We start from the raw sequence: 452036 nt of genomic DNA, 5'->3' as shown, positions 1-452036 counted from the left end.
CATCTCCTAACATACCCTTCTCCAAGACTTTAAATGTCCAGGAGCCTCCCTTTCTTCCTTTTAACAACAGACTTGGAACAAAAGAAATTAACAGGAGAGGGCCATTTGGCCCCTTGTGCCTGGATTGCTCTTCACGGTTGGCCTTCATCATTGCCACTTTTCTGCACTAACCCCATATCTAAAGAATATATCCATCTATGTCTTGAATACAGTGACTGGGCTTCCTGTCTTGGATCGAGAATTCCAAAGAATTCAGTTTTCAGCGGGAGTCTTTGATTGGACAGTGGTGGAGACACAGTAGAAGAGTTCCTGCACAGGTCCGGAGCAGAGCTTGAAAAAGCAGCCAGTTTTCAGTTGGAGTCTCTGATTGGACAGCTGCACAGCCATAGCAGAAACATTCTTGTGTAGGTCCAGAGTGGAGCTTGAAAAACCCAGTCTCCATAAAAGAGAGGTATCGTCTAGCAGAGCTGATATCATGGGAGTGGTCTGGGTCGGAGTGGTCAGGCTTTGGCTCAAGAGGCTTCGGGAGGAACCGGCAGAGGCAAGGTAAGTAGGCAAATGTATTTCTTACTTCTTTTTCTTATTTAACTCTTGAAAGAATAGAGGGTATGTCTGCAGGGCCAGTGTTCTGTTCTGGGTGTCAGGTGTGGATTTTCAGGAGACTCCTAGCCTCCCCAGTGGCCACATCTATGCCAGGTGCATCGACATGCAGCTCCTCAGAGATCGTGTTAGGGAACTGGAACTGCAACTCGATGACCTTCGGCTTGTTAGAGAAAGTGAGGAGTTGATAGACAGGAGCTACAGGGAGGTAGTCAGCCCAAGGCTACAGGAGACAGATAAATGGGTAACTGTCAAAAGAGGGAAGGGAAAACATTGGATAATGGAGAGAACCCCTGTGGCTGTCCCTTCAACAATAAGTACTCCATTTTGAGTATTGTTGGGGGGAGGAAACGACCTATGTGGGGGAAGCAACAGTGTCTGTGCCTCTGGCACAGAGTCTGGCCCTGTGGCTCAGAAGGGTAGGGAAAGGAAGAGGATGGCAGCAGTGATAGGGGACTCTATAGTTAGGGGGACAGACAGGCGATTCTGTGGATGTGGGAAAGAAACACAGATGGTAGTTGGCCTCCCAGGTGCCAGGGTCTGCAATGTTTCTGAACACATCCATAATATCCTGAAAAGGGAGGGTGAGCAGCCAGAAATTGTGGTACATATTGGTACCAATAACATGGGTAGAAAAAGGGAGAGGGTCCTGAAAATAGAATACAGGAATTTAGGAAGGAAATTGAGAAATAGAACCTCAAGGGTAATGGTTTCAGAATTACTGCCTGTGCCACACGACAGCGAGCATAGGAATAGGATGAGGTGGCAGATAGATGTGTGGCTGAAGAATTGGAGCAGGGGGCAGGGATTCAGATTTCTGGATCATTGGGACCTTTTCTGGGGCAGGTGGGACTTGTACAAAAGGGATGGGTTGCATGTGAATCCAAGGGGCACCAATATTCTTGCGGGCAGGTTTACTAGAGCTGTTGGGAATGGTTTAAAATAATATGACAGAGGGGTGGGAACCAGTATGACAGAGCTGAGGGTGAGCCTGCAGGTTTACAAGTAGATGATGGGTGTAGTATGAATGTAAGGAAGGACAAGCCTGTGATTGGGTATAAATACAGACAGTGCAAAGAGTTAAATTGTACCACAGAGGCACAATTCAAAAGGCTGAAGGTGCTGTATTTAAATGCACATAGTATTTGGAATAAGGTGGATAAACTTGAGGTGCAATTAGAGGTTGGTTGGTATGATGTGGGCATCACTGAGTCATGGCTGAAAGAAGGCCATAGTTGGGAGCCTAATATCAAAGGATGTACTTTGTATCGAAAGGACAGGCAGGAAGGCATAGGCGGTGGTGTGGCTTTGTAGGTAAGAGATGGAATTACATCTTTAGAAAGAGGTGGCATAGGGTCAGAGAATGTTGAATCTTTGTGGGTGGAGTTAAGAAACTGCAAGGGTAAAAAGAAACATTATGGGAATCATATATAGGCCTCCAAATAGTAGCCAAGATTGAAAAGGGAGCTGGAAAGGGTATGTAATAAGAATAATGACACAATTGTAATGGGGGACTTCAATATGCAAGGGGATTGGGAAAATCAGGTTGGTGTCGGATTGAAGAAAGAGAATTTGTTGAGTACCTACAAGGTGGTTTTTAGAGCAACTTGTGCTTAAGCCTACTCAGGGAAAGGCTGTGTTTGTGTAATAATCAGAGCTTAAAGGTAAAGGAACCCTTAGGAGGCAGTGATAATAATATGATTGAATTCATACTGCAGTTTGAGAGGGAGAAGCATAAGTCACATGCATCAGTATCACAATGGAATAAAAGGGAATTACAGAGGCACGAGAGAGGAGCTTACCCAGGTGGGTTGGAGGGGGTAACTGGCGGGGATAACGGTAGAACAGAGGTGGCTGAAGTTTCTAGGAACAGTTCACAAGGCACAGGGTAGATATGTCCCACAGAGGAAGAAGTTCTCAAATGGCAGGGCTAGGCAAACGTGGCTGACAAAGGGAGTTAGGGACTGCATCATACCCAAGGACAAGGCTTATAAGGTAGTGAAAGTGATTGGGAAGTTGGATGATTGGGAAGCTTTTAAAATCCAACAAAAGGCAGTTAAAAAGTGATAAGAAGGGAAAAGGTGAAATATGAGGGCAAACCAGCCAATAATATAAAGCAGGATAGCAAAGGTTTTTTCAGTTCAATAAGGAGTAAAGGGGAGGTGAGAGTCGATATTGGACCACTGGAAAATGATGCTGGTGAGGTAGTAATCGGGACAAAGAAATGGCAGATGAACTTAATGGTACTTTGCATCTGGTTTCACTGTGGAAAACATTAGCATGTGCCAGAGGTCCATGAGGTCCTATAACAAAGAAAGAAGTGCTCGGCAAACTGAAAGGTCATAAGGTGTATAATTCACCTGGACCAGATAGACTACATCCCAGAGTCCTGAAAACAGTTGCTGAAGAGATAGCAGATGCATTGGTTATGATCTTTCAAGAATCCAAGTGTCTGGCATGGTCCAGAGGACTGGAAGATTGTGAATATCACTCCACTTTTTAAGAAGGGAGGAAGACAAAAGAGAGGGAAATTATAGGCCAGTTAGCCTCACCTCAGTGGTTGGGAAAGTGTTGGGAGTCCATTATTAAGAATGAGGTTTCGAGGTACTTGGAGACTAATAATAAAGTAAGTCAAAGTCAGCATGGTTTCTGTAAAGGGAAATCTTGGCTGACAAATCTATTGGAGTAATTCAAGGAAGTAACATGTGGGATGGACAAAGGAGAGGCAATGGATGTTATTCAGTTCAGTTCAGTTTCAGTTTATTGTCATTTAGAAACCACAAATGCAATGCAGTTAAAAAATGAGACAACTTTCCTCCAGAATGATATCACAAAAGCACATGACAAAATAGACTACACCAGAAAATCCACATAACGTTTGACAATCCCCAATCCGGAGTCCGGAGAGGCTGCTGCGTATTAGTATTGCGCTACCATCCTAGCGCGTTCCCCGGAAAGGAGCTCCAATTCCACCAGACAAAACAAGACTACCCAGACATACCAAGTCAGGAGACCAACTCTAGCACCCAACAAACCAAAAACTAAAGCTACAAGACCTACACAAAACCACATAGTTACATATAGTTATAGTTAACATATAGTTACAACAGTACAGACAATACTATAATTGATAAAAAAAAAACAGACCATGGGCACAGTAAAAATAGTCCAAAGATGTTAAAAGACTGTAAGTTCAAAAGAAACCACCACACAGTTTCCAAGTCCTCAGGGTCCCGATAGACTCGTCATCCCACGCAGGTGGCAGAAGGGAATACCCCCGCTATGGACTTCCACGGCATCGCTAGTGAATCTGTGGAATACTCTCCCACAGACAGCTGTGGAGGCCAAAACTGTGGGTATATTTAAAGCAAAAATTGATAGTTTCCTGATTGGTCAGGGCATCAAAGGATATGGTAGGTAGGCAGGTGTATGGGGTTGAGTGGGATCCGGGATCAGCCATTATGGAACGGCGGAGCAGGTTCAATGTGTTGAACGGCCTAATTCTGCTCCTATGTCTTAATGTCATCCAACACCTTGCTATGACCTTTACACCCAGTCAGGGGAAGCAGAAAGAAAATATGAGTAGGCCAACAATATGATCAAGGCTAATCTGGCCTGAACTCCTCTTCTGTGTCAGTTTCCCACAGCTGTAATTTTCCCAATCATTCAAATATTTATCTGTCTCCACCTTAAATGTATCTACTGATTTGGCCTCCACCATCCCGGAGGGTGAAAATTCCAGTGACTCGCTACCCTCAAAGAAACATCTAATTCCCTTGGATTTAAATCAGCACCCCTTACCTTGGAATGAGAACATCTCATTCTTCCAAACTCCAGAGTACAGAGTGCTTAATCTCTTATCACATTACAGGGCTGCCATCCTAGGAATCAATTCACACTCTCACGATCAGAAGTGCATATTTCTTCAGGTAGAATGATCAGACCTGTTCACACCATTCTGGGTGCAGTTTCACTAGAGCCCTATATCACCTTGACATCTTCTCATTGTAACCTGTAATAAGGAAAGACAAGAGGCTTATTATTCTGGATAAATCAGATATCGTGAATTAAGGGGCCTTTTTCATATATATCTAGTTCCATAATTTTTTTATTACCTTTTCTGATTTACTTGTTTACAGGAAATGGGGATCAACAGTTAGTGCTGGTATTTATTGCATGCCCTAAGTGCCTAATAAGAGAGAGCAGGAATGGAGTCATATATCAAATGAGCTGGAGCAGCAGACTGCCTTCCCTGTAGGTCATTAGTGAACCTGTGAAACTAGAAGACCATAGACACTTGCATTTCTATTGCACTGTACATGTCACCTCAAAATATGTTACAGCCAAGGAAACACTTCTTAAAGTGAGAGAAACATAAAACAATTTGTGCACAGCAAGCACTAAAAACAAATCAACATGATAATTATCAGAGTATCTGTTTATCCCAGTGCTGATTGAGGAATAAGTTCCAATCAGGACGTTGGGGACACCTCCTTCAGAATTGTACCATAGGGTCCTTTCTGTCCATCTGGGAGGGCAAACAGAGTCTCGGTAACTGTTCCACAATGCAGAGGATCGCATTGGAGCACCATGCTGGAGTTTTGACCTCTGCTCTCTAGGGTGGGATTTGAACCCACAACCTTCTCATTTTGAGGCAAGAAAGCAACACATATGGGCTGTAGCCCTTCATTTTAGACCATGCATTTCAAAGATCAACACGTGTCCAACATCTAATATTGGGTGCTAAATTATATTTTAGAGCGCCCACAACTGCTGCTTTTGGTCCCCACCACAAACGCTATCCCTTACCAATGATTCCACTGTCTCTCCCTGCCACCTTCTGAGCTCAAAGGAGATTGGTTGGGACATCCACATCTGGTTTGGTTCCCCCAGCTAAAATTCTAATACATCAAGGTCACCCAATTACCTTCTCTCTTCAGGCGTATTCTGTTGCAAGATCTTGACCCAAAATGTTTACGTTTCCTTTCCCTCCTTAGATGCTGCTTGAGCCATTAACTTCCTCCAGATGTCTGTTTTTCTTTGCTCCAAATTCCAGTCTCCTGTGTCTCACTTAATTACTGGTCTGTAACAAAGCCCAAATCCATCCTGCCTTAGCCATGTTGGCTCCTGATGCTTTCCATATGACATAGGAGCAGAATTACACCATTCAGCCCATTGAGTCTGCTCCGCCGTTCCATCATGGCTGATTTATTATCCCTCTCAACCTATTTTCCTGCCTTCTCTGTAACCATTGATATCCTTACTAATCAAAAACCTATCAAACTCCTTTTTAAATATACCCACTGATTTGACCTCCACAGCCATCTGTGGCAATGAATTCCACACATTCTCCACCCTCTGGCTAAAAAATTACTCTTCATCTCTGTTCTAAAATGGATGTCCTTCAATTCTGAGGCTGTGGTTCTAGACTTCCCCACTATTGGAAACATCCTTTCCACATCCACTCAATCTAGGACTTTCAATATTCAATAGGTTTCAACAAGATCCTCCCCCCATTATTCTAAATTCCAGTGAGTACAGGCCCAGAAGCCATCAAATGCTCCTCATATGTTAAACTTTTCATTCCCGTAAACATTCTCGTGAACTTCCTCTGGACCCTCTCCAAAGCCAGCGCATCTTTTGTTAGACAAGGGGCCCAAAACTGCCTCACAATACTCCAAGTTCATTCTGACCAATGCCATATAAAGCCTCAGAATTACATCCTTGCTTTTATATTCCAGTCCTCTTCAAATGAATGCTAACATTACATTTGCGTTCCTCACCACAGAGTTAACCTGCACGTTAACCTTTAAGGAATCGTGCACGTGGACTCTCAAATCCCTTTGCACCTGTGATTTTTGAATTTTCTTGCTGCTGTGAAAACAGTCTACACCTTTATTCCTTCTACCAAAGTGCATGACTGTACACTATACTGCATCTGCCACTTCTTTGCCCATTCACCTAATCTATCCAGGTCCCTCTACAGACTCACAGATTCCTCAACACTACCTGTCCCTCCACCTATCTTTGTATTGTCCACAAATTTGGCCACAAAGCCATCAGTTCCAACATCCAAATCATTGACATAGAACATGAAAAAAGCAGTCCCAACACTGACCCCTGCGGAACACCACTGGCCACTGGTGTCTTTCCTGTATTAGCATGGGCTCTTATCTCGTTAAGCAGACTCATGTGCGGCACCTTGTCAAAGGCCTTCTGAAAATCCAAGTCAACAACATCCACTGACTCTTCTTTGTCTATCCTGTCTGTTATTTCCCCAAAGATTTCCAACAGATTTGTCAGGCAAGATTTCCCCCATAGAAAATCTGCTGACTTTGGCCTATTTTATCATGTGCTTCCAAGTACCCTGAAACCTCATCCTTAATAATAGACTCCAATATCTTTCCAACCACTGACGTCAGGCTAACTGGCCTATATACTGTAATTTCCTTTATTCTGCTTTCCTCCCTTCTTGAAGAGTGGAGTGATGTTTGCAATTTCCAGTCCTCCAGAACCTTGCCAAAGTCTGTTGATTCTTGAAAGATCATTACTAATGGCTTCACAATCTCTTCAGCCACCTCCTTCAGGACCCTGGGCCTGGGTGTGATGCTATTACAGCTTAGGGCATTCCAGAATTCAGAGTTCCATTCCAGCATTCTCCCCATGGGATGTGTGGGTTTTCTCCAGATTCTCTGGTTTCCTCCCACAGTCCAAAGACGTACCGGGTAGGTTAATAGGTCACTGTAAATCGTCTTGTGATTAGGTTTGGGTTAAATGGGTTTGTTGGTGGCTGCAAGGGCCTATTCTGTGCTGTATCACTAAATAAAATAAATAGTGCCTCCACAATCTCTTCAGCCACCTCTTTCAGAACTCTGGGGTGTAGTCCATCTGGTCCAGGTGACTTATCTACCTTCAAACTTTTCAGCTTCCAAAGCACCTTCTCCCTAGTAATAGCAATTGCACTCACTTCTGCCCCCTGATAATCTTCAACTTCTGGCACATTGCTAGTGCCTTCCACAGTGAAGACTGATGCAAAGTACTTATTCCATTGATCTGCCAATTCTTTGTCCCCCATTACTACCTCTCCAGCAACATTTTCCAGCAGTCCATTATCCACTCACTTTTACTCTTTACATATCCAAAAAAGGCTTTTGGTATTCTCTTTTGATATTTTACCTTCATATTTCATCTTTTCTCTCCTTATGGATTTTTTAGTTGCCTTCTGGTGGTTTTTAAAGTTTCCCAATCCTTTAACTTCCCCCTAATTTTTGCTATATAATATGCCCTCTCTTTTGCTTTTATGCTGTCTTTGACCTCCCTTTAGAATGCTTCTTTATCGTTGAGATGTATCTAGCCTGCACCTTCCAAATTGCTCCCAGAAATTCCAGCTATTGCTATTCTGCCATCATCCCTGCTTGTGTCCCCTTCCACACAACTTTGGCCAGCTCCTCTCATGCCTCTGTAATTGCCTTTATTCCACTGTAATATTAATACAACTAATTTTAGTTTCCCCATCTCAAATTTCAGGGTGAATATTATGATCACTGTCTTTTAGGGGTTCCTTTACCTTAAGCTCCCTAATCAAATTTGGTTTATTACACAACACCCAGTCCAGAATAGCTTGTTCCCTAGTTGCTTCAACAATGAGCTGCTCCAAAAAGCCATCTTGTAGGCATTCTAGAAGTTTCCCCTATTGGGATCCAGCACCAATCTGATTTCCCCAATCTACCTGCATATTGAAATCCCTCATGACTATCATAACATTGCACTTTTTACATGCCTTTTCTATCTCCCGTTGTATTTTGTATCCACATCCTGGCTACTGTTTGAAGACTTATATATAAGTCCCATCAGGATCTTTTTACCCTTGAGGTCTTTTAACTCTACCCACAAGGATTTACACCTTCTGATCCTATGTCACCTCTTTCCAGGGATTTGATTTAATTTTTTACCAACAGAGCCACTCCATCCCCTCTGCCTACCTGCCTGTCCTTTCAGTACAATGTGTACCTTGGATGTTAAGCTCCCAATATGACCTCCTTTCAGCCACGACTCAGTGATGCCCACAACATGATACCTGCCAATCTCTAACTACACTGCAAGATCATCTACTTTATTCCGTGTACTGCACACATTCAAACGTAACACCTTCAGTCCTGTTTTCATCAACCTTTTCAATTTTTCTCTCATGTTACACTTCAACCCATCCCACTGATTGCAATTTTACCCTATCATCTGCCTATCCTTCCTCACAGTCTCACTAAACACTACATTGACTTGCATACCAACAGCACCATCCTCAGCTCTATCACTCCAGTTCCCAACCCCCTGCCAAATTAGTTTAAACCCTCCCCAGCAGCTCCAACAAACATATCCTCAAGGGTATTGATCCCCCGAGTTCAGGTGCAACTTGTCCTTTTTGTGTAGGTCATACCTTTTGCAATCCAAAGGTTCTTTTAAAATCAAGAATGAGTCATAAAACTGATTGCTAATCAGTGTTATTAAGTGTTACAAATTCCAGTTATAACATTTAACCAATAAAAAGGCAGATTCAAGTGGAGTGACACCTGCCACGGAAAGCTAAGGAACATCTAGAAAAACTGTCCTGTAATTGTGGGAAAATTCAATGAAACATTACATATATATAGGTGATTATATGAAAATGCAAGCAAGCATAAGAATGTTAAACTACAAGAAAAATAATGATTCAACAACCAGATATGGTAATATAGTGGTTAAGTTGGTGGATGAACAGTCTGAGCTCTAGATCATAGATCTTGTGATACAAGTTCGAATCCCACCAACGACAGCTGGTGAATTTAAATTCAATCACAACGCTTTACAGCACCAGCTGTAAGATGAGGGTTCCATTCCTGCCGCTGTCTGTAAGGAGCTTGTAGGTTCTCCCCGTGACCGCATGGGTTTCCTCTGGGTGCTCCAGTTTCCTCCCACAGTCTGAAGATGTATGATTACGGTTAGTGAGTTGTGGGCATGCTATGTTGGTGACACTTGTGGATTGTGGGAAATGCTCTAATGCATTTCATCATATGTTTCAATGTACATGTGAAAAATAAAGTACTGTACATCGTTATCTTTAATTAAGTGTGGAATTAAAGTTGTTCTCAGCAAGTTGCTGGCTGTTTGGGTTGCTGTAAAACCCTAGCGCTCTTCGGGGGTGGGGGAGGGAAATCTGCCATGATTACTGAAATGTGCTTCCAGACACCAATGTGGTCAGCTCAGATGACGTGGTGTATTTGGATTTTCAGAAAAGCGTCATTTGGACATTATTGAACATTTAGTGGGACAGTATTGGGGTGATATACTGTTGAGGATTGATTAATAATAGAAAGCAGAGAGTAGGGATCAATAGATCATCTTAGCTTGAGAGCCTGTGACCAGTAGGATGGTGCAGGTAGTGGAGCTACAGTGAGGAGTTTAGGAGGATATGGACAGGTTGAGTGAGTAGGCAAGGACATGGCAGATGGAGTATAATGTGGAAACATGTTGTGTATTTAATATGAGTAATCTTGTATATACGTTGGTTGATTAAACATTCTTGATTTTTTAAACTCACATTTCCGACTCCCCATCTTCTTTTGAATTAATTTAATATTTTAAAGGTATAAAACATAACAGTGATGATGAGGTATTTTTTTAATGACACAACCACCAACCTGTTGAAGCACAGCGAGGAATGGCGAGTTAAAAAAAACAGCGCAGCACATGCAGAGATGGTCAAGTTAGAAACAGCACAGCGCAGCATGTATTCTTCAGAAGGGAAGACATGAACAAATTTTTTTTTTAAGTCAAGAAACGGAAGAATTCATGGGTTCATAAAGAGTGAGTACTGGGTAATAATAATCATTAAAAAAGAGCAAAAATGATTGGCTACATTGGAAAGATTGTCAAATTTGATTCCTCAAGAGATAACTGGCTCATGAATATTGAACTAATTGAACAGTATTTTCAAGCAATGAGAAACAAATACCAATTTTGCTAGGTGCATTGGGTTTAAAGGCATACAGTTTATTTAGAAGTTTGACTGCTCCAACCAATCCAACAGAAATGAATTTTGCTAATATTGTCAAAGTAATGCAGGAACATTTAGAACCGAAGTCATTGTTGATTGCAGAATGCTTTGGGTTTCAGAAGTGGAATCAAAAGGAAGGGGAGTCCATTTCAGCAAAGGAGGCTGAATTGAAGAGACTGTCTGAGCATTGTCAGTTCAGTGATGGGCTTACTGATGCACTGAGAGATTGGTTCATTTGTGGAGTCTTACAAGAAAGCATTCAAAAAGAGCTCCTAACTGAAGCACAGCTCACATTTTAGAGAGCAGTTGAAATTGTTGTATCAATGGAAATATAATTGAGTTGCAGTCAGGAATGACAGTGAGCGTGAACAAAATTGCAATATAAATTGTGTTACAATTGTAACAGGGGCTCACGTACACCAGACCAATGTAGGTTTAAAGTCAAAACTTGCAGAAAATGCAACAAAGTAGGACAAATGCAAAGAGCATGCTGGGCAGACAAAAATAAGTAGAGTGCATAGAGAAGAGAAAAAGAAAATAAAAATCAAATTGCAGTTTCTAAAAGAGCCCTAATCTGCGTGCCATTGTTGAAAAGTCTGAGAATGAGAAAAGTGACACTGCACTGGATACCTTGAGATTTGCAGTGTGAAAACTAACAATATACAACATAAGTGAACAGTTGTGGTCCTTTTTAGGATTTGTCAACTACTATAACAGGTTCTTGCCAAATTTGAGGTGGTTCTTTCACCGATTGAAGCTTCAAGGAAGGACGAAATGATCGAGGTGAGAGTGGAAGGAGAGCGAGTGTTTAGCGTTGTCTACTGGTTGCTGTGTGACTGACTCTCTCTCCCTCTCACTCGCCGCTCGGGGAGAAAGGTCCCTGCATTTAAATGATCTCTCTTTCTCCCTCTCACAAAGTTTAATCGGCGCGGTTTGTGGATCGGACTCCGTAGTTCATGTTATGATGTGTTTCTGGTTTCCTGTCGCTCCTTTGTTTCGTTGTTATTTTGGACGATTTTGATTGGAGCAGCCTGCGGGTAATGAAATAACGAATGACAAAAGCTAGATTGAACTGAACTGAATATGCTGGACTCTTCTGATGTTGTGTTTCATATTCTGCGTTTTTTGCTATTTTTTTATTTGCTGTTTGGGCGATTTGCTTTTTTTTGCACATGGGATGGGGTTGATATTTCTCTTCGAACAGGTTCCATGGTTTTCTTTGTTTCGTGGCTGTCTGTGGGTAGACAGATCTCAGGGTTGTATAATGCATACGTACTTTGGTAATAAATGTACTGTACTTTCAATCTTTGAAGAGGACGACTAATCATGGAAATGCTGATGGAGTGCCTCGATTACCCTTGGAAAAGGAAATACCTGAAAAACTTACAAAAAAAGACACTCCTCTTGACGTATTCTCCCTAATGCAAATCAAAAGTTTCCCTATTACGGTTGTGATGATCCAATGGGAAACCATAAAAAACCTAACTGGTTCAGGTTCACATGGCCACCCAGAATGGGTGGAATGTGCAACAGAAACTCCAGTTCCCCCATTTTTACCAGTGCCAAGATGCACATTCCCTTGACAGAGGTTGAGAATCTTTGTACCATAAGCTGAGAGGAACTATAGTACACACTGGTCATCTAGGTGTGGTCAAAATGGAAGTGTTGGCTCAAATCTTTGGTAGCCTGGGATAGATCAGCAGATCAAGCAGCTTGCCATGGACTGCTCAGGATGTCAACATATGTCTAGAAGATGCCAAAGCAGCTCTCCATCTCTGGGAATGGCCTGCATTACCCTGGCAGAGGATTCACGTGGATTTGGTCAGACCATTAAAATGGGCACAAATTTCTTGATAGCAGTGGATGCAGCTACAAAATGGCCAGAAGTGTTCCCAATAGCCTCCACTACAGACTCGTACTCTGCTGATGTGTTGAGAAGCCTCTTTTTACGGAATATATGGGTCGGCACAACATCGAGGGCTGAAGGGCCTGTACTGTGCTGTAGTATTCTAGAGTTCTAGTGTTTTCAAGGACTGGTCTTCCAGAGCACTTAGTCACTGACAATATGGACCACAGTTTGCTGCAGAACATTTTCAGTTATTCTTGAAAATGAATGGAATAAGACATATTACATCTGCACCACACCACCCAGCTACAAATGTCTTGGTGCAAAGGTTTATCTAGAGTGTGAAGAACACACTGCATGCAATGTCAGCAGAACACACCACACTAACACTGAATCAGTAGCTCGATGATTTCCTCCTTGCATATCGTAATGCAGCACAGTACACGACCAACGACTCACCAGCTACGCTGTTCCTGGTCATCACTTACACTCACGCTGGGATCTCCTCAAAACCAGTCTGAGAAGGAGTGTGCTGGACAAACAGCTGAGGCAAATTGAGGGCTCCTCAAACAAGGAGGTTTGATGTTTCACTCCTGGACAAGCAGTCCTGGTGAGAGACTACAGAGGTGATCAAAAGTGGGTACTTGGAAAGATTAAGGACAGAACTGGTCCACTCTCCGACACAACGGAGATGGTGTCTGATGTCATCTGGAGACAACACATCAATCAGTTGAGGAGAGCAGAGTTGATCGTTGGAGAAGAAAGCTGTCCAGAGCTGTCAGAACCACTTCCTGCAGTTCCAGAGTCAACTAACTCCTACAACCGGCACGGAGGCGGCCCCAGAACCTGAGATTGTTTCTGATGCACCATCAATAACTCCAGGAGACTGGGAGTGAACAATAGGCTTTTATTAACAGCGAAAAGGGAGCACGACATGTCGGAGACTGAGGGAGGAGCAGTGCCCCAATCGCCTTTATACAGGGGTCTGTGGGAGGAGCCACAGGAGCAGTCAGCAGAGGGGCATGTTCAGACAGGTATACATAGTTTACCATAGTTTCACAGTCACAAGTCTCATCTGGCAAGCAGAGTGATACCCCTACCCCCATTCAGGAAAGATGTTATCCTTCAAGAGTACAAAATCCTCCACAGTGATTAAATCTTTAGGCCTGAATGGGACAATTTAAAATTTACTGTGCAGTGGACGTCTGTATATAGTAGTTGTATTATATAATATACTGTGTATATAGTTGAGGTGCATTCTCCATTGAGTTGGAGTTTATAGCTAAGCAGGGAGGAGTGTTGTGTATTTAATATTTGGCGGTGTGAGCTTTGTGGTGATTTGCCCCAGCAGTAGTGAATTGAGACCGAGGCTACGAGCCTGTTTCAGGCTGAGGGTCTATGGACTCATTTTGGTTCAGAATGCTGTTGCTTGCTTTTATTGTTTGCATGATTTGTTTTTTTTCTGCACTGGATATTGGTCTCTTTTTTAAAATTGGGTTCTTTTGGGTTTCTTGTTTAGTGGCTGCCTGCAAGGAGATGAATCTCAAGGTTGTATAATTTATACATACTTTGATACTAAATGAACTTTGACTAAGCATTCTTGTTCATTTAAATAATTCATTATGGCTTATGTGTATAAATACATGAATTGCATAAGTCATCACACTATCATGTAATACGTCCGCACCTTGCTTAAGGTAAACACAAAATTAGACTCATATTTCGGACGCCTGTGTCTTCCTTTGAATTAATTTAATGTTTTGAAGGTATAAAACATTGCACATGTGAAGTCAGCCAGTTTGGAATTTTTTAATGTTGGGACATTGATGTTCTGAGATACCTGGATGCCCATGTACAAGAATCCTTTCAAATTAACATACAGGTACAACAAGTGAATAAGGCAGCAGGAAAGGCAATTAAAGGCAAAAAGATCAACCATGAACTTATGGGATGACTGAAAGAGTCACTCCTGCTTCTATTTATTATGTTCCCAAATAAATAGCAAGTCAGACAATATCTGCAGAGAAAAAAAGTTAGTTTCAATCAATGAACTTTCATAACCTGCTAAGTATTTTCAGCTCCTCATTATATTCCAAATGGTCGACCTCCATGGTATTTGTATTTCAACTGCTGTTCTCTAGATTTCTTTCTTGGATTAAGTTTACTCCTTGACTCTTTGCTTATTCCTTGGTATCTGAAGCCTTAAACAACTATTTCCCTCAGTTCAATCTTCCGTAATCTGGCTCTCTCCAATTACGATGTTCCAAGTTTTTCTTCTAAAGAAAGTATTTCATGATTTGATGTATTTTTCAAAAGAAACATTATCCTTTATTTCAGAAGTACTTGGCCACCATGGACATTAAAATATTTTCTCTCTCGTTATTAGCTATTAAATCTGTTTGTCATGGAGCAGGTTAACAGACAAATCTCATTTGGTAGAGCCACATTGCCAAAGGCAACATGGTACACATGAACAAGATGCCTTTTTATTGGCTACTTGAAACAAAACTGGATCTTAAAACCTTTTAGCTTTAACAGAACATTTTTACAAGTCATCGCCTGTACACCTTCAACTTTTCAGAAGGTTTAAACAAAGCAGTTCCATTCTGCATTCCCATCTACTCATCGGTGGGGGTGGATGGGTCCTGAAACGTTTCGAGAATGTCACTTTTCATCACAGCAGCAAGCAGCACAAAATCATTTGTAGTTACTTCCAGAAACCTTTTCGGAGGCTGTCCCCGAGCATTGCCGAGTTAATTATTATTATGCACCCACTCCAGCACTGCAGAAAAGGGCCTGTGACCCATGTCAGTACTTCAGGGGGAGGGGGGTGGAACTCCTCAGTGTTCACAGGTGCTCCACTGTGAGCGTTTTGGTATACAGAAGGACCCTGGGTTTGCTAGGCAGAACAAAGCCCACAAAATGTTTGTAAATTGCTGGTTTAAAAAGTGAACAACTCTCTCACAGGTCTGCTGGCACTTCCCCACCTGCAAGCTGACCTGCTCACTGGTTCACTGACTGTCAAAGTGCACTTGCTGGTTTTTAAGTATTTCTGAAGAATCCCTTACAGACTCTTGGCATTCTTGCAGTCTGTAAATGTGGGCTTTGTGCCGAGGCCCATAAAGTCTGATGGCATTGCAGTGATGATCGGAATCTGCCTGCAATTCTGAGGATGTTGCTTCCATGAATTGCTCCGAAAGGCCTAGAACTTTAACAATTTATTTCCTCTTTAAAATGTTCCTGCTCTTGGCCCTTAGCTCCGCTGGTGAAGTATCACTGTTTACAACTGCTGCCCAATGGGAAATGGGAGGAGACAGCTGCTTCCACACTCAACTTGCAGCTGCCAATACCTCTGCTTCTCTGAGGACGCTGCTGTTCAGTACATGGAAGTGGCTGTAGGCCATTTGGCCCCTCATGCCTGCTCTGCCATTGGCTGATCCACTACCTCGACACCACTTTGCATTCTCCCCATATCCCTGGATTCCTTTAAATATCCCCAAATCTATCAACATATTCTGAATGCAATCAAAGAATCACTGTGGCTTCTGGGATAGGAAGATTCAAAAATCCAACACCCTTTGCGTGAAGAAATTACTCAGAGGATGCGTTATCATTCAGCAGGTTAGGTTTGCAGCTTCCTCTCTGCTGTGACTGTAGGGACGAATTACGGGCTCTTCCTTCCCTCCTGCTTCCTTTCAGAGCTTCCAGTTTATGTGCAGTGAAGACTCCAGTTGCCACAACCCCAGTGTTCCCGGCCCTCTTGTATGCTGGTGATCTTTTTGGGATATTGGGGGGAGAAACACAGAGTGCCCGTGTACAAAGCGCCAAGAAAGAAAAACTGCATTTCTGCAGCACCTTTCCCAGCCTCAAATTTTCTCAATCTGCTTTCCAACCAGTAAAGGATTATTTTTAAAGGAATGTGTTAATGAATTTGCACAAAACCAACTCCCACAAAACAACAGCCAATTTGTTTTTAGTGGACCCAGTTTCCAACTGAGGTTCAGATTAGCTAGATTGAAGCAGATTTGTTAAGAGCCCTTGAAGGTACCACTGCAGGCTACTCTTTCTGGCCCAAAACCACACCAATTCAGTGCAAACTAATACTGTCCCCCACAAAAACATTTCACCCCCTTACTTACCAAGAATCTATCTCCCTCTGCCTTAAATATTCAAACTCTATTTCCACTGCCCAAAGGGAGGGTAGGGAAAGAGGGAGGAGAGGGGGAGGGGAGGGGGGGGAGAGGAAGAGAGGGAGGAGAGGAAGAGAGAGGGGAGAGAGGGAGAGAGAGGAGAGGGGGAGAGGGAGAGAGAGGAGAGGGAGAGGAAGAGAGGGAGAGGAAGAGAGGGAGGAGAGAGAGTTGGGTGGGGGTGAGGGGGGGAAGAGAAGGAGAATCCAGAAACTCAACCCAGGGGAAAAAAATCTCATGTTTTAAATGGGCAACCCCTTATTCTGTGAACTCTTAGCTCTACAACAAGGGGAAATGTCTATTTCACATAGAGTCATATGGCATGAAAACAGGCCTTTGTGCCCAACTGGTCCAAGATTCCAATCTCAGCTAGTACCATTTGCCCTTATTTGGCCAAGATGCCTCTCAAATTTTCCTATCCGTGTACCTTTTAAATGTTGTTAATGTACCTGCCTCAACCACTTCCTCTGGTAGCTAATTCTGTATACTGACCACTCTGGGTGAAAAAGGGGCCCCTCAGATTCCTATTAAACCTCTCCTCTCTCATATTAAACCTGTGTCCTCTTGTACTTGATGCCCCAACCCTGGGAAAAAAAAGACTGTACACATTGACCCTGTTGCCCTCAAAATCTTATGCACCTCTGAGATCACCCCTCATTCTCCTACCTTCAATGAAAAATTCCTAATCTGCTCAGCCTCTCTACATAACTCAGTCTTTGAGTCCCAGCAACATCCTCGTAAATCTTCCCTGCTCTATTTCCAGCTTAATGGCATCTCTCCTATAACAGGGTGATCAAAACAGAATGCAGTATTCCAAATGCAACAGACCGTCCCAATTTCAATACTCAGTGCCCTGGTTGATGAAAGCCAGCATGCCAAAAGCCTTCTTCACCATCCTGTCTACCTGAGCATCACTTTCAGGGAACTCATTGGTGCCTCTGTTCTACAACACTCTCCAAGGCCCTACTGTTAACTGTAAATGTCCTACCTGACTTGTCTTCCCAAAATTCACACTTATCCAAACTAAACTCCACTTGCCATTCCTCAGCCCATTTACCCAGCTGATCAAGATCCCTCTGTAAGTCCTGGTAACCATCTTCAGTGCTAACAACATCACCTATTTTAGTGTCACTTGCAAGCTTAATAACCTTTCCTTGTACACTCCCATCCAAATAGAACCTACCTGGTCAAGACCGCATTAGGATCTTGTTTCAATCAAGCCCCTCTTGCTCTTTTAACCTCAAGTTCCAGGGTATATCCGTTTCTAAAGCTCTTTAACATGGTGAAGCATCCCAGTTACCATCCAGGACTGAAAATCAAATATATAACAAAGTCACAAGGAAATTAGTTAAAGGGGAGAGAAGCAGCAAAAGTTATGGAAAGAATTCCAAAGTTTGGGAGCAAGAAAGCATTTCAAGTCAAGTCACTTTTATTGTCATTTTGACCATAACTGCAATGTACAGTACACAGTAAAAATGAGACAACATTTTTCAGGACCATGGTGTTACATGACACAGTACAAAAACTAGATTGAACTACGTAAAAAACAACACAGAGAGAAAAAAAAACAACTACACTAGACTACAGACCTACACTGGACTGCATAAAGTGCACAAAACAGTGCAGGCATTACAATAAATAATAAACAAGACAACAGGGTAGTAAGTTGGTGTCAGTCCAGTCTCTGGGTATTGAGGAGTCTGATGGCTTGGGGGAAGAAACTGTTACATAGTCTGGTCGTGAGAGCCCGAATGCTTCGGAGCCTTTTCCCAGATGGCAGGAGGGAGAAGAGTTTGTATGAGGGGTGCGTGGGGTCCTTCATAATGCTGTTTGCTTTGCGGATGCAGCGTGTAGTGTAAATGTCCGTGATGGCAGGAAGAGAGACCCCGATGATCTTCTCAGCTGACCTCACTATCCGCTGCAGGGTCTTGCGATCCGAGATGGTGCAATTTCCGAACCAGGCAGTGATGCAGCTGCTCAGGATGCTCTCAATACAACCCCTGTAGTATGGGATGAGGATGGGGGGTGGGATTTGTATATGATCGGGGGCAGTCCAAATTGGGGATCTCGGATGGCTGTGAGGCAGGAGGAGGCACAGGGGCAAAGAGGGGCAAGATTGCAGAGGGACATGAAGAGGGTGAGAATTTCAGGGCATAGTTTAACTGGGAGCTGGCATGGGCCAGTGAGCACAGGATGGTGTGCAAGTGTTAGGGCATGGATGAGCTCAGTGGAAATGGAAGCTGGACCCAAGTGGGCAGGAATCATCATCCACAGATAACCAAGGCATGGTGAAGATTTTGGCAGCTGATAAGCTGAAGTAGGGGATGGAGTCAAGCGATGTTAGAAAGGTAGGAATAGGCAGTCTCAGAGAGACACATTGGACCGTAAGACATCGAAGCAGAACTAGTCTGCTCTACTATTTGATCATGGCTGATTTATTTTCCCTTCCAACCCTGTTCTCCTGACTTCTTCCCATAACCTTTGATGCCCTTACATCCGAGGGGTGAACAGCCTGAAATTAAACAGTGTGCTGGAAATATTTGGCAGCACCTGTGGAGAGAGAAACTGAGTTAGTGTTTCAAACTGATGGCTTTTCCAACATCAGTCTCATTTTGTTTTCCTGAATGGCTAGGCTCGGTGGTGAGGAACAGAACTTGCAGTGGGGATCATGAACACTGATTCTGGTCTTCACAGTGTCACACTGGAGGAAAATTTGACTTCTTCATTCCGAGACCTTTAGACAGTCTCACCGTGTGGAGGCAGTGGCATGGAGCTTGAGACAACAGCCTTCATATGGAAACTAACATCACATTTTTGGGTGATATTGCCAAGGACATCATGGACACAGAAAACGAGTGATGGTGAGGGGGTATTGTCCTGATAAACCCTGGGTGACACTGGGGCTGACAGAACAGTTATGGGAGCAAGTGACAGTGCTGTCAACCAGTCTAACACAGTGAAGGGATTGGAGGGTGCAGTGGGTGACCAGGCTGTGGACAGCTCGAGAGGCACAAGGGTGGGGAGAGGAGGGAACAAGGGTAGGTTACATTAAAGAGATTTTGAATCAAGGTCAGTCATAAGCCAGGTAGGAGGGAAAACACTGATAGGAGACTGAGAAACAGGATTGTTCATCAGTAAGCAACACTGAGTTGAACAGCACAGAAACAGACCCTTCAGCCCACTGAGTTTGTGCTGACCATCAACCACCCATCCACATTAATCCCATATTGTTCTCACCACCTTCCCAACATCGTCCCCTGGATTCTACCCCTCACCCACACACGAGGGGCAATTTACGGTGGCCCATTAACCCAACAACCTATGAGGTTGAGGGAGGAAATAGGAGCACCCAGGGGAAACTCACACAGTTAGAAGAAGGACGTGCAAACGCTACGCAGACAGCACCCAAGGTCAGGATCGAACATGTTTCTCTGGGGCTTGAGGGAGGAGGCTGATGTCAAAGGAAAGCTTTTGGAAGGGGATACAGAGCACAAGGAGACTGTAGCTGCAGGATGGGACTAGGGCCATATCAGGGGTGGGGGTGGGGTTTTGTTACGGATGGACAAGGTGGAGGCAGTTATGGCAAAGACAAAGAACCAGATTAGGTCAGTCTGTAGAATGGCAGTGAGCTGGAAATGGGCTAGTAATCATATCTCAAGACGACAATGGCGTGGGTGGGAATATCAGCAGAGAAGGCAAAGCAGTAAGTGGAGCAGCAGGCAGTCCTTCATAGTTGTACAGGACCTGGCACATCACCAGGCTGAGTCCTTACGACATAGGAGCAGAAATGGGCCATTTGGCCCATTGAGTCTGCTCTGCCATTTCATCATGACTGATCCATTTCCCTCTCAACCCCAATCTCCTGCCTTCTCCCCATATCCCTTCCTGTCCTGACCAATTGAGAATCTATCAACCTCTACCTTAAATATACATACAGACTTGGCCTCCACAGCTGCTTGTAGCAAAGAATTCCACAGGTTCACCACTCGCTGGCTCAAGAAATTCCTCCTCATCTCTGTTCTAAAAGGATGCTCCTCTGTTATGAGGTTGTGTCCTGTGGTCTTAGATTCTCCCACCGTAGGAAACATCCTCTCAACATACACTCTAAAAAGGCCTTTTCACCATTTGATAGGTTTCAATAAGGTCAGCCCTCATTTTTCTGAGTTCTAGTGAATACAGGCCCAGAGCCATCAAACACTCTTCATATGACAAGCCATTCAATCCTGGAATCATTCTCGTGAACCTCCTTTGAACCCTCTCCAGTTTCAGCACATCCTTTCTGAGATAAGGGGCCCAAAGCTGCCCACAATACTCCAAGTGAGGCCTCACAGTACTTCATAAAGTCTCAACATTACATCCTTGCTTTTATATTCTAGTCCTCTCGAAATGAATGCTAACATTGCATTTGCCTTCCGCACCACGGACTCAACCTGCAAATTAACCTTTAGGGAATCCTGCACAAGGACTCCCAAGTCCTTTTGTGCCTCAGTTTTTTTGTATTTTCTCTCCATTTAGAAAATAGTCAACTTTTTATTTCTTCTACCAAAGTGCATGACCATACACTTCCTGACACTGTATTCCATCTGCCACTTCTTTGCCCATTCTCCTGATCTAAGTTCTTCTGTAGCCTCTCTATTTCCTCAAAACTACCTGCCCCTCCACCTGTCTTCATATTGTCTGCAAACTTTGCAACAAAGCCATCAATCCCATCATCCAAATCATTGACATATAATGTAAAAAGAATCGGTCCCAACACAGACCTCTGTGGAACATCACTAGTCACCAGCAGCCAGTCAGAAAAGGCTCCCCTTGTTCACACTTTTTGCTTCCTGCCAATCAGCCACTGCTTTATCCATGCGAGAATCTTTCCTTTCATCCCATGGGCTCATAGCTTGTTAAGCAACCTCGTGTGTGGCACCTTGTCAATGGCCTTCTGTAAATTCAAGCACACAACATCAACTGATTCTCCTTTGTCTGTCCTGCCTGCTATTTCTTCAAAGAATTCCAACAGAGTTGTCAGGCAAGATTTTCCCTAGAAGAAACCATGCTGACTATGGCCTATTTTATCATGTGCCTCCAAGTACCCTGAGACCTAATCCTTAATCTTTGACTCTAACATCTTCCCAACCATGGAGTCAGACTAACTGGCCTATAATTTCCTTTCTTCTGCCTCTCTCCGTTCTTGAAGAGTGGAGTGACATTTGCAGTTCCAGAACCATTCCGGAATCTAGTGATTTCTGAAAGATCATTACTAATGCCTCCACGATCTCTTCAGCCACCTTTTTCAGAACCCTGGGGTGTACACCATCTGTTCCAGCTGACCTTATCTACCTTCAGACCTTGTAGTTTCCCAAGAACCTTCTCTCTAGTAATGGTAACTTCACACACTTCCTGACCCCTGACACCTGGAACTTGCACCATACTGCTAGTGTCTTCCACGGTGAAGACCGATGCAAAATATTTATTCAGTTCATCCACCATTTCCTTGTCCCCCATTACTATCTCACCAGCATCACTTTCCAATGGGCTGATATCTACTCTTGCCTCTCTTATAGAACTTTATGTATCTGAAGTAACTTTTGGTACCCTCTTTAATATTATTGGCTAGCTTAGTTTCATATTCCATCTTTATTTTCTTAATGACATTTTTAGTTGCCTTCTGTTGGTTTTTAAAAGCTTCCCAATCTTCCAATTTCCCACTAATTTTTTGCTGTATTATATTCCCTCTCTTTGGCTTTTATGTTGGCTTTGACTTCTCTTGTTAACCACGGTTGTGTAATCTTGCCTTTAAAATACTTCTTCCTCTGAATGTATATATCCTGTGCTTCCTGAATTGCTTCCAGAAATTCCAGCCATTGCTGCTCTGCCGTCATCCCTGCCAGTGTTCTTTTCCAATCAATTCTGGCCATCTCCTCTCTCATGCCTCTGTAATTCTCTTTACTCCACTGTAATACTGACACCTCTGACTTTAGCTTCTCCTTCTCAGATTTCAGGATGAATTCAACCATATTCTGATCACTTCCCTGAAGGGTTCTTTTACCTGAAGCTCTCCAATCAATTTCAGTTCATTGCACAACACCCATTCCAGAATAGTTGATCCCCTAGTGGGCTCAATCACGAGCTGCTCTAAAAAGCAATCTTGTAGGCACTCCAGAAATTCCCCCTCTTGGAATGAAAGGCATACCTTAACTCAAGTGGCTGAAGAAATTAGATCTATATTCTTTAGAGTTTAGAAGAATGAAGAGTGATCTCAATGAAACAAAACGATACTGAAAAAGCAAGGTAAAAGTTTCCATTAGTGGGAGAGTCTCAAGTGAGGGGACACATTTATGGTGGGCTGGTCACTTAAAATGGACCTATGTAGAATTTTTTTCCTCTGAGGGTGTGGAATCTTTGAAATTCTCCACAAGAAGGTTGTGGAATCTAAATCTTCAAAAGTATTTAAAGTTGAGTTAGATAAATATTTGAAAGTTTAGGGAATTGGGGTGGTGGGGAGAGGAGGCGTGGGGCTGATCAGCCAGGAACTGTAGAAAGAGAACCAGTAGGTCAGCAACCCTTCATCAAAATGCCGTTTCTCTCTCCACACTTGCTGACTGGCTTGCTGAGTGTTGCCAGCATTTTCTGATTTTGTTTCTGATTTGCATCTGCAGAGTTAAACAAAAAAAATTCAGTCACGTTCAAGAAATTGTAGGCTCAAGGGGCAAGTGGCCTATTCCTGCTTCTATTTTCACTTCCATAGCCCTAAGCCCTTTTCAGCAAAATAAATACTTCCAGTGTATAGTCACTGTTGCACAGTAGAAAACATGCAAGCAATTTGCACAGAGCAAGATCCCACAGACAACAGCACCCGTTGGTATCAGTGGGAAGGAATCCAGATTCAAGGCAGGCATGGGAGACAATATCATTCGCGTTAGTAACCAGGGGGAACCGAGTCTAGACAGGGAGACTGACAGTGAGGGTCTCCCTGAGACATGAAAAGTGGTGGCAAGCAAGAGCCAAGAGATAAAACAGACTGTCTTATGAAAGCTGATAACTGCCTGCAGAAGCCTCACCGCGAACTCTCAATGTTCAGTGATAACCTGTCGTCTCCTAGGCAACACTCTGGAAGAAGGTCAGCCCGTCACCCTGTCAGCTTTGGCTCAGAAAGAGGTTTCTGTGGATAAAAAAAATAACAAAACCTTATTTAAACATGTAAAATAACATTTAATCCAAGCCATCCCTCACATTGTTTTATGTCAGACAGACAAGGCAACAATGCTCACTTTAAAGAGAAAATCAGTAACAATCCTTAATCTTCATTAAGCAAAAACATTACAGCCAGCAAACAGGAGCTTTGACAGCACATCAAACTCTCCCTGTGAAAAAGTGTGGACCCTGATGAAGTGGTGCAGTATGGGGTTTATTAAGAAGTGTATACAATTTCATGCAAGCTCTCCACACCAATATTCAAAAGCATCAGTCACAACTCATGTACGATTGAGTTGAAGTCCCACTGGGCAGTGATTCACAAATTCTTAACACAGAGACCATTAAAGTGGGCACACAGCCAAAAGAAAAGTTTGACTGCGACATTCATTACCGTTGGTTGACACAGGCTAAATCTCTGAGTCGCTAGTAACCAGATTAACATTTGCGAGACAATGGGAAAGTGGATTGACCCTGTCCTTTTAAGGACTGGGTCACAGAAAGTCTGTAGCTGGCATAATACATGGAGCTGAAGTTTGCAATTGAGAGGGAAAGAAAGATGGGGGAGGAGGGAAGAGAAAGGAGGGAAGGAAGAGAGAGGAGGAGGGGGGAGAATGGGGGAAAGGAAGAGAGAGGAGGAAAAAGAGAGAGGGTGGGGGAAGTGGGGGGAGGGAAGAGAGAGGGTTGGATAGAGGTGGGTGAGAAGAGGGGGAGGGAAGGGAGGGTGGGAGGAGTGGGGGAGGGAAGAGCGGGGTGTGATGAGGGAGGGGTGGGGAGAGAGGAGGTGGAGGGTGGAGAGAGGGATGGGGGAAAGAAAGGGGGGAGAGAGAGAGGGAAGGGGAAGAGGGAGGGGGAAAAGGGAGGGAGGGAAGAGAGTGTGTTGGAAGGGAGGGGAGGGGGGAGAGCAGGGAGAGAGAGGAGGGGGAGAGAGAGGGGGAGGGAAGTGGGTGGGAAAAGGGGCAGGGAAGGAGAGGGGAGGAAAGGGGGGAGGACAGGAGAGTGGGGAGGGAAGGGAGAGTGGGAGGAAAGAGGGGGTAAGAGAGACCATGGGGGGAGAGGGGGAGAGACAGGAGAGAAAAGGGGGGAAGGTGGAGGGGGAGGGAAGTTTGGGTGGGGTGACAGGGGTTGGGAAGAGAGGGAGGGAAGAGGGCAGGGGAGGGGGAGAGAGGGGGAAGGAAAAGGTGGGGAAGAGAGGGGAGGGAAGAGAGTGCAGGGGAGGGGAGGGGTGAGAGGAGTTGGGAAGGCGGAGTTAAGAGCAAGGAGGTACGAGAGAGTGGGAGGGAAGAGGGGTGGGAAGAGAGATGGATTGGAGAGGTGGAATGGGAGAAGAGAGACGGAGGGGGGAGAGAGACAAAGAGAGGAGTGTGAAGGGGGGAGGGAAGAGAGAGAATCAGAATCAGGTTTATTATCACCGGCATGTGACGTGAAATTTGTTAACTTAGCAGCAGCAGTTCAATGCAATATATAATCCAGCAGAGAGAAAAAAATAAATAAATAAAACATACCGACAAATAAACAAGTAAATCAATTACATATATTGAATAGATTATTTTAAAAAGTGCAAAAACAGAAATACTGTATATTTAAAAGGTGAGGTAGTGTCCAGTGATTCAATGTCCATTTAACAATCAGATGGCAGAGGGGAAGAAGCTGTTCCTAAATTGCTGAGTGTGTGCCTTCAGGCTTCTGTACCTCCTACCTGATGGTAACAGTGAGAAAAGGGCATGTCCTGGGTGCTGGAGGTCCTTAATAATGGACGCTGCCTTTCTGAGACACCACTCCCTGAAAATGTCCTGGGTACTTTGTAGGCTAGTACCCAAGATGGAGCTGACTAGATTTACAACCTTCTGCAGCTTCTTTCGGTCCTGTGCAGTAGCCCCTCCATACCAGACAGTGATGTAGCCTGTCAGAATGCTCTCCACAGTACATCTATAGAAGTTTTTGAGTGTATTTGTTGACATACCAAATCTCTTCAGACTCCTAATGAAGTATAGCCACTGTCTTTCCTTCTTTATGACTACTTCAATATGTTGGGACCAGGTTAGATCCTCAGAGATCTTGACACCCAGGAACTTGAAGCTACTCACTCTCTCCACTTCTGATCCCTCTATGAGGATTGGTATGTGTTCCTTCCTTTTACCCTTCCTGAAGACCACAATCAGCTCTTTCGTCTTACTGACGTTGAGTGCAAGGTTGTTGCTGCGACACCACTCCACTAGTTGGCATATCTCACTCCTGTACACCCTCTCGTCTCCATCTGAGATTCTACCAACAATGGTTGTATAGTCAGCAAATTTACAGATGGTATTTGAGCTGTGTCTAGCCACACAGTCATGTGTATATAGAGAGGGTAGAGCAGTGGGCTAAGCACACACCCCTGAGGTGCGCCAGTGTTGATTGTCAGCAAGGAGGATATGTTATCACCAATCCGCACAGACTGTGGTCTTCCGGTTAGGAAGTCAAGGATCCATTTGCAGAGGGAGGTACAGAGGCTCAGATTCTGCAACTTCTCAATAAGGATTGTGGGAATGATGGGTATTAAATGCTGAGCTACAGTCGATGAACAGCATCCTGACGTAGGTGTTTGTGTTGTCCAGGTGGTCTAAGGCCACGTGAAGAGCCATTGAGATTGTGAACTTGTGTTTGCATTCCTTTTATCTCCCTTGGTTCAGTCCCTTCCCACTACATTTGTGACATTTCATGTGCTCTCAATCTCCTCAACAACTTTCAATTCCTTAGCACCGATCTCCTCATTTTCATCATGGATGTCCAGTCCCTGCTCTTTTCTATCCCCCATCGTGTAGGCCTTAAAGCTGTCCGCTTCTTTCTTGACAAAAGAACCAACTAGTTCCCCTCCACCACCACCCTCCTCTGTCTGGCAGAACTGGTCCTCATCCTCACCCTCAACAATTTCTTCTTTGGATTCTCCCACTTTCTCCAGACTCAGGGTATAGCCATGGGCACCCACATGGGCTCGAGCTATACCTGCCTGCCTCTTCGTTGTCTGTGTTCAGGGAAGTGTTCAGTCCACATTCCAAGCCTTCCCTGGTAATGCTTCTCAACTCTTTCTGCACTAGGTTGACAGCTGCATTGGAGCTGCTTCATGCACCCATGCTGAACTCGTCAATTTTATCAATTTTGCCTCCAACTACCATCCTGCCTTTAAATCCACTTGGTCCATTTCTGACACCTCTTCCTACCTCTCTGTCTCCATCTCTAGAGGAAAACTGTCTACTGACATCTTTTATAAATCTACCAACTCCCAACCAGGGCTATCTTGACTATACCTCTTCCCATTCTTTCTCCTATAAAAGTGCCATTCCCTTTTCTCAGTTCCTTCGTCTCTGCTGGCTCTGTTCCCAGGATTAAACTTTCCTTTCCAGGACATCAGAGCTGTCGTCCTTCTTCAAAGAATGGAGTTTCCCTTCTTCCTTGATACTGCCCTCGGCCAAATCTCCTCCATTTCCCGGACTTCCATGCTCACTCCATCTTCCTTAATAGGGATAGAGTTCCTCTTGTCCTCACCTGCCACTCCATGAGCCTCCACATCCAACACATCATTCTCTGCAACCTTTGCCTTCTTCAATGGGACCATACAAACAAACACACCTTTACCTGTCTCCCCCACCACCACCAACACTCTCTGCAGGGATCGCTCCCCCCCATGATTCCTTTGTCTATTTATCCCTCCCCCCAATCTCCCTCCTGGCACGTATCCATGCAAGCAGTCAAAGTGCTACATTCAGGGCTCCAAACAGTCCTTCCAAGTGAGGCAACACTTCACCTGCAAATCTCTTGGGTTTGTCTACTGGTGCTCCCAAAGCGGCTTCCTCTACTTTGATGAGACCCTACGTAAATCGGTTAACCTCTTCGTTGAGCATCTCCACTCCATCCGCCAAAAGTGGAATTTCCCAGTGGGCAATGATTTTAATTCCTATTCCCATTCCTGTTCTGATAGGTTGGTCCATGGCCTCCTCTTCTGCCACGATGAGGCCACTCCCAGATTGGAGGAGGAACACCTCATATTCCATCTAGGTAGCCTCTAACCTGATGGTATGAACACCAATTTCTCTTTCTGGTATTTTTGTCCCCCTCACCCTTCCCTTTTCTTCTATTTTCCACTCTTGTCTCGTAACCTCTCCTTCCCTTTCTCAAATGGTCCACTTTCCTCTCCTAGCAGAATCCCTCTTCTCCAGCCCTTTGCTTTTTCCACCTATCACCTCCCAGCCTCTTTCTTGATTCCCCCCTCCACCACCCACCTGGCTTCACCTTTCACCTTCTAGCTTAACCTCCTCTGCCCCCAGATTTTTATTCTGGTATCCCCTCCCCCCCCCCCCCCCCCCACCCCTGTTGCCAGTCCTGATGAAGGGTCTTGGCCTGAAACAATGACTGTCCATTAATTTCCATTGATCTGCTGAGTTCCTCCAGCATTTTTTGTGTGTTGTTCTGGATTTCTAGCATCTGCAGAAACTCCTGTGTTTATAAGAAAAATATTGTTCCAAAAGACTGGGTTGAATCCAAAGTAATTCCAATGCTTCAAATCAGTCTTTCCGCACTAGTTTCCAGCCCTGCCAAATCTGCAGCAGCTCATCTCACTGCATTGTGTGAAAACAGGAAATGGCAGCAAGAAACTCCAGAGCCCTTTGCAGCATTTGGTCCTCACAGCAGGGACACTGGTGAAGCTGCCTGTCAGCCAAACTCCTCAGCCTTTCCAAACCTCTGCTGTGGCCCTCAGCCACACCTCTGTTTCCTGCTGTGATGGTTCTGTCTGCAGTCACTGCCTACAATGAACCCTGAAACAGAAGGCTCTCTCAGATCAAGAATTAGAATCAGATTTATTCTTACTGCCATATGCCATGAAATGTGTGGCTGCAATATAGTGCAAGGCATCAACAATTTACTACAAGTCACAATATATCAAAAAGAGAGCAAAACCGTGAGGTGGTTTCCGTTCAGAAATCTAAGGGCAGCGGGGAAGAAATTGGTCCTAAAACATTGAGAGTGTGTCTTCCAACTCCTGTAATGGTAGTAAAGAGAGGAGGGGATGTCTTGGATGGTGAGGGTCTTTGATCATGAACGGTGCCTTCTTGAGTCACCGTCTTTTGAAGATGTCCTTGATGGTGGGAGGTTGGTGCCCATGATGGAGCCGGCTTGAGATCACAATCGTCTGTTGCTTTTTCGATCCTGTGTGTTGGAGTCCCCATACCAGGCAGTGAGGCCATGAATAATCAAGCAGCTATCAACCTCTGCTTTAAATATATTCAATGATTTGACCTCTTCAGCTGAATTCCACAGATTCACCACCCTCTGGCTAAAGAAACTTCTCATCTCTGTTCTAAATAGATGTCCTTCTATTCTGAGGGTGAACCTCTAGCCCTAGACTCTCCCACTGTAGGAAACGTCCTCCCCACATCCATTCTATCTAGGCCTTCAACATTTGGTAGGTTTCAGTGAGATCAAATGCTCCTTGAACGTTAAACCTTTCATTTGCAGGATCACTCACCTCCACCTGCCACCTGTCAGGGACACAGCACAGAAACAAGCCCTTCAGCCCAATGGTCTTTAAAATGGTGGGATGGTGGTGGGGGAAGGACAGCCTCATGGTCATAACGTGCAAACTCTACCCAAACTAATTTGACAGGAACCGGAGTGATAGAGCAGAAGTTGGGACAGATGCAGCATGTAGTAAGAATATGAGGAAGGCTAGGCAGATGATAGGGCAAAGCTGCAGCCAGAGGGATGGCTTGAAGTATGCCTTTAAATAACAGAGGGGTTGGTTCAACAGTTTGGAAAAGTAAAAGGGAAGGAGAATGCAGGAGAGGTTATGAAAGTCTCCAGGATAAATAAAAAAGTGACCAAAAGCTTAGAAAGGGGCAACATGGGGGCACAATTGAAAAGGGCAATGAATACGGGACTAAAGGTGCTATATTTGAATGCACACAGTACACAGAACATGATAGATGATCTTGCAGCGCAGTTAGAGATCAGCAGGTTTGACTGTGGGCATCACTGAGCCGTGGCTGAAAGATCACTGTTGGGAGCTGAACATCCAAGGATACACATTGTATCAAAAGGACAGGCAGGTAAGCAGAGGGGGTGGGGTGGTTCAGTTGGTAAAAAAATGAATTCAAATCCTTAAAGAAGTGACATAGGATCAGAAAATGTAGAAATCCTTGTGGTAGAGTGAAGAAACTGCAAGGGTAAAAAGATGCTTCGAGAGTTAAACTGGCATCTGAGAGTATTAGGCACACCTGCTCATTAATGCAAATATCTAATGAGCCAATCATTTGGGAGAAGCTCAATGCATAAAAGCACACCAACATGGTTGTGTGTTTTGCACCTTGGCCCTGGAGTAACAGAGTTTCATTTGGCTGTATTCATATATAGTTGTACAACAATTAAACTTGAACAGGTTCAGAATGGGGTAGAAATCTGATCTGAGTGACTTTGACTGGGGAATGACTGTTGGTGCCAGACGACGTGGTTTGCATATTTCAGATTGCTGATCTCCTGAGATTTTCACACACAACAGTCTCTGGAGTTTACAGAGAATTGTGCAAAAAAAACAGTGATCAGCATTCTGTAGGTGAAAATGCCTTGTTAATGAGAGACAAGAGAAAATCTGCAGATGCTGGAAATCCAAGCAACACACACAAAATGCTGGAGGAACTCAGCAGGCCAGGCAGCATCTATGGAAAAATAGTACAAGACGAAGTCCTGATGAAGGGTCTCTGCCTGAAATGTCGACTGTACTTTTTTCCATAGATGCTGTCTGGTCTGCTGAGTTCCTCCAGCATTTTGTGTGTTGCTTGTTAATGAGAGAGCTCAGAGGAGATTGGCCAGACTGGTTCGAGCTGACAAGAAGGCAACGGTAACTCAAATAACCACTCCTTACAACTGTGGTGTGCAGAAGAGCATCTGGACCTCATTGTATATAGTTTATGATTATTTGCACTATTGTTTTGTTTGCTTTTAATTCTGTACAGAGAGAGCTCAGGGAAACCGGCATCAAATTCCCTGTATGTGTCCTCATATTTGGCGATAATAAAGGATTCTGATTCCGAAAACATGTCAAACCTTGAAGTGGAAGGGCTACGGCAGCAGAAAACCACAAACTACACTCAGTGGACGTACAGTGGCGCTGGAAGGTTCGTGAACCCTGTAGAATTTTATCCACTTCTGTATAAATATGACCTAAAATGTGATCAGATCTTCATGCAAGTCCTAAAACTAGATAAAGAGAACCCAATAAAATAACACAAAAAATTGTATACTTGTTCATTTATTGAGAAAAATGATCCAATATTACATGTATTTGTTGGAAAAAGTCTGTGAACCTTTGTTTTCAGTGACTGGTTCAACCCCCTTGTACAGCAATAACTTCAACCAAATGTTTCCAGTAACTGTTGATCAGTCCTGCACATCGGCTTGGAGGAATTTTAGACCATTCCTCTTCACAAAACTGCTTCAACTCTGGGATGTTGGTGGGCTTCCTTGATTCAGGTCCTGCCACAACTTTCCTATAGGATTAAGGTCAGGAATTTAACTCAGCCATTTCAAACACAAATGTTCTTCTTTTTAAACCATTCTGTTGTTGATTTACTCTGGTCTTTTGGATCATTGTCTTGTTGCATTATCCAACTTCTATTAAGCTTCAGGTGACAGACTGCTAACCTAACATTCTCCTGTAAAATGTCTTGATAGAATTCTGAATTCATTGTTCCCTCAATGATTGCAAGCTGTCCAGGCCCTGAGGCAGCAAAACAGCCCCAAACCATGATGCTCCTTCCACCATGCTCACAGTTGGGATGAGGTTTTGGTGTTGGTGTGCAGTGCCATTTTTCCTCCAAACATAGCAGTGTGCACTTCTGCCAAAAATTTCAACTTTTGTCTCACCTGTCCACAGAACATTGTCCCAGAAGTGCTGTGGAACATCCAGGTGGTCTTTTGCAAACTTGAGGATGTTTATTTTTTTTGGAGAGCAGTGGTTTCCTCTGTGGTGTCCTTCCATGAGCACCATTCTTGTTCAATGTTTTTCTTATAGTGGACACATGAACAGAGACTTTAGCAAGTTCTAGAGATCTCTGCAGGTCTTCTACTGTTACCCTTGGGTTCTTTTTCACCTCCTTCAGCATTGCACATTGTGCTCTTGGTGTGATCTTTACAGAATGCCCACTCCTAGGGAGAGTAGCAACAGTACTGAGTTTCCTCCATTTGTAGACAATTTCTCTTACTGGGGACTGATAGAACACTCAGGTCTTTAGAAAAGCTTTGGTAGCCTTTTCCAGGTTCGTGTATCTCTACAATTCTTCTTCTAAGGTCCTCTGAAAGTTGTTTTGATCTAGGCATGGTGCACATAAACAGATCCTTCTTGAGAAGAGCAGGCTCTGTCAGTAACCTGACTTTGTGTGTCTTTTTTTTAAATATAGGATAGAGCACCTTTACAACCCACACCTCCAATCCTGTCTCATTGATTAGTCAGTTGGACCAGATGGACTACACTCTAGGGTTCTGAAAGAGGTAGCTGAAGAGATACTGGAGGCATTAGTAGTGATCTTTCAAGAATCACTAGATTCTGGAATGGTTCTGGAAGACTGGAAAATTGCATATGTCCTTCCACTCTTTAAGGAGGGAGGGAGGCAAAAGACAGGAAACTATAGGCCAGTTAGCCTGACTTCAGTGGAAGATGTTGGAGTCCATTGTGAAGGATGAAATTTCAGGTATTTGGAGGCACATGATAAAATATGCTGAAGTCAGTATGGTTTCTTGGTCTTGCCTGACAAACCTGTTAGCATTCTTTGAGAAAGTAACAGGCAGGATAGACAAAGGAGAGTCAGTTGATGTTGTTAATTGGCTTTCCAGAAGACCTTTGACAAGGTGACACATATGAGGCTGCTAAACAAGGTAAGAGCCCATGGTAATACAGGAAAGATACTAGCATGGAGAGAAAATTGGCTGACTGGCAGGAGGTAAAGAGTGGGAATAAAGGGAGCCTTTTCTGGTTGGTTGTCCATGACTAGTAGTGGTTCACAGGGGTTGGTGTTGGAATTGCTACTTTGCACATTATGTCTTACTGATTTTGATTACAAAATTGATAGTGCTGTGGCAAAGTTTGTGGATGATATGAAGATGGGTGGAGGGGCATGTAATGTTTAGGAAACAGTGAGACTACAGAAGGATTTAGACAGATCAGGTGAATGGGCAAAGAAGTGGCAGATGAAATACAATGTAGGAAAGTCTGTGCACTTTTGTAGGAAGAATAAAGGCTTAGACTGTTTTCTAAACTGGAATCAAATTCAGAAATCAGAGGAGCAAAGGGACTTAGGAGCTCTCGTGCAGGATTCTCTAAAGGTTAAGTTGCAGGTTGAGTCGGTGGTAAGGAAGTCCAATAAAATGTTAGCATTCATTTCAAGAGGATGGTTGTAAGCAAGGATGTAATGCTGAGGGTTTATAAGGCATTGGTCAGGCTACTTGGTGTATTGTGAGCTCCTTATCTAAGAAAGGTGTGCAGGCAATGGAAGGGTCCAGTGGAGGTTCATCAAAATGATCCTAGGAATGTAAGGGTTAACATATGAGAATCGTTTGATGGCCCTGGGCTTGTACTCGCTGGACTTTAGGAGGGGGAGGGGGAGATCTCATTGAAACCTATTCAATATTGAAAAGCCTTGACAGAGTGAATGTGGAGAGGATGTTTATCATAGTGGGAGAATCGAGGAGCAGAGGGCACAGCCTCAGAATACAAAAATATCCTTTTAAAACAGAGATCAGGAGGAATTTCTGAAGCTAGAGTAGTGAATCTGTGGAGTTCATTGCCATTGATGGCCGAGGTCGATTCATTGGGTATATGTAAAGCAGTGGTTGATAGGTTCTTGATTAGTAAGGGCATCAAAGGTTACAGGGAGAAGACAGGAGAATAGGGGGATGAGAACGATGATAATTAAATCAGCCATGATGGAATGGTGGAACAGACTTGATGGGCCAAATGGCCTAATTCTGCTCTGAAGTCATATGGTCAGACAACATTCAAGGTCAGGATTGAACCCGGATCACAACAACTAAGGCAGTAGCTCCATCCACTGTGCTGTCCCTCTGCACACAAGTTCTCCTCTCCACAGTTTTGTATAACCCCCCCCCGCATATAGACATCTGTCTCTCACACGCTATCACTCACATAGTCCTGGAAGAATGTCAATTGCTGGACTAAGAGGCAACCAACTCTGAAAGGTGATCACAATGCCATTAGTTCCAAAGTAAATATGGAAAAAGATAGGTCTGGTCTGCGGGTTGAGATTATAAATTGGCAAAAGGCCAATTTTGATGGTATCAGAAAGGATCTGGCAAGTGTGGATTGGGACAGGTTGCTTTCTGACAAAGGTGTACTTGGTATGTGGGAAGCCTTCAAAAGTGAAATTTTCTGAGTAGAGAATTTGTATGTACCTGTCAGAATAAAAAGCAAGGATAACAGGTATAGGTAATCTTGCTTTTCGAGAGATATTAAGACCCTGGTTAATAAAAAGGAGGAGGTGCATGGCAGGTCCAGACAGGAACAAATGAGCTTTTTCAGAGAACACAAGAAGGAAATGAGGAGGGCAAAAAGGAATGGATGAGATTGCTCTAGCAGACAAGGTGAAGGAGAATCTTAAGGGATTCTATGGGTATATTAAGAGCAAAAGGATAAGCAAGGGACAAAATTGATCCTCTGGAAGATCAGAATGGTAATCTATGCATGGAGCTGAAAGATGGGGGAGATCTTAAATGGATGTTTTACATCTGTATTTACTCGGGAGATGGGCACAGAGTCTATAGAAGTGAGGCAAAACAGCATTGACTTCATGGATCCTACACAGATTATGGAGGGGGAGGTGTTTGCTGTCTTGAGGCAAATTAGAGTGGATAAATCCCCAGGGCCTGACAAGATGTTCCCTCGGACCCTGTGGGAGACGAGTGCAGAAATTGCCAGGACCCTAGCAGAGATATTTAAATTATCCTTAGCAAAAGATGAGGTACTGGAGGATTGGAGGATAGCTAATGTTTTTCCACTGTTTAAGAAAGGCTCTACAAATAAACCAGGAAATTATAGGCCAATGTGCCCCAGCATTGGGGAAGTTATTGGAAGGTTTCCTAAGGGACTGGATATACAAGTATTTCAATAGACATGGACTGATTAAGGATAGTCAGCATGGCTTCATGCATGGTAGTCTATCTAAGCAATCTTATAGAATTTTTCGAGGAAGTTACCAGGAAAGCTGATGAAGACAATTCAGTGCATATTGTCTACATGGACTTTAGCAAGGCACTTGACAAAGTCCCGCATGGAAGGTTGGTCAAGAAGGTTCTGTCGCTTGAAATTCAGAATGAGGTAGCAAATCGGATTAGACATTGGCTTTGTGGAAGAAGCCAGAGAGTGGTAGCCGAGGATTGCTACTCGGACTGGAGGCCTGTGACTAGGGATCGGTGCTGGGTCCGTTGTTGTTTGTCATCTATATCAGTGATCTGGATGACAATGTGGTTAACTGGATCAGCAAATATGTAGATAACACCAAGATTGGGGGTGTAGTGGACAGCGGGGAAGACATATCACAGCTTATAGCGGGATCTGGACCAGCTGGAAAAATGGCAGGTGGAATTTAATGCAGACAAGTGTGAACTGTTGCACTTTGGTAGGACCAGCCAGGGTAGGTCTTACACAGTGAACGGTAGGGCACTGAGGAGTGTGGTAGAACAAAGGGATCTAGGAATACAAGTCCATAATTCATTGAAAATGGAGTCACAGGTAGACAGGGTTATAAAGAAAGTTTCTGGCATATTGGCCTTCATAAATCAAAGTATTGAGTACAGGAGATGGGATGTTACGTTGAAGTTGTAGGAGACATTGGTGAGGCCTAATTTGGAGTATTGTGTGCAGTTTTGGTAGGTACAAGAAAATTTACAAGGATGTTGCCAGTTCTGAAGGACCTGACTTATAAGGAAAGATTGAATAGGTTAGGACTTTATTCCTTGGAATGTAGAAGATTGAGGGGATATTTGATAGAGGTATACAAAATTATGAGGGGTATAGATAGGGTAAATGCAAGCAGGATTTTTCCACTGAGGTTGGGTGGGACAACAACTAGAGGTCATAGGTCAAGGGTGAAAGGTGAGAAGTATAGGGGGAACATGAGGAAAAACTTATTCACTCAGAGGGTCGTGATGGTGTGGAATGAGCTGCTAATGCAAGTAGTGCATGCAAGCTCGATTTCAATGTTTAAGAGAAGTTTGGATAGGTACATGGATAGTAGGCCTACGTGCAGGTCGATGGGAGTACAGCTTAAATGGCTTGGCACAGACTAGATAGGCCAAATGGCCTGTTTCTGAGCTGTACTTCTCTAGGACTCTAACTCCTCAATCTACAACAAAATTCACCCTGCGAAGAGGTTTGAAAGCAGGACCACAGGATTGAAAGCGGCACTGAGCTGAAGAATGGGAAGAGAACAAAATGCATGGAGCAGTATTTTTTAATGAAGTGGAAAAACAACCACAGTGCACTAGTGGCAAAAAAATAGAAAGCACTCCAATGCTCGGTACATCAGGCAGCACCCACAAGGAGAGAGAGTCAAGGACCCTCCGTCAGAACTGGAAAGAAAGAAAAAAAAGTCTTTAAAACTGCAGAGAGGGAGGGAGGGAGGGGTGGGGAGAATAGAGGGTTGTCTGGCTACACATTTTAATCCAACTTCACATTCCATGTCTGTCCACTGCCACGATGAGGTCACAATCAGGTTGGAGGAGGAACGCCGCCTATTCTGTCTGGGTAGTCTCCAACCTGAAGTGATGAACATCAATCCATCTGACTTCTGCTAATTTCTTCCCCTCCCCCGCCTTCTTGTTTTGGCTTCTGTCCACTTCCTTTCCAGTCCTGATGAAGAGTTTCAGCCTGAAACATCAACTGTTTACTCCTTTCCATAGACGCTGCCAAGTTCCTCCAGCATTTTGCATGTATTGAGGGATATCTGTGCTAGGCTGTAGACCCAAGTTGCCCAAGTAACAATTCCTTTAAAACAGCTCACACAATATTAAATCCAGAGGGCTTGAACCGACCCTGAGCTGCTGTTCCTGGAGCATACATTGACCATCGTCAGAGCAATGTAAAAGTTTGAAGTCAGAAGAATGAGATGGAGAATGAAAGTAAAAATTAGCTCAATGCCACTTTTGCAGACTGAATGCAGGTGTTCTCTAAAGCAGTGTAACCTGTGGCTTCTCCAATGTAGAAGAGATCACATTAGAACACAGAACCGTACAGCACAGCACAGACCCTTTAGCCCAGTGCCGTGCCGAGCTTTAACTTACTTTCAGATCAACATAACCCAACGCTCCCACAAAGCCCTCCATTTTTCTTTCATCTATGTGCCTATCTTAAGAGTCTCTTTAATGTCCCTAATGTATCTGCTTCTACCACTGTCTCTGGCAGCACTCTCTACCCTGTAAAAATAACCTACCCCTGATATTCCCCCATACTGTACTTTTCTCTAATTATTATGCCCTCCCGCATTAGCCATTTCCACTTTGGGCAAAAGTCACTGGCTGTCCACTCTTTTCATCTTATACACCTCAATCAAGTCACCTTGCATCCTCCTCTCCAAAGAGAAAAGCCCAAGCTCACCTAACCTATCCTCATGCGCTCTAATCCAGGCAGCATCCTGGTAAATCTCCTGGCACCCTCGCTAAAGCTTCCAAATCCTCCTTTAATGAGGCAACCAGAACTGAACACAATATTCCAAGTGTGGCCTAACTGGATTTTTATGGAGCTGCAAACTTTACCTTGTGGCTCTTTAATTCAGTCCCCAACTAATAAAGGCCAACACTCCACATGCCTTTTTAACCATTGTTTACACTGTGAATACTAGGCTGGAAGAGGTGCAAGTGAATCATTGCTTCACCTGAAAGAACTGTTCAGGTCCCTAGTCAGTGGGAAAGGAAGAGGTGCTACATTTTGGCTGTTATGCTTTATGATATCACATCTTGGGAGTTCAAATGAGGTCCACTGAATATTCCTTGCTGGCAGTCATTTCTCATTCATAAAGTATTGTCAAGGCTCAATAGGCTAGGTATGGAACAGAACAAATCAACAATTTCATTTCACACTGCTTCTAACAATACAAAAGAGATTTTGTAGATGGTGAAATCTTGAGCAACACACAAAATGCAGGAGGAACTCAGCAGGTCAGGCAGCATCTATGGAGAAAAATAAACAATGATGTTTTGGGCTGAGACCCTTCATCAGGGCAGAGGAATACGATGGAGAAAGCAGGGTAGTTATCAGCTCAGCAGCCAGAGGTCAGAACCAGCAATCTGATTGTGGCAGAATTCAATGACCATCAGACAATAGTGAATCAGTTAATTTTTCAAGATAAAAGTGATGAAAACACTCAAAAGGATCTTCAACCAAAAATATTGCTTTTTTTTTCTCTTCACAGATGCTGTCTGACATGTTGACTATTCACAACACTTTGTTTTTCAAATTTCCAGCATCTGCAGCTTTTAAAATACTTGGACTTTAATGAGAATCTGGTAGATCTATGATCACTGCTATTACGACTAACCTTTTGTTTACACCAGGTTACCACACGCCACAACAGGATCGAAATTTGTGCTGGGATTTTGAGTTAAATAGTCCCTCCACTGGTTGGAGTTGACTATGTCAAGTCAGTGCAGTACAATATGGAGACTAAGCTGTCGTCCATGCAGCAGGCTCCACCTCTGCACGGTTATTGAATCTAAAGCAATCGCAGACCAATATAATTTGGCACCAGCAGCATTGCAGGAGTTGCCAGTCTATGTTGAACACAATGTAGGAACCCAGCTCCAGATTTTACTCCCAAAGCCTTTCCCATGAGTGGGTATAGCTGCAAGGTAACAGAGGCTTGAGATCAGAGTTTTCCTTCTTCTAAATGAGCTGCCAACCACGGCTGATGACCCCCATCTACCTGAAGCGACTCGTTTTGAGGTGCCAGTAAACTGCCTTTGCCCCTTCTTCCGTCAGTAGAAACAGTTCCACTAGGCTTAGTAGCTCAGCCACAGGAGCTGGACTTGGGTGTCAGGCTAATTAAGATGCACACCACTGGGAGCGATGGGTGGTGGGAGCTCATCTCCACTTCACCCCCCCCCCCCCCCAGTTTCATTCTCCTCTGTTACATCCCATCCACACAGCACTGAACACCTCAGATTCAGATGTATTCATGTTTATGTCGAAACATACAGTGAAATAAGTTGTTTGCTTTAACAATGATTTAACAATCAATGAGGAGCTGGGGCTGGGGGCAGCCCACAAGTGTCGCCACACATTCTAGTATCAACATAGCATGGCCACAATGCTCAGAACAACACAAGCAACAAGTCCCTGCTCAGTGACCTCCCCACCCCCCACAGGACAACTCCAGCTCACGCCCACAAAAAAACCTTGGGAGCATTCAGTAACACTGGAATGGACTGGTTGAAACATTCCCATTTAATTCTTGTAAAACACTACCCTGGGTGGCACCGGATGTTCAGCCATTGAGAGTATACACAAGAGGTCACGAGATCTTGCACACTGGGAACCAAAGGGGTTGGCAGGAATGTGGAACTCAGACTCAAGATCAGTACTGATCTTACTGAATGACTCCCTCTTCCTGATTCTATTTTTGTTCTTATACTCAAAATAAATCTCCCCAGCTTTTCATGTCTTCTTTTATTCCATTTTCTCTCACATACTCATCCAGTTTCCTGTTGCAAGCTTCTAAGTTATTTACTCAACTTTCTGAGGTCAAGTACCACATACTAACCACTGAATGAAGAATATTCTCATGTTCCCCAATGAATTTATCATCTTCTATTTATGGTCATGGTTTTGGATTCACGCCACATCTGCCAAACCCATTCATAACTTTCAAGGCCTCCTTCAGCTCACCTTTATAAAGGAAAATTATGCCTGACCCACTCAATCTTCTAATCACAAGACATACAACACTCCCCAAAAAGCTGAGTCATCACAGACTGAACACTGTTATTTTACATCGTAACATCATTACCTTGCCAGCTTACAATGATCCAGTGGAAATACTTTTTCAGAATACTGTGGTAATTTGAATTTTTCACTGCCTTCATCTTTGTGGTTGATGAGATGGTAATAGAGAACAGACCATTCCAAAGGGAAAATGCAGAACGGATCACTGCTGTTTTTTAAAAAAAGAATTGCTGAAAGCAACCAGGGGATTAAAATAAAGGCCCAAATGGAAGGCAAAGGGAATTTCATCAGTTAAAGAAAACCACTCATTGAAATACACCAAATTTCCTACTTGTAAATGAAAAGAGTTAAAATAAACACACACCAAGACAGTCACGAGGCTCACTCTTCCTCCCGATTCAAAGTGCAGTTAAATAACATTATTATAAAGAAAAACACAAATCAGACATTTGCACTAATGATGAGAAATCATTACACATTGGAGTTCAGCAACACTATCTGGATAGAGTGGATAGTGGGGGGCTCTTCCCTGTCGGATGGGTCACGAGTATAGGTCGCAGATATAAAAAGGAAAAAAAGGAATTTTAAGTGTGAAACAAGTGTGTGATACACACACATACACACGTGACTGGAATCTGGAAAGCCCTCCCTGTAGGTGTAGTGGAGACGGGCTCCACTGTGGGCTTCAGGAAGAATGACATGGAGGAGATTAACTTGCACGGCTGTGGGGAAAAGAGCAGCAGGTGGAACCAGAGTAGCCGTGGAAGAGAATGGGTGTAGACAGTGGGCCAAGTCCCTCCTCCTACACCGCAACCATTCTACAGCATAGTTCTAGTGTCCGGCAGTGGTTCATTTATACAGGCATAAAAGAGTACAGGAGCCATTTGACCCACCTCCTCCATGCCGGCCAAAATTGAACATGTTAATTTCACTTGTGAGCTCAGACCACAGCCCTGCTGGTTACAGCACTTCTAAGTGCTCATCTAGCACTTTGAAAATGTAGGCTTTGCTGGGAGGGGGTGGGGAGGTTGAGGCTCTTTGGGAGTAGGCTCTGTAAGGTCTAGGGACAAAGTGTTCCAGGAGGTCTGGGACTCGTGTGCCAAGGTACAGTGGATTTAGACATGGCAACCATCTAAGTTCTGATCTACCCATACTAACCTTGGACCTTAACATTCACATATTTACAAATACTGATTGCAATGTTTTAACAGTTAACCCGATCTTCTTCCTCAGGCACAAGTTAGTCCAATAACAAGTTCCCTTGCTTGCATACCATCATGTGAGCAGGACATGGGTGGGGCTTAATGCTCAATCCTGATTGGCTGGATCTGAATTTACTATTTCTGATTAGTTTGACGTGGCTTTATTCTGATTGGTCGATTTTGTAGGCCGAGCCCTCTTTAAGTATGCGTGGTCCTAACTGGAACAATCTCAGCCATGTTTAAATCCACTGTACCATGGAACACGAGTCCCAGACCTCCTGGAACACTTTGTCCCTAGACCTTACAGAGCCTACTCCCAAAGAGCCTGAACGTCCACACCCCATCCCAGCAAAGCCCTACCTACATTTACAAAGTAGTAGATGAGCCATGCAGTGTGTGGCCAAGTGGTTAAGGCGTTGGACTAGCGATCTGAAGGTCGTGAGTTCGAGCCCCAGCCAAGGCAGCGTGTTGTGTCCTCGAGCAAAGTACTTAACCGCACCTTGCTCCAGTCTATCCATGGCTGAAAATGGGTACAGGTAAAATGCTGGGGGTTAACCTCGCGATAGACTGGCATCCTTCAGGGGGGGAGTCTCGTACTCTCAGTCGCCATGGAAACCGGCATAAGCACCGGCCTGATGAGCCTGTAAGGCTCGGGACAGACTTTAAAGGATGAGCAAGTTATTCTTAGAACCTACATTTAGGTTTCCCTAATCTTCCATTAGGGGAAGATTCCACATGCTTTCTCTTGTGATTCTCTTTCTTGCCAAGGATGTTGGCCTCGTTAAATCTTGGTCTACATGAGCGTGATGGGTAGAGTTCAGCGATCTCATTGCTCTGGTCCCAAGTGTTTTTTTTAAAAGGCACTCTTGTTTTGCTATCCTGGTCTTCAATGGCCTTCCATTCTCACCAATATATACTTTTTGTCATGGAGATAGAGTTATAGCGTACACAACTCCCTGACACAGGTCCTCTAGGTCCCTTTAGGTCTTCTAGGTCCCACTTTGCTTAGTCTTTTGATCACATTGTTTATTCACCACCACCACCACCCCGCCCCCAGTTCTCACCTGTTCAAATTCCTTTCCCTACCCCAAACTATTTAAAATTGCACCTCCCAAACTATAATATGCTAATGGCTGGTGTATTTACAAATGATCCCTGAAAAGATTGTGTTGTTAGTTTAACACTGCCCTCTGGTGGTCTCTCACTTACTGTCCAACCAGGCCAGAAGGGAGGGAGGGATGAAGAGAGGCAGGCAGTAAAGTCCCTTGTGGCACTGAATACTAACACTACATCACATACTAACCACGAGCATCTGTATTCAGAGATGGAACAAACCCCAACATTAGAAATCATATTACAATTAATGCTAAAGATATTGTAAAGGTTTTAGAACTCGCACACACACATTTCTATCCACATTGCAGTCTGACATTAAATATGGGATAGTTGCTAGACATTTCTTTCTGGTGTGTCCTAGAGCCTCTGAGTAACTTCAAGAACCAAGTGGATAGATGGTCCTCTTGGCCTACTTATTAGGAGTTTACTCTAGCTGTACTGTGGCAAGTCACTTAGCTTGAGTTAACACTGGCAGCCATGTCTATGATGGGAGAAATCAACAAAACATTTCAGGTCGATGACTGTTCATCAGAAAGCATAAACTTAACTCTCCTTCTGCAGATTTGTCTGTCTGTTTCCAGTGTTTTTGGTTTTATTTTGGATATCCAGCATCCACCGTATTTTGCTTCTTGTAAGTATACCTGTAAATTTAAGTCACTGGGGGATTGCTTACATCAGATCAGGTAAACTGAAATCCTGCATTAATGCCCCTACATCCTTGCATCCAACTTAGTCCTCAGCCTTTGGTTTACTTATAAAGATCCAGCCCAGCCCAATCTCCTCCAAGAGGATCACAACCTCGTTGTAGGTTTTGGAGGCTTGCGTGCCTCCATGACCCGGAGAGCTATGCTGGCTGGAGTCAGGCCTTTATGCTTTGGCTCTTGGTAGGGTCACCCATGCCAAATAGGTCAAAGGGTAGAAGCCAGACTAGTGGTTCACTAGTCCTCCAGGTATGGGAGTTCAGCTCAGGGCCAACAACCGGTAGAACAAAAATTGTTACAGAAACACCAGTGAAGATTACTTCTACACCTGAGTGCGATGGTATTCCTGAATCTCTGCCTGGGACTTGCATGACTGACAGTAGCAGAAACCAAGAGGAAGTTACTGAGATGAAAGAAGTCCTGAACACCATGAGAGACGGAGGACCTTCATTACTGTCCTAAGCCAGCAGCAGCATGATGGGCAAGCCCGTCCGCCAGCCTGATCTGACCCAAGCCAGAGGAAGTTTTTTTTACCCCCACACCCAAAGCAAACAAATCCCCGGCATTCACTTCATGTGAATAGCACTTAACAGGCTCCAAGGTAAGGTACGCTTTAACTTAACCTTTTCTTTCAGAACTCAAACACATTCATCTTCAGAATTACTAAACATGCAAACCATTTTTTCCTACTTCATCACTGCAAATTAACTTAAAAACTGGAGCCTTTATCTGTAAATGCAAGCAATATTAAGTAAATACAAAGAAATATTAGCATTTTAGTTAAGAATTTTTAAATTTCACATACAGAATCATCTGGATTTTGGTCTGAAACATTAACTCCTTTCACAGATACTGCCTGGCCTGCTGAGTTTTTCCAAAATTTTCCATTTTTATTTTAAGTTTTACATTATCATTTGCTTTTCCCCTCTCCCCAATGAAAGGAAGTTAAACCAATCTCGAAAAGGATGTTTAATAAAGAATAAACATAGACACAAGTGCCCAAATACAATTTATAGGGGAGGCCAGGAAAGAAAACAATTTTTAAAACAAAAGTAAACAGTCCATGTAATATACTTTGCAAAGGAAAGTTTAATTCCTCAGTAGTTATATAAATACTTGTGATGAGATGATGGCAAGTTCAAAATCCTGGACTGCTGCTGGTGGCTCCAGGACTGCAAGATTTTATGAACAATTTCTAATCGGTTCTTGTCAAACACAAATTTGCATTTTGAAGAAGAGAACTACTATTAGCATGTTTGATAACAATTTCAACAGAAATTTGGCTGTTCATAATGTTTAGAATTTGTGACTCCATGTACATGTCTAAAAATATCAGGGTCTGGTTATGTGGTTAAATGAAATGGGAATGATCTGTAGAACAAACTTGGACTGTCACTCTGATCCATCCAAAAAAAATGCACCACTGATGTCAGTCATGAATAATTCAATTGTGTGTTTGTGCTTATCTGCCCCTCTGCCTGGCCCACGTCTGTCTGTAGTCACTGGGGTGGAAGGAACACATACCCAAGCTCAATGAATACTACAATGAAATTTAAAAATTATCAAAATCAGACAGTAACATAAAGTCTGAAATAAAACAGAAAATGCATGCATATGGCATGATAATGTGCCCTCCAAAAGCAATGAATTTTAATTGTCATGCATGCCCCTACTGCTGGAGTAATAAATTACACCAGTACCAGATGGCAAGAAAGAGTAGGCTTGCTATGTTCAAGCCTGCACCTCCATTAAGATCACGGTTAATTTTGTAACTCAGCACTATTTTCTGACACAATCCTCATAACCTTCAATTTTATTTGAATGAACATAACAACTGAACCTCCCCAGCTCTCCGGGTAAGAAGTTCCAGACTCCCCACCTTCTGAATGAAGAAATGTTTCCTCACCTTCATGTTAAATGCTTTAACCCTTTATCTTTAAACTGTGTCCCTGGCCCAAGACTCCTCAGCCAGGGGAAACATCCTCCCTTATTTAGCCCTTCAAGTTTTTTTAAAAATGAGGTTTTGATGAGATTGCTTCTCATTGTTCTGCACTCTTGAGAATGCCAGTCTAGCCAATCTCCCCTCGTGGCAGAACCACCATTCCTGGATCTAGTTAGCTAACCTACACTGACCTCCCACTCTGGCAAACACATCATTTCTTAGGTAACGAGACTAAAACATATACAATTCTCAAAGCGTGACCTCACCAAGGCCCCACACAATTGCCACAAGCCTTTCTTAGTTGTGTAATTAAATCCTTACACCATTTGCTCTTACATGTTGACCTTCAATGAATCGCAAAAAAAAGCATATCAACACTATCCAAATCTTTTTTAAAAACTAATTGTTTTTGTTTTGTGAAGTGGATGACCACGAAACTGTGCCCCCCCCCCCACACACATAATCCATGCTCTCACCCACTCAATTTACCTACATCTCCTTGAAGCCACATCTTTCCTCATAATCAGAACCGTTTCGTTTAGTATCACCAGCAAGCTTTGAAATACATCTTTTGATACAACACTGTGGTATGAGCACAAAATTTAATTGTGCAATTAACATTAAACTGTTGATTTGCCATAATCTTCTGTCATTTCAGCATACTGTACACTCTACAATTCCTTCCCAAAACTGTTCCATCACTCTTCCTTCTTTCAAATTTACCTCCAACATAACTTGATTCTGCTTCTGAGCCTGGTGCCAGTTGCTGACCAATTTCATTGCAAAGCAGCATCTTGATGTTTCATTATTTTGAAAACATGATATAGCAAGTCAACTTGCAATGTTATAGAGGAAAGGGAACAGAAGTGCAAGGATGAATTTTTTTTTTTTTTTTAAAAAGGCTCAAACCTAGTTCACAAACAGAAAGGAATTTTGTGCAGTTGTGTGAACAGAGGCGCAGTCTCTCACCTCTGGCCAATCTCTAATATGATCCTCTATGTCAATAATACTACAAGGCATTATGCCAAGGGTGTTTGTATTTTCATTGAAACCAATAAATACCAGAATCTGTAACTGTCAGATCTCTAAGAGACCTAAACCATAAACTTGATGGACTTATCTACTTATAGTACTAGAGCAACTTAATACTGAAGGGCCAATTATCAGAGGCCACTGATTTTTAAACTATTAGCAGAAGTAATGAGGGAGAACATTTTGTTTTGAAAAAATCTGCAATGGGTGGAATTTGGAACTGTCTGACAGTGCAGATACAAGTCAAATAGATATATATATCTTCTGACCAGTCCTGACTAAGGGTCTCGGCCCGAAACGTCGACAGCGCTTCTCCCTATATAGATGCTGCCCGGCTTGCTGTGTTCCACCAGCATTTTGTGTGTATTGTTGTTTGAATTTCCAGCATCTGCAGATTTCCTTGTGTTAGATATATATATCTTCTAATTTTATGGGAAATTTGAGAATCAATCCTTTATATCTGGTGTGCAATGAGGAGAAAGGAGTTATCATGGTCTTGCCATCAACAACCACACTCTGTAAATTAATTAAAACTTAATGTGCCATACAAAATGCACAGGGATTAAGGAGTAGGGGGCAGCCAGGTAGTGTCAGTCTTTTTTTAAATAATCGAGTATTTTTGCACAAAGTGAGTGGTAAAGAAAAGTTCAAGTAGAAGTATGACTGGAATTCATATTTAATTCAATTTTTATATTGGGACTTGTTAACCTTATTTGGAGTGATGCTGTGATAGAACAGTGGGAATGTTCAGTCAGCGCACAACGCTGATGGCAGGAGAGATCCTGAAAAACAAATTATTCCAATAACTACTAATTTTCGGTTAACCTCAGCAATTAAGTCCATGAAGCTATTATACAGAGTGCACAGTGCTATTGCAAAAGGTGCATCAGTTCTGCATGTGGATTCAAAGACTGTGAGCAGGGGCCTCTCTAGTTCTGTTTCATATGGCTAGAGACTACAGTAACTTGAGGTATGAGGTCTTTAGTGAAAATCTCCAACTTCAAATTTTTATTTGAACTCTTTGTTGGGAACTTCTCTGAAGGGAAATATTTGCAAACATAGCATTTGCCCAACAACACAAATTGTACATGTGCATATAATCACTATAAAGATCAGCTTCACAGGCTAGCAGAAATGAACCAGAAACCATCAAGTCCAACCCAGAACTTGTGGATCAATTTCAATAGAATTCAATTACTAAGCATTTAGAAGTTTGGTTTGATTCAGCCTGAAAGTAAACAGTCGACATTTCCGGCTGACCCTTCACACCAGTTTCGATGAAGGGTCTCGGCCTGAAACATCGACAGTTTACTCTTTTCCATAGATGTTGCCCGACCTGCTGAGTTGCTCCAGCATTTTGTGTGTGTTGCTCTAGATTTCCAGCATCTGCAGATTTTCTCGCGTTTCTGTTCAAATCAAGTTGTGTTTAACAGAGTTTTTAGTTTGAAGTAACTAGCTTGATAAGGATCCATTTGGTGCTGTGCAGTAGTCCCAACTGTAGCAAAGGATATACTTGGTTAACTCTCACATTCTCTTCAGAAACTTTTGATACTAGGTTTATTTCCACTACACAAGTAGAGAAGGATAGTGAAAGCTTCAATAAACAAGAGCAGAGAAAATTCTGAGTGAAGAGCTCAGTGAAAAATGCCCTAAAATTTAAAATCACTAGCAAAAGACAAGGTTAAAAGAAATTCCTATATAGAAAATAAGTTGCAACAGACTAATTATGTCCAGCAGCAATATCTCAACTCCACATTGAAGCACCTCCAAAATCCCTTTGGATTCCGCACAAGAAATTCTTCATAAAAGTATCTCAAATTGAGTATTTTTTCCCTCTTTTAATTCAAATGACTTAAAAAAAACACCTGCCATGTTGCATTAACAGTGCCAGATTACTCCTAGCAGCTGCTCCAGAGTGAGTACCAGGGCAAGAGATGAACAAGGAAGCACTGTTGCTTGTGAAGGTCGTGCACACTGAGTGGTGGTAGTAGTAGTGTGGTGTAATCTCACAGGAACCATTATCAACATCGGGGGGGGGGGGGGGGGAATATTGGGGCATGCAAACATGATGGGAGTCATCTACTATAACCAGAACCATATTACACCAAGAGTGTTTTAATGACAGGAAGGCATTGCAGCCAGTGGTAGGGGACATGAAGCAAGACAAACCAAGTACAGAAGTAATATTCACTTATTTATTTAATCCCCACAGTGACCCAAAACAAATCATGGTATTACACTGAGCTCCTATCTCACACAAACACAGAGAAGTCATTGATGGCAAGGGCAAACACAACAAGAGTTCTTATTCCAGTTTGGTATATATGCTGCACGCTATTTTTGTTTTCTTAAATTAAAAAGGTTGGGGCAGCATTTGCAACCGGGAATAGAATATCAGCCAATCGTTAAAGACACTAAAATCAGACAGAACCACACAATTTATTATATAATACAAATCTGCATCAATCCAGCCTGTGCTCACAAGTACACTTCCAATCCTGCAAATCAGGTCTGTAAAATGTAAATTCCCTCTTCCTCAAAAATATGAAATAGAGAAAGAGGCAGCCATTTCACAGTACAGAAACAATGTACATGGTCTCCAAACTGGTCTGTTGCAATAGTTATTTGGCCCATCATTCACAGAGGGTCACAATTAAATGCAGTGCTAATTTTCTTAAATGTTCCAGTTTCCCGGAAATTGCCGAATCCTTCTGAATTACATGGGATAATTAATAATAGCTTTGAAATGCATGTTTTCAGTTTATCCTGAGCTGTTTCGAGTCTACAGAAAACTCTACTGGAGAAAAGACCATAAACACATGCAGCATTTATTTAGAACCACAATAAGTAAACTGGGAAATTGGCAATATTTCATAAAACTGGATACAAAAAAAAAGGTGGAAACTGACTTCTAATAAGCTATACAGTTTTAAAATGTTTTAACCCAAGAAACTCCACGCCCCCCCGGCTGTATTCCACCCACCCCAAGTTCTGACCCAACAGCATTTGATGTCTATTATGCTGTCTCAATAAGCAGTAATAGCCAACAAGTTGGATGACTACACAAACACCCAAGGGAAACTATTGCAAAGAGGGTTGGCGTTAAGAGTTAAACAGCTACCTTTCAGTATCCAATACCAATTACCCTCTGCCATATGCTCTCACTTGGATAGAAAATATAAAACCATACAAATAGCACAAAGTTTTTTTTTGTTTTTTTTTTATTTTGTTTTGGAAGTAGTCTGCAGTCATAAATGCGAGTCCTGTGGTCCTCCCTCAATGTAAGAATATAGGAGCTGGTGAAAAGGGTCCCACAAGCTGTACCCTAACAGCACTGGGGGATGGATCTCGCCATCAGGTACAGACAGTATGTCAAAGGAAGGTCAGGTCAGTTCTGGGGCTATGGTTACCGGAGGTCAGTCTCCAGTCTCATTTTCCTCATTGGTGCTGCCAGTGGTGGCAGAGAGTCCACACTGGGAAGCCTGGAGATGAGAGACATACAAGTGTATTAAATTATTGCTTCACCAACACATGCGTTTCCCACCACAGCCTTGGGAGAAGGGGAACTCAAACCTTGAGGCCCATTAATTATGCTACTGACCATAGAGGAAACAAAAGACTCTAAGCATGGCAAAAACTACTACTGGAGACATTTTAACCCTCACAGAAATATTTTTTAATTTTGGTTTTGAGGTGGTCTGCAGTCCTGTGATGTTATTTATTATATCTATTCAAAAATATTGTTCATTTGAATGCAGTTGTCTTATTAATTGGTTTGAAAGTTTGGTTTCAGGCACAGAAAAGCTTTTTTTTTTTAGATAAGATGACCACTTTCTACACTGTATTTATGCATTTTTTTTAAGAAAGATCAGCTGACCTGAGTAATCCAATAGAACCACTAGTCACGTGGAGTATTTCAAATCATGACTTTTAATCTATTAAGAATCACGTTAGACTGCAACATAATTTTTGTTTTACTGTATGGGGATAGTTGTTAAAAATTTTTATTCCATTGTGCTTATAGAAATATATTGAATCATGTAGCCTGATTGAACACAGCAAGCTCCATTTATCTGAAATGTATGTGCAGTCAATACTACTTCTACTCTGGCAATTAAACTGCCATTTAGTATTTTTCCTTCCCCAAAAATTGGCAAAATTACAACATTCTACAAGGGGAGATTAATGAGAACTTACAACTTTGAGAATATCAAGAACACAATCCACTTATAGGTACTGAAGTGAAAGCAGATGCATTATCAATGAGCTCTAAAAACATGCTACTTACCACCTTCTTCTTCTTCCTCCTCTTCTGATTCCTTCGGCTAACAGAACTTTGAAGTAAGGCCTAAATTGGTATTTAAAAAGACTAATTTTAATGCGAGTAACAGAGGTAGAAAAAAAAGACTTGCTTCTTTGTACATCAAGAATTATTTTAAGTATAGTACTAAAATATTATTGCGACAAGTTGTGTTTGGATATTTTCCGTGACCACATGCAAGTGATTGGTAGAGGAGTCAAAATGGAATTGATGGACATTGGACAGAATAGGGGAAAGATGAAGTTACCTTTATGCAACAGGATGTGGCTAGTGCGGCATTTATTGATCACCCCAAATCACCCCTTGGATAATTTGCTAGGCTTTTTCATTTGGATGCATTTAGCAAGGTGGTTGATTTCCAAAGCTTCAGAGTGATATAAAGGTCAGAACAGATACAGGTTTCTTTCTTGAAGAACATCACTGAACTAATGTGCTTTCATGGATATTAGTCCACTAACAATCATAACAAGTTCCTATCTCACAACTGTCTTTTCAAAAACAAAAACTAAGCCTATTTCTGGTAGAACTGGAGTTTTGGGTATCTATTACTGATAGTCATGAAGCTATTGGGCTCCTGTTAACCACTGTTGATTTTGTGAATTGGTATTGGTTTATTATTGTCACACGTACCAAAAAATCTAGGTTGCCCAAGACTTTTGCACAGTACAGTAATATTTGGCATAATTTCCAGTCTTCTTAAAACTGGATATGTTAAGATAAATTGCTGGGAATACCCAGGTCAAACAATATATATGGGAAAAGAGAATAAGCCACTTCTGTATCAAGGTGTCAGCTATAGTGGATTCCAGTTAATTGATCCATTGATTAATCAGGGCAGCCGCTTATTTGGGACAACTCTCTTAAAGAACAAACACAAATTAAAAAAAACAGCTGGGATTACATTTGTTTATTTGGGACACTGTGCTGCTTAATTGGGACAGGAGATTGGAGGCAAACAGTTTCTAACTAGTGTCAGTCATGTGCCCACCAGCTAGCCTCACCTGATTTAGCCCACCTGTCGATGTGATGTACCAGAGTGTGATTGCTGTCGCATGCTAACAGCTACTTGGAGCCACAGGTGAGAGCTGGGGTGGGGACCAAAGCTAAGTGAGCAGTCTGAGAATGGACATGACAAGCCCCTTCACCAGAGATACTATCCTTCCCTGGACACCCCGTACACAGCAGCGTATACCGGATGAATTCCTCTGTTGATATTTATTAGGAGCTAATACAGTTTTATAGTACTGAAGTAGCATTGGTAGTGTTCTAATTTGTCTGCATTTAATTTAAATACATAATTTGTTTCTCAGTTAAAAACAGTAGTTTGTCTTTTTTTTAAAAAAAACCTTTATAACTATTTCCATAAAACTTCAGCTAATTAGGGCAGCCAATTGGGCCAAAATATACTGGTCCCGATGTGTCCCAAATAACCCGAATTCACTGTATTCCAATTAGGCTTGTACCTATCACACAGATTGAAAACTTAGACACAGGTCCATCAATGATAAACCAAGTGTGATATATTTGTTTAAAAAACACAATACTCATTTCAGGAGGTAATAAGTCACTTCAGTTGATATTCAAAAAAAGTAGCAAATCAAGACAGTAATGCAAGCTCATGAAAACCCAAAGCATTTCCTAATGGAACTGGAGAACAAAAACATTATAAACAGAAAGGGTTTAAAAAAACTTTCAAAACTGATATATCACTTTGTAAAGTTTTATATTATTTTGAAATCTGCCTTTGATTTAAGGAAAATTAGAGGCTTGGTTGTATCACTTGCCTTTAGGTCAGGATCCTTAATGTCCAATTCAGATTTGTAAAGTTCAGTTTCAAATGTTCCACTGGTAATTCTCATTGGACCATTTGGCATGAGCAGAACTGTGAACTTAAACTGAGCCACAAACTCTCCTGAGGAAGCACAAAGAACAGACATCAAGTAAAGCACAACTTCAAATTTAGATATAAAGAAATGACAACACCATTTCAGGCATCAGAGCATCCAAAATCAATGCACACACTAAATGTACCCAGTATATTTTAACCAAATTACAACACTATCAAAGCTGTTGAGATCAAATTGAGTTTCAAATGTACCACTTGAGAATGAAATTCAGTCAAGGCACAGGATATTGTCCAACCTAGATCTGTGGGTTGTCACGACAGCCCAAACCCCTGCTAGAAAGTGTTTAGGAGCCAGGTTTCACAATGGTGTAATCAGCAGTGAACAACACAATTACTAGTGGGTTAAGATCAGCATGTAAATAACCATCTATACGTGACACTTGCAACTGCCCAGCAGCCACAGAATCTTATCCAACACACAGTTAACAAGGTGTAAAATGGCCTCTTATCGCAACAGGCCATACCATAACACCACTTAATAAATAGGGAAGCAAACTTCCACAATTAAATCATTCAATGTTTTACTGGCGCTCTCCAGCTTACAAAAGTCCAAATTGCATACAGCACATACGCAAGGATAAATGTCTGGGGAATAGGTGGGATGGATTTGCAAGTTGCTGCAGGCATCTTCTGCTGTGGGATCTTGATTCGCAACCTCATTTCTGACTTGCGAACTGTTCACGTGACAGTAACAGGAACAGAACCCTATCATAACCTGGGGATGACCTATCGTTCTCAGAGGATCTTACCTTCCTTCTCATATAGTACACTGAATGGCTGTAGAAGTTCATGCTTTGCGCACTCCATAACTCCCATCTTGGCTTTTTTCTCGTCCTCAAATGCCCTTTGAAAAGAAGTTTTAGCTTTACCAGCATCCTGAAGAATCTGCAATTGCAAACCTTAGCAGCTACATCCTTAATATCAGGCCTACCTCAGAGTGAAGGGCATAGCATCAAACCTCCTTTCAACCTCACTAAAAAAGGCACGAGAAGTCTTCATTTTCAAACCATATTGTTGTGTTGGGTCCCTCTTATACACAGTTGTTCTCTGACCAGCATCCTTTGCCTAAAGACATACCAGAGTTAAGGAGTTTGTGTTTATACATGCGCACGTTCATAAGCATGTTAATAGTTCAAATCCACTGAACTTCATTCCACCTCCCAGCTATTTTAAATCTGCCTCTTCCTTCCCATTGTTGGAAAACAAACAAAAAGAAAACACAAATTTTTGATGCATCCTACAATTTCTCTTCTCTTTAAATAAAGGCCACCTGGGAAGTTCTAGTCACAGAACTTATATAAATTGCTGGTTAAATTGTTCAAAGCTGTTATGGCAAATAAACACCTCTTGCAATAAAAAAAACATTTGGGGAAAATAAGACTGCTGCAATAAGTTTCTAGCTCACTAGATTATTTGCAAAGTAGCATATACAAGAAAATATGGTATATGCCAAGATCCTTAAAAATATGTCTGCTATAAATTAATCTAAAAGCAAGAATATCAATCAAATATTAGTGGTATAAGGTAGATATGAAATATGAATAAAATTGTTTGAGCAATCTTAATCTAGTAACAGTATCAAAAAGCATTACCTCAGGGAAACAATGAGGCTTTTATGGAGTTAACTATTCAGCTAATCTCATACCAGCTCTGAATTTTTTTATAGAAAGACAGAAAATTTAAATTTAAGCACTGTAGAGTATTGCAAAACTGGATTCAAGCTGCCCACACTCCTTTTATAAATGCCAGAATATCCATTACATTAACAGAAATACTTCAGATTTATGTCTGCATATTTCCTAAGATAAAGCTTACAAAACATATAACTAGATTTCAGTTTATTATGTCCAAATGTATGAATAGACCTCAGATTATACTCCATGGTGGACTTATGTACATATCATTGCTCTTCATACAATTAAATTGGGAGCGAAAACTTACCAGTACATATCAACATTTTTGCACTCTCACGCAAGTTTTGCAAGGCCATTTTCCCAGCCATAGATTGAGAATACTTTCATAATTCCAATGAAAGTAACCTAATGTTTATCTATATTTATGCATCCACAATGCTGACGCAACTGCCAAAATAAATCTAAGAATATTAAGCAATTTTATAAAATTGCTTAACATTCACAGACTGCCTTTTTGACATTAAGAATGAAGTGGTGGCTTAGCCCAGTTCAGGCATAAAGAGCTTTGCAGAGCATACTTAAGATTGTTACACTTCTACGAAAATAAGTTCAAACAGTTTTTTGTTGTGCAAAAATAAGCTTGAAGTCACTTAATTTACATTATACACAAGGGCAGTGTACATTTATAGGCTGATTAAGATCAGCCATTGAAGATTTGACTTCACATGATGAAAAGTACAGTCATTCATTTTATATTCGCTGTATTTTATTGTACTTTCTTGGACAGGCAATTTCAGCAATTTAAAGGTTTATGCACACAATACTACTGTTTGATGTACAGTAATGTTTGTTACCAATTCGATTCTCAGGTTACCAATGCAACCTGAACTCCACCCCTGCCGCCCCATCTCTCCCCACCTCCTCGAATAAGAGGAATAGATAGAGTGGACAGCCAGCGCCTCTTCCCCATGGCACCTACTCAGTACAAGAGGACGTGGCTTTAAGGTAAGGGGTGGGAAGTTCAAGGGGGCTATTAGAAGAAGGTTTTTCACTCAGAGAGTGGTTGGTACGTGGAATGCATTGCCTGAGTTAGTGGTGGAGGCAGATACACTAGTGAAGTTTAAGAGACTACTAGACAGGTAGATGGAGGAATTTAAGGTGGAGGGTTATATGGGAGGCAGGGTTTAAGGGTCGGCACAACATTGTGGGCCAAAGGGCCTGTACTGTGCTGTACTGTTCTATGTTCTACGTTCACCCCAGCTCCACCCTAAAGCTTTTGGATACCAGACAGCTAAGGGTATACTCATTTGAACAAACATTTCATTCTAACCCAAATGGAAACAAACTCATGGCCTGTTATTTACCAACTCCTCACCTTGCCTTCTCCAGTGCTGATTAATACGTCAACAGCGTAAACTTCATGTACTTCAAATGCTGTCTTTTCATGATCTTTCCTTTACAAGAAAACAAACAGACCATCAGCGATGGAAGAACTTGAAAATCTAGAATTGATTGGAATCAATGCACATCACTGCTAAATTGGGGGGGGGGGTGTGGGGGAGTGAACCTTTCAGGCTAATATTTTAAATGGAGTAAAGAACAAAAGATACACAGTATTCTTTGGTTTTGTACCTAAAGGGCAGGAGACATGATCTTGAATTTGTACATGACCATTCTAGCTTTTGGTTTTGGACACCAAACTAACAGAAATGAAATAAATACAATAGAAAAGTTAAAGTGTAACTTTAAAAGAATGTTGTCAGGATTAAAATACAGTTCTAGAATATATACAGTGTAATCCCATAGTCTGACATAGCATAGACTCAGATGGTTACATGACCTGTTTCTATGCATCGCATTCAATCTTGGGAATAATTTCAAGCCAATCCATTACCTAGAAAAACTCACTCTGCAAATACATCACACACTCAGTGTCACACTGTTAAAATGAGTTTGTATTTAATTCTTATAACATTCACCTGCTACTACTACATTCAGTAAGTTCTGGTCAAACAGCCTGAAATTATTTATAAGGTAAAGTAAAGCAAGATTCAACACACCCCTGAGCAGTATTGAATCTTGCCAAGTCATGGAAGGATACAGGCGTAATGTGTTAAGTGGGAATACCACAGACAAGTATCACAGTTGGTGTGGAGCATTTCTGTGCCAAATGATTCTATGATTGCACGTTTTTATTGTTTCAATTTTCATCCATATGCTTGCTGGCAAATCCCAAGCATTCTTCTTGTCTGCCAGTGCACAACACCAATTAAAACATTAGCCCTGCTATCCACAAGCCACCTTCCACAACCAAGTGCTATTGACAAAGCAGACACCATTTAAGACAATGTCATCTCGAAGATCAACTTCTCAAGCATTTTCTTACAGGTACATTACTTCATTTGTAATAAAAAGCAAAGTTTTCTAAAACTTACTTTTGCTGATCTGTGGGGTTCTGTATGATTGTTTTCTCCCCATCAATAATGTGTTGTTTGAGCTGGTGTGACAGCATGCCTGAACAGAAATAAGTGTAACTTAAATTTGGCTTGAAACCACCTGCCCCCGCCCCCATCCCAGATCTTAAAATGACCATCTATCCTAAACTTGTGTAACATCTCTGCGTGATCCAGGAGGTTCAATGACAGCAATTTACTCTTTGAATACCAGAATTATAATTAGGTTAGCCACAGAATAAAAATTGCAACAATTGGGAAATAAAGATACATGAACAATTAATCTACTTGGACGGCATTTGGCAGTGATGGAATGTTGGCCACAGTACTAGACTCTGAATGGTGCCGCGGGACCTTCAGCATCCACTAACGTTGGAATGGCGGTTTAGGGCTAACATTCCAATTCAAAAATCATAATTCACATTCTAAATGCCATGGAGGTTAGCTTAGTTGGCAGCACTCTTGACAGAATTAAAGTTTATGAATTCATACATGTACTGTATTACTCAATGTCTTAAACTAAATATTAAACTGAAGCCCAGCTTCAAGCATTCCATTTTCAGTAGTGGATCTATGAAGATTGGGAAATTCCTGGATTCAAACACAACTAATTTTCACTGGGGCATCAAATGGGCTCCACAACAAAACTGAATGAGGAATTGTAACACTAAATTACTTGATCCTAACTGCAGCCCAGTGAACTTTGATGGAAACCTCATTATAATACCAGTTGTAACATACCATAGGTTCATACCTGATGAACAACTTGGGCAAGGTACAAGAGTGAACCCAGCATCACAAACAACAGCTCACTATTCAATATTATTCCACTGTTTTAAGTTTCATGGTTTAGGACACATCTTTCAAACATTCTCAGCTAATTAGTTTTAATACTTACAGATCACAGAAAAGGAAGTTACAAATGCACCAGTCTTAAACAAAAAGAGAGTAGCAGCAGTCCATTCAAAAAGATCATAGCTGGTCTTCCAACTCAACACTGTTCCTCCCCCCCCCCCCCCCCCCCCCCCCATTCCCACATCCCTCAATTCCTCTAATACTCAAACACATCCACCTTAGTTTGTGTGTAACTGATGCCTGGAGAATTAAAAAAGTTTCACTACAGCGAAGAAACCCTTCCTCATTCTGGTCCCCAATGGCCTACCACATATTTTAAGACTGTGCCCTCCAAGTTAGGGGAACCATTCTCATCCTTTTGCCTAAAATAGTAGAATATTTCCTACTGTCCAATCAGTAAGAATTAATCCAGAATTTGGAAAGTTCTGGAAGGTGATAACAAAAGTAGCCACTATTTCCAATAGCCACTACTTAAAGCTCTGGAATGTAGACCAGAGGACTGGAAATTGGCAGTTTTTTTTTAAAACCAATTCTAAGTTTCTGTTGCTGCCTTCTTTACATTGCACTCTTTATTCCCTAGTTTTCCTGGGAAGGTACGCTGTTTCTTACCTAAATAAAGTATTTGTTCAATTTCCCTATCCTTACCTATCATAAAATCTTCCTGTCTGATATGTAAGGAACCCATATTTTCCTTTTGTGGTCTTTTCCTCTTTTGGTTTTAAGAACATACACGGAAGCTCATTGAGCACATTTTTGTGTTTCTTGCCAGTTTAGCCTCATTTTAAAATGCACCCAATCCACAGGCTTATTGCCTTTTCTGGCAACTGAAAATGTATTAAATCTCAGGAAAAGGCTACCTTTAACTTTGCCTGTAATGTGTAATAATACCTTATTAAAAAACACTTTACTGCCTTAAAGGAATGTCACAGTCTAATTTAATATCTTTCCCCAATCTACTATTGCCAACCTGCTCTCATACTTTCACAGCATCCTTTGGTTAGATTGAAAACCTTGGTTTCAGACTGAACAATACCAATTTCCATCTTAATGTAAAATTCTATTATTATTATTATAGTCATTTTCCTCAATGTTGTCCCACTTTTCAAGAAAGGAGGAGAGAGAAAACAGAATTATAGACCTTATATTACCTTATACAGGGAATTAATAGCTCGACGTCAGTGGTGGGAAAGATGCTGGAGTCAATTATAAAAGAGGAAATTACGACACATTTGGATAGCAGTAGAAGGATCAGTCCGAGTCAGCATGGATTTATGAAGGGAAAATCACGCTCAACTAATCTTCTGGAGTTTTTTAAGGATGTAACTATGAAAATGGACAAGGAAGAGCCAGTGGATGTAGTGTACCTGGACTTCCAGAAAGCTTTTGATAAAGTCCCACATAGGAGATTAGTGGGCAAAATTAGGGCACATGGTATTGGAGGCAGAGTACTGACATGGATTGAAAATTGGCTGGCTGACAGGAAACAAAGAGTAGTGATTAACGGGTCCCTTTCGGAATGGCAGGCTGTGACCAGTGGGGTACCACAAGGTTCGGTGCTGGGACCGCAGCTGTTTACAATAATCATTAATGATTTAGATGAAGGGATTAAAAGTAACATTAGCAAATTTGTTGATGACACAAAGCTGGGTGGCAGTGTGAAATGTCAGGAGGATGTTATGAGAATGCAGGGTGACTTGGGCAGGTTGGGTGAGAGGGCAAATGTATGGCAGATGCAGTTTAATGTGGATAAATGTGAGGTTATCCACTTTGGTGGCAAGAACAGGAAGGCAGATTACTATCTAAATGGAGTCAAGTTAGGAAAAGGGAAGTACAACGAGATCTAGGTGTTCTTGTACATCAGTCAATGAAAGTAAGCATGCAGGTACAGCAGGCAGTGAAGAAAGCTAATGGCATGCTGGCTTTTATAACAAGAGGAATTGAGTATAGGAGTAAAGAGGTCCTTCTGCAGCTGTACAGGGCCCTGGTGAGACCCCACCTGGAGTACTGTGTGCAGTTTTGGTCTCCAAATTTGAGGAAGGACATTCTTGCTATTGAGGGAGTGCAGCGTAGGTTCACAAGGTTAATGCCCAGAATGGCGGGACTGTCACATGTTGAAAGATTGGAGCGACTGGGCTTGTATACACTGGAATTTAGAAGGATGAGAGGGGATCTGATTGAAACATATAAGATTATTAAGGGATTGGACACACTGGAGGCAGGAAGCATGTTCCCGCTGATGGGCGAGTCCAGAACTAGAGGCCACAGTTTAAGAATAAGGGGTAGGCCATTTAGAACAGAGATGCGGAAAAACTTTTTCACCCAGAGAGTGGTGGATATGTGGAATGCTCTGCCCCAGAAGGCAGTGGAGGCCAAGTCTCTGGATGCATTCAAGAGAGAGTTAGATAGAGCTCTTATAGATAGCGGGGTCAAGGGATACGGGGAGAGGGCAGGAACGGGGTACTGATTGTGTATAATCAGCCATGATCACAGTGAATGGTAGTGCTGGCTAGAAGGGCCGAATGGCCTACTCCTGAACCTACTGTCTATTGTCTATTGGACCCCCACCCCAAACAAGATTATTAATTATCACTGCACAGGACTAAGTTAACAAAACATTTTGACAAAGGGTCCTCAACCTGAAACATTCTCAGTCTACAAGGAGATGAAAGCTTTCCCCTATAATTATATTATCCATTAAATGCACTTTTATCATAACAAAAATTCAGAGGCCTAAAACACACGTGCATCAATATTTTCTGTTCCCTGCCATTTCTCAGCTCAAACCAAACCAACTCGATTCTGTAGAACTATTTGCTAGGCCCAGATTCTTTCCAATTACTGTACTGATGTTGGCCTTTTGGGGAAAAAACAGAAGCTACCTCTTCTTTTCACCAGTCTCTCCCAAATGTCATATTTTATTCCCACCTTCTTTAACCACAGTTAACATTTAACAGTGGGCAAACTGAAGTTACTGCTTCATAATTTAAGAGGACCTGTCTGCATTATGTTGATATCTATTAACCACAGGGAATGTATTACTGTCTAGTGAAGGGGACCAAAAATATGGCTGCCAGCATCTTAATGTTTCAGACTAAGTACTTGCAATCTGCTGCAAAGCAGATCCACTGTGTGTAGTATTTGAGCCAAGCAGCAAAGGGTGTCACCTTCTCCAATACTTAGAAAGTATGCAAGTTTACCCAATCTTCTAACTACAGTTCCATCTCAAACATAACCAAGTAAACCCTGCTCCCACTTGCAAAGTGTGGATGTTCCTCGTAGTCACTGGATATGGCATTCCTCACACCAAAAACTTTTTCCAGTTTATAAAGCACTTCAGGAAAGTGAGACTTTGTTTTTAGGATTGAAAATCGTACATTATTTTCCCCTCTGATCAGAATTGAACATCTCACCTTCTATTGGAGTGCAATTAAAGGACTGAGCAATCTTGTTCCAGGCTTCTGTCACTTGAGTGTTCTAAGGTTAAAAGGAAATCAAGAAAATTCCACTTAAGTAACAATATTCCTATAAAAAGTCAATAAATAAGAACAATTCTGGCTTCCAACAATAATTAATTGTGCTCCAAATAAAACCTCTCAAAGGCAAGTTAGAAATTATAGAGTAAGTTGACTAAAATATAAATATGGATAGAACAATGCTTGGTGAAATCTAATACATACTGCAGATAGGAAAGAAAATAGGTAACACATGTGCACCATGATTGACTTTGAGATGGTCATGGGTGAAAAGTTGAAAAAGTGTTACAAGTCTTAGTTCCATATTTGAAGAAGTTGAAACACAAACAGAAATAAATTATGATTCAACTGTATATTGCTTTGATCCAGCCTTGTCAGATTGCGTTCAGTTACAGGCACTGTATTTTGAAGAGGTTGCATTTTTCTTAGAGTGCGTGCAGTTCAAGTTCACCAGAACATGGGGATTTAAAGGGTTAAGTTACAAAAAAAGGCTACACAAATTCAACCTGTATTCCTTGATCAAAGTGCTCAAAATGTTTTTGGTTTGATTGGATATGGAGAAGGTATATCCTCTTGGGGATGGTGGGGAAGCAATAAATCAAGAACAAGAGAGTAACTTTAACATCAGAGCTAGTTGCTATTAGTTAATAATTATTTAATAGAAATCTGTGAGAGGGTGGGGCGGGTAGAGGCAGAGTTTAGTGAACACTGCAACATAAATTTCAATAGTCTATGTTAAAAATAACAATAAAATGATCCTATATTAACTGCCAAGTCACTTATTAGAGCAAAATGTTTTGTTTTAATCTCCTTTTTCAGTAATCTTACCTGATTGCCAGGCTTCACTAGCCGCAGAGCCGCTTCTGCACAGTAGTGTGCAGCCTTAATGACATCAGCTTTACGACCAGATACAGGCCTATCCTGGAAAACAAAGTATTTTGATAAAGGAAAAGAGAGACCAAATGATAGACATAATCTGAATGCAATACTTTCCAAGAATTATTTATTTTAAACTTGCCAAAACTCTTATCTAAATAAAAATTGGACAATGGATTAGTAGGAGCATCAAAGAAGGAGAAGGCAGGAGAATGGAGTTGAGGGGGAAAATATAAAATCTAAAAAATAATAAAAATAAATACATCAGCCACGATCAAGTGGCGGAGCAGACTCAATGGGCTGAATGGCCTAATTCTGCTCCTATAACATGTAATTTCAGCTCAGACATTCCAGCCAGTTAAGAAGAAACTAGTCTGATAACTTTAAGGAACCAGGCTCTAATGTCAGACCCTGCGTAGCTGCAACAGGCTTTTAGATAAATCCAAACTAAAGTATATTTAATCCCAATTTATGTTTTTATTTTTTTTTTAAAAAAAGAAGTGCTGGGAGCTATCACTGCACATTGCTTTTAGCCAATTCGATACAATTCCATCAACCCCTTAACTAAGATGCAGGATAAGAAAAATCAGAAGTCAGCATCATGCTCCAGTGACGCACTCACTACTTTGACAGTAGTTCAGGCAAATAAACATTTGATGTCTTCAGGAAGTGACCAAAGGTATCCTTGCTAAAATTTGCAGATGACGGGCAAGAAGATAAGTTGTGAAAAGGACACAATGAAACCAAAGGATATATATGCGTGTATATTGAAGACAAGGATGTGTGCTTAACCCCCTGTTCTAATTGCTTACACCTATGACTGTGGCTTTTAAAAAAAAGAGCTTCTTCCTTGCCACTCTTCCATAAGTACCCTTTTTATGCAAGGCCTTAGAGATTGTGGAGCCATGAGCTTCATCTCCAGTTGCAGCCACTGACTGCTGCAGCTCACTCAGTGACTGTTGACATCACAGTAGCCTCTCTTACAAGTGCCATTCTTCTCTGGCAATTAAGTTTAGGGGGAGCCTGACGTAGGCAGTGTGGCTGCAGTTTCATATTTTGCCCACTTTTTCCATGAGGAACTGCACTGAACTCTGAGGTATGTTCAGTGCCTTTAAGACGGTCTTGTACCCTTCCCCAGATTTGTGCTTCTCTATTATCATTTCCCTGATTTGTCTTGAATGCTCTTTTGTTTTCATTTTGGTTTGGTCTGTTGAAAATCTACCACACTGTTGGACCTTACAGAGAGAGGGGATATTTATTCTTATAAATTCATTGAAAACAACAGAGCATCTTCCAATTTTCTACATCAGTAAATTTGGTGAGTCAGTAAAGTAATTCATACATTGCACCTGAGGAAAGTTACCATAGTATTTACAAATGGGATGAATACTTTCTCAGCTTCACAATTTTGGTTTGGAATTTTTCTTTTAATTTGACATGATGCACAATGTTTTGGAGATTAGTTCAAAAATCCTACTTCAATACATCTTAAATTTAAAAAAATGAGACAGTAAAATGTAAAAAATATTTGAAACAGAAAAAGATCCTGAGGAGTCTTGACAGATAAACGTGGAAAGGACAATTCTTCTTATGGGAGAATCTGGAGCCACTATATTAAAAAAAGGGGGTCTCCCGTTTGAGTAAGATTATGTAGCTCTCTGTGATGCTCCAATGTGACAGTTTTGTCATTCTCGTGTTCCCTCAACCTTGAACACCCAATGATCAAATGCTGACTGTTCAATTTACCAAGAGAGTTCTCCTCCGTGATCCTAACCGCAGTTTACATACCACCATTGGCCAACTGTGATCAGGCACTTGAGATACTGCAAGATGCTGTCTCCAAACAAGAAACCATCCACCCCAAAGCATTTCATATCATAGTTAGGTATTTAAATCAGGCTTGTTTGAAGAAATCCTGGCCCAATTACCATCAGCACATAACCTGTGGCACCAAAGGTCCAAACACACTCGACCACTGATATATGAAGATAAGAAATGCCTATCATTCCACGCCCAGACTGCATTTCAGCAAATCTGATCACTTGGCGGTCCTTTTCCCACTTGCGTACAGCCAGAGGCTAAAGAACAAGACTCCAAAGATTTGAAAAAAGAGGTGGTTGCTGGAAGCAGAGGAGTGGCTACAGGATTTCTTCAAATTGGTGGACTGGGCTGCGTCCAAGGACTTATCTGAGGATCTGAATGAATGCCCCATAGTTGTCACAGACTTTATAAACAGGGTCGCAGATGAGTGTGTCCCCACAAAATCATTCAGTCTTCCCCAACCAAAATGAACCATGAGCTCTGCAATCTGCAGAGGGCCAAATCAAAAGCCTGTAAGTCTGACGACCAAGAGAGTTACACGAGGTCTAGGGACGATCTTTATAAAGCTATCTCATGGGCGAAGTGGTAATTCTGAATTTAACTTGAATCTATGAAGGATGCTCAACAACCGTGACAGGGCTTGAATCTCTAACAAAGTGAAATCAAGGGGGAACCTTCAAACTCTCGTAGCCCCTGATAACCCTGTGTTTTCAGTCCAAGGCCAATGCAAGAGCACCCTTCAGCAGGGTGAACCCACAGAAAGCATCTGGCCCAGATGGGGTATCTGACCGAATACTAAAGACCTGTGCTGATCAACTGGCTGGAGCATTCACTGAGATCTTTAACCTCTCGCTTCAGCAGTCTGAGGTTCCAACCTCACCTATACCAGTGTCTTAGAAAAACATGGTAACATACTCAATGACTATCGTCCAGTAGCACTTACATCCACAGTGAAGAAGTGTTTTGAGAGGTTGGTGATGAAACGCATCAACTCATGCCCGAGAAGGGCCTTGGATTCACTCCAATTTGCCTACTGGCACAAGAAGTCAACAGCAGATGCCATTTCATTGGCTCTTCACTCAACTCTGGAACATCTTGACATCATAGATGCCTACATCAGAATGCTTTTATCGACTACAGCTCGGCATTCAATACTACCATCCCCTCAAAACTAATCAATAAGATTCAAGAACTTGACCACAATAACTCTGAGCAATTGGATTCTTGATTTCCTCACTTGTAGATCCTAGTCAATTCAGATTGGCAACATCTCCTCCATGATCTCCATCAGCACAGGTACACTGCAAGGCTGTGTGCTTATCCCCTGCTCACTTTACACTTATGACTTTGTGGCTAAACACAGCTCCATAGGCAAGTTCAAGTTTGCTGAAGACACCACTGTCGTAGACCAAATTAAAAGTGACAAGGAATTAGCATATAGGAGGGAGATTGAAAAATCTGGTTGAGTGGTGCCACAACAACCTCTTACTCAATGTCACCAAGACCAAGTAGCTAATTACTGACTTCAGGAGGAGAAAACCAGAGGTCCATGAGCCAGTCCTCATCGGAAGATCAGAGGTGGAAAGGCTCAGTAACTTTAAATTCCTCAGTGTTACCAATTATGAGGAAAGCACGACAGCACCTCTACTTCCTTAGATGTCTGCAAAGATTCAGCAAGACATCTATAACTTTGACAAACTTCTATAGATGTGTGGTGGAGAGTATATTGACTGGTTGCACCACAGCCTGGTACGCAAACACCAATACCCTTGAATGAAAAATCCTACAAAAAGTAATGGATATAGCCCAGTCCATCACTGGTAAAGCCCTCTCCACCGTTGAATATTTTATTTATTTATATGCAAGGGTAGCTAATAAGGACTGGGAGGTTACTGTGGTTACAGGGGAATGTGGAGTTGAGGTTAGTCAAACAAACCATAATGAATTAAATGGCAAAGCAGACTTGAGGGGCTAAGTGACTAAATTCTGCTCCTAACTCATAGTTACTTATCCGTTGCTTGTCCCAGTTCCAAGAGTGCCCATCACATGGCAACAAACCCATCTCGCCGAAGATATTGGTCACAACATTATACTAAGAATTTTATATTTTAATAACTGACAATGAATTCAAATGCAAACTCAATATAATCAACTTTAATGTACACAGCTGCTGTGAATTTCAGTTTAAGAACCAGCTGGATTAGTGAAGGGGAAAGTAAATGTAGGAGTGAACGTTCAATATTGCTTCAGAATATTATGTAGCTATGCAGCTACTCTGTAGGGCATCTCATTATAAAGGGTAAATACTGATAATCAGACTATCCAAAGTGGGGAATTCCAAAAGAATCAGCACAGAGATTCATAGCATCTGTCTTTAAGAGATCAGGGCCAGTTTACTTCTGAAATCACTGCAGAGTTTTAGTATCAGCATCTTCTGCCAAAAGATGGCCAGAATTAAATTTGTACCCATAATCATTGTGTTGAGCAACTGAACTTAGCCAGTCTGCTACGGAGAAGCTACAAGGAAAACAAGGGGCTCCAATCCCTTGTGTAGACATACCAGTGTAACAGTCACCCTTTCACTGAACAGTTTTAAGCCACAAATGCGAAAGGCCTGGCAATAGATCATTTGCTTTCTCTGTTCCAACCAAGATACAGATTTTTATTTTTAAATTACAGGAGTTAAGTGGATCAACTTGCAAATAAATAAATAAATTGGGGTTTTAAAAAAAATTTTGAATTGAAAATTAATTACACCCGTGCTGCCAAATTTCAGTCTTATTAATCTAAGAAGCAGCCTCATTAACTAGAAGGCCAAAATCATTCCTTTCCAAACAGTTACAACATACTAGTAATAACCCAATGCTTGAGCTCCCAAAATGAACATACCTTACTGACACCAACAATAAAACTGTGGGCCACATTAGCAATAAATCCATCCACATGGACACCCAAATCACTGTTGGGGGAAAACAAAATAAAATATTGCATAAATTACAGCTGCAACTCCCACAGACAATATCACGCTTTTGTGTAGCATTTTCTCAGAATTTTGAAAGCACCCCATCCTGCCATTAGGACAAATACGCAAGAATGAACAGTAGCTTGCTCCAATGCTTCAAACAGTATAAGTGTAAAATCCAAGATTAACCTAGGGTCATTCTTGTAAGTCCCCGGGACCTGATGGTCTGCATCCCAGGGTACTTAAAGAGGTGGCTCTAGAAATCGTGGATGCATTGGTAATCATTTTCCAATGTTCTATAGATTCAGGAACAGTTCCTGCTGATTGGAGGGTGGCTAATGTTGTCCCACTTTTCATGAAAGGAGGGAGAGAGAAAACAGGGAATTATAGCTTGAAGTCAGTGGTGGGAAAGATGCTGGAGTCAATTATAAAAGAGGAAATTACGACACATTTGGATAGCAGTAGAAGGATCAGTCCGAGTCAGCATGGATTTATGAAGGGAAAATCACGCTCAACTAATCTTCTGGAGTTTTTTAAGGATGTAACTATGAAAATGGACAAGGAAGAGCCAGTGGATGTAGTGTACCTGGACTTCCAGAAAGCTTTTGATAAAGTCCCACATAGGAGATTAGTGGGCAAAATTAGGGCACATGGTATTGGAGGCAGAGTACTGACATGGATTGAAAATTGGCTGGCTGACAGGAAACAAAGAGTAGTGATTAACGGGTCCCTTTCAGAATGGCAGGCTGTGACCAGTGGGGTACCGCAAGGTTCGGTGCTGGGACCGCAGCTGTTTACAATATACATTAATGATTTAGATGAAGGGATTAAAAGTAACATTAGCAAATTTGCTGATGACACAAAGCTGGGTGGCAGTGTGAAATGTCAGGAGGATGTTATGAGAATGCAGGGTGACTTGGACAGGTTGGGTGAGTGGGCAAATGTATGGCAGATACAGTTTAATGTGGATAAATGTGAGGTTATCCACTTTGGTGGCAAGAACAGGAAGGCAGATTACGATCTAAATGGAGTCAAGTTAGGAAAAGGGGAAGTACAACGAGATCTAGGTGTTCTTGTACATCAGTCAATGAAAGCAAGCATGCAGGTACAGCAGGCAGTGAAGAAAGCATGCTGGCTTTTATAACAAGAGGAATTGAGTATAGGAGTAAAGAGGTCCTTCTGCAGCTGTACAGGGCCCTGGTGAGACCCCACCTGGAGTATTGTGTGCAGTTTTGGCCTCCAAATTTGAGGAAGGACATTCTTGCTATTGAGGGAGTGCAGCGTAGGTTCACAAGGTTAATTCCTGGAATGGCGGAACTGTCACATGTTGAAAGATTGGAGCAACTGGGCTGGTATACACTGGAATTTAGAAGGATGAGAGGGGATCTGATTGAAACATATAAGATTATTAAGGGATTGGACACACTGGAGGCAGGAAGCATGTTCCCGCTGATGGGTGAGTCCAGAACTACAGGCCACAGTTTAAGAATAAGGGGTAGGCCATTTAGAACAGAGATGCGGAAAAACAGAGTGGTGGATATGTGGACTACTCTGCCCCAGAAGGCAGTGGAGGCCAAGTCTCTGGATGCATTCAAGAGAGAGTTAGATAGAGCTCTTATAGATAGCGGGGTCAAGGGATATGGGGAGAGGGCAGGAACGGGGTACTGATTGTGTATAATCAGCCATGATCACAGTGAATGGCGGTGCTGGCTAGAAGGGCCGAATGGCCTACCCCTGCACCTACTGTCTATTGTCTATTCTTGTCAGTCAAGGCTTGGATAAGGTCACTACAACTTCTTCCATACCTCCGGATTTTGAGGAGGAAGGGAGAGAACAAAAGTGAAGTGGATCATTGTTTCCACTTGGATTAGTGACAAATAACAACTCCTGGAAGATGGGCGTATGAATTTCAACTAAGAAAAGGACAATAGTTCCTGTTGTTCTTTGAACAGCATTTGAAATCCTTTACACCCACCCTAACATTCATACTTGATTTAAAAATCACATAAAAAGATGGCACCTCTGGATTATCTCCCACTCCTTCAGTTCTATGCTGAAATGCCATAGTAAATAAATCATATGCTAAAGTTCTGGAGTAAAGTTTGAACCCAAAATGTTTGATACAGGATGCATGATAAGTTGACATTAAAAGGATAGTATGTACGATTTCAATTGAGAAAGTTCTGAACAATGCACAGCTAGATTTCTGTACAGAAATTTTATTGGAAGTTTTTGATGCTTTCTAAAAATCACATTTAACAGGCCAACATCTAACACAAAAATGTGACTTTAGAGGAAAAAATAGACAAGCATTATTGGCCATCTTTAATTACTCTTGAACGGAGTAATTTGCTAGGCCAGAGGCTGTTTAAAACTAAAACAACCACGTGTCTGGGTTCACTGTGCAAGAATAAAGTTTTCTGCTCTGACATTTGTCTGAGGGGGAAAAAAAAGTATTTTATTCCCTGCTGAGGACACTACAAACTTTACAGTTTTCTGTCAATTGACAAAACTATTTTTTTTGAGAGACCCTACATATCAAATCTAAGATAGCATTCCAGTCTAAAAATATACTTACATTTTAACAAGGTCTTCCTCTTTCAGGACGTAGTCAGGGTCACTCTTAAGAGGAGAGTAGTGGCAGACACAGTTGTTCACTGATATACACGTGGGAAAGGCAATTCCTTTAAAGGAACACAAGCCATTTACTTACAAAAAGACTACTATTGTTAATGTTCAGTCAACTTCATACAGGAAGCATAAATAAAACTAAATAGAAAGCACTAGGCTTCTGAATTTGTTCTAGAACAGGGCTATTGATTCATTGTGGCAACACAGGATCCCTCTGCCTCACCAAACAGATTACAAACTGGATACAAAATTGGCCCTTTTGGCCAACCCTGATGCCAATTTATGCTAATCTCATTTGTTCACATTAGGACCATATCCTCTACGCTTTTCCTCTCTGAGTACCTGTCCAAAAGCCTTTTTAAATGTCATAATTGTATGACATTCATACATGAGGCCCTCAGCCTCATCCATTCCAATGGCTACAAAGTTAGATGGGAGTGTCTGGCTGGAAGTCTGCAACAAGTGTTGAATTGCAGGGATCAGTGTTGAGACCTTTGTTATTGTTTACCAGTGACCTGAAAGGGAGTACAAGTGGTATGATACTAATCTGAAGAAGTCATAAATGTTTGAGTCGTAGATAGCAGAAGTCTGTTAAGGGTTAGAGTTATGAGCAGCGATTACATAATCTTGGTTTATTTACATTGGAATGAATGAGGCTGAGGGGTGACCTGAGAAAGCCCAGAATTCTTTACCTCGGGCAGGGGAACCTAAAGCTAGAAGGTGTGAGTTTAAGGTGAGGGGGAGAAGTTTTTCCCACACAGAGGGTGGTGGCTATGAGGAATGAACTGCTAGAGGAGGAAGTGGAGGAAAATACAATTACAACATTTAAAAAAGGTTTTGGACAGGTGCTCAGAGGAAAAGCGTAGAGGATATGGTCCTAATGTGAACAAATGAGATTAGCATAAATTGGCATCAGGGTTGGCCAAAAGGGCCCGTTTCTGTGTTGTACTTTTCAGATTCTCTATCCAAGGTCAGCAACAGGATACAATACAATCACGACAACTATAGCCAGGACCAGAAGTTTCCCTTAACACATAAGCTGGCATTGTTATCACTTTCACTCTCATAACTACATCTATTTATAGTAAGGTTAAAGAGTACAGGCATTTACACAACTAACACTATGAAGATTAGTTTTTGGAGCAAATTTAACCACCACAGCTTAGCATTGTTATAAAACAAATGAGGAGGCTCCACCACTCTGATGGCTGAGTATTACAAATACTTTGATCATTCATATTATTGTCAAAACAACTTGTATTATGCATGACAGTCCAGCAAGCCTCACAATTCAAGGAGCAAGGACTAAGCTATGGGGAGATGACAGGTCTGAATTAGTCTCACGAGTGTGCAATTTACACAATTGTAACAACAGCTTAACTTCATTTGTTGCAATTTTCTAAATCTTCTACTTCAATATTTATAAAAGATTTGCTTTAGAGCAGAAGTTCCTGAAGCTATTAACACAAAACCACAACAACCTCAAAGTGATCCTTTCTCTCAAGCAATGTGCACTTTAAAAGTAAACTCAGGATCAAGTGTCTCTTACCCTTTTTCATTTCTTTCTCCTTTTTGAAGATTTTCCCCGTTTCCTCCATGATCATTTCATCTCCTTTCTCACACAGGCTTACAACAGATACACCCACCCTTGCTGCATCCACCACCATCTTCAAAACACCTGCAAAGGGACACAATGCATTAACAGCAGCAACATTTGAGCATGATTCATTAATGCCAAGTCTACTAATTCAGTAGAATCTATAGAAATAACACCTGGGGATCTGGATCTGGCCTCTCAAATAATATTATCCAATTCTACCAAGAAACCAGGCATGGAAAGCAGAAACCAATAAAACAAGTTGGTAAGAATCTTACCTTTGCAGTAACTTCATGACTAATAGCAGCACTGCTACAGCCACAGAATGTAAACGTTTTTAAAAAAAAAAAAATATTGGTCAATTCTTGTCTGAAACACTGACAGACAGAAGGACTGGTGAGTAGCTATTGTTGTTCCATTATTCAAGAAGGGAAAGACGGACAATCTTGGAAACTATAGGCCATTGAGTCTCATGTCAGTGGTAGGGAAGTTACTGGAGAGGATTCCTAAGGATAGGATTCATGAAACCACAGCCTAATTAGCCACAGTCAGCATGACTTTGTGTGGGGCAAGTTGTGTCTTACTAACTTGAGTTTTTTGATGAGATGACAAGTATGATTGATGAAGGTAGAGCTGTGGATGTTGTCTACATGGATTTTAATAAGGTGTTTGACAAGGTTCCTCATGGGAGGCTCATGCAGAAGATTTAGATACATGGGATCCATAGTTAATTGCCCATTTAGATTCAGAAAGGGCTTGCCCATAGAGATGGGGTATTGGTCGATGGAACTTATTCTGGCTGGAGATCTATGACTAGTGGTGTTCTGGGATCAGTATTGTAACCTTGGCTGTTCATGATACGTGCAAGAAATCTGGATGAAAACGTAGATGGGTGGGTTAGTAAGTTTGCAGATGATACAAAGACTGGTGGTATCCCGGATAGCATAAATTACTGGTGAAGGATACAGTGGGATATGGATCAGTTGCAGATATGGGTGGGGAAATGGTAGATAGAGATTAACACAACCAAGTGTGAAGTGTTGTGCTTTGGGAGATCAAATGTAAAAAGACAGTACACTGTTAATGGAAAAACGTTTAACAATGTTGATGTGCAGAAGGATCCATAGCTCTCTGAAAGTGATTACACAGACCGACAAGCTGATAAAAGGTGGCATATGGCTTGTTTGCCTTTGTTAATCAATGAATTGAACTCAAGACTTGGGAAGTTATGCTGCAGATTTACAAAACTGTCAGTTTTATTTTAGAGCGAGTACTGCATGCAGTTCTGGTCACCTTATGGGAAGCATGTTGAGGCTTTGGAGGGGTACAAAAGCGGTTTACCAGGACGCTGCCTGGTTTAGAGGGCATGTGCTATAAGGAGAGATCTGATAGAATTGGAAGATGAGAGGTAGAGATAGAGAAGACAGCAGTATCTTTTATTCCCCCCTCACGGTTGAAATGTCTAATACCACAGACCATGCAGTTAAAGTGAGAGGGGCTAAGTTCAAGGGAGATGTGCCGGGTACTTTTTCTTTTATACATAGAGTGGTGGGTGCCTGGAATGTACTGCCTTAGGTGGTGCTGGAGGCAAATCTGAAAGGGGCAATCAACAGACTCTTAGATAGGCATGTGAGTGCAGGAAACTAAAGGATGTGGACAACGTACAGGCAGAAGGGATTAGTTTTGTTCAGCATTTGATTATTAATTTAGTTTGGCACAACATTGTGGACCAAAGGGCCTGTTCCCCTGCTATACTAGTTTATGTTAAATGTTTAAAGAGGTCTTACAATGTAGATATGCTGAGAGGTAAAATAAAGATTGCACTCCCTCTCTAAAATAAATCACAACCCAGCCATCAAGAATTTGCAAACATTGGAACTTTCGTTCTATTGATGAGAAAGTGCTTAGGTAGCAGCCGCACTGCCTCAAAAAAGGCCTGTTCACTGCCATTTCAGGAATGACTCAAAAGGGAGAAAGTTTTACATACATCTTAAAATCTAAAAGAATAAAGTGTGGTTCCTATAATAGCTGAGATGCAGCCACAAAGAGCTTGGCAACTAGGAGCAAATGACAATGGAATTGGAGAAAGGGCAAGCTATGCAGATTGTAAAAGTCAAAAATAAGCTGCACAATTTAAAGTCAAACTATACTTCCCAGTTCATTCAACTCTCAATTTAAAAAACAGGCTGGATTAGTTCAATCAATAAAAAGCACCAGTGAGCAGGCTGTTTTTCTCAAAAGCATCTTTGGAGGTCTTCCTCCACTTACAAAATAAATCAAGGGAATAACAAACAGTCAGATTAGATTTACCCTACTTTTATTATTTAAGGCATAACAGGTTACTTTTCCTTATTCCTGTGTATTTTGGCCATACTACACTGGTACAGCTTAACTAGGAATATGACTAGCTGTGGAACACAAACATTCAGCACTTCACTAAACCCACAGAAATTTGCTATGTCCAGTGCAATCTAGTGAATTAAATTGGCTGAAGACTGACATTTAGAAGTAGGCTGAACAGATCATGAATTTGGCAATTCTGTCTGAATAATGTTGCAAACACTTTAGCCTAATCTTTCCAAGCTTGGAATCTGCCATCATTAAAAATGGGGATGCTTATGAAGCCAACTCCTCTAGCTAATGGCTTTGAGAGCACATTACTATTCAATGCTTTTGACTGCTGCACCTGGCAATGATATGGGGGGGCCAATCCATTAGAGTCTTTAGTTAATAGCAAGACATTTCAGAAATGTAATTCTACAACAGCAAATTATTCCAAGCATAATAGCAGCAACTGTTCCTTGGTTATAGAACACCATGCAGGCCAGCATCTTAACAATGCAAGTGCAATAGTAGACTTGCAGTCTGCTAGCAGAGTTAAAGTTTAAATGCTGGTTTTGTGCCAGTTGCTGCGCTGCTTCGACCAAACAAAGCCAAACCAAAGCAAGATGATCCCCATGACACAGTTTCACACCAAAGTCAAAGTCAGACAGCAGAATCGCTGCCTCATTAGCTGTAGTAAATACTGATAGGATGGAAAGAGAAAGGCACGACTGGTTTAAAAAAAATTACAGCCTCAAGATAACTGTTTTACTTTTGTTGTCCGTAAGTATCTAGCAATCATGAGGACAATGGATCCAGACTGCCCAGTATCCCACTTTCTTGATCTCGACAGCTGACCTAAAGCTCACTCAAAGGAATGAAATCAAATTTAAATCCAGCACCATCCTGCTCAGTTCTCAAACCACTCTATAACTGGATTTCTTACACAGGAGGAGGAACTGACCAGTCACCCACTTTCTGATTGGTAACTTGCAACCAGAGTGAAGAAGGAGACATCTTTCAAAAACGTTGAGACTTTCCACTTCCACCATCCCTTCCAATTACTACATAAGTGTGACTAGGATGTGCCAGACATACTTCTAGTTCATGATTATGCCAGTACAGTAATCAATAATCACTTACACCACAAGTAAGGGTTACAGCAGGTGCAACTTCAAATAGACAAGGGCATCAAGGCAACTCCTCAAAACCTAACCCCGAACCAAAATTAACAATTTGGTAAAATAGGGACAGACCCAAGACTATAGCAAAAGGCAAATCACATAAACTTTGTTTCAGTCATGCTTGAGATTGCATGTTAATTTACTAATGATCATGCAAATAACGATCTTCTCAATAGTATCACTAGGCACTCAATACTGGGGATGCTGGCCTGGGAGAGGATAATGATACTGGTTTTCTTATTTCAGTGAATCAAGAATTTTGCCAGGACTGTACTAGTGTATCTTTCTGGTACAGCAAGGTGACTACGAGGTAGTTCAGGTCTCAGATGCATACAAGAGGAGAGCTCATTGCCATCCAGCAGGGAATTAGTTTGACAAATGCGAGGACTTGACCTTCAACTGTAAAAAGACATGTTAGTACATTGAAAGGAGTGCTGAAGTTCTTTTGGATTTATCACTTTTCTTGAAAGTGGTCACAATTACAGTATCTGAGGTCCTCTGTTAAATTTCCTTCTCTGCTGAGAATGGCAAGATTGCAGATTCATCACCAGCTAGAGTTTTCTACCAAGGGCTCTAAGCTGCAAAACGTGTACCCCCACATACAGGTTAAGAGCAAGACCATGGAAAACGTGGACCACTTCCCAACTCTCAGGAGCCACCTTTTGTTAAAGGCACAAATAGATGCGGGTGCTGAAGTCACTGGAATGGAAAACCACAATCTTCTGATTCAAAGATTCCATTCTACTCTCTGCTCATTACTAAAGAACATGTACAATTGAAATATCATACGATCACCTAACCACGTGCACTTAGTACTGAATTGGAACACGTGTTATGTGATTAAACTCCAATGTTCATTCCTAAATATCACTCTATAGCAACTCCAACCCATTAAAGTTGTACTTTTACAACTTTAAGTAGTGAGCAATGAAGAAGGGTTAGTTAGCAATCTTGTAGTGCGAGGCCCCTTGGGTAAGAGTGACCATAATACGGTGGAATTCTTCATTAAGATGGAGGGTGACATAGTTAATTCAGAAACAAAGGTTCTGAACTTAAAGAAGGGTAACTTTGAAGGTATGAGACGTGAATTAGCTAAGATAGACTGGCAAATGATACTTAAAGGGTTGACGGTGGATATGCAATGGCAAGCATTTAAAGATCGCATGGATGAACTACAACAATTGTTCATCCCAGTTTGGCAAAAGAATAAACCAGGGAAGGTAGTGCAAGGGAAATTAGGGATAGTATCAAGTCCAAAGAAGAAACATACAAATTAGCAAAAAAAAGCGGCACACCTGAGGACTGGGAGAAATTCAGAGACCAGCAGAGGACGACAAAGGGCTTAATTAGGAAAGGGAAAAAAGATTATGAGAGAAAGCTGGCAGGGAACATAAAAACGGACTGTAAAAGCTTTTATAGATACGAGAAAAGAAAAAGATTGGTCAAGACAAATGTAGGTCCTTTACAGTCAGAAACAGGTGAATTGATCATAGGGAACAAAGACATGGCAGACCAATTGAATAACTACTTTGGTTCTGTCTTCACTAAGGAGGACATAAATAATCTCCCGGAAATAGTAAGGGACCGAGGGTCTAGTGAGATGGAGGAATTGAGGGAAATACATGTTAGTAGGGAAGTGGTGTTTGGTAAATTGAAGGGATTAAAGGCAGATAAATCCCCAGGGCCAGATGGTCTGCATCCCAGAGTGCTTAAGGAAGTAGCCCAAAAAATAGTGGATGCATTAGTGATAATTTTTCAAAACTCCTTAGATTCTGGATTAGTTCCTGAGGATTGGAGGATGGCTAATGTAACCCCACTTTTTAAAAAAGGAGGGAGAGAGAAACCGGGGAATTATAGACCGGTTAGTCTGACATCGGTGGTGGGGAAAATGCTAGAGTCAGTTATCAAAGATGTGATAACAGCACATTTGGAAAGAGGTGAAATCATCGGACAACGTCAGCATGGACTTGTGAAAGGAAAATCATGTCTGACGAATCTTATAGAATTTTTTGAAGATGTAACTAGTAGAGTGGATAGGGGAGAGCCAGTGGATGTGGTATATTTAGATTTTCAAAAGGTTTTTGACAAGGTCCCACACAGGAGATTAGTGTGCAAACTTAAAGCACATGGTATTGGGGGTATGGTATTGATGTGAATAGAGAATTGGTTGGCAGACAGGAAGCAAAGAGTGGGAGTAAATGGGACCTTTTCAGATTGGCAGGCAGTGACTAGTGGGGTACTGCAAAGCTCAGTGCTGGGACCCCAGTTGTTTACAATATATATTAATGATTTAGACGAGGGAATTAAATGCAGCATCTCCAAGTTTGCGGATGACACGAAGCTGGGTGGCGGTGTTAGCTGTGAGGAGGATGCTAAGAGGATGCAGGGTGACTTGGATAGGTTAGGTGAGTGGGCAAATTCATGGCAGATGCAATTTAATGTGGATAAATGTGAGGTTATTTTGCCAATTTTCCTGATGCACGGTAGATTCCAAATTTTGGTAGCCTTTCACTATCTGGCCCAAGTGGTGGCAGAAAAGAGACTGCAGATGCTGGAAATCTGTTTCAATATACAGAAAATTTGGGAGGAACTTTAGATCAGGCAGTGACGTTTTGGGCTAAGACACTTCATCAGGGCTGCTTAAGTACTGATGAAATATCTCAACCCGAAACATTGATTGTTCATTCCCCCCCCCCACCCCCCCCCCCCCCCACAAGGGTGCTGCCTGACCTGCTGAGTTCCTCCAGCATTTTGTGTGTGCTGGCCCAAGGTGAGATAGGACACTAACCACTAGTCAGGAGAGCTGGGGAGATGCTGGAGAGAATGTATGCTTAAGCAAGACCAAACCTGTCCTAAATTCCACTTGGTCATGAAGATGTGACAAAAAGGAAGTTTCCTGCTTTCTTCTATAAACAAATGAAAAACAGTTAACCAAAGCCAAAGTCTTGATCAGTAACATCGACTGTACTTCCCCCCCCCCACCCCACCCCCACACCCATAGATGCTGCCTGGCCTGCTGAGTTCCTCCAGCATTTTGTGTGTGTTGCTCAGATTTCCATCATCTGCAGATATTCTCCTGCCTTAATCAGTATGTTTCAATTACAGAATGTACTGGAAAGGAAAAGATTTCAGTTTACATATCATCTTTCACAATATCAAGACAGCCTGAACTACTTTTTAGCCAATGAAATTCTGTTCTTGTTGTAATTAGAAAACAAGCAGTCAACTTGGCCACAGTGAGCACTGACCAAACAATCCATTTTTCCTGACAATGCTGCAAGATAGGACACCAAGAACAACTCTCAACTCTTCTTCAAAATAGAGCCACAAGACCTTTTTAAAATTAAACATACATCCCCAGAGAGCAAATTGCAATCAATCTAATGCTTCATTTAAAGAACAGCATGTCCCATACAAATAGCTGCAATGGGATCATTCTACTGTAGCTTTAAACTAATGATTTTTCCCTGAAAACTGCTGGTGGAATAAATTTCCAGGCACCCTACCTAACTCAGCAGCCAGATTGAGATACAACATCTGACAATGACTAACTTACCAATTTGATGAGCCCCTGCCTGTAACATCCATGCATAGATGCTTTCAGATTCAGATTCAGAATCTTGATGCTTTCTGCTTGCAAACAGGAGACTCCTTTCTTCTGATTTAGACACAGACAACTATAATCTTGTTTCACCACTTCTGGCAAGATTAGCACAATGGAGACTGAGTGCCAAACCTAGGCATTCTCTGTGAAGTAACTCTTTCATGGGAATCCAGCTCAAACCAATATTGTGAACCTGCTAACGGCTTAAGTTTCCCATTCAGATAATATGGCCAAATTAACTATGAACATCAGAAAGAACATCAAGGAAATTGGGCTCTCAGTTTGCAACAACTTCAAAAATTCAATGCAAATGACTTGTGCTTTGGAAATAAGAATAAAACATGGTCTCCAAAGAATAAAATGCAAAAAGCACATTACACCAAAAACCTAGATGTTCCAATAGTTTTATCTGATCCTACCATCCTGTCTAGTAAAATTAATAGACTTACCGAACTGCAAACCTCAAAAACATAGCCTAGGAAAAAAAATGAAAAGCTTTTCTGACAGCACAACTTGAGTGTGGTTAGTGATTTTTCTGTTCCGTTTTGTGCAGAAAGCATTACTTTTGCAAGCAGGGTGTTTATTGGCAGCAAGGCAATAAGGCTAATAATTAAATAATGAATTTTGACCAGTCAATTTTGCAATAATTAATTATAGACAATAAGGAAAGTTTGCACTTTTATGACTCTACAATAAACTTCCATCTCCACATGCTAAGTAGGAACCTTGTCAAAAGCTCAATGTACAATGTTAACTCGCAAACCTCTGCACAAGTTCTGAAACTACACTGTATAGTTTAAAATTTTTAAAAAAACACACAGCAGACATCTGCAGAAAGAGAAACAGGTCAAATATGCTGCCTGTACAGCTGAGCTTTCCCCAGATATTCTGTTTTTATTTCAGATTTTTATGTGTAATTTAAACCTAGTTGGGACAATTTCACGGATAAGTGTCAAATCTTACTAGCAACATACATCTTGTTTAAAAATAGATTATTTTTCCTTATAAAACAAGTCGCATTCATCTACCCTCAACACAGAATAAACTATGTGCCATTAAGGTTAATTGGGAGCCTATGCTGAGTTCATGATCTGAGACGGCCACAATTAGCCTCGCCACAAAGGCTTAGGATTAATCACCTCCTACTGCCGACGACTTGGTAAATCCCAGATCGGATCGCATACGATAACCATATGTTCTAATAGCCATTACCATACCCAATCAAGTCTCCACAAGGGAAAGTGGAGCTATGGCCCAAAAAGGAATCAAATATCTGCAGCAGTAAATACAACTGAAACATATTTAGGGGGAAGAATTCCTATCTGTCCACAAACGCTACAATGTTGTCTAAGAAGCACGAAATGTAGAAGTGCAGTGAGAAATTACTGCAGTTAACACTTGCGGGAAGAGAATAAGCGCGCTGAATGCTGACAGCCGCCAGACTCAGGCTCTTCGGCCCATCGCCTCGTGGCGAGACATCTCGAGAAACGGACACTTCTGAGGAATCTTTCTCAGCCACTGTGCCCTAACAGGGAAGAACGAGGTTAGGACCGAGCACAAGGTGGCTCAGAGAGGCAGGGAAGGAGAGAGGTAGCCCCATTGCCAAGGCCCGTTCGCTCCCCACGTGCCCCACATGGTAGCACAGCGGTTATCTCAAATACCACATCGAAGGCAGCACCTGTTGCTTCAGGTCCCGTCTGCTCACCCAAGAGCCGCCTTATTCCCCAGCTCAACCCCCGGACTCACGATTCGCGATGTCACCGCCCATCTTGTACTTGGTGACCACCAGGTCCTCAGCGATCGTCTGCTCCTGGCTCTCATCGTCCGACATCTTTCCCTCCTGTTACCCACATTCCCCCGCGGGCGCCGCGTCCTCCCCGTCACCAGCCAGCTTGTGTGCCGCGGGTTTTGTGGAGATTGTAGTTCGACTGCAGCATTCACAATGTTAGTGACAGACAATGTAAACTACAACCCCCAGAAGGTACTGGGATATATCACGCATGCGGACTGGAGCGTTCTGCCACACCGACCATTCACTGATTTTTTTTGGTGTGTTGTTTTGTGGGAGTGAAGTGCTACGTTCCTTCCCGCCCGCCCAACACCATGTGGCGGAGTGGAATAAGTAACAAACCGTTAGAGGGACTTAGACATTAAACGGGTTTGCGTATCAGTTGGCCACGCTTATTACTAAATCCTCAAATTGACAGTTAACACAGAGAGTAGCGCTACACCAGAAAAGTGGGTCGTTTTAAAATATTCAGATATAAATTGGAAACTACAAGTTATGAATTAAGAAAAATCCTGCGTTTTGACAGTGTCATTCAGAAGTACTCAAAGTGCTCTCCAGTCGATTAGGTACCTTTGAAGTGCAGATTTTTGTCGTTATGTGCGAACATACACAATTGTACCCACCAAGATCTCATAAACAGCAGTGTGGTGACCTAAATAATGTGTTGAGAGGATGTTTCCATTAATAGGCAAGTCTAGGAATCCATGAATACAGCCTCAGAATAAAGGGACATCTGTTGAAAACTGAGACAAGGAAGAATTTCTTCAGCTAGGATGGTATGAAATTTGTTGCCATAGAGGGCTGTGGAGGCCAAATCATTGGGTATATTTAGAAACAGAAAATAGGTGCAGGAGTAGGCCATTGGGCCCTTCGAGCCTGCACTGCCATTCAGTATGATCATGGCTGATCATCCAACTCAGAACCCTGTACCTGCTTTCTCTCCATACCCCCTGATCCCTTTAGCCACAAAGGCCATATCTAACTTAAAGCAGAGAATAATCGATAAAAGGGTTAAGAAGGAGGATGAGAGGAGACATGATAGAGGTATACAAGATATTAAGAGGAATAGACAGAGTGGACAGCCAGCGCCTTTTCCTCAGGGCACCACTGCTCAATACAAAAGGACATGGCTTTAAGGTAAGGGGAGGGAAGTTCAAGGGGGATATTAGAGAAAGGTTTTTTACTCAGAGAGTGGTTGGTGCGTGGAATGCACTGCCTGAGTTTGTGGTGGAGGTAGATACACTAGTGAAATTTAAGAGACTACTAGACAGGTATATGGAAGAAGTTAAGGTGGAGGGTTATATGGGAGGCAGGGTTTAAGGGTCGGCACAACATTGTGGGCCAAAGGGCCTGTACTGTGCTGTATTGTTCTATGATACAGGGAGAATAGGATTATAAAAGAATCAGCTGTGGAGAAGACTCGATGGGCTGAATGGCCTAATTCTGGTCTTATAATTTATGGTCAAATAAATATAGTTCTGAATAGCAATTTCTAATCTGAAAGATATTGAATAGGTTACACCTCAACATGACCAGAGCCTTGCAGGACTTCATCTAATGCTGGAGAGAATCTAAAATTGGCTTGACAGAAGGATGAAACAAAAAAAAAGCAAAAATAAGAAATGTGTTAAACAAAATAGGCAATAAATACATGGGCAAGTATGAAATAGGTTAAGAGTTAAGGAAAATGTTAAAAGGTCAAATTTAAAAGTAGTATATTTTCTTGCAAATTGCATTTGGCAACTAGGTGACTGAATTAACATTACAAATAGTTGTAAATAGTGATCTAATTACTATTACAGAAGCATGGCTCCAGGATGGCCAAACTTGGAATTTAAATATTACAGGGTATTTGACACTTAAGGACCAGTATGAAGGAAAAGGAGCAATGAGACCTGTTAATAAGGGATGGCATCATGATGTTGGCTCAGCAGATGGTAACATAGAATCAGTTTAGATAGAGCCAAAACAAAGCGGGGAGCAGGAAACATTGGTGGGAGTTGTTTATAGGCCTCTAAACAGTAGTCGTGATGAAGTGAGCTCCATAAATGAGGAAATTAGAGATGTATATTTCAGCAATATATGAACCATGGTTAAAAAAAGCTAATCTTTAGGGAATGAATTCCAGAAATATAAAGCAGAATGGATTTCTGGATCAATCTGTTGAGGAACCAACTTGGAAACAGATTATTTTACATGTAACACTGTACAGAAAGGGTTAATTGTACAGAGGCCCCCCCCCCACTCCAAAGAAAGTGACAGAATTTTACGTGAAGTTGGGAAAGTGATTCGGATTGACAGCAGAATCTTCAATCTAACCTGAAGGTTGGCTATGGTAGATTAGGAAACTACATGAACGATGGGTTGCATTTAAGTCAATAAAACAGCATTTGCAGCAAATACACAGACTTTAAGGCACATCAGCAAAAATTAATTATAGAGTCATAGAGCACTACAGCTGTGGTTTAATACACAGCAAAGATTCCAGAATTGGTTCAGAAGTCAGTGCCATTTGTTTCAGAATAGATTGGCATTAGAGGATTGGTGTAGAATTGTTTTTTATAGTATTTTTCTTGTAGTTGAACTTTACTGTGCTTGTTTATAATTTTTTATAAAAATCACCTATAAATGTGTAATTGTTCTAGTAATTGTAGTATAACTGTATTTTCTGGAAGCTTCTCGGTTTTTCTGTAGCAGGAGTCACACCAGTTGAATCTGGCTATTTCATAGGTTACATCTTATCAATGTAATCTGCCTCATCCCTAGTCAGAATATTAAACAACTACAATTTTTTAAAAACACAAAATGCTGGCAGAACTCAGCAGGCCAGACAGCATCTATGGGAGGAGGTAGTGACGACGTTTCAGGCCGAAACCACGTCGTCACTACCTCCTCCCATAGATGCTGTCTGGCCTGCTGAGTTCTGCCAGCATTTTGTGTTTTTATTTATTTCCAGCATCAGCAGATTCACTCGTGTTGCCTTTGACTACAATTTTTTTCCCCTCCTTTCTCTGTTCTTAATAAAATGGTCATGACCACCAAATTTCATGCCCCATTCTCGACTCCCAAAGTGCCTCTGGATCAATAGGCGCAGCACAGTAACATAGTGGTTAGTACAACACTTTACGGTACAGGCAACCCAGGTTCAGTTCCCACTGCTGCCGAGAAGGAGTTTGAATGCTCGCCTCCTGACCACGAGGGTTTGCTCTGGTTTCCTCCCACAGTACAAAGACATACTGGTTAATTGGTCCTTGTAAATTGTCCCATGATTAGGCTAGGATTAAATTGGGGGTTTGCTGGGTGGCACTTTACCTTCATTAAAAAAAAAATCACCAGATCCAACATCAGCTGGAAGCATTCTGACTCACAAACCAAGAGATCATCGGCCCAGGATCAGCTATCATAGAACTCTTCAGTTCAGTACTGGTTGTGGCAATTTGTACTCAACAGTCCTCAGTTTTCTGCCTCAGTATTGCATTCAGTGGCCACTTTATTAGGTATACCAAATAGGTATGTTCATGGTCTTCTACTACTATTAACCCATCCACTTCAAGACTCGACCTGTTGTTCATTCAGAGATGATCTTCTGCACACCACTGATGTAACAGGTGGTTATTTGAGTTCCTGTCACTTTCCTGTCAGCTTGAACTACTCTGGCCATTCTCTGGTCTCACTTATTAACAAGGGTTTTCTCCCACAGAACCATCACTCACTGAATGTTTTAGTTTCCACACCATTCTCTGTGAACTCCAGAGACTGTTGTGTTTGAAAATCCCAGGAGATCAGCAGTTTCTGAGATACTCAAACCACCAACAATCATTCCACAGTCAAAGTCACTTGCATCATATTTATTTTCCCATTCTGATGTTCAGTCAAAACAACTGAACCCATTGACTATATTTGCATGCTTTTATGCATTGAGTTGCTGCCACATGATTGGCTGATTAGATATTTGCATTCATGAGCAGGTGCACAGGTACCCAATAGTGACCATTGAGTGTATAATGAGCTGTGGAGTCCTCTATCATGATTATTGCCAAGGCTCACAAATGAAGAATGAGCAAAAGAGCACAGCAGTGCAACACTATTACAGCACCAGCAACCCGAGTTCAGTCACTGTCACTTTCCTCCAGGTGCTGCACTTTCTACCCACATCCCAAAGATGTGGGCGTCAGTAGGTTAATTGGTCACATGGGTGTAAATAGGCAGGGCAGCTAATTGGGTCAGAAGGCCCCCATTACTGTGCTGTATCTCTAAATTTAAAAAAAAAATCAATTAAATTAACAGCACATTACCCATTGGCACCAATTTACTGAAGAGAATTAAATAAAGTTAAAAGGACATTTTTTGGCCTCTTTCCCAAAGGTTAAGTGCTAGCCAAAGCAGCAGATTTCCTGTGCACATTGCCTCATAAGCAAGCTACTCTCCCATTACTGTGCAACCATTATTTTACCACAATATAGAATAAGCCATTCTGAATATTATACACCAGAACATCAGAAGCAATTGTACAAACTGTACATTGTTTCTACATCTCTTGAACTGAGTGGACAGATTTGCCTATTCTGCCTGATGAGTGTAACACCTCTATTTCCAGTGACTATATTAAAATCATACTATTTGCATATATTTTTTTATCAAACATCAGATACAAATATCACAGTTGTGCTACTGTTGGGTAGAAAATAAACAGGTGGCTTTAATATATAGCTATTATTTTTAAATCTCTAATTACAAACCTGACATATTAAGACATGATGACATTGCAATTCAGTTTAATACTATATATTATTTTTTTTTTTTAAAAAAACACCAAGTCACAAGTACTGCTATGCAGTGAGAATTCATTAAATATCTTTTTGAAGAACATGCTATCTTCCTGACAATTCACAGCAGAAACTGGATTATTTAGGCAAATTTTGTACACTGGACACAGTAATTATCAGGAAGTTTCTTTTTGATGAGCTTTATTTATACATCACATGTATGTCAAAACAGTGAAATGTGTCAAATCAACGAGGATTGTGCTGGGTGCAGTCCACAAGTGTTGCCAGCTACGCTTCCAGTACCAACATAGCCTGCCCACTTACTAACCCGTGTGTCTTTGGGACGTGGAAGGAAACCGGAGCACCCAAAGGAAACCCACATGGTCATGGGGATAAAGCACAAACTTCTTGTGGGCAGTACTGGGAATTGAACTCCAATCAGTGATTGCTGATGCTAGAAAGCTCTAACCACTACGCTACCATGCAACCCCCTTAAATTAAAACTTCTATGCAGCAAATTTACCTTCCCTGATCCTTATAGCTGAATTATCCTGAATTCACAGGAGCTGCTAATCATGAGATTACAAAGACAATAATGTAAGCAACAGCTTATTACTGCCAATTAGAAAGTGGCAATGGCTGAAATCTTCCTGGCAGCAAATCTCTGCTAGCCTATTGATCATAGGGAAGAGACTAGGGGAAAAAAAATGAAAAGTTCCTGTTCATTCTTACAAAAATAAATTTTGGGTTTTGGACACATCAACAGTCTCTTGACATCCCACACCCACACATACATCCACAGCCTTTTGTGGAACTTTTCTGGATCTTCAATACCTCTTTGTGATTCATTCCTGAATTAGCTTGTTCTTAATTACCTCACCAGATGAAGTGATCTCTGGGCATCTATCCTATCAAATCTCTTTACCAATTAGAACACCTTGATTCAATCACCTCTCAGCACAAGCAATTGAGCCAAAATATGCAAGCACTTCTCAAATTTAATACCATCATCCCTGCAAAAACTAGTCTATAAGCTTCAAGTCCTTGGCCTCAATAACTCCTTGTGCAATTGGATTCTTGACTTAGACCACAAGTCATAGGAGCAGAATTAGGCCATTTGGCCCATCGAGTTTGCTGCACCATTCAGCCATGGCTGATTCTCTACCCCCCAAATCAGCCCCAATCCCCAGCCTTCTCCCCATAACCTTTGATGCCATGGCCAATCAAGAACCTACCAGTCTCTGCCTTAAATACACCCAATGACCTGACCTCCACAGCTAGCTGCCTGTGGTAACAAATTCACCATCCTCTGGCTAAAGAAATTTCTCCACATCTGTTTTAAATGGATATCCCTCTAATCTGAGGCTGTGCCCTCTTGTCCTAGACTCTCCCACCATGGGAAACATCCTTTCCACATTTACTGTCTGGGCCTTTCAACATTTGAAAGGTTTCAACAAGATCACCCCTCATCCTCCGAAATTCCAGCGAATACAGACCAAGAGCGATCAAACATTCCTCATATGATAACCCTTTCATTCCCAGAATCATCCCCGTGAACCTCCTCTAAACCATCTCCAATGCTAGCACATCTTTTCTTCAATGAAACCAAAACTATTCACAATACTCAAGGTGAGGCCTCACCAGAGCATCAGCATCACATCCCTGCTCTTGTATTCTAGACCTCTTGAAATGAATGCTAACATTATATTTGCCTTCCTCACCACCAACTCAACCTGCAAGTTAACCTTCAGGGTTTTCTGCACAAGGACTTCCAAGTCCCTTTGCATCTCAGATTTTCTCCCCATTTTGAAAATAGTCTGCACATTTATTTCTACTGCCGAAGTGCATGACCATGCATTTTCCAACATTGTATTTCATTTGCCACTCTTGCGCATTCGCCTAATGTCTAAGTCCTCCTGCAGCCTACCCGTTTCTTCAACATTACCTGCCCCTCCACCAATCTTCGTATCATCTGCAAACTTGGCAACAAAGCCATCTATATCATTGATATACAGCATAAAAAGTTGTCCCATCACCAACCCCTGCAGAATACTAGACACTGGCAGCCAACCAGAGAAGGATCCTTTTATTCCCTCTCGCTGCCTCCTACCAATCAGCCAATGTTCTAACCATGCCAGTAACACCATAGGCTCTTAACTTGGTAAGCAGCCTCATGTGTGGCACCTTGTCAAAGGCCTTCTGAAAGTCCAAAAATACAACATCCACTGCATCCCCATTATCTATCCTACTTGGAATCTCCTCTAAGAATTCCAACAGGTTTGTCAGGCAAGATTTTCCCTCAAGGGGACCATGCTGACTTTGTCTTATCATGTCCTGTGTCACCAAGAACTCCATAACCTCATCCTTAACAATTGACTCCAACATCTTCCCAACCACTGAGGTCAGGCTAACTGGTCTATAGTTTCATTTCTGCTGCCTCCCTCCTTTTGTAAAGAGTGGTGTAACATTTGCAATTTTCCAGTCCTCTGGCACCAAGCCAGAGTGCAATGATTTTTGAAAGATCATTACTAATGCCACCACAATCTCCACCTCTACCTTTTTCAGAACCCTGGGTTGCAGTTCATCTGGTCCAGGAGGCCTATGTACCCTTAGGTCTTTCAGCTTTTTGAGTACTTTCTCCCTTGTAATAGTAACTGCACTCACTTCTCTTCCCTCACACCCTTCAACACCTGGCACACTGCCAGTGTCTTCCACAGTGAAGACTGATGCAAAATACTCATTTAGTTCATCTGCCATCTTCTTGGTCCATATTATTTCTCCATCCTCCTTTTCTAGTAGTCCTATATCCACTCTCATCTCTTTTTAAAAATACTTGAAAAAGCTTTTACTATCCACTGATAGTTTTCTAGCATGCTTTTATATTTCTTTTCCCTCCTAATGATTCTTCTAGTTGGTCTGTAGGTTTTTAAAAACTCCCCAATCCCATATCTTCCCACTAATTCTTGCTTTGTTGTATGCCCTCGTGTTTTTACAATAGCTTTGACTTCCCTTGTCAATCACAGTTGTACTATTTTGCCATTTGAGTATTTCTTCATTTTTGGAATTGTGGCCAGAAATGGTTATTCTTATAACAGAACACATCTATCCTGCACCTTCTTCATTTTTCTCAGAAACTCACGCCATTACTGCTCTGCTCTCATCCCTGCTAGCATCTCCTAATTTACTTTGGCCAATTCCTCTCATACCACTGTAATTTCCCTGACTCCACTGAAATACTGCTATATCAGACTTCACTTTCTCCCTATCAGATTATAAGTTGAACTCAATCATCTTGTCATCACTGGTTCCTGAGGGTTCTTTTACCTTAAGCTCCCTAATCACCTCCAGTTCATTACATAACACCCAATCCAGTATAGCTGATCCCCGAGCAGGCTCAATGACAAACTGCTCTAAAAAGCCATCTCAAAGGCATTCAACAAACTAACACTTGAGATCATTACCAACCTAATTTTCCCAATCAACCTGCATGTTGAAATATTCCATGACCATCATAACATTACCCTTTTGACTCACCTTTTCTATTTCCTACCATAATCTGTGGTCCACATCCCAGCTACTATTGGGAGGCCTGTGTATAACTACCATCAAAGTCCTTTTACCCTTACAGTTTCTTAACTCAACCCACAAAGATTCAACATCTTCCAATCCTATGTCACATCTTTCTACTGATTTGATGCCATTCTTTACCAGTAGAGCCACACCACCCCCTCTGCCTACCTTCCTATCCCTCCAATATAACACATAACTTTGGACATTCAGCTCCCAACTACAACCATCCTTCAGCCACAATTCAGTGATGGCCACAACATCATACCTGGCAATCAGCAAAATTCCTCCCTTGCAGACTCCGGTCAGTAGAGATTGGCAACAACATTTCCTTGTCAGGGCACTGAAGTAGGGACCCAATCACAGACCAAGTACTGAGCACCCAGTGATATTAATTGAGTAACAAGTCCCCAGGAGCAAACAAAGTCAGCATCAGGCAGAGATCAAACCATCCAGAGAAATCAAAAAACCAGAATTGGGAGATAGGCAGAGTCAATATTCAGACAGACAAAGAACAGATATGAATGCTGGAAAGGCTCAGGAAAACTCACTGGCACAATCTGACAACAAACAGGTGAAAACACATGACTGAAATACACTGAGCAATAAACAGAGAGGCAGATGATAGGTGGAGCACAATGAGACACAGGTGGCAGCAAAACAGGTAATAATGAGAAACAGGTGAGAGACGGAGTACTCAGTGATACAGGGGCCGCAGTAGAGCAGGAGCAGGGACAGGAGCACATGGCAATGCAAAACCACAGACTGACACTAGGGAGAAACACACAAAAAGACAGAGTTCAACTGGAGGTACTGACACTCCTCCACAATCCCCATCAGCACAGATGCATCACAAGGCCGTGTGCTTAGCCCCCTGCTCTACTCACTTTATACTTGGCTAAGTGCAGCTCCAATGCCGTATTCAAGTTTGCTGACGACACTATTGTCACAGCATGAATCAAAGGTGGTGATGATTCAGCATAGAGGGGGGAGGATGAAAAACTGGCTGAGTAGTGCTACAACAACAACCTCTCTCTCAGTGTCAGCAAGACCAAGGGGCTGATTATTGACCTCAGGAGGAAACTGGGGATCCAGAAGCCAGTCCTCATCGGAGGATCAGAGGTGGAGAGGGTCAGCAAATCTAAATTCCTCAGTGTTATCATTTCAGACTTCTATAGGTGTGTTGAGGAGAGTATATTGACTGGCTGCATAACTGCATGGTATGGATGCACCAATGCCCTTGAACAGAAAAACCTACAAAAAGTAGTGGATACGGCCCAGTCCATCATGGGTAATGTCCTCCCCACCATTGAACACATCTACACGAAGCATTGTCACAGGAAAGCAGTATCCATCATCAAGGACCGCCACCATCTAGCCTACATTCTCTTCTCACTGCTGCCATCAGGAAGAAGGTACAGGAGCCTCAGGACTCACACCACCAGGTTCAGGAACAGTTATTACCCCTCAATCATCAGGCTCTTGAACCAGAGGGGATAACTACACTGAACTGATTCAACAACCTATGGATTCACTTTCAAGGACTCTACAACTCATGTTCTCAAATGATTTATTGCTTATTATATTATGAGTATTTCTTTCCATATGGCCACAATTTGTCATCTTTTGCACATTAGTTGTTTGCACGTCTTTGTGTAGTTTTTCATTGAGTCTATTATGCTTTTTTTTGGTGTCGAGTGAATGCCCACAAGAAAATAAATTTCAGGTGACATATGTACTTTGATAATGATACTTTATACTTTGAACTTTGCACTTTCAGTTTCAGCAGCCATTTTATCATGGGTGTGGGCAAGGATCAGTGGAGAGAACCAGAGGTAAAAAGTACAGAATGAGGCAATTTATACAAACAAGAAAGTAGTAAAACATTTATAGTTAGGCAGATCAGAATGTTTTGCTTCAATATTTGGGTTAAGAGGAGGAATGATCTAAATCAATGCATTTTCTTCAATGCAAACCTAGTTGCACTGCTTCAGCGAGATAATTTTCTGTGTCATACCCAAGAATACCGCAACATTGTTACAACTGGGGAGGGGAATCAAGGTTACAAAATGCTAGCTATCGACTTTTGAAAAGGTCAAAGCCAGTTATAAACTTGATTTTTTTGGCATGGTAACAAAACTGCCTTTAATTTATCTTGTTGAACATAATGGAGTGTGCTTGAAACCCTTAGTCTACAGCACCAGAATTACTTTAGTGTATTTTGAATTCCAAGATTTAACAATTGAGCTTTGTCCCAAATCTTGCGCTGTACCAAGGCTATGGTGTCCATACACTTAAGGATGGGAATATGGGGCAAGTGCCCATAGGGAGGAAGAAAGTGGAAAACTCTGAAGTTTCCCCATTGCAGTTAACGCTCAAAGGAATGGCAACAACATCAAAAACCTACTGAAATTCCTCAATGATAAGAATTCCCGGAAATCTCCATTATTGGCCAAAAGCAGTATTTTCCAGGTTATTCTGTTTCAATAACACTAATTTTGATCACAGAGTGACCAAACAACAACTAAGGTTAAAGAAAATATATCCAAGAGCTAAATGATTTTGCATATATTGTGAAAATAGGTGTTTCAGCTGGCACTGAAACATGCGAACTTACCACTATTCAGGACATTTACAAAGACAGGTATGTAAAAAGGGCACAAAGGATCGTTGGAGACCCAAGTCACCCCAACCACAAACTGTCCCAGCCGCTACCATCTGGAAAACAGAACTGTAGCATAAAAGCCAGGACCAACAGGCTCCGGGACAGCTTCTTCCACCAGGCCATCAGACTGGTTAGTTCATGCTGACGCTACTGTATTTTTATGCTATATTGACTAGCCTGTTGTACATAATATTTATTATAAATTACTATAATTGCACATTTGAACGTAGACAACGTTAAGGTTTCTACTCATGTATTTGAAGGATGTAAATAATGAAGTCAATTCAAATCAAACATTAAATGAACTACGAACTATACTCCATTGTTGAACTTCGTCAGGTATCCTGTATCTTTTTTTTAAACAAATCAACAGAAGTACCATCAAAAGTGAACTCAACCTTGCTTCCAGTGATCCAGGAAATGCAATCAGATTTGCCTATCTGCCTGCTACCAACTGTCTTATTCCCCAGTATAGGTTAGCCCTGATGCAGTCTCTGCCACACTCTGGGGCAAATGCTATTGTTTTAATTAGTAAAAACTCTAGAGTAGGAACATCTGCTGCTCAGGAAGACAATGGTGGTTCCCCCAAAAAGGACCCATCTTGGAAATTCTTAACATAGGCCTTGATTTCAGAAAACATTGAGACTTCAGTGGCTCACAGAGGACTAATAAAGCCAAGCAAGCTACACCAGACTTATATTGTGCAAAATAGTTTCAATTAGCCAAGGACAAGCATCAGATCTTTGCAAGACAGTCTCACAGTTTCAACAAAACCCTGTCTTCCTAACTTTGCTCTTCCAATGTGCTCAAAGACATACTGCCAATGGGGGGGGGGGGGGGGGGTCGACCAGTCATTATTTAGTCAGATTCAGCATTAAGTTGCATCCAAGCTGCTAACTTGCTTTCAATTAGGTCCAATTGACAAGGTTCATCCACAATTACTGCTTCTGTCCTAAAAACTAGAAATAAAATCTGCAAGTGCATTATAAAAACAGAAATGCTGGAAATACTCAGCAGGTCAAGCTGCATCTGTAAAGAGTGAAAGGACATTTCAAGTTGATGACCTGACAGTCATGCTAACAAATTCACTTCTGAGTATTTTTTTTAAACCCTCGCCATTTATATATCCTTTCCAACCATGCATCCTCGATCAAAGTAATCCAACACACCCCAATACATTTTGTGAGGTTATAAGGTTGATGGTGATTTTTCACAGAGTTGTCACGTGGTAAAAATCCTGGCTGTTGTACCTGTAGATGGATTTAATCCACTCTGAGATTTGGGGAAACACTCTTCAGTGACAGGGCTGCGGTGATTGAAAAGGACTCTGGTGTTGACATTCTCTATGGCAGACAGCAAGGAGTCCTCTCTGCAGTTACTACCATCAGATTCCTATACCCTTTTGAAGACAGTTAATTATCGTGTCTCCAAAGTTCCCTGGCATGCCCTCTTCCTTTCAGATGTGACAATAGACAATAGACAATAGGTGCAGGAGTAGGCCATTTGGCCCTTCTAACCAGCACTGCCATTCACTGTGATCATGGCTGATCATACACAATCAGTACCCCGTTCCTGCCCTCTCCCCATATCCCTTGACCCCGCTATCTATAAGAGCTCTATCTAACTCTCTCTTGAATGCATCCAGAGACTTGGCCTCCACTGCCTTCTGGGGCAGAGCATTCCACATATCCACCACTCTCTGGGTGAAAAAGTTTTTCCGCATCTCTGTTCTAAATGGCCTACCCCTTATTCTTAAACTGTGGCCTCTAGTTCTGGACTCACCCATCAGTGGGAACATGCTTCCTGCCTCCAGTGTGTCCAATCCCTTAATAATCTTATATGTTTCAATCAGATCCCCTCTGATCCTTCTAAATTCCAGTGTATACAAGCCCAGTCGCTCCAATCTTTCAACTTATGACAGTTCCGCCATTCCAGGAATTAACCTTGTGAACCTACGCTGCACTCCCTCAATAGCAAGAATGTCCTTCCTCAAATTTGGAGACCAAAACTGCACACAATACTCCAGGTGGGGTCTCACCAGGGCCCTGTACAGCTGCAGAAGGACCTCTTTACTCCTATACTCAATTCCTCTTGTTATGAAGGCCAGTATGCCATTAGCTTTCTTCACTGCCTGCTGTACCTGCATGCTTGCTTTCATTGACTGATGTACAAGAACACCTAGATCTCGTTGTACTTCCCCTTTTTCTAACTTGACTCCATTTAGATAGTAATCTGCCTTCCTGTTCTTGCCACCAAAGTGGATAACCTCACATTTATCCACATTAAACTGTATCTGCCATACATTTGCCCACTCACCCAACCTGTCCAAGTCACCCTGCATTCTCATAACATCCTCCTGACATTTCACACTGCCACCCAGCTTTGTGTCATCAGCAAATTTGCTAATGTTACTTTTAATCCCTTCATCTAAATCATTAATGTATATTGTAAACAGCTGCGGTCCCAGCACCGAACCTTGCGGTACCCCACTGGTCACAGCCTGCCATTCCGAAAGGGACCCGTTAATTGCTACTCTTTGTTTCCTGTCAGCCAGCCAATTTTCAATCCATGTCAGTACTCTGCCCCCAATACCATGTGCCCTAATTTTGCCCACTAATCTCCTATGTGGTACTTTATCAAAAGCTTTCTGGAAGTCCAGGTACACTACATCCACTGGCTCTCCCTTGTCCATTTTCATAGCTGTGGGAGATGAGACTGTGAATTTGTGCCTTTGCTAAGCTGTGGCACTTTATCTGCTGACAAGATCTTCTTATTTTACAGTTGACATATTTTAATCTTCTTGCCTGGTGGTGGCGAGACTAGAGTGAACAGTTTGCTTTGGGTTGGATCCAAGAACACTTCCATCACAGGTAGAAATACAGTTGCCTTCTTAAAAGTGTTCCTTCTGTGGCAGCAATTGCCTCTCAGCTTTGGATAGGCTCTCCTCTTTTCGTGGGCCTTTGGGTGTTGGGGCATAGATGATTGTGAAAGCTCTGAAGAATATTACATTGTGGTTATCACTGAGGTTTGCATCTCCTGTACTCTTGTTTATCTCCAGCCTTCAGTTGCTGGTTGAGCTTTTCTTTAAGCTTCAGGTATAGTGGAGCCATTAAAATGTAATGCACAAATGTTCCTGACATTCAGAGAGTGAGCTATAAGCACAATGTAGTTTGCTTCCTGACCATCATCCATAAACTTCTTCAATCATGTCTGCTACTTTTAAGTCTGAAGCATGTAGCTGAGCCCTGAAAATGTCACCAGAAACACCTGTCCAGTCACTAAAACATCCTTTGGCCATCAGTCTTTGCCTTCTGCCCCTGTGCCAGTTTGGATTCAACTTCTAGGGGTCCCTTACACTGTTTACTGATTCTTGTCCTTAGAAATGTAATCAAGTTAGTTATACGTGGCCTTCCGCCAATAAACCCACACTTGATTAATGTGCCTTTCTAAAGCATGATCTCACACTGTTTCTGATCTCAGCTCTGTCAAGGTCAGGGGAAAAAAAACTAGCTTTCAATCCTTTTGGTTATACAGTAGCCTCTATTAGCAGTGCAAATGGATGTTTGAATGAAATAATATCATTCCCTCAAAACTAATCAATAAGCTCTAAGACCTTGGCCTCAATACCTCCATGTGTAACTAAATCCTCTACTTCCAGTCAGTTTGGATTGGTAAAAGCATCTCCACGATCTCCATCAGCACCGCGCACCACAAGGCTGTGCGATGAGCCCCCTGCTCTACTCACACCATGCTCATGACTATTAGACTAGCTCCACATGCCATATTGAAGTCATTGGCTGAATCAAAGGTGGTGATTTGACCAGCACAAAGGAGGGAGAAATCTGGCCGGATGGTAGCACAGCAACAACCTCTCACCAAAACCAAACCAAAGAGCTGATTGTTGACTACAGGAGGAGGAAACCGGAAGGCCCTGTCCGTATTAGAGGTGGAGACCGTCAGCAACTTTAAATTCCTTAGTATTATCGTTTCAGAGCATCTGTTCCGGGTCCACCACACAAGCACAATTACAAAGAAAGCACAGCAACGCCTCTCTTAGAAGTCTGCAAAGATTCAGTGTGTCATCCAAAACTTCGACAAACCTCTATAGATGTGTGTGGAGAGTATACCAACTGGCTGCATCACAGCCTGGGATGGAAACACCAATCCCTTGAACAGAAAAGCCTACTAAACGACTGGATATGGCCCAGTCCACCACAGGTAAAGCCCTCCCCACCACTGAGCACATCTACACAGAGTTTTGTCACAGGAAAGCAGCATCCATCATCAGGAACCCCTCCCCATCCAGGTCGTGCTCTCTTCTCACTGCTGCTATCAGGAAGAAGGTCCGGGAGCTTCAGGTCCCACACCACCAGGTTCAGGTACAGTTATTACCCCTCAACCATCAGTCTCCTGAACAAAGGGGATAACTACACTTTCTCCATCACTGAACTGTTTCCACAACCTATGGACTCACTTTCAAAGACTCTTTATTTCATATTTGTAATGTTTATTATTTATTTTCAAATACTTATTTTTGTATTGCAGTTTGTTGTCTTTTGCATGCTGGTTGAAAGCCCAAGTTGGTGCAGGTTTTATTGATTCTGTTCTGGTTATTATTCTATTATGGATTTATTGAGTATGCCCACAAGAAAGTGAATCTCAGGGTTGTATATGGTGACATATATGTACTTTAATAATAAATTTACTTTTTCAACTGCAAAGGCATAATGTGGTTCAGGGGAAACTTGCAAAATGGAACAAAGGGCTTAATCAGTGCAGTGATTATGTTTCCACCTTTCAAAACACTCCTACACTGCAGAGTCAAGAGAAGATGAGCAAAAGTAAATTCTTTATGTGGCTTTCTGTTTAAGAGCTGCCAATCTCAAGGTGAATGCATTTTTGTACAAATATTTATTTTAATTTTACACAATGTACAGCTTCCAACAAAATCCCCAAGATTCCATAAAAACAGCATTAATTACACAATAGCAGTTAAGAAACTATACATTAAGCAATATCTAATAGCATCTCCCCTATTTTACACAACAATCATTTCTGTTTTTAATACTCAGCAAGTCTTCGGTCATAAGCTCATATTTCATAAAACAGAATCACATTAATTCTGATAAATCTTTAAAAAATAAAAAATTAGAAGTTTAACTTTACCACTGTTTTCTTCATTCCAGTCAACATAAAATATTAAGCACTGCAGTGTCAGAAAAATGAAAGTATGTCAGTCCTGTAGGTATTAGAATTTGAGTACTATGAGACAATTGATTGGTTTGAAGTAATCATGGGGTTAATTCTACATGAAACACCCCTCTGAAACTTGTTACAGTACTCAAGCAGCAACAAAGTCAATGCATTCTTTTCAAAAAGAAGTTAGTTTCCCTTCTCTAATTTTCTTCTGCTCTGAAGGCCCAGCCTGTCTTGGGGTACAGACCCAGTTGCCCTTTATTAATATTTCTTTATGTGAGAGTATGAAATATCAGTGCACTGATTGGTGATGATCAGAGAGATGCTGGGCTGAGGACAGGCTCCAAGGTCTTTAGCAGCAAGGGCAAGGTGGGAAGGTAGCAATCATTATCAAAGAAAAGGCACCAACCTGGAGGAAGCTGGATACTTTAAGACTCTCCAGCTGCAGCTAGGTAAGGTCGGCCTTAAAGTGAAAGAATGCTTAACCTTCCATTTAAGACCTGCTTTGGTGAGTCAGTCTTGCACAGTATAATTTGGGGTTTTAGCACTCTTTGATGCAGTATGGTGTACAAGCATGTTGCATTGTGCAAAGAATTTCTAGGCCACATGACTTGACTTGCATATACGCCCCCCCCCCCCCCATTACTCCATATATCTGTCCTCACACATGAAAAGTAGAGATATGAATGGGTTGCTGAGGGATTCAAGTTCCTGTTAACCTGTCCCTTGATCCCTTAACCAACAGTAAGCACTTTTGGGAAAGGATGGGAGAAGAAATGGTTAACAATGGGGTTTCTTTGCTGGATGAAGGCACATTTTGTAAAAACGCTAAGTCATGCAGACCACAAGAGCTAAATCTGAGTTAGCTGGTCTCAGCAAGGACACCAGTAGTCTGAACTAGCAAGTGAAGAAGGACACAGTGCTTATCAGTACTTATCTCTATCGGAGGACAACCCCTTCCTGACACCTGTCTTTCCCGACATCCAACTGCGCTGGCACAAGACAAGAACAGCATAAACTGTAGAATTCCATAATTAATTACCCCTTTTACACGTAAACATTAGTGTATATACCAGAGGAAACCATATCCCAAAGCATGAACAAAAAGGGATAAATGTAAATACATATAAAATTATATCAAACCAACAGATATAAACTAAATTTGATCACTGAATTTTTCAGGGAATCTATATCAAGTAACACCAAAAGGAATCTGACATTATTTGGCTCATAAATTCATCATTGCTGCTTCATTTGAGAAAAGCAAGAAAACAAAATACAGTATAGAACTCAATTTGTGAAATACCCACAATAGGTCCTCAGATCAATACCGTGTGATCTTTTGCACCCATCAGAGTTAATTAGTCAAAGCACTGATCACACATTATTATGTTCAAGTATCCCGGCTCGACATTTATATACAGATAAAAACAAAGAAGTCCTCTCACAACATTTCATTGCGTTATCATTGCAAAAGGATGTTTTGTTTGCTGACGGGATGGGGAAATAGAGGTAGCGAAGCCACTGTGCATGGTGGCTTATATATAGTTACACGGTGCTCAAATAAAAGCACATCCGATTTTTCCAAAGTGAACTTCAAAAAGAACAAAAGAATTACAAAATCTATTGACATTTTTAGAGATCAAGGTAAGCAACTGAAGATGTGGATTTGAATTTCTGCCTACTCTTGATGTACCATAGAATGGTGTCTGAATAACCCGTGCATTTACTTTGTGGTCAGTTAGGCTAATGTTTGGTTCATCATTACTAAAAGCACCATAACTCTTAGCAAATCTTGCAAAAGAACCTTTTCTTCTGGATTCTATGGTCCCAGATCTTGCTTCACTTCTAGCATTCTTCACCTTCAGAATATTTTATTCTAATGTTTGTTTGAAACTTTCCTGCAAAAACACTCCTCCTTCCAGCATTTTTATGACAAATGAAAAGGCCAAGTCTATTTTAGTCAGAAACTATCCTGACTGGTGGTTGAGCAAACTACTGGAGCCTGTTGAGAAAATCCTTCTTTCTATCCCAACCCTGTTCATAGTTTTTGGCATGGATTATGTCCCTCTCTGTCCCCGAACAACCTCCCGATATTTCTCTCTCCCCACCCGACATATGGTAGTGCCTCAGCCAAGTTTTTCTAACTCTCCTCTGTGAATGGTGATAATCAAAGGTGACAAAATTATATTTCAGATGGGAATACTTTAAAACATCAGAAGACAATTACAGAAATAAGAATATTGATGCCCAAGTTCTAGACATTAACCTCTTACCATAATCTTTTAGCTGCCTTAAAAAATAACTTGTTATCATTCCCTACTCAGGCCAGTCCATTTTCAAGTGTTTTGTACAAGAGCAAAGTCTTGTGAAGGAGACATAAAATTATACTTCATTCTGCACACTTTCACTGCCGGTCCTTTTTCCTTGTTCATTAACACAGTGACCAGTGGCAATTCTTCAGCTATAGAGCAAAACACTGTTGGGATCAATATTCCAAAGATGTAGTCCATAAAGACAACAGTTTTTGCACTCCAAGTTTGCTGTTTTGCCTAGTCTGCCTCATTCCCCAAATATCTTGCATGTCCATACTAAAACTACACGTGCTGCAGGGTGCAGTGTCATTAATGACTATTATCGAGGTCAGGGATTGTTTCCAATTGAGATACCTAGATTCTTCTTGCATTCTGCTTTGAAGGAACAACACAAAACAGGTTCTGTTGAATAGGTAAGGCATTAAAACTTCCCCTCCCTCTTTTGTATTGTGCATTAATGGCAGGAGATGAGAGTGCTTCATTCACGTGTGTTTCTACAATATGTATTTATCACAACTGGCACAAATTGGATGATGCACACAAAGACATCAATCTCTCCAGTTCGACTGTCAGTCTTCTGATTTTGAAATCTAGTCACCCATCCTCACCACACCCCAACCCTTCCAAAGTTCAGAAATCAACTCTTTGCTTGTTGTTGAGTTGCCAGTTATCTAGACTGAACCGTGAAGTTGATGCTCTATGTCCTTTTTATTTCTGACTTTGCTGGCAGACTGTTGTGCCAGTAGTCTGGGTTATCAAAAGCATGAATGTCACCCTCAGTAACAAACACACTACTGTCATCCAGGTATTCTGGGTTTTGCACAACGTTCACACAGCCATTGAGGTAGGCTCGTTTGTTCATGTACTCGTATTCCTGGTGATCACTTGGTTTTGAGTCCGATTCTTTCCGATTCTCAGGTAGCTGTGTAGAGTTCACTTCACTGGCTTTAGTGTTTAAGGGACCTACGTCATTAGCAGGTTTCAGGTTTTCTGCAAGCAAAGCATAAACACTTGTAAATAACTAGAAAATAACAAGATGTTGTGAGATTTTTGCTTTCTTTGCTTCTTAGCTTTAAGTCCTACTTGTATTGAGTCTAATTCTTGACTCAGGCAGTCCTAATAGAGAGGCAGTACAACCAAGCATCATTGCGTATTGCACCATCATTTATATCTTGCTGTCTCTCTCTCTCTCTCTCACACACATATTTTATCTGGTCATTACCAGGTCTGGGACAACACAAGTAACTCACAACAGATGAGACTGAATGGCCTGAATGGCCTAATTCAGCTGCTATATCTTATGGTCTTATAAAACTGGGACTTGCCTTGTCTGGGGCCCTATTAGATCGGATATGATTGCACTTACCACTTCCACCATTAGATGGGGCTACAATGCTCCAGAATGACTTCATGCAGCATATTTAGTGACAAAAGAGTGTGTGAAATATAATTGAACAATGGATCAAGTTTATGCCTGTATAATACTTCTTCCTATTCTGGAGGTACATTGCAGCCAATAAATTCCTTCAACCCAAAGTGACTATTATTATCTAGGCAAATATAACAGCCAATTTGCATGGCATGATCCCACAATTAGAAAATTAGGTAGTTAACCTGTTCCTGGTACTGTTGGTCAGGATATTGTTAAGTTTTAAGTCTTGCTCTTCTAATAATGCTATGGGATCTTTAGCACCCCTAAGAATAAGCAGACATAGCCTTTGTTTAATTTCTGAGCCTAGAGACGTTTTTCCAAAGAGCACTCAGTCACTACTGAAGTACTGGAAGAGATTGTTAGCATAGATTATATACTGGGGTTGAATTCAAACATAGAAATACACAAATCATACTGAATTTATTTGGGTAAGTTAGTTAGATTTATGAGAAGTTTAATATTTTCAAGAACCTGTACAACTGTAATTCATTTCTACTTTTGTAATCAGAATCTGAGCAGAGAGTTCAAAGTGAATTTGTTCCTTACCAGTTGTAGTGTTTTTTTGTTCTGGCATTACATATCCGTTAATATCCACCTCTGCTTCATCAGATGGGGAGATCATCATGTTCGTGCCATTGGAGAAACGTGCACTGCTGTCTCGAGAGCGGTGGCCACGGAGCTGCAGCGTTCCGTTCAAAGAAATCTCTTCGTACAGATCCAGCGAGGATGCTGTCCCTCGACCCTCTGATGACTCAGAGATAGTCCGAGTCGTGGATTCATTCCGCGTCCTCAGTGAGCGCTTTGATCCCAGGTCTCCATTCTTCATTCCAGTCTTAAAGATGAAAAGGACACTTTGTTATAAGACACAGTACATAGTAAAGCACATGTTCCTCCTACAGGAATTTATCAAAAGTAAGTACTCCATGAGCACACAGTCATGTTTTTCATGTTTATTGGGTTTTTTTGTATCTCCCTCAGGTCCTCAATTCTAGTGGAGGACACTGGCTGAGGAGATCTGTTCAGACTATCATTGGCCTCGTGTTATTAAAACAAAAATGTAGTATATAACCCTGTATTCCCTTTCTCGCCAAAGTAATATTCTCTTATACTCTTCTTTCTCTCTTTTCTTTCTTCTATACAGTTCTTCCTGAACCATCAGATAATCGGTTCAAGCACTTCCACTTCCACTATTGTAGCAATTGGTTACAATTGGCACTGAAGTTCCACTTTCAAGATCCCTTTCTGTGTCCCCATTGCGGAATTAACTCATGCAGAGTATTTGGAGTATCTGGGTAGAGTCCCTAATTCCAACTCAATGAATTATCTGACTGAAGCAGAAGGAAAAGTGGACAGCTAACTGATCATGACTGTCTTTATGGGCCAGAAAAGCATTGTATACCCAATAAAATGAGCTTGCTCACAAGAAGTGAGTACCATGTTCAGTCAATTCAACATCCTAATTTTGGATTAGTGGCTTGATTTTGTGCTAGATCACAGTATAGGTCAATTGAGGACTGGAGGCAGCTAATGTTGTGCCTTCGTTAAAGAAAGGCTGCAAAGATAAGGCAGGGAACTACAGGCCAGTGAGTTAAATATATAAGAAAGTTACTGGAAGGAAGTCTGCGGAACAGGATTTACCAGCATATGGAAGGGCAAGGACTGATTTGGGATAGTCAGCGTAGCTTTATGTGTGTGAAATCATGTCTCACAGATTTGTTTTTTTGAAGAGGTGACCAAGAGTACTAACAGGGCCAAGGCAGTAGATGTGGTCCACATGGAGTACAGACCCCTACCAAGATTCTATCCTGAAGGGTCTCAGCAGCAAGTAAAAAATAAAAAAAGGAACGATAGAGTTTCATTGTAATGATTCATATGCTCAAAGCAGTGCACCAGGAATTTGGATATTGTAGACAGACTGCATGATCAGTTAGCCCTACCATCTGAGCTTCTGACAAGGTTCCAGATGGTAGGCTGGTCTGGAAAGTTTGATCACATGGAATCCAGGCTGACTGCCAATTTGGATACAGAATTGGCTTGGTGACAGGAGGCAGAGGGTGAAAGTGGAGAGTTGTTTTTCAGATTGGAAACCTGTGACGAGTGGTGTGCCACAGGAATTGGTGCTGTTATTTGTCATCTATATTAATAATTTAGATGACAATGTTTTTAAACATGTTTAGTAAGTTTGCAGACACCAAAATTGATGGGGTAGTGGATAATGAAAAGGGTTATATAAGTTTACAACAGGATCTAAGACCTATTTGGGAACTGGGCAAAGGATTGGCAAATAGAATTTAACTCAGACAAGTGTAAGGTGTTGCATTTTGGTCACTTAAGCTAGGGCAGGACTTACACAGTAAATCATCAGGCCCTTGAAAGTGTTGTAGAAGTGAGTGAGCAATAAGTACAGATACACAATTCCCTGAAAGTTGAGTCATAGGTAGACAGGATGATGAAGAAGACGTTCAACATGCTTGCCTTTATTAGTCAGGGCATTGAGATGTCACGTTGGAGCTGTACAACACATTGGTGGGACTGCACTTGCACTGTATGCAGTTCTGTTGATTGGATCTAGGGAGGATGTCATTAAGCTGGAAAGGGTACAGAAACGTTTCACGTGTTCTGTAAGGAGAAACTGGGTAGGCTGGGACTTCTTCCCCTGGAGCCTAGGAGGCTAAGGAGTGACCTCATCAAGTCAAGTTAAGAGTCAAGATTGTTTGTCAGTTTTCAGTATATTAGTGTAAAGGAGAACAAAATGATTGTTACTCCAAATCTGATGCAGTATTAAAAAAAATCAGATGATCCTTCTTTTTTTAAAAATGTATTTGCTTTACTGCCTGATTTAAATGAATGTATGCTGATAATGGGCGGGGATTTTAACTGTTGCTTAAATCTTTTGATTGACAAGAGTTCAACCAACCAACGACTTACAAATCACTCCGCATCACTTATTAACTCCTTTTTGATCGATTTTGGATTGATCAAATTATGGTGAATGGTCACAGTTTTTTCCCCTCAGGGTAGGTGAGTAAAAAACTAGGGGGCATAGGTAAATAAGAGGGAATAAGATTTGAAAGGGATATGAGGAGCAACATTCTCACACAGGTTGGTGAGGGTATGGAACAAGCTCCCAGAGGAAGCTGTAGAGATGGATACAATTAGTCCCAACGAGACAGCGTGTGATATTGGACCTGATATTAGGGAAGGATTCAGGGCAGGTGACAGAAGTGTGTGTAGGGGAACACTTTGCATCTAGTGAACCACAATGCCATTAGTTGCCAAGTAAATATACTAAAAGGTAGATCTGGTCTGTGAATTGAAATTGCAAATTGGAGAAAGGCCAATTTTGATGGTACCAGAAAGGATTTGGCAAGTGTGGATTGGGACAGGCTGTTTTCTGGCAACGGTGTACTTGATAGGTGGGAGGCCTTCAAAAGTGAAATTTTGAAAGTTCAATGCTTGTATGTGCCTGTCAGAATAAAAGTAGGGAACCTTCGTTTCCAAGAGATATTGAGACCCTGGTTAAGAGAAATAAAAGAGGTGCTTATGGAGGATAAGAAATGCAAGAGGACACTTAAAAAAGAAATCAGGAAAGCTAAAAGGATGCATGAAGTTGCTCTAGCAGACAAGGTGAAGGAGAATCCCAAGCTATTCTATGGATCTGTTAAGGGCCAAGGGATTGTAAGGGACAAAGTTGGTCCTCTGGAAGATCAGAATGGTAATCCATGGGTGAAGCCAAAATAGCTGGGGAGGTCTTAAGTAATTTTTTTGCATCTGTATTTACTCGGGAGATGGGCACAGACTCTATAGAAGTGAGGCAAAACAGCATCAACTTCATGCCCCCTGTACAGATTACAGAGGAGGGGGTGTTCACTATCCTGAGACTAATCAGGGTGGATAGATCCCCAGGGCGTGACAAAGTGTTCCCTCCGACCCCATGGGTGGCAAGTGCAGAAATTGCAGGGCCCTAGCAGCGATATTTAAATCATCCTTAGCAACAGGGGAAGTACCAGAGGATTGGAGGAAAGCCAATGTTGTTCTGCAGTTTAATAAAGGCTCTAAACAGAAACCAGGAAATTATAGGCCAGTGAGTCTGATATCAGTTGTGGGAAACTTATTGGAAGGTATTCTAAGAGACCGGATATGTAAGACCATAAGATAGAGGAGCAGAATTAGGCCATTTGGCACATTGACTCTGCTCTGCTATTTCATCATGGCTGATCCAATTTTCCTCTCAGCCCCAGTCTCCTGCCTTCTCCCCATCTCCCTCCATGCCCTGAACAATCAAAAATCTATCAACTTTTGCCTTAAATATAAAGACTTGGCTCCACAGCTGCTTGTGGCAAAGAATTCCACAGATTCACTACTCTCTGGCTAAAGAAATTTCTCATCATCTCTGTTCTAAAAGGACTTCCCTCTATTCTGAGGCCATGTCCTCTGGTCTTAGACTCCCCCACCATAGGAAACATCCTCTCCACATCCACTCTATCAAGGCATTTCACCATTCAATATGTTTCAATGAGGTCACTCCTCATTCTTCTAACTTCCAATGAGCAGAGGCCCAGAGCCGTCAAACACTCTTCATATGACAAGCCATTCAATCCTGGAATCATTTTCGTGAACCTCCTTTGAACCCTCTCCAGTTTCAGCACATCCTTTCTAAGATAAGGGGCCCAAAATTGCTCACAATACTCCAAGTGAGGCCTCACCAGTGCTTTATAAAGTCTCAACATTACATCTTTACTTTTATATTCTAGTCCTCTTGAAATGAATGCTAACCTCGTATTTGCCTTCATCAACCTGCAAATTAACCTTTCGGGAATCCTGCATACAGACTCCCAGGTGCCTTTGCACCTCAGTTTTTTGAATTTTCTCTCCATTTGGAAAATATTCAATCCTTTCATTTCTTCTACCAACATGCATGACCATAGACTTCCTGACATTGTATTCCATCTGCCATTTCTTTGCCCATTCTCCTCATCTGATTAAATCCTTCTGTAGCCTCTCTAATTCCTCAAAACTACCTGCTCCTCTACCTATCTTAATATCGTCTGTAAGCTTTGCAATAAAGCCATCAATTCCATCATTCAAATCATTGACATATAATGTAAAAAGAATCAGTCCCTACGCAGATACCTGTGGGACACCACTATTCATCGGCAGCCAGTCAGAAAAGGCTCCCTTTACTCCCACCCTTTGCCTCCTGCCAGTCAGCCACTGCTTTATCTATGCTAGAATCTTTCCTGTAATACCATGGACTCATAGTTTGTTAAGCAGCTTCATGTGTAAAATATAAGTATTTGGATAGACATGGACTGATTAAGGATAGTCAGCATGACTTCATGTGTGGTAGGTCATTTCTAACCAATCTTAAAGAGTTTTACGAGGAAGTTACCAGGAAAGTTGATGAAGGCAAGGCAGTGGATGTTGTCTACATGGACTTTAGCAGGACATTTGATAAGGTCCCGCATGTGAGGTTGGTCAAGAATGTTCAGTCGCTTAGCATTCAAGAAGAGGTAGTAAATTGGATTCAATATTGACTTTGTGGGAGAAGGCAGTGAATGATAGTAGAGGGTTGCCTCTCTGACAGGAGGCCTCTGACTAGTGAAGTGCTGCAGGGATCAGTGCTGGGTCCTTTGTTGTTTGTCATCTATATCAATGACATGGATGATAATGTGGTTAACTGGATCAGCAAATTTGCGGATGACACCAAGATTGAGGGTGTAGTGGACAGTAAGGAAGGCTATCATGGCTTGCAGAGGGAACTACACCAGCTGGAGAAATGGGCTGAAAAATGGAGATTGGAATTTAATGCAGACAAGTGTGAACTGTTGCACTTCAGTAGAACCAACCAGGGTAGGTCTTACACAGTGAACGACAGGACATGGAGGTAGAACAAACATATTTGAGAATACAGGTACATAGTTCGTTGAAAGTGGTGTTGAAAGCTTTTGGCACATTGGCCTTCATAAATCAAAGTATTGAGTATAAGAGATAGGATGTCATGTTGAAGCTGTATAAGACCTAATTTGTGAGATCCAATTTGGAGTATTGTGTGCAGTTTTGGTCACCTACCTACACAAAAGATGTAAACAAGGTTGAAAGAGTACAGGGAAAATTTACAAGGATGTTGCCGGGTCTGGAGGACCTGATTTATAAGGAAAGATTGAATAGGTTAGGACTGTCTTTTTTTTAGGAAGTAGAAGATTGAGAGGAGATTTGATAAAGGAATACAAAATTATGAGGGGTATAGGTAGGGTAAATACAAGCAAGCTTTTTTTAATTGAGGGTGGGTGGGACTACAACCAAAGGTCATGGGTTAATGGTGAAAAGTGAAAAATTTAAGGGGAACATGAGAGGAAAATTCTTCATGCAGAGGGTCCTGGGAGTGTGGGATGAGCTGCCAGCACAAGTTGTGCAGGCAGAGCTCAATTTCAACATTTAAGAGAAGTTTGGATAGGCACATAGGTGGTAAGTATATGGAGGGCCATTGGGAATAGGCAGTTTAAACGCATGAACTAGATGGGCCGAACAGCCTGCTTCTGTGCTTTACTTTTCTATGACTCTATAATTACACTGTATAGAAGACATTTAGACAGGTATATAGATAGGAAAGGTTAAGAGGGATATAGGTCAAATGTGAAAATGGGACTAACTCAAGGAGACAACTTTGCCAGCATGGATGAGTTGGGCCAAAGGGCCTATTTCTATACACAGAAAAAGGAATTTAGTCAACAAAACTAGAATATTACTTGTTGCATAACTTTTATATTAGTTAACAATTACATTAGCTACAATAAATATTCAAAAAATCAGGGCCCCTTGAGAAGATCCATTATTCAACTCTCAATTCAGACATAAAGTTCCAAAAGGTGTAGGGACCCTTTCTTGAATATTTTCAGAATTCCCAGCCAAACTAAAGGTTCATCCCTTCTTCCTTTCCTCTGCACATAACTCCCTGACTTTCAGCATTCTCCGGTAAAATTCTACGAACTCTGACATGTAAGCATACAACAGTTTATGTGTTAGGAAAATACACCTTCTCTATACCAACGCAGCTCTGTGGGGATAAAGGTTCTGTTTAACCCTTTTTGCTAATGCAATGATGGCTTGGAGATGGGAATGGGGAGGGGCAGGGAGGCAACCAAAGCATGATTGTACTATGGGTGCAAATCTTTCAGATGTGAATTGTACATTTTTTATGTACTGCACAAACCTCCTTTGTACTATGCTTTCTTGATTTTAAAAACCAATAAAAATATTGCTGAGAAAAAAAAAATCAGGGCCAAGATCTTCAAAATCTGTCCTTTAAAATACCAAGGCCGAGAATATTCTAATTATTTTTATTCGTATTCTTGCACTCTCAAAAAATACATATACTTTTGCTGCTTTTGTCAGAACCTCCAAATAGATCTTAACTTGTACTTACCTGCCGAGAGCCATCTGAACCAATCCCGTTCATTGGCATATATCCTGTAGGTAAACTGTTGCTCTGCAAAAGAAACAAAAATTATATTTGGAAGGGTACTTAATAAGAATTGTCCAGTCAGTCCAGAGCCCATTTGAGATAGTCGTAGACAAATGCTTAGTATCTTTAAATCTATCTGTTATTTAGTGTAGGAAAAATTGTAAAATAAGTTATTTTGGATTTCTGTGTAAGGGGTTTGTACATAACTAACCCAAGGTGTGTTTAATGGACCAGGATCACAGACAGCTGAGCTTTAGAATAGCAAACAAAACATTTGCATGTAGTCTCTTCCCCTGCCTCTCCATTCCTCATTTGAAGTCCTTATTTAAATGACCAGTTATTCACGTTGTTTGCATGCAACTTGACCAAAGAGCAAGGGGCACAAACAGCTGAACCTAATGTCACTTCATATTCACACACAGGGGTGGTCAGATATTACCAAGGGCTGAATCCTGGCCGATTTCTTTTTCTCCCCTATCTAGGAGTGCTGAACCTTATGTCTGTGGTGGGAAAGCTGTTGGAAAAGATTCTTAGAGATAGGATCTATGGGCATTTAGAGAATCATGGTCTGATCAGGGACAGTCAGCATGGCTTTGTGAAGGGCAGATCGTGCCTAACAAGCCTGATAGAGTTCTTTGAGGAGGGGACCAGGCATATAGATCAGGGTAGTGCAGTGGATGTGATCTACATGGATTTTAGTAAAGCACTTGACAAGGTTCCACACGGTAGGCTTATTCAGAAAGTCAGAAGGCATGTAATCCAGGGAAGTTTGGCCAGATGGATTCAGAATTGGCTTGCCTGCAGAAGGCAGATGGTCGTGGTGCAGGGAGTACATTCATATTGGAGGGTTGTGACTAGTGGTGTCCCACAAGGATCTGTTCTGGGACCTCTACTTTTTGTGACTTTTATTAACGACCTGGATCTGGGGGTAGAAGGGTGGGTTGGCAAGTTTGCAGACGACACAAAGGTTGGTGGTGTTGTAGATAGTGTAGAGGATTGTCGAAGATTGCAGAGAGACATTGGTAGGATGCAGAAGTGGGCTGAGAAGTGGCAGATGGAGTTCAACCCAGAGAAGTGTGAGGTGGTACACTTTGGAAGGACAAACTCCAAGGCAGAGTACAAAGTAAATGGCAGGATACTTGGTAGTGTGGAGGAGCAGAGGGATCTGGGGGTACATGTCCACAGATCCCTGAAAGTTGCCTCACAGGTAGATAGGGTAGTTAAGAAAGCTTATGAGGTGTTAGCTTTCATAAGTCGAGGGATAGAGTTTAAGAGACGTGATGTAATGATGCAGCTCTATAAAACTCTAGTTAGGCCACACTTGGAGTACTGTGTCCAGTTCTGGTCACCTCACTATAGGAAGGATGTGGAAGCATTAGGAAGGATGTGGAAGCTTTAGAAAGGGTACAGAGGAGATTTACCAGGATGCTGCCTGGTTTAGAGAGTATGGATTATGATCAGAGATTAAGGGAGCTAGGGCTTTACTCTTTGGAGAGAAGGAGGATGAGAGGAGACATGATAGAGGTGTACAAGATATTAAGAGGAATAGACAGAGTGGACAGCCAGCGCCTCTTCCCCAGGGCACCACTGCTCAGTACAAGAGGACATGGCTTTAAGGTAAGGGGCGGGAAGTTCAAGGGGGATATTAGAGGAAGGTTTTTCACTCAGAGAGTGGTTGGTGCGTGGAATGCACTGCCTGAGTCAGTGGTAGAGGCAGATACACTAGTGAAGTTTAAGAGACTACTAGACAGGTATATGGAGGAATTTAAGGTGAAGGGTTATATGGGAGGCAGGGTTTGAGGGTCAGCACAACATTTTGGGCTGAAGGGCCTGTAATGCGCTGTACTATTCCGGATGTTCTATTACTCTGATCCCAGTTAAGGTCATCCTCTAACTGGAATGTCAAGTTTAGGGTCCTTCTGATCTCTAACAAGTTGATCACTTACCCCACCAAACCATAAGGGATTCTGCTGCTTCTCGAAATATGCTCAGAGAAATCCACTTACAATTCTGCACTCTAGGTAGCTGGTCAATTCAAGGGAAATTAAGAATAGGCAATAAAAGCTTGGTCTTATCAATGATGTCCCCACATCATATGAATTTTTAAAAAAAATCAAAGCTGATATTTTGGAACTTCCTAATGCAATCAATATTTAGGAGAGATGGAAGGGAACTAACTACCCTTCCCCCAAATAATCGGTTCTTGGCACATTTATTTTTGCTATTTCATACCCTGGTCGATTCAGTCCTCAGTCGTACTCCACCAGATGGTGGGTTATCCAGTGTGGTTCCTATCACATCCTCTTCCAGCTCATTATAATCCACGAGGTCCTCGTCGTATTCATGCAGGGCCCTTTGGTCACTGACATATGTATTACTGGCCCTCTCATCACGCTGAAGAAAGATGCAGAAAGGTTATGGATACAGCTGGCATGTTGTTGAGATATAATTAAGTAGGTAGTGATGCAGTTAAATTATCAAAATATAGCACATTTAATAAAATATTCCATCTTAGTTGCTAAAATCAAAATATTGAAGAAACAAATAATCTATAATACTTCTAGGTTTAATTAATGCCATTTTTATAAAAGGCTGGAAATGGCTCATCCATTAAGTTGCATCTGATCACTATTTGAGCACTGTTCTATCTGTAGGACATTCTAAAAATCTCTTGAACCTTGACTATGTGTACAACTGAAAGCAATATTTTTACAATTTAACATAGGTAAATCTAAGGAGTCAGTGACACATCAAGGTAAACCAGTGCTGTAACTTGGGGTAGGACATCCGATAGAGAATGGTGAGAGTGTAGACCTTGCTACCATAGAGTGTGATTGAGGCAAATGGCATACTGTGCAAAAATCTTGGGCACATATACAGGTAAATCGCTCTGGAGCCTAAACATTTTGTAGTGTACTGTAGTAAGATATTGCACTGTACTGCTGCTGCAAAAAAACAACAAATTTCATGACACACAGAAGTGATGATAAATCTGATTCTGATCTGGGTCTCTATTATGGATTGAGAGTGGGAAGGGGACGGAGAGGGGAATCATGGTTGGGAAAAGGGGAAGGGAGAGGGGAGGGAGTGGGAAGCACCAGAGAGACATTCTGTGATGATCAATAAATCAATTGTTTGGAATCAAATGACCTTGACTGGTGTCTCGGGGCTGGGCGTATCTGCACCCGTACCACTCCCCGTCCCTGGCACTCCTTCTCTGCCACCTGTCCCACACCCCTCACACAGCACTCCACCCTCGCCATTCCCAATGTCCTTTGCTCCCGCCAGATTTACAAACTCACTTTCCGCTCCACATTGACAAATACAGTGCTGTGCAAAAGTCTTAGGCGCCCAAGCTGTATGTATGTACTTAAGACTTTTGCTCACTACTGTAGATAGACTAATAGTGAAATGAGATTAGAAGACATTGCTGACAGTTGTTAGAGGAGGAAAGGTTCCAATGGAATAGAAAAAGTCTCATTGGATCAAAGGGCTTGTCCGCATGTTCTGTACTCAATGTAATTCAATTAACTAATTCTATTTTTGAGCTCCTCAAATTTAACATTTTTATATCAGTTGACAGACTGTTCGCAAACAATTTCAGCGTCTTTAAGAGGCACTGCAAGAACATACCTCAAGAACCAAATATCTATCTGGATCCCGGGCCATTCGAGAAAATTCTGCACCAAGTTCTTTGAATGTAGGACGACTGTCTTCGTCAATCATCCAGCCTATTTTAGAAAAATGAAGACAGTGACATTTTGTTGCACTGCAATTATATATTAGTGAAAAGGGCAGAAGAAAGGGAATGGGACATGGGAAACAGATTTCCACTTGTGATTAATTCAGGAAGTCAGCAGTCTTTATCAACATTTTGTCAAAAGTCTGAAGGTTTGTACAAGCATCTAAAGGGAGAGGGAAAAGACACATGGCCATGGAGTTTTACTCAAGACCTTTTGAAATCCACCTGTCTTCTGTTAAGGACATTCACGTGAAGATGGATGAGCCGTGATGTATCCAAATTATAAAATCATATAACCATATAACAATTACAGAACGGAAACAGGCCATCTCAACCCTTCTAGTCCGTGCTGACACTTACACTCACCTAGTCCCACTGGCCCGCACTCAGCCCATAACCCTCCATTCCTTTCCTGTCCATATACCTATCTAATTTTACTTTAAATGACAATACCGAACCTGCCTCTACCACTTCTACTGGAAGCTCATTCCACACAGCTACCACTCTCTGAGTAAAGAAATTCCCCCTCGTGTTACCCTTAAACTTTTGCTCCCTAACTCTCAAATCATGTCCTGCCAAATCCTGCCAACATTCAATGCTTTGGACAATGTAACCTTTTTAAAGACCTTTATGCATGTTGAATACATGTTATTGCAGTAATTTTTTTGCCTTCTGTTCAAAGTACATTTATTATCAAAGTATGTATACTGTACACGGCCTTGAGATTTGTCTTCCTACAGGCAGCCACTAAACAAAGAAGCTCATTAAAAAACCCACACAACAAAGACTGTCAAACATGAAAAAAAGAACAAATTGTGCAAACAATAAAAAAAGCAAATAAATAACACACAGAACATGAACTGCAGAGTCCCTGAATGTGAGTCTGCAGCCACGGAGGTGAGTGAAGATGGATACTACAGTTGACAGGGATTGCAACAAATCTTACTGAAGCACGTCATAATCTGGTCCATATGCTTTCACGTTTGGATTTTGTCACTGATGTTTGAATGTGAGTGTCAATGCTGATGAGTGAAATAATCATTTATTTAACGTTCACTGATAATAAGTCAAGTACATCAATCATTTCAATCTTTTAGCCGATAGCACTCTGGAATTCCCTCCCTAAACGTCTATTTCTCTTTCTTCTTGACAAATGCCCTTTCAAAACAATCTGTTTGACCATGCTTTCAGTCATGTGCTTGTTTGTCCCTTTTGTGATTCAATGTGAGACTCTCTTTGATAATTAGTTAGCTTTATTCTAACTAATTACAGACTTTATAGAAGCCAAGAACTGATGCTGTTAAAGAGGCTGTACATTGCAAGTTGCAATATATTCTGTGCACCTTAAAGTGACATTTCACAATCTACAATACATTTGTGACTCTGTATACACCAATATTGTTCCAATATGATATTCTGTACCCTAGTTCTATTTTAAGAATGTGTCTATTGATACTATTCCTACGGTACTGATTAAGCAGATTGCTTGTAATTGGCATTAGCTAGTTTTCTACACTGGATCTTGTTTACACAGGAGCCTTAGGTCCCACAAACCAGGTTCAGGAACAGTTATTCCCCTTCAACCATCACGCTCCTGAACCAGGTTGGATAACTTCACCCACCTCAATGCCGAACAAAATCTATAACCTACAGATTCACTTTCAAGGCCTCCACAACTCATGTTCTTAGTATGATTTATTATTATTGTTGTATTTGCACAGGTTGTCTCCTTTCGCACACTGTTTTTTCATTGATTCTATTGTATTTCTTTGTTTTACTGTGAATGCCGCAAGAAAATGAATCTCAGGGTTGTATAAAATGATGCATACACACTTCGATGATAAATTTACTTTGAACTTTCTTTTCTGTCTGTTCCAATGTCTTTTATTTCACTGCATCTTGGAATCGGGATATGGGAGATGAGGGTAACAGGAAATGTCTTCCATCAAGCCGCCACTTATTTAATTTTCTGGGGAGTGATAGTGTACATTAAATGTGTTCACATGAATTTGAATGATTGCTGAGTATTTCCACATCATATCCCATGTTAACCCTGGTGAGACTGGGGATCACTTTCCTGACATCCTGTCCAGACAACAGCAGGATATAAAAATTTAAACTAAATGCAGCCGGTTGGCAATTTCCTTAGATAAACAAAACCAGAAATGATGAATACAGCTACTGTACTTTCCATAAAGTGATCTGCCTCTGGGTTTTCCTTTACCCTGAAACAATTTTTATTGTGAAACAATGTCAGAGCAGTGTTTGTAACAATCAGGAATTAATGGTTACAGAACTGCCTAAATACCACTCTGCTCTTCAGAGGGTGCTGATTTCATCCAGTTGTCTGACCCACTGAATTGACAGAAAATCTTGGAATCTGTGCTGTGAAAGTTAGGGACAGAGAAAAAAGAGGAGTTCATTCACTACTTTCATGCTGCTTTTCCGCTCAATAAGATCAAAGTTGTCATGTAACCTTGCTTCATTTCTCATTAGGGCGGCATGGTAGCATAGTGGCTAGCACGAAGTTTTACAGTACAGGAGACTGGAGTTCAATTCCCGCTGCTGTCTGTAAGGAGTTTGTACGTTCTCCCCGTGACCGCGTGGGTTTCCTCCGGCTGCTCCGGTTTCCTCCCACAGTCCAAAGACATACTGATTGATAAGTTAATTGATCACTGTAAATTGTCCCATGATTGGGCAAGGGTTAAATCAGGGGTTGCTGGGAGGCATGGCTCGAAGGACTAGAAGGCTTATTCTGTGCTGGATCGCAATAAATAAATAAATAACATCTTTGTTAGCTAACAAAATAAAATCTATCAGTCTTGGATTTAAGATTAACATCTGAACTAATATCAATTTTTATTTATGGAAGAGAGGTCTAAACCAACATTATTCTGCATGTACAGTAGAAGTGGTTCTTAGTCATCCTCAGAAGGTCAATCTGTAACCACTAGCCCACGTCCACCCACCTCTAGTTCCAGCCTCTCAAACCATGCATTCTCTTTAATGTCTGGGAAACGTCAATCAAGCAATCCCTTAATCCTTCTAAAATCCATCAAGTAAAATGCTTATTTGTAGTCATATACTTACATTTCACCATCACCATGTAAACATCAATGGTACAGATATGAGGCTGTGGTAAGCGTTCACCTTTCTCCAACAGACCAGGGATCTCACGAACAGCAATGTCCTCATATGGTTTACTGCCAAATGTCATCAGCTCCCATATGGTGACACCTGCGAAGACCACACAATATTTCAAATCAGTTAATTCCTATAGCCACAGACAAAGGAGTTTAAAGTCACTTCCATGGCAATGTGCACAAAGCTGAACATATAAGCTTAAAATTGCTGTTGGCACAACTGAAGGTTCAATTGAGAATTACTTGGGCTTCTGAGCATTTCAAAGGAAGTGTCTTCACTCAGAAGACTCCTGAGTGGTATATGAAAAGATTTGCTTTGGTGCAGGCAGAATGAATCAGCCGTTTATGCAAAGAAGCAATAAACTTCATAACAGGCTGTGAACTACTTTTAGAAGCCATTCATTTGTGCTGGGTGGCTGAAATTCAGTATTCATTCTAAGTAATTGAGGGCTACAGATGAAGAATAACTAATTTTACTGATTGAGCGCAAAGAAGCCCAATTAGAAAGACTCAAGGAGGAAAACCCTGAATGGGATTCCTGGCCATTCCTCTCTCCTTTTACCCTTCCATCTTGGCGCTGTAGACATGGGAAACGGTGTCAATACAGGCCGCAGTCCTGGGCCCAGAAGAGGTGAAAACAGACCAACAAGAAGATGGCAGAGTTCCAGGGATGTGATCTCATGTGCACAAGTACAAGAAAGCACATCTGCGAACAACATTCCTCATTGATTGCTGGAAGGTGCTAAACAGTTGGACATGATGAGCTGGGGGGAGAAAATTAAACCACAATAAAAGCAGGACAAAATAGGTTTTATCTGAAAAGAAACGCTTAGGAGATATGCAATATTTACAGTTGGGATTGCATAAGAAACGTACACAGGATAGCATCGCAAAGACTTTTCACATATCCTCATCACGTCAGTGTACCTAAATTACTCTCCCGTGTATTATTGATACGTCGTACACCACCGATACGAAAGGATGAGAGCAACGGGAGGCGGTCCCTGACAGCTTATGTCATCGCCTGTGTCCAAGGTTGGGGGTTATCGTAGGAATGGCAGTCAACACACAAAGATGTGTGCCTTGCATTATAATGTTAATGTCCTACAACACTGCACTGAGTGACAGTCACAGAGATACCAAACTATAGCAGCATCATAACAGTGTATTGCACTGAATGTCATGGTTGAAAGTGAATACTGAGCAAGCCAATCCTTACAGACCTCAGAAGAGGTACCATGTAAGGTCTCAGTCCAGTGCCACATCCAATCCATAAACATCTCCAAACACGGGATCGTAAGCAGGTTGGATGAATCAACCACAACAACAGCCATCCTGAGAGAATCAGGCACAAGGTTCTCAGTTCACAAGATCTCTGGCTTCCCAACAGCGTGTTCCTGCAACAATGCAATTAGCTTGCACATTTACTTCAAGAACTTGTAGTTTCTGGTATATCTGAAACCTGTGTATTGTGAAATTACATTCACACTGACCAAAAGAAGAGGCTTGCATTTCTATTGCGCTTTTCATCACCCCAAGATATCCCAAAGCATTTAGCAGACAACTAAGTCATTTTGTGTTGCTATAACTGTAATGTTATTTAATGCAATTTGCGCATGGCAAACACCTACAAATTGCAATACAACAATGATCTAGACTGCTGTTTTTTCCCCAGAAGCTGAGGGCCAGTGCTAGCCAGCAACTCCCCTGGCCCCTTGAAAATAGAGCCAAGGGATCTCTTGTATCCATTTGAGAAGCAGGTGGATGTTTGGTTTGACAGCTCAAGTGTGAGTGTAGCACTCTCACAGTATTGCACCTTTGTGTCAACCTATGGGTGCCACGGTAGCGTAGCAGTTAGCATGATGCTATCACAGCTTGGGGCATCCTGGAGTTCAGAGTTCAATTCCGGCGCCATTCTGTAAGGAGTCTCTGTACGTCCTCCCTGTGACACGCCTGGGGTTTCTCCGGGTCCTCCGGTTACTTTCCACAGTCCCAGGTAGATGGTAAATTGTCCCATGATAAGGTTAGGGTTAAATCGGGTTTGTCGGGGGTTGCTGGGGTGGTGTGGCTGCCAGAAGGGCTTACTCAATGCTGTATCACCCAATAAATAAAATAAACTTTGGTTTTGCAACTACATAAAACATGAAATAAATTAACAGTGACATTGGAGCTTATATTTATTTATAATCACTTGGAATACTTGCAAAAGCTAGGAAAGGATGGGAATAGGTTTCCTATGAGGAAATTGCTGGTTTTGCTTTAGTCCAGCTGCAGTACAGATCACAGCCTTAAGAAATGGCACACTCCGGAATCAATTTTAAATGCACGCCTGAAGCACTGGTTCTACTCACTGCATTATGAGTTAGTATCAAATACACTGTAACTTGCACTTGCTGCCCCACTATGGCTTAGCCAGCCCACTCTTCAGCTGTTTGGCAAGCTTTCTTTACAGTATGGAGATGCAAACAAATGTGTTGCAGTTGACACTTGTCCATCAATTGCCAGGGTGGAGTGGGTTTTACTGTGATTTTATTAATTATTCTGATTGTAACACAAGAATATTTGTGCCCGCAGTCAGCTTTAGTATATAGTTGTTGCAGAACTGTTTTAAGATACATCCTCGGATGCATGGAAGTGCAGGATGGGGTTGGTGCCAGTGGGCCAACACTTGGCAAATGCAGTTTGATGTCTTTAATTGCAGAGGAATAATGGAAAAGATAACACTGTGCCATTTGCTTCAGGAAAGGAATTTGGAAATCCTTACAATAAAATCCTCAAGATTTCACACCAGTTTCTCACTGGGATAACGAAAATAATGAGATGTTTGATAGTGTAATCGAGGGAATGGTGTGCAGGTCACAAGAAGTTACCTGGTAATATACAGATTGCTCCCAAGAGCCACCCCTTTCCTTTTTCCCATTCAAATGATTGTGTGAAAATAAAGGAATAGCCTTAACATCTCTAAGAGTAGGCATTGTGATGATTAGGGACGCGCTGAATGCTCTATGGCGCCGTGGAGATTTTCTACTGTATTTCCAAAGAGCACAATATTGTGCACAAGAATACAAACAACAATACATACTCTGTTGAATAACTTCCAATCACAGCTTTTGAGCAGCAAATAACAAATAGGCACCAACATTTCTAAATTTCTATTCAGTAATAGTCTGATATCATGAATGCTTGGTTTAAGCCAACAGCAATTTCCAGCCTATATCTTCATCTTCTCTCACATATTTTATCCTAGATATACTTGTGGTAATTTGTGTACACATCAGTAATGTCAGACCCCTCCCCCCATGAAGTGCAAAGATGTATTCCAGTTACTTGGGGCTTCATTTGTTCTTATTGCTATGGGAGAACTTCACTCTATGTCTTTCTCAAATACAGATGCTCAGGAACTAACCATTGGAAGATCTCAATGATAGTCACAAAGGTGGAATGATTCCCAAGGTAGACAGAAATGGGTGCATGAACCATCTACAGCTGGTATCCAGTAACATTTCCAAGATCTACAGATTGCTAAACTGCCTCAAACTGGATGTCAATAGGCTTTTAATTTCAATTTGTATAAACGTCTTAGACAAGTTGGTAGAGAGATTCAATCACAATGATCTTAATGAAAAAAATATCTCTGGTCTTCTAGGTGTTATAGTAACTTCTTTGCTCACCATCTCCAAGTTGCATCCATCCATCTTAAGTGAGATTCCACAGTATACTGTACGTGGTGCAGCTTGATCACTATCTTGCACAATGGCTGAATACCTTATGACCCATTCTCTATCATAATGATTTACAAATCCCTTGCCTGATCCATCTGTGTCAATATTTTCCCATTTTTCTTGTAATGCCTTTGATTATTTTGTATTGCTAAAGTTTACTCTAAGTTATGCTTTTCTTGTGATCGCAAGACCCTGTTGGACATTGATGTGGAATGCTGCAAGTCTGGTTACCTGGTTTATCAGCGAGAACTTGGCCTCAAGCTGAGGTATCACCTGTTTGCAGCCGTCCAGGAGGGGGACACTGGAGTCGGTGCTGGGGGGCATCAGAGCTGCCCTCAGTGTTCACTCGGCAGAGGACAAGCTATGTTGTGTTCGGCAGCAAACTGTTGCAGCGTTCATGGACTCAGAGACTTGGACTGTGTTCTTTTTTTGTGTGACTGTCTTGTTTGTGCTCTGCACATTGTGCGGATGGCGGGGGAGCTGCATGGCATCGGTCATAGTAAGGATTAGGCCTTGGGCCATGGGCCATGGTGTTGCCTGTTTCAGGCCATCCAGGGAAGTTGGTGAGGCCCTCAGTGTTTGCTTGGCAAAAGACAAGTTATATTGTGTTCAACTGCAATATTCATGGACTCAGGGACTTGGACTATTTCTTTCTGTGTGACTATTTTACTGCTGCCTTATATGTGCCTTGTGCTGTGTGTCACTGTTAGTACTGCGTTTTGCACCTTGGCCCCAGAGGAACAGTTTTGTTCATTTGTTTTCATGGGTATTCATGTATGGTTGAATAACAATTAAACTTGAACTTGTTAAAGAACATCAGGCAAATGTTGCCTGCCAAAACAATGTTCCCTGGGGGTTTGTGCCTATTACTTCCATCTAATTAACTACCCTGCTATTTTGCTATCATCTCCTGATTGAACTAAAGTGACCAACATGCTGTCTCAGATCATCTATGAAAAAGACAAAAGATTATCTTAACATGGAGCCCTTTCATCCAACCCTTACACACTTTGTGCTTGCCTTTACATAGATCCTTTAGTTCAAATCGACCAACTAGAGTTTGATGGCAAGTCTTTTTTCTTAGGACACTTTGATAAAGGTTCTACTGAAGTTGAAGCAAGCTGCATTCTGCCATAGTATCTCTGCTCCCTCAGGAAACTCGATTAAATTATTTGGGACTTTTACTAAAGTCTGTACTCCCTTTTCATCATCTCCACCAGATTCTTGCCTCACTGCAGAAATTAGGTTATTTTTGCATCAGTTTTGTTTAAGAATTCAAAAATGCAGCACTGCACCTTTTAGAATAAAACAAAATGCTTCTGTAAGTATATGACTCACCGTAACTCCACACATCACTTTGGTGGGTGTATCTTCTAAAGTGGATGCTCTCTAGTGCCATCCATTTAATGGGCATCTACAGCAGGCAACAGACAGACAGACACTCAACAACAAAGCAACAACAGGGTGGGGCAATTTTTATAACAATGAACACTGATGTTTGTCTTTATGGCTCTAGGCATCGGCAGCACGCAGCAGCTCAGCCATTTTCTAATTCACAGTTCACAGTGGTTTTCGGTTCAGTAAAATGACCAGGCAGAAAATCCAGGGAGCCTTGAATCACATGAAGTTTCTATGAATGGGAACTTTAAAAAAAATTACACACAAGACTAATTTACAAGCCCAGTAGGAGGCACGTGGCCTTGTGTTTTTTGTAATATGGTGATGAGGCACATAAGTATGTTTCATTTAAAAAAATCTGTAAAGAATATATACCAAACTTCTGATCCTTGCAAGCATTGAATCCCTCAAATAATACGGAAACATTTCAGATCTTGGATCAGTTTATCAGAGGTTGTTGCATCTGTTTTCGTTGGTTATCATGTGATCTAGCTTGCTCAGTTAATTCATCTCCTGATGCACCACTGGAACAGTCCATGCCCAAAGAGAGGAGTGACACAATTCTGCTGATTTAGAAAGAGATGCAGATTTGGTTCAGCGATGCGCTGACCTTGTATTTTGCGCCTCTGAGGTTCAGCTCAAATCGATGCAATTGCTTTCCCTGTCCTTTTAATTACTAATTTCACGGCAGAACATGTGTCCCTACTTATGCCTGCTTGAGTCAGGAGCCAGTTTCAGCAATGTAAAATTTGTTCTTGTGCAAGCCAGCCTTCACTATGTTTAATAGGAGTGCAAATTTAAATTTGCAAAGTTCATTTTGCGCAGAAATGTTGGCATGCCTACATTGTATGAAATATTCTTTCCCAATTTACAATTTGTAAATTTGAGGTTCCCAGATTATTGAAACAGACTCATGAAGAGATACTGCTCTTTTCACATGGCTGCTACATACATAACAGAGAAAAGCAGAGCAAAACACTGGATGCATAAGTAATGAGCAAAGGAAAAATAAGGCAGTTCCAGATAAAATATGAGCCTTGCAATTATACAATACACTATCTCTTCACTCAGAACTGTCTAAGCAGTTACTTCTGCTCTATAGCTAAATGTAGCTGCCAATTTGCGCACTGCAAAATGCTACAGATGCTGACGAGATAAATGGCCCATTGGTTGGTACGTTGAGCACTGGGGGAGTTCCTGCTCTGTGTTTAATTAATATATGAGATCTTTAATGTCCAATTGTTGGTGAACAATCTGCTCTTCACTCATGACTAATATTTGCGCAAAACCAGTTGTACAAGATGGCTCATACAGTTATGGAGAAGTGCTGTAGGTGCTTGAACAAAAACAAATAGTCTTTGCTGAAAGAATAACAATTGTGCTGTTGAGGCAGAGGATTAGCCATGATCTTATTGAAAATCAGAGCAGGCTCAATGGGCTGACAAGCTTCCTCCTGCTCCTTTCCTTTTGTACTTGTGAAGCTTGCCCTGAAGAAAAATATTCCCATCCAGTGAATATGATTATTTTATTTTTAAAGTAATTTCCCTTCTGAAAAACCACTTGCTTTTGAAATGGGCACTATTTGGGAGCAGGAACCTTTTCGAATATCACTAATAAATTAAGTTAGGTTTCCCTGATGTATTGAAACCAGCATTTGTGGAAGAATGAATTTAATATTTTCTCCGTAGTAGATTACTTAACCAAGATGAAAAACGACGAACCTTAACTTCATCGAAGAAATACTTCTTTTCATCCAATGCCAAAAGGTTGGTGATACCAAAGTCTGTAATTTGAACATGGCTAGAGGATTTCACCAGTACGTTTCTGGCAGCCAGGTTCCGATGAATCATCTTCTTCTCCTCCAGGTATCTCATACCCTGTGGTAATAATATTAATGTGTTTAACTAGATCATACTGTATGTAACTGTAATCACTCACCCAATAGTCCATTGAGAGAAATGTTCTCCACCAAGGGTTTATCAGCAACTTATCTTCACCAAGGCTATGCATAATTCTTGACTTTTGCCTAACAAAGAGTCAAAATATGAGGTCTCACTTACCTTGGCAATCTGAACAGACCAGTTGAGAAGCATTTGAGACTGGATAGTTTCCTTGTTTTTGTGGAGGTACTCAAGGAGAGAGCCAAGTGGCAGGAGCTGTGTGACTATCTGGAGTGGTGCTCCAGGACAGATTCCAAGAAGCCGCAGTACATGATGGTGATCCAGACTGCCCACCATCAACATATCCTACAAGTAAAATATACCATTAATTACCAAGTACAGCATAAACCAATAGTAGGCCTCTTCTGTGGCAAATTATAGAGATATAACTGGTGAGCTATTTTCCCCAGTAGTTGTTCACCTCCACAGATCTCCACTCAAAAGGCAAGGAATAAGAGCCAAATTCAGTCAACCATTAACTTTCACAGATTATCCTCGCCCTCTCAAAACAGAGAGAGCCAAACCCCTTCTTGCCCATTGGCCCCACTCACTTATCTCCCACAAAGTGAACCTTCCCCTAATGACACACTGTACCAGCTCACCCCCAACCACATCTAGCTGGAACTCTACGCAGTCTCACACTGCCTCAACATCAACTTTGCTGTAAATCAACTAATTTCTCTGTGCCGTCACTAGTGCCAGGAAAAATGCACAGAGAAGGCTGAGGCAATTGTAACATCAAAAGAAGATCAAGAAAACCCCATATGAATGAATATTGAGAAGGGGCAGCTAGAGAAGGGGCAGTGTTGGATCTTCTGTTAGGGAATGAAATAGGTCCGGTGATGGAGTTATGTGTTGGGGAGCACTTCGGGTCCAGTGGTCACAATGCCATTAGTTTCAATATAATTATGGAGAAAGATAGGACTGGACCCAGGGTTGAGATTTTTGATTGGAGAAAAGCTAACTTTGAGGAAATGCGAAAGGATTTAGAAGGAGTGGATTGGGACAATTTGTTTTATGGGAAGGATGTAATAGAGGTCATTTAAAGGTGAAATTTTGAGGGTACAGAATCTTTATGTTCCTGTTAGGTTGAAAGGAAAGGTTGAAAGTTTGAGAGAGCCATGGTTTTCAAGGGATATTGGAAACTTGGTTCGGAAAAAGAGAGAGATCTACAATAAATATAGGCAGCATGGAGTAAATGAGGTGCTCAAGGAATATAAAGAATGTAAGAAGAATCTTAAGAAAGAAATTAGAAAAGCTAAAGGAAGATACGAGGTTGCTTTGGCAAGTAGGGTGAAAATAAATCCAAAGGGTTTCTACAGTTATATTAATAGCAAAAGGATAGTGAGGGATAAAATTGGTCCCTTAGAGAATCAGAGTGGACAGCTATGTGTGGAGCCAAAAGAGATGGCGGAGATTTTGAACAATTTCTTTTCTTCGGTATTCACGAAGGAGAAGGATATTGAATTGTGTAAGGTAAGGGAAACAAGTAGGGAAGTTATGGAAACTATGACGATTAAAGAGGAGGAAGTACTGGCGCTTTTAAGGAATATAAAAGTGGATAAATCTCCATGTCCTGACAGGATATTCCCTAGGACCTTGAGGGAGGTTAGTGTAGAAATAGCAGGGGCTCTGACAGAAATATCTCAAATGTCATTAGAAACGGGGATGGTGCCGGAGGATTGGCGTATTGCTCATGTGGTTCCATTGTTTAAAAAGGGTTCTAAAAGTAAACCTAGCAATTATAGGCCTGTCAGTTTGACATCAGTGGTGGGTAAATTACTGGAAAGTATTCTTAGAGATGGTATATATAATTATCTGGATAGACAGGGTCTGATTAGGAACAGTCAACATGGATTTGTGCATGGAAGGTCATGTTTGACAAATCTTATTGAATTTTTTGAGGAGGATACTAGGAAAGTTGACGAGGGTAAAGCAGTGGATGTTGTCTATATGGACTTCAGTAAGGCCTTTGACAAGGTTCCGTAAGGAAGGTTAGTTAGGAAGGTTCAATCGTTAGGTATTAATATTGAAGTAGTAAAATGGATTCAACAGTGGCTGGATGGGAGATGCCAGAGAGTAGTGGTGGATAACTGTTTGTCAGGTTAGAGGCCGGTGACTAGTGGTGTGCCTCAGGGATCTGTACTGGGTCCAATGTTGTTTATCATATACATTAATGATCTGGATGATGGGGTGGTAAATTGAATTAGTAAGTATGCAGATGATACTAAGGTAGGTGGCGTTGTGGATAATGAAGTAGGTTTTCAAAGCTTGCAGAGAGATTTAGGCCAGTTAGAAGAGTGGGCTGAAAGATGGCAGATGGAGTTTAATGCTGATAAGTGTGAGGTGCTACATTTTGGTGGGAATAATCCAAATAGGACATACATGGTAAATGGTAGGGCATTGAAGAATGCAGTAGAACAGAGTGATCTAGGAATAATGGTGCATAGTTCCCTGAAGGTGGAATCTCATGTGGATAGGGTGGTGAAGAAAGCTTTTGGTATGTTGGCCTTTATAAATCAGAGCATTGAGTATAGGAGTTGGGATGTAATGTTAAAATTGTACAAGGCATTGGTAAGGCCAAATTTGGAGTATTGTGTACAGTTCTGGTCACCGAATTATAGGAAAGATGTCAACAAAATAGAGAGAGTACAGAGAAGATTTACTAGAATGTTACCTGGGTTTCAGCACCTAAGTTACAGGGAAAGATTGAACAAGTTAGGTCTTTATTCTTTGGAGCGTAGAAGATTGAGGGGGGACTTGATAGAGGTATTTAAAATTATGAGGGGGATAGAGAGAGTTGACGTGGATAGGCTTTTTCCATTGAGAGTAGGGGAGATTCAAACAAGAGGATATGAGTTGAGAGTTAGGGGGCAAAAGTTTAAGGGTAACACGAGGAGGAATTTCTTTACTCAGAGAGTGGTAGCTGTGTGGAACGAGCTTCCAGTAGAAGTGGTAGAGGCAGGTTTGGTATTGTCATTTAAAGTAAAATTAGATAGGTATATGGACAGGAAAGGAATGGAGCGTTATGGGCTGAGTGCGGGTCAGTGGGTCTAGGTGAGAGTAAGTGTTCGGCACGGACTAGAAGGGCTGAGATGGCCTGTTTCCGTGCTGTAATTGTTATATGATTATATGGTTATTCATTGGTCAGGAGAAGTACATTAATAGATGTGGAACCAGAGGAGAGTTATTTGGAATTGTATATGAGTTTCCACATAGAGCAATTGGAATTTTATACATTGGACTATAATAGCTTAATGGTGAAATTACCAGATTAGCATTCAGAGTTCCAAAACTACCAGTTTAGAGATACAAGATAAAACTCCACCATGGCAGTTGGGGATTTTAAATTCAAATAATTAAATAAATATGTTTTTTTTGGCGGGGTGGGGAAGCTGGTCTAAATCTATCTGGTTCACCAAAGTCTCTCAGGGAAATAAAATCTGCTATTCTTACCTAGCCTGGGCCTCTCTGTGACTCCAAATGAAAATTAAGCTGATGCTCCATCTGCCAATTTGTTGATACAAAAGGTCCTTCTTCAAAGAAGAGGTGGAGAGTTTATCTTGGCCAACATGATTGACTCTTAACTCTCCCTCCCAGTTCAGGGACAATAAATAATGGACAATAAATAAACATGACAACCATATCTATTCCTTTGGATGATTAAAAAAAAGGCTGACCTACCTCGTTCACAGTCCTTGAGGTCTCAGAGCAATGTCCTTCCTGCAAGACCTTGATGGCCACTGGAATCTTCACAGACTCACCCTCAGGAATCCAGAAACCCTGGAAGCAGAAATCTCATCAGATAGTCAGGAATAAAGGTAACTCGGATGGACCCACATCAACACCGGATCTGGCTCAGCTCAGCACTAACTGGTATCTTAGCTTTATGTCAATCTTCATCTCACCAAAGCCCTTTCTAGTGTATTATAAATTCTTCCCAATAAGTAGCAACATATATAAATTAGTAAATGAATACCTGGTTTTATTCTACCGCCACTATCTGCTGACAGCATTTTGTTCTATGGTGCCTTACTTGAAGTTATTCAAACTAGGACCACTTTTTGTGAAGAGATCACACTGCATTAGTGTGTGCCAGCTGAGGTTCAGTGGGTAGCACCCACTCCTCTAACTCAGTAGGTAACGGCTTTAAGACCCACTCCAGTATCTTGAGTGCAATAAAGCATTTTGGCATTCCAGTGCGATACCAAGGGAGTTCTGCACCCTCTCTCAGAGAAAACATTAAACTGAGGGTCTCCCAAGTGGATACAAAAGATACTATATAGTACTTTTGTTTGTCGAACTTTTCCTCAATATCTTGGCCAATATTTATTCCTTAACTAATATCATTAAAACTGATGATCTGGTCATTTTCACACCACAGTTTGTAAGAGCATACTGTGCACAAAATGGCTGCCACATTTTCTACTTTACAGCGGTGACTCCACTTTAAAAAATGCCTATGTACTTCAGGACCTTCTGAAAGGTGCCACAAGTCTTTTTTTTTACAAATTCCAGTTCAGCGCAACAGTGCACCACAATCAATCTCAGCATCAGTTCCAGTTTGATCATGTGACTGAGTCTGTTAAACAATAAGATACTGGTGGAGTGTGCCATCCCTGAAGAATTATTTTCCCCATCAATGGTGAGTTTTATGCTTTGACTCCATGTTGTAAGTTTGCTTTTGTTACAGCTGGCACAGTAGCATAGCAGCTATGTTAACACATCGCTTTACGGTGCCAGGGTTTGATTCCCACCATTGTCTGTATGAATTTATACGTTCTTCCCGCGACTGTGTCGGTTTCTTCCGGGTGCTCTGGTTTCCCCCCATGTGGATATGGGTTAGTGAGTTGTGGGCATGCTATGCTGGTGCTGGAAGTGTGTTGATACTTGTGGGCTGCCAGCACAATCCTCGCTGATTTGATTTGACGCAAACAACCCATTTCACTGTGCATTTTGCTGACATTTCACAAATAAAACTAATCTAGATCTAAATCTCATCCTTTGGATCCAGCAAAGATTTTCATCCTTAAACAGCTTTTTGATTTTTGTTTCTGAATGCAAAACTGTCCATCACTGAAAATTATGACTTTAAACTTCAGCCACAATGGTAGTTAAAATTCATCAGTCTTAAGTATCATAGGAATACCTCAGCAGAATTCAAAGACTCAAGAACAGCAACATTGTAAATTTACCTTATCCTGTGGCAGTGACTCACACCTACTCACCTTGTACACTGTTCCAAATACTCCAGACCCCAAGACCTTTATTTTGCGTAGTTCCGTCTCTTTCAGAATCCGTGTGTTCACCTGATTGGGTGAGTCGGCAGTGGGATCGAGGGGATCCAACAGCTAATGAGAAAAAAAGCAAAATCACAAATACAATGTATTATCCTAATGGTACTGGTGCTAAGTGTGATCAATCTAATTTGATTACACATAGAAAAACAGAGGACTTTTCAAAAAGTGTCCAAAATTGATAACGCTTCTTTGGACGTCTTCCTAACTGCTAAAGCAATCTCAACCCTCTGAACACTTCCCATCCTGGACAACTTCTCACCTCTGTCTCCAGGTATCGCCGCATTGCCCTCTTTTTCCGAATGATCTGCCTTCTCCAGTAAACTACAGCCAGCAGCACCACAATTGTCACAGCCACCAGTCCTCCAACAATTCCTGCCACAATGTGGGGGATTTGTCTGCATTCAAAACAATACAAATCAAAGCAGGTTGTGTCCCACACACTGCTGCATGTAGGTCATTCTTTTCCTTCCCAAAATAAGAAAGTCTACATTATAGTTAGAACAAGGATAGCTACATTAGAGCTTTAAAGGTCACATCAGTTGCACTGCAAAACAAATTTGCAAATTAGAATTTGAAAAATGGACTAAGGCTGCACAGTTCAGTGGCACACTGTATTGCATTCTAATGTCTGCAGCCAAAGAGTTATAGAGCACTATAGCACTGAAACAGGCCCTTTGGCCCATCTAGTCTGTGCTATAGTGGGCAATTTACTGTGCGTGTCAGCTAGCTATCACTAATGAAGAGGAGTGAGTGTGAGAAGGAGAGAATGCTTGTGAAGAGAGAGAGAGCAGGGAGGGGAGGGAGTGTGAAGAAGGACAGGGCACAGATAGAGAGGGAGAGGGAGTGCAGAGAGAGACTGTGCACTGGGAGAGGGAGCACGCGTGTGAGCATGCAAGCACACATATCTGTCCGCCATGGTGCGATCAACAACTCCCTCTCTACAACGTTATTCTACATTACGACAATCCCTGCCGCACACAGGAATGTGTGAGGTGGAGAACTTTAATTCAGTTGATTAAATGTGTCCTTTAAAGCTCTAGGGAAAAGCAGAATGAAACCGAAGAAAAAAAACACAGGGATCCTAATACACAGCAAACAAGACATAGATGATCTAATAAATTGGAATTTCCTTACTGAAGGGGACAGAAAGCTTTGCTGAAGAAATGCTGCTTGATCCAGAAACATCAGTTTCTTACCCCTTGTTGGGTGAGAATATTTGAATTGTCACAGCCAAGTAGTTTGGAGCTGTTCAGTGAGACTGCTCCATTTCAGGTACAACCGTTACTGGATCGGATACATTACAACCAGCTCCCTCTTTCTGTGCCTAAATAATACTTAGCCCAGTGGTGGTATCAGCCATAGACAAATTTCTGCCCTATTGAGTCTTCTTATTGGAAAAGGAGCCAGCATTCGGTCCATCTCTCTGCAAAATCTACCATTAGTCCCTGCTCTCTTCCCATTGATTTATAACATTTAAGTAGGTATTCCAGTGCCCTTTATTTTCTGACTTTACTGTTACATTCTTCCATTTAATTTTTGGGTCTCTCTTCAGGTTGCATTTATCATCATAGTTTAGAGAACTAGGAATTATTTTCTCCACCTATCACCTGCCAGCTTGTACTCTTCCCCACTCCCCACCTTCTTATCCTGGCTTTTGTCTCATTCCTTTCCCATCTCGGCCCAAAACGTTGACAGTTTATTCCCCTCCAGAGACACTGCCTGATCTGCCAAGTTCCTCCAGCATTTTATGTGTGTTGATCATAGAACTAGGAATTATTTTTAGTATTAAATCCTGACTATGAAAAAATGTAATAATTCCACTAGTTGGCTCTCATTTTCATATTTAAAATATGGTACCAATTATGACACAACCATTACCACAAACTATATTTCTGTAGCACCTTTCAAACGTTAAAACCAAGATACTGTATTGATGTGTCATCAAGCAAAAATTTATTAACATATTAAGATAGAGGCAGAGGTGAAAGTATGCTGGTACAAGCCGGTACTGTATTCTGTTGACAAAGTGCCAGTAAGTTCTGTTTACAATATGACCAAGTCAATGAAATATTTATTTTCATCTCTAGATATGAAAGGAGGGAAAAGAGGTAAAGGGGCATACGTGTTAAGGGAGAAAATTATTGAGCCTAGAAGTAGGGCAGCTGAAGAAATGGCTGCCAATACCAGACAGATTAAAATTGGAGATCAGTATTAGCCAGATCTTGAGGGGTAAAGGTTGTGGGGGATGAAGGGATAATTGAAATAAAGAGGGGTGAGGCCAAAGAGAGATCAAAAAAAAGAATGAAGGAAGCCAGATGATTTTTAATGTTGGAAGATGGTGGCCTCAATGATGGTAAAGCTGCGTGCCTCTGTGCCAAATATAGCGCTAAGATTTAGGGTGTAGCGAGATCATGAAGAATTAAAATACTGCCTCATCTTTGTACAAAATATTCAGTCATGAACAATGCTTCACAAGTTTCTCTCACATGCCCTGTAACTATCATCTGAGGAACATCTTGTCATAGGTTTTGCAAGGCTCCGAGAAGTGGTGATTTTTCCACTGGCAGTGAAAAGATTTGAACCAGTCAGGCTGTAACAGGAGAAGTGAACAGTCATGATGTCTTCAGCAAAGCTATCTGTTTCATTCAATATTCAAAACGTTCAAGATTTCATACATGTGGTTAAGGATAGACATGGTATTTGGCACTGTATATTGCACCATGAATGCTGCTTTTAACTCCACACAATGGAGAAAGGAGAGAAGTCAAGCTTCCCCACAACTCTATTACATTCCACCAGATGAGTCAGAAGGCTGGGCTATTATCAAAGCCGTTCTGCAAAGGTGGTGTAACAGAGGAGGATCGGCTATATGGCCTCATTCATGCCTTCCTCTGGGAAGGTGACATTGGCTATTTCTTTAGCAGAAGGGCACCACAGTGTGAGGGAAATATATACACATGCCATCAGTTGGGACCAGAGCACTTTGCAGCACCTTCACTGGTCGGCTTTAAGTTTCCAAGTTGATATCTGGTGCAATATAGCAATGTTTCCATCCTTAACCATTAATTCATATCCAACGCTGCACTCCTTAAGTCACAGTCACGCTGTTAGTGAAGCCATAAGTACCTCACCTGTAAAGAACACTCTGTTGTAATTGAAACTATGACTAGTGTGAATTTAGATTGTCAAAAATGCAGTAAAATCCATTTTTCCCCCTCCAAGTTCTCCCCTCAGGATGGAGATCACCAAGAGCAACTCAGATCCAAGATCGAGTGGGGAGGTTGGTGAGGGATACCTTGGTGCTCAATGCCATCTATGACAGTGCACTCTACAACTGAGCATCAGGGCAGCCCTCATTGCATCCAAAATCTTGACCAAAATGTATTCAACAAAAGCAGAGGATTTCTTGAACAGGTGAGGTCTGACAGGATGTGGAAACAACAGCCAAAGCAGGATGAAAATGCTGATGAGAATGAATGTTATTATGCAGCAAGCAAAACAGTGCCCAATGAAAGCATTGATACAGACACACAGGGAGCATCACAACTCTGGGAAATGGGGCTGATGGTAACAGATGATGTAACTGAGTGCTTGTTAATTTCAAAACAGAGTATTAAAAATAGATGGGTATTTCTGATCAACAGGGATGGTACATAATGAGTGTTGTGACATGGAGTACAACATAAGGCTCTTACTAAGATCTTGTTCAGTTCTTCACATCCTGCAGGCTACCAGAATTGCAGGCTGTGTCCTGCACAGTATCAGAATATGGGGAGTGGCTGTAGAAGAGACTTTTCTTTTTCCACCCGGCTATAAGAACTGAAACTGAATAGCTAACCTGTGATTCAGGACCCTCCCCACTATCGAGAGCACCTTCAGAAGATAGTGCCTCAAAGAAGTGGCATCCGTCAGTAAGGACCCTTAACATCTAGGATAAGCTCTCTGCTCATTACTACCTTAAGGAAGGAGGTGAAGGTGTGTGAAGACCTACACCCTATGTTTTAGGAACAGCTTCTTCCCCTCCACCATCAGATTTCTGAACTGCCCCTGAACACTACCTCACTATTCCTTTTGTTTTGCCTTGTGTACTTTGCAATTTATATTAACTTTTTGTCTTTGCACTGTACTGCTGCTGCAAAACAAATTTCACTTCATATAGGGCAGTGATAATAAATGTCATTCTGATTCTGATAGTGGTCAGGTACGCAAGTCCCAACTGATTTCCAGCAATCCACTCTCATTTTTCCCAATAGCTTGATCTCAAGCAACAGATGTAGGATCCCAATTTTTATGTCAATTTAGAGCAGCTAACTGAATGCACAATCAGGGACTAAAACTCCAGTTAGTGTTGAATTCAGGTAAAGTAGTAAACCAGACAGTATAAGGCAATTCCTCTCCATTGTACACAGTCCTGGCAACTGAATTCAGAATGGAAGTGACTACCAGGCATGAAAGCTTATTGACTTGAAAGGCCAACTGTTACTCTCTCCATAGATGATGCCTGATTTGCTGACTAGTTCTAGCAGTCTCTGGTTTTATTTAATTCCACTAACTGCAGCTGAGCTGAATATTGGCTGGCATCTACAATGGGAAACCAAGGCCTCTAACCCTGTGTTGCAGTCTCACCCAAGACGACTTTCTTGTAGCTCTGCCCTTTCAACCACACAAACCACCAGGCAGGGGATGCTCACACAGTTACTATTCAAAACAAAGGCAAAACTCTCTTGCTGGTTCTATATCCCTTCCTGGAGCAGATCTCATATTGCACTTGTATGTCACATGTCACAGCTGTAGTTCAAAGGGGCAGGTGGAGAGGATGTTACCTATTGTGTAATGCTTTGATGGGGGCCATCCAAGGATAGCGAGAGCAATCCAGCCCAGTAGGACCCTTACACCTGTATTTCAATCAGATAAAGAGAAAGGTGAAAATCATAAGGAGGCACACATGCACACGATTAACGGTACCTATGGGCAACTTCACCACAATCCACAGCATCAGGACCTCGGCACCTGGTTTCACAGCAATACAAAAATAACAAGTAAAACCACAAAGCAGTGACAGTCTGGTTAGAAACACCAATTAAAATCCTGGGCGGATCTATTCGGAGAACTACACTTAACAAGTCTCTCCACATGCATTACCCATCTGTTGCTCATCAGAAAAAACTCAAACTCTAGAATCTTCATCCAACTGGGAGGTGGGTGACCAGATTGCCATTGTCTGCTCGAGAGAGAACCATACAACAGAGAAACAGGCTCCTTGGCTCACCTTATCCAGGCCAATGATGGTGCCTGTCTATGCCAATGCCACTTGGCTGCAATAGACTCTTACCCCTTTACTCCTTTCCTATTCATGGGGCTGTCCAATGCCTTTTAAACATTGTAATGGTATCTGCCTGCACCACTGCCTCTGGCAGCATGTTCCATATACCCACCACCACCTGTGTGGAAAACTTAGCGCTGAGATCTCCTTTAACTTTCTCCCCTGTGCTCTCTAGCCCTAGACTCTTCTACCCTGGAAAAAAAGATGATTCCACCCCAACCCAACCTATCCAGTCTCTCCTTAAAACAACAACTATCCATTACAGGCAACAGCCTGGTGAATCTCTTCTGCACTCCCTCTGTTGTGACCACATCCTTTCTGTAGTGTGGCAACCAGAACAGTACACAGTACTCCAAATGTGGTCTAATCAATGTTAAATACAGCTGCAACTTAACAGAGCTTTGTTCACTCTCTGTTCCTGGGCTGGATAAGATCAGAACCCTTTTCCTTACTATACTGTGGCAAAACCCAAGGCAGCATTACTAATACATGCAGACTTTTGGTCTGCTGTGTCGTTAGCTTCAGGGGTTTGGTTCCTGCCAACATTGAGTCTTTACACCCAACCCCCATAATGAATCCAGGTGGTTATTACTCATGCTGGAGGCTTAACGCTCTAGTACTGCCCAATTCTTGAAATTAGGTCTGATTCCATCAACTCAATGTCCAATGTAGACATTTCTGACAGGGGACCATTGTGTAATACATAATCTGAGTTGGGCACAAGTCCTGGACAATGTCTAACCTTTTGGTGGAGGGTGGAATGGAGGTGAGTGAGCTTATTCAACAAAGAGGTTATGCTTCCTCTCTAAACTCATCGTACGGGTTGTGATCATCCATAAAACTTAACCCCCTTGCCACACTACCATGCTCCTCTGTAACACTGAATTGTAAAAAAATGTTTATACCCCTGTCACACTGGTACTCACCCCACAGAACCTTCCCCTATTCAACACTGTTCTCCAACAGAAGAGTGCAAAGATATAAAAGCACACCACCTTTGAAGACTTAACCAGTCTGTGAATCCTTCCAGTACAGTGTTCTGCTAGGGAAAAGTGCAAAGAAACAAAAACAACAGCAATATTTGACAAATTTCAAAGGTTATTATTTGCACCCACCCCTGCGTGCAGTTCTCATGGCAGGGTTTGCATTCTTTGTTCTTGTCTGGATATTTGAAGATGAGACCTCTCTCTCCCTGGATTCCTTCAGGACACTTCTGCACACAGTTGGGTCCATCTTTATAATGAGCACACTGAAAGCAGTGAGCAGGTCCCTAAGAGAATGGAGAAATGGATGAAGTTGTATTTTGTTGGACAAATAACATCCTTTCACTCTTCTGCCCTCACTCCTCTGTAGTCAGACTTTTATTTTTCCAAAAACCTCTAAACTTTCTCATTCTCTTGGCTTTCCTTTCTCCCACAATCTAGGTTTCATACTAATTAATTACCTCATTAACCTTCCCAATCTTTTCAATCCAGGTAGCAGAGCAATTTTGTTCAGTTCTGCCGCTGTCTTTAAGGAATTTGTATATTCCTTTTGTGACCGCACGTGTTTCCTCCAGGTGCTCTGGTTTCTGCGCACCACATTCCCAAGATATACAGGTTTGTAAGTTGTGGGCATGCTGTGTTTGCGCTGGACACTTGAGGGCTGCCCCCAGCACATCCTTGGACTGTGTTGGTTGTTGATGCAAACAACACAATTCACTGTATGTTTCAATGCTACGATGTACATGTGACAAATAAGACCACTTCCTCTTTGGCTAATATATCAAGGCTAACAGTTCAGATATCTACAGCTGTGTACTTGATAACGACTAGCTAGTGATGGGTACCAGAGGTTGCCCTTGTCCACGTACCAAACTTAAGCCACACTCTGTCAGGACAGTGTTAACTACTTGTGTCCTTCCTGGAAGGTAACAATCAAAGAATAAAGGGAAGAAGCCAATCATTGCATTATATAAATCTTTGCATTTATATAATTCTTTAATATAGTAAAAATATTCTGGGGACTTCACAAGAACATTATCAAGGGATCTGGAGTTTGTGCAGGAATGTGGTATTGAGATTGAAAATCAGCCATGATATTACTGAATGACAGAGTGGGCACATCAGGCTATTGCAGATGGTCAAAACCTTGGTCAAGGAGGTGAGTCTTAAGGAAGATCTTAAAAGAGGGAAAGAGAAATGGAGAGGTTCAGCAGGGCAAAGCAATTGGAAGAAAGGCTGTTTGTGATAGACTTCTTAAATTTAACAGGCTAATGTGCTGGAACACATCAGGGTTAAGATATAGGCAGTGTTGGAGCCTTTGACAAACATTAGGATAGATCATGTCCCCAAGGTCAGATAGGATATACCCCAGGTTACTACGGGAAGCAAGGGGAAGAGATTGCTGGGGCATTGCCAATGGTCTTAGCATCCTCACTGGCTACAGGAGTAGCACCAGAGATTGGAGAATGGAAAATGTTGTTCCATTGTTTGAGAAAAGTTATAGGGATAATTCTGGTAATTATAGACCAGTGAGCCCTATGTCAATGGTGAGCAAACTATTGGAGAGCATTCTTAGGAACAGGATTTACAAGTATCTAGAGAAACTTAGTCCGATTAGGGACAGTCAGCATGGCTTTGTGAGGGGCAGATCCTGCTGTGTATGACTGTTGATACTACATTTTGCACCTTGGTCCCAAAGGAACGCTGTTCCATTTGGCTGTATTCATGGGTAGTCATACATAATTGAATGACAATCAAACTTGAACTTGAAATCATCAAGTCTGGAGAGGCGACATAGCCAGGAGAGAGAACATGGAGAAAGAGTGAAATAATAAGAAAATTTGTTTTGTTTTCAGTTACCTGGGATTGTATGTTAAGTGTTTCTGTGGAATAAGGTATTTGGTATTTGGGTGGTGAACTGGTGCAGTATGGACCCCTCCACAAACCATCTGCCCAACCAGGAAAGTGGTGCCAAGTGCCAAGTAAGCTGTAAAATTCTACGATTTTCATTTGAATTGATAGAAATAAAATCGCAGCAGCCATCCTGTGTTGGAAGCTTGCTACGACTGATACAATTAGCTTCCTACTGTCAATGTCTAAACACTACAAATTGCAAAGCCCAAAACAACTAGCCTTATAGGAAGGGCAGGGTGCAAGACATCATTCAAAGAGACAGTAGCACTTTTGATAGACCATTTCAAAATGCAGTCACTGTCCGTCTTTATCTTTGCAGCTTCTTGAGATTTTCCTCTAAGTTTGGTTGTGCCAAGCAGTTGGTACCTATCCTAGTCACTGGCACCTGCAGGAGTGGGTGCCACTTGATGGGAATTCTGCAGCCAGCTGTTGTACAGGAATTTGCAGATGTCTCCAGACAAGAAACGGTATCAATCTCCACCACACTTTCACAATCCAGAAGCAACTGAACATGGAATATGAAAACCAAAGCAAAAATTCGGTTCAGTTCTACTCCAGGTTTCCCCTTACCGTTCCATTGCAGGTGGGTCCTCCCTTGATCTTCTTGCACTCTGGGTGACATGGCATACACGTGGAGCCCTCGGCGTACTCTCGTTGCGCTCTGTGGAGAGAACAGTAGTGTATATACTGATTCCGTAACACCATTGACACCGGATTTACACCTTTGATCTTCACATCCAGCCATGAACTTATTGTTGATAAGCAAGAGGGTCAAATGTTACCAAAGGTAGGTGGGAACACAGTATGAGGTTATAATCAAATCAGCCATGAGGTGATTATTGAATGACAGATGAGGCTCAAGAGGTGGAGTGGCTGACTCCTGCTCTTAATTCATATGTAACTACACAGTTGCAGTATCAGAACGGGTGAGTACAGATCTGAATACTGGCCCACACTCCAGCAGCCTTGCACTCCTCTGCACAAGCCAGAGTCCCTGTCTCAAACAACTTAGCCAACAGCCTTCTCCAACTGTTGCAAGCTAAGTCACAGATGCCTGGGGATGCCTGCGTCTTTTTGACTCAGTAGAATTTTCAGCACACGAAGAAGCTGTTGCTCTGTGCCAGCATTTCTCCTCCCACACGATTTCATCTTTTCCCCCCTATCACCATCTCCTATTCTTTCCTCCCTTGTGTGCTTCCTCCTAAACCTATCTCTGCTGTTCATGCCATCTCCTCCCTGGTGTCACCTTTCAGGTGAGACCGTGGCCCCATGTCCTGTTTCCAGTCATTCAGCTGAATGTTACAAACCCATTTGAGTCTATCTGGAGCCCAATGGCCTCAGGTCCCGACACACCCTTTCACCTTTATCCCGCTGAACAATGGCTTCATTTATTCTTCAGTTCACTGCTGTTTGTGGATGTAAAGTTCCTTACATTACAACAGCAAGTAATTCCTGGAATGTGAAGCCTTCTGGGACATTTCAGAAGGACGTTATCATTAAAATTAAACTTGAAATGAGATGCTTTGCAGGTTGGGTTGGAGGAGTAGCAGACCTACTTCAGAGGTTGAGAGCAAATTGACAGGAAACGCTGACAAATGAGCAGGTGAAAATACTGATGAAACGTCTTTGACCTGAAACATTAACTGTTTCCTTTTACTGCAAATGCTGAGTATTTCTAGCACTTTCTAATTTTACTTCAGATTTCCAGCATTAGCCAATTTTGAGCTAACTCACAGCTTCCAGAGGAATGTTTCACACCACTTACCAAATTAGATAGGACTGTGGTATTCTTGAGGTAAAGACTACAATTTAGTAGATGAAGGGAAATGAGAAATGAACAGGCATCAAGAGTAACAGTAATGTATTTCAGGAAGTGACTACCAATCATACAGTGAGTGTTACAGTCACTTACCCCTCCTGGAAATGGCAGCTGCTCACACAGGTTCCACCACGTCTATAGAAGGCACAGGATAAACACTGGCTTGGGCCTGGACCCCAGCAACCATCACTAGAACACAAGGGATCACACACCTTCTTTTCTGCCTCTGTGGGGAAAAAAATAACATCAGCACAAGCATGCAACAAATTTAATCCAGGATTAAACCTAGCTCAATTCTATGAAGCACCTTTAGCAAAGGGCACAGATATTGTTTTCTAAATTTAAGAATATCCTCAAGGCAATCAGAAGGCCAAAGGTGAAATGAGTTTCTATCTGAGATATCTGGAAGAGTCACAACAAACTTCCAAAGGTCATCTGTGGGATCAGCAAAGAATCACACCTTCCAGAGGAATTTTTCACACCTCTTACTAAATTAGAGGGACTTCACCACCAACTTCCCTCTCTCAGTTCCTTTCTGAAACTACCACAGCATCCAACTTGTGCCTCATCTGGAAATACAGAGTGCCACAGGATTTGGGTTTAAGACCAGAATCAGGCCATTGGCCCATTAAGTCTACTCCACCATTCAGTTATGTCTGATGTTGTTTACAACCCCATTATCTCACCTTTAACCTCTTTATCCCTTAACCCTTTTACCCATGAAGAACCAAAGAGGACCCCAGTAGCTGATTCATCTTCAGGAAATAGTGTGATATTGCTACACCCAATTTCCTCCCCAGCTCTCTCAGACTCAATCAGTTTGCCATAGTTTCCAGTATTAGCTTAATCTATTTGTATCTTTTCACAATTTAATGCTTCCATCTTTGTTTATAATGCTGCCTATCTTTGTGCCATCAGGAGACTTCAAAGTTCAAAGTAAATTTATTATCAAAGTACATATATGTCACTATATACAAACCTAAGATCTGTTTTCTTGTGGGCATTCACAGTATGTACAAAGAAACACAATATAATCAATGAAAAAATGCACACAAGACAAACAAACAACCAATATACAGAAAACAACAAACTATTCAAATACAAAAAGTAAAAAGTACAACAAAATAATGATAATAAAAAATAAATAAGCAATAAATATGGAGAACATAAGATGAAGAGTCTTTGAAAGTGAGTCCATAGTTTGTGGGAACAGTTCAGTGTAGGGTTGGGTGAATGAAGTTATCCCCTCTAGTTCAAGATCCTCACGGTTGGGGAGTAATAACTACTCCTCTATCTCCTTCCTGATGGCAACAGCAAGAAGAGAGCATGACCTGGGTGGTGGGGGTCCCTGATGATGGATGCTGTTTTACTTAGGTACATAACTTCCTCTCCCATGCAAATCATTTATAAATATGGTGAATAGTTATGTTAACAAAGCAGATCCTTATGGGCTATCATTGGTCACATCGTGCTAATGTGAGTAATAGCTAGTCGCTGTCTCCTGCCCTCGGCTAATCTCCCAGCCTGCTCAATAATGGGCCTTCCATTCCATGAGCTTCAACTTTTAGTTGATTTCATCAAATGGAAAATCCATATAAGTATCATCCATCAACATTCCCATCCACTGATTTAGTAACCTCCACACAAAATTCAATCACATTTGTGAAATGATCTATCCTTTATAAATCTATGCTGTCCTCCTTTGATCAACTAAAAATTTTCAGGAGGTTTAGTCACTATCTTCACATGTAAACACTAGGAACTTCCCAACCACTGGAAGGTTAACTGATCTCAGATTCCTGATTTGCTTTTCTCATTTTTTCTGTAAAGAAGAATAATACATACAAAATTTTTATCTAATAGGAGCAGTTTCCAAATAAAGAAAACTTTGAATGGTCATGCAATGTTGTCACCAAGGTCCTTTGAACCATGGGTTGGGAATCATTTGATCCTGGGAGTTTATCATTTTTTATCATTGTTATTGTGCTCAAATCCTATCCTCTGCTACCTAAACAACGTTAATGGTGGTTGTCTTTCCAACTCTGGAATTCTCTCCCAAAACCTCTGCAACCTCTCCCACCCTTTCCATCTCTCTGTAAAACCTACCCCTTTGACCAAGTTTTTGATAGTGTTAAGAATGATGAACAACTCTGATGGGCAGAAGGGTACAGAATCGCCAATTCCCCCCCCCTTTGGAGAATCGCAAATCGCTACTATTCCGATGCTGTTATCAAGGAAGTGAGAGAGACACAGGAAAGCTGCCAGGGCAGTTGTTATTGATAACAGCTCATGAAAATTAATGAGAGAGACAATTCAGAGATACACAAAGTGGAATGTCTCCTACCAACAAAAGAGAGCGGAACCATTGATTACTGCTAGTGTCTTTTGGAGAAGGTTTGTGTACTTGGTACTGTTCTATTCATTGAAACCCCTCAGGGGGCAACCAGAGTGGGCTAGTTTGATGGGTTACATCATCTCAACCTGATTGACACCTGAGTGGGGATAAAAGTAAGGTCTGGGGAACACCCCTCAGACGCACCAGGAGGAACGCTAGTGAGCATCAGAACCCCCACGAGACAGGGTGGGAGACCGGAAACCGAACGGAGGGTCGGTAAATTTTAACTCACAGGGTTTTTGTAGCGAGACCGGTGGGGGCTTGTGTGTGTGTCCACCCTTGCCTGGGTGACGAGTCCACCACGGAAGAACGGTCTAGCTAAAGGTCGGAGGGGTCATACGTGAATGGCCACAGCAACAACGCATTGACGGATCAAAAATCGTAAAGGAAAGTTGGCAAGTCAATAGCTGTTACTGTTCTCTTTCTCTCTCTCTCCAACAATTGAAACACCGCGACCAACAACTACCGCAGCCGGCATGAACTGAACTGAACTTTATATTTCCATCTGACAATTCATTATCCCCTAGACAACGATAGAGCTTATTTCTTATTGATTATTATTATACCCGCACTTTTAGGTTTAGTATTGATGACGTATATTATCTGTATATTTGCATTGATATTATTTTTGTGTATTTTTACTAATAAATACTGTTGAAAATAGTATCACCAGACTCCAACGGACACTTCTATCTTTGCTGGTAACACACCCAGTTACGGGGTTCGTAACAATAGCCTGACCACATACATGGCTGGGTGTCAAAATTCATCAAATTATTGCTCCTCTGACAAGGTATAGAGAAAGGTGGTAGAGTAAATGCAAGTTGTTGAGCTGTGGAGAGAATGCTGTTCCCCACCACCACCATCCTGCATTACCCACTTACCACACCCCGTGATCACTCCCACTATCCCAAGCTCACTCACGGCAGATTCTTCCTTGCTTGTTTTCCTTGATGATTGGGGACTGAGGGGGAGCCCTCAGGCGATACAGCACTGTCCAATTCAGCGTGTTGTAGTAGCAGAGCTGCTTATTGTAGGCCACATACACATTCCCAGCGCCAATTTCCTTCAGTGATTGAAACCCAAGAGACGTCACATTCTGCAGCTTCATGATCATCAAGGACAAGCCGCGGCTAGAAAAGACACCAGGGAGTCGAGTGAGAGGTCAGGAGCTCTGTTCTGGTCGCTCCCCACTTAATTTTGCCCAACGCTTCCCCCGGTACTCACAATAAAACACTGACCAGCAACTGACTGTGGAGGGAATCCCACATTCCAGTACACTGATGCATTGGAGCTTTTGCCAGGTCCTCATGGGCCCATTCCCACAGTGCATCAGGGCAGAAAATGTAACAAGACTCTCTTCTCACCTCCCTGCCTCGTCACCCCAAGCTGCAGTGGTTGAGGTTCAATTCCAGTTGCTGTCCTGTAAGGAGATCTCCCTATGACCACTTGAGCTTCCTCCCACATTTCAAAGATGCCCGAGTTGGTATTAGTTGGCTGTGGGTACCGGAATCATGGCAACACTTGTGGGCACTAAGACATCCTTGGACTGTGTTGGTCATTGCCACAAACAATGCGTTTCACTGTATGTTTCAATGTACATGTGATAAATAGAGCTCATTTGTTTCATGATCTCTTCTAATGGCCCTGGATTGGAGGGTTACTACAATCCACATGAACCAGTACTTTGCCCAACAATCTGCTCTTCACTTTCTGAAAGTGAGCACGGGGAAGAAGGACGGCAATGAGGAGGAAGAAGGGGGTGGACTGAGTGAAGGGACAAACGTCCAGAGCCCATCTGATTCTAACCCGATTTCCACAAACGATGAGCTGTCGCGCAATTTGTAAATGACACGCCACCCACAACCAACAATCGGCACAGCACTGCACTTTTCAATGTCTCAATGTCACCAAGACCAAGGAGATGGTGGTGGACTTTAGGAGATCTAGGCCTCATATGGAGCCAGTGATCATTAATGGAGAATGTGTGGAGCAGGTTAAGACCTACAAGTATCTGGGAGTACAGTTGGACGAGAAGCTAGACTGGACTGCCAACACAGATGCCTTGTGCAGGAAGGCACAGAGTCGACTGTACTTCCTTAGAAGGTTGGCGTCATTCAATGTCTGCAGTGAGATGCTGATGATGTTCTATAGGTCAGTTGTTGAGAGCGCCCTCTTCTTTGTGGTGGCGTGTTGGGGAGGAAGCATTAAGAAGAAGGACGCCTCACGTCTTAATAAGCTGATAAGGAAGGCGGGCTCTGTCGTGGGCAAAGTACTGGAGAGTTTAACATCGGTAGCTGAGCGAAGGGCGCTGAGTAGGCTACGGTCAATTATGGAAAACCCTGAACATCCTCTACATAGCACCATCCAGAGACAGAGAAGCAGTTTCAGCGACAGGTTACTGTCGATGCAATGCTCCTCAGACAGGATGAAGAGGTCAATACTCCCCAATGCCATTAGGCTTTACAATTCAACTGCCAGGACTTAAGAACTTTTTTTAAAGCTATTATTAATGCTTTTTGAGTTAGTGTTTTAGATGCATATCATATTATTACTGAGTTAAGTATTGTATGTAATGAGTTTTTTGCTATAACAAGTGTATGGGACATTGGAAAAATGTTGAATTTCCCCATGGGGATGAATAAAGTATCTATCTATCTATCTATCTATCTATCTTTTCATGCACAGCTTCTTAGAGTGCTTACTTGTAAAGTGTCCTTCCTCCAATAGTAGTTAGATTGGAAAAGACACTGAAATTCTCCAGGCTTTCTGGCCAGGACTGGATATTCAAGTAACCTGAAAATGGGAAGAACACATTAAGTGATTTGAAATACCAGTGAGCTGATCATACTCTCAAACACCAGTCCAGATTCAATATGTTTCTGCCTTAAATCGTTCCAAATAGCCTATAGTGCAAGACTCTTTCTTTAAGCCTTCTTTTAATGCTTGCTTGAGAATACAGTCTTCTGTCAGTATCCGGTAAAGACATAGACAGGAAAGGCCTGTGGGTGAATGTTACTTTTGCCCCCACTCTGCCCCTTTATCTGCTTTGGAGGCCTAATGCACTCACTCAGCAACCCTTTGGGCCTGTGGCTGGAATGAGCCTCACTGTGTTAGCACTAATGTTCAGCCAGTCAGGCCTGTGTACTGACAGAAGCTGGAACACTATCAGAACAGTACATCTGGAGCAGGTTACAAGGGCGGCACTTAAACACCGCAGACCCTTGCTTAATCTAAGGAAAAGCAACATACAATCATATCATGAACTCCATGTCCATTAGGCCAGTACCAGAGTGGGCTGGGGCTTGAGGTAAATCAGAAATGGATAGCAGTTTTTTACAGCCCCAGGCAGATCCCCTCGACAGTAATCCAGAACAGCTTTGAACCTGAAGAGTCACCTTAGATTAAGATTGAGCTACTAGGTCCCACACCAGAACTTTAACCATCTTTTTAAGGTGCCTACCTGTTATCTCCTGAACAGTCTGAAATACCTTCAGCTTTTCTGGATCCAGACGTGCAGTTTTGTGGTACGGGTCCCTAAAACCAGGTAAAAAGGCAGGGGAAAATTCAATTGGAAAATTAAAGATTTGTCCAGCCCTTAAAAATCTAATTCATCAGCAAAAGTACTTGGGAAAAAGTCTCAAAACACTGGGATAATTCCATATTGAAGCAACTCCCTGCTGTCAAATCTCAAATATATAAAAACACTTCTGAACGCTGTATTCAAACAAATTGAAAGCTTGGAGGAAGAGGGTAGTTTTCAACTGATTTTAATTGATGCTTCAATGAGAGTTGAAAATGGTTTATTGTCATGAGGTGCGACTCCAACGAGCTACTCAAATAACTTGGTTGATAAGAGACAAACCAAAGATCTTGGGTTTGACGTCAGTCAGATCAGTGGTTGGATGGTTACAACTGACCTGATTGTTTTAGGACACAATCAGAGTATTACATCCAATCCTGGTCACATCTTTCAGGAAGGATGTGAGGTTCTTAGAAAGGGCATGGAAGAGGTTCACTGCAATGGTTCCGAGGGACACCAGTTCAAAGTAAAATAAGGACATGAGGAAAATCTTCTTGTTTATGCTAAGTCTGGTTATGGTTTGGAAACAGAGTCAATCACAGCTTTCAAAGGGGAATCAGAAAGACACTGAAGGAAGGATAATTCATAAGGCTACTGGGAATGGGACTGATTGCAAGACTTTATAAGGAGTTGATGTGGACTCCTTGCTGAACAATTCTGTGATTGTAACTTAAAGACAACAGGGAGGGTACATTGCTGGGAGATGTGATTTGGTGAGAGAAACACTCTCTTATTTACCATTCAGCTCTCCTTCACAACATCCACCAAGCAAGCTGAAAAAGTTACCATGGTCCCAGCTCCTTCAAAATGACAAACTTGAACCAAGATTTGCACAGGATGGGACTGACTCCAGCTTCTCTTGCAATCTTTTTTTTACACCCCTATCACTGTGCATTCCCCAAGCCGCAGCATGTACTTCCTTCACAAACAAGAGAAAATTTGCAGATGCTGGAAATCCAGGCAACACACACAAAGTGCTGGAGGAACGTAGCAAGCCAGGCAGCATTTAGGAAAAGAGTACAGTCGACATTTCGGGCTGAGACACTTTAGCAGGACTGGAGAGTACTTTGACTCCTGACCTTTTTTTCTCCAGACCTGATGAAGGATCTTGGCCCGAAACGTTGACTGTACTCTTTTCCATAGATGCTGCCTGACCTGCTGAGTTACTCCAGCATTTGGTGTGTGTTACATGTACTTCCTTACATAACTGAGACTGATGATGCACACAAGCAAGGCCGCATGCCTCTCCATCACCAGGGTTACACAGTGTTCTCAGTATTACACCGCCTGTCATTTCCATCCAGGGGAATGTCAGTGCTTCTTACCCCTCGATCCCCGTGATGAGGAAATCAAGGTTGCCGGTGATCTTGGTGCAGTTGATGAACTTGTCGATGTTTTTTGAATCCACAGTCTGATATCGATTGCCAGCCCCAGTACCTTCGCAAGCTGTGCAAACAAGGAAGCAGAAGGGACATTTGAGGAAATGTACTGGGTGGAGATCCTCCAAGAACCGATGCCCTCTGGAGTCTGGCAGTCAGTTCACTAAGTGGCAATACTTAGTATTTGTGGACAGCAGCACAAGGCTTGTGTTGCTCTTAACCAGAGGACATCAGCGTGTCCAAAATTCCCTGAAGACTTGTTCCACTTCAGAGACTTGTGCACACAACAAACGCTGTCACACGTGCAGTGCTGTTTTATTGGAGGTCTTAGCTTCTGAATAAGATAGATAAGATCTCTCCAATGTTTCTCCCAATGTTTATCCCTCAATCAAATCTCTGAAACAGATTATCTGAGGCTGATCCAATTGCTGCTTCTGGGAGATTGCTGCCCACAGAATGGGTGTCTTGCAATTATAACCAGACTTAGGAGGTACTCTTATCAGATTTGAAGAATCTGGGTCATTTCAAGGCCATAAAAAGTGCTATTGAAATGCAAGTTCTCTTGCCCTTCAAATCTTTAACTCCCAAGTTAATTATCCCAACCAAAGTAGTAATCACTTGTTAAAAATATCCACAAAGTGTCTGTCCGGGCTTTTATTACGTATCCACCTGTAAGAATGCATCAAACAAAGAGACAGCAAAGGGTAAAATGACAAAAAAATAAATAAAGGGAATGAAGTCTGCCCATCAATTAAAGTACCATTGATGGTTGTTTACATGTGTGCAGAAAATGGATGCTGGATGGTCCAACTTGTAGTGCCCTCTATAACCTGAAGGTGGTGCTGCAGCAATAATGTCGGGAAACTCCAAGCGTTTTGCAAAATGATATTCAAAGGGGCCCTCTCACTTAGCTCACCTCCAGCTTTCAGTGTTAATTATAGTGGACGCTTCTGTCAGAGTGTATCATTCAGATATACTAGGAAATCCTGAGCAATGGTTTAAACAACTGGGTCCTGAAACATAGAAACATAGAAAACCTACAACACAACACAGGCCCTTTGGCCCTCAAAGTTGTGCCGAACATGACCCTACCTTAAAAGTTACTTAGGCTTATCCATAGCCCTCTATTTCTCTAAGCTCCGTGTACCTATCCAGGAGTCTCTTAGAAGACCCTATCGTATCCACCTCCACCACTGTTGCCAGCAGCCCATTCCATTCACTCACCACTCTCTGCGTAAAAAACTTACCCGACATCTCCTCTGAATGTAGCCAATGGCACAGAGCGGTTACAATATAGCGTCTCAGCTCTTGAACTCAATCCCACGGTTGATGAAGGCCAATACACCGTATGCCTTCTTAACCACAGAGTCAACCTGCGTAGCAGCTTTGAGTGTCCTATGGACTCAGAGCCCAAGATCCCTCTGATCCTCCACACTGCCAAGAGTCTTACCATTAATACTATATTCTGCCATCATATTTGACCTACCAAAATGAACCACTTCACACTTATCTGGGTTGAACTCCATCTGCCACTTCTCAGTCCAGTTTTGCATCCTATCAATGTCCCGCTGTAACCTCTGACAGCCCTCCACACTATCCACTACACCTCCAACCTTTGTGTCATCAGCAAATTTACTAATCCACCCCTCCACTTCCTCATCCAGGTCATTTATAAAAATCACGAAGAGTAAGGGTCCCAGAAGAGATCCCTGAGGCACTCCACTGGTGACCGACCTCCATGCAGAATATGACCTGTCTACAACCACTCTTTGCCTTCTGTGGGCAAGCCAGTTCTGGATCCACAAAGCATGGTCCCCTTGGATCCCATGCCTCCTTACTTTCTCAATAAGCCTTGCATGGGGTACCTTATCAAATGCCTTGCTGAAATCCATATACATCTACTGCTCTACCATCATCAATGTGTTTAGTCACATCCTCAAAAAATTCAATCAGGCTCGTAAGGTTCATGCCCTGACTAATCAAGACTCTATTAACCTCTGCCTTAAATATACCCAATGACTTGGCCTCCACAACTCTCTGTCTGTGGCAACGAATTCCACAGATTCACGTCTCTCTGGCTAAAGAAATTCCTACTCATCTCCATTCTAAAAGGACGCTCCTCTATTCTGAGGCTGTGTCCCTTGGTCTTGAGACTCCCCCACCATAGGAAACATCCTCTCCACATCCACTGTACCGAGACCCTTCAACGTTTGATAGGTTTCAATGAGGTCTCCCCTCATTCTTATGAATTCCAGTGAGTAGAGGCTCAGAACTACCAAAAGCTCCTCACATGACAAACCTTTCAATCCCGGATTCACTTTCATTAATAGGTTTGTGTCACATATCAGAAGGCAAAACAGTTTGCATTTTATGAGTGCTTTGATATGGCTAAAATGAGGCTCCAGACTCTTAAAATGCACAGAACACTGAGGCATGATACAGCCCAATGATGTCAAAATACCATGAACAGTAACAGGATTCAGCCAAGTTGTTGAAGCAGATATATAAATTAACAAAATTGCTAAAGCTAGACTGGAAACTGAAAAACATTACAATTAAACATTTTGATCATGGTAAAGTAAGCCAGTAGTTTTGGGTCTGGTTTGGTAATTTTTAACAATGTTTTTAAATATTACAATGCAATATTATCATTAATTCAGCACAGTCTCTCTGCAATTGCCCCATATATAATTCAGGTTTTGAACAATGATTTAAGCCCGTTAAAACTTTGAGGATTGTGCCTTGTGTCTAACTGCTTTCTGGAATGCAACTGATATTTATATAACGTTCCAGAAAAATGGTCTTTGGATAAACCTTGTTAGAGTTCCCAGAGTTTTATATGCATTTGTCTGCACACTTTGCAAATAATATTGGTAAAATATCCATTCACAGGATGTAGGTGTTACTGGCGGTGCCAGTATTTATTGTTCCTTCCTAATTTCTCTGAACAGAGAAGGCAGTTAAGAGTCAAGATGGTTGGGTCGAAAGACAGACATAGACCAGACTAGGTAAAAACTTGGCAGATTTCCTCCTATTTAGAACATTAACAAATGGATTTTGTAGGATGCAAAGAATCCACAGTGAACATAGCATTCTTGAATAATCATTGCCCCATTTTTTCAAATGTAAACACCAAAATTAGGTTAAACAGCAAACACTAATCTCTTACCCTGTTTCTAAGCATCAAGTCCACTCCTGAGGTTATAATACTCATGGCCTCCCTCATCTCCAGCACAAACAGTCTGTGCCTGATTCTATAATACAGCTCTGTCTTTCTCCATCAATCCTTGGATTAGCAGTGTCTCCCTGCCAATCCTAGAATGGCATCCATCCTGATTACTCTTTCCCATAATTGTGAAGAATGGTGAGTCAATCAATTTTCTTCCTTTGACTCTACATCATATTCCTAGCTTTGTAGTATTGTACAGATGCCAACTTTGAAGTTTTTTCTCTTTTACACTGGACTATCCCTCTACTTCTATACATACTGCCTGACACACTGAATTCTTCCAGCAACTTGATTTTTGCTCCAGATTACAGCATCTGCAACCCCTTGTGTCTCCTATATTGTAGTCTATTTGCTTTATATGTAATGTTAACTTTGATTGTACTTTATTACATTAAAATAACGTATCTGCCGGATGTGCTTTATAATTCTTGCTGCCAATGAGATGAGGTTCATATTAACATTTAAAATCTTGCTTGGTGGTTGCAAGTTCAGCGCCAGCCCAACATTTGGGCTCAAGACCTAGGCCCAAACAACTTCAGTGTTGCACAGCGCAATTCAGCACCAACTTTATAGTGATCCTGCACTATTATACAAATATCAGAGAGTCCTTTTAATCAACATGAAAGAATCAGCCTCAGATGAGTAATTGAACTGTATCTATTCCCTGACATCACCTCCTCTCTCAGAATGTCCCGTGTGGTAGCAACATCCCATGGCCAAGCACTAGCATGGCATCTGTTTAAATAGATGTCATTCAATGGAAGGACTGCTACTCAGCATTCACCATAACTGCAAAGTTTCTCAAACTGCCAGCAATTTTTGTTGTGGCAAAGGAAGAAGACCAGCAGTTCTGACCAGAAACTTTAACTCGTCTGCTACAATGACTCAACCCCTCAACCCACCTCTGCCATTTGATAAAATCATACTTGATCCTTCTGTAACCTCAACTTTTCACTGGGAGCTTTTCATTCCACGTTTGTTAGGAAAAAATCTATCTGTCTCTGTGTCAACAATATTCAGACTGCATCCAATGACCTTTGAGGAAATGAGTTCCAAAGAACACAACCTTATGAGAAAGCATTGTGTCTTACCTGTCTGAAATGAGGGACCCCGGACCCCTTATTATTACAGTGACCCCTGGTTCCAGATTTGCCCATACTTGGAGTACTGTGTTCAGTTCTGTTAGCCTCAATTTAAAAGGAAGGATGTGGAAGCTTTAGAGAGGGTGCAGAGGAGATTTACTAGGATGCTGCCTGGATTAGAGAGCATGTCTTATGAAGAAATGTTGAGCAAGCTAGGGCCTTTCTCTTTGGAGCAAAGGAGGATAAGAGGTGACCTGATAGAGATGTACAAGATGATAAGTGGCATAAACTGAGTGGACATCCCAGAGACTTTTTCCCAGGATTGACATGGCTAATCTGAGGAGGCATAAGTTTAAGGTGTTTGAAAGAACATATAGAGTAGGCTTCAGAGGTAAGATTTTTATACAGAAAGTGGTAGGTACATGGAGTGGGGGTAGATGGAGAAGCATTGGGGACATTTAAGAGACTCTTAGATAGGCACAATGGATGAAAGTAAAATGGAGGGCTATTTTACTCCTCCATTAAGGGAGGAAAGGAAGGAAAGGGTTCGATTTATTGTGGAGTAGGTTAAAAGGTTGGCACACTATTGTGGGCTGAAGGGCCTGTACTGTGCTGTACACAGAACTATGTTCTATGCTCCTCTCCACATCCACCCCACCATGACAGCCCATAATCTCTTATATTTCAATCTAGTCCCTTCTTACACTTCTAAACTCCAATGAGTACAAACCTGACTTCTCTAACCTTTCCTCACAAGACAATCTGCTCATTCTTGGCTGCATGCTGACCTTAAGAACCATTTTCTGTATTGACTTGAAAAAGATACAAATAGTACCCCATGTGGTGATACTCTTCTTACAAAATAATTTGACATGGCTTCTGGCAAAACCCTTAAACTCTTGCGAAAGAAGAATCAGGACCTAGCTGGCCCCAACTGAAGACTGGACCCCTCAATGCAGTTAGTGAGCAGCAGCCTAAAAGGACTCTACTTATTTTTTTCATTGGAAATGCAAATGCAACATTTAACTGAGTGGTGTACTGGGCCAGTTCAGAGTCATCCGATATCTGGTGAGCCTGAGTCACATACAGACCTGTCTTGGTAAGGGTGGCAAATCTTCTCACCATATTTACAACAATCTAGTAATTTTGTGATCATCAAATAATTCTGGATTAATAACCAAATTTTGTGTCTGGATGCATAACAGCTTTCAAAGTTCAAGGTAAATTTATTATCAAAGTACACATGTCACTACATGCTACTCTGAGATTCATTCATATGGCAACAGCTCTGCACATGGCTGCAAGAATTTGCAGAAATGCGGACACAGCTCTGCACATTTCAGGGACCAGCCTCCCCTCTGTAAACTCAGTCTATACTACTCACTGTCTCAGTAAAGCAACCAGCAAAATCAAAGATCTCAAAAACCCTGGACGTTCTCTAGTCTCCCCTCCCCCACCAGGCACAAGATACAATAGCCTGAAAACATGTACCACCAGGCTCACGGGCAGTGTCTATCCCTCTGTCTTAGACTCTTGAACTGACCTCTGATACGATAAGATGGACTCTTGGCCTCACAATCTACCTCGTTATGATCTTGCACTTTATTGTTTACCTGCACTGCACTCTTTCAGTAGTTTTTACACTTTATTCTGCATTGTTATTGTTTTACCTCATTCTACCTCAATGCACTGTGTAATGATTTGATTTGTATAAACAGATTGCAGGACAAGACTTTCACCGTACCTTGGTACATGGAACAACAATAAAGCAACACCAATACCCAATTCCACACACGGCATTGTGAGATTTGAACTCAAGTCTCTATTGCTAATCTAGTAATTTAGCTGTTCCCACCACTGTATCTGACAAGGCACAGAACCGTGAACATAATGCATGGCTATGGACTTACAAACTAGGAAACACTAGGAAGTGAAGGTTCCTGCAAATACAAGGTCAGCTTTGCTAAACTGCTGCCAGCTTGATCTTCCCTGAGGAAAATGATGCACAATGGCCCAAGTAAAGGAAAAAGGCAAAAGGAAGCGTTGCATCTTTCACAATCACATAAAGCACCTCACAGCTATCCTTTGAAGTGTAATGTGGGAAACACAGCAGCCAAATTGTGCATAGCAAAATTCTACAAACAGAACATGTACACAAACAACTGGCCTGTTTTAGTGAGTCTCCTTCAGGGTAAATATTGGGTCCAGGCTACCAGAGAGAAATCTCTTGTTCTGGAATCCTTATGAATACCCTGAGGTGGGCAAATATGATTTCATTAGTCAGCTCAAAGACAGCACTTTCAATAATGCAGCATTCCCTCAGTATTCACACTGACTGTCAGTCCAGATATCTGTGCCCAGGAAACAGCTTCCTGACTCTGAACCATAACGGCAGTCCTCCGAGCCACATGAACATTCATGCCAACTGCCTCGTAAAAACTGGTGGATTTTCAAATAACTGGGTATATAATCTCAAATGAAACACCTATTTCTCTTTTGCTCTGATACTTTTAAGTAGGTACTGATTTTTCATGTTAGCTCTGGCACCAAGAGTTTAGAAGTGTGACTGTCCAGTGTCAAACCTGTGCACCCACACCAAAAGCCAGTCTCAATCTGCTGGCTGAAAGCCTTCAGTCATAGAGTACTACAGCACAGAAAGAGGCCCTTCAGTCCATCTAGTCCATGCCAAACTGTTATTCTGTTCAGTCCCACTGACCTGTACCCAAACCATAGGCCTCCATACCCCTCCCATGCATGTAATTATCCAAACTTCTCTTAAATGTTGCAATCAAACCTGCATCCACCACTTACGCTGGCAGCTTGTTCTACACGCACCACCCTGTGAGTGAAGTTCCCCTTCAGACTCCCCTTAAATATTTCACCTTTCACCACTGACCTATGACCCTTAGTTCGAGTTTCACCCAACCTCAGTGGAAAAAGCCTGCTTGCATTTACTCTATCTATACCCCTCATAATTTTGTACACCTCAATCAAATCTCCCCTCGTTCTTCTATGTTCCAAGGAATAAAGTCCTAACCTATTCAACCTTTCCCTATAACTCATGTCCTAAAGTCCCAGCAACATCCTGGTAAATTTCCTTTATACTCTTTCAATCTTATTGATAGGTAGGTAGGTGACCAGAACTGCACACAATACTCTAAATTAGGCCTCACCAATGCCTTATATAACTTCAACATAACATCCTATCTCCTGTACTCAATACCTTGATTTATGAAGCCCAATGTGCCAAAAGCTTTCTTTACAACCCTATCTACCTGTGACGTCACTTTCAAGGAATTATCCCTCTGTTCTACCACATTCCTCAGTGTTCTACCGTTCACTGTGTAAGACCTACCCTGGTCTGTCTTCCCAAGGTGCAACATCTCTTACTTTAAATTCCATTAACTTCCATCTATTGTTTTTCAGCCCATTTTCCAGCTGGTCCAGATCCCGCTGCAAGCTTTGATAGCCTTTCTCACTATCCACTATGCCCCTAATCTTGGTGTTAACTGCAAATTTGCTGATCCATTGCAATAGAGAAACAGAGGTAGTGATGTTTGGAGAATCCTGACCTGAGGAACAGAAAATATGACCACAGGTCCAATGAAAACCATGCTCCCAAACCAATCTTGCCACCAAGGGAAAGGTGAATCACAGACAACATGCCATTGGCTTGGGCTTCTTGTGCACAAATGCAATGTGCTTGACAAGATTACACACAAGCAGTTCCAGATACAGGGTAGCACAGTGGTGCTCAAAACATCACTGGACACAGTGAAATGGCTCTTGGTGCTCACAACGTGGATTAAGATAGTTACATTCACAAGAAACTAACAAACACTGGCATAATTCCAGGAACAGGAATTCTGCTCCTCCAATCAGCCACCAGCTGTTTTTTTTCCCCCTTTTTGCTTGTCTCCCGCCTTACAATTAACATTACAATGGAAATCGTATCTGTTGCCCAGGCAACCTGCTGAGGAAAAGGAGGAGTCTAAGCTCTTGTGCGCTCACCTTTAGGGCACAGGCCATGACAGGGCTCACACATCTTTACCCCGTTTTTCTCGACCTCCGTCTTGCCACTGGGGCAGATACGGACACACGAGCTCTGGTCCACGATGAAGTTTGCTGCAAGATTAAACAAAAACAGAGAATGGCCCTGAGAACAGTCCCAAAATAAAGGATTTGTCGTTCAGGATAAGGACAGTTTTTTTCACCCAGAGAGTGGAGAATCTATGGAATTCTCTGCATCAAAAGGCCATGGAGGCCTAGTTATTGAGGTAATTTAACAGATTTCTACATATTTAAGAAATCAAGGAACCAGGTAAAGGAGAGAATGGCTAATGAATGGTAGAACAGTCTGAGAGGCCAAATGACCTACTCCTACCCCAATTTCTTATCTTTTTCATGCTCTGCCTCATGGGCTCAGTGATTTGCAGGAACTGGCTCCTAAACTGTGTGACACTGAATCGGCTGTGACAGAAACCAAACACCACTGAGATATTAAACTGGCAGTTAGCTTTATGTCCCCTGCAGACGTGGAAATATGACATTTTTCACTAGCATAATGGTGTTCACCGGTTTATACAACCTGCAGAGAGATGTGGGGGAATTATTTTTTTAAACTTACTATGTTGCTGTGACCCTTGACCCTTTGCCAAAAAGGACAGTCACAGCAAATTCAACAGGAGCTCTCAGAAGAAGAGCAAAGGAGTGGGAGTATTCTCTGTAAATAGCCTGGTCCAGGCATTATGAGCTAAATGGCTCCTCCTATACAACAGTTTCTATGTAACTTCTCTGCCACTCTCTATGGGTATTGATTGCAAGCATTAGAAGGAACAAAACTCACTAGGTCAGATCAGAAAGTTGCAGTTTCCATGCCCTTCTGTTGAGTTAGCCAATTGCCTGGACACCACTTGGGTGGAAGAGAGAGGGGCAGGTGTAACACTTGGTTATGTCAGGGGTAAAAGAAAAATAAGGGACACCATGTTCTCTCTGTGAGGAAGCCATCATTAGCTTACGTTGTCCAACAGTTGGATATGCACATCTCAGATCGTTGTGCAACACCACCTGATGACGGTGCAGTTCCCAGGGATCAGAGAGTGGGAGACATTTCATGGCAACTTCAATGTACTTACCAGGGCAGCTCTTCACGCAGAAAGATCCGTACATGTACTTGGTGTCAGGGTTGCGCTCCAGCTGATAGGACTGCTTGTTGTAAATTAATGGTTGTGGACAGACTGGAACACAAGCATTGCTGTCATTGAAGCGTTTGCATGCCTATGGGAACAGAACCATCATTGGGAACAATCAGAATAGCATTAAAAAATTGCCCACTTGCACTCTGATGCTTGGGTACACTGCGGGCTCTCACTGCTCTTGGACATGTTACTCCCTGCAATGGTTCTTCACCATCAGCCACCCCGACTCACTTCATAAAGCTCCATTATCCTTCCTCTTCCTCAGCCACCAGCACATGCTCAGTCTTAGCTATATTCATTCTTCCATGAGTCACAAAATCATAAAATGGTTTCAACACAGAAGGAAGCCATTCAATCTATTGAGACAATACTGACTTTGTGGAAGAACAATAAAGCTAGCCTCTGTTCTCTCTCTTAATTCTTTTCTTTTTGATAAATATGTAGCTTACTTTGGATTGATAAACTACTACCCTGGCAATGCATTCTAAACAATAACCATTTACTAGTTTTCCCTCATGTCACTTTCCTAACCACCTTCATTCTATGACATCTTGTTCTTCACTCCTTCCATCAATGGGAACTGCTTCTCTTTGTCCTGTTCAGATCTACTCACACATTCCTGGTTCCAAGGAGAACAACCCCAGCCTCTTCAGTGTATCCAGATCACCAAAGTCCTTCATCCCCAGAATGATTCCAACAAATCTCTTCCACACTTTCTCCAAAGCCTTCACATCTTTCCACTCACAGTTGCTCACACTACGTCTCTTTGGACCCCCACCAAGCCAGCTACTTCCATGCCAACAGTCCTCATTAGATCTTTGATCACTGTCATACTGTCTCTTGGTGCTTACTTCACTCTTTGGGACTCACTCTGTCAATCCCTGCTTCAGAAAGATTTTCTATCGGCAGTGAGCATCAGAATCAGTTACCCAAAATTATCTGGTATTCAGATAAACAGGAAAAATAAAGCAGGTTCATGTTTCAAATTGACCTGATACATTAACTCAATTTCTCTCTCCCCACAGATATTGCTGAACTGTTTCTCCAACATTTTCCAATTTCCAGCGTAGGCTTTTCTTTTGTATCAGAATTCACACGGTTAAAGTGAAGATTTCAGATTCTAAAGTGAGCTTAGTGCTTCATGACGAGCAATGTGCTCTGGAATTGTAGTCACTTTTGCAAAGCCAGAAGTTCAATGGTTCAATTTAATAGCAGAGAATGTATAGAACCTGAAATTCTTACTCTCCACAGACATCCAAGAAACAGAAGAAAAACCCCAAAGAATGAAGGACAGAAAACATGAGAACCGCAAAGCCCCCCCCACACACAAAAGCAGCAGCAAAAGCATCAACCCACCCCCCTCCCCTCACTTGCTTCAGCTAAAGCATCAAACCCCCACCACCCACCATGCAAGCAATAACAAAGTCCCCAGAGACCATGATCTAGAGTCTATCAAAGGCTACTGTCCATCCCAACACTTCGACATCTCACTCTCTCTCTCTCTCTCACAGAAGGACTTACGAAGCAGTTGGTATCCTTGGGGCCGGAGCAGCCCCCAGCACACTCGCTGTGGCAGCACTCGCTTGGGTTGTGCTGTCCGAAGCATCGGCCATTACACTGAGGAGCGCACACTGATTTAGTCACTGGTGGGGGGAGAAAAGGAGAGCAAAGTCAGAATCATCGCGGCTTTTGTACTCCTTCATCGTTTTCCCGACAGCATTGATTCCTGCTCAGGTCCCCAGGGGGCAGATGTACTTCGGTTCGCACAAGTGAACATCTTTCAAATGCGTGGACAGGAATTGGTAATTCAGCTCCTCAGTCCTGCTCTGCTAGTCATTGCAATCACAGCTGACCTACCTTCCTAGCTGATTCTTATGCTCAAAAACATACAAATAACCTGAATGTTCTCAACAACCAAGCCCTCAGGGGCAGAGAAGCAAAGGGTGAAGAAAATTCTCACTTACATCTGAAATGGGCAGCTCCTCATCTTAATACACTGTCTCCCCCCCCAACTGTAAACTCGACACCTTGAGGAAACAGCCTCTCAGCGCCCTACTGTCAAAATTATTATGAATATTTCACAGTAGTAACAAAGGATCACAGGCTCAAAACGTCAAGTGTTTCTCATTAGCACACACTGGATGTTTTTTGCACCAACCTTTGTAAACTCTAGAGACTGTTGTGTGAGAAAATCCCGGGAGATCAGCAATCTGAAATATGCAAACCACCCCGTCTGGCACCAACAGTCATTCCATGCTCAAAGTCACTCAGATCACATTTCTTCCCCAATTCTGATGTCTGCTCTGAATGACAACTGAACCTCTTGACCATGTCTGCATGCTTTTATGGATTAAGTGGCTGCAAAATAAGTGGCTGATTAGATACTTGCATTAATGAGCAGATATACCTAATAAAGTGGCTGCCGAGTGTATGTCAGTGATAATAAACCTGATTCTGATTCAGTGAGCTGGCCTGTGAGGGTCAACCATTGCAGTGTGAACCAAATAACCTATAGGAGGAGCCAAATATGCATCTTTTGGAAGGGCAATAAATTCCAGATTAATGTTAGATCCAATCCAGTTTAAAAATTAGCTCTTTTTATTTTCTCACTTCTTAAGCACACCCTTGGGATCAAGATTTAGGTTTAGGTCAGATATCAGTGTTCCGCCTTTTTTGAAATAAGTTTTTTTTCTGTAAGTTATATAAGATTCTGAGGTTGAAACAGAATAACTTTTAATATATAGGACTCAGGGAGGGACTGACTGAGTGTCCATTTCCTCAGATTAAAGGATCTTGAACTTGAGACACAGCTTCTCTATAGGGATCTAACCACTCAGGATTGAGACGAGGAGAAAGTTCTTCACTCAGAGGATGATGAATCCTTGGAATTCTTGACCTAAGACTACAAAATAGTTCCTTAGTACAATAAGCTGGACTCTTAACCTCACAGTCTACCTCGTTATGATCTTGCACACTGAAAGTGCCTGCAGTGCACTATCTCTGTAGCTGTTACACTTTATTCTGCATTCTGTTAGTGCTTTACTGTGTTCTACCTCGATGCACTGTATGAACAGTATACAAGATGAGCTTCTCATTGTATCTTGGTACATGGGACAATAATAAACCAATTCCAGACTCAGTTACTGAGCATTCATGGCCAAGATTCAGAGACTTTTGAACTCCATGAAATTCAAAGGGATATTGGAAAAATGGGTTTAAGTTAGGGGATCCGCTGCAATCATACTGGCGTAGTGGTTAGCACGATGCTATTACAGCTCGGGGCACTGGAGTTCGGAGTTCAATCCCAACATTGTCTGTAAGCAACTTTGTACATTCCTTCCCATGTGCGGGTGGGTTTCCTCTGGGTGCTCCGGTTTCCTCCGGTTTCCTCCGGACGTACCGGTTGCTAGGTTAATTAGTCATTGTAAATTGTCCCATGATTAGGCTAGGATTAAATTGGTGGGTTGCTGGGCTGTGCAGCTCAGTGAGCCGGAAGGGCCCCTTCTGCACTGTATCTCTAAATAAATAGTACTGAACAGTGAAGCAGGCTCAAGGGTGTGAATGGTCTACTCCCGAACCTATCACTTAATCTTTGGTGAGCGAGACTGCTTAAAGCAATGCTAGCCAGGACACCAAGCAAACTTTTTTCTTCTCCAGCAGTTTTATTTTACCCCAACCAACAATTCAATCAGGTTTTCAGTGAAACAACTAATCCAGAAAGTACATCCCTGACCTGGTGACACTTCACCAGTCTGGTAAATCACACATTAATTCAGAATGTGGTTTCAAATCTTGGAATAAAGCAATCACAACCTGCCAATTCAGTTCAAGTTGACACTAATTTATAGACAATCTATAACTACTAGGAGTTTTGTGTGTCTGAAAGGATTTGGCATGTTTACGAATACAACTCCCATTCATATTGAGAAATTGTGTGTAAATCACTTTAATATTGAATGGTTTCATCCCAGACACACTGCTGTGTCACCTAGACAAATGGTGATAGCTGCCATTTCACCCACCAACACCAACTGCTTCTTAGGAAATACTGTGCGTTGGCTTGTCTGACTGAAACAACATTTTGCTAACAGACTCCAAGAGGACCACAACCTTAGTTGCAGAGAGGAGGAAGGGTAGAGGGAACAGAGGGAATATCTGTGATAGGGTGCAAACCAAGTTGCCAACAATTGCTTGAAAAATGGCAATTGGACAAAAGAATATTAAGGTAAGTAGTCCAGGTACATAACTGGAAAAAGTGTGTGGGAAGCTGAGATTTTATCTGAAACTTTAAAGTTCAATATTAAGGCCAGGTACATAACTGGAAAAAGTGTGTGGGAAGCTGAGATTTTATCTGAAACTTTTAAGTTCAATATTAAGGTAATAGCCAGCGAGCACCATGCAGCTTGTTACCATAGAGAAACCGCGCAGGCAAAGAGAGCGGGAATCACCCGATGGGAGATGTTGAGGGAGGCTGTAGGATCCAGGTGCTTGCAGACCTCGCTGCTGAGGACACCTTACTACTAAGCAGAAGGGCCCCTATATGCTGACCCTCCACACCAGGCACCGGATGATTCATTGCTGCAGGAGCTCCAGCTGAGAGCAAGGATGCACACCAGCTCCCCTGCACAGCAGAACAGAGCTCACACACGTCTTTTTTTTTAAAAGTATAGATGAATCACAGTGCACTCCTCTGCATATTTTCGCTATCTCACATCCAATCCATTAACAATGCACTTTGCAGTAACAATTACTTACAGATCTGACAGTCTAACTCACTCGGGCCCCAGCAATGTCCTTTACAAGATGGATGACACTGGGAACCTGAAAAGCAGGAAATAATCATCATTATAAATCAAAAACACGTAGCCCAAAGAGTCAATGACATTATAATGATAAACTGGAAATTGAGCGATTAAGTAACAGATGAACAAACTAAACCAGTCATGCACATTTAATTTTGGACCTGGCTTTCTTCTGAAAGCAATGTTTCTGTAAAGGAGGAGGCCATTCCATCCGCCACGTCTGTGCTGGAGCTGCTGCCACACCTGGCTTTGTTATTAGCTATGAGATTTGCCAGGACCAGATTGAAAGGGAGGGATCTGAACTAGCAGTTAAGCTTGATTCAATGCCCTTGAGAGGGATGGAGATGAAGAGAAGCAGAAAACACATAAGGAGATTGTCAAAAAGTCCCCAGCACAGACTTTAGTGAGTTGAACATCAGGTTTGAACAAAATCCTCGATCTGCAAGTCTCAAGTCATGAAAGTGATGGAATACTTTCCACATGCCTGGATATCTTCAATTCTCAAGGAATTCCACACCTTCCAGGACATAACCTGCCTGAATGGAACCTCAACCTCCACCTTAAACAGTCATCCCTGCACCACCAGTGGACAGTGGCCGCAGGGCATACCATCTACAGAAACTGCACTGCAGTCGCTTACCATAGCTGCTGCTACAACATGCCCAAACCCATGATAAGGGCGACAGGTGCGTGGAAAAGCACCACTTGCAGGTTTGGGGTTATGCATCTTTTCAGTTACCATAGGGCAGAAGCCTGAAGTCCCAAACACCAAGTTTAAGACCAGCTATTTCCCTCCATTCAGTCTTTGAACCAACTGGTAAAACCCTAATCATTACAGTTTAGCAACACTATGACCACTTTGCACTAATTATGTTTTCTTGTAATAACTTTGCATTTATGTTTAATATATGTTTTATTTGTGAATGGTGCTTATCTGATGCTGAATGCCTGTGATACTCCTGCAAGCACCTGGCAAGATGACAATAAATTTGACTAAATAAATAAATTCCTCTTCAAGTCACACAACATCTTTACTTGGAAATATGTCACTGGTCCTTCATCACTGCTGAGTCTAAACTCAGGAACTCCCTCCCCCTCCCTCCCTCACCATGAGTACCTCAAGGGGGGTTACTGATTGGCAATAAATGCTAACCTTAAGTGAAGCACAGATATGAATAAAAACCAAGACCAATTTATCGTGCAAGTTTTTTAAAAGCGCAGATTCCAAAGTTGCTACCCCTAGTTGTTTGGGTGTAGTACTCACAGCCTTTGATGACATCCTTTGTCTCATTGAAGTCCATTCTCTCCTTTGGGTTGTGTAGGATGTCAGCCCAATCAATTGACTCCGTGTGGCACAGAAATTTGTTGGATTCCAGATATACACCTCCCACCAGAATCTCTGCAGAGCACAAAAAAAACGAATGGAATAGCATAAGTAAAGAAGTGAAATAACGATTGTTGGAAGTCCAAGAAGATGCAAGAGAGAATTTTATTTTTTGGCTAATGCAGGGAATAAGTATTGCTTGGAGTATGAGCACAAGAGTTGCCAAATTCTAGTAAAACCTCAGCTCAAAGTATTGCAATTGGATCACAGTTTATATAGACTACAGATGTTCTTTATGATAGATTATTCTTGAAATATCTAAAATACCATTCTATTTCAGTTATCAGTCTTCCAAATCAACAAACTTTCTCACAATATTCCTCTATCTGATGGTGAATGTGTTCTTCCTTCAGTGTTCATTACCTGGCTAGAAGAAAATAAATATCTGCCCTAGAGACCTTTGTGGTTAAAAGAATCATGCACCACGGCCAATATCCACATCTTATCAAGCCTCTCAAAGTGTGACTGCACATGATACTGTTGGGTATTTCAATAGGCACACATGGAGACTTCACTAATGTCACTCTAGGTTACAAAAATGTGTTACAGACAGTCCTATGGACAAGCAAAGCCACAGACTCAGTTATTTGCTTGACCTCAAGTTCGGGTTTCAGGAATGCTGAGCAACAGAAAGGAAAAGATAACTAGCCAGGGCTCATAGTCCTGATTAAGATAAGGTTCCCCATGCAAGGCTCCTTCATGAAGTAAGGAGGCATGGGATCCAAGAAGACCTTGCTTTGTGGATCCAGTATTGGCTTGTCCACAGAAGGCAAAGGGTGGCTGTAGATGGTTCATATTCTGCATGGAGATCGGTGACCAGTGGTGTTCCACAAGGATTTGTTCTGGGACCCCCTCCTCTTTGTGATTTTTATAAATGACCTGGATGAAGAAGTAGACAGATGGATTAGTAAGTTTGTTGATAACACAGAGGTTGGAGGTGTTGTGGATCATCTGAAAGACTGTCAGAGATTACAGCGGGACAGTGATAGGATGCAAAACTGGGCTGAGAAGTGGCAGATGGAGTTCAAACCATATAAGTGTGAAGTGGTTCATTTCAGTTGGTCAAATTTGAAGATAGAAGGGCAAAACTCTTGGTAGTGTGGAGGACCTGAGAGATCTTGTAGTCCGTGTCCATTGGACATTCAAAGCTGCTGCGCAGGTTGACAGTTTTGTTAAGAAGGCATATGGTGTGTTGGCATTCATCAACCGTGGGATTGAGTTCAAGAGCCGTGAGGTAATGTTACAGCTAAATAAGACCTTAGTTAGACCCTACTTGGAGTAATGTGTTCAGTTCTGGTCACCTCATTACAGGAAGGATGTGGAAACTGGAGAGAGTGCAGAGGGGATTTACTAGATGTTGTCTGGATTGGAGAGCATGCCTTATGAGAATAGGTTGAGTGAACTTGACCATTTCTCCTTGGAGCGATGGAGGATGAGAGGTGTATAAAATGATGAGAGGCATTGATCATGTGGATAGCCAGAGGCTGTTTCCCAGGGCTGAAATGGCTAACACGAGGGGGCATAGTTTAAGGTGCTTGGAATTAGGTGCTGAGGGGATGTCAGGGGGTAAGTTTTTCCACACAGAGAGTGGTGGGTGTACGGAATGCACTGCTAGCAATGGTGGTGAAAGTGGATACAGTAGGGTCTTTTAAGGGACTCTTAGATAGGTATAGGGAGTGTAGAGAAATAAGAGCTCTCTGCTGTAGGGTAATACTAGGCAGTCTCTAGAGTAGGTTACGTGGTCGGCACAACATTGTGGGCCGAAGGGCCTGTAATGTGCTTAATATTTCTATGTTCTAAGATTTAAGTGCTACCTGTGGCTGAGTGGGCTACACTCTTAGCAGAATTTAGAAGTTGTGGATTGAAATCCTTCTGCACAGACTCAAACACAGAAATTCAGGCCAGAGGGAATACTTAAGAGATGTCAAACCCAATGGATGTGGAAAATACTATGGCCACTATTTTGGAGAGAAGCAACATAATTCTCCCTAGTGCCCTGAAGCCAATATTTATCCTGTGCCATTTAAATGCAAGCTCTGGTTGGAGTATGTGTGTATGTGCGGAAAAGTGTTGAGACCAAGATTTGATCAAGTGTGACCTTACCGAATAATAGAGCAGACGAGGAGCCAATTGACCTACTTCTGCTCCCACTTCTCCACAACGAGTGGACAGTGGGCTGGGGACAAGTGTGTGGATGGTCCCAGCCAGCCTGATTTTCAAGCAACTGTGCAATGTCCTAGAACTGTGCATCATAAGCAAAAAGTAGCTCAAGCCTAAAGTGAAGAAAATGGGAGGGTGCAGGGATCTCAATCTTTGTAAACACACAAACACTACTACTTGATAGCTAAACATTACCTTTTCACCATTTATATGATAATCCTTTGTTTCCGTCTTTTAAATGGGGATCTTTCTACTGATAACACAATATGCTGTTAAGTGGATGGTTCTCAGGAGTTGATTAAGGATACGTCCACACTAGACCAAATAATTTTGAAAACGCCAGTTTCGCGTAAAAACGATAGGCGTCCACACTATGCGTTTTTAAAACTATCTCTGTCCTCATTAAGACGGATGTTTTGGCGAATCTCCTCCTACTGGGCATGCGCAGGACACATCTACCGAAAACAAGCAACATGTTTGGTGTCGAATCTCGCTGTGAAAGTGTGCGTTTGTGCAGTTACAGACTAGAAAAACTTAAACGACAGACAGCTGTTGGCTCTCGCGCAGGAGGACTTAAAAGTTAAAAAAAACACTGGAGCGTATGGAGGCAACTGACAGGGAGTTCATGGACAGTATGACCCGGCTGACGGCAAACATTGAAAAACTGACTAACTCTGTTGCATTAATAAAGCACCTTGTTAAATATGTAAAACATGTCTGCATCAGTGTTATCTTGTATTTCCATACAATGTTACATTAGGCTGTTACACCTCTATTGTCAGAGAAGTACTTGCATAAATAGGTAAACCACCTTCATACGAGCAAGGACAGAAAACAGGGCAAAGTGAGTATACTTATTTATTCAGTAAGTTATGGGTCAAAGTATTTGGTGAGTACATTTCTAACTCTTCTGGCTTCAGTCTCGTTGCCGTCTGTTCTGAAATTGTTAGGTTGCGTTCAAGAAAACAATGAAATGGCGTGCTGCCATCACCATCTGTTCTGGCACGTCATGACAGCGTTTTCAGATTTCTCCGGTTACCCCGTCCACACTGCTCCGGCCAAGCAGCATTTTCAAAATTACACACCCTGGAGAGCGTTTCTGAAAATCTCCAGTTTCGGGGGACAAAAACACCGTTTTAGTGTGGACGGAGGGTAAAAACGAAGAGAAAATTCTTCGGTTACGGATTTATCCAGTGTAGTGTGGACGTAGCCTAAATCTTGGGGGGGGGGAGGGGCAGCTGAGGTAGAAGTCTAAGAATAAAAGGCTTTTTGCAGTGAGTTGGTCACGGAGTTTAATTTAAAACCGTCTTTATGCAAGACAGGAGGCCACCCTATGAGAATGACCATGCAGAAGTGATATTTGTAACTGCAGACAGCAACATCTTGGCCTAATGACCTTAGTTTAGATTTAGTTTTCCCACTGCTGGCAACCATGCTTTCAGCTTCCTAGGCCCCAAACTCTGGAATTCCCTCCCTAATCCACACTTCCAATCCTTAGATTCTCCTCAATACCTGCATCACTGATTGAGCTTTTGCTTGCCTGTTCCAATATCTCCTTATGTGACTCAGTATCAAATGTTTTATTTGATTTGTTAATAGTCTCGTGAACTCTTGTGTGATGTGCTTCCTAAACTCTGTCCCAATCCCTACAGACACCTTGCTAGATGTTTGCCATTCTGTATGACTGAAAGTTGTTGTTATCCTTGACTGGAACCCCCAGCTCACCTGCCCAGACTAACAGTTGAAAGTAACACCAATAATAGAGCAGCACGGTAGCATAGCGGTTAGCGTAACACTTTACAGTGCTAGCGATCAAGGTTCACTGCCCGCAAGAAGTTTGTGCTTTATCCTCGTGACCATGTGGGTTTCCTCTGGGTGCTCCGGTTTCCTTCCACGTCCCAAAGACACACGGGTTAGTAAGTGGGCATGCTATGTTGGCACTGGAAGCATAGCTGGCGACACCTGTGGACTGCACCCAGCACAATCCTCGTTGATTTGATTTGACGCAAATGACGCATTTCACTGTATGTTTTGACGTACATGTGACAAATAAATAAAGCTCATCAAAAAGAAAAACATCCTGATAATTACTGTGTCCAGTGTACAAAATTTGCGACAGTCATGGGCTGCACCAGCACATCCTCAGACTGTGTTGGTTGTTGACACAAACAATGCATTTCACTGCAAGTTTTGATATATGTGTGACAAATAAAGCTAATCTAATCTTATCACTCTGCCGGATGCTATACAATATTGTTCACACAGACCCACATCATCTTCTCACACTGCCCTGTGACTTTAACCAGGAGGATGGGATAATGATAAGGGTCTGCTCCATCACTGACATATGTAAAGAGAACCTTACTGGCAGACTTCGGATGTGGATTGTACCCTAGCTGTAGCCCACAATATCTGTCAGTGGATAACAAATTTATAACAGGAAGGAAGCAGCATGCAAAGCTGGGCTCCTACTTATTCGATCCAATGTCTATAAGCACAGGCTCTCCCCAGGGCCGTCTTCTTTCACCCCCTCCTGTTCTCACTTTATAACAGATGACTGTACCTCCACAGGCAAACCATTAAAATCCTGAAGTTCACGGATGATATGATTGTAGTTTGTCTCATCTCTAATAATGACACGAGCTGCTATCAAAGAAAGGTAGACTGTCCTGCAGCATGGTGTGTTCATCACAGCTTGGAGCTTAATGCTATCAAGACAGTGGAAACGAGGATTGACCTCTGCTGACAACCCCCTACCTGCCTCCCCCACCCCCCCTTGGAAGTTAATGGTCAGGCTGTGTCTGGGGTTGAGTCTTTCAAACTCCTGGGGTCTACCATTACCTATAAATACATTGAAGTGGGGCAGGCACATTACACTCATCACGAGGAAAGCCCAGCGGAGATTGCTCTTCCTACACCAGCTTAGGAAACTTAACGTCTCAGGGTGTATCCTGATGAATTTTTATTCCGCCATCGTTGACAGTGTTGTGACCACCTCTATCACTCTCCGTCCGCCGCCTCCTCACTCTCCAAGTCCAGATTGCAGTGAGCCACTCATTAGAGAAAATTACTGATATTAGGAGACCTGTTCATTGCCAGGACAAAGAAAAGAGCTGAAAAGTTTACTGCTGACTCCACCCACCCTAACAGTCACCTATTCACCAAATTGCCATCGGGGAGACGCTGCAAGTTGATCACCACCAGGGCTACACATCCTCTCTGAAGTTTCTTTCTTGTAGCTGTCCAGCTTCTCAACAAAATTCACTCAGGTGTAATACTCTAACTGTCCCTGCACAACATCAGTTAAATGCTCTTTCCTGCTCTCCTTGTTCTGTTGATAATTATTGAGTCTGTTCGTGTGGTCACGTTTATTTAAGATGTTTGCACATGTGACCGTTCTGCTACTTGTTGACTGCTCGTGACTATTTGCACTATTGTCCTGTAAACTGTTGGTTGCTATTGTGTTGTCTGTTATGGTGCTGTCCTGTGTTTTATGCTTGGCACCAAAATGCAATCAATTCTGGCATGCTTCACATACTGGCCATAAAGTGATTCGGATTCTGATTCTAGTTGTTATGGGTATGTGACCTGGTTGGAGAAGTGTGAGGTGGGGGGGAATGGAATGGTGGGAATGAGTTGGAGTGAGAGCAGGAGAGTGGAGTTAGTGTGAGAGTGGGATAAGGAGAATTTTTGGGGAGAGGAATGGAGGTTGAGTGGGATGATGGCAGTGTGAAGGGTCTCAGAATAGGGGAGGGGAGCTGATGTATAGGTGAGTAGGATGGGGGCAGTTTGTTTTGGCTGAGGCTGTGGCAGAGCAAACAACAACCTTTGGACTGGCTGCTTCCACAGAGCCTGTTGCCTAGTTTGAGGTGAAATTTGGCTCCAGTTCTGCTCCTTGGCTGAAAATCTGGTTTGACAGAAACTGTAATTCTCTCACTGACTCATTGCAAAAGTCACAACAAATAAATCTTTTAATTAGACCTGTCATCCAAACCCACATCTTTAACAGAGAGCTGGAGGGAAGCACAAAGGCACTTACTCGATGCAAAAATAGCCCCTTTTCCCCCAGGTTGATTATGGGAAGGTGGAGGGTCTTCACTAAAACTTGAGCTAGCTTCAGTATCTGAGCACTAGCAGCTAATCTAATGGTCACTGTGTGGTATAAGGTAACGTCAAGCTCAGAGATGTTGGTTGCTTTTGTAGAAATGCTTGCCAACATTCCCTGTCCATACTGCCAAGATGTGGCCTCCTAAGCTCCTCTGTGCTCACAAAAGGTATACCCTTCAACCAGGCAGAGCAAAGGAAACCATAACGTCACAGCGTCTGTAAAGTGCTCCAAAGGTATCTTAAGTCTTTGCCAAGGCAACGATGTAGACTATGGTTCCAGAGCACTCACTACTCCCCGGGAGTCCCTCTCCAATTCCTCTTGCCCACCTGTCCAAAGATCTTACCTGTCAGATGTTTAAAGCCAAGCTGCTTCAGCCCTTGAACTCCATCTTTCCGGTAGTTGAGGATCACAGAGAGTGCGTACTTGTCATCGTAGAGTGCTGTACCACGGATAATTCGCAGATTTTCCAGAGGAAGATACTCAAACTGATTCAGTGCCACGAGCAGGTAGCCAGTAACCTCCCGGATTGACTGTGGGGCAAAGAAGCCAATGTTAGATCTGCAAAGGGATGTACTATACAATGGACGGGTTCAATCCAGAGTAAAGCTCCCTCTGCACTGTCCCATTAAGCATAAGGACAGCAACGGTATGAAAAAGATTAAGTTCAATGTACACTCAAAATACTTTACTACCCTCTCAGAAGACAGTCCATACTACATTAAACTTTTGACTTCCTGTGTTCCGCTGTCATCCAATTTAATGTCATTACCCATATTCTGTAATCTCCTCCAGCCCCTCCTACCTCAGAGACCTCACTGCTCCTTGAAATTTGCCCTCTTGTTCATTTTAGACAGCAACTCCCACTGCCACCCCTTCTCCCCCACTCCACTAACAGTTGTGCCTTCAGCTACTTGGGCCTAAGCTCTGAAATCCCCTTGCTAAATCTCTATGTCCCTCATCGCCCCTTTAGAATGCTCTTTAAAACCCACCTCTAACACCAAATATTGCTATTCATTGATTTTATTGTAGTTCTTTGTTCTGTTGTGAATGCCTGCAAGAAAATGAATCTCAGGGTTGCATATTGTGACTACTTATTTATTTGTCTGTTTATTTTGAGACACAGTGTGGACTAGGCCCTTCTGGCCCTTCAAGCCGCACCCCCCAACAACCCGCACCCAGACAACCCCGATTTAACCCTAACCCTAATCACGGCACAATTTACAATGAACAATTAACCTACTAACCGGTACGTCTTTGGATTGTGGGAGGAAACCAGAGCACCTGGAGAAAACCCACGAGGTCACGGGGAGAACGTACAAACTCCTTACAGGCAGCAATGGGAATTGAACCCAGGTCTCCTGTACTGTAAAGCTTTGTGCTAACCTCTATGCTACCGTGCCACCCCCAATACGTAGTATGATCATAAATTTACTTCGAACTTTAATAAATCATCTCCAATTTCTTTCATGCAGCTTTTATCAATTTTTGATTGATAATCACTCCTGGAATGCACCTTGGGGTATTTACTATGTTGGATGTACTGTTTAAGTTCACTGCTGTTGTATTTGGGAGAACTGTCTCAATTTTCTCTTATGCTTTGCTGGCTAAGACAGACTTGGCATTAAAGTATGAGAATGCTGTAAACAGAACAAGAATTTTTCTTTTTCTATTCTACACCCACAAGAAACTGGGTAGAAAGTCCCAGTGGCAGCCAAGTTAGCAGAGAGAGCAGGTTTTTGAAATGTCAGTGCAACGTTCTTTGGAAGCCAGCTCCCAGAGGCTGAGAAACAATTTGTAAACTTCACTATGCCACTGAGCTTCAACCAGTCGAACATGTGTTGCAATAGAAGTGCTATTTCTAATATAACAAATCAACTACACAGACATACAGAATGGAAACTGCCCTTTGGCCTAACAGGTCCATGCTGGCCAAGGTTCCCATCTAAGGCTAGTCCCAATTGACCCATCTCTCTCTAAACTGTTCGTATCCGTGTACCTGTCCAAGTGTCCTTTAAATTTTAATTCTGGTCTTTTATTTAGCTACCTTGGCAGCAAGAAAGATCAGTGTAAATATTAAACTGAGAGGGCCACAATGCAACAGCCCCTGGAGGAATAATGGAGGCAAGCAACAGTTTGACCAGGAACAACTCCTTTAACCTCCTATTCCTGAGGGATTAACGGCTTTGAACAGTTTGTATCAGTGCCTCATGCTGAGGCACCAAGGACAGAGAAGGGAGACATATTTAAACATATCTGGTTGTCCAGTTGGAGACCACATCCAGTTGCCCTGGTGGTGGAGGAGCTGCTGGTTGGTGAACAGATTATCAACAAGCAGCTTTTGTGCCCATTGTAAGAGATTTCATTATTCTCACAGCATTTATTGCCCTTCAGAAGGTGACGATTAGCCATTGCAGTCAGGTTTATTATCACGGACGTATCTCATGAAATTTGTTGTTTTGAGGCAGCAGGACCATGCAATACATTAAAAATTCTTATAAGTTACAATAAAATATATTATATGCACACACAGTGCAACAGAGAGCAAAATAGTGAGGTAGTAATCAGGGGTTCATGGATTGTTATGAAATTTGTTATTAAAATGTTGAGTGTGTGTCCTGTACCTCCTCCTGATGGTAGTAAAGAGAAGAGGGCATGTCCCAGATGGTAAGGCTGTTTAATGATAGACACCACCTTCTGGAGGCACCGCTGCTTAAAGATGTGCTGAATACTGGGGAGGCCAGTGCCCATGATGGAGCTGGCTGAGACTACAACCCTCTGCAGCTTTTTCTGATCATGTGCGTTGGAGCCTCCAGATCAGACAGTGATGCAACCAGTCAGAATACTCTCCATGGTACACCTGTCGAAACTTGCTGGAGTCTTTGATGATGTACCAAATCTTCTCTAACTAATGAAGTAGAGCCACTGGTGTGCCTTCCTTGTGAAGAAGCTCCCAGAGTGCTGTCGTAAAGGAGGTTCCAAGATTTAGACGTAGTGACGATGAAGGAATGGTTTACACTTCCAAGTTAGGTTGAAGTGCAACTTGGAGAGGAGCATATGCAAGAGGCGGTCTTCTCGTGCACCTGCTGCCTTTATCCTTCTCAGTGGTGAAGCTTGTGGATTTGGGATGTGCTACCAGATGCAGATGTCAGTGGGAAGGCCAGCATTTATTTGCCCTACTTGCCCTTGATGAGATGTTAGTGAGCTGCTATCACAAACACTAAAGTCCTGATACAGATCCCAAGTGGAGAAGTGATGTGCCTCTATGATGTGGTATATGGTTTGGGATGCATGGCCACTATTGCACTGTGCATCTTCCATTTGTGGAGCAAGTGGCCACATCCTCCAGGGCTACACAGACTGTTGAGTCCTTTACACTGTCTTTGAGGGAGGTTGAAATCAGGGACTTCTGCTGAGAAGATGGTGACAAGGTATTTGTTCCCTGTATTGGATGCATCTCTAACTCATCATTCCATCTGGACAGTGGGCTTGTGAAAGTAAAACTATCCAAAAAAATGTGCGCTAATAGATGTAGTCAACTGCCAAACAATGTCCTCTCCTGGAATTATTTGTTCGAAGACAGCATTTGGAAAGTCAAGGGGAAAAAAATCTATATAATCTGGCCTTCAGTGTTTGAAAGTAGAGGGGCAGTTTCCACATATGTTTGCTACAGAAGCCAGTAGTAGTTACTTCCACCACATACGCTTTTAAATGTCCCCGGTCCCACGTTTCATCAGACAGGCCCAGACAGGCAGTGCTTACCTGTAGTTTGAGATAAAGATTGCACATTTCTCAGCACTCCTTATCATGATGAATGTGCTGACATACCTGCATTTCAAATAGGAAACAACTTTTTTTCCCACAGTATGTTTGGCTGCAAACACTATTCAGGAAAGTTTTCTTTTAACTTCAATTAGAAGAGAATGTTTTACAAAAGGACCTCATATGCCTTAATGTCTCCCTGTCCATTTATGCAACTTGTTATTGTTTTATCAGGACAATCCAACATGCTCTGCAGCCAATGAACTATTTTCTGAACAACAATCATTGTTATTGTGCAAATACTGTAGTCCATTTAGTTTTGTGAAATGTCCAAAGGCACTTTGCAAATTGTCAAACAAAATTTGATACCCAGCTATGTAAAAATCTATTAGGACAGGTGACTAAAAGCTTAGCCAAAAATGTAGAATTTAAGGACATCTTAAAGGAAGAGAGAGGGGAAAAGGGGGCTCAAAATCAGGTTTAATATCACTGGGAAATGTAAAATTTGTTGTTTGCTTTAGCAGTACAGTGCAATATATAATAATAAAAACCATAAATTACAATAAGAAATATATGTAAAAATTAAACTAAAGAGCAAAAATAAAGAGAAAAAAATACTGAGGTAGTATACATGGGCTCACTGTCCATTCAGAAATCTGATGGCAGAGGGGAAAAAGCTGTTCCTGAAACGTTGAGTGTATGTTTTCAGGCTCCTATACCTCCTCCTTGATGGTAGCTATGAGAACAGGGATGTCCTGGGTTGCAGCCCTTTTGAGGCATCACCTTTTGACAGTGTCATCAATGCTGGGGAGGCTAGTACCCCTGATGGAATTGGTTGAGTTTACAACTTGCTGTAGCTTTTGCTGATCCTGTGCAGTGGCCCCTCCATACCACATGATGATGCAGCCAAATTTGCGAGCGTCTTTGGTGACATACCAAATCTCCTCAAAATCCGAATGAAATATACAAACGTAGTTGCTGTTGTACCTTCTTTGTAATTGGATCAATATGTTGGGCTCAGGATAGATCTTCAGAGATGTTGACACCCAGGAATTTGAAACTGCTAACCATTTCCACTGCTGATCCCCCAGTGAGGACTGGCATGTGTTTTCTCAACTTCCCCTTCCTGAAGTCCACAGTCAACTCCTTGGTCTTACTGACGTTGGATGCAAGGTTGTTGTTGCAACACCACTCAACCAGCTGATCTGTCTAACTCCTGTATGCCACCTCATCACTCTCTGAAATTCTGCCAACAATAGTTGTATCATCAGCAAATTTATAGCTGTGCCTAGCACACAGTCGTGGGTGTAGAGAGAGAACAGTGGTTAAGCACACATTCTTGAGGTGCACCGGTGTTGATTGTCAGTGAGGAGGAGATGTTATTTCTGATCCCCCACTGACTGTGATCTCCCAGTGAGGAAGTTAAGGATCCAGTTGCAGAGGGAGGTACAGAAGCTCAGATTTTGGAGCTTGTTGACTAGTACTGAGGGTATGATGGTGTTGAATGATGAACTGTAATCAATAAAAAGCAGCTTGATGAAGGTATTGCTGTTATCTAGGTGGTCCAAGGCTGAATGGAGAGCCAGTGAGATTGCAGCAGGTCCAGGCCCTTAATTTTGGCCATGACAAAACCTCTCAAAGCACTTAATCACAGTAGATGTGAATGCAACTGGGTGATAGTTGTTGAGGTAGCTCACCCTGCTCTTCTTGGGGACTGGCAAGATTGTCGCCCTTTTGAAGTGGGTGGGAAATTCTGACTACAGCAGTGAGAGATTGAAGATGTCCTTGGATGCTCCCGCCAGTTGGTTTTCAAAGCCCTATCAGGTACACCATCAGGGACTGACACCTTGATGGTAAACCTGATGGATTAAGGAGGGAACACCAGAGCTCAAGGGCTGCGGTTGAACAACTAAGCTTGAGAACGAGCAAGAGATGGAGAACCACAGAGATCTCTGTGTGTGTGGGCGGGGGGGGGGGGGGAGTAGGGGGAAATGCTCACTCAAGTCCCATTCCAGAAAGAGTAGAAAATCTAAACCAACTCTCCAGGGCAGCACCAAAGGAGTTTTAGCTGAAACGTTGAACTGAGACAAGTCTGCTTTCTCATGTGAGCATAAAAGATTCCATGGTGTCTTCTATTTCAAGAAGAGTGGATAATCTCTCTCCGGTGTGTGCCCTAATTAATTACCTAATGTTACTATGAAGGAACAGCACTGCAGTATAAAATTGCCAGTTCTTCACCAACTGTGAAGTGATTGGGACATCCTGAGGTTGTGAAAAAGGAATGGAAATGCTGGTCTCTTTCTGGAAAACATAATGCTTTTTTAAAATGCCGAACAGATCAGAAGTGCCAAGTTCACAGTCAGGGATGAGTGGATAAGCTGTTTTCTTTTCGGGGGGTGGAAGTGGGATGAGTGGTGGCTGCGATGGTCAGAGGTTATAGACTGCACCTGGATTGCACTTAATTTATTTTTCACTTTTATTATTTACAGATAAAACAGATTCTTCTGGCCCTATGAGTCTATGTCGCCCAATTATACCTATGTGATTAATGAACCTGCTAACCAGTACATTTTTGGAATGTAGGAGGAAACTGGGGAACGTGGAGGAAACCCACATGTATTGGATAGAACGTAAAAACTCCTTACAGACAGCGGCGGAATTGAACCCAGGTCACTGGCAGTGTTGTGCTAACCACTACCATGCCACCCCGCCACAACTATTGTTGGCAGAGTTTCAGGTGGTGATGAGGACGTATAGGAGTGAGATAGATCTGTTGGTTGAGTGGTGTCGCAACAACAACCTTGCACCCAATGTCAGCCAGACCAAGAAGCTGATTGTGGACTTCAGGAAGGTAAGATGAGGGAATGCACACCACTCCTCATCGAGGGATCAGCAGTGGAATGGGTGAGCAGTTTTAAGTTGCCGGGTGTCAACATCTCTGAACATCTGTCCTGGGTCCAGCATATTGATACAATTACAAAGAAGGCATGAAGGTGGCTATATTTCATTAGGAGTTTGAGGAGATTTGGTATGTCACCAAAGGCACTCACAAATTTCTACAGATGCACTGTGGAGAGCATCACCGTTTGGTATGGAGGGACCACTGCATAGGATCAGAAAGAACTGCAGAAAGTTGTAAACTCATCCAGATCCATCAGGGGCCACGAGCATCAAGGACATCTTCAAATGGCGATATCACCCAGGACATGCCCTCTTCTCATTGCTACCATCAGAGCCTGAAGACCCACACCTAACAGTTCAGAAACCATTTCTTCCCCTCTGCCATCAGATTTCTGAATGAACATTGAACCCATGAGCACTATCTCACTATATATTTTTTGCTCCTTTTGCAATACTTATTTAATTTAATTTTATATTTAAATGTTTATTTTGTAATTTAGTTTTTTATTATGTACTACTGCCTCAAAGCAACAAATTTCATGACATATGCGAATGATATTAAACCTGATCCTGATTCTCCAAACACGTCCCTCAGTGAGAATTATACCCCTAGACCAGCTTCCTGCAATTAAATTGAGGGGCAACTCTTCTGACAGTAGCTCTCAAAGGAAAATATAGGTGCATGCAACCAGCATCCATTCAATTTTCAAGGGGACTACAAAGACACTTGGTCACCAAGCTCAGAGCTGCAAAGACTGAGAGTCATCCGCAGGCACTGATTCTGGATTAGCAACATTGGCAGTTTTAGAGCGGCCAATGCTGGACAGGTGGCCTCCTTGTTGTATATGTGTGCATGGGAATATGTCAGTGTACATGAATATACACATCTGTACATTGATATGCATATGTGATAAGACCTAGCAGCAGAATTAGGCCATTCAGTCCATTGAGTCTGCTCCACCATTCAATTATGTGTGATTTATTTTCACCCCATTCTCTTGTCTTCTTCCCATTGTAAGAGAGTGTTTGCTTCACACCTGCTGTCCTTGAAGAGCCTTCAGCCCAGTTGCTCTTCTGCTCAGTTTTAAAATAGGGGAGTGTTTACCTGGACAAATTGGGAAAATTTATAATAAAGCAAAACCTGCAGCCCTCCCTCCACCAACCCTACTGAGTTTCCCCACTCCAATCCCCGCCACTCAGTTTCCCAGTCACTCACATGGATGATTATGAGGGTAGGAGGCCACTTCGCCCCTCAAGCTCATATGCTAACTGTATCCTTCAGTTTCGTAAACACCATAACCTCCCCCACCACCATCCCCAAATAAAGGACTTTATTCACACAAGCAGGAAGTCAAGCCCTGTGCTTCTCATGTCTCCTCCCGGGCCCATTTCTCCCTTATGGATAACAGTTAGGGAGACTGGGGTGGGGAGTGGGGAAGGGGAGGCCCAGTTCAACAGAACCAATTGCTGCCCTCAGGGCAGAATGGAGAAAATAAAGTGTTCCAAAGCGACTCCCACCTAGGTTTCATGTCTTGGCAGTGCTGACATTACTCCTGCTGCCTGAATAAACTCTGGAATGGGTCACATGACCAGCTGGAAGCAGGCCTGTCCCGTGATGGGAAACACTCTACTCGCTCATGTCGAACTAATAAAGAGCGTCTGTGCCCTGCGTGTTTATTTGCCAAAATGGTTTCGTTTCTGTCAGAAGGTATAAGAACCACAAAATCCTCAGAAAGAGCCTATTTATAATCGGCAGCTCAGAGAAAGAAAAATATCCATTGGGGCTTGGAGAGGAGTCAACGCAGACTGTTGCCAAGGAGTAGAGCTCCAGTTACATCCGGGAAAATGACGAGAGGGTGGCAAAGTGAAGCTTTTTCAGTCAGTGTGACCTCGTGCTGCATGCAGCCTGTCGTGTGGCCATCCGGGCTATCCTGTTCACTCCTGAGGTGTGGGCTTCACAACGGCCAATTAAAGGCAGCTATCAGCTCTTAAAGGGATCATTCACTCGAGTAGCTGGCAACAATTTGTCAGGGAGTGCAGAGAGGACATGCAGAAGTGGCATTCGATTGACCTCAGCGGGAGGTAGGCAGAGTTAAATTACAAATGAGCCAGACTGTGCTCTGCGTGAAAAGCCATCAGGTTCCTGTGGGAGGACATGGTAGTCCTGTGGGATGGTTCCCCGAGCACAATAGCCACAGTCATTTGACAATTTGCCTCATTGCCAAAGCTTTCAATACGTATCAAGACCTTGCTTTGGCTGGTGGGCAGAAAGATCCTCACTGTCACATCTTTCATGTGTGATTGACACTGCACACTGCTCTCCTGTTGACCGCACTAGAAAAGAGACCATACCCAAGTCCTTAAAAAAATGTCTTTGCCAGGAAGGTCTGGGATGAGATATAGAAATATTTGCCAATGGTATGACACCAGACTCTGTGCTGTATGGGATGTCACTGTGTCAAATATCAACTGCTGCTGGCAAGCCATAAACATAGTGAAAGACAAAACTCACTGCTAATCCAAAGCAAATGTGTTGTCCTCAACCAAGTGTTACAAACACTAAAAGCAGCGTGGTAGATCAGGGTTCAGTTCCCGCCACTGTCTGTAAGGAGTTTGCAAATTCTCTCCGTGATCGCATGGGTTTCCTTCCACATTCCAAAGACATACGGGTTAGAATTAGTGAGTTGTGGGCATGCTATGTCGGCACCGGATGCACGGCAACCGTTGCGGGCTACCCCCCCAGCACGCCCTTGGAGTGCATTGGTTGTTGATGTAAACGACGCATTTCACTGTATGCCTCGGCAAATAAAACGAATCTTGATCTTAAAACTGGCATTGCTCTGAAGTTACCCAGCACCATGGTTTACACTGGTGTCAGCTACTACAGTGGCTCCATGGGGATGAGTCACAGTTTCGGACCTCAGTTGCTCACTACTTAGTGAAAATCTGTGTTAAAGCTCCATGAAATATTGGTTTGGTAAATAACTGACAATGTGCTTATGTTAAGTTGCTTTGAATGTGCTGTATTATGAAATCAGGTGTGCTGACATCATGTCCACAAATACAGAAAATCAAATTTGACGAAACGGACTGACAGGACATGGCCTGGAAGTTAGTGTGGAACTGTGTCCCTGTGCTGTTTGTCCAACACACTTGGGACCTCAGCAATACCACAAGGTGCCCTCAAGGCTCCAGAAGGAACAAGGTTCTTCACCACCTCCTCCTGTTGGAAATTCCCGTCTGTGGATAGTGCGGAGAGAGATGCATTGGTATCTGCTCTGGTCCACCCTCAATAGATGAATAACACAGAACTCTGTGGGCCGATCCCACTGAGACACATCAACTGATGTTGGGAGATCAACAGCAGTGAAAGAGACTCCTGAGGTCTGCTCAAAACCTCTGGTCTACTAACTGAATCAACTGTCCATGCCTCCAAGCCCAGAAGTACCCATATGATGTAAATCCTTCAAAAACATAAGATATAGAAGCAAGAACAAGCTATTCAACCTCACATCCTGCTCTGTCATTCAATAAGATCACATCTGATCTTTGACTCAACACTACCTTATTACATTAACTCCAGATTCCTCAATTCTACTCTACCATTCAAAAATTGATCAGATTTCCATAATATCTAAAAAATTATCAATCTCTGTCTTCAATCAGCTCTGTGACTCAGACTCCATGGTCAGGTTGGGTAGAAAATTACAAAAGTTCACTCCCCTCTGCACGAAGAAGTTGCTTCTCCTCAGGACTGACTATGTGACCCCAGATACTCAAATCCACCTGCATTAAAGACAAAGATACTATTTGCCTTCCTGAATGCTTGTTGTAACTGTGGCAAAAGTACCTCAATAACTCTCCCACTGAACTTCCTTTGCATATAATAAACACAATTTCTGTCTTTGTTGATTTCTCTGCACACATGTACAGAAGTATTTAGCTTAGTAATGAAAAGTGCAGTTTTTACGAGCCCTAGTCAGCAGGAGTGGGAGGGAGGTACACTTCCCTGGGATGAGAAAACTTTACAGGCAACCTCGCTGTTGTCAGGTTGCTATAGAGATTAATGGCAGTGGTTAAAAATCTCAGAAGGTGGTTGTCATTTTCAATAAGACCTGTCTATATAGCCTCTTGCCTAATTTCTTTCTCCTGACACTATTCTGTCATATTCACCCTCACATCCTGCTCCATCACTGCCACTGGCTCCCTCACCTCACCCCTTGTCTCACAGACCATTGTGGCCACCCACGAAGACAAGGCAACTTGTTTCAGGCCTTCCAAAAGAAAAGACATTTCAGCATGGTCTGAAATGAGCTGCAGAAGTGGGAATTTACATCAAAACTGCCTCCAAGCACAAATCTCCATGTGATCAGTGGATCACCCCTTTGAATAGTCCTGCTGCAGTGCCTTTCCTATCCACCAGCGTTGCGGGGTAAATGCAGCAATGGGCAGACCTCTTTCACATAAGGATCCCATGTACGGCCATCAGTTAAACATTTAAAGAGTATGGGCCATCCATGGGTTAAGAATGTCCAATTTATGGAAACCTGTACATATGAATGAGCTCCCATAATATTATATTCAAAAGTTGGACTACGTCAACATATTGATTCCTATGAACAACAGTAGTTTCCAGTTTCTCTCCATTTTTAGCAATTATTCTTCCTTGTCAGTCTTTTGATGCCATTTATTATAATACTGTTAGGCTATGGTTAAAACATCAAGTGATTGTTGTGTGGTTTTCAACTTATGGACAAAATTGACTGATGGATGTCTGTGAGAAAGGAACCCAGTCATTACTCAGGGACAGCCTGTACGGCAAATTAATTCTTGTCCATATCTGGACAGCTTTGGACCAGCCTGATGCAATCAAGTGGGAAGGACATTTTCAGTGTGGAAAAAGTTTGTGCGTACTATATTTTAGCCATCTACTGTAGGCGCTAACTTTATGCTTGCAGAATGGATGGATTTTCAATAGTTTCCAGGGTTTGAAGGGTCTTGGTGAGCACTTTCACACAAACCTCCCTCAATTTGGGCACCACAGTAGCGTAGTGGTTAGCACGGTGCCATGAGAGCTCGGGGCATCAGAGTTCAGAGTTCAATTCCAACATCATCTGTAAGGAGTCTGTATGTCTGCCCTGTGGAGTGCGTGGATTTTCTCCGGGTCCTCCAGTTTCCTCCCACAACCTACAGACATACCGGCTAGTAGGTTAATTGGTCATTGTGAATTATCCTGTGATTAGCGTAGGTAAATTATCCTGTGATTAGTGTAGGATTAAATCGGGGGCAGCTCGAAGGGCCGGAAGTGCCTATTCCACGTTGTACAGTGTCTCTAAATATAAATAAATTAATCTGTCCATCCCTGAGGGAAAGTGACTGAGTGGCGTGTGCAATCCTCACTGGCAAACATCCAGCTCTTGAGGCTATTAGTTGGAGATTTCTGCCTCTGAGACAAAAGAGACTGCAGATGCTGGAATCTGGATCAACAAACAATGTGCTGGAGGAACTCAGTGGGAGGAGAAAGAGTTTCGACCCAAAATGTCAACAGCTTTTTTCCTCCCACAGACCATACTTGACCTGACGATTTCGTTGATTTTTTTTGTAAATCTTGACTACTAACCTTCTGTAGTCATTTATCTATACCCAAGTTGTGATGAGGTGACAGAAAACCATTCCTTTGTTGGGACACTAAGCATCCATATCTGTATTTCCACACAACAAAGAAAGAGGCCATTTTTTCTGTTCAAATCTATGCTGCGTTACAGACCAATCCCTTTTCTCCAGTAATTTTCCTGTAACCTGTTCTCCCACATTCCCATCAGCTCATCGATATTTTACCACTCACCTACACACTGGGGCAAGTTACAAGAGGTACTTCACCTAACAACCAGCATGGCTTTGGTAGCTGGGAGGAAGCTGGAGCTGTGGCTCCTGCAGCTGCACCACTCAAAACATGAAGTTTTAGGATGTTAGGTAGGGAATAGGGCACATTGGATAGCAGCCCTGTGTTTTTCTTTCTCTGCATCCATCGACACCAGGATTAATTGTGTGGCAGCACAGTAGTTTAGCAAACGGCTATTGTAAAGCTTTAAAACACCAGCGATCAAGGTTCAATTCCCACCATTGTCTGCTTTCCCCATGACCGTGTCGTTTCCTCTGGGAGCTTCAGTTTCCTCCCACATTCCAAAGATGTACGGCTAAGTCGTGGGCATCCTATGTTGGCACCAGAAGCATCGCAACGCTTATGGGCTGTCCCCACACATCCTCGAACTGTGTTGGTTATTCACATAAATGACACATTTCACTGCATGTTTTGATGTACATATGACAAATAAAGCTAATCTATATAATCTTTAATCTATAGTACAGCGAAAGTGCCCAACCACTCTTCTGGTTTCTGAGACACTGACAGCCAAATTAGAGCCCAGCTTTGCCTACCATGCCCACACCAACTCAGCCTTCTTTCTCCAAGATTCATTGAGACTAATGTCAAGATCACAAGGACCTTGCCAGCACCATTTCCTTTTGACATGAGTTGGTGCCACCTTCCAAGCTGAATCTCCCCCTCCCTTCCAAAACAGGATCCACTGATCAAAGAGCCCTTGGCCCAAGAGGGAACTTGTAAAAACAAAGAATCCCACTGCACTTGACAGAACTCTAACACCAATAGCAAGAGTTATATTCTAGGAAACACAGAAGGTCTTGTGTTGGCAGAAGTGCTTGAAATAGGAAGTCAAAATGAGAAACAAATTCATCAACTATAAACACCATCACAGAGATTATTCTGGCAATGAACATTTGTGAAAATTACCACAAATTCAGCAAGGTAAAAGAACACGAGAAATAAGAGCAGGAGGAAGCCATTCAGCCCCTTGAGCCTGCACCAGCATTAAATACAATTATGGCTGGTCGTAAGTCTTAAGCCCATTTTCTCACCTCATCTCTATATCCCTCATTTCTCTGAGGATCCAAAAATTCACTCAAACACAGCCATGAATAACTCAATAACTGAAGACCCACAGCTCAAGGGGAGAGAATTCTGAAAGTGCAAATCCTAGGTGAAAAAAATAATTACTATTGGCAGCAGTGCGGTGCAGCGGGTAGTGCTGCTATCACACAGCCCCAGTGATCTGGGTGCCATCATGAATAACTATGGTGTTTGTATGATTTCCACATGACCATATGTTTCCTGCAGGTGCTCAGATTCCTTCCCACTTCCCAAAATCATGTAGCTTGATAGGTTAATTGACAGCTTTCAGTGAGTGACAGAACTTGAGGAGAGTTGATGGGGAACGTGGGGAATTGATAGGATCAGTGAACATGGATACTTAAAAATCAACATGAACAAAGACCTATTTCTGTGCTGTATGTATGCGTGGAGATATCTAAAGTTATGAAAAACAACTTATTTCATGTATGTGGCACCTTAAACAGATCAAAATATTTCAGGGAGATTCACAAGAGCATTGTTAATGATATTTTGACACCAGAGGAGGTTAGGACAGATAATCAAGACCTTTGACACTGAAATAGATTTTATGGACCATTTTAAAGAAAGACAGGGAAAGGGGTTAAGCAGAGAATTCCAGAGTTTAGGGCTCTGGTGTCTGAAGATATGCCCCACCACAGCTGGGCGGATGAGCAAAAGGTCAGAACTAGGAAACTGATGAGAACCTCGGAAGGTTGCAATGCTTGGAAAAGGTTCTGGATGTAGGGAAGGGCGAGATCATGAAGCAACTTGAAGCAAAGATTAAGAGCCTAAACAGGAGGCACTGACAACCAGGGAGCCACCGTATGATGATCTGTAAATGTGAAGGTGATATAGGATAGGGACAGCTGGATCTTTTGAAGAATACAAGCCAACATGAAGTGCCAAGTAAGCTGCCTTTTACCCTTAGTCCTTACCTTGAGGAAGGTGAGGTTTCGATTGGCATCAATGTTGGTGATCTCCAAGTTGCCCATCACTATTTCACAGTCAGTATACATCTTCTGCAGCTGCTGGTATTGTTGCTCCTGGCCAGAGAGCGAACTCAGCTTGTTTTCCGTGCCTGCACACACTGGACAAAACAAACACATATATTCAGCAAAGAGGAGCCTCACCTCATCAGATAATAGACCATCTCATGCTGTTCATTTTCTAAATAGAGGCCAGCATTGCTTATTGTTCCTCTTCCCTCACCCATCTTATCCTGCCTAAAGACACTGGATGCTCTCGGAGCTGGCTGTACAATGCTGCTCACTGAGAACAGTACAAGTTCAACACCAATAAAACATCCCAAAAGCCTCTTCGGAAAAATCAGTTGTATGTATTTACATGAATTGCACTCCACACTGCAATAAAGATCTGCCATAAAAACATAATATTTCATACATTCTGCTTTAAGAATACACTAATTGCTTTCAAAAATGCACCCAATCAATGAAGAAACCAATCAAATGAGAGATAATTAATATATTCAAATTATATTCGTTGGGGGTGAGGATTCTATGGATCAGTCAAGGGATTGAAGGTGACAAAAGGAAGTGACAGTGTAGTTAGACAAAATGATCCTTCAAGTCGGCAAATCCATGGAAAATGTTGAAAATGGGATGGTGATTAAAGAGTGTCCCACAAGAATACAAATTAAGACCAGGAGCAAGAGCAGGCCACTTGGCTCTTTAAGCCTGCAACGTTTTAAAACTATTCTCTCTTATTCCACTGTCCTTCAAGGAAGAGGATTCCAAAGTTTCATGACACACTGGTTGAATGCCCAAGTTGGTGTGGTCTTTCATTTAACTTATTATTCTATTATGGATTTATTGAGCATGCCCACAAGAAAATAAATCTCAGGGTTGTATATGGTGACATGCATGTACTTTGAAAATAAATTCAGTCAACTTTGAAATATTCAATCAATTGAATTAAAATTCCCTCTCCATCCTGGTGAGATTCAGACTCACAAACCATTGGCTATTGTCTGGATACTTAAACCACTATGCTATCACACCTTAATGGAATTAATGAGCCATGGACGAGATTGTGTGTATGGCTCCATTACCTCAGACTCTGACTTTGGACTGCACTGGTGCATCGGTCTAGATGTTTGTGCTCTATATCTCGTGTGGCTGTGAAGGAAATTGGCCAACTTATGCACATGTCCCAATAGGGGATACTAAAGAATAGAGGCAGAACATAGCAGGCCCAGCTCTCCTCCTCCTCCTGACACCAAACCATTTGAGCCTATTGTCTGTCCTCCACGGCTGTGCCACCAGCAGCATTGGGGTGGGCGCAGGGATGGTTTCTTAAACAAATGGCTGTCCCTTGTGGACTCTGCCCACATCCTTTAGACTGACAGCCAGCTTTCCAAAAGCATCTAATCTGCTTTGAAAGTATTTATCACTTGTGTGGAGGAAGAGTAGGAAACTTCTCAATTTGTTAAGGAGTAACTGAACCACAACACAAATCTACCTGGAAAATCAGCAACTAGAATGGACCTGCCTCTTGGCACGAAGCATCTTAACTCTCATAACAAAACAATCAAACTATGTGTTGTGCTATATGTATGTAAAAGAGAAAATACTGGCAGCCACTGGGCCTTGTTTTTTTTTACAAATTCCCTGAAAAGTATTAGAGGTAATTAAGTATCCTCGTGACTCCCAGACCAGACAGGATACAGCCAGGAATCTTTTTTGATTAACAATTTTCAGAAGAATTAAAATTTGGAGCTGAATCTGGCTACTGGAAATGAAAAGAAAGTACCCTGATTATTCACAACTGTTCGAAGCGACATTGGCAGGCTGAGGAGCTGCTCTGTGAGAGGGGAACTGTATCAACTAAGTTGATTTTATGGGGGAGGAATGTAGAGGAGAAGTCAAAAAGGGTCAGGGCAGAATGGAGAAAAGAAAAAGTTGCCACTGACAGAGAGGTTGAGAATCAGAGGACAAAGCAATTGGTTGGCATAAAGTCTTGTGTATTATTTCCTGGAAGGGCAGTGGAAGCAGATTCCCTTTCAAAATGGAACTGGATAGATAATTAAAGGATGTTACGAGAGAAAGGGTTGGAAGACGAGATTGACTTGCAGTGATCCAGTGCAAACACAGTATCAAAACGGCTTCCTCTTGTGCTCTATTTTTTGGGAAAGGAAGTGGTGACATGTGCTCAGTGGCGTCAAAGATCTTGGCATTTGGACCATGAGCCCATGAGACATAAAACAAAGCCGATCTCCGTTAACACCTGGACTTTGATCAGTGATTGTTAGGAGTTCAAAGTTCAGACAACAGACAGCGAGGGAAGGAAAAGGGAACACACAGGGCTATGGCACATTCATGCTTTGATACAACACCTAAATCCAAAGCACTGCTAACAGCACTGACTTCAACTAGTGAGAATCAGGCTTTTGAGGAAGATTGGATAAAAATTCAGTGCAATTGCTTTCTTTATTCAGCCACAGGATGTGGGTGAGGCTGGCAAGTCCAGCATTTATTGCCCATCCTTAATTGCCTATAGAACTTTGGAAGCTGAGTCATTAAGTTCTTTCAAGGCCGAGACCAATAGATTTATGACCTACAAAGTAGTTAAAGGTTATGGGGAATAAGAAGAGAAGTGGAACTGAGACCTGGATCAAATCATTGATGATTATATTATGTGGTAGAGCAGGATTAAGGTGTTGAACGGTCTAGCTTTCTTTCACTAAAGGGTATACAAAATTCTGAGGGGGATGGATAGAGTAAATAGTAATTTTTTCTCCATGAAAGTAACGTCTAAAGCCAGGGGTTCTCAACCTGGTTAATGGTAGGGGTTCATGGCATAAAAAAGGTTGGGTACCCCTGGTCTAAGGGATAGATTTTGCAGAGGCAGGAGATGAGAGGGGAATCTTTTTGACACACATAGGGTGGTTGGTATCTGGAACGCAAAGTCTCAAGGGGTGGTGGAGACAGAGGCTCTGACACCTAAGAAGTATTGAGCCAAGCACTTGAACCACCAAGGCACAGAAAGCACTGAACCTAATGCAGGTATATGGAATGAATGTTCATTGGTACAATGGGTAGCAAGGACTTGACAGTCTGAAGGATCTGTGCCGCATGACTCTTTCACTCAAGACATTAGTGAACTAATTACAGTTTTAATCAGAACTTGGTATTTTCATGGTCACCTTTACTGATACCAGCTTTTTAATTCTGGAGTTCAATGGCTCAGCTGGTATGGCGAGTTCTGAACTCATCAATCTGTATTATTCACCCAAGACTCTGGACACCTGGTCCAGGCTACTACACCACTTTCCCACTATTTCAAAGAGGTTCTTGCTGGCTGTTTCACTACTAAGAGAAGCAATACAGTTGAGATAATTGGAGAGAAAAACGAAGCACAGCCAGTGAGAATTCTATCTTCCTGCAATGCATTAGGAACCACATTTCAGAAAAGGACCTTCAGAAGTAGTTCAGAATGTCTCATATTTGTGGAGGGCATTCTTCATCCCTCTCTCAGCCCAAACACTCAATAGGGTCTGTGGAAGTACTTTCCCTGGGAATATCAACCTAATGAGTACGCTGAGGTCTGCACCTTCATTTCCTGCTCAGTGGTAAGAGTATGGCACTGACAGTGGGTGAGTCAGACTGCTCCATCTACACAATCACTGCATGTCAACGTCTGGCAGGACTAGAAGTATCTGCTAATAAAAGGTGACGGCTCATTTCTGTTCCATGATAAATAGTAAAAGTCACCAGCCTTCAGTACATAAAAGATCCTCATGCATTGAGCTAAAGCCTCTGCAAACCAGACCATAAACAAAAGTTCAAAGTAAGTTTAATGTCAAAGTACATATATGTCACCATATACAGCCCTGAGATTCATTTTCTTACAGGCATACTCAGCAAATCCAATAACTATAATGGAATCAATGAAAGACTGGAACAACAGGGTGGACAACCAGTGTTCAAAAGCAACAAACTATGCAAATAGAAAATGAAAGAAAAAAAATTATAAATAAATAAATATCAAGAACATGAGATGAAGAGTCCTTGAAAGTGAGTCCATAGGTTGTGGGAGCAATTCAGTGATGGGGCAAGTGAAATTGAGTGAAGTTATCCCATCTGGTTGCGTGGTAATAATTGTTCCTGAACCTGATGGTGTGAGACCTGAGGTTCTTGTACCTTCTTCCTGATGGCAGCAGCGAGAAGAGAGTATGACCTGGGTGGTGGGATTCTCTGATGATGGATGCTGCTTTCCTGTGACAATACTCTGTGGAGATGCACGTTCAATGGTGGGAAGGCTTTACCCATGATGGACTGAGCTGTATCCACTACTTTTTACAGCATTTTCAGTTCAAGGGTAATGGTGTTTCCATACCAGGCTGTGGTAGCCAGTCAGCATACTCTCCATGACATATCTATAGAGGTTTGTCAAAGTTTTAGAATTCGTGCTGAATCTTCACAAACTCCTAAGGAAGTAGAGGTGCTGCAGTGCTTTCTTCATAATTGCACTTGCGTGCAGGACCCAGGACAGGTCCTCTGAAATGATAACACTGAGGAATTTAAAGTTGCTGACCGTCTCCACCTCTGATTCCCCCAATGAGGACTGGCTCATGGATCTCCAGTTTCCTCCTCCTGAAGTCAATAATCAGCTCCTTGTTCTTGTGTAAGAGATTGTTGTTGTGCACCACTCAGCCGGATTTCCAATCTGCTTCTGACATGCTGATCCATCACCACCTTTGACTCAGCTTATGACATTAAATATTGCACTGGAGTTGTGCTTAGTCATACAGTCATTAGTGTAAGTCGAGTCAAGTAGGGGCTAAACACTGGTGCACCTGTGCCGATGAGGAGATGTTGTTGCCAATCTGAACTGACTGGGGTCTGCAAGTGAGGAAATAAAGGATCCAATTGCACAAGGAGGTATTGAGGCCAAGGTCTTGAAGCTTATTGATAAGTTTTGAGGGGATGATAGTATTGACTGCTGAACAGTAGTCAATGAAGAACATCCTGATGTATGTATCTTCGCTGTCCAGATATTCCAGGGTTGAGTGAAGAGCCAAGGAGATGGACTCTGCTGTGGATCTGTTGTGCCAGTCCACAGCAGATGCCATCAGTTGGAAACATGTATTTCCAACATTCTTCCCTTACTCTGATAAAAATAATGACTCTGTCATATTACATTTCTCCAGGACAAGCTAAAAATCTGGGGGGAAATTTCTTCCAATCTTTTTACACTGAGATTATCTCCGCCTTTCCCAACCTGCATACTGCGCATCCCCTGCTGTTAAAATGGTGCGTGACTTGCAGGAAACCTGCAGGTCGTTATGTTTCTATGCATCTAAGGCCATTCCTCATCTAGATTAATAGAGGGCATGAGTTTGGCTGGTGCTCTCAAAGTAGCCTCCACAAGAAACTACAGTGGACTTTATAGATGGCACACATTGCAACCGTGATGTGCCAGTGGTGAAGGAAACCAGTGTTTAGGGTTTTAGTTGGAGTACCAATCAAATTTCATGAACATTGATTTTCCTAACTTCTGGTAATTCTACTCCTTCCTTTTCTGTTCTTCTATTACCCATTCTGGTTCCCTTCTCACCTCTTCTCCTCACCTGCCCATTACCTCCCTCTGCTTCCCCTCCTCCTTCCCTTTCTCCATGGTCCACAGTCCTCTCCTGTGAGGTTCCTTCTTCTTCGGCCCTTTACTCCTCCAACCTATCAACTCCCAGCTTCTCACTTCATTCCCTCCTCTCCCACCTACCTTCCCCCTCACCTGGTCTCACCTATCACTTGCCTGCTTCCCCTTCCCCTCCCCCTACCTTTTTATTTTGGCTTCTTCACCCTTCCTTTCCAGTCCTGATGAAGGGTCCCAGCCCGAAATGTCAACTGTTTATTCCTTCCATAGATGCTGCCTGACCTGCTGAATTCCTCCACCATTTAAATCTTGTTGGAGCTGCTCTCATCTAGGCAACTGGAGAGTATTCCATCACACACCTTACTTGTGCCTTTTAGATGGTGGAAAGGTGCTGGGGTGTCAGAAGGAAATTCACTTGCTGTAGGATGTCCTGCCTCTTGAAGCCACAGTATTCAAGTGGTCTGTCAATTGTTTCAGGCCAGCGTGAACCCAGGATAATGACGGAAAGGGACTTGGCAATGATAAAAAGAATGAATTTCTATGGGAGATGGTTAGGATCTTTCCTGTTGGAGATGGTCCAAAACTTCTTAAGTCCCCCCTTAGGTCACCTGCACAGAAGCTAATTGTTGCAGCTCCAACCCTACCCTCACCCAATGCCAGCCAGAGGGAGATTCACTCACCACAGATCAGCAATAAAATGGGTACAATACTCCCAAGAAGTTCATCCTGATGTCTTTAACCGCCAAAGCTCTCGAAAAATTAGTTCTTCCTTGATGGATTTGTATCTTCCCTTCCTGCTTTACTTCAACAAAAGACGACTGAACTTTTTCACTAATACTATTTGTTTTAAAGTCAAGACCCTTGCAATTGTCTGGGTAACTAGGATTACAGGAAACAACAGTGGCAAGTTGAAGTTCTGCCTGCAAACCACGTCTGCCCAGTGCCTGTAATCTCACGTTCTTGATCAGCACAGCATTACGTGGTGCCAGTAAACTTGGAAATGCACACTATAAAGGAGGTGTACAGTATCACCATCCAAGTTTTGGTAGCACACAGATTACAGTGGCTTCCTTTCTCCAAATTTTTACTGAGCACAGCCTCCAGGAATGATGGACATGGCCCCTGTGGTCTTCCAAAGTGGATAAGTCCTGTACTTGGCAGCTCGGGGTGGGGAAAGGAATCAAATGTTTACAAGGTCTGGTTCAGAAAGTCTTGAATATTTCCTTTGTTTCCATGGTGTTTGCAGGTCCTTCTGTCTGCTTTTCCAACTTATTTACAGTAATATCTGATGTCATTGGCACCAACTCTTAGACTGGAGAAATGGCTCTCATGACTGCAGAAGCCGGCTGTGCCAACACAAACCCTTTTTCTCCCCCTCCTTGCTCTGCAGCAAACAGCCAGGCCATACTGTACAGAGTGACAACAGCTCTGTTCATTTGAGACTACCAAGAGTCAACACTCGGACTTGGGGCCTGCACATGTAAACAGCCTGCTGAGGTCTTGCATTTCTATAGCACCTTTCACAGCAAGAACACTCAGTAATGTTTTAAAGAAATGAGCTCTTCTGAGCTGGAGTCACTGTCACAATGCTGACAGCCAATTTGCACACAGCAAGATTCCACAAACTGCAGTCTGATACTGACTAGGCAATAGGTTTTGAGCGGCAAAGGTTAATGGATAAATGTGCCTGACAGACCAGGCAAATCCCTCTGCTCTTCCTTGAAGAAGTGCTTTAAGAACATTCACGTCCAACTGCGGGATGGATATGGTTCCATGGTTCCATAGGGCAGAGTCCCTCAGCAGAATATTTGAATGCTTAGATTTCTGTGGAGGGATTTAAACTTACTACCTTCTGGGTCAAAGGCCACAGAGCCATGATAGCGGGAAGCAACCAGAAAATTATTCTTTTGGGTGGACTAATGTTGAACACTGCTTGTGGTGATGAATATACTTGATGTGAAGAAATGTTACATTGACCGGCAGGTCAACAGTTGGAGAGAAAGAGCTAATGTCATTGCAAAACCTCAATGGATTTCAGACACACAAACTTAACTGTGGGAGTCACTGGAATAACAAACAAACTTCTCACCTCTGTCATTGGAGGTGAATCCATGAAAACATTTCAGATCCTACAGAGTGTGATGCTGGGAGCTGTTGCCCTGACTGGAAAGTCCAATGATGAGGAGCAATCATTTCGAACTGAGCAGGCAGACAGGTTCTCTCAGCGGGTTGTGAACCTTCATTTCCCCACAGTTGCTCTCTGCTCAAATACATTCAAGACTGAGATCAATAGATTCGTGGGCGCTTAAATCAAGGGATAAGGAGTTTGGCTCGCAGGTTGGACAAGGAAAATGTCCAGTTGTGATCTTTTTGAATGAGAAAGCAAGTTTGAGGGACCAAAGGGCCTCTTCATGCTCCTCTTTAAGGTTGAAGGGCTCGGAGGCTGGCATCGGCATTAACATTGCTGAGATCACCCAGCACCTAACAGATCAGTGACCCTCAAACTTCCCTGGTTCAAGTGACTCAGCAGTAATCATTTCAGTGCCTCCCTCTGAGGGAGTTTCCAAGCAAGTTTCCAGGTCCTGGTGTAAGGATGAACCAATTAAAAGAGAAGGTACAAGCTAAAGGATTCACACCACAACTGTCACTTCCTTCAGTGGCCATCTGACTCTCTCATGCCAAACCTCAGTCTGTTGTGTTTTAAAACAAGACTTCTCACTATGTTCTTGCCTCTGGTGGCTGGGCGACAAGCTAGCTTAAACCGATGAAGTGAAAACCCGACATGGCATTCTGAAGCTATATTATAATAGCAAGAGCCAAAGCCAAAACTGACCCCAGATCAGCAGTATCTCAGGTTGGTGTGTACAAATAGATTCAACCCTTCTGTGGTTCAAGCCAATGATGAAATCACTTGTACTATCCTGCTGTAAAATGCTTGATATTGACATTGGAAGGCAACATCTGGGAAAAGTGGACCAACCCCCAATTTTTGCAAATAGTCTCCCCCTTGCCCAAAAATGTAAAGTTTCCATTGTCAATTTATTTTCAAAAAAGCAACCTTGTTTTTTTAATTGTTTTCATTTCCACAAGCAAATGCCGTTTGAAAAGGTTTTCATAAAGGTGTAACTGTAAGTAGCATTGGAATGCGTGTTGATGTAATCCTAACAACAAGATAGATTGTTTTTCCAAGCACACTATCATGAGTTGTTTATCCAGTTTCAAACCACACTGATTAGCAAGTCAATAAATAGTTTATCAACGGCTAATGGTCCAAATAAACTGCCGCAGAGAAAAAGTGCAGCAACTGTTCAGGTCAGAGTTCCAGGCGGTGAAGAGCAAGTTTGCTCTTCCTTCCCTTCACAGTCAAGTTTCACTGCCTGTGCGGTGTCTCAAAGCTCCAACTACACATGTTTGATCCTGACATCCCGTGCTGACTGTGTTACTGTATGGATGTCCTCCGGGTGATCCAGCTTCCTCCCATGCCCCAATGATGTGCACATTGTTCGGTTGATTGGTTGCTTGCTGTTGGTGTAGGCGAGTGGTAGAATCAGGAGCAGATTGATGGGAATGTGGGGGGAATTTTTACAGGTGGTTCTTGATGGCACGAGTTTGGTGGGGAGAACAGCCCCTTTCCACACTTGTCTCTATCCCTTCCCTCTCCATTGCCACCCCCTCTTGAAGAAGAACATGGCATTTCAGATGCCCGCAGCTTTAATTGTGTTGTCATCACATGTGGCTACAGACAGGATGCCAGAAAATCTCACCCCTCAACATCTTGCCACAAACAGTATCCCTTGTTCGAAGTGCAGTACATACAAAACCTTATTATGGAAAGTCATTTCTACTGGTGCAATAAGAAAGGGTCAGTGGAAGGCTGGGAATGCTTGGTGAGATGCAGTGATCCCACCTAGAGTCCCAGATCCAATCCCACAACAGCAGCAGTATTTGCTGGAGAGGGCAGGAGAAGAAAATAGGAAAAGGGACATCATAAGCTTAGAACAGTGGAAGGTGCTTAACTGAGTGCTATTCATCTGCGCTGTTACTGGCCAGATTTGCCATTCTGTCTGTGCCCACTATTCATTCTGTTCTCACATTGAACACACTCAGTCAGCCCTTCTCCTTTGTAACTGTTCTTTCCCAACAAATGTGTTTTGTTAAGAAAGTGATGAGGCTAACAAGTAAGATGATTATGGGTTGTTGTGCATTCCACGGAGAGAAAAACAACATTTGGGAAAGATGAATATTAAACCATGCAGAGGATAGCTTATCATTGTGAAATCGTTGCAACATTCACATTTAGCAGGTGACATCCCACACCCAGCGCAGCAGCATCAGTGGAGAATCGCTGAAGCTTTCAATGAAGAATTTTTTCTACTAAAGGAACACGAGAGAATGGAAACCAACAAACTGCAGATGCTGGAAATCTGAAATGAAAACAGAAAATGGTGGAAACGCTCACTGGATAAGGCAGCATTTGGAAAGAGTAACAAAATTAATATTTTAGGTCTAGGACCCTTCGTCAGAATGCTGACAAAGAGTCTTTGACTTGAAACAGTAATCCTATTTCTCTTTTCCCAGCAGCTGCCTAATCCACTGAGTATTTTCAGCAATTTCTGCTTTTATACTCTAGAATGGAATGCTTATCTTATCCAGCCGTAAAGTGGACACTAGGAACAGAAAGCCTAATCAGCACTTCTATCGTGCATTCCACAACCTCATCCTTGTGACATTGATTGAGGGATAAATATAGGCGCGAGGGCACTGGTGTAGGGAAACCCTTGCTCTATCTTAAAATAATGGTAAGGGATCTTGAACAAGCAACTGAGAGCAAGTGGGGCTCAGGTCAAGATCCCAGCCAAAAGACAACATCTCTAACATAAAGCACTTTCTCAGTATCAACACCGGGGATTAGCTCAAATTCTATGCTTTAGTCTATGGAGTGGGAGACAAGTCTACAATCAGGGTTAAATTCAAATCTTTCAAAGCAACTAACATTGATCATCCTGAGCCATGAACATTTCTATTGTATATCCACTGTTTACAAAGCCCTCCACACTTGGGAAAACTCTTTCACTATCTCTTATCATTGGATAGATTTCATCTCCATCAAAATTACAAGACTCCTTTAATCCAGAAACAAAATTATTTGTTGTGTATTGCTGAAGAATTTTGTTCTGTATCCAGTGGGGTTCTAAAATGACCCATTCACCTGACATTTAAATATTTCTGTAAAGAAGCCACTGAATTATCTTGTTAGTGGTTGAACCACCCCAGCTTCTGAAGTTCTTTCACTGAAGGCAAGTTCAGCCTATAACAGTCCTGGTGAAATTGTTTCGCTCTGTAAATTCTTCATTGCGGCACTCCTTCCTCACTGTAATCCATCATTCTCCTTCCCAGCTGCTGCACCGCCCCTGGCTGACAGGCAAAATCATCCCACACTGTATACAACCTAAAGTGTAGCACCTCAATTACACCACTGGCTTGGCAAAAATCCTTCAAATTCACTCAAGGGATAAGCAAATCAACATCAATGTCTTTTCCCAGGACAATGACCCCAGCATTGAGGCCCTAGGTGCATTCAATCAACTATACTGGGCAGGCCATATTATTTGCATGCCGAACTTCCAAAACAGACACACTATCCTGAGCTCTTTTGTGGCAGGGAGGGGATTTTCATCTGGACAGAGGGGAAATAAATCAAGGATATCCTCAAAGAAATGCAACATCCCCACTGACGCCTGTGAATCTCTCATTATTTTGGTCCATGGGATAAACATAAGCAGGGCCTGATCAACCCTGTCTGGATCGCCTCGGAGAGGATGTCTAATGATTAAACACCCAATGACCCCAAGTTGCATTACTGATTATGTGTCCTAGTGCACACCCAGTTCATTAAGCCAGATGGTGTCAAACTACGAAAATGAAAGGCATGGGCCAGATTAAAGTAGCTCAACTACAATACCCTATCCACCATAGCACTTCATACCTCACCACACAAAACTCCACAACTTTATCTCTCCCAGACCCACATATACATCTGCAAGTCCTACCCTCAAACCTAATCCTAAGGGGGCACATATCCCCACTAACCCTAGGCACACCCCGATTAACCCAGGCCACAAATCCGTCGATCAGGAGGCCAGAGAAGTCCTGTATAAGTGGTGAAAAGAATGGACCACCTCACTATCTACCCCATCAGCCGCTTCCTGCCCAATCTTTGGAACAATCTACTATTCCCACATTGACCTCATCAACTATCTTAGAAGCCACAAAGTCAAAACTCAAGCATGCACAATCCTCAGAGCAAAGCTCCCAACAATGGCCTGTTTGTATACTATACAATGCTAACACCAGCACCATCACGTTCCAGATGACAAAAACACTCTGGTTTACAGGAACATGAAAAATTATTGTTGACCCACATAAAGAGGTTTTGGGCAAGTAATCAAAAGCTCAGTCAATGATGTTGGTTTTAAGGAGCATCTTAAAAGAGGAGAGAAAAATGCTGAGGTGCAGAAATTTAGAGAAAGAGTTCCAGAGCTCACTGCCTTAGCCATGAGTAGGGGAGGTTAACATTTAGGGATTATTAAGAGGCCAGAATTGGAGGGCTGTCAGGCTGGTACAAGTTTACAGACATAGGGAGGGTTGAGCCCAGGGAGGGATTTGAAAAGAATGAAAAGTTTTAAAACAAAACACTGCATACCTGGGAGCCAGAGTGTGCATAAGGGGTCATGGGTGAGGAGGAACGTTGGATATGTGCAAGAATCAACACAGATTTGTCAAGGCAGTTTGGCCAGGATGTGTAAATGCATCACAACACCACAAACCTCCTCTACACAAGGACCAGCCCCAGGTTCAGCAGTCTTCTTGCCCTCACCCTGGTCAAACAACCAGATAAGAGCCCTGTACTTCCTCAGTGACAAAATGGCAGATAACAAGGTGCGTGGCAGTTGGCTTTGGACCAGTTCATGAAAGGATAGATTAAAAATCATTACAACATAAAGTGTGGTTAATGACTAATAATTCTGCTTTTTAATGTTAAGTTTTCAGTGAATTCTGCATTGCACTGAAGAAAAATTACTACAGTTTGTAATGTGGAGATTGGCCTTTTGACCACCATGTCCTTGCTGAGCAACAAACACACATTTATACTGATCAAAGATTAATCCATTTTTATTCTCCCCACATTCCCATCGACTCTTCCATATTCTACCACCCACCTACACAACAGGGACAATTTAAAGTGACCAATTAACCTACCAGCCTATTTGACTTTGGGATGTAGGAGGAAACCAGGGCACCTGGTGGAAACCCACAGTCACAAGGAAAATATCCAAATTCCACATATATAATAAAAACAAAATCCATCTCCAACATCTCAACAAACTCTTTCAGTCTCTGTACCTTCATATAGTTTCTCAACCCCCAGGATATCTGCTCTCCTCCAACCTTATCCTAAGACGTCTTGACCTTATCCACATCTAATCATTCCACCACTGGTGGTTGTGCCTTCACCTGGCTAGGCCCGAGCTCTGGAATTCTCTTGCTAAGCCTCTTCACTAGTCTTTTCCTTAAAGCATTCTGCACTGACAGAACATTTGCCCACTTGCCCCAGTATTCCATGGGACTTGATTTTTTTTTGCTACAGGGGATTCAGATGTGGTTGACGTACCCAAGCATAGCACTACCTGGGCAAGGCACTCCCATACTATATTAGTACTAATGGTGCCAGTCTGCAATCTGTGGCAGGTGATACAGGTATGCCACAATGAAAAGCATGGCACTATCAAACAGTTTCCAGCTCCTGCCACCGGATAGCACTGCCAGAACAGAACCCCCAATCAAGTAGAAAATGTTTCCACTGCTTTGTGCTCAAACAGAGCAAGTTGACTTCACATCTGTTTCGGTAAGGGAAAGGTCTCTTATCCAAGCTGCAGCACAATACAGTTGGCCTATTCTGCCCTCTGGAGCAGAGTAGGACCCACTTATACACCTCAACCAAAGTACACATTCCTGCACTCCACAGGCAAACAAACCACAGTGAAAGACGGCAGACCACTGGCACAGGCTGGATATGTGAGCTCGCTCCCCAGGCACCCGGAAAAATGGAAAAAGGCCCGCAGGGATAGTGGATTCTCTTTGCACCAGTGGGGAAGTGCACCTCCTTGCATGCTGATGCCACGATGGCCCGATTTGGCCTCACTAGCACCAGTCCACTTTTCCAGCACCCACAAAGACATGGCTTAACAATGGAATCCTTGGTAATACTGTGTGTGCCGTGAGGAGGTGGGGCACAGAGAAGCAAATCATAGAGTCAGAAAGTTATAGCACAGAGTCTACGCTGAATATCAAGCATCAATTCTTATACTAACTCTACCTGAAGTCATTTCTCTTCCTACACTCCCGTTAACTTTCCATGACCCTTCAATTCTACCACTCACCCAGACACGGGTAACCTACCAACTCGCACATCTCTGGGGTGTGGGACAAAACTGGAGCTCACAGAGGAAACTCACACGCTCACAGAACCCACGTGGTTGCATAGCAGGTGCCCATCACCCAATCCAACTGTGTAATTCATTGTTATTCCTCTCCAGTTTCCATCCTGCCCACTTTGCAACATTTTCCCCCTTCATCAGAGGGTTCCAAGGGTTAAACTCCACAGTCTATTGCAGCTGGATGGGGCCTATATTAATCCAAGTCCTTTGACTCTTTAGCTCTGCCTTTTCAACAGTACTCAGCCTTCGAAAGGTCAGATTCCACAGGCCCCTCAAACTGCCATCATTAATAGTAGTATAACCAGCGTCTTTATTCAGAAACAATGGTCTTCACACAGGGAGAAGCCAGAGGTAGCCCTTTGTGAATTGGCACATCAGACAGACCCAGCTTTGTCAGGCTGTGAGGGCAAATACTTTATCAGCCTCCAATTTATCTACTCTCCTTCTAAGCAGAGGAGCCGTAATCTCTGAACACTTGGCAAACTTGGACAGAGTCACCCGCGGGCATTTTCTGGAGTCAACAATTAAACAATTCACAGTGTAGTGTGCGAGCTACTTTAACACAATTGTCCTGGCACACAGCAGCTGTTAATGCTACTTACTCTGTGCTTTCCCCTTCTGCACATCCGTGCAAACTGAGTGGAATTTTTTAATTTTCCTGTTACACCAATATTCCCAATGCAAATTAGGTCCAGAGAATCATCAACAAGAATGACATACACTTTTATTTTATAGTGCCCTAGGAGTGAGAGGAACACCTGAAAACTCACAAACTCAAGAGATTCTGCAGATGTTGGAAATCCAGAGCAACACACACAAAATACTGGAGGAACTCAGCAGGGCTGGCAGCATGTACGGAAGTGAATAAACAGTCCACATTTTGGGCCAAGACTCTTCTTCATCAGATTACTCTGTTTTTTAAAGCATCTCTTTGGTTTCCCTGCTGAAAACCCTTAATGGATGTACAATTTAAGGCCTTTGTTTAAGGTTAATCCAGAGTTCAGAAATCCAAACAAAGTTTATAATATGTTTTTTATGTGTGGGAAAGGGGGGGGTTGGCATAAAGGAAACATTAAACACTCATATAGAGGGGTTTATTTACTTATTTATTTATTGAGATAGAGCATGGAAATAAAATAGTCCCTCCCGACCCTTTGAGCCACACCTCCCAACAATCCAACTGCTAAATCTTTGGACGGTGGGAGGAAACTGGAGCACCCGGAGGAAACCACGTGGTCATGGGTAGAACATATAAACTCTTTACAGGCAGTGGCAGAGATTGAACCCAGGTTGCTGGTACAGTAAAGCGTTGTGCTAACCACGCTGCCCCTTGTAGAATCTAAATGCACCATTTGTTGGTGAGTTCCAGAATCTTTAACCAATGGTGGATGATTCCACTCTGGACAGATACTGTTTTGGATTTATTCACCTCAAGTTTGGGCTGAAAAGACTTGAAAGGTTGCATAGGGTAAAGGTGTCCAGTACCGATATTGCGCAAGGCAGCCAGTTTCAAACTGTCCTTCCAATGTGGAACTGTTAGCAGCCTGAAAGAAGGGGTGATGATATACATACAAGACTCTATATATGATTTTGGATGGGGAATTTGGGACCATTGTTCTTTCTGTGAAGCCACTACCTTGTTCTTCTAAGCAGTAGAGGCCACAGTTTCACTGGCAATGAGAAAGAGGCCTCAGCGAGTTACTGCTCTAGGCAATACACCCTGCAGCTGCAGGGAGGAATAAAGGTGGTGAAACTAGCTGAAAAAGTACTGAGATTTAACATTACCGTTTCTTTGCATTTCTTTACAGAATGCATCAGTAGCAATGGCAGCATTTGAAATGATTGGCTTTGCCTGGCCATTTCTAAGTTCAGGAGTCATGTACAGTTGAGACTGGGTTAAAACAACATATTTCCTTCCCAGGTGGATTTTTTTTCAATAATCCATTGAATTCACGGCTACCATTACTGATGTTTAATAATGCTTCTCGGGTTCCCAGCCGGGTACAGGCTATTTATTCATCATATACACTGGGAAAGCACTAGATCCTTTTTCATTACTGATGTTTTATAATTTCAGATTTATTCATTCTTATTTCCTTATGAAATACTGAGACTATATACCTTTCAGGTCTATGCCAGCTCTCAGAGCAATCATATCATTCTTCTTCCCCCACTTAAGTTCCTCCAACCTTTCTTCTCTCCAAACTTGTACCACTCAACAACAAACTAAGGAAATTTAGAGTGGCCAGTTAAGCTCCTACCCTGCATGTTCTTGGTACATGAGAGGAAACCAGAGCACCTGGAGGAAGCCCATAAAAGTCACAGTGAGAACTTACAAACTTCACACAGACAGCACCACAGGCCAGAATCACTAGCTGGATATGCAGTTTCTGGAATTTATGATCTCAAATTGCTGTTGTTGAATTTGAACTCACATTCAAGCTTTACAATCATATTCCAGTAACTTAACCACCACCATCACCACAGTGTAATACCAGACATAAAGCTAGACATTAAACTAAAGATCTCAACAAAATTTTGTCTTTTTTTTTATTTGCATTCAAAACCTAACAAAATGGTCTTATCCAGTTCGCTTGGAGAACCCGTGATGAAATTGACTCCCTTTTTTGTGCTGTTTATGACAGAGAACTCATTGGAAGAATTTATGAGGTCCAACAATGTGGACCATTGAGATAAACGACCTCATTAGCATCTCACTTCTTACACCCAGTCCGCTAAAACATTCCAATGTTTAAATTGGGACCACTGATCATTAACAAATGATAAATAGTGTAGGCCAAAGAACAAAAAGGTGCAAGACCACAACTTCCTGTGCCCAAAGGCTGCACTGTGGAGCAGAAAGAAACTGGTATGGAAGCAAAAATAGCTGAAGCCACGAGAAAAAAACAAGACAGCATCAGAGATATAGTGGAAATCTGTGAATCAGTACACACTGAAACAATGAGTCTCGCTATTTAACCATCATCAGAGTCTAGTTGGAGGGGAAATGACATTGGTGCTCTGAAATGATTTGAATCTCCAATGTCAGCACCAATTCAGCTTGATAGAACAAGCCAGGCATGAGAATAAAATTCAGCCCATTAGCACTTACTTCAAGGAGGTCCCCTACTATCACATCATGCAATCAGTTATTTTACTTTGTTTCCGCCACTACTAAAGTGCTAAACCTTTTGGAGAGATGTGGGTACAACTTGCACCATAGTCAGAAATTGTGACACCTCAAACTTTATAAGCAATTGTGGATAGGATCTTATCCAAGCAGTTTGCGTGGATTCAACAGGTAAAAAGACTTCGATGTGATTTGATTTGCTTTATTTGTCACATATACATCGAAATGTACAGTGAGATGTATCATTTGTGCCAATGATCTACTCAGTCCAAATATGTACTGTGGGCAGCACACAAGTGTCACCATGCTTCCAACGCCAACATAACCTGTCCGCAACTCACTACCCCTAACCCATACATTTTTGAATGTGGGAGGAAACCAGAGCATCTGGAGGAAACCCATGTGGTCATAGGGAAAATGTACAAACTCCTTACGGATAGCGGCAGTAAATGAAGCCCAGCTGCTGGTGATGTAAAATGTCACGCTAGGGCTTTCAGGATTTCTCCTGTTGCTACTTGTAGTGGAAATAAAAGGACTCTTCATGATAAAAGTAGTATCAATTATCATCATCTCTCCAAGAGGAAGTTTATTTGTTCTATGTACATGTTGTCATGAAATATTATTTTGTGTACATTTACTTATTCTATTGCGGAAATTGCTTTGAGTTTTGCATGCTCTGAGAATGCAACTTTCTCCACACCTGCAACCCTTCAAGATTTCTGGTCTTCTCCAATTCAGGCCTCTTGCTCAACCCTCAACTTTAATCCCTCTACCATTGGTAGCCATACCTTCAACTGTCTAGACCCTAAACTCTGGAATTATTTTCCTAAACCACTCCCTTTCTATCTCTCCTCCTTTTAATATGCTCTTTAGAACCTGCCTCCATAACCAACAGACGAGAAAGTTTGCAGATGCTGGAAATCCGAGCCACACACACAAAATGCTGGAGGAACTCAGCATGCCAGGCAGCATCTAATCCTCCAGCATTCTGTGTGTGTGTGTGTGTGTGTGTGTGTGTGTGTGTGTGTGTGTGTGTGTGTGTTCCATAATTAACACTTTGGTTACCAGCTCTATTATCTCTTCATGTGGCTCAGTGCCAGTTTTGTTTAGAAAAGATTGTGGACATAATAAGAAATAAAACACAGTGGATCACAACTCAAATCCTAGAGCAAGGCTTGAACTTGAAACATGCTGACTCTGAAGAGAAGGTACTAATATTTAGCAACATATCAAGGTTGACTTTTATGATCCTGTAACTTTACATTCTTTAGCAAAGTAAACTACAAACTAAAGGCCTTTCACTCCACTAAGTCAACACCATCCACAGGCCTTGTTAATTGTACCTTCCTCCTTGACTTAACCCCATTACATCAGAATCAGAATTATGTATATTATCACTGATGTATATTATGAAATGTGTTGTTCTGTGGCAGCAGTACAGTGCAACACATACAAATATTATAAGTTACAATATGAAATATAAAAAAATAAATACATAGTGCAAAAAGAGAGCAAAATAGCGAGGTAGGTTCATGGGCTCATTGACATGATTTGAAGGGAACCAAATATAATGCTTTCCTCTTCACAGGGTTGCAGATGGTTGGATCTCTACGACCTACAACTACCCTCTTGCTTACATCTACACCGGTGTCCAGTGAAAGTGCTCTTACCTCTAAGTGAGCAGATTGTGGGTTCAACCCCCAATCCTCAGATTCAAGCACAGGAATTTCAGTTGATGCTTCAGTGCAATACTGAGGAATTGTTACCACACTTTAAGAGCAAAGCTGAGACAGTGCTGCACTATTAGAAAGACATGTTAAACCAAAGTGTTCTTTGATAGACCTAAAGGATCATTAGGTACAATATGACAAACGGCAGGGGAACTGCCTGTGATGCTGGCCCATGATTAAATCTCGATTAACAATACTGAACCTGATAATTTGAACATTATCACATTTCTGTTTGCGGGAGATTTTTGTGCTCACACTGACTATATTACAGCAGTGACTGGATTTCTTTAGGGCACATTAAGAAGTAAAAAGTGCTACAGAAATGAAAGTCTAATTTTTGTTGCCGTGTACAACCCTTCTAATAAATGATACTCCTGTTAGCCCAACTGCACGGAAATATTTATGCTCCTTAGAGCTTTGATTGGTCTCATTCTACACATCTGGACTATTAATTCCACCCTAGATCTGTGGTTTCATTTCAGGATTTGAATTGCTCAATTTAACTCACACTTAAGACATAGTGTGTTGCAGAGTGTGGGGACAAAATCCTTTGATCCCTATTGAGATGCTGATTGAGATAGCCCAGAGAAGTGGCCTGTGATGTCTTGAGTTGAAGACTGTAAACTCACAGCACAAAGCAGAGCATGATTTATTAGATTACATAGGATATGTAGCACAGGCCATTTAGCCCAACTGATCCATGCCAGTGTTTACACTCCACTTGAACCTCCACCATCTTTTCTTATCTAAACCTCTCAACTTGCCTCTTTTTCCTCTTCTCCTCCGTATGGAGACACAAGAAACTGCAGATACTGGAATCTGCAGCAACAAGCAATTTGCTGGAGAAACTCAGCGGTTGAGCAGCATCTGTGGGGGGAAGGAATATCCACGTTTTGGGTCCAGATGCAAGGTTTTGACCTAAAATATCAACATTTCCTCCCCCCCGGACCATCTCCCAAAGGTACTGCTTGACCCACTGTACTTCTCCAGCAGATTGTTTGCTGCTCCTCCATAAGGCTGTCCAGTCTCCCTATAAATTCATCCATGACTCAAACACTCCCATGTGTGAATGAGTTCCACCTTCACACTACTCTTCAGATAAAGTGAATTTCCTATTGGGTTTCCTGCTGCCTCAATGTACAGGAGACATACAAATATCATTCAAAGGGAATACAACATTGGAGGCTGAGAGTTTACATCCACACCACAGACGTGCTCAGGAGGATTTCCCTCCTCATAAGAACAGTGTTAGAAAAAGCTTTCAATTCACTGAGATATAACATTTGTGCTACACCTTATGTGGGAGTGTTCCCAAAGCTCAAAGGAGACATAAGATCATAATATAGAGGAGCAGAATTAAGCCATTCAGCCCATCCAGTTTGCTCTGCCATTAAGTCATGGCTGATTTATTTTCGTTCTCAACTCCATTCTCCTACCTTCTCCCTGTAACCTTTAACGCTCTCACTAATCAACCTCTGCTTTAAAGATACCCAATGACTTGGCCTCCGCAGCTGTCCGTGGCAATGAATTCCACAGATTCGTTAACCTCTGGCTGAAGGGATTCCTTCTCATCTCTGTTCTAAATGGATGTCCTTCTATTCTGAGGCTGTGCCCTTTGGTTCTAGACTCACCCACTATTGAAAACATCCTCTCCACATCCACTCTATCTGGGCCATTCAATATTCAATGGGTTTCAATTAGATACCCCTCATTCTTCTAAACTCCAGTGAGTACAGGCCCAGAGCCATCAAATGCTCCTCATTTGTTAACCCTTTCATTCCTAGGATTATTCTTATGAATCTCATCTGGACCTTCTCCAATGCCAGCACATCCTTTCTTAGATGAGGGGTGTAAACTCTCACAATACTCCAAATGTGATCTGACCGATGACTTATAAAGTTTCAGCATTACTTCCTTGTTTTTATATTCTTGTCTTCTTGAAATTAACATGGCCTCAATCTGCAAGTTAACCTTTGGAGAATCCTGCACTATGACTTTGCATCCCTTTGCATCCCCGTTTTTTGAATTTTCTCCATTTAGAAAATAGTCCACACTTTTATTCCTTCTACCAAAGTGCATGACCATACATTTCCCCACACTATATTCCATCTGCTACTTCTTTGCCCATTCTCCTAATCTGGTCAAGTCCTTCTGCACCTCCTTGCTTCCTCAACACAACCTTCCCCTCAGCCTATTGCTGTATCATCCCCAACCTTGACCCACTTACTTTGTGCAAGTTGTCCGACGCAGACTGGGAGACCGTTTCGCTGAACCGACGCAGACTGGGAGACCGTTTCGCTGAACCAACACAGACTGGGAGACCGTTTCGCTGAACACCTACGCTCGGTCCGCAAGAGAAAGCAGGATCTCCCAGTGGCCACACATTTTAATTCCATGTCCCATTCCCATTCTGATATGTCTATCCATGGCCTCCTCTACTGTCAAAATGAATCCAAACTCAGATTGGAGGAACAACACCTTATATACCGGCTGGGTAGCCTCCAACCTGATGGCATGAACATTGACTTCTCTAACTTCCTTTAATGCCCCTCCTCCCCTTCTTACCCCATCCCTGAGATATTTAGTCGTTTGCCTGTTCTCCATCTCCCTCTGGTGCTTCCCCCCCCCCCTTTTTTCTCCCGAGGCCTCCCGTCCCATGACCCTTTCCCTTCTCCAGCTCTGTATCACTTTCGCCAATCACCTTTCCAGCTCTTAGCTTCATCCCACCCCCTCCGGTCTTCTCCTATCATTTCGTATTTCCCCCTCCCCTCACTACTTTCAAATCTCTTACTACCTTTCCTTTCGGTTAGTCCTGACAAAGGGTCTCGGCCCGAAACATCGACAGTGCTTCTCCTTATAGATGCTGCCTGGCCTGCTGTGTTCCACCAGCATTTTGTGTGCATACTTTGTGCAAGTGTCTTTTCTTCAATGTCCAAGTGACCTTCTTTGTATACTGACATGGCCATCCTCAGGAAAGAGGATGGGAGGGACAGAATTCGCCTCTTTGACTACGGAGCTCGGAGCCACAAAGCATTGGTAATAATGGAAGGTGTGATGTGAAACTAAGCAAGACCAGAGACACGTTGATGTTGAAACAGACTGCTGGTGTTATGCTAATTGAGGTGAAGTCGTGACCCTATGCTGGCCTTTATTCTCTCTGACTGATCACAGTGGGAGATCTTCCCCAGGCCAAGCACAGAATTCTCAATTGTCTTTTTGTCCTTTAGAAAAGATAGCCAGTGCAATCTGTGTAAAAGGCAATTGGTCATACTGTGTGACTCAGTAAGCCTTGTCATGTAGACTATTTAAATCTGCTGTTCCTGTACACACTCCTAGGGACAAAGAACGCCTCTGAGATATGAAAACGAAAGACCTGCTCATCTGTAGCACCTACCATCATTTCATTATGTCCTTTGTATCCTACAAACCATGGCAGCCATTCTGTGCACAGCAAGCTCCCATAAGGTGATAACGACTTTAATCATTCGTTCATTATGTGCCATGTTGTGTGACATGGGTGATCATGGTCTTTCCATGACCATGATCGTTCTTGGCAAATTTTTCGACAAAAATGACTTCTTCTGGGCAGTGTGTACTCTTCAGAGTTTGTCTGCCGAGCATCAGTGGTGGTATAACCATGACTTGTGATCTGCACCAGCTGCTCATACAACCATCTCCCATGACTTCATGTGACCCTGATCGGGGGCGGGCTAAGCAGGTGCCAACAAAGCTTATTCACAATTTACTAAGCCTAACCTGCATGTCTTTTTGATAGGTGGAAGGAAATCAGAGGAAACTCACGTTGTCATGGATTAGAACGTAAAACTCCTTATAGAAGCAGCGGGAAGTGAACCCCGATTGCTGACCGTGCCACACTTTGTTTTGATAAAAAGTATGTGATCATTGTAAACCTTTTTATAATTTTCTCCTAATTCAAGTGTATTTACAGCACAAAAGCATGTCATTTGGTCCCTTTCTGCTCTAACCCTGTGCTTCAACCCCACGCTAGCCTCTGACGCCCCCCCCCCACCACCACTTCCCTTTCTTCTTTCCCCCTTTAAGTAATGATTTAATCTACCAATTACCCCAGTGGAAGGAATCCCACATTCGAACTTCTCGCTGCAGGACACTGTTCCACTATTATCAGCCCCTCTGGTGTCTCAATTAAGTGAGATTTGGACAGTGAGGGACAAGAGGCTCCTTTGACTCCGGAGGGCATCGCAACCGCGAGTCCACGACTGGTTCAGACGCGCGTACACGCACAAGAATTTCCCTGTGGTGAATAATGGTCATATTGTTCTGCAGCTGAGTGAAGCTGGGTTTTTGCCCTTCAGTCGACTCCCGGGAGGAGGAAGGAAGCTTATTCAGCACAGACTTGGGTAGAAACCTGGAGGAGGCAGACCACGCTCGACCAATCACCCTCCTCCCACCCCCTCCCAAAACACGACACCACTCAGCGATTATCTGGTACACTCGTTCAGCTCGAGTACACACGATCTGCACAGTGTAGATTATTAACACGGATGCGACATGCAGCTTGTAAAACGGCTATACACCATTTCTTCATATGTCAGGGACAGAAATTCTAACTTCAGGATCATAGGGTGAGTCATGTTAAGTACAAAACAGCATTGTGATTCTACGGCAACAGACATGCCACAAGAATGATCTGCTTTCAGTCACTCGGGTGTCATGAAGCCTTCCCAGACAATAAGCTCAGTGTAACGGTCAGGGCGAGATATCCACACCAGATTGTATTGTTGGGCTCTTGGCTAATACCTATCACAGATGCCTGGGATCTTAGTGGGAAAGGAGTCTGGGGCAGAGCGTCCGCCCAGACAGACTGATACAGCTAGGATATGCATAAGTGACAGAAGATTGGAGCATAAACTTCCTTGTACCCTACCCAGTTTGCCCTCACTTCAAAAGTAATTGCTGACGCTTGTTTCATGTTGGACCACTTCCCAAGGTGTTACGTAATCAAAGCAAAAAAAAACTGCGAATGCTGGAAATACAAACTCAAAATAATGAATCTGGAAATTCTCAGCATGGGTGGGGGGGGGGGGTGAGGAAAATGGTCTAGACTCAGACAGAGGGAAACATCCTCCCTGTGTGCATTTTGTTAGAATTAGAACCATAGAACCATAGAACATTACATCACAGAAACAGGCCTTTTGGCCCTTCTTGTCTGTGCCGAACCATCTTTCTGCCTAGTCCCACTGACCTGCACCTGGACCAGATCCCTCCAAACCCCTCTCATCCATATACCTGTCCAAGTTTTTCTTAAATGTTAAAAGAGAGCCCGCATTTACCACTTCATCTGGCAGCTCATTCCACATTCCCACCAATCTCTGTGTGAAGAAGCACCCCCCCCATGTTCCCTTTAAACTTTGCCCCCCTTCACCCTTAACCTATGTCCTCTGGTTTTTTTCTCCCCTAGCCTCAGTGGAAAAAGCCTGCTTGCATTCACTCTATCTATACCCATCATAATTTTATATACCTCTATCAAATCTCCCCTCATTCTTCTACACTCCAGGGAATAAAGTTCTAACCTAATCAACCTTTCTCTGAAACTCAGTTTCTCAAGTCCCGGCAACATCCTTGTAAACCTTCTCTGTACTCTTTCAACCTTATTAATATCCTCCCTGTAATTCGGTGACCAAAACTGCACTCAATACTCCAAATTCGACCTCACCAATGCCTTATACAACCTCACCATAACATTCCAACTCTTATACTCAATACTTTGATTTATAAAGGCCAATGTACCAAAAGCTCTCTTTACTACCCTATCTACCTGGCATGCCACTTTTAGGGAATTTTGTATCTGTATTCCCAGATCCCTCTGTTCTACTGCATTCCTCAGTGCCCTACCATTTACCTTGTATGTTCTACCTTGGTTTTTCCTTCCAAAGTGCAATACCTCACACTTGTCTGTATTAAACTCCATCTGCCATTTTTCTGCCCATTCCTCCAACTGGTCCAAATCCCTCTGCAAGCTTTGAAAACCTTCCTCACTGTCCACTTCACCTCCAATCTTTGTATCATCAGCAAATTTGCTGATCCAATTTACTACATTATCATCCAGATCATTGATATAGATGACAAATAACAATGAACCCAGCACTGATCCCTGTGGCACACCACTAGTCACAGGCCTCCACTCAGAGAAGCAATCCTCCACTACCACTCTCTGGCTTCTCCCATTGAGCCAATGTCTAATCCAATTTACTACCTCTCCATGTATACCTAGCGACTGAATCTTCCTAACTGACCTCCCATGCGGGACCTTGTCAAAGGCCTTACTGAAGTCCATGTAGACAACATCCACTGCCTTACCTTCATCCACTTTCCTTGTAACCTCCTCGAAAAACTCTAATAGATTTATTAAAGATGACCTACCATGCACAAAGCCATGTTGACTCTCCCTAATAAGTCCCTGTCTATCTAAATACTTGTAGATCCTACCTCTTAGTACTCCTTCCAATAATTTACCCACTACTGACGTCAAACTTACCAGCCTACAATTTCCTGGATTACTTTTAGAGCCTTTTTTAAACAACGGAACAACATGAGCTATCCTCCAATCCTCCGGCACCTCACCCGTAGATACCGACATTTTAAATATTTCTGCCAGGGCCCCTGCAATTTCAACACTAGTCTCCTTCAAGGTCTGCGGGAATACCCTGTCAAGTCCTGGGGATTTATCTACTCTGATTTGCCTCAAGATAGCAAGCACCTCCTCCTCTTCAATCTGTATAGGTTCCATGACCTCACTACTTGTTTGCCTTATTTCCATTGACTCCATGCCAGTTTCCTTAGTAAATAAATACAGACACAAAAAAAATTTAAGGCCTCCCCCATTTCTTTTGGTTCCATACATATCCAACCACTCTGATCTTCAAGAGGACCAATTTTATCCCTTACTAACTTTTTGCTATTAATATACCTGTAGAAGTTCTTTGGATTATCCTTCACCTTGCCTGCCAAAGCTACCTCATGTCTTATTTAAGCTCCCCTGATTTCTTTCTTAAGTATTTTTTTGCACTTTTTATACTCCACAAGTACCTTATTTGCTCCCTGTTTCCTATACATGTCGTATATCTCTTTCTTCTTCTTTACCACAGTTCCAATATCCTTCGAGAACCAAGGTTCCTTATTGTTATTTACTTTGCCTTTAATCCTGACAGCAACATACCGTAATTTTCCGTAAGTTTCAATGAGATCTTCTTCAATCTCTTCTTCCAAACAATGGGAATACAGTCCCAGTCAACTCAATCTCTTATACAGCAAACTCACCATCCCTGAAAATAGCCTGGTGAATTCTTGCTGCTCTCTCTCTGTAGCAAGTAAATCCATTCTTAAGTAAAGGAACCACAGAGATAGAGATTCACTTCCTCTGTCACATGTACATTGAAAAATATAGTGAAATGTGTTGTTTGCATCAACAACCAACACAGTCCGAGGATCATGGATTTCAGAAAGGGCAATGAGGGAACACAAATTAGCCCTCATTGAAGGATCAGAAGTGGAGAGAGTGAGCAATTTCAAGTTTCTGGGTGCCAATATCTCTGAGGTTCTAACCTGGACCCATCATATCAATGCAGCTATAAAGAAGGCACAACAGCAGCTATATTTCATTAAGAGTTTCAGAAGATTTGGTATGTCACCTAAAACATTCACAAATTTCTACAGATGTACCGTGGAGAGCATTCTAACTGTCTGGTATGCGGGGGGTGGGCCAGTAACTGTATTGGCACCCAGAAACTTGAAATTGCTCACTCTCTCCACTTCTGATCCTTCAATGAGGGCTAATTTGTGTTCCCTCATTGCCCTTTCTGAAATCCATGATCCTCGGACTGTGTTGGTTGTTGATGCAAACAACGCATTTCACTATATTTTTCAATGTATGCTACTGCATGGGATCAAAATAAGCTGCAGAGAGTTGTACACTTAGTCAGCTCCATCATGGGCACTAGCCTCCGTAGTATCCAGAACATCTTCAAGGAATCACGCCTCAGAAAGTTGGTTTCTATCATTGAAGACCCCATCACCCAGGATACAGTATGCCCTATTCTCCTTGAGAAGAGGTACATCACGGAGCAGGTTCAGAAGCCTGAAGGCACACACTCAGCAATTCAGGAACCACTTTTTCCCCTCTGCCATCCGATTTCTGAATGGGCATTGAACCCTTGAACACTACCTCACTACTATTTTGTTTCTATTTTTGCACTACTTATTTGACTATTTAATATATATACTTACTGTAATTCATTTTGTTCTCTATTATTGTGTATTGCAATGTTCTGCTGCCCCGACGCAACAAATTTCACACCATATGCCAGTGATATTAAAGCTGATTCTGATGTGCTGGGGGCAGCCACAAGTGTTGCAATGCTTCTAATGCCAGCATAGCATGCTCACAACTTACTACCCCTAACCTGTACACCTTTGGAATGTGGCAGGAAGCTGCCACATCTGGAGGAAACCCATGCAGTCACAGGGAGATCGTACACACTTCTCACAAACAGTGATGAATTGAACCCGGGTTGGGAGCGCTGTAAAGCATTATAATACCGTACTGCCCTTGTAACAGAGACAGATCTGGAATCACATATAAACCAATCTGGAAAATGACTGGTTTCTGCACCGACTGGGTATTTCCAACAATTTAGTAGTCTGTGGCTATCACCAAATAATTCTGGATTATTGAACAAGTTTAAATACCATGGTGGGATTCAAACTCAGATCTCAGATTATCACAACAATACCCAGGACACCAGAAAGAAAACCTTGCCCTCAAAGTAGCACCGCCCCAGATGATCTCTTACATCCACCTGAGAGAGTAGATGAGGCCTTTGCTTGATTCCCCCATCTCAGGTAGAAGCATCACTCCCTGGACAATCAGTCCTAAATTGATCATTTAAGCCTCTGGAGTCAAACTTGAATCCACAATCCCTGAAACTGTAGCCTTACAGAATTCAGTAGAAAAAAAAACTCTGTTCAAGTCCAGGTTCTCTCCCATCTATTGGTTATTCTGGAATAGTCCCTTGTCTAGTATGGGAAACTGGAAATCCAGGGGTTAAAAGTTGGAAAATGTATTGTCGCACTGGAAAATAATTTTTGCAGGTTTCTGGGACAGGGAATACTCGTCATTAATATTAATTGGTATGAGTTTGTTTTTCTGGCCATCGGATTACTTAGATGAAGTCAACATTAATGCAACACCAAAATCCATCTCCTGTGACATTTTCAACCGTTGGTCTAAATCAGGGGTTCCCAGCTTTCTTTAAACCATGGACCAATACCATTAAGTAAGGCATCTGTGGACCCCAGGTTGGGAACCCCTAAATAATGACAGCCATTGTTCACTCACAGGAGAAAAAAACTGATTTTGTTTTAAATAATGCTCAAGGTGAATGTTATTTAAAAATCAATCAGTCTCAGGTAAACTGCTCCACACCACTCTACGCACTCTCATCTCCGTTTGCAGCCTGATCACATTCATCACAGGCCCTTCCTTCCATTTTCACACCAAAAACACTTTCTGCATGCCTATTTTCTGCCAAGTGCAAGCATTCACAAGCTGTTCCAGCATCCTTATAACGAGCTCCCTAGCAAGCTCCTAGTCTAGTCTTGAAATGGTATAAGGGTGCAGAAGAAGCCCATCCCAACTCTTGAGACACCCAGTCACCATCACTCTCAATCCCCTAGCCTCATGAGCACTCCACATCATGTCTGGTGTTGTATATTATATTTCAAAGGTTGCTGGTCTCTACTGCATTAAAGACGTGACTGAGACTCTCCAGCAGAACATACTTCATCAAATTATCCTTTAGACCACAGGAGCAGGCCATTTGCTCCTCAAAGGAAAATTCTCTGACCTTATGCCAAATCATTATTCTGTCCCTTATTTTTGAAATACATTGGTGCCACTCCCGGAGATGAGTAAGGAGACCCATCATCTCTCCCAAACCTTCCTGTCAGTGTGTGTAGTTCTGGTCACCTTTCTACAGGAAGGATATCAATAAGCTTGAAAGAGTGCAGAGAAAATTTACAAGGATGTTGCCAGAAGTTAGGGACCTGAGATTTGGGGAAAGGTTGAAAAGGCTAGGACTTTATTCCCTGAAGCATAGAAGAATGAGCCTCAACTCTTAACTCTAATAGAGGTGTACAAAATTACGATATAGATAGGATAAAGGCAAGCAGACTTTTTGCCCCCATTGAGGTTGGGTGAGACTAGAGCAAGAGTCATAGGTTTAGCATGAAAGGTGAGATATTTAAGGGGAACCTGAGGGCAACTTCTTCACTCAGAGGGTGGTGTGAGTGTGGAACGAGCTGCCAGAGGAATGTTTAAAAGAGGTTTGGATAGGTACGTGGATTAGAAGGGAATGGAGGACTATAGTCCAGGTGCAGGTCAATGGGATGAGGCAGAAAAACAGGTCAGCATGAACTAGATAAACTGAAGGACCCATTTCTGTGCTGTAGTACACTGTGACTCTATATACAGGAGCACAGTCTCTGCATTCAAGAGTCATGGGGCCAACTATGCTGATGTGATGATCATTCTGCAGTCACCGTAAGGATGCTGGTGGCATTGGCATTGCACCTTTAAGTCAAGTCAAGTCAAGTTTATTGTCATTTAACTATATACATGTATATAACATATATAACCATATAACATTATGCAGAAGTTATAGAAGCACTTCCCTCCCCTCTACAACGGGAAAGGTACTCACCCGAATTTTAAATGACTGGCATTCACCTCTGGCAGATCTCCTGTCTGAGTCTCAGCGTGGCTTCCGTCCAGCCAGAGGAACATCTGACATGATTTGTATAGCATGTCAATTGCAGGAGAAAGCCCAGGAACAAAACCTCCCACTTCATATGGCCTTCATAGACCTTACAAAAACATTTGACTCTGTAAATCACCCTGCTACTGTCCAAAATCAAGTGTCCGGAGAAATACCTCAAGATCATGCAGCTCTTACACAATAATATGAGTGCAACAGTCATCAGCAACTATGGCTCTGAAACAGCACCTTTTAAGGTTGAGACCGGGGTCAAACAGGGGTGCATCATTGCCCCAACTCTGTTTGCCATTTTCATTGAAATCCATTCTTCACCTCACAGACCAACACCTCCAGATTCTCTATAGGACAGATGGGGGGGGGGGGGGCTCTTTAACAGGTTCAAGGTAAAGAGCAAGCTGTCAACTACTTCCATCATGGAGCTCCAAAATATGCAGATGATAATTCCACTGTAGCTCACTCTGAGGAGGATCTGCAGTGCGCAATGGATGCTTCTGCCAGAGCATACAAGCTCCTGGGACTTGATCTAAACATCAAGGAAACCCAAGTCCTGCTCCAGATCAAGCTTCTAAACCTCCAACCATCCAAGCTGACAATGTCCCTCTGGAGAACTCTGATCATTTTCCACATCTTGGCAGCCTTCTTTCTTCAAGAGCCAACATTGACCTTGAAACAAATCGCAGAATAGGCTGTGCAAGTGGAGCTTTTCCCGGGCTGAGAAAGAGGGTTTTTGAGACCAACACTAATCTTCTGGTTTACAAAGCTATAGTCCTCCCTCCATTTGCTATATGGAACATACAGCAGGCACATAACATCCCTAGAAACTTACCATCAAAGATGCCTCCGAAAGATTCTGAGAGTTAGCTGGAAGAGCAGGCATACTAACTCCAGCATCCTGGAGGAAGCTAACATTAACTCCATAGCAACAACTGTGACTCAACACCAATTGCAATGGGTCAGCCACATCATCCATATGCCTGACTCCCGCCTCTCTAAACAACTCCTATTCAGCCAACTCAAGGATGCAAAGCACACTCCTGGAGGGCAGAAAAGGCTGCTCAAGGACAAAGTGAAGACCCTCCTGAGTAAGTGCCCTATCAGCCTGAAGATGGGAGAAACTAGCACAGGATAGGGAAAGCTGGAGAAGGACTGTCTATGAGGGGACTGCACTGCTCGAAGAATACCTCCAGCGTGCCTCTGAGACTGAGCAGCTTCAACGTAAGGAGAGACTGGGAAAGGCCCAACCAGCTACATCCACCACCATCTCAATGACCTACACTTGCCAACACTGCAACAGGTCTGGCTAGACTTGAAAAGGGCAGATCACCCATGATCCCCATGCAATCTGACAGAGCTTGAGGAGATTTATAAGAAGAATGGGGGAAAATCTGCAGTGTCCAGATATGCAAAGCTATCCACACAGACTCAAGGCTGTAATTGCTGCCAAAGCTGCATCTACTAAATACTGACTTGAAGGGGGTGAGTAATTATGCAATCAATTATTTTGTATTTAATGATTGTAATAAATTTAGACCAATTTGTAGAAATTTGTTTTCACTTTGACATGAAAGAGTCTTTTCTGTTGATCAGTGCCAAAAAAGCCAAATTAAACTCACTGTGATTCAATGTTGTAAAACAATAAAACATGAAAACTTCCAAGGGGGGAATACTTTTTATAGGCACTGTATTTATCATATATAACCATATAACGTATAGAGAAATGAGAAAATGTTTCTCTGAACCAGGCTGTAAAGCACAGTAGTACACATGATATGTTTATGAAGGTAAGGAGAACATCTACAGCTGAATCACACATAATTAACAAACTAAAGTGCATTAATATTAAATATTGTAAGGTATGGAACACTGACACTTTGAATATGATGTGGCAGGGAGTTCAGAAGCCTAATGGCGAGGGGAGAAAAAACTGTTTCTCATCCTGACCGTTCTTGGTTTTGTGCATTGTAGTCTCCTGGCTGATGGTAGAGAGTCAGAGGATGCTGGATGGATGGGTGGGATCCTTAATAACGCTAAGAGCCCGGCATACACAGTGCTCCTGATAAATGTCCCTGGTGGATGGTAGGAAGACCCCTCTGATCCTCTCAGCTGTTCTCACAGTCCTTTATAGGGACTTCAGGTCCGATGCTCGACTGCTCCCATATCAGATGGAGATGCAACTTGTCAGGATGCTCTCAGTGGTGCTCCTGTTAAATGCAGTTAAGATGGGGGTGGGGGACTTTGCTTTGCTTGTCTCAATCTTCTTAGGAAGTGGAGGTACTTCTGTGCCTTCTTTTTCAGGGAGGTGGTATTGAGGGACCAGGTGAGGTCATCCGTGCTGTGAACTCCCAGGAACTTGGTGCACTTAACTCCCTCTGTGGAGGAGCCCTGTATTCGCAGAGAGAGATGGTTCGTCTGTACCTTCCTGAATCCTATTGTCTTCTCCATGTTCAGGCTCAGGCTGTTCTTCTCACACCACTCCACCACTTCCTCTCTATACTCCGTCTCGTCATCATTCTTGGTAAGGCCAACCACTGTTGTGTCATCTGCAGACTTGATGACAGGGTTTGAGCTGGATCCGGCGACACAGTCGTGTGTCAGTTGTGCATCGGCAGCGTGGGCTAGGCACACAGTCGTGTGTCAGCAGTGTGGGCTAGGCACACAGTCGTGTGTCAGCAGCGTGAACAGCGGTGGGCTAGGCACACAGTCGTGTGTCAGCAGTGTGGGCTAGGCACACAGTCGTGTGTCAGCAGTGTGAACAGCGGTGGGCTAGGCACACAGTTGTGCATCAGCAGCGTGAACAGCGGTGGGCTAGGCACACAGTCGTGTGTCAGCAGTGTGAACAGCGGTGGGCTAGGCACACAGTCGTGTGTCAGCAGTGTGAACAGCGGTGGGCTAGGCACACAGTCGTGTGTCAGCAGTGTGAACAGCGGTGGGCTAGGCACACAGTTGTGCATCAGCAGCGTGAACAGCGGTGGGCTAGGCACACAGTCGTGTATCAGCAGCGTGAACAGCGGTGGGCTAGGCACACAGTCGTGTGTCAGCAGTGTGAACAGCGGTGGGCTAGGCCTAGGGAGCACCAGTGCTCAGCATAATGGGACGAGAGATTCTGCTGCCCACTTGGACTGACTGTGGCCTTATCATTAAGAAGTCCAGTATCCAGTTGCAGAGGGAGGTGTTGAGACCCAGTGAGGACGGTTTCCCCACCAGTTTCTGGGGTATGATGGTGTTAAACGCTAAACTGAAGTCTTTAAACCGCAGTCTGGCAGATGAGAGCCCATCTTCCAGGTGGGACAGGGCTGAGTGAAGGCCAGAGGCTATTGCATCATCGGCAGATTGGTGAGTGAACAGGAAAGGGTTCAACGTAGCTGGGAGAAAGGCTTTAAAGTGCTCCTTAACCAGCCGTCAAAGCATTTCATAACGGTTGATGTTAATATCACTGGACGAAAGTCATTTAGGCGGGTTACTGTCACTGCCTTTGGCACTGAAATGATGGTTGCCACATTGAAAACCGAGGGGACGATAGATTGTTCCAGAGAGATGTTCAATATATCTGTCGCATCACCATCAGCTGGGCTGCACAGTCTTTCAGAACCAGACCTGGTACATCATCGGGCACCACGGCTTTGACTCTGGCCAAGGTCTTCCTCACCTCAGCTTCAGATGGACGGAGTGTCTGCTCCCCTGGTGGGGGGGGGGGGGTGCCTTCCTTGCCAGCACTTGTTCTGCCCATCAAACTGGGTGTAGAAGACATTCGGCCTCTCAGGGAGTGAAATGCCCTGCTCACTGACCCCAAGGGTTGGCTGATGAAGGAAGCAGAACGAAGAGCTTGAAGCCTTCAGAAATGCTTCAGGGTTTAAAGGGTGGTCACCCCTCCCCACCTCCACCCCCACCGGTGATACAGGAGTTTAAGATTACCCCATGGCTCACAAAGCACAGCTGTACTGTCAACCATGGATAAGACTGCCAGCTCCACATCCTATCTGGTGGAATTACAGTCACTATTCCTGATATGAGTTTTTTTTCAAGTCCAGGCTTTTTTTTAAGCAACTAAACTTAAGCTTCCCAGCTGCCACAGTAGGATTTGAACTTGCGTCACTCAATCATCTGACCTGGCATTTGGAATTACTGGTCCAGTAACGTAACGTTAGTGCTACACATCTAGTGTTTTGTGCAGGAGACAGTCAGTTCCTCCTTCCCACCTCATCACTGATCACCTTCTAGTCTGTATTTGGCCTGCATGGTATTAACAGGGCTAATCGTCATGGAAGCAGCTACCCAGATTTTTTGCCATTTAATACTGATATCCTATTGGGTGGTATGGTTTCGATGGCATTTGTTGGAAAGAAATTAATATAATTCATGCCACCAATTCCACATTATTAAACAACGACAACTGATGGAAATTTACAAAAAAAAAATGGGCATGGGCGCAGACAAAATGCCACCTATTGCTCCGTCATCCCAAGCCAAGCCTGAAGCCACCTTTATTCCATACTTCCCAGATGCCTTCACAGGATCACAGACAGCCCATGTGCCTGTGTTGTTTTCAAACTCGAAGACAACAAAGTCTCTAGTCTCCATTATTTGTGACAGAATTGGAGCCAATTTAATCCACAGATTTTTTAAATGCTTATCATGAAATGAATAGTCAGAATCAGCAGAATGGGAAGAGTTCTTAATATGAGAAACAAACAGAATGGTGTGGCAGGGTGTTTGCACTGTAACCAGACACTTTCCTGGTCTGCACCCAGCGCCATGTCCTTCCATTCTCTACTACACAGCTAACACGACAGGTGGATGCTTGCAATCTAAATAAACACATCAAATATTTATTTCAAGGCAAGTTGCCAGAAACAAAAAAGCTCTCCTAAAGTTTACAGCTTAAATATTAAGAGTAATAAAACGGAGTATCAGAATCAGGTTTATTATCCTTGACTTATATGTAATGAAATAAGTTGTTTTGCAGCAAAGACACAAAAGTTACTATAAACTGCAAAACCAATAGTGCAAAAATGAATAATAAAGTAAATATTGTACAATAGCTCAGTGCAATTTAGAAACAGAGGATTTTTCCTCAACTAATTCTTGCAGGTTCCACTGGCAAGATAACAACTTTTACTACCCAGCATCTTCAATAAAACATTGCAAGGCACTCAGGAGAGTTAACAGACAAAAAATTGACAAAAAGCCACAGAAGAAGGCATTAGGCCAAATAACCAGAAGCTCAGTCAGTGACATAAGTTTAAAGGAGTGTCCCAGAAAAGGAGGGAGAGAGGCAAGAGGTATCTAGGGAGAGATGTCTGGAGTTTGAGGCTCAAGCTCAAGCCGATGGTTGAACGATTAAAGTCAGGCAAGGTGTAAAGGCCAGGTTTAGAGAAGAGCAATTAAACTATCATAAAATACAGTTATATCATTCCAAGTTCCCTGGTTATTGGCCTAATAATGAGGCTGCAAAAGCAAAGTCCTCTCCTGTTGACGGATTTTGATAAATGGCTCTGAAGTGTTTACTGCTTCTCCTTCCACAGATGCTACCTGACCTGCTGACTGTTTCCAGCATTTTCCATTTTAATTTCAGATTTCCAGCATCAGTAATTTTTTTTAATTCACATCTGTCATTCTACCCCTCTCTCCACCTTTTGAGACTCACTCCCTTTAAAGCCAGCTTGTCTTCCCCACCTCTAGTCATGCTCTGGAGTTAAGTACAGGCCCAAACCTTCTTTATATATCAAACCCTTTCATCAGGAGAGGAGTCCTTCCGGGAGTATACAGGTGATCACTGATCAGGGTTTGATTCCCATCGCCGTTTGTAAGGAGTTTGTACGTTTTCCCCATGTCTGCATGGGCTTCCTTTGGGTACTCCAGTTTCCAAAGACCTACAGGTTAGAGTTAGTGAATTGTGGGTGTCGGAAGCGTAGCGACACTTGCGGGCTGCCCCCAGCACAATCCTTGCTGATTTGATTTGATGCAAATGATGCATTTCACTGCATGTATCGATGTTTCAATATACATGTGACAAATGAAGATAATCTTTAAACATCTTTTATCTCTTTAAAAGACGCTTGCAGAAGCTTATTGTAGACACAAAACTCCAGGCTTGGATTTCAGCCTGTACTATTAGCTGATGAGAGGTGGGGCTGTGGGATATGGGAGAGGATATAAGGATCAGTGTAAAATTGAGGTACAGGATTAGACATGATCTTGAATGTAGAATAGGACTGAGTGCCTGAATGGCCTACTCGTGTCTGAAAGTGTGCATACGTCAGGCAGGCAAGAACAGACCAAGCTGGGTGCATGCCACCCCACAGAGACCCACTGCCCAGCCTCACTCTTTAACAATGCATTCTTTGGGTGAATTTTTAGATGGCCAACAAACCCAGAATTGTACTTAACAGCAGGAAAGAGAATTGCAGATAGGGAATAATTTAAAAAAAGTCCTGGGGGAGGACTGGGATCTGAAAGCACACTCTGTGCCTGCCAGCATAAAGGAACTTGTCCCTTTAACAGAAAGCTTGGCTGTGCATTCCATTCCACACAGAAATAGAAGCACTCAGATAGTTGCACCCTGTCACTGATGGAAAGCGGACACAGCTCCCCATTTGTGCAGAATGACGGCATCGTTCTTTTATAACCATCAGTGTCAATCAGCAAGTTATAAGCAGTGCACATTCCAATGGAGACACTTGTGTGGAGGAATGACAGGTCAGGCAGTGGGATTAGAGAGCACCAAATTAGATCAACAGGAATTATTCAGGCAGAGACCAACCAAGGTCCATAGTTGGGAATATATTGAATAAGCAATCCTCAATAACCCTGTAAAATTTTAGGTATTATAAGATATACAGAATATAAAAGCAACCAATCACATCAACATCGAGAAACAGAAATAAATTAGGGATAAATATTCTCAGGAATGCATGATAAAGAGAGTCAAATTAAGATTTTTCTAAAGATTAGCTTTACTTATCACATGCACATCAAAAGATATAGTGAAATGTCTATGTCAACGACCAACATAGTCCAAGGATGTGCTGAGGGCAGCCTGCAAGCTTCCGGCCCCAACATAGCATGCACACAGCTAACTAACCCTAAATTGTATGTCTTTGGACAGTGGGAGGAACCTGGAGCACCCAGAGGAAACACACACAGTCATGAGGACAACATACAAACTCCTTACAGGCAGTGGTGGGAATTGAATCCCGATCACTAGCACTGTAAAGTGTTACACTAGCCACTACAGTACTGTGCTGCCCCTCATTCCTGTCCCTTTCAGAACATCCCAAAGTGCTTCATAGTGAGGGGTTACCACTGGCTGGGACATTGGGAGAAGACTTCAAATGGCACCATAACATCTCTGACACACACAGAGGTCAGTGGACAGGGCCATATTTTAACATCTCATCTTTGGAGGCAAAAATAAAAGCCCCCTCTCTAATTGTTTGAAGTGTTACCCTAGAGTTTTAGGCTGTAATGGGGGCCCAAACCTGTAACCTGTTCATAAATTTGAAATCTGAGATTGGTTGATTTGTTGTTAACTAAAGAGGCATTAGTTATGCATTAGATTATAGACCAGCTATGATCGCATAGGTTCATGGGACAAGCTTGAAGGGGCAAATGGCCTCCTCCTGTTTCTACTCTCCAATTCTGGCATCTGTAAATATCATAAAACTGAAGCTCATCAAATGCAAAGGATAGTTATCTCTGAACTGCTTTCGAGCTCAGTGTGTTATCAGCAATTGGGACAGACAAAGTCCTCCACCAAAAACTTAAAGTACTAAACATGCTGTTCAAAGCATGTTTACCTCAGAACCAAGTTACCATAGCAGCCACAGATCAAAGAGCCATAAATGTTAAAAGTTATGGTTCTTTGAAGGTCATTCATTCCTCAAAATGTTTGTGAGCATCCAGCAAGTTCCATTTAAATATAAAACTTAGAAGCACTCTGCCCCACCCTTGAAGGTGCAGGACAGTTTAGTAGGCTCAACTGCCCTCTCTATGTCCATGGGCTTCACAGCTCTGGAGCATCAAGCCTGCCTTCACCTATTGGGTGTTTCTTTTCCAGCATGGAGCAGAAACCCCGGCTGATATGACCACAGTTTAGCACAGAAGGGCTGAAGTCAACTGGGTCCCCTAAATGTCAGCTTTACAAGTCATCTGGTATCACCTAGTCATTGTGGCTACTGTTACATTTCTGGATAGATTGCATTTCTATAGCATCTTTTACTTCCTTTTCAAACATCCCAAAGCCTTTTCTTCCCAGTGAAGCCTTGTAATTACAAGTCACCTTTGTAATGGAAGAAACATGACACATAGCCAGATCTCTCAACCAGCAATGTTATGACAAACATTTGGAAGGAAATAAAGCAGAAAATACTGAAAGCCCTCAGCAAGTTAGGCAGCACCTGTTGAAAGAGAAAGAGTTAACTTTCAGTCCAGTTGAATTCTTCCAGCAGTTTATTAGTTGCTCTAGATCCCAGAACAATCCCCTGATGAAGCACCTCTCTTTCCACAGTTGCTGCCTGACCTGTTGAACGTTTCCAACATTGTTTTTTTTGTGTGTTTCAGATTCCCAGTATCTGATTACGTAAGAAATGAAACTTCTGCCTCTATAGTTACTATTAAAGCAAACATTTCTGTCAATAGCCTGACAATCATAACCCTGCCCATCATGAGAACACACTTGTGAAGTTCAAGAGCCTGCTGGCTTTCTAAACTAATGCCATTTACAGGATGTCAAAGCCAGCCCTGCAGAGTCTCAGCAGCACTTCAGAAGCTGAGCTGAGCTCCCAAAACTGAGAGTGGGCAAACTGGGGTTCATTAAAGAGATGCTGGAAAATTTTGTAAAACAGCACCTTGTGAAAGAGCAACGCCCAGTCAGATTGGTCTCCAATTGATTCACACAGACACACCCTGGGTGCAAATACTTCAATCCAGTTTTGCAGGTACTTTAACTCTTTGAGGTCTGGTCTACAAATGGCATGATGAGCACATCATCAGGTTGCTACACGCCAACTGCACTGAAAGACATTGCTCATCAGGTTGTTTATAAAGACTGCCTGTTTGGCACAAAGTAAACAGATGGAGGTGTGTCACCCTGACACACTGGGAAGACCCAGCTTCAACTTCTGTTCTGTACCAGGATGTTTTAACTCAGGGCAGGAACTGTACCTTTGCAATTAGCATTGTGGACCCTAGACTAAAAGAGGTTAATTTACATTGCTTTTACATTCCTTTCAGGACGTTCTAAAGCACCAAGTTAAAAAAAAGTAACTTGCATGTTGTCCTGAAACAAATTATACATCACCAATTTATGCACAGCAAGTGTGAGAATGGCCATATCATCCATTTGCAGTGAAGTTTTTAAAATGAGTGATATTGAGCCCCAGGATTCCCAAGAAAATTATTTTTCAGCGAGAGGAGGGGGGAGGAAATTCCAATAAACACTGCTTCCATGTCACACGCAGGATGTTTATCCCGCAATTTTTTTGCCCCCGCAGGAGCTACCAGACACAACATTAAATTGCTTTCAACAGGCGTCTGTGTAAAGGGGAAAGAATCTCACCAATCTCTGGTTTAATTTAAGGTATGTTAATGTTGGAACTGCATTCTCAACTCCAGTGCTCACAATCCAAGTTAAATAGCACGATTTCACGTTACTTTATCTATACCTTAAGCTTCCCAAAACTTTTGCTGGGTAAACGTGTCAGTGTTTTGTTATCTACAAACACGAAGCTATTAACCAACGACGCAAAAATGCATGGGCACAAACAAGTCTGTTTTATTTTATAATCTTTTACCCCATCCCTTCACTGTCTCGGAGCCTAGAACGGGCAGATAAACTAATAGCTCACTGGAGAAGCCAGCCAGACATGTAATTGAAAGGCCACCGTCACCTCGGCAACAGTTGTCGTGTTTCCTTAGGTGACATTAGACAACATGTTTACAACAGTCACTGTGCTGAACACCGGGAGGCTTTGTATTTGGATAAAGATCAAAGCGTAGTCACACGTTTGCAATCGTCCCTTCAAACTGCGCAGCCGGGGCCACGCGGCTGAATCAATAGGACCACACATTCGCGCAGAGGGCTTTTTTGCGCCCCTTCCAAAGAAATCCCGAAGAGTTTTTTAGCCAATGAAATACTGTAAAAGCGAGTTAAAGTTGCAGTGCAGGACGTAAGCTAGCCAATTCCTGCACATCATGTTTCTACAAACTGTAATGCACGAATGACCAGATCCGACTTTAATGGTTCAGGATTAAATATTGGCCAGAGTACCGGGAGGGTTTCCCCCTTGAGATAGTGTGAGGGCTCAAGAGAACGGACGTGACCTCGGTTTAACATAAGACAGCAACTCCGGCAGCGCAGTGCTCGCCCTGTGAGCCCTCTAAGGAGGTGCCGAGCTCAAGGAACTCACTCGTATCGTGATGAACAGTTGGCACAGGGTAGTGGGTTTGGGAGATCCAAACGGGATCAGCACTCGTCGCCCGGGAGCGGGCTGCGCTGTCAACAATCTGCTTCCAGGTGGTGCAGACTGAAGCTTGGGGAGTTGAATTTGATGCCTTTATTTGTTGAATACCCTGCTACTCACTGTCGGCACTGACTGGACACTCGATGCAGAGTCGGGGAGGGAGAGTAGAGTCTCACCCGGTGTGACTCAGCACTTTGTAAGGGGAAGAGAAACAGAAATAAAAGTTTCGGAAAAGCAAGTCAGACGAGCTTTACCGAGATTGTTTCATTCACATTGGAATAATTACATGTTTTGCAGCAAGAACAACATTCCTAATTACAGCCAAAACAAATCAGAGCTGTGGCATTTAAGGAATAAATAGAAAATTGAGAAACAATCGCAGGTGTTTTTTTTAATCCATGCAGGTTTGCGTTAGTTTAGTTGGCATCAAAACATTTTTTTTAATAATTTAATTCAGTTCGAAAGAAGTGTCAAAGCACCAGTGGCAAACGCAAAATGATGCTCCTGATTTCATTGACCGATTGTATCACCATACAAACCAGTTTAGGAATTAAAAGTGCAAACCAGATCACTCAGCCTATCGTTGGCCATGCTAGACAAATCCCATTTCAGTGCACTGAATCAACTTCCAACAGATAAGGGGCCCCTGACCCAAGCAATTTGTCAATTACATCCTCCAATATAATCTCACTGAGATGTCAATAACGAGTGACAGCACCATCCTCAGTAACATAGAACAGTACGGCACCATACTGGCCCTTTGGCCCACAATGTTGTGTCAACCTTTTAACCCGTACCAAGGGTAATGACCAGCCCTGGAACTGTGATGTGTGCCATTTCAAGAAGCCCTGAATGAAGCACCTCCTGAACCCTAACTTCTGCTCTCAAGGAAGGGCAGGAGCAGCAAAGCAAGTTCCCCTGATTCGGATGGAATCTGACTTGGAAGAGGGTGAAGTTATGGGACCACTGATCCAAAGCTACAATTGAATCCCACCTCAGTAACTGTGGAGTTTAAATTCAGTTAATGAAATCTACCTGCAATTCCAAAGAAGCTGATAACAGTAACAGTGACCATCAACCAGTGTGGTACATGACTGCAAGAGCGGATTAAATTTGCGTGGGGGAGTTGATGGAAATGTGGGGAAAATAGAATGGGATTTGTGAGTGTAAGTGGTTGACAGATTGCTGGCAGAGACCTGATGGGCTGAAAGGCCTGTTTCTGTGCCGCATGACTCAGACTTGCACTGCGTCATTCTCATGGTTACAGGGATCACTCACAAAAGGTCACAGTCCTGTTCCATCCCTTTCTAAACCTGATGAGGCATTTGAAAAACAAACTGATTTTCCTGTTCAAAAGGACAAAAGGCAATCAACATAATGGGATTAAAACTAAAGTCTTAAATCAGTCCTGTACAATTGTTTTGTTCTCATTTAACTGAAAAATATTTTCTCACAATCTTAACTCTGGGCTCTGGATCCTGGCCCAGTCCAAATAGCAGAGTGAGATCATGCTGCAGTTACCACAGATAAAATTCAGTCCAATGGAATCAATGTCACCTACAGACACTCACAGCCACTGATAAACTAGAGCAGCCTTCTTGCACCCAACAGGCACAATCCCAGGACAAATATGAGCTGGATCCAGTGGCCAGAAAGAAAGTGACAAGAATAGCATCAGTTCTTGGAGATGCTGTATAAATCAGTAATTAGAAATCATATCTGAGGAAGTAGTGAAGGTTTTCAACAGGAAGTAAATTGCCTTCCTAATGGCTCAGATGGTGAAATGCATTACCTAAAAGAGCATGGGGCTGCAAACAGAGGCTGGCACCCTCCCCGCAGTTGGCAGCATCATCAGCTGATTTGCAGGTAGGACAGTGGTTCACTACAGGGAACAGAACAGGTAACTTGTCTTTGAACATTTGGAGGAATGAGAAGGAAGATCAAAACCAACCTAGGATACCTGCTGTCTAAAGCTTTGTAGCAACCCCAGCAGAATATGAAAATAAGATGATGAGATTGAGCTGTGATTTTTCTAAAAACCCCTCCACCAGTCACATCACCTACTCCCTACCTGGATTGTGTATGAAGACTGGTCCATTGGAATTGGGTAGGTGGGAGGAGGAAGGTAGCTATAGTATATTTAGAAGATCCCAAATTTTCTCTTTTTTTCCTTGTGAAGGTTGGTCCACAAACATATAAGAATCAGGAAGAGGAAAGCCTTTCGGTGCCTCACACTTGCTCTGCCAGGGCAGAGGTGCCTCAGACCGAGGGCATAGGTTTGTGGTGAGGAGTACAGGGCTTAGAGGGGATCTGAGGAAGATTTTTTTCCCACCCAGAAGGTAGTCATTATCTAGAAACCAGGGCCTGAGGGAGTGGTGGAGGCAGAGACTCTCACAAAGTTTAAGGTGCATTTGGACAAACACTTGAATCATCACAGCATAGAAGGCTACAAATCAAATGCTGGTAAAAGTGCTTAGTAACAATTAGAGTAGATGTGGTGAATTGGAGAATATGTTTCCGTCCTTCCACGGCTCTAAGATTATAGCTGATTCTGAGCCTCAAGCCCTCTTTCCTTCTTGTTCCCCGTGTCCAAAATCTATTAATTGCATTCTTGGACATGACAAATGATTGAGGCTCCGCAGCCTTTGGAAAGAGAATTCCAAACATTCACACCCACCACCTTCACTTTAAGGAAATTCTCCTCAACTCAGTCCCAAATGATTGTCCTCGAGACAAAGTTCACTTTTCATTGAAATGAATGAAGACCAATCTCTCCCCAGCTTTAAGGTCAGAATCTTGTATTGAAAGAGAAAAGAAAAATCAGCTACTAGTTCCCAATTCTGAATGTTATTCAATGTGTGTACAAGGAGCCAAATCACCAGCCAGCTACTCAAGATCAGGAGTGGAAGCCCCTAGAAGTATAACCAATTTCCTAAACAGTAACACACAGAGAAAGTGCCAGAAGTGTATGGGGGCCACGATTTGACGTCTTGGGTTACAGGTGGCTCTAGTAAACCTAAACAAGCAGCAATGCATGGAAGATCCTGTGGCTAGGGAAATTAGTAACGTAGGCTGGTGTTGCAAGAAGTGCTCTCTGACTGTGGTATCATCATCCACCAGTTCTCAGGGTGGAATGTGAATAACATGGTTGTACACCTATATGAATTACTCCATTTTCCCTCTGCATGCAATGAGTTCACTGTGCCAATGGGTGTGGATTTCATTCTAAGAAAACTTGGCTTATAAATTAGTTTCTCATGCCCCAATCAAGTTATCTACAGCTGAAAGGGCAGATAGCCTTGGCCCAGTTTGGGGCTCTACGTGGCTGTGTCTTTGTTTGCTGTACACCTGTTCCTCACTCTTGTTTACCTTCTCTGTAATGATGTAGATAAATAGATTAGTGTAATGAATCAGCTCACATCCATTCGGGTGCAGATTCCCAAACTGAGAGCCCTCTTTACATTGAGTTACATCTTGATTTACAAAAATCCCTCTTATTTGACTTTCAGCATTGGGAATTTTAAAATACAGGCTGTAAAAGCTCCTCTTTCAAGGAATGTCCCCATAAGTACAGAAAAAAAATTGTTAAAACTGCAAAATTCAGGGTGCTGTATCCAAATGCATGTAGCATTTACAATATGGTAGATGAATTAATGGCAAGAATCAAAGTAAATATCTTTGCCATTACAGAACTCTGGCTGCATTGTGACCAAAGTTGGCAGCTAAATGTTCAACAATGTTTGAGATTTAAAAAGGCAAAAAGGAAAGGGTGGGGTAGTGCCAGTAATAAGGAAGGAGATAGTACGGTGAGAGACTATCTTTGCTTGGCAAACATGATGCAGAATTAGAATCGAATTGGGTGGATCTAAAAGAACTAAAGGTATATGGAGGAATTTAAGGTGGAGGGTTATAGGGGGGGGCAGGGTTTAAGGGTCAGCACAACATTGTGGGCCGAATGGCCTGTACTGTGCTGTATTGTTCTTTGTTCTTTTTGAAAGCATTGGCGGGAGGTTTTTTCTGGGTCACCAAATAGTTATTGTACTATTGGGTGTGGCAATAAATCACAAAATTAGAGGTGCATGCAAGTAACAGAAATAATACAATAATCATGGAGGATTTTCTTCAATGTATAAATTGGACAAATCAAATTAGTGGTAATAAAATGGAGGACGAATTCATGGAATGTACAAGATGGTTTACTTAATCAGTATGTTGAGGAACCAATCAGAGGAAAACACATTTTACAACATGTATTGTGCAATACGGTAGAGTTAATTGAGGGAAGCGTGAGCACATCATGATAGAATTTTACACTGTTTGAAAACGATGTCCTTTAATCCAAAATGACCTTCACCAAGGGGAAGAGACAGGAAAATGTGTTGAAAGGTATGATGGTGTACAAACAGTGGTAGCATTTAAATATATTGTACATAATTTACATAAATTAAGTATTTCACAGCACAAAGAGTAGAAAAGTGTTCCATCTGTGGCTGGAAGCTTATACAATTGTCTGGAATAGCATTTTTAGAACTCAGCAAGGGATGAGCAGGAAAGAAAGGCAAGATAGCAGATTGGCAAGGAACATTAAAATAGACCGTAGGAGCTAAGTATGTAGAAAGGAAAGTCAAGCTATGGCAAATGGATGTTCCTTACAGACAAAGACAGGAGTGTTTATCATGAGGAACAAGGAAATGGCAGAGAAATTAAGCAACTGCTTTGTGCCTGTCATCACAGACGACACAATAAAACTGTCTGAACCAAGAGTCTGATGAAAAATGAGGGACTGAAGGAAATAATTATGAGCCAACAAAAGTATGAGAAAAGTAGGTGTGCTGGAAAGCTGATGAATTCCAAGGACCCTAGGATCTGCACCCCATAGTTTTGAGTGAGACAGCTTTAGGTAATGAACACCCTGATTCTCATCTTTCAAAATTTGATAAGATTCTGGAATTGTTGCTGTGGATCAGAGGGGAGCAAATATGACCCCCATTACTCAAGGAAAGAGAGAGAGAGAGAAAAAAATGGGAAAGTAATGAACCATTGGTCTGACATCAGTGGTAAGGAAAGTCCTAGAATCTACAAAGAATAATGTAATAACACAACAACATAAAATAATAGGATTGAACAGAATTAACATGAACCTATGTATTGAGTATTGGTGAACAGACAGAAGGTAAAGTGTAGGAAAAATCAGATTGCTCCAGGTTGACAGGCTGTGTAGCACCACAGGAATTAGAGCTTAGAACCCAGCTATATACAATCTACATCACATATGACTTGGGGGAATTAAATGTTATATTTCCAAGCTGGGTCACTGAACAAGGTGGAATTATGAGTATGGAACAGGGTGGAAAGAGGCTCCAAAAGGATATGGACAAGTTGAGTAGAATATACTCAAGGTGGAATATAGGGTGGGAAAATGTGACGTCATTCACTTTGCTGCACAGTAAAGTTCATGTTCAATGGGATGTGTACAAAAGGCACTGGAGGCCAACGTGCAGGTACAGCAAGGGAAATGTCCTTTATTTCAGCAGGATTTGAGTACAGGAGTACTTGGTGAGACTGCACCTTGCATTTTGGTCTTACCTGAAAAAGAATGTACCTGTCTTAGAATGAATGCAGCAAAGATTCATCAGACTGATCCCAGAGGTGGTGGGCTTGCTGTATGAGGAAAGATTTATAAACATGATTTTGGAAGAATGAAAAGGAGATCTCATGGGAACATACAAAATTCTGACTGGGCTCAACAGGGTGGATGCAGGGAGGATACTTCCCCAGGCTGAGGAAGGAGGAGAGTCTTAGAATGAAGGGTAGGCAGTTTAGGACTGAGATGAGGTGAAATTTCTTCACTCAGAGGGTGGAATTCTCTATTCCAGAGGGCAGTGGAGACTCAGTCACTGATAGCATTCAAACCCAGAGATTGATGGATTTCTGCTTATTAATGGAATCTCAGGACATAGGAATGATGCTGGAAGGTGAAGCTGAGGTGGAAGACCAGTCATGATCTTGAGAAATTGCAGAGCAGACTCAAGTGGGTGAATGGCCTGCTCCCGTTTCTCACAGAACTGATCACTTTTGGTATGATGTTTGCAAGAACAAAACAGACACTTACCAATTTTAAACTGAGAATGATCAGCATTTTTCCCAAGGTGCGGCTTCTCTGCACTGCCAGAAGGCAAGGTCATTGGTAGGAGCTGTTATTGCAAGATAACCCAGCAAAGTCAAATTGTATCCTCAGCTGATCTTGACACATGGACCTCCAAGAAACAGGCAGAGACCAAGCTGATGTCTTTTCAGCTAATATTAACTGCTGAACTTCCATGGCTGACTTCATCCTCTCTTAACCCTTCCTTCACAATGCAAAGCAGCACTTGCTTTAACCTTGCTTCTCTGTATGACATTACTGTGAGTTCTGATGTAGGGTCCCTGACCTGAAACATTATCTGTTTCCCTGCCCCACAGATACTGCCTGACCAGCCGAGTGTTTCCAGTACTTTGTTTTTATTTCAGATTTCCAGCATCTCATCTGCAGATTTTAAAAAAAAAATTTCATTTACCATGGGCATTATGCCTTTGTGGGAGTTGAGTCATATGCTCCATGCTTACCCATACAAGGCAAAGCAACACTACCTTCTTGTGATTCAAACTGGCCTTTCCAATTACTTATTCTTCAATTGCTTTACAAATGTGAACAGATTCAATCAAATCCAAATGACACAGCAAATCCTTGCAGTTTATTGAAAATAAGGATGTCACGTTGCCCCAATTTAGTCACCTCAAATAAAGTTCTCATAGCGCGCTGCTAAACTGCCATTTGGCATCAGATTCTGAAAAGGAAATTTGACTGTATCTGTTTATTTAGTCGTCCACAAGCTGAAAGAGAAAGCTCAACACAGTTTCTGTTCTGCGGGAACAGTAAACTTTTGACATTGTGGGTGTGAAGAATTAATTATTTAAGCAAGTTGACAAATTACAACTGATGAAGAAACAGCTTTGAACCAGACCGAGGTATCTTAACAACCTTTTGACTCAAACTGCTTTTAAAAATACTGTCACACAGTGTGAAAACAAATCCTTTGGCCCATCTAGACTATCCCAACTATCAAGCATCCATTTTACACCAATCCCACTTTTTAAAAAATCATTTTCACTTCCCATCTACTACCCCCAGATTCTACCACCCTTTACACACAAGGGGCAATTTACAGAGGCCACTTAACCACTCAACACCACGTCTTTGGGATGTGGAAGGAAACTGAAGCATCCAAGAGAACTCCACACTACATGAATGGGCACCAGTTAAAGAGATACAGTGACATAGTCGCAAAGTTATTACACTAGCATTGAAGGTGAGGGCATTCCTCCCAGAAAAACGAGTTCAAATCCCACTGCGGAAGATGGGGAATTTAAATTCAGCTAATTGAATAAATCCAGAATAAAAAGCTTTATCAGTGATGGAGGATGTGAAACTATTGGATAATAGCATGTGAAATATCTCAGAATCAGGTTTATCATCACTGACATATATCGTGAAATTGTGTTGTTTTGTGGTGGCAGTGCAAGGACATAACAATTATTATAAATTACCAAATATACAGTGCAAAAGAGGAATAGTGAGGTAGTGTTCATGGAATATTCAGAAATCTGATGGCAGAAGGGAAGAAGCTGGTCCTAAAACATTGAGTGTGAGTTTTCAGGCTTCTGTACTTCCAGACCACAGGAATGGAGTTACTTCTGAATTGCTCCTGAAATGGCTGAGCAAAGCAAACAGTGCAAGGGTATTTAAAGATGAACAGTAAATGCTCGCCCTGCCAGAGGTGAGGGAACTCGCTTCCAGGGGAGGTGGTAGAATAAGATACAATCATTATATTTAAGGGGTATTTAGATAGACAATACATAGAAGGATACAACCCTAATCGGGGTCAGCATAGATGTAGTGAACTGAATGGCCTGTTTCTGTGCTGCTTGACTCCATGTGACACCCACAACTCATGAAAGAAATTTTTAAGCAGTAACCCTCTTCCTGGAGATCTGTTTTTTTGGAAAGAAGATGCTGAAACCAAACCCTTGCACCTCTCTTCTATTTTCTCTCATTCCTCAGAAAAGGGTGGGAGAACAGTGTATCTACTGAAAGTCAGAACCAAAGCAACCATTCTCTATGTCTGAGATTTGACAATTTAATCAAAGAGTAGAAGAGAGCCTCTTCTAACCCAGTGTCCAGGATTCCCTGCAGAAGATGCCAAGTGGTGACCAAGTGCCCCATTTCTCTACAGAAGTTGCAAGGTGGTGATGAGAGTAGAGCACATCTTCTTCTCAATTGTCTTGAAGACCAGCAGTTATGGGGACACAAGCCTGGTCTTCATCCAAACTGTATGGTCAGGTCCACACTGGTGACCTGTACACTGAACCATCTTTTAAATGTGGGTATCTCAACAAACCCGGGAAATAGCCTTTAGCTTTGAGAATGCAGTTGTTGAGGTGTTGAGAAAGAGCCTGAAACTGAGATCGCTTTTTAAATTAGCAGTATTTTTATCACTCTGTAAAATTTACCAAAGAAACAAGAAAGCAAAACAGTCTCAATAACTGTCCAAATCTGTGTTCAAGATGACAATGCACGACGGTTAGAACATTACAGCACAGTATACAGTCTCTTTGACCCATGATGTTGTGCTGACCTTTTAACCTACTTTAATGCTTCTTTCCCTCCATTTTTCTTTCCTCCATGTGCCTATCTAAGGATTTCTTAAATGTCCCTAATGTATCTGCCGCTACCACCACAGCAGTAGTGTGTTTTGTGCACCAACCACCCTGTGTAAAATACTCCACTCTGACATTGCCCCCTCCCACTATACTTCCATCCAATCACCTTAAAATTCCGCAGAAACCTCTGAGAAACCTGATTAAGGACAAAATAAAGCTTCAAAATTAAACACATCCATAAAAGAGCTTTATTTTGTAGCATTTCACCTTGGAACATAGGCCAATGTTCAATGTCTGATAAACACTTGCTGAACTAAAGCAGTCTTGACCGTAGACAAACTTGAAAGTATTTTTCCCATTCTTTTCATAAAATTTTGCACATTTCACAAAATTTCTTCAACATAACTTGACACATTTTGCTTCCCAATCAAAAACCAGCATTCTTCTGCCTCCAGTTTTTTGCAACACTGTGGTTTCAGACAGTAACTCTCATTGTCTGTGGTGCGTATAAAGCTGTGGAATTTCTTTTCCCGCCAGTCACATCTCACACATTCAGCCTGCAAAGAGATGCTGACTTTAAAATAAATTATGATTAAACAGCAGCTAAAGGCAGGAACAGAATATGCTAGAAAACTTCAGCAGGTCAGGCAGCATCTGAGGGGAGAGGTGTAGATCTAACTTTTCTTTTCCATGAGTTTTTGACCCAAAGATAAACAGTTATTTTTCCTTAGCCGGACCTGAAACGTTTTTCCACTGGTTTCCGGCTTTGTTTCAGATTTCAAGCATCTATGGTTTTTTTTGGATTTAAAAAATATTCTAGGTAAGAAATTAGTTGAAAAACAAATTTAAAAACTGTATTTATATAGCCTTTTTCACTAAGAAATGTGCCCCAATGTGACAAACATTGATGACTTTGAATTGGGATATTTCAGTGCTCTGATGGATTCCAGATTTGTGCACTTCTGAGATTAGAGTTGCAAATCATTTCGCCCAGACACAATGACTACAGATATACAGTCGGCCCTCCTTATCCGCGAGTTCTGCATCCGCAAATTCAACCAACCGTGAATCGAGAAAACCCGGAAGTGCTCTTCCAGCACTTGTTGTTCGAGCATGTACAGACATTTTTTTTCTTGTCATTATTCCCTAAACAATGCAGAAAAACAACTATTTTACATAGCATTTACATTGTATTAGGTATTATAAGTAATCTAGAGATGATTTAAAGTATACGGGTGGGTTATCGTGGATCAGGATCGAAAAAATTGTAAGTTCTCTTACTAAGTAAGTCAGAACAGGTACATCCGGTATTATTTAGCATCAGTTAGTCAAACGTTTGTCTTAGTATATAGTATATAATTTACCTTTCTGTGCATATAAAACACTTAAGAACGTATGTTTCAGCGCCGGGCTCGGGAACAAAAGTTCCGGTGTTCGATCCAGTGACAGACCGCTATCAAGAGTGCTCTCCATTCGCACCTTGTTGATGTGGAGGATCAAAACTCAAAACCCCAAAACTGAATAATTAAACCACTGTGTTGCTTAGTAATAATTGTAGCTTTCATTGGGGCAGGGCCTTTCACACTTTATCCTTTAAAATTGTTCTGATCATTGACCGACATAGCCTCATGCTTTTACAATGATCGATGGTATTTCGCCTCTTTCCGATTGCTTTATTATTTCCACTTTATTTTCAATCGTGATCGTGATTATTTTCGTGAACAGAAACACTGCGGATTCAGAGCTCTACCACCCGGGTCCTAATGTCTACCGCACTGAAACAGGTTAAATAAGGTCTGGGGTTCCACTGGGTCCTAAGGTCCATCGCATTGAAACTGGTTGAATAAGGTACTTGAGATCCGTGTTTTTTGGTATCCGCAAGGGGTCCCGGAAAGAATCCCTCGCGGATAAGGAGAGCTGACTGTATATACAGATAACACAACCCCATTTTTGTGATCTGGAGGAGAGAGTGTGACATTGTAGTTCTTACTTAGTGCATCCCAACTTGGCAGTGTGAATTGAGTCAGAATCAGGTTTATTATCACTGACATATGTCATGAAATTAGTTGTTTTACAGCAGCACTAGAGGGTGGCACAGTAGCGTAACAGTTAGCGCTCACATTAAAGCATCAGCAAGCATAGCAAAATTCAATTCCAGCTGCTGTAGGTAAAGAATTTGTATGTTCTCCCTGTGACTACGTGGCTTTCCTTTGGGTGCTCTACTTTCCTTCCATATTCTAAAGAAATACAGGTATGGTTAGAGTTAGTAAATTCTGGGCATGCTATGTTGATGCTGGAAGCATGGTGACACTTGTGTGCTGCCCTCAGCACAATCCTCGCTAATTTGATCCAAACCAATGCATTTCATTGTATGTTTCAATTTTGATGTATATGTGACAAATAAAGTTAATCTTTACATAAAATACTGTAAGTTACAATAAGAATATAAAAAATAAATATGTAGTACAAAAAGAGCAAAATAGTGAAGTAGTGTTCATGGGCCGTTCAAAAATCTGATGGCAGAAGAGAAGAAGCTGTTCCTAAAACTTTAAGTGTGTGTCTTCACCCTCCTGTACCTCCTCCTCCCTGATGATAGTAATGAGAAAAGGGCATGTCCTGGTTGGTGGGGGTCACCTTTTTGAGGCATCACCTTTTGAAGTTGCCCTCAAGGAAGTATAACAGTCCAGAAGTAATTAGGTGGGTTTCATGCAGACTGAAAAGGGGAAAAGAGCTGGTTCAGAACACAGAATAATGGAGGGAAGCCTGGAAAATAAAAGCCAGAAGTGCCCGTGGGAGACCAAAGTCAAACAAATACAGATCTTGCTGCAGAGGTAGCTTGGGTAAGGCTACACTGGAGGAATGAGTGGAACTATGTCAAACAGAATGGAAATTCTCAAGCCTGGAGATGATAGAAGGTCAGATGAAGGTTTCGATAATAGATCACCTGAGGTGAGGGGTAAAGCAAAAGTTTTAATGGTTTAATGGTTTCAATCTTAATGACATTGATGCACTTATTCCTGGCAATGAGGATGGAAGGGACATGGAAACAGGATCAGTTTGCAATACAGAAAATAAGCCATGTGGACTGAAAGAAAATATATATTTCCAGGTAGGAAAATTCCAAGTGGAAACTTTTACTTTTAAAGGACGATGATTCAGAGACAGAACATGCACCGTAACGGAGACAACATAAATGCAGCAGAAAGGCACATGTTTGAAGATAAATGGTTAAAACCACAAATTTCTGAAATCAGTAACAAAAATTCAAAATCAGCCTGATTGATCCTCTGTACAAGGGACTCTTTGGCAACAATATGTAAATCAGTTCAAGTCTCCTGCGCTCAATACAGATTAAAAATAATGGAAATCATTGACATTCCTGGGGGTGGGGCAAAGAGGATGAAAGAGTTAAAAACATAAGAAATAAGTAATTGACCTTTAAACGGGACTATTCTATGGTTTTAATGCTGAAAGATTTGCATCTATATAGCACTTTATCGCATGAAGTTAATTACTTGAAAGTGCCAAACACAGGAGCCAATTTGCAAACACCAATCTCCCCCAAACAATGAAAAGAATGTCGAAACAATCTGCAGCTGCTTTGACAACTTGTAAATTAAACTCTGGAACTCGGTAACTCCAGCTCCTGTTGTATAGGATTCCAGAGGAGCGGAAAGCAATTGCACTGAAATTCACTTGTCGATGTAGTTCTCAAAATACCCAAAAAAGCTGCTCACAGTCTATCCATTCAGGACAATTCCACAAATCTGACTTCCCTTTCCTCAGTGTGACTACAGCCTCAAGATCAGGATTGAGATCTGGATCATTGGGAAGCAAGAGGTAATTACTGATGGCCTTAACTTGACCATACCAATGTGACTTTGGGACACCCTGAACTACAGAAGCGTGGAATGTGAAAGTACCCACGGTTCTGGGCAAACTAGCAAACAAGGAACAAGAAGAATTTAGACCGAATTAATCTCCTTCACCATCCCCAAGATCTTTGCTCTCCAATTCCAGTCTCTCGACCTTTACCGAGTTTCACCATTCCACCCCTGGTGGCCGCGCCTTCAGCTGCCTGGATCTCAAGCTCTGGAATTTCCTCCCTAACCATCTACCCCTCTCCTCCATCCTTCAAAACGGTTTCAGATCCAGCTTTAGGTATCTGCCCTGATATCTGCTCATGTGGCCCCGTGACAAGTTTTAAATTCAGAATTCTAGGAACCATTGGGGTTTTTTTTTAAGTTGTTGGGCTACTGGGCTCCATCACATCCTTCAATCGCTTAAAAATTACTGTAGCATCTGACAGTGACAATTAAATATTTGCTGCAAGTCTGTAGTTTTCCAGAATCTGGCTGTGATTTCCGATATTTAAATCACGCCCTAAGTTTACTCTTCAAACAAGTGATCGAAAGGCGGCAAGAAAAAAGTCTTAAATCTAAAGGTTTCGCGTTAGTAGGGACATGTGACCTGGTCTCGGTGCTTGCTCACGCATGTACTTTCCGCTCGAACTTGCTGACCTGATTTTTTAATAATACAATTTAACACGTTCCTCGCCGAGCAAAATAAGGTTCCCGAAACCTGAACCACTCCCATTAAGCAACCCCAGTTTATCGTCAGTCTTACGCAAAAAAATGCTTAAACAAAGTTTTATAGCGCTCTAGTTTCTGTATTGAAAGGGAGGTTGTCATCGGAGTTTTCCCCCAAAAGGACAAACTTCTATCATCATTACCACGAGAATAATTACTAAATTAGTTTGAGCTAAAGTTTTACTGTACCGTTTACAAATGGTAGACCACTTATGTGACTTAAATGGCAGAAAACGTGGGTTGAACCCACCTTACCTGACTGAGCGGTAACACCATTTCGAAACCACAGCCACAATATGCCCAACACCTGCAGAATGTCCATCTTCTATTTTCCAGATTTCGTTCGTATCGTTGAGTCACTTTTAGGAAATACTTTCCATGACTTGTACTTTTTAAAAAATTCAATAAGTACCAATAGAGTGTTAGATCGTTTGAAAACTTTGAGAAATGCTTTAGTCAATCTTTCTCATTCCCACTCGAGTTGTTGCTCCGCTCTCGTCAGTTTCACGCTGATATGACACATGGGGTTGGCTCCACCTTCTGAAGCCAAATCACATCACCAGGAAGGTGAGAAACTTCACTGCAAAGACGCAAGCACCACTTTTCATAAATCCAGGGAATTGTACTTAAAACTGTTTTTATTTAAAGAGCGAGCTCGGCGACATTATAAAACAAACACGTAAGCGTGTGTAAAATCCTCTTTTCCAAAAGTTGAGCCGTACAGTTTATTAAGACACTTCACGGCCAATTTCCACGTCCAAAGCTGAGAGATGTATATAGGGAGCAAAAGAAATTAAAAATATAAATTAGCACGTTCTACTATTTAAGGTGAAATACGTAGCAATCATTAATAATATGCTTTAAAATGTATTAACCTTTCTCCAAATTTAAAATAAAAGACAATTTTTGTGTGGGACACTGTTAAAAAGTTTAAGTTAACACAGTAACTTAAAATCTTCCTGATCTTCTTGCTAATGTTTCCTGTTCTCCATTCTCTCTAAAAGGTGCTGTTTCAAACTGAAATACTTAATCTTGCAAACTTTGATACTGGCTCTCATTCAACTGAACCTGTCCTCGCAAGCGTCTATACGCAAGAATTTACCAGGAGGGGGCAGTAGGGATGGAGAATATTAATTTTGTTTATTCTCTCCGTAACCGGCGTGTACGATGGCTGGAGGGGATGGGGTTTGTATATCCTCGATCTCTACTCCATTAAGGACAGTTAGCCAAGGACTAAAGATGAGATTTCCCTATTTTGTATGGTTTAAGCAAGATTCGCATTTCTGTAGTACCTTTTATAATCGCGGATGCCCTAAAGTGTTTTACCGTGAACGAAATACTTTTGAAATGTAGTCAGCGTTTTCAAAGGTCACGCACGACATGTTCACCGACTTGTTTATCAAGACATTGCCATACTTTACGTTTGGAAAGGAAATATCAGAGTTAATTAATATGTAAGAAAACTGTAGCAATGACACAGTGGTTATGTTTTCGCAGTTTAAGAAATCGAATATAATAAGCTTAAATCACGTGGTGATGGTTTGAGATTTTAAACTCAATTTAGAAATATGGAACCACTCTTCCCTCCCCCCACCTTTTAAATCTACTTCTCATCTTTTGTTCTCCAGATTGCCGAAGGGTTTCGGCCCGTAACGTCGACTGTACTTTTTTCCCATAGATGCTGCCCGGCCTGCTGAGTTCCTCCAGTATTTTGTGTGTGTTGTTTTGATAAAAATTCTTGTCTACTTTCCTGTTTGTTACCTGCAACTCTTTATTGCGAATATCTGTCCATCCCAGCTTCATGTTTTCTGCAATGTCTAATGGTTTTATGCATTTAGATGTATGCATTTAGGAAATAACAAATATTTCCAATTCCTTCTTATGGCAGTCTTAAATGGGCAACTGCTTATCCTGATCTATTCTCCTTGTTCCAGATGCCTTACAGCAGGGGTTCCAAACCTTTTTAATGCCATGTACCCCTACCATTAACCAAGGGGTCCATGGACCCCAGGTTGGGAATCCTTGCCTTATGGTATCCACTCTGCCACACCCCTGTAGAATATTGTAGGTTTTGGTAATCTCATTTTAAATTCAAGGCCATTGACCCAATCTAATGGATCTTTCTTCAAAGAACAACATTTTCATTTTCATCCCAGGAATCAATCCAGAGAATGCTCTGCACTGCCTTCAAGGCAAGTTTATTCTTATATAGTGGCAATAAAAAAAAACTCCTTCCAGGTATGCTAGTTATAGCAAACCTCTCTCAAAAGGGGTCAACATTTCATTTCATGTCTTTGTAATTACTGAAAATGCTGGAAACTCAGCATTTCTAGAGAGAGAAACAGAATTATTGTTTCAGACCTAGGACCCTTCATCAAAACTGGGAAAGAGAGAAAATCTAACTTTTCAATGGCAGAGAAGGTTGGGAGGAATGGACAGTACAAAGGGATAGGCTAAGATGAGGGTTGCTATGGGGATAGATTGCATTGGTCATTCAATGAGTTGGTTATCAGGGCAATTTGAGTGTGATAATACAAGTAACAAGGTTGTTGGACATACTAGAAAGTCAGGCAGTACTAACAGAGAGTAAAACTGAGCAAAAAGCACTTAATCCAAGCAGAAATGGCTCGTGCTGACACAGAGAAAGCAAGTTACCTTAAATGATAGAATTAGAGTTCAGAAAGCCTTGACAGAAAATGATGCCGGGCATTGCTGTAAGAGTGCAGGAGGCCACAGAAAGGTCAGAAAAGTGTCCTTTCATGATCATACAAATGAAAATCCTTCCTTCATAAATTAGTCAATTTCTTGATTTTGATAAAAGTTTCTTTAAAAAGTTTATCGTAGTACTTTTCTAACACAGTAAAGAGGAAAGGCATTCTCTTGGATTAACAGGATAGGGGTTCCTGCCTATGATCTCATTCATACACCATCTCCCGGACCTCGATCATCATAGAGAGGTGGTCAGGGGGTCTTGACCCTTAACAGTTGCTGCCTGCCTTGCTGAGCGTTTCTGCCTTTATTTTTTGAAGGCAGGGATCTCTGTTGCTCCACCTAGTGGCTACTTCTAGACCAACAGTTCAGGAGATTCAGAGAACTAAAAAATGTTGAGACCATAAAACAGAGAAGCAGAATGAGGCCATTCGGCCCGTTGAGTCTGCTGCACCATTTGATTATGAGCTATCTATTTTTCCTCTTAAACTCATTTCCCTGCCTTTTCTCTATAACCTTTGACTCCTTACTAATTAAGAACCTATCAGTCTCCATTTTAAAAATACCCAAACACTTGGCCTCCACAGTCATCTGTGGCAAAGATTTCCACAGATTCACCATCCTCTGGCTAATGAAGTTCATCCTCATCTCTGTTCTAAAGGGATGTCCTTCCATTGAGGCTGTACCCTCTGGTCCTAGACTCTCCCACTATTGGAAGCATCCTCTGCACATCCACTTTATCTAGGCCGCTCAATATTCAGTAGGTTTCAATAAGAAACCCCTCATTTTTCTAAACTCAAGTGAGTGCAGGCCCTGGGCCATCACATGTTAACCCTTTCATCGCCAGGATAATTCTCCTAAACTGGAGTTGCAGCTGGATGTCCTTCGACTCATGAGGGAAACTGAAGAGGTGATAGATTGGAGCAACAGAGAGGTGGTCACTCCTAAGTTGTGGGAGGCAGGTACCTGGGTGAATGTCAGGAGTGGGGAAGGAAATGGGCAGCCAGTGCAGAGTATCCCTGTGGCTGTTCCCGTCAATCAGTATACCACTTTGGATACTGTTGGGGGTGGGGGTGTAGGGGAACCTACCAAGAGGGAAGCTGCAGCGATAGGGTCTCAGAAGGGAATGGGGGAGAAGAGGGCTGATTCCATAGCTGGCAGAGTGGACAGGATAGAGACACCTTGATGGTATGATGCCTCCCAGGTGCCAGGATCAGGGATGTCTCAGATCGGGTGCATGACATTCTCAAGGGAGAGGGTGAGTACCTATAAGTCTTCGCACCAATGACATTGGAAGGAAAGATGAGGAGGTCCAAAAGAGAGGTTTTAGGGAGCTAGGTAGAAAGCTCATAAGCAGGACATCCAATCTCTAGAGTCTAGATTGCTGCCTGGTCACGCACCAGGAAGGGTAAGAATAGGATGATTTCGTAGATGAATGGGTGGCTGAGGAACTGGTGCAGGGGCAGGGTTTCAGATTTATGCATCATTGGGATCTTTTCTGGGGCAGGTACGACTTGTATAAAAGGGACAGGTTACACCTGAACCCGAGGGGGACCAATATCCTTGTGGGCAGGTTTGCTAGAACTGTGGGGGGGGGGGAGGGTTTAAACTGATTTGGCGGAGGGGAGGGGGTATGTAGTGAGACTGTCAGGAAGGACAGGCAGATGATAGGGCAAAATTGCAGTCAGTGGGATGAGTTGCAGTGTAAAAGGGCACCAAAGTCAAAAAGAGTAACAAATAGAGGACTGAGGAGTTAAATTTGAATGCATGCAGTATACGAAATAAGGTAGATGATCTTGTAGTACACAGAGAATGGCAGGTATGACATTCTGGGCATCACTGAGTTGTGGCTAAAGGAAGATCAACATCCAAGGATACACATTGTATTGAAAGGACAGGCAAGTAGGCAGAGGGGGTGAGGTGGCTCTGTTGGTAAAAAAAAAAGAAATTAAATCCTTAGAAGGAGGTGACACAGGATCAGAAGATGTAGAATCCTTGTGGGTAAAGTTAAGAAACTGCAACAGTAAAAAGAACCTGATGGGAGTTATATACAGGCCTCCACAAACAGTAGCCAGGATGTGGCCTACAAATTACAATGGGAATAGAAAAGACATGACAAAAGGGCAGTGTTACAATAGTCATGAGGAATTTCAATATGCAGGTAGATTGGGAGAATTAGGTTGGTGTTGGATCCTAAGAGAGGAAATTTGTAGAATGCTGACAAGATGGTTATTGGAGCAGCTTGTGGTTGAACCCACTAAGAGAAAGACTATTTTGGATTGGGTGTTGGGTAATGAACTGAATTTGATTAGGGAGCTTAAGGTAAAGGAATTCTTAGGAGTCAGTGATCATAACATGATTAGTAGTGATCCTTCAAGAATCACTGGAATCTGGCATAGTTCCAGAGTTCCACTCTTCAAGAAGAGACAGAAGAAAGGGAATTAAAAGGCAGCTAGCCTGACCTTGATGGCTGGGAAGCTGATGGAGTCGACTATTAAGGATGAAACTTTGGGGTACTCAGAGACACATGATAAACTAAGCTGAAGGCAGCATGGTTTCCTTAAGGAAAAATCTTGCCTGACAAATCTGTTGCCATTCTTTGAGGAAATAAAAATCAGGATAGACAAAGGAGAATTGATGGATGCTGTGCACTTGGATTTTCAGAAGGCATTTGACAAGGTGCCACACATAGGCTGCTTAACAAATTTTGAGCCCATAGTAGTACAGGAAAGATACTAGCATGAATGGAGCAGTGGCTGATTGGCAGGAGGCAAAGAGTGGGAATAAATGGATCCTTTTCTGATTGGCTGCCATTGACTTGTGGTGTTCCACAGGGATCTGTGTTGGGACCGATTCTTTTTACGTTATATGTTAATGAATATAATGATGGAATTGATGGCTTTATGGCCAGGTTTATGGATGGTACAAAGGTAGGTGGAGAGGCAAGTATTGTTGAGGGAGGAGGGACACTACAGAAGGATTTAGATTAGGAGAATGGGCAAAGAAGTGGCAGATGGAATACAGAGTCAGGAAGTGTATGGTCATGCACTTTGGCAGAAGGAATAAAACATAGACTATTTTTTTAAACAGGGAGAAAATTCAAAAATCCAAGATGCAAAGTGACTTGGGAGTCCTCGTGCAGGATTCCCTAACGGTTAACTTGCAGGTTGTGTCTGTGGTGAGGAAGGCAAATGCAATGTTAATATTTATTTTGAGAGGATGTAATACTGTGCTTTATAAGGCACCGGTGAGGCCTCAGTTGGAGTTTTGTGAAAAGCTTTGGAATGCCTTATCTAAGAAAGGATGTGCCAACATTGGAGAGGGATCAGAGGAGTTTACGAAAATGATTCTGGGAATGAAAAGGTTTTCATATGAGGAGCATTTGATGGCTCTGAGCCTGTACTTACTGGAATTTATAAGAATGAGGGGGGTTATCTCATCAAAACATAATGAATGTTCAAAGGCCAAGATAGAGTGGATGTGGAAAGAATGTTTCCTGTAGTGGGGGAGTCTAGGACCAGAGGGCAGAGCATCAGAATAGAGGGATGTCCATTTAAAGTCATAGAGAAATACAACACAAAAAGAGGCACTTTGGCCCATCTAGTCCATGCTGAACTATTTAAAACTGCCTACTCCCGGACCATAGCCCTCCATACCCCTACCACCCATGTACCTATCCAAACTTCTCAAACATTGAAATCGAACTCACAATACACCACTTGTACTGGCTGCTCATTCTACACTCTCACAACCTTCTGAGAGAAGTTTCCCCTTTAACTTTTCAACTTTCACCCTTAACCCATGACCTCTAGCTGCAGTCCCACCCAACCTCAGTGGAAAAAGCCTGCTTGCATTTACCCTATCTATACCCCTCAATTTCGTACATCAAATCTCCCCTCAATCTTCTACGTTCCTAGGAATAAAGTCCTCACCTATTCAATCTTTCCTTATAACTCATCCTCCAGTCCTAGCAACATCCTTGTAAATTTTCTCTGTACTCTTTCAAACTTTTTAACATCTTTTCTGCAGGTAGGTGACCAAAACTGCACACAATACTCCAAATTAGGCCTCACCAATGTCTTATACAACTTCAATATAACATCCCATCTCCTGTACTCAGTACCTTGATTTATGAAGGCCAATGTGCCAAAAGCTCTCTTTATGATCCTGTCTATCTGTGCCACCACTTCCAATGAGTTATGGACCTGTATTCCAAGATCCTTTTATTCTACCACACTCCTCAGTGCCCTACCATTCACTGTGTAAGACCTACCCTAGTTAGTCCTTCCAAACTGCAACACCTCACACTTGTCTGCATTAAGTTCCATCTTCCATTTTCCCAGCTGGCCCAGATTCTGCAAGCTTTTGGTAATCTTCCTTGCTGTCCCCAACCTTGGTGTCATCTGCAAATTTGTTGATCCAGTTAACTCATTATCATCCAGAGTGTTGATATAGATGACAAACAATGGACCCAGCACCACTAGTCACAGGCCTCCAGTTAGAGAGACAACCATCTACTATCACTCTCTAGCTTCTACCACAAAGCAAATGTCTAATCCAATTTACTACCTCATCTTGAGTGCTGAGCGACTGAACCTTCTCGACCAACCTCCCATGCGGGTCCTTGTCAAATGTTTAGCTAAAATCCATTTAGACAACATCCACTTTCCTAGTAATTAAAACTTGGAAGTTTGGTTAGACACAACATACTGTGCCTGAAGCTATGCTGACCATCCCTAATCACTCCATGTCTATCCAAATACTTACATATCCAGTCCCTTAAATATAGGGACCTATCTACTACTGATGTCAGGCTCACCAGCCTATAATTTCCTGGTTTATATTCAGATCCTTTTTAAAACAATGGAACTTCAATCCTTCCATACCTCACCTGTCGCTAGGATGATTTAAATATCTCTGCTTGGGCCCCTGCAATTTCTGCACTTGCCTCCCACAGGGACAAGGGAACACCTTGTCAGGCCCTGGGGATTTATCCACCCTAATTTACCTCAAGACAGTAAACACCTCCTCTGTAATCTGTATACTGGCTCGACACGTGGATTACCATTATGATCTTCCTACACCAATGATCCCCAACCACCGGGCCGCGAGGAAACGATATGATTTGTTGATATGAGTCAGCTGCACCTTTCCTCATTTCCTGCCTGTTGAACTTGAGCGCACGCGCGGTTATCAGCCGCCTAAACGCAGCGACGCTCGCGCCAGGGTTGGCCTCGTGCGGCCGGCGGGAAGCGCCGTTGGTACCGGCCCGGAGCGCGGACAGATGGGCGCCGCCTCTGAACCTGTTTACCACACCGAATGTCCGTGGGGAACTCGGTGCTAAAATGTTCACAGACGACCGGATCAGGGGTTTTGGTAAGTAGCAGCTCGCTGCGATCGAATGAAAGTCATTCCTCGGCCCAAACCTTTGTCGGCCTACAGGGGAGGCGGACATGTGCCCTGCCGCACTCCTCGGTCGGTTGGTCGCTCTCTCCGGACTGTGACTGCCGTAGTCCTGGTACGGGGACCTTTGACCTTGACCTCTCACCCCACCCACAACCAGCCGCACCTGGCCAAGGCATCTGGCGACGGGCGGGCGGGAAGCTGGAGTTCGGGTGCGAAGTCTGTCTAATGAGGCAATGAAGCACTCAAAACTGTTTCGGTACCCCGAGTCCAAGCACCCAGCACTTAAAGACAAACCCATTGAGTGTTTTGAGCGGGAAAAAACGTGAGCAAGTGGGACAGAAGCAAGTGCTGATAGCCACGAAAACTAAATTGCGGAATAGACTGGACATAAGGAACCTCCTTCGAGTATCGCTGTATTCTGGTCGTGTTTCACCCCCCCCCCCCCCCCCCCGGTCGGCCGGTCTGCAAGAATATTGTCAATATTAAACCGGTCTACGGTGCAAAAAAATTTTGGTGACCTCTGTTCCAGAGGACCAATTTTGTCCCTTGCAACCCTTTTGCTGTTAACATACCTGTAGAATCCCTTGGGATTCTCCTTCACCTTGTCTGCTAGGGCAACCTCATGCCTTTCATTAGCCTTCCTGATTTCTTTCTTAAGTGTTATCCTGCATTTCTCATACTCCATAAGCACCTGATTGGTTCCTACCTGTCTATACCTGCTATGGACCTTTTTCTTCTGAAGCAGGACTTCAATACTTCTTGAAGACCAGGATTCCTTGCGCTTGTTATCTTTACCTTTTATTCTGACAAGCACATGTAAGCTTTGTACTCTCAAAATGTTACTTTTGAAGGACGAAAACAGCCTGACCCAATCCACTTGCCAGATCCTTTCTGATACCATCAAAATTAGCCTTACTCCAATTTAGAATATCAACCCAAGAACTAGATATATCCTTTTCCATAATTAACTTGAAACTAATGGCATTATGTTCACTCGGTGCAAAGTGTTCCCCTACACAAACTAATGTCACCTACCCTGTTTCATTCCCTAATAGGAGATAAAGTACAAGACTCTCTCGTTGGAGTTTCCAAGTACTGATTAAGGAAACTGTCCTTTTATAGTGAGAGTCCTAGTCAATATGTGGAAAATTAAAATTTGGAGAAGAACAGAGTGCTGTGGGAGCCATTTTGATGTTTTTCTTCTCATCAGGGTTAAGAGAGGCAGGGCTGCGCAGGCGTGTGACGTCGGGCAGTGAAGCGCGGAAGATTTAAAAGGAACAGGCAGCGGAGTGAGCCGGGAGTAGAGTGAAGGCTTAAGGGCTTTGGCTCAACCAGTTTAGGCGCAAATGGGCGAGGCAAGGTAGGTTTAGTTTTCAGTTTTTCCTGTTATTTGAGGAAAGAGGGAATTATGAGTGAGGGCAGCTTGTTGTTCTCTGTGTTGGATGTGGGAGGTCCTGGAGTCTCCTAGCCTCCCGGATGTCCACATCTGTGCCAGGTGTGCCGTGCTGTAGCTCCTAAGGGACCGTGTTAGGGAACTGGTCAGGGAGAGTGAGGGGTTGATAGAGAGGAGTTACAGGCAGGTGGTCACACCAGGGCCACGGGAGGCAGACAGGTGGGTCACGGTTAGGAGGGGGAAGGGGAAGAGTCAGGTACTAGGGAGTACCCCAGTGGCTGTACCCCTTAACAATAAATACTCCTGTTTGAGTACTGTTGGGGGGGGGGGGAACAGCCTACCTGGGGGAAGCAACAGTGGCCATGCCTCCTGCACAGAGTCCAGCCCTGTAGCTCAGAAGGGTAGGGAAAGGAAGAGGAAGGCAGTAGTAATAGGGGACTCAATAGTTAGGGGGTCAGATAGGCGATTCTGTGGATGCGATCAGGAGACCCGGATGGTATTTTGCCTCCCTGGTGCCAGGGTCTGGGATGTTTCTGATCGCGTCCACGATATCCTGAAGTGGGAGGGTGAGGAGCCAGAGGTCGTGGTACATATAGGTACCATTGACATGGGTAGGAGAAAGGGAAGAGGTCCTGAAAGGAGAATATAGGGAGTTGAGAAGAAGGACCTCGGGATTATCTCGGGATTACTGCCTGTGCCACGTGACAGTGAGAATAGGAATGGAATGAGGTGGGGGATAAATGCGTGGCTGAGGGATTGGAGTAGGGGGCAGGGATTCAAGTTTCTGGTTCATTGGGACCTCTTTTGGGGCAGGTGTGACCTGTACAAAAAGGATGGGTTGCACTTGAATCCTAGGGGGACCAATATCCTGGTGGGGAGATTTGCAAAGGCTACTGGGGAGACTTTAAACTAGAATGGTTGGGGGGGTGGGAATCAAATTGAAGAGACTAGGAGAGAGGAGGTTAGTTCACAAATAGATAAAGCTAGTAGACAGAGTGTGAGGGAGGATAGGCAGGTGACAGAGAAGGGGAATGCTCAGACCGAAGATGTAGGGGAGAAGGAAGATAAAGATAATAAAGTTGTTTGCACCGTTAGGGATAAACAGAGTAAGAGGTGGAGAGTTTCTTAAATGCATTTATGTTAATACTAGGAGCATTTTAAGAAAGGTGGATGAGCTTAGAACATGGATTGGTACCTGGAAATATGATGTTGTAGCTACTAGTGAAACATGGTGGCAGGAGGGGTGTGATTGGCAACTAATTATTCCTGGATTTCGTTGCTTCAGGTGTGATAGAATCGGAGGGACAAGAGGGGGAGGTGTTGCATTGCTTGTCAGAGAAAATATTGCAGCGGTGCTCTGGCAGGATAGATTAGAGGGCTCATCTAGGGAGGCTATTTGGATGGAATTGAGGAATGGGAGAGGTGTAGTAACTTAAAGGGGTGTATTATAGACCACCTAATGGGGAGTGAGAATTGGAGGAGCAAATTTGTAGGGAGATAGCAGATATTTGTAGTAAACACAGGGTTGTGATTGTGGGAGATTTTAATTTTCCCCACAGACTGGGAAGCCCATACTGTAAAAGGGATGGATGGTTTGGAGTTTGTGAAATGTGTGCAGGATAGTTTTTTGCAACAATACATAGAGGTACCAACTAGAGAAGGGGCAGTGTTGGATCTTCTGTTAGGGAATGAGATAGGTCAGGTGATGGAGGTATGTGTTGGGGAGCATTTCAGGTCCAGTGATCACAATGCCATTAGTTTCAATATAATTATGGAGAAGGATAGGACTGGACCCAGGGCTGAGATTTTTGATTGGAGAAAGGCTAACTTTGAGGAGATGTGAAAGGATTTAGAAGGAGTGGATTGGGACAATTTGTTTTATGGGAAGGATGTAATAGAGGTCATTTAAAGGTGAAATTTTGAGGGTACAGAATCTTTATGTTCCTGTTAGGTTGAAAGGAAAGGTTGAAAGTTTGAGAGAGCCATGGTTTTCAAGGGATATTGGAAACTTGGTTCAGAAAAAGAGAGAGATCTACAATAAATATAGGCAGCATGGAGTAAAGGTGCTCGAGGAATATAAAGAATGCAAGAAGAATCTTAAGAAAGAAATTAGAAAAGATAAAGGAAGATATGAGGTTGCTTTGGCAAGTAAGGTGAAAATAAATCCAAAGGGTTTCTATAGTTATATTAATAGCAAAAGGATAGTGAGGGATAAAATTGGTCCCTTAGAGAATCAGAGTGGATAGCTATGTGTGGAGCCAAAAGAGATGGGGGAGATTTTGAACAATTTATTTTCTTTGGGTACATTTAAGACAAATATTGATAGGTTCTTGATTATTCAGGGTGTGAAAGGCTACAGGGAGAAGGTAGAAATGGGGTTTGAGAAGGAAATGGATCAGCCACAATGATATGGTGGAGCAGACTTGATAGGCCAAATGACTAAATTTTGCTCCTACATCTTATGGTCTAAATCTCCTCTTGGCATACTCCAATGACAACATGCCCTTTCTTAGATATAGGACCCAAATTCGCTCACAATATTCAAAATGTGGTCTGACCAATGCCTCTACACCCCCAATTTCTGAATTTGCCCCCCATTTAGAAAAGCCTTTATTCCTGTTATCAAAATGTATGACAATGTACTTTCTACATTGTATTCCATCTGCCACTACTTTGCCCATTCAAGATTAATGCCATTGCCACTATACAAGTGTAAAGGTGAAAACAATTTACCCCAGATCTAATGCAGCACAAAAACACAAATATAAATACAAAAGATATCTTGTATACATTGATTGTATGTCTATAAAGTGACACTAGGCATAAGGTGATTGACAGGAAATGATAAAGTAGTGGTGGTGGTGTCTCCTGGGGAGTCCCATGACCTGTCCAAGCCCTTCTGCGGACTCCATTTCCTAAACACTACCTCCCCTCCACCAATCTTTGTGGCATTCAAAAACTTGACCACAAGGCCATCAATTCTATCATCCAGATTGCCAATATAAAACCTGAAAAGTAGCGGACTCAGCACCACACTGGAATTTCTGGCATGCTGCTGGTGTCTGTCACAGCAAAGACTTACACAAAATACCAGTTTGCCCACTATTTTTGTCCCCTTTACTGCTTCTCACAGTAACTTTCTCCTAGTCTAATATCCACTCTTGCCCCTCATGTTATTAGCTAACTTAGTATTTTCATAGCAGGCTAGGCAGCATCTATAGGGAGAAGCAATGTCGACGTTTCGGGCCGAGACCCTTCGTCAGGACTAACCGAAAGGAAAGATAGTAAGATTTGAAAGGAGAGGGGGGAGGGGAAATGCAAAATGATAGGAGTAGACAGGGATGGGGTAAGAAGGGGAGGAGGGGCATTAACGGAAGTTAGAGAAGTCAATGTTCATGCCATCAGGTTGGAGGCTACCCAGCTGGTATATACCCCATCCCTGACATATTTAGTTGTTTGCCTGTTCTCCAGCTCTGTATCACTTTCGCCAATCACCTTTCCAGCTCTTAGCTTCATCCCACCCCCTCCGGTCTACTTCTATCATTTCGCATTTCCCCCTCCCCCCTCTCCTTTCAAATCTTACTATCTTTCCTTTCGGTTAGTCCTGACGAAGGGTCTCGGCCCGAAACATTGACATCGCTTCTCCCTATAGATGCTGCCTAGCCTGCTGTGTTCTACCAGCATCTGCAGATTTCCTCGTGTTTGCTCTTAGTATTTTCATATTTCATCTTTTTCTCATTAGTGTTTTAAGTTGCCTTCTGATAGTTTTTAGCTTCCCAGTAATATACGCAATATTGTATGCCCTCTGTAAGATGCCTGTGCACATCTCACCAGATGTATCAAAATGAATCCTTACCTTATCAGAAATAAACTTCATCTGCCATTGGTTTGCCCATTTTATGAACTCATTGAGACTGTCCAATAGCCTGATACTGTTCTCACCATCAACACTTTTTGTGTTACAATGAATTTACTGATATCTCCTATATTCACATGTAGATCATTAATGTATGAGTTCCAGCTGATTCTTGTGGTTCACCACTAGTGATGGACTTATCATAAACCCCTTCTCCATCATTCTGCCTGTTACCAAATACGTCAGCCAGTTTCTATTGATTCCATCCTTGTTTGTTAATCTCCCTTGTGGGAGATCATCAAAAGATTTACTTAAGACCCCAAAAACTGTACCACTGTCATCTACACATCTTATTACCTCTGAATAATTCAATCATTAGTCAGACAAGATCTACCTCTAACAAATCCATGCAAACCATCTTTGATTAATCCCAGCTTGTCCAAGTTCGGATCTATCGTCCTTCAGAATTTACACGCGCAGGCTCGTTCTTCCCATTTATCGCAACTATTTGAAAATCTCATTCAGAACCTCCGCAATCTCTATGTAACATCTGGTACACTCACTATTAAACTGTTGCTGTAAATTGCATGGAGAAATGGTAGAATCTGGAGTGTGAGATGAGAATGCATAAAATGAATTAGTGTAGAATTGGTGCAAATAGACAGTTTCCTGTCCCTGTGCTCTACCTGTGTCTCTGCAGCTATAGATTTAAACAGCTGACAAACATTCCACCCAATATTTAGTTTAAAAACATCACAAAGCAGAAGTGCGAGTATTTTGCACGTAGATAACAAGGGGAAAAATATCACTAATCATTTGAATATTCTCACAAAGCATTGGAAACCTATTGAAACAGAGGTAAAGTAAATGAACTGCTGAAATACACATACATAGCCTGGTTTAGAACCCTCTTGAGAAACTAAACGTAATTTCCTTAGCAGCATTTTGTTAGCTCCAAAAGACACAATTCATTTGATAGCTCTGAAGTTGGAAAGGAAATGCAAATATAAGCAGCAAATCCATTCCTCACTGCATTGTCCAAACACCTTCTGTAGATCCAAACTACCAGAAAAAGGTCCAAATAAACATGCAAACACTTCTCAGTGGTCCATCATTTTTATTAATTCAATCCAAATGACATGATTAGCTAATGTTTACATTGGCTTGGGAGGAGGTCCACGTGGGATGTTGGCCTGGAAAGGACAAAAAAAGAGGAAAACATTAGGTTACATACAGAAAGTAGTTAGCTGTACAAAGAATTAAATTGGAATATTTATTTGTGCCCAAATCTGCCATTAATTTCTGAGCTCATTTTCACACACCACATGCAGGAAATTTGTTACAGAGGCATTAATTTGTGACCATAGCAGTTCTTCTCCCACTGAGTGTAGCAGTTAAATATATTGGGTTGAAGCAACTTTAAATGTCCACCAAGATCTCTTTAGAGCTCTATGTTGTAATTGGCGTCAATGACTAATCTAAGCAGCAATGTCTGATCTCAGTAGAACTCTCAGATTTCAATACTTACTCCTGGCCGGAAACGTGGAGGAGGGGTTCGGTCCTTCCTGGCTTCCCGGGAACGATTTCTCACCACCTTGCTGTGGATGGCACAGCTGACACAGTAATGTAATTTCACATATAGCTTGGGTAGCACATATGCTGGAAACAAAGAAAGGACCATCAAAACATTCCACAGCAGAATCCAAATAGCAATAGAAAACATTTCAGATAAAACATTGGGATGAGTATGCAGGCCTCCACAGAAACTCACCATCAAAAACACTGGCCTCTGAAATATCTCGGACTGCAGCAGCTTCCACAATGTTTCGAATGACAAACTTCTTGATAGCCTTGTCTTTGGGGACACAACGGGCACAGTTTGTGCACCTGATGGGCTGCACATGGCCACGGCCCTTTTTGGCACGTCCGTTATTCCTTCGCTTCTTAGTCTGGAAAAAAAAGAGCAAGGCTACAATTAAAACACCGTAAAAATGTATTCACAAAACACATGAATTTAACAATCTAATGGACTTCATATTTACTCTTACTTAACCCTTATTAAAATGAAGCTACCCAGATACAATTACAATCAATGGATGCTTTACAACTACTGCTGCTAACCTTTGCATTACCAACTTTACCAGGACTCAATAGCAAATTCAAACTTGGCAGCAGTTGCAGCACATCACCTCAATGCTCGAGACCTGGTTCAGGTTAGCAAACCCCTACACAGTATAGGGATTAAACTATTGATGCTTTCTCCCTACATTTACGTTGCCTAACCTACTGATGACTTTTAGTTTTCTTAAAAAAAAAGTGTGACTGAAAGCAAGCTTTGAAAACAGCTACATGAGCCAGTTTATCAATGGAGCAGGGCCCCAAATCCATACATCTTCATCGCCAATCCCCAAATTTTGATCTTATTCAACCCTAGGATTAAAAATTAATATAGGAGTTTGTGGAACAGGGTTCCACACATTCATAAGCTTTCTTAATTTAGAATTGTTTCCAGGTCTCAGCCCAAAAGACAATTAAATATTTCGAGTGACATTATATTGAAACACAAAACAAAAGCTTCGGTCTTCTCCCCGCTGATACTTACCAACCATCCACCCCGCCCAGCAAAGCCTTTCTGAAGGCATTTGTTTCCCAGTGTATTATCATAGTCCTCCTAAACTTCAGCAGCTAGTTTTAGAGCTAGTAGCCCTAACCTAGGTCGGCCCTGTACCGGCACCGCATCCCGCAGACACTGGATTACTGAGCCAGTTTGTAGGCTTCGGCTTAGAACTTCGATTGTTCGTGTCACCGAAGGCTGCGGGGAAATATGGAGCATACACGAGGACAATCGTTAAAGGAACCCGACAGGTCGGCGGTACGACCGCCATAAAAGTACTCACCATCTTAGCACGAGTCACAAAGAGGAACGGAAGCAAGCGCACAGGCCTTTTATACTTCCGCGCTCAGGCCCCGGAACTCAGGGAAACAATGCCAGATCATATAGCCAACACCAATATCACAGTACATGTTGTCCCACCGTGCTGGTACAGTGCTGCATAGAACCGGAGATCTCATACATAGTAGATTTGCTTCGGAAACCGCCAGGAACTATTTGTCTCTGCGGAGGGTTATGCCGTGTAGGGGCCGTGAAGCATCAATTACCCAGGAGGAAGCGCGCATATTGGTGAGAGCTGTCCTGTGACGTAACCTGTCAATCAGTGGAATCACCAGTCGCCCCCACCCCTTGAAGGTTTCCTGAAGGCATCTAGGGTAGTTTTCAAAATCTAGCGCTTTGATATTATAAAACGTTCTAATACGGCCACCAATTGTGTTATCAAATGCTATTAACATGAAGGTCTGTTAGGGGACTATAAACTTACGTAAAAGATTCCTAAACTGAGAACCATATCTGCCCAGAGGATAGCAATTAACATGCAGGATAATTAAAAGGCCAGAAATGGAAAACAGCAAAGCATATCAGCATATACGGTGTATAAATAGGCCCTTGGATCCAGCTGAGCAAGATGTCCATCCAAGTAGACCAGCTTTTCCTAATTATTTACTTGTCCAAATTTAAGGGAATAGAAACATGAGAAAATCTGCATATTTGTTTTGCTTGGAAGAGAATGGAGGCAGGGAGAAACAAGGTCATTGTGTGTCTGCAATGCTGAGAATTTCTATAATGAACACTTTAGTACTTAAATTGGAGCTAATTTGAGTGTTGAGGGTGATGGGACTGAAGGTAAGTTATTACACTAGCAGCAGAGAGTTGGAGGAGCTTAGGTTTGTGCTGTTGATAAGTTGATGACCCTCCATCAGAACTGGAAAAGTGAGTAACTAACTTGGTTTTCAATGGCAGAAGGGAAAAGGAGGGGATGGATATATCAAAGAGAATCTCTCTGATGAAGCAATGATTGCAATGGATTTTGCTGTTTTCAGAACTGCCTGGGTGATAGTTGAACGAGGACAATGAGAATAAACAAGGGGACATGCAAAAGCTGTGAAACACAGGTCGGAGCTTTTGCTAAAATTTAAAACCAATGGATGAATTCTGGTAATGCCCAGCAGATCAAACCGTGCCAGTGCAAAGAGGAAAATTGAATTACTATTGCAGAACCGGCTGGTTCTAACAGAAAAAGCAAGTTATCTGAAATGGGTGAATTCAATATTGTGTCTAAAGTGCAGCATGTTGCAGCCAAAAGATGAGATGCTGTTCTTCAAGTTTACATTGGGACTTGTTGGAAAAATACAGAAGGCTACAGATACATAGATGGAGGTGGACTGTAACATTATAGTTGCAGGTAACTGGAAGCTCATGGTTGCCTCTGTGGACTGAATGGAGATCACCAAATCTGCATTCAGATTTTCCAATATATAACAGGTGCACTGTGAGTCCTGAATGCAATACACCCAATTGGAAGAAATGCAAGTGAATCACTGCTTCATCTGGAAGATTGGTTCACTGGATTGTAGGATGGGAAGAAAAGAAAGGACAGGTATTTCATTGCCATAAGGGAAAGTGGATAATAAGAAAGTTGCTGGAGATGAAAGAATGGACCAAGATATTGTATAGGGAAATATCCATTCAGAATACTGAGAGGGGAGGGAAAGAGATCTGTCTGGTGGTAAAGTCTTGAAGTTGACAGAAATTATGCAGGTTGATTTGTTGAATGTAAAGGCTGTTGGGGTAGAAGGCAAGGACTGGGCATTCTTTGTTCCGACTGGGAGTAGAGGAACTGAGAGCAGAGATGCAGGAAATAGCTGAGATAAAGATTCTGTGGACTGTGATGGGAAGCCATAGTTAGAAAATGTAAGATATTTTAGAGACTCAGAGGGCAGAAAAACTTTGATTTTAGTATTTCCATTGTTTAATAGGAAGAAATTTCTACAGTGGTTAGCAAATCTAGAGACCATGGGCAGGTTGAGAGCATATGATGTGAAATTCAGTGTTACAAATTTAGATACAGAGCTTGATTTCATTTTGAAGAGTTTATTGTTTCTGAAATGTGATAAGGTGTTGTACCAGGAGGTATTCTTTAATTTATGTCTGGGCTGTCAGCTGATCGATATAATTTGCTCTTACACAAGAAGAATGACTTGCAGCTTCACAGCAACTTCAGGGATGGGGGAAAGTGCATGGAATGTGTGTGCCTACTGTCAGTGTGGGAGCAGTTAGTTTTCTTAATTAAAGCGGTTATTTTTGATCTAATTTGTTAACAGTTCACTCTTAAGAAACCATTTCACCAAGGCATTTTTTCCCCTCTTCCTCTGGTGCAATAGATATTTTGTATTCACTGTAAAGAATACTTTCTGAGGAATGTAAATTCATAGAACAATCTCAAGTAAGGCTACAAATGCCTTGCCCCAGCAGAATGCACTATTTCCAGGCAGCTTGGGCTCAAATAAATTTTCCTTCTCAAAACGTCATGACCCTCAACCTGGCCAGCTGGCATCCTGATCGGAGGCCTGATCCATAACCAAACTTGTACAGAAACCAATCTCAAAGTTCCCAGAAACCAAGTTCAATTCCACATCATACAGATATTTTCATAAAGACATAGGAGCAGAATTAGGTCATTTGGCCCATCGAGTCTGCTCTGCTATTCAATCATGGCTTACCCTTTTTTGGTCCCCCGCCTCAGCTCCACTCCCTGGCCTTCTGCCCATAAACTTTGATGCTTGATGGCCCATCAAGAACCTATCAACCTCTGCCCTAAATACACCCAATGACCTTTCCTCCACAGGAGCCTGTGGTATCTCTGTTGTCTTGAGACTTGGGCAGTCCCATCTCCTGGACTGGATCTGTGCAAGGCCTACATTCTTTTTCTCCATGTTCCACTGGTAATATTCATTGGCTCGAAGGTGGTGAGTATGTTCTGCACAGTATTAACGACAACAAATGGGTTAAGGAGGTTGAATGCATCACTGTCAGAATCTCAGGGAAATATTTGTGACTTTGGTTACAGCTATTTAAGCAGGAGGAAAAAGACATCTCAAAAATGTAAAGAAAAATATGGTAGTTTTCAGAGACAGAGCTGAGAGCTACTTTAAAAAAAATAAAGTTAGGAGAATGGAAGTTCTACATTTCTACAGCACTTTTCATCATTTTTAGGATATTTATTTATTGAGATACAGCGTGAAATAGGCCTTTCTGGCCCTATGAACTGCGCCACCCAGCAATCTACTGATTTAATCCTAGTCTAATCACAGGACACTTTACAATCACTGATTTACCTACTAACTGGTATGTCTTTGGACCGTGGGAGAAAACCAGAGCACCCGGAGAGATCTACAAATTCACGGGGAGTAAGTACAAACTCCTCCGGACAGTGGCGGGAATTGAACCTGGGTTGCTGGTACTGTAAAGCGTTGTGCTAACCACTATGATACCATGCCATCCAACCACTTTACAGTATGAGGTATATCGGGAGTGTTTTGCAGACTAGAAACGTGATGACTAATTTGGCCCCAGCAATTCTCAAATACACTAATGTGATGATTACCAGAGAAGTGATTTAATATGCATGGTCTGAAAACATAAAACAGCCTTTGACATTAGATAATTATCTGCAAATTTAGAAATAGTGGAAGCAGCACAGGCCAGATCACAGTTCACAATGTAAGCATATTTGTATTCACCTCAATAACTTGTTACTGACCCTAAACACTTAGTCTTATCAAAACCCTTCATGATTTTTGATACTTATAGTGTAACTTCTAATCTCTAATCTAAGGAGAAATACTTCAGGTTCTCCAGTCTCTTTTGCATAACAGACATTCCTGGTACTCTCCTTGTAAATTCCATCTGTACCTTCTCTTTCTTGCCATCCTTCATGAAGTGAAGTGTCCCAAATTGGTCATAGAGCCTGGATTATCTACAAAGGGCATCTCAAGGCACTGGAAATACCACCAGGTTCTCTGCAAAGTCCTCCAAATTCAGTGGCAGGATTACTAACCCAATGTCATCTATCAGGCCAACATTCCTAGATTTGAGGCCCTAATTACACTCTGATGTCTCCTTTGGACAGCTCACATTGTCTGCCTGACACTATTCCAAGATCCACAAAGGAAGAGATCACTGGATGAACAGAGGAAAAGATTCAAAGATGCGCTCCTGGGAACCTCTGGACAGCAGTGAGAACCTCGAGTCCAGAAGCAGAGAAAGGGAGGAAGGCAGCAATATAGTGAGATACCAGGGTGCACTTTGCTGCAAAACTCACTCTCTCATTGGAAATTGGTGCAGGTGAATGTATCTCTAGATCATGGCAGCACGAAGGCACGTATAAACACCAAGTAAATGGCAGAAGAATGAACCAAGTTACAAACTATCCACCCAGGCCATCAGGAAAGTCCCTGCCACACATGTAGAAGAGTCTACGATTCCCACATTGCCTTATCAGACACCCAGAACTGGGGTCCTCAATTCTGCAGGAGACAACATTGTGGATATGTATCAAACAGAAATCTACTTGCCATTTTATGTAGAACAATTCATGTACTTTATGAAATAAGGCCCTCTAGAGGCAACACTAAAAATAACCAAGTTGGACAAACCAGTTCATTAGTGGCATCTTCCAGTGGCACTTCACAGTGTAAACATTCTGACATTCAGTGATAAAGCAGCCTTCAAAAATGCGGCTGTGAAAGCATACTGTTGGGGGTAAGGTCACATGTTTCTATAAATACAGTAAGCTAGTCCTGCAAGTTCACACCTGGGAATTTCCATATTTTGTACAGAGGAGACCAGCTCCCAATGCAGTGTTGCTGTTCTTCCAAAACAAGAATGAAATAAAGCCAAAGGGCAGATAAGTGCCAAACCCTTTGAGCAGCTCTTTTAGAAGCACATTACAATTTGCTGTGTTTTCCCTAGTTCTGGTGAAAAGTCATCGATCTGAAAATAACTCTTGTTTCTCTCTCCCCACAGGTACAAACTGACCTACTGAAAAGCTTAAGCATTTTCTGTTCTATTTCACTATTCTGTAACCTCACTGTATTTTTCAGTTCAGTTAATCATTTGGAAGCAAAGGTTGCCTATGGAGAGGAACTTCAGTATTCCACACCCATCTATATCTAGATTATAGCTAAACATTTTCAGTATTGCGACAAACTTAACATAAAAAATGTGCATGCGGGTCAAAAGTCAGAAATTGCTGAAAGAGCCAGTCTGCCTAATTACTCCTGCTAATTGGCTTGTGTATCCCAGTGAAGTCAGCAGCAAGCAACCCCACAGAGCCGATCAAACCACTTCATGTTTTTCAAACAGAGATCTAAAACAAGTAACAATCACAAGTATACCAAAACAGTTTCAAGCTATTTCCAGAATAATTATTCTTCAGGTTGGTGTATACGGTTAACATTTAAAGCATCTCTGAGAGACAATGGCAAGAAATGAAAATCACAGTGCTCACCCAAAAAAATGTGTGAAGTGTTCAAACCACCTGCAGTGGAGCTTTCTACAGTAGTGGCAATGATAGCATTCAGGCTTAGACTGATAATTGTCAAATTACATCTGTGCGACAAAAATGCAAGTCTATGTCTGTCTCTAACCACCTATTCTTGACATTTAATAGCTTTACCATAATCAAATTTCCCCATGGGTAACATCCTAGTGGTTACCATTAATCAACAATGTACCTCAGCTATTCAGCAGTGTGTCTGTCTGCAGTGCGTACAATCTATAAAATACACTGCAGGAACTCACGATGAACAGAAGAAATGGACACAGGACATCATGCCTGCTCTGATCATAGCTGATCTTGTGCCTCACTGCCACATATCCCCATATTTCTTTAATACCTAAAAGTATCCAAGCCTTCCTCAACATTACCTGCAAAACCTAAGACTTGTGCCACGTGGTTGGCACATGAGAATACCACAACTGCATATTCCCTTGGAAGTTGAACACCATTTTGACTTTTTTTTCTTTCCCCTCCGTTGTTACTGAGTTTAAATCATGGAACTCCCTACTCAACACCATTGTGGCAATGTCTTCACCAGAAGGGCAGCTGCACTTCTCAGTGAGTCACCTCTAAGATTGTGCAATGGATGCTGGCCTTCCCAGTGCTCACATACCCCACGAACACAAAATAAAATTGCACAGATTTTATAAACCAACATGGAAGGTGGAGAAAAACAAAGACTTCATAATGTAACAGTTTTTTTGAGGGAAGATGATGTTTTAATCAAGTATTGTAGAATATTAATTAATTGATCTAACTGCAAGCCCTGTTGCCTTTCAATAGCAATTGTCACCGAGTTTTGTAGCACAGAAACAGAACTTTTGGTCCACCACGTCCAGGCCAACATTTTTCTCCATCGACGCCAATCTCATTTGCCCACACCAGTTTCATATTCTGCTATGCCTTGTTTATTTAAGTCTAAATGTCTCTCTGATTGCATCTGATTTCACTGCTTCCTCTGGCAGTGAGTTCCAGGTTTCAACCTATTTGGTGTGTAAAAAAAACACACTTACCTATCAATTCCCTGAAAAACTCCATCCTTGCACCTATGCCCTCTTGTTTTTGATACCCATAGCATGGGAAAAGATATCTACCCTAACTTAATTTTATATACCTCAATCAAGTCACACCTTGGCTTCCTTCACTCTAGGGGAAACAAACCCAGCCTATTCAATGTCTCTCCATAACTCAAGGCTTCCAATCAAGACAACATTCTCGTAAACCTGTCTGCTCTCCACTCTCTTCAGCACAACCACGTTCTTCCTGTAGTGTGAACTGCCCACATACTCCATGTGTCATGTAACCATTGTTTTGTAATGTTGCAGCATAATGTCCCAATTTTTGTATTCCATGCCCTGACCTAGGAAGGCAAGCATGCCATATGTCTTCTTCACCCCTTTTAGGGAGCTCTGGATTTGAACCTAAGGTCTCCCTGTTCATCAATATTTCTTTGTACCTGACTAATTAGTATTTACTTTCTTCCTCTATTTGATTTTACAAAATGCATCACTTTCCACTTATTGGGATTACATTCTATCTTCCAATGTTCCACCCAGCTTTCTATCTGATCTATAGCCTTAGTTAAATGTCCTTGCTGTCCACATCACTACTAGCTTCTGTGTAGTCTGCAAATGTACTAATAATTCCTCTTAAATTCACAATGAAGTCAATAATATATATCACAAAAGTCCTAAGCACTGAACCTTGAGATACACCACTGGTTACAGACTTCCTATAATCAAAACATCCTACGCACCACCTTGTCTCCTATCATCAAGTCTATTTTGGATCCAATTAACCAGTTCATCTTGGATCCCATATGCTTTAAACTTCTGGGACAGCCTATCATGCAGAATATTGTCAAATGCCTTTCTAAAGTCCATATAGATAATATCTACCACCCTGCTTTCAGCAATCTTTTTACCTACTCAAAAAATTCATTCAAATTAGTGAGGCAGGATTACCCCTTCACAAAGCCCTGCTCTCTATCCCTGATTAAACATTGCATTAGTGGTAATTTCCCTACCACTGATGCAATACTCACCAGCCTGTTTTTACTTGGCTTATTCCTGCTACCCTTCTTAAATAAAGAACCAATATTAGTGGCTAAAGATGCAGAATTTCTGTTGGCCCCAGCTATTTCCTCCCTTGCTTCCCAAAGCATTCTATGATAGATCTCAGTTCAAGTTATTAAGGATTAGATAGAACTATATTACTTCAAATCCTATGATAAATTGCTCCATTAAAATGACGGGTGAAGCTTCATGTTCAGGATGAGTAGTAGCTCAGGTTTCAAAGTTCTACCTCAGCAACAGCATAAAATCAGGTGCTTAGAGAAAGTAAGGAGGCACTGCAAGTACTTTGTGGAGCTTTTAAAATACCATAAGCTTGCTAAATAAAGTTAAATTAAGCAACACCATCTAATTAATGTTCAAATTCTCTTCTGCTACTGTTCCACTAACGCCAACCACTCGGATACTGTCCCAAGTTATTATTTATGAGCTTCGACAGCATTAATGGAGCATTTAACCACAGGGGCATTGAAGGCAGATATAACCCAGTTCTCATTTGCACTCTATACATGAACTTGAAGAATGGGAACCCATGTGGTTTACTCTTCCTTGGTTAAGGAGGGTACTCCTGTCACCCAGTTTGATCAACGTAGATGGATGGTCCATGTGGGACTTTAGTTCCTCAAGAGAACAAACAGAAGCTCTTGGAATTGACAGATTAAACTAGGAGTTTGTTGTAAGATAATTCTGTTGCTATTAAACAGAGCAAGTGCCAAATTCCAACTACAACAGATTTTAAAAAATGTTATGAGTTGAAACAGATTTAAATAATCTCTATGTATATTTTCAGAAGACCATTACAGGAAGAAAATTAAACCCATTTCTGAACTTAAATGATTCATAAAGCGTATTTATTTTTTCACCATATTCAACATTATCATTTTTGAGCTTTAATATAGATTGAAACTAAAAATTTAGTTAAATGAATTACAAATATTTTAACCAAGATGAGAGAATTTTGTCGTTTTACAAACTTTCTGTCTTAGTAGCACCATTGTTCAACTGGTCACTAAACAGTATGGCAGATATGCTTCCAGCTTGGGTCCCCAGTCTGTGTGATGTTAGCCAGTTGGAACTTGGGCAGCAGTCAGTTCAACAACACAGACCAAAAGAGCAAGATCAATTTGAGCTGTTTCTGATGGCACTCCAGTAATCCATACTGGAAAGTGTAAGTTTGCAAAAACTGGATAATAACCAGTTGGGACAGAGCTATGATGCTATTCAGGTACATTCAATGAATGATGGGTTAGGCAAAGTATCAGAGGGCATCAGGTGCCTGAACCCATAGCTCATGACTACCATCTTCAGGAGATAAAACAAATACTATTATCCAATCTCATTATTGTCATTCTCCCCCTCTCAAAAAAAACCCTGCAAAAGTCCAACATTTAAAATACATTTTCCAAAAGGGGTTTCTGTATAGTGATCAGCAGCAGGTAGTGGTCATTTGCCCATCTTCTTCAACGGAATCAACTGGATTTCCCTGATTGTTACCCTGAGATCAGATCAATTCAGGAGGCAGAACTGAGCCTGGCACCTGCCTGATCTGCTTTGCACCAAAGAGCATTTGGTGGAAAATTTACCCATCATTCCAGGAAAGATCTTAACCCACAATTATACTGTTCTTTGATGATCTTGAACATAATGTTAGTCAATGTACTATTTTTTAGTGCTCAATGTACTGCAGCCTCTGAAAACATTATTTGCCACGTAGCAGCCTGACAATTCTGCAAAAACACAGTTAAATGACACTAATCTCTGCAATAATAACCACTGTGGTAACTATTGGTGCTTTTCTTATTGGTGAGAAAAGTACATATTACGTATTAGGACTTTGTGGAAATGTCAAACTTAGATAACTATTGAGATAAGTTGAAATCAGCTACCACATCAATGAGTGACTTTGAACATTATGGTCTGATGTACCCAGAGACAGTAAAGATTCAGAGTGTACACATTCAACTACAATAACAGACAGGCATCAGATGTTAATCAATCACCTTTCTGCAGATGTTCATGCCACAGCATTTCTGTGTAAATTAGTTTGAAATTTGGCTCTTTGGGGTTTCAATTAACCCTTTCAAACCCCAATAAGATCAATCCCTGATCCACCACATCTTCCAAAATTCAACAAATACATCATAACATCCTATTTGCTGGGAGATATATTCTAGTATTTGAGAATTACAGCTTGGTGTTTTCATTACCTCTTTGATGATGAAGAATGCAAGTCTTGAATAGTCATGACCCAAAGCTTGTTCCTTCCACAATCCTCTCCACCACGGACTTGATCCAACCTATTTAATCTCTTGAGGATTGAATCTGGGATACTCCTTATCTGCATTGTTTTAGTACCACAACATACCCAACCAAGTAACAATACTTTTAATTTGATGTATATTTAAAAAGTTAAAGTAAAATTTAAATTACCAATCCCTTTATGTATTTTGGAGGATAGAGATGCAATACTGTATGTTCTTAGAATTCATGTCTTTAAAAAGTATAAAAGGTGCAGTGTAAAAAGTATGAAGTGACCACACTTCCCTAACTCACAAGTATATCATTAGCCATAAAGCACATGAAAGATTCTATGTAATACTAAACTAATACTTGGTCAACATGTACTTGGAAAGATTTAAGGATAGGTTTGTTTTAAAATAAAACTGTCCAAATCAGACACATTGGTTCAATTACTTTTCAGATCCTTCTACTTTGCTTTATTGGTGCTTCATTCACACCAAGTTAGTAGTTTTGTGCTCTAGACTGTGGCCTTACAGCAATTGATGAGAGTTTCATTTGTTACTCTTCCTGCCAGAAAGAGGTGATACTTCAAATACTTCTGTCAGAGCTGGATGCAAAATGTTCTCAAGAGAGTCTCTTTCTATTGCACTACAGCCCAAGACTGCTAATGTCAGTTTGTTGATGGAGCTGGTGATGGCTTCCCAGTTTATTCTATTCCCGTTGCAAGTTTAAGTTGACATACAATAGGAGCTGATAGGAAAATTGAAGTTTATCCATAGGCCAGCCTGTAATCCAATAGGATTCAAATAGTGAATTTTGTGCTAATCAAGGTGAAGTACAGCAGTGGTGAAAATGGAAATTATCTACTTTTGAACCTGTCAAATAGCCCAACAAGGTGTGAATGTTAGAATAAAGTTGGTTTACTTTTCCCTAATATTCTTCTTCATACAACCTGTTTGTTTGCCATTTTTACAACTGCCAACTTTATGAAGTGAAATGGTCAGTTTATGAGGTACTTTGTGCTGTGGACTCACCAGAAACTGGAATTTCATTTTTATTTGTAGGAGTGTTTGCAGCCAGCAGGGAAGACACTTAACTTGAAACTCAGCTCTGCACATCAGCACAAGTCTGCTAATCCACAGTGGCACCTGAAAACTCCTTTCTCTTCAAAGAGAGAAGCTGGCTATTTGTCTCATTATTCCATATTTTCACAAGTATAAATTTTAAATGTTTAGAATGTCAACTTAAGTAAATGCAGAAATGCATACTGTCAGGCAATGATGTGACTTTATTAAGCTTTCTCAGTCATTTTGCATTAGGTGTAGTTATGCTGAAGTCAGATTCATTTGAATCTGATTTTGTCTGCAGTGCAAATGTAGCACTTCATTTCAGTGTTCCCAACGTGAAAACATAAGATTTAGTGGCTTAACACCTAGGTCAGAAAACTTTTAAGTTAAACACCTCCCCCAGAATATTAAGTCCATTATTTTGGATAAATTGAGTGTTGCATTAAGGAAGTGCTGCATAATCAGAGAAGGCATCTTTCAGATGGGTTGTTAAACTGCTCTCTCAGGTGAACATAAATGGTTCCCTAGATTATTTGGAGAGCAGAGAAATTCTCCTCAGTGTCCTGGCTAACATTTTTCTACTGACACCATCAAAACTAAATTCGTTAGCCATCTCATTTGCACTTGTGGTATCTTGTGCGCAAATGGTTAACAGCGTTTGCCTACAAGAGTGAATACACTCAAAGCAATTCCGTGTGTGCGAAGCAGATTGGACATTTTTAAGATACATAGTTAAGCGCTATACAGAAGCGAGATATCCCTCAACCAGAATAAGTAATTTGGTCTTTTATTTCATTGCTCTGGGAGTACTTGTGCGCAATTGGCAGCCGCATTTGTCTATTTACCAATAGTGATTTATACTACAAAAGGTGTTAAATCCTGGGATGTGAAAAGCACCAGGTATGAAAGATCTTTATTAAATTATTAAAGAACATTGACACAGACCTCCTTGCACTTATCGTACAGATGTGGATATCTATTTGGCCACATTTATACATAATAACATGATCACAAACACAAGTCATAGGTAATCGTGTAATTTTGAAAATAATCAACTTGCCAACGGGTTCCTGAGTTTCTCAAGTTTATTTTAGTAGACCTTCAGCCATGACAGTACAAAACTTACAGTAGTTTTTCTCCAGTACACAAATATATATAATTATAATATAATACATGTACAAAGGCTCTGGAGCAGTTTTTAAAAGCAACATAATGCAATTCATATTGATCACAGGAGAAAAAAAAAGTCAAGACAATAATGGTCTGTTATTGTACTTACACACAAACGTATACGAATAAGTCCATCAAGAAAACTACTGTAAAGAAGGACAGTGGAGTATTGCACTTGGAATTCCGTACATTGTATAAAAACACAAGATTCACGCATTTTAAACACGCTATGGGTCAGCTTTTTTGAGGCAGCACATCTTTATTAAGATTACATTTTACTGTCCTCAGACCAATTAACAGTTTTAAACTAAACAAAATTTACACCTACAGGTTAAAAAAACTGCTTGCAAAAAATCAAATCAGCAAGGTACGATTGCAATTATTTATAATTGATAGTCGATCCAGAAGTCAGTTTATTATTAATGTCATATTCACATTTTCATGAGGTATATAAGAATATGTGCATGTTATTTTTTAATTAAAAAAACTGAAATTGAGGGTCTCGGGCTTACCTCCATCCTTATCAGAAGTGGGCTTTTTCTTAGAATTTCGTTAAATAGCCAAAAAAAAACATGCAGTATACTCCACTTTAGCATGTTTATATACTTTAAGTGTATATTTTTCTCTCCAAACAATGAAAGCTTTTACTTTAGGTTAGTGAAGTATATCATTAAGCAGTCCACACAAACACACAGTGAAATTAAAAGCAGAAAATAGTGGCAATATGCTGGTCAGTCAGCATCCATTCATCGACCTGCATTTGTACCATTTACAATTCTTTCTTTAGGTTGCCAGCATTTCCACTTTTTATTTTTATCTATGCAGATGGTGCACAGCTAAACTAAAATGTCTTACAATCGTCCCACTGCAAATGAAAATGTTATCAAAAGTTTAAATAAATAATTTCAACCACTTAAAGAAATATACTTAAAGGCAAGCCTCAAAACAGGGGCATTATATTCTAGAACTGACCAGTTCCTGGACACAAAAGTAAGATGTAAAATGGATTTGCATTGTATATTTACTGGAATATAAATTATAAAGTCCTTCACAGTGTCCCTCAATTGCTGGCTCTTCAATCCAGGAACACAACCTTAGGATAATCATATATTACATCTTGAGCTGACCTCACGATGAGATTAAAAAGCACACTTTGTCAATATTGAGCATGTTTAGAATATTGGCACAAACACAGAAAAAATGTTTGTGCCAATATCTTTAATAGTAATTCATCAGCTAAAATGGTGATAGACTACCAATATATCACACTCGTGTCATTCAGCTCAAAATGCTTTTTAACACTTGACTGAAATTCAAATGGCAACAATGCTGTCCACCAACACGATGATGAGATTTCATTTGAAGGAATCATCTCGCATCACTGAAATCAGGTGACCAAATATTCATTCAGCTTTTCCATGCTCTCTACTTAGGACCACAAAACTCCAAAATGGAGCACAGACAGAGCCTGCTGAGTTTACAGCTATCCTAAACCTGGAGGAAGACTGGCAATGGTGCAAAATGCAAAACATAATTTTCTTAATTTTCAACAATAGGAACTGGTAGACAAAAGGGTAACTTGGACAATTAGTTTTGAAAAAAAAATTGCTCAGAATAGCAAAGAGTTTTTTTGATCCTTGAACACAGGAAGCAAGCATTCTCATCATGTGGACCAGGAAAAGTTGGAGTGATCTCTCTGTAATACTGCTTAGGCATTTCTACAGCTTTTCCGCCAAGGTATGCCTTGGCTTGCACCTGCAGAAGGCCAAAGATTGCTAGTTAAATGATAAAGAAAATCAGGAAAGGGTGCTTCCAGCCTTTGGGCTTAATTCCCAATTGTAACACTTCGTGGGCACCTTAGAATGCCGAGAAAAAGCTGATGCTGGGAAGTGCCACTAATCATAGGTTCTGAGGCAGGCCAAAGATCTGAAGTTAGTAGTTACTATTTTTTTTTCTACCATGTTAGGCTAATAAATGTTCATCAGGAATAAGCTAGAAGCTGTCACAGGTTTGAGAAGGTTATAGCTGCTTGATCTTCCTGTACATCCCAGGCTCTTAAATTGTCCTGAGGCATTCCCAGGCCACTTACATGATCTGGGAAAGGAAGTATATGCAAGTGCAAGGTTCAATAATTGTTGTGCACATTACAAGTATTCAGCATCTGGATACTGCACAGAGGGGAAGAAAAAAATCCAAAAAATTATTAGTACATTTACATTTAAATCTTTAGAAACTGGAAGATACCAGGATAAAGTGGACAAATATAATTATTTGTGAAAAATTCTAACAGTTCAAAGATCATAATGCAATTTTTTGTGCTAAACAGTTCAAATGAATCCTGGAAAGGTCAGTTTTTGGACTGTAGCATACTGTTCTTCAATGCAAGATAAGAATACCTCAGGAGAGTAAAGCTTTCATTAAGGAGAACTACAGTGGAGTAATGTTTAAAACTTGTACAAAATCTGAGATTCATCTTTTATTGAAAGGCTGCTTCTCATATCTGACAGCACGTGCTTGATGCTGACAGCAGAACATGCTTGCAATAGCCACAGATAATTCAAGAAGATCCAGTAAGTTCTAATGAGAAGTGGCACAAGGATTATACTCCAAATGATAATGCACTACTTTCATTTAGATAGCAACTTTAAAAGGACAGCTGTGAATGGAGGTTAACATTTTCACGTAAAGTGGGTAAATCACTTGCAATTGTGCATATATTTGAGACACTGTTGGTCACAGATTATTTCAAAGCATGCATTATGAACAAATCGTTTAAGTTGTTTTGGTACTATTTTTCCACAATCTCAAAATGTCAGATCTCAGTAGGTGTGGAAATTTACTTTTGTGTTTATGTACCGAATGCTGAAACTGAGCTCTCCCAGATGAGGTATAAAACAGCTAGGTTTGGAGTTGAGCTGCCATTATGACCCACTTTGCCATAATGCAAGAGCATCCCTTATTGCACCAGTGCAAGTGTTTTCATTTTCCATATCATACATACTATATACTTGGAAATTTGCGCAGAGTTAATGAAAGTTTTATGCTACAGATTTGGGTTCACTAACGTCTGGGTTAATAAGAACCAAATGTATCTCAAATTATAGCCTGCTGAATAGAGAAGCAAGTATCCCCATAGTTTTGTCTGGATTTCAAACCAGTCCTTACAAGTGAAAATGCATTGGGTGCACCTATGGCATTAGCTTAACCTGAAATGTGTTAAAATTATTTTTAGGTCATCACAAGTGTGGAGTGTTTCTTTTTTTTTAAAAAAAAGGTAGTCTATAAAGCAGATCAAGTGCAGTCACAGTAAATCAGGCTATTTTGATATCAACCAGGTCAAAGTAGCCCATTTGATTAACATTCATTCACTCCTATCATGGCTTCTTTGCCAATACCTTCCAAACTCACAACTTGACCTACCCAAAAGGACAATGGCAGCAGGTGCATGGGAATAACACCATCCATCAACACTCAGCCAAGCTGCACACCATCCTAACTTGGAAATATTTAGCCATATCTTAATCATCACTGCCTTCATTTTCTAGACCCTTCTGCTGAATATCACTGTGAGTGTACCTACACCAGGACTCCAGCAGTTCAAGATGAAAGCTCATCATCTTTTCAAGCCCAATTGAAGAAGGGCGTTAAATGCTAGCCTGGTAGGAACATTCACTTTCTGTCATAGGCTTGATGATTTCAACTGCCTCGTTATATAACACAGACTTTATGAATAACATGCACCTTCCTTTTACATATTGTTTCTTTAAACTGACTAACACTATTGCCAGAGCAGTCACATTAAGCTAGAAATAGCTATTTTCCAATACAGCTTTCTAGGCAGAGGGAAGACCAGATTGTTTATTGGGAAATAAACAAATGCTGCATTACCATCTTTTAAGTTTCAATTCACAAGGTTATAAAAACCTCAAAGATACATCTCTTTTATCCACCATTCAGCCATTCTTTAATTTTCCCTTCCCTAGGTATTATTTTCCCACTTGTGAAGTACTTTGGAACTTTAAAAAAATTATTATAAGTGCTATATTAACACAAGTAGATTTTGTTAAGAGTCACAAATACAAAAGATCATGTAAAATTAAGAGCAGCTATAAAACATGGCTAAAATTCAATTTATCCTCAAAAATAAAACAAGTATTTGAAAATGATTTATAAATGTTACAGGAAATTTTGAATAAAAACATTTTTGGTGTTTTAAGTGAAAGATGACAAATTCAGAGAATAATCAACTGACTGTAGAAGTGATCGATAATCTACTCAGAAGTAATTCAGCGAAACAACCACTAATCACTGCACCAGCTTTAAATATTGACAAAGTGCTTTGGAAAGCTGATCGAAAATGATTCAAGTTGTTAGCTCTCAAGTGCGTGACTTGCAAAAGCTTGATTACTTGAGAAATCAAACACTTTCTTGTATAAAACTACATCTTTTATACAAAGACCAGTGTTCCAAGGAAACACAGGTAGAACCACAGTTTATTTCTGTTTTATAATATTCTATGTATGACCTACAATCAAAAGAGGGCAAAATTAAAGTTGGTGACAATTTATAATTCTTTACTGTAACGAACACACACACACACACACACACGTACCAGTGGACATTACTTGTGTTTTCTGTTCAATCAACCTAGGGCAAAAGTCACAGTAATAGCATCCCTACTTTGCCTTATCAGGTAAATATAGATACACATACAGTCAAGTAGGTTGACAAACAAGGAGCTAAACAAAAGGAATACAATTTCATTCAAAATACTACAGATGAAAACATTTGGGGTACTCCAAAAAAAAGTGGATGCCATCTTTTGTTCTGCACAGGACGAGCCTCAAGGCTTGATGATATACTATTGACTGGACCCAATATTAATATAATTCAACATAAGATCAAGCTTTTTAACTTCTGGATTAAACAGAGAGGATAGAATGCACAATTCCTTCGAATGCAAAAGTCACTTTATCCAAACTGTTTGCCCTCTACCTATAAATTATTAGCCTTCATTTAAGGAGAGACCAGAAAAAAAATCAAGTGAGTCTCTATATTATAGAATTATTTAAACAGAATGTAGTAGTCATCAGGTGACAGCAATAAGATGGGTTGCCTAGTTTTTCAGCACTAATTTATAACAAACTTGCAGTTTTCTGCCAGGTATTTTTTTTAAATACTAGATCATGGCAAAAGAAAACTACCAACATCATTTTCAGTTCAGCTCACATTTCAAGTTTTTTTTTGTCTATCAGGGACTACAGCAACATCTACAAATAACCTTCAACAATTCCTACCTTCTATGTTTTTGATATGCTCTTCAAACACTATTTTTTCCCAATTTCATGACATTTCTTAAGAGGTTCCTACACCCATTCCAAAGTACATACCCAGAATTTTAAACAAAGTCAAATGGTGGAAATGATCTAGATACAAACTAGACCTTCAGACTCGTTTGCACTTGTGCATGCATTGTGACTGATGATTTGATCCAATTCACACACAGGTTCAAAAAGCAAAAACTGCAGATGCTGGAAATCTGAACTAACAAAGAATGCTAGAAACACTTAGCAAGTCTGGCACCAACTGTGGAGGGAGAAATAGTTAACATTTCAGGTTGATGACCTTTAGGGTAAAATAGCTCTGATGAAAGTCATCAACATAAAATGTCAACCCCATTTCTCTCTTCACTGGTGCTCTCCAACCCAGTGTACACGTATTTCCAGTATTTTTTGTTTTTACTCAAGTATTCAATATGTAGAAGGGATTCAACAATTTGACACACACACAGGACTTCTTTCTGCAGTTTTCATGTATCAGTCACAAATATTTGCCCTAAACATTCAATTGGGCTGTTCCTCAAGTTTATATACAAGTTTGATACAGCAAGGCGCTGAATAATGTACACCACGTACCAATTTTTGGATCAAACACTGATACAAGAAACTGATGAAGGGAAAAGCTCTCAATTTCAAAAGATTTTTTTTGCTGCTATTGGAAAATGTTGTTCTCTAGAGTATCGACTATTTTACAAAATGACCAGCAAACTATGGTAGTTGTTGAATAGAGCATTCCAGCTGCAACAGCAACAATCACAAGGCAGTTATAACTGGTTGTTGATCTGTAGCTTTATTTACATATTTTATAATTTAAAAACAATTCTTTCCTCTTTTTCTCCCCACACCAAGATTTTTTTTGCCCTATTCCACCCTTAAAATTCATCTTTGTTGCCTCCTTACCCCAAACTCCCAGCGTGTTTTGTTTGTGCCAGAAGAGGATCAGAACCTACAGATGGGTTTACACATTGATGTGGAAGTATTACTTACAGTATAGATTAATAGTATAAGCACCACATCAGAACAGTATCAACCTAAATTCCTTGTTCCCCTTGAGGCTGCACACAGAAAGAGAGTGGGGTTGAGAAGAGTTAATAGCAAATATATCTTAAAAATGCACACCTAGCAATCTAAAATGATCAATTACACCATGAAATCAATGGCATGGGGTGCTCTGACAGCAATTTTAAAACCCCAAAACTACTACTAGAGTAAGGGACTACAATACCTGAGGAAGTTCAAACTATATTTTTGGTGCCTTGCTCAGCATCTTAGACAATGCTCTTTGGAAAGGTTAGGGATGAATAATAGCTAGGGATGAATTTCTACAATGTATACTGAACACCTGTCCATTACCCTCCAGCAGTCAGACACCAAAACATCTCAAAAGCCACCTCAATTCCAAATTACCATTGGATCTGACAACATCTGCATCTCATACCTCACAACTTGCAAAAAATCAGCATCAGACTTCAAAAACAAATTGCTAAAACATGACATAAACATAGCTTTAACACAGAAGATGGAACCAAAGGCAATAACTTTGCTGAGTTTACACAGCAGTGATTAACAATGCAAGCTTCATTTTGCCATCTGAGCTCTTATTCTCTTATAATTCATTCCCCAGTACCCTTTACTCTACAGCACATTAGAGGTCATAATATGTCAAACAGCCTTTTCCATGGTTGAAAAGGGTGTTGGAAGGTGATATCTGCAGTGCTATTAAAAAAAAAACAGTCAAGAGTGAGAACTAAGATCACAAGAGAATATCAGCACACATTTTTTAAAAACTGCAATAGCCAGGTGACTGGAATGTCACTCTGTCTCTACCTGATACTTTTGAGTCTTTTCAACAACCAGAAATAGATCTGTTGATCTACACCTAGTCCCTGGTAGTTTGAAGTTTTAATATTTTTCACTCTAGAGATAACTACCCAAATTATAAATACCTTAAATTGAAGCTACAAGGATAAAGCAGTTGACTGCTAAGTGGGAAGAACCAAACTCACTTCTTAGTCTTGATTTGACATCGACAGGCTGAACAGACAATGTACATACATTGCAAGCTTTCACTATTTCTAATGCACAAATTCAGATGGGATGGCCACGAAGCTGGACACTTTAACAGTGGGAATAGGCATAGAAAAAAAACTAAAAATAATTTCAAATCAATGTATTTCTGAACATCTCTTGAAGCCATAAAAATCCCCAAAGATGCCTCTCAATATGCACTCTGTACCTTTTCACAACTTGAGAGCACATTGGTTATTTTATTTATTTGCTAATTTTCATGTGTAGTGATACAGAAGTTCTCAATATCAAAATAAGACTCACAGGCATACAGAAAAGCTAAATATGGAAGCTGGTTGTGAAAATCAAAAAGCCACATTTACCAAAAAGTATCAAGATTTTGAACATAAATAATTAAAATATGGAAGGACAGAGATTAAAGTCTGCTTGTGCAAAATTCAGTAGCACATCTTAGCTCATTCAAGATTTTAACATTGCAGATCAAATTGCTTCATCAAACCAACAGCCCAAATAATGCCCAAATCTTGTGTTAATGAGTTAGTACTTTTGCTAAATTTCAAGAGACTACTATTGGGGGGGGGGGGGGGGGCGGGGGTGGAGAAGAAAAAAATCCTTTTTTTTTGCATATTACTGATCATTTCTTCTACTTTTCACAAAGTCACAATGGCTTTACATTCATGCTGTTGTAAATTAACTGAAAAAAGCCCTTGCAGGCACATGGGCATACAGTATATTCCTCTCTATTGTGTGCAGATTGACATACAAGTCACTCATGAACCAAGTCTTATGTACTCATCAAGTAAGCTCAATGTCCAGAGTTTCTTCAATGATCAAAGTATTCCCAAGATCATAAAGCCAAGTTAGCCTTTTTGTCCCACTTTTATGAGGGTAGGAATATAGTGGCAATTTGAACGGCAAGATTCATTGGTGTGTATTCAGATGTACAAGACACTGGAGTTTGATTTAGAAAGTGGAACAAAACCTGCTGTAAACTCACAGCAGTTACTAAAAAGTCAAAAAAGATGAATTTATGCAGAAAAAATTATCTTTGTTGAAGCTAAGATTTATCACAGCTTTGATGCAATGGGTTTGGGAAACACTTTATTCATAATGGGCTGCACAACTCTGAACACTTTCAACACTAAAAAAAAACAAAATTAGATACCCCTGCAGGTAAAAGCTGCAAGGCACTGTTTCACAATCAGAAATCTATTTTTTTTCATAAAAACATATTCAACCGAGTCCCTTTAATTAAAGAAGAATAGGATTGCATCTGCTCATCTCTGGTGTGGATAGTCATATGAGTGTGACTAGGTAGGGCCATATGCTCCAACCAGATCCAAGGATTATGATCCATAGTCCCACATGGGTTTGAAAAATACACAAAGATTACAAATACAAAACATTATGATGCTCTAGAATTAAAGGCACAAAGGCAATTTGTTTCAAGTTATGATTTTGAAAGTGCTTCGATTAAAAATAGATAAACTGTGAGTTAAACTGGAAAACAAGTTTCTTTTATGTCATAGATTGCAGTTACTGCGAGCCACATAACTGGATTACTAATATTGGGTTAAAAAAAAACCCTGATTAATAGGGAAAAATGCTAAGTGCACTCTAGTCCAAATGTACATGACCTGATTCAGACACTTACTGGACTGCTGGTTTGGTGCACGCTTTCCTCCTTTAGATCTGCTCAACACCACAAACAAAATGGCCCACTACAACCACGGATACATTGCCTTGACAATGCAGCCAGATTCCAAGCATTCAAATATGTTGATTCAATGAGGGCAAAAAGTACCCCCCCCCACCCTTTGTAAATGCTTGCTTGATCATTATTGCCTTTTGCAGTAGGTTTGCAGGTTTAGCGCAACTCTTAATTTGCAAGAATACAATAGTACCATTACGCGACAAGAAAAGCACAAAAAGGTGCAAAGAAGCACGTGGAAGAGACAAACTTATAGTCTCAAACACAAACATCTCCTGCATTGAACCATCATCCATTACCACTGCCTCAGATTTCCTGCTGTCTTAACTTCCACAAGCAGCAACTTTCTTATATTTCATTTTATTAAAATGTTGGTTTAAAAAATAATGACCACATTTAAAGTTTGCTCCCTTTGCATCTAACTCAACTGATACAAAACAACGAATTCATTTCCTCATTCAAAGACTTAAGCTCCCCCTTGCCAATTTGCAGCCTGTCCCATTCTTTCAGAGACCAGAAACCCAGACTGTATTTGAACTTCGGGGTATAAATTTCAACTAATGCAGCAGGGCTTCTCAAAGTAGATTGTGAGTAAATGTACTTTGCACAGATTAAACACTTCAATCTTTAAAGTGTGATTGAAATAGCTGGAACAAGCAAAAGAAAATTAATTGTGACCGTGGATCTATAGAAAAAATAGGAAGCCAACAAGCTGCCCTAAGAGAGTGCAAGATATTTGTGTATTGGAAACAAATGTGCAAAGACAATTTAAATAAACAAATTGAGAAAATAATCCTAGAAGTGTTAGTTCAAAGAAATTAATTAAATAACTGAAAACCTGAAAACACTAGGATTGGACACAAAAAAATCTACAATTCATTAAGTCCCCTTCAAAAGGTGTAATCTAGAATTTGCCCTGGTGTCTTGAAAACTGATGATGTCACAGAGTTTCCTTCTTTACAAAAATCTATCAACTCCATAAAATCACTTTGAATAAATTCTTAAGATATCCCAAAATGACTGTGTGCATTCAACCAACATCCTTTACAAGCAGAATGCAAAGTCTCCTCCCAGTTCTCAGCAGTCCTTTCCTCTCCTCAGCAAAGGAAATTTTTCTTGCCTCTCACTGGAGTGGATCAGCTCAAAATATTCAACTCGCACAAGAAATCATACCCAAATCAGTAGACTAAGAACTTGTTACCATTCACCATTAATGTGACCAATATGCTCCAGCCTGGGACTTGAACTTCTAACCACAGGAGTGTGAAGCTTTTACATTACAGAAGTTTAAAATTATAAATATGAATGCAGACACTATTTAAACATCAACATTTGGAAAACTCCTTTTAATAGATACGAACACATTAATTGCTTAAAATATATTAACCCTCTACCTGTAAACCTTATTTGGTCCAAAGTAAAATATTTATTATATGATTAAAGTTTTAAAAACTGCACATTCCTAGATAAACACCCAGACTTCATCACAGCTTCTTGTACAAATGCTGCTCCAGTGTTGGTGAGCATGAACACTGATGGCTACCTCTTCCCACAGAGCAAGCAGCACTGCAGTGTTTCAACCAAAAACTAAATAAACTCAACATGCATGTGGTAGTTAATGGATTGGAATACTGAATTTGGAGGTTTGAACTTCAGAAAGTATACACTTTAACTGTACTGTCAGGCTAAAAGTCAATATTTTATGCAAATGGGGCACTGGTGCTTTCAAGCACGGAAAGTACTGAACAACAGAAACTATTGTGCCCAGAAAGACTGAGCATTTCAATTCGTGTACACTTTCTAAGTGGTTGGCGACACTGTGACATCATCAAACAGCTTGGTGAGGGGTAGGGGAATAAGGAAGTATTACTAAGCTATCACCATTAGCCACCAATTCAAAGCCTCTCATCAGCCAAGGTTGCGTCATGGTAGTTATTAGATCCAACAGCTAGAACGAGGTAGTTTGGATTGCTTATGACACTAATTTCATAAATTGTCTGATTTCACCACAATAGTTCTTCAAATTCCACTTTCGCGCCCCATGGCTTAGTTACCCTGAATATCGTCAAGGTAGTCTGTGGCTCAGCATACAGGCTGGTCATTTGACATAGAATTAGATGGTGCATTGGTTCAACCTAGGATTTGCCAAACTGACCACATTTTCAGTTGGCAAGTACATGTGAACCACTGATAGGATATAAACTTGTAACCACAGTGACAAAGGAGGCACGTTCACTACTACATTATTGGGCATCTTCAAACTGAAGCAGATAAAATTTGTTATTTTACAAGGGTTATTCTTGCCAACAAATTACCACTGAGCCCGTATGCACCCCTCCCTCCCCAAGACGCTATTACAGAATCTGGCCGGACATCCTAATTGTGTAACTGATCGCCAAGCCATGTTGGTCTGGGATTAATCCACAGTTTTTGAACTGGTTTTAAGAAAACAATTAGTCATCATCTCTTTCATCATTAAAAAAATGTCAAATTGCCAAGATGGAGAGATAGTTCAACTCTTAACCTCATCAATGTTTTAAAAATTGGGCATTTATAAAATATCAAACTTCAAAGACAAATTCCACAGAGGCATAAATAAACATAGGTAGTTCCCTTTGATGCATATTATTTGGATAAATTACTACTACTTATCTATGTTAAGAATTCATACGACACTAAAAAGGGTCAGTAGTTTCCACTGGATGATTCTCTTCTAAAGTTACACAAGGTCTTTAGGATTAATGAACAGTTGAATACTTAATTATCTATAAGGTTAAAATAGAGTTGAAGCCCATTAACTGGGGAGCTTTGAAAGGAATAGAGAAGCCTCAGTTTGAATTCATCCCTATTACATAAAACCCACCTACACTGCCTTTATATACATCACAAATAAATCAGTGCTTGAAAAAAAGTACCAAAATCTGAATTATTAACTGTAGAATTGGGCCCCTAGAAATATGGATATTTTCCTCCCCTGAAATTCAATTAAAGAGAATTTAAACAAACATATTTTTGTTAAAGATGCAACAAAAAATTCCAGATGGAGAGCACTTAGTCTTATTTGGAGCCGAATTTAACCCTCGCTTATTCTGTAGATTAATCCCTGAAAACAATTATCTTGTCCAACCCTAGTAAGAACACCTCCTCCTTTATTTGAAGTCAGTGAAAGGGGAGTAGAAAAGTGTAGTCCATGTGGCCCTCTCTAACTCACTTTATGTTCTCCTCGGACAATGTGTGAGGAGAATTCGTACCGATCTTGGCTGTGGTGGCCGCAGATGTTGCACTCAAAAGGGTCTCTGAATCCATGGCAACCCATGTGTATGGTAAACATTACATGGTCAAGAAAGAGAACCCGGCAGTGGTTACAATTATAAGCCTTAACTTGTTCTCCATCTTCATTTAAGACTCTTAGGACCTCTTTGGCTGAGCTTTGAGCTGCTTTGGCAGATGATGGAGGCTCCTGTGCCTTTGGGTCCTCTTTGGAATAGGCCGGGCTTTGCCTTGTGACATAGTTACTAGTGAAAGCATGGGCATTCCTGTCTTCATGGCTGCTTTCTGTATCAGTGGAATCATGACACCCATTGCTTGGAGATACTCCGAGCTCTACCAGTTGATTTTTTGCTTTAGAATTCAGATTTTCTGGCACATCTTCATGACCTTCTGCTGCCTCTCGACTTCCCTGTGCCTCAGCTCGGCTGTGGATGGGATGTACATGGGAGTAGACAGCACTAATCACGGGCGTGATCTCCGGTAAACAACTGGTCATTGGCAGCCTTGGAGGCCTCATTGCTTCTGTTCCTAGATAGGACAGTGCACTGCCCAAATTCTGGTCCATGGGGTGAGGAGCCATCATCTCTACATCCTTCTCAAAACTGGAGTTCATCTCAAAGTGAACATCAGATAGGTTGAGGCGTATGTGTTTATCACCTGAAAAGAAAGGATTAAGGTTTAAAATCAGAAAACACAGAAAATAATCAGCCAGGAAGTCAAAAGATAAAATTAGTTTACAATCAACATGCTCCCAGCCAATAATTCTGTCAGATCCATGTGCCTTAAATAACATTTCACAATCTGGCCAGTACTGTGGTGCAGCAAGTCACTGTTGTCTTGGCTCCAGCAACTCAGGTTCAATTCTGACCAAGAGCACTGTCTGTATGGCATTTGCACATTGTTGCCACAACTGTGTGGGTTTTCTCCCATATCCCAAAGACCTCCTTAGCCACTGTAAGTGAACCCTTAGTGTAGGTAAGTAGGGAGTTGATAGGCAAATGAAAGAAAATAAATTGTAGGGTACAGGGGATTGGGACAGATGGAATTACCCTGCTAGAAGCGAACATGGACCAAATGGGCTGAAGTAACTCAGGTTTCACAGATGGTAACAAATGAAACCAAAAATGCTAGAAATACTCAGATTAGGCAGCAGCAATAGAGAGATGAAAGGTCATTGAGCTGAAGCATTAACTTTGCTTTTCTCCCTCCACAGGTGCTGACTGACTGCTGAGTAGCAGTTCATGGTTTTATTTCTGACTTGAAAGCAAGCCTATGTAGTTTTTTGCTTTTCAACAACTGAAACTGCCCATTTACGAAGTCAGCAATGTAACAGTTAAAAATCAATCAAATAATTTTCCAATATTCATTCAGATGGGCCAAATGACCAAATTCTGCTCTTATATCTTATGGTCTTAAGACCAGTTGGTCTTGCCATTAAATTGATTCTGCTGAAGTTCAGGATCAAGAATTACCAAATTTTTCTTGGGTTTTGTTTCACCAACATAATGAAGATACCTACAAAAGCAAAGTACTTCAAAATCATCTTATAAAGTGAATTAGTCCATATAGTAATCAGAGAAATATGGATAAGCCAGACTCAGATCAGACAGTTGTCAGGAATTCAACTTTGAAATAGCTCTAGAATCAAAAAAATAAGTAAAACCTATAAATACAATCTAAAGGGAACCAGGAAGATTTCACATTTCTATTTGTCCGCGACAGAAAACTTTAGAAACAAACAGAATTCTTCCTTATTAGCAGAGTCATGGAAGATCCTACTCTAAATACAGACAGAACATATTTTGGACAGTGCATGATTAAAATACCCTTTCGGTTGGATGGAGGACATTAAAAAAGCTTTCATAATTTTGTTGAAAATCCAAACCAAGAGTGCATGCATCCAACTGACCACAGTCGATTAAGCAGAATGCACTGAATGGCATTAATTTTAATATCAAAGTACAATAAACTGCAGGATCTAGGTTGCTTTCTGCAGGGTTGACTTCCTCTGAATTTAGATGCAAGTACAGAAAGACGTTTTGTTGCTGATGAGCAAGCATTCTTAAGGTTCAAGACACCTGAAAATACTTGTGCAAACCCTAACCATCCACTGTCCTTCTGTGGCATTAAAAAAAAAATATAAGCTCTTACCAACAAATTTCTGTGGAGTGGATCTTTTCCTTTTTGCAATGCTGTTTGCAAGCCTATCTATAAAAGAAGGCCTGTCAGGGGCTGGCTGAAGGATATGGTCAGGCATCACATCGATGTCACGGTTCTCCTCCCCTGCTGATGAGAGAAAGCACCCTAAAATCTGGTGATCAACTGATGCACATTGTATAGCCAGCATTGGGAATAACAGTGGAACTTGCCTTGAACCAGCTTTAGCGAGCATTTTATACTGCACAACTGTTTAAATTCCTGTTAAGGATTTCCACTTTGGCAACAAGAATAATGAGAGCTCCATTATATTTTATAAGGCATTTTGCGCATTTGCGCCATAATTAAGGAGGCCAAAGAACTGTCATCAATTCCATAGTTCTGCCAGCTCCTAACTGTAATTGTCCAATGGTGTCATACAAGCAGAATTCATTTTAGCTTATTCTAGAACAGTGCAATATGCAACATGAACCCACATTGAGAGCACTGACAACATTCACTCCAAATGGCAGTTACAGGTCATTCATTTATCCAATTCAGCAGCGCCAGGCCTTAACTAGGTCCTTTGTGAAATGAGTTTGGACCACTTCAGCCTACCTTCAAGTAAGCTATGGGCCCACAGCACAAAATTGTCCTAATTCAGCACATAAAGGCCATCATGAGTGCTGATATAGAAAGTGAAAATATTCTCACAAGTCACCTTAAGTGTCTAGGAACAAAAGAGACTTGCTTGGATGTGTTTGAGGCCAATTCTGGGTGAAAAATGGAAAGTTCTTCACTCCCCAGCTTGAACATCCTTTACCTTGATGAGAACTAAATTCATTTGAATCTTCTCAAGAACAAAAATTATGGTTTGAACAAATGAGGGCAAACTTTTGTTTGCACTAAATGTTTAAAAACAAATCTTATACTCTCCAGTACAGACATTAAATTGATAAAGGTTCTGACAATAAAGGAAGACCATTAAAAGATTAGAACAGCCAATCCTTGTTGGTAGCATCTTAAGTAGTTCTTTACCCAGTGACTTCTCCAAGGTCTTTACAGTTTCTTAAAAAGGCTACAAATAAGATAAGTACTGCAAATTTGTATTGATCATTATAATTTTGAATTTACTGCACAGTTTACTTCTGTAACTCTATCCAGGTTGGCTTACAATTGTTAGGACACACTAAACGGAAACAAATCCTAGACTGGTTTGGACAAAGAGCAGGAGTTATCACAACTTTGGAGAGAAGAGGGAAGGAAGAAGGGAGAAGAAAGATGAAGCTAGGGTTCCTGTTCCTAACTTCAAATCCTGCTGTATGCTGTACTTCACACAAGGAACTGGCAACTACCAATGCATGGGATGATGGTGGATGATGGGCAGCACCCATGGAAGAAGCCAACCAAAGAAACTGGCAGAAGTGGTGGGGGGAGGGGGTTGTTTGGGTAGTAACAAGTTGTGTTTTTTTTACTTCTGTTAGATTCATAGAGTTAATCAGTTATAGAGCACACAAACAGGTCTTTTGGCCCAACACGTCAACACTGATGCAAATACCTACGTTTGACCTATATTCCTCTGAACCTTTCCTCTTCATGTACCTGTGCAAATGTATTTTAAACATTTTAATCCTCTACCATATCCTTTGACAACTCATTTCATATATCCACCACCCTGTGTGGAAAAACTTGCCCCTCCAATGTTTTTTAAATCATTCCACTCTCACCTTCAGTATTCATTTGTTAACTTAGTACTGCTCAGTGCACAAAGAAAACCAGTAAAACATTAAAAAAAGTAATGTGAAATTTGATCCGAAGGCTTCAAGGTGGTTATAACATAAGACAACTTCAAGCCAAACAATGGACCCACTCAAATCGGATATTTTCTGTACAATTTAATATTCAGATGTGCTCTCCAGTTGGATGCAAATGTTGGGTTGGCCTCAATTTTGTTTCGATTATCTCTCCAATCTCCCCTGAAGTCACAGTCTCATGCTTGACATATCAGGCATCCTTTGCAAATTCTAGAGAACTTGTTCTCTCAAAGTAATTTTTTTTAAAGTATGTTGACAAGGGCAACCCTCTGGTACCTCAACCAAGTGTCTACTCTTCAAAGATAAGCCAAGACTAAATGATAATTGGGTTCATGATAGAATTTGCCATAATTTCAGTTGAACACTGAATAGCAGTCAGAAGCAAGAACAATGATTTCCTGTCTAATTTTTAAACACTAGAATTTTAGCAGTTAACTGCTTAAACAGAACTGCACAGCAAGAAGCTTCAAGGTTTTAAACAATGGCATCAGATGCATATATTGCATTATATTTCAGCATCAGCTGGAGCCACACAGTTATTCACTTTGGTTTTATGAATGTCTAAAGCTGCAAAGAAAATTAAAACAATGTGGTATAGGGGTCAGAACTGTGGTTAATTGTCAGTTGCAAAAAGTACCAATCAGTTGGCAGGGACATGTGCCTATGCACATAAACACAATCTGGAATGAAGTACAGTAAACTACGTACCTTTAAAAAGCCACAGTTTTAGAGTGGGCAAACAGTAAACAAATATTAATTAATTCCGTGAAAATCAGTGAATTAACAGTGATCTACTCAATTTCCAAGTGGTACATAGAAACCAATTTGAGAATACAATAACTTCAAATCTTAATTTTTTACATGAAACTATAAATTATCAGTATTCTGACAGTCATTCAGTGAATACCAAGTTTTCAGAAAAAAAATCAGTTTGAACCACTCCAGTTGACAGCCCCAGTAATTTTAGTGAAATTCTACTACTCACTAATATTCTATCGAGAAGGTTCCTGATATTCAAGATATAAAAATATTCAAAATATTAATAGCATTATTGAGTCACTTTATAAACTGTTAACACTCAGATATTATATCCAGAGCATACATTTATTGGAAACAGTAATTAATTTTGATGTCACATAAATTTATTAACTCTCACTATGCTGGAATCTGAACATAGGGCCTCACTATTACTTGTTAAGTTCATTACCACACCTCCAGATAATACTACAATTATTTCTCAATTTGCAGATGGTGTCATTCTACCTGCACTGTACTCTCTATAATGCAACACTATGTTCCACAATCTGATTTTCTTTTTACTACCTCAATGTACATGATCTGGCTGGATGTCATGTAAATAAAAGTTGTTCACTGTATCTCTGTACATGTGACAATAATAAACCGATACCAACCTTTTACAGTTCATCAAAACAATTAACTATTCTGTCGCATGTGCATTTATTATCTGTCTTCTTCCTTGCACCAGCCATATCCTACTCCCTAGCTAAGAGGGTGAATGGGTAAATTAAGGTACTTTTGAGTACAATGTGCAAATAACCAAGGGTGTCAGCAATTTTTCTATTCCCATGCCCTCTCCTGTTAGAGACTCCTCCAATATTGCTGAAATCAGGAAAGCCTCATGAGGGAGTCACAGGCAAAGAAAAATGACCTACCTTGTACAGTCTTCAAAATTCTTCTCATAAATACATCCCTCACAGGCCATGTGGGTTTGCCCAATCTGGATTAGTCCTAAAAATCACATCATTGAGAGCTTGGCTCATGTGATATCCTGTTCTCACACTATATAAGGGTCCAGGAATTTGGCAATAATTTATTTTTTTTTGATCTACAGAAACCTAAAAATGGTTCCCTTACAAATATCCAACCATATAACAAAATACGGTTGGATATTTGGGAAAGGGAATGGTGATGTATGCAAGCCAAAGAAAGATGAACTTACTAGTTAATAACTTCAATATTCAAATAGGCTCTCACACAATACAGGAGTCAAACAGGAGAGCACTTAAAAAGACCCTCACTTCAAAGCTACATATTCTGCTGCCAAAACAATTAAGAAAAACCTGAAGACACTGCCCATATTTTATTGTCTTATAAAGGTAAGGAGCAATCTGCCAAGAAAAACTAATGAAGACCAAGTAACATGGTTTACAAGAAGCAGCTTTAAACAATCAGTTTGGAAAGTTTCAATGGCAGTCTATGAGCTCAATATTTTTTCCAGAGGTGGAATGGTTTGTATCACACATGTTCTGACAGATTTGAGTAAGAAAATTTCTTGTAAACCTTTGTTTTTAAGAAAACGGATGACCCTAATAGCCTAATATTTATTTGCCATATCCAAGTGTGATGAGTTAACCAGACAGCTTGAAATATAGAGGCAAGCTTGAGGCACAAGGCAAGTAAGAGAACAAATATTCCTGCTTTGAAGGATGTAAATTAACTAGATTAGCATTTGCAAGAATCTAGATTGTACTAATCATCTAGTTAGCAGCTACTAAAAGATAGATTGCTTGCTGGACTGGCTGGATTTGCCAGTTGATCAAATATGAATATCAGGGTACAAAAGCCGTTCATAGGTGCCCCATAAAGAATCTGAGAGGACTAGAAAGGCCAACAGATTCTGTATAGGTAAGTGAGCAATACCAACGAAACTACTGATAACAGGATCTGATGCAAAACTGAACATTCACAGTGATTGATCCAAAACCAGGATGAATGTGTTATTTAAGGCAAACAAGTAGGATTCTTGAGGAACTGATCTGCTTTGCAAGATCCAAAAAGTAGTGTAAAGGTCATTTGACCAATTGGCCACAAGTAATAGGTGCAAAAACTCAATATTAGCTGTGAGTTTTCATGAAGTTCAGAGAAACTTTATTTTGGATTCTGACCAGAAATGAGTATGGAAATTATCTAAATGCACAATCCATGAAAATAGCTGGTACAGATTTCAAATGGCAAGAGTAGGGTTGGATAATTAGTACCAGAACTTTATGTAACTGGGGAACTGTCCTCTAAGCTGTTGAAAAAGGTTGATTATGATGAGTTGTGATATGAGAAGGTACACAAGCTTAAAGCTGAAGTAGTAATCAGAGACCCAGTAAAATGGCAAAATAAGAGATTGCTGACTTAATACCCCTGTAATCCTTAGAAACCTTACAGCCACTAGAGCTATTATAGAAATGCTTTGATGGTCAATTTCTCAGCAGGTTTCCCCTTTACAGATTTCATTAAAATATGAAGCCTAAACAGAGTAGTGTAATAAGTGCTTTGAAAATCAGACACATTTTCAATTTTTATCAACCTGCCAATACATGTTAATATAAAAATTTGAGTTTGTGCACTACACGCAGATCACTACATATAATGAAATATGTTTAGGGATCAAGCACAGTTTCTGAGACAATGTGAAGCATTCAGATTCCATACTTAATGAAGATTTATATATTTACACCATTTTTTCAGTATAAACTCAGTAAAATTAAATTTTACCTGGATATTCTTTCCATATATATTATAACATATCCTCGTGTTACCAAATTGGAGTCATTGAACTATGTTCCTGTTAAATTTGTGTGTCATAGCTCAGTGACTAGGCTATATTTCAGACACTGACTACACTATTTCCAATTCACTCGTTTGCAAGTGTACTCTAATTAAGTTACCTGTAAACTCTTATACAAATGTGCAATGAGAGATCATGTAGTACAATGACTGGACATTATTTGGTCCGTATCAGGCAGTCACTGGGCCTTTATTCAGTTTTGTACAGCAAGGGGGTCAATTTTTGTTACCAAAAAGGTGGTCTTAATGATGCCAAAATAAAGACCTGTTTCCCAATACCATTATATCAAACCAAAATCAAGATTGAACAAGTTCCTGCGATATGTGAAAGATACCCAAATGATAAAACACATTTTCAAACATTAATCCACTGCAATGTATCTAAGCCATTGGGCAGTTCTAAAAAGTATAGCTCTTGCTGACAACAACATTAATATATTATGGCTTTTAGTTAATAGCTTCAATATCTTAATAGCTTAACTGACTTTGCTAGGTACAGTCTTTGCTGCCTCAGACTAACTGTGACAATGCTGGTTACAGACCTTGCTGAGTGGATGGCTGTGGGGGCTCAGCATTCAGACTCTGCAGGTAGTTGTGGCAACGCTCTTTGTGCTCCTCTAGCGAACTCTGCTGCTTGTAACTCCGCCCACAGTAGTTACATTTATAAGGTTTGCCGACGGTAGGAGAGGAGACTAGAAAGAAGAAAATTAATCAGATGAGAATTAAGTCATTCAAAAATCTGTTTTCAATATGATGGCTACATTGAATTGGACATTATGTATGAAATCAAAACAGGAAATGCTGGAAATTCCAAACTGAAAGTCTTCACTACTATGCATTTACTCCCACTCCCCCCCACATCCAAGATTTCTAGCATAGTCAGTTTCAGTTTCAAATGACCTATATTTCATTTCAAATCACCACAAGATTCAGAAATGTATATAAGAATAAAAGGCATTAGCTTTTTATTCACAACTACAGCCTCGAGGATGATGTGAAAGCATCTTTCATGAAGGTGAACCCACAGAAAGCATCTGGGCCAAACAGGGTACCTGACCGAGTACTAAAGACCTCTGCTGACCAACTGGCTGGAGTGTCAACTGAGATCTTTAACCTCTCGCTTCAGCAATCTGAGATACCCACCTGCTTCAAACAGGCTTCAATTATACTGGTGCCTAAGAAAAACATGGTAACCTGCCTCAATGACATCCACTGTGATGAAGTGCTTTGAGAGGCTGGTGATTAAACATATCAATTCCTGCCTGAGAAACAACTTGGATCCTCTCCAATTTGTCTACTGGAGCAACAGGTCAACAGCAGATGCCATTTCATTGACTCTTCACTCAGCCCAAGAATATCTGGACAGTGAAGATGCATACGTCAAGATGCTTTTCATTGACTACAGCTCAACATTCAATACTATCAAAACTAATCAATAAGTTTCAGCACCTTGGCCTCAATACCTCCTTGTGCAACTGGATCCTCAATTTCCTCACTTCCAGACCCCAATCAGTTCAAATTGGCATCAACATCTCCTTCACAATCTCCATCAGCACAGGTGTACCACAAGGCTGTGTGCTTAGCCCCCTGCTCTACTCGCTTTATACTTATGTCTGTGTGGCTAAACACAGCTCCAATGCCATATTTAAGTTTGTTGATGACACCACTGTTGCTGGCCGAATCGAAGGTCATGATGAATCAGCATAAGGGAGGGAGATGGAAAAGTGGTACCACAACAACAACTTCTTACTCAATGTCAACAAGACTAAGAAGCTGATTATTGACCAGAGGGAGGAGACCAGAGATCCATGAGCCAGTGCTCATCAGGGGATCAGAGGTGGAAAGAGTCAGCAACTTTAAATTCCTCAGTGTCATATAGAGGATCTGTCTGGGATCTGGCAATGTAAGGGTCATTATGAAGAAAGCACAGCAGTGCCTCTACTTTTTTAGATGATTGCAAAAATTTGGCATGACATTTAAAGCTTTGACAACTTCTATAGATGTGTGGTGGATAATACAACTGACTGGTTGCATCACAGCTTGGTAAGGAAACATCAATGCCCTTGCATGGGAAAACCTCCAAAATGTAATGGATATAGCTCGGTCCATCATGGGTAAAGCCCTCCCCACCACTGAGAAAATCCACAATGAACGGTGTCGGAGGAAAGGAGCGTCCATCATCAAGGACCTCCCCTCCCCCTCCCCCCCCCCCATCCATGCCATGCTCTCTTCTTGCTGCTGCCATCAGGAGGGAGGCACAGGGACCTCAGGTCCCACGCCACCAGGGTCAGCAACAGTTATTACCCCTCAACCATCAGGCTCTTGAACCAGAGTCGATAACTTCACTTGCCCCATCACTGAACTGTTACCGCAACCTATAGACTCACTTTCAAGGACTCTTCATCTCATGTTCTCGGTATATATTGCTTTCCCCCCCCCTCCCCGCTTTCTTTTTGTATTTGCACATTGGTCGTTTTCTCGTCCTGTTAGGTGTATTCTTTCATTGATTCTATTGTGTTTCTTGTATTCATTGTGATTGTCCACGAGAAAATAAATCTCAGGGTTGCATATGTACTTTGATAGTAAAGTTAATTTGAACATTTTGAACTTGGAACAACATTGATATTTTCATGTTTCACAGGCAAGTGTAACTGATATTTAACAGAAACGTAATGCTACATATAAAAAAAACTGTGTGGAGTAGCACAAAGTTAATTCAATCAGATTAACCATGATCCTATCAAATGGCATAAGTGGCTTGAGGGGCCAAATGGCCTACTGCTTCCAATTCATATGTTTGTAATTTAAATTATAAAGTTACATTCTGTACATTAACAAACTTTAATCAATGGGCATATTTATTAAAGGATTCAAAATATGCAAGGCTCTGAGGTGTGGAAATAAATGAATCATACAACCATAGGGTAAAATAGGAAAAGGTAAAAGGAAACCGAAACTGGAGGCAATTGTGGATTTAACATGTTAAGATACTAACAATCAGCAAAAAAAAGGTCAGAATATACCTTACAAATTTAGTAGAGCATCATATATTTTTATGTTTAGACAGAGATTAAGAAAGACATGGTGACATTCCCTTAGAGTAATCTGGGATTTTGATTATGGCCCCTTCAGAGCTTAAGACAATGGCAGAGTCCAAGCACAGTCCAAACTTGGTAATGTGAGAAAGACCAAGGAGGATCTGGGAAGTTACATCCCATTCAATGAAAAAACTAGGAATGGAAATCTAGAAAAATTAATAGAAGGGTCCTCGAAAGTCTGTTGAAGAGTTCACCACCCCAAATTTCCTTTTTTTTTAAATAAAAAAAAACACAAATACTGTCTGGCCTGCCGAGTATTTCCAACATTTTTGTTTACTTTTAGGCTACGTAAGTGGACAGAGTGGTTGAAGATGGAACAAATTAGGGAAGGATAGGTTTTACAGAGGAATAATAATAATGATAATGGCAGCTGAGAGGGAAGAAAATACACTAAAAGAGGGGGATCAATTTTGAGCGCTTGGCATGGAGCTAGAAGCTGAGTGGTTGGCAGTTTAGTGGTTAAGGCTTAAGGAGTCACGGTCTTATGTACTTGTTGGGTTTGGAGATTTGACTGATTGATGTTTATTTCTGCGCCTTGTGGCACATTGAGCACCTTGCCATTTCTTTAGCATTTTGTCTGATTTTTAGGAGGCCAAGTTGCTAGCTCAATGCTCAACCCAGCACAGATGGAAAGTGTGCAAGGAGCTGGCCAGATTCAAGCTCGAGACCACTCACCTCAAAGTCCGGCACACATGCCACTACCCCACCGGTTGACTAAGTTTGGAAGGTCATATAAAGAAGCCAAACGAGAATGTAAGATTGAGTATAGGTTGGCCGTGGGGCAGAAATTTTGTGCACGTTTAGTGATGCAGGAAAAAGCCAGACATTAACCAGGATAATCTTGGAGTGGGGGGACAATTTTGGAAGAGACTGATTATAATTAAAGTGGGCTCATTGGGTATGGTATCAAAACCCGTTCTGTACAAATTTAATGTGTTCAATAATATTAAATGTATTTCTCATTGAACCTATTAGACTGGTTAACTCTTTCTCATTCATGGATTCTAATGCAAGCTTTGATTTCACCTTTTTTGAGCAAACTGACATTAACATTTCTGGTCAGTCAAAGCAGGAGCTCATACCAAAATGGAAAGTGAAACTGAAAATTGTGAGAGGCAATTCTTACTTTTAAAAAAAAAAAACAGGCTTGCATTAATAAAGTACCTCTTAGAAACTTGTGTCACCCAAAAGTGCCTTGCAGCAACTGCATTCAGCAAATCAGAAAAAGATGACTATAAGACCGTATTTTAGTTGTGGTAGAGGAATAAGTAATTGCCAGGACACTGAAGAAAACTCCCAATCCTTCAAAATAGTGCAGAATATTTTTTATATCAACCCAAGAAAGCAGATATTACCTTAGTTTAACATCTCATCCAAAAGAGCATCTCTGACAATGCAGCACTTTCTCAGTACTACATTGGAGTTTCAGCCGATACTTTGTGCTTGAGCATCTGTTTTAAGAAATGAACCCACGAACTTTTGACCTAATGGCTATAGTGCTAATAGTTTGGTCACATCTGACAAAGTAAAAGTAGACTAAATCTGATACATTTCTAAAGAAATGCAATTGAAGGCAACTCATCCATGTAATTCAATGTTCTCAATGTAACATGAAAATCATCTTAGAACAGTAGTTTCCATCTGGTGCTTCAATCACAAAGTGCAAATAAATGGATACAAAACTCCAAGTAGCACAAAGTTTGGGGATGTGGTTGCAGTCTTTAAACAACATTCATAGAAGTCAGCAGTGAATTTTCCAAACCTTCCCAATATTAGCCAGTGTCAGTAGGCAGAATATCTAACATCATTCACATAGCTTTACAGTAAAAGCATATGCTGGGGGCAAGATCAGCATGAATGTGAATGAACACAATGACTGTTAATGGTTCTTGCTGTTCAGGTTCAATCACATTTTTACATCTTCCATAATAACTTTATCTCCATTGGGAATTTGGGAATCAGAGAGAAGCAGTAAAATATTGGCTGCACAAGTTTATTTTTGTGGGCCATAAATGGGCTCCTCTGTTTTAATGCAGCACAAATTCTTATGCAGGATTTCAAACTCAGATAAGTTTAAAATTTAACCTCAACCAACCTTTTATTTTGAGTACTTTGATGCTGAGATTATTTGAAATGTACATTAATATGCATGTTGCTTATCTTTCTGCTAATTTACCTCTAACATTTGTCACATTCTGCATGCATGATACATCAAACCTTTCCAAATGGTCCCATTCAACATGGCATGCATTCAAATTTCTCATTTTGGGAAATGTTTTTAATGTTAATTTATGCACTTTTTGGAAAAATCAGATCAGAAATTCAAAATTATACACCATCTTGTTTTGAAATTATACTCTCTGAAGTTCATACTTACTTTTCCTGGCTAGGTTTCAGGTTAGATTTGTAAACAGTTTCAATTATGCTCATCTCAGTGAGAGAAAGTGTAATTTCATATTTATGCAATAAAGTGAATATACAGTAAATCCAGGCAAATTTAGTATGTCTAGAAACACAACCTTCTCATCATCGTGTGTAACATGTTCAAGGATCATGTTTAGGGTTTAGCATACAGGAGGGAGACTGAAAATCTGGCTGGGTGATGCCACACCAACAACCTCTCACTCAATATCAGCAAGACCAAGGAGCTGATTATTGACTTCAGGAGGAGGAAACCAGAAGCCTATGAGCCCTCAGAGGATCAGAGCTAGAGAGTCAGCAACTTTAAATTCCTTGGTGTTATTATTTCAGAGGACCCGTCCTGGGCCCAGCACTCAAGTGGAATTATGAAGGCATGGAAGTGCCTTCTACTTCCTTAACGTTTTGCGAAGACTTTGATGAACTTCTACAGAGGTGTAGTGGAGAGTATACTGACCGGCTGCATCACAGCTCAGTATGGAAACACTAATTCCTTTTAACAGAAAATTCTACAAAAAGTAGTGGATACAGCCCAGTCCATCATGGGTAAAGCCCTCTCCACCATTGAGCACATTTACATGAAGCACTGTCACACAAAAGCAGCATTCATCATCCGGACCCTGCCACCCAGGACATGCTCTCTTCTCGCTGCTGCCATCAGGAAGGTGGCACAGGAGCTTCAGGGCTCACACCACCAGGTTCAGGAACAGTTATTACCCCTCAACCATCAGGCTCTTAAACCAGAGGGGATAACTTCACTTGCGTCATCACTGAACTGTTCCCATAACCTATGGGCTCATTTTCAAGGACTCATCATCTCATGTTCTTGATATTGTTTGTTTGTTTACTTATTTATTTATTAATTATTTCTTTTGTATTTGCACAGTTTATTTCTTTGGTACAGTCTTCCATTGATTCCATTACGGTTATAATCCTATTATGGACCTATTGAGTATGCTTGCAAGAACATGAATCTCAGAATTGTATATGGTGACATATATGTACTTCGTTAATAAATTTACTTAGAACTTTGAATTTACTTTTTAAGAAACTTAACCCCCTTTTACTCTAACCAGGGTTTCATCTACTCAGCCCTGGTCTTACCACAGTTCCAAGAATGGATACGTTCTCCCATCATTCATCCATTCATCTGCCACAATGTATTCCTGTCCAATTTTTGCTGGCTTAACAAACTATCCATTCTACACTTTTGACATTCACATACCCTGGCACAGCCATCTCAGAGTTTCCATATCCCAAGCACAAAAATCTACATCTCCATTAATCCACATCCTACAATCCTTTGCCCATACAACAGTGGACAACCTCAGAACTGCCATATCCTACCACATCTCTCCCATTTCTAGCAAACCCTGCTCTGTATTTTCAGTCCCCACAACTTCCTCCAGTGCCCTTCCACATGCTACATTCCTTTCCTGATTTAACACCATCATTTGCAATGCACCCATATCCCACTAACTACATGAAAAAAAACACAGGAAACAGCCTTTAAGACTACCAATCCACAATGTCAGCCCCAATTTCTATAACAATCACATGGAATTCCTGCAACTGACCTTCAGTGGCCAGCATCACCTTCCTTAGCTCTCAATATCACACCCTCTTTAAAAAAAATTATATACGGTAAATTAACTTTCAATAATAATCAAGGAAACTTTTGTGTTCTACAAAAATAACAGTATTGTGTAATTGTAGCCCAAAATTACCAAAAAGCAGGATAACCCTACACACACACACACACACACACCCACCAAGCCATCTTTGCAAATTATTTTCCATGAAACAATTATACCTAATGCACTTAAAAAATATCACCATAAATTTTGGCATCAATAGGACTAGAGATTAGGCTACACCACTGGAATCTGCACAAATGACAAGAAGAACACCTGAAGTTCTGGATTTCAAATGACAAGAGTCAGCCAGATCAGACCAGGTTCAAGCAGGTTCAACTACTGAAATAGGCTTCCAACAAAGTGGGATGTCTACCAACAACTTCAGAACAGCACTGGAAATTAATCTTCATAGTTCATAACTCTATCCGGTGAGGATTATAAGCTAATTCAGTACTGTAATATGAATTGTAGGTTACACATCTAACTTCAAGCTGCCAAATAACTTCTTTATTATTAATATCCCAATCTGAAAAGGTGTGATTGACCATGCCATGGAATAGTTAGGTAAAACCTCTTGTAATGAAGCATTACATTGGAGAGGGGCTTTGTATTGGCCAGGCACTTCCCCACAATATAAAATGTTTCAACAACTTTTTCATGGAAGATCCAAGGTACACTGTAATGTACAGTAGGAACAAAATAATAAATTGTTGCACAAATGTGTGAAGCATAATTATTGCATGTATCCAGAGAAAAAAAAAGCACATCATACATCCCCTCAAACCCGCCCTCTAACTCTACAAGGTCAATTCAATTGCCACATTACAATAACCCCAACTAATCCAACGTTTCTCTTCTCTGTGGAAAACATTCAAAGACTCTATTCTAAAGCTCTACATGACACAGACTCCAAAATATTTACACCAACTACTCATTCAAAAGATGCATATGATACATATTTATGATTAAAGGCTTTTCATTGAATTGAGCTTAACCAACAGCAATTTTGAAAAAGACCTCAATAATATAATAGTAATGCAACAAATTTAGACTAAAGATAGTACATCACAGAAAAAACCAGCTTGGCCCATTAATTTAGTCCTCAAATGTTTTCTACAATTTATACAGATTATAAACTGATTTGCTACTTGAATGTCACAACTATTGTTTAATGCTGCTTGAAGTTCAATCCTCTCTAGACTAAATTCCTAAGGAAATGCGATCTCATTGGTTTGTTAAAAATTGTTATTGTGACAGTGGGAGTCCAAATGGCCCCTGTCGCAAGTAAAAGGGGAAATACAATAGTCACTTAATTCTATTCAGTAATTCACACAGGGATAAAATAAAAATTGCATGTTGACAGCTGCTGAGAGCAAAATCAGGCTCAGCTGTTATGGCACAGTACTCAATTGCTTTGCCTAAACCTAATGCATAATCACACAAGACGACAATGTCATTTAGATGAAATATCACTGATGTGAAATATAGAAAAAAACTAGAAGTTGTAAGTGAGGATTTCATTTTTAAACCTAGAAATAAACACTTGAAAAGTAACTTAACAACTTCAGATGTATAATATTAAACCATTAATTCACAAAAGCCACTAAATGATCATTCGAGAGGGCCATGTTGATTAAAAACCTCAAGTACACGACAGAGCAGGAAGAGTTACAGATATACGGATAGAAGGAATCAGAATACCGATCAGACCAATTTACAACAGTCCTTCAGGGTGAATAGGTATTCTGAATATTCAGCACCAAATATGATCTTTGAAGCATCTACTGTGCACTATGAAACTCATGTTGCACTCAACCACTGGACTGTAGACAGGTAAGTGACATGTGGTACAGTGCACAAGCAGAAAGAACCATATATTTGAGACAAACTTTCAACAATCATAAAGCCAGTCATAAACTGGCTTTAGCTACTCTGCAGGATATGTCTAGCATCTGCAGTCTTGATGTTAGTTTGGTTTTGATTTCCCTTTAACTGCTAACCTTTCTTTACAAGTATTGCTTCATCTGTTGGTAGTTTTATATCACATTAACCATGGGAAACAAAAAACTCATCTAACATGGAGAAAGAACAGCCACTCTCTTCTTTGCATACCATATCACGACTGGAAATAGTGATATCATCCTACCTACCATATTGGCTTGAAACAGATTAAAAGTGAAGCACATGGATGTGGGGCAAATGGTACATTAAATAGGGTCAGATATGGATTTAAATAATAAGGTAACTGATGAATTATTTTTACACTTTGCAAGATCCATCAGTCTTAGTCTATTTTGACATGGAAAAAGATATCATCTCAAATATTTAGTTAGTTAGGAAATGATCTTACTATCAGCAGTCTACTCCTTCATTTTCCCCCGAAACCCACATCGGAACCACAGACACTGGCAAATGTTGTTAAATCCCAACTTCTAATCAGCCACAAAAGATTTAAGAAACAAATTGAGGCCCAATGGATACTAGAGGAACAATAACTCATATTCTCAAACACAAGAAAACCTGCATATGCTGGAGGAACTCAGCAGGCCCTTCATCAGAACTCATGATTCTGATTGACAATGCTAAGGGTCCAGCATATGCAGCACTCCTGGTAAATATCCGGATGGGTGGAAGAGAGACCCCGATGACCCCCTCAGCAGTCTTCACAATCCTTTGTAAGATCTTGCAGCCAGATGCCTTGCGATTCCCATATCAGACAGTGATGTAGCTGGTCCTCCTGTAAAAATTGGTTAGAATGGGGGTGGGGGGAGAGAACTTTGCTCGCCTCAATCTCTTCAGGAAGTGGAGATGCTGCTGTGCCTTCTTGACTAAAGGGGTGGTGTTGAGGGACCAGGTGAGATCGTCCATTATGTGCACTCTCAGAAACCCGGTGCTCCTAACTCTCTCCATGGAGGAGCCGATTATGTGGAGTGAGGAGCGGTCACCCTGCACCTTTCTAAAGTCCACAATCACTTCTTTAGTCTTGTTCACGTTGAGACTCAGGTTGTTGTACTTGCTCCACTCTACCAGCTACTTTAGCTCCTCAATGTATGCCTTCTAAGCGTTGATATGTAAACTTTATTTAAACTGTCAATGTATTAAAAATCATTTTTCAAGCTAAAAGGGAAAATAAGCTAAACTAACTAAAATTATTAAGCACACTAAGGCCTATTAGCATGTTTAAGCTTATACAGTTCAAACTGCCTACCACCACAACAGGTTTACAGAAGATGCAATCACACCTACTGTCCACTTGAATTTGCAGCATCTGGACAACAGTGGTACATACTGAACAGTTCACATATCAATGGACAGATCAGGTTTATTATCAGTGACGTATATCATGAAATCTGTTGCTGTACAGCAGCAGTACAGTAGAATACATAAACATTACCAAACTTTACAATGAGACATATAAAAATAAATATATAGTGCAAAAAGGGAGGAAAATAATAAGTCAGTGTTCATGGGTTCATTGACTGTTCAGAAATCTGATGGCAGTAATGAGAAGAGGGCATTTCCTAGATGGCGAGGGTCCTTCATGATAGATGTAGCCTTCTTGAGGCACTGCCTTTTGAACGGTGCAGGTTGATGGGATGGCAGTTTAAATTATTCGGCGTGGACTCTTTTTTGATTTGCAACAAGAAAGCAGCGGGAGAGCAACTAAGGATTTCCAGCGAGAAGACATTTTGAGTTCTCAGGGGAAGAGAGAGGCCAGACTGCGCAGGCGCGTGACATCAGCCAGTTGAGTGCGAACAGTTTAAAAAGAAAGCAGCCATATCCAGCGGGCAGCGTTGGGAGCGGACAGCAGAGTGAGAGGCAGCAGAGTGAAAGGGCTTTGGCTCAATGGGACGAGGTGAGGCAGTTGTTGATTGCAAAAGGAGGTAGTATGTGTGTGAGGCCAGTTTTCTGTGGTCAGTGTCAGATGGGGGAGGTCCTGGAGTCTCCCGGCGTCCTGTTTGGCCACATCTGCACCCGGTGCATCGAGATGCAACTCCGAAGGGACCGTGTTAGGGAACTGGAGCTGCAGCTCGATGACCTTCATCTGGTCAGGGAGAGTGAGGAGGTGACAGAGAGGAGTTACAGACAGGTGGTCACTCCGGGGCCAAGGGGGAACAGAGAAATGGGTCACAGTCAGGAGAGGGAAGGGAAAGGGTCAGGTATTAGAGAGTACCCCTGTGGCTGTACCCCTTGACAATAAATACTCCTGTTTGAGTACTGTTGGGGGGGACAGCCTACATGGGGGAAGCGACAGTGGCCGTGCCTCTGGCACAGAGTCTGGCCCTGTGGCTCAGAAGGGTAGGGAAAGGAAGAGGAAGGCAGTAGTGACAGGGGATTCTATACTTAGGGGGTCAGACAGGCGATTCTGTGGACGCAGGAAAGAAACTCGGATCGTAGTTTGCCTCCCAGGTGCCAGGGTCCAGGATATCCTGCGGTGGGAGGGAGAACAGCCAGAGGTCGTGGTACATATTAGTACCAATAACATAGATAGGAAAAGGGAAGAGGTCCTGAAAGAAGACTACAGGGAGTTAGGAAGGAAGTTGAAAAGCAGGACCTCAAAGGTAGTAATCTCGGGATTACTGCCTGTGTCACGCGACAGTGAGAATAGGAATAGAATGAGGTGGAGGATAAATGCATGGCTGAGGGATTGCAGCGGGGGCAGGGATTCAGATTTCTGGATCATTGGGACCTCTTTTGAGGCAGGTGTGACCTGTACAAAAAGGACAGGTTGCACTTGAATCCCAGGGGGACCAATATCCTGGTGGGCAGGTTTGATAGAGCTGTTGGGGAGGGTTTAAACTAGTTTGGCGGGGGGGGGGGGGTGGGAATCAGAATGTGAGTGTAGGGATTAAGGTAGAAGGACAAGGACATGATGCTAAGAGTTCTGAGTTGATGATGAAGGACAGGCAGGGGACAGAACATAATTGTAGCCAGTTAAAGGGGTTGAAATGTGCCTATTTCAATGCTAGGAGCATTAGGAACAAGAAGGATGAATTTAAGAGCATGGATTAGTATGTGGAACTACAATGTTGTGGCCGTTACTGAAACCTGGTTGGAGGAAGGGCAGGATTGGATGATGCAGGTCCCAGGGTTCAGGTGTTTTAAAAGGAATAGGATGGGAGGTAGAAAAGGGGGGGGGGGGGGGAGTGGCATTGCTGGTCAGGGATAGTATCACGGCTATAGAAAGGGAGGACGCTGCAGAGGGAGTGTCCATGGAGTCAGTCTGGGTGGAAATCAGAAATAGGAAGGGATCAATCACTGTGCTGGGAGTAGCCTATAGGCCCCCAAATAGCCCTCGGGACACCCAGGAGCAGATAAGCAGACAGATTTTAGAATGGTGCAGGAAATACAGGGTAGTAGTTATGGGTGATTTCAACTTCCCTCATATTGACTGGCACCTCCTGAGTGCAAGGAGGATAGATGGGGCTGAACTTGTCAGGTGTGTTCAAGAAGGATTCCTGACACAGTATGTGGACCGGCTGACGAGAGGAGAGGCTATACTGGATCTAGTTCTGGGTAATGAACCTGGTCAAAGTGACAGACCTCTTGGTTGGGGAGCATTTTGGTGAGAGTGACCACAACTCCATTAGCTTCAGCATAGCTTTGGAAAGGGATAAACTCAGACGAAATGGTAAAGTGCTTAACTGGGGAAGGGCTAACTTTGAAGGGATGAGGCAGGAACTAGCGAGAATAACTTGGAAACAGATGTTCAAAGAGGAAAGCAGAGAAGTAATGTGGGAGAAGTTTAGGGACCACTTGAGCTGGGTTCAGGATAGGTTTGTCCCACTGAGGCAACTCGTCAAGAGGAAAAAGGAAACATATGTTAGATATAAGAAGCAGGAAGTAGGAGGGGCTTATAATATAGGGTAGCCAGGAAGGAGCTAAAGAAAGGAGTTAGGAGAGCTCGAAGGGGGCACGAGAAGGCCTTGGCATGTAGGATTAAGGAGAACCCCACGGCGTTCTATGCGTATGTGAAGAATAGGAGGATGATGAGAATGAAGGTGGGACCACTAAAGGATAAAGAGGGCAACATGTTCCTGGAAGCAGAGGAGGTTGGGGAGGTCCTAAATGAATACTTTGCTTCAGTATTCACAAGTGAAAAGGATCTTGATCAGGATGAGGTCGAAGTAGAGCGGGCCTGTGTGCTGGACAATGTGGAGATTAAGAAGTAGTGCTGGATCTTCTTAAAAACATTAAGATTGATAAATCCCCAGGGTCGGATATGATACACCCCAGGTTGTTGTGGGAACTGAGAGAAGAGATCGCAGGAGCATTAGCTATGATCTTTGAATCCTCTTTGGCTGCAGGGGAAGTGCCGGAGGACTGGAGAATGGTTAATGTAGTACCCTTGTTTAAAAAAAGGTAATAGAGAGAAACCTGGGAACTATAGACCGGTGAGTCTTACATTGGTGGTCTGCAAACTACTGGAAAGGAATCTTAAGGATAGGATCTACGAGCATTTGGAGAAGTACAGTCTACTCATGGATAGTCAACATGGCTTTGTGAAGGGAAGATCGTGCCTCACAAGCCTGATTGAGTTTTTTGAAGAGGTAACAAAAGAAATTGATGAGGGTAGGGCAGTGGATGTGGTCTACATGGACTTTAGCAAAGCATTTCACAAGGTTCCTCATGAGAGACTCATCCAGAAAGTCATGAGGCATGGGATAAGTGGAACCTTGGCTGTTTGGATAAAAAATTGGCTTAAAGGAAGAAAGCAGAGGGTAGTTGTGGAAGGAAAGTATTCTGCCTGCAGGTCGATGACTAGTGGAGTGCCACAGGGATCTGTACTGGGACCCCTGCTATTTGTGATTTTTATAAATGACCTGGATGTAGAGGTGGAAGGATGGGTGAGTAAGTTTGCGGATGACACGAAGATTGGAGGAGTTGTGGATGGAGCTGTAGGTTGTCGAAGGTTACAAGAGGATATAGACAGGCTGCAGAGTTGGGCAGAAAAATGGCAGGTGAAGTTCAATCCGGACAAGTGTGAGGAGATGCATTTTGGAAGGACAAACCAGAAGTCTGAGTGCAGGGTCAATTACTTAAGAGTGTGGATGAACAAAGGGACCTTGGGGTTCAAATCCATACATCCCTCAAGGTCGCTGCACAGGTTGACAGGGTAGTTAAGAAGGCCTATGGGATGCTAGGCTTCATTAACAGGGGGATTGAGTTCAAGAGTAGAGAGGTCATGTTGCAACCCTACAAATCTCTGGTGAGACCGCACTTAGAGTATTGTGTTCAATTCTGGTCACCTCATTATAGGAAGGATGTGGAAGCTATGGAGCGGGTGCAGAGGAGATTTACCAGGATGTTGCCTGGTTTGAAGAACAAGTCATATGAAGCAAGGTTAGCAGAGCTGGGACTTTTCTCTTTGAAGCGTAGAAGAATGAGAGGGGACTTGATAGAGGTCTACAAGATTATGAGAGGCATAGATACGGTGGATAGTCAGTACCTGTTTCCCAGGGTACCAATAGCAAACACCAGAGGGCATATGTACAAAATTAAGGGAGGGAAGTTTAGGGGAGACATCAGGGGTAAGTTTTTTTTTTCCACAGAGGGTTGTGAGTGCCTGGAATGACTTGCCAGGGATGGTGGTGGAGGCTAAAACATTAGGGGTATTTAAGAGCCTCTTGGACAGGCAGATGGATGAAAGAAAAATGGAGGGTTATGGGGTAGTGTGGGTTTAGTACTTTATTTTAAGGATTATATGGGTCGGCACAACATGGAGGGCTGAAGGGCCTGTACTGTGCTGTAGTGTTCTATGGTTCTATGGACTAGATGGACTCAAGGACTGTTTCTACACTGTAGTTTTCTATGACTTCTATGACTCTATGCTCTTGATGGTGAGGAGATTTTTCAGGAACACAACCCCCACTATAACTTAGGAATCATCTGTACTTTAACACTAATCATCTTTGAGCAGTTACTAAGACCTTTCCAGTTTCTACACAATTGCAGTTCTTAGACAAAATCTGACAATTTATTCAAAAGGAACTGTTCCACTGATCGCCATGGAACTATTACATAACATAGCCTTCAAACACCTTTACTTAAATTTTTTTAACACCAGTGCTATATTTCCCACAACCTGCAGGTTTTTTTTCCCATTTTCCATATGAAGAGATAATCAAAAAAAAGTGGTCAGTCGGCATTTCTGTGGTTGACATAATAGAATCATAAGCAGTGCACTAAATTGAGAAGAAAGTTATTTGTCCTTTTCCCGCTCAAAAATATTGTTTGGGATGCTGGACAATGGAAAGTATGGCAAAAGTGCATTTCACACTGTGAAAACACTTGCCTTGCATTGTATTTTATCTTGTTTTGTGCATGGTTTAAATCTTAAGCCGGTTAAGTTTTTAACATATTAGGTTTAAACCTATTAGTGGTTTATAAATTGCTTAGTTTGAATGGTTTACCCTTTTGCTTGAAAAATGATTTGAGCAATAACCTCTTAGATTTGCAGAGAAGATACTGTGGGAAATAGAGTGGACAATGAGGGAATTGAAAAGCTGGCAAGCATGCTCAGTAAGGAATGGTGCCTTTAGAATTTGAAGGAAACATGTTTGGTAATGTCATCATGCTAGAAGTGGCAAAAATGGCACACAATGACAGGATGAGTAAGTGTGGAAGCTAACAGCAATGGAGGTCATCGTGGCTTGGGTAAGACCTCATTGTAACGACGTTGGAGACCACGGGCATAAGGCTTACTCTCTCATAAAAAAAAACTTAGTACATGCATAGGTCAAACTAGTGACCTGATAAATATCCTTCCTCAGTATATTCCAAGCAGTCACAAATTATTTCACTTATTATTTAACATTACAGAAAATGCATACAGATTTACATTATAGGAGCCCTGTTGGTCAGCATTATAAACCCGCAAGATAAACAAGCTAAACTGAATAACAGTATTCAATATAATTTAATAAAGTAAAACATAAGTAACAATATAAACAACTGCTTGCAAGATTTACTAATCATATGTACAAGCATCAAATGATCATTTGCCACAGATACTCAGTTGGCTATGGCCACAGGATGACCAGAGGTCATGAAAGGCACCACGTAATCAACCCAAGTTTTGTATTAATATCAAAGTGGGAATTTCCAGTTCCAGAGGTAAAATTAGCTCTACTGTGCTCAAATCAAAGAAAAGAACTCATCGGGGATATATTAACTAAAATGAAATATATGGGCTTCTATCATCCAGCAAATCCAATATTTATCATCACCTCCCACCTACAATGCATAAACAGTAGTCAAGATCATGGGAGTTCTGTGTTAAATGTTAAAGTGCACTTCTGCTTACCTTTTTCACAAATAAGACATGCATTTGCAACCCAGCTGATTTTATCATGTGAATTGCTAACCGGCATGGCTGTTGAGAATAACACAAGAAGATATTTCTTTTTTTTTAATCTTCTGTGTTTACAGAAAAAGTGGCACTTGCTGAACTGGCAAGAATGAAAATACCACAGCTACCACTGCTTCAGAACTGTAAATCACAATGAACTGATACAAATCATTTGAGTTAGAACCCAAGGGCACATTTATGTCACGGAACATTTCAAAAAGATTCCAACGAGAAATTGTTCTTAATTTAGCTTCCTCTACTGAAAAATATATGCACATCTAAGCTTGGTGAATGCAGCTATGTCATACACCTAGCTAAATTTGGGATGGAAAGCTACTTCATCCATCAAGCTGTTCTTTTCATAGACTATCAGTTAATTTGTATTCATAGGAATTGTACTCCATTTCAGTCATCCTGAAGTACTTCCATAGCCAACTGAGTATCATTTCAGTTAATTCCTGGAGAAATAGAAAACCAGAGATAAACAGGTAACAAATTTCTCCCAGATAGTCAACAGTAATCTTAAAAACTACAAGGATGTTAAAGCAAATTTAAACTTGCACCCTTAGTTGTAGCTGGTTACATTTCATATTTACGTGTTCTTTGGAGCACAAGAACCACTATGTTCCCTCCATCAATTCTCCAGCTAGGTCTATTCTTATCCTCAAAATCCTTCAGTCTGGTTCTCGTCTGGATAATTAATGAAGAACACGTCAAGGTGCTTTGAAATGCCGTTGCTATGCTTTTCTGCTCATCAACTATTCTGTGAGGGATTGGAGATGGAACTTAAGTTATATTTTCACTTAAAATTTACGTTCAAACTAAGATCCAGTTTACCAATTACTAACCACCACTCACCAGCATTCAGCTTCTGTCCTGCAGGAATTGCTAATTTTATTCGGTTATGTTCTCTACAAACACAAGTTTTTATCTCCTTCACTCTTACACAATGTTTATAGTGAAGATCTTAAGTCACAGGAGCAGAATTAGGCCACTCGGCCCAACAAGTCTGCTCTGCCATTCCATTATGGCTGGTTTAGCTTTTTCAACCCCATTCTCCTGCCTTCACCCCGTAACCTTTGACACTGACTAATCAAGAACCTATCAATCTCTGTTTTAAATATACTCAATGACTTGGCCTCCCAGCCATCCATGGCAATGAATTCCACAGATTCACCACCCACTGGCTAAAGACATTCTTCCTCTTCTCTGTTCTGAGGCTGTGCCCTCTAGTCCCAGGATCCCCCACTATAAGAAACATCCTCTCCACATCCACTCAACCTAGGCCTTTCAATATTCGAAAGGTTTCAATAAGGTTCCCCCCCCCCCCATTCTTCTAAACTCTAACAAGCATGGGCCTAGCGCCATCAAACACTCCTCATATATTAATTCTTTCGTTCTCAGAATCATTCTCGCGAACCTCCTCTGGATTCTCTCCAATGCCGGCACATCTTTTCTTAGACAAAGAACCCAAAACTGCTCACAATAAAGCCTCAGCATCACATTCTTGCTCTTATATTCTGTTCCTCTCCAAATGCATTTGCCTTCCTTATCACTGACTCAACGTGCAAGTTAACCTTTAAGGACGCCCAAGGACGCCCAAGTCCCTTTGCTCATCTGATTTTTGAGTTTTCTTCCTGTTTAGAAAATGGTCAATGCCTTTATTCCGTCTACCAAAGTGCATGACCATACACTTCCCTACACTATATTCCATCAGCCACATCTTTGCCCATGATCCCAATCTACCTAAATCCTTCTGCAGCCTCTCTGCTTCCTCAACACTACCTTCCCCTTCACCTACCTTTGTATCGTCTGCAAACTTAGCCACAAAGCCATCAATTCCATCGTCCAAATCACTAACATATAACATGAAAGGAAGCAGTCCCAACACTGATCCCTGCGGAAAACCACTTGTCACTGGCAACCAAATAGAATAGGCCCCCTTCATTCCCACTCTTTGCCTCCTGCCAATCAGGCTATCTTCTATCCATGCTAGTATCATTCCTGTTGATAATTTCTGCTTGGGTTTGATCAAAAAACAGGTTGGCAAGTTTGTGCTTCAAGTTCAAACATCAATATACAGCCAATATAAAGTACTGTACATATCTAAAAGAACCTTGATTATCACTTTATGATACAAAACTAGAGGAATTGCAAATGGAGATGAAAAAGTAAAGAGATTGAGAGAATACAGACAATTTAAGTCAGCAGCAGATAGAGTATATAGTGTGAAGCCTTCCACTTAGGTACACAAAACCGAAAAGCAGAGTACTCTTTAAAGTGGCGAGAGGTTAGGAAATATGGGCTTTTCATACCAGCTTCACTAGGCCAGTGTTCTGCAGAATCTGGAGGAAAAAGAAATGATCTCATCAAAATCAACAAAATCCTTTGGTGGGGGGAAGCAGGGGGTCTAGCAGTATGGGTAGCTTTTTAAAGACTGAGATGAGGTGAAGTTTCCTTATGCAGAGAGGTGGCTGGTGAATCTCTAAAATATTCTATCCCCAAATGTTCAGTTTGATGGATTTTTGGATACTTAAGGAATCAGGAGATATGGTGGATGGGCCAGGAATGTTGAACTGTGGTGGAAGGGAATCCATGACCTCAATAAATGACAGAGCAGGATTGAAGGGCTGAATAGACTACCAACTCTTACTACTTGTGTTCTATTGTTTTGCAAATTTGAGACTAAAATATGCATAGTACAATTTAAAAGCATGATGTACTTTTCAAAATTTTAGGAAACTAAAACATGCACTGGGTAAATAAAAAAACAAATTATTTGTAATATATTTTGTGGGTAAAGAACAAAAATTGAGCTGGAGTAAGCTGAATTCTTGCACCTTCCTCTTCCTCTAAACATAATTTAATTGTTTTCTGAAGGTATTTACTCAACCCCTCTTAATCTTTGAAACAGTTATTGTATGAGGAGGTCAAAATTCAGTTCAGTTGTTTCCCTGCTCCAAACAGGATTCCACCCACTAACCTGCATGTGTTCGGAGGTGTCCACTGAGTGCATCCCTTCTCCGACAGGCATAATTACAGAAAGGACATTTAAAAGGCTTCTCCCCAGAGTGTAATTTGATGTGCCGCAGGAGGTTTCCTTTCTGCGTGAATGAGGCACCACACTGGTTACAATGGAAGGGGCGTTCACCTGGAGGAAGAAAGATGGGCATACAGTTCAAAGAGTGAAACAGAAAAAGGTTTAAAACATTATCAGCTTTTCAAAACAAAATGTTTGCAGACAATAAGCTGAAGGATAACAATATAGAAAACAAAGGATTTTCCATTTTGTGTAATTCAATGTTATGCAGAGCTGATACTTCCTTAGAAATATGAATGACATTTTGGAACTTGTCAAATTGAACAAGTGGCAATAGTAAACTGAAGAAATAAATTGCCCACACAAGACACCATCGTATCTCAGAATTCAAGAGGTCTGCATTTATAATGAATTTCTTTGGAGTACAAACAATTAAGTAAATGCAGCAGCCATTTTATGCACAGTTGCGGTCCGACACACAGAAAAAATGAGTAAGCAGTTTACTGTTTTGATTGTAGCTAGGAACAGAAGTCTGCCAAATTTCCTTGTTTTTAAATAGTGCCACTGTATTCAAGGTCCACCTGCATCACTTTGACACGCAAGCGCAATGCAGGAGTATAACACACCAAGTCTAATCTGAAGAATGAAACGTGGCTCCTACTTAGTGCTGTAATCTAGAATTTGTATTCAAGTGCTGGAGTAAGTTCAGATCAAAAACCTTCCGAGGCAAGAATTCTGCCAACTATGCCAAGCTGACAATCAATTAAAAACAAACTCAAGATAAACCAAATCCATCAACAATTCACCCTTCAGATTACTCATTAGTAAATTAGTTGTAGTACAGATCATAAGATTAAAATTGCATTGGAAGGATGAATTTAGTCTCATCCATAATCAATATGATCAGTTACATATTCAATTTAGCATTAAGTGAAGTTGTAAAGTCATAGAGCACTACAGCACAGAATAAGGCCCTTCAGTCCATATAGTCCTTGCTAAACTGTTATTCTGACTAGTCCCATTGACCCACACCTGGACCATAGCCCTCCATACCCTTCCCATCAATGTACCTGTCCAAATTTCTCTTAAATGTTGAGATCGAACCTTCACCCATCACTTTTGCTAGCAGCTCGTTCCATACTCACACCAACTTCACATTCACTCCCCTTAAATATTTCACCTTTCACCCTTAACCAATGACACATAATTCTAGTCTCACCCCAACCTCAGTGGAAAAAGCCAGTTCACATTTACCCTATCTATAAACCTCATAATTTTGTATACCTTTATCAAATCTCCTGTCATTTTCCTGCACTACAGGGAAAATAGTACTAACTTAGTCAACTTTTCCTTATTGCCCAGGTCCTCAATTCCCAGCGACATCCTGGTAAATTTTCTCTGTACTCTTTTAATCTTATTGATATTCTTCCTGTAGGTAGGTAACCAAAACTGCACACAATACTTCAAATTAGGCCTCAAAATAAAATTCCAGCTTCTGTACTCAATACATTGATTTATGAAGGCCAATGTGCCAAAGAGTCTCTTTACAACCCTATCTACCTGCGATGCCACTTTTAAAGAATTATGTGCATTTATTCCCAGATCCTTTTGTCTTACCACACTCAGTGCTCTACTGTTTACTGTGTATGTCTTACCCTGGTTTGTCCACCCAAAATACAATACCTAACACTTGACTTCATTAAATTCCATTTGCCATTTTTTCGGCTGGTCCAGATCCTGCTGCAAGCTTTCATAGTCTTTTTTGCTGTCCACTACACCACCCAATCTTGGTGTCATCCACAAATTTGCTGATCCAGTTAACCACATTATCATCCATATCGTTGCTATTGAAGACAAACAACAATGGACCCAGCACTGATCTTTGCTGCACACCATTATACACACATCTCCAGTCAGAGACACAACCATCTACTACCACTCTCTCGCTTCTGCAAAGTCAAGCCTAATCCAATTTACTACCTGATCTTGAATACCAAGTGACTGAACCTTCTTGACCAACCTCTTATGCAGGATCTTGTCAAATGCCTGGCTGAAGCCTACAAAGACACCAAGCACTCCCTTGCCTTCATCTACTTTCCTGTTAACTTCCTCAAAAAACTCTAAGATTGGTTAGACACAACCTACCATGCATAAAACCACGTTGACTATCCCTAATCAGGCCCATTTATCCAAGTACTTATATATCCTGTCACTTTGATCATGTTGTCAAGTAGAATCTGGCCTCTGCAGATGCAATATTCTATTGGCAGCAGCAGCACTTAATATTTACAAAAGATAAGTACCAACTGTGCAGTTGAACACTAGTATTATCAAAAGTGACTGCAAATTAATAATTGCAAATCTAAGAAATGCTGAGAAAAATGATCATGTGAGTATTATCATGTAAATGATATCCAACCCTCCAAGGCCTGAACAATGTTTTCAGCTTTCTTGCCATACATTGATCAAAAATGAACAAAGAACAAATTTCATTAGACATCATCTGTGAACACTACATTCTGGTAATAAACAGTTTCAAATGTCTTCCAGTAACTTTTGTGCTCATGCTGAGGGACATCAACACTGGGAAAAGGACTTTATTTTTAAAAAATCTTGCATCTGGCAACCCCAGCTCTGATATTTTGTGGGTTTGGCACAGGATAAAACTTGTTTTGCCTCAGTGCATCTCCAACTACTACAGAATAACCATTCCTGATGTATCAATGAAATTATTTCCATTCCCCATGTAAGCCAGCCATGAAGCTTCACTGAATATTGTGCCAACTCATTCTAGTTTTCTGCTGTGAAACCAAATTGTCCCCTGCTGGTTACATTTTTTCATGTTGCAGTTATGTTGCTGAAGTCCTCATACAAGTCAAGAAAGAAAAAGCACAAATAGCAAGAACCAAAAAAGAATGCTCCAAGGACATCTGCAGGAAGTTTTCCCAAAGGAAATTCTATTGTCCTCAAGTTCAGTTGCCAGAGCTGGGTGAGTGTTATAACTTCCATCTATTTGCTCTTATAAGCAGAGGCTCCCAGGGGCAGAAATAAATGGGCAAGCTTCATGGGAAAACAAATTACAAGTGAGTTCAAATAACTGCCACCACAGATAGAGACTTTAAATTCCCACCACATGTCACTCCATTTCCTTACTTTTGTAAGCATACTTACCAGTGTGGCTCCTCTTATGTACCATAAGAACATTCGGTCCGATGCAGACCATTCCGCACAGATCACACTTCAGTTTTCCATTAGGAAGACGAATCCCTCCAGGAGAATGAGGTCCCTGCCCCGTGCCCTCACAGAATCCTAGCGGCTCCGTCAAAGGCTCATCCGCAATGACTGCTTCATCTTTATCACTAGCGCCATCCTCCTGTGCCAGAAGTTTCCCTGCCTCTTCATCGCTGTACATCTCAACCTTGATGGAGTTGGCTGCAAATGAACATCAGAAATGTCAGATGGAGCCATAAGATGACAGGGCTAGCTAGACATCAGGTACAGGCGTTGTTCAAGATGGGCCAGGTGGCAACAAGAGTGCAGCAACCAACTTTTAGAGTCCTCATGGAGCAGTCTTAGTCAAATATTTGCAAGTCTGAAGCAAGAGAGGATCTAGCACTAGAGATGACCTGTGCCAAATCTCACCCGGGAGATGGTTGCTTACAAAAAACGCGGGAAGAAAAGAAATCCAATTCTACAGTACTGTTGTCCTTCAGCTTACGAGCACACAGTGAACATATAAATACAAACAGAAATGCACAGCCATTTTATTGAATTGTGTAACTTCAACATTTTGTTGACTTTTGATGATACCACAACAGACCTAGAAACCTCTCTAGAAAGAAATAATAAACAGGACAAAATACAAAAAAAAGATCCATTTGAAGAGCTAGAAAATGGATAAAATTGGACTTACATAATGAAGTGCCATCAAGAGTATAGGATAACAAGTTGAGAACACCAGACAAAAACTATGGGATAATTACGACAGCAGAAACATTTTGAAAGGAAGACACCACTTGCTGAGATTAAGATAGGATCCAGAAAGAACACAAAGAAAAATGGAACTTTCTGTTACTGGCCTGAAACAACTGAGCCTTTAACACTAGTGTGTTAAAATTCCCATTTCTTCTTATTCCTAACTGCTTACCAATGAAGAGCTGCCTCTAGCCAAGAGAGATAGTTATGGAGTATACACTTCTCCTAAACTGCAATAAATAATGAGTGAATATAACAGATATATAACTTCAACTATTTGCATAATTCATGCTACTATTCAGCAATTGAGCTATATGGTTTATTTTATATAAATAAGACTACGTTGAAAATGTTCTGGTCAAATGTGGGAAATAAATGTTTCCATCTTCAGTATCTCATTGTCTGCATCAAGCTGCATCACCACTTGTTACAGAACACTCATCATGAGCACTAGATCAGTCAAGACAGGGATTCAAATTCATCTCCAACGGACAGAAGCCCAGCATCTACTATATTAAGTTCAATCTCAAAAGCAATCACGTGACACAATTAGTGCTTCTTTAAACTTAACTGCTTTCTACCAAAGCCAAAAATAACAAGTTTTAAATAACCCAGATTTTAAAGATAAAACATTACCTGCAACTTGAAATTTATTTTTCCTTAAAATTCGATGAAGATTCATAATTAGACTCTTATAAGCAGCTTAAGGGTCAATGAGATCACAGGGATTATAACTGTAACAGTTAAATTTGTAAGTAAACCACAAAAATGCAGCTTCTCAAAATTCACATTACTTTACAATTATCCAGGAGTTTATCCAATTTAACTTGAGGGATTAAATTCACAAATGAATTCAGTTTAAAAGAAAAAGATACTATAACAGATTTAATCCCGTGGATGAAATGCAAAATGCATCCATGCAATTTATAACTGTGCTCGAGTCATAAGCCAAACTGACAGAATCAACAAACCATCCCCACAGTACAATTCCCACAATCCTTGGCCTTTCAGTTCTACGAATGCAAAATTAGTCTGAATAAAAAAAACAAAGACTTTCTACTTTATGTATTAAAATATCCAATTCAAAAACTGTCATGGCAACCAGTGGATTTGCCATGGTAGCAGACCACTCTGGTCCTGTAGTAAATGCCTGCTGAGAACCAACTGGAACTCTTAAAAATAACGAGCAAAAACAAACTGCCATTTAAAATGCAGGTCATATTTTCCATCTGTTTCTTTTTTATCTATTTGTTTCTTTCCAATTTTCTCTTTCTGTATATTTGCTGGGATATGGTGCTACTGCTGATGCAGTACCTTGCCCAGGTAGCTATTCTTTGAGAGTTTTGACAGCAGGTGTAAACAGCTTATGTATTCAACATTTTCTTTAAAAGAAGATTCATGGATAGGAAGGAGAAAGAGGTGGGGGTGAGAATAAAAATGAATATTGCAGATGAGTTCAATCTGCCCTCACCATAAAGGAGCATCCGGAACTGGAATCATGACTGGTTTAATAATCCCCACCTGCCTGATCACAGGAGAACCAAGGTTCACGTGATGGCAGTTACATTCACTTAATATGGAATAAACTGCAAATAAAATCTAGAACCTTCCAGCTTTGCTTTGGATGATACCCAAGATGTGTCCACATTCATTTCTGAGTTAGTTGCCAGGTGAGACCGAATGCTCTTTTCCACTTTAAAATGTTTTTCATTTCTACTACTGCATAACACATCATGTTGATTTACACATTCCCAAACTTCAACAAGATTGCTCTTAAGATAACAAGGACTCCAAGATCATTCTGATTAACCTAGTTTGCTATTTCCATCCCACTCAAGCACCACCCAACAATACATAATGTAGTGTATACTTGAACTTGAGCTTTCATTGCAGAACATGGGAACATAAACCCTAGGTCTATTTCACACCATACTTAAACATAAGAGCAGAAGCAAACTATTTGCTCTGTCAAACCTGCTCCATCATTAAGATCATGGCTGATCTTGCACCTCAGCCCTATTTTCCACCAGTACCCCCAGAAACTTTAATTCTCTTAATGCCCAGATATCTATTGGTTACAGTTTTGAATGAATATAATGATTGATTCTTAGTAGACCTTTGGGGTAGCAAATTCTAAAGATTCAACGTTCTGAAGAAATTTCTCATCTTGAACCTAAACAACCTACCCCATATTCTCCAGCTGTGCCCCTGATCCTATACTAATCAACCTGAGGAAACATGCTGTGTATAGAGTGTGTCAAGTGCTTTTAGAGCTTTTATATATTTCTACGAGATCACCTTCCATTCTTCTAAACTTTAAAGAACAGAGTCCCAGTCTACTCAATCTCCACATGTGGCAAAGCCACCCTCTGTGGTTCCACAATACAATGAACCACCGTTGGAGTCCCTCTATGGGAAGAACATCTTTTGGTTAAAATAACAAAAACTTTACATGATGTTCCAGGTGTAATCTCATCAAGGCAATGTGCAACTGCAAGGATACTTCCTTACTCCTGCAATCAAACCCTCTTGTAATAAAGGCTAATACACATTCAGACTCCTGATCACTTGCTAGCACCTGCATGCTGGCCTTCAGTGATTAGTGTATAAGTACAATTGTGTCTCTTTGGCCATCAACACAAACTACCGGTAATCTGTTTCAACTTAATAAAAACAGCAATTTTGTGTTACATACAATAAAGCAGATGATCTCATTTCTCCTCATTATGTTCTACCTGCTATGTTCTCATTATTCCTGCTTGTTCAATCAGTCTGAACCTTTATATCCTCCTCTGCAGTCACAAACCCACCTACTGTATCTGATGTGGCCTCCTTTATATCATGGAGACTGATGTAGATCAGGAGACCACTTTGTTGAGCACCTTCACTCTGTGCTCCACAAAAGATGGAATTTCCTGGTGGCCACTCACTTTAATTCTACCTCCCATCCTCATTTGGACATGTCTAATCATTGCCTCCTCCACAGCATGAGTAGGCCACCCTCAGATTGGAGAAGCAACACCTCATATTCCATCTGGGTAGCCTCCAACCTGATGGCATGAACATTGATTTCTCCAACTTCCTGTAATTACTCCCCCTTCTCTCCTTCCATTCCTCATTCCATCTCTCCTCTTACCCATTCTCTTCTACTTCAACCTGCCTATCACCTTCCTCTGGTGCTCTCTCCTCACTCCCTTCTTCCAATTGGTCCAGTGTCCTCTCCTATCAGATTCCTTTTTCTTCAGCTGTTTACTTCTTCTATCACATCCCAGCTTCTTACTTCATCCACCCACCGCCCCTCCAATCTTCCACCTTACCTAGTTTCACCTATCACTTGCCAGCTTGTACTTGTTCCCTTCCCCTCATTTTCTTACTCTGTCATTTTCTTCCCTTCCCCTCATTTCCTTCCTTTCCAGCCCGATTAAGGGTCTTGGCCTGAAACATTAACTGTGCATTCCTCTCCATAGATGCTGCCTGACCTGCTCGAGGAACTCAGCAGGCCAGGCAACATCTATGAAAAGGAATAAAGAGGTGATGTTTCGGGCTGAAAACTTTCATCAGTACAAGGAAGGAAGAGGGAATAAGTCAGAGTCACCCTGACCTGCCAAGTTCCTTGAGAATTTTGTGTGTTGCTTAAGATTTCCAATATCGGCAATGTCTTGTGTTTTTGAAAATTCACCTCCTCAGCCATATCAACTTTAAGCTTGGCAACTTTTCTAGAACTATTTCTTGATTAATACTTGCTCCTCAAATATATCTGGCAGGCTTGCACATCGGGGCAGGTAAAGGGATGTTAAGCATCCTATCAGGCTCTGGGAGGCCAATCTGCTGGCTAGGAAGAGATGTTGGGAACCACAGATCAAAGAAACAAAGTGAAGGAAGATCAGGTAATCTACACTTGGTCAATATCAATTTAGAACACTGGTGAGAAAGCTTTACAGCCCCGAGAACTGGTCAAATATAAATCATTCTATGGTGGGCTATCTGGAGGACAAACAATTGGAGATACTTTGACGCCTTGTTTGAAAGTATGACAAAACACAACTAAACATTCTGACAAATAATGAAGCAAATGATTGAAGCAATTATAGGAAGGCACCAGTAGAAATTAAGTTAAAGAAACATAAACTTGCATGGATAAGGTTTGGAATTATAGCCATGTAAGTGACAAAAAAACTATGCAATGTTTGGAAGCCACGCAAAGAAATGTACAAAAAGTTGCAGTGAAATTACCAGCAGCAATGACTCCAGAGATCAATCACTGAAAAAGACAAACTGAGTCAGAGACTCAGAAGGACTCACTGAGATCAAACCTCAACCACATTCATCAAGACTGGGCAATACAAGAGAAGTAGATTTTGGAAGCTGTGAAAGTAAACTAAAAGAGTTGTGTAATTAAAAATGTTATGAAACTAAGAAGTCAATTAGTCTTGTTTCAAACTACAAAGAGTCAGATAGCATGGATCCATGCAGACCACAGTGCCCACCCAGCTGGTTCCAACAGCTAGTATATAGTGAATCTCAAAGTTCAAAGTAAATTTTATTATTAGAGGAAGGTGGTACAGGAGCCTCAGAGCTCACACCACCAGGTTTAGGAACAGTTATCACCCCTCAATCATCAGATTCTTGAACCAAAAGGGGATAACTACACCCAACTTCACTTGCCTCATCACTGAACTGTTCCCAAAACCTATGGACTCTCTTTCAAGGACTCTTTATCTCATGTTCTCGAAACTTATTGTTTATTTAAAAAAAAAATTCTTTCTTTCTTTTTGTATTTGCAGTTTGCTGTCCTTTACACACTGGTTGAACACTCATGTTGGTGCAGTCTTTCATTGATTCTGTTATGGTTATTATTCTATTATGGATTTATTCAATATGCCCATAAGAAAATTAATCTCAAGGTTGTATATGGTGACATACATGTACTTTGATAATATATTTACTTTGAACATATATGTCACCATACACTACCCTGAGATTCATTTTCTTGTGGGCATTCACAGTAAATACAAAGAAACACAATATAATCAATTAAAAATTGCAAAGACAAAAACCAATGTGAAAAAACAAATTGTGCTAATATAAAAAAGAAATAACAAATATTAATATAATAAGAATAGTAACAACAACAACAAATAAATAATAAACATTGAGGCACGAGTTGTAGAGTCCTTGAAAGTGAGTCCATAGGTTGTGGAATAGGTTCAGTGTTGGGGTGACTGAAGTTATCCCCTCTGGTTCAGGAGTCTGATGGTCGGGGGGGGGGGGGGGGCTAGAAAAAACTGTTCCTGAACCTGGTGTGGGACCTAGGGCTCCTGTATCTTCTTCCTGATGGCAGCAGCGAGAAGCGAGCATGACCTGGATGGTAGGGACCCTTGATGAATTTGAGCTGTTTGAATCAAATTAACATAATTTGTACAGGTGTTAGGCAAAGTAATTGTCTGGTGTGATTTATTGTGTGTATCATTTAACTGGAAACAGCATCTTCTTCAGTGAAGACAGAAAGTCACTGTTTAATCCTCTTCTATTTTCTTATTTGGCTTGTGAATTCTCTTACAAATACTCCTATCTCAATAATGAGCACAAATTTACCCTTGCTAGATGGTTTCTTAAAATAAATGTACCTATAAAAATTCTCATAATCTGTTTTTGTTTCTCACAAATCAACTGATATTCCATCTTGCCTCATTTTGTAAGTTTCTTTGTGGTTCTTTAGCGAGTTCTAAAATGCTCCCGATCCTCAGGCCTACCATGAACTCAGGCAATTATATATGCCACTTTTTAAAAAAATGTAATGCCATCGGTAATTTCTCATCAGTTGTGAATGAATCACTTGTCCCATTGGGTTTCTGTGTATTAATGGATTTTTTTTGCAACTTAAGCACTATTTCTTTAAATACTAACCATTGCCTGTCCTCCATCACACATTTCAATGAACCACTGACAATGCTCCCTCATGCCTTCATGGTATCCTTTGTTTCAAGTCCCAAGTTTCACATTGAATTGCATCACTTTCAATCCCAATGTCAAATTCTATCACATTATGCCCATTTTCCCACAAAAAGACTCTTGACAAGTTATCTAAACAACCCTTCCTATTGTATAAATGATATCCAAGATAGCTTCCCCCCCCACCAAGTTGGTTCTTCAATATATTAGTACAACCCAAGAATTCATCTTTCACCTTAACACAGCATGTGTATCCATACTATATGCAGATAGAAGTCTTCCACTATTACAGTATCTGTTACATATGCATCCAATTTCGTGATTTATGTTGTGTCTAAAATGACAACTATTTTTGTCCTACTTTAAATGTTTTCTTCCCTATGACATTTCTTTATTCAGCCCAAATTATGATGCTTTGATGAGATAATTTTTCACTACTACACTGTCTCCCTCATTATTAGTTCTACACCACTCCTTTCTCCTTTTTGCTTGTCCTTCCTAAAAGCTGAATTTCTTGAAATAATTTATTCCCAATTTTGGTCACTCTGGAGCCACATTTCTTAAATGGAAATGACGCCATACCCCCACTAGTCGTATCAATCATGCGTTTTGTTGCAAATGTTGCAATTATTCAGATAACAGAGCCCTTAATTTTGCCATTTTAGCTTTTTTATTTTAAAATTTTTGCCCAATTTTGTTTTTACCTACTGTATTTCATTTATCTTCATCTACAACTTCGACCTTCTGCTTTGTCTTTCACCTTCCTGAATTCTTTTTGAAGTTCCCATTGCCCTGCCAAGCTGGGTTAAACCATCCCCCATTGCACTTCAGATGCTTTTAGTTTTACAACCTGTTAATAAATTGGAAAATGCAACTTCAAATCATTGATTTCAAATTGATCATCTTGTACCAATGGAAATTTAACATATCAAACTATACTGAATAATTGAACTGAGCAAGGAACCAAATTTAATTTTATATGAAACATACTCGAAAGTTTACGAAGTGTGCATTTCACTTTTGTATTAAATTGCATAGTCAGTGCAAAACGACATTTAACAGATTAGTACAGAAATTGCTGTTATTTGGTACCAGACTAAAATGAACTCTGAAGTGGCTACACACCATTCCTACCACAAGTTCCAAGGTAAACAGTAAATGATCCCAACTTAGTTTTAACAAAGTAATTACAGGAGAGGAAGAATTTTCAGACCAGTTAGCCTAGCCTTTTAGAATGGTCCAAATGACCTCCAAAATGGGTCTCATATAATTTGATGATTCTTCCCTCCATTCTGCTCTCTGAGATCTCATTCCACACATTGATAAAACACCTTCCCAATGTCAGTCTTAAATTTGCTTTGTACCATCTCAAACACACATTATTTCATCATTTTAATTTAATTAAATGCAATTTTATGGATCCACCTTTTTCATACAGTCATACGCAAGATCAGCTATGGATTAGCTAGGGTCATTAGGGTCTTTTAAGAAGCTTCAGATAGGTACATGGAGCTTAGTAAAATAGAGGACTATAGGTAAGCCTAGTAATTTCTAAGGTAGGGACGTGCTTGTCACAACTTTGTGGGCCGAAGGGCCTGTATTGTGCTGTAGGTTTTCTATGTTTCTAATTCTGCAGTGAAGAACTTGCAAAAAAAATAGCTAATACGGTGGAGTAAACAAAAGCTACAGAAAATCAAAAAGTAAAAAAAATGCTGGAAGCCTTAAATTTAAAAAAATGCTGAGACAATTTAGCAGGTGAGACAGCACCTGCATGGGGGAAATTAGTGTGAACATTTCAAGTTGAAGAACCTTCATTGCTACTATTTCAATGAAGAGTTTGACTTGAAAAGTTAACCATATTTTGTTTTCCAAACAGAAGCTGCCAAACCTACTGCAAAGCAACCAATTAAATGGCTGTTTTTTAAAATTAAATTGAAGAATTCCTTAATTAGCTCATATGGCATTACTTGCATCAAATCTCGGCAGCTTTTGACTTGAAATATTGTACCATTAATTTCACTGAAAGCAGTCTTCCCAATCTTAATTTTGTTTTACTTATTGCTAACCTATTGCATTTTGTCACTTAATTGCCTGTGCCTCTCAAATAATTAAGAGTTCCACATTTCCCCTCTATTCAGAACAATATTACACATAAGCTAATTTACTGAATTCAACCACTAAATCTTTAATGGAAAAGGGAGAAGCATCTAATCAATAAATCATTTACTTGTCCTCAATATTGAGACCACACATTTTTGATGTAATTAAAGGTTAAAAATATAGACTGCAACACATAATACTTGTGCCTAAAACACAAACATGAGGAAATCTGCAGATGCTGGAAATTCAAACAACACACACAAAATGCTGGTGGAACACAGCAGGCCAGGCAGCATCTATAAGGAGAAGCACGTTTCGGGCCGAGACCCTTCGCCAGGACTAACTGAAAAGAAAGATAGTAAGAGATTTGAAAGTAGTGGGGGGAGGGGAAAATCCAAAAGGAGGGGTGAGCTGAAGCTAAGAGCTGGAAAGTTGATTGGCAAAAGTGATACAGAGCTGGAGAAGGGAGAGGATCATGGGATGGGAGGCCCAGGGAGAAAGAAGGGGGGGGGGGGGGAAGCACCAGAGAGAGATGGAGAACAGGCAGAGTGATGGGCAGAGAGAAAAAAAACCAAACAACTAAATATGTCAGGGATGGGGTAAGAAGGGGAGGAGGGGCATTAACAGAAGTTAGAGAAGTCAATGTTCATGCCATCAGGTTGGAGGCTACCCAGCCGGTATATAAGGTGTTGTTCCTCCAACCTGAGTGTGGCTTCATCTTGACAGTAGAGGAGGCCATGGATAGACATATCAGAATGGAAATGGGATGTGGAATTAAAATGTGTGGCCACTGGGAGATCCTGCTTTCTCTGGCGGACAGAGTGTAGGTGTTTAGCAAAACGGTCTCCCAGTCTGTGTCGGGTCTCACCAATGTATAAAAGGCAACACTGGGAGCACCGGACACAGTATACCACACCAGCCGACTCACAGGTGAAGTGTCACCTCACCTGGAAGGACTGTCTGGGGCCCTGAATGGTGGTGAGGAAGGAAGTGTAAGGGCAGGTGTAGCACTTGTTCCACTTACAAGGATAAGTACCAGGAGGGAGATCGGTGGGAAGGGATTGGGGGGGGGGGGGGGGGAACAAGTGGACAAGGGAGCGATCCCTTTGGAAAGCAGAAAGAGGGGAGGAGGGAAAGATGTGCTTGGTAGTGGGATCCCGTTGGAGGTGGCGGAAGTTACAGAGAATTATATGTTGGACCTGGAGGCTGGTGGGGTGGTAGATGAGGACAAGGGGGACCCTATCCTGAGTGGGGTGGCGGGCGGATGGAGTGAGGGCAGATGTGCGGGAAATGGGAGAGATGCGTTTGAGAGCAGAGTTGATGGTGGAAGAAGGGAAGCCCCTTTGTTTAAAAAAGGAAGACATCTCCTTCGTCCTGGAATGAAAAGCCTCATCCTGAGAGCAGATGCGGCGGAGACGGAGGAATTGTGAGAAGGGGATAGCATTTTTGCAAGAGACAGGGTGGGAAGAGGAATAGTCCAGGTAGCTGTGAGAGTCTGTAGGCTTATAGTAGATAGGCCGTCTCCAGAGATGGAGACAGAAAGATCAAGAAAGGACAGTTTTGTTTTACAGCAACTCCACCTCCCCCCCTCCCCCCTGCAAAGGGCTGTGCAGTGGAACACTCTCACAAGACAGAGATACTCTGGTTGTCATTATTTGGTAAAAACATGTAATTATTGGACCATGCAAGGGTCAAGATACATTCTTTGCAGTACCTTGGCTTAGTATGCTTGAATTTAGTACTCAGAATGACAACCAATATCCCATTATTGAACATACCAAATGACCTATCCTGGACCCAATACATAAATGCATTCATAAGGAAAGTACACCAGTGGCTTTACTTTCTTCAGAGGTTATGGAGGTTTGGCTTGTCATTGACATGATAACAAATTCTACAGATGTACTGTTGAAAGTATCCTAACTGCTGGATCATGGTCCCGTAGAGCTTTTCAAATTTCACCTCACTACAGAAAAGATGTGGATACTATAAAGAGAATGCAGAGGAGATTTACAAGGATCACGTACAACACGCTGGAGGAACTCAGCAGGTCAGGCAGCATCCGTGGAAACGAACAGTCAACGTTTCGGGCCGAGACCCTTCGTCAGGACTGAAGAGGGAGGGGGCAGGGGCCCGATAAAGAAGGTGGGGGGAGGGTGGGAAGGAGAAGGCTGGTAGGTGCCAGGTGAAAAACCAATAAGTGGGGGAGGAGAAGCAGGGAGGGGATAGGTAGGAAAGGTGAAGAAGGAATGTAAGGGGAAAGCACTACGTGTAGAAGAAGGCAGAATCATGAGAGAGGTGATAGGCAGCTGGAGGAGGAGACAGAGTGCAACTGGGATAGGGGAAGGGAGAGGGAGGGTATTACTGGATGTTGGAGAATTCAATACTCATGCCAAGGGGCTGGAGACTTCCCAGACGGTATACGAGGTGTTGCTCCTCCAACCTGAGCTTGGCCTCATCATGGCAGTAGCAGATTTACAAGGATGTTGCCTGGATTGGAGAGCTTGCCTTATGAGAATAAGTTGAGTGAACTTGGCCTTTTCTCCCTGGAGCAACGGAGGATGAGAGGTGACTTGATAGAGGTGTATAAGATGATGAGGGGCACTGATTATGTGGATAGTCAGAGGCTTTTTCCCAGGGCTTAAGTGGCTAACACAAGGGTTCATAGTTTTAAGGTGCTTGGAAGTAAGTACAGGGGGGATGTCAGAGTAAGTTTGTCACACAGAGAGTGGGGGGTGCATGGAATGCACTGCCAGTGATGGTGATAGAGGGGGATACAATAGGGTCTTTTAAGAGAGATAGGTACACGGAGCTTAGAAAAATAGAGGGCTATGCGCTAGGCAGTTTCGGGAGTAGGTTACATGGTCAGCACAACACTGTAGGCCGAAGGGCCTGTAAAATGTGCTGTATATTTCTGTATTTTATATATACACACAGGAATGTCATAAGCTACAGAGAATAGTGGATGCCACCAATGCATATCAGCATCATCTTTCCCACCATCCATCATCTTTTTAGTATCGAAAGAAGGTGCTGCATTAAAGCAGCACTATCCATCAAGGATCCCCACCATCTGGGCCATCCCATCTTCTCGCAGTTACCACTGGGCAGGACGCACAGAAGTCTGAAGACCCACACCATCACGTTCAAGAACAGCTACTTCCCTTTAACCATTTAATTGGTAAAACCATAATTACTGCAGTGTAGCAACACGATGACCACTTTACACTAAAATGGACATTTATTTTGATTCTAATTGTTTTATTATAAAAGTTTGCATAATTTATTGTTATGTTGCTTATATGATGCTATGTGTCTGTGATGTCACTGCAAGCTTCACTTTACACCAAAGCATACATGTACTTATGCATATGACAGTAAATTTGACTTCCTTGAACCTTTATACTCAGTTTTCTATGAACTTTAATATATACTGCCTTATTATATTTTATCTAGTCTATTGATTTAAGCCCTCTATAGGACCTGGACATCCGAATTCAGTGTATACTTCAACGCGGTACAAAGGAGATGCTGCAGTGTCAGAGGAGGAAGTCGTTAGATGAACTGCTGAATTGTGATGGACAATGAGATTAAATGCATGCATTGAAAAGCAAGAGAATCACCTTGTACATACCTTAGTTTGCTTTCTCAGCCACAGCAACTTAAATGATCATTAGTTTCATTGCAGATTGTCATCTCTCACTTTATGTACCTCACTTCATCAGTTGGCTGCGTAGCAGTCAATGCACTTGAAAGAGATTTCCTCACCTGCAGACCCCAGTCAGTTCAAATTGGCAAAAATGTCTCCTCCATCACCACAGGTGCTATGTGCTTAGCCTCTTGCTCTACTCACTTTATGCTTGCTACACAGGATTGCTACCTGTGCCACGTGCAAGTGAGGCAAGGAACAGAAGGTTTATACAGATTAATACGTGGCTGAGAGGATGGCGTAGGAGGGAGGGTTTCAGGTTTTTAGATAATTGGGCTTTGTTCCAGGGAAGGTGGGATCTGTTCCGACGGGACGGTTTACACCTGAACTGGAGCGGTACTAACATTCTTGCAGGAAAGTTTGCTAGTGCTGCTCGGGGAGGGTTTAAACTAAATTTGCAGGGGGCAGGGATCCAGAATGTGAGAGAGGATAGCGAGATGAAGAATAAAGGACAGGTGGGGACTACACGGGTCCGGAATATTAAGTGTGTAGTAGAGAAAGGTGAGGCGGAACAAGTGATAAGGAAGACACATGTACAGAGGGATGGTCTGACGGAACATGGAGTTAAATGTGCAGAAAGTATAAGTAAATTTAGGAAGGACAACAAAATTCAAGGGGCTTATAGCCCGATGGGAGTTCAGGGAGCTGGGTTAAGCACAATAGGCAGTGATTTAAACAGAGAGAGGAGAAATGGGCTAAAAATTCTGTACCTGAATGCACAAAGTGTCAGAAATAAGGCGGATGAGCTTGAAGCTCAGGTGCGAATGGGTAACTATGATGTTGTTGGGATAACAGAGACATGGCTGCAGGGAGATCAGACCTGGGAAATGAATGTACAAGGGTATACGTGCTATCGCAGGGACAGAAATGTGGACAGAGGGGATGGGGTGGCCCTGTTGGTGAGGAATGAGATTCAGTCCTTTGCAAGGGGGGGACATAGGATCAGGAGAAGTAGAGTCTGTGTGGATAGAACTGAGGAACAGTAAGGGCAAAAAGACCCTAATGGGTGTTGCCTACAGGCCACCAAACAGTAGCATGGATATTGGGTGCAAGTTGAATAGGGAGTTAACATTGGCATGTGGCAAAGGTAATGTCGCAGTAGTTATGGGGGATTTCAACATGCAGGTAAACTGGGAGAATCAGGTTGGTGCTGGACCCCAGGATAGGGAGTTTGTAGAGTGCCTACGGGATGCATTCTTGGAACAGCTTGTACGAGAGCCGACCAGGGACAAGGCTATTCTGGATTTAGTCTTATGTAATGAACAGGATTTGATAAGCGATCTTGCAGTAAAGGAGCCATTAGGAGGTAGTGACCATAATATGATAAGTTTTTATCTGCAATTTGAGAAGGATAAGGGCAGATCGGAGGTGTCAGTGTTGCAGTTGAACAGGGGAAACTATGGAGCCACGAGGGAGGAGCTGGCCAAAGTTAACTGGACGGATATTCTAGCAGAAAAGACAGTGGAACAGCAATGGCAGGTATTCTTGGGAATAATGCACAAGGTGCAAAATCAGTTCATTCCCCGGAGAAGGAAGGATTCAAAGGGGGGAAAGGGGCCACAGTGGTTGACAAAGGAAGTCAGAGATTGCATAGCATTAAAAAAAAAAGGAAATATGACAGCGCTAAGGTGAGTGGGAGGACAGATGATTGGGAAATTTTTAAGGAACAACAGAACTTAACTAAAAAAGCAATACGGGGAGAAAAAATGAGGTACGAACGCAAGCTAGCCAGGAATATAAAGGAGGATAGCAAAAGCTTTTTTAGGTATGTGAAGAGAAAGAAGATAGTTAAGAACAATGTTGGGCCCTTGAAGAATGAATTGGGTGAAATTGTTATGGGAAACAGAGAAATGGCAGAAGAATTTAATAAGTACTTTAGATCTGTCTTCACTAGGGAAGACACAAGCAATCTCCCAGATGTATGGATGGGCCAAGGACATAGGGTAACAGAGGAAATGAAACAGATTGACATTAGGAACGAAACGGTGAGGAGTAGACTGATGGGACTGAAGGCTGACAAATCCCCAGGTCCAGATGGTCTGCATCCTAGGGTACTAAAGGAGGTGGCCCTGGAAATTGCGGATGCATTGGTAATCATTTTCCAATGTTCCTTAGATTCAGGATCAGTTCCTGAGGATTGGAGAATGGCTAATGTTATCCCACTTTTTAAGAAAGGAGGGAGGGAGAAAACAGAGAACTATCATCTTGTCAGCCTAACATCAGTGGGGAAGATGCTAGAGTCCATTATTAAAGATGAAATAGTGGCATATCTAGATAGCAGTGATAGGATTGGGCCGAGCCAGCATGGATTTACCAAGGGCAAATCATGCTTGACTAATCTATTGGAGTTTTTCGAGGATGTAACCAGGAAGTTAGACAAGGGATATCCAATGCCTGTAGTGTACCTCGATTTTCAGAAGGCATTTGATAATGTCCCACCTAGGAGATTGGTGGGTAAAATCAAAGCTCATGGCATTGGGGGGGAAGACATTGACATGGATAGAAAACTGGTTGGCAGATAGAAAGCAAAGGGTAACGGTGAATGGGTGTTTCTCGGAATGGCAGGTGGTGACTAGCGGGGTGCCACAGGGCTCGGTATTGGGACCACAGCTGTTTATAATTTACATCAACGATTTAGATGAAGGCATTGAGAATAACATCAGCAAGTTTGCTGATGATACTAAGCTGGGTGGCAGTGTGACATGTGATGAGAATGTTAGGAGAATTCAGGGTGACTTGGATAGGATGGATGAGTGGGCAGATACTTGGCAGATGACGTTTAATGTGAATAAGTGTGAGGTTATCCACTTTGGGAGTAAGAACAGGAAGGCAGATTATTATCTGAACGGTGTAGAGTTAGGTAAGGGAGAAATACAAAGAGATCTAGGAGTCCTTGTTCATCAGTCACTGAAGGTGAAAGAGCAAGTGCAGCAGGCAGTGAAGAAGGCTAATGGAATGTTGGCCTTTATTACAAAGGGAATTGAGTACAAGAGCAAGGAAATCCTTTTGCATTTGTACAGGGCCCTGGTGAGACCACACCTGGAGTATTGTGTACAGTTTTGGTCTCCAGGGTTAAGGAAGGACATCCTGGCTGTAGAGGAAGTGCAGCGTAGATTCACAAGGTTAATTCCTGGGATGTTCGGACTGTCTTACGCAGAGAGGTTAGAGAGACTGGGCTTGTACACGCTGGAATTAAGGAGATTGAGAGGGGATCTGATTGCAACATATAAGATTATTAAGGGATTGGACAAGGTAGAGGCAGGAAATATGTTCCAGATGCTGGGAGAGTCCAGTACCAGAGGGCATGGTTTGAGAATAAAGGGTAGGTCATTTAGGACAGAGTTAAGGAAAAACTTCTTCTCCCAGAGAGTTGTGGGGGTCTGGAATGCACTGCCTCGGAAGGCAGTGGAGGCCAATTCTCTGGATGCTTTCAAGAAGGAGCTAGATAGGTATCTTATGGATAGGGGAATCAAGGGATATGGGGACAAGGCAGGAACCGGGTATTGATAGTAGATGATCAGCCATGATCTCAGAATGGCGGTGCAGGCTCGAAGGGCAGAATGGTCTACTTCTCCATCTATTGTCTATTGTATGACTGTGAGAGTAAGTACAGCTCCAATGCCATATTTAAGTTTGCTGATGACAACACTGTTGTAGGCCGAATCAAACGTGGTGATGAATCAGCGAGATCAGAAATCTGGCTGAGTGGTGCCACAACAACCTCTTACTCCATATCAGGAAGACCAAGGATCCTCTTCGGAGGACCAGAGGTGGAGAGGGTCAGCAACTTTAAATTCCTTGGTGTTATCATTTCAGAGGATCTGTCTTGGGCCCAGCATACAAGTGCAAATATGAAGAAAGCACAGCAGCGTCTCCACTTCCTTAGAAGTTAGTGAAGATTCAGCATGACATCTAAAACTTTACAAATTTCTATAGATGTGTGATGGAGAGTACACTGACTGGCTGCATCAGTGCCTGGTATGGAAACACCAGTACCCTTGAATTGAAAATCCTACAAAAAGTAGCAGATACAGCCCAGTCCGTCACGGGGTAAAGCCCTCCCACCATTCAGCACATCTGCAAGGAGCGCTGTAGCAGGAAAACAGCATCCATCATCAAAGACCCCCACCACCCAGGCCATACTCTCTCCTCAGGAAGAAGGTACAGGAGCCTCAAGACTCACACCACCAGTTTCAGGATCAGTAATTACCCGTCAACCATCAAGCTCTTGAACCAGAGGGGATAACTTCACTTGTCCCCATCACAGAACTGCTCCCACAACCTATGGACTCCTTTTCAAGGACTCTTCATCTCATGTCTTCCATATATATTGTTTATTTATTTATTATTTTTTTCTTTTGTATTTGCACAGTTTGTTGTCTTTTGCATATTGGTTGTTTATCTGTCCTGTTGGATGTGGCCGTTCATTGATTTCATGATGGATTTACTGCAAATGCCTGTAAGATGAATTAACTCAGGGTTGTATATGGTGACATATATGTACTTTGATAATGAATTTACTTTGAACTTTGAAGAGATTAACTGTGTCTGAACAGTGATATTTCTAAGAACTGTTAACATGGTACATAATTGTTCTTTTCTCTTCTTGGTTTACTGTATAGTGCTGTTTGGAGTGTTCAGAGAGTATCAACAGCAAGTGATAGGCACTACTTGTGAGTAATTTCACTTGGAATTGGAGAATATGTAAAATGGGATTTAAAAACTGGTCCAAGCTCACCAGCATCCAAAGTGGGAATGAACTGAGGTTTCAAAATAAAAAACTTAACAAATGTTATAAAACAAAGTGAACGTCAAAGTAAAATTTATTCTCAAAGTACATATGGTATATGTTGCCATGCTGCTGTACTCACCGTTCACCCATGACTGTGAAGCCAAGTTTCCATCGAACTCAATATATAAGTTTGCTGATGACACCACAATTGTAGGCCGTATCTTGGGTAATGATGAGTCTGAGTACAGAGAGGAAATTAAGAACCTGGTGGCACGGTGCGAAGACAATAACCTATCCCTCAACGTCAGCAAGATGAAGGAATTGGTTGTTGACTTCAGAAGGAGTAGCGGACCACACGACCCCATCTACATCGGTGGTGCGCAGGTGGAACAGGTCAAAAGCTTTAAGTTCCTTGGGGTCAATATCACAAATGACCTGACTTGGTCTAACCAAGCAGAGTCCACTGCCAAGAAGGCCCACCAGCACCTTTACTTCCCGAGAAAGCTGAAGAAATTTGGCCTGTCCCCTAAAACCCTCACTAATTTTTATAGGTGCACCATAGAAAGCATTCTTCTAGGATGCATCACAACCTGGTATGGAAGTTGTCCTGTCCAAGACCGGAAGAAGCTGCAGAAGATCGTGAACATAGCCCAGCACATCACACAAACCAATCTTCTGTCCTTGGACTCACTTTACAACGCACGCTGTCAGAGCAGTGCTGCCAGGATAATCAAGGACACGACCCACCCAGCCAACACACTTTTTGTCCCTCTTCCCTCTGGGAGAAGGTTCAGGAGCTTGAAGATTCGTACGGCCAGATTTGGGAACAGCTTCTTTCCAACTGTGATAAGACTGCTGAACAGGTCCTGACGCGGATCTGGGCCATACCTTCCAAATATCCGGACCCGACTTGCACTACCTTACTTTCCCTTTTCTATTTTCTAATTATGTTTTATAATTTAAATTTTTATTATATTTACTTCGATTTTTTTGACTAATTCTCAGCAATCCCAGTTATTTAACCTTAAACGTGGCACCCGTCAAGGATGCCCCTTAAGTCCCTTTCTTTTTGATTTGGCTGTAGAGCCTCTGGCGACTGCATTTCGAAGCTGTCCTGAATTGACGGGGATCTGGAGGGGGGGTGTTGAGCATAAAGTTTCTCTTTATGCTGATGATCTATTACTTTTTCTTTCAAATCCGTCCACATCCTTACCTCCAATGTTTTCACTTCTTGATCGATTTAGCCAGTTTTCTGGCTATAAACTTAATTTACATAAGAGTGAACTTTTCCCAATTAATAAAGAAGCACAAGTATTAGCATTTCGCGACCTCCCCTTTAAAGTAGTTGATAATCAATTTACCTACCTTGGTATTACAGTTACAAGGAAGTTTAAAGATTTTTTTCGTGAACATTTTGCCAATCTTTTGTACTCTACAAAACAGAGTTTGTCACAATGGTCACCTCTATCTATGTCCTTGGTAGGTCGTATTAATGTTATTAAAATGTATATTCTCCCTAAATTTTTATATTTATTTCAATCTATTCCAATTTTCATTTCTAAAACCTTTTTTGATTCCTTAGACTATTATTTTGTCCTATCTGTGGAAGAGTAAGCGTTCTAGAATTAATGAAGTTTATCTTCAAAAATCTGAAAAAGAGGGTGACATGGCCTTACCTAATTTTCGTCTATATTACTGGGCAGCTAACATTCGTTGTCTTATTTTCTGGTCTTTTTTTCATAGCCAGTCTGATTGCCCTAATTGGGTAGCAATGGAGCTGAATTCCACTAAAGATCTATCTATTTCTGCACTTCTTGGATCTGCACTCCCTAGTAGTTTGTCTAGACTAATTGTTAATCCTCTTGTCAGACACACTTTGCGAATATGGGCCCAGTTTAGGAAATTTTATGGTTTTTATGGTTTTTCCCTTTCTAGTCCTATTTTACATAATCATCTTTTTCTACCTACTATGTATGATTCAACATTTTGTGATTGGTATAGAAAGGGCATTAGGTATTTTGAAGATCTTTTTATCGATAATCGCTTCGCATCCTTTCAACAGCTCTCTGCTAAGTTCAATCTACCTAATGCCCATTTCTTTAGATATCTCCAAATTAGACATTTTATCAATCCTTTATTTCCCAACTTCCTTGAAATGCCCGAGAAAAATGCTATGGACTTATTTCTTTCTATTAATCCATTGGGTAAAGGCTTAATATCTTTTATTCGTAATAAATTAGTATCCTTACGGCATGCCCCTGTGGATAAAATCAGAATGGCTTGGAAGCATGACTTAAATATCCCTTTATCTGATGAGGTTTGGGACTCGATTCTCAAATCGGTTAATTCAACTTCTCTTTGTGCTCTCGCCACTGTCTTTTACAGTTTAAGATTGTTCATAGGGCCCATATGTCCAAATCTAAACTATCTCGATTTTATCCTAATATTAGTCCTCTTTGTGATAAATGCAAAAGTGGCGAGGCTTCTCTTATTCATATGTATTGGACCTGTCCTCGTCTAGAGAAATTTTGGAGAGATGTTTTTATAACCTGAACCAGTATTCTGAATCGCCACTTAGAACCTAACCCTTTAATTGCTCTGTTTGGCTTCTTGGGTGAGACAGATATACGCTTGAGTTCAACTAAATGTCGAATATTATCTTTTGCTTCTCTCCTGGCTGGACATCTAATTCTTCTTAGATGGAGAGATGTTGTCCCACCCACGCATGCTCAATGGCTTAACGATATCATGTCCTGTTTAGACCTTGAAAAAATTCATTATTCAATTCTCAATTCAGATATAAAGTTTCATAAGGTCTGGGGACCTTTTATTGAGTATTTTCATAACTTTCCTTTTAATTAAGTTTTTTTTTCAGTCCCTTGCTTTCAGCTTTTTTTGGTAGTAGGCATTATTATCTTCTGTTTTCAATAGTATTTACAGTTTTGGGGGTTTGAATGTTCTGATTTATATTTTCTACATTTTGTTTTGGTTGGTCTGGAGTTTTTTTTTGTGGGGTTGGGGGTGGACACTAACTTTACACGACTTCAACTTGGGTGCTTTTTCAATTATTTTATTTTGTATTATATTACTATTGTATGTTTATCTTGCACTGTACTAATTTCCTATTTTGGTTTTGGGGTTTTTTTTGTTTGTAGTGTTGTAGAAAATGCATTAAAAAATATTTACTTTGATTTGTACTTCGGGGAGCGCGAAGCGAAGAATCAAATATCACTGTGATGATTGTACGCTCTAGTATCAATTGTTTGGTGACAATAAACTAAAGTATGTACATACTAACTTGAGATTCATTTTCTTGCAGACATTTAAAGTAAATGCAATAGAATTTATGAAAAACTAATATATAAACAATGACTAACAAACCACAATGTGCAAAAGACAAACAAACTGTACAAATAAAAAGATACTGAGAACATGTGCTGCAGAGTCTTTGAAATTGAGTCTGTAGGTCATAGAATCAGTTCAGAGTTGTGGTGAGTGAAGTTATCCATGCCGATTCGGGAGCCTGACGGCTGTGGGACCCAGGTCTTCTGTGCCTCCTGCCTGAAAGTAGTAGCGAGAAGAAAGCATGGGCTGGATGGTGGGAGTACTTGATGATGAATGGTGGTTTCTTGTAGCAGCACTCCATGTAAATGGTGGAGGGGGCTTAGCATTGGTTTTTCCATACCAGTTAGGATACTCTTCACTGCACATCTATAGAAGTTTGTCAAAACTCTCCCACACTGAAAACTAGCCTGCAGATACCTCCATAGTTCTACCGCTTAGAGGTATCGTTCAAAAGTTCAAAGTACTACTATTGATTAGCACAATAACAAGGTCAACTCAAAGGTGATGGTCTACAGAAATCCCCAATAAATGGTCAAGTTCTATGGATTTTATGTGAAGTGCAGTTTCCCATATAACTTTTCAAATCAAAAGTACAACCCATTCATTCCACAACCAATCAGAAATTTGCAAATCAGTTGTAAAGACTGGTGAATTACATTCCATGTAACTATTTAAGTGCAGAGTTATGGATCCCTTCCCACCTCCTCTATTATATATTGTCAGACAGTTTAAATTATGAACATTACACTCAATCCTCAATGACTGCTGCCTTGCATTACACCCAGGTGCAAAAAGAATGACTACCTTTATTTAATTTCACTGTACAGAATAATGTTCAAAAATGTTTCAGTTTACTCAGGAGTGAAACCTCTTCACAAACTTAGGTAAAATGCTTTTTACAGTACACAAGTACCAGTCAGGGATGCTCTAATCAGAGACAACTCATTCACATAGTGAAAGGCTTTTATTGTGGAAAAAGCTTAACATGCATTTGTTCTTAAGAGCTCTAATAACCATCTATTAAAATTGATAACTATGTCAAGAGTATCAACACACTGAGCACCCAATTGTGAAATCTTGGGTTTGCAAGCAACGGTGGCAATTTGAACACCGTTGAATGCACTTGATGGCCAGACAGTTGGGTGTTTGCACCACTCTACCCAAACAGAAGTCCATAAGATATAGGAGCAGAAGTAGGCCATTCAGCTCATCGAGTCTGCTCTGCCATTCAATCATGGGCTGATCCACTTCATCCAGTCATCCCCACTCCCCTGCCTTCATCCCATACCCTTTGATGCCCTGGCTAATCAAGAACCTATCTATCTCTGTCTTAAATACACCCAAAAACTTGGCCTCCACAGCCAGTTGTGGCAACAAATTCCAGATTTACCACCCTTTGAAGTAATTTCTCTGCATTTTAGTTCTAAAAGGACGTCCTTCAATCCTGAAGTCGTGCCCTCTTGTCCTAGAATCCCCTACCAAGGGAAATAACTTTGCCATATCTAATCTGTTCAGGCCTTTTAACATTCAGAATGTTTCTATGAGATCCCCTTCATTCTCCTGAACTCCAGGGAATACAGCCCAAGAGCTGCCAGACGTTCCTCATACGGTAACCCTTTTATTACTGGAACCATTCTCAGAACCCTCTCCAATGTCAGTATATCCTTTCTAAAATAAGGAGTCCAAAACTGCACACTATACTCCAAGTGTGGTCTCACTAGTGCCTTATAGAGCCTCAACATCAGACTTAACACACTAAATTGAAGAGGTTTGCAATTCTTCTGGGTTGTCTCCCAGAGGAAGGCACAGTGAAATAAACATCTCTGCTGACACCAAACGTTATTCAATAAGTCGCTGAGCCAAACCCAAAAAGGATGGTACAAGTTCAGTTTCTGATCTGTGCTTTATTGAACAGCAGCTGGCAACTTTAACTGGCTGGGTTAAAGAGAAAGAGGTTGTTGTTCCTAATCCCTATCTAGTCACCACTGCTGGAAGTGCACACATGCATCAAGGGACAACTCATTCGGGAAAAACATACAGGAGACCTCCCCTGTGGTTGGGCTGCCTGAGAACACACGTCATCATCTCCAAAGTGTACTTTAACCAAGCAGAGTGATCAGTGACAAACAAATAGCACACCAAATCCAGCATTTTGCAGCAAGTGAAAGAAAAAAAATCAGCAAGAGGAGAAAGGAGGGATTGAGTGGACCTTAGCTCCAAGGGGACACATGTTCAGTTTATTTTCCCTCTTTTCAAGCCCTCTAACAAACTAGATAGACACAAACAACTTAAAATATGCACCTTTTAAAGACTCCAAGTAGCATGTAAGAATGGAAGCATGAACGTCACATCAAATTATGACAGCACAATGTATTGCACAAAACTGGTGAACAAAATTATACTAAAGAGAGCAGTGCAAGTAAATATTCCAATAAATTAGACTATTTAACCACCTGATTAAATACTGATTTGACTGCTTGTGATTTACTCATTATTTCTTGCACTTAAATGCAAATGTTTCCCCAAACACTGCATGAACAGGGATGTTTAATCAAGAGGATTTTAATATCAGAGCAAAGGTAGGGAAATAACTAGGGTGCATGACAGTCTGAGTCCTAACAACAAATATTCCACTATCCCTTAGATCTGCAATTTCTGGTAATCATGCTGGTAATCCAAGCCATACACAAAAAAAGTCCCTTCAAATCCGTCTTGAAGGATTCCCTTGCAAAATATGTTATTTGTGATCTGAATGACAAAATTAAGCAGATTAAATTGGACCAGAAGCAAAAAAACCTCTACCAGCAGTGCCCTTCAAACTCCTCATCATAGCTGAAATTTCACATGAAGGAAGATGAAAGAGGCTTTCAAGCATGTAAACCATTAGGGCTTTTGTGCATCTTCCAGCAATGAATTCTAAAGCTCAGAAAGCTAGGGTGCTAACCACTTAATGGAACCAGCATTGAACTGCCAACCCTTAGTTGCTCTGAATAAGGTGGCGGTAAACTGCTTTTATGAATAGCTGCAATCCTTAAGATCTGTGTATGCAATGCTGTTAGAGAAGAGAGTTCCAATAACAGGGAAGGAAATGAGATATAGTCCCAAGTCAAGGTGGTGTAAGGCTTGGAGCAAGACTTCCAGTGGTGGTGTTCCCATACTTTTGCTGCCCTTTTCCTTCCAGCTGAATGTTGTCTAAAGAGTGTTGGTGCAGTGTATTCAGTAGATAATATCTACAGGTGGTGTTGTAAATGGTTATGGATGAGGTGCCCATCAAGCAGTCTGCCATGTCCCGTATCGTGTCAAACTTCTTGATTGGTGTTGAAGCTATACTCATCCAGTCCCGCTTGGTGGCGCAATAATATCAGCGCCAGACTCCAGAGCGAAGGTTCCCAAGTTCGAATCCAAATCAGGTTGAGCGTCGAGCTAGCAACTCGGCCTCGTAAAAACAAGAATAGCTTGCTACATTAACACCATCAAAAGACCATGCCCCAATAACTCCACTGCCGAGTTAAGGGCTATTCTTCTTCTTCTACAACACTCATCCAGGCAAGTGTTTCAACACACTCCGGATTTGAGCCTTATACAGCTGGACAAGCTTTGGGGTCGTTGGGAAGCAAGATACTCACCACAGGATTCTTAGTCTCTGTAAACACAAGTGATTCTGCAGATACTGGAAATCTTAAGCAATACGCATAAAATGATGGCTGAATGTAGTATCGATGGCCCTGATGAAAGGTCTTGGCCTGAAAAATGAACCATTTATTCACCTCTATAGATGCTGTCTGACTTGCTGAGTTCAGGCAGCATTTTGTGGTGTGTTGGTCTCTGGTGTGTAGCCTCTGACCTGTTCTTCACAATGACGACTCCCAAGATATTGACAGTGCTAGATTTAGTGGTGGTAATATCATTGAATGGCAGGGGATGATAGATGGATTTTCTCTTGTTGGATATCTTCATTGCCTGGCACTTTATGACACAAATGTTACTTGCTACCCATCAGCCCCAGCCTGGATATTGTTCAAGATGTGCTGCATTTGGATATGGACTGCTTCATTATCTGATGAGTCACAAATAGTGCTGAACATTGTGCAATCATCAGTGAGCATCCCTACTTCAGATGAATCAGCATTACAGTGAAGTAAAGAGAATTACAGAGGATGACAGAGGAGTTGGCTAAAGTAGATTGGAAGGACACACTAGTAGGAATAACGACAGAACAGCAATGGTGAGAGCTTTTGGGAGCAAAGTTGGATAGATACATCCCAAAGATGAAGTAGTATTCTAAAGGGAAGATGAGACAACAATGCTGACAAGGGAAGTCAAAGACAACATAAAAGCAAAAGAGAGAACATTTAATATAAGCAAAAAATACTGAGAAGGTAGAGGATTGCGAAGCTTTTAAAACCAACAGAAGACAACTAAAAAGCAATAACAAAAGAATGGGTGAAATATAAAGGTAAGCTAGTCAATATTATAAAAGATGATACCAATAGTTTTTTCAGATACAAAAAGAGTTAAAGAGAGGCAAGAGCAGATATTGTAGCACTGGAAAATGATGCTAGAGAAGTAGTAAATGGGGGACAAAGAAATGATGCACAAACTTAAGTATTTTGCATTAGTATTCACTGTGGAAAACACCAGGAGTATGCCAGAAATTCAAGAGTGTCAGAGGGCAGAAGTGAGTGCAGTTGCTATTACTAAGGAGAAGGTGCTTGTGAAACTCAGAGGTCTGAAGGTAGACAAGTCACCTGGACCAGGTGGTGTACACCCCAGAGTTCTGAAGGAGGTAGCTGAAGAGATTGTGGAGGCATTGTGTCGGTGCGGGCAGCGGAGCAGGAGTAAGGAGTGCTCAAGGTCGACAGACGACTGGAGATCGGAGGATCAGCTGTTGTAGGTAGGCCGAGACCGTCGGACCTACCTGGACAGTACCTGAGGAGGAAGGTAAAACTGCGCAGGCGCGGGTGACGTCAGCGGCGAGCACAGGGTTTAAAAAGAGGCCCACTTTCAGGAGCGGGCAGTGGAGTGCGCAGGAGCAGAGTGCTGGGCTTTGGCTCAGCGGGCTTCGGTGCAAGGGGACTTCGGTGAGAGGAAATCAGTGAGCCTGAGTACGTGCTTGCTGAGGTAAAAAAGGTAAGGTCGGTAGGTACTTTTTTTCATTTATTCTGACTAATCTGGGATCAGGTAATGGGGGAGACAGTTAGAGCAGTGGTGTGCTCCATATGCAGTATATGGGAGGTCAGGGTCAACACAGTTGTCCCTGATGACCACACCTGCAAAAGGTGCATCCAGCTACAGCTCCTATCAGACTGAGTTAGGGAATTGGAGCAGGAGCTGGATGAACTACGGATCATTCGGGAGGCAGAGGCAGAGATAGATAAGAGTTATCGGGAGGTAGTCACACCGAAAAGACAGGAGGTAGGCAAATGGGTGACAGTCAAGAGAGGCAGGGGGAGCAGACAGAGAGAGCACAGCACCCCTGTGGCCGTTCCCATCAACAATAAGTATACCGTTTTGGATACTGTTGGTGGGGATGACCTACCAGGAACAAGTTGCAGTGGTCCTGTCTCTGGCACTGAGGTTGGACCCTTGACTAGGAAGGGGAGGAGGGAAGAGAAGAGAGCGATAGTGATAGGGGATTCTATAGTCAGGGGGGCGGATAGGAGATTTTGTGGGGAAGATCGGGAGTCTCGGATGGTATGTTGCCTCCCTGGTGCCGGGTTCCGGGACATCTCAGATCGGGTGCAGGTTATTCTCGAGAGGGAGGGCAAGAACCCAGATGTTGTGGTCCATGTAAGGACCAACGACGTGGGTAGGATGAGTGAGGGGGTCCTGCGTAGTGAGTTCAGGGAGTTAGGTGCGAAGCTGAAGGGCAGGACCTCCAGGGTAACAATCTCAGGATTGCTACCTGTGCCACGTGCGAGTGAGGCAAGGAACAGAAGGATTATACAGATTAATACGTGGCTGAGAGGATGGTGCAGGAGGGAGGGCTTCAGGTTTTTAAGATAATTGGGCTTTGTTCCAGGGAAGGTGGGATCTGTTCCGACGGGACGGTTTACACCTGAACTGGAGCGGTACTAACATTCTTGCAGGAAAATTTGCTAGTGCTTCTCGGGGGGGGGGGGGGTTTAAAATTAAATTTGCAGGGGGCAGGGATCCAGAATGCGAGAGAGGATAGCGAGGTGAAGAATAAAGGACAGGTGGGGACTACACGGTTCTGGAATATTAAGTGTGTAGTAGAGAAAGGTGAGGCGGAACAAGTGATAAGGAGGACACATGTTCAGAGGGATGGTCTGATGGAACATGGAGTTAAATGTGCAGAAAGAATAAGTAAATTTAGGAAGGACAACAAAATTCAAGGGGCATATAGCCCGATGGGAGTTCGGTGAGCTGGGTTAAGCACAATAGGCAGCGATTTAAACAGAGAGAGGAGAAATGGACTAAAAATTCAATATCTGAATGCATGAAGTGTCAGAAATAAGGCGGATGAGCTTGAAGCTCAGGTGCGTATGGGTAACTATGATGTTGTTGGGATAACGGAGACATGGCTGCAGGGAGATCAGACCTGGGAAATGAATGTACAAGGGTATACGTGCTATCGTAGGGACAGAAATGTGGGCAGAGGGGGTGGGGTGGCCCTGTTGGTGAGGAATGAGATTCAGTCCTTTGCAAGGGGGGACATAGGATCAAGAGAAGTAGAGTCTGTGTGGATAGAACTGAGGAACAGTAAGGGCAAAAGGACCCTAATGGGTGTTGTCTACAGGCCACCAAACAGTAGCATGGATATTGGGTGCAAGTTGAATAGGGAGTTAACATTGGCATGTGGCAAAGGTAATGTCGCAGTAGTTATGGGGGATTTCAACATGCAGGTGAACTGGGAGAATCAGGTTGGTGCTGGACCCCAGGATAGGGAGTTTGTAGAGTGCCTACAGGATGCATTCTTGAAACAGCTTGTACGAGAGCCGACCAGGGACAAGGCTATTCTGGATTTAGTCTTATGTAATGAACAGGATTTGATAAGCGATCTTGAAGTAAAGGAGCCATTAGGAGGTAGTGACCATAATATGATAAGTTTTTATCTGCAATTTGAGAAGGATAAGGGCAGATCGGAGGTGTCAGTGTTGCAGTTGAACAGGGGAAACTATGGAGCCACGAGGGAGGAGCTGGCCAAAGTTAACTGGACGGATATTCTAGCAGAAAAGACAGTGGAACAGCAATGGCAGGTATTCTTGGGAATAATGCACAAGGTGCAAAATCAGTTCATCCCCCGGAGAAGGAAGGATTCAAAGGGGGGAAAGGGGCCACAGTGGTTGACAAAGGAAGTCAGAGATTGCATAGCATTAAAAAAAAAGGAAATATGACAGAGCTAAGGTGAGTGGGAGGACAGATGATTGGGAAGTTTTTAAGGAACAACAGAACTTAACTAAAAAAGCAATACGGGGAGAAAAAAATTAGGTACGAACGCAAGCTAGCCAGGAATATAAAGGAGGATAGCAAAAGCTTTTTTAGGTATGTGAAGAGAAAGAAGATAGTTAAGAACAATGTTGGGCCCTTGAAGAATGAATTGGATGAAATTGTTATGGGAAACAGAGAAATGGCAGAAGAATTTAATAAGTACTTTAGATCTGTCTTCACTAGGGAAGACACAAGCAATCTCCCAGATGTATGGATGGGCCAAGGACATAGGGTAACAGAGGAAATGAAACAGATTGACATTAGGAACGAAACGGTGAGGAGTAGATTGATGGGACTGAAGGCTGACAAATCCCCAGGTCCAGATGGTCTGCATCCTAGGGTACTAAAGGAGGTGGCCCTGGAAATTGCGGATGCATTGGTAATCATTTTCCAATGTTCCTTAGATTCAGGATCAGTTCCAGAGGATTGGAGAATGGCTAATGTTATCCCACTTTTTAAGAAAGGAGGGAGGGAGAAAACAGAGAACTATCGTCCTATCAGCCTAACATCAGTAGTGGGGAAGATGCTGGAGTCCATTATTAAAGATGAAATAGTGGCATATCTAGATAGCAGTGATAGGATTGGGCCGAGCCAGCATGGATTTACCAAGGGCAAATCATGCTTGACTAATCTATTGGAGTTTTTCGAGGATGTAACCAGGAAGTTAGACAAGGGATATCCAATGCCTGTAGTGTACCTCGATTTTCAGAAGGCATTTGATAATGTCCCACCTAGGAGATTGGTGGGTAAAATCAAAGCTCATGGCATTGGGGGGGAAGATATTGACATGGATAGAAAACTAGTTGGCAGATAGAAAGCAAAGGGTAACAGTGAATGGGTGTTTCTCGGAATGGCAGGTGGTGACTAGTGGGGTGCCACAGGGCTCGGTATTGGGACCACAGCTGTTTACGATTTACATCAACGATTTAGATGAAGGCATTGAGAATAACATCAGCAAGTTTGCTGATGATACTAAGCTGGGTGGCATTGTGACATGTGATGAGGATGTCAGGAGAATTCAGGGTGACTTAGATAGGCTGGGTGAGTGGGCAGATACTTGGCAGATGACGTTTAATGTGAATAAGTGTGAGGTTATCCACTTTGGGAGTAAGAACAGGAAGGCAGATTATTATCTGGATGGTGTAGAGTTAGGTAAGGGAGAAATACAAAGGGATCTAGGAGTCCTTGTTCATCAGTCACTGAAGGTGAAAGAGCAAGTGCAGCAGGCAGTGAAGAAGGCTAATGGAATGTTGGCCTTTATTACAAAGGGAATTGAGTACAAGAGCAAGGAAATCCTCTTGCATTTGTACAGGGCCCTGGTGAGACCACACCTGGAGTATTGTGTACAGTTTTGGTCTCCAGGGTTAAGGAAGGACATCCTGGCTGTAGAGGAAGTGCAGCGTAGATTCACGAGGTTAATCCCTGGGATGTCCGGACTGTCTTACGCAGAGAGGTTAGAGAGACTGGGCTTGTACACGCTGGAATTAAGGAGATGAGAGGGGATCTGATTGAAACATATAAGATTGTTAAGGGATTGGACAAGATAGAGGCAGGAAATATGTTCCAGATGCTGGGAGAGTCCAGTACCAGAGGGCATGGTTTGAGAATAAAGGGTAGGTCATTTAGGACAGAGTTAAGGAAAAACTTCTTCTCCCAGAGAGTTGTGGGGGTCTGGAATGCACTGCCTTGGAAGGCAGTGGCGGCCAATTCTCTGGATGCTTTCAAGAAGAAGCTAGATAGGTATCTTATGGATAGGGGAATCAAGGGATATGGGGACAAGGCAGGAACCGGGTATTGATAGTAGATGATCAGCCATGATCTCAGAATGGTGGTGCAGGCTCAAAGGGCCGAATGGTCTACTTCTGCACCTATTATCTATTAGTAATTATCTTTCAAGAATCACTAGATTCTGGAATGGTTCCAATGGACTGGAAAATCACAAATGCCACTCCACTCTTTAAGGGAAGGAGCCAAAAGAAACAAAATTATAGGCCAGTTAGCCTAACTTAAGTGGTTGAGAAGATGTTGGAGTCCATTGAGGTACTCTGAGGCATATGATAAAATGGTTTCCTTCAGGGGAAAACTTGCCTCACAAATCTGTTGAAATTATTTGAGGAAGGATAAACAAAGGAGAACAGCGGATGTGGTTTACTTGTATTTTCAAAAGACCTTTGACAAGGTGTCACATATGAGATTGCTAAACAAGAGCCCATGGTATTATAGGAAAGATACCAGCAGGTTAGAAGATTGGCTGATTGGCAGGAGGCAAAGACTGGGAATAAAGGGGCCACTTCTTTTCATGTTATATGCTAATGATTTGGATGACAGAATTGATAGCTTTTTGGCTGTTTGTGGACAATATGAAGATACATGGAGGTGCAGGTAGTGTCGAGGTAGCAGGGAATCCTCAGAAGGAGAACAGGCAATTAAGTGGCAGATGGAATATAGTGTAGGGAAGTATATGGTCATCCACTTTGGGAGAAGGAATAAAGGCACAGAGTATTTTCTAAATGGGGAGCAAATTCAGAAATGGAAAATGAGAATCAGGTTTAATATCACTGGCATATGTCGAGAAATTGTTGACTTTGTGGCAGTAGTACAATGCAATGCATAATAATAGAGGAAAAACTGAATTACAGTGAGTATACACAGTGACTATAAAAAGTATGCACCCTTCTTGGAAGTTTTCACGTTTTATTGTTTTACAACAGCGAATCACAGTGGATTTAATTTGGCTTATTTTGACAATGAGCTTAGAGTGTGTATCAGTATTTGGAGCCATGATGTTGTGGCTATTACAGAGATTTGGATGGCTCAGGCAGGAATAGCTACTGAGAGTGCCAGGCTTTAGATATTTCAGAAAAGACAGGAAGGGAAGCAAATGAAGTGCGGGCATGGCACTGCTGATCAGAGATAATGTCACGGCTGCAGAAAACTGAGTCTCCGTGGGTGGAAGTTAGAAACAGGAAGGGGGTCAATAACCCTACTGGGTGTTTTTTTTTTATATAGACCACCCAATAGTAACAGGGACATCGAGGAGCACATAAGGAGACAGATTCCGGAACGGTGCAATAATAACAGGTCTGTCATGATGGGAGATTTTAATTTCCCAAATATCAATTAGCATCTCCCTAGAGCAAGGGGTTTGTTAGGTGTGTTCAGGAAAGCTTTCTGACACAATAAGTCTACAAGAGCAGAGGCTGTACTTGATCTGATATTGGGAAATGAACCTGGTCAGGTGTCAGGTTTCTCAGTGCAAGAGCATTTTGGAGACAGTGATCACAATTCCATCTCCTTTGCCATAGCATTGGAGAGGGATAGGAGCAGACAAGTCAGGAAAATGTTTAATTGGAGTAAGGGGAAATATGAAGCTATCAGGCAGGAACTTGGAAGCATAAATTGGGAGTAGATGTTCCCAGGGAAATGTATGGCGGAAATGTGGCAAATGTTCAGGGGATATTTGCGTGGCATTCTGCATAGGTACGTTCCAATAAGACAGGGAAAGGATGGGAGGGTACAGGAACCATGGTATACAAAAGCTGTTGAAAATCTAGTCAAGAAGAAAAGTTTACAAAAGGTTAAGGAACTTGGAAGTCCTTGTGCAGGATTCCTTAAAAGTTAATCTTCAAGTTGAGTCAAGGCAAATACAATAATAGTATTCATTTCAAGAGGACCTTAATATAAAAGCAAGGATGTAATGCTGAGGCTTTATAAGGCATTGTTCAGACAGCACTTGGAGTGTAGTGAGCAGTTTTGGGCCCTTTATCTAAGAAAAGATTGCTGGCATTGGAGAGGGTCCAGTAGAGGTTTATGAGAATGATTCTGGGAATGAAAAGGTCAACCTGTGAGGAGGGTTTGATGACTCTGGGCCAGTACTTGCCGGAGTTTAGAAGAATGGGGGGGAATCTCATTGACATCTAATTAATATTGAAAGGACTATATAGAGTGGATGTGGAGAGAATGATTCCTATAGTGGGAGAGTCTAGGACCAGAGGGCACAGCCTCAAAGTAGAGGGACATCCCTTTAGAATAGCAATGAAGTGCAATTTCTTTAGCCAAAGAGTGGTGAAACTGTGGAATTCATTGCCATAGACAGCTGTGGAGGCCAAGTCATTGGGTCTATTTAAAGCAGAGGTTGATAGATTCTTGATTAGTAAGGGCATTAAAGGTTACAGGGAGAAGGCAGGAAAATGGGGTTGAGAGGGACATGGATCAGCCGTGATGGAATGGCAGAGCAGACTGGATGAGCCAAATGGCCTAATTCTGCTGCTACGTCTTATGGTCTTACTTCTAATCTTATGACTGAAGGAAGGTCATCAATAAAACAGCAGAAGATGGTTGGGCCTATGATACAATCCTGAAGAACTTCTGCAGAAACGTTCTGTGCCTGAGAAGACTGACTTCCAAACACCACAGCCATCTTCTTTTGCTCTTGAGATGATTCCAATCATCAAACAGATTAACCTCCCAATCACCAACTCCTTGATGCCACACTCGATCAAACACTGCTTTAATGTCAAGGACAGTGAAAATTACGACTGAGAAGGTGCTCAGGAAGCTTAATGGTCTGAGGTTGGATAAATCTCCTGGACCTGATGGAATGCACCTCGGGTTCTGAAGGAAGTAGCTGGAGAGATTGCGGAGGCATTAACAGTGATCTTTCAAGAATCAATAGATTCTGGCATTGCACCGGATGACTGGAAAATTGCTAATGTTACTCCGCTATTAAGAAGGATGGCAGGCAGCAGAAACGAAACTATAGACCTGTTAGCCTGACATCAGTGGTTGGGAAGTTGTCGGAGTCGACTGTTAGGGATGAGATTACGGCGTACCTGGAGGCACATGACAAGAGAGGCCAAAGCCAGCATGGTTTCCTGAAAGGAAGTTCCTGCTTGACAAACCTACTACAATTCTTTGAGGAAGTTACAAGCAGGGTAGAGAAAGGAGATGCAGTAGACGTGGTGTACTTGGATTTTTCAGAAGGCCTTTGACAAGGTGCCGCACATGAGGCTGCTTAGCAAGATAAGAGCCCATGGAATTACAGGGAAGTTACTAATGTGGGTGAAACACTGGCTGCTCGGCAGAAAACAGAGAGTGGGAATAAAGGGATCCTATTCTGGCTGGCTGCCGGTTACCAGTGGAGTTCCAGAAGGGCCGGTATTGGGACCATTACTTTTTATGATGTATGTCAATGATTTGGACTACAGTATTAATGGATTTGTGGCTAAATTTGCTGCTGATACAAAGATAGGTGGAGGAGCAGGTAGTGTTGAGGAAACAAAGAGCCTGCAGAGAGACTTAAGTAGTTTAGGGGAATAGGCAAAGAAGTGGCAAATGAAATACAATGTTGGAAAGTGTATGGTCATGCACTTTGGTGGAAGAAATAAACGGACAGACTATTATTTAGATGGGGAGAGAATTCAAAATGCAGAGATGCAAAGGGACTTAGGAGTCCTTGTGCAAGATACCCTAAAGGTTAACCTCCAGGTTGAGTAGGTTGTGAAGAAGGCGAATGCAATGTTGGCATTCATTTCTAGAGGTACAGAATATAAAAGCCAGGATGTGATGTTGAGGCTCTATAAGGCACTCGTGAGACCACACTTGGAGTATTGTGTGCAGTTTTGGGCTCTTTATTTTAAAAAGGATATACTGACATTGGAGAGGGTTCAGAGAAGATTCACGAGAATGATTCAAGGAATGAGAGGGTTACCGTATGAGGAATGTCTAGCAGCTATTGGGCTGTATTCCCTGGAGTTCAGGAAAATGAGGGGGGATCTCATAGAAACATTCCAAATGTCAAAAGGCCTGATCAGATTAGATATGGCAAAGTTATTGCCCATGGTAGGGGATTCTTGAACAAGAGGGCACGACTTCAAGATTGAAGGACATCCTTTTAGAACTGAAATGCAGAGAAATTACTTTAGTCAAAGGGTGGTAAATCTGGATTTTGTTGCCACAACTGACTGTGGAGGCCAAGTCATTGGGTGTATTTAAGGCAGAGATAGATAGGTTATAAATTAGCCAGGGCATCAAAGGGTATGGGGTGAAAGAAGGGGAGTGGGGATGGTTGGATGAAGTGAATCAGCCCATGATTGAATGGTGGAGCAGAATATTGTGCAGTGTCTCAGGAGTCAAGCCTGAGCATTTTAATCTATAACAATATCTTGGACAAAAGGGACAAAGTGGAGTGCATCCCAGTTTGCCAACAATACTCAGGTGGGAAAGAGCATACAAAAATAATCTACTAAAGGGTATAGTTTGATTAAGCGAGTAGGTAAAAAGATAACAGATGATAAATAATTCAACTGAAGGTTATTGACTGGTACAACAATGAGTAGGTAGGATATTATTTAAATAATGTGAGATCATTAGATATTGGTGTCCAGAGATACCTGGGTGTCCTCATGCAAAGTTAGCACGTTGCGGAAGTAAATGGCAGATTAGAAAACATAGAAAACCTACAGCACAATACAGGCCCTTCGGCCCTCAAAGCAGTGCTGGACATGTCCCTACCTTAGAAATTACCTAGGGTTACCCATAGCCCTCTATTTTTCTAAGCTCCATGTACCTTAGTTGGACAGGTATATGGATGAGAGGGGTTTGGAGGGATATGGCCCAGGTGCAGGCCAGTGGGACCAGGCAGAAAAATGGTTCGGCACAGCCAAGAAGGGCCAAAAGGCCTGTTTCTGTGCTGTAATGTTCTCTGGTTCTACCTATCCAGGAGTCTCTTAAAAGACCCTTTCGTATCCGCTTCCACCACCATTGCCGGCAGCTCATTCCATGCACTCACCACTCTCTGCATAAAAATCTAACCTTGACATCTCCTCTGTACTTACTTCCAAGCACCTTAAACCTGTGCCCCCTTGTGGCAGCCATTTCAGCCCTGGGAAAAAGCCTCTGACTATCCATACGATCAAGGCCTCTCATCATCTTGTACACCTCTATCAGGTCACCTCTCATCCTCCGTCGCTCCAAGGACAAAAGGCCGAGTTCACTCAACCTATTCTCATAAGGCATGCTCCCCAATCCAGGCAACATCCTTGTAAATCTCCTCTGCACCCTTTCTATGGTTTCCACATCCTTCCTGTAGTGAGGCGACCAGAAATGAGCACAGTACTCCAAGTGGGGTCTGACTAAGGCCCTATATAGCTACAACATTACGTCTCGGCTCCTAAATTCAATTCCATGACTGATGAAGGCCAATACACCGTATGCCTTCTTAACCACAGAGTCAAACTGCGCAGCTGCTTTGAGGGTCCTATGGACTGCAACCCCAAGATCCCTCTGATCCTCCACTCTGCCAAGAGTCTTACCATTAATACTATATTCTGCCATCATATTTGACCTACCAAAATGAACCACTTCACACTTATCTGGGTTGAACTCCATCTGCCACTTCTCAGCCCAGTTTTGCATCCTATCAATGTCCTGCTGTAACCTCTGCCAGCACTTCACACTATTCAGAACACCTCCAACCTTTGCGTCATCAGCAAACTTACTGACCCATCCCTCCACTTCCTCATCCAGGTCATTTATAAAAATACAAAGAGTAGGGGTCCCAGAACAGATCCCTGAGGCACACCACTGGTCACCGACCGCCATGCAGAATATGACCTCATATTTCACTTATGTTTTTCTTAAAATTAATAAAAAGATTTAAAAAGAAAGAAAGAAAAGAATATGACCCGCCTACAACCACTCTTTGCCTTCTGTGGGCCAGTCTTGGATCCACAAAGCAAGGTCCCCTTGGCTCCCCTGCCTCCTTACTTTCTAAATAAGCCTTGCATGGGGTACCTTATCGAATGCCTCGAATGGTGTATATCGAAATTCATATACACCACATCTACTGTTCTTCCTTCATCAATGTGTTTAGTCACATGCTCAAAAACTTCAATCAGGCTCGTAAGGCATGACCTGCCCTTGACAAAGCTATGCTGATTATTCCTAATCATATTATACCTCCCCAAATGTTCATAAATCCTGCCTCTCAGGATCTTTTCCATCAACTTACCAACCACTGAAGTAAGACTCACTGGTCTATAGTTTCCTGGGCTGTCGCTACTCCCTTTCCTGAATAAGGGTACAACATCCGCAACCCTCCAATTCTTCGGAACCTCTCCCATCCCCATTGATGATGCAAAGATCATCGCCAGAGGCTCAGCGATCTCCTCCCTCGCCTCCCACAGTAGCCTGGCGTACATCTCATCCGGTCCTGGTGACTTATTCAACTTGATGCTTTCCAAAAGCTCCAGCACATCCTCTTTCTTAATATCTACATGCTCAAGCTTTTCAGTCTGCTGCAAGTCATCACTACAATCACCAAGATCCCTTTCCATAGTGAATACTTAAGTATTCATTAAAGTACCTCTGCTATTTCCTTCAGTTCCATACACACATTCCCACTGCCACACTTGATAGGTCCTATTCTTTTACATCTTATCCTCTTGCTCCTCACATACTTGTAGAATGCCTTGGGGTTTTCCTTAATTCTGCCCACCAAGGCCTTCTAATGGCCCCTTCTGGCACTCCTAATTTTCTTTTTAAGCTCCTTCTTGTTAGCCTTATAATCTTCTAGATCTCTAACATTACCTAGCTCTCTAAACCTTTCGTAAGCTTTTCTTTTCTTCTTGACTAGATCTACTACAGCCTTTCTACGCCATGGTTCCTGTACCCTACCATAACTTCCCTGTCTCACTGGAACGTACCTATACAGAGCTCTACACAAATATCCCCTGAATATTTGCCACATTTCTTCCATACCTTTCCCTGAAAACATCTGTTTCCAATTCCTGCCTGATGGCCTCATAATTCCCTTACTCCAATTAAACACTTTTCTAACCTGTCTGTTCCTATCTCTCTCCAATGCTATTGTTAAGGAGATAGAATTATGATCACCATTTCCAAAATGCTTCCCACTGAGAGATCTGACACTTGACCAGGTTCACTTCCCAATACCAAATCAAGTACGCTCTCTCCTCTTGTAGGCTTATCTACATATTGTGTCAAGAAACCTTCCTGAACACACCTAACAAACTCCACCCCATCTAAACCCCTTGCTCTATGGAGATGCCAATCGATATTTGGGAAATTAAAATCTCCCACCACGACAACTCTGTTATTATTAAATGATTGGTCTTCATTTCAAGGCATTTCAAAGCAGGATTGCATTGTCACAACTCTGCAGGACCAGTGAAACCATACCTTGAACACTGAATTGTTTTTAATCTTATTTAAGAACATTTGCTTTGGAGGAAGTGATTCCTTGTACAAGGCAGTAGTCCCAAGGACAATGTGTAGATTGGGTCTATAAGCTGTATTTTGAAGAATGTGCAGTAATCTCATTGAAAAGCTGGAAAATAGAGTTGAAGATAAAGATCAGATGTGCTATGATCTTACTGAATAACAGAACAGTTTCAGAGCCACAACAGCTGCACCTGTTCCTATTTTCCACACAAAGCATGCTCCCACAAACAATACAGCAATGACCAGATAATATTCTCTTTAAATGGGGATAAATATTAGTTAGGACCAGAGGTTTGTTCAGTTACAAAATTAAAATCTAGCCCAAGCACAGGCAACCCAAATGCTCTTATTTAAATATCCAATCATCATTGTACTTTGATCTGTTTAAAGATGAACCATCAAGAGGACATACAATGGAAGAGAGGAAGCAAATCATCCTGACTGAGATAAAGTACAGAGGTGAGCTATCAGGTTCAAACTGAACCTCAAATATTTTAATCGGAATAAACACCTGACCAGAACCTTTTACATAAATCACCAGGTTTTCACTGGGGAGCCAGATTCTGATCAAGACACCTTAGTGAATTCTCCTTGTCCACTTAAATTCATTCCATCAGTTCTTTAATGGTCAATTAAGGAAGACTGGGCTCCTGTTTGGCATCCAATCAAAAGGAACAAATACTTCTCAGCTGTTAATATTCCAGCGGCTTGGATTTCAACAGACTATGAATGTGCAAAATCAAGCAAACCCATCACTCATTTTAACAGACTGCTTCTCTACTGTTTTTGGCTTCTGGGTTTAGACACAACTATGAAGTCCTGAGAGGAATGTGTCTTGCAATTCAAAAATAAACTATGGCACTTATCCTCTGGGTGTTCTGGTCTCCTCCCACATTCTAAAGAAATGTGGGCTGTTAGATTGTTTGACTACCGTAAAATGCCCCTGGTGTTTTGGTTGGAGATAGTTTTTTTTTAAAAAAAGGAATGTGGGGAGAATTTTAAAAAATGGGATGAATGTAGAACTAGTGTGAAAGCATACTCAATGGTCCATTCAGGCTCAGCAGGATTGAAGACCTGTTTCCATGCTGTATGACTTTACACACGTATATTATAAATGCCTACCAACATTCTTTTTATCAAATTAGCAATAATAATACTCATACAAGATATGCCACATTTTGTGAAGAACTTGTAGATGAATTGCTCAAAGATTTCAATCATTGCTGTTCAAAAATAGGAAAAAAGTAACTTAAAGTAACAACACGAAAGGCTCGCTGTGACATAACTTTGTTAATCCAGTATGCTCAAGATTTTGACTTTAAAATAACCAGGATTAATCCTTAATACCTTTAAAGGGAAGAGATGGACAAGAATAATTTAGCACCAAGGTCAACTTACAAGAGAGGCAGAAGCACTTCAAATTTCTCCATCACTTGTGCAAGAAAACTTGTCCATGTTCTCATGCTCCAGTTGTTAGAGCAGGAGAATATGAATGCAGTGAACTATATAGAAGCTACATAATTTAATAGAAATAGAAATTAGGATAAGTGTCACACATGACAAAGAAATCTGCCCATGGCAGTAAGGGTCACACATAAACTAAAGTAGGAAACCTGTCAATTTCTGCAATGAAGAACCTACAGAAAATTGAATGGCTACAATTTTTAACAAAGTATTTAATGGAATTCAGCTTCTCAGGACGATACACATACCGAATTATCCTCTACCTACAGCACGTACAAATCTTCAGTCATTTTGATTTTGCTGCTTGCTTCCCTGCAACCACATGAACTTTCCCCTCCTACAACCAAGATCACTTTGTTACATACTTCAATCAGTGCATCTCACTGTACGTGCAGAACTTCATTTATAAACAAATGGCAACACTAAGCTTACCGACCCAAACAAACAAATGGCACTTACGTTACCAACCCTGAAGGGGAACTAAGACTTGGAGTCTACAAGAAGCGAGGGTTAATTGCCAGACACTGTTGGGAGCAAAACTGGAAAGACAGACAGACTTGACTTGTACAGTGCTTTTCACAACTGCATCCTACCCATAAGCACATATTTTGGACAGCTTGTGAAGTCCTTTTGAAGCACAGCCACTGCTGTAAAGTAAGAAGCACACAAGCTAACATACTCCTACAAACAGCAATGTGAGAATAACCAGATAATGTGCAGAAGGTCATTGACATGAAAAATGAAATAAAACAGAAAATTCTGGAAACACTCAACCAGTCAGGCAGCGATAATGGAAAGAGAAAGGTTAACATTGGAGGTCAAAGAGCCTGCATCAGAACTGAGAATGAGAAAATATTAGTTTTAAGTTTGAGAGAGGGAGAAATATTACAAAAGGAATCATTTGATAGGGAGAAGCTAGGGTTGTCATGGGGATAAATTGTTGAAGCACCTGATTAACAGGTTTTATCAGCCCCTCTGCAATATCCATCTCTTGACTTTAGCAATTAAGGATACTGCACCAAAACAGACCATACAACCCATTTAGTCCATAGTAACCATCAAATACTCATTTTTACACCAATTCTACCATAACCCATCTGCTTTTTTTAAAAAAAAAGGTATTGACAGAGAGATAACCATTGGTCAATACATTGGCAAGAGCTCTCCTTTTCTTTCAAATTGTGCTGAGGATTGTTTATGACCATCTAGAAGAACAGATGGTGCCTCTGTTTAATAGCTCAACTGAAAGATGGTACTTCCAACAGTGTTGTATTATGTTGCAGTACCAGCCAAGCATTTTGTACTCAAGTCCCTGGCATTAATCCATTTAAAATGGCTTTAATACATTTTGTTGTTTCAGAAACAAGAATGCTAGCCATTTAGCAATAGAATCAAAAGATTGTTAAAAGTTACATCTTTACATTTCCATTTATTAGTTACCATAAAATCAAATGGGAATATATGGATTAGTCTGTTTAACTTGATATGGTGATTGGGGCTTGAACATTTTGTGATTAAACTCCCAAGAATCAATGGAAATGAAGTTGGCAACCTTCGGCAGTACTGAAAAGAACAAGGCAATTTTGACTGGAGAATTTGGGTGACCTGCAGGGCAAAATGCAAGAACCAAATACTGGAGAGAAGGTGAAGAAATACAAGAGAAGAGCAGGAAAGCCGAGGGGAAGCCTAATGTGAGGACAGAGAAACAATAAAGGAGAAAGGTTGAGATAAATTCTCAGGTAATTAATGAGGGTAAGAGAAGGTCCTGACATAATGTCAGATCATACTTGGTAATGTTGCAAGCCATTACCTTGCTTCTCAGAGGTGTGCCCGTGCTACATGGATCAACCCTAATCCAACTGATGCTCATGCCTCCTGATCAAACTCATCATTCCAGCAAGACAAACAAAACCAAATCCACAATCCAAACGTCTTGAAAATTCATACTTAACACCCATAATGCAAGCTTTGAATTGATTACAGATTTCACCTTCCTGCCTTCCTCTTTCTTCTCTGTCAGGGTGAACTTTACAATGGACAAACATCCCACAGGTACGCTAGCCGTTAAGTGAGTGGTAGGAGAAGTGGGCTTGGGGAAGGGGGTGGATGACAAGGACAGGGACAATAGTTTATAGAAGAGTACAGGGATAATCGTTTATAGAATTAATCCAAGAGCCAGCAGATACAATGGACTGAACAGCCTCCCATCTTGTAAGGAAATAAGAAATACAGTATTTGTAATGCACAGCATCCTGATAAGACTTCATACAGGCCTTTGTTTTCAACTGATTTATGAATACTAAAATGCTTAATGTTGTACTCACAGGTGTTCCAATATATCACTGCTTAGAATGACAAGTCATGACATTTCTAACTTGAAAGCATATCCTGCTCAACAATAAAGCTCAACAACTTGGCAGTGATTAAAGAAAATCATAAAAAAGAACCTGGATGAAAATCCAAATGTGCTCCTGAAACGTGGAAAACATACTATATTAGACCAACAAGAATCAATAGACTTGTAGATAATATTGTTACATGCCCAACTCATCTCCGATACACTACCCAAGGGACAGAAAAACTCAGTGCGAAGATGGTGATTGCACCATATGCAAGCCTGGTCAAGATTTTTTTTTTTTAAATCAAGCTGGCCAATTACAGCTTACTACCATTTTGGCACAAAGTTGGTATATTGAGGTTGAAAATAGCAGATGAAAGAGAAAAAAAAATCCAGAGCACCCCCATTTTAAGAATTCCTTTAAAAATCTTAAAGTTAGACGAAGACAACACATATTTTAAAAAGATGACCACCCAGAATCAGAATGAAGTGATCTTGGAGGTTTGTATAGCAATGGAGCGAGGCCACTGAGCTACTTAAAAAAAACTGAAAGTTCAAAAAGCAAGGGTATGAGTTACAAGTCCAGGGATAATAAGTAAAGGGGCTTGGTGCAAATTAAGTGACAGGAAGAAAGGCTCCTATAAACTGAAGTATAACAAGGGTAGGACAAGGGAAGACTGCCAAGAGTCCATAGGAAAAGACAGGCCTAGAGGTTAACACAAAGGGCACAGACATTATCAATGGAGTAGATTTGTGGTCCAAAGCTCACGAGGGTCAAACAACACAAAGACTGGTTCAGTTTTAAATGGATAGATACCAGTAGTAAGGAATAGATGAACAGGAACTCTGGTCCTACCAAGACTCACCTGGAAAATATTTCTATTTATTCAGCACTGGATGTTGGACAAGCAATTTGACCAGGTGAAGACAGTGGAAATGTGGAGCTGGGTGTCACCATAGTGCACTTTAGGCCGATATTGCCAAGCCACAGCACGTAGATGAGACACAGGTGGTGACCAAGAAGCGATTGTGAAAAGACAAAAATTAATGGTGTAGGAAAAGTTAGAGACATCATTGCAAATGGTTCTCTGTTCTCAACTGGAGAGAAAGGAAATAAGCCAGCCAGAGGCAGTCCACATAGCTGGAAGATGGTCAATAGCCATTTTAGTTGACGATGTGGTCAACCTTGCCATAAGATAACAGACAGGGCAAGAAAGGAAGTAAAAGAGACTACGAGAGAATGGACATATTTAAATTGAGTTCCAGGAAAGATGGGCACAATCTTGAGCAGCTATGAAAGGGAGTTTGGAGCAAAAGGGTAACCAGGAAAAGAATAGGTCCGCTTAAGAATCAGTGTGGTCATCCATGTATGAAGTAACGGGAGACAGGCAAGGTCTAAAGTTAATACCTCTTATTTGTATTTATCATGAAGGTGATCTGGAAGCTAGGTAATTAAAGGAAGAGAACAGTGATGGCCTGAAACACATCAACATCACAAAAGAAGTGATGGTAATATTGAGGCACGTACAAGTGGATAAAGCCCTGAGGCCTGATCAAATGTGTCCTACAACATTATGGGAAGAAAGGGAAAAATTGCAGGGGCTCTGGCAGAGGGCGAGATGCCAGAAGACTAGAGAATAGTTAATGCTGTGCCTTTAAGGGCTACAAGGTCAAGTCTGGGAACCACAGGCTGGTAAGCCGAACACAAGTGGTGGGAAAATTACAGGAGGGGATTCTGAAAGACAGGATCTACTTGCATTTGGAAAGGCAAGGAATGAAGGGGAACAGTTGTGAGAAATCACATCTCTTGAATTTGATTCAGTAATGTTTTTTGAAGACGAAGAGGTGACTAAGAGGATTGAAGAGGGCAGCAGATGTTGGCAAAAGCTTGCTAAAGTACACATAGACAAGGTCTTGCATGGTAGGCTGACGTGAAAGGTTAGATCATGTGGGGTCCAGAGCAAGATAGCTGATTAGATTCAAAGTTGGCTTAGCGGAAGGAGGCAGAGGGTGGTAGTGAAGGGTTGCTGTTCAAATTGGAGGCCTGTGACTGATGGCATGCTGCAGGGATTGGTGCTGGGCCCCCTGTTTGTCATTTATATTAATGATTTAGACAAGAATGCAGGTGGCAAGCAAGTTTGCAGATGACACAAAAATTGGTGGGGCGGTGGACAATGACATTTGTCTATGGTTACATGAAGATCTAGATCAACAAGGAAACGGGCTTCGGCGTAAGAGGACTTCGGTGAGAGGAAATCAGTGAGCCTGAGTACGTGCTTGCTGAGGTAAAAAGGTAAGGTCAGTAGGTTCTTTTTTCATTTATTCTGACTAATCTGGGATCAGGTAATGGGGGAAACAGTTAGAGCAGTGGTGTGCTCCATATGCAGTATGTGGGAGGTCAGGGTCAACACAGTTGTCCCTGATGACCACACCTGCAAAAGGTGCATCCAGCTACAGCTCCTATCAGACCGAGTTAGGGAATTGGAGCAGGAGCTGGATGAAATACGGATCATTCGGGAGGCAGAGGCAGAGATAGAGATAGATAAGAGTTATTGGGAGGTAGTCACACCGAAAAGACAGGAGGTAGGCAAATGTCGACAGTCAAAAGAGGCAGGGGGAGCAGACAGAGAGCAGAGCACTCCTGTGGCCTTTCTCATCAAAGCATACCGTTTTGGATACTGTTGGTAGGGATGACCTACCAGGAACAAGTTGCAGTGGTCCTGTCTCTGGCACTGAGGTTGGACCCTCGACTAGGAAGGGGAGGAGGGAAGAGAAGAGAGCAGTAGTGATAAGGGATTCTATAGTCAGGGGGGCGGATAGGAGATTTTGTGGGGAAGATCGGGAGTCTCGGATGGTATGTTGCTTCCCTGGTGCCGGGGTCCGAGACATCACAGATCGGGTGCAGGTTATTCTCGAGAGGGAGGGCAAGAATCCAGATGTTGTGGTCCATGTAGGGACCAATGACGTAGGTAGGATGAGTGAGGGGGTCCTGCGTAGGGAGTTCAGGGAGTTAGGTGAAAAGCTGAAGAGCAGGACCTCCAGGGTAACAATCTCCGGATTGCTACCTGTGCCACGTGCGAGTGAGGCAAGGAACAGAAAGATTATACAGATTAATATGTGGCTGAGAGGATGGTGCAGGAGGGAGGGCTTCAGGTTTTTAGATAATTGGGCTTTGTTCCAGGGAAGGTAGGATCTGTTCCGAAGGGACGGTTTACACCTGAACTGGAGCGGTACTAACATTCTTGCAGGGAAGTTTGCTCGTGCTTCTTGGGGGTTTTAAACTAAATTTGCAGGGGGCGGGGATCCAGAATGTGAGAGAGGATAGCGAGATGAAGAATAAAGGACAGGTGGGGACTACACGGTTCCGGAATGTTAAGTGTGTAGTAGAGAAAGGTGAGGTGGAACAAGTGATAAGGAGGACACATGTACAGAGGGATGGTCTGATGGAACATGGAGTTAAATGTGCAGAAAGAATAAGTAAATTTAGGAAGGAAAACAAAATTCTAGGGGCGTATATGGTATATGGATAGGTATATGGACAGGAAAGGAGTGGAGGGTTATGGACTGAGTGCGGGTAGGTGGGACTAGGTGAGATTAAGAGTTCGGCACGGACTAGGAGGGCCGGAATGGTCTGTTTCCGTGTTGTGATTGTTATATGGTTATAGCCCGATGGGAGTTCGGGGAGCTGGGTTAAGCACAATAGGCAGCGATTTAAACAGAGAGAGGAGAAATGGGCTAAAAATTGTATATCTGAATGCACAAAGTGTCAGAAATAAGGCGGATGAGCTTGAAGCTCAGGTGCGAATGGTTAACTATGATGTTGTTGGGATAACAGAGACATGGCTGCAAGGAGATCAGACCTGGGAAATGAATGTACAAGGGTATACGTGCTATCGTAGGGACAGAAATGTGGGCAGAGGGAGTGGGGTGGCCCTGTTGGTGAGGAATGAGATTCAGTCCTTTGCAAGGGGGGACATAGGATCAGGAGAAGTAGAGTCTGTGTGGATAGAACTGAGGAACAGTAAGGGCAAAAGGACCCTAATGGGTGTTGTCTACAGGCCACCAAACAGTAGCATGGATATTGGGTGCAAGTTGAATAGGGAGTTAACATTGGCATGTGGCAAAGGTAATGTCGCAGTAGTTATGGGGGATTTCAACATGCAGGTGAACTGGGAGAATCAAGTTGGTGCTGGACCCCAGGATAGGGAGTTTGTAGAGTGCCTACGGGATGCATTCTTGAAACAGCTTGTACGAGAGCTGACAAGGGACAAGGCTATTCTGGATTTAGGCTTATGTAATGAACAGGATTTGATAAGCGATCTTGAAGTAAAGGAGCCATTAGGAGGTAGTGATCATAATATGATAAGTTTTTAATCTGCAATTTGAGAAGGATAAGGGCAGCTCGGAGGTGTCAGTGTTGCAGTTGAACAGGGGAAACTATGGAGCCATGAGGGAGGAGCTGGCCAAAGTTGACTGGATGGATATCCTAGCAGAAAAGACAGTGGAACAGCAATGGCAGGTATTCTTGGGAATAATGCACAAGGTGCAAAATCAGTTCATCCCCCGGAGAAGGAAGGATTCAAAGGGGGGAAAGGGGCCACAGTGGTTGGGAAAGGAAGTCAGAGATTGCATAGCATTAAAAAAAAAGGAAATATGACAGAGCTAAGGTGAGTCGGAGGACAGATGATTGGGAAGTTTTTAAGGAACAACAGAACTTAACTAAAAAGGCAATACGGGGAGAAAAAATGAGATACGAACGCAAGCTAGCCAGGAATATAAAGGAGGATAGCAAAAGCTTTTTTAGGTATGTGAAGAGAAAGAAGATAGTTAAGAACAATGTTGGGCCCTTGAAGAATGAATTGGGTGAAATTGTTATGGGAAACAGAGAAATGGCAGAAGAATTTAATAAGTACTTTAGATCTGTCTTCACTAGGGAAGACACAAACAATCTCCCAGATGTATGGATGGGCCAAGGACATAGGGTAACAGAGGAAATGAAACAGATTGACATTAGGAAGGAAACGGTGATGAGTAGACTGATGGGACTGAAGGCTGACAAATCCCCAGGTCCAGATGGTCTGCATCCTAGGGTACTAAAGGAGGTGGCCCTGGAAATTGCGAATGCATTGGTAATCATTTTCTAACGTTCCTTAGATTCAGGATCAGTTCCTGAGGATTGGAGAATGGCTAATGTTATCCCACTTTTTAAGAAAGGAGGGAGGGAGAAAACAGAGAACTATCGTCCTGTCAGCCTAACATCAGTAGTGGGGAAGATGCTGGAGTCCATTATTAAAGATGAAATAGTGGCATATCTAGATAGCAGTGATAGGATTGGGCCGAGCCAGCATGGATTTACCAAGGGCAAATCATGCTTGACTAATCTATTGGAGTTTTTTGAGGATGTAACCAGGAAGTTAGACGGGGGAGATCCAGTGGATGTAGTATACCTCGATTTTCAGAAGGCATTTGATAAGGTCCCACATAGGAGATTGGTGGGTAAAATCAAAGCTCATGGCATTGGGGGGGAAGACATTGACATGGATAGAAAACTGGTTGGCAGATAGAAAGCAAAGGGTAGCGGTGAATGGGTGTTTCTCGGAATGGCAGGTGGTGACTAGTGGGGTGCCACAGGGCTCGGTATTGGGACCACAGCTGTTTACGATTTACGTCAACGATTTAGATGAAGGCATTGAGAATAACATCAGCAAGTTTGCTGATGATACTAAGCTGGGTGGCAGTGTGACATGTGATGAGGATGTTAGGAGAATTCAGGGTGACTTGGATAGGCTGGGTGAGTGGGCAGATACTTGGCAGATGACGTTTAATGTGAATAAGTGTGAGGTTATCCACTTTGGGAGTAAGAACAGGAAGGCAGATTATTATCTGGATGGTGTAGAGTTAGGTAAGGGAGAAATACAAAGGGATCTAGGAGTCCTTGTTCATCAGTCACTGAAGGTGAATGAGCAAGTGCAGCAGGCAGTGAAGAAGGCTAATGGAATGTTGGCCTTTATTACAAAGGGAATTGAGTACAAGAGCAAGGAAATCCTCTAGCATTTGTACAGGGCCCTGGTGAGACCACACCTGGAGTATTGTGTACAGTTTTGGTCTCCAGGGTTAAGGAAGGGCATCCTGGCTGTAGAGGAAGTGCAGCGTAGATTCACAAGGTTAATTCCTGGGATGTCCGGACTGTCTTACGCAGAGTGGTTAGAGAGACTGGGCTTGTACACGCTGGAATTAAGGAGATTGAGAGGGGATCTGATTGCAACATACAAGATTATTAATGGATTGGACAAGATAGAGGCAGGAAATATGTTCCAGATGCTGGGAGAGTCCAGTACCAGAGGGCATGGTTTGAGAATAAGGGGTAGGTCATTTAGGACAGAGTTAAGGAAAAACTTCTTCTCCCAGAGAGTTGTGGGGGTCTGGAATGCACTGCCTCAGAAGGTAGTGGAGGCTAATTCTCTGGATGCTTTCAAAAAGGAGCTAGATAGGTATCTTATGGATAGGGGAATCAAGGGATATGGGGACAAGGCAGGAACCGGGTATTGATAGTAGATGATCAGCCATGATCTCAAAATGGCGGTGCAGGCTCGAAGGGCAGAATGGTCTACTTCTGCACCTATTGTCTATTGAAAGTGGGCCATGGAATGACAGATGGAATTTAACCTGGACAAGGGCAAAATGATGCACTTAGAGAAGTTAAACCAAGGGTAGGGCATGCACAGTGACTAAAAAGGCCTTGGGGATTGTTGTGTAACAGGGTGACCTAGGGGTACAATAAAATAGTTCCCTGTAAGTGGCAACACAGATAGACAAGCTGGTGTAGAAAGCAAATAGCATGCTTGCCTTCATCAGATGGGCAGCAGTACAAAAGTTGGGACATCATATCACAACTGTAAAAGATGTTAATGAGACCTGATTGCTATACTATAGGAAGCTAGAGAGAATACAGAAAAGATTCACAAGGATGTTGCTGGGACACCAGTTATAAGGAGGGACTGGATAGACTGGGAGTGATTTCCCTGGAGCGAAGAAGTCTGAGGAGTGACCTTGCAAAGATTTCTAAGATCATGAGGGGCACAGATAAGATGGATTGCTAGTTCCCCACCCCCCACCCCAGGGTAGGGTAATCCAAAACTAGTGGGCATAGGTTTAAGGTGAGAAGGGAACAATTTAAAGGTGACCTGAGGGACAGATTTTTTTTTTTTACTCAGAGGGTCGTGGCCTATGGAATGAGTTGCTGGAGAAATTGGCAGAGGCAAGTACAATGCTTAGACGACATTTGGACAGGTACATGGATAGAAAGAGTTCAGAGGATATGGGCCAAATGCAGGCAAATGGGACTAGCTCAGGAAGCCACTTGATTAGTATGGAGGGATTGTATAGTAGGGCTTGTCTCCACACTGCCAAACTCTCTAATTGAGTTGCAAGGCCAAACAGGTCAAAACCATGATTACAGATCAAACTTCAAGTGCCACAAATACTCATGCAAGTTTACATCACCAGAAAAGCAATTCTAATACTCAGAATTCATTGGAAAGATTGGGAAATGGGGAACATGAAAGTAAAAGTGAATAATTAAATATATGAACATTGTGGACTTGCTATGTTGGTGCTGGAATGGACTGCCCCCAGCACATCCTTTAGGCTGTGTTGGTTGTTAGCACAAATGATATAATTTATTGTATGCTTCAATGTACATATAACAAATAAATTAATCTGAATAATTATTACAATATGTGCCTATTTACTGACTAATCAGTCATACAATAATCACCATGTTACATACACAATTTGCTTGCTATCACATTCTAAAATGCAAACAACACAAAGTTGTTTGCTTGATTTCAAAAGACTTGGAATAAATGGCATACAAGTATGTTATCCCATACCTTAAAAGGAATAGATTGTAATGTTTCAATTAAACTGCACTTTCATAAAGTGCTTGTTAATGGCACTTCCAGCAACTCACAGCAGTTCGCCACCACACATTCAACTATTTGGTTCTTGAACCAACAGCACAAGCTTAACCACAACCTCAGTTGCAACACTGTGACCACTTTGCACTATAATGGACTGTTTTGTTTCTGGTCTAACTGGGTTCTTTCTTGTAAAAATTGTGTAAATGCTTAATATACACTATGTTTCCTTGTGAATGCTACTTATACAATACTTTGTGCCCATGATGCTGCTGCAAGTAAATATTTCATTGTGCCTGGCATTCATGTACATGTGCATATGACAATAAACTCAAATTTGACACATAAAATTACTGAATGATTACTGACACTCAACTGTTTTACTTTATGAAAATTAAACTCACTCAGGTTGAAACAAAATCAGTGAATGTGGACTAAAACACACAAGAAAAAGTCAGGATTTGCATTTAAGGCCACCAGGATCCCAAGAAGAACAAATTCTGAAATCTCACTGTTAGGTAGCAAATTGTTCCCAGATGCTTTGAATATGCAATTTTTTTGCTTCTGAAACTAAATTATTTCTTTTTTGCATAAAATGTGAAAATTTCATTCTTTGCTCATAACATTATATGATAGGACAAAATTGCAGCCAATTGCAGATGGCAAGGAAGGCAAATGCAGTGTTACAATTAATTTCAAATGGTGTAGAAGACAATAGCAGGGATGTGCTGCTGAGGCTTGAAAGGCACTGGTGAGGCCTCACCTTGAGAATTGCGAACAGTTTTGGACTCCTGATCCAAGAAAAGGTGTGCTGGCATTAGAGAGGGTTAAGAGGTTCCCAAGGACGATTCCAGGAATGAAAGGGTTATCATATGAAGAACATTTGAAGGGCCTGGATCTGTACTCATTGGAATTTAGAAGGACGGGTGGGGGGGGGGGTGGGAATCTCATTGAAACCTTTTGAATGTTGAAAGGCCTAAACAGAGCAGGTGTGGAAAGGATGTTTCCCCTGGTGTGTGTGTGTGGGGGGGGGGGGGGGTCTCAGACAACTGGGCACAGCCCCTGGTTAGAGGGGTGTCCATTTAAGACAAAGATGTGGAGAAATTTCTTTAGCCAGAGAGTGGTGAATTTGTGGAATTTGTTACCACAGGCAGCTGTGGAGACCAGGTTGTTGGGTGTACTTACTGTTAGGGTTAATGTTAGGGTTAATTCGAGACTGCCATTACAGGTCAGGAGTGGCTCACGTAATGAGAGGGTGGGGGGAGCGAAACTGGGGACCCCGCTACACCGAAACTAACAGTGTCACGCGATTCAGTAAACAAAAGAAACAGGTAACTCGTGAGCATATGGCTGCGGGCCAATAAGATGGACACAAGTGCCCGATATTACCTAATATGTAGCGGGGGGTTGTGCTGGGGGGAAAAGGGATATAAATAAGAGCAGATTGTAAGGGGAGGTCGGAACGCGCCTTCTCCAGCGATTCCGTCGATTCGCTGTACCAGTTACGAATTCTGCAATAAACCTAAGTTTTGTAATATTCCGGTGTTGGTTGTCTCTCTTCCTAAACGAACACAGGGCAGAATTTCAAGCCCAACATTACGGTGGAGACTGATAGGTTCTTGATCAGCCACAGCATCAAAGGGAGAAGGACAAGGAGTTTGGGGGGGGGGGGGGGGAGATAGAAAAAGGATCAGCTATGATTGAATGGTGGAACAGACTCAACAGGCCAAATGGCCTAATTCTGCTCCCACGTCTTATGGTCTATGGTCTTATGATCTTTAGATCCCAAGATCCTAAACTTCTCAGATGTCAACCTGCACAAATCTTTTCAGTTGACAGAAGGGGAGATGAATATCCAACTTACAAGGCAGACTTTAGTATTCTCTGCTCCAACAAATTCTAGTCTGCTCTTTTAGTTCAGACAATCAATCTCACAATCAAATGACTTGCCCACATTTATCTAATGTCAGATAAACACAAGTTAAACTTTCACTTATGGAAACAAAGATCCTAGATTCTGATGGCCCTACTCATTTCATTACAGAATTTTTTTAAACACTTGTGAAGCTTGTGTGTTAACTGTGAAATCAATACACCAAAAAAGTGTCATCTATATTAAATGTTAGAAATAAACTAAAACCGTTTCTCTGTTCATCCTCAGAAAATCAATTCTGGCTTCTAGAGATTCATAATTGACTATATAACAACAGCCTTAAAAGTGCTCATTGTGTGAAACCAATGAATAGTTTTAAAAAAAGTAGACATACCACTCAAAGAACGGCTGGGTGAAGAGTGCTGACTGTTAGGTGTGCTCACTGTTGGACCCACCATTGCCCCAGGGAATTCTTTGTCCATTGAAGAGTCACCGTTTCCTGTATGATAATAAAAGATTTTTTTAATATAAACAGAAGGACTGTAATTTCCAAGGATTATTAGGATTGCCATTAATTTTTCAAAACACATTTACACATGGAAAAAAACCTGAAAAAATTAAATTCAGTATGTAACATGGATGTAAGAAATAGTATACTGTGGATTTACACTGGGAATTTACATTTCCAAAAATATAAAAAGGCTCAAATCAAGACTTGGTCTGAGGACTCAACTGCATATCCAAAAACTAGACTGCTAAAAACACAGTACCTTTGTGATACACAGTTTCAAACTGAAACAGCCATTCTAGATTTTTAGGGTCAATACCATCACTGCAAGAGTACGATAATTCTGGACAATAGTTGATCCACACACCAAACACTTCAGTAACTTCTTAGACAGTACCAACATTTATGTCTGATACATGGCCAAGACTCGGATACAGAATACTCAACACATAATTAAGGATCTTGATACTCAGTTCACTTGCTATATTTTAAATGCATTGTCCAATTTCACTGCAGCACACAAGATGGCTAATCTTTCACTCATTAATAGATGCATCTAAGAAAGGTTTTTATTTGTAATTAGATTCTACTGCAGTGTCAGAGATTTACTGGATAGAGGCAGAAAGAAATCTTGCACATTAGTCAGTCGGCATAGTTCCACATAGAATTATTGATCTTCCACGTTGTATTATTAATCATGCTTTTCCCAATGTTCATTAGGATTTGAATCTATTTACTTGGCAATCTTTTGCACTTGTCCAGTTAGAAAACCAAAATTCCAATCTTAAAAATAAAAAATAAAGCTCATTTATAAAACTACGTGTCCTCTAACATCACACAGGGGGAAAATGCACATCGTATATGATCTGCTTGCACTCTGCACCCCCCAAGAAGTTCAGCATTTTCTTCATTTCAACTTCCAAAACAGCAACGACAATGAATCGAGGTGTTCAATTTGCATTGAAAAAAAAGAACAATCCTTTTTCTTTTAAGAAGCATAACATTCATTTTTAAAGAAAGGAAACAGCTTAGTTAATTCTCACACTGAAGATCTTTTTCTAATATATTAATTAAATGAACTACCAGCTGGAGAGAGACTAGCAGTTCACACAATCTGCCAAGCTTATCCAGTTATCCAGCAGCTTTTATCTTGATACAGACCACTTTGAATTTAATTGAAAAAGGTCAAATTAATTTTAAAACCAACAAAATGGCACAGAGAATCTGGAATAAGCAAAGAACAAATACAAGTAAGGCTTGATGACGACGACAAATAAAAGGTCCTTCAACCCTTGGTCAAACTAATAATCTATAAAGCAACAGCTGTTACTTATAAAACAAATACTGCGACAAATTCAACATTTGCTAAAACAAAATTCTTTAACACAATACTCCACATTGATAAATTGATACTGTTCAAATTTTGCTTTGTTGGTTGTGTGTCAGTTTATAACCAAAATCTCAAACATGCAAGAAAATGTTTTACTGAAAGCAGAGTAAAGACGAGTTACTGAAATTTCGCCATTATGTTACTTGGCTTGTTAAAATTAACAGAATTTCAGCTCTCAAATTCAGTCAATAAAATATTAATTTTAAGGAGAGAACAGAAAAACTGTTCTGTTTTGTTACATTATTCTTTATTTATCATTATGTCGCCAGTTGACCAAGCCATCCTCTTCTAGCATTTCTTCATTGTCCAGTACTGTTGAAATGAATTTGTATGACCACACTTAATTTCTAATCAGAGCTAGAACAACACCATCACTGGCTACCCTTTCTATCTTTACAGAAGCACCAGCTCTCAAGTTTGAACACCTCCTTGGCTATTCAGCATCATGTGCCGACATCACTTATGGATATTGGGTCAACCAACTTCGAAATGTGGTCCAGACAAACCCAATGTCACATCTCCCCTACCTTGATCCATTCATTGGAGTGTCTCTATATCCTCACCATCACAATCTGCTTCAACTGCCATAATATTATTGCCCATCTTCCCCCATGGCACAGTCAACCCACCAGTAAAAGTCATTCACGTTGTCACCACAACATTCAACTAGTTTAAGACACATAGTTCGTCTTCATTCTTCTACAAGTTCTACACTTTCCACTACTGTGCAAATCACTCAAATCAGCACCATACTCACTGCCCCTTAAAAAATTCTTCTAAATCTTTTCTGCTCCCATCTCCCTGGAAAACAATAGAGCATAGGTGTCAAACACAAGGCCCGCGGGCCATATCCGGCCCGGCGTACAATTATATCCGGCCCGCGAGATCATTTTAGATAGATCTATTATTTTAATTATTAATGGCCCGGCGATATGAAGCGCTGATAACACACTAACTACAGATCCCATAATGCAGCGCAACAGCTGCCGATAGGCTACCCGGGAACATTCCCGCGTCAAGCGTCTGTTGCTGTATACAACGCTATTCTGAAGTCAAAGCTAACCCCTAACAAAGGCGAAGAGAAAAGTTGATTCTGAAAAAAAAGAGTCTTTCAAAACCGATGAGTATATGTTTACTGACATTGCCAGTAAACCCGTGTGTCTTATTTGTGGAGCTAATGTGGCTGACATAACAACACATTTCAGCGTCTTAAACCTTCAGCTCCAGGGACGTGACCGCATGATCACTGACATGTATGATGCAGTGAAGGCATTTCAAGTGAAGCTGCTCTTATGGGAGACACAAATGCACCAGTGCAACTTGCCTCATTTTCCCTGTTGCCAAGTAATGTTGAACCAGGTCGGCGCAATGATATTCCCAAATGCGCACTTTGCTGATAAACTGAGCGCACTTCGCACTGAGTTCACACGGCACTTTGGTGACTTTGAAGCACAAAAAATTAATTTCGAGCTGCTTCGCAACCCATTTGCCGTCGACGTGGAAACTGCACCTGTACAGATTCAGATGGAGCTGATAGAGCTGCAGTGTAATAGGACACTAAAGGCAAAGTACGACACTGCAGGGCCAGTACAGTTTATTTGCTCCATTCCTGAAGCAACGCCTAAGCTCCGTCTACATGCGGCTCAAACCTTGTGCATGTTTGGTAGCACATATCTGTGTGAGAAGCTTTTCTCGGTGATGAAAATTAACAAAACATCACACAGGAGTCGTCTCACTGATGAACACCTGCAGTCCATCCTGAATATCTCCACAACACAGAACCTTACACCAAACCTAAACGAACTTATTGCCAAGAAAAGATGTCAAGCATCCAGCTCTGACAAAAAGGCATAAGAGCAAAGAAAACTGAGTGTTTTGATTTGTTGTTGTTTTAACTTTTGCTGAAAAGCACAAATTTTATTTATATTTTCAGAGTTTTTTTGCAGCATGCTCATATTTCTAACTTGTATAATACTGACAGGAGATATTTTTATGGAGAGCAAAATATTTAAGTTATTTAAAGTTTTAGTTTATTTTTTTGGAATAATATTCCTGTCTGTTTTTATTCATATTTATGTTCAAAAAATGTTTAGTTTTAGTGTGTTCAATAAATGTTTATCCTGTTCGGCCCGCGACCTAAAGTGTGCTTTGAGTTTTGGCCCCATGTGCAATTGAGTTCGACACCTCTGCAATAGAGGAAAAAAACTGCCTCACATTGAAAGTTCTAAGAAATATCAACATGCATTTTTCTATGTTAAATGCCTATTATAAAAAGTGCAAAATTACTTCAGATGTAGTCAAAAAGAGATCAGGAGAACTATAATGTGGTAGGTTTCATGGAGGTTTATAAAAAAAAAATACAACAACCCAACAGTATAGAACCGGTTAAGTGAAAAGGTGGAGTTGGGTATTAACAGGGCAAACATAGAAGCCACCCTCATGTGGATCATAGGGCATCACAAGGATGCGGAGCAGGTAGCAACCAAATATAGACCCTTAGAAATTAATGGGAGACATGGTGCAAATAAATGGATAAGTTAGAATAGAATAGGGCGCCACTGTAGCCTAGCAGTTAGCTCAATGCTATTACAGCTCAGAGCATTCCAGAATTCAGAGTGCAATGCCAGTGCCGTTCTGTAAAGTGTCTTTGTATGTCGTTCCAATGGAATGCATTGGCTTTCTCCCAGAGACCAATGATGTACCCGGTAGATTAGTGGGCTATTGTAAATTGTCCCATGATTAGGTTAAAGTTAATCAGGTTTATCTGGGGTGGCATGGCTCAAAGTGCCAAAAGGGCCTACTCAGCACTGTATCACTAAAATAAAAATAAATAGAACCATGAATGGTCCAATTGAGCAGAAAACATTTGAGACACTGAAGGATGGTGTAGTCCAGCATGTGGAAGATGGTTGGAATAGTTAAATGGTATGCTCAGTTATATATGTGACTTTGATAAGGACCATTTCAGTCAGTTTGGCAGCTGTTTTATCAGAATAATGCACCTGTAATTAGAAAGTAGAGTAAAATCAAGCAACCCAAAAGCTATGAAGGAAACAGATTAAAAACAGGAGAAACTGATCAGAAACACTTCAGGGTGTCTTATTTTGAAGAGGGTAGAATGATAGCAACCAACTTGAAAGGGAAAACGATGTCTCTATAAGACTACTTACTTTGTGAACTACAATAGAGTTTCAAGGAGGAAATATGCATGGACATCATTTAGTGGGATATGGAGTTTCAATGCTCAGAAAATAGAAGCTTGTTGGAGGCAAAGGAGGAAGCCAGGCTAAAAAACTGGATAACGTGGCAATGGTGAGGAGGAGGAAGGAATGAACAAAAATGAAAATCAGGTAGGAAGATGCAAGGAGGGAAAGATACAAGGTGATAGTTGAAAACTAGTCTTTTGCAATCAAAATAATGATTGGAGAATACAATTGATAATATGGACTGAAAAGCATAAATGGAGTTGGGGAGGAGACAGAGAAGGGAAAAGGGAGGAGGCAAAGATTTAGAAAGGACAGAGCTTCAGTGAACTCAAAGAAGGGATAGCAAGTGGAGACAAAGGCTAAAGTCATCAAAGATGATCTCAAACTGAAAGCTGAGGGTGGATCTCACAGAGAATTTTAAAGAAGCAAAGCATAGAAAATATGAAGTATTCAAATAAGAATCACCAGAGAAACTTGAAAGTGTATAGGTGAGAGAGAAAAAAAGGAACATAGCACAGCAGTTTGGTCAGGTCAGATAGTATAATACATACAAGGTAGGAAGGTTAAATTCCACTACCCATTTGCAAAGTTCCTACGAAAATCAATGCCATCATGCCAGGATGTCAAGGGCCTGCAGCCAAATCATCAAACCTTTTACAGTGCTGAGAAGGTTGTCAACAGATTGACAAAGGTGTTGGACTTGTGAGTGTGGTCAATGAATGGGACATGAAACTGGTGAATGAGATTAAGTGATATTAACTCCCTCATAGCAGACTGTGCATGAATGTCTTCAAGGGAAAGTTGGCATGTCTGGGAATGAGAAAGGAAAGGAGAAAACACTTGTAGATAATCCAAAAGCAAAAAGGGAAGTAGAAAGGATAAGTTTTATGTCACAGAGTCAGAGAAGTACAGCACAGAAACAGGCCCTTTGGCTATCTAGTCCATGCCGAAACGATTTAAACTCCCTCATCCCATCAACCAGAGCCCTCCATAGTCCTACTATCCATATATCTATCCAGACTTCTCTTAAACATTGAAATCGAGCTCACATGCATCACTTGTGCTGGCAGCTCATCCCACACTCTCACAACCCTCTGAGTGAAGACGTTTCCTCTCATTTTCCCCTTAAACTTTTCACCTTTCACCCTTAGTCCATGATCTCTGGTTGTAGTCCCATCCAACCTCAGTGGAAAAAGCCTGCTTGCATTTACCTTATCTATACCCCTCATAATTTTGTATACCTCTATCAAATCTCCTCTCAACCTTCTATGTTCTAAAGAATACAGTCCTAATCTATTCAATCTTTCCCTATAACTCAGGTCCTCCAGACCCAGCAACATCCTTGTAAATTTTCTCTGCACTCTTTCAACCTTGTTTACATCTTTCCTGTAGGTAGGTGACCAAAACTGCACACAATACTCCAAATTAGGCCTCACCAACATTTAATACAATTTCAACATAACATCCCATCTCCTATACTCAATACATCGATTTATGGAGGCCAATGTGCTAAAAGCTTTCCTTACAACCCTATCTACCAGTGATACCACATTCAACAAATTGTGTACCTGTTTTCCCAGATCCTTTTGTTCTACCACACTCCTCAGTGCCCTACCATTCACTTTGTAAGATTTACCCTGGTTGGTCCTACCGAAGTGCAAAACCTTGCACATGTCTGCATTAAATTCCAATCTCCATTTTTCAGCCCATTTTCCCAGCTGATGCAGATCCCTCTGCAAGCCATGATAGCCTTCCTCACTGTCCACTACACACCCAATCTTGGTGTCATCCACCAATTTGCTGACTCAGTTAACCACATTATCATCCAAATCATTGATATAGATAACAAATAACAATGGACCCAGCACTGATCCCTGCAGCAGACCACTAGTCACAGGCCTCCTCTCAGAGAAGCAATCCTCCACTACCACTCTCTGGCTTCTCCCACAAAGCCAATGTCTAATCCAGTTTGCTACCTCATCCTGAATGCTGAGTGACTGAACCTTCTTGACCAGCCTCCCACATAGGACCTTGTCAAGTGCCTTACTAAAATCCATGTAGACAATATCACTGCCTTGCCTTCATTCACTTTCCCAGTAACTTACTTGAAAAATTACCTACCGTATACGAAACCACACTGATCATCCTTAATCAGTCCATGTCTATCCAAATAATTATATATCCGGTCCCTTAGAATACCTTCCAATAACTTTTCCACAACCGATGTCAGGAAGGGATACAAAATGTGGGCACAAATTAACACATAGGAAATTGAGGTTACAAAGGCATGGCTGAGATTGCAAGAAACAAGTCTTGCTCATCAATATGTACTAGTCAGTGAAACACCCCAATTCACAATTTCTTTTCAAATTCTTTTTTAAAGAGACAATCTGAACAACTCAAAATTTTAATGTGGGAACGACAACTCAGTTTTCATTATCATAGGCTTGGAAGCAAAAATAATAGCATCTGACTTCTTAATTTCTGAAAATGATAGCTATTACATAACAAATATACTGGCTGCAAGTTTAAATTGCAACCAGAAGAATGAAAAATACCTTGTGCACTTTCACCCAAGTCCCAAATTAGCTCTCCACTTTTGAAGTGGAGAAGGCAAAGCATATCAAATAGTTATGTAGTCTAAGAGCACATCATAACCATATTATCCGAGAACAATGGAGTCACCCTGATAAAAAATAGCAATGATTAACATTATTTCCTACCGGCAAAGTTTCCAAAGATAGATCTTGAAGAAATTACTCTGGCTAGGCTTTCGCTAATTGTTTTCTATATTTCATGACTTGGCCAAAATATCTATTCTGTAAATAATCTCAGTCTCTTTCCCCTTATAATCCGTATGGTTTGACCACCAAGGGCTATTGGTGAGTATTTGTTATCTATTACTAAAACTGTTTGTCCTGTAGCCACAGGGCGGTGTTTAACAATATCCCAACACTTGGAACTTTTCCCAATCCCAAGTCTGAAGCTCCAAATTTCTGCTCAACATACCCAAGCATGGCATTACTCAAACTCAGTACTACAGTAAGTGCAAAATCAATTCTGCACCCTCTCATCGCAAGAGTTCCACGTGTTTTTGACAAAAAAGGGGCATAATTCTAAAGAAGTAGTTAACATACACATTTATTGACATGACTTTACGTTTGTCATTTATATGCATTAAACTTTATTTGGTTAAACTACAGCAGCTCAAGTGATTCCCTTCAATTGCAAGGGAAGCCAGACAGCTGCATGATAACAGAAGCCAAGTAGAGTGGCAGCTGCCAAATTTTAGCACCAGAGTACACACTCTAGCTTGCCAGTAGTTATTACATTTTCACCTCTTACATTTAACATGATTGGTTGAAATTAATCTCAGTCTTTGTATTTCTGTTAAATTTATGACTTGTCAACACAAACTAGGTTAAGACATCTCTTCACAATTCGTATTGCAGGTACTTAAAGGGATAAACGATCATTGCTTAAGTCCAGAATTCAAGATGTCCACCTCCTAATAAGTTTACAAAGATTTGTTAAAATACTAATTAAACCTTTAATTAATGAACAATGAAATTCAAATATTTGACACATATAAGAATTATTACTGGACACCGTATCTGATTCATAGACATTCAGTTAAATTTATTTGTTCCATACCTCCTGGCGCGTTCTATTTTATAATTTTACATCGCTGTGAAAGGCAAGGTCCCTTTAACTGAATATGTATTAACATTAGCCGTTTGAAGCCAAGGGTTTAAATGGTAGGCCACAATGAAGTGCCAATCTACACAAAATATTTGCTCAAATGAATTGCCAATTTTTGAAACAAAAAGAGGGGGGTGGACAAGTTGAGTTCATAAAAATACATTACTGAAGTCTTGCTGCTTTAAAAAATAATGTAAAAATTATAGAACAGCTGCTTTGTTTAATTTGGATTCTGAATCCAACATCCACGAAATGCCTCCTTACACTTATGCTGCAAAATCCCTTTCTGTACATCTGTGGCAGCTTCTATTAACAAGATGTTAAAGTGTGATGCAGAGCTATAGAAAGCTGCTTAACAGCACAAACACACCTACTGAATGTCAAAGTCCTAGAATGCAGCTTCTAAATACAAATAAAAAAACTATTGTTAGAAGTCAGAGTGACCTGCAGAAGTGTTTTAGGGCATTGCACTTCAAGTAAATTATTGCATAGACAGAGTTGTATAATTAGTAACACAAATGCACAAAATTCACTCAAAAATCTGTTCATTATTATTTGTCAGCAAGAATAGGGAGGGGAGAAATTTACTCAGACAAAGTTAACAGAAGGGTTAATTCTTGAAAGGAATAGTGCTCTTCCATTTTGTAATACAACTTGAGCCTCAAGGAGAAAATAAACCAGCCACACTACTGCTAGGTATTTTCATACTTTTAGCAACCGATCTTCCTGGAAATGCTTCTTCCAAGAAATGAAACTGAGCCAGCCTTCTCACTATCTGTGCCTAGACTGATGGCAAGGAAATGACACACAGCATCAAACAATACCAAACGATCTGTAGCTTTAAAATGCCCAACTGTGTAACTTGAGGAGCAAATTCTGAACATGGGATTGCATTTACTGGATCTCGCCTTCACATATTTTAGAAGCCAATTCTGCAAAATTCTGGAAACAACTCCTATGAACACCTAAAGAAAAAAAATCATATTTCATGTAAACATTGAATTTTGAAACATTTCATAGAATTAAAATCAACTAAAAGTAGCTCAATTAAATTACACATAATTCTAAAGGCTGAAAACAATGGTGTAATCTTTTCCTTATCTTGCTATCCTCAGCTATGTATATTCTCATATTTTTATTTTGTCACTGAGAGATCTATTACACAAATTCTTTTAAGCAGAATGAAGCTCATTCAACAATCCAGAATATCCATTATTTCGCTGATTCTTTTCCCCCTTACTTCACTGAAAAGCTTGCTTTATCAGCTTTGAACCCCCCCCAGGATTTTTGATAAAGTATTTAACTATATGTGGAATGAATATCACTTGTCATTATTACAGATATTCTTAAATTTTTATTTATTATTTCTTTCTTTTGCATTTGCACAGTCTGTTGTCTTTTGCACACTGGTTGAATGCCCAAGTTGGTGCGGTCTTTCATTAATTTATTATGATTATTATTCTATTATGGATGTTTTAAGTATGCCTCAAAAATGAATCTCAGTGTTGTATATGGTGAAATATGTACTTTGATAATAAATTTATTTTGAACTTTCAGCTCAAATTTATGGTCAATCCATAACACACATTTCCCCATTTATTGCCCTGTAGCCTATTCTCACTCACATACCAACTGATTTCACCTTTATTTTCCTGCCACCCACCTACACTTAACAGAAGTAATTAACTTACCAGTATAGCTGTGGGATGCAGTCACAGAAAGAACATGAAAACTCTACCCAGACAGCACCAGGGGTCAGGGTCATTGGAGTTGAGATAGCAGCACAAACTGTGCACCACTGCACCATCCATGTGTTGAATGTTGTCTGTTATTTGCTACGTGCTGTTGGCGATTGCTCTATTGTTTAGAAGTCAGCTAATTGCCCTCTTCTCACCTCAGGAGGGAAGGAAAGTTAGTGATGAAGCAGCAGAAGATGGATGGATCACAGCCACTTCCCCAAAGAACTTCTACAGCCACGAGACTGAAAGCTATTAAAATGACTTGACATTCAACAACCACAACCATCTTTCTTTGACTGAAGTATTACTCAAGCCTTTGGAGCATTTCCCCTTGACATCCGTTAAATTTAGTTTTACCAGGGGTCCTTGACACTGCATTCAGTCAAAGGCTAGCTTACAATTGAAGGTAGTCATTCTCACTTAATTTCTGGAATTCAGCCTTTTTTAAAATCCCTGTTGAGGTCTGGAGCTTTCAGCATATTCTAACTGACCTGCCATGTTTCTATCAAATAAATACTAAGAAGACTCTTGCTATATCCTTTCTAATTTCATCCCACTCCTGATCACTGTGAAGGGGTGAATTAAGATTATTTGTAAATTCTGCACCTTATTTGTATAAATCAAAATCCCAACTCCAGTATTGATGCACAGTTTTGAGCCAAAACATTAACAATTCCTTTTGTACTACAGATGTGGTTCAACTCTGAGTCCTCTGGCAGGATTTTTTCTGGAAGGTATGTAGATACTGGAATCTGGAACAACATCAAGGCAATCTACTTTCACCTAGGTCTGTTTCAAAAATCTATTCATTTCTTATTAGCAGACTGTTCCAGTTCCTTAGTAGCTAGTCTCCCACCTTTTACCCTTCAAAATATATAGCTTGTCCACAGCATGTACAGAGGGGAATAAGCAGTCGACATTTTGGGCCAAGACCTTCATCAGGAAACAATGACTGTTTATTCCCCTCCATAGATGCTGCTGTACCTGCTGAGTTCCTCCAACATTTGGTGTGTGGTGCCCAAGATTTCCAGCATCTGCAGAATCTCTTGTGTTACACTCATCCAGGCAACTGAAAAGCATAGGAACACCACCTTTTGCAGGTTCTCCTCCAAGTCACACACATCATGGCTTGGATATACAAAATCTAAACTTCTCTTCAGAATTGTAGCTGTTTTTTTTGGGATGTCCTATACAATGGTAATTCAGGATGAGCAGTAATTGCTGGCCTTGTCAGCAACACACGTCACTAAAAATGAATAAATAACCAAAGTCCCTTTTCAAAGTATCCAGTCAGTATAGGGGATATATTGCATAGTAGGGGAATTAAGGGTTATGGGGAAAAGGCAGGTATGTGGAGATGAGTCCATGGCCTGATCAGCCATGATCTCATTTGAGTGACAGAGGAGGCTCGACGGGCCAGATGGCCCACTCCTGCTCCTATTTCTGATGTTCTTATGTTCAGTATTGGCTGGCATCAGACCTCAATCATCTTAGCTCGGCTAGAATTCTCTTTTCTGAATCACGAGATTTACAACAAAACATAGGGTTAAAAAGGACAGTGAAATGGTAAAGCTTTAAGCCTACAGAACTTACTGCTTTACTAGCTACTGTTTTTGTTCACTACTACATGATCATAATGCTTGTGATGTTTCCTTGTGCTTTCTTTTGGTAAAGCATTCAGACAGGATTTAGAGTGATACCTGACAATGATAAAAAGGTTGCAGTCTTTCATTGACTTTTGACAAACCATGTCATGTTACTCACACTTTGAGTATGTTTATACAAATTATCACAATTGAAACATAAAACCAAGCTTCATAGTTTCAACACTTAATTACTTAAGAAAAAAAACTTTTAAATTATTTGCTCCAAGGAGTTTACATCAGGATTAGGCTGGTGTATTGTTTGGCCAACACTGAAACAAACCAAGACAAAACTGTTACCTGATCACTTATATACATAACTATTTACCCTCAAGTTAAATTCTTGAAGAAATACAATCCTGCTACTGAAAATGAAAAATGCCAGAATGAGACAAGGTATCTTATTAGTTTTACCATAATCTATTTGCTTTAGAAGATCAATAAGAGATGATGGGAAAGGTTGGGTCTGATGTGCAATCACTTATTTTTGCACAAGTTGCAGAAAGATTACAGATTGTATCCTTAGTTCATAACAATTATTTTCTCTCCTTTACACTTGTGTATTGGAAATGACATTAAACAATCTTCAATACTTCAAATTACAAAATGTAACAGACAAAAACAAAATGATTAAAACTGCTTCTGGAATAGGCTTGGGTTATTAATACATATAAGTCTGCCAAATAGAGGTACAATTTCCGTTGCTCTCTTAATGGGAAAGGCCGACTTACAAGAGTACAAAGTGTGTACAGGCAGTCCCCAGGTTACGAACGAGTTCCGTTCCTAAGTCCGTCTTTAAGTCGGATTTGTACGCAAATCGGAACAAGTACATCCAGTATTATTTAGTGTCAGTTAGTCAAGCATTTGTCTTAGTATATAGTATATATTTTACCTTTCTATGCATTTTAAACACTTAAGAAACATATGTATTCCAGCAATTAAACCACTGCGCTGCTTAGTAATAATTGTAGCTTTCATTGGGGCAGGGCCTTTCACATGCTCCATTATTCTAACTTTATCCTTTAAAATCGTTCCTATCATTGACCGACTGTAGCCTAACGCTTTTCCAATGAATGATGACGTTTCACCTCTTTCCAAACGCTTTATTATTTCTACTTTATTTTCAATCGTGATCACTTCCCACCAACGGAACAGAAATACTGTGGGTGGCGGGTCCCGAGCTCCGCCAGCTCCTAAGGACCACCACACTGAACTCCCTGGGTCCTAAAGTCCACCGTACTGAGACAGGTTAAACGGGACAAGTGGGGGCTGTGCTGGGTTTGGGTATTTGATCCTCCTCAATATTCCACGTGGGAATTTAAATTGGGGGTGGCAGTGTTTTTTTTTAACGAGGTCGAGTTGCGAGCTCGACATCAACCCGGCATGGATGGTACAGGAGTCACTGGATCGAACTCAGGAACCTCCGTTCTCGAGTGTGGCACTGATCTCACTGCGCCACCAGCCAACCGGAAGGGGGGGGGGGGGTTCAGGGTGAATCTTGCTAAGAAAAATTTAAGCCAAATACAAAGTTATACACTCAACACAGTGTCAATGGCAACAACTTAAGATGGTGGACGGCGTTGCAATCCGACTTAAAATGGCAGACGGCGTTCTCCTTCCTCGGTTCGTAAGTACGAGTTGTTTGTAAGTCGGATGTTTGTAACTCGGTGACTACCTGTACTTCCTCAAGACTTCCACAATAGAAACATACCATAGAAAGTAGCATGGTGGTTTCACCCCTGAAAGAACTTTAACAGTAAAGACTGTGCACACATTCACCTCCAGTAGTACAGTTAGCAGAGAATGCCATGACCTTTTCCATTTGAAAAATATTCAAAAGCACATACACCAATGAATTGCTATTTACTAGTTTTTAAGTAATGGTGGTCGGTCTTACAGTTCACTCATGTTCTTGAGCACTAATGCAAGAAAATGTCAACCCAGAAAATTATCATGTTACTGTTTTTCTGCATTTTTTAATTGCAGACTTTCCAAGCTCTTCATTCACTTTGGCAAAACCATTACATCTTTCCCAAAGATGCCATCCATTAGAAGGATACAGTTCCACAGACTTCAAAGTGGCAATATCAATGCTTACATGAAGAATCAACTATCCAGCACACCCAAATTTTATTTCACCATCCATGAACATCAAGTTGCAATATGGATCATTGTATGAAAACTGAGGAGCAAAACTCTTGAACAACTTGTCCCTCTCCAACTCTTAACAGAGGAGTGTGTTGGTGCATCAAGCAAGACAAAATATTACGTGAACAGGTAGCCCAGAAAATATTCTATTCCCAACAGTTCTGTCAACTGCACAATCCCCAAACTTCCTGTTTGAGTCAATCTAATCAGTCCACATAATTAATCCCATGTAAAGAGCAAATTCAATATCCTTAATACAGAAACATACAACATGGTGTTTTTAGGAGATTATACTTCAAATCTGTGGGAAGGTTAGCACCCATTTTACCTACATTGCACTGATTACAAGGATATGTTTGTCAGATGCTGTGCTAACCACGTTGATACTATTCACCAGTGACAACGTATTACACCTTGAGAAGCATGTGGTGGTATGGAAACCACACTGGCAGGCAGGAAGGCTCTAGAAAAACAAGGACATATATACAGAAAGGTGCCAGAAAATGGCTAGTAACAACATTGAGGATCCCACCCACCCTGCTCATGGACTGGTTATCCCACTCCCATCACGGAGGAGGCCATGCAGTACCCACGCTAGGACAACCAGATTCAAAAATAGTTACTTTCCCAAGCAGTTAGGCTGATCAACACCTCCACCCACTATCCCATGCCTCCATACCCCCAACCACTACTACTTTATCATTTCCTGTCAGTCACCTTATGTAATAAAGTGCTTAGTGTGCACTTTATGGACGTACAATTAAGCTGTCTTATGTATTTATATTTATTGTGCATTTTTAAATTATTTTTGTGTTTTTTTCTTATTGTGCTGCATCAGAGCTGGAGTAAAAATTATTTCTTTCTCCTTTACACTTATGTACTGGAAATGGCATTAAATGATCTTGAATGAAAATTGGAAAAATAGAAGTCATAGGATTATCACATTAAAGATTGTAAAAACATATCAAAATATCCAGTGTGAAAAGTTTCAGAGACAATTAGTTGCTTCATAAGATAGTTAGTTGGAGGCAAAATATTTAACTTGGAAAGATGAGCACAATATTCTCTTACCAGAAATGTAACCACGACCATTGCAGTCTTCTATGTCCATTTTCAAAGTGCTCTGCTAGAAAGCAAAAAAAAGAGTTTTAAATCCATTCCTCATGTTAAAAGAATTTTTCTAAATGCAACATTTAAGTGACCTTTGGTTAACTACAAAAAGTCAGTCACCCTTAAAATGTTGCAGAGCTCGAATGCCCTGGTTGAACTCCTGATTGCTGCACCAAATCCCCACGTGGCTGAGCTGTTGTGATTTTGTTTGGGGATAAGTATAAGTTACAGACCTATCCATCTCCCCACGCAACACAAGAACAGTGTAAATTATTTGGGGATATACAATTAGATGATTTACCATGATTTGTGGCATATATTTGAATCATGGCTATGTTACTCTATGAAAAGAGGTGAAGAGAAGTTTCTGTGCAGCCTGTCTATGGAAATGGTGATTGTAATGCATTGGGATACAACTTGCAGCCCAAGATTTATTTGCTTTCTCCTTGATAATGCAATTGAAAACCTCACTACAATATTTTACAAAACCAAAAGGAAACAACATTCAATTTTCCTAAATTTACAACAGCATCTATTGTTGAACATCAAAATATACTCAGAGTTTATGATCTCAGATGGGCTGTCTTACACATCTGAATCCCAAGGCTAAATGAAAAGTTATTTTATAAAATAAAGATGCCTATTAATAATCCAAGCTGGAGTTAAATCCACATTGATTATACTAAATTCAAATCACACATCTAAAAGACCAAAGGCAAACAAAAATAATGAAAACAGATAATCTGCGTTTTAAGCAAATAAAATTTGCAGAATATTTTATACTTGGACCATTTTTCTTAAATGTAGAAATCAAACCTGCATCCACCACTTCCACAGCCAAGTTGTTCCACATTCTCACCACCATCTGAATGAAGTAGTTCCCCCTCAGGTTCCCCTAAAATACTTGCCTTTCCCCTTTATGAATTCCAGTTCTAATCTCCCCCAAACTCAGTGAAAAAAAGCCTGCTTGCATTTACCCCATCTATACCCCTCATAATTTTGTATACCTCTATCAAATCTTCCCTCATTCTCCTACACTCCAGGAAATATCATTAAGGCTCCACCACACAGGACTTTTCTCTTCTCAAGGAGGTGGTACAAGAACACAAAAACACAGTCAGCATTTCAGGAAGAGATCTTACCCCCCTGTCATCAGACTTCTGAATGGTCAATGAACCCATGTTCACTACCACATATCTATACTTCTCCCCCTCTCCATATATATGTTTCATGGATGTCTGTGAAGAGTAAGAATTTCTGGCTGTATACTGTACATTCTCTGATATTATATGGAATCAATTAACCATCCTTACAGGTAGAAGTGCAGATCATAAATATTTACATAAAGCTTCACCACCCTATATTCACTTTTTCTCATTGCATGCTAAATTCTGACTTAGGGAAGCTCCAGTTGAAGTTTATTTTTGATCATTTAAAATTTGAATCATTCTTCAGTTAATCTCAAATTAACAAAACTTCAAAAAGATTATTCCCAAAGAAAAAGATGAAAACTACAAACCAGAATACAAATTTTGCTACTGCTTGTGTAAAGGCAACTGCAATTCAAGTTGTGCAACATTTCTAATATGTAGAATTACTTGTACACAAACTCCCTTTCAAATTATATGAAATAGAGTGAAATAGCCACAGACTGAAGAGAAAGAAAACTCATTATTTCAGTTATGATGGCACATACTGTACATTTACCATTAGGTCAGCACTATTCTTCTCACTGGAAATTCTATACAGAACTGTCTAAGCAAACAGTTGTGCACTCCTCAATTAAGTGCAGGTGTATATTTTTCACACTCACCACTTTTGATTCTGTGTTCCATCTTTGAACCATCTGTTAACAAGTATTGCTTCTTGCCACTTCCATCAAAAGTCATCTCAATGTCCTTTGCGTCAAGAACAACTCTCATCTCTTCAGCCTAACAGTGTAGCTGAAATCCACAATCCCTAGAACTTAAAATGTCTTTTCATTGGAGATTGGAATCACTTATCTCCTTGCCTTGAGTCACCTCATATGTGCTGAAACATGTATGGAACAGGATGAAACAAAACAGCCAATGTACCTTTCACATTTTCCCATGAGAAGAGTAAATCTTGTGGAGCTTTTGCTAATAATTAAATTAAATCTAGATTGGCCTCATCTCAAGCATAACATCCACAAGACTCACAATGCCCAATTCAAAAACAAGCAAACTCACAATGAAAATCACTGGTTATCCTGCAAAAGCTATGCTAGAAATGCTAAATCCAGAATCACATCTCTTCTGCAGTCACCTACAATAGTGGTCACAACCACTTATCAAGCCAACTTTGCATGCTACAAAGATACTCATATTAATGGCACTTTTAAGTGAAGCCCAGCAATTTAAGTTTTAGACTGCAGATAGGTATACGGCAGATATTGAAGGCACAGTTGTTAGTCCTTAGTGTAATGTGCACCTGACCTGCTTTTGCATTTTCTTGCTAAGACAATAAACTATTAAATTCATAAACAGAAGGGATTCTGCAGATGTCGGAAATCCAAAGCAACAACAAAATACTGGAGGAACTCAGCAGGTCAGGAAATATCTATGGAAATGTTAAACAGTCAATGTTTTGGGCAGAGACCCTTCATCAGGATTGGAAAGGAAGGTGGAAGATGTCAGAATAAAACATGTGGGGGGGGGAGGAGGGAAGGAGGACAGCTAGGTAAGGGGCTGGAGAAGGAATCTGATAGAAAGGAGAGTGGATCATGAGAGAAAGGGAAGGAGGGACACCAGGGGAAGGTGACAGGCAGGTGAAGAGAAGAGGTAAGTAGCTGGAGTGGGAAATGGAAAAGGAAGGAGCAGAGGAAAAAGAAAAAGAAATTACCAGAAGGAGAAATTGACGTTCACGCCATCAGGCTAGAGGTTACCTAGACAGAATATAAGGTGTTGCTCCTCTAACCTGGTAGTGGCCTCATTGTGGCAGAACAGGCTGCCATGGACCAACATGATGCCACAGGAAAGGAAATAGAAAATAAAGTGGTGGGTCACTGAAAAATTCCACTTTTGAATTGCCTTTATTTCTTACCACCTTCACATATATGAGGAGTAAAAATCTTTACATTACATCTCCATCTAAATGTGCAATCATAGTAATTTATAATAACTTATAACAAATAGTCAATGTAACATAGAAATACACTCAAATCAGCATGAGTTCATCAGTTTGATGGCCTGGTGGAAGAAGCTGTCTGAGAGCCTGTTGGTCCTGGCTTTTATGCTGTGGTACCATTTCCCAGATGGTAGCAGCTGGAACAGTTTGTGATTGGGGTGACTCGGGTCTCCAATGATCCTTTGGGCCCTTTTTATACACCTGTCCTTGTAAATGTCCTGAATCATGGGAAGTTCACACCTACAGATGCGCTAAGCTGTCCGCACCACTCTCTGCAGAATCCTGAGATTAAGAGAGGTACAGTTCCCATACCAGGCAGTGATGCAGCCAGTCAGGATGCTCTTAATTGTGTCCCTGTAGAAAGTTCTTAGGATTTGGGGGCCCATATCAAACTTCCTCAACCGTCTGAGGTGAAAGAGGCGCTGTTGTGCCTTTTTCACCACACAGCTGGTGTATCCAGATCATGTGAGGTCCTCGGTGATGCGTACACCAAGGAACTTAAAGCTGTTCACCCTCTCAACCCCAGATCCATTGATGTCAATAGGGGTAAGCCCATCTCCATTCCTCCTGTAGTCCACAACCAGCTCCTTTGTTTTTACGATATTGGGGGAGAGGTTGTTTTCTTGACATCACTATGTCAGGGTGATGACTTCTACTCTGTAGGCTGCCTGGTTATTAATTGAGACTAGGCCAATCAGTGTAGTGTCATCAGCAAATTTAATTAGCAGATTGGAGCTGTGGGTGGTGATACAGTCATGGGTATACAGGGAGCAAAGGAGGGGACTTAGTACAATGCCCTGAGGGGCTCCTGAGTTGAGAGTCAGAGGGATGGAGGTGAGGGAGCACACTCTTACCACCTGCTGGTGATCTGACAGGAAGTCCAGGATCCAGCTGCACAAGGCAGAGCAAAGGCTGAGGTCTCTGAGCTTTCTGTCAAGCCTGGATGGAATTATGGTATTGAATGCTGAACTGTAGTCCAAGACCAGCATTCTCACAAAAGCATCCTTCTTCTCCAGATGTGTAAGGACAGTATGTAGAGCAATGGCTATTGCATTGTCTGTCGCTCGGTTGTGTCGGTAGGCAAATTGTTTGGGTGGTAGCAAGCTGCAGATGTATCCTTGACCAGCCTCTCAAAGCACTTGCTTATTATTGAGTGCAACAGGACACTAGGTGTTCAGGCATGTTACCTGGATCTTTTTTGGTACAGGGTCAACGGTGGATAATTTGAAGCAGGAGGGCACTCTACACTGGTGGATGGTGCGGAGGTAGGCAACAAAGCAATCCCCCAACTTACTTGCGTTGGGTCTCATCAATGTAGAGAAGGCTGCATCGGGAGCACCAGATACAACAGATGACTCCAACAGATTTTCAAATAAAATATTACCTTACCTGGAAGGATTGTTTGAGGCCCTGAATTGAGGTGAGAGAGAAGGTACATGGACAGGTGTAGCATTTCTCTTGCTTGCAGGGATATGTGCTAAGAGGGGTATGAGTTGGAGTGACATATGGACAAGGGGATCATGGAGGGAGCAATCCCTACAGAAAGCAGAAAATGGGAGTGGGGTGAGTAAGTCTGTGCTTGGTGATAGGTTTCAGCTGAAAATGGAAGTTGCTGAGAATGATGTGTTAGATGCAGAGGATCATGGGGTGCTAGGTGAGGAAGAGAGGAATTCTAACCCTGTTACAATGGCGGGAAGATGGGGTGAATGTTGATGTCTGGGAAATGGAGGAGATGCAGGTGAGAGCACCATCAATGGAGGAGGAAGGGAAACCCTATTCTTTGAAGGAGGGGATGACATCGCTGATGTCCTGGAAAGGAAAGCTTCATCCTGGGAACAGATGCAGTGGAGTCGAAGGAACTGAGAAAAAAAGAAATAGAAAGACGAATAGCATTTATTATTTTTTTAAAAAACAGGAGACAGGGTGGGAAGAGGTGTAGTCATGAGAATTGGTAGGTTTATAGAAGATGTCAGTGGAGAGTTTATCTCCAGAGATGGAGACAGAGAGAGATAGAGAAAGGAGAAAGAGGTGTCATGAATGGACCAAGTGAATTTAAGAGCAGTATGGAAGTTGGAGACAAAGTTAATAAAATTGATGAGCTCAGCACAGGTCAATGTAGTGCTGAAAGAACTGGGGAGCCTCTACAGGGAAGGCTTGGAATATGGACTGTTCCACGTAGCCAACGAAAAATCAGGCATAGTTGGGGTCTATGGCTACCCCTCGAGTTTGGAGTGTGGAAGGAGCTGAAGAAGAGGGTGGTGGTGGAGGGGTACTGGTTGGATCTTTTACTGAGAAAGAAGCAGAGAGCTTTAAGGCCTTCTTGATGGGGGATAGAAGTGTACAGGGACTGGATATCCATGGTGAAAATGAAGCAGCCAGGGCAAGGAAATTGAAAGTTGTTGAGGAGATTGAGAGCATGTGAAATGTCGCAAATGTAGGTGGGAAGGGACTGAACCAAGAGGGATAGAATGGAGTTGAGGTACGTGGACACAGGTTCAGTGGGGCAGGAGCAGGCTGAGACAATAGGCCTATCCAGAGTGTCGGGTTTGTGGATCTTGGGTAGGAGGTAGAACCAAGCAGTGCTGGAAAAGAATCTGAGTTTGGTGGCAGTGGATGGGAGATCTCCAGAGTTCATGGGGTTAATGATGGTGTGGGAGACAGTGGCCTGATGGTCCAGAGTGGAGTGCTTTTCAAGGGGTCAGAAAGAGGTGGTGTTTGAGAGTTGCCACTTGGCCTCAGCAATAGGGGTCAGTCCACCACACTATAACAGCAACTCCCTTCCCCCACTTTTCCTTGGGTTCAAAGGTAAAGTTGGGATCAGTGTGGAGAGCATGGAGAACAGTGAATTCAGAGGGGGAAAGATTCGAGGAGGAGAAAGGAGTGCTGAAGTTGAGCTGGTCAATGTCTCGTCAGCAATTCGAGATTAAAAGACCCAGAGCAGGCAAAGAATCAGAGTGGATCTCCCACAAAAGGCAGATTGGGGACGGGAGAAAAGGTCATCGGCGCGGGGTGGGGAAATGGGCTCAGAGATGGAGGTGACAGAAGAAGAACTCAGCGTTGTGGTGAGCGTGGAACTCACTGAGGTGCAGGCAAAGGAAAACAAAGGTGAGCCCTTTGCTGAGAACAAAATAGTCTGCCTCAGTGAGAAGGTTGAAGGGAATAGTGAAGACACAGCCGTTAGAGCTGGGATTAAAGACATAGAAATAATACTGCTGCCTCAGCTCCAGCAACCAGACTTGATCCCAATCTCCATGCTGCCTATGAAGACCATGCATTCTCTCTGTAACAGCCTGTATTTATCTGAAGAGTTCAAGATTCCCCCCACATCCTAAATACATTTTTAGCTGACAAGTTAATTGGCTACTACAAGTTACTCATATGAATAGGATTGCTCCAAGAGCCAGCATCAACATGATGGATCAAATGGTTCTATTCTATGTCTTAAGAAATATGAAATTATCTGAGGATGTGCTCTTTCCTGCTGGAAAAATGATGCAAGTGTGTAAATTTAATATACCATTATCATGTAAATCATTCAGCAATTTGTGAGAAGAAATTTGCAGTAAATTACCACAAATCGCTGGATGATTTGCATCACACCAGCATTTGCCTTGTAAAATCAGCTTACCATAATCTCCCCGAGTTTCAAAAATTGTTGCATTTGCACACTAACTGCAAATTAAATTCTATGAAGAAAGTTCAGGGTAGTACTTAACAGCTTAAACATGGCCATTAAAAAAAAAGGACTTGTATTCCTATATTGCTATTGAACAAGGACTAAACAAAAGAGCATAGTCGCAACCTGAAGATTGTTGTGAGTTTGTTTTAAATACTCTTTCCCTCCTCCCTCTTTCAATACAACCTCCTTTTCCTCTTAATTTCTCTTTCTGTATCAGATTCAAACTACTTCCTTCTCTATTATCCCTCCGTCTTTTTCAACTTTCCAATCTTGTTTATCCAGATTATAAATGTTTTGCACTGCATAAAGTTTATATCTGAAGGATGAGGGAAGAAAAGGTCCAACAAATGAACCACGAGTGTACTTAAATGAGTACTTTATGTTATCACTCCAAAAATATTAACACATGCCTGCAATTTGGGGGGGGGGGAGGAGAGAGGAGGAGGAAATCGGAGGAGGTCGGAAGAGAAAGAGGGCAAGAGAAAAAAAACACAGAATGGTTTATGGTATCATAACCAAATTAAATTTTACAAGGGAAAACAAGGAAAAAATAAGTCATGAGTAACAGAATGTTTGGTCTGTACTATCAGCAAGATATGAAAGCAAGGGATTTGGATTTTTGGTAACAGACATAAAATACCGAGAATAACTAGCTTCAGTCACCTGAAAATTATTTGATGTCAACTCTTGAACTGAAGTAAAATTGAAGTTACTTTTATATTTCACGCTTTTACAGTTGAGGTCACAGGAGTCCAACATTGTGATCGGTCTTTCTTCATTTGCATTGCTAATATCAGCTTTCTTCCTCACAAGCAGAATTCTTGACATCAATTTTCATGGGTCTATGAACCCATCATTGGTTTAAGAAAGCCAGCAAGTTGATGTAAAGACAGATACCCAGAACCCAAATGAGAGGGTGGGGGTGGGGCAAATACCATCTAATACCAAGGAAGGAGTACTGGATTTATATCAGAAGCTTAGTTCTGTCCAACCAATTTATGATAATGATGATCATTATGTTGTCCACATCAGAGGACTACAAATTCATATAGTTGATATATGCAATTGTTCACACAGCAACCCTCATTATTGGGCAAAATTCCCTCCACAAAGACAGCACCTATTGTACTGTTGGTTAGTGACAATTGTCTCTAACTGCAACCTGAACTTGTTTGGTAACAAGTTGAACAAACTGAACAATTATTTCTGCTATTTAAGCAATCTCATTAAAAGTTATTTCAACAATTCAAAATGAGAGGACATTTACAAAGATGTTGCTGGGACTTGAGGACCCAAGTTATATGGAGAGGTTAAATAGGTTCCAGGAGCATAAGAGAATGAGGGGGGATTTGACAGAGGTATACAAAATTATGAGGGGTCGAGAAAGGGTAAATGCAAGCAGGCTTTTTCCACTGAGATTGGGTGAACTGGAGCTCGGAGGTTAAGGGTGGAAAGTGAAATATTTAAGGGAATCTTGAGGGGAAACTTCTTCACTCAGAGGGTGGTGAGTGCAAAGAGAGTTGCTGGCAGAAGTGGGAGATGGAGGTTTGATTTCAATATTTAAGGAAAATTTAGATAGGTACATGAATGGGAGGGGTATGTAGGGCTATGGTCCAGGTGCAGGTACTGGGACAAGGCAGAATCAGTTTGGCACAGTCTTGATAGGCTGAAGGGCCTGTTTCTGTGCTGTAGTATTCTATGACTCTATGCTATGTCTATTTAGTTTTATTTTGCTTGTGCTAGAAAGCTGTAGGTTCAAGCTCTTCTCTGGTGCAGTTAGGCAACAGCGACCATCCTTCAAATGGAATGTTAACCTGAGGGCCCACCTAATACAATAAAAAGGATGAGCAGTGGGTTCCTGATTCACTACAGATACACCTTCAGTCTTTTGTGGCAGGTTGGGAAAGATAGAAAAAAAGTACAAAGACAAACTTCATCAAGACTAAAGGGGGGAAAAAAACTGAATTCTTTCTGTTAAAATAATAACCTTGCAGACTACTTTCACACCCAATCCGTTGAGCAAGTTTAAGTGTGCACTTTAAACACGTACAACACACAGTATGACTTTGGAATATTCCACTAGTGAATAACTTGACAATATAATTGTGTGTGAACGATGAGACACTGGAGAGCTATGTATAAGCAATCAATGTAGATGCTTTATCTTTTAACTGTAACACTGTTGTTACCTCGGACAAGTCACAAACAGGTTTACACTCTGGAACATATTGACTCATCCTGAAGCAATGTAAATACTTGAGTAATTGAGGATGTTTTTTTAAGTAACTTTATACCGTACTGCCCATTCCCCTCAACAGACGGTTTTCCATGTATACAATCAATATGATTAGAGATTACTAATTACTTACTAAATGCAAGATATTTATTAAGTATAATTTTCAACTAAGGTTATAGCCGATTACATCAATACAACTAACTTTAAATTCAACTGTCAATTTGCTAGTTGTCAAATTCAGCACGAATCAGTTAAAAATTGCTCCATTTAATAAAGACCTTTAAAAAATGCCCTTACACTTATCGTTTAATCTCTTAACGATTTCTTTTATATCATGCTCTCAATTAAGCAGTCAACAGCAAAATCAAAAATGAATAATTTAAATCAGTGAAGTTTTTATTAAAAATAAAAACAAGATTAAATCACTTCTACTAGGAATCAATTTTTAAATTAAAATCACCGAGACAGAAAAAATTTGACAGCTATTTAACACTGACAGTATTGGGGGGCAGTGGCTATTACAATTTAAATATCAATTGCACAACAAACACTGGTGAGAAGGGGGAAATTATTTTGTTCGTGGAAAATTAAAACTAATTTTAAAATGAATCTTTCTGAATGATAATTTTAAAACTTTTGACCAAACTATGGAGAAAGCAGAAAGTTCAGATGTAAACTTAAATATCAAATACAGAGAATACATGACTTCAAAAAGTAGCATTTATTCAGCTAGAATCTAAAACATAAATATAAAAGATTTAGTACTTACAGGGTTAAGACTGGGATTTGACATTAATTACTTACCCCTTTGCTGTTGCAGCACAACAGATACTTTTAGAGTCTCTGCAATGTGCAGCTGCTCCAAATGCAACAAGTGACTTTTAACGAGAGCTGAACTGTTACAATTCTACGTAATTTGAAGGCTCTGTCTGACTCATCCCCTCTCTAGCTATTCGGGTTGCAAATTACTAGGTGCAAATACAGCACAAACTTTGCTCTAATTTAATTCAGCAAAAATGCAATAGAGTCAGAGTAATACAACATGGAAACAGTCACTTCAGCCCAACTCTCCCCTGTTGACTTAGATACCCATCTAAGTAGTCCCATTTGTCAGTTTTTGGCACATATTTCTCTAAACTTTTCCTACTGTCCAACTGTCTGTTTAACTGTTCTTACTGTCCCAATCACAAGTACTACTTGTGGTAGCTCACTTAGAAATATGCACTTCCCTCTGGGTGAATAAGTTACCCCTTTTAAATTTTAACTCTTCAACCTTAAACCTATGCCTTCCAGTTTTTGATCCTCTTTCACTGGGAAAAAGGCTGTGTGCCTTCTTCCTACTTATGCCCCTCATGATTTTATGAATTTCCATGAGACTACAGAAGGCAAAGGGTGGTTGTGGATAGTTCGTATTCTGCATGGAGGACAGTGACCAGTGGTGTTCTGCAGGGATCTATTCTGGGACCCCTCTTTGCGATTTTTATAAATGACCTGGATGAGATCGTAGAAGGGTGGGTTAGTAAGTTTACTGATGACACAAAGGTTGGGGGTGTTGTGGATAGTTTGGAGGGTTGTCGGAGGTTACAGCAGGATAGCGAAAGTATGCACAACTGGGCTGAGAAGTGGTAGATGGAGTTCAACCTGATAAGTGTGAAGTACAAACATGAGGAAATCTGCAGTTGCTGGAAAATCAAGCAACACGTACAAAATGCTGGTGGAACGCAGCAGGCCAGGCAGTGTCTATAGGAAGAAGCACTGTCGACGTTTCGGGCCGAGACCCTTCGTCAGGACTAACTGAAAGAAAAAATAGTAAGAGATTTGAAAGTAGGAGGGGGAGGAGAAAATCCGAAAGGAGGGGGTGAGCTGAAGCTAAGAGCTGGGAAGTTGATTGGCAAAAGGAATACAGAGCTGGAGAAGGGAAAGGATCATGGGACGGGAGGCCTAGGGAGAAAGAAAGGGGGAGGGGAGCACCAGAGGGAGATGGAGAACAGGCAGAGTGATGGGCAGAGAGAGAAAAAAAGGGGGGGAAATAAATAAATCAGTGATGGGGTAAGAAGGGGAGGGGCATTAATGGAATTTGGAGAAATCAATGTTCATGCCACCAGGTTGGAGGCTACCCAGCCGGTATATAAGGTGTTGTTCCTCCAACCTCCAGGTGTGGCTTCATCTTGACAGTAGAGGAGGCCATGGATAGACATATCAGAATGGGAATGGGATGTGAAATTAAAATGTGTGGCCACTGGGAGATCCTGCTTTCTCTGGCGGACAGAGTGTAGGTGTTCAGCGAAACGGTCTCCCAGTCTGCATCAGGTCTCACCAATATATAAAAGGCCGCACCAGGAGCACCGGACGCAGTATACCACACCAGCCTTCTCACAGGTGAAGTGTCGCCTCACCTGGAAGGACTGTCTGGGGCCCTGAATGGTGGTGAGGGAGGAAGTGAAAGGGCAGGTGTAGCGCTTGCTCCGCTTACAAGGATAAGTGCCGGGAGGGAGATCGGTGGGAAGGGATGGGGGGGACGAATGGACAAGGGAGTTGTGTAGGGAGCGATCCCTGTGGAAAGCAGGGGGGGGGGGGGGGAGGGAAAGATGTGCTTGGTAGTGGGATCCCGTTGGAGGTGGCGGAAGTTACGGAGAATTATACATTGGACCTGGAGGCTGGTGGGGTGGTAGGTGAGGACCCCCCCTATCCCGAGGGGGGTGGTGGGTGGATGGGGTGAGAGCAGATGTGCGTGAAATGGGAGAGATGCGTTTGAGAGCAGAGTGGATGGTGGAGGAAGGGAAGCCCATTTGTTTAAAAAAGGAAGACATCTCCTTCGTCCTGGAATGAGAAGCCTCATCCTGAGAGCACATGCGGCAGAGACGGAGGAATTGTGAGAAGGGGATGGCATTTTTGCAAGAGACAGGGTGGGAAGAGGAATAGTCTAGGTAGCTGTGAGAGTCTGTAGGCTTATAGTAGATATCAGTAGATAAGCTGTCTCCAGAGATGGAGACAGAAAGATTAAGAAAGGGGAGGGAGGTGTTGGAAATGGACCAAGCAAATTTGAGGGCAGGGTGAAAGTTGGAGGCAAAGTTAATGAAGTCAACGAGCTCAGCATGCGTGCAGGAGGCAGCGCCAATGCAGTCGTCAATGTAGCGAAGGAAAAGAGGGGGACGGATACCCGTATAGGCTTGGAACATGGACTGCTCCACAAAGCCAACAAAACGGCAGGCATAACTGGGACCCATACAGGTGCCCATGGCTACACCTTTGGTTTGGAGGAAGTGGGAGGAGCCAAAGGAGAAATTATTGAGAGTAAGGTCTAATTCTGCTAGACAGAGGAGAGTGGTGGTAGAGGGGAACTGGTTAGGTCTGGAATCCAAAAAGTGGAGAGCTTTGAGGCCTTCCAGGTGGGGGGATGGAGGTATATAGGGACTGGACATCCATGGTGAAAATAAGGCGGTGGGGGCCAAGGAAGTTAAAATCATTGAAAAAATTCACTCAGGTTGGAGGAACAGCACCTTATATTCCATCTGGGTAGCCTCCAACCTGATGGCATGAACATTGATTTCTCTAACATCCGTTAATGCCCCTCCTCCCCTTCTTACCCTATCCCTGATTTATTTATTCCCCCCTTTTTTTTCCCCTCTCTCTGCCCATCACTCTTTGCTTGTTCTCCATCTCCCTCTGGTGCTTCCCTTCCCCTCTCTTTCTCCCTAGGCCTCCCGTCCCATTATCCTTTCCCTTCTCCAGCTCTGTATCTCTTTTGCCACCCCCTCCTGTCTTCTCCTATCATTTTGGATTTCCCCTCCCCCTCCTACTTTCAAATCTCTTACTATCTTTTCTTTCAGTTAGTCCTGATGAAGGGTCTCAGCCCGAAACGTCGACAGTGCTTCTTCCTATAGATGCTGCCTGGCCTGCTGCGTTCCACCAGCATTTTGTATGTGTTGTGTAAGTGTGAAGTGGTTCATTTTGGTAGGTGTGGAGGATCAGCGAGATCTTGCAGTCCACGTCCATTCGAAGCTACTGTGCAGGTTGACAGTGTTAAGGTGGCGTATGGTGTGTTGGCATTCATCAACTGTGGGATTGAGTTCCACAGCCGTAAAGTAATGTTACAGCTATACAAGACTTTGGTTAAACCCCACTTGGAGTAATGTGTTCAGTTCTGGTCACCTCACTACAAGAAGGACGTAGAAACCATAGAAAGGGTGCAGAGGAGATTTACAAGGATGTTGCCTGGATTGGAGGGCATGCCTTATGAGAATAGGTTGACTGAACTTGGCCTTTTCTCCTTGGAGCAACGGAGGATGAGAAGTGACCCGATAGAAGTGTACAAGATGATGAGAGGCATCGATCTTGTGGATAGTCAAGAGGGTTTTTCCCAGGGCTGAAATGGCCAACATGAGGGGGCATAGTTTTAAGGTGTTTAGAAGTAGGTATAGAGGGGATGTCAGAGGAAACTTTTCCCACAGACAGTGGTGGGTGCGTGGAATGAACTGCCAGCGAAGGTGGTAGAGGTGGATACAATAAGGTGTTTAAAGAGACTCTTAGATAGGTACACTGGAGCTTAGAAAAATAGATGGCTATGCAGTTGGGAAATTCTAAGCAGCTTCTAGAGTAGGTTACATGATTGGCACAACATTGTGGGCCAAAGGGCCTGTAATGTGCTGTAGATTTTCTATGCTTCTATTTCTATCATACCTCAGTCTCCTATGCTCCAATGATTAAAATCCTAGCCTACCCAACCTCTCCCAGGCCCTTGAGTCCTGGCAACATTCTTGTAAATGCATTTGTACTCTTTCAAGCTTAATGACACCTTTTCTGTAATAGGGTAATCAAAACTGCACACAGTACCCAGGTGTGGCTTCAAGTGCAACATAACATCCCAACTCCTATATTCAGTGTCCTGAGTGAAGGCCAGCATGTCCAAATGCTTTCTTCACCACCCTGTCCACCTGTGACGCAACTTTCAGTGAACTATGTACTCCAGGTCTCCCTGTTCTAAAACACTCCACAGGGCCCTACTGCTCACTGTGAAAGATCTACCCTGCTTTGGCTTCCCAAAATGCAACACCTTACATTTACCTGGATTGAACACTATTTGCCAGTCTTTACCGAGCTGATTAAGAATCTTTGACCATAACTTTTAATAACCTTCTTCACTATCTATGACACCAGCTATTTTGATGTAATTTGCAAATTTACAAACCATGCCCTGCACAGTCTCATCCAAATAGTTTATATAGATCACAAACAACAACAGGCCCAACACTAATTCTTATCACAGACCTCCAGTCAGAAAAACAAACTTCACTTCTACCATCATTCTCTGCTTCCTACCATCATGCCAATTATGTATGCACTTACCTAGCTCTCCCTGGATCCCATGCTATCTAACCTTCCACACTCACCTTTCATGCAGGACCTTGTTAAAGGTCTTTCTAGAGTCTATATAGACAATATACTCTGCACTCTGCATTAATCAATTCACCTGGTTCTTCTCCATTCAAATGCAGGTAAATCCTGTCCCTCAGAATCGCCCCCACTGACTTGGTCACTGCTGACGGCAGGCTCACCAGTCTGTAGTTCCCTACACTGTATTTGCCCTTCTAAGTAATGGTACAGTAACAATAACATTAAAAGGATAAAGAAACATTCAGAAATAAAAGTACTAGATAGTTTAAAATATGTATGTTGAATTTCCCCATGGGGATGAATAAAGTATCTATCTATCTATCTATCATACAATGTTTTAGGCACCACACTAAGCACCTCGTACAAGCAAGCAAACGGGAAATGTCACAGTCAAAAACTCAATACACAAAATGCTGTAGGGACTCAGCAGGCCAGGCAGCATCTATGGAAAAAAAAAGCACAGTCGACGTTTCGGGACGAAACCTTTCGGCAGGATTTCCAGCATCTGCATTTTTTCTCGTTGTGACAGTCACTCAAAGCTAGGTTTCCAGGATCCTAAATGGAAATCTTCCTTTTTTTAAAATTTAACAATGACTTCGCATCTTATCTCAACACAGCACAGGAGACCTGGTACTGACTAAAGAGAAATTACATGCACTAATCGAAAGCTTTCCAATCTATAGGTGGTACGGAATGACAGTGAGAACATGATTATAATTTTGGCACAACTGGGTTAACAGCTTCACCTGTGGGGGAAAAAATTACAAGTGACGTTTATGCCAGTGAAAATATTGCATTTGCTTTTGACAAATGAGTATGAGGTTTAAAAGTAATCTCCCGTACACAGTTACAGCATACATCCACCTTCAGCTCATTGTATACTTAGTGATGGCAATCTTTCCAAATTTTCTTTGCCTTAAATTCTTTAATACCATCTTTAACAGATTTTCACTCTCCTCCCTGCACACAAAGTTCTTCTCAAAAAAACTCTGCTGCCTGCCCCAAACTAAATCACACTTATCAAATACCCGATTCTTTTATAATTTTACTTCCAGTCAAGATGGCACCTGCGTACAATGGTCCTTCAGTCAACATCTTTTTGATAGGTCATGATACATTAGATTTCATTTCTTTTATTTGTTTTTCATCTTGAATGTGATTCTGGAACGGTTGAAGCCTATGAATTGCAGTTTAGAGATCATTTGAGTGTCTCAGTGCTCTGCAGTCTCAGAAGTTTGCTATTGTGTGCGAACCTCACTGGGACAGGGCACGAGCCAATGTTCGACTCCATTTTGCTGATTAAAGCTTCCATTGTTTGCTGATTAAAGCGACAAGGAAGATTGAAACATCAAGGCAAACGCAAAAGGTGAGCGCTGGATGCCTGCCTTTTGATTGCTGAGGGAAATCGCTCTGCTGGAGAGGGAAAGGCTTGCCACTGTGCCCGTAGAATGTTACCCAGGTTTTCTGGGTTTTGGATATGGACTTGAACTATACTGTGTTTTTTTGCCTGATCTTTCTCTTTTTTGTGTGCAGGGGAGGGGGATTTGGGGGTCAACGTACCCGTTTCGTTTTTTGTTTGTTTTGTTGAGCAGGGAGGAGGGATTTGCGTTGATGATCATGCTGCTGTTTTTTTCTTTGTTTCATGGCTATCTGGAGAAGAAGTATTTCAGAGTCGTATACTTTGATAATAAATGAATCTTTTGATGTCCACTACCACCTCGATGCCTACACTCATTCAAAAAAATTCAAAGAAATATTTTAATTTTCCTCCCTCTAAGCTTGAAAAATGCAAGAGCTGATTCACCAGTTTAAAGATATCCATTGATCTATCTGACTGTATGGAACTAAGCTATTAAATATAAAATATAACAATGCTTATGTTAGAAATTTACAAATATCAGTTATTAGAGTGCAAAAAGCTCCATTCTGGTTTCAGAATTCAAACAGGCAACTGAAAGCTGAAAACTTCCATATTCATCTGGTCTAAAAGCTTGCCTTTCAGATGTGAGTGCATTAAGTCTGCTTACATTTGAAAAGGTTAAATATGGAACAGTGGAATTCAGAGGACTACAAATTATTATTTGGTTAGGCAACCTAGAAGTTGGTTGGGAGGTGGAATTATGAATTTTGGTTAACTCAACTGACATCTTTTAGAGTGAAATGTACTTCCATCAACAGATCTCCTGCAGTTGTCTTCTACAAAATTAGACACCAAAAAAAAACATTTTAAAGAAAAGCACTTATTCATTCTGTAAAGCACAACTTTGTTTTGAAACTACTAAAAAGATATATCTTTAAAACTGCAATTCTTTGGTTTCACACAGTTTAAAGGTCAGCTTCACCACACTATGTTCACTTCATCTCATTGCATGCTAAATTCTGACTTAGGGAAGTTCCAATTGAAATTTATTTTTGATCATTTAAAATTTGAATCATTCTTCAGTTAATCTCAAATTAACAAAACTTCAAAAAGATTATTTCCAAAGAAAAAGATGAAAACTACAAACCAGAATACAAATTATGCTACTGCTTGTGTAAAGGCAACTGCAATTCAAGTTGTGCAACATTTCTAATATGTAAAATTACTCTCTTTCAAATTATATGAAATAGAGTGAAATGGCCGTAAACTGAAGAGAAAGAAAACTCATTATTCCAGTTATGATGGCACATTTACCATTAAGTCAGCACTATTCTTCTCACTGGAAATTCTATACAGAACTGTCTGAGCAGTCGTGCACTCCTCAATCAAGTCTCAGGCAGATATGTATATTTCTTTCAAAATTGATGTAACTATGCTACCACAATAGTGTAAAATTTTAATATAGTCATTTATTATTCCTCAAGCTTCAACTGTGTTGAATCTAATTGAATTACAGCCTTACATTGGTGTCTGTGCATCACAGTTTTCATTTCTATAGCTTAGGCTATACAGCTTCAAGTGTAATGGAGACTTCTATTGAGAGGACATGGAACAAACTCCATTTACACTGCACTCTGCAAAGATTAGATATTATCTCCAAAATTCTTTAATGTAAAGGAAGAGCAAAACATTGGTAAAGGATAGTTGTTGAAAGCATAGTCAAGGGCTAAAGAAACAGAGACAGCAAGAATGATCATATATTTATTTTGGAAAGGGGTTTCAGGGTCAAGGCGGAACTGAAAGAACTTATGCTAATGAAAGACAACAACTGTTGTTGCCCATGTATTCTAAGGAAGAAAGGTGTTTAAAAGTAGTGTTTGATAACCAGCAATTTTAGAGTTATAAGTACAAATCCATTCCTTGGTATTCTTTTATATTTATAAACAAATTTTGTTCTCAATGATTTTAGAAAATTTCTCCCTTCATTTTTGGAAAAAGGCACTTAAGCCAGCAGAAATTTACACAAAGAAGAGGAAAATCTGCAGATGCTAGAAAACCAAGACACACACACACACACACACACACACACAGAGTCAGCAGGCCAGGCAGCATGTATGGAAAAGAGTACAGTCAACGTTTCAGGCCAAGACCCTTCAGCAGGACTCATCAGGTTGGTGGGATGTGTTAGATTAATGCAGACCACAGTTGCCCATATACCCCAGTCAAGGAAGAGAAATCATCTCAACTTCTCACCACTATGGAATATAGATGTTAAATGAAGTGGCTTCAAGACATTCATTGTTCAGGCTTACACAATTAAATGGCCACTTTGAAAGACACTATTTCTATTGAACTTTAAACCATCTCTGGAAGAAACAGAGAAACAACTTTCTGTGGACATTCCAAATATTCACACATCAGGAGAGGAAAAAGGGGAGTTCAAAGTCACTTTCATACTGGTCCACAAGTCTGGAAGCCTGCCACCTGTGAAAGGCCGTTAGCATTCCAGCTGTTAAATTCAATTTCTGTCAATTGCCAGCAGGAATAAACCCAATTTTACCTCTATCTGCTGGTCTTCTGCCAGTCTATAGTAATTGGATTTAACAGGATAAAAAAAAGTCAGCTCATAGATGCTGGGCCTCTGGAATTGACTTAAAAGGCAGCAACTGAAGGCCATAAAGCAATATTTTACTGTTTTAATACATGGATCTCCATTAACACTGTCAAATTTCTCACTTCCTGAATAGATGCAAAGTTTTTTTGAAGTACTTAGAGTACTGTAAGAATAAACAACCCTCAAAGAATCAACAAAATATCAACATCAGGCTTATTATCACTGGCATATGTAGTGAAATTTGTTGTTATACCAGAAGGATGGACAAATTTCAACTCACACAAGCATGCTGACTAAACGTAGCCTGCAGGCTTAAATTGCTTTTATTTTTTTTCGTTGTCCTAGGGGTTGTAGTTAATATGGAATTAAATTTGGAGGCACAAGAGACTCTGAAGCAACACACAGGGAATTCAGTGGGTCAACCAGCATCTATGGGAAGAAAAGAATTGTCGATGTTGGAACAACAAGCTATGAAGATGAGGTTGTTGATAATGTGAAAAGGAGTGATGTTTGTTTTGGAAATCATTCAAAACACACGGAGACCAATCCAGCACATACTGGCTCTTTGATAGAATTAATTGGTTCTACAGTCTTGCTCTTTCTCCATAGTCTACAATTATTTTCAAAATATTTATCCAATAACCTTTTGAAGTTCCCCATTGAATTGTCTTCTGCTATCCTTTAGAGCAGTGCATTCTCACATTTTAAGATTCAAGACTGTTTAATGTCATTTCTAGTACACGAGTGTAAAGGGGATCAAAATATTGTTACCCCAGATGTGACGCAGCACAAAAAAACAAACACAATACATCTACGTATGAGAGAGAGAGAGAGAGAGAGAGAGAGAGAGAGAGAGAGAGAGAGAGAGAGAGAGAGAGAGAGAGAGAGAGAGGAGAGAGAGAGGAGAGAGAGAGAGAGAGAGAGAGAGGAGAGAGAGAGAGAGGAGAGAGAGAGAGAGAGAGAGAGAGAGAGAGGAGAGAGAGAGAGAGAGAGAGAGAGAGAGAGAGAGAGAGAGAGAGAGAGAGAGAGAGAGTGTGTGTGTGTGTGTGTGTGTGTGTGTGTACGCGTGTGTAACACACACACATTTTTTGATTGTATGTCCATAAAGTGACGCAAGGCACAGGAGTGTCTGTACATAAGGTGACTGACACGAAATGATAAAAATAGTGGTGGTTGGGGGTGTGGTGGAGTGGATCAGTGGGTGGAGGTGTTGATCAGTCTTACTGCTTGGGAATAGCAACCATTATTGAATCTGGTGGTCCTGGTATGGATGCTACATAGCCTCCTCACAGATGGGAGTGGGACAGTCTATGAGCAGATGAGAGATCCTTCATGATGCCATCCATGTCCCTTAACAATTAACAAATCGACACACTCATTATTAATCTTCTTGCCAAGTAGTTTACTCTAATAAACCCCTTCATAATTTTGAATATCTTTTACACTTCCCTGAACATTCTGTACTGCAAGACAATACTTCCAGTGTCTGCAAAACAATTGCACTGCTTCAATCATTCTACCAGATCTGTGAGGCTTCCGTTGGGTTCCAGTCTCTCACCACCCAAAGCACATTTTAAAATATCTTTCATAAACATAATCCACATTTTAGACTCAACCTAGAGAAATGCAAACTGCAAGAATGGTATTTATTTAAACTATTTTCAAAATTTCTGGCTCAAATTCTAGCATTGGGCAGTGTTCTTCAATTTATTGTCCAACTTTACCTTGTTCTTTTTACAATTTTATTCATAAGCCAACTCGAGAGCCACAGTTTTCTAATTAGTTAGCGTAAATTGTTCAGGACTTTAAAATACACTGTTCATTACATCCACTGTCAAATTGAGAAAGACAAAAGTGTAATTAGCTTACTCAAAGTGTAGTTAGCATATTTAAAACAAAAATCAACTCTCCTCCCCAATCCCAGTTAGAACAAGAATTGTGCATGTCTACTGCAAACAAAATTGCATCCTTGTCCCTTCTCCATGCACGACTTTACATAATCCTTTCTAAACAAAGTTTCCTTAATTACATTCCTAGCATACAAGAGGGGTGCAAGTTACAAATGGATCTCATTACTAAAGGGCTAAAAAGTTAAAACAGAGCTCACTGATAAGTAAAAATCTTTACCCAGAAAATGAGAAGAGTATGCTGGATTATTGTCATAGGGAGGCATGCACATTTAAAACCAAATAATGTAGTCATCATTCTATTAATTAACCTTCACAAAACTTTAAATTTCTGCTTACACACCTCAGGAAAAAGGGACTTTCTTTTTTAATAGAAAATTAATTACATCAACGCATTAGAATGAATAATTTTGCCAGTTTCTGGTGTAATACTGACCAATTATCTGTACTTTTGCAGCACTAGATTCCCTCTGTAGCCATCAAAACCTTTGACATTTCAGTTACGGCCAATTGGAGGAAACCATTATTCTCTTCAAATTTCTAATGACAATTTAAGTAAACCCTCAGAGATTTAAGGGCCAATAAACATTTCTCCATTTCTGGCAAAATAGAAAACAAACACATAGCTCAAGATACTTTGATTGGAATCTCTAAAAATATTTATATTTTTAAGATTCTTTACAATTCAGCTTGTTTGCTCACTCGGGATCAAACTTATTTGCTCACTTGAAATCAACTGAATTACACTCTATTGTACAACATCATTAAGAAGATTCATAATCAATATTTTTGTTGTGCATGTATTGCAAGGATTTTCCAGGCATACTTCTGTTTGTGGTGAATGAATACAAAGACTATTCAACTACATTGAACGGACTGGACTAAGCAACAGCAAAGACTGTGAACTTAATGACCATACATAGTTATTGGAGCTGTTCACTTCACAATCAGGGGTCATACACCTCCTGCAAGGCAAATGTCTTTCTGGAAATGAGACCAGAACTGTACACAGTACTGCAGGTGTGGTCTCACTGAACCCTTGTATAATTGTAGCAAGAGATCTTTTCTGTTGTACTCCAAATCCTTTGCAATGAAGGTCTATGTTATATTTGCCTTTGTGTTTGCTTGTTGAACCTGCAGAGTAACTTTGATGCAGTTTTAAGGTCACACAAATGTTTCCAATGCCAATCTTTTAATGGTGGTTGTTTCAAAAGAAAATGCTGTTTTCCTGTTCTTGTTACTCAAGTGACTAACCTTGCAATTAATCCGACCACTGTGCTAATCAGTTTTAGATTTCAAGTAGAATGGTCATTGAGTCAGAGGGCTACAACACAGAAACAGGCTCTTCTGTCCACTTAGTCATGCTAACCTGGTTTTCTGCCTAGTTCCAAATGACAAAAAACAATTGACCCAGCACCGATCCCTGCAGCCCACCACTAGTTACATGCCATCATCAATGAGACAACCATCTACTAGCACTCTCTGGCTTCTTCTGCCAAGCCAGTGCTGAATCCAATTGACTACTTCAACCTGAATGCCAAGCGACTTAACTGAATGCAGGACTTTGTCAAAGGTTATCTGAAGTTTAGAAGAGTAAGAGGCAATTTCACCAATATACACAAGATTCTGAAAGGGTTCGATATTGGATTGTTGTTTCCTTTCTCTTGGAGACAAGTTCAGGGCAAGATGTCAGACAGTCAGAAGTGAAATGAAATTAGCAATTACAGTTGGCTGTAAATCTTTTCAATGTTCTAACCCAGAGAACTGTGGACATGGGTGTTTAAAAATCCATTGATGCAAAGGAATCAAGGTACATTGAAGGTTCAAACAGGAAAGTGGATAAAGTACCAAGAGCTCACCACATAAAGCAGGCTCAAAAGAATACATGAGCTACTCCGATTCAAATTAACTGATTAATAAAGACACTGTTGATGTGGTTATGGCTAAAAAAAAAAGACTGCTTTAATGTTATGCCATCATACCTTTTTCATCTTAACTTCTCCCCCACTTTAAGTATGTTGTTTTTCATCATTTACAATTTCCATGTCCTTTGGATTTTATATTTTGTTTTACCCTTTTTTAAAAATTAAAATCACCTGGTGAGAAACATCTATGGGCTGCCGCATCATCAGAAACCATCTCAGGAGAAAATCATTTGGTTCAAGATGGTCTGGCTTTAAGGAACCAAGAAATTCCCTAGTTTATTCTTCTTGCATTAATTCTGTATCAATAGATGTCAACTGCAAGTACATTGTATACTCGTTCCATAGGGTTATGCACCTTCAAAATAATACGGGTTGGAGGCAGCACGACTGTAGTGCTTTTTAGACCTGGCTTGAAACCTACCTTTTTAACCACATTTTTGGTCACCTCATGTGGCTTGGTGATTTGGGACTTTTTCCTCCAGTAAAAACAATCAATAAATCACGGTTGGTGCACTGTAATCACAACATTGATGACAAGCTTGTGCCTACATTTCTTAATCTCAGCCACTTCTTCAGATCTGAAAGACAGGGATAAAAGAGGAAGGGGGGAAGGCAAAGCAGGAAATCACTTGTACTATTTCTACATGCTTTTGTGTTGTTACTTCCCAAAACAAGAGGGATAGGTTTCCGTGAGAGGAAGGAGTTTTATAGGGAATTTGAGGGGGATAGCAATCAGATGGTAGGTTGGGCGGAGTATTGAAAAGTGGTATTAAACCCCGACAAGTTCAAGGCGATGCATTTTGGGAAATCAAACAGGAGTTGAACATAAGCTGTAACTGACAGGATTCTAAAGAATGTTGATGAACAGAGGGACCTTGTGATTCAAGTCCATATTTCTCTAGAAGTGGTAAATAAGTAACAAAAGTGGTGAAGGCAGCATATGGCATACTCACCCTCCTAGTCTGAGCATAGAACATAGGAGTTCTTTACAATATACTGGTTAGGTCACACTTGCAGTATTGCATGCTGTTCTAGTCACCACATTATAAGGCGGACACGATTGTGCTGGAGAGAGCGCAGAACAGATTCACTACGATCCTACTTAGATTGGAAGTCTTTAGCCATAGAGACAGATTAGATAGGATTGGTTTATTTGTTCTGGACTGAAAGAGGCTGAAATGTAACCTGATTTGGTTACCTTCTGGAATACACTACCAAAGGAAGCAGTAGAATTAGATGCAATTATTAAATTAAGAGACACTTTCAACAGACACTTATATAGACAAGTAATGAAAGGCTAAAATCCTAATGTAGTTAAGTAGAATTATCAATAGGCAAATAGGTTGGCATGGACGTGGTGAGCTGTTCAGAACAACTCCATCATCCTATTTCAAGTCGTCTAGCATTTTCAGAAAATGGAGAGATCTCTAGAGGTCGAGACTATGCACTCTGGCCTCTTAAAATGGGTGAAAGTGTCAGATGCTCTGACTGACTACAGTATATTGCTTTCCTCCTTTTTGGCTACAGGTATCATGCCAGAGCACTGGAAATCTGCCTACATGGCAGTTATCTTAAGAAAAGGATAGATCAACTTATAGACCAGTCAGCCAAATCATCAGTATTAGGCAAATTATTGGGAAGAAATTCTGAAGGGTAAGTTGACAGAATAGTCGGACTCAAACTTTCCAAAAACATGAGCTAGGCCACACCTCATGTATTACATGCAATTATGGCTACTATACTTCAGGGAACATCAAGCAGAGATTTAAATTAGGTCTATGGAATTATGAAAGGCCTGAATGGGTGAACAAGGACCCATTTCCATGGCAGAGAGGTGGATAACTCTACAAGTTACTTGGCAAGTTCAGAAGAGTGTCAAGGAAACCTTACTCCCTTCTACCTTAATAGCAGTGGAAGTCTGTTTTGATATCACTACCTGAAAGGATGACTGTGGCAGATACCTTATCTCATTTAAAATGCATCTGCCATAACCAGAAGGGCATTGTCTGGGTAGTGGGAACAATTCAAATGGTACACTTTTTGGTTGGCAAATCTGGACTCTCCTGTTTAAGGAAGCAGACTCCCAGCAACTAGTCTCTCAAACTTTCTCAGAATCACCACGAGATCATCATTCTTTCCTCCAAGCTACAGGATGGGCTAACTTTGCTTTTTCTCTCCTCATAAATCAATCCCTTCATTCCAGGAATCAGTTCTGTAAATGTACATTTCAAAGCAGCACATAATACTTCACGTGTGGTCTAAAGCACAGTGCAATCTCAAAGGCTCCTGGTGACCACCCATTTCAATTTTACTCCCTATTCCTACAACATGTCTGTCCATTGTCTCCTCTACTACCACAATAAGGCCAAACTCAGGTTGGAAGAGCAACATCTCACATTCCATCTGGGTAATCGCCAACCCGATGGCATGAACAATGATTTCTCAAGCTTCTGCTAACTACTGCCTTGCTCCTCCACCTCTTTTTTTCATTTTCTTCCCCATTCATTTGGCCCTCTCAACCCATCTTTCCACCCCCCCCCCCCCACCCTCATGACCACTCTCTGGTTCCCACCTCCTTCCCTTTATTCCACGGTCCACAGTAGTCTCTGATCAGATTCAGCCCTTTTCATTTACCTTTTATCACTTTCCAGCTTCTCATATTATTTCCCCCCACCCCCCTCCAACAATTGCCAGCTTGCTCTTCTTCACCTCCACCCACTTTCTTATTCTGGCTTCTGCTCCCTTCCTTTCCAAGTCTCAGCCTGAAACATTAACTGTTTATATCCCTCCATAGATGCTGCCTGATCCATTGAGTTCCTCCAGCATTTTTTGTGTGCTGATCATGATCTCCAGCATCTGCAGAATATCTTGTGTATGTCAAATTTAATATGCCTTTGGCTTACTAGTGGGTGGTGGATTGTAATCCAATGTGCCCCTGAATGCTTCAGCTTTTCAGTACATCCAACTGTATTGTTTGATGGAATTGACATGGTTTGAAATATATTATAAATGTATAATGTATTCAGACCAAAATGTGAACTGCATTTTTTTTCCATAGATGCTGCCTGGCCTGCTGAGTTCCTCCAGCATTTTGTGGTGTTCGGATTTTAGGCATCTGCAGATTTTCTGTTGCTAGTGATTCTGTGGAAGGGAAGGGTTAGATTGATCATGGAGTAGGTAAAAAGTTGGCACAACATCATGGGCTGAAGGGCCTGTACTGTGTTGTGCTATTCTAAAATTCACTTCCTTCTTGGCCGGCTCACACAATTTATGCAAATTCAACAATAGCCTTGATGGAGTCACAAGGATCAGAACAAAAACTTAATCACTGCAAGGTTTTGTGAGTATGGAAATACATTATTTAAGAAGGGAGAGCTATGCAGAAGTGCAAAAAAATTCCCCAGAATAGCAATCCCAAACTTCATACACTGTATGTACAGGAAAGAAAGCAACATTAAATCTCAAGATAACTAACACACCTGAACTGAGAGGTTTTTGTTCGATTTAGCCAGAGGATAAAAAGGATGTTTAATGTCTCAAAAAGTTTTTACGATGGACAGGTTTGGTTCTTGCTTAACCACACTAGATTGGGGAAGATGGTGGGGGTGGGGGGGTGGAGTTAGTACTGCTCCATGCAGCTCCAGCAACCCCAGCTTGATCCAGATCGAGGACACTTTCCAAGGAATTTACACACTCACACTACGAGTCTATGGGTCCACCTGAGCACTCGGTTTCCTCCCATATCCGAAAGACATGGGTCGGTAGGTTAAGAGGGTAGTGTGAATCAAGTCTGTGTCATAAGAAAATACAATAATAAATTAAATATATATGAACCATCAGAATTTTACAACTGCCTTTTAAAAATCAAGTGAATTATTCAGCTGAGCAAATACAACAATGAGATTCTCAGGCCAGAAATGTGATTCTATGGAACAGAAGCAAAGGAGGATGATGAAATTTCACAAGCAGTTTAAAATTGTGATCACTACATTTTCACTGGAGGTTAAAGCATTCCTCTGAAAACTATTATGGCAGCTTCCAGCCAACTCCTGAAAAACATATTAAGGTTCTTCAATTGAGCTGAGTCATAGCTCAATTTACAGATCATCCATAAACTGCTTTACAGTTAGGTGACCCTAAAGAGAGTTGGGAGTTCACTTTGTTCTTTGATGCCCAAAGATCATTGACCATGATTACTGTAGCCTTCAAGCATGAGAAGGCTTTCTGCATCAAAATTAGAAATAAAGTTACTTTGTCAACCCTTTAGAATCAATGAACGTTCACGTTTCGCTTCCTTCAATTATCCATTACCTATATTCTTGCCTTTGAACCCAAGTTGTTCTTAATTTTTGTTCTATGCAAGCATTGTAATCAAGGTGGGGGATGTTTTTGGTGGGAAGCAACACTCTCCCTTTGAGATACCTCAGTGACTTGCTACTGGTTATATTGTCCAGTATAGGCATTTTGGTAGCAATGACCCATGTTGCCTCAGATGCCAATCGTGTCTGTGGAACTTTCGCAACTGGTGGCCTGTGCTAAATTTAAAAGTAGGTCTCAAAGGTAAACGGTGCAATAATTCACACACCAACCATTCAAATCTTATTGCTTCTAGTTGATCTTCATGTTTTGATTTAAAACAGGAAAGTTCAGCAAGATTACTTGGATGTTTGAGAGAGGCAGCACAAAGAAGCCAACAATCAAGTATACCACTGAAAGACACTGATAATGTATGCTTGTTACAGACTTTGACTTGCTTTAAAGCAAACAGCCAAGAATACCACAGGTTTTCAGAGCCAAGTACTGCTCCAATTTATGCACCAAGTTGGATTCAGAATGTGCCTGTTTCACATTGCAGCTGGTATGACTGCTGACATCATGACACTTTTTTTAGTCTATTAACTCTCATGGACTTTAAATGACCCAGCTGATCTTGTGACTAACTGGTGCACATGCTGCTTTAACACACAGGTAAAATGAACATGTTCAACACTGCTCTATGATGAATCTATAAACCATGACATTATCGATATTTTCCTCAATGCTTGCTAGTCAGGTTGTCACTTGAAAACTCTTGGGATTCAGATTTGATCTGCTTAACCCACATGGACTTCATGTCCATATCGGAAACACAGGAGATCAGAGCACTTACTGTACTTGATTTCCCATAATCTGGATTTTGGCATCTGGTAAACCTAACACCAGCTTAATGCCGTTCAAAAGACAGTCATTAACTGTGTTGATCAACTCCACATCTCTTCCATTTCTCACACATCTGCTCTTACCCCATCCTCCTGCCACCCTACCTGGGATAGGGTTCCTTTTGTCCTCACCTACCACCCTACCAGTCCCCACATCCAGCACATAATTCTCTGCAACTTCCGCCTCCACCAAGTACATCTTCCCGCCCTGCCCTCACTTTCTACTTTTTGTGACTCCCTTGTCCATTTGTCCCTCCCCAATGATATCCCTCCTGGCACTGACCCCAGCCAATGCTACACCTGCCTATTTACCTCCTCCCTCACTAACCATTCAGAGCCGCAAACAGTCCTTCCATGTGAGGTGACACTTCACCTATGAGTCTGTTGGGGTCATATACTATATCCGGTGCTCCCAGTGTGCCCTCCTGTATATTGAAGGGACCCAACGTAGATTGGGAGACCGCTTCGCCAAACACCTTTGTTCTGTCCGCCAGAAAAGGCAGGACCTCCCAGTAGCGACCCATTTTAATTCCACTGCCCATTCCCATATGTCAATACATGGCCTCCTCTACTGTTGCAATGAGGTCACACTCAGATTGCAGGAACACTACTTTATATTCTATCTGGGAAAAACTTCAATCTGATGGCGTGAATATTGATTTCTCAAGCTTTCGGTACCGCCTCCTCCCCCTTCCCCATCCCCTTTTCCCTCTCTCAGCTTATCTCCTTGCCTGCCCATCATCTCCTTCTGGTGCTCCTCCCTCCCCTTTTTCTTTCTTCCATCATCTTCTGTCTTCTCCTATCAGACTCCCCCTTTTCCAGCCCTGTATCTCTTTCACCAATCAACTTGCCAGCTCTTTACTTCATCCCTCCCCCTCCCAGTTTCACCTATCACCTTGTGTTTCTTTCCCCCCATCTCCCACCTTTTAGATTTTTTCTCCGGTCTTGCCGAAGGGTCTCAGCCTGTAATGTCGACTGTACTTTTTTTCCCCATAGATACTGCCAGGCCTGCTGAGTTCCTCCAACATTTTGTGTATGTTGCTTGGATCTCCAGCATCTGTAGATTCTCTCTTGTTTGTGTAAATCTCTGCTGGCTTAAATGCCTTTTTCCAAAAATGAAGGAAGACATTTTCTAAAATCATTGAGAACAAAATTTGTTTATAAATATAAAAGAATACCAAGGAGTGGACTTGTACTTATAACTCTCTAAAACTGCTGGTTATCAAACACCACTTAATGATCAAGAAATGCATTCTTTTCCTTTGCTAACAGACTCCACAAGAATGGCATGCAATCCCTGTCACACCCACCTTATCCTTTTTACTGACCAGTTACAGAGCAGAGGTAAAATCTAAGGGTAAAATCTGATCAATTGACCACACATTGACACAAGAGAGGAGGGAAAGAGGAAATTAACAGAAAGTAGAAATGGATGAAAGAATTCAAAATAAATCAAATTCAAAATTTTAACAGAACTGGAGCAAGGATCTGTGATCTATAATAAAAACAGAAATGCTGAAATAATTCCATCAAGCAACACCTCTGGAAAGAGAAATCAGTTTACATTTCAGATCAAGGAACCTTCCTCAGAATTGGGAAAAGAATGGATGGCATAGTTTTCAATCTAGAGCTAGGAAGAGAAGTGAGGAACAAGACAAAAGACAATATAGAGATAGGTTAAGGCAGAACAGTTCATCAAGATGATGAGCAGTCACAGTTGCAATTCTCAATCCCACTCACATTCCCACCGCTGCCATACTGAGGACCACTGTAAAATAGAACTTGACTTTCGTCTGTTTAGTCACTTTGTAACCTTCTGGAATGAGCAAAGAATTTTTCAACTTCAAACTCTCTCTCGTCGTTTTCCATTTTCACATACACATCCCCTTCTCATCCCAATTTTTTTAAACGCCTTACTGACAGTACTCATGCAACCTATCTGCTGAACTGTTTTAACCAATCTCCATAAAGTCTTTTGACTTGCATCTCACTCCTCCACCTAGCTGATTCAAAATTTATAAACTCTCTATTCTTCACTCAGTTATGAGGAAAGGTTTATGACCCAAAACATTAACAGTTTCATCCTTCTACAGATACTGCTTGACTGGTTAAGTTCTGGCAGTTGTTTTTGTTTCAGATTCCAGCATCTGTAGTTTTGTTTGTTTCCATCTCACCCCACTAATTAGTCACTGTTTCTGGCATTATTATTGGCAGACAAAGTTCTTGCACAATACAAAGATGAGCTAAATTAAGAGTCAACTTCACCTTTCACATCAACCACTTTGTTCCCAACACCTCTATCCCTCACTTCCCAATGAAAAAGTCCCAGCCCAATGAAAAACTTGGATACTGCTCCTGTACCTGGCAAGACTCTTTCAGCATCCAATACAGAAGCAAAATGCTTTGGATGTTAGTTATCTGAAATAAAAACAGAAATACTTTGCAGATCAGGCAACATCTGTGGAGACACAAAATTAATTAATATTGCAGATCAATGACCTTTCATTTGATTTGACTTAATGTTTGAGTTTTTTTAACTCTTTCCAGAGATGCTACCTGACCTGCCAAGTATTTTCAACATTTTAAAATTTAATTTCTTCTCACACAGGTTGTTTACTTGGACAGAATGCAAAAGACAAAATACACAAGGTGCTGCTGTGCTGCTTTGTGCTGCTGTCTCACAACTTCAAAGACCTTGGGTTTGATCTTAGCTGAGTGACTTTTCATGTTCTTCCCACGGCAGAGTGGGCTTCCTGCAGATGCTCCAGTTACTTCCCATATTCCAAAGACAGGCTGATAGGTTAATTGCCCACTGCAAATTACCCCCTTAGTAGAAATTAACAGCAAAAAGAATCAAAGAGGGATTGGTGGGCATGTGTGAGAGAGAATTAGCTGCAGAGAAATAAGGAAATATAAACCGGGAAGAAAATTGGACTATTGGGATTGCTCCCAGGAGCTAGTGTGGACCTGGTGGGCAGAATGGACTCCTTTGGAGTTATTATACATGAATTTGACCAATGAGTTCACTCCAATCCTGTCTCCCTCCTAGCTTACATGCTTGTAAAACCCAAGAAATTAACATCACTTAAACTTACCTTTACTTAGACTCACTCTCTACAATATCAATGTATTATCTAGATGACTTTGTTTATAAAAAATACACAGAGCCCTCCAAACATGCAATTTAGTGACTTATTGCAGGTGTACTTTGACATTAATTCACGACAGTGTTGCTCATCCAGCAACAGATGAATTTTCACAAGAAAAATTAGAGAAATTAAACCATTTTGCACATTTTCCTTTGTGGTGCTTGATGTTGAGACGGGGGAAGGAAGATAGAATCTTAAAACTTCTAGCTCATTGGGAGGTGAGTTTCCAATTAAAAAGTTTTTTTTTAAAAATAGAAGCATCCTTACAATCATGTTATGGGTTCAAATTTCATTCTGTAGCAGGAATTCTTCAATTCAGTACAGGAGTGCTATATTCTTGACACAGTATATTTTAAATGTATAAATCCCATACTATGAGCAATAGAAATCACTCCCTCAACCAGCACCAATAAATCACTTAAGCAATCAAGCAGCCCATCCATACCTTTGCCAATACTTCACTATCCTTCAAGGTGCAGGTCATTTGAAGTATCTTGGATTATTTGAAAGGTCTATTGTGTTACATACATTAGGTTATTTATTCACTTTGGCACCACACAAGTGATTTAAAAAAAACTAATCGGCGGTTGTGCGACCAAACTCTGCTTCTAAAACATTTATGATAATGCACATTTATCAAATTTTATACAAAGTTAAGCAGATTTTTTTTTAAAAAAGCAAAGAAATGTCAGAACTTGAGTAAACAGTTTAGTTCAAATTCAGAGTTATCCCCTACCACACAGTCCTAGTCAGTGTACAAGTCTATCTATGTCAACAGGGATATCACATGTTTTGGAATAACGCTGTCCAAATTGAAATTCAGTCCCAGGGAGTCAGAGAAACCAACATACCTTCAGATCTCTAGTGGGCTCTGTTCACAAAGTCAAAACATGAGCAATCAATTTCAGTATACATACCCAGATTAAGGACCAAATCATATTTTACCAATTCACTTTGTTTACATTGCTTCTTTACATTCCCTGAACCAGACAAAATCCAATGTAAAATCCTGATCCAAGCACATTCTTTTTTATACTCCACCCCATCTACCTTTAAAATGAACATTGTTACCAATTTACTGACAAAAGCAAATACATAGTAAGTCTTATCGCTTCTACATCAATAGTTGTAGATGTTGCCAGCCTGCCTTCATGACCTATTATCTAGTTTTCAACAAATCTATTATATGCTCCTTTATCTCAATACCAGGGCAGAAAGAGAGAACTCAAGCCTCCAAATTTTCACTTGCTATTTGAAGTTACCTGTTCTCTAATTAGGCTTTTACTTGACAGCACTACAGTGATAGGAAATTCTTTGTAATAAGGATGATAGATACAAAACAATAGCTTGGTAGAATGATACAACCTCTGAAGCACTAAGGCAATGCTCACCACACCATGCTTCAATTAGATTACTTTCAATTGTTTTTATTTACAGCAGAGTGCAATGAGCCACAAGAAAAACACTATAGGATTACCTACCCCACAATTTACTGAGTAATACCTGCCACTGTGTTAACTGTGGGTCAATGGGTAAAATTGCTACTTTGAGTCTGAAGGTTTTGGGCTTGCATTGCAGTCAATAGATCTCAGCACCAAAATCTAAGTTACTTCAACTCTGGGAACTAGAAATTTGCTGAGTTAAATCAGAGATCTGCTCTTTTAGACAGTTGCAAAAGACCCCGTAGCACTAAAATACAAAACATATTCTCCCAGTATCCTATCTTTAAATGACATCAGTAAAACAGATGAGCCGGTCATTATCACTTTGCAGGAGGTATAGCCAACAGTACAATATTTTACAGAACTAGTTAAATGCCAAACTAAATGAATCCCTTCTGCCTATGCAATGTCTGTATCCTTTAACTTCTTGTACATTCATGTGCCATTTGAGGAGCCTCTTAAAACTATTATATGTGCTCCACTGCCGTGTCCGGCAGCACATTGCAGGTAACTACCACTGTGTAAAAAAAAACTTGTTCGGCACATTTCATTTGAACTTACCCCTCTCATCTTGAATGAATGCCCCCTAGTATTAAGGTATTTTAACCCTGGGAAAAAGATTCTTTAACTATGGCTCTCATGATCTCATAAACTTCTATCAGGTCTCCCTTCAGCTTCTACTCCAGAGAAAACAACCCATACTTGTTCAACTCCTCATAGGACATGCCCTTTAATCCAGGTAGCACCCTGATAAACCTCTTCTGTATGCCCTCCAAAGCTTCACATTGTTCCTACAATGGAGCAACAAAAACTGAATGCAATACTTCAGGTGCAGCCTAACTAGAGTGTTATAAAACTACAACATACAGTAATTTTCCAATCTTGAACTCAATGCCCTGTCTAATAAAGGCAAACATGCTACACACTTTTTTTACCACGCTATCAACCTTAGCAGTGACTTGAACCCCAAGGTCTTTCTGTATATCAACACTGTTAAAAGTCTTGCCACTAACAGAGTACTGTCCCATTATATTTGGCCTCCCAAACTGCAACACCTCACATGTGGCCAAATTAAATTCCTAACATGCTCAACCACTGCTATACTACAATAAGGAATACCTATTCTCCCATGCCTAGACCACATTTTAGGAAATATAGTAACTTGGCTGTCTTCCTATCTGCATACAGGCAGAGGCAAAAGAGCAAGGCTCCAGAGATTAAGACAACAAAGGTGGTCACAGGAGGCAGAGGAGCAACTATGGGATTGCTTTGAGTTTGTGAACTAAGCCGTGTTCAAGGACTCATCTATGGATCTGAATGAATACACCATGGTTGCCACAGACTTTATAAAAACAGTTGTAGACAAATGTGTCCCACAAGATCATTCAGAGTCTTCCCTAACCAGAAGCCCTGGATGAAACACAAGATCTACAATCTGCTGAGGGCCAGGTCAGAAGTTTGGAGTCCAAGAAAGATACAAGAGGTCCAGTTACAATCTTCAGAAAGTCAGCTCATGGGTGAAGTGGTAGGAGGCTAAGTCACTTGACTTAGCCCCCTACTCTACTCGGTTTACACTTATGACTGTGTGGCTAAGCATAATCCAATGGCATATTTAAGTTTGCTGACGACACCATTGTTGCAGGCTGAGTCAAAGGTGGTGATGAATCAGCATGTCAGAAGCAGATTGGAAATCTGGCTGAGTGGTGCACAACAACAATCTCTTACACAAGAACAAGGAGCTGATTATTGACTTCAGGAGGAAACTGGAGATCCATGAGCCAGTCCTCATTGGGGGAATCAGAGGTGGAGACGGTCAGCAACTTTAAATTCCTCAGTGTTATCATTTCAGAGGACCTGTCCTGGGTCCTGCACGCAAGTGCAATTATGAAGAAAGCACTGCAGCACCTCTACTTCCTTAGGAGTTTGTGAAGATTCAGCACGAATTCTAAAACTTTGACAAACCTCTATAGATATGTCACGGAGAGAATACTGACTGGCTACATCACAGCCTGGTATAGAAACACCAATGATCTTGAACAAAAAATCCTGAAAAATGTAGTGGATACAGCCCAGTCCATCATGGGTAAAGCCCTCCCACCATTGAACATGCATCTCTACAGAGTGCTGTTGCAGGAAAGCAGCATCCATTATCAGAGAGCCCCACCACCCAGGTCATGCTTTCTTCTCACTGCTGCCATCAGGAAGAAGGTTCAGCAGTCTCAGGACTCACACTAGCAGGTTCAGGAACAGTTATTACCAGTCAACCATCAGGGTCCTGAACTGTTCCCACAACCTATGGACTCACTTCAAGGGCTCTTCATCACATGTTCTCAGTATTTATTGGGGTTTTTTGTTGCATTTGTACAGTTTGTTGTATTTTGCACACTGGCTGTCTGCCCTGTTGGTGAAGTCTTTCATTGATTCTATTATGGTCATTGGATTTATTGAGTATGCCTGCAAGAAAATGAGTCTCAGAGTTGTATATGGTGATACACCTATATGTACTTTTGAACTTTAAACCACCAATCTTTGTATTGCTTGTGAACTTACATACACATTTTCATCCAAGGCACCAGCAATCACCACAGCAGTGCAGCAGTTAGCACTATGCTATTACAGCGCCATTCTGTAAGGAGTCACTGTATGTCCTCCCCATTGAATGTGTGGGTTTTCCTCAGGTGCTCTGGTTTTTTTCCCCATGTACCAGGTAGATGAATTGGCCATTGTAAATTGTCCCATGATTAGATTAGGGTTAATCAGGGTAGTGAGGTTGCTGGGGCAGTGTAGCTCAAAGGGCTGGAAGGGCCACACTGAATCAATCAATCTTATTACTTGTCTCTCTCAATAACCTAGAGCATATCCCATCAGGCTCCAAGGATCAGCAATAGAAAGTGTGAGCAGTTTCAAGTCCCTGGGTGTCAATATCTCTGACGATCCATCCTGGGTTCAACATATTGATGTAATTATGAAGGCAGCCTGACAGCAGCTATATTTCATTAAGAGACTGAGAAGAATTGGCATGTCACAAAAGACTCAAGCAAATTTCTACAGATGTACCATGGAGAGTATTCTAACTGGTTGCATTACCGTTTCGTATGGCAGGGCTACTTCACAGGATCGGAAAAAGCTACAGTAAGTTGTAAACTCAGCCAACTCCAGCATCCAGGGCACCTTCAAGAGGCAATATCTCAAAAAGGCAGCACCATTAAGGACCACCACCACCCAGAACATGCCCACTTCTCATTGCTGCCATCAAATAGGCGGTACAGAGGCCTAAAGACACACACTCAACATTTCAGGAACAGCTTCTTCTCCTCCCCCATCAGATTTGTGAATGGACAATGAACCTATCAACACACCCTCCCTATTTTTTTCCTTTTTTTGCACTACTTAATTTATTTTTTAAAATATATTTCATATTGTAATTTTTAATTATGTATTGCTTCCACAAAATAAATTTCATGACATATGCCAGTGATGTTAAACCTGATTCTGATCTTATCCACCCTATCATTCTTTACGAGTCTCAATACTACTTCTTACTTTATCTCAAAATGTGCTCACATGGTGCCACACTCTGCATTGTTCTCACAATCCTCTTCATCCATCTCCTAGATAAATACTGATGCAATATACTCAATTTGGACATCACCCACGTCCTCTACATCCAAGCACGTGTTCCCTCCTTTATCTTTGAGTGGCCCTACCCTCTCCCTAGTTATCCTTTTGCTCTTGAGGTATAGCTAGAATGAGTTTGGGTTCTCTTTAATCCTACTTGCCAAGGACTATCCATGGCCTCTTCTGGCTCTCCCAACTCCCTTCTTCAGTTTCTTTATGATCCTCAAGAGCTCCATTTAATTTTAGCTTCCTTTTACTTCTTGACTAAGATCATCCTCTCTAGACATCCAAGGTTCCTTGATATTGCCATACTCATTCTTCTTTCTTATTGGGAAATACCTGTCCTGTACTCAGTGCAGTTAGTCTTTAAAAACGTTCATGTTAGATGTGGACTTGCCCTCAGTCACCTTTTTGTAATTACCCCTCCCAAGTTTCTGCTGAATACTCTTGCAATTTGAATTCAGTTCTTTCCCTCAAGGTTCATACTTATACTCATCTATAACCATTTTAAAACTTAAGTTTTTAAGGTCTTAAACTCCTTAAGAACTTAATTACTAGATGTCAAGCCCAAACATCATCAAAAGTGAGATAGAAACATAAATCATCCTCAATAAACCATTGGCATGTCAGAATTTCTAATTATTATTATTTTTTTTTACTGGACTTAAACTCAACTAGTGATACCTTTCACAAACAAGAGGAAATCTGCAGATGCTGGAAATCAAAGTGTTAGGAGGAACTCAGTAGGGCCAGGCAGCACCTATGGAAAAGAGTCCTGCAGAAGGGTCTTGGCCCAAAACGTCAACCGTACTCTTTTCCATAGATGCTGCCTAGCCTGATGAGATCCTCCATTTTGTATGTCTTGCTTAGTGATATCCTTGTAAACAACAACAACAACTCACACCTCCATCTAATGACCCCATTGCAAATAAATTTACATGGGTATCAGAGGAAAGTAGCTTTGAACTAGTACTGTAGAACCATTCTTTGTCTAACTTGACAACTTCAGAACAGAAAAATTGAAGGACAGAGAAAGATGGGAAAAATACACCTGTCATTTTTTTTCCCACACTTAGCTCAAGAGCACACATTTTTGTCAAATTAATCAGATTTTCACCTTGAACACTTAGGAGGAGCTACATGGAGGTGACTGAGTTTAGGTTGTATTTTAAGCTGATGATCCTGTTTTGCAAAATAGGAGGCAGTGTCCATAGAAGCAGGCATTATCTGGAACATATCCAGATCTACTCAGACCCTCAAGGTCCTTTTGTAGCTGATACAAACTGGAATTAGCAAAATATCTGTTTGTTCTTTGTGCAGTTTGGACCTTCTGGTAGATAAATCTGTCTTACAGCCATAAAAGGAACAGCATTACCTTTTCCCCAGATTCAGTTGGATAGGCTGCTAACACGTGCTTTGGATACCTACGCAGCAAGTCTCTGAAACATGGTTAATGAAAGTACAAGGCTAAAAGTCACAAAAGTACAAAGTTGCTAAACGAAAAAATGCTAAGTTAGGGGAAAAAATAGATTGACCAAACTGTAACTAAGCTCATGTAATGTCTTTGAGTATCATTTCATCTAATAAAACTACCAAAAAAGTGTCAATCTCCAATACCTGGCAAAGAAATTACTTCAAACATGTTTGAGCAGAACACTCCAAATGAGTATACTTTGTCACTCCTCAAAAAGTTACAATAGTTTTCAAGAATAAGAATTTAAATTCCTCTTATTTTAAAATTAAAGTGTAAACCAGTATAAGCTGCTTCCTGAAGTTAGTTATTGATCTGACAAAATATTGAGATACTTCAATGTACAGTGCCTTGAAAAAGTATTCTGCCCCTACAGCTATTTTCATATTTTACTGTCTCATTTTCTAAACTTAAAATATATTTAAGTAGGATTTTTAAGCTAATCGATAAAACATTGTGCATCATGTCAAATCAAAAGAAAAACTCCAAAACCTGTCAATAAGTTACTAAAAATTAAAAACCAAAATTGTGAAGCTGAAAAAGTATTCATCCCCTTTGTAATTACGTACTATGCTAAATTTCCTCAGGTGCAATACTATACCAACCTAACCAACTCACTCAATTTGTTAATACAGGCAGTCCCTGGGTTACGAACGAGTTCCGTTCCTGAGTCTGTCTTTAAGTCGGATTTGTACACAAGTTGGAACAGGTACATCCGGTATTATTTAGTCAAATGTTTGTCTTAGTATATTGTTACAATCCAGCAACAATGAATATATAATTGAGACAGGTTTGTTTTATATAACAAATAAGACATTTATTAAACACTGCTTAAAAAAAACCCAAAAGTAAACAAACAACTAACTTAACCGGAAGTCGGCTGCTATACAGCAGACCGAACAGTTCTTAAAGTGAAAAATGCGAATTCAGTTTTTTAAAGTAGTATTGCAAAAAGTCAAAAATGATTTACAGTCAGTTAGGAGAGACTTTCCTTGAAGTAATAAATTCTCTTTCGTGACATTACTGCTGATCCCAGCTGAAATATGCCTTGCCCGAAGGATTTACGATGAAGGAAATAAAACGGCTTAAAAGCACTGACCTTTTCCTTGGCGAAACCCTGCATCCAGCTCTTTCTGCTCTTTTAGTAGGAGCTATCTTGGATTGCAGGTTACTAATTCCTTCCGAAAGAAGATCAAATAAGGTCAAACCTGGTTCACCGCCGACAACACCAACTTTTCTCGCTCCTTTGGCTTCCCAAACTTCAATGATTCTTCACTCTCCGACTGGACTTTAACTGGCAGTGATTTTCAGAACTGCCGGCACAACAATTCTTACAGTAAAAATTAAAACTCCACTTTTAAAACGAAACTGCGTCATAAAATCAAATACGCAGCAGAACAGAGTCACTGACAAACTAAACCATGAACTGACCTGCGTCATAGGGAGGGGTTCTCCTTTTATACCCTGTTGAAACAGGCCATCACATGACCTCTCACTGGCGGAAAAATTACATCACTCCACCAGACCATTACATCATGCCCAGCAGAGCCTCAATTACATCATGATCATGTGACAGTCACAAGATACCCATAGGTACGTAACAATATAGTATATATTTTACCTTTCTAAGCATATAAAACACTTAAGAAACATATGTATTTCAATAATTAAACCACTGCATTGCTTAGTAATAATTGTAGCTTTCATCGGGGCAGGGCTTTCACATACTCCATTATTCTCACTTTATCTATTACCTGAATCCTTTAAAGTTGTTCTGATCGTTGACTGTAGCCGAAAGCTTTTCCAATGACAGATGGCGTTTCACCTCTTTCCAATCACTTTATTATTTTCACTTTATTTTCAATCGCGATCGTTTTCCGTCAACAGAACAGAAAACTGCAGATTTTATGTTCTATCACTCAGCAGCAGTGAACCATCTGATTGGCCTATCAGAGTTCTCTTTAGGAACTAGTTGACTTGATCAGCATTTCTGATCTGGCTATTGTTCACAATTGCACTTAATAAAAAAAATACAGCAGCTGCGGGCAGCGGGTCTTCTGCGGGTCCTAAAATCCACCCGCACTGAGACAGACTAAATGGGACAAGTGAGGGTGGTGCTGACTGGAACTGGAGGGGTCAGGGTGAATCTTGCTAAGAAATATTTAAGCCAAATACAAAGTTACACACTCAACACAGTGTTAACGGCAATGACTTAAAATGGTGGACGGCACTCTCCTTCCTCCACTCGTAAGTATGAGTTGTCTGTAAGTCAGATGTTCGTAACTCGGGGACTGCCTGTATAGAAACTTGGAAGATCACCTACTTTCAATGAATTCATAAGAATAAATATCCCCATTCTCTGTAAGGTCTATCAGTATGGTAGATTTTAACCATATAACAATTACAGCAAGGAAACAGGCCATCTCGGCCCTTCTAGTCCGTGCCGAACACTTACTTTCACCTAGTCCCACCAACCTGCACTCAGCCCATAACCCTCCATTCCTTTCCTGTCCATATACCTATCCAATTTTTTTTTTAAATGACAAAATCGAACCTGCCTCTACCACTTCTATTGGAAGCTCGTTCCACACAGCTACCACTCTGAGTAAAGAAGTTCCCCCTCGCGTTACCCCTAAAATTTTGCCCCTTAACTCTCAACTCATATCCTCTTGTTTGAATCTCCCCTACTCTCAATGGAAAAAGCCTATCCACGTCAACTCTATCTATCCCCCTCATAATTTTAAATACCTCTATCAAGTCCCCCCTCAACCTTCTACGCTCCAAAGAATAAAGACCTAACTTGTTCAACCTTTCCCTGTAACTTAGGTGCTGAAACCCAGGTAACATTCTAGTAAATCTTCTCTGTACTCTCTCTATTTTGTTGACATCTTTCCTGTAATTCGGTGACCAGAACTGTACACAATACTCCAAATTTGGCCTCACCAATGCCTTGTACAATTTTAACATTACATCCCAACTCCTATACTCAATGCTCTGATTTATAAAGGCCAGCATACCAAAAGCTTTCTTCACCACCCTATCCACATGAGATTCCACCTTCAGGGAACTATGCACCATTATTCCTAGATCACTCTGTTCTACTGCATTCCTCAATGCCCTACCCTTTACCATGTATGTCCTATTTTGATTAGTCCTACCAAAATTTTGCACCTCACACTTATCAGCATTAAACTCCATCTGCCATCTTTCAGCCCACTCTTCTAACTGGCCTAAATCTCTCTGCGAGCTTTGAAAACCTACTTCATTATCCACAACGCCACCTATCTTAGTATCATCTGCATACTTACTAATCCAATTTACCACCCCATCATCCAGATCATTAATGTCTATGACAAACAACATTGGACCCAGTAAAGATCCCTGAGGCACACCACTAGTCACCGGCCTCCAACCTGACAAACAGTTATCCACCACTACTCTCTGGCATCTCCCATCCTGCCACTGTTGAATCCATTTTACTACTTCAATATTAATACCTAACGATTGAACCTTCCTAACTAACCTTCCGTGCGGAACCTTGTCAAAGGCCTTACTGAAGTCCATATAGACAACGTCCACTGCTTTACCCTCGTCAACTTTCCTAGTAACTTCTTCAAAAAACTCAATAAGATTTGTCAAACATGACCTCCATGCACAAATCCATGTTGACAGTTCCTAATCAGACCCTGTTTATCCAGATAATTATATATACCATCTCTAAGAATACTTTCCATTAATTTACCCACCACTGACGTCAAACTTACAGGCTGATAATTGCTAGGTTTACTCTTAGAACCCTTTTTAAACAATGGAACCACATGAGCAATACGCCAATCCTCCGGCACCATCCCCGCTTCTAATGACATTTGAAGTAGTTCTGTCAGAGCCCCTGCTATTTCTACACTAACTTCCCTCAAGGTCCTAGGGAATATCCTGTCAGGACCCGGATGCTTATCCACTTTTATATTCTTTAAAAGCGCCAGTACTTCCTCTTCTTTAATCATCATAGTTTCCATAACTACCCTACTTTTTTCCCTTACCTTATGCAATTCAATATCCTCCTTATTGAATACCGAAGAAAAAAATTGTTCAAAATCTTCCCCATCTCTTTCGGCTCCACACATAGCCATCCACTCTGATTCTCTAAGGGACCAATTTTATCCCTCACTATCCTTTTGCTATTAATATAACTGTAGAAACCCTTCAGATTTATTTTCAACCTCACTTGCCAAAGCAACCTCATATCTTCCTTTAGCTTTTCTAATTTCTTTCTTAAGATTCTTTTTACATTCTTTATATTGCTCAAGCACCTCATTTACTCCATGCTGCCTATATTTATTGTAGATCTCTCTATTCTTCCAAACCAAGTTTCCAATATCCCTTGAAAACCATGACTCCCTCAAACTTCTAACATTTCCTTTCAACCTAACAGGAACATAAAGATTCTGTACCCTCAAAATTTCACCTTTAAATGACCTCCATTTCTCTATTACATCCTTCCCATAAAACAAATTGTCCCAATCCACTCCTTCTAAATCCTTTCACATCTCCTCAAAGTTAGCCTTTCTCCAATCAAAAATCTCAACACTGGGTCCAGTCCAATCCCTCTCCATAATTATATTGAAACTAATGGCATTGTGATCACTGGACCTGAAGCACTCCCCAACACATACCTCCGTCACCTGACCTATCTCATTCCCTAACAGGAGCTCCAACATTATCCCTTCCCTAGTTGGTACCTCCATGTATTGCTGCAAAAAGCTATCCTGCACACATTTTACAAACTCCAAACCATCCAGTCCTTTTACAGAATGGGATTCCCAGTCTATCTGTGGAAAATTAAAATCTCCCACAATCACAACCTTGTGCTTACTACAAATATCTGCTATCTCCTTACAAATTTGCTCCTCCAATTCTCGCTCCCCATTAGGTGGTCTATAATACACCCCTTTAAGTGTTACTACACCTTTCCCATTCCTCAATTCCACCCAAATAGCCTCCCTAGATGAGCCCTCTAATCTATCCTGCCAGAGCACCGCTGCAATATTTTCTCTGACAAGCAATGCAACACCTCCCTCTCTTGTCCCTCCGATTCTATCACACCTGAAGCAACAAAATCCAGGAATATTTAGTTGGCAATCACACCCCTCCTGCAACCATATTCCACTAATAGCTACAACATCATATTTCCAGGTACCAATCTATGCTCTAAGCTCATTCACCTTTCTTAAAATGCTCCTAGCATTAAAATACATGCATTTAAGAAACTCTCCACCTCTTACTCTCTGTTTATCCCTAACGGTGCAAACAACTTTATTATCTTTATCTTCCTTCTCCCCTACATCTTCGGTCTGAGCATTCCCCTTCTCTGTCACCTGCCTATCCTCCCTCACACTCTGTCTACTAGCTTTATCTTTTTGTGAACTAACCTCCTCTCTCCTAGTCTCTTCAATTTGATTCCCACCCCCCCAACCATTCTAGTTTAAAGTCTCCCCAGTAGCCTTCGCAAATCTCCCCACCAGGATATTGGTCCCCCTGGGATTCAAGTGTAACCCATCCTTTTTGTACAGGTCACACCTGCCCCAAAAGAGGTCCCAATGATCCAGAAACTTGAATCCCTGGCCCCCTACTCCAATCCCTCAGCCACGCATTTATCCTCCACCTCATTCCATTCCTACTCTCACTGTCACGTGGCACAGGCAGTAATCCCGAGATTACTACCTTTGCGGTCCTTCTTCTTAACTCCCTTCCTAACTCCCTATATTCTCCTTTCAGGACCTCTTCCTTTTTCCTACCCATGTCAATGGTACTTATATGTACCAGACCTCTCGCTCCTCACCCTCCCACTTCAGGATATCTTGGACGCGATCAGAAACATCCTGGACCCTGGCACCAGGGAGGCAAACTACCTTCCGGGTCTCCTGACTGCGTCCACAGAATCGCCTATATGACCCCCTAACTATTGAGTCCCCTATCACTACTGCCTTCCTCTTCCTTTCCCTACCCTTCTGAGCTACAGGGCTAGACTCTGTGCAGGAGGCATGGCCACTGTTGTTTCCCCCAGGTAGGCTGTCGCGCCCCCCAACAGTACTCAAACAGGAATACTTATTGTCAAGCGGTACGGCCACTGGGGTACTCCCTAGTACCTGACTCTTCCGCTTCCCTCTCCTAACCGTGACCCACTTATCTGCCTCCCGTGGCCCTGGTGTGACCACCTGCCTGTAACTCCTTTCTATCAACTCCTCACTCTCCCTGACCAGTTCCCTAACACGGTCCCTTAGGAGCTACAGCACGGCACACCTGGCGCAGATGTGGACGTCCGGGAGGCTAGGAGACTCCAGGACCTCCCACATCCAACACAGAGAACAACAAGCTGCCCTCACACTCATAATTGCCCCTTTCCTCAAATAACAGGAAAAATTGAAAACTAAACCTACCTTGCCTCGCCCGTTTCCACCTAAGCCTGTTGAGCCAAAGCCCTCAAGCCTTCACTCTGCTCCCGGCTCACTCCGCTGCCCGCAAATGATGACAGACCAACAGACCAAACCAAAATGAAGACCAAAGAGCATTCAAGACAAGTCAGAGAAATGATAACAGAGAAGCACAAATCTGGGGGAGGGTACAAGACCATCTTAAAGCCACTAAACATACCTCTGAGCTCAATGTAGTCCATCGTGAAAAAGTGGAAAAAATAATGAAATCACAGCCACACTGCCTTGGTCAGGCTGCACCTCTAAACTTAGAATGGCACTTCTAAGAGATGTTACTGTGATGCCAACAGTCACTTTGAGTGAGCTACAGAAGTCAATGGCTGTAACTGGAGATGAACTTCATGGCTCTATAATCTCCAAGGCCTTGCACAAAAAGGGTATTTATGGCAGAGTGGCAAGGAGGAAGCCCTGGCTAAAGAAGAAGCATATCCTTGCCTGTAAAGACTTTGCAACGCGTTAGTTAGAATATAAAGATGTGGAAGAAGGTTTTGTGGTCTGATGAGACTGAAGTGGAACTTTTTGGCTTAAACACATTAAGTGGTTCATGTTGAGTAAATATGATACCACACATCAACCAGGTAACACCATCCCTACTGTTAAGTATTATGGAGGTGGTATCATGCTGTGGGGATGCTTTTCTGGTCAGGTTTGATGGAAAGATGGATACAGTGAGATCCTGGATAAAAACCTACTAGCCTCTGCCAGAAATCTTAAACTGGGGAGGAAGTTCACCTTTCAGCAGGACAACAACCCAAAGCACGCTGCCAGAGCACCAATACAGTGGCTTCAAATGAAGAAAATTGATGTCCTTGAGTGGCCCAGTCAGAGTCTTGACCTCAAACTGATCAAACATTTCTGGCAAGACATCAGGACTGCTGTCTACCATTGTTCCCCAACTAACCTCGCACAACTTGAGCAATTTTGCAAGGAGGAATGGCAAATCTTGCTCCATCATGTTGTGCAAAGCCTATAGAGACTTATCCAAAAAGACCACTTGCTGTAATAGCTGTACAAATTGGTTCAAATAAGTACTGAGGAAAGGGGGATGAATACTTCTGAACTGCTGACGTTTCAGTTTTTGATGTTTTAGTTTTTGATGCTTTACAATTTTCCCTGCTTTATAGGATCTACTGTGAAAGAAGGAGCACATGATTCACAAATAAGAATTCTCAGTTAAGTTGATCAAAATCCCTGGTTGTAATACTCATATATGAACAAAAGGTTGGGGGCTAAATACTTTTACAAGTCACTGTAGAATATAAAATGTATCGCAGTAGACTTAGAAAGCTGGCCTGACAAACATGCCAAAAAATTTACTCAGCTACATACACAGACACCTTTTTGTGTAGCTCCAGCAACTGGTTCTCCCTACAAAATTACTGAAAATAAGTCCTCTTAAATATATTACAAAGAGGTCTAAATGTAGTGTCCTTATATAATGCATCATTTTGTGTTTACTTTAAGACTTGCATTGTTTTAATCTGGATTCAGTTAACTCAATGCATTTAATACCTAGAGTTCTACTTAACCAAGCCATCCCACATTCATTTCAACAAACGACATTCTAATCCAAGCATAAAAGAATACTCAAGTTTCAAATTCAGCATCTTAAAGCCAACTGACAGACAAGTTCCACCTCATCACCAAAGTGCATGCAGTGTTAAAAGTTAACTTGAAATTCCCTCCCCTAGCTCCAACTCCATAAAGTGTCTGATCACTACTGAGCAACCCAGGATAGAAATCAAGCACATACATCAATATCAGTCATAAAATCTCTTTAGTATTATTCAAATAGTGGTGTAGCACTTTTTATATCTACCTGAAGAACAAACAAGGCCCATTGTATAATGTCATCTGACATGGTCCTTCACAACGTTGTCTTTCATCAAAAAATAAACCAGAGTTAAGACTGGAAGTTCCTCATCTGAAGCAATATTGATTGTAGTTTGAAGGCAACACGAGTGAATCTGCAGATGCTGGAAATAAATAAAAACACAAAATGCTGGCAGAACTCAGCAGGCCAGACAGCATCTATGGGAGGAAGTAGTGACGACGTTTCAGGCCGAACGGTTTCAGCCCGAAACGTCGTCATTACCTCCTCCCATAGATGCTGTCTGGCCTGCTGAGTTCTGCCAGCATTTTGTATTTTTATTGATTGTAGTTTGGTAGGTTTGCACAAATAGCCCTATGCTTAATCTTGATGAGCATTGCATTATTTTACATAAACTTGAAGTTCAATACATTTGTGGTTGTCCATATCTGCTTAATCATATTTTTGAATTTACTTGGCAATGCATTTTGTTTTTTCTACCTCAAATGACTTGTACACTGGGTATTTTAGACTTTACAATAAGTGGGTAATAACACTTATCATTAACTGACTAGCAAGTCTGGGAATTGGGGTTACTTTCTTCAACACACTGCAATTCACATAGTAATGACACTGTCTCTGTACAGTTAGATAATGCTCAAGCATTTTAGGTGATGGAATGGCATGGGAGGGGAACTCCAGATGATATCATTTCCTTGCCCCCCAAGATTATAGGGATTATGGTATTGGGAGGTGTAGTCAAAGCAGCCCAAGTTGCCACAGTACATTTTGTAGATGATGTGCACTGCAAGCATGGTGACCCAGTAGTAGAGAGATAGAAGTTTCTGATCAATTGGGTGCCAATTCCTAACATCACATTTTTTGACTGTTGCTGAAGCCACACTAAGCCAGGCAGGTGGTTAGCACATATGCCTGTAACAACACAGAGGGGTGACCATTAGAGCCATTAAGTCCACTAACTCCCAAGGGAAAAAATGCCATTAGTAACATTCCCTCTTTATTTCCCCGTGCCCCTACAACTTACTATCTCACACATGTGCATCAACTCCAGATTTTTTTTGCCATTAACCTGCATCAAGAGAACATTTTGATCATTTTCTGCTCGCCACTCACAGATCCAATCTGCTAATTAAATTTGCTGACGACACCACACTGATTAGCCTAAATCTGAAATAATAATAAGGCAGCCTACAGGGAGGAAGTCATCACCCTGACACAGTGGTATCAAGAAAACAACCTCTCCCTCAACATCGCAAATACAAAAGGTGCTGATTGTGGACTACAGGAGGAAGGGAGACATTATTGACATTAACGAATCTGGGGTTGAGAGGGAGAACAGCTTTAAGTTCCTCGGCATAAACATCACCAAGGATCTCACGCGGTTTGTACATACCAGTTGTGTGGTGAAAAAGGCACAACAGCACCTCTTTCACCTCAGACGGTTGAAGAAGTTTGGTATGACCCCCCACAAATTCGAAGAACTTTCTTTAGGGGCACAATTGAGAGCATTCTGACTGGCTGCATCACTGCCTGGTATGGGAACTGTACCTCCCTCAATCGCAGGACTCTGCAGAGAGTGGTGCAGACAGCCCAGCGCATCTGTAGGTGTGAACTTACCACTATTCAGAACATCTACAAAGACAGGTGTGTAAAAAGGGCCCAAAGGATCATTGGAGACCTGAATCACCCCAACCACAAACTGTTCCAGCCGCTACCATCCGGGAAATGGTACCACAACATAAAAGCCAGGACCAACAGGCTCCAGGACAGCTTCTTCCACCAGGCTGTCAAGCTGCTTAATTCATGCTGGCATAACTGTATTTCTATGTTATATTGACTATCCTGTTGAAATAAAATGAAATGGCACATGACAAGCTTCTGCAACAGTGGGGACCTCAAGAGGTAGGGACGAATCAGGCACTTGATCTGGCTTAAGATTTCTGTAAATGCTTGAAGTGTTCTCTTTGCCACACACACATGCTACACTCTAAAATGGGGATGCTTTTTTAAAAAAAAACCCTTGCCTCAAACCATTTAATTGTCTAAACTACACTCAGTAGCCACTTTATTAGGCATTTCCTGTACCTAATAAAGAGATCAATGAGTACAGGCAGTCCCCGGGTTACGAATAAGTTCTGTTCCTGAGTCCGTCTTTAAGTCAGATTTGTACGCTAGTCGGAACAGGTACATCCAGTATTATTTAGTGTTAATTAGTCAAACGTTTGTCTTAGTATATAGTATACATTTTACCTTTCTATGCATTTTAAACACTTAAGAACCGTATTTATTTCAATAATTAAACTGCTGTGTTGCTTAGTAATAATTGTAGCTTTCACTGAGGCAGGGCCTTTCACATGCTCCATTATTCTCACTTTATCCTTTACCTGCATCCTTTGAAATTGTTCTGATCATTAACCGACTGTAGCCTAACACTTTTCCAGTGACCAATAGCGTTTCACCTCTTTCCGTTCGCTTTATTATTTCCACTTTATTTTCAATCGCGATCATTTTCCGTCAACGGAACAGAAAACTGCAGATTCAACAGCAGCCGCGGGTCCTCTGCTGCCCCGGGTCCTGAAGTCCACCCGCACTGAGACAGGTTAAATGAGACAGGACAAGTGGGGGCGGTGCTGACTGGAAGGGGGGGGGGTGGTCAGGGTGAATCTTGCTAAGAAATATTTAAGCCAAATACAAAGTTATACACTCAACAGTGTTAACGGCAACAACTAAAATGGCGGACAGCATTCTCCTCCCTCTGTTCATAAGTACAAGTTGTTCGTAAGTCGGATGTTCATAACTCAGGGGTTGCCTGTATATGTTTGTGGTCTTCTACTGCTGTAGCCCATCCACTTCAAGGTTTGACATACTGTTCATTCAGAGATCCTCTTCTGCACACCACTGTTGTAACACATGGTTATTTGAATTACTGTAATCTTCCTCTCAGCTTGAACCAGTCTGGCCATTTTCCTCTGACCTCACTCATTAACAAGGCGTTTTTGGCCACAAAAATGCCACTCACTGGATTATTTTTTTTGTATTTCGCACCATTGTCTGCGAACTGTAGAGACTACTGTGCGGAAAAATCCCAGAAGATTAGCAGTTTCTGAGATACTCAAAACACCCCATATGGCACCTGCTACAGGAAGTACAGGGCTCAAAAGCATCTAGGAAGGTAGAGATCAATGCTGCTCAGTAGACCATGAACTTTGTGTCACATCTGAGGTTTTGACCCCTTTCCTCAACTGACTAAAGATGTTTCACGCACATTTTTAGCATCAATGTCTGCCTTCCCCAAGCTGGCACCTGAGATATTAGATGTAACCCATAATTTTCAGGATCTTGCCATGAATCTTTATCTAAGAAAGCAGTGTTGCAAAGCCAGAGAAGGTTGGTAGAGGATTTTGCCTTGCAGGTGTTGAGTGCAAAAAATAGTTTACAGTACAGTGGATTATGGTTCATTGGGCCAAGGGTTAATTGGGGCAGCCTTTTATTTGGGACAACTCTTAAAGAACAAAAACTCAATCAAGAAAACAGCCAGGATCCCCTTCGTTTATTTGGGACACTATGCTGCTCACTTTGAGCAGGAGACTGTTGCCAGTTTCTAACTGAAAATGAAACAACTTCACTACTTCAACAATTTAGGAATTATAAAGGTATTGACAATCATCTTGAATGTTACAATTAAAATGAAGATTTGGAGGATGGAATTGTTGAAAGCATTGTTTGAAGGCAGTCCATTATCTGCACTAGATGTCTGTGCTGATTTTGTTCATTTACAGTCAATCAAAAGAACATGGCAGCATACACTGGATGAATTCCTCCATCGGTAATTATTGGGAATATACAGTTTTATAGTACTATAAAGGTATTGGTAGTGTTCTAATTTGCTCTGTATTTCATTTAAATTGTTACTCAGTTAAATGGTAGTTTATCTTTTTTAATACTTAACTATTTCCATGAAACTTTGGCTAATTGGGGCAACCACTTAATTGGGCCAAAATGCACCAGTCCCAATGTTTCTCAATTAACTGGAATCCACTGTATTTGCATCATTGAGTTTCTCTCTCTCTCACTCACACAAACTCAGGCCAGTAGACTTTAAATATAACCAAAGTGCACTAAAAGGGACATATACATCTAGCAACTGTTCTGAGTATTTTCTCCTTCCTCAAAAGGTGAGATGATAATTCACCTCATACATATTTATTGGACATTAATTGATGGAAAGTGGTTGCTGTGCTGCTCAAAAAGCAATGCCCTGTCCTTTGACTTGTTTAACAATATTCACAGTATTGTAGCAAGCATCGTGCTTTAAATAGCAACAAACTACTCATTTTCTAGATACTCATACAAATTACAAGCCTGATCACATTCCTTTCAGACCTTTAGGTTAGAAAATATACTTACAAAAATGAGAATTCTTATAAGTTAGTCTAAAATCTCTCTGCTGCATCAAGGAGTTGCTGCAATTTGAAATGTAAAAGCCCATGGGAACCACGATAGAATGACAAATTGAATCCAAAACTGCCTCAGTGGCAGGAAGCAAACAATAATGGTTGACAGGTGTTTTGTGACTGGAAGGGACTCTACAAGGATCAGGACACAGTGCCTTGATTTTTGTAATCTATATTAATATGATTTAGACCCATTGTAGAGAAGAGGATAAAGAAGTTTACACATGGCATAAAAATTGTCAGTACGAATGATCATGTCAAAGAAAGATTTTTAAAAGCAAACAGATTTTGAGAACTTGGTCAGAAAAATGGTAATTTAAATTTCATCATGAAAGTGAGGTGATGGATTTGTGGACAAGCAACAAGACAACTGAATCTACAATAAATAGGAGCCTAGTGAGTGAAAAAACTTTAAGCACATGGATCCTTAAATAATTTTGAAATATCTATCGGTACTCAAAAATTGGTGGACTCCAGACTACAGACTCAGGTTGTCAGTGCAGTTGCCCTTTAAGAAAATGTGGGGACGGCATGCTGGTTTACAGGTACAATTGAAACACCGAGGCCTTAGACCCCCGACCCCCACTCCAGACTAACTTGCTGGCGAATGTACAGTCTCTAGGAATTAAAACTGAGAACCTCAGAGCAAGATTGCTGTACCAGAGGGACATTATGGACTTTGCTTCACAGAAACATGGCTGTACCCCACCATTTTGGACATAGCGCTGCAGCTCGATGGCCTCACCATTCTTTGCAAAGCCAGGACAGCTCAGTCTTTTAAAGGCAGAAGAAGTGGAGTAGCTTCATGATTTACTCATTGTGGTGCACAGACGTGGTCTCAGTCCTGCTCACCTAACCTGGAACATCTAGTGGTCAAATGTCATCCTTTTTATCTGCCAAAGGGGTTTTCTGCCATCATCCTGGAAGCGGTGTATGTTCCACCTCAGGCCAACGTCAGACAGGCACTGGAGGAGCTGAGCACTGTGATCATCAGTCACGAAACAGCATACCCTGATGCCTTCCCAATCATTGCAGGGGATTTCAACCAGGCCAGCTTGAAGTCTCTGAACAACTACCACTAACATACCACCTGTGGAACCAGAGGAGCCAACACACTTAACCACTGTTATACCAGTCTGATCACATGGCTGTACTTCTATTCTCAGGGTACAGGCAGCGACTGAAGACCACAGCATCAGAGATGAGGACCAAGGAGGTCTGGTCAAGGAAGACAGAGGAGTCAGAGGACTGTACAATATTCAGGGATCCATCTTCCAATCTAAATGTATATGTCACAGTTGTCACTGATTTCATCAAGACCTGCTTAGGAAGGATGATGGCACCTGACGGCGACTCCTTTGCTTACATCTTCAGAAACAGCTCTATTTCTACCTTTAATATCTTTATTTTTTCCTTTCAGGGTTCTTTTGAAGACCCTGACCTGGAGTTACACGCAGGCTTCGGTTCTTTGCGGGAATGGGACCCATTCTCGGGGTTCCACGACTAGCCGTTATTTGACACACCAAGGGTTTGGGCTGAGAGTCTTGATCGTGTTCAGAAGCATAAGATCTCAGGGTTCTGGAGATGGGTGGAATGAGGGTCGGTGTCATGGCAGAGACTTGTGTGTTGCCAGGGAGGCCTGAAAATCTTTCACTGTGGGCCCAAAGACCCAAGGTCTTTGTGATCTTCAGACACAGAGCTTGAAAAATGTGACGAAACAGACTTTTAAGATTGTAAAGCAGCAGGTTGTTGTTATGTCTCCCACTCGCTGTGAAAATGGGGGACACCCCCCTCTCCCTTGCCAGGGAGAGAGAGAACTTGTGGGTTGTTGAATTTAGATGAAATGCAAAGCTTTTGGGGTAACTTTGGTCTGTGACTTAGCTATTGCTTAGCACATGCTTGGACTCAGTGATTGTACTGATGCACTTTTTTTTGCTGGTGAGAGGAGTTCACTGCCGCTTATGCACAGGAAGGGGGACTTTGGGGTTCTCACGTTTAACTGTTCTTTATTCTTTGGGGCACCGCTGTTTTTGTGGATGTTTATAAAGAAAAAGCATTTCAGGATGTATATTGTATACATTTCTCTGACATTAAATTTGAACCTTTGAATGCATGCATGCTTTTGAGAACATACCAGACATACCCAAACCAAAAGCCATGGATGAAATAGAAGAATCGCAGTCTGCGGAGGACTAGATCTGTGGCATTCAAAAGACCGGTGATTCAGAACTACATAAGTAGTCCAGGTACAACCTTGAGGTTAGAGATGGAATTGGATGCATGTCAGCTCTGGCACAGTTTGCAGGCTATTACTACAAAATGAAACCAAACATCATGAATGGCTGTGATGCTTCACTCCCAGATGAGCTCATTCCCTTTCATGCACGTTGTGAAAGGGAGAGTAAAACTACACCTGTGCATATCCCTGCAGCATCTGGTGACCCTGTGATCTCCGTCTCAGAGGCCGACATCAGAACATCTTTCAAGAGGATGAACCCTCAGAGGCTATGGTGGTGTACCTAGTAGGGCTCTCAAAGCCTGTCCCAACCAACTGGCGGGAGTGTTCAAGGACATCTTCAATCTCTCACTGATACAGTCAGAAGTTCCCACCTGCTTCAAAAGACAGATAATCATACCAGTACCCAAGAAGATCAGGGTGAGCAGCTTCAACAACTATTGCCTAGTGGCACTCACATCTACTGTAATGAAGTCCTTCAAGAGGTTTGTCATGGCTAGAATCAACTCCTGCCTAAGCAAGGACCTGGACCTGCTGTAATAGGTCTACAGTGAATGTAACCTCACTGGTTCTCAACTCAGCCTTGGATCACTTGGATAACAGCAATAACTATGTCAGGCTACTGTTTATTGATTGCAGCTCAGCACCATCATACCCTCAGTACTAATTAACAAGCTCCAAAACCTAGGCATCTGTACCTCCTTCTGCAACCAGATCCTTAACTTCCTCACTGGGAGATCACAGTCTGTAAGGATTGGTGCATAGGTGCATACATGCCGATTTTTTTCTCCAAATCAATTTTGTCTCGCTGTCTCCCCCATTCTGATAAGTGAAACTACACCATACATACAATCTTTCTACTTTATATAGGGTGTATATTTATCATATAATTCCTGCTTTTACTATATGTTCGTGTTATTTTAGGTTTTATGTATTATTTGGTATGATTTGGTAGGTTATTTTTTGGGCCTGGGAATGCTCAAAAATTTTTTCCCATATAAATTAATGGTAATTACCTCTTCACTTTACAGCATTTCGACTTACGAACAATTTCATAGGAACTCTACCTTCGGATAGCGGGGGGAAACCTGTATTAGAGAAATGAGTAGTACATTTTTCATTCACTTGCTGAACTAAGGGAGATAGATGCAGAGAACCTCTCCTCATTACAAAGATATTAGTGTAAGTATTTCTAGAGCAGGGGTTCCCAACCTGGGTCAATGGTAGGGGTCCATGGTATGAAAAAAAGTTGGTAACCCCTATTCTAGAGCCAAGACCTGCAGAGCTATAGACTTAGCACTGGAAACTGAGATTAGATTGGGCATCATTTTTTCAAGCAGCACAGACTAATTGGACCAAATGGCCTCCTCCTGTGTTATAAATATTCTATAAAGTCTCTATTTCCTAAAGAAAAGAATACTAAAGAGATAAGGACAGAGAAGTCACAACTCATATTCAGAAGAAAAACACACAATTCTTCAGTAAGTTACAAAATACGACCATAGAGCTGTTAAAATTTTATTTTTGTAATGTATTTTAAAGACCAACACAGGGTATATACTAAACATTCAGCAACTGAAAATTAGTGCATAAATTATCTCATCAGATAAACATCTTTTCTACAGCATCTTTCCCCACAGACAATCTTGGGACAGAATGACAGTAAGATTTTGGTGACATAGTTAATACCTATTTAAAAAAAAATGAGTTGCTGCAGTTCATAGAGGACATGCTACTAATACATGAAACAACAAAAAAAGTCGATCCCCGACTGAAGAATAGTTTTTAAGCAATGGAGTTTAGTGGGTTATATCTTTTTCCAAGCAGTTTCATTATATAAACAAACTCCAATGGACCAAGCCTTTCCCATTGTCATTCGATTCCAAAGGATCAAATGGATCTATTCATTACTCCTGCGACTGAATGCCTCTGCGTTAAATCTTTCAAATTACCTCCATCATTTAGAACTCCTAATCCAAGCATCAAGTATCCCCAATTATTGTATCCATGTGTTTATAATGCAGACTGCTGAATATTCAGCACACCAAGTTACTTCTCAAAATATCAACTTTTTTTTTAAAGTGAACAGGAAAATGAATTCATTTGTATATTGAAATTAGATTTTTTTGTATATACTTACATTATAAATTACAAAAAAATTAAATTGAAAAGTCAATGTCTACAGAACAAGATATCAAGATTATAAAGAATAAAAGATAACAAGGGAAATCAGAAAGTAGAAAGTGGTAATTAAGCCACTCCATATTCAGGGTTTAAAAGTATTATTGCAGGAAATAACAAAATTGTGGAAGTATGAATGAGGAACTTGTGACCTTTGCTGTATTATTACTATCAGGCCAGGGTATCTTACTGTATCTGTCACAACAAAGTGATAACTATAAAGAGTTATGTGAAAAAACACACTTTTCAACCTTGACCTTTCCATTGCCAAAAAGCAAGACTATTTGTCAATTTTTTGCCAACAAAATTGACATCCCAAGGCTGTCGTATCTACATAACTATCCTTCATAAATGTACCAAAAAATAAGATATACAACTCCTGCCAACACCACAACCCAGCCCAATTCAGCCCTATGCAGATACATGATTTTATATCAGGAACCAAGAGCAACAATCAGGAATTGGAGCAAAAAAAAAAACAGCTGTTGCTGGAAATTTGAACCAAAAACTGAAAGTGCTTAAAGCAGCATTAGTGCAGAAAAAAGTCAATGTTTTGGTTCAAGGTCCCTTCATCAAAACAGCAAAAGCAAAACAACAAGTGTATTGAGTTGCAGAGGGTGATGGGTGGAGAGAAAAAGGTATGTTGAGATGCCCCCATCAGTGGTTAGTTAATTTTGTATGAAGGTGCTGTAGCCAAATGCAGTACCACAGCCATAATCAATTAATTTAGAACAAACTAAGGACTGAATGCAAGAGTGACAGCCACAACAACCTGGGAGTGATCCATGGCAGTGCAGCAGTTATTGCTGCTACCTTACAGATAGAGCGATCTTGACATTGGGTGTTGTCTGCATGAAGTTTATACATTTTTCCTGTGACCATGTGGATTTCCCCCCACATCCCAAAGGCACACAAGTAGGTTAAATAGCTACTGTAATAAATATAACAGCTAATGTAATAAATCGATTTCTTCTTCTGGTTAAAAGAATTTTCCCTCCTCCTCCCTTCTTCTATTCCCCACTCTGGCTTCTTACCTTTCCTTATCTGCCTATCACCTCCATCTGGGTCCCCTCCTCCTTCCCTTTCTCTCATGGTCCATTCTCCTCTCCCATCAGATTCCTTCATCTCCAGCCCTTTACCTTTCCCACCCACCTGGCCTCACCTGTCACCTTCCAGCTAGCCCCCTTTCCCATCTCAACCTTTTTATTCTGGTGTCTTCCCCCTTCCTTCTAAGCGTTGGCGCGTGGCCAGGTGGTTAAGGCTTTAGGCTAGTGATCTGAAGGTTGTTAGTTCAAGCCTCAGCCGTGTGTGTCACTGTTCCTGCACGTTTATAGCCCAGTGGCGGTGGTTGGTGCAGTATGGACAAGACTCAGTCCTGAAGTAGTGTCTCGGCCTGAAACATCAACTGTGTACTCTTTTCCATAGATTTTGCCTGACCTACTGAGATCCTCCAGCATTTTGTGTGTGTTGCTTGGATTTCAGAATCTGCAGAATTTCTCTTGTTTGTACAAGGAAATAATAAGGGAACAGAATTGATGTGTTTGTTGTGGGGAGCCAGCATGGACCTTTTGAGTTTAATGGCCCCTTTCTGTACTGTACATTCACAGATATCTGATATGCTGAGTATTTCCAGCAACTTTTCATTCAGCTTTACAGCATATGCAGCTTTTTGATTTTCAACCTACTTCAATATTTCATGGGAAATTCATCAGCAAAAAAAAAATCTGCCAGGTGCTAATGCAAGAGACCAACTCAAGGTAACTGTCAAATTTGATAGAGGTGAACTTAGCAATCCTTACTTGTCAATCACAAATATACGTCCATGCCTTGGCCTGCTGGAATTAGCCTTCCTATTCCATTACTGTATGTGAGAGGTGATGTTACAGGAATAGATTATAGGCTGGCAGACTGGTGTTCTAATTAACTGCATGCCCTTCAGGTGAATCACCACCAGCAGCATACAAGTGAAGATGAGGGACTAGGTGGTTAAAAAAAAACAAGCTGCTGGTTGAACTCAGCAGGTCAGGCAATATCTGTGGAGGGAAATGGACAGTCAACATTTTGGGTTGAGACCCTTCAACTAGACTGAAAGAGAGGAGAGAGCAGAGATAGCCATAAGAAGCAAGGGGAAGTGATTGAGCAAGAGCTGGTAAGTGAGAAAGGGTCTGATTGGCAGATGGAGTTTGGTGGGGGAGGGAAGGGTGGAGATGGTGACAGAGATCGGGAGGTGATGAGTGAAGCCAAAGGGCTACAGCTTAATGGAATTTGCAGGAGGAATGTGCGGAAAAAGGGAAAATAAGAAACTTACTTGGGGTGTGGATGGTCCAGAGTATATCAGAATGAGAGGAAGTGGGGGAAAAGCAGCAGACGGGGAGCAGGTAACATGGTACTAGAGAGTTCAATCCAGACAGAACACAAGGTGCTCTTTGGCCTCACCTTGGCTGTGGAGATGGCAAAGGACAGACAGGTTGGAGTGGGAATAAGGAGGGGAATTAAAATGGCTTGCAACCAGATAGTTATTATGAACGGATTACAGATGCATGACAAAGTGGTTGCCTATTGTCCGCTTGGTCTCACCAGTGTAGACAGGACACATCAAGAGCACCAAATGCAATAGATGAGATTGGAGAAGGTGCATGCAAGCTTCTGTCTCACCTGGAAGGGCTGTTTAGATCTTTGAATAGAGGGTGTAAGGACCAGTGTTATATCTCCAACAGCTTCAGGCTAAAACGCTGGCAGAGAGGGGGCAGAGCTGGGCAAACTAAAGAGGCATAAAGTGTGGTTCCTGCAGAAAAGAGAAAGGAGTGGGGACTGAAATATGGCACATTGTAGCTGGAGAAAATGTCAAAGAATGATGTGCTAGATGTGGAGGTTGGTAGGACGAAAGAGAAGGACCAAGGGAATGCTTTTCCTGTTCTGCCTTCAGGCGGTGGGCAGGGGTGTGTGGGGGAGGTGGTGTGTGAACAGAAGTGCAGGAAATGGAAGAGATGCAAGAGAGGGTCCATCAACCACAGTGGAGGTAGGAGTGAAGCCAAGTTTCCTGAAAAAGGATATATTAGATGCCATGGCATAGAAAGCTTCATCTCAAGAACAAATGTGGCAGAGATGGAGAAACTGTGAAAAGGGCTTGGCATTGTTACAAGAGACAGTAGGAAGAGCAGTAGAAGTCAGTGGATTTGTATGTAACAGCTACGTAAACTCCAGAAACTTTAACTTCTAGTTTAGAAAATGTCAAAATAAGACGATTTCAGGACACCTCAGCCAAACTTCCTTCAGCTCCCAGTCAATGTGCACTTTCCAGTAGGAAGCAACAAACTATAGTTGGGAGCCAGATCACTTGCATCCTAACTACACCCTCTCCAAACTGGTAGAAAGTTGAGACCAGCCATATCAACAGAAGACATCCTCCTTACAGCAAGCAATTTGCCAGGAACTAGAAGATAGCACTCTCAATTTGTTACATACACCTTCACTCAGTGCAATATATAATTCGACAGCTTTCTCCAATGATTAATTTGTACATGTGGTGCACAAGTGAGCCACATGGATTACAGAGCATTATAGACAATAGACAGTAGGTGCAGGAGTAGGCCATTTGGCCCTTCTAGCCAGCACTGCCATTCACTGTGATCATGGCTGATCATACACAATCAGTATCCCGTTCCTGCCCTCTCCCCATATCCCTTGACCTCGCTATATTATGTTACATTATCAGCAGATGCCAATCAAAAATAAGAGAAAATCTGTAGATGCTGGAAATCCGAGCAAAAAACATAAAATGCTGGAGGAATTCACCAAGTCAGGCACCATCTATGGAAAAGAGTACAATCGATGTTTTGGGCCAAGACCCAGATGCTCCGCTAAAAAATCCAAAAATCAAGAAAAGAGAGCTTAAGAACGGTAAAATGTAATGTTAAGAAAACTTGGTTAGAGGCAAGTTTTAACAAGTGTTTAACAGGGGTGCAGTGGGAATGGACTAATCATGGGAAATCAAATCATGTAATGGCAAAGTCAGAGGAAATTTGAGCGGTCTGGTAGCGTAGGGGTTAGTGCAACACTATTACAGCTTGGGGCATTCCGGAGATCGGAGTTCAATTCCTGCACTGTTCTGTAAGGAGTCTCTGTTTGTTCTCCCCATGGAATGTATGGGTTTTCCCCAGCAGCTATGGTTTCCTCCCACAGTCCAAAGACTTACTGGGTAGGTTAACTGGTCACTGTAAATTGTCCTGTGATTAGGTTAGAGTTAATTGGGGTTATGGGGTTGCTAGGCAGCGTGGCTCAAAGGGCCAGAATGATATACTCCATGCTGCATCACTAAATAAATAAACAAACAGAAACCCTGTACTGATGGAAACAGGTGCACAGTAAAGGAAATGAATACAGGCAATATCAGAAGATTTTAAAAACTAGAATTTTAAATGTAATACATCGGGAGCTGGGAAACCAGTGCAAATCACCAGCACAATGGAAGAACAAGGTTCAATGCCAAACAACTGTAGCAAAACTAAACAACAAACTAAGGCTGCTAATTGGCAGTACATAGTTATTAGTCTTTCACATTTAGCAACACCATTGATAGCAAATTATATGCTTCTGCCCCAAGAGACCATACTGCCATACACTTAAAGAGTGATTGCTCAGATAAAAGGGTTGAGTAATTCACATGGAATTGTAATAGAAAATTGTCTTTTTATTTTGCATCAACTGCAACTATACCAATCTGCTAAATTAAATATGTTTCAATACTATGATTCAGCAAGTGATTGTCACATCTGCTTCTAGTTATTAGGTCTATCAACATCATTATATATACATATATATACATATATATATATACATACATATATATATATATACATATATATATATATATATATATACATATATATATATATATATATACACACACACACACACATATATATATATATACACACACACATATATATATATATATATATATACACACACACACACATATATATATATATATATATACACACATACACACACACACACACAGATACAAACACACACATATACATATAAACACAAGCATCATCTTTTTAATGGCCTTTCAAGTTTGTTAAAGGATAAATTGTTATTAATGAATATAATATATTTGTTTACATCAATGATGCCACGATTTTCCAACCTTACTTTTTTCTGCTAAACCAAATGGTTATTCAGGAATGAGCGCAAAAATTTCAAGTCTCACAAGTAATATTTATTTTGGAAAAGGAGAGAATCAAATATCACATGACAACCATTTGATGTTAAGAATTTTTATGAATAACACACTTCAGCCAAGTACAAATTCTGAAAGCAAACACTACTAGACTGTGCATTTATCCTGCAATTAGACAACTATGTCTCAATACTGCATACTGCATACTGCAGAAGCCAAAGAGCAAGGCACCAGCAGGGAGGACAACAAAGAGGTGGTCGTGGGAGGCAGAGGAGCCATTACAGGAATGCTTCGAGTCAGTGGACTGGGCCACGTTCAAAGATGCAGAGAATCTGAATAAATTTTCCATGGTAATCACGGACTTTATAAAGACACTCATGGACGAGTGTGGCCCCACAAAGTGATTCAGTTTTCTCCAGCCCTGGATGAACCAAAAAATCCACAATCTGCGGAGGACTAGGTTGGTGGCATTTGCATCAAGTGACCAAGAAAAGTACAAGAAGTCCAGATATGACCATCAGAAAGCCATCTCACATGCAAGGAGAAAATTCCAGACCTAACTTAAATCAATGAAGGATGATCGACTACTGTGGCAGGACTTGAATGTTGTTATCACCTCTTACAAAGTAAAACCAACAACAGAATGTACAACAAGATTTAGCTCCCAGATAAGCTCAATGCCTTTTATGCTTGCTTTGACCAAAAGAACATGGAGGCACCTCAAAAACTCCCACAGCCCCAAACAACTCTATGATTTCAGTGTCTGAGGAAAGTGAACCCACGGAAAGCATCTGGCCCAGACAGTGTACCTGCCAAGTACTGATGACCTCTGCTAATCAACTGGCTGGTGTGATTACTGACATCTTGAACCTCTTGCTTCAGCAGTCTGGGGTAACTACCTTTGTCAAGCAAGCTTCAATCATACCAGTGCCAAAGAAGAGCATGGTAACCTGCAATCATCCAGTAACACTTATATCCACTGTCAAGTAGTGCTGCGAGAGGTTGGGCATGAAGCTCGTCAATTCCTGCCTCAGGAGTGACTTGGATCTTCTTCAATTTGCCTACCAGCACAACAGGTCAACAGCAAATGCCATTTCATTGGCTCTTCACTCAACTCAGGAACATCTGACAGTAAAAATAAATACATTATGGTGTTCTTCATTGACTACAGCTCTGCATTCAACACCAATACTAAGTACAACTCCAATGCCATATTTAAGTTTATTGACGACACCATGTCATTGACTCAATCAAAGGGGTGATGAATCAGCATACAGGAGGGAGACTGAAAATCTGGCTAAGTGGATGCCACAGCAACAACCTCTCACTCATGTCAGTGAAATCAAGGAGCTGATTATTGACTTCAGGAGGAGGAAACTGGAGATCCATGAGCCAGACCTCATCAGGGGATCAGAGATGGAGAGAGTCAGCAAATTTAAATTCCTCAGTGTTATCATTTCAGAGAACCCGTCCTGGGCCCAGCTTGCAAATGCAATTACGAAGAAAGCACAGCATCACCTCTACTTCTTTAGAAGTTTGCAAAGATTCAGCACATCATCTAAAACATCGACAAACTTCTATAGATGCACAGTGGATAGTATCCTGACTGGTTGTATCACAGCCTGATTGGAAAGCAGTATTTTTCCAGGTTATTCTGTTTCAATAACACTAATTTTGATCACAGAGTGACCAAACAACAACTAAGGTTAAAGAAAATATATCCAAGAGCTAAATGATTTTGCATATATTGTGAAAATAGGTGTTTCAGCTGGCACTGAAACATGCGAACTTACCACTATTCAGGACATTTACAAAGACAGGTATGTAAAAAGGGCACAAAGGATCGTTGGAGACCCAAGTCACCCCAACCACAAACTGTCCCAGCCGCTACCATCTGGAAAACAGAACTGTAGCATAAAAGCCAGGACCAACAGGCTCCGGGACAGCTTCTTCCACCAGGCCATCAGACTGGTTAGTTCATGCTGACGCTACTGTATTTTTATGCTATATTGACTAGCCTGTTGTACATAATATTTATTATAAATTACTATAATTGCACATTTGAACGTAGACAACGTTAAGGTTTCTACTCATGTATTTGAAGGATGTAAATAATGAAGTCAATTCAAATCAAACATTAAATGAACTACAAACTATACTCCATTGTTGAACTTTGTCAGGTATCCTGCATCTTTTTTTTAAACAAATGAACAGAAGTACCATCAAAAGTGAACTCAACCTTGCTTCCAGTGATCCAGGAAATGCAATCAGATTTGCCTATCTGCCTGCTACCAACTGTCTTATTCCCCAGTATAGGTTAGCCCTGATGCAGTCTCTGCCACACTCTGGGGCAAATGCTATTGTTTTAATTACCGGTAGTAAAAACTCTAGAGTAGGAACATCTGCTGCTCAGGAAGACAATGGTGGTTCCCCCAAAAAGGACCCATCTTGGAAATTCTTAACATAGGCCTTGATTTCAGAAAACATTGAGACTTCAGTGGCTCACAGAGGACTAATAAAGCCAAGCAAGCTACACCAGACTTATATTGTGCAAAATAGTTTCAATTAGCCAAGGACAAGCATCAGATCTTTGCAAGACAGTCTCACAGTTTCAACAAAGCCCTGTCTTCCTAACTTTGCTCTTCCAATGTGCTCAAAGACATACTGCCAATGGGGGGGGGGGGGGGGTGGACCAGTCATTATTTAGTCAGATTCAGCATTAAGTTGCATCCAAGCTGCTAACTTGCTTTCAATTAGGTCCAATTGACAAGGTTCATCCACAATTACTGCTTCTGTCCTAAAAACCAGAAATAAAATCTGCAAGTGCATTATAAAAACAGAAATGCTGGAAATACTCAGCAGGCCAAGCTGCATCTGTAAAGAGTGAAAGGACATTTCAAGTTGATGACCTGACAGTCATGCTAACAAATTCACTTCTGAGTATTTTTTTTTAAACCCTCGCCATTTATATATCTTTTCCAACCATGCACCCTCGATCAAAATAATCCAACACACCCCAATATCTTGGAGACCAGGCAAGGCCTGACACCCTGTTTACACAACAAATTATCTATTTAAATGATTTGCTATCCTCCTCAACATGCTCATAGTGATTTCAAATGGAGCTCTAAAACAGAGACTACTACCTCAACTGCCTCTTGCTATTTACCAACTGCTCACTGTGAAATGTCCCTCTGATCTTTGAGTCCTGATCCTCATCCTCTATCCACTTTCTAGTTTCCCTACCACCTCTCGAATTTCAAAGTTCAAAGTACATTACCTATACTGTATATAACCTTGAGATTTGTTGTCTTCTTGCAGCTGCATAACAAAGAAACACAATAGAACACACAAAAAAACCTGTACAAAGACTGTCAAATACCCAATGTGCAAAAAAACAAAATAGCACATAAAACATTAACCACAGAGTCCCAAAAGCTCACAAGAGCCATATCTCCCTATGATCAGATTTAAATACACTAAATTACCAGCTACTCAACTTTCCTTTCTGGCCTCATTCTAATTTGCAACACAAGTAATTCCAAGCCCCATCCTCAATTTCCTCTCTTACACTTGATAAACTAATCTTTTTCTAGCAGACACGTCACCTCCCAAATTCACCTCCACGCCTGCCTTTCCCCTAAATCTACATTTATATTTTGCCAATAAAGGTTTCCACAAATTCCAGTTTCAGTTTCAAATGGCATCCTGCATCACTAAGACTGTATGTTTATTATCAAGGTTGACAATCCCATCCATATCCAAACTCTCTCCTCCACAATGCGGGTCATTAGGAGTTCTCTCACTAGTTTCCACTCTTACCTATTCCAATCAGTCCTGATGAAGGGTCTCAGCCCGAAACATTGACTGTTTATTCCTCTCCATTGATGCTGTCTGACCTGATGAGTTCCTCCAATATTTTGTGTGAGTTGTGCCAGGCTTCCACACAGTGTTGCTTCCAAGTATTGCAATACTGAGCTTTCAAAACCAGTCGAATAGGTTACGTGAAAGTTTGGTGAGGGGGGGCACAAAATGGTGGCATTGTAGGGAAAAATATTTTATACATGGATCAGGAAGGAGTTCTATACAATGGCAATGAATGGGGAATGCTTTGATCTATTCAATTTCTTTGAAATGGGAGTGCAGGGCAAGTCCTTTGTTCCACTAGAATTTTAAGCTTTGATCATATTTCACTAGAGACCGGAGTCAACCAAATGGCATATTAAAAGGTGCAGTTTTCTGGGCAACAGCAAATACCACATCAGTCGACCATCCTGGACATAACAGTTAAAGTCTTACATGGAGAACTGTAGGACACCAAGGTGTGCAGTAGAATAACAGGATCTGGGAATACAGGTCCATAATTCCTTGAAAGTGGCATCACAGGTAGATACAGTTGTAAAGAGAACTTTTCACACATTAGCCTTGATCAAATTTGACCTCACTAACATCTTAAACAACTTCAGCATAACATTCCAAATCTGAAGTATTATGTGCAGTTCCAGTCGCCTACGAACAGGAAAGATATCAAGCAGCTTGAAAGAGTGCAGAGAAAATTCACACAAATGTTGCCAGACTTGAAGACCTGATTTATAGGGAAAGGTTGAATAGCTGGAGCAAAAAAGAATGAGGGGAGATCTTATAGATGTATACAAAACTGTGAGGGTATAGATAGGGTGAATACCTACAGTCTTTTCCCCCCCTCAGGCTGGGTGAGACTAGAACTAAAAGTCATAGGTTTAGGGTGAATTATGAAGTATAAGGGGAATCTGAAGGGAATTTCTTCACTCAGAGGATGGTACAAGTGTGATATAAGCTGCCAGCAGAAGTGGCAGATGTCAGAATCAGGTTCATTATCACTGGCATGTGACGTGCAATTAACTTAGCAGCAGCAGTTCAATGCAATACATAATCTAGCAGAGAGAGAAAAGTAATAATAAAAAATAAAATAAAACATAACAATAAATAAGTAAATCAATTATGTATTACTGTATATTAAAAAAAGTGAGGTAGTGTCCAAATCTTCAAAGTCCATTCAGGAATCAGATGGCAGAGGGGAAGAGGCTGTTCCTGAATCGCTGAGTGTGTGCCTTTAGGCTTCTGTACCTCCTACCTGATGGTAACAGTGAGAAAAGGGCATGTCCTGGGTGCTGGAGGTCCTTAATAATGGATGCTGCCTTTCTGAGACACCACTTACTGAAGATGTCCTGGGTACTTTGTAGGCTAGTGCCCAAGATGGAGCTGACTAGATTTACAACTTACTGCAGCTTTTTTCCATCCTGTGCAGTAGCCCCTCCATACCAGACAGTGATGTAGCCTGTCAGAACGCTCTCCATGGTACAACTATAGAAGTTTTTGAGAGTACTTGTTGACATGCAAAATCTCTTCAAGCTCCTAATGATGTATAGCCGCTGTCTTGCTTTCTTTATGACTACATCAACGCGTTGGGAACAGGTTAGATCCTCAGCGATCTTGACACACAGGTACTTGAAACTGCTCACTCTCTCCACTTCTGATCCCTCTATGAGGATTGGTATGTGTTCCTTCGTCTTACCCTTCCTGAAGTCCACAATCAGCTCTTTTGTCTTAGTGATGTTGAGTGCAAGGTCGTTGCTGTGACACCACTCCACTAGTTGGCATATCTCACTCCTGTACGCCCTCTCGTCACTACCTGAGATTCTACCAACAATGGTTGTATCGTCAGCAAATTTATAGATGGTATTTGAGCTATGTATGCCTAGCCACACAGTCATAGATATAGAGAGAGTAGAGCAGTGGGCTAAGCACACACCCCTGAGGTGCGCCAGTGTTGATCATCAGCGAGGAGGATACGTTATCACCAATCCGCACAGATTGTGGTCTTCCAGTTAGGAAGTCAAGGATCCAATTGCAGAGGAAGGTACAGAGGCCCAGGTTCAGCAACTTCTCAATCAGGATTGTGGGAATGATGGTATTAAATGCTGGGCTATAGTCGATGAACAGCATCCTGACGTAGGTGTTTGTGTGGTCTAAGTGGTCTAAAGCTGTGTGGAGAGCCATGGAGATTGCGTCTGCCATTGACCTATTGTGACGATAGGCAAATTGCAATGGGTGCAGGTCCTTGCTGAGGCAGGAGTTCAGTCTAGTCATAACCAACCTCTCAAAGCATTTCATCACTGTCGACGTGAGTGCTACCGGGTGATAGTCGTTAAGGCAGCCCACATTATTCTTCTTTGGCACTGGTATAATTGTTGCCTTTGTGAAGTAAGTAGGAACTTCCACCCATAGCAATGAGAGGTTGACAATGTCCTTGAATACTCCTGCCAGTTGGTTGGCACAGGTTTTCAGAGCCTTACCAGGTACTCCATCGGGACCTTCTGCCTTGTGAGGGTTCACCCTCTTTAAAGACAGTCTAACATCAGCCTCTGAGACGGAGATCACAGGGTCATCAGGTGCAACAGGGATCTTCACAGCTGTAGTTGTGTTCTCCCTTTCAAAGCATGCATAGAAGGTGTTGAGTTTATCTGGTAGTGAAGCATCACTAACATTTAAGAGAAGGTTGGATAGAAACATGGATGAGAGGGGTATAGAGGGCTATGGTCTGGGTGCAGGCAGATGGGATGAGGCAAAAAACCAGACTGGCATGGACTCAATAGCCTGTTTCTATGCTGTAGTGCTCCAAGTTATTATCACCCACACTACAGTCAACTGGAGAACTGGATTTGTTTATAATGAGAGAACAGAGGTCACAGTCAGACACAGACACTAGATCTGAAACTACTATGACACTAAGAGTGGAGTGGCTGTACATTTAGAAAAAGCTACATAATAAGAACAATGATGGCAGGTAGCAATAAAAATGGGCAGGGCAAAAGGGACAAAACTTCACGGAACAACAGAGCTGTGAGATGGGCAGTTCTTCAGTGGAAGAGGCAATGAATTAAATAAAAATAAAAATAAACTTATCATCAAAAAAGATTGAGCATTATCAAACAAAAATTGAAGCAAAGAACAAACTTTTGGATAGGTACATGGATATAAGGAGGATAGAGGGATATGGACATGGTGTAGGTAGAAGGGATTATTGTTTGGGTATCTTTGATTTGCTTTTTAGCTGTTTCGGCACAGTATTGTGGGCCAAATGGCCAGTTCCAGTGCTGTTTTCTTCTATGATCTATATTATGTTTTAAACACCACAGATATCTGAAATCTAAAAGGGGAAATATTCAATCAGTATTTAAGTTTGATGACTTCAAAACATAAATGAAAGTTAATTTTACTACAACGTTGACAAGTTTAATATACACAATAATATACAAAATTTTAAACCACGGGCAATAATTTTTTTTTCAACAGCAAGAGAAAAATCATACCACTGCATACCCCTATCAACTTTTTCCATTTTAAATTTCTGTGGTTACATTGACAAAGTGGAAAAACCTCCATGTAAACATCACAATGCAATTACACCTCATCACCAATGGCAGCATTGCGGAGCGCTACCACTAAAAGTGTGCACCCTCAATGTGACAATCTATCCAGCCAAGGGTCTGCCGACAAGAATGAATGAATTTAAAAACGAATACGATTACATCTGCCCACCCTGGTCAAATTACTGCCCACTCCACCAAAAAAATGTACTTGGTTTCAAATGTGTGCACATCATACTAGAGTGACTTGCAGGTTTAAAATGTAAAATCAAAATTATAAGAACAAAGGAACAAGTAGGAAGTCAATAGGAAAAAAAGAGGGATACATCAGCAACAAGTTTTTGTTCCAGGCAGCACAAGCACTTCATTCACCTAAGGCAAGTACAAAAACAGAGAATATACTCCTTACAGTTTTACATCAGCATTTATCTTAATCATACATGTGCAATCCTCAGCTGAGCCGAGACCTGATCATTGAAATGTATTGCTGTGTTCCTTGGCAACAGGAATACCAATGTGGTAAATAGTCATCAAATTGCTGCTCCAACATTGAATATAGCAGACCATTACCCAGAACTAACTGACTGAATGCTAATATAACCTGATTGTCAGTCCTTGATCTTAACCAAATAGAAATCAACTATAACCACACTGTGGAAAACCTTTCCCACTGCTGCCAACTTCAATCACCATTTACTTTCATCCACAGTACTTGACAAACCACTGTTAAGAACAGAGTTCAGAAATAACAGCAAATATTTCAGGAACATGATGAGAATATTGCACAGCACACCAGCAATCACTCCAAAATATCAGTGAAATTTACTTTAGCGCTACAATCACAAAGACTTTGGAGTGATACAACATACCAACAGAAGATGTTGCTGAAGAGACCTTAACCAAGCAACACAAGTTGTCATCTTGTGATATTCTAACAAGTTAGTAACACTGCAGGGAACATTTCTAAAATCATAAAGCAATACTGTTCCCAATTGTTGCTTCCATCAATAGAATAAAAGCTTTTTGTAAAACTTTCATTAATGTTGAAATTTATAGTAGTTACACAAAAAACAGGGTACCTAGTTCCATTTAATAGCTTTATTGTGTTTGCCAACAGGATATACATTTTTGAACCCAATACAGGACTATTTTAGTCATAAAGACATACTGCACAAAAACAGCCTTCTCAAGCCCACCCATTTATATTAATGTAACATTAAACACATCTTTAAGAATTTTCCCCACATTCCCATCAACTCCTTACACACTTGGATAATTTACAGTGGTCATTTAACCAACCAACCTGCACACCTTTGAGATGTGGGAGAAAACCTGGGAAAGATCCATGCAGTCACAAAAAGAACACAGAAACTCCAAAGAGACAGCACCTAAGGTCAGGACTGAATCTGGGTCTCTAGTATTGTGAGTAGCCCTACCAGCCACATTTTTACTCCAGCTTCTGAAACCTTACTGTCTCTGTTACTTATACCACAGATCCATAATGCCACATTTAAACTCAATCAGCTAATGGAGGGCGATTCAAATTTGGCAACTGCCTTAAAGACGTGCAGAGTGATACAGATGTGTGGATATTTTAAAAAAATTAAATTTTGTACTCAGAAACCAACAAGTAATAAAAGCAGCACATAATTTCTGAGCACTTAGAAAAATATGCCACTTGTGATGTGAATACTTATCAATCCATAATACCGAAATAGAGTTGCTATAATTTAGATATCAAAACCTTAACAAACAACAGAATGTAAGTTGAAACTTAACAATGAAAATGAACTAGCTGATCACAGGGATAGCATGTCACATTTCACATCTCAATTCCATTGTTTTTGTTTAAGGACTATTTGTAACTACCAGTTACTAAAACTACATACAAATGCTGGGCAGTATGTTCATTATATAATGCAGTTGCAATATGGGAGTTTCAGCTTTACATAATTTATTCAAAAATGCCTTCTAAGGGGATTCATCCATGATACTTGCATAACCAAAACATCAAAATTACATAGATATGCAGATTTTGACAATACTGCATTTAGATCTTAAGTATGGAACCTTCACCATGCAAAACTTAAGATTTCATTCTACATTTATTGAATTGCCAACAGGCGAGGGTTTGCTGTCATACAAAAAGGCCTCATTCTGGGCAACTGAACAACCGGGGGAAGGAGGGAGAGAATACATACGTAAGTCACATAAAACAACCTTTCTAAATGGATCTTATGTCCATGCTGAATAATTACCGTAGTTAAAACTGCACTGCTGCTGGCTTTAACTTCTCTGAGGGAGATCTTCATGACTGACAACACACCTGCAGCACTCAATAGCTACAGGTCTCAGAGCCATTATCGCTATCATCGGATTCCTCTGGGGAGAAGGACAGATTAACTTACAACAACACCTATAACTCCACTACAGCAGAACCACACTTTCAATTAAATTAGACACACATTCTTTTTATTATGAACCCATTGTAAACTCACACTAATTGCGCCAGACATCCCGCCCCTAGTTCAACAACTGACAGTGTCTTTGTCCAATCACTGTACTAATATTCCCCAGAGGCGCCAATGACCACAAAGGAAAGGCGGGACCTCCGGTAGCAGGTGCGGTTGACTAAGAAAAGCCGACAAATGCCTCCAAATTCAATTTCAAATCACACTTCAGTGTTTAAGAAAATTGAGAGAGCATTGCAAACAAGGTAACAAGATTCGTTATTAAAGCAGGTACATTCCTAAAAGGAACACTTGCTTCTTCCCTCAAAAAAATAATAGTGAAATAAACCTTAGGCCCTGGGTTCGTTCTCTTGACAGCGCGACGCACGCCGACATTTTATGGACCGTTGGGGTTAGGAACAAAACATCCCCTTTCTAACGGATTAAGATCCGGTTTTTACCTCAAGAATTAACGTTTACGAGTACAGCGACATTCCCTCGCTCAGCTTCGAGCGATTGAATTCCAGTCAGCGAACAACTTCCGCCATAACTTCCGAGCGCCAGGGAAGCGAGCGGAGAGACCAAAAACCGATTCATAGCACCATCAGGCCGAGCGGTCGAACTCCACCACATCCATTCATTCCGGGAACAAGGGCAGGGAGCAGATTGCGGAAACAAAGATAGTTATGGGAACCAACGCCAATCACTGGAATTCTGAAATTCACTGGATCTCGTTTCGACGTCAGTAAAACACTGTTTCCAGTGAACCGAGACTGAAAATCCAAAATCTCTGTATCCATTAATTCTGGATAATTAAAAGAGTAGATTTAAAACAATCCCACAAGTTTTACAGGTCAAGTTGCCCAAACAGAGCTTCAAGGACTGAATTAATTACATCAATATCAGGAGAACCAATTAAAAACTGGGATTGTAAAGTAAGGAGACTGGTTGGGAAGTGAACAATAGACAACACTAATCTGAGACCAGTATGGTGTAGAATGGCCCCTTATGTGAACCAACTACCATAAAGTATAAACATCTATTCCTTGAATCCACCGTTGGTCAGACTGGACTGGAAATAGGATATTATCATCACTTCAACCTCTTATCTAAGAAACTGCTGACGCTGAAGCAAAATAAAACTCCAGGAGGAACTCAGCAGTTCAGCCAACATCTGTGGAGCAGAGGGATAATTGATGTTTCAGTTTGAGACCCTGCTTAAGGGCTGGCCCACTGTTCCCTCTAAGCTGCGCAAGTGTGCGGCCAACAGTAACTGAAATGCTCCTGCTCATATAGTTTTTGTTGCTGTGCAACTATTCATTCCAAATATTCATAGTATGCATATTACAAAACAAAAACATTGGAAATACTGCGCAATTTTCTGGCCGTATAAAAATTTCCTGCTCAGAGCAATGGTTGATCCGCGCAGCTGTAATAACAAAAGTTAGAGGAAACGTTGGCTGGCACAAGGTCCTGATACAGGATCTCAACGCAAAACTTCACAGATAGATAGATAGATACTTTATTCATCCCCATGGGGAAATTCAACTTTTTTTCCAATGTCCCATACACTTGTTGTAGCAAAACTAATTACATACAATACTTAACTCAGTAAAAATACAGATGCTGCCCAACTCAGAGTTCTTCCAACAACTTATTTTTGACTTTTAGAAGTAACCCTAACAAAACCCTTAAGGAAAGATTTTCATTTATATAGCATTTTTGATGACCCCTGCCAAGACATCTTAAAATGCTTTACAGCAGGGAAGTATTATCTTGAAGTATTATAATGCAGGAAATGCAATAGCTACAACAACAAATCAATAATGATCAGATATTTTATTTACCAGTGGTGATTTAATATTAAATATTGACCTCAGGATCTTGAGGAGATCTATGCTTTTCTTAAAAATATTCATGAGACCTTTCACATTACCTTGAGAGATCATACAATGCCCTCATTCAATGTTTCATCCAAAAGATGGAGTCATTGGGTTGTTCCAGTGTCATTCAGAGGAATATAATTAATAAAATCCAGATGATTAAAAAGACAAAGGAAATTTAGCAATTTAATGTGGCATCCAGATTTTAACTCCAGATAACACATGCTCTGCCTCAAGGGTCACCTAAGCTTTGACCACATAGCAGAAGGGATACAAGCAGCTGGAGTGATGATCATTAGATGGAATTCACATGAGACTGAAGACAAATAATTTGGACAGCCCCAGAAGCCACTTATAATATCTGCATCATGACTGTGAAAGCTCCTCTGTTCCATTCACAATGATGTTCACCCAGAATTATTTTCAGCAATTTAAAAGCTGCTGAAATGCTAAAAGAGTCACTGAAAAGTTATTTATTACCTTTCAGTTCATTAACATACATGAAGTTTGAGCATGAATAATATGCTGTATCCTTTTGGATACGAGCACCACAAGGAACTTGGCACCACTAACAGCTTAGCTACACAGGAAGGGAGGGAGAATAGTGATTGGATTTCAATTGCTAGAGAGACAGACTCTCAGACTTGTAGATGCAACTTTGGGATAGTACACTGATGAACATGAAATGTCTTTAAGGAAGAGATGATTCAGGTACCAAATGGCAAGGATAAGCCCGGAAACGACAGGGCAGTCAGTGTAACTTCAGTGACAGGAGTTTTGAGAGATGTTAATCAAGGATAATCTGGAATAATTAACTAAAACAAGGATTTATTTAGGGTTCATCATGCTTAACCAATTTGAGGGCTTTTGGATGTGGTAACAAAAGGAGGGTAGTGCAGTTATACTGTGTTTGTGACTGAAGGAAGGCTTTTGAAAAGGTGCCACACAACAGGCTTCTCAGTAAAGTGAAAGCAGGTGCCACAGAAGGAACAACAGCGGCAGGGACATGAAGCTGGTTAAGCAACAGACAACAGAGTGCTGGTGAATGGTTGTTGCTCTGGCTGCAGAAGGTGAACAGTAGAGTTCCCCAGGGATCATTGTTCCTTCGGTCTGCATTAGCAACCTAGAGTTGGGATGTAAAGTACAATTTCTAAATGTGTGGATGTCACAAAACTTGGCAGTAATGTCGACTGCGAAGAGGATTGTGTTAGATTTCAGCCAGGTGGAAACAGGCTGGTGGACACTTGTAGATGAAATGTGGAGAAACACAAAGTGAAGGAGAAAGGCAAAAGATCCGGAGGACCTGGGGTATGGTTGCACAAGCAACAGATTGTGTTGGAAAGCAGTCACTAAAGCACATGCAATTCTCTGCTTTATCAATGGAGGCACAGGTTTCAAAAGAAGAATTACACTGATCATTTATAAAACAATGATCTGGGGTATTGGACACATTTTAGGAAGGATGTGAAGGCATGAGGGAGGTCCCAGTGAAAATATTCAAGAATGACAGACAACAAATACAAGGGTAGATTAGAGAGAGTGGGCAGTTTTCTTTGGAAAGAGTAAGCTGAGGGAAGATTGATAGAAGTACAATGCAACCTCAATATAATATGCCTCTCACAATGAGTCTTATCAAATCCCCCAAGATGAAAACTGAGAAACTATTAATTCCACTCTTAACTTGTATGTTAAAGTTGTCCCTGACACCAAAAATACACTGAAGTTGCATTGTGTAAACAATGAAGGGTTAAGATACAATGGGTAATGGGAGACTGTTCTCATTGGTGAAAAAGTTGAGGACAAGAGGTCACAGGTAGAAATAAAATTAAGAGTGACATGAAGAAAAATTACTTTTTATGCAACATGTGGTTGGAATCTGGATCTCTTTCATAGAAGAAAGAGTGCAGGCACGTCGGCCCACGATATTGTCTTTCCTGCAAGTATGGTGGAGGCACTGAGGCCTTAAAGTGGGAATTTGCTTAATCTATGGAGGAGGATAATTTGCAAGACTGGAGAAAGGGCTGGAGAATTGCTCTGGTAGAGAACTGGCAAAGATATGATAGGCCAAATAATCTCCCTCAGTGTTGTAACCATCTTATGACCCTCTTTCTTCTCTGTTTGAATCTCCTCACTTTAGGTAGAGATAACTATACCTAGTTGTCTCCAATTAAAACAATCTATCCATGGCATTTACAGCCACACACATTTTGTAAACAGAATAGTTGATTACAAAATTCATTAGAAACTAGCATTTTTATTTCTTCAAACCCAGATTTAATTTCCACCAATTGTTCAAAAGTGTGTTTTAAATGATATTTGGGTCAGTTCTTGTGACGAGATTATAATTCATCAGTTTGTGTGTGTCATTTCTTTCGATGCTATAGTGCCATTGTTGTTAAGTTACCGGACTGGTATCGGGTACCAGGGCTACCCACTTAATGAAATAATTCTGGAATAAAAAGTTTGTATCAGTACTGTGACCAAGAAACTTTCAATAACCCACCTGATTCACGGAAGTTCCTGAGGGAAGGAGTCTTCCCTTCCTTTCTAGTCTGGTCAATAGTTGACTCCAGACACACAGCAACAGGCTTGGCTCTTAACTGCTCTCTGAAATAGCCCAACAATACACTCATTTAAAGGCAATGAGTAATAAATACTAGCTTTGTCAACAAAGATCAAATCTTATGAGTGAATTAAAGAAAATTGCATGACACAGAGCAATACGCACAAAATGCTGGAGAAACTCAGCAGGTCAGGCAGCATCTATGAAAATTAAGAAACCGTTGATGTTTCAAGCCAAAACCCTTCCTCAGGACTAGAAAATGCCAGAATAAGGTAGTGGTGGTCGGGGGGAGGACAATGAGTACAAGAAAAGCGATTGGTGAAGCCAGGTGGGTGGAGGAGAAAGGATGAAGCAAGAGGCTGGTAGGGGATAGGTGGAAAAGGTAAAGGGCTGAAGAAGGAGGAATCTGATAGGACATGAGAGTGAATCATGGGAGAAAGGAAAGGAGGAAGAGCCCCAGGGGGAGGTGATAGGCAGCTGAGGAGAAGAGGTAATAGTTGGGAAATGAAGAAGAGGAAGGGGAAAAATTACTGGAAGGAGAAATCAATATTCATGCCATCAGGTTGGAGGCTACCTAGACAGAATACAAGGTGCTACTCCTCCAAACTGTGAGTAATTTCATTGTTGCAGAAGAGGCGGCCATGGACTGACACGTCTGAATGGGAATGGTGATTGGAATTGAAATAGTTGAGATCCTGCTTTTTGTGGATGGAGCAAATGTACTCGACAAAGCAGTCCACCAATCTCCATCGGGTCTCACCAAAGGGAGGCACAGTAGTGTGGTGATTAGCACAGCACTTTACACTACCAGTGACCCAGGTTCAATTCCCGCCACTGCCTGTAAGGAGTTTGTACGTTCTCCCATGACCACGTGGGTTTCCTCCACATGCTCTGATTTCTTTCCACAGTCTGTTAGTAGGTTATTGGTCATAGTAAGTTATCCTGTGATTAGGCTAGAGTTAAATTACAGTTTATTAGAGCTTAGTACAGGAAAGTTACTGGCATGGTTAGAGCATTGGCTGATTGGTAGGAGCAGTGAGTGGGAATAAAAGGATCCTTTTCTGGTTGGCTGCCAGTAACTAGTGGTATTCCGCAGGGGTCAGTGTTGGGACCACTTATTTTTATGCTGTATATCAATGATTTAGATGATGGAATAGATGGCTTTGTTCCCAAGTTTGCAAATAATATGAAGATTGGTGGAGGGGCAGGTAGTGTTGAGGAAACAGGTAGGCTCCAGAAGGACTTAGACAGATTAGGAGAATGGGCAACAGAGTGGCAAATGAAATACAATGTTGGAAAATGAACGGTCATGCATTTTGGTAGTAGAAATAAATGTGCGTATTATTTTCAAAATGGGAAGAAAATGCAAAAATCTGAGATGCAAAGGGACTTGGGAGTCCTTGTGCAGAAAGGCTAACTTGCAGGTTGAGTCAGTGGTGAGGAAGGCAAATGCAATGTTAGCATTCATTTCAAGAGGTCTGGAATACAAGAGAAGAGATGTGATGCTGAGGCTTTATAAGGCTCTGGTGAGGCCTCACCTTGAGTATCGTAAACAGTTTTGGGCTCCACATCTAAAAAGAAATGTGCTGGCATTGGAGAGGGTTCAGAGGAGGTTCAAAAGGATGATTCTGGTTCATTATACCAGGAACGTTTGAGGAGGGGGGAGAACGCTGGGGAGTGGGGCTTGGGGGAAAATGCTGAAGAGTGGGGCTGAGGGGTGAGAGGACTGGGAAGTGGGGTGGAGGGGGGAGAATGCTGGGGAGCAGGGCTGAGGGGGGGGAGAGGGCTGGGCAGTGGGGCTGAGGGGGGAGAATGCTGGGGAGTGGGGCTGAGGGGGGAGAATGCTAGGGAGTGGGGCTGAGGGGGGAGAGAACTAGGGAGTGGGGCTGAGGGGGGAGAGGACTGAGGAGTGGGGCTGAGCGGGGATAGGGCTGGGGAGCGGGGCTGAGGGGGTGAGAGGACTGAGGAGCGGAGCTGAGGGGGGAGAGAGATAGGGAGTGGGGCTGGGGGTGAGAGGACTGGGGAATGGGGCAGAAGGGGGAGAATGCTGGAGAGTGGGGCTGAGGGGGGAGAATGCTGGGGAGTGGGGCTGAGGGGGAAGGCTGGAGAGTGGGGCTGAGGGGGGAGAATGCTGGAGAGTGGGGCTGAGGGGGGGGAAGGCTTGGGAGTGGGGCAGAGGGGGGAGAGGGCTGGAGAGTTGGGCTGAGGGGGGAGAACGCTGGGGAGTGGGGCTGAGGGGGGAGAGGACTGGAGAGTGGGGCTGAGGGGGGAGAACGCTGGGGAGTGGGGCTGAGGGGGAAAGGGCTGGAGAGTGGGGCTGAGGGGGAGAGGGCTGGAGAGTGGGGCTGAGGGGGAGAGGGCTGGAGAGTGGGGCTGAGGGGGGAGAACGCTGGGGAGTGGGGCTGAGGGGGGAGAATGCTGGGGAGTGGGGCTGAGGGGGGAGAATGCTGGGGAGTGGGGCAGAGGGGGGAGAGGGCTGGGGAGTGGGGCTGAGGGGGGAGTGGGCTGGAGAGTGGGGCTGAGGGGGGAGAGGGCTGGGGAGTGGGGCTGAGGGGGGAGTGGGCTGGAGAGTGGGGCTGAGGGGGGAGAGGGCTGGAGAGTGGGGCTGAGGGGGGGAGAGGGCTGGAGAGTGGGGCTGAGGGGGGAGAATGCTGGAGAGTGGGGCTGAGGGGGGAGAGGGCTGGGGAGTGGGGCTGAGGGGGGAGAACGCTGGGGAGTGGGGCTGAGGGGGGAGAGGGCTGGGGAGTGGGGCTGAGGGGGGGAGAGGGCTGGGGAGTGGGGCTGAGGGGGAGAGGGCTGGAGAGTGGGGCTGAGGGGGAGAACGCTGGGGAGTGGGGCTGAGGGGGGAGAGGGCTGGAGAGTGGGGCTGAGGGGGGAGAGGGCTGGAGAGTGGGGCTGAGGGGGGAGAGGGCTGGGGAGTGGGGCTGAGGGGGAGAACGCTGGGGAGTGGGGCTGAGGGGGGGGAAGGCTGGAGAGTGGGGCTGAGGGGGGAAAGGGCTGGAGAGTGGGGCTGAGGGGGGAAAGGGCTGGAGAGTGGGGCTGAGGGGGGAGAGGGCTGGAGAGTGGGGCTGAGGGGGGAAAGGGCTGGAGAGTGGGGCTGAGGGGGGAGAGGGCTGGAGAGTGGGGCTGAGGGGGAGAACGCTGGGGAGTGGGGCTGAGGGGGGGGAAGGCTGGGGAGTGGGGCCGAGGGGGGAGAGGGCTGGAGAGTGGGGCTGAGGGGGGAAAGGGCTGGAGAGTGGGGCTGAGGGGGGAAAGGGCTGGAGAGTGGGGCTGAGGGGGGAGAGGGCTGGAGAGTGGGGCTGAGGGGGGAGAGGGCTGGAGAGTGGGGCTGAGGGGGGAGAGGGCTGGGGAGTGGGGCTGAGGGGGAGAACGCTGGGGAGTGGGGCTGAGGGGGGGGAAGGCTGGGGAGTGGGGCTGAGGGGGGAGAACGCTGGAGAGTGGGGCTGAGGGGGGAGAACGCTGGGGAGTGGGGCTGAGGGGGGAGAACGCTGGGGAGTGGGGCTGAGGGGGGAGAACGCTGGAGAGTGGGGCTGAGGGGGGAGAAGGCTGGGGAGTGGGGCTGAGGGGGGAGAACGCTGGAGAGTGGGGCTGAGGGGGGAGAACGCTGGGGAGTGGGGCTGAGGGGGGAGAGGGCTGGAGAGTGGGGCTGAGGGGGGAGAACGCTGGGGAGTGAGGCTGAGGGGGGAGAACGCTGGGGAGTGGGGCTGAGGGGGGAGAACGCTGGGGAGTGGGGCTGAGGGGGAGAACGCTGGGGAGTGGGGCAGAGGGGGAGAACGCTGGGGAGTGGGGCTGAGGGGGAGAACGCTGGAGAGTGGGGCTGAGGGGGGAGAACGCTGGGGAGTGGGGCTGAGGGGGAGAACGCTGGGGAGTGGGGCAGAGGGGGGAGAACGCTGGGGAGTGGGGCTGAGGAGGGGGAAGGCTGGAGAGTGGGGCTGAGGGGGAGAGGGCTGGGGAGTGGGGCTGAGGGGGAGAACGCTGGGGAGTGGGGCTGAGGGGGGAGAACGCTGGAGAGTGGGGCTGAGGGGGAGAGGGCTGGGGAGTGGGGCTGAGGGGGAGAACGCTGGGGAGTGGGGCTGAGGGGGGAGAACGCTGGGGAGTGGGGCTGAGGGGGGAGAACGCTGGGGAGTGGGGCAGAGGGGGAGAACGCTGGGGAGTGGGGCTGAGGGGGAGAACGCTGGGGAGTGGGGCAGAGGGGGAGAACGCTGGGGAGTGGGGCTGAGGGGGGAGAGGGCTGGGGAGTGGGGCTGAGGGGGGGAGAGGGCTGGAGAGTGGGGCTGAGGGGGGAGAACGCTGGGGAGTGGGGCTGAGGGGGGAGAACGCTGGGGAGTGGGGCTGAGGGGGGAGAACGCTGGAGAGTGGGGCTGAGGGGGGAGAGCGCTGGAGAGTGGGGCAGAGGGGGGAGAGGGCTGGGGAGTGGGGCTGAGGGGGGAGTGGGCTGGAGAGTGGGGCTGAGGGGGGAGAGGGCTGGAGAGTGGGGCTGAGGGGGGAAGGGCTGGGGAGTGGGGCTGAGGGGGAGAACGCCGGGGAGTGGGGCTGAGGGGGGGAGAGGGCTGGAGAGTGGGGCTGAGGGGGGAGAATGCTGGAGAGTGGGGCTGAGGGGGGAGAGGGCTGGGGAGTGGGGCTGAGGGGGGAGAACGCTGGGGCGTGGGGCTGAGGGGGGAGAGGGCTGGGGAGTGGGGCTGAGGGGGGGAGAGGGCTGGAGAGTGGGGCTGAGGGGGAGAGGGCTGGGGAGTGGGGCTGAGGGGGAGAACGCTGGGGAGTGGGGCTGAGGGGGAGAGGGCTGGGGAGTGGGGCTGAGGGGGGAGAGGGCTGGAGAGTGGGGCTGAGGGGGGAGAGGGCTGGGGAGTGGGGCTGAGGGGGAGAACGCTGGGGAGTGGGGCTGAGGGGGGGGAAGGCTGGGGAGTGGGGCTGAGGGGGGAGAGGGCTGGAGAGTGGGGCTGAGGGGGGAGAGGGCTGGAGAGTGGGGCTGAGGGGGGAAAGGGCTGGAGAGTGGGGCTGAGGGGGGAGAGGGCTGGAGAGTGGGGCTGAGGGGGGAGAACGCTGGGGAGTGGGGCTGAGGGGGGAGAACGCTGGGGAGTAGGGCTGAGGGGGAGAACGCTGGGGAGTGGGGCTGAGGGGGAGAACGCTGGAGAGTGGGGCTGAGGGGGGAGAACGCTGGAGAGTGGGGCTGAGGGGGGAGAACGCTGGGGAGTGGGGCTGAGGGGGAGAACGCTGGGGAGTGGGGCTGAGGGGGAGAACGCTGGGGAGTGGGGCTGAGGGGGGGGAAGGCTGGAGAGTGGGGCTGAGGGGGGAGAACGCTGGAGAGTGGGGCTGAGGGGGAGAACGCTGGGGAGTGGGGCTGAGGGGGAGAGGACTGGAGAGTGGGGCTGAGGGGGAGAGGACTGGAGAGTGGGGCTGAGGGGGGAGAACGCTGGGGAGTGGGGCAGAGGGGGAGAACGCTGGGGAGTGGGGCAGAGGGGGAGAACGCTGGGGAGTGGGGCAGAGGGGGAGAACGCTGGAGAGTGGGGCTGAGGGGGAGAGGGCTGGGGAGTGGGGCTGAGGGGGAGAACGCTGGGGAGTGGGGCTGAGGGGGGAGAACGCTGGAGAGTGGGGCTGAGGGGGAGAGGGCTGGGGAGTGGGGCTGAGGGGGAGAATGCTGGGGAGTGGGGCTGAGGGGGGAGAACGCTGGGGAGTGGGGCTGAGGGGGGAGAACGCTGGGGAGTGGGGCAGAGGGGGAGAACGCTGGGGAGTGGGGCTGAGGGGGAGAACGCTGGGGAGTGGGGCAGAGGGGGAGAACGCTGGGGAGTGGGGCTGAGGGGGGAGAGGGCTGGGGAGTGGGGCTGAGGGGGGAGAGGGCTGGAGAGTGGGGCTGAGGGGGGAGAACGCTGGGGAGTGGGGCTGAGGGGGGAGAACGCTGGGGAGTGGGGCTGAGGGGGGAGAACGCTGGGGAGTGGGGCTGAGGGGGGAGAGGACTGGGGAGTGGGGCTGAGGGGGGAGAGCGCTGGAGAGTGGGGCTGAGGGGGGAGAGCGCTGGAGAGTGGGGCTGAGGGGGAGAATGCTGGGGAGTGGGGCTGAGGGGGAGAATGCTGGAGAGTGGGGCTGAGGGGGGAGAGCGCTGGAGAGTGGGGCAGAGGGGGGAGAGGGCTGGGGAGTGGGGCTGAGGGGGGAGAGCGCTGGAGAGTGGGGCAGAGGGGGGAGAGGGCTGGGGAGTGGGGCTGAGGGGGGAGTGGGCTGGAGAGTGGGGCTGAGGGGGGAGAGGGCTGGAGAGTGGGGCTGAGGGGGGAAGGGCTGGGGAGTGGGGCTGAGGGGGAGAACGCCGGGGAGTGGGGCTGAGGGGGGGAGAGGGCTGGAGAGTGGGGCTGAGGGGGGAGAATGCTGGAGAGTGGGGCTGAGGGGGGAGAGGGCTGGGGAGTGGGGCTGAGGGGGGAGAACGCTGGGGCGTGGGGCTGAGGGGGGAGAGGGCTGGGGAGTGGGGCTGAGGGGGGGAGAGGGCTGGAGAGTGGGGCTGAGGGGGAGAGGGCTGGAGAGTGGGGCTGAGGGGGGAGAGGGCTGGGGAGTGGGGCTGAGGGGGAGAACGCTGGGGAGTGGGGCTGAGGGGGAGAGGGCTGGGGAGTGGGGCTGAGGGGGGAGAGGGCTGGAGAGTGGGGCTGAGGGGGGAGAGGGCTGGGGAGTGGGGCTGAGGGGGAGAACGCTGGGGAGTGGGGCTGAGGGGGGAAAGGGCTGGAGAGTGGGGCTGAGGGGGGAGAACGCTGGGGAGTGGGGCTGAGGGGGGAGAACGCTGGGGAGTGGGGCTGAGGGGGAGAACGCTGGGGAGTGGGGCTGAGGGGGGAGAACGCTGGGGAGTGGGGCTGAGGGGGGAAAGGGCTGGAGAGTGGGGCTGAGGGGGGAGAACGCTGGGGAGTGGGGCTGAGGGGGGAGAACGCTGGGGAGTGGGGCTGAGGGGGAGAACGCTGGGGAGTGGGGCTGAGGGGGAGAACGCTGGGGAGTGGGGCTGAGGGGGGGGAAGGCTGGAGAGTGGGGCTGAGGGGGGAGAACGCTGGAGAGTGGGGCTGAGGGGGAGAACGCTGGGGAGTGGGGCTGAGGGGGAGAGGACTGGAGAGTGGGGCTGAGGGGGAGAGGACTGGAGAGTGGGGCTGAGGGGGGAGAACGCTGGGGAGTGGGGCAGAGGGGGAGAACGCTGGGGAGTGGGGCAGAGGGGGAGAACGCTGGGGAGTGGGGCTGAGGGGGAGAGGGCTGGAGAGTGGGGCTGAGGGGGAGAGGGCTGGGGAGTGGGGCTGAGGGGGGAGAGGGCTGGAGAGTGGGGCTGAGGGGGGAGAATGCTGGGGAGTGGGGCTGAGGGGGGAGAATGCTGGGGAGTGGGGCTGGGGGTGAGAGGACTGAGGAGTGGGGCTGAGCGGGGATAGGGCTGGGGAGTGGGGCTGGGGGTGAGAGGACTGGGGAATGGGGCAGAAGGGGGAGAATGCTGGAGAG

General features: G+C 41.8%; 4 protein-coding genes across 10 annotated transcripts; all 4 read right to left on the bottom strand.

The window, feature by feature from the left end:
* Nucleotides 1–48001: 48001 nt before the first annotated feature.
* Nucleotides 48002–79359, bottom strand: pa2g4a (proliferation-associated 2G4, a). Its single transcript, XM_073070943.1, has 13 exons — nt 79206–79359; nt 70302–70430; nt 68700–68805; nt 66049–66118; nt 61291–61383; nt 60400–60463; nt 56117–56195; nt 55057–55135; nt 52979–53112; nt 52797–52891; nt 51926–52053; nt 50109–50168; nt 48002–49302 (listed from the first exon to the last, which is right to left on the bottom strand). The coding sequence occupies exons 1-13, from the start codon at nt 79288–79290 to the stop codon at nt 49237–49239; spliced, it is 1188 nt and encodes a 395-aa protein (XP_072927044.1). The 5' UTR covers nt 79291–79359; the 3' UTR covers nt 48002–49236.
* A 15781-nt stretch (nt 79360–95140) lies between these two features.
* On the bottom strand, nt 95141–233918 carry LOC140741132 (receptor tyrosine-protein kinase erbB-4-like). Of its 2 annotated transcripts, none has more exons than XM_073070942.1 (28): nt 233677–233918; nt 179824–179975; nt 165602–165788; nt 158871–159005; nt 157560–157625; nt 154326–154447; nt 152742–152883; nt 151618–151731; nt 143242–143362; nt 141797–141870; nt 141039–141129; nt 139258–139466; nt 136032–136164; nt 134690–134780; nt 132338–132492; nt 130865–130909; nt 126159–126294; nt 125828–125950; nt 124284–124382; nt 120720–120905; nt 120381–120536; nt 118600–118675; nt 113487–113633; nt 110288–110385; nt 108887–109048; nt 106616–106678; nt 99736–100021; nt 95141–98747 (listed from the first exon to the last, which is right to left on the bottom strand). In XM_073070942.1, exons 1-28 carry the CDS (start codon nt 233741–233743, stop codon nt 98455–98457), a joined length of 3729 nt encoding a protein of 1242 aa, XP_072927043.1. In that variant the 5' UTR covers nt 233744–233918; the 3' UTR covers nt 95141–98454. The 2 variants fall into 2 exon arrangements, with proteins under 2 accessions (XP_072927043.1, XP_072927042.1); XM_073070941.1 differs by lacking the exon at nt 130865–130909 and adding an exon at nt 130723–130794.
* Nucleotides 233919–247882: 13964 nt separating this feature from the next.
* On the bottom strand, nt 247883–249837 carry rps26 (ribosomal protein S26). The gene is made up of 4 exons (XM_073070940.1): nt 249683–249837; nt 248557–248734; nt 248314–248444; nt 247883–247978 (listed from the first exon to the last, which is right to left on the bottom strand). The coding sequence occupies exons 1-4, from the start codon at nt 249683–249685 to the stop codon at nt 247940–247942; spliced, it is 351 nt and encodes a 116-aa protein (XP_072927041.1). The 5' UTR covers nt 249686–249837; the 3' UTR covers nt 247883–247939.
* An 11855-nt stretch (nt 249838–261692) lies between these two features.
* On the bottom strand, nt 261693–440742 carry ikzf4 (IKAROS family zinc finger 4). Of its 6 annotated transcripts, XM_073070934.1 has the most exons (10): nt 440603–440735; nt 439950–440073; nt 370723–370777; nt 355710–355814; nt 304385–304645; nt 301157–301324; nt 300489–300518; nt 282211–282360; nt 276291–276425; nt 261693–274796 (listed from the first exon to the last, which is right to left on the bottom strand). In XM_073070934.1, exons 2-10 carry the CDS (start codon nt 440001–440003, stop codon nt 274072–274074), a joined length of 1683 nt encoding a protein of 560 aa, XP_072927035.1. In that variant the 5' UTR covers nt 440004–440073; nt 440603–440735; the 3' UTR covers nt 261693–274071. The 6 variants fall into 6 exon arrangements, with proteins under 6 accessions (XP_072927035.1, XP_072927038.1, XP_072927036.1 ...); XM_073070937.1 differs by lacking the exon at nt 439950–440073 and having other exon boundaries at nt 440603–440742; XM_073070935.1 differs by lacking the exon at nt 300489–300518.
* Nucleotides 440743–452036: the final 11294 nt, after the last annotated feature.

This window comes from Hemitrygon akajei, chromosome 18 (assembly GCF_048418815.1).
Source record: "Hemitrygon akajei chromosome 18, sHemAka1.3, whole genome shotgun sequence".
NCBI lineage: Eukaryota > Metazoa > Chordata > Chondrichthyes > Myliobatiformes > Dasyatidae > Hemitrygon > Hemitrygon akajei.
This window is presented reverse-complemented; position numbering and strand designations above follow the sequence as displayed.

Coding starts and splice junctions, on each gene's coding strand:
- pa2g4a (XM_073070943.1), bottom strand. CDS start 79,290: ATGTCGGACGATGAGAGCCAGGAGCAGACGATCGCTGAGGACCTGGTG. Junction 66,119..68,699: donor GAGGAAGACCTTGTTAAAAT/GTAAGTATATTT, acceptor TTCCCCCAACAG/TGATTTGGGTGTCCATGTGG. Junction 55,136..56,116: donor AACCCCACAGATCAGCAAAA/GTAAGTTTTAGA, acceptor TTTCTTGTAAAG/GAAAGATCATGAAAAGACAG.
- LOC140741132 (XM_073070941.1), bottom strand. CDS start 233,743: ATGGACATTCTGCAGGTGTTGGGCATATTGTGGCTGTGGTTTCGAAAT. Junction 141,130..141,796: donor GACTGTTCAGGAGATAACAG/GTAGGCACCTTA, acceptor TCCCATTTTCAG/GTTACTTGAATATCCAGTCC. Junction 134,781..136,031: donor AGCTGCCATTTCCAGGAGGG/GTAAGTGACTGT, acceptor TTCTCTCCACAG/AGCGCAACGAGAGTACGCCG.
- rps26 (XM_073070940.1), bottom strand. Junction 248,445..248,556: donor AGAGGCCAGTGTTTTTGATG/GTGAGTTTCTGT, acceptor CTTTGTTTCCAG/CATATGTGCTACCCAAGCTA. Junction 247,979..248,313: donor CTCCACGTTTCCGGCCAGGA/GTAAGTATTGAA, acceptor TGTCCTTTCCAG/GCCAACATCCCACGTGGACC.
- ikzf4 (XM_073070934.1), bottom strand. CDS start 440,003: ATGAAGATCTCCCTCAGAGAAGTTAAAGCCAGCAGCAGTGCAGTTTTA. Junction 304,646..355,709: donor ACCCAGCCGTTCTTTGAGTG/GTATGTCTACTT, acceptor GTTCATTTGCAG/CCAACTCCATCAAGGTTGAG. Junction 282,361..300,488: donor ACACTGGCCTAGTGAAGCTG/GTATGAAAAGCC, acceptor TCTTCTTTCTAG/TCTCCTCTCCTACCGTCGGC.